At 41.8% G+C, this 570,836-nt stretch overlaps 6 protein-coding genes, 1 non-coding gene and 2 pseudogenes across 29 annotated transcripts in view; 6 read left to right on the top strand and 3 right to left on the bottom strand.

Moving 5' to 3' along the window:
* Positions 1 to 28,995, bottom strand: part of PRKAG2 (protein kinase AMP-activated non-catalytic subunit gamma 2) — a 284,819-nt gene extending 255,824 nt beyond the window's left edge. For both annotated transcript variants that reach the window (XM_007165414.3, XM_007165415.3), the window contains exon 1: positions 28,346 to 28,995. In XM_007165414.3, the coding sequence (XP_007165476.1) occupies positions 28,346 to 28,459 (114 nt within the window). In that variant the 5' untranslated portion in view covers positions 28,460 to 28,995. The remainder of the gene's footprint in view (positions 1 to 28,345) is intronic.
* A 54,621-nt stretch (positions 28,996 to 83,616) lies between these two features.
* On the top strand, positions 83,617 to 161,794 carry GALNTL5 (polypeptide N-acetylgalactosaminyltransferase like 5). The gene is made up of 9 exons (XM_028165905.2): positions 83,617 to 83,658; positions 90,636 to 90,933; positions 98,221 to 98,341; positions 106,962 to 107,128; positions 110,019 to 110,141; positions 134,674 to 134,923; positions 140,044 to 140,161; positions 157,962 to 158,111; positions 161,543 to 161,794. Exons 2-9 carry the CDS (start codon positions 90,639 to 90,641, stop codon positions 161,696 to 161,698), a joined length of 1,380 nt encoding a protein of 459 aa, XP_028021706.2. The 5' UTR covers positions 83,617 to 83,658; positions 90,636 to 90,638; the 3' UTR covers positions 161,699 to 161,794.
* On the bottom strand, positions 143,338 to 143,881 carry LOC103002944 (tRNA-splicing endonuclease subunit Sen15-like; annotated as a pseudogene).
* Positions 161,795 to 165,557: 3,763 nt separating the features above from the next.
* Positions 165,558 to 214,969, top strand: GALNT11 (polypeptide N-acetylgalactosaminyltransferase 11). 6 transcript variants are annotated; one of them, XM_057550194.1, is made up of 13 exons: positions 165,562 to 165,757; positions 183,714 to 183,792; positions 188,773 to 189,105; positions 192,344 to 192,467; positions 193,863 to 194,029; positions 196,229 to 196,354; positions 198,579 to 198,828; positions 206,673 to 206,790; positions 208,122 to 208,274; positions 208,779 to 208,997; positions 210,410 to 210,514; positions 213,860 to 213,997; positions 214,258 to 214,969. In XM_057550194.1, the coding sequence occupies exons 3-13, from the start codon at positions 188,811 to 188,813 to the stop codon at positions 214,387 to 214,389; spliced, it is 1,827 nt and encodes a 608-aa protein (XP_057406177.1). In that variant the 5' UTR covers positions 165,562 to 165,757; positions 183,714 to 183,792; positions 188,773 to 188,810; the 3' UTR covers positions 214,390 to 214,969. The 6 variants fall into 6 exon arrangements, with proteins under 6 accessions (XP_057406179.1, XP_057406178.1, XP_057406177.1 ...); XM_057550193.1 differs by lacking the exon at positions 183,714 to 183,792; XM_007165426.3 differs by lacking the exons at positions 165,562 to 165,757; positions 183,714 to 183,792 and adding an exon at positions 167,212 to 167,378.
* Positions 214,970 to 229,778: 14,809 nt separating this feature from the next.
* On the bottom strand, positions 229,779 to 518,301 carry KMT2C (lysine methyltransferase 2C). Of its 17 annotated transcripts, XM_057550459.1 has the most exons (61): positions 518,247 to 518,301; positions 517,289 to 517,450; positions 440,851 to 440,939; positions 409,405 to 409,546; positions 403,357 to 403,557; positions 399,961 to 400,109; positions 398,871 to 398,980; positions 367,226 to 367,388; positions 359,219 to 359,390; positions 357,181 to 357,295; positions 346,532 to 346,701; positions 345,919 to 346,067; positions 345,019 to 345,132; positions 344,025 to 344,102; positions 341,695 to 342,398; positions 333,613 to 333,732; positions 331,243 to 331,359; positions 318,656 to 318,757; positions 318,005 to 318,109; positions 313,607 to 313,788; positions 313,186 to 313,350; positions 312,292 to 312,401; positions 309,870 to 309,935; positions 308,670 to 308,882; positions 301,981 to 302,109; positions 300,457 to 300,576; positions 297,710 to 297,840; positions 293,306 to 293,486; positions 289,131 to 289,235; positions 287,497 to 287,634; positions 287,283 to 287,315; positions 287,068 to 287,184; positions 281,647 to 281,779; positions 281,200 to 281,414; positions 279,421 to 279,494; positions 278,093 to 278,275; positions 275,450 to 277,336; positions 274,706 to 274,998; positions 271,372 to 273,194; positions 270,157 to 270,268; positions 265,355 to 265,433; positions 263,715 to 263,778; positions 261,706 to 261,938; positions 257,243 to 259,012; positions 252,590 to 252,802; positions 251,732 to 251,896; positions 250,144 to 250,285; positions 249,861 to 250,008; positions 248,171 to 248,349; positions 247,948 to 248,084; positions 246,832 to 247,081; positions 245,465 to 245,604; positions 244,932 to 245,039; positions 242,459 to 243,578; positions 241,352 to 241,488; positions 240,406 to 240,548; positions 240,001 to 240,169; positions 236,494 to 236,610; positions 236,096 to 236,169; positions 235,653 to 235,761; positions 229,780 to 233,973 (listed from the first exon to the last, which is right to left on the bottom strand). In XM_057550459.1, the coding sequence occupies exons 2-61, from the start codon at positions 517,447 to 517,449 to the stop codon at positions 233,881 to 233,883; spliced, it is 14,961 nt and encodes a 4,986-aa protein (XP_057406442.1). In that variant the 5' UTR covers position 517,450; positions 518,247 to 518,301; the 3' UTR covers positions 229,780 to 233,880. The 17 variants fall into 17 exon arrangements, 16 of the variants coding, with proteins under 16 accessions (XP_057406453.1, XP_057406456.1, XP_057406442.1 ...); XM_057550458.1 differs by lacking the exon at positions 518,247 to 518,301 and having other exon boundaries at positions 517,289 to 517,709; XM_057550465.1 differs by lacking the exon at positions 518,247 to 518,301 and having other exon boundaries at positions 240,418 to 240,548; positions 517,289 to 517,709.
* Positions 285,080 to 285,328, top strand: LOC103017191 (40S ribosomal protein S27-like; annotated as a pseudogene).
* On the top strand, positions 411,693 to 411,799 carry LOC114237708 (U6 spliceosomal RNA). The gene has a single exon (XR_003623220.1). It is a non-coding gene; the product is annotated as a U6 spliceosomal RNA (small nuclear RNA).
* LOC103020251 (hsc70-interacting protein-like) lies at positions 479,807 to 480,592 on the top strand. Its single transcript, XM_057550474.1, has one exon. The coding sequence runs from the start codon at positions 479,816 to 479,818 to the stop codon at positions 480,590 to 480,592; it is 777 nt and encodes a 258-aa protein (XP_057406457.1). The 5' UTR covers positions 479,807 to 479,815.
* An 8,688-nt stretch (positions 518,302 to 526,989) lies between the features above and the next one.
* On the top strand, positions 526,990 to 528,633 carry CCT8L2 (chaperonin containing TCP1 subunit 8 like 2). Its single transcript, XM_057550422.1, is given in 3 exon segments — positions 526,990 to 527,134; positions 527,137 to 527,531; positions 527,533 to 528,633. Coding segments are annotated over 3 exon segments (1,641 nt in total).
* The last annotated feature ends 42,203 nt before the right edge of the window (positions 528,634 to 570,836 follow it).

The raw sequence follows: 570,836 nt of genomic DNA, 5'->3' as shown, positions 1-570,836 counted from the left end.
TCATGAAGTTATTTAAAGCGGGCCACACCCCGCCCTGCAGTTTTTTTTAAAATGAAATAGGACAAAAGAGAAAATACCACAGCACCTGGCACAAAGCAAGCACTAAATACGTGTAAGTTATTATTATTAGTGTTGTTATCTCTATTGTAGGTCATAGTCTAAAGTTTGAAATACACTTACCTTTGCTATTGACTATCTGTTTTTCTGCACTAGAATGTGAGCTCCTGAGTTAGGGATTTCTGACAGTTTTGTTCACTGACGATCGGAGCATCTAAAACAGTGCCTGGCTCTAGCTAAATGCTCAATAAATACCTGTTGGGGAACTCCCTGGCGGTCCAGTGGTTAGGACTCGGTGCTTTCACTGCTGAGGGCTCGGGCTCAATCCCTGGTCAGGAACTAAGATTCCCGCAAGACGCGCAATGCGGCTAAAAATAAATTAATTAATTACTTTAAAAAAATAAATTAATTAAAAAAAATATCTGTTGGACAAACGAATCGGTCTCGCTCCATGAAATTTTTGTTTCAAATATATGCACTTCCCTCTTCGGTCAGATGGCCCTAGGCTGGCGGTCTGGCAGGTGAACTCTGAGGAGTCACCTGAGCTCCACCATAACATGGGGACAGGCACAGTCCCCCCAGGGTGGCGGTGAGAGGACAGCGGCTGGCGCAGGGAGTTGCTGTGTGGTGACAGCACGCTGATGTCTCTCCGTGCGGGGCTGTGAGAGGCGTCTGCGCCCTCCCTCCTGTCCCCTGGCTGTAACTGTGTCCTTGCCCCACAATCCTCCTTCCTGGCATCACTGCTCCTAACCCCTCACCTGCTGGGATGAAAATGGACCTCTCCTCCTCTGTGAGCTTCTGCTCTTCATTTGGTGCCTGCCTTGGCCAGGCCTCACATCACTTCCTTCTCAGCTGACTAAATCGTTAATGGAGAAAATGCGTTCTGGACCAATAAGCCGACCAGAACCAAGAGCTGCAAAAGAACTCCAGCGTCTCTTCAACTCCCAGCCCAGTGGTTCTCAAACTGCGGTCCCTGGACCAGCAACAGCCTGGGAGCCTGTTGGGAGGGCAAATCCTCGGACCCACTCAGACCTACTGGGCCAGCACTCGGGGGTGGGCCCCGGCCTCCAGGTGGTGCTCCTGTCTGGGAAGCACTGCCCTCGCCTGCTGAGGAAGGACAAAGGTGCGACGGGCCTACCTGGAAACCTGCGCCTTGGAAGAGAGAGTCAGGGTCAACTCATGCTTCGGAGACTCTGGAATATTCAGTTACCAGGGTTTACCAGAGGTGAGAAGGAAATAAAAAAGGAAAGATGGTGAGGGACATTTCAGACTTCTGCCTGCTTCCCTGGCCTTCCTCACAGATGGAGGAGGGGGCCAAGTCACCAATCACCAAGGGAGGCGGGGGGCAGGGGCAGTGGGGAGGCATTTTCCAAAACACTGTGGTGGGAAAAAGGACTCAGCTAAGAGGTCAGACTCCTTCCAAAACCCCAAGGGATCCTGCCCTCAGGACCTCCAAGTTCACCTGCTCCTTGGAACCACGAGCACCCTGGAGTCTCTGCTCAGGGCCCTGTCCCTTCACTCGGGGGCCGGATTCTCCCGAGAGCCACACGCGTGGCCACCAGAGCAAAGAAGAGAGCTGTTCTCCGGCCGGAGGGCCAGCAGAGTCCCTGGAGAGGGGCCCCCAGCTCAGGCACAAAGCAGTGAAGCCCATGAGATGGTTTCAGGTGACACCCTGATGGACACCAGTTACCCAGCGCTTACATATCTGGTTTTACCATGGTGGTTTTCCATTTCTGTTAGCCTTAGGGTCTTTCTTTTAAGAATAGATTTAGGGACTTCCCTGGTGGTGCAGTGGTGAAGACTCCGAATTCCCAAAGCAGGGGGCCCAGGTTCGATCCCTGGTCAGGGCACTAGATCCCACATGCATGCCGCAACTAAGAGTTCGTATGCCACAACTAAGGAGCCCACGTGCCGCAACTAAGACCCAGCGCAACCAAATAAATAAATAAAATTTTTTAAAAAATAGAATAGATTTAGGTTAAAAAATAGTACTAAGATGGGATAAAAATTGTGCAGGCGTGAACGACTGCAGTTTTGGACAAGCCTATCCTGCAACGCTGCCTCTCTTTCCCTGAAGGGCAAGTAACTCAGGACACTAGAGGGAGACGGCATTTCAGCCCATGTATGGATGCACGTGAGTGTATATGTACGTGTGTGTACGTGTGTATGTACGTATGTGTACATGTGTAACTGAGCATTCTTCCAGTTATCTCTGTAAAATAAATCCTACTCTTATAATCACCACAGGTATCAATAAACAGCATGTTCTGATACATTTTACATACTTATACTTTTCCCAACTTTGATCCTAGGATGTTTCCATGACTCATCCATGAGCCGTGGTCATAGAATGAGGAGGGCCCACTGGAGCCCACAGTTGGGAACAGGAGCCAGTTGTTTTGCAAGGGGCTTCGTGTTTTAATGACACAAATGTTGAGTCCCCACCTGCTTATTTAATTGTTCTCAGCATGTGACTCTATTTCTGTTTTGTAAATTAGTTTATTTGTACCATTTTTTTTTTAAGATTCCACATATAAGCGATCTCATATGGTATTTGTCTTTCTCTGTCTGACTTACTTCACTCAGTATGACCCAGCAATCCCACTCCTGGGCATACATCCAGAATATCTGGGCATAATTCGAAATGATACATGCACCCCAATGTTCATTGCAGCACTATTTACAATAGCCAGGACATGGAAACAACCAAAATGTCCATCGACAGAGGCATGGATAAAGAAGATGTGGTACATATATATACAATGGAGTATCACTCATCCATAAAGAGGAACAAAATAATGCCATTTGCAGCAACGTGGATGGACCCAGAGATTTGCAAAGCAGAAACAGAGTCACAGATACAGAAAACAAACTTATGGTAACCAGGGGGGGGGAGCGGGGGGGTGGATAAATTGGAAGACTGGGATTGACATATACACACTACTATATATAAAATCGATAACTAATAAGCACCTCCTGTATAGCACAGGGAACTCTACTCAATACTCTGTAATGACCTATATGGGAAAAGAATCTAAAAAAGAGTAGGTACATGTATATGTATAACTGATTCACTTTGCTGTACACCTGAAACTAACACAACGTTGTTAAATCAACTCTACTCCAATAAAAATTAAAAAAAAAAAATTGTTCTCAGCAAAATCAGCAGGGCGCCTAATAATAAAAGTGGGCATGGGGGTAAAAGGTTGGGGAGGGGATTGCTGTGTGCCGAGCAAGAATGCCTGCGAGGAAGAAAGCAGGTGGAAATGGTGATGGAAAATGAAACCCCTGGGACCTTTCAGGAAGACCGTGGCCCTAAGCGGGCACCCCTGGACGTCTAGTGTCACGTGGGGCACACAGCAGCATCCTATACGCCACGCGCCGGCTGCACTGGGCGGCAGAGCTGGGGCTGGCAGGGACATTCCTCCTTGGCAAAGCATCCATGGGAGCCCCGGAGCTGCCGGTGGCCCCTCTCTGGCCGAGGTGAGGTAGGGTTAACTGGCTGGGGCGAGGAGGCCTGCCGGTGAAGACATGAATTAGGCGAGTCTATCCTTGGTGACTTTCCCTCCCGTTATCAGCTCTGTTACTTTTTTCAAGCCACACTCTCCTCTGCGGAAGAAGGAACCAATCCCTTAAGGCCCCCCGTGGAGGGCTGGGCTCAGGCTCTGCCTCGGCTGGACCCTTCTCATCTCCATCCCCTGACCCCGGCCTGGCTCATCCTCTGAAGACTCAGATCCCTTTTTCTCCCAAAGTGAGGCAGAGCTGATCTGGTAAATGCATGCCGAGTGCCCTGCCGGCCCCCAGCACCAGGAGGCTGTTTAAATGGTTCTTCACCCTCCCCACCCCCACCCCCACCCCCCTGCCCTGCCACGCAACGCTTCCCTCCGACGGATTCCAGGTCAAGAGAAAAGCAGGTGCAGGGGCTTCCCTGGTGGCGCAGTGGCTGAGAATCTGCCTGCCAATGCAGGGGACACGGGTTCGAGCCCTGGTCTGGGAAGATCCCACATGCCACGGAGCAACTGGGCCCGTGAGCCACAACTACTGAGCCTGCGCGTCTGGAGCCTGTGCCCCGCAACGGGAGGGGCCGCGATAGTGAAAAGGCCCGCGCACCGCGATGAAGAGCGGCCCCTGCACCGCAATGAAGAGTGGCCCCCACTTGCCGCAACTAGAGAAAGCCCTCACACGAAAACTAAGAGACCCAACACAGTCATAAATAAATAAATAAATAAAATAAATAAAGTATTAAAAAAAAAAAAAAAAAGAGAAAAGCAGGTGCAGATCGGCATCGCGGTGAGATCAAGATGGGTTGCAGGAGGAGCACCTACACCCCAGGTCAGGTCTGCTCTCTTGCAGCCAGTTGCCTGTAGCCCGGCGGCCCTCTGCGGGGCCCGAACTGCAGAGCCGAGGCCCAGGGATGCAGCTGTGTGCGCTGACCGCCCAGAAGAAAGCTTGGACAAACACCTTACATGCTTTGATCTAGAAATGAGAAAACAAAACGGAGGAAGACAAATAACTTGAAAGAGTCAGTTCGAATTCAGGCTGCACCCCTCGTGCCGTTTGATCTTCACATCCTGTCACAGGTGAGGGAGGGAGGGCGCCACGGCTGTGCAGAGCTGGTCCGGGCAGGCCCAGGGCCCAGGTTTCCTGCTCCCCACAGGCCCTCTTCCCAGTGGCTTCTGCGGGGTGTTCTGAACAAAAATTAAGTACTGTGTAGGGAGCTCTTTGTGATCCGTGATGGAAACGGGTGTTGTCACTGTGCTGGGGGGGGGGCATGCTCCCCACTTGCTGGCTCTCAGGCCTGGAGACAAGCTGCTTAGGGACAGGGTTTCCTGACGAGGCGTCTTCGGGGAAAGTTTCTGACTGCGCAGACTGCTCTCCCACACTGGGCGCCGTGTCGGCAACTGGCAATGTACCATTTTCCTTCAGTTCGGGCCCTCCCGTCCGCAAGAATCCAAGTGATGTCAAGACTTGAGAAGCCTGGTTGGGGGAGCTCATGGTCCAGGCGTTCCAAGCCTCAGTTTCTGCAGGTCTCTGTCTCGGTCTAGACGACCGGAGAGCAAAAGATGGAGGTGAAAACGGACATGAAACCTTGCTGTATTCATGGTCCGGGGCTGCCCTAACAAAGCACCACAAACAGGGTGGCTTCAAGCAACAGAAATGTGTTCTCTCCCAGCTCTGGAGGCTGCAAGTCCACAATCAAGGTGCCGGCAGGGCTCCCCGCAAACCTGGGGGGAGAATCCTCCCTCTCCTCTTCCAGCTTCCAGTATTGCTGGCCATCCGTGGCTTGTGGCCACGTCACTCCCATCTCTGCCTCATCCTCACGTGGCTTCCCCTGCGTGTGGGTCTCTCTCCTCTTCTCGTAAGCACAACAGTCACCCTGAATCAGGGGCTCCCTCACCTTAACTAATTCCATCTGCAACAACCCTCTCTCCAAATGAGGCCACATTCACAGGGGCAAGGATGGGGACATATTTTGGGGCGGGCAGGATTCAGCCCCTCCTATTCACCTACTATTGCTGAATGTGTTCTGGTCCGGGGAACCCACTCTAGGCCCATCCCCCAGCACCCTGCTGCTTCCCAAAGGATAGTGTAGCTGTTGTAGAGAGGGGCACCGCTGGGCCGCAGGGCGGTGGGCAGGTCCTGCGTGGGCTGTGCCAGTGAGGCTGAGAACCCACGTCACCACCGGAAGGTCTGTCCTGGAGGAAGGGACCAAATTCGCCTGTTTATTTGCATTGCGAAGAAATGATCAGTGAACACAACATTACTTCATCTTGGAAAGGGAAGGACGAACAGTAGGCCAAAGGTCACTTGTCCTGTGCTCAGAGTCACCTAAAGTGGGGTTTCCCTCCACCTGGAGGCAAGAACCTGAGGCTTGGAAGCGATCGGCCTGGTCGGCTGCAACAGCCCAAGTGCACGCTCAGTAAAGGCATCCTAAGCCTGGACTTGAACTCGGGTGGTCAGATTCCAAGACCATTAAGATGTCCTGAACTCCTTCACACCGCCCCACCATCCTGTGCCCCCCCCCAAAAGCCCCTTTCACACACCCCCCCCCCCCCCATCTATCCACCTCGCCTGGTTATCTGCCAGCAAAGCACAGAGGGACGATCAATTTGAGTCAGTGTCTCCTTTGGCGCCGAGAACAGGAAAGATGCGTGAGGTCTGACCCCTCCCCTCGCAGGTGCTGACAACCTTACAGAATCCTCGGGGAGCTGCCACCATTCAACCTCAGGCCAGGTTCTCAGCCTCCCAAGGGCGTGACTTCTACCTGCTTCCACCCCGAGAAGTGAGGGGGGACCAGATCGACTCCAAGTCCCTCCAGGAACGATAGCCAGGAATTTTGTTAAATACTTTATCTGCTTTGAGCTTTCACGTCTGTATCTGAGACCCTTCCCCCTAAGACAACTGTCATCCAACGGGTTTCTAATGGCCTCGTAGGGAAATATAGAAAAACAAACACACACAAAGCAAAGAAAAAGAAACTTAGCAAATGCCAGAGTTCAGCTTGCTTATGACAATAAATGGTGCCTCTTCCTGTGAAAGGCCAACCCACAGCTTTCCGGAGCCAGAGTGAGTTTTCCTGCTGTCATAACGCACTTGGGCATTTTGCTAAGAACAAGTTTTCCCCATTTGAGGCCGATGAGTTGGGGCCTCTGGCAAACAAGTCGCTTCTGCTTTTGCCAAGGAGCTTCCCCTTTTCTGGAAAACACTCGTCCCCCTTGCAGTCTTTGCCTTTGTGATGGCAGCTGCTCTTCCGCCCCTGTCTCGGCCCGGCCGGCCCTGAGACGTGCACCACCACAGCTCACTTGTGGGCGAGTTGTTTTTCCTGATGTTGATGTTATGTTTCTCTCCAGAGTCGGCTGCAAATGGAAATTTCCGTGTTCCCCTGTTCAGCAAAAATTACAGGCTTTTGGTTTCATCATCACTGTCAAACCATTAACCATTAACCCTTGGCACCCCGTGGAGCCCTAAAGGAGACAGCCTGGAGCACGTTCCTGGGGCTGCCGACGCTGGGAGGTCTCCTGTGCCAGAAGTAGCCGGCGCGGATGCTTCTGGAAAAAAGGAATGGAAGCCCTCCTATTCACTGGTCCTCCTCCACACCTCACACCCACATGTCTGACTCTGCATGGTTCTCTTTTGTGGACTGAGTGCATCTTCAGTCTGGTCACCTGTAACGCACTCCTTCCTCAGACCCCTCAGACCCCAGGGCCGTGGACGTGAGGGGAGCTGGGGCCATGCCTGCCTCCGCATCCGCCCAGGTCAGGGGCTGGCCTCCCCTCTCCTCAGCTGGAGGAGGGGCAGCAGGCACAGCCACAAGGCAGCTCAGAGGAGCCTTCCACTGGGCCCTCTGTGGGGCAAGACTGAAAAGGGAGGCCGGGCCTCCCCAGTCTCCCGCACCTCCCCTCCCCGGCATCTCGAAGAACGCCTCCCTCAAAGCGACTGTCCACAGTTGGGAGTGGATGCATGGCCCAGACCCCGAGCACCCACACGAAGCCTGCAGACTGCAAGGGGGCCGGATCAGACTGAACTCAGGCTCCTGAAAGACACCAGTCAGGACGGGAGCCCCAGCCCCAGCGGTGGGAGTGGCTGGAGCCCCCCTCCCCCACTGCGGCTCCCAGGGCCCAGCCCAGTCCCAGGGTACATGAGAAGCGCTGCATCATAGGCTACGGGATGCACTAGGGTCGCTGAGCCTTGGGGTCCCAAGAAGCCAGCCCATGGGATAAAGACTCTGTCCTAGGAGTGGAGATGCTGACCCCGGAGACCTGAGGCTCCTGCAGTAAGGCCATCGCCTTAGAAGTGCTCCCCCCCCATAGGAGTATGGGAGCAGGAGGGTAAGGCCATCGCCTTAGAAGTGCTCCCCCCCCCACAGGAGTATGGGGGCAGGAGGGTAAGGCCATCGCCTTAGAAGTGCTCCCCCCCCACAGGAGTATGGGGGCAGGAGGGTAAGGCCATCGCCTTAGAAGTGCTCCCCCCCCCCACAGGAGTATGGGAGCAGGAGGGTAAGGCCATCGCCTTAGAAGTGCTCCCCCCCCATAGGAGTATGGGGGCAGGAGGGTAAGGCCATCGCCTTAGAAGTGCTCCCCCCCTCACAGGAGTATGGGGGCAGGAGAGTAAGGCCATCGCCTTAGAAGTGCTCCCCCCCCCCATAGGAGTATGGGAGCAGGAGGGTAAGGCCATCGCCTTAGAAGTGCTCCCCCCCCCACAGGAGTATGGGAGCAGGAGGGTAAGGCCATCGCCTTAGAAGTGCTCCCCCCACCACAGGAGTATGGGGGCAGGAGGGCAGGCATTGCTCAGATCTCGACCCCCCCCTTCCCAGGAAGCCAGGGCCCTGGGCTCTCCCTCGGTCCCATCTCAGGGCCCCAGGGGCCCCCAACTCAGCATCAGTGGCCGCCAGGAGGTGGGATGTGGTGTGAGAAGGGAGGCCTGGCCGTGGCTCAGCGGGCCCCCCGGGAAGGCAGGGGCTCTGCACCATCTGTGCCAGCTCTGAACCACATTTAATTTCACCCTCAGAGGGTGGGCGGCTGCCTCAAAGGGCTGCCCGAGCTCGGAGTGTCTCCAGAATCGCCCTCGGTCACGCCTTCGTGTCCCTGTCGCAGAGCTCGCACCGGGGGGGGGGGGGGGGGGGGGGTGTGTGGTGGTGATGACATGACCACTTTTTCTCTCCAACTTTTTAAAAACAGGTGATGACTGCGACGAGGCTGACGCAGGCTCCGGCCTGCTGTGCCCCGGGCCCCGGGCCCCACGTCTGGACGAGGGGGACGAAGAGGGCTGCAGCCGGGTTCCAGGAAGAGTCCAGAAAACGGAAGAGAAATACTCTGCTTCAGCAACAGGGGAAAAATCAAAAGGACAGGGTTGCCAATAAAATAATTCACATTTTTGAAACTTAACTGTTTAAAAATGGTTCTTATATACATTTTTTTAGAATTTATTTTTGGCTGCACTGGGTCTTCACTGCTGTCCACGGGCTTTCTCTAGTTGCGGCGAGCGGGGGCTACTCTTCATTGCGGTGCGCGGGCTTCTCACCGCGGTGGCTTCTCTTGTTGCGGAGCACGGGCTCTAGGCGCGCGGGCCTCAGTAGCTGTGGCCCACGGGCCTCAGTAGTTGTGGCCCACGGGCTCCAGGGCTCGCGTGCTCAGTAGTTGTGGCGCACTGGCTTAGTTGCTCCACAGCATGTGGGATCTTCCCGGACCAGGGCTCGAAAAAAATGGTGAAATACTGGCTATTTCCTATGGTTTAACCTAATATTATCAACTGCTTTTACCACAGAGGAAACAGGACACAAAAATGAGAAGGGATGAATGTGACTCAAACCAAGATAGTCCCACTCCCAATCCAGGCTCTTCTGCTAAACCACCACGCTTCCGGCCCCCAAACCACAGCAGAATCTGGGCCCAGGCCCCGCGACCTGCCTGAGGACACCTGGGTGATTAGCCGCAAACCCAAAGGCGAATCCACTTATTTTTACCCCAGTTCACGTCTCATCCTACGATGCCACGCCCACCTTGGATCATAAAGGATAGTCCTGTCCCCAGGGTCACTGTCATTTATTCCTCTAAAGATCCTATTACAAATGAACCAACAAGGAGCTTGATTCAAGGTGCAGATCCCAGAAAATTAAACTCGGTTCATTCTGCATGTTCTAGTCTGTACCTGCATGTCTGTGTCTACGTGTCTCTCTCTCTCTCTCTCTACACACGCACACACACACACAGACACATACACACACCCTCCGGTGCTCAAGAAGCACATGCTCCTGAGTGGCTGAAGCCACCTCCAGGTGGCTGAGGGTGGCAGGTCCTCGACCTCCATCAGCGCCTGGAGAGCCCCTGATCAAAACACAGGCCCCTGTGAGTGCATGTGTGCGTCCCACCCCTCACGTCATGGACTTATGGAGGCAGAACCGTGTGACAACCCGCAGCCCCCTCCCTGCAAGGGTCAGGCCAGGGGAATCCGGCCTCTGTCAGGGGAGGAAGGGCAACCACCCAGTGCCTGAGCCCCAGGGCTTCATGGGGCCTTAAAGACCTTCTAGAATGAGATCCACGGCGGTTAGGGTGAACCCATCTCAGCTTGTACAGTCGAGCTGGGACTAGACTCACCTCTCTTGGCTCCCAGGGCCCAGAGCACATTCTCCTGCCCTCGGCGCACAAGGACCGTCTGTCCTCCTGTCCCACCTCCTGTGGTTGCCAAACCACTGCCTCGAGGGAGGGCCGAGAGCACAGAATCCCACGGAGCCAGGGGACGTGCAGGGCACACTGCAAGAAAGGACAGGGTCCCAGCAGGACACGGTCTCTCTGCCCGGCTCGCCATGGCCGTGGGACTCTGCTCCTCCCAGACTGAGGCTGTGCACTGGGGTTCCAGACACCCGCCGTCCACATGCTACTGCTCACACCCCCTACTCTCCACGTGCACAAGCCACATCCTACGGTCCACACACACACTGCCCAGACCCCACTGTTCACACCCCACCACACACAGCACCACTGTCTACACCCCAACGTCCACACCCTACCGCCCACATACCCACGGCCCACAAACCCCACTTTGGGCAGTGAGATGTACTCGCAAGGCAACAGCAGGAGGTTCAGGTGCATGTGGGACGCACCATCAGGGAAGGGGGGTGGGAGCAGGAGGAGGGGAAGAAGAAGTGGAAGAAATAAAAAGGACTGGGAACGGACCCAGCTCCCACGCCCCCCCCCCAAAAATACGGACCAAGGAGATTTGTTTGTTTGCTTAAACAGAATTTATCGGGTCCCACTGATACTTATTTACACCTGCCTTCATTACCAAAAAGTTGCTGCAATGCAGTAAGATGAAAGATATTATTATCAGAAGGAAAACCAGTAGCCACAGAAAACCCAAGCAGGGTGGGCCTGGCGTGAGCTGTACCCAAAGCTCAGACCTCCCGCCCTGCAGGCCCCGCTACACAGTTTGCTCTCTCTCGGGCTTCTCCAACATTGTAGCCAACAAATAAAGAGAAGACATTAACTATAATTCATTCAAGTTTGCTACATGCCAGGTGCTTTGATGTTATTTAATTCTCTCACCAGCCTCAGGTGGATATCCTCATTGCTATTTTACAAATGAAGCAAACTTAGGTTCAGGGATGCCAAGGACATGGCGGGAAACCCAGGTCCCAAAGCCCAGCTCGTTGGAACAATCTTTACAAGGCCGGGTCCTCAGAGCACACACAGGGGACAGGAACGCCCCTTTGCCAGCGAGCGGCGGGCCTTCTGGAGCTGGCAGCTTCTTATCAGGCATTTCTGCCTTCCAGCCCCCGGACCCATTAGGACTCGGAGGGGGAGTGAGAAGAAATCTTGCGGGGAAAGAGCATAGATTTGGGAGACAACCACGCTTGCTTCAAACGCTGGCCTTGCTCTCGCCAACTGCATCCTTTGGGCAAATCGCTCAGTCTATCTGAGCCTCAGGTTCCCCAACTGTAAAAATGGGGGCGATAATATGAACCAGGCAGAGTTGATGAAGAGTTAAATGATAAAACATGTGGCAGAGCCTGTCGTGGTGCTGAGCATACCTAACGTACTCTGTGGCAAGCGTACGTGTCACGATTCCATTCAAAGGTGACCTAACAGTCTGAGAAGCAGACGAACCTCGAAGCACCAGGGGCAGTGTCCCCACAGGGACTCGGCTGGTGCCTCTTGGCTGGGGCGGTGACCACAGGGAAGGGAATTGGGTCAGAGAGCAGGTTTTTCAAGCCTGGTGAAATCTAGTTCTGAAGAAACAAAACAAAGGATGAGAAGAGATAGAGGGCAGGGAAACAGGAGAAAACAAGAAACAGAAAAAGAGACGCAAAGGAGGAGACAAAAAAAAAAGGGAAATGGATGACGAGAAGCTATTCGTTTGCAGCCAAGAGTCTTGGGCATCAGTCTACTTCCTTCAGTTTTCCATGAAAGGTGGTCTCTTAGGGATCCAAAGACACTAGCCAGTAGAATTTTTGGAAAGCAACATTAGGAAAAAACCCTAAGACCCACCAATTCTCCATTAGCCAAGGTCTGATCATTGCTGTGAAAGAACGTCTGCTGCGGATGAAGGGTGGTTGAAAGCAGAGGCTGTGAAGGTGGGTAAGTGGGGGCCTGGCCAGAGCCAAGAGGACCAGGGAAGTACGGTGTCATATGCAAATCAATGTGAGGACTCGGAGGAGGGAGAAGTCACTTGTTTTGGCTGGTGATGTTCAGGACCCTTCTTCTCTTGCCACTGGCTCCCTGCAGACCAGCGAGGTTCACAGAGCTGCGGGTCCGCCCATCATGGGGCCTCTGTGCCCAAGGTGGACCCATCAGGAGCTGCAGGTGCAAGACCGCAGACTTACGGTCTGCGATCAGCCTGGAACAACAGCTGGAGGTAAACATCCTGTGCCTTCCGTGCATGTCCTCAGGGGCTACTTTGCCTGCCCGCACCATCTGGCTGTGGGCCACGGTGGTTCTGCATGGGCACTCAGGTGCCAGGTGGCTCGGGCTTGGGAGCCTGGCCTCTGCTGCAAAGATTTTCCCACCTGGAGAATGGGTATCACCTCACAGGTGGGGCTCAGGTAAGCCACCGCACACACGTGCTTGGGCGTGCCGGCTCGGTGAGTATCAGCTCTTTTTATTAGTCGCCGTTCCTCTTCCTTCCCCTTCAAGGCTGACCTTGAGAACCGCAAAGACCAGGTGCCACCTCGGTGCAGCAGTGGAGGTGGACACGACTACCTCTTCCACCTTCAGCACAACTTGGACCTACGTCTCTCATCGCTGGGCAGGAAGGGATGGAGGAGACAAAGGGTAGCAGGTGGCCCCGTTCCATGGAGGGTCCAGCGTGGGCCCCTCTTCAGGGATGAGGGGCTTGCTCCCGGCTGCCGGCGGTGCTACAGGAAGACGGCGCCCGCTGCCCCCCTTCCAAGGTTTGCCTCGGCCCAAGGCTGCCACCTCGCCCAAGGCCGGGCCGCCCTCGTGGGATGCGTGACTGACTAACCCAGCACAACCTGGGAGTGTGGACCGAGGCCCTGGCTGGGACGGCACTGCCACTCAGCCCCTCCCCCCGCCTGACCCTGCTTCCTCCCCTCCCCAGGAGTCGACCCCAAAGCTCTCCTGCGCGTGATCGCCAGTACACGTCACCATCCCCACCCGAGTCTGCTCTGCCAGGAGCCCAGCACAGGACACCTGGTGAGAAGGCGGTTGAAGCTGACACTTCTTGTAGCTTCAAGAAATAGGGAGATTATTTGACATTTGCGTGTATGTGTGCCCGGGAGCCTCCGGCCATTTCAGAGTCCAAGTATTTTAATGATACCTTCTCGGGATTGGACTAGGTGGTCCTTGGTGGATATTTAAATACCCACGTCTTTCCCAACTTGGAGAGTCTAAAGGACCCCTTCCCCTCCCCTTCTCCCCGCTCCTTCCCTGTGAGTGTGGAGGGGAGGGGAGATTTAGGGGCACGGAAGGCCTGCCTCCTCGGTGGTCCTGGACCATGACAACACCCGATGCCATTGCTGCTGCGAGACAAGGTGATGTCGTACTCACTCTGGCCATTCCTGGCAGTCCTGTGACTCGAGAGTTTTCTAAAGATGATAAGGTTTGGTCTGACCTTCAAAACCGAAGTCACCTTGGTAGAAGCCAGAATAGTGTTTAGGGAGTGCCTGCCGAGTGGGACACACTGGGTGCTTTAAGGAAAGGTAACGGAACAGAAATTCCACCTGAGGAGTCCAGGGAGTGGAAGAGGGGCCCCACTTCCTGCAAGACCAGGGCACAAACGAGAGGTTCAGCCCATCCTGGCCCCCGCCAGCCCAGGGGAGTTTTCAGCAGCTCTCAGACCACAGAAAGCTCGGAGAACCAGCGTCCTCTGAGGAGAGGCTGGACACCGGCCAGTGTCTCTCACGTCGGTCACAGAACAAGATTCAGGAAAAGCAGGCCCCTGAGGCTTCCGGCAGGGCGAGGACACCGGCTTAGGGGTGGTGTTGCTGCGCCACCGGGGATGTTCTTCCCACGGGTACCAGTGAACACTCCCTTGGGACCCAGCAACAAAGCTGGTCCTGAGCGGCACTGGTGGGGGGATGGAGGACGCAGGACGCTGCCCCCAGCAAGACCGAGACGGACATCATCCCAGGCTCCCAGCCTCTCCGCAGGAAGAGCTGTATGCGGAGGGGGTGTGAGCCTGCTCAATCGCCTTGGAAACTTATAGTTCTCTAAACAAAAGAAAACAAGGCAGCAGTAATCAATCTTGATCTTGACCTTGAAGGTGGAGCCAAGCCCCTCTCCAGGATTTTCACCCACGCACCAAGGGAAGCTGCTGGCAGGGCTGGCAGGGCGAGGTCTGCGGGATGGGGGAGCAGGTTGCCCCGGGCACCCAAGCTTCGTGCCCAGAAGGGCTGCCAGCCCAGAGCTGTCCTGGCTCCGTCAGAAGCTGAGGGCTTGTGACACTTTGTGCGTCTCTTCTGCGCTTGCTCAGCCGCTAACCTGCTGAGTGGACTCACCTCCCCAAAGCTGCGTCCCCACTTGTTCGGCAACCACGCTGGGTGGGCTTGCTGCGTGGATCTGTGAGACCTGCCAGTCTCCTGCTGGCAGATTCCTTCTCCGGATCGTGGGAGACAGATGCCATCTGGTGAAGGAATCCTCCTGTTTCCTTGGGGTCTGTATGAGATCCTCTGGGCCTTTCAAACCAACGCCACCTGACCCTCTTCTGTTCCAGGTAAGGGCGGTGGACTGACGTTAACGCACCAGGGGACGCGGCCCCCTCCGTCACCAGTCCAGGGCTCAGCGTGTCGAATGATGAGCCCACTTAGACAGCAGTCATCTCGTGGCAGCAGACGGGGCTCTGAGCTTTGCCCAAGTCAATGAAGCTGGGGGACGTGGGACTGGGATTACGTCCCTCTGCCACGCAGTCCAAGACTCTTTCTATGGTGGCCCCCAGCCCTGCCTGCCGGGACCGAGGGCTGGGAGGGGCAGGCAGTGGGTGGGCACCTGCGGTGTCGGCAGGCATCACAAAATCATGGGATGCTAGACCCGGGGGGGCCCTTCCAGCCCCTAATGAGGGTCCATCTCCCCCATCAAATGCTCTCATCCCCCCCTAAATAAGAACTATTAATTAGCAGCCTGAGAGGCACGCCCCCAGCCCAGAGAGGCAGGCAGGGGGCACAAGCCGGCACCGTCAGCAGCTCTGGGCGGGTCGGGGGGTGCCTGCGGAGCTACCAGGGCAGAAACACAGGCCGGAAAGTGTTTCCCCGTCGTTCTCTGGGACAGAGATCACCGGACCTTGCAGAAACGCACTTTATTCCTCCACTTCCACTGCCCGCCTGCGCACCCCGCTGGGCTCCTCCGTCCCACCCCCCTTCCCTGGCTCTGTCGCTGGCTCTCCCCCCTTCCGCCCTCCCCGCAGCGTGTTCCAGTCTATCCCTGCGCTGCAGCGGGCGAGACACAGAAGCACAGACAGACTCTACCCAAGAGTGGCCCACGGCGCCCAAGGCCTCGGCTGTGGAAGGTGGCGTAGGTCCCACCTCGTACTGGGACCAGCTGAGGACACAGAGGCACGAAGGGAGCCCAGCCCAGACCCCGGCCCCACAAAAGCCCCAACGCTCACTCTCTGGAGTTGAGGTGCAAATTCCCCAGGAGAGCCTCAATGGCAGCTGCCCAAGGGGGTGAGGAGAGACACACATTAACCCCAGAAGGCTAGCTGCTCAGCACCATCTCCTGGGCTGTCACATTCCGACCCAGGGGAGCACACGACGCCCCCCCCTGCCAGAGCCAGCGACTCCCCTGGGGCCCTGCAGGCCCGAGGCAGAGGGCGGGGGAGGCGGGAGAGATGGCGGGAGTCCCCAGGGGTGTTCCGCTCCCAGGTGGAGTCTGCCGGTTTCCACGTGCACACCCACCACCCAACTCTCGGCAGCCCCCCTCCCAAGACTTGGCCTTCAAGTTCCTGGCAAAGGCCATTTCCAACCACAGTCAGTTAAAGGCTCTACCTCTCAACCCCTGGGGCTCACACTGGCTTTCACTGTGGGGTCAAGGCTTTAGCCATTTGGACCATTTCACTGTGAGTAAGGACATCTGCGGAACAAATCTGTAAATGTATTTCGCCGAAGTGCCACAAGGGATAAAGAGGAATTTACATTGAATTCATAACTAAAGAATCACTTCCACTGGAAAGAATAAACTTCTGTTCCTGGGGGACCGTCCCAGAAATCCTGGCGTGGTATGGGGGCCACAGCTACATGCTTAAGGCGGTCTTCCTCACGGGCCCCTTTGTAGTGGAGAGGAAACCAGCATTCCTAGGGTACCACCCTCTTGCTTTTACCCAGGGATCTCATCTCATTCTCCCCCAAGCCCAGTGGGCAAAGTGGGGACTATGGTCCACATTTTACAGGTGAGGAAACTGAGGCTCGGGAAGCACCAGTAAACTGCCCAAGTGGACACAGAAGCAACGATGGCATGAGAATTGCAACTTTGAAGTCTGACACCCAAACTCACCGCCCTCCACCACGCCCCCCCTTTACAGAGCAGGTGAAAACCCTCATGTTTTCCCTGCTCCCACAAACGATTCTGTTCTCGAGAACCTAGCACAAATGACAGCTAGGTCCAGACTGTCGCTGCCGTGGGCGGATGCTCCCACCTCCTATGGTTCGAAGGTCGTGAGGCCGAGGGGCTGGTGCCTGGCCTTGGACCCATCCACCACCCGCTCCCTCTCTGCTTGCTTGGCATCTTTCAGTCCAGGCGCTAGACCCGTTTCCAGTCAAAGGATTACTGTGTCATCTAGAATACCTCCTGGCAGATTTATGATGTTCTAACTAGTCAGTTAGCCTGAGCAAAAAGCCCAAATAACTTTCCCAGGTAGGAGATGGAGGGGAAAAAACAACTAACACGGTAGCATTCCTGAAAATTACCCTTTCATTGAACCAACAAAACATGGTTTATCTGAAATTTTTCTCTTTACGATATTTGACTCCCATAAGATTTGTAAACAGTTGATTCACCCAGCTTTTTCGGAATTAGTTCGTAGAGTTAACTAAGCATCTGGATTCTCAAAGACACGTTTTTTTTCCTTTCCCGCGGTGTTGTTTGGCTTCTGCGCTTTCTCCCCATCATTATCAGCATCAACGTGAGGGCTGCTCACGTGGGAGACGGTTTCCTTGGGGCTGGGACAGGAAGACGTAGAGGCACACCATCCTCAAAGGGGCACATGTTCTAACTAAGGAGACAAGGGTCGGGCCCCCACTCGCCCAATCTGGGACAACTCTGAAGGGCCATCCCAGTTCCAGGGGGTCAGCTGAGGCCAGTTGTGACCGCTCCACCATCCAGCTTCTCCCTCTGCCCCATTGGCTTTCTTTCCTTCCCCCACCACTGAAGAACCAAAGCTAGAGGCACAGAATCATTGGCTAACAGTAATTTTTAGGTGAAGGTAACAAAGATCGTTTCAGAGGTAGATCATCATTAAACGAGGAATATAACCAAATATGTCCATTCGACTTTAAGTCGTATTTTATTATGGTCATAAACGTGGTGCCCACACGCCAAGCCTATGGAGCTGTGCTCTGAACCTTCCCTGAAAACGGTCGTCACCACGTCTAGAGAAGGAGGGTGTGGATGGAGTGCGGAAGCCAGTGCCAGCCTGCAGCCTGGGTCCGCGCTGAAAGGACTCCATGACGGCTCACCGCTGCCCACAGCTTTGATTTTGAGCCAGTGCAAAAGGGAGCTGCTTTGAAATCGTTTTCTGATCTAAGCCGAGGTGCAGAGAGCTCTGCAGAGCGCCACGCGGGCCAGGTAGACTGGGCTCCCCGGAAGCCCTCCTCACCTGCGCCACGAATGCCCGCCTGCCTGAAAGGGTCTCCTGTCTTCCCAACATTCCCCCGAGAAGAACACCCGAGTTTTCCTCCCTGCTTTGCCACTGGCCAGTCATGTGACTCTTGAGGCGGCCTCATCTCTGCTCCCGGAGGCCACTACGCAGGCTCCAGGCCACTTCTGCACCTGGCGGAAGACTCCCGGCCGGGTTCCTCCCTAAACCCAGTTTGGTTCTGTGGCCCAGCATTTCCCTGTGTCTTTGAGCCGAGAATATTCTATTACCTGTATCCTGAGGTCATTTCAGAATCTCAAAATACACTTAACGAGCAAAGAAGAGTGGTGAAAAGTTACCTCTCTGTTCTCCTGGCACTGGCCTCTCCCCAGGGGCACAGCAGCTCCCCTGACGCTCACCCACCCTCAGTGATGAAAGGGTGGGGGGCCTATCGAAGGCCAGCCTCGGGAGGACCTGGGCTCCTCACCCTCGCTCACAGCCCCTCGACGCCCACCTGACCTTGGGACGAAGCAGTTTCCATACAATCATGGTGCCTGAGCCAAATGGAGACCTTAGATTGCAATCCTCTTTTTTATAGATATGACATAGAGTATTACTATCTAGCAATTATATGATTAATGATAATATATTATTAAACATAATATTAATTATATGTCAACCTGTTTAAGGTCTTAATATATTAAGTATTTACTAGAAAGTAATATTTAATTAACAATTATAATTAATATGTTATAATTATAATATATAATGTAATATAATATATAACATGTAATATATTACATATAATTATATATATCTGTGTATTATATGTTATATATAATTATATATTATATAAAATTATATATAACAATATATAACATAATTATAATATATAATTATATAGTAACAAGATTAACATACTGATTATTATATAATATTAATATTATTAATTATTATATATTATATGTATTTGAGAAAGATAAATGGGGTTTTTTTTAAGATTTTTTTTTTTTGATGTGGACCATTTTTAAAGTCTTTGTTGAATTTGTTACAATATTGCTTCTGTTTTATGCTTTGGATTTTTGGCCCCGAGGCATGTGAGATCTTAGCACCCTGACCACGGATCGAACCCGCACTCCCTGCACTGGAAGGTGAAGTCTTAACCACTGGACCGCCAGGGAAGTCCCAAATGTTTGCTGTTTTAAGTCACTGTTTTGGGGTGTTTGGTAGCAAAAATGAACTGACGTGGTGACTTGTGCCACGGCTCCCCTGTAGACTCTGAGCCTTGTGAGGGTGGGGGCCGTGCCCCTCCTGGTGGCAGTTTTACTCTCAGCCTTGCCCGGTGCTTGGCACACAAAGAAAGGGCTTTTGGCAAATGTCTGGTAACTCAGTAAGAAGAAGCTCTGCAGTCATGTGACAGAGGACTCAGCGCAGGATTTCTTGATTCCTGGTTTGGTGTTCACTCTAATACTCAGTTATTTAAAAAACAAAAAATGAGAAAGAACTAGAGAATAAGACCTATGAAATTATAAAAGGCAGATTATTTATCTTCGAGATGAGAAGGGTAAATAACAGCCTTCAAAGTCCTTCACGTAAAAGGGAACAAATAAAGACCTGGTCAACCCCAAGGGCAAACCCTTGGAAGGCAGCTTGCCAGACCAGATATTTCGATCTCCGTGTGCCCATCATGGGGCTGCTGTCTGTCCTGCCCAGCAGTCTTGCCTCCCACCCCAGGCTGCCTGGACCATTCACGGGCATCCAAACCCTAGGGCTGGGGCAGGGCAGAGCGCGGAAATCAAAAACCCAATTAAACACCAGAACTTTCTTGGCAGGTTGGATTAGAATACTTGTGAGCTGTGGATGGCCTAAAGTTCTTTCTCTGTGATAAGGATAATAACACCGATAATGAAAATAACAGTATTTCACAGGGTTATTTTGGAGATAAACAGAGACAGCTTACATAAGCACACACCTGGTACCTGGAGCAAGTGCTCCATCAGTATTAGCTAAATCTGATGACAACGTGCCGTCCCAGAGAGTATCTGATCATCAGTAATATTGATCGGTCATAGCCACCAGGAACAAAACTACCCGTCGAGCAGCGTCTGAATTGCTAGGGTGCTCATTACACAATATCCTGTGGACAAGAATGGGGCCGGCAAACAACATCGGAATGACCACTGTCCCCAGCTGTGCTGTGCAGGCAGGGAGCCTGTCGTAGGAGGTTCCTGGGGCCCCCGTAACACAGTACCACAAACAAACTGTGTGTATTTAAAACTACAGAAATTCTCTCACAGTTCTGGAGGCCAGAGCCTGAAATCAAGGTGTTGGCAGGGCCACACTCCCTTGGAAACCTCCAGGGGAGGGTCCACCCTTGCTTCTTCCAGTCTCTAGTAGCCCCATGGTTCCTTGGCTTATGACAGCATCACTCCAATCTCTGCCTCTGTCTTCACATGATCTTCCTTCTGTGTCTCTGTATCCAAATTTCCCACTTTTTATAAGGACACCAGTCATACTGGTTTAGGGGCCCAGCCTAACCTCATGGTAACTTGATTACATCTGCAAAGACCCTATTTCCAAATAAGGTCACGTTCACAGGTACCAAAGGTTAGGACTTCACCATAGCTTTGGGGGACACAGTTCAGCCCATGACCCTATTCACCTTTGTATCCTCAACACCTAGCACAGTACCTGGGAAACAGACATAAATGAGCTGACAGGTTTCCCAGTCCCAGCTCTAAAGGTGCCCAACTGTAAACATGGTCCCAGCAAGCTAGCTCTCCATTTCTTTACAAACTGAGTAGTTGGGGCCCCACTTCCTAAAATTCTGGCTCTGTCGTGTCCTTCCTCCTGCACCCCCCAGCACCAGCGGAGGTCACCCCAGTGCCACCTGCACCTGGCTCTGCACCGAGTCCCCGCCGGGCCTCCGCAGGAGGCTGGCAGGGCTGCACGGCTCCCACAGCTAGGACCCGGCCTCAGCCGCATGGAAAAAAGGCTGGACTCCTGGGGTGACCAAGAGCAAATTGGTCTTTGTTGTACATTCATCAGCAACTTCGCTGCCAGGTCAGAGTATATCAAAACAGAGAGGCCCTGGCACGAGCCCCAGAGCCTGGATGATATCTGATTGGTCTGTGACAAGCCATGAGTTGGCAGAGAAGGGCTTCCTGTCAACAGGAAGGAAAGGATGGGGATCAAATTATTTTCAACGTAGGTAGAGGAACAAAGAGATGAGCGAGATTTGGGTTAACCATTCTGATGCAGGGCTAAGCCAGTCACACGTGAGAAACCTTCCTCCACCGGAGGGGAAGCCCGGCTGATTAACCCTCAACCATTTCCTCTGGTTCAGCTGCACGCACCCTGCAGTGGGGTCTCTCTAAGAATTCCCTGTGGTTAACCCTTGGGGATATAGCTTCACTCCCATGTGGCTCTGCCCATCTGACAGCAAGGTCACGGTCAATTGACCAAGCAAATTAAGGACTGTTTCAACTCGGCTGCGCAGCACTTCATCGGCCTTTGTCTGTCCCAAATTTTAAAGACATTGACCACATTCCGACATTTGGTTCGCTGTCCTGGGATATCAAGACAGGCTGTTTACTGTCTGGAAAGAACTGGGAGTCACAGGCATTCCACATGTGCTCATACTCACTGCTCTGGGTCAGAGGGGGGTGGGTGGAGGAGAATGGGGGAAAAGAGGGCTGGATTCTAACCCAGCTCTTCCAAGGGTCTGTGGCCTGTTCGGTGACCTGAGTAGCCCCCATAAAAGTGAAATAGTGCCCAGAAATAGACAGCGCTGGCAGTGAGCTGAATATACCAAGACAGGAAAAGCAGAAGAAAATAGACAAGAAACAGCATCATTTAAGAGCACAGTTATTCGTCTGGATGGTTTCAGAGGACACAAACTGATGTAGAAGTTAAGTGAATGAGGTGTGAGCAGGTGAAAAGCCCTTGGCAAGTAAGAAGTGCTTCCAAGTCCTTTCCTGAGTCATACTTTGGTCTAAAGGGAAACCCCTGAGTGCAGATCAGCAATAGAATTTTGCTGGGTTTTATTTCGGAAGGGCAGTTCAAAGAAAACAGGCAGGGAAAGACACTTGTGAAGCGCTGAGAACCAGAACGAGTTTACGATGTGTGGAAAGATGTAATGTGGAACACACACTGTATTGGGCCGGAACCTCAGTACTAGCAATGTCCTTTTGGTGCAATAATGATCCCGAATATAGATGGTCGCATTCATCATTAGGCCACTATGCAGTGTTCAGAGCCTGGTTTACACAAGGATCTTGGACCCTCCACAGGCAGGTCCTGGGGGAGAGTGGGAACAGGGCAGCAGAGGCTAGACTTGAATAAAGTGTCACCCAACCACGAAACAGGGAACGTACTTGTTCTCAGCTGGGCCATCTGTAAAGTGGGGACAAGAGGATGAGACAGGGGATCCAGCCTGCGTGTACGCCCAAAGTCACTGGACGTGATTCTGCAAATCCACGCGTTTTGAATGTGCTCTGCTTAGATCACTACGTGAGCTGGTCCACGGCGGTCTGTGCACGGTCTGCGGGGTAGAGTCTTCAAGGAAAGGGACCCCTAAATCTGTTCTCTGCCTGCCCATTCCCTCCCACGGCCCAGCACTGGACTGTGTTTAACTGGCATTCAGCCAATGTGCAATGCCCACGCTGCAGGAAGCCCACACACTGCCAGCCGTGCTCTGCGAGCTGCAGAGAGGCCCCCAGGCCTCATTTATAAACCCCAGAGCCACAGGAGAGTTCCGGGGGCTCCATCACTGAGTACCTTGACTCCCGAAGGTCCCAGTATCATCCTCTGGGCCCTTCTGCAAAGTTCTCCTGTAGATATTCAAATGCCGCATCAACTTAGACACCTTGTACTAAGTTACGGGTTCATATTTTAGCTTTAACATTTATTGAGGGTTAATACTATTAGAAAGAGCTATAGGAAGACCACTTCTGCACCTTCGTAAAACTCTTGAAGATATATACATATACAAAATCTTTGTTTTTTCGTAGAAGGAGTCACACAATCACTTCTTTTAAGAATTTAGCACAAGAGGGCTTCCCTGGTGGCGCAGTGGTTGGGAATCCGCCTGCCAATGCAGGGGAGATGGGTTCGAGCCCTGGTCTGGGAAGATCCTACATGCTGTGGAGCAACTAAGAACCTGTGCTCAGGGCACCCAAGATGCACCAAACCACTGAAGGGCCAAGTCAAGAAACACTGCAGTGAGGCCTAACAGGCTGGCCCATGTTGGGTTACTCAGGCTGGGGGCCTATCTGGACATTCATCTTTATTTGGGAGCCAGAAATATTCCACCTTTGTTTAACAGTCAGCAGCCAAGTATCTCTCTTCTCAATGACAGCTGAAAAAGTGCAGATGATAGATAGACAGATGGATAGATGGATAGACACACGGATACTTAGATGGGTGGATGGACAGATTGATGGAATAACTCACGGGGGTAGGAGAACGGATCAGCGTTATGCTGAGGAAGTTGGAAATCAATTGTTTTTTAAACCCCTGTAGGCATAAGAGTCACCTGGAGAACTTAACCAGAAACAAAGAACCACAGGTCCCACTCCCCAGAGACTCTGATTCAGCAGTTCTGGGCTGAGACCTAGGATTTTACATTTTAAACAAACACCGGGTGGTTCTGCTTAAGCTGGTCCACGAACTGCACTTTGAAAAACACTGCCCTAAACCCTAACCCAACAAATCTTGCTCAAGGTGGTACAAACTGACCAAGGTCACGGCCAAGGTCAAAACTGATACTGCCCCTGTGCCGCCCGGCATCCGCTTTCTCTTCACCGAGGCTTCAGTCCAGGGTGTTTCGATGGTGTACTGGGCAGTGAGCACTGCTGTCACTGGGTCCTCCAGCCCCCGGGGCAGAAAGGCAGCTCCCATCCCCACCCGCATCCAGGCGATGCCCCCTCCTGTACGCACGGCCCTAGCAGAGCGGATCTGATTGGATGGAAGCTATTGGTCACCGGCCCATCGCCAAGGTGAAGGGCGCTGGGCCTCCAGCAGCGTGAGGCCTCCCTCCGGAGACACCACAAGCGAAGGCATCCCTAGTGGCAGGCCCAAGCCAAGCTGTGTCTCCACAACCTTCTGGGACCGGCCAGCTGCCCCTGGCTCTATGTTTAGGTTGTCTCCAGGGACTGTGAAGGATTTCTGGAGCACCTCTCCCCAGAGGCCTGGGGACTTGTGCGTTCCACCAGCAGCGAATATCGGGCCACCACCTCGGATCGAGCCTGACCCCCTCCAGCTGCCTCAGTGTCCCCACGGGTTCCTGTGTGGGTCCTTCTCTCCAAAGCCCTCCCTGCCCCCTTGGCCTCCTGCTCTGTCATTGGCTTGTGAACAGTTCCAGAGACCAACAATACAGTCAACGACCCAGCCCACGGTCATCAACTAAAATATGTCTAAGATACATAAATTTCAGCATTAATAGGGAAAATGATTTTTCTCGGACAAAAAGGAGGAAAGAACATGCTTTACTCCCAGCAACGGCTTCTCTGGCAAAGTGCTGGCAGATCATCACGCACAGCTAGACTTCTAATGAGGTATTTTCTAGACGCATTCCCACCACCTTGATTATTATTCCCGCTTTACATTACAGATGAAGGCTGAGGGAAGAGAACCCAGGCGAGGTGCCAACTCACCAGGACTCTGAAACACTACGCCCATCTCGCTACTTTTAAAGGCCCAGCGCAACCCCAAAGGAACCTGCACTCAGGCTTTCCTCTTCCTCTTCCTCTCCTCTCCTCTCTCTCCTTCTCTTTCCCCTGACAAGATCCGAGAGGGTTTCCCATAAAGGTGATCCAAACTGAGACTAAAATCAAGCAAGGTTACACCCTCCATTAGGCCCAAGGGCCATTCTCCCTACAATAGAATTCAATGAATAAATTACTTTAGTTAGTAACTCTGGGTCTCCACTACCCGCTGTCACCCAAGTCCCTAGTGTATCCCCTAAAATTGATTCCTCTTTTCTGGTGTCTCACTGCACAGCAGGCGCTATTGGTAGGAAGGCAGAGTGAAGATGGTTAAAGATAATCAGAGCCTAGGATGAAGGTTTGCAATGATTTCCCCCAACATCCTTGGTCATGGTTCTGTTTATGCACCAGATATGGGGGTGGAGACTGAGTCCAATCGTGTCCAAAAAGGACACAATCCAATTCAGTAAAAAGACAAGCTGCTTGGACACTGGAGGTCCCAGGAGGCCTCATCACTGTGAGTGCCACTGGACGCCACCAAATGACCCCACCCACAGGACTGCCAGGCCACAGTGTCTTCCAGGAGTCACTCTTTAGAATCCCGAATGTCCTGGTACATGCTGCCACCAGGCTAGTTCTCACAAAGCGTTGTTTTCATCACCTTTAATTGCTTCTTAGTTTAAATCCCCCCGGCCCAAAACAGTGAGACAACGACTTAGATTCAGTCATTTATACCAGGGAGCAGGGCAAGTGAGGCAGGGAACCCAGAACAGCCAGAAAGGGTGCATTATGGATGATCAGACCACCACTGTGGGCAACAGGGGCTGGGCCCTGCTGCCACCCTCTGAGGCATCCTGCAGAACCCATGTCAGAACCATCACCCCCGGGGATGGGGAGGCCGGGGAACAGTCCCACCTGCATCCCTCCCTGCCTGAGGGTTGCCCCTTAGGGCATAATCCCAATCCCAGCATTTCCAGCCCAGCCTGTACTCAGGCTGAGCAAACTGCCCCTATTCAGGAGGGTTCCTTCAGGAGCAAGAAAGACACAGTGAGAAACTGTGGTGTGGGGTGGAGCTGTCCAGCAAGACTGCGGAGAACGCTGGGTGGGCTATGGGCACACGGGGCAGGGCACCAACAGCGTCTACTGCAGCTTCTCAGTGGCTTCAGGGGACAGCCTCATCCCCGGGCCTACCTTCCAGGGAGGGCTGCCAGAGAAGATACAGGACGCCAGTTAAACTGGGATTTCAGATAACGATGGGTATTTTTTAGTATAAGTTTATCCCAAATGGGGCCTGGCACATTCATATACTAAAAAGTTGTTCATTGTTTAAAATTCTAATTTAACTGGGCATTTAGTATTTTTATTTGCTAAATCATGCAATCCAACCTCAAGGCTCTCCTTGATCTGGCCTTGATGTGTTTCTGATTACTCTTGATTCTCAAACCCTTTCTTCCATGAAAAGGGGCTCTTCACTGGAGTTGGAAGCAGTCCTCCAACTCCCCGACTCCATGGGGGTGCTCAGGCTGGTTCCCGGGCAGGGGTAACCCCTGCCATGTCTCTGTCCTGCCTACCACCTCTGGGTCTAATGTCTCTTTAAACATGTCAAGGTACTGCCACCTCTCCCTTCTCTCCCCTCTGAAAGCAGGTACTGCCTGCACTGGTCATCTTGTGCCCTTGGGTCATCTGCTAACATCTGTCTGAATGCTGTATTTTCCCAGCTAGAGTGTAACTCTCACCCAGCCCAGCACAAGGATCAACAGGTAATTACTAGTTGGTTAGTGAGAAGACCCCCCCGGTCCCCCCCCCAGCAAAGGCAAGCCCTGTGAGGGTGGAGACAGAGCCCCTCTCGTTCCCCCCTGGATCTCACCATCAAGCAGCATGGCACACGTGTCGTGGAATAATTGAGTGAACAGAACTTTCTGTAAGGGCTGCATCATGCCAAGAACGTTGTCTAAATCAGCCAAAGTCATCACCAGCAGCAGGAAGGCTGGTCGGAGTATTCCGACTATATCCTGGCTTTTCCACTTTCACAGCCTGGCCGCTCAGTCCCTTTCCGGGTTCTGGATTTTGTCCTACACCACCTCTGGAGCGCACCCCACACACATACTCCTATTTGAGACTGGCCTCACCAATCAACGTAAATACGATATGGCCTGGGCACTGGACAATGTCATTTTCTTTTCTCTCTCTTTTAAGTTAGGTGCTCTGATGTAGATGTAATAGCCATACATTCATATAACACTTTGCATTAGTAAGAGCTTTCCCATGAGTTATTTTATTTCAACATCCCTGAAAGGTAGGCAAAGCAGAATTATTATCTGTTTGACAAATGGGAGAAGCTGAGTGGTTAAACGTTTCAGCCAAGTGATGACTGTCGAGGGAGGTTAGGAGTACCTGTGTCTAACTTTTTATTTACAAATATGGCTTAAAATGTCTCACATTAGCAATGTAAACAGGAATATCTCATTTTCATATAGAATGTTTATTCAAAGGAATGCATATTCCTGCATATTTGGGTCATCACCCTGGTGGTCACACAGCAGGCAGGGGTCCAGTCACCTGCTCCCTGAGCGTCCCCCTGCCAGGGAGGGCTGGCCACCCTTCCCAACTTGGGGCTGCTCCCTGAAGTACCCATCAGATGTCTGGGGCTCCGGGGGCTCCCTACCCTTCCTGGCCAATGTGTGCACACAGGCCTGGGAAGGAGGAGCTGCGGTCAACAAACACAGGAGTGAAGTGCCTAAGGTGGTTCGCAGCAGAAAGTGCGTGACCAGCTGCCCTACCCCAGGCCCCATGCTGCCGTCAGGAAGGATTAGCTTTAAGGAGGTGTCTTTAACAAGGTGTCCTCGGAGACAGCCCTGGAGGGTGGGACTCACCCCGCACCCCCAACCCGTGCCCAAGACCCTCATCCGTGATCAAAACTGCATTTTCCATAGAGCCCTCGTGTGTGTGTTCGTGTGTGTGTGTGTGTGTGTGTGTGTATACATTTACTTGGTTGGTGAAGGCTGGGGGGTGTGACCCAGTTGGGGGTTTCCTTCCGGTGCAGGTAAGGGCTGCGCCGCACGTCCCCCCCACGGGGAGGCTAGGGAAGGCTTCGGGGGCCACGGGCTACCTGGGCAGGCAAAGCGCAGGGTGGGCGCACGACCCCGCCCGCCGCTCCCTCCAGCTGGAAAAAGTCAAGCAGCAGACCGATCGATGTCGCCAAAGTCCGGGCCCAGCTGCCGGCGTGGCCAGGGCTGAAGTTCGCGAGGGCCCTGCACGCCTTAGGGAGCCCCGAGCCCCTAAGTGCCTGAAAGGTGCTCCCAGGGTCAGGCAAAGGGGCCGGCGGCAGAGGAGTCTCCAGCCCCCGGCCCAGAGTCACCCGAGGGAAACTGGGGAGCAGGGGGGGGCGTCCATTTGAGGGCGCAGCTACACAGCCAACGCCCCCCTCCCCCACTGTCCCCACCCACCGCCCCTCCCCTCAGTCCCCGGCAGCGGCGCGCGGCTCCACCTCCCCGGAGCTCAGTCCACACTGTCCTTTTTCAACAAAACAACGCTACGCACCGCCCCTCCGCCCCCGCCCCAGCACCCGCACCCGGCGGGATCCCGTGCTACGCACAGCCCGCCCCGCAGCTGCCGCCCCCGCCGCAGACGGTCGCCGAGCACCGGCGGCACGCGGGTGGGGAGAGGGATGGAGCCCGGGCACAGCGGCCCAGCTCGGCCCCGCGCCTCCACCCTTCCCCAAGCCGCCCGAAGTGACAGGAGGGGCACGCACGGCGCGCGCGGGGCGTCCCGCGTTAACCGCTTCCGCGCCGGGTCGCAGCGACCCGAGGGTTGGGGGCCGGGGACGGCGGGGTGGGACTCACCGGAATGTGCACTCTCAGCGAACGCCGCTTCTGGCTGCTGTTCTTCTTGCCGCTGCTCCCGCCGGGGCTGGAAACGTCCTTCTTCTTCTTGGTGTCCATGGCCGCGCTTCCCATAACTTTAACCAGAAGTTAATTCCGGGTGACTCGTTCCTGGAATTCGGTCCTCTCCTTCCCAGCCCGGCCCCAGCCGTCGGCCGCGAGCCGCACGCGCTGTTTACTGTCCTTGCACCCTGAAGACACCGCGTGGGGACTTCCGCGGGGAGGGAAGGTGGAGCTGGGGTGGCGGTCGGCGGGAGCGCCGAGTTCACGTGTCCTCTTCCTCCTACGGGCTCTTCGGATGCGAAATCAAAGCCAAAGGCTATACTGGTTCTGGTCTCTCGCTGGGCTACGCGTGGCAGAGATCTCCCGCTGGGTGACAAAGTTTTCTTCCTTTTGCAAAGCGAAGCAACATTTTCCACCCTCTCGGCTCCTCCCACAGATTCCCAGAGGTAATCAGAAAGGCAGGTGCAATTAAACACGGCAATTTGGGAAGCAGCCCTCCTATGCCTATGCCTAAGTGGAAAATCTGGCGAGAGCCAGACGGTTTGTATGTTAAATATGACCCTCCACCGGAGAATAAACCAGCCCGCAGCCTGGAACTAGGTCCGTCCTCCTTTCTGGGCGAGAGGGAGGGAGGGAGGAGGGGAAGAGGAGGTGCAAGCGCGAACACTCTTCGCAACTGGGCTGAAGCTCGACTGCGAGCACGAGTTCTGGCGGCCGCCCTGCCGGCCGGAGGGCGTGCGGGAGCCCCGCGGAAAGCGGAGGGCAGGCGCCCGGTCCGTTCCGCCGCCTCGCCGCGGCCCCGGGGCCCGAGGGGTCAACGAAGGGCCGGGCCCGGCACCGACGCAGGCTCGCGGGGCGGTGGACGGCGGCGTGCCTCGAACAGGAAGTGCGCGGCGTGCGGCGCGCCCTCCCGCTCCGCCCGCCGACCCTCGCCGCCCCCTGCAGCCGCGGCGGCGCGGGACTCGCTCCGAGATGATTTCTGACTCCTGTTGTCCCCCAGTGTCTGTTTATGCCTCACCCGCTAACACACGCACACGCGCACTGTGCCCCGCAGACCCGGCCGCGGCGGAAGCGCGGGTTTCGCTGGGATGCGCGCTGACCCGCACGTGCTTCTCGGAAAACCGCGGCCCGGGCCCCTCCCCGCCGGCGTGCGGACCTGAATGCGCACTGAGAGCGCTCAGTGTCGCGGGTGGAGTGCGGGTTTTCACCCCCACCCCGCCGTACCCCACCCCACCCGGCTTTGCTCAGGTTCACCAGGGGATCGGCGGTAAGTGTCGGGCGCGGAGTCAGCAACCCGGCGCCGCCGTGTATGCGGGGTTCCTAAGACTGCGGAAGAAACGGTGGAGGAGACGGCGGTAAACCCCGCACGAGTCCCCCACGTGCTGCCACGGTCTCAGCCACCGCGTTGCCCGTCTGGCACCGCCCGTAGCCGAGGGCCGGTGGGGCGTTCTCCCGGGTGGCGGTGCGCCCCCCCCCACCCGCCGAGGTGGGCCCCAGGATGGCGCGATCCTCACCCCCCAGCCCCCTGCCCGCCTGGCTGGGAGTAAGGTGAGTGCTCGGTCGGGAGTCGCCTCCTCTCCTGCTCTAGGTTCTGAGGATAGAGTGGCCCCAAAAGTCACTCGAGCGCCCTGAACGCTGACGTCAGCGCTGCTGCTCCCCGTATCAGTGGGGCGGGGAGGCCACCCGAGAAAGAACGGGACACAGGTCGCTTTGGGAACGCCCTGGGGTCTGTGAGGAGATGGCCTTCACTCCTGTCCAGGTGCGGAGATTCGCACAGTTCTCTCCTGGGGAGGAGGGTGAGCCCGCTTTCAGGGCCGCCCCTTAGGCGGTGCCCCCCACCCAGCCAGGAGGAACCCTGGTTCAGCCATCTTCCCTGTTTCCCTCTCCCATCCGAGTTCCTGCGGTGTGGGTGGTGCCCGTGGTTCAGAGGGGTGGGTTTCTGGTGGGTTTGTCTTCCTTCTCCTCCCGGCCCTCCAGTCCAGAATGGAGCCAGACTGAAGGCCCTCCTGGTCCCGGAGTAGTGCTTTCTGGACAGAAGTTTGCAGTGCTCTGGAGGGGACCGCACCTGGGTTCAAAAACCCGGTGGCCATCCCTGCCCCACAGGTGTGGCGTTTCTCGCTTTGACCTTTTTCTGACTGGCTGCCTGCAGGAGGATTTCAGGAGACTGACTGCATTATTTCACTAAATGCTAGAAACACTGGTTAGAAGTAGAAAAGGGTGGACCTTCAGCCTCTGTGATGTGGTATAAAGCCCACCCTTACCCACTCAAAATGACTCCCCAACTGTCATTTAAATTTCACCTCTTCAGTTTAATGTTTTAATCCCTATCACAATGATTATTTGCCAAGGCATGCAGATCACTCCAGTTGCTGAGAACGGGTTTGAAAAGGAGAGATGGAGAACCAGGAGGGGAAGTCCGGGAGCCACTGGGCGGCCCCTCCTGGGACGGATTCAGAATGAGGAAGCCGCTGTTACTTCTCAACACTGAACGCTTTGCCTGAGGCCTGTCATGGTTGAAGGGCCTCGTCTAGCGATTGTTAGAATACGTATTTTGTCAGTTGATTTGAGTAAATATGCCCGATCATTCATTAATAAAATTCATTTGTTTTCTGAGTTTGTTTTGTTGGAGTGCAGACTTTACTGCCTGGGAATCTTAAATCAAAACATTTTACCATATTGCCTGCATTTCAAGAGCCCTCTCCTTTTTTTGGGTTCCACATGTTAATTTTTTTTTTTTTTTTTTGAAATTTGGGTGTTTCTTATAGATGGAGTCAGAAGAAGTTTACCAGCCATTGTTTTTCCTTTCTTTTTTTCCTTCATTCCATTTCACGATGAATTGAACGTTTAAAACAAACAAGCAAACAAAAGACCCCTGGTCCTTCCCCACAGATGGTTTCAGACAGAGGTTCTCAGGGGAAGGGGGTATTTTGAAGATGTGTCCATTTGGGGCATCATTTGTCTAGGTTCCTCATAGAGTTACCGATATGTGACACCTACTAGGTGACATATATGGGGTGTTTCAATACATCTATGGGAGAGGATGTTATTAACCCTGTTTTATACCACGCATGTGTTGGTGTAATTGCTATACCACCACTAACACCCCGGACTAACATCCCCTGGACGTTTGATGTACCCCCAGGGCTCCAGGTCATCACACTGGCGCACCGTGATGGTGCCACCTCTTCCCCAGCCAGGGCAGCACTTCATTCAGAGAAGACCATTTAAAATGCTGCACTGAGGACCTACAATCGAGTTGAGAAGTGAAATACACAGAGTACAACAGTCAACATAAATGAAACCCTGGATTAAGAATTTACAGGATGAATTTCACTTAGCCTAGTTTTCTAGATTAACTGGTCCCTACCCACCCACCCCCTTTTTTTTTTTTCCATTTTGTCTATTAATATCCCATATAAATGAAAATGACTCTGGAAACCATGAGTCATCTTAGTAGAGCATTGACAACTTAGAAAGTCTTAGAATTTGTGATGCACTAATAGATTTAAAGTCTGCCCTGTAAACTTGGAATGTTGCAGTTAGAAGGAATCTTGGCGAACAAGGGTCTGTAGAGAGACATCTGTGTCTGGTGAATTCCTGTATTCAGTGGTGATACGTTCCACTGTCAGGAAGAAGAAAGGAATTAACTTTTTGATTACCTATTACATATCAGACATTATATTAGGTAGTTCATATTAATGATCTTACCTAATTTCTATTAAAATCCCCTAAGAAAACTCTCCTAGGCATTTTACAGATGAGGGAAACTGAGACTAGCTGTCAGAGTGCTTTGTAATCCATTTAACTTCTGTCCATTGATCTTAATTTGCTGTGTCCTCTGGAACGACATTTTAAAAATGTGGCCCCTCCTTTTTAAAAGCTTTGCACAAGGCTGACAACATTATTGAGGAACCTCTGTCAGGGTGACCTTGGACAAATGATTGAACATCTTAGCTGCCTTGGTCTCTGTGCCTGTGACATAGAGTTGAGGGGAAAACAGTGGTCTATGTAGTCAAGACACCAGCGACTCAATTCTGTGCAAAAAAGCAACTCTTGGGAAAAGGAAACCATAAGGCTTGGACTCAGGACTCTGTAAACGCTCTGATAGCTCATGGGCTATCAAGCGAAGAGGGTGTTATCTAATCATGAAAACCAGACTGAGGGTCACATTCCAGTTTTTATCTCCCTTTAAACTTGGCCACTGATTGTGTAACCTTGTGACAGCTTGTGCTCCCTGGTGCAAATGGAACCATGAATACCCATCCATGGGGAGAAGTGGAGGCAGGTGCTCCGGACCAGCACCTCTCCTGACAGCCCTTTCCTGGGTCCCTTTTGATTTTCTGGGGGGACCCATGCAAGCCACTTCTTTATCTGTGTTCCAGATTGCTCTTCACCCGTAACACCAGTTGACCATGAGGCAGTCCCAATCATGGAATCTAAGAAGTACTTTGGATTAAGGTAAAGGTAAACTCTGTGGCAATACTCTCCCAAGGGCAGACTTGTCATTCCCATCTTTTCTCTAGAGAGTAGCCTGCTGTCTTGACCAGCTCTGTGCCTGCACACACACCCAGCAGATCTAAAGAATGGCAGGTTCAGCAAGCAGGGTATGTGTGGCCACCCAGCACTGGGCAGGGGGAGGGGTCGGTTTGCTAAATAAAAGGATAGGTAATCCCAGCCATTATGCTCCCTTCCTTGACTAAGGGTAGTCAACACATAAACTGCATTAGTTGGGAATAAAGTCCTTGGTTCCACCAATGGCTGCTTTACAGTGTTTGCCATTTGACCTTTGTCCCGGTGATCCAGCATAACCTCCCATCCAGGTAATGGGTTTGGGCTCCCTGGGCTGCAGGATTTGACTAGAGGTCTGTGTCTGTTGGTTCCCAACTTTGTTCTGAGCTTTGAACACGCCAGAAGCATACAGATTAACTCTGGGAAATTTGGAATACCACTGTTATCTGACTATGGCTCATGACTGACTTCCTGACCTCTCACTTACCCGTCTATTTCAGACGTGATTAAATATTGCACATTAATTGTAGTAATTTCCCAACAAATAAAATTACTTTGGTTATTAGACTGGACCCAAAGTTCATATATTGCAGTTGAAATTGAACGTGAACTTTTACAGGAGGGCACTTATCAGCACCGTCATTACCATCCCTTTGTGTGACTTGCAGCTGATGTCCAGACCTGGCCTTGAGAATGCCGGTTACAGAGACTTCCCTGACGGTCCAGTGGTTAAGACTCCACGCTTCCACTGCAGGGGGCATGGGTTCGATCCCTGGTCGGGGAACTAAGATCCCGCATGCTGTGTGGTGTGGCCAAAGGAAAAAAAAAAGTGCTGAAAGGTGTACTTAAAAAAAAAGAATGCCAGTTATAGCTTTTCAACAAGATTCCAGAAAAAATATATTTACAATTCCTAGGGATTGGCCACATTTGGGGAGCAGAGCACCAGGTCCTGTCCTGGATTGGTAGGTGTGTACAGACTTGGACCTGCTGACCTCTGAGCCCCACTGAAGATGCACAAATATCATCCCGGTTCTCAGAGCGTCCCTCCCCACGAGGGCCCAGCCACACCCAGAGTTAAACCCATGCTCGGCCTTGCTAACCTCTATTCCCGTCCTTGTACCTTAGCACTTTATACCGTAATCAGTAAGTGCCCATTTGGTGCACAGACAGAGCCCGCAAGAGGCTCCGTTCAAGGGCTCTGGACGGACAGGCGGTAGGCTCTCAAGGACCTAGTGGTTTTTGACAACCCTCCTTATGCCATGTGGGTCAGAACAGCACTTTGTAAAATGTTCCTAAATATAACTCCTAAGAATTGCATGAGCTCTTGGGAGAGGATGGGGAGAGAGAGATTTTCCGACTAAAACGCCGTGCGTCAGCTCATTTCAGTTCATTGCAACACACGCTCCCAAGAGCATCACAGTGCCAGAGGCCTGGCTTGTTTTTCCTCTCCCGGCTCATTGTGGCTCTTTACCCTCTAGGTCAAAAAATACAGTGTAATTACAGGGTTCATTGTTCTTTGACCAGCCTGAGAGAACGTTTTCCTGCCATTGTAGCGTATTCACCCATGGTCCAGGACTTCCCAGCATCTGGTGGAGGTGGGTGCCCCAGCTTCTCCCAAAGCCCTGGCATGCAGTGCAGGGTTGGGGCGGTGCGGGCTCACAGCCAAGACTCCAGGGCACACACGCTGAGGCCGACGCATTGTCCGTGACTCTTGTGGTTAGAAGGCCAGGAGAGCAGCTCTTCGTAGCCGAGCTTCAAGGAGACCCTACATCTCCATAGGACAGCATCGCTGGTTCCAAATCTTTTGTTTATCTTTGCAAGTCTAAGAACGGATGCGTCTAGAGCATTGTGTCGTTTAATCACTCCTTCACCAGGGACTGATTTTTCAGCCTGTCTGGAGACTTGCTCTTTCTAGTGGGGGTGTTTTCTGGGGGTTCATTGCCTCTGCTCTTAGATGTTTGCTGTCCTGCCTGCTCTGTGTTGCCGGGAACTGCAGTGCCAGGATCTTTGGCCAACTGGTGTCTGGCCAGGTTTGGCCAGTGGGAGACAGTCGGGGAGACTGGGGTCTGGAGTGGAAGAGGAAGGACCCCAGGGATTTCGTCTTCCCTTGTTTTTCCTGGGGCAGCATCTTGCACAGTGTTTCTTTCCCCTGTGGCTCCCACTCCACCAGGCAGACCCTCCCTCCGCGGGCCCATCTTCTGCCAGGCAGCCCGGACTACGGCTCTGACCCTGAACATTTGAGCAGAAGTGCGGCAGCTGTGAGGGGCTGAACGAAGTGTGGAGCTGCGGAGGAGGCTGCTAGGGGGGGTCCGGAGGGCAGTGTGGCCAGAGGTGGCAAAAGGACGGGTGGGCTAGTGTTTGGGGACTTTTATCTGAGCGAGATGGGATAGTGTCAACTAGAAGAAGGACAAGATTGAGTTTGAGTTTTTAAGGATCAGCCTGGCCGTCATGTGTACAGGTTGTAAAGAGTGAAAGGAGGGACCCGGGCAGCCTAGTAAGGAGCTATCGCTGACATTCAAGCCAGAGACGACCGTGGGTCCGACCACGGGGGCAGCGGCAGGGTGGTGAGGAGTTGCTTCCAAATATATTCTGAAGACAGAATCCCCAGAATTTGCGGATAGATTGGATGTGGGGGCTGAGAGAAAAGAGTGCCCTGTGGCTCTGAAGTTTGGGGCCTGAGCAAGTGGAATGATCCCGTTTCCCGGGAGGGGCTGGGAAGTGGAGAGTCTCCTTTTGGCTGTAGTGAATCTGAGATGCCTGTAGGATAGCCAGACACCTGAGGGAAAATCCCAGAGCAACAGGGGAGACATCTGGCTGGAGATACGCATTTGGAAGTCATCGACCAAAGGCTGGCATTTCAAGCCATGAAACGGGAAGAGATTCAGGTACGAGTGTAGACAGCAAAGAGAAGGTGTCAGGACTGCACCAGGGGCCCCCCCGGGTAGGGGTTGGGGAGATAAGGAGGAGCCAGCAGAGGGTCCACGAAGGAGCAGCCGTGAATTAGGAAGACAGCCAGGAGAGGTGGATCCAGAGACCGCCAGACAGAGCGTCCGGGGAGGGAAGGGAGTAGTAGGTGCTCTGTGAGTGACAAGAGGGTTCAAGATGACCACGGGTGCACACTGCTATATTTAAAATGGATGACCAACAAGGACCTGCTGTCTAGCACCGGGGACTCTGCCCAACGTTCTGTAATAACCTAAATGGGAGAAGAATTTGAAAAAGAATAGATACACGTATATGTATAGCTGAATCACTTTGCTGTGCACCTGAAACTAACACGACATTGTAAATCAACTATGCTTAAATTTTTTTAAAAAGTTAAAAAAAAAAAAAAGATGACCATGGGCTTTGGTGACATGGAGCCCCCTGGCAGCGTTGACATGGGCGAGGAGTGGCCGGTGGCGCGGGTTCACAAGGGACAGGGCAGTGGATGTGGTACAAAGCAGACGGCTGTTCCCGGGAGCTTCGCTTACAGGGGAGCGGAGGAACGGGGCGGTGCAAGAGAGGAATGTGGGTCAGGAGAGGCCTGTCTCATTCTTAAGGAGGGGGACGTTACAGCATGTTCATCTGCCAGTGTCATGACCCCGTCACCGTCAGGGGAAGGAATCAAGGATGCAGAAAAGAGAAGGAGAAACTTCAGGAGCGAAATCCTGGGGCAGGCAGGAGGGGTGAGGCGTGCCAGTAGAGGACAGCCCATCGTGGGACAGGAGGGGCAGAGGGAGGACGTGGGCATGCGGGCAGGGAGTGGGGTCTTCCTGACCGCTTCAGGTGTCCTCAGGAATAGGAAATGATGCCACCAGCGGATGGAGGGAGAGGTGTGGGAGGTTTGAGGAGAGAGGAAAGGTGTGCAGCCTCCCGCGGGAGAGTGAGAGGGTGGCTCGTGCCGACGTTTCCCCCCACGAGTGGGAGAGCACCGTGTGTGGCTTCTAATTCGGGGACGCGTCTGGAGGATTGTGCGTATCTGCTGACAGGGAGCTGCGTCGTCCTTGGGAACGGCCGCATACTATCCCGTTGTATAAACGTTACGCGATTTGTCGTGATTATGATTTATTATTTATTACATTAGGTGTATTTGAGCTGTCCCCTCCTGATGAAAATTTAGGCCACTTCCAGGGCTGGAATGCTTACACGGACGTAATTTCACACGTTTGGCAGGGGTCTGAGGGCACGTGCTGAGATGGGAGCTGCTGGGGCAGAGCGTGCGTACCTGGTTCATTTCCATAGGCAGGAAATTGGTCCTTCTCAGAGGCTGATCGATCTTCGCTCCCACCGCCAGTATATGCCCACGCCTGTCTGCCCAGGCCCTCTCCAATATAGTATAGTTTCTAACTCTGTGATACTTTCCAATCTGTTAGGTGAAAATAGTGTCTCATTGGAGTTTTACTGTGCCTTTTTCGTGTTATGAATGAGGATGAACATGTCTTTGTGCATTCGTATTTCCTTCACAGTTCCCTTTCTGTGATTATCTGTCTGCGCTCTTTGCCCATTCTCCTGCCTTGTCTGTTTGTAGGAGCCCTTCATATATATTGAAAAAATTGGCCCCTTGTCAGTACTGTGGGTTGCAAACATTTCTTCCCAATCTATTTATTGATCTTTTGGCTTCGTTTATCTTGCCCTTTTTTCATGCAGGATTGTCTCCTTTTTGTATAGTTTGTTCTATTGATTTGTTTTTTTATGGCTACTAGGGTTTTCGGTCATATTTAGGGAAGGGAGGTGGGAGGAGCACGGCCTCTGGAGTCAGACCTGCCTCTGCCACTCCCTGGTGGAGTATCTGCAGGCAACTTTGTAGCCACCTCGAAATGCAGGCATTAGAATGCCTGGGAGAGTGTAAGCGCCCATGCATGGGAGATGCAAGAGGGGAAGGGAAAGAGCATCCTATTTCTTTTATGATAGAGCAAACTGGATAGTTTAAAGTACATGTTTGTATTTCCTTATAATCAAAATACTGTTCAATTTGTTCTTTATAGACAATAAAAAATATTTTACATAAATTGACTCCAGTATTGAAAAAGGGATGCTTTAGATTGAACCATTGTAGCTTCAGACTCAATCTTTTCCTAAATAAAAACGTTAAAGCCTCAAAAAAAAAAAAAAAAATGTTAGTTCCATTCTTTTCTCTGTGTCAGTCTCCAAAGCAGGCACATGGCAGTGGCACGGTCAGTGCTGTTTGCTTTCCTGAATTCCTCTGGAAAATTACAAAAAGTCCATAATCTCCTGGGCACACGCCCTGTAACCCTCTCAAGTCCATCTGGCCTGCACTCAGAGGTGACGTCCACCCCAGAGGAGAGCTCATTTCCCAGAAGCACTGTTCCGAAGTTGCCGTAGGTCCAGGGGCAGCCGAGGGGGTAGAGGCTGCCCCTCTGACTCAGTGTTCTGGTCCCGGCCCACCTGCTCAGCCAATCATAAGTACCCTCTTGGGGGAGTGGTCCTGGGCAGCCAATCAGAGCCCTTCCCTGGGATTCTAACTGGAGCTGACCCCGATTGAAGGACAGTAGCCTGAGAGATTGAACACAGCACTGAGAGAGAAGTAGGATGGGGAGAACATGGAAGCCTTGGTCCCCATTGTCCCTAAGACCAGTTCCTCCTCCCTCTCCCTGTGTCTTTTCTTAAGATACAGCTAGATTTCTGTCTCTTGTGAGGCAAGAGTCCTCACTGACAGACTTCTCACTTTTAATTAACTTAATCTTGTTGTATTTTTTTGGTCCCCCTGTAGGTTATTCTTTGTAGAACAAGGTAAGGAGAGGAAAAGAGAGGCAGGAAGGGAGGAGGGGAGCAAAGAAAGGCTGTGTAAGCAGCGTTTGTAACTAATACCAGTACCTGTTACTTAACTGTCACAGCACAACCTCTCTGCCCCTCGGCCACCCCTGACATGTTCCTCGTTGTGGTCAGGTAGCCCTGGCCCTCATGACCGGGGATCTCCCAGAGGGCCTGCAGCCCCAGGGTATATATCCCCAAGCCCATTCTGAGTATCTGCAGGAAGGCAAGTCTCGGCAGTTGTAACACTCCAAACAGTGCTTGTGGGTTCCCAGGGCCATTTTCAGAGGCTCAACTCAAGCAGAGGCATTGGGTATTCTTGTTACTATGGGGGTTCAGATGAGGATCTCTGATGGGTGTTTATGGAATTGGAGTGCGTAAATCTTCTATAGGAGGAGAAGTTTTCCCTTTGTAATTGGAGAAAGCCTGATTAAAGTATACTAATGACTGGGATTATTGATGTCCCTTAGTAATTTTTCAAGTTACCTGAGCAAGAAAAAAGTAGTGATTACAGAAGCTAAGACCCAGCACCATCAAGTGTATGCTGGTCATTTGCTTTGACAGGCATAATTCAGTTCTCTTTATTTTTGGTTAAACTTCTGTGGCACTGTAACCAGATACCTCCAGGCTAGGGGATGGACTGAGTAATGAGAAGAAAACAAGGTTGTTGGGCTGATAGAAATGGTCAGATTGCTAGTTCAGAGAATTTCTAAGATCTGATGCAAAAGAACCTACTTTCCTCTGGTTTACTCACATCCTCATTTTTTTTTTTTAATCCTAATATCCTTTTCTGTTTGTAAATTCAGATTCACAAAATGGCTGGTCCTAGGGCTACATGAGATCACAAAATACCCTGCCTTGTATTCCACCACTATTCCACTCTCCTTGAGAGCGAGGTAACAGACACAAATAATGGTATTATAATAGTCCATTGGGAAGCTCTATATTTAGTCTAATGATTTTCCCATGGCTCAGAATATTTTGGAACTATTTTTAAAATTAATTTAGGGCCAGTTTGTGAGGTGCAAAGAGCAAAAAGTCTCAATGACAGTAAACATGATGGCAGATTTGTGAAAGTACCAAGCAAAATCCTTAGCATATAGAAGAGGCACATAAAGAAGCCAGTGGGAATTTCTGCTGCAGGTCAAAGTGAAATTCCTTTATCACCGTCTCTGTCCGCATCTCACTAGCCTGTGAATTTTGCTCTCCCTGACCCTTACTAATGAAAAATGGGATCTGTCTCAGGCGGCACTACTAGCCCCCAGGGGTTACTCAGTTCATCTCTCTCTCTCTCCCTATCGTACAAAGAAACGGACAACTTCAGAGGCTCCTGTTTCCGTTGGGACCCTTGGGGAGGTGGATGCCAAGACGGGATTAGACACGCAAGAGGTGTAAGGGGGGAAATGCCTGTGAAGGATACAGGGGAACGAACAGGGGTGGGCGGGGAGAACCTCAGACCAGGTGTAGTTCTGACACCTGCGGACGAAGGGTGGGAAGGCAGGCTTGGGTGGGAAAAGCCTCAGACCACACGGTTCTGAGAAAGTCTGACCAGACCAGTTGGGGAGTCTACAAGCAAAAGTCAGCAGTCAGAGGAAAACTGACAAGCAGGGACGGGCAGCTCTAGAACCCCATATGTTCTGTCACTCCTTGGGATCAGCCCGGGGAAAGCGTGGCCTCGGGGCAAACGCAGTGGAGACCCCGAGGGGGGGTGTCTGGAGCTGTCCATCAAGGGTGCCTCTGGCCCAGGTCCTTTGGAAGGAGAGTTGGGTGTCACCTCCACGGCCACTGCATCCCGCCTTGTACCACACAAGCTCACCTATCCGTGCTTGTTTGGGGAGCAGCTCCCCCATGGTTCCTTGGGCCTCTCGTCTTAGGGGGATTAAGAAGAGGGAGGGTGGGATGACTGTAAGTCCCCCTTGCTGCAGCTGGTCTTGGGCCACAGTGGGTTCTTCTTTTGGGCTCTGTGACCATAAGCAGGCTGTGTGGGTTGAATTGTGTCCCCAGAGAGACATGTTGAAGCCCTGTCCCTCAGCTCAGGCCCTCATTTATGGGCTGTGCCACACCCCTTAGCAGTTAATGATAAACCACCTCGTTGGACTCACTTGTATATCGCACCTTGCTCCATAAAAAGATTTTAGGCAACTGCTGCTTCCTCTTGTTTGCCGAAAGGTTTATCTGTTGTATTTTTTCAAGACTGACTGAATTTTTTTGGAGTCAACCTCCAACTTCAGAGTCGAGCACACAGCAGGCCTCAACACGAGGTCTTTAGGGCCCACCTGGAATGGCAGCCAGACCTCCTGGGTGCAGGCCTCGTACAAAACCAGCTGTCTGGGACCCAACTGTGTCCATCTCCCAACTCTAGATGGACAGCAGCTTTGCCACGTTCTGTCGTGAATGCCAGGAGTCTCTCTGTCTTGAAGGCCTTGACCGTCTGTGATTTGACCAGCTGGACTAAAGCAAAATCTACAAGAAGACAGTCACTTGGGGATTTGAGCAGAATTTACACCCACCCAAGCCTCAAACTCCCCAAGTCCTTTAGCAGCTCTCAGCAGAAAAAAAAAAATTAGATTCCAGACCTTGCCACGTGAAAGTTAATGCACAGAAAAGAGACAGGGGGACCCATTCCACATGTAAATTTGCATCAAACGTTGCCGCAGCTGCATTTATACCCATAAGCTTCCATTTTAATGAGGGCACAATGTGGCTCATCTCCAGCTGAGGCCACAGAACTAGCGGTCCTCGTGCCACACCGTGAAACCTGGCAGGTCGCGGGGAGAGCTGGGCGTGCGGGGCCTCCCGGCCCAGCTGTGGCCTCATGGCGCCTGATGGCTGCACGGTGCCTCCCCGAGAACTCATCCCGACCTGTGACGTGTGAGCTGAGTGTGTAAGAATCATCCTTGCCACAGGATCCCGGGGCGTCAGAACCCGGGGGGACTCGGAGGCCCTCTGCCCTAATCACCCCTTTCCAGTGAGGAAGATGCTGAGCCCACGAGCCCCGGCCCTCTCCGCTGCCGGCCGGCCGTTGACACACTGCCTCGACCCCTCCCCGCAGCAAGCTGGGTCCTGGATTCGAGGCCCCCTCTCCACCCCGACCCTGCCGGCACCGTGGGCCGCCCCTGCCTCAGCTTCCTCGCCCGGACAGTGGGCGTGTGCCCCACCTGGCCCGTTATTCTGAGCCCCGAAGGAGGAAGTACATGTAACAGCAGTTTGTAAAACATGAAGCCCTCTCCTAATACGAGCATCTTATCATCACTGTTCGGTCCCACGCATCAGAGAAGCCCGTGGGAGGAAGGACCCACATTCTTGCACGAGAATGTCGCGCTTTGCTTCTTTGTGCTGCTGGAATGGACGTGTCAGGGGGGCCCATGGGCAGCAGCAAAGGCCCACGAGCTGACGGCGTGGGAGCAGGTAGGGGCTCAGCCCGGGGTCCCTGGGTCCCCCGCGACCCTCTGATCACAGAATCTGCGGCGGACACCGCATCCCGTCGCGTCGTGCCAGGCTGGCCTCTGCCTGTATGTCTTTGAGGCTCCTCACCGGGGACAGCCCTACGCTCCAGGTAGACCTGGAAGCTGGCTGGCAGGGCCCCTGATGCCTGACCTTCACCTTCTTCCTACCCTTCGGCAACAGGGTGGTCAGCACCCCTTTCCCATGAGGCCACTCCTTATTAGCCCAGGAATGGGGGGGGCCCCCAGCCGTCTCTGTTTCAGCATTAGTGGGCTTTGGGGGCAGAGAGTGAAAGCACCCGGGCTCTTGTGCTGTCACCAGTGACCACTTCCCAGCCCAGAGGAAGCTGTGTCTTAAAAGGGCTCCGAAAACGTGCCATTTTCTGAAACACAGAGAAAAAAAATCATTTCAGCTAGATGAAGATACGCCTGCAGAGTTGGGAGTGCTGTCTTCAAACAGGCGTGCTTGCTCGACCTCAGGGAGCCCAGAGTGAAGAACGCATGGCTCCCCGTGGGGTCCCTGGTCTGTCCCCCGTCAGGTTGTACAGTCACGTTTCTCATCCTTCTTTTAACGGCTGTGTTATATGTGTGCTTTTATTGTACGTGATCTGATGTTTTTCTTGTAAGTAGAAGAGGTACGAACCGTGCATTTTATTTATAACTTTGCAGTGACGATCAGAATGCCAGTAGTTAAATGGGGAGGGTTGTAGAGGAGAGAATACAGGCATACCTCGCTTTCTTGTGGTCTGGAACCCACCCTGCAATATCTCCGAGGTCTGCCCGGGCTGGGGAAACAGGCTGTATCTGCACCTTGCTTTTGCCATCTTCTTAGTTTCAGTGATCTCAGAGCTTATACCGTGACGAATGCTCATGAAGTAGTTAACTTTTCAGCCAAGGGCATTTATTGACCGAGTGATTTCCACGTGGCCAGCACATAACATGTTCTCTGAAGGACACGGAGAAGAAAGCACAGGCCCCACCATCCAAAGAGGAGATCAACCAAGCTCTTTGGATAGACTACAGCCGTCCGGAACTAATCGGCAGTTACAGCAGGAGCTAACATTTACGACGACGTTGTGCCTACAGGGGGACCAGACGCTTGCAGTGACCTCTCACCTCTAACACACTCCTCGGTGAAAGGTATTGTCACTATTTCACAGCAAAGAAATGAAGACTCCGGGAGATTAAATAAGATGGCCACACAGCACCAAGTGGCAGAGCCAGGACTTCAGTCGGGTCTGCTGGCCCCAAAGCAGGTGCCCAGACCGTGGCGCTGCAGGGAGAGGGTCACCAGGCTGAGTGGTCGCACTTTACTGACCACAAGCTTAAGAGGCCCTTAAAGGTGCTGCCTGGGACCACAGGACACTTCCCTGGTGCCTTCTCTCTCCCACTCCCCTGGGTGACGTTGCAAGCTCCCTTCACCCTCCTCAAGCCTCCAACACTCCCCTCCACCCTCACTCCCCCTGATAACCTCTCCCCTCTTTCTCCAAAAAAGGGACAATCAGAAGGGAACTCCCACCATGCTCCCCCCGGCGATGACACCACGGAGGCACACCAGGCCCACTCCCCCCGTGAAAGACACTCTCTTCTTTTCACCAGACGCCCCCTCCTCTACTCAAGCAATGACTCCCTCCCTTTCCCGCTCCGTCAACATTTCTTTCTGTAGTGCATTGTTTCTTAACCTTGGCTACAGGTTGCAATCACCTGACAAGCTTTTAAAAAAAGAACAAGGGGCCCCCAAGATTCTGACTTCATCGGCCTGGAGTCCTACCCAGGCATTGGGAGACCTGAAGCTCCTGGGAATATGCAGCCCCCACCAGGAACGTGCTTTCCTGGCCACTCTCACCACCGCCACCTTCCCACCAGGTCCCCCCTCCAGCTGCCCGCTTCTCTAACGCCCTTTCCAGCTAAGACCCTCCAAAAAGCTGTCTAGCCTTATTGTCCCTCCTTCTCCGCTGATTTTCCTCTTCAGACCCTCCTGCAATTGGCTTTGGAGCCAACACGGCCCTGAAGCTCTGGGCTGCTGAGTGGCTGAACCACCTCGGTCCCCAGCCTCATCTTACTCAGCCCCCGGCAGCACTGACTGCCCATCTCTCCCTCTTCCTCAAAGCACTTCCTTCCCCTGCTGACATCACGCTGTGGCTTGCCTTCTACCTCAATGGCTATTTCTCCTGGTCTCCGTGGCTGGTTCCTCCTGACCTACTCATGCTGGTGGCCCAAGGCTCCATCCTGGGACCTCCTCTCACTCCCTTGTGTGCTCATCCTGTCTTGTGGCTTTAGAAATCATCTGTTCCCTAATGAGTCCCGAGATGACGCCTCTGGTCTGGACCTCTTTCCGTGAACTCCAGACGCGCAGATCCAAACGCCTACCTGACATCTCCTCTGTGGGTCCCATAGACGCAGGTCTCAACACCCCCGAGCGTAAGTCCTGCTCTTCCTCCCCCTCCCAAAGCTGTTCTGCCTCACCGTCTTCCCTTCTCACCACAGCCTTGCCAGCCCTCCTGTTACTCAAGCCGGAAACCGAGCTGTCTTTGCCTGTTTTCTCCATACACACTTCCGATCCCATCAGCAAATCCAGGTGGTCCTACCGTCAGAGCACAGCCAGAACCTCCCCTTCTCACCACCTCCTTAGTGCCAGTCTGCTCCAAACTGAATCATCTGTCACCTGGTAACTGGTTTCTACTTCCACCCCCAGCCCCCGTGATCTATTCTCAAAACATCAGTTAGAGTGACCCTCTGCCAAAAACCCCCAAAGGCTCCAATCTCACACACAAAAAAGCCCATGGACCCACAGTGACCTACAAGGCCTCCATTCCTGTCTGGCCTCATCTCCCACCACTTATTCCCTCCTGACCTCGGTCCAGCTGGCTGTGCGCCCAGCTGTGCTCCAACAGGCCAGATACCCTTGTGCCTCAGGGCCTTTGCACTGGCTACTCTCTGCCTGCAATGTCCTTTTTCTTGAAATCCCAGTGATCTACTTTCCCCTTTCTTCCGGCTCTCCGCTCAAATGCACTCAGTGAGTGCCTCCTAGGCCACCTTTTTTACATTGAAATCCACTTTCTGGGCATTCCACATCTCCCTTATTTGCTCATTTTTCTCCTTGGCATATGTTCCCTTCCTAATACACCGCTTAGTTTACTTATATATTGTGTTTATTGTATGCAAACAGACGTTTGTTCTGTTCAGTGTCCAGAACCTAGTACAGTGCCTGGCACTTTGTAGATGGTCAATAAGTGTTTGTTGAATGAGTAAATGTGATACAGACCAAGAGCTCTGGGGGAAAAGGAAGGGAGGAAGAAGACCTGGGTTAGGTTCCACAAGTATTGTTACTAACTTTGGGTGCTGGGAGTGCTTCGTAAAAACTGGAGCTGGGCCTTGAAGGAAGGGTAATAATAATAATGATAATAATATTATCATTAATGATAATAATAATAGTATGGTTGGGATAAACGATAAGACTTGTGAAATCGTAGGAACTGTTTTTTCAGAGCTCTACTCTCAGGTAGAGTGAGGACAGACCCTGGAGAAGCCAGGCCTGAGGTAGCGGCAGGAAGTCGGGAGGTGAAGCGGGAATATCAGTGACTGGGATTTGAAATTGAGCCAAGGGGCAGGGGCACGGGCTCCTGGGATGTAAATCGTTAGGCCCCCGTCATAAGCCACCTTTGGTAGCAAATTATCCCCATTTCTTCCCTTGGCCCCAGCAGAGAGGATAGAGAGATTTACCCTGGGGGTTCTGACTCTTGTCAGCCTGAAGTGGTTTCTCATGTGTGGACCTGTCTTGAAGGGAAATGTTTTGTGGGGGAAGAAACAAAAGATGTGCAGATCGATGGTCAGTGCCTGGGCGGTTACTCCCACTCCCTGTAGCGCCATGGTCATGATGCATCGCCATGACAACCGCTCCTTCCAGGCTAAGCCGAGTTTAAGTCAGTTGGATGCAGGCCTGCTGTATGCACTTTTCAACCTCAGCCTGAAATGTTGAAACCGCAGGTTTTGGTGTCCTGATCCCAAGTAGAAAGCCACAGCACCCCCTTCAGGAACGGGAGGGCATGGGGGTGTATTCCCACCCTTGCTCAAAAATCTAAATACAGCTTGGATTGCCTCACTTCATCCCTTGCTTCCACCCTCCTGTCTACTCTCCGTACTCTCGCACGTCCACACCACTTGCTTTTGCCAAATTCGCTTACTCATAATTCTCAAAATGCAACAGGGAGTACTGTGTGTAGGCAAAAAAACAGGAAGGAAACCACATGGAATGTTCTGGAAACTGCAACAAGTTTGGTTTGGCCTGGAGCACATGGAGACCTCAGGGTGCAGGTTGTGGAGGAAGGACTTTGGGTCCTGCAGACACTCCTAATGTAGCTGTCCCTCCCACCGGCTGAGGTTTGGGGCAAGTTTCTTAACCATCTAAGCTTGCTTTCCTCATCTGTACATAGAGGCAATAAATAAATAAATAAATAAATCCGTTCTGAGAACCAAGGAAGCTCGAGTGTGTGCAAGTGTCTTGCACAGAAGCAAACAGCGGGTGCTCCAAACACAGTGGACGGGGAGGGGGGCTCCTTGGGTTCCATACCGAGGCATTGGGTTTTGTCTGGGGGTGAGGAGTCAGAGAGATCTGAAGCCGGGGAAGAGCTGGTGCTGCTAGTAATCCCATTTTACAGGCGACAAAACTAAGGCACAGAGAGGTTAAGTAATTTGCCGAAGGCTACACAGTTAGTAGGTGGCAGAGCTGGATTTAAACCCAAGCTCTTACCCACTATAGTGGTTATTTTTCCTCCAGCTGAACAGAGAGGAAGAGGAATGGCCTGCAAAGGCAATGTCAGGGACCGTGGAAAAGAATTGATTGGCATCCAAAGAAAAACTGGACTTGGCTTTGCTTCCACTATAGTGGTCAAGCTGCTGGCAAGGAAAACTTAAGGGTTCAGCACATTCATCAGCACGACTTCTGTAACGAGGATAGCCCATCGCCTTCTCCAAAGCCCGGGCCTCTCCCTGTGCCAAGTGCTTTGTGAAAAGGCCCATCTAAAGCCTGGCCGTGCATCCGGCAGGCTGTGGCGCTTGGAGGAGGGAGGATGGGTTCACAGCTGCTGTTCCGAGGCCTGTAGTGTAGAGAAGCGGGTAGATCTGGAAAGGAGCAGTCCTGGCGTTGAGACTCAAGACTGCCTGCCCACTCGCACCTGGATAACAGAGAAGTGGACACAGAAGCCACCCGCAGAGGTCAGGGACCCAGGCTGGAGGCCGAGAGTCCTCAGGAGCCACACAGACTGGGGCGACCAGCTTAGCCAAGGCCCACTACACGGGTTTCAGCCAGAGAGAATTTTTTTTTTTTTAGTTTTAGGAAGAGCCACTTTATTTTTCATTCATTTATTTTTTTTGGCCGTGCTGCGCGGCATGTGAGATCTTAGTTCCCCAACCAGGGATCGAACCTGCGCCCCCTGCATTGGAAGCATGGAGTCCTAACCACTGGACCGCCGGGGAAGTCCCTTAGTCAGAGAGAATTTAATATAGAGCATCAAAACCAACACGGTACCCCGCACACCTGCACGGCCGGAACGCCCACGAAGCCCACCCTGACTCCCTGACTGCTGCCACCCTTAGGGCTGGCCTCCAATGGAAGGAGAGGTGGTTTGAGGTGGTTCTACCAAAATCCCCCAAACCAGGGCCATCTGACTCGCTTGGTCATCAAAGGAGGGCTGTTCAGTGAGAGTGGAGCCAATAAGGCCATGCAGCTTCTTCCAGGGACACCCCAGGAGGCAGAGAATGAAGGGGAGAAACACTCTGGCCTCCCTTTGCCTCTGGCCTCTACTCCTCCTCCAGGGCCTCCATTGGCCAGGCCAGTACGGAGCTAGGGCTCAAGGGGACCTGGGAAATGTGGTCCCCACAGCTAGGCTTGCACTGAGAGGTCAGGGACGGGCGGGAGCAGTGGTTGAGGGGCATGCCATTCATCCCACCTGGAATAGTGCAGGGTCACCTGGAATAATCTAATTTCAATGCACTATCCTATTGATGCCACAAACTATTGCAATTTCCTGGAAGTTTAAATATCATTCCTTCTGATGCACTGATAGATTTGTCTTTCTGACGCACAGCATTTTGTGTTCCACATGCTCAGTGGGACCTGACACCAAAGTCTGGCTACAGAGTCTTCATCTGAACAAAATCCAGAATTCTTCTCGGAATAAAGAAAATCCACAGAAAAACAGTAATCAAATGTCGCTTTACTTTTATTATGTTTTTTCCTTAACATAATAAAAAATCCCTAACAAAATCACTGAAACAAGAGAAGTATTCTCATTCAATTCTGAACGGACCAAGCATTATAAATGTTGAAAAGGAGGCGGAATTTGTTGGATAATACAATCACCAACCTAGAAAACAAATTAAAATCGACTGAAAATGCTTAAAACTAGTAACGTGATCCCATGAAGTGAGTGACTGGAAAATACTCAAAACTTAATGCTTTTCTTACATAGTAAGAAACCAGCTGGAAAACTAAAGGGAAGGAAGACGTGATTTACATAAACCAATGTGCAGCTCCTGCATAAAGGAAATGACAAAACCTCAGTGAGACTTGAAGAAATCTCCAGTGAATGGCAGTCTCATTGGTGGAAAGGGAGATGCACTGTAATAAAGCCACCATCACCTCCCAAAGTACTATATAAAGTGAACAGAATCTAATCATCACCCCTCACAGGATTTTCAGAAATTGGAATGAGTCCTTTTAAAGTTCCTCCAGAAGAATAAATATAGGAGAAAAGCCATTAATGGTTTGGGGGGATAGAACGTGTAATGAGGGGAGACTTTCTTTAGCAGACAGTACATAATTACACAGTGTGATAGTAAAAACAATGTACTAATGGGTCAATAGGAAGCAGGCAGGTCAATGGAACCCCAAATAATCATGGAAGAGATGATGATTGTGACATTCAATCATGGATGATTATTTATATAATTTATACAACAATGTGGTTGGGAAGGTGCTGTTGTTAAATGACTTCCACAGGCTAACTCCGCTTCTCCAGTTCCTTCCAAAGTGAGTTATGGGATTGGGAAGGAAGGAGAGAACAGGAAACCTCCGGATCCCAGGAAGATGAAATAGACATCCTGGTGGGAACCCATGCTCTTCTCTTTCATTAAAATTAATCTGTGGAAGGACTGCTGGAAAGTCATTATCAGCTCTGCGGGAGCAGCGTTCCTGCCTCCTAGAAGGGTCTGTGTTTTAATGAACCTGAACCTGCAATGTGGAGAGTCTGTGTTAAAGGATACAGAACACTTTGCAGGGAGGGTCTCTGCCCCTGTGCTCCAGGCTATCCTGTTTGCTTTGCCATAGTATTTCGAAGACTGTCTCCCAGGGGTATTCCCAGGCCAGATACTACAAACACTACCACAAGTGATATTATAAATCTGCAGAAAAGCAACATTTTCAGAAAGAATTTTAAATGCACATTTCCCATAAATTGCCTTGACTATTTCAGGTCTGCTCCAGGGAAACCTGCTGTGAAAGCTTTGAGTAATGAACCGCCATCATTTAGATAATTGTTGAGGGCTTTGCTACTATGAGCTCACTGGTCTCCATGTTTAGCGCTTTAAAAACTGTCGTACCAGGTCCTTCTCTCTTTCAACGGTCATTGAATATCCAACCTTGGGAATTGGATCAGTTATAAAAGTGGGGCATCTTAACTTTGAAAAGCCTACAGAGATATGTGATATGAGGCAAATACCTAAGAATCAGTTAAAAAACAATTTGAAGTAGTTGCTCTCTAGAGAAGGTTGGGAGCATTTTTTTTTTTTTAATGTCTTTGTCCAATGACTTTTTAACCGATTTGACCCTCGAAGTTATAGTTGCATATAATTATGGTAAAAATAAAAGCTAAGTAAACAGCCCACAGTGCCTCATTTTTCCACTTCTGGCCTCCCACCTCCCAGTTTTCGGTTGCCTTATGGTCACTGTCAACAGAGCAGTCCCTGGCTCTTTGCTCTTCTGTCCTGAACTGCCTCCTGACAACCGTGTCCCAGGGACTGAAGGCTGAAGGAAGAGCTCCAGGCTGTTCAGCCAAGGATGGAAGACTGGACGTCGGCTACCCCCTGTTCAGCCAGTGGGCTCAGTGAAAAAACTATATTGCATCACTAACATGATGAGTAAAAGCGGGAACAGGAAGCAGACCTTTAAAGAATTCTAATGCTGGAGTTCGGCATTAGCCATGTGGGTAGGTGAGGAGGTTTTTTAAAGCTGAGCCTTCTCCAGGCTCCTGCAGGTTCATCACATGGGCAGTGATGGCCCCGTTTCCCAGCCTGGAGACTGTGTGTAAGGATCGGGCTCCTGGAAATCTCCACCTGCCTCAATTTAGCTTCCTGTCTCAAATTTAGCCAGTAAGAGCCACCTGGTTGTGAGGCCTGATGACAGCAAATCTACGTCAATACCTAACCTCTGGGACTTCCCTGGTGGCGCAGTGGTTAAGAATCCGTCTGCCAGTGCAGGGGACATGGGTTCGAGCCCTGGTCCGGGAAGATCCCACATGCCGCAGAGCAACTAAGCCCATGCACCACAACTACTGAGCCCACGTGCCACAACTACTAAAGCCCGCGCGCCTAGAGCCCGTGCTCTGCAACAAGAGAAGCCGTCGCAGTGAGAAGCCTGCTCACCGCAACAAAGAGTAGCCCCGTCTCGCCACAACTAGAGAAAACCCGTGTGCAGCAATGAAAACCCAACGCAGCCAAAAAATCAATCAATCAATCAATTTATTTTTTAAAAAAAGGAAACCTAACCTCTGATGCAGGAAATTTCTAGTTCAATCTATTGAGAATTGACCAACTCATTCCCAATAATATTTAGAAAGTCATCCAAGTTAGGGTGAGACTCAGGACTGATCACACTTACAGATCCCTTTATGCATTCCTCCAAATTAATACAGTAAGGTGAACTTCGGTTAATAAAAACCAGTCAGGGTTCTCCAGACAGATTGATATGTACACAAAGATTTATTTTAAGGAATCTTCTCCTGTGGTGGTGGGAGCTGTAAGACTGAAGTCTGTAGGCACATTCTGAGGGGGGTCGGGGTGAAGGCCCATCAGGGCACTAGTTGTCCCAGTTTGGCTTCCTTCCAAAGCGGAGCTTGAGACAAAGAACTTGCATCTGAGTCATTTATTTGGGAGGAACTCTGTAGAAGCCGGACTGAGAACACAGGAAGGGAACACAGAAATGGAAGAAAAACCAACGCGAGGGTGTGTCATCAAGGTCACTGCTGAGGGCACCTTGTTCTGCTGGAACCTCTAGAGAGCACAGAGAACGCCTCCCAGGATCATCCCCTGGAGGAGGGGAGGCGGGAGTCCCTGTAGCACTCGTCGTCGGGTTCCCGGGGCCCTGGGGTCGTAAGACAACGGGCAGACCAGTGGTTCTGCGCCCGAGGTGGGGCTGGTGCAGGAGCCGAGTCTGAGCTCGCAGGGTCCATCCTTCACAGCACGGGGAGCTCAGGGCTGGGCTGGGGGACTTCAGGCGCTGGAGGCATGGGCTGTACCACTCCCCTCTCCCCGGGAGAAATGTTTGAAGGAACGGAGGCCCTGTAGCCTCGTGGAGAAAGGACTGGGCATGTGACAGATGGCTCCACACCCAAAGGGCGATCTGCAGTAGATACAATGGGGGCCTCAGGGTTGGGGAACTGGGAACAGCAAACTCTGCTCCAGACCTTGGCCAACCCCTCCCCAGGAGTTCCCACGAGGTATTTACACCCAAAGAGAAAGGAAATGACACTCTGCAATGGTGGCCTTGACCTGGTTCTCTAATCCCCTGCAGAGGATTTCTGTCAGCTGGACTGGACCTCAGGAAGCATTCCTTTTTCCTAGTTATTTAGGTTTCTGACCCTAAATCTTGATTGTACCAGGACTGGAGACAGCAGAAGATGGTAATGAAACGCACAGGCTTTGAAGCCAAACTCCCAGAGCCTGGGCTTGAATCTTAGCTCAGCCATTTAACTACTCATATGACCGTGAGCAAGTTTCCTGGTATCTTATTCATAAAGCAGAGATAGTAATAGTGCCTACCTCATAGGGCTGTGGTGAGGAATGAATGAGTTCATTGATGTAAAGCACTTGCAACAGTATCTGGTAAGCACCCAAAAATGTTAGTTATGATTATTAGTACTAGTCTGTAGCAGGATGAAAGGAAGAGGTGTGGAGGAGGGGGAAGGAGGCGGGGAAGGAGGAGGAGGCAGGCTGTACCAGGCATGGCTTCTGCTGCCTAGCAACCCCGCCCAGCATCAGTGTGGTCCTGTTCCACATTTTGGAAAGTCTGGTTGTTGCTTCACGTCCTCTGGGAAAGGCAAGATGGTGAATAGAGAAAATCTGAGACCTACCTTTTACCTGGGCACCTACAGGATGGAGAAGGGAACAAGCTTATTTTGTGGTGTTCCAGGGGTTGAAACAGGCCAGTGGGGGAAATATTTGTTCTCAGCAGGATTACGAACTGTCTAAGGTTTAAGTTTTTCTTGAGGAATGGTGGATGGTCCCGTTCAGTGCTCCCCCACAGCTGCCCCTACCTGCTGGGAAATCAAGACCTGGCCTGCTCTCGACATTTTCTCCCACTCCTGAGAAACAGAATATGGGAAGCAGGGCAGAGAGAAGCCCATGCTACATATAGCCACCAGACTGTTTTTTGTAAATAACATTTTATAATGTGCATTGACAGTGAACTTGTTCCATGTGGTAGGAGGCACTGTGTGTTATCTTATCTGATGGTCACGTCAGCCAGGTGATGCAGGTGCTGTTTGTTAGGGAGGCTCATCTCCTTCTCAAATATGTTACTCTCGTAGAAAGCATTGCTGCTGAAAAGCCATATAACTCAGTATTCTTGATAAGTCACTTTGTCTTTTTTGTCTAGATACTCCAGGTATATTTCTTCTCTTTCCTGGAAGTCTGTAATTTTACTAGAATATGCTTTGGTGTTGATCTTTATGGGTCAGTATTCCCAGGTACAGTGTGTTCTCTTTCAATACATAATTTTAAACCTTTCTTTAGAAGCATTTTCTTGAATTATAGTTTTTAGTATTTGTTCTGATCCCTTGCTCTGTTTTTCTTCTTCAGGGACTCCTGTTAGTCATGTGCTGGATCTTCTTTGTCTGTCTTCAATACTGTCACAATCTCAAATCTTTATCCTTTTTCTTTATCCTTTTTAGATTTTTAAATTTCCCCTCCTTTCCCTTCTGTTTTTATTTTTTTCATTGTCTGTTGCCTTTATTGATTCTTGTGTTTCTTCAAGTTCAGTCTTCATTTCTAAGATTTTTTTCTTCTATTTCTAGTTCTTTTTTATTCCTGTCAACTCATTTCTGAGATTTTCCAGTTTTGATTTATGTTGTTTTTCATCTTGTATCATTTTCTTAGCATCTTTTAGCTTTTTTAGAATTACCTTTAACACTAGCCCCCAAGAGCCCAGCCATATGGTGTGCATGTCGTGTATAATCCCCTTCCCTTGAGTGTGGCAGGACCTGGGACTAGGAAGGGATATAATCCCCGTGATTAGGTTGCATTCCATGGCAAAGGTGAGAGTGTTTTTCAGATATAATTAAGATTCCTAATCAGGTGGCTTTAAGTTAATCAAGAGAGAGTATACTGGGTGGGCCTGACCTAATCAAGAGACTATTTAAATGAGAATCTAGAGGTCAGAGAAATTCAAAGCGGCAGAGACACTCTCCTATTGGGCTTGAGAAAGCAAACTTCCATGTTTTGGAGAGAGCCGTGTAGCTGGGAACAGCAGGCGGGCCTCTAGGAGCCAAAGATCTTAGTTTTACAACCACAAGGAATTGAATCCTCCCAACAGCCAGTGAGCTCGGAGAAGGACCCTGAACCTCAGGTTTAAGAGCACAGCCCCAGCCAACACCTTGATTCCAGCCTCAGGAGATCCTGAGCAGAGAGGACCGGCTGACCTGTGCTTGGGCTCCTGGCCCGTGGAAAATGCAAAATAACCAATATGTTCTAAGCTGCTCATCGTGTGGCGAGTGGCTCTGCACCAAGAGAAAACGAACGCTGTGCACTGCAGCGTTGCCCTGTTCCGTGAGCATGTCTTTTCCTGTGCGCTGTTTGTATGGATGTTATTCTGCTCCTTCTCTTCTTTTTCTAAATAGTATCTTTGTATGAGAAGGTTTGACCTTGATATTTTTCTGCTGTTAATTTTTATAGGAAGTTAGTTTTCCTGAATTTTTATGAGAAGTCTTAGTGCTAATAGCTTCTTCTTTTTTTTTTTTTTTTAACGTAACAGAGATCCTTCTGCTGTTTTCACGGAGCAGCCTGCTGAGGACATGCATTGGCGTGGCTCTCCGTTATCCGGACGTTCTCTTTTCTTCTCTTCTGTTATCACTGTGCTGCTCTATCTTGATTTTACTCCAAGCTGTTTCTCCTCATTGTGGGACCCTATCTGGGAAAGGAGCCCTGGTGGGCCATTTTCTAGAGTTCACAAAGTTGGACTGATCCAGCCCTTTGAGGTTTTACTGCAGGACCCTCACATTCTCTATTAAAATGGGCTGAACCTCTCCCAGGTTCAGCCACTGTCCGCAGATTGGTCTGCCGGCTTCTCCCTGTTGCTCTGTTAGACGTCTCCGCATCCTCCCACGCAGATGCTAATACGGTGCAGGCCTTGTGGCGCTAGTGGTTTGTCGCAGCTGCTTGTATTTTGGAGTTTATGGAGACACCCTGGCACCTAATTGTCTGGTAAATGTCACGCGTAGGGTTTTGTTTTTTTTGTATCCAGTTGCTCTGCCTGTTGTTACTTGGGGATTTGGGGAGATCCAAAACTATATTGAAAAACACGTCTCTCCCAGGAATTTTCCTGCAATCTCCTTCCTATAGCCCGAGAAAACCTAATTCCCAGAGTGGTTAACCAATTTCCTTAAAGTCCCACAGCTGGTTGAGTGGGGAGGCCAGCATTTGAAACTGGTTCTCACTTCAGAGCCCTTATTTCTTTCTACTACATTTTGTTTAAAAACTGCTTTTACTATAGCAGTTCCCAGCTTTAAAACCTAACTTGGTTTCCCAACACCTAAAGCAACCCATCTAGAGACCCTCTAGCATTTGAGGCTCTGCCCTGCCTGTCCAGCCTCATCACCTCTGCTCCTGGAAGCTCAGCCCCACTTCTGGCCCCAAAAGCCCTCTCCATTCCCTCCCTGGCCCCAAAAGCCCTCTCCATTCCCTCCCTGATGTGTTACTCTTCTTTTATTCACCTTTTACCTCTTCAGAGTCCAGATCAAGTGCCCCTCTAATCAACGGTTCGTGACTCTAGTAGTTTTTGGTTTTTTATTCATGATTTGGGGGGCGGGGGCAGTATTTGGAGGCATTAACCTCTATACCTCTCTGAATTTGTGTTCTGAGGCTGCCACAAACTGGATGGCTTAAAACAACAGACATTTATTGTCTCATGGTTGTGAAGCCTAGAAGTGCAAAATCAACACGTCAGCAGGGCTCTGCTCCCTCTGAAGCCCGTCAGGGAATCCTTCCGGGCCTCTTCCCAGAGTCTGGGGCTTTGCCAGCACTCTCTGGCATCCCTTTTCTTGTAGGTGCGTCACCCCAATCCTCCACCTTCACGTGGCTTTCTCACTGTGTGTCTGCATCTTTACGTGGCCATCTTCTTATAAGGACACCAGTCACATTGGATCAGGAGCCGGCCCTGTTCCAGGGTGACCTCATCTTAGCTAATTACATCTGCAATGACCCTATATCCAAATAAGGCCACATTCTGAGCTAGGGGGTTAGGACTTGGACATGTCTTTGCGGGGGGACACCATTAACCCACAACCTTCTCCTTCCCCCTTTCCTTTCTCCCACTTAGGGAGGTAATCTGTCTTTTTACTTTTTGCTTCAGGGGTTGGAATGGGACAGAATGGGAAGAGAAAGCTAAAGACAGTTGGGATGTGGACATGATGTCTTGGCCAAAAGTAGAGAGCACATAGGGCTTCCCTCCAGGTTGGAAAAGGTATTTCCCTGAGCAGCAGGGCCAGGGAGGCAGCAAGGTCCCAGAAAGGGAGGGGCCGTGTGGTGCGTGCCGGTGGTCAGGGTGACTCTGGACCCAAACGTAGCCAGGAAGCCACAGAGAGCCCAGGGTCTGAAGACCATGCCCACCAGCCGGAGAGCACGTCTCAGTCCTTTTTTGTGCCTCTGTGTCCCCAGAACAATGTATGGAGCCTAGTATGTTAATGGGAAAAAGCAAGGAATCTGAAGGAGTCTGGATACCAGGGTGCAGGGCCTGTTTCCTTCATGCAAGCCAGGCATATGGACCTCAGCAACCTCCTCTAAATCATGGAGATAAGAAGCATCAAAATCGCTTGCTGTGAAAATGAAGTGAGGTTCCCAACGTGCCCAGAACTGGGAGGGCTTCGTAAACCGTACTGCCTTTCTCCTCTGCTCCATCTCTGAGCCTCAGTTTCTTGATCTGTAAAATGGAGATAACAAAATCTTACCGTAAAGTGTTCTTTTAAAATTCAAAAGAAAACAGTGGACGTGAAAATATCTGTCAATTATAAAGCACTATGAATAACAGCTGTTACTGTTCAAAGAATTGCTCAAGTAACTTTTACCACTGGCAGCACCTACTAAAGACCTCATTAAGTAGGACAGGTGCACTCTGTCCGGTAGCTCAGGGACACCTGGTGGGGCACGGAGTATCCTCCCTCCGTACAGATGATGGTCCAACACACATCCCCCAGCAGAGGATGTTTCCTCCTTAGGCCTGTTTCTCTCCTAAACCTTCGATCCCTGAGTCCCCTTTTATGACAATAGCAATCCACTTAATGGCCTCTTGTGTATTAGACTGGCCAGACTGGGGCTTTGTTAACCAATTCTGAAGCGTGGAGCTCAGCATTCAGCAGCCACGTGCTGTGTCTCGCTGACACACTCCGGCCTTCCTGGACCGATGTGAATCTGGGTGACTTTGGCCTGTCTCCCAGGGGGACTCCTCGGGCAGCATCTCAGCTGCATCCAGTCTGTTGTCCTACCTGGTTGACACGACCCACTGGGGTGTCCCCATCCTTCCGTGACTCCCTCCGTGGCAGGTGCCTGGTCTGAGAACTGTGATGTACACGCGAGGCTGAGCCACAGCCCCAAATCCCTGCTCCCTTTGGCTGTCATTTGTGTCTCTGGTTTGAAGCACTGGCGCTTTGTAGAGGCCAGTGTGGCTCTCCTGTATCCAGAACCTGTGCCTGCGCTGGTCACCTGAAGGTACATCCGCTCATCAAGCAACCAGTAAGACTTGTAAAAATCACCTTCTGTGTGCAAGACCCATGCTAGGAGCTGCAGGCAATCAAAAGAAGCATTGAACCCAAGACACAATGGGTTGTATGGCCGACCATTGTTTTATTTACTGTCGAGAAAGAAATGCCCTGGCAGTTAAACTATGATACGTATCGACTGTCAGATGTATCCTGATTTCACAGTTGTTAAAATGCCAAAAGACATGTGCCTGAGAATTGATGAAATACTGTATAATGCGCCATGTCTCCTTTTAAAGAGCTATAATCTTTCTGGGGGGGAAACACACACACTCATAACAGGAGGTGGTGCCTGCTTGACTCTCAGAGGAGTTGCAGGTGCTTGAGAGGCGAGACGTGGCTGTTATTGGCTGGATCTTGAAGTACAAGTTGGACCAATACCATCTGGGTGGAGTTGAGGAGGGCCTTTGAGAAGAGAGGAGAGAGGTAAACATAGGCAGAGCAGGTGCGTAAAGGTAGAAAGCTGTCCAAGATGGAGAAATAGGATAAAGTAGGAAAGGCAATCTCATGTCCAGATTATGGTCATCCGTAGAGAGTTTGGAGTTTATTCTTTAAGTGATGGGGAGCCATAGAAAGTTTTAGAGCAGGGGAGGAGCATACCAAGCAGTATTTTGGGAATATTAATTTGGTGGTAACAGGGCAGGATATATAGAAGCAATAGGTTGCAGGCAGGGGACCCATTACTTCCGTATATCCTGTTTCAGAGACCTCAGATGTCCAGGAGTGCAGCAAAGAGAAGAGAATAGCCATGTGGAATGAAAAGGAAGCGGCAAAGGGAGACTCGTACAGAAAAATAAACAAGCAGGACTTGTTCAGGAAGAGGGATGCATAAGGACTATATCCCCAAATTCGGGTGTGGACAGCTGAAGATGCATGGCCAGAGTAAGGGACTCCTGAGGTCCTATTTACTGCCACCAGCCTTCTTGATCAGTACAAAAGAAAGCCCTGCACTACCTACCTGCTGATGGGGTGCCCACGGCCACTCCAGCCTGAGACCATATTACGGTTGCCATAGTTTCCTCTTGTATAAAGTGGTTTTAGTGATACTGACATCTTTGGTGATACTATAGGGGAGACTAAAAGTACATCCTGTGATTGTAAATCTCTAAGACATTTCAGGAACAGCCTCATTAGGTTTTGCAACCTCCCGGTAGAGTAAAGCAAGGGCAAGCTTTACTCTAGGTGCATTGAGAAATCAAGTGACCTTTATAAAAAAATCACAAAAGTCAGAAGCCAACCTGGGAATAAATCCAAGGTTTCTTGATTCAACATTTGTATCTAAGTGTGTATGTTTGCTGTAGACCTCCTGCCCTCAATAAAATAGAGCAGAGTACTATGTACACATTGAGAACCCTGTAAATTCTAGGTAGTGACCCAGGAGAGAGAGTTTAATTCATGGAGGAGGAGCCCCCTTGTTGAGAGATTCTACACCTGCCCCTGGTGCTGTGGGCAAGGTGTGGGCTGCACGCGCTGGCCACCAGACGTGGCAGGCATGCCCTTGACTGTGTACAGCCCTGGGTTTTATCTTGTTGGTTTTGGAGGCTCTCAGAGGAAGCACTTCTTGAGGTCAAAGTCCACGGAAAGCACTGTACAAGCAGAGTTTTTTTCCTTCTTCAGATGGAACTATATATTCCAAGATAAGTCTGGTTCCATAGTATCTGTTCATAATGGACTTTATCCATCAGTGAACAAATAAATGTGGAGAACCTTCTATCCAACAGACCCCAGGCCCTGGTCTAGTGGGTGGAGATGCCACAGAAACAAAGCTGAGTCTCTGTCCTTAAGAAGCAGCATTCCAGCAGAGGGAGAATGGCTGAAGTAAGTAAACAAGTAAAGAAGATCATTTCAGACATGCCCAGGGGCTATGAAGACCCCAAAGCAACGCGGCACCAAGGGGCAGCTTCAGCTGCCGTGGTCAGGCAGCGCTGAAGACACCTGAGCAGTGAGGAGGAAGAAGCCAGCAGCGACCTGGGGAAGCAGAACAGGGACAAATCCCCGGGCCCCGAGGGTGGAACCAGCTTAGGCTAGTCAGCAGACAGAGAAAAGACCAGTATGGTAGTGGGGAGGGCAGGAGGTGGCAGCACGGGGCCTGTGGTCCTTCATTAAGGGTTTGCCTTTTACTGCAAGGGTATTGAGAGTGGCCAGATCTGACTTTCTCTGCAGAACAATCACCCCCACAGCTGTATGGGGATGCCCTGTACGTGCAGGGTAAGAGCAGAAGCTGGGACACAGGAAGTGGTCCAGGGGAGGAATGATGGTCCAGGGGAGGGATGACGGTCCAGGGGAGGGATGACGGTCCAGGGGAGGAATGACGGTCCAGGGGAGGAATGACGGTCCAGGGGAGGGATGACGGTCCAGGGGAGGGATGACGGTCCAGGGGAGGAATGATGGTCCAGGGGAATCATGATGGTCCACGGGAGGAATGGTGGTTCACTTGAGTGATAATGGTTCCCCTGAGGGATAATGGTGGCCTGGATTAAGGTTTTAGCATTAAAGATTGTAGAGTTAAAGATACGAGAAAACAGTGAGTTTGGGCTGAGAAATTGCATGGGTTTCATTTACGAAATAGGGGGACTCTTGGGGAGCAGATTTAGGGGTATTCGGTAATTCTCTTTTAACCATGTTAAGTTTGAGGTGCCTTTTGACATCCAAGCAGATGGTCGGGTAACAGTCCTGTGTGGGACTCTGATACCAGGTTTGGACTGGAGTTAGATGTTTCAGAATCAGCCGGGCAGAGGTGGTGGTTGGAGTCACGGGACCGGCTAGGACTGCTGAATTGGTTTCCTGTGGCTGCCGTAGCAAAGTACCACAAACTGCACGGCTCAAAACAACAGAAACGTATTCACTTACAGTTCTGGAAGCCAGAAATCTGAAATCAGGGTGTCAGCACGGCCGTGCTCCCTCTGAAGGCTGCAAGGGAGGGTCCTTCCTGGCTCTTCTAGCTCCTGGTCAGCTGTTTGCATCATGGTGCTCCTTGGCCGGCAGCTGCATCACTCCCAACTCCTGCCCTCTCCTCACTGGGCATCCTCCCTTGGGTCTGTGTCCAAATCTCCCTCTCCTTATAGGGACACTAGTCATTGGGTTAGGGCCACCCTCCTCCAGCGTGACCTCATCTGAACTTGAGGACATCTCCAAAGACCCTATTTCCAAATAAGGCCACATTCACCGGTTCCGGGAGGATGTGAATTTTTGCGGGGACGCTTTCCAACACACGACAGTTACCCAGGGAAAGGGTGCAGACAGAGAGAAACCTGATGGGTACAGAATTTTGGGTCCTGACGCTGCGAGGATGGAGAGGAGAAGGGGCTGCCTGGTGAGGAGGGCGGGGTAGAGCACGGCCAGGGCTGTCCCACGAGTCAGGGGAGGCTCTGCTCCAGGGAAGGACTGGAGATCAACCCCGCCACACGCTGCTCAGAGATGGTTGACCGTTTGGCTTTGGAAACATGGAAATAATGGGCAACTTTAAAAAGACTCTTTTCAGTGAAACAGTAGGGCAGAAGCACAATTAGATTGGGTTGAAGGCAGCGTGGGGACGGAGAACAAATAAAAACAGCAAGAAGATGGGAATTCCCTGGCAGTCCAGTGGTTAGGACTCGGCGCTTTCACTGCCATGGGCCCGGGTTCAATCCCTGGTTGGGGAACTAAGATCCCCATCCCGAAAGCTGCACAACATGGCCAAACAAAACAAAACAAAACAAACAAACCAAAAAACAGCAAGTAGAGACATCTTTTTTCTGAGACTTGGAAGTGGGGTGCAGAGGTGGTGTCAGGGGAGGCTGAAAGGATGTGTGAAGTTGCATGCAGATGTTTGCGTGAAGATGGGGGGCAGCCGAGTTCACCTGAGAGGGGAGTTGGCAATGCAGGAGGGAAGGGGTGCCGTCAGCAGCGGGGTCCACGAGCTCATGAGGGACCAGCATCCCGTACACGTGGGGAGGGTGGCTTCAGAGAGGAGCAGGACGGGCCGATCATTGTGACAGGAGGGACCTTTGGGATGTTTCTGGTGCAGGTGCAGGGACCTCATGGGACTGGTGTTGGGAAGATGACAAGTTCCCCTCTGATGGCCTGTATTTCATCTATCGATTTTGGTGAGAGTGGGGAAGTGGGGGGAGGATGGGGCAGATTTTAGGAGGCACAGCTGTGAAGTGTGACTTAGAGAGAGGGAAGTGGACACACCAGCAGCGTCCAGCAGTGGGGGTCAGGCTGGTCCGGCGCCCACTGGCAATCGACGTGGAAGGAGTTTGCTCAGCCGTCCCTCCGGTGACGTCAGGCAGCGGATGTAGGTGAGGGGTGGCTGGGTTTGATCCTAGTTGGGCTTCAGCAAAAGGAGAAATGAGCAAGGGGGTTAGGGGTTCCCAAAGGAGCAGTTATGGCGAAATCTAGGCCCCTCAAAGCAGGGAAGTAGGAGGATGGGGGTGCCAGGAAGGGGAGAGAGGAGGGCTGCGGACTAGAGAGCTCATCCGGGGGGACAGTCGTTGACACAGGAGTACAGGCGAGTGGGCTGTGATAGAAGGTGGCGGCCAGGGGACTTCCCTGGCGGTCCAGTGGTTAGGACTCGGTGTGTTCACTGCCGAGGGCCCGGGTTCAGTCCCTGGTGGGGGAACTAAAATCCCAGATCATGCGAGCCAAAAAAAAAAAAAAGGAGCTGCTCGGTGTGTGTCTGAGATTGACGTTTCAGAAGCGGTAGAGTGTTTCGTCGCGACAAGTCGAGTGTTCGGCCGTGTGACGGGGTGGCCTCCGTGTGGGGAGGAGCTGAGGGCCGAAGGAACCCGGAGGCCAGGGCAGCAGGCGGGAATCCAGCGGAATTGTGTGAGTGCAAGAAAAACAGGGCTTCCTTGATTTTATTTCCCCCGAAATGGTAGGAAATAAAAGGCAAAGGAAAGAAATCCAATTGCCAGGGCTTGAGGGGCCGAGAACCCAGAGAAAGGGGGTCTGTAGGGAATGGAGCCTGACATTCGGTTCTGCCTTCCTGGCTTCAGGGCGTTTGGAAATCCTGACCGCCCGGCTAGAGGCCCAGAAACCAAGCAGAGAACAGCTGCACAGGGCGAAGCAGATTTGTAAGCAGCCTCATAGAACTGGGGGAGAAAGCTAGTGTCTTGTGCCCGCCCACCCGGCAGGGCGGCCAGGAAGCCCCCAGGCTCACTTGGAGGAAGGGCCAGCGGAAGTAGAACATCCCTCTGAAAGTGTGAAATGCAGTTTGAGATGAGAATGAGATTAGCCTTGAAGGAGTGAGACGTTAACAGAAGGGAATGGTTAACAGAAACAAGGGTCCGGTAATCCATTAATTGTCCTAATATCACCAGTGAGGATTTGCTCCCAGCTTAAAATTTCGGACGCCCTGCCAGCTCTTAATTTTAAGCTGGGAGCAAATTTTCCCTTGTTTTATCTGATCATTAAGCTTGCAATATGAAAACATGTCACGGGATAAGATCTCCTCAGGCGGATCCAGTAAACGCTGGTAGAGCCTAGCTCTGTGCTAGATCCAGGTTATCCCGTTCATCCTCACGCCGTCTCGTTTAGCCTTCAGAACACCCTGTGTGCTTGTTTTTCTCTTCATCTCTTCTTAGGGACCAGGCCACAGTCTCAGAGGATGGGTGTGGTTTGGTCCCGTTAGAGCAGCTGGTCTGGGTAGAGCTTGGCAAACCCCAGGTCTTCTGACTCAAAGTCTAATGTGTCACGCAGCCTCCTTCAGGCTGGCATGTGTTCTGCCCTTCATGAGTTGAAGACCATGGTCCCTGAAAGAATAGAAGCCAAATAAGACTTCAGCAGCTCTGTGTTTTCATCTGTTACATTTCACCATCTGTCCCAGGCGGGGGGCCTCCCTCTCCTTCCTGTTTCTCTGAGCACAACTAAAATCTGTTTGAAAAGTTGACCCAGCATCGGCTGTGAGCCTTAGTGCAGGATGGCCGTGAGCTCTCTGGACACTGGTTTAGCCTCCGCCCCTCTCTTCTTGGGTCCTGGGTTACGACCAGCCTGGCAGTCGTTGAGAATGTGGGTTTGAAGTTAGGCTGACCTGAGTTTGGATCTTGAACCTTGGCAAGGATACCGGCTCTCACCAGCTGTGAGCTCCAGGGACTCCCCTTCTCCGTGCTCCAGTCTCCGCCCACCCCCCGTTTTCCACGCCCTGTGTCGCCCTGCCCACACCACACCTGGGCTGCTCCTGTGACTTTGTAGCAGTGATGCTGTGTGTTCCAGCGCTGGGCCGTAGAAGACCTGGGCCTCCTCTTTTGTGCTCCCAGGAGCTCTGGGCCATCGTGGGAGAAGTCTGCTGCCCATAAGCAAACGCATGTGAAGAAGCCACGTGGAGAGGCCTGGAGAAGAACCACTTGATGGAGGCTGCGTGGAAGTGGACGCCCAGCCGAGTCTAGTCAACCCGCAGAATCACACCAGCTAATTGAACGGCTGTTGTTTCAAACCTCTGAGAGTTGGATGGTTTGTACACAGCAAAGATCCTTGAAATACTGTTAACTGGGGCAGTGGGAGGGGACTTATATAAGTCTAGTGTTCTGGGAGCTTCTTGTTGGCTCTGAGCCACTGGGAAGGTGACCCTCTCTTGTTGGACGGGCAGTCCTTCTGCATGGGACCCTGGGAAGGCGCACGTTGCCTCACCTGTGCTGGGAGGCTCTGCGCTCTTCAGCCTGTCCCTGTGCCTCACAAACATGTCTCCCTCCGTCGGGACGTTAATTCTCCCACGTCCTGCAGGTCTGGGCAAGGGAGGTGGTGACGGGGGCGCCTGATGCAGCTCAGCCAGGGCCACTCGAGGAGCAGGGACAGGAAAAGACTGCCTTCGGCTGCTCTGGGCAGATACACACTGGGGGGCTTGTAAACGACAGATGTCTACTTCTCGCAGCTCTGGAGGCTGTGGTGCCCCAGATCGAGGTGCCGGCAGATTTGGTGTCTGGTGAGAGCCCACTTCCTGGCTCACAGACGGCTGTCTTCTCGCGTTGTCCTCACGTGGCAGAGAGGGAGGGGGAGCTCTCTGGGGTCTCTTTACAAGGGCACCAATCCCATGCCTGAGGCTCCACCCTCATGACCTAGTCACTTCCCAAAGCCCCCCCTCCCCAATATCATCACAGTGGGGATAAAGTTAGTACCAGGCAATATTGGAATCTATGTCCAAAAAGTGTCTAATTTAATACTGCAAGACTCCGTTTCAGCATATGAATTTGGGGGGGACACAAACGAAGCAGAGCAGGACCCTGTGGTCCTCCCCTGCTCATGTCGTCCACCTGCTTTTTGTCTGTGGAAAAGTTTTAGCCAAGGAACAAGTTTAATCAGAGAAGTGAGAAGATACAGAAGCAAAGGAAAACAAATAGGACAAAACAATAATAGTTTAGTCAGTAAGCAAAGTCAAGGACCTTTAGCTCCTCCTCAAGGGCTCTAGATAATATTCTGAGCCCTGTCCTGTGAGCTGTCTTGTAGATACTGAAACCCCCACCAGGTGGAAGAAATTAACGTGATGACCAGACTGTAGCCATGACATAAGCTGCCACAATTCCGAGAATTGGCCTCAATGAAATGGGAACAAACTGACCCTGGAACTGAAGATTAACTGTACTTAAAACAATCAAGATGACGCTGATCAGACCACCGCAGGACCAATTGCAAGATGACTGTCAGAGCTGACTGTGCTGTTTCTGCACATAGCCCCCTCCTTCTGCCTATAAAAGCTCTTGCCCCCTGGTTGTCAGTGGGGGGGAGTCGGCCTTCGGACAGGCGTCCGCCCTCCCCGTCCCCGGGTGCCAGCATCCAAAATAAAGCAAACTTCCCTTACCACCAACCTTGTCTCTTACCACCAACCTTGTCTCTTACCACCAACCTTGTCCCTTACCACCAACCTTGTCCCTTACCACCAACCTTGTCCCTTACCACCAACCTTGTCTCTTACCACCAACCTTGTCTCTTCATTGCCTTTGAGCGGCAAGCAGCCGGACCCCACTGTCGGTAATGCAAACAGTCTATAGCACACCCCAAGGAGGGCACTGGGGTGCTGTTCTCCACGGGGGGAGATTGGATAAGATTTGATTATAAGCCTGTGTCCTGCCCCTGAAATTGTCCCCCAACACACGGGACTTGGGGTAAATCATATTGTCGGCATCTTAAATTATTTTATAATTGGTATGCTAAAACTCTTGCCGTGATAATTTGCAGTTGAAAGCCATTTTCATACAAAAAGGGTCACTTTCTTGACTGATGGATCCGCTGAAACTTTGATGCACATGGTGGAGGGAAGGGCTCCTGAGGAAAGAGCAGCAGGGGTCTTAACGGGTAAATAAAGCTTTGCAGCACGTGAAGCCCAGGCATGAGCTGTGTCTCTGAGCAAAACGAGGTTTCCTCTCAGTTTGGATACTTTAACCTGAAGACAACGTGAACGCCACAGTAAGAAACTTCGAGTTATGGTCAGACCGTTCCTGAACTTACACGAATACTGCATTTCCAGCCTTCACCACTTTCCTTCAACAACCTGTGCCCACAATACAGCTGTCTTTCTTTTTCTTTCTGCGGGCATCGATAACCAGTTTTAGTGATTAGTTCCTGTTCCTGTTTCCTACAATATTAAATTAGATACCTCTTGAAGGTACAGTTCAGTGTAGCCTCATGTTAACTCTACTGTTATGTGAGCAACAGTTTTACGGTTTGTAATAACATCCCATTTAAATTCTGCCTGGCAGAATTTGGTTAAATACGAGGTCTGACCAGACCAGCTCTCAAACCAGCTCTCAAAGGCTTTAAGTTAATAATGACATTTTGTGCAATATACTGATACAAAGAGAGCATCCTCCACATTAGTATTAGAGCCAGAAATACTGAAGCAGGTTAAACATTAAACCATACCTAAGGCTGCTTTTTTTTTTTTTTTTTTTTTTTTTGCTATTAAAACATTAGAGGTCTGGTTTTAGCCAAAGAGCATCGTCCCTCATGTCAAATTAATGTGGCTTTATATTGTTTTGAGGTTTAGTTTGTAAAGTTGTTTCTCTAGTGGAGAAAGTACAAGAGTTCAAACTTCCGTAAACTTAGAGCCCTTTATGTCTGTTTATTCAAAGTGCTGTTATAATGAAGATAATTTGATTCTGTGCTAGAGGTTCTTGGGTGCTTTTGCCCCTTGAGTGGAGGCTGTGCACTTCTGAGCTACAGCACCACGAGGGGGTCGGTGCAGGGAAATGCAGACGGTGATGCCACACCCACATGAGCCTGCACCTCTGAACAGCTCTCTGCAAGGGCTGAAGGGAGAATGTTTGTGCCCCCCGGGCCCATCAGATGCAGGGAGGCGTTTGGACACTGAGATGCCTGGGATTCTTCTGGATGAGGCTTGGACCCAAAGATTTGGTTGCTGTGCTTCTTGTAATCACCCTCACATCCTGCAGCGTCCTTCCTCAGACTGGCCTGGGAGCTGGGGAAGCGTGTGTCACACGAGAGGACTCAAAGGAACAAATCCCACTGAAATTCAAGGCCCAAAGCACTTCTTTTGCCTAAAGAACAAACATGGGGATAGACAGGAAGAACTGGACCACCTCTCCTATTTCCAAGTTTCATGGCTACCAGGAGTACCGTGCAAATGTGATGCTCATAACAAAATGATCTTTTCTCGGGTTCCTGATCAAAGAATCTAACTCCTTCGGTTCTCATTCATTCATTCGTTCATTCGGCAAAATTCACTGAGGAGCCAGGCTCTCAGCTCCATGGTCCCTGAGGTGAAGGAGCACCAGAGCTTTCCTGGGGAAGCCGTGGTCCATCGCGGGGGGGACCGACAGGAAAACGCAAACAGAAGCCCGGGAAGGTAGCTGCTGGTGCAGCAACTACAAAAAAACACGCCGGCAGCAACAGAGGCCGGAAAGCAAACTCTGGAAGATGGGGAGGCATTACCAAGAAGTATCATTTGACCTAAATCTCCAAGGAGGCGTCAAGACTGGGGGGCGGTCACAGCAGTGGCTCTTCCTGGTTCCTGGTTGCGTACGTCTCGGGTGGAGACCCTGGACCCCCCCAGTAAGAAGCCCGTACTTCCAAAGGCAGCCGGACAGGTCCCCCTCTCTTTCTGGGCATGTTTTAGAAAACCTCAGTCTGTCTCCTCTGTCCTACCACACTCACAGTGTTTCCGACCCCAGATGCATAGGGGTTTTTCCACCGAGCAATTCTCTGTCGCACCAGCTGGGTGTCCTACAGTTTAGTTCTGGCACTAGCCACCCAGAGAGAGCGTCAGATCCCACAGCTTCAGGGCCCGGTCCCAGAGGATCGTCCCTACCTCAGACGACAATCTAGGTTCTCATCTGTGTTTCTGGCCCATCAGCGATTCCTATGACCCCTCCACCTCGGGTGCAATTAACTTGCTAGAGCAGCTCACAGAACTCAGAGAAACATTCTGCTTACTAGGTTACCAGTTTATGGTGAAAGGATGCGGCTCAGGAACAGCCAAATGGAAGAGACGCAAAGGGCAAGGTTTATGGGAAGAGATGCAGAGCTGCTGAACCCTCCGTGAACCTCCACGTGTTCACCAACCTGGAAGCTCTTCAGACCCCACACTTTGGAGATTTTTATGGAGGCTTCATCCCAGAGGCTTGATGGATCATTATTAACTCCATTTCCAGCCTGTCTGCCCTCTCAGGAGGGTGCTCTCAGGGGAGCAGGGGCTGAATATTCCCAACTTCCAATCACTGCTGTCACCCAGGGAATTCCAAGGGTTTTAGGAGCTTTGTGCCAGGAACCCAGGGCAGAGACCAATATATACGCGTTATTTTCTCTTACCTCACAGGGCAACAGCCCGACACGTGGGATAAAAGCCAGCTCTCGGGTCGTAGTTATTACGTGATTGTGTAATAAAAACCCTTTACCAGTGGATTGGGCAGGTGGCAGCCTTTTTCTGAGAATTCTGGAGGATTGTGATTTTTCCCTGTGGTAAACTTCCCTTTGAGGAGGCGCTTTGTTCTGTGTCCTAGAAGCTAGGACCTTGCTCATGGGCGATATCCAAGTCACGGAAGCATGGGTTGCAGAATCCAGCTTCTGTCTCTGAAAATGAAGATGTGCTAGGTTTTCGCTCTTCCTGCAGATAGATATTCTTTGTTTCTTTTTCTTGTCTCCTCCCTTTTACCCATTCTTCCTCAGGTGTGACCAGTGCTTCTGTGCCCCTGGGAACCTTGCCGGGGCAGGTGTGGGCGGCGGGAAGAAAGTTACAGTACACGGCTCCGGCACAAAGGCCTTTCTGTTCTTCCCTCTCTACCCTTCGGGATGCTTGGCGGTTTCTGTGACCCCGCTCACCTGTGACACTTCAACTCACGAGGTGGTTTCTCGCATCTCTCCCTTGGTTTCTGTTGGTCTCCTCTCCTCTTGGGGTTCAGCTGAACGATGACCCCTGGGGGCTGTGTTTGGGGGAAGCAGGACCCGTGTGCTTCACCCCGAGCCAGACTCAGGTTCCTGAGTTTGGGGGGAGGGGTGGGGTGAGAGCTCCAGACCGTCTCCTCCTCCCTCCGGAAGGACCCCCTGAGGAGGCCATACACCCCAAATCACACTGCTTTGCGGATCCCACCATGCGGGCCACGATGACCCACTGATCTAGTTTAGAACCATCCAGAGCCTTTCCACCCTAAACAGAGGGAATTTCACCCTCTCCGATGTCCCTTCTATTGCATTAATTTTCTTTCCTTATTTTTTTTAAGTTGTGGTAAAATATACATAACATGAAATTTACATTTTAACCATTTGTAAGTGTGCAGTTCAGTAGCTTTCAGTATATTCACAAGGGTGTGCACCCGTCACCACCATCATCTCCAGAACTTTTTCATCTCCCTAAACTGAAACTGTCCCCATTAAACACTAACTCCCCATTCCCGCTCCACTTCCCCCCCAGGCCTTGACACCCTCCATTCTACTTCCTGTCTCTATGAATTTGATGACTGTAGTATCTCATAGAAGTGGAATTACACAGTATTTGTCTTTTTGTGACTTGCTTATTTCATGCCCTCAGGTTCATCCATGTTGTAGCAGGTACCAGGAATACCTTCCTTTCGGAGGCTGAAAAATATTCCATTTATGCATAGACCGCATTTTGCTTATCCATCATCTATCGACGGATACTTGGCTATAGATTAATGTAACAAACATTTTTTGAGTGCCAATGGTGTAGCAGGCACAACGTTTGCTGCTGGAGATAAGATTGCTGTTGAGGTAACTAGGGGGTCCCTGCCCTCCCAGAGGTGAAGAGGCACTAAATAGTAACGACTAGAAGTAATGGTTTACCAAGATCCCAATGAAGAGACTATTCTTAATGTATGTATCCTCCGCAATGTTTACTAAAACCCTTGGGCACCTGATTACAAATGAATAAAGTAAGTAGCAGAAATATTAATGGAAAAGCCTGCAAGTCATCATACCTAGTTTAAATCTTTAAGGGGGTCCTCATAATGGTAAATTACAGCTGTAGGACAGCCATGCTTATCACTAGCTGTATTGTTTCTAGCTGCTGTGGTAGAAACAGGTAGATGAGCAGTTCTCCCGTGTTCCCTGGGTAAGCGGCAGGAGTTTCTGGTTTTCTGTGCTGTTCCAGGGGAGCAGACCCCGAGCACCTGGCCACAGGCTCCAGAGGACACCATGGGCCCCCCATGTTTGCCTGCACTGTTAATCCAGTTTCCTCTTGCTGTCGCGTGTTCTTCGCTTTGCAAACATCTCATTAAATTGTGTTTTTTAAAAACGCCATTCGCTTTAGGACTGCATCCTGCAATGTGTCTTCTTTACCATGAGTGGTTGCTCTGCAGATTTCTGAATGTGTCTGTCCTACCTTAGACAGAGGCCAGACAGAGCCTCGACAGTCCCTGGTTTCCTCGGGGTTCCGGCCATGCTCCCCAAGATGCCGGTTGTCTTTATATACATTTATACATCTGGTCCCTGAATCGTTCTAGGTCTCCCTCTTGTGGGCCATCAATGAAATAAAACACAGCAATTGTTTTTAATAGATATGGCGAAGAATCTTACGGATTATAAGGAATCGATTTCTGTGAATCCTATGAGTTGAATAGTACCTTTCACTGGTTTTATTACAAAATATTACAAACTTATAAAAAGTGTATAGAGAATAATATAAAAATACCCATGCACCCACACACTAGCTTTATCAAATCTTACCATTTTGCCCCATATTTACTTTAGATCTTTTAAGAAATAAGGTAGATACAGTTGAGGACCCCTCTGTACATCCCTCTCTACATACACACAGAATAAGGTAACCATTATTCTGAATTTGTATTTATTACTCCTATACATATTTTTATACTTCTCTGCATTATATGTGTATCAATACAATACAAACAACCAACAAGGACCTAGTGTATATCACAGGGGACTATACTCAATATTTTGTAATAACCTATAAGGGAAAAGAATCTGAAAAAGAATAGATATATATATATGTATATATAACTGAATCACTTTGCCATATACCTGAAACTAACACAACATTGTAAATCCACAATTAGCTCAATAAAAAAAATGAAATTAACTTAAAAAAATACAATACAAACTATTATTTTACTTTTTTTTAGCTTTATGAGGACGTTATGATGCTGGTTGTTTTCTTTTGCAATCCGCTTTTCTCCTTCAATATTATGCTGTTGAAGTTTATCTTTGTGGCTCCAAGTCATTCATTCTCTTCTGTGTTCTATTGCTGGTATGAATACCGCCATATATTTACCAATTCTCTTATTCTGAAGTATTCAGATTGTTTGGAGTTTTCCTCACAGCAAACAGTACTGTACCAAAGGTTCTTATACTTGCCTCCTATATATGTGTGAACCTCTCTTGGGTGCACTGCTGGATCATTGTGTTTGGTTTACTTCAACTTTTCTGCATGTTGCCAAATTGTTCACAAAAGGTTTGTACTACTTTTTTTTTTTAACCTTTAAAAAAACTTTTTATTGAAATATAGTTGATTTACAATGTCGTGTTAGTTTCAGGTGTACAGCAAAGTGATTTCGTTATATATATATATATATATATATATATATATATATATATTCCTTTCAGATTATTTTCCATTATAGGTTATTACAAGATATTGAATATAGTTCCCTGTGCTATACAGTAGGTCCTTGTTGGTTATCTATTTTATATATAGCAATGTGTGTATTTTAATCCCAAACTTCTAATTTATCCCTCCCCCTCCTTTTCCCCTTTGGTAACCATTAAGTTTGTTTTCTATATCTATGAGTCTGTTTCTGTTTTGTAAATAAGTTCATTTGTATCATTTTTTTAGATTCCACCTGTAAACAATATCATATGATGTTTGTCTTTCTCTGTCTGACTTACTTCACTTAGTATGATAATCTGTAGGTCCAACCATGTTGCTGCAAATGGCATTTTTCATTCTTTTTTATTGCTGAGTAATATTCCAGTATATATATATATATGTGTGTGTGTGTGTGTGTGTGTGTGTGTGTGTGTGTATATACATATATGCCACATCTTCTTTATCCACTCATCTGTCAACGGACACATTTAGGTTGCTTCCATGTCTTGGCTATTGTAAATAGAGCTGCAGTGAACATTGGGGTGCATGTATCTTTTCGAATTAGAGTTTTTGTGTTTTCCGGATATATGCCCAGGAATTGGATTGCTGGATCATATGGTAGCTCTGTTTTTAGTTTTTTAAGGAACCTCTGTACTATTCTCCATAATGGTTGTACCAGTTTACATTCCCACCAACAATGTAGGAGGGTTCCTTTTTCCTGTGCTATAGATTTCAATAATGATGTTCAAGATGCCAAGTAGCCCTCTTCCGCGTTTTGATTCCCAACTGGGATTTTTTTAAAATTGAAGTATAGTTGATTCATAATGTTTCAGGTGTACAGCAAAGTGATTCAGTTATACATATATATATCCATATATATATACACATATACGTATGTGAAAGTCATCATACATACAAAAGAGTCTATTTACATTAAGGGATAAATAGGGAAAAACAATAAAATGAACAGATAGTAAGAAGGGAGTGAGAAAAACAAAAATGAAAGGCATCTAGATCCCTAAGACTTCACTGTTAGAAGATAGTATTGGAAAACTTTATGTTTAAAATCACGTATTAGTTTTCCTTTCAATTACTAGGAACCAGTGATCATTTTAGGTCATTGCAGAAAGCCATCTCTGTCTCACCCTCCTCCTGGAGCAGCTGACCTGAATGTCAGTGCGAGAAGGTGGTGCCTGTATCTGACTGGAACCAACAGAAAAGCAGAAATAAGAGTCGGGTGGAAGAAAAGAGGAAAAAGGAAATGTATTCTACAGCTCTTCTCTGTTCAGCCCCCAAAGGAGCGATGAATTGCTTCTGCGTTCCTATGGAGCTGTGTGCACCGTATAGGTTTGACCCAGTCCTTTGGGGCACAGGGCTCTGCACATTTTCTAATAAAACTTCCCCCCTTTATTTTTAAATGAAGAGGGAGTAAAGTAATCCGAAAATCACCAGAGCCTGACATATCTCATATTGGACATCTACTTGAATTAAAGGAAAAAAGTGCTACGGTGTTTTCTTGCTTTTGTTTTTACTAAGACAAAAATATAGGGGCTATGGATTAGAGTTGTTAATGTTTACTTAAAAAGAAAATGACATCCAAAATAGAGCAGTCAAAGCAAACCAGAAGTGAAAGTTAACAAGTGTTACAGGAAGTCGACAGGAAGCAGAAAGTGTGGTGTGGAAATGAAACCACTTTTTAAAAAGCACATGGGGAACACAGTGGATGAGGGTGATGTTTTCTTAGCAGGAGTCAAAGGATATCAATCACCTTAAGGTACTTTTTTTCCTCAATTTTATTTGTGGTAAAATGCACATAAAAATTTTCCTCGTAGCCGCTTTTAAGTATACAGTTCAGGGGTATAAAATACAATTATCGTGTGGTACCACCATCAGCACGTCCATCTCTATAACTCTTGTCATCTTGTAAAACTCAACAATTAATTTCCCATTCCCCTCCTCCTCCCCCAGCCCCTGGCAAGCATTCTACTTTCTCTCTCTATGATTTTGACTACTCTAAATATTATAAGTGAAAGCATACAGTATTTGTCTTTGTGACTGGCTTATTTCACTTAGCCTAATGTCCTCAAGATTCACCCATGTTGTATCATCTGTCAGAATGTCCTTCCTTTTTTTAAAAAAAAAAAAAATTATTATTTATTTATTTATTTATTTATTTTTGGCTGTATTGGGTCTTCGTTTTCTGTGTGAGGACTTTCTCCAGTTGCGGCAAGCGGGGGCCACTCTTCATTGCGGTGCGCGGGCCTCTCACTATCGTGGCCTCTCTTGTTGCGGAGCACAGGCTCCAGATGCGCAGGCTCAGTAATTGTGGCTCACGGACCTAGTTGCTCCGCGGCATGTGGGATCCTCCCAGACCAGAGCTCGAACCCGTGTCCCAAGCATTGGCAGGCAGATTCTAAACCACTGTGCCACCAGGGAAGCCCCTGTCCTTCCTTTTTAAGGCTGAATAATATTCCACTGGATGGACATGTCACATTTTGCTTATCCCCTTATCCATCGATGGGCACTTGGGTTACTTCCATGTTTTAGCTATCGTGAATAATGCTGCTTAAAAGTTTATTATTTGGCACGTGAACCAAGCTACCAACATCAAAAGGCTCCAAATAGACTGTTTCTGATTAATTAATATTTTGAATAATTGACCTAGGGCCCTAGAGTTTATGTAATTCTCATTTTTAGAGCACCTTTGTCAGGCAGATGTTTTGGGCATCCCAGAACCAAAGTTTTATGTTTTTTGAGTAATTGAAGACAAAACTGATCATTCACCAAGAGGCCAATGATTAACGTCTACCAAAAGCAATTTTGGTATTACTTACCCAGGGGAACTAGCTTCATTTGGCCAAATCCACTCACGGGATTTGAACCAGTGTCCTAAACAATGTCTTTTTCCCTGTTGAAGACCTGAGCCACTCTAGGATAAGAACTATGGATTCTTATTCTGTGTCCCTGGTGTAGCCTTGCCCAGGTCTCAGTACACAGAGCCTTTAGCTGCTTCAACAAAGAGGTACCTGAAGATGAAAAACAACATCTTCTCCACCAAACATTCGTGTGTTGCCATGCTTACCAATTCCTTTGTCTTGTACTAAGTTTTATAACCTGAGTCAAACAAAACACTGGTTTAGAATGAAAACAATGAGCTCATGGTCTATCAAATAGGGTGGACTTCCTCGGATATCAGCCAAGGGAAGGCCTCTGCCTGACATTTACTACCAGACTCAGCCTCCTCCCCAACCTCACACCCCAACCCTGGGCCCACAGTAACCGCCCACCCCCCCACCCCCGGCCAGTTTTCATTACTTTCTAATGGGAGTCTCTCAAATTACAGCTCTGCTTGTGAGTTTCCTAATGCTGCTGGTACCCAAAACGGTGGTGGCAATGAGTTGTTTGAATGACTGGGAACAAGAGTGTATGGGGACTGGATTCTTACAAAGGATTTTTAAGACAAGGAAGAGCATAGGCTGGTAAATTTGACCAATAGCATGTGGAGGAACTTACAGGTAAGAGTCATGTGTTGGGAAGGTCGGTCTGTAGGCCTTTCTCATTGGAGCAAAGAATCAGACAGGATGGAGATTTTGGATAAATGACCCCAACTGGACCGGTTGGAGGGATCCAGGCAGGACTGAGACTAAGGTCACTTCGTGAACTTTCAATTCCATTTTTCCCTCTTCCCTCCTTTTGTTTCCTTCCCCTCCCCACCCAAAGATATTCACATTACATCATTGCTTACCAATTCCTTTGTCTTATCCTAAGCATTATCATTATTTGAGAATTTATTTAGTGACTGTGTCTCCTAGCACCATCACATGTCACGGAACACAGAGATGGACGAGATGGGGGTGCTGCCCTCTGAGAGCTTACAGCCCCCAGAAACCCTTGGGATGGTTTGTGATAATAATTGGCAAATTTTATACCCAAGAGTTTTTGCCTGTTTTCTTTCAACTTGCATTCCCTATTTCTGCTTCTCTGTCCTTTGTTTTAAGCATTGCTTTTTTCCCTCAGGAGACACAGAAGCAGAAGAATGACAGTTTTCCTGGCTCTCGACTTGAAGTTCTACCCATCTTAACAGGGTGATGCCTTTCCCATCATGTGTTTTCTTTTTCCTTCTCAACCTGAGAATAAAGCTCAGGGCTGCTTTGTTTCTCCCTATAACTGTTTAATTAGAATCGAGTAGGGTGAAACGTGCCTACGAATTTGAGAGAAAACCTCTACGGTTTCAGCCACTTAATTTCCTTTTGCCCACAGGAAAAGTTCCAGGCTTTCCGGTCACTCCCGCAGAATTGGCCTCCCCTCTTGAACAAGCACCTCACTGTCTCCCCGAGATTCCCTGCCGTCCATAAGTTCTATCTTCCTCATCCTCCCTTCAGCTCCTGCCGGCTACCCGCCTGGTGTCACGACTTTGTTCAGTGCCGTGTGTTTTGTTTTGTCACATTACCCTTTCCCCTTATGAATTGGTCTGGCAGCTGTGCCCCCGGACACAGCGGTTCTTTCCCTGACACCCGGCTGTGTCTACTCCAGTCTGTGCCACACAATTCAGCAATTTTTGTCTTGTATCTTCCCCTATTTTCTCTCATGATTCGTCTGTCTCCCCGGCAACCCTTAAGCAACTCGTGGGCAGCACCCATGTCTTCTATGTCCTTTATACCCACAGAAAAGACCAAACACCGGCATGCTCTCAGTTTATACTTGTTTATTTTAACATGTGTCTTATGTTTTGGGTAGGCTGAACCCCTGTTCGAGAAGATCCAAAATAGAATAGAACAACACAGAAGAGTCTATTTCTTGCTCACTTAACTACCCAGGGTGAATATTTCAAGTTGCTCCACGTGGTCCTACAGGAACCAGGCTGATGGGGGCTCCACCATCTTGAACGTGTGGCTTCCATCATCCCAGGCAGAGCATGGGGGGACGCTCCGGGGAGGTTTCTGGGCCAGGCCTGGAGTGGTGCACCTGCATTCCATTGAAGAGATCATAGTCATGGCCACAGCCAACTGCAACAGGCTGTGAACCATAGGCCCAGCTGGTAGGAAAGAAGAGGAGACATCTTTTGTCTTAGGAGGGACAGCAAGCATTCCCTTCCACACTCCCCGTACTTCCCATTCCATCACTTTATTCCTTGCTTTCTGCAAAAGTATTCTTCTTGAACTCGGTTCCATTGAGCAGAAGCTTCTGAGAAGATATATGTCTGCAATCGAGATGTGTATACGTTTTCTAGGGCTACCATAACAAAGTGGTACAGACCAGGTGGCTTGAACCACAGAAATTATTGTCTCATGGTTCTAGAGGCTGCAAGTCTAAGATCAAGGTGTTGTCAGGACTGGTTTTCTCTGAGACCTCTCTCCTTGGCTTGTGGACGGCTGTCTCGTCTCTGGGTCTTAACTTAGTCATGCCTTGGTATGTGCCTGTGTCCTAATCTCGTCTTCTTTTTTTTTAGTGTTGATTTTATTTATTTATTTTGGCGGTGCTGGGTCTTAGTTACGGCACACGGGAGCCTCACTGTGGCATGCGGAATCTTTAGTTGCGTGTGCGGGCTACTTAGTTGCGGCATGAGAACTCTTAGTTGTGGCATGCATGCACGATCTAGTTCCCTGACCAGGGATCGAACCCAGGCCCCCTCCACTGGGAGCGCAGAGTCTTACCCACTGGACCACCAGGGAAGTCCCTAATCTCTTCTTACAAGGAAATCAGTCCTATTGGATTAGGGCCCACCCGCAAGACCTCATTTTACCTTTCTCACCTCTTTCAAGGCCCTATCTCCAAACACAGTCACATTCTGAAGAACTAGGGGTTAGGACTCCAATATATGAACTGGGTCGGGGGGGACAAAATTCAGCCCATAATAAGATGATATCTAGAATAAGGAAGTACAACTAGTGTCAGCAGGAAAAACGCTATTGGCTTCTCCTCTCCCTCTACTCCCTACAGCACTTTTCCCTACTGCTTACCTTGCTGGCATTCTCCTCAAAGTTTCCTCTATGGTGACTGTCCATAAGACCCACTTAATCAGCTTTGGAGGGAGGGCTGAGAAAAGCATACAGTCTAGTTTACCCTGGCTATTCCTCAGAAGGGGTGCAACGGCTCCCAGCCCAGGAAGGAAAGGGGCCACCCTGCACCTTGGATTCTTCTTTTTAAAATTTTTTTAAATTGAAGTAGAGTTGATTTACAGGGTTGTGTTAATTTCTGCTGTACAGCAATTTTTTAATTTATTTTTTTCTATTGAAGTAGAGTTGATTTACAGGGTTGTGTTAATTTCTGCTGTACAGCGGTTTTTTAATTTAGTTTTTCTATTGAAGTAGAGTTGATTTACAGTGTTTTACACCTTGGATTCTTTTTTTTTTATAAATTTATTTATTTATATTGATTTTTGGCCGCGTTGGGTCTCTGTTGCCACACGCGGGCTTTCTCTAGTTGCGGTGAGTGGGGGCTACTCTTCGTTGCGGTGCGCGGGCTTCTCATTGCGGTGGCTTCTCTTGTTGCAGAGCACGAGCTCTAGGCACACGGCCTTCAGTAGTTGTGGCACTTGGGCTCAGTAGTTGTGGCTCACGAACTCTAAAGCGCAGGCTCAGTAGTTGTGGCACACAGGCTTAGTTGCTCCGTGACATGTGGGATCTTCCCGGACCAGGGCTCGAGCCCATGTCCCCTGCATTGGCAGGTGGATTCTTAACCACCACGCCACAGGGAGGTCCTACATCTTGGCTTCTTTAGCATCCTTTCCCTGCAGGTGTAGAAGTGGATGCTCTCCACTTCAAATCACACTGCTGTTTTCCAGATTCAGGGCAGGATTCCCAGCTGTGTGCTGGAGTCCAAGAATGCAAAGATGAATAAGAAATAACCTCTCCACTCCTGGAGCTCACAGGCTGGTGGGAAAGCACCATCGGCATCTACTATTGGTTTTGCAATAAATGGACAGCAAGCATCCCCATGATAATAGCTCAACCAAACTTTATGTGAGACCTTTACCGAGTTTCCCTGGAAAGACTGTCGTTCAGTGTTATTACATGACCCTTCCCTGATTGTTCGCTGGTTCCCCTCTTGTGGATTTTCTTCTAATTACAAGGTGCCTAAAAACTCCTCCAGATACTTCAACTACACAACCACGCTAGGCGGTCAACACTACTCTCCCCGCTTAGAGATCAGACAGCTGAGGCTCAGAGAGGTTATATTGGCATTTTTCAAACTGAACAGAATCAGTAATTGTTCACTGGCTCTGCAGATGGCTTCTTAGATGAGGAATTTTTTTCCCTCAAATGAAACCTTAAGTGGAAGCTAATCAGATAAAGGCAGAGATGTTCTGGTTGAAGGAGGAATACTTTCCACCCTATGACTCACACCCACTCCGAGGATCCAGAAGCACCCAGGAGAAGCCCCGAGGGACCCGAAGGAGGTCAGAATGTAACCGCTAGCTGGGTGGCCATGGGCTAAGCAAAGACTATTATAGCTTAGAAGTTTCATTTTAATTGGATTTGTTAAGTTTGAGATGCTTAGACAGTTGGATAAATTTTAGAACTCAGTGGAGAGGTAGGACATGGGGGTATAAATTTGGGTGTCAGTGCACACAAATGGTATTTTAGTCTCTAAGGATCACTGAGGTCATCTGGGAGAAAGTGCAAATAAATGGTAATAGAGGATCCAGGACTGAACCCCACAGCACTCCGATTTTAGAGGCTGAGAAAAAGAAGCTCCAGCAAAGAAGAACCAAAGGAGAGTATGCTCAGGCAAGCCAAGTTTAGAGACTGTTTCAAAAAGGAGGAAGTGACCAACTCTGCGGTATCTGCTGAGAGGCCAATAGATGAGGACATAATAGTGACTACTGGATTTGGCCGGTGTTCGTTGGTGACTTGGATGAGAGTGGTCTAACGAAGTGGTAGGGATAGGAGACTGAGCAGGTCGATTTGGAGAGTGTATAGTTAAGAGTATTATTAGATTAGGCAGGGATAACAAAGCACCCTTGAAGTCTCAGGGGCTTAACACAAATGTTCATTTGTTGCTTAAATTAGGCCTCCTGTGTATCTGGCATCTTGTAACTATGCCCTGTGGTATCTACACCCTCCATCTTGTAGCTATGCCATCTAGCAGACTTCAAAGGTCACTCTTCAGGAAAAGAGCTGGTGGGGGGGACCTCTTACTTACTCTTAAATCCCCTGGACCACAGCCCTCTGACCAGAACTAGGAGCATGGCCCCTCTTAACTGCTAAGGGCTGTAAGTCTAACTGCTTGCCCAGGAATGAGAGGAGAGCCAGCCCTGGAGACCTCATGTAACTTTTACTGCAGGGAGTAACGGATGTGAGGGATGGAGAGAGTGACCATGGAGACCTCTTCCAAGATTTTCCAAGAGAACAGTGGCTGGAAGGGGACAAAGGGTCAAGGAAGGGTATTTGTAAATTAAAAAAAAATTTTTATACACTTTTAAAGGTTAGTCTTCATTTACAGTTATTACAAAATATTGGCTCTAATACCCATGTTGTACAATACATCCTTGAACCTATCTTATTACACCCAATAGTTTGTACCTCCCACTCCCCAACCCCTATATTGCCCCTCCCGCCTCCCACTGGTAACCACTAGTTTGTTCTCTATATCTGTGAGTCTGCTTCTTTTTGGTTATATTCACTAGTTTGCTGTATTTTTTAGATTCCACATAAAAGTGATTTCATATAGTATTTGTCTTTCTCTGTCTGACTTGTTTCACTTAGCGTAATGCCCTCCAAGTCCATCCATGTTGCTACAAATGGCAATATTGCATTCTTTTTTTTTTTTTAAGAGATTGGAGTTTATTTATTTATTTATTTATTTATTTATTTATTTATTTATTTTTGGCTGTGTTGGGTCTTCGTTTCTGTGCAAGGGCTTTCTCTAGTTGCAGCGAGCGGGGGCCACTCTTCATCGCGGTGCATGGGCCTCTCACTATCGCGGCCTCTCCCGTTGCGGAGCACAGGCTCCAGACACGCAGGCTCAGTAGTTGTGGCTCACAGGCTTAGTTGCTCCACGGCACGTGGGATCTTCCCAGACCAGGGCTCGAACCCGTGTCCCCTGCATTGGCAGGCAGATTCTCAACCACTGTGCCACCAGGGAAGCCCTGCATTATTTTTTATGGCTGAGTAGTATTCCATTGTGTGTGTGTGTGTGTGTGTATACACACACACACCCATATACCACATCTTCTTTATCCGTTCATCTGTTGATGGACACTTAGGTTGCTTCCATGTCTTGGCAGTTGTAAATGGTGCTGCCGTGAACATTGGGGTGCATGCATCTTTTTGCATTTCCCACCAACAGCATGTAAAGGTCCCCTTTCCTCCACATCCTCGCCAACATTTGTTATTTGTGTTCTTTTTGGTGACAGCCTAAAAGATGCAGTGGAGAGGGAGAAACTGGTGATGCAGGAAGATGAGACAAACGTAAGTCTGAGGTCAGCCCTTGAGAAGGCAAGAGGATGGGATTCTGAGCATAAGAGGGGGTTTGCCTCCAGGGAGAGCAGGGACATTTTTCCTTTCCTAACAGAGAAAAGGCAGGGAGTATGCGTACAAATATTGGTGGTTGCTGGAATAGGTGGTAGGGAAAGAAACTGAGGTGTTGAGTTGGCCAAAAAATTCTTTTGGGTTTTTCTGTAACATCTTACGGAAAAACCTGATTGAACTTTTTGGCCAACCCAATAGTTCTCATCTGAGTGCTTCTCTGTTCTCTGCCATCACCAGCTGAGAATGAGGGTAGGATGGAGGGGAGGCTGGAGGTTTGAGAAGAAAAGTGAAGGTTGGCTTGCTCATTTCTGCCTACTCCTGGTTTATGTGACGCAATTCCTAACAGCCTCCTGTATGGGGCGCCTCTTCTGCCTCATTCCAGATACTCTTGGCCTCGCCCACTCGTGCCCTCACCACTGTGGGGTGACTGTTTCTGTGATGATGCCCGACTGATTCGTGCTGGTGCACGTGGAAGAGCTCATCTTTGGTCCCTTTTGTCCCCCTTGTCTCCTTAGTGCTGTGAATACCCAACTCAGAATCATGGCGGAGCGAACAAACCTTCACCCACTAGAAACAAGAGCTGGTGGAGAAATACGTCCCCTTTTTCTACTCCTATGGACAATCCTGACGCATGGTTTATAGGTGTTTATTTAATATTTTCTCTCATTCTGTGGGTTGCATTTGCACTCTTAATTGTGTCCTTTGGTACATAAGTTTTTAATTTTGAGGTAGTTCGATATATCTTTCTTTCATTGCCTGTACTTTGGTGTCATATCCCAGAAATTATCACCAAATCCAATGTCATGAAGCTTTTATCCTGTTCTAAGAGTTTCTATAGTTTTATCTCTTTTTTTTTTTTTTTTTTTTGGCTGTACCATGCGGCATGTGGGATCTTAGTTCCCCGACAGGGATCGAACCCATGCCCCCTGCAGTGGAAGCACGGCATCTTAACCACTGGACCGCCAGGGAAGTCCTCTAGTTTTATCTCTTAACACTTAGGTCTTTGATCCATTCTGAGTGGAAACAACCCAAATGTTTATCAACTGATGACTGGATAAACAAAATGTGGTATTTTCATACCATGGATTATTATTTGAGCATGAAAAGGAATGAAGTACTGACATGTGCTGCAGTATGGGAGAGCCTTGAAAATACGATGCTCAGTGAAAGAAGCCAGACGCAAGAACCACGTGTTGTGTGATTCTATTTATATGAAATGTCCAGGATAAGTAAATTCTCAGAGACAGAAAGTAGATTAGTGGTTGATGGAGGATGGAGAGAAGGGGAAATGGGAGTGACTGCTAGGTGTTATGGGGTTTCTTTGAGCTGATGAAAATGTTCTGAAATTAGATAGTGGTGATGGTCCCACAACTTTGTGAACATACTAAAAAACCTCTGAACTGTTATATTTTTAAAGGGTGAATTTTGTGGTATGTGAATTATATCTTAATAAAAAATAAAAATAAAATAAAATTCTAACTATTGTATGTGCACCTTTCTCAGAAGGAAAGATTTGACTTTATTACAACAAACCAACCATGCAATGCTTGCAAAACTCCTGTGATAAATTTGTCCAAAAATGGGGCCAACTCACTTTTTTTTTCCTTCATTCTGTGAGGCTATAACGTGCATACAGTGAAGTGCACGATGTTCAGTGAACAGCCCAGTGACTGTATTTGTAGGCTCTGTGAGGCTTTCACTCAGATCAAGAAGATACAGCATGTCCAGCCCTATAAAAGGCTCGCTCTGGGCCTGTCAGAAACAAGCATTCCCACCCCCTCCCAAAGGTAATCACCACTCTGACCACTATCACTCTGGATTAGTTTTGCCTCTTCTTGAGCTTCATAGAATTAGGATTATAGGCTGTGTCTGGCTTCTATCAGTGTTAAGTCTGGGGCATTCATCCTGTTGTGTGGCTCTGTGGCTCAGTCATTTCAGTGCTGCTTTGCATTCTGTTATATGTAGAAGCACAGTTTATCCATTCTCCTGTTGATGGCATTAGGGTTGTCTCCAGTTGGGGGCTACTATGAATAAAAGCTTACCTTTTACTATTATTATAAAAGGACAAAAAAGCACCTTCCCTTAGAGCCTGTCTGAAGGAGATTCGAAGTTATGCTTGGAGGTTTATAATTGGCTGTCGTATCTGCCCCAGGAGAGGTATCAAAACCACAGCCCACCCGCTTCCTCTCACATACCAGCAGATGGCTGGTCCCAGGCAAAACACTGAGTCAGCCTCCTTAATGGGGGGAGGGCCGGATCTGCTCAGACATGTTAAGAAAGAAGAAATTTTGCAAGCATTTGGCTGAATTCATGTACTAATATCTAAAGCTGAGTAATACAGAGTAAGTAAAAAGGCAGCCAGTAACTCTTTGGCTCATCTTTGTCTCTTGAGGTATTCTGAAAACTTCTTTGTTTTCTTAAGTTTATTTCAGAAGAGCCAAAAACGAGGCTTGCCCTGGAGAAGGCTAGGATTTTGACTTGCCCAATGCGAGGTTTTTCCTATTTCCTCAGCTGAGGAGAGAGAATTCTAAGACTTTCTGGAAAGACCCTTTGAACTTTGGAATTCCTGGATCCTGCCCGCTGATTGGAGCTCCCGGGCAGGGGCCTCTGGGGCTGGTGAGGAGTTGTGTGATGTCACAGGGCTTTGTGAGGCAGCCTGGGGCCGCCTCTGTTTTAAGCCCTGCCAGGTGGGGCAGGGTACCCAGCACAGTCAAGTTATTTGCTCAGAATCCAGGCACCCTAGAGTCACGCATTCAGGAAGAAATTCCATCTTCCAGATCATTCAGCGTAGACTCCTGCCTGATTCCGCCTATGACTCAGCTTGGAGAATACAACTACAAAGCAGCCAGTGGTTGTCTCAGTGGTAGGTGGGGGGGGGGGCGGTCCTTCCACCTAGAATCAGTGGGAGCAGCGCATCAAATCACGGCATCTTGAATGGGATGCTGGCTCTGGGGATTAGGATTAAGAAGATCAGATTTTTCAGGCTGGGTTATGCCACTTTAGAGGCTTACTGGGCATTGTAATAACTTTAGTTCTTGAAAATCAGGGCCAATTCTCACTGTATACCACAAAGGTACACCCTTTGTGTGTGCTTCTTAGGATTTATACAAAGAGAATGTATTACTTATTCAAAAAGCGAAATAGAAAAAAAAAAAACTCTTGGTAGTATCAGAAAGTCATAGATCTTGTATGGAGATCGGTATTAAGATTGTTCTTGGAAAGCAAGGGATTACAAATACTGATTATTTGCAGAAAAATTAGTTGTGACATGATCTAAAGCATGGTCGTGTTTTCCTGGCTCTAAAAACGAACATTTTAAAACTCAGTGACTGTAAATCCAGATTTATTTTAGGGCTCTGGTTTCTCGGTGTGTGCGTGTGCACATGTGTTAGTGAGTATTGGCAGCGTTCTTTTTTGCTTTACTGGATTCTTTTCATTAACTCTCAGGTGTTTTTTTTGAATGCATTTAAAATTTTGTTTGCTATGCATACAAATCATCACTGAAATATTTTTTACAACTTAATTCTGTATTTTTCTAGCATATGAGTTTTAGTTTAGGAAATAATTGAACATGGTTTCCTTCTGAGAATACAGAGTCGAAGAGCCAATCACAGAGCTGTGGGATCTATCTCTTGGTAGAAGTTTTCTGCGTTTTGTGGGAGTGTGGGGAGGGTGTTGGGGGCGGGAGGAGGAGAGATGAGGTGCATATTCCAGAGAACTAATGGGAGCTCTGCTTTAAGAAAATGCAATATAAGACAACTGATATTAGTAAAATAAGAAATGTGGGGGGAGGGATATTTTTATAAGTGTTCATATCTAAAGAAAATATTCCCCAAATTTTCTTTTTTTTTTTAATTTTTAAGAAAATTTTTGTTTTATAATGGAGTAGAGTTGATTTACAGTGTTGTGTTAGTTTCAGGTGTGCAGCAAAGTGATTCAGTTAGACATGTACATGTATCTATTCTTTCCCACATTTTCTTAGTATGGTAGAATCTTTCTAGAGAATATGGATTTATTTTATTTTTCAGTAATAATTCTATCATATGAATTCATGTGTATGTTTTGTATATTAAACTTGGTGGCCTCCCCTCACCTAGTTTCTCCTTTCACTAGTTTCTAATTGCTTTTGGGTTTGGGAGAAAATCAAAACAGAAGTCTCTCAAAATTTAGACACTAATAGGAAGATGCGGTGGTAACATAAGTTAAAACAGCTTCATTCTCTTTTCAGTTCTTCTACTCCATCCGTTTCCCCTAGTGAGAACTTATCTTCTTCTCTTACACATTTGATACATTTTCTTTGCCTAATCAAATATTTCGTTTTTAGAGTGTTATTCATTCAGTCAATGAGCCTTTGTCGTGCAACCAGGATCTTTGTCAGGACGTTAGATCCTATGTCCTAGGGGGATGCTCCCATACTGATAAGCTCTCCCGAATCCAGCTTTATGTCCCCTCCCTTTACCGGCATCCTCAGGACTCAGCCCAGGCACAGGCCCCTGACTCCAGTGGGTGGTGATGCCTGGGCCCTGCAGTTCTCGGGGAACAGACTTTCCTCCCTGGGGGGGCCTCACACTTTCCCGGCCAAGCTGTGTTGTGACTTGGTCCTCGTTACTGACCTGGTGGCCAGGAGCGGACTTGAGAGGTGACCCTCAAGGGAGGGCAGGTGTTGCCTTTTGAAACGGAGGCCTCTGTGTTATTTTCAAGGAGAGGAGGAGAGCTAGCCTTTCATGGAGAGGAGGGGCCATTGCTGTGGGTCCAGAGTGTCTGGTGGGTCTGGGGTTTCCGGCGTGTCTCCACCCACATACTCCCATCCCGAGGCTCAGTCTCCCTCCTTTCCTGGGTTGAACACTAGCCAAGGTGAGAATCAACCTTCCCTTCCCTGCAGCTCAGCTGCCCTCATCAAGCCCTGCTTTCTCTCGCCCTTTGGTTGTAGGGATGAGTCTTTTTATACCCTGCTAAGGAGGCCCTCTGACTCAGATATCTTGCCTTAAATTGGGGACGAATAACCCTCAGCTTTCCATTACTTTTCTTAGTTGCGTCCACAGCCTCAACTACAGCCATTTTGATTCCATGGTATTTGTGGTGACCACTCCCTGCCCTCATCTCTCAAAGGGCCAACCAGAACACTCCTTTCCACCAGGATTCCACCCCAGGTCACCGCAGCAAAGTTTTAGTGAGGGCACTGCTTCATTAAGGGGCTATCAGAATGCTGCCTTTCCACCGCAGTGGGTCCTCAGGGAAGCCAGCTAGGGGTGACCCAGCCCCTAAACCCCATTTTAGACCGTTTCCCAGGACCACTCCCACTACCAACTGTTGTAGTTGGAGTTCCCCAGAAAACAGACGCTGAGATTTGCGTGTGAGCACTTTATGGACGTGGGTTTGGCTTTCCAAAGTGAGGGAAATGGGTCAAGCAGAGGAAGAGGTTGGAGTTTGATGTCGTTGAGGGGCCTCTGCCAGTCCCATGGGCAGCTCTGGGCCGGAGGGGCCTTCAGAGTCATCCAAAATTGAGACGAGGTTTCCACCCATCGACTAGTCTTTAAGCGTGAGTTCCCTCAGGGAGGGGGAACCTTGGGCAAAGCAGCTTGCCTCAGCCAAAGGTAATTCTGGGGCATGGACTTGGCTGTGAGCCTTTGGCAGTAGGGGGAACAGGTGCCCACCACTGCCTAAGGCATCGTATCCAGGTGTGTTCAGGTCTCTTTCTGGTGGTTTGAGGCCGTGGAGCTGTTATGGGCACTGGGTTCTGTTGAGCAGTATGGGTTTCCTACATGAACAACAGCAGTAAGAGCCACAGTGGAGATGCAAGCTTGTTCCTAGGGAAGGGCCAAGGTCAAAACTGTAGAAGCCAAATTCTTTCCTCAAGTCTGAGAAAGGATAAAAACGGGAGATAATGCTAAATGTTCGAGTGCCAGGAGGTCACTTGGGAAGAATTGGAGCATGAGAAGGAAAACCCATGCCAGAGGGACTTGGACCCAGGAGAGACCTGGAGAGCATGAGGCTCATTTCATTGATTACTTTTCCCAGGAGTCAGGTCATCAGGGGATTTAAAGGGACAGGGACGGGAGCATCTATGTTCACGTGTTTGCCAGTATTGATGCTGTTTGATTTATTTTCACATTTTATTTTCATTTTCAATCTTTTTTAAAATCTTTGCTTTAAAAACGTTTATCAAAGTAATACATACGTATAAAAAATAAAATAAAAACAAAATCTTAAAAGAAAGTCAGCAGGCCCTTCCCAATTCCCACACTGACCCCCACCCCAGTGCAACTCCCTACAAGCAAGAGACTCTTTAATCTGTTTCTTATGATGGTTACCTTCACATTTTAAATAATATTCTCAGACTTCTATTTCTTGGTTTATCTATATTATACACCAACTTCATTTTTCTTACATGGCTTCCATTTTTTTTAGCTTATTTTCCAGTAAATCTATGTGATTTTTTTTTTTTTTTGGTTAGTACAGTTATCAGTGGTTACATTTTCATCACTCTATCAATATCGTTCCTTAGTTTTTACCATCATATAGATCATCTACCTGCACTTCCCCACCCCCAAATAATTAACCAAATCTGATATTCTTTGGACCCATCTCCTTTGTGGGGTAGGGGTGCAGCGCCCAGAGCTCAACACCAGCTTCTGTTCCAATCTCTGCTGGTTGCACCCTATGCCCACTTCTCACCTGCCCGCCGAGACTGCTCTGCCTCTCTCCTGCATTGAATCCACTACCCTGGGTCCTTGTATTCTTTGCTTATTCTTTGTCTTGTTGGCACTTACAATCCACACATAGTTTCCCAAAAAGGAAGACAAGGAGTGTAATTTTTTGAAAACATCTTTATTCGACTCTCAAGCTTTATTAAATTTTGACTAGATATAGAATTCTAGGTGGAATATCATTTAACAGAATTTTGAAGCCATTTCTCTACAGTTTTTCAGAACCCAGTGGTGCTGTTGAGAAATTTGATCTCATTCTGCTTCTCCTTCTCGTATATGTCAACTGTTTCTCCTGCCTCTGGAAGCTTTTAGGATCTTTTTACATCAATCGCATTGGCCATTCTGTGGGCCCTTTTAGTTCTGGGGGAAATGTTTGTATTATTTATTTGATGCTTTTCTCCTCTTTTCTCTGATCACCTTTTGGAACCCTTTGCACTAGTTGGATGTTATATTGATACTTCCTAGAATGAAATATCACATCTCTCATTTTTTTCCTCTCTCTTTCGTTTATTTGTGCTTTCCAGAGTATTCCTTTCATGCTATTTTCCAACCTTCTGTTGATTTTTCATTTTAGCAGTCATGCTTTAAGTTTCAGCAGCCTCTTTTTGTTCTCTAAGTGTTCCTTTTTCAAGCCTGCTTCTCTGGTTTCATAAATGTAATGTTTTCTTAGCTCTCTCTGAACAATCAAAATCAGTGTTTTGATGTTTCGAAAGTTCTCATTTACTGTTCCCCTTTTCTGATTCAATTTGTATTTTCTTTCTTTCTGAAGGCTTCCCTCAAGCACCTCAGCCAATCCTTGGTGTCTGTACTAGTTTACTAGGGCAACCACAACAAAGTCCCTTAGACTTGAACGATAGACGTTTATTTTCTCACGATTCTGGAACCCGGAAGTACGAGGTCAAGGTGTCATCAGGGTTGGTGTCTTTTGAAGCCTCTCTCCTTGGCTTGCAGACGGCCACCTTCTCACTGTGTCCTCAAATGGCCTTTCCTCTGTGCCTGCACCCTTGGTGTTTCTTCCTCTTCTTATAACGACACCAGTCCTATTGGATCAGGGCCCACCCTAATGGGCTCATTTAAACTTCATTACTAAAGACCCCATCTCCAAATACCGTCACGTTGGGAGTTAGGACTTCAACATATGAGTTTAGGGGGACACAATTCAGTCCAAAACAGCATTCCATTCCAACGGAAAAGTGAGACTCTAACGTGCTGCCGGGACCCTCTGGGTGTTGGGCTCACCCCCCTCCCACAGGTGTCCTGTCTTCACGGTGACATGTGGGGAGTCGGCTGCTTTGTTGGACACCCCATACGCTTCACTATGTGGGGGGCTTTTCTCTGGGGCCTGTCTTCTCATCATAGAATAATTTTCCCCTCTCCTAGCTCAGGTTGAGCAGCCTGGCTTCTGGGATCCTGTGCGTGAGGCGGGAAGGAGAGCCAGGTAACTCCCCTGACCTCAGCCTCAAGCTTCCTTCTGCGGAGGCCGAGCCTCTACAATCCCATTTCTCCAGAGGAGAAATTGCCAGGCTCTTGTCTGACTTTTCTGTGCAGGGAGGGGTGTCCAGAGCCGACTGTTCTGCATGGAAGCATGTGGCCTTTTCCAAAGCCTCCCCTCGTGGCCCCTGACAAGCCTGGGCCTCCAAACCCTGAGCTGCCCTGGGGTCTGCTAGACGCGTATCTGTCTCAGAGTCCTCCCTCCGCCCACCTGGAGTTGTGACTCCCTCTGTCCTTCCAAGTCATGGTCACACGGCCAATAGTGTGTCTTCCAAACCTGTACTGAAATAGTCATGCATTTTTCTACCACTGTTTTCCCAGGAGAGTTTTCAGCTTTATTTTTGTTCACAGTTGAGTCAGGAGGGAGAGGACACAAGACACACATATTCAATCTATCAACTTTAAAGGAAGCCTCTCAAGACTTTCTTGTTTGATAAATTATGAAATATTTCAAACGTAGGAGAAATACAGAGAAAAATATCAGGAGCGCTCTGTGTGCACATCATCAAGCTTTATCAGACCTCCTCATTTTGCCATATTTGCTTCAGAACTTTTAAAAAGTAAGCATTAAGGGGAATTCCCTGGTGGTCCAGTGGTTACTACTCCTCACTTCCACTGCCGAGGGCCCAGGTTCAGTCCCTGGTCGGGGAACTAAGATCCCACAACCCACGACCAAAAAAAAAAACATTAAGGACACAGCCCGAGCTCTTTATCCGCCTCCTGATTCCCTCCCACACAGAGGTGATCACTATCCTGTATTTTTCCTATATTTGTGTAGACCGGGCACACGCATGGTATTTTTCCCTAACATTTGCTACCCTCAAGCGTATGCATAAACAATTGCACTGCTTTTCATGTTTTCCAAATTTATATAGGTAACATCATACCCTACTTGTTTTTTGTGCAACATTATGTTTTTTAGATTTTACGATATTAATCCATGTCGCTTCAGTAGGTTCATTTCCAACGCTGAATGAATAGCCTCAGTTTATCAGTTCTCCTGTTGAGGGAAACTAGAGTTGTGTCTAATTTCTACCACAAACATGACTCCAGTAAACGTCCTTGTACATGCCTCCTGGCGAGAGTCTCTTTGGGGTATATTTCTAGGGATGGAACTACTTCCACATTCCCTATATATAGACTCAACCTGCATAGAGATTGCAAAGTGGCTGTACCATTTCACAGTCCCATCGGGGGGGTCCGCGCTTCTCACTGCCCACTTTCTTTCCACCATGGGATAGTGCATGTTTTTACATTTCTAACAGTCTGATTAGTGTCAAATCAGCTTTTTAAAACAGAGACCTATGCCATCACTCCTAGATGCGTCGAGAAGGTGGAAGGGATGAGAAACCTTTCTTTCACATTGTTTGCTTTAGTTTTATCTCAGGAGTCTGGGTCAATGACTTTAAATGATAGTGTATGTTTTATAAGCACGTTATACATTTTCATGTTAAGAAATCTGATGAATATCAGTTTTAAGAGTTTTTTAAAGGATACACTTTCTCGTATCAAAGTATATGATAAGCGCTGATATGAAAATAATCCTGTTTTTAAAACACTGTAAATTGAATTTAAGCCAAGTTGATGATCTCTAAACCATCAAAATAGCTAATACAGCTTCTCTTAAATCCTTCTGGTTTAGGAAATGTTAAAATGGACCTTCAAAAATGCTAGGTTTACAATGAGAAATATTATAATTCAATGTTTACTCTATGGATCCTTGACACTTGGGATCTGGACAACCATCTTTATTTATTTTCACCATAATCATGTGAAGAACCAGGAGAAGAAGATCCAGGAGAAAGGAAATCCATTAATTTGGTCCCTTGGGAAGAAATTGCAAACTGAACATGGCTCAGTGCAAATACCAAGACCTTATGTAAGAGTCAAAAGACCTAATGAAGATGAAACTACAGAACAGAAGTCATTTATAAAATTAGGTAAGTATTTTGATTTCCTCTGTTAGCCATTTTAAGGGGAAAATATACCATAAATTTAATAATTGGGAAGAGTGAGAGAATGTCCTTTTTTAGAGCAATTCAATTTTAAATTATGAAATATTTCTCATATATATTCATATATATCCATACACACACACACACACACACACAGAGAAAATAATAAAACAGGCTTGTGTGTATTTACCACCTAAATTTAACAATTTTTATGTAGTTTGCTGTATTTGTTTCAGATAGCTTTCTGTGTTTCAAAGAAATAAATTTTAATAGGTACAGTAAAAACTTCACCCCAATTCTTCCTCCTCCCTAGATATCTTCCTCATTTCTTTTATGTATTTTCTTTAAGAAAAATACAGTATGTATTTTTAAAAATAAATTTATTTGTTTAGGCTGCGTTGCTGTGCTTCGGCTTTCTCTAGTTGCGGTGAGCGGGGCTACTCTTCCTTGCGGTGCGCGGGCTTCTCATTGTGGTGGCTTCTCTTGTTGTGGAGCACGGGCTCTAGGCACGTGGGCTTCAGTAGTTGTGGCACGTGGGCTCAGTAGTTGTGGCACGTGGGCTTAGTTGCTCTGCGGCATGTGGGATCTTCCCGGACCAGGGCTTGAACCTGTGTCCCCTGCATTGGCAGGTAGATTCTTAACCACTGCGCCACCAGGGAAGACCCATAGTATGTATTTTTAATATATTTGTAGCTATTCTGGAATGAATTGCAATGCCACTATGGATATTAACATGTAAGTCTTTGTATAAACATACTTTGTTTCTCTCAGGTAAATACCTAGGTATGGGATGGATGGGTCATATGGTAGCTGTACGCTTAACTTTAAAGAAAAGGACAAACCGGTTTCCAAAGGAAGAATGCCATTTTATATTTCCTTCAGCAGTGGATGAGAATTCCATTTTCTCCAGATTTGGCCAACACTTGGCATGGTCAGATTTTTAGATTTTAACCATTCTAATGGGTGAGTAATGGTATCATTGTGGCCTTAATTTGCATTTCCCTACAACTAAGGATTTTGAACACCTTTTCATGTGCTTAGTGGCCACACGTACATCTCCTTTTGTAAAGTGTCTCTCCAAGTCTTCTGTCCATTTTTAAATTGGGATGTTTGTCTTCTGACTTCTAAGACTTTAAAAATATATTCTGGGGCTTCCCTGGTGGCGCAGTGGTTGAGAATCTGCCTGCCAATGCAGGGGACACGGGTTCGAGCCCTGGTCTGGGAAGATCCCACATGCTGCAGAGCAGCTGGGCCCGTGAGCCACAATTGCTGAGCCTGCGCGTCTGGAGCCTGTGCTCCGCAACGAGAGAGGCCGTGACGGTGAGAGGCCCGCGCACCGCGATGAAGAGTGGCCCCCGCTTGCCACAACTGGAGAGGGCCCTCGCACAGAGACGAAGACCCAACACAGCCATAAATAAATAAATAAATAAATAAATTTAAAAAAAATATATATATATATATTCTGGTATCAAATCCTTTGATTTGTGAGTTGCAAATATTTTGCACAAGTCTGTGCCTTGTCTTTTCATTCTCTCTTTTTTTTTAATTGAGATATAATTGATATATATCATTGTATTCGTTTTAGGTGTACAACACAATGATTTTTATATATGTATATATTGCAAAATGGTTACCACAATAAATTTAATTAACATCCATCATCACACATAGTTACCATTTTTTTTTGTGATGATAACTTTTTAATTTTTTTTATTTTTTTACTGTTAATATACAATTTATTCTTATATTCCAAAAGGAGAATGTTTTCTAATTTCTACAGTTGAAAACAAGTTTATTTATAATCATGTAATTCACCATTATTATTCATTGCATTTTCTTTGGAAAGGATAAAAGTTATCTCAGTACTTCAAGAGATAACTTAAGGTGTACTCTCTTAGCAACTTGCAAGTATATAATACAGTGTGCTGACTAGAGTCACCATGCTGGGCATCTTCATTCTCCTCTGAGTGGTTTCATTCAAGAAGCAAGATTTTAAATTTTGATGGTCAATTTATCACATTTTCTTCTGTGGTTTATGTTTTTTATGTTTTATCTAAGAAATCTTTGCCTACCTCAAGTTCACAAATATTTCCTTCTATCGTTTTTTTTTTTAGAAATTTTAAAGTTTTAGGTTTTACATTAACTCCGTTTTGAATTAATTTCTGTGATGCTGTGAGGTAAGGATCATAGTTCATTTTTCCATGTGGATCCAACACCATTTGTTGAAAAACTTTCATTTCCCCATCTTGGTCCCTTTATCAAAAATCAATTGGCCAGGGCTTCCCTGGTGGTGCAGTGGTTAAGAATCCGCCTGCCAATGCAGGGGACATAAGTTCGAACCCTGGTCCGGGAAGATCCCACATGCTGCGGAGCAACTAAGCTGTGCACCACAACTACTGCGCCTGCACTCTAGAGCCCGTGAGCCACAACTACTGCGCCTGGGTGCCACAACTACTGAAGCCCGTGCGCCTAGAGCCCATGCTCCGCAAAAGGAGAAGCCACTGCAATAATTCCGCGCACCGCAACCAAGAATAGCCCCCGCTCGCCCCAACTAGAGAAAGCCCGTGCACAGCAACGAAGACACAATGCAGCCAAAAATAAATAAATTTATTTTTTAAAAATCAATTGGTCATTTTTGTTGGATCTGTTTCTGAACTCTATTCTCATTCTTCTTAGAAGTTGTTTTGGTTACTCTAGGTCTTTTGCTTGTCCATATATATTTTAGAAACAGCTTGTCAATTTCTACAAAAAAGCCTGCTGGTATTTTGAATGGAATTGCATTGAGTCTATAGATCAGTCTGGGGAGAATTGATATCTTAATAATATTACTTTACCTGCATTCCACATATTTTAATATGTTGAATTTTCATTTTCATTCTGTTCTATGTATTTTTATATTCCCTTTGAGACTTTCTTCTTGGATTATTTGGAAATAGATTGTTTAATTTCCAAGTGTTTCGAATAATTTTCTGTCTTTCTGTAACTGACATCCAGTTTGATTCCACTATAGTCACAAAATATACGCTATGATTTCGATTCTTTTAGGGTTTTTCTGAGGTTTGTTTTATGATCCAGGATATGGCCTATCTTGGTGAATGCTCCATGGATACTTTAAAAAAAATGTGTATTCCAGTATTGTTAGGTGAAGTGTTTTATATATATGTAACCTCAGTCAGATCCGGTTGGTTGATTGTATTGTTCAATTCTTCTGTATCCTTGCTGAGTTTTTGGCTAGTAGTTCTGACAATTGCTAAGAGTGGGTGTTGAAGAGCCCAATTATAATCATGGGTTTGTCTGTTTCTCCTTTCAACCCTATGCGTTTTTGTTCCATGTATTTTGAGACTGTTTTTTGGTATGTTTCTATTTAGGATCATCGTATATTACTGGTAGACTGATCTTTTATCAGTGTATACTGTCTCTCTTTGTCTCTAGTAATTTTCTTTGTTCTAAAGTCTATTTTATCTGATATTAATGTAGTTAGTCCTGCTTTTTAAATTATTTGCAAGATATATCTTTTTCTATCCTTTTACTTTCAATCCACCTACATCACATTGAGGGGAGTTTCTTGTAGACAACATATTGTTAGAACATATTTTTTAATGCACTCTGACAATCTATGTCTTTAACTGATATATTTAGATCATTTGCATTTAATATAATTATTCATATGTTAAGGTTTAAGTCAGCCATTTTATTATTTTTTTGTTTACTTCTTCCATTTCTCATTCTTCTGTTCTCTTTTCTTACCTTATTGTGAGTTACCTGAACATGTTTCAGAATCTCATCTTGATTTACTTCCAGTATTCTTTTTTTTTTTAATTAATTAATTAATTAATTTAATTTTGGCTGTGTTGGGTCTTCGTTTCTGTGCGAGGGCTTTCTCTAGTTGCGGCAAGCAGGGCCACTCTTCATCGCGGTGCGCGGGCCTCTCACTATCGCAGCCTCTCTTGTTGCAGAGCATAGGCTCCAGACGTGCAGGCTCAGTAGTTGTGGCTCACGGGCCTAGTTGCTCCACGGCACGTGGGATCTTCCCAGACCAGGGCCTGAACCCGTGTCCCCTGCATTGGCAGGCAGATTCTCAACCACTGCGCCATCAGGGAAACCCCAGTATTCTTTTAATGTATTGCTTTGTGTAGCTCTATTCGTGGTTGCTCTAGGTATTAACATGATACATGTGTAACTCACTGAGGTCTCCTTGAATCAATGTTTTGCCACTTCCAGTATAGCGTAAAAAGCAAAGTCCATTAGCATCCTCAATTGTAAAATACGATTATCTTCAGCATTTCCTCTGTGTACACGGAGCACCACATCAGATGGTGTTGTAGTGTTTGCTCCAATCACTGAGTGAGACTTAAGAAACTCATGAGCACAGGCTATTATATTTTTTACCCTTTTGGATGTTCTTTTTTCTTTTCTGAGGTTGCAACCCTTCATCTGCTATGATTTTCCTTTTTTGTTTACAGAACTTTCTTTTTCGGCTCTTTGAGGGTGGGTTTGCTAGTCACAAATTCTTAGTGTTTCTTCATCTGAATGTATCTTTATTTTTCTCATGATTCCCGAAGGATATTTTTGCTGACCTAGACTTTGCTGATGATAGTTCTTTCTGTTCAGCACTCGAAAATGTTTTCCCACTTCCTTCTCTCCTCCATGATTCAGACGAGAAATCCACAGTCATTCAGATCTTTCCTCTGTGAGTACTGCCTCCTTTCTGTCTGCAGCTTTCAAGAGTTTTCTTTTGTCTGGAGTTTTCAGAAGCTTAATTATGATGTGGCATGGATTTCTTTGGTGTATCCTACTTGGGAGTTTGCTCAGCCTCTTGAAGCTGTAGACGTCCATCTTTCACCAAATTTGTGAACTTTTCTACTATTATTTTTTAGAGCACTTTTTCATTCCTCACTCTCCTATCCTTCTGAGACTCCAATAATACAAATATTAGCTCTTTTGTTGTTAGCTCATGGGTCCCTGAGACTCTCTTCATTTTTCTTTTTTTTAGTCTATTTTCTCCGTTGCTCAGAGTAGGTGGATTCTGTTATCACTATTCTACTTAATATTAAGCCCATCTAGTGAGTGTTTTATTAGATTATTTTTAGTTCTATAATTTCCATTTGGTTCTTTTTTATAACTTCTATTTCTTTGCTGAGATTTCCCCTTTTTCTGTTTCTGAGCATTTTTATGATGGCTGCTTTAACATCTGAGATCATTCTGACCTCTGATTCATCTTGGTATTGACATCTGTCGATTGTCTTTTCCTATTCAATTTGAGATCTCCCTGGTTCTTTGTACAACAAAAGATTTTTGCTTGTATCCTGGGCATTTTGGACATTGTGAAACTCTGGGCCCTGTTTAAGCTTCTTTGTTAGGCCGACCTCTGTTGAGATGCAGCACAAGGGCCAGGTGGGTGGGTGTGTTTGCTTCCTGCTGGACCTGCCGACTCCACCCTGGCAACCGTGGAGCGTGGGCACTGCCACGCTGTGGATGGTGGAGGGGACGTTCAGCAGCCCCGTTGGTGAAATGGGGCGCTGACTTGCATGACATTGTTGTCTCTGAGTTCAGCTCCCCAGTGGGCCTCCCTGACACCAGGGTCAGGAGGTGGGGTAAGCAGAATATCAACTCTCCCGCTTTGCACAACCTGCTGCCATTGAGGGTGGAGGTTCAGCTCTCCCTGGACCCCCATGGATATGAGGGGCAGTGGGTGCATGGCGTAGTGACTAGCCTCACCTTGCGCCACCTCGTTAAGACTTGTTGCTGCCAGGTGGGGCTGGAGGCTCAGCACGCCACTGACAAGACACTGCCTTAGGGAGAATCGGAGCACCACCTGCTTCTACCAGGCAGGCTTCTGGAAGACCAGCTCCCTGCTCAGCCCACCCACACCAGCCAGACAGGTAGTCAGAACACTGCCTTCTTCTGCCAGGAAGGGGGATGGAAGGGTAGGTTATGCTCAGGGGAGAGGAGCACGGCCCCTTGTTCCCTTGGGTTAGAGGTGGACCTGCTCCCTGCTCTCCCCACTGGAGCCAGCAGGGGGCGGTGTGGTGCTTGATTGGACTAGAGTGGGTGCTGCCAGAGGGTTTCTGTGGTTAGTTGTTCTTTTTTCTGGCCCTGTGGCTGGTGGAACAGGCTTATCTTGGGGTTTGTTTTGTCTGTGCCCATTAGTGGTTCCACCTGCAGCCTTCGACAGCCCCCTGTCTGGGATTTACGGGAGGCAACAAAGAAATCAGGAGCCCACCGTGTCCTTGCCCCTGTCCCGAGGCTCCCAGGCAACCTGCCTCCTTACACTCACCTTTCAGAGCCAAGGAGTTTTTAGGTGTAAGAAAGAGGACTGAGGGGAAATGGGGTCACTTTTTGATGGGAATCCTCTTTATATCCAGTATAGAATTTATACCAATTTTGGAAAACACTCTTTGGGCATTGGAAAAGAAAGTTTATTGTCTCAAAAACAAAGCACAACATAAAATCTACTAAGGAAATTTAACTAATTACGTTATTCAAGCTTCTAACTTTTTGTCTGATTCAGAGTTGTTCTTGAAAACTTCCATTACTGTTTGTTTGTGGCAACATATATTGATATTTCTAACAATTTTTCTTTAAGTAGTTTGTTGCAGCATTATTTGATGTCTACAAGCTCATTACTATTAAATCTTTACTGTGACTTATTGTGAGTATAAAATGACCTTCTGGATTGTCCTTCCAGTGAATTCTGTGCTTTAAAAATTATTTTGACTCCTGTAGTCTTTGACCGTTCTTTCACTTTTAACCATTTTAGTTCATCTTATTTATCGTTTATGGTTACATTTGGTTTTTTATTACCATCTAAGAGTTTTTATCTTTTAATGGGAAATTTATGCCAACTTCATTTATTGCTATGACTGATATGTTTGGGTTGTCCTTTGTCATCTTGTATTATTCTCTCAAACAGAGTTTTGGGATAGGGGCTTCAGCTCCCATTCTCCCACCTTCCCTAAATCCCTCAGTTAATATAATTTCACATGACAGTTGAGTTGCAAATCATGATGGGACCAAGGAGGCTGAGCACTTCCTTCTCTGGAGAAACTGAATGACTCTAGGGTAGCTTGTTGTTCATACTTTGCTAAGGAATCTGCTTTGATTTGTGTGAATACTTTGATTTTAACCTTGTCATCTGGGAGTAGTTGAGGTTCCAGGAAAACTACTCTGACATGTTATAAAAGGAGTGAATTCAGGATATAGTTTTTATTGTCCTTTATCAACGTGATGGTAGTAAACCTATACTTATGTGACTAATACCTTTTCTTGCAGGTAAGGATTTTAACTCTTCGGACCCAGAACTTATTCATGGATATTCAAAATATGGATTTAATTCCATTATCAGTAAAAACTTGGGCAACCACAGAGATGTGCCAGATACCAGGAATAAAATGTATGTTCCTCCTGATATATTTGTTTACATATTACATAGTTTCAGATATACAACATAATGATTTGATATTTGTATATGTTGCAAAATGATCATCACAGTAAGTCTAGTTAACATCGGTCACTATACATAGATACAAAAAAGATTTTTTTCTTGTGATGAGAACTTTTAAGATCTTTCTTAGTAACTTTCAAATATGCAATACAGTATTATTAACTACAGTCACCGTGCTATACATTACATCCCTGTGGCATTTATTTTATAACTGGAAGTTTGTACCTTTTGACCTCCTTCACCTGTTTCACCCACCCCCTGCCTCTGGCGACCACCAATCTGTTCTCTGTCTCTTGAGCTTGTTTTTTTTGGGGGGGGGGGGCGGATTGTGTTTTGTTTGTTTGAGATTCTACATGTAAGAGAGCATATGGTATTTGTCTTTCTCTGACTTGTTTCACTTAGCATAATGCCCTCAAGATCCATTCATGTTATTGCAAATGGCAAGATTTCCTCCTTTTTTATGGCTGAATTATATATATAGATATAGATGTAGATATATAACATATAGATATAGCTATATAGATGTATATTACCTTTTCTTTATTCATCCACCCATGGACACTTAGGTTGCTCCCATGTCTTGGCTTGTAAATAATGCTGTAATGAACACGGGGGTGCATGTATCTTTTTGAGTTAGTGCTTTTGTTTTCTTCAGGTAAATACCCAGAATTGGAATTGCTGGATCATATGGCAGTTCTATTTTTAATTTTTTGAGGAACTTCCATACTGGTTTTCCATAGTGGCTGCACCAATTTACATTCCTACCAAAGGTGCACAAGGGTTCCCTTTTCTCCACATCCTCACCAACTCTTGTTACTTCTTGTCTTTTTGATAAGAGCCATTCAAACAGGTGTGAAGTGATATCTTATTGTGGTTTTGATTTGCATTTCCCTGATGATTAGTGATGCTGAGCATCTTTTCATGTGCCTGTTGCCCATCTGTATGTCTTCTTTGGAAAAAATGTCTATTCAGATCCTCTGCCCATTTTTTAATCAGATTGGTTTGTTTGTTTTTTCAATATTGAGTTGTATGAGTTCTTTACATATGTTAGGTATTAACCCCTTATCAGATATATGATTATATGATTTGCAAATATTTTCTCCCATTCAGTAGGTTGCCTTTTCATTTTGTTGAAGGTTTCCTTTGCTGTGCAGAAGCTTTATAGTTTGATGTAGTCCCACTTATTTATTTTTGCTTTTGTTGCCTTTGCTTTTGGTGTCAGATCCAAATAAATCAAGACTGATATTAAGGAGCTTACTGCCTATCTTTTCTTCCAGGAGTTTTATGATTTTAGGTCTTATATTCATTTAATTCATTTCTAGTTAAGTTGAGGGTATGGTGTAAGATAGAGGTCCAGTTTCATTCTTTTGCATTTAGCTGTTCAGTTTTTCCAACACCATTTATTGAAGAGACTGTTCTTTCCCCATCATATATTCTTGGCTCCTTTGTCATAAATTAATTGACCATATATGTGTGGGTTTATTTCTGGGCTTTCTACTCTGCTCCATTGATCTATGTGTCTTTTTATGCCAGTACCATACTGTTTTTATTACAATACCTTTGTAATATAGTTTGAAATCGGGGAGTGTGAGTCCTCCAGCTTTGTTCTTCTTTCTCAAGATTGCTTTGGCTATTTGGGGTCTTTTGTAATTCCATACAAATTCTAGGATTGTTTGTTCTATTTCTGTGAAAAATGCCATTGTAATTTTGATAGGGATTGCATTGAACCTGTAGATTGCTTTAGGAAATATGGACATTTTAACAATATTAATTCTCCCAATCCATGAGCACAGAATATCTTTCCATATCCTTCAATTTCTTTTGTTAATGTCTTATAGTTTTCAGTGGACTGGTCTAAAAACAAATAAGGTCTAATTTTTAAACACTTACTAACCAGATTTTAATTTTGCCATATTAGAAGTCTTGTAATATAGTTTCCTGTTTTTAGAACTTGAAGTCAGATAATGTCAAGAGCCTACTTCAAAATTCTAGAGCTTATAGTGTAGAGAATATCTTCTCCTTGGCTCAGAGTGTGTTCTAGAGGTTTCCAAGAATTGCATCACCCACAAGTTCTTTTTGTTAAATCACCAATGAAGACTTGGTCAAAGGGAGATTTATTCCTAATACAAAGTGCTTCAGACAGCTACCTATTTTTTTCTTCAAAGTCTGCTTTTTTAAAAAAATTGTTCCTTCAATTGTTTGTATAAGTGCCTTTTTAAAAACTTTTGGTAAACTGTATATAACATAAAATTTACCATTTTAACTCTTTTTAACTGTACAATTTGGTGGCATTAAGTATATTAACATTGTAATACAGCCATCGCCATTATCCATCTGCAGAACTTTTCATCATCCCAAACTGAGACTCTGTCTTCATTAAACATTTACTCCCCATTCTTCCCTCCATCCAGTCCCCTGGCAACCACCGCTCTACATTCTGTCACTGTGAATTTTATCTACTCTAGGTACTTCATAAAAGCAGAATCATACAATAGTTGCCTTTTGTGTCTGGCTTATTTCACTTAGCATAATGTCCTCAAGTTTCATTCATGTTGTAGCAAATGTGTGTTAATATCTTTTTAATATATTTTAGGTTCTGATGGTTTCTAGCCAAAGAGGGCTGATATCCTCTCTTTACTAAATAAGAAGTACTTAAGGAATATAAGCCTCTTCCAGTAATACGGAGACAAAAGCCATGTTCCAAAAAACAGGGCAAAGTGGCACCCACTTTGTCTTGTTGCAACTTGTGTACAAGACAAACATTTGAAGCCACAAACATAAGAATCAACAGAGTTTCTAGGTAGCTAAATATCACTTATGATATGGCACATTCAAGAGATGTAGTGTTTCAACATTGTAAACCAACTATACTTCAATTAAAAAAAAAAGAATAACTATTTTTCACTGAAGAAAAAAAGATATAATGTTTGCACATGATGACGCAATCTATCTGGCTCATAATGAAAGGAAAAGAATTTAAATTTATTCAAACCATAGAACATGGTAGACATTTAATTTAGAGGACAACTTTTTTTTCTCAATTGAATATTGAACTACCGCAAAGGGAGGTCAATATTTTTGCATGCTTACAAGTTATGAATTTCTCTCCAGGCAGGCCATCATTTCTTCCTCTTAAACCTCATTTTCTGAAATAGTGTAACCACCTTTGCTTCCATTCCCTCATCATATGATTATTTGTTAGGAAAACAGGAAGTTTAGAAAGAGATTGTCCAAAGAAAGAAGCAAAGTTGGCAGTTTTAGTATTCAAAATATTAACTTTGTTAGTAGGAAATTCAATTCTGTACGAAATACACTTCTGTGTTTAAAATATATGTTAACTATTAGGAGTAACTACTAATATCTAGAATCCAGCAGATTTTCAGCCATTATTATAGTAATTACATCATTCCATTAAATGGAATTTCCATTTCAGCTTTGCTTTTCTTTAAAATTCATATTATTATTTTCACTGAACTAGAGAAATACTTGATACAAATCTTTGAAGAATAGATTTTTTGTTGACTGGTTTTCCAATTCCATTTATTTCTCAACTTTTAAATTTTGAAATAATTTCAGACTTACAAAATTGTTGCAAAAATATTTCATAGAATTCCTGCCTAGCATTTTCTTAGATTCCCCAAATGTTAACATCGTCCATACCCTCAGAACCAGAACAATAAACAAAACCAGCAAATTAACAATACAATACCATTAGTGAATGTACAGACGGTATTCAAGTTTTTACACTTAACCCACTAGTGTCCTCTTTCTGGAAGGATCTAACCCAGGACTACAGACTGTGTGCAGGGTTCCTGTCCCCTGAGTTTCCTTTCATCTGAAACTGTTCCTAAGTCTTTATCTTCCACGACTGTGACAGTTGTAGAGATCTAACCAGTTATTTTGTAGTATGCTCCTCAATTTGAGTTTGATGTTTCCTTGTGATCAAATCCGGGTCATGCATTTTTGACAGGAATACCATGGAAGGAATGTCATATCCTTCTCAGCACATTGTATTAAAAGGCACACGATGTCTCTTTGTCCCATTGCTGGCGAAGTGACTTGTGGTAAAGTTAATTTGATCACTTGATTAAAACGACTGTCAGATTTTCTGCACAGTAAAATTACCATTTATCCTCCTGTAATTAATAAAGGTGCAGATTTCTTTGAAATGTTAATTGTGAAAAACCTGGAAAACATAAAAAAGCATAAAAAGGGAAAGTAAAAACACACATGATCCTAGGGATTTTTCTTCTGTCTTAATGCATAAGGTGTCACCTAACTATTTTCCCCCCATTTGACACAGAGAGATCATCGCTGTCAGGATGTTAGTGTATATCCTTCCAAAATGTATAGACACATACACGTATTTATAAGTAGACAGTAAGCATACAATGTAATCATATCATTTTTATGAAAATGGGCTTTACTTTTTATATTCTGTAATGTGTTTTTTTTAACTTACCAACATATCGTGGAGAACTTTTTCAAAGCATTACACATAAAATTTGCCTCATTCATTTTAACAGTTGAGAGCAGTTATCCATTGTATAAATATACAGTTTCCCCATTAAGAGAAATCCTGGTTGTTTTTAATTTTTCAACTTTTCAAAAATGATGTAATAAACACTCTTGTGCACATATTTTTATGCCCTCATGTTAGTATATATGGAGTAAAGATTTCTGGAATGAGATTGCTCAGCCATCGGCTCATTTTTCTTCTCTAGAATTTTATATAAATAAAATGTACGCAGCATAATTATTTTGAAATTTAGCCTTGTTGTTGCAAGGAGTTCCTCTTTATTGCTGAGTAGTGCTCTACTGTACAGATGTACTACAATTTGTTTATCCTTTCATCTGTTGATAGGACAGATTGTTTCCGGTTTTTGTCTATTACAAATAAAGTTGGTATGAATATTCTTAAGACAAGTTTTGCATAACAGATGTTCTTTTTTCTCTTATGTAAATATTTTACAAGTGGAATGGCTAGATCTTAGGGTGTATGTTTAATTTTTTAAGAAACTGCCGTTTTCCTAAAGTAGTTGTACTATCTTACATTCCCATCAGCAATGAATGAGATTTCCAATTCCTCCACATCTTTGCCATCACTTGGTATGGCCAGTATTTTGAATTTTAGCCATTCTAATAGGTGTGTAGTGGGATCTCATTGTGGTTTAATTGGCATTTTCTTGATGTCTAATGATGTTGTGATCTATTTATGTGTTTATTTGCTATCTGTGTATCTTCTTTATTGAAGTTTAAATTTTGCCCATTTTAAAATTGGATTGTTTTCTTATTATTGAGTTTTGAGAATTTTTAAGTATATTTTGGTGTAAGATCTTTATCATACTGATGATTATACGTATTTTTTCCTAGTCTATGGCTTGTTTTTTCATTCTCTTAACAGTGCCTTTTGAAAAGTAGAAGTTTTTTATTTTGATGGAGCCCAATTGTTTAATTTTATTCTATTTAAAAAATTTTTTTAATTTATTCATTTATTTATTTATTCATTCATTTATGGCTGTGTTGGGTCTTCGTTTCTGTGCGAGGGCTTTCTCTAGTTGTGGCAAGTGGGGGCCACTCTTCATCGCGGTGCACGGGCCTCTCACTGTCGCGGCCTCTCTTGTTGCGGAGCACAGGCTCCAGACGCGCAAGCTCAGCAATTGTGGCTCACGGGCCTAGTTGCTCTGCGGCATGTGGGATCTTCCCAGACCAGGGCTCGAACCTGTGTCCCCTGCATTGGCAGGCAGATTCTCAACCACTGCACCACCAGGGAAGCCCTATTCTATTTTTTAATTTACTTTGCCTAGCCCAAGATCACAAAGATATCTCTATTGGATTTTCTATGTAGATGGGCATGACCTATGCACTTTTACTTCTTCCTTTCTAGTCTGCATGCTTTTCTTTTTCTTACTGCACTGACTAAAACCTCTAATACAATGTTGAATAGAAGAGGTGAAATTGGGCAGCCTTGCTGTGTTCTTGCTCTTAACACTCAGCTTTTCATCAGTGAGTATGATGTTATCTTTAGGTTTTTCACAGATGTTCTTTTTCAGGTTTAGGGAGTTCCCTTCTATTCCTAGTTTGCTGAGAATTTTTCGCCAGGCGGCTGTTGAATTCTGTCACATCCTTTTCTGTGTATTGAGATGTGTGTATCTTTAGTTTGTGAAGATGGTAAATTATGTTGATTTTCTAATGTTAAACAGAGGTTATATTTATGGGCTATTCCCCACTTGGTCATGATGCATTATCCTTTTTATATATTATTGAATTTGATTTGCTGAAATTTTGTTTGGAATTTTATATCAGTGTTCGTGAGGGCTATCAATTTGTACTTGTCCTGACTGTCCTTGTCTGGTTTTGTTATCAGAGTAATGTTGGCCTTGTAGAATGAATTGTGAATTATTCTTTTAGGATTTAATTTTTTTAATTTTTGTTAATATTTGGCTTCATTGGGCCTTCGTTGCTGCACGCGGGCTTTCTCTAGTTGCGGTGAGCAGGGGCTACTCTTCGTTGCGGTGCGCAGGCTTCTCATTGCTGTGGCTTTTGTTGCGGAGCACGGGCTCTAGGTGCGCGGGCTTCAGTAGTTGTGGCCCGCGGGCTCAGTAGTTGTGGCTCACGGGCTCTAGAGCACAGGCTCAGTAGTTGTGGTGCGCGGGCTTAGTTGCTCCGCAGCATGTGGGATCTTCCCGGACCAGGGCTCGAACCCATGTCCCCTGCATTAGCAGGCGGATTCTCAACCACTGCGCCACCAGGGAAGCCCCTATCAATTAATTTTAGAGAAACCCATACACATTAGGCTTCTCTTAGGGGTGTAACCATGTGTGACGTGGTTTCAGCCTCCTTCAATATCATTGTCCCGTTCCTCCGAAGGGACTCAGTTTATAGTTTTCTGAAAACGATATACCCGGGACTAAATGTAATCCTAGAGATTGGTCTGAGTAGCCTGAGTTCGCCCTGGACCACCGTCTCTCTCTATTTGGGGGCATCCTCTCTCTCTCTGTGTCTCATCTACTTGCTCTTTGGTCACACAGTGATCCTACTGGAATGCAAGCCTTTTAATCCTATCTGTTTCTGTGAGGCCATATTTTCCCACCTGACGTTTTAGGCCATGTGCAGCCCACAGCACTCGCCCCCTTTTCCCATCCTCTCAGGTCTTTTCTTGGTTCTGTTATCTCATATTCTCATTCCTTGAAGCACGAGTCTGTTTCCACCCGGTAAGCATGCCTTCTATATCTTCATCTACTCTTGGATAAAAATGTTGACCAGCACAAGGTCTTCTTCTTCCATGGTGACATCAATCCATAAATATCCTGAAAGTCTGTCCAGGATTCCTGCGGGGCTGCCTGCCCAGCATGTCCTTCCCTGGGGGTTTCCTACCCACTGCCCCCTTTTCACACGGTGGCAGTGCGTAGAGTGACTTTCTATTTTGACCCCACTATCTGGCCATGATGGGCACCTAAGCCAAACTGAGCCTGTGAATCCTGTCCTGTGAATTTTGGGGAAGGGGGAAGTCTTACCAGTTTCTCCTTGGATGCTGGACTGTAGGACATGCTGACGTCAGCCGCATTTCCCGCTCTGTGGGGTAAAGGAGTGAAAACAAGCCAGGTTGCAGAGAGAGAATAAGAGCCATGTAAGGAGCCTTGTAGAATACTGACTGCAAGGCACTGAACTGAGCATTTTACATATTTTAATTCATTGAAACTTCACAACCTATGAGGTAGGTTGATGTAGTTATTGTTATCATTATAATTATTCCCAGATGTAAAGACAAGAGCAGAAATCGAGCATGTCCAGGTGGCTCTCAAGCCTCTGGTTAGAATTGCTCTTGGAGGCTCCAGTTTCCTGCCTGTTGCTAGGTCCTGTGGGACATTTGGGTCCTTTTACAGTGAACCTCTTTCTTACGCTTAAGCTAGTTCCAGTGGGTTTGTCATTTACAACCAAGATATTTCAAAATACAACCAAATAATATAGCAATCCAAACAGTACTTAACAGCTAAAAACTAGTATTACTAGAATTCAGGGTCTATTCTTCTCTCAAGTGCACAAAAAAATAGTAAAACATTTTTTGTCAAAGCCTTGGAAGAAATCTAATTACACCATATCCATTACATTTCTTTGTTGCAATAGACTACGCAAATGTAAGAACAACACATGGATTTTCTTTGAAGATAGAACAGTAAAGTTAATTTGAACCTTTCAGTGCATATAAGCTTATTAATTCGGTTTTATGATAGAAACCAAAAATATAGGTATAATTTGTGCTTAGACTATGTTCAAAACAGAACTAATATTATCAAAGCAGTCTCAGGAAAAAGCAATTATTACTGGCATTAAGAAGGGAGGAATGATTTAGAAAATATTAGAACAACATAAGAAAAGAAATTAAAAATTAAAGAAATTTTTGTATCTTAATTTTTGTATTTTAAATGTACTGTCGCCTTATTATCATAATCATTGATTAAAGGAATAAAGAGGAAAAAATGTGAATAAAGAAAGGTGTTTGAATGAGTCCTCAAAACATCTAGGGCTTTTAGATGAATCATTTTCTTCCTCTTGCTTATGCCTGCAGGTGTCATAAAAAACAGTACCCATCCAACCTACCTACTGCCAGCATTGTCATTTGTTTCCACAATGAAGAATTTAATGCCTTGTTTCGGACAGTGTCCAGTGTCATGACTCTCACTCCACAGCGTATCCTTGAAGAAATTATTTTGGTAGATGACATGAGTGAATTTGGTAAGATAAGATGCTAATCACCTATCTAATCTACTCTGAAGGCAGCGCTATCTCTGTGGCACTTGAGTTATTTTATACAAAGAACATTTTTCGGTGGGTTTTGAGGCAGGCACTTTGGTGCACTCGTGGCGATGTGAGAGCTGGTGTCTGTCCTTATGGTGTTGGGCTAATGGGACGGTTAGTGCTTCCATGAGACAAATGTAGGGGCAAGATGGTCTTTAGAGGTCATGCATGACGTTCAAGAAGTGATATCTAGCAAACTGTTACATATAGGATGGATAAACAACAAGGTCCTACTGTATAGCACAGGAAACTATGTTCAATATCCTGTGATAAATCATCATGGAAAAGAATATGTATACGTATAACTGAATCACTTTGCTATACAGTAGAAATTAACACAACGTTGTAAATCAACTATACTTCAGTAAAGTAAATTTTTTTAAAAAGTGCTATCTGAACTGAGGTCTGAAGGCTGAGTTGGGCTTATATCGATGTAGAGGAAGGGAAAAGTATTTTAGGCAGAGGAAATGGCATTATAAAGGCCCAGAGGCAAGAGAAAACATGGTGAGTTTGGAATAGTTCTGTATTTTATGTAGATTATGTATGAGTATAGTGTTAGGAGAGAGGGGGCAGGCCTGAAACCAGAAACGTAAAAGGGCAGCCCCTCATGAAGGCATTGTTTGAATTTTATTTGGAGAAAATGGGGAACGATTCCAAGGCTTAATGCAGGGGAATGACACAATCCAGGTACTTTACATGAAAGAATTCTAATCACGCCAACTACACTTAATGGCTTATTCCTCCATGTTCACTGTTTTTAAAGAACTATGATACTAGAACAAAATCTGATTAACTCCATTTAGCATTTGAGATTAGCTGTCTATTTTACAACTTAATTACAAACCTCAGGCAAGCCAAGAGGGCCCAGATTAAGGATAAGCTCTCTGAAGTCCGCAGGTTCCCTGTGAGGTGCATTTCTCATGGAAGCAATGTACCTGTATTGGATAAGTTTTCTACCCAACAGTTTACCCAATCCACCGTGAATCTGACCCACTATGGGCTGGGACAGAAAAAGAGGAGGAGAAACAGGAGGAAGAAGAACAGGCAGAGGAAGGAAAGAAGATGACCTGGGAGGTTCACCTCGGAGAAATAACTGTAGATGCATCAACTCAAAAGTGAAAGGGAACTCAAGCTAATGTCAGCTACATTTAGGAATTCCACTCATTGGCCAGGCACTATCACGTATGACATTATTTGTGTGAGAGCCACGCAAATCAGAGGGGTCCAGTACTGTTTATTTCTGGTCTTGTGCTTAGGAGGGGTTGTGGAGGGATGGCCAGGTTCCTTATCTGACCAGTACCCTGAGCAACACATCTGGCCACGTGTGGGGCAAGAAGGCCCCAGTAAAGCCATGAGCAGGCAGCAGGGTGGGGTCTTTGCTGGACTGTGGAGTTCTAACTTCTCACCCAGAAGGACAAGGATCCTCCCACGGAGATGCAATTCCAGGATGACCGGGGAACCTCCCACAGCCTTTCAGAACTATGCCAAGAGCTCAGAGACATACCTGGTGACTTCCTCAGATGTTCTTTAGGCATCAGAAGACTCACTGCTGATGGCTGAGGGATGGTTGGACTGCTGGACCGGACACTGCTTCTCCTTCTGGATCCACGGTCACCTGGTCGGTGGTCATTTCACCCACCCCACCAAGGAGCTTAGTCTTGGACCCACACAGAACCTCAAACAGGCAATGGGGTGTTCTGTGTCCTGATGAAGCTCAGGATTGATGTACCCCTGCTTTAAATCCGCAGTGATTTCATGTGGGCTCTAGGAGAACTTTCTTCAACTGTAGCTAGTCTTTTCTAGCTCATAGCAGTTGGTACTGCTGATGGAGTCCCTCAGCTTGGGACAGCAGGGGTCAGGGGCCCAGACAGCTGCCCCCACTGAGTTACACGAGAGGCATGTCCAGAGCTGACCTGCTCCTGTCCACCTTTCTCAGCGTCCTGGTCCCGCTCGACTACAAGCCAACGACACGACCATCTTCTGAAGAACCCAAACCCTCCACTTCATGTCAGCGATGACCGCTGCCAGAACGGCCTTATTTACTCCTAGGTCTGCCGCACAGAGCTCCTCTGGGTCCCGGATGTGGGGAGGGGTTTGCAGACATCTGAGCTGAGATGCTGCGCCTGCCCTACAAGCAAAGCTGCGCGGCCTGCAGTCTGCCTCTGGGCAGGGCCCTGGCGCTCTTTTTATAGACAAGGAAAGAGATCCCTCCTTCTGACGAGGCTACAATGAACCTGCTTCTGTTGTTCCCCAGCCTCTTGATCCAGATTCCTAGGACTTAGGAGTTTAAACCTCTGAGGCATCTGTATCCATCTCACCAGAGACGACTTCATATTAACCTCCAAGTATCGAGTGACTGTTAGGTACCAGGCTGTGTGCTCGGTGATGGATTTCTTCCTCTCACTGCAGACCTGCAAGGAATATGGTACGTCTGCCTTCTCACAGATGAGGAAACTGAGACTCGAGTGGTGTGATAACCTGCCTGGGAATTATTACAGAGTTAAGAGCACGATTGTTAATAATAAAGTCAAATTGCCCCAAAGAGTCATAACTCATGCTTTTTCTACTAAAATTTTAATAGTGATTTATTAAAATAGAGGTATTTCACTAGAAACACAGAAGGATGTTTGCAGTTGATTTCAATGCTGAATCTCTTTTTGTTCACGTTTTGTTCACATTTTATGCACGTTCGTCTGATAAAATTTTCTTTTAAGGTTAGAACGTCTGTGGAATAGCATAGTTTTTAGGAATCAATCAAAATTGTGAGAAATTGGTTTAATTTCTGTACTTATAGTTTACAATTGTTAAGTGTTGACTTTTTTTCCAGATGATTTGAAAGAGAAACTAGACTATCACCTGGAAATTTTTCGGGGAAAGATTAAATTAATAAGAAACAAAAAGAGAGAGGGACTGATTCGAGCAAGGCTGATTGGAGCTTCACGTGCTTCAGGTATGAACATGTCGTTGGGAACATGACCCTGTGTCTGCGTCACAGAGATCTTCCTGTCTGTATGGAAATCATCCTCATGGAGACCCTCCATGTCTCCACTGGCGTAAGCAGAAGAGTGGAAATGTATTTCAGCCATATGAGTCTTTAATCTTCTTTTGACTCTGAAAAGATTCTGCTTCAAAATGTTAATTTGTTATTTCAAATAGAGGATATTCTTTTGCAGGGGTCATAACGTCAGCCTCCTGTCGCAGGATGAGTTCCCCCAGGTACAAACTCTGGGATGGAGTTTTAAGTACATGCAGGGGGGCTTCCCTGGTGGCGCAGTGGTTGAGAATCTGCCTGCCAACGCAGGGGACACGGGTTCGATCCCCGGTCCGGGAAGATCCCACATGCCGTGGAGCAACTAAGCTCGTGTGCCACAACTACTGAGCCTGTGCTCTAGAGCCCGTGAGCCACAACTACTGAGCCTGCGTGCCGCAACTACTGAAGCCCACGTGCCTAGAGCCCGTGCTCCACAATGAGAGAAGCCACTGCAATGAGAAGCCCGTGCACCGCAATGAAAAGTAGCCCCCGCTCGCCGCAACTAGAGAAAGCCCGCGCGCAGCAACGAAGACCCAACACAGCCAAAAATAAATAAATAAATAAATAAAATTAAAAAAAAAAAAAAGCAAAATCTGATTCTTTTTTTCTATGTTGGCCTGATTGAGACATTCTCTTATTTAACTACACAGATAATACATATTAATTGCCCAAAACACAATATAAACCACTAAAACTGCGTGGCATGTATCTTTTCAGAACTTTGGTTTTATGCATTAATATACGTATGTGTGTATGTGTGCACACACATGTGCACACATACACACATGCACACATAGATTTAAGGATTTTTAAATATATGGAATCGTACTATCTCTATTGTTCTGAGACTTACTCTTTTAATCTCAATTTAATGTTTTGGAACTTTTCCCATGACAATACTTGAGACTTACCTCAATTTTATTTTTTACTGCATTGTATGGTATTCCATATGGATTCCATAATGGATTGCCATAATTTGTTTAGCCATTTGTCATTTGGTGATTTTTACTTTTTACTATTACTCAAAAAAAAAGTTGTACCGGCAATTCTTGTACATATACCTTTGTGGAAATGAATGCTTATGCCTATGGGATAAATTGCTAAAAGTGGAACTGCTGGGCAAAAGGGAATTCTTATTTTAAATTTTGATGGATACTGCCAAATTGTCCTTAAAAAGGTGGCACCAATTCACAGTTCCATCACAGGGTGCAAGAGGGCCCTCTCCCTGGAGCCTAGCCGACACTGGATTATTTGTTACCAATCATTCTAGTGTTTGCCAAATTTGGTCAAAAAATGGTATCCTTTATTTTCTTGGCATTTCCTTGATTGCTAGCAGCGTGGAGTGTTTTTTCATATTTTTGTAGATTTTTTATAGATTTTTCTGTGAATTTGGTCTGTTCCTATCCTTTGTCAGTTGTTTGATTGGGTTGTCCGTTTGTTACTGATTCAGAGGTGCCTTTATGATACGAATCCTGTATTATATACACCAAGAATATCATTCCCCAGTCTGTGGCTGACCTTCCCATCTTTGTGGATAGTGTCTTATGTTGAACGGAAGTTCACCAAAAAACCCACTTCCTCTTGGTGGACACAGAGCCACCCTGGGCTTTCCTGCCTTCCTTTCAGTAGGAATGGCCTTGTGACTATATTTCAACCACATTTCCTGACCAAGGCTTGTAAGAAGTTGGTTTATCCCCCTCCACACTTTATTCCCCCTTCTGGCTGACTAGGGTGGAGCTGACTGCAGTGCCTTTGAAGGGCATGGGTTGAAGATGGAAGAGATCCCATCAGCTTGTGTCCCTGAGTGACCCCATGGAGGAGAGCTTTCCCTCAATCAGGAACCTGCCTTGGACTACTAAATGAGTAGAAATAAACTTTGACTGAATTTGAGCCATTACAAATTTTGGAGTTTTATTATACTAGCAAATAGCTTTAACTTAATAAAACAATCAGGACTTCCCTGGTGGCACAGTGGTTAAGAATCCGCCTGCCAATGCAGCGAACACAGGTTCGAGCCCTGGTCCAGGATGATCCCACATTCCACGGAGCAACAAAGCCTGTGCGCCACAACTACTGAAGCCCACGTGCCCTAGAGCCCGTGCTCCACAGCAAGAGAAGCCACTGCAGTGAGAAGCCCGGACACCTCAACGAAGAGTAGACCCCGCTCGCCGCAACTAGAGAAAGCCCTCGTGCAGCAACAAAGACACAATGCAGGCAAAAAAAAAAAAAAATCAGATTAATCAATATTTTTCTTTATGATTTTTGTGTCATGTTTAAAAGATTCTTCCTTACTCCATGATCATGACGATATTCTACATTTTTTAAAATTTTGCTTTTTTACGTTATATTATTAATCTACCTAGAATTGGTTGTTCTGGGAATGGTGTAAGGTAAGAATCTAACGTCATTTATCCTTTATGGCTAACCAGTTATCTCCATGCCATTCATTAAATAGTGCAGTCTTTCTTCATAGATTACAGTGCTACTTCTATCACTTACATCTGTATATTCCTGCATTTAATTCTGGCTTCTCTCTTCTCTCTATTATTGTATTTGTGTATTTCTAAGGCTAATCACACCCTCTCTTGATTAGGATAGCTTGATAAGATGTTTTTATAACTTGTAGGTCAAATATTTCCATGTCATTCTGCAAAATCGTCTTAACTTAGGATCATCCCATTAAGTTCCACAAAAAAATCTATTGAGATTTTCACTGGAATTGCGTGGAGTTTACAGATTAAAATGGGAGAGAATTTACATCTTTTTAATGATGTCTTCCCATTCATGGACATTTATTCAGATCTACTATTATATTCTTTCAATAATGTTTTGTCATTTTCTCCATAGATACCATGGGCAAAGATTTATTCCTGTTTATCTTGGTTTCTTGTGTTTTTTAAATTGTGATTTGGGATCTTCCTGTTGCATTTTCTAATTACTGGTATATAGGAATGAGATACTTAAAAAATTTTTTTTTTAATATTTGGCTGCATTGGGTCTTCGTTGCAGCACGCAGGCTTTCTCTAGCTGCAGCGAGCGGGGGCTACTCTTCATTGCGGTGCGCAGGCTTCTGATTGCAGTGGTTGCTCTTGTTGCGGAGCACAGGCTCTAGGCGGGTGGGCTTCAGTAGTTGTGGCTCGCGGGCTCAAGAGCGCAGGGTCAGTAGTTGTGGCACACGGGCTTAGTTGCTCCTTGGCACGTGGGATCTTCCTGGACCAGGGCTCAAACCCGTGTCCCCTGCATTGGCAGGTGGGTTCTTAACCACTGCACCACCAGGGAAGTCCCTCTCTTGCATTTTCTGTCAACTGAAAATAGACAATTTTCCCTCTTCCCCTCTAACATTGAATTGGAGTGGCGATAGTAGGTCATCCTTTCCTTATTCCTAACTTTAATGGGACCAATTCTAAATTTTCACTTAAATATTATATTTACCAATATTAGTTTCCTGGGGCTGCCATAACAAAGTACCACAAACCAGCTGGTTTAAAATAACAGAAATTTACTGCCTCACAATTCTGGAGGCCAGAATTCCAAAATCAAGGTGTCAGCGGGGCCACCGTCTCTCTGAAAGCTGTAGGGGCGGGTCCTTCCTTGTTTCTCGCAGCTTCTGCTGGTGGCCGTCAATCACTGGCTTGCAGCAGCTTCCCTCCGGTCCCTGTCTCTGTGGTCACATGGCCTTCTCCCCGTGGGACTAAGGACACCAGTCATATTGGATTAAGCACCCACCCTACTCTAGTAGTACCTCATCTTAACTAATGACATCTGCAACACCCTATTTCTAAATAAAGTCACATTCTGAGATACTAGGGGTTCAGACTTGAATATGTCTTTTGGGGAGGACATAATTCAACCCGTAACACTGCCATAGAGTTGTGTTTTTTTTAAGGAGAAGAAGTCTTATTAATTTTTTAGTTGAGAAATTTTCAAACCCACAGAGCACTTCTATACCCTCATCTAGATTCACTAGATGTTAATATCTCACAACACCCACTCCATTCATACATAATCTCACTTCCTCTCCATCCCTTCCCCCCCCACACACACATCATCTACGTTCAAAATTAAGAGAGGCTTAGAATTTTCTTTTTTTTTTGGTACTGTTTTCTTACATTGATACTTTGCTTTATTAGACTCATAGAATGAACTGTATGGTTTTTCCTCTTTTTCTTTTTTCTGAATATCTACATAAGGCAGATTATGTAGATATTTAGAAAATTACATAAAATTGGCCTATAAACCATCTAGGCACTGGTATCATTTTTGGTTTCCTCCATAATCCAGGTATTTTTTTAAGTGAATTTTAAAGTTTCTAAACATAAGGGATTTTTAAAAAACATTTATTTTATTTATTTGTTTATTTGGCTGCATCGGGTCTTAGTTTCGGCATGCAGGATCTTCGTTGTGCATGCGGGGTTTTTAGTTGCGGCATGTGGGATCTCTTTTAGTTGCAGCATGTGGGATCTAGTTCCCTGACCAGGGGTCAAACCCAGTCCCCCTGCATTGGGAGCGCAGAGTCTTAGCCACTGGACCACCAGGAAGTCCCCAAACATAAGGGATTTTTCTAAGTTGTCTTTTAATTGCTGATTACTAGCTTAAGTGTATCATGGTTAGAATTTCTGGTCTGTTGTTTTGTTGCGATCTCCTTTGTGTCTTAAAGCTGGGTCAGAGTTTCAAAACATCTATGTGTATTTGAAAAGAATAAATTTTCTCTTTTTGGCTGTAGGTTTTATATATATCTAATTTTGTTGGTCAAATACACTGTATTCTTATGCATCTAATTTGACTTGACATAAATAGTAATTTTGTCAGTGCTTGCTATATCTATCAGTCAGTCTATATGTGCTGCCCCCCGCCCCCTGCCCTGTGATGTAGGCTGCCTAGGCTAGGCTTTGCTCCCGGATTAGAAACTGTGCGATCCTGGGGTGTGGGCAGGTGAGGCAAGAGCTGGTGACCCGTCGTTAACTATTCATGTAGGCACTCCTCCAATCAAGGATTTATCTAGCACCTCCTATGTGCTGTCCGTGAACATTTATTCTTTTTTTTTAAATTTTTATCAACTCTATTGAGATAACAATTTACATAAAATAAAGTTTACGCATTGAACATGGGTAATCGGTTTCCATACAATGCTAACGTGTACTTGCAGGTTTAGAGTTGTGTTAGCTTCCTGAGGAGCTGATATTCGCATTCTCATGACGTCACTCTATCTCTTCTAGAGGCTTCAGATTCGTTCCCCACTATTGCTCTGACCTCATCACTTACTCACCTCCCCTTGGCTCTACCCCAGCGGCACTGACCTTCTTGCTGCTCCTCAAACTTACCGACTATACTTCTGTCTCAGAGGCTTTGCGTGTGATTTCCCCCCTGGAATGTTGTTCTTCCAGACACCTGCATGACCTGTTACTTCACTTCGTTCAGTTCTCTGTAAACACATGTCGCCTTATCAGAGAGGCCTTTCGAAATCACCCTGTACAAAACAGCAAGCCCCTATTCCTCTCTGTCATCCTTCCTCTGATGGATTTTTTTGTGTGTAATATTTATGGCTACCTGTCTGCTCAACTGTGTGGGTGCTACTGCCCACGTGATGACTGAAGTTGCCCTTAAATTGCAGTAGCTGAGACTTCCCTGGCGGTCCAGTGGTTAAGACTCCACGCTTCCACTGCAAGGGGCACGGGTTCGATCCCTGGTCGGGGAACTAAGATCCCACAAGCCACAGGGCGGCATAAACAAATAAATAAGTAAATAGATAAATTGCAGTAGCTGAGACAGCCGTGTGCTGTGCCCTCGGGCAGGAAGGAAAATGACGGCAACTGGGGGCATAATTCCATCAGGGAGAATTCGAAGGTGAGGGTTTTGCAAAGTGGAGACAAGGTGAGAAAGAGAAGCTATAATCAGATGGCCTGAATCTAAAGGAAAGGGGACTTTTTTTTTTTGCGTGGGAGCAGAAATGTTATGGTTCAGAGGCCGCCATAAGCAGCTGGGAAATGCCGATGTTGCCCTGGACCCAAGGATCCATGCAGTCGGGGAGGAAAAGGAGGAACTTTCTATCAGTAATGTTGCTGGGGAAATAGCATCTTCTAGGGAGAGTTCGGGCTTACATAAGGCAAGAAGGTCTGTAGGAGAATTTTGTGGGAAAAAAAAATTAGTGTAGGGAAATTCACTTTAAATAAGAGAACTGTGGAAAGGGTAAAAGGGTAGTCCACGGGGGAAGAAGTTGTTTGGGGGAATAAATACAGGGCAATCTGGGGGTGAGATTGGAGTATCTTCTACTGAATTGGCCTGGAGGGTCAGCAAGCGGCCAAGACGGCAGAGATGAGGTGTAGATTTCAACTGCCGTCCTAAAAGCAAAAGGTTAACAAAATCTATCACGCTGTTGAGAGCTTGCATTGTTGCTTGACATTCACACAGAATGAGAGACGATTTTGTTGCCTAATATGGTAGACAGAATCATGCCCTTCCCCAAAGAAGGCGTCCTAATCCCCCAAACCTGTTAATATGTTACCTTATGTGATTAACGTTAAGGGCCTTGGGATGGGGAATGAGCCTGGATGATCCAGGTGGGCTCACTCTAATCACATGAGCCCTTAAGACTGGAAGACCCTCCAGGCTGTGGGCAGAGGGTCAGAGAGATGTGTGTGATGACTCCATCCACTGTAGTTGGCTTTGAAGATGGATGAAAGGGACCAAGGAATGTGCATAGTTTCTAGAAGCTGGAAAAGGCTTCTCCCCTAGAGCCTCCGGAAAGGAGGCCAACCCCTTGATTTTTTAGCCCAGGAAGACCTATGTTGGACATCTGACCTACAGGACTGTAAAAGAATATATTTTTGTTGTTTTATGCCACTAAGTTTATGTAAAGAACACTAATATATCTAGAAAGAGACCTCTCTGTAGGTGCTTGACCTTGAGTTGGAGGGTGGTAATTATCTGACTTCCTGACAGTTCAGCTGCTTCTGGAATTGCAGCTGCTCAGGCTGACCGGGAAGCTTTGCAGGTGGGAGCAGAGGGGCCAGATGGTTTTGGGTAGAGGGGCCCTTGAGCAGCTTCTCCAAAGGCAGCCTGTGCACAGGGCAGTGTCTGACTCTCCGCCACAAACATCCAAGGGAGGTGACACAGGGCAATACAAAGAGCATTGGCTTTCGAACCAGAGCCATGGTTTCAAGCTTGGTAGGTGCCAGTTACCAGCTACGGGATCTTGGGCAAGCCACTTCTCGAGCCTCAGCTTCCCAATCCATGATATGGGAACAAAGATATCTAACTAATGTAGTTGTTGGAGTGATTGAATGAGGTAATTATGAACACTTTTTTTTTAAGCATTAAGTATTAAACAAATGCTTATTAGAAAGTGATTAGTATAAATAATTAAAATATAAATATTTAATTTACATGCTTCAAAATGGTAAAATACATAAAATAAAACTAGGAGAAATACAGAGCAAAAGTAATGAAAATATAGACCATTCACAGTGGAAAGTCTCTTGGAGATTTTAGAACTCACCAGCCTTATTTCCCAGTTAGAGAAGCTAATCTCCCTAGTAGATCAGAGACTTGTCCCAGGTCACATAATTCAGGACTCAAACCCACAAATTCTGGTTTCCATTGCAGTAAACAGTATCATCACACTACCAGGTCATGGAAACATAGCAAGCAAGCAAACAAAAATGAGAAATTCAGGGGCTTCCCAGGTGGCGCAGTGGTTGAGAGTCTGCCTGCCAGTGCGGGGGACACGGGTTCGAGCCCTGGTCTGGGAGGATCCCGCATGCCGCGGAGCAACTGGGCCCGTGAGCCACAATTGCTGAGCCTGCGCGTCTGGAGCCTGTGCTCCGCAACGGGAGAGGCCGCGATGGTGAGAGGCCCGCGCACTGCGATGAAGAGTGGCCTCCACTTGCCGCAACTGGAGAAAGCCCTCGCACAGAGGCGAAGACCCAACACAGCCATAAATAAATAAATAAATATTAAAAAAAAAAAATGAGAAATTCAAATAGCATAGTCACTTAATTACTTTTTACAAAATCCAAATGGCTATGTTTAACAGATTTATAGTGTGAATGAAATGGAAATGTTTGGATAGTGTACAAAAATTGATCAAACACTTAAGCACAAAGAGATTCTCTGTAAATTCCCCCAAACTAGATTTTGCACACCACATTCTTAAACATCAATACAAAAAAAAAAAAAAAAAAGAGCAGTAACATAATATGTAGGTTAATAAAAATGAAAATATGTAAGACCTTAAAAATGATTGCTTTAGAGACCAAATTGAGAATATTCAAAATAAATATAATGAGTTATGTTTAAATGTAAAAATGTAGAAACTAAAGAAAAGCAGAAAATAAAATGAAATAAGAGGAGAAAAAGACTGAAAATATTGAGCGAGATTGATACAGCCTTTGTTGTTTTTTAAAAATAGGGTAACAAACCTTGCAAACCACAATCCCTAGAGAAATTGTGCAAATAGATTGCTACAGGAAAGCAGAAAGGAAGCTTCCACTCAGGGAAAGATGAAGAATATATCTCCCAACTTTTAACTTCAGTGAGTAATTCAGTTTTGAACATTCCACAAATATTTTTTTGGAAGGAAGTATGGGAAAGATCCTTTATCAAGCAGATTGAACCTCATGCTCTTCAGTTATTTCAGATCCTAAGGAGAAGTTGGTTTAATCTGGGAAGACAGGGTTTTAGATAAGATACAGATGATTATATGTAGGTTCTCTCTGTAAACAATAAATAGAACAATCCTTTCTATAACTCCCGAGGCCAACAGAAGTCAAACAACTGCTCCACTTCCTGGCAATAAACTTAAATAAATATTTTGACATTCCCACAAAATATTCTTGTGAGTGTGGGAAGCCGCCAGGAGGGACCCCAGTACCCCTTTGCTCTCATTAAAGCATGTAAGTTTCTCCCAGAAAATGCCTTATGATGAGTGAAAAATAATAAGTTTCATTGAAATGTAGGGGCTAGGTAGCTTGTTCCCACATGCTTTGTAATTTAAATTAGTACTCAGAAAAACTCAATATTACTTTACATGTAGTATAATTTTTAATTATTTTGCAATTTATAATACTATATTTGTGGTCTTCCTGGGTCATTCAAATTGCCAAAGTTGAAAATATTTAAATCTTTAAATGCCAAGTGTATGTAGGCTATATATGATAAAGAGGACACCGCAAGTTAGTATGGGAGAAAGGCGTTTTTTGGGGTTTTGTTGTGGTTATTTTTTAATGGCCCTCAAACAATTAGTTATTTGAGAAAAATTTTCATCTTCATTTTATACCAGACACCAAATAAATTCTAGCCAGATTAATAATTTTATTTTTAAAAGTCAAACCATTAAGTTGTTGTAAGAGAAATTTTTAAACAGAAAAAGAAAACAGATTAATACTTACTCGTTCTACGAAGAAGAAATTTCAAAGCTTAAAACCAATGGACTTAAAAGTTCTCATTACAAGAAAAAAAAATTTTTTTGTAACTATGTATAGTGACAGATTTTAACTAGACTTACTATGGTGATCATTTTGAAATATATATACAAGTATCAAATCATTACATTGTACACCTGAAATTAATATAATATGTCAATTATACCTGTAAAAAAAAAAAAAGGAAAAAACAGCTTACTACAAAAAATGAAAAACTGTAAAAAATGATAAAATTAAAAAACAATAGGCTGAGGAAATAGTATAACTAAGATAGATAAAAAGTTAATATTCTTACTATGTAAAATGTACATACAAAACCATTAAAAAAACAAACAAAACACCATGACTCCCATACCTAAACAGTCAAAAGATATAAACATTTCATTTGCAAATGGCTGATCACCTGAAAAAAATTTCAACCTCACCAGTAAATTTTTAAAAATTAACCAGATATTATTTGTTTATTGAGGTGAGATATATACTTAACATAAGATTGAAATGAACGATTCAGGGATGTTTAGCATAGTTACAATGTTGTACAACCACCACCCCATGCAGTTCTGTAATATTTTCATCACCCCAGAAGAAAACCCCACACCCATTAAGCAGTTTCCTCCCATTTCCCCATCTCCCAGCCCCTGGCAACCAACAATCTGCATCCTGTCTCTGGGTTTACTTTTCTGGATATTTCATATTAATGGACTCGTACCTTTTATGTCTGGCTCTTTCGCTAGCATAATGTTTTTGAGATTCATCTACATGTGTCAGCACTTCATTTTTTATGTCTGGATAATGTTCCATTGTATGCATATATACAGTTGGTTTCTCCATTCATCTGTTGGTAGACATTTGGGCTGTTTCCTTCTTTGGGCTATTGTAAGGAGTACTGCTGTGGACATGTGTATACATGTATACATTTGAATTCTTTTTATTTTTTTATTTTATTTATTTATTTTTTGGCTGCCTTGGGTCTTTGTTGCTGCGCATGGGCTTTCTCTAGTTGCTGCGAGCAGGAGCTACTTTTTTTTTTTTAACGTTTTTATTGGAGTATAATTGCTTTACAATGGCGTGTTAGTTTCTACTTTATAACAAAGTGAATCAGTTATACATATACATATGTTCCCATATCTCTTCCCTCTTGCATCTCCCTCCCTCCCACCCTCCCTATCCCACCCCTCTAGGTGGTCACAAAGCACAGAGCTGATCTCCCTGTGCTATGAGGTTGCTTCCCACTAGTTATCAATTTTACGTTTGGTAGTGTATATATGTCCATGCCACTCTCTCACTTTATCACATCTTACCTTTCCCCCTCCCCATATCCTCAAGTCCATTCTCTGGTAGGTCTGTGTCTTTAACTCCCGTCTTGCCACTAGGTTCTTCATGACCTTTTTTTTTTTCCCTTAGATTCCATATATATGTGTTAGCATACTGTATTTGTTTTTCTCTTTCTGACTTACTTCACTCTGTATGACAGACTCTAACTCCATCCACCTCACTACAAATAACTCCATTTTGTTTCTTTTTATGGCTGAGTAATATTCCATTGTATATATGTGCCACATCTTCTTTATCCATTCATCCGATGATGGACATTAGGTTGCTTCCATGTCCTGGCTATTGTAAATAGAGCTGCAATGAACATTTTGGTACATGACTCTTTTTTTTTTTTTTTTTAACATCTTTATTGAAGTATAATTGCTTCACAATGGTGTGTTAGTTTCTGCTTTATTTTTTTTTATTTTTTTATTCTTTTTAAACATCTTTATTGAAGTATAATTGCCTTACAATGGTGTGTTAGCTTCTGCTTTATAACAAAGTGAATCAGTTATACACATACAATATGTTCCCATATCTCTTCCCTCTTGCATCTCCCTCCCTCCCACCCTCCCCATCCCACCCCTCTAGGCGGTCACAAAGCACCGAGCTGATCTCCCTGTGCTATGTGGCTGCTTCCCACTAGCTATCTATTTTACATTTGGTAGTGTATATATGTCCATGCCACTCTCTCACCCTGTCACATCTCACCTCTCCCCCTCCCCATATCCTCAAGTCCATTCTTTAGTAGGTCTGTGTCTTTATTCCCATCTTGCTACTAGGTTCTTCATGACCTTTTTTTTTTTTTCCTTAGATTCCATATATATGTGTTAGCATACTGTATTTGTTTTTCTCTTTCTGACTTACTTCACTCTGTATGACAGACTCTAACTCCATCCACCTCATTACAAATACCTCCATTTCATTTCTTTTTATGGCTGAGTAATATTCCATTGTATATATGTGCCACATCTTCTTTATTCATTCATCCGATGATGGACACTTAGGTTGCTTCCATGTCCTGGCTATTGTAAACAGAGCCGCAATGAACATTATGGTACATGACTCTTTTTGAATTATGGTTTTCTCAGGGTATATGCCCAGTAGTGGGATTGCTGGGTCATATGGTAGTTCTATTTTTAGTTTTTTAAGGAACCTCCATACTGTTCTCCATAGTGGCTGTATCAATTTACATTCCCACCAACAGTGCAAGAGTGTCCCCTTTTCTCCACACCCTCTCCAACATTTATTGTTTGTAGATTTTTTGATGATGGCCATTCTGACCGGTGTGAGATGATACCTCATTGTAGTTTTGATTTGCATTTCTCTAATGATTAATGATGTTGAGCATTCTTTCATATGTCTGTTGGCCATCTGTATATCTTCTTTGGAGAAATGTCTATTTAGGTCTTCTGCCCATTTTTGGATTGGGTTGTTTGTTTCTTTAATATTGAGCTGCATGAGCTGTTTATATATTTTGGAGATTAATCCTTTGTCCGTTGATTCATTTGCAAATATTTTCTCCCATTCTGAGGGTTGTCTTTTCATCTTGTTTATGGTTTCCTTTGCTGTGCAAAAGCTTTTAAGTTTCATTAGGTTCCATTTGTTTATTTTTGTTTTTATTTCCGTTTCTCTAGGAGGTGGGTCAAAAAGGATCTTGCTGTGATTTATGTCATAGTGTTCTGCCTATGTTTTCCTCTAAGAGTTTGATAGTGTCTGGCATTACGTTTAGGTCTTTAATCCATTTTGAGTTTATTTTTGTGTATGGTGTTAGGAAGTGTTCTAATTTCATTCTTTCACATGTAGCTGTTCAGTTTTTCCAGCACCACTTATTGAAGAGGCTGTCTTTTCTCCATTGTATATTCTTGCCTCCTTTATCAAAGATAAGGTGACCATATGTGCGTGGGTTTATCTCTGGGCTTTCTATCCTGTTCCATTGGTCTATATTTCTGTTTTTGTGCCAGTACCATACTGTCTTGATTAATGTAACTTTGTAGTATAGTCTGAAGTCTGGGAGCCTGGTTCCTCCAGCTCCGTTTTTCTTTCTCAAGATTGCTTTGGCTCTTCGGGGTCTTTTGTGTTTCCATACAAATTGTGAAATTTTTTGTCCTAGTTCTGTGAAAAATGCCATTGGTAGTTTGATAGGGATTGCATTGAATCTGTAGATTGCTTTGGGTAGTAGAGTCATTTTCATAATGTTGATTCTTCCAATACAAGAACATGGTATATCTCTCCATCTATTTGTATCATCTTTAATTTCTTTCATCAGTGTCTTACAATTTTCTGCATACAGGTCTTTTGTCTCCTTAGGTAGGTTTATTCCTAGGTATTTTATGCTTTTTGTTGCAATGGTAAATGGGAGTGTTTTCTTAATTTCACTTTCAGATTTTTCATCATTAGTGTATAGGAATGCAAGAGATTTCTGTGCATTAATTTTGTATCCTGCTACTTCACCAAATTAATTGATTAGCTCTAGTAGTTTTCTGGTAGCATCTTTAGGATTCTCTATGTATAGTATCATGTCATCTGCAAACAGTGACAGCTTTACTTCTTCTTTTCTGATTTGGATTCCTTTTATTTCTTTTTCTTCTATGATTGCTGTTGCTAAAACTTCCAAAACTATATTGAATAATAGTGGTGAGAGTGGGCAACCTTGTCTTGTTCCTGATCTTAGTGGAAATGGTTTCAGTTTTTCACCATTGAAGACGATGTTGGCTTTGGGTTTGTTGTATATGGCCTTTATTATGTTGAGATAAGTTCCCTCTATGCCTACTTTCTGGAGGGTTTTTATCATAAATGGGTGTTGAACTTTGTCGAAAGCTTTCTCTGCATCTATTGAGATGATCATATGGTTTTTCTCCTTCAATTTGTTAATGTGGTGTATCACATTGATTGATTTGCATATATTGAAGAATCCTTGCATTCCTGGGATAACCCACTTGACCATGGTGTATGATCCTTTTAATGTGCTATTGGATTCTGTTTGCTAGTATTTTGTTGAGGATTTTTGCATCTATGTTCATCAGTGATATTGGTCTGTAGTTTTCTTTTTCTGTGACATCTTTGTCTGGTTTTGGTATCTGGGTAATGGTGGCCTCACAGAATGAGCTTGGGAGTGTTCCTCCCTCTGCTATATTTTGGAAGAGTTTGAGAAGGATAGGTGTTAGCTCTTCTCTAAATGTTTGATAGAATTCGCCTGTGAAGCCATCTGGTCCTGGGCTTTTGTTTGTTGGAAGATTTTTAATCACAGTTTCGATTTCAGTGCTTGTGATTGGTCTGTTCATATTTTCTATTTCTTCCTGGTTCCATCTCAGAAGGTTGTGCGTTTCTAAGAATTTGCCCATTTCTTCCAGGTTGTCCATTTTATTGGCATAGAGTTGCTTGCAGTAATCTCTCATGATCCTTTGTATTTCTGCAGTGTCAGTTGTTACTTCCCCTTTTTCATTTCTAATTCTATTGATTTGAGTCTTCTCCCTTTTTTTCTTGATGAGTCTGGCTAATGGCTTATCAATTTTGTTTATCTTCTCAAAGAACCAGCTTTTAGTTTTATTGATCTCTGCTATCATTTCCTTCATTTCTTTTTAATTTATTTCTGATCTGATCTTTATGATTTCTTTCCTTCTGCTAACTTTGGGGTTTTTTTGTTCTTCTCTCTCTAATTGCTTTAGATGTAAGGTTAGGTTGTTTATTTGAGATGTTCCTTGTTTCTTAAGGTAGAATTGTATTGCTATAAACTTCCCTCTTAGAACTGCTTTTGCCGCATCCCATAGGTTTTGGGTCGTCGTGTTTTCATTGTCATTTGTTTCTAGGTATTTTTTGATTTCCTCTTTGATTTCTTCAGTGATCTCTTGGTTATTAAGTAGTGTATTGTTTAGCCTCCATGTGTTTGTATTTTTCACAGATTTTTTGCTGTAATTGATATCTACTCTCATAGTGTTGTGGTCAGAAAAGGTGCTTGATACAATTTCAATTTTCTTAAATTTACCAAAGCTTGACTTGTGACCCAAGATATGATCTATCCTGGAGAATGTTCCATGAGCACTTGAGAAAAAAGTGTATTCTGTTGTTTTTGGATGGAATGTCCTATAAATATCAATTAAGTCCATCTTGTTTAATGTATCATTTAAAGCTTGTGTTTCCTTATTTATTTTCTTTTTTTAAATTAATTAATTAATTAATTATTTTTTTTGGTTGCATTGGGTCTTTGTTGCTGTGCATGGGCTTTCTCTAGTTGCAGTGAGCGGGGATTACTCTTTGTTGAGGTGCGGGGCTTCTCATTGTGGTGGGTTCTCTTGTTGTGGAGCATGGGCTCTAGGTGTGCGCACTTCAGTAGTTGTGGCACACAGGCTCAGTAGTTGTGGCTCATGGGCTCTAGAGCGCAGGCTCAATAGTTGTGGCGCCCGGGCTTAGTTGCCCTGCGGCATGTGGGATCTTCCCGGACCAGGGCTTGAACCTGTGACCCCTGCATTGGCAGGCGGGCTCCCAACCACTGCGCCACCAGGGAAACCCTCCTTATTTATTTTCATTTTGGATGATCTGTCCATTGGTGAAAGCGGGGTGTTAAAGTCCCCTACTATGATTGTGTTACTGTCCATTTCCCCTTTTATGGCTGTTAGCATTTGCCTTATGTATTGAGGTGCTCCTATGTTGGGTTCGTAAATATTTACAATTGTTATATCTTCTTCTTGGATTGATCCCTTGATCATTCTGTAGTGTCCTTCTTTGTCTCTTTTAATAGTGTTTATTTTAAAGTCTATTTTATCTGATATGAGATTTGCTACTCCAGCTTTCTTTTGATTTCTATTTGCATGGAATGCCTTTTTCCATCCCCTCACTTTCAGTCTGTATGTGTCCGTAGGTCTGAAGTGGGTCTCTTGTAGACAGCATATATATGGGTCTTGTTTTTGTATCCATTCAGCCAGTCTGTGTCTTTTGGCTGGGGCATTTAATCCATTTACATTTAAGGTAATTATCGATATGTATGTTCCTATTACCATTTTCTTAATTGTTTTGGGTTTGTTATTGTAGGTCTTTTCCTTCTCTTGTGTTTCCTGCCTAGAGAAGTTCCTTTAGCATTTGTTGTAAAGCTGGTTTCATTGTGTGGAATTCTCTTAGCTTTTGCTTATCTGTAAAGGTTTTCATTTCTCCGTCAAATCTAAATGAGATCCTTGCTGGATAGAGTAATCTTGGTTGTAGGTTTTCCCCTTTCATCACTTTAAATATGTCCTGCCACTCCCTTCTGGCTTGCAGAGTTTCTGCTGAAAGATCAGCTGTTAACCTTATGGGGATTCCCTTGTATGTTATTCGTTGTTTTTCCTTTGCTGCTTTTAATATTTTTTCTTTGTATTTAATTTTTGATAGTTTGATTAATATGTGTCTCGGCGTGTTTCTCCTTGGATTTATCCTGTATGGGACTCTCTGTGCTTCCTGGACTTGATTAACAATTTTCTTACTCATATTAGGGAAGTTTTCAACTATAATCTCTTCAAATATTTTCTCAGTCCCTTTCTTTTATTCCTCTTCTTCTGGGACCCCTATAATTCTAATGTTGGTGCGTTTAATATTGTCCCAGAGGTCTCTGAGACTGTCCTCAATTCTTTTCATTCTTTTTTTATTCTGCTCTGCAGTAGTTATTTCCACTATTTTATCTTCCAGGTCACTTATCCGTTCGTCTGCCTCAGTTATTCTGCTATTGATCCCTTCTAGAGAATTTTTAATTTCATTTATTGTGTTGTTCATCTCTGTTTGTTTACTCTTTAGTTCTTCTAGGTCCTTGTTAAACGTTTCTTGTATGTTCTCCGTTCTATTTCCAAGATTTTGGATCATCTTTACTATCATTATTCTGAATTCTTTTTCAGGTAGACTGCCTATTTCCTCTTCATTTGTTAGGTCTGGTGGGTTTTTACCTTGCTCCTTCATCTGTTGTGTGTTTCTTTGTCTTCTCATTTTGCTTAACTTACTGTTTGGGGTCTCCTTTTTGCAGCCTGCAGGTTTGTAGTTCCTGTTGTTTTTGGTGTCTGCCCCCAGTGACTAAGGTTGATTCAGTGGGTTGTGTAGGCTTCTTGGTGGAGGGGACTAGTTCCTGTGTTCTGGTGGATGAGGCTGGATCTTGTCTTTCTCGTGGGCAGGACTGTGTCCATCTTGTGTTTTGGGGTGTCTGTGACCTTATTATGATTTTAGGCAGCCTCTTTGCTAATGAGTGGGGTTGTGTTCCTGTCTTGCTAGTTGTTTGGCATAGGGTGTCCAGCACTGTAGCTTGCTGGTCGTTGAGTGGAGCTGGGTCTTGGCATTGAGATGGAGATCTCTGGGAGGCTTTCGCCATTTGATATTACATGGAGCTGGGAGGTCTCTTGTGGACCAGTGTCCTGAACTTGACTCTCCCACCTCAGAGGCACAGCCCTGATGCCTGGCTGGAGCACCAAGAGCCTGTCCTCCACACGGCTCAAAATAAAAGGGAGAAAAAAAAGAAAGAAAGAAGATAAAATAAAATAAAATAAAAAAGTTATTAAAATAAAAAACAAAAAATAATTATTAAAAACATTTTTAAGTAATTAAAAAAAAAGAAAGAGAGAAGAGAACAACCAAACCAAAAAACAAATCCACCAATGATAACTAGTGCTAAAAACTATACTAAAAAAAAAAAAAAATGGAGAGACAGACCCTAGGACAAATGGTAAAAGCAAAGCTATACAGACAAAATCACCCACAGAAGCATACACATACACACTCACAAAAAGAGAAAAAGGAAAAAATATATATATCGTTGCTCCCAAAGTCCAGCTCCTCAATTTGGGATGATTTGTTGTCTATTCAGGTATTCCACAGATGCAGGGTACATCACGTTGATGGTGGAGATTTAATCCGCTGCTCCTGAGGCTGCTGGGGGAGATTTCCCTTTCTCTTCTTTGTTCACACAGCTCCCGGGGTTCAGCTTTGGACTTGGACCTGCCTCTGCGTGTAGGTCCCCTGAGGGCGTCTGTTCTTCGCTCAGACAGGATGGGGTTAAAGGAGCAGCTGATTCGGGGGCTCTGGCTCACTCAGGCCGGGGGAGGGAGGGGTACGGATGCAGGGCGAGCCTGCGGCGGCAGAGGCCAGCATGACGTTGCACCAGCCTGAGGCGCGCCGTGCGTTCTCCCGGGGAAGTTGTCCCCGGATCACGGGACCCTGGCGGTGGCGGGCTGCTCAGGCTCCCGGGAGGGGCAGTGTGGAGAGTGACCTGTGCTCGCACACAGGCTTCTTGGTGGCAGCAGCAGCCTTAGCGTCTCATGCCCGTCTCTGGGGTCCACGCTGATGGCCGCGGCTCACGCCCGGCCCTGGAGCTCGTTTAGGCGGCGCTCTGAATCCCCTCTCCTCGCGCACCAGGAAACAAAGAGGCAGGAAAAAGTCTCTTGTCTCTTTGGCAGCTGCAGACTTTTTCCCGGACTCCCTCCCGGCTCGCCGTGGTGCACTAGCCCCTTCAGGCTGTGTTCACGCTGCCAACCCCCGTCCTCTCCCTGCGATCCGACCGAAGCCCGAGCCTCAGCTCCCAGCCCCCGCCCACCCCGGCGGGGAAGCAGACAAGCCTCTCGGGCTGTGTGAGTGCTGGTCGGCACCGCTCCTCTGTGCAGGAATCTCTCCGCTTTGCCCTCCGCACCCCTGTGGCCTTGCTCTCCTCCGTGGCTCCGAAGCTTCCGCGGGGGCTACTTTTCATTGTGGTGCGTGGGCTTCTAATTGTGGTGGCTTCTTTTGTTGTGGTGCACAGGCTCTAGGCACGCAGGCTGCGGGCTCAGTAGTTGTGGCGCACGGGCTTAGTTGCTCCGCAGCATGTGGGAATCTTCCCGGACCAGGGCTTGAACCTGTGTCCCCTGTATTGGCAGGCGGATTCTTAACCACTGTACCACGAGGGAAGTCCCTGAATTTTTTTTTTAATTAATTAATTAATTAATTTATGGCTGTGTGGATCTTCGTTTCTGTGCGAGGGCTTTCTCTAGTTGTGGCAAGTGGGGGCCACTCTTCATCACGGTGCGCAGGCCTTTCACTGTCGCGGCCTCTCTTGTTGCAGAGCACAGGCTCCAGACGCGCACACTCAGTAGTCATGGCTCACGGGCCCAGTTGCTCCGTGGCATTTGGGATCCTCCCAGACCAGGGCTCGAACCCGTGTCCCCTGCATTGGCAGGCGGATTCTCAACCACTGCGCCACCAGGGAAGCCCCCTGAATTCTTTTTACTATGTGCCTATGAGTGGAATTTCTGTGTCACATGGTAATTTTTCTTAACTTTTTGAGGAGCTGCCAAACCGTTTTCCGCAGCAGCTGGACCATTTACATTCCCACCAGCAACGTATGAGAGTTCCAATTTTTCCACATCCTCACCAACACTTGTTATTTTCTGTCTTTTTATGTTTTGTTTTAATTCTAGCCATCCTGGTGGATATGAAGTGGTACCTCACTGTGTTTTTAATTTGCATTTCCTTAATGACAAATGATGTCGAGCATCTTTTCATGTGCTTGTTGGCCATTTATATATCTTCTTTGGAGAAACAGATGGTAGTTTTCACCTATCAAATTAGCCGACATGATTTTTAAAATGTTTGTGTTATGTAATATTAGAAGCTATTTTAAGTGAAAAATGCAAAGTGTTAATTGAACAGTGTGTGTGCTTCCAACAGTAAAAAAAAAAAAACTATATATGTTTAAAAATGGGACTCTTTTTAGCTGTTTTGATTGAGGCATGAAGACAACAGATGTTATATTCCAAAGTGAGTTGTCCGACACAGTACCGTAAAGAAATTTCAAAATAGATATCTGAGAAGCAAACTCAGCTACACTGAATGAGATCGTTAGAATTAGAGGTGATTTTTAGAGAAAGCTGCTTGCTAAATCCTGGTCAGAGGAACTTGATGTGAATTTCCTGTGTTGGGGGCTCAGCACATCCTCAGACATCAATACAACAAAACCAGAAACCTATTGGGGGTGAAGAGAAATGAACTGATGTTGGCTTCTCACTTGAGAATCAAAAGGGCAGAAGAAGGGCTGTGGCTAGCTACGGAACCAAGGACATTTGCTTCAGTGTTAGTATCTGTTCTGATGGCAGAGTTTGCTCAGGCAATGGATGTTTGGGTAAGAGAGCAATAAAGATCATCTTAGATCATGTCCAATGGGGCCATCTAGAAGGATGGACAGATCTCAGCAGAGGAGAAGCTAGAGGTAGAACACAGGACCCTAAGTTGCGGAGGTGGGAGTCTAGACCACCTGGATAGAATGCATGTGCCCGGTTTATGGGAACTGCAGATAAGAGACTACCAAGGTTGGGAAGGGGGGTGGTCCTCAGAATCACCGTGCAGCCACCGTAATGGAAGGAGTCAGCTCAGAGCACCCTGCTCTCTCACCAAGAGAGAACTTCCCTGCCCCTTTCACTTGTCTCTCACCCTCCTTTGGCTTTAGTGAGGTCTGAAACCACAGAGGGTAAGCTGGGGAAGGAGACCAGTAAGGAAGGGCTAAGAAGATTTAATGCAAAGGCAAGTGACCCTCCCACAGGGCCACCTGGTTGGGGGGTGGGTTCTGCATGCAGGCAGGGAAGTTTCGATTGTAGCAGGGGACTGGAAATTCTAATTGCTGAATTGAGACTGTTTTCAACTTCAGCTGTCTAATAAGACTTCCAATTAACCTAAGAGAGCAGAGAAGTCTTGGGGCCTGCTCTGTTTTGTAACCAATGGCAGGGAATGGACCAGTCATCCCTATAGATTTATTTATTTATTTACTTATTTATTTATGGCTGAGTTGGGTCTTTGTTGCGGTGTGCGGGCTTCTCATTGCGGAGGCTTCTCTTGCTGTGGAGCGCAGGCTCTAGGCGTGTGGGCTTCAGTAGTTGTGGCTCGTGGGCTCTAGAGCGCAGGCTCAGTAGTTGTGGTGCACTGGCTTAGGTGCTCCACGGCATGTGGGATCTTCCCAGGCCGGGGCTCGAACCCCTGTCCCCTGCATTGGCAGGTGGATTCTCAACCACTGCGCCACCAGGGAAGCCCCTCCCTATAGATTTAAAGGAGCAAAATTAAGTTGCTTTTCCTGAGTCCTGCTTATTCAAGGTTTGACATGTGGACAAGATCTTGGATGGATGGATAAGAATAAGCATCCCGTGATCTGAGTTGAGGGATAAAGGTTATGTCATTATTAATGGTTTAAAATTCTGGGGACTTCCCTGGTGGCACAGTGGTTAAGAATCTGCCTGCCAATGCAGGGGACCCGGGTTCGAGCCCTGGTCCGGGAAGGTCCCACATGCCGTGGAGCAACTAGGCCCATGCGCCACACTGCTGAGCCTGTGCTCCAGAGCCCACGAGCCACAACTACTGAGCCCATGTGCCACAACTACTGAGCCCGTGTGCCACAACCACTGAAACCCACGTGCCTAGAGCCCGTGCTCCACAACAAGAGAAGCCACCACAATGAGAAGCCCGCACACCACAACGAAGAGTAGGCCCCGCTCGCTGCAACTAGAGAAAGCCCGCATGCAGCAATGAAGATCCAACACAGCCAAAAATAAAATAAATACATAGATTTAAGAAAATTTTAAATTCTGTTGTGAATTGTTTATTAGAATACTCATTGTATTCTATAGAAAGATTTGGAAGATGCACTCTTTCTTCCCAATATGACTCTTTGTTTCCTAATGATTCTGACAGTTTTATTGAGATAAAATTCACGTACCACACAATTCACCCACTGAAAGTGTACAATGCAGTGTTTTTAAATATATTCACAGGGTTATGTAACCATCACCACAACCTAGTTTTAGAACATTTTTTCCTAGTACAAAGTGTCAATGAAAAATTAATCAGTCGATCTAAGAAAGAATTGGAAAATTTTATTCAAGCCAAATTTGGGGATTATAACCCAGGAAGAGCATTTCAGAAAGCTCTGAGAACTGTTCTGCCCTTTAGAAGTCAAGGCACAGTTATATAAGTTTTTTTTGAGACAGAGTGCTGTATATCAAATGACATGTTATTTACAGTTTACATAACCAGATCTAAGTGGCATCCTGGTGGGTCATGTGACCCCTTACAAGATCAAGGAGGAATGTTATCTTTTAAGCAGTTGTCTTGTTGATGCTGGGAGAATGTTGCTTTTTATGGTTGAGCAGGTGTTTCTGCTGATGGGAGAGGTTTGATCGATGCATAATGCAGGTACACAATGCACAGTGTGGGGAGAGAGGAGGCCAAAGGGCAGAGAAGAATTTTTATGTTTAAATTTTTCTTGTCTTGCCATAAAGTATGAATTTCACTTCACAAAAGAAACCCCATACCTGTTAGGAGTCACTCACCATTCCCTGTCATCTTATTCCCCCCACCCCACCACCAAACCCTAAATAACCACTAATCTATTTTCTTTATATATAGATTTACCTATTCTGGAAATTTCATTGAATGGAGTTATGCAATATGTGGTCTCTTGTGACTGGCTCCTTTCACTCAGCAATGTTTTCCAGGTTCATTCATGTTGTACTATGTGTCAGTACTTCATTCCGTTTTATTGCCAAATAATATTCCATTGTGTGGATATACCGCATTTTGTTTAGCCATTCGTCCGCTGGTGAACCTTTGAGTTGTTAACACTTTTTTACTATTAGGAGTAATGCTGCTGTGAACATTAACGTACAAGATTTTGTGTGAACCTAAGTTTCATTTCTCTTGTGTATATGTATACCTGGGAGTAGAATTGTTGGGGTGTATGGTAACTCTGTGTTTAACTTTTGAGGCATCGCCAAATAATTTTTGAAAGTGGCTGCAACATTTTTTTTTTTTTTTAAAGGATTTTCTTATTTATTTATTTATTTATTTTTGGCTGTGTTGGGTCTTCGGTTCGTGCGAGGGCTTTCTCCAGTTGCGGCAAGCGGGGGCCACTCTTCATCGCGGTGCGGGGACCGCTCTTCATCGCGGTGCGCGGGCCTTTCTCTATCGCGGCCCCTCCCGTCGCGGGGCACAGGCTCCAGACGCGCAGGCTCAGCAATTGTGGCTCACGGGCCCAGCTGCTCCGTGGCATGTGGGATCTTCCCAGACCAGGGCTCGAACCCGTGTCCCCTGCATTAGCAGGCAGATTCTCAACCACTGCGCCACCAGGGAAGCCCCAAGCTGCAACATTTTATACTCCCATCAGCAATGCACAGGGTTCCAGTTTCTCCACAATCTCACCAACACTTGCCATTGTCTGTCTTATTGATTATAGCCACTCTAGTGGATATGAAGTGATATCTCATTGTGATTTTGATTAGCATTTCCCTAATGACAGAAGAGGTTGAGCACCTTTTCCCATGCTTACGGGCTATTTGTATATCTTCTTTAGAGAAATGTCTATTCAAAGCCTTTACCCATTTTTTAATTAAGTTGTCTTTTATTACTGAGTTTTAAGAGTTCTTTGTATATTCTGGATACAAGTCCTTTATCCAATATATGATTTGTAAATAATTTCTCCCATTTTGTGGATTTTTTTTTTAACTTTCTTCATGGTATCTATTTAACCACAAAAGGTTTTAGTTTTGATGAAGTCCAATTTACCTGTTTTTTTTTTTTTCTTCTGTTGCTTGTATTTTTGGTGTCATACCTAAGAAACCATTACCTAACTCAAGGGTCGTAAAATGTATGCCTGTTTTCTTCTAAGAGTTTTATAGTTTTAGCTCTTACCTTTTTAGGTCTGTTATCCATTTGACTTAATATTTGTGTTTGGTATGAGTTAGGGGGTCCAACTTCATTTCATGCAGATAACCAGTTGTCTCAGGATATTTATTGAAAAAAATGATTCTTTCCCAATTGAGTTGTCTTGGTACCCTTTTCAGAAATCAATTGACAATAGATGCTTCGTTTATTTCTGCACCCTTAATTCTATACCTTTGGTCTATAAGTATCTTATGCCAATATTATATTGTTTTGATTATCGTAGCCTTTTAGTAAGTTTTGACAGCAGGAAATCCTTCAACTTCGTTCTTTTTTATCAAGATTGTTTTAGCTAATTTGGATCCCTTGCCTTTCCATATGAATTTTAGGATCAATTTCTGTAAAAAGAGCCAGTGGGATTTTGATAAGGATTGAATTGCATCTGTAGATTGATTTGGGAGATTATAAACATTTTAATAACACTAAGTCTTCTGATCTAAACATAGGATGTTTTCATACTTTCCTATGATTTTATGTTGGCTACAAGAAAAAGTCTAACCTCTGCACCTGAGTTTTGAGGTCCCTTCCAATTTGAGACCACCTAATATATTTTAACACACATATTCTTTATTTTGGCCATGCCAGGTTTTCCCATGTTCTCAAAGCAGAACAGACCCTCATTAAAGCTTGAATGCAAGAGGAAAAATAATTATGTGTCTTTGCATCCCGAGCACCAAACTAAATACCAAGGAAGGTTTCCTTGCAGTAAACATTTGCTACATTGAATTGATCAATCAAGGCTGAGATAAAATGATATTTTAAAATTGAAAGTCAGCTCAGTTCCATCTGCTTCTTTAGAATCTTCCCCAGACTACTGTCTAACCCACAGTTCACCAGCTTCTTCTGAATATCTGTGGCACATGATGTCCTCCATTTGTGATACAATATAAAATATGTGTTTCTTGTCTCCTGCCAGTGAGCTGAAAGCACCTTAATAGCCAAACACATAGTAAATGCTGGACAAATGCTTGTTGCCTTGATTTGGGTTGTCAGGTGTTTCCTACACATGCACTAACACTCACCTGTTCTTGCCTCCCCAGGGGATGTTCTGGTGTTCCTGGATAGCCACTGTGAAGTGAATAAAGTATGGCTGGAGCCCTTGCTGAATGCCATTGCCAAGGACCCCCGAATGGTGGTGTGTCCACTGATAGATGTCATTGATTATGTGACCCTGGAATACCAGCCCTCTCCTGTTGTCAGGGGAGCTTTCAACTGGTATCTGCAATTTAAATGGGATCATGTTTTCTCTTATGAGATGGATGGACCAGAAGGACCCACTAGACCTATCCGGTGAGATTTCTTCTGGTGATGGAAAAATAGCATATAGGTATTGGGAGCAGGGGGAAGCTTTCAGAGATTATGACTTTGATTTCATGAGCTTAATGAAGAGAAGTATTTTACTATTTATCTTGTTTCTAAAAGTCTGTAATAATAGAATGTGGTAGGTTTTGTTTCTTTACGTTTCGCTCACTGGAAATGAGCATCTCACCCCAGTTCGGAATACCACCATGGTTAGTATCCCTCTGATTTCAGAGGTCCAGCTTTAAAATGTGGACTTGGTTCTCAGGAACAAGTTGCATGTTTATCAATGATCAAAATACTAGCTCTGTGGATAACCCAGAAGAAGTCGATGTCTTTGCCAAATTCATGTATAAAATATTTATGCAAGTGCTTCCATCTGTAATTTTATAGGTTGAGATGAATGTGATTTTCCTGGAATATCAGTCTTGGAAAATATATTTCTAAATGTGAGAATAATTTGAATGTTATGACTTCTAACTGTACTTATGAGGTTATTTCTCAAGAGACTTCCTCCAGATCACTCCCCACATTTACTGATAACTTTGACACCAGGCTCACTTCTCTTTTAATGTTAACCTCTTTGTTTTACAAACCACATGAGTCAATTTTCTAACACCATAGCCTAGCAAGTCCTTGATCTTTGCCTCTATTTTAATTTAGCTAGAGCTGTGTGATCTTGAACGAGTTACTTAACCCCTCTGCACCTTATTTCTTTATCTGTAAGTCTGGAGAATAACAGTACTTCACAGGGCTGTTATGAGAATTAAATGACATATATCAAAGCTTAGAACAGTATCTATCCATAATAAGTGCTGTATAAATGTTAGATATTTAATATTATTCCTACAGCCATACCCTGAATCTTCACCTTCTAAATTACCAGATATCCCTCTCCTTGGCCACAACCTCCTGGCTTTTTCCTGCTCTGCTCCCCCCACGCCCACCCTTGGACATCATCAAGATGTCCAGTTCTTTGATTTCTCTTTTTACCCCTCACAGTTTTCTTTCTGCTTCTGTGGTCTAGATTTTCTGATCTATAAATTCTCTTCTCTTCTGCCACATCCCACTGCACTTTTGCCACAATAGCCCTGCAAAGCTCCAACTCTGGTTCAGTTCCACCATCTATTTCCTTTGTTCCTTTAAGAGATGTGAATTGATGCTTCTGCACATTGATGGTCTCCAGCCTCATGCTGCCTTGCAATCCCTTTATCCACTCATTCCCAGAAGTGGGTATTCCCATTCCACTTTATTACTTCCCTTAATCCCAATAGCTGCCCCTACCCTGAACCCCTACTCTTAGTAAGCAAACTGACCTCTTAAATCAAGGATGAAATAAAGACTAAGAATTGGGAGGAATGATTGGGAAATTATACAGTATCAATACTTTATGCCAGAACTGTAATGGACTGTTATGCAGCCATTAAGCATGACCACATATCAGCACTGTCTAGCTGTCTTCCAGATCTCCCATTGCCTTCTCTAATCCAGTGACTAACCAGCTCCAGGAGACCCATCCTTGGTGATGATTCTCATATCACATCTGTCCATCTCTCTGATGGTCCTCATGGCCCAAGCCATCACTGCTCCAGGCTTAGACTCTACACCCTAAGGGACAGTCTGGCCTACAGCTCCTCCTCTTCATTCCAATCTCTCTTGTTGCTACGTTAATTTTCTTAAAACCCCACTTTGCACACGTCACCCATCTTGCTTATTGTCCTTCTACTGCCTTTAGGATAACATGCAGATTCCTTCGTATAACTTCCACTGTGTATGATTCTGATCTTTCCTCTGCCCCAGCCATCACTTATTAGCTGTTTAGGGCTGCCATGTACAGCTGCACAGGCTGTGCACTGCACATTTCCAGAAGGCACTGTTCACAAAGACTATAGGTAATTAGCATCCCTGGAGTTGTGCATTAAGGCAGCCATTAGGGAACTTCCCTGGCGGTCCAGTGGTTAAGATGCCGTGCTTCCACTGCAGGGGGCACAGGTTTGATTCCTGGTTGGGGAACTAAGATCCCAGATGCCACACGGTGCAGCCAAAAAAAAAAAAAAGGCAGCCCTTAGCTGGGCCAGTTACCTCTCTCAGCTTCAGTATCATCTGTAAAATGATGATGATAATAATAATAACTACCTCTCTGGATTATTGAGGGCCTTAAATGAGCCAATACTTGTAAAGCACATAACTAAAGGCCTGACACAGAGGAAGTGATCAGTATAAATGGTAGCTATTGTTAATGTTACAGACTTCAGGATGAAAAAGAACAAAGTTATACTTCATTTAAATAAAACGTAATATGTAAAAATCATGATTTACTAAAAAATTAAAAAATAAAGCATCAATCTTTTGAGTTCATCTCAAAGTAATCTAAAATGAAGTTACTTTTAGTAAGAAGCTGAAATATTCCATTTACCAAAAAATTGACTTATAATTTTTGTAATATTTCTGTATCTCACATTTTAAGTATTTTTTAGGCTGTAAAAATTCAATATGGAAATTGGATTTCTAATAGTCAATTGCTGAAAAGCAACATTTTGGAACTCTAATACACTGTTAGTATATATACATTTGTAAACGCTTTTTGAAAATTTGGCAATATAAATTAAAAATTTGATAAATATTCTTATTCTTTGATGCAATAATTCTACTTCTTACAATTTATCTTTAAGGAGTTGAGAGATAGGTCCAGAAATATATATTGTATCAATATTTATTTTAGTAAGAAAATCAAAACAACATAAATGTTCAATATTGAAATGGTTAAAAAAGTATATTCATATTTTGTAGAATATTATAGAGTTAAAATTTTTGAAGGCTAGTTAACTAAAAAGGAAAATTCTCACAATATGTTAAATTTAAAAAATCAGGCCATAAAAAACTTACATCAGTATAATGTGAATCTAAAATATGATACAAATGAACTTATTTACAAAACAGAAACAGACTCACAGACATAGAAAACAAACTTATGGTTACCAAAGGGGGAAGGTGGGAGAAGAATAAATTAGGAGTTTGGGATTAACATATATATACTACCTTATATAAAACAGATAATCAACAAGGACCTACTGTATAGCACAGGGAACTACATTCAGTATCTTGTAATAACCTATAATGGAAAAGAATTTGAAAAATAATATATATATGTCTATTTGAATCACTTTGCTGTACACCAGAAACTAACACAACATTGTAAATCAACTATACTTCAATTAAAAAAAAAATCAGTATAATACCAATTGTGTGATTATATATGTATATATTACCTATGGAATATATATTATACATATGATATGTTATAATACAATTATAATGTATAATAATATATGCAAGAAAAAAATAGGTTGTTTTAAAGAGTTAAAGGAAAAAATTAATTTTAGATATTAGCCATGAATTAGCATTCATATCTGAAGATATATTTTTTCCCCTACTTACAGTAGTTCTAATGACAAAAATAAAAGGTAGGTGAAACTTAGAACAAGCAAGGAAAATCGTGGCCTTAAGCTTCCACCAACGGCACTCGTGGCCCCCAGGAAGGGGGACATGCAGGGAACAGCTTCATCCAGTTACCAGATAGGATGACTCCTGGCAGACTACAGGCATGCTGTTCTCTCTCACAATTAAAAAAATAAAATGATTTTATTTTATCAGCCATTTCCCCTTTCCTTTTCTCTCCTTTGTATTAAACCGCCTAGAAAGAGTCGTCGGTTATCACTCTCTCCAGTTCTGTTAAACTGTTCACTCGACTTTAAACTCACTGCAGTCAGGCTTTGCCCTCCCCACCAGCTTCACACTGTCGTGTCCAGTCCTCAGTCCTAGTCTCACGTGGCCTGTCAGCCGTGTCCATGCTGCTGGCCTCTCCCTTCTCTTTGACGGGCATCTTCCCGTGGCCTCCAGACCACCAGAGCCCCCAGCTCTCGCTCCTCCTTCACCGCTGGTTTATTCCATGCCCTTTGCTGATTCCTCCTCTTCCCCCCGACCTCTCACTGCTGAAGTGCCCAGGGCTCTGTCCTCTTCACCTCCCCTCGCTCACGGAGTGCTTCTCATCCACCTTGTACTGGTGACTCTCAGGCTCTGACCTCTCTCAGAACACCAGACTCACCTATCCCGCTGCCTACTGGCATCTCCACTTGCATGCTGAACAGACACCTTAAATATGTCCCAAACTGAATCTTCCCACCAAAAACTTGGTTCCACCTGTAGCATTCCCTGTCTCAGTGCATGGTAACTCTAGGGATTTCCCTGGCGGTCCAGCGGTTAGGACTCCGTGCTTCCACTGCAGGGGGCACGGGTTCGATCCCTGGTCGGGGAACTAAGATCCCACATGCTGCAATGCGGTCAAAACAAACAAACAAACAAATCAGTGCATGGTAACGCTATCTTCCAGGTTATCCAGGCCAAACTTCCTCCAACCCGCACATCCCACCCATAGCAAATCTGCTGGCTCCATCTTCAAAACCTATATAGAATTCAGCCACATCTCATCTCCTTCATTGCTGTACCCTTATCCAAGATTCCATCATCTTTCTCTGGGACCACCACAACAACCTCTAACTAGTCTCCCTACTTCCACCTTTGCTTGTTGATTAACTAATTTATCCCTAACACATCATAATGGCTTTACATAGACTTTTTGGAACAATGAATGAATGGATCTGTAATTATTTTCAAACTACATAGTTTGGTTTTATTGGGCTCTGCTGTTGGTGCACCAAAAAAGATGCTATGTAACATTATGGTTTTCCCAGAAGTAAATATGACAATTCACTTAATGCCTTTAGGAAGGGAGATCTCTAAATTCCCACTACCCAATTCAATCATCATCCCTGTGGGAAGCTCACATACTAAAGAAAATTTTCCCTGTCACCAAGACAACGTTTTAGAATAGATTGCTTACAAAATTTGACAAGAGCTAAGTTAAAGCTGTTGTTGCCGTTTTACCTTACTAATTTTACATACTTCAATGTATATTAAGATAATTTTGGTGTTAGTTAATATGGGTGTTTTCTAGTTTTTAACTGTTATCACTAATATTTAATATAGTTTTGGCCAAAATCCACAATGACTGAATTTATGGAATAAATTTAATATTTGTGTGTCCTTTTTAGGTCACCTGCAATGGCTGGAGGAATTTTTGCTATAAACAGGCATTATTTTAATGAAATCGGACAGTACGACAAGGGCATGAATCTCTGGGGAGGAGAAAATTTGGAACTTTCACTAAGGGTAATTCAGACTTTTTGTTTTAAATAGTTACCTTTGTACATAGAAAGTAAAATCTAACTTCAGGTCATGTAATATGCTGTGGGAACTACGCCCTGTTTCCCTACACAAGCATCTGGTGTCATTCAGGTGCCACGTGAAGTAAATGATTTATGGGATTCCTTACAGAAATGGAAAACCTTTAACAAAATATCAGATTTTCTTACCTGTGCTTTTTCTAATATATGGTATGTCAAATTAATGTGATATTTTTATCTATTTGTGGAATCTCTTTTTTATTATTCTGATTGTCTTGGTATTAGTAGTGTGTTGAAAAAACACAGGATTAGGAGGTAGGGGACTTGGGTGTCACTGAATATATGGGGTATGTTAGGTCTCAGTTTCTCCATCTGTAAAGTGAGAGGATTTGGTAGAAGATGTCTAATAAGTTTTCTCCTAACTCTTAAATCCTGAGATACCTGCTACAACAGGGATGAAGCTTGAAAACATTATGGTAAGTAAAAGAAGCCAGACATAAAAGGCCATATATTTATGAGTCCATTTGTATGAAATGTCCAGACTAAGCAAATCCATAGAAACAGAAAATAAATTAGTGGTTGCCAGGGGCTGGGGGAGGAGAGTGACTGCTAACAGGGACCAGTTTTCTTGGTGGGGTGGTAAAATATTCCAGAACTAGATGGTGGTGATGATTGTACAACCTTGTGAAAATACTGAAAATCACCGAGTTGTAGCCTTTGAAGCGTTGATTTCTGGTGGTGTATAAATTATATCTCAATAAAAATAATAGATTTAATTTTTTAAAAAATCTTATGATATTAGAACACTAGACATTAGGGTGAGTCTCAGCCCTACCACTCACTTGCTATACGATCCTTGGCAGGTCATTCATTTTTCTAGTTCTCGGTTTCCTCATCTGTCAAACAGGAATAAGTAAAAATGCCTTCTCAGAATTTTATAAAGATTTAATGTGGGAATTCCCTGGTGATCCAGTGGTTAGGACTCCCTGCTTTCACAGCTGAGGGCCCAGGTTCAGTCCCTGGTAGGGGAACTAAGATCCCGCAAGCCACATGGCGTGGCCAAAAAAAAAAAAAACAAATTAATGAAGTAATAGAGGTGGAGAATAAGGTACAAAGTAGATATTCCTGGAGAGTCTGAAGAAAATACTAAGCTACTCAAACGTTTATCATATGTTAATCATAGGTAATTTTTTGTATTTGACTGAGTTCTAATAGATTTTTATAATGATCATTTTGAAATGTGCATAAAAATCTGGGCTGTGAGCTCGCCATCATTGCCCTTCACATTTTTTTCTCCCTTTTCTCTGCTTTGTCTCTTTTCCCAACAGAGACAACTGGGTGTAGAGAAAACAGCTTCATTTATGACTAAATTCCTATTCTCTCTGAGCTTTAGTTTCCTTACAAGTAAAATGAAGAAAAAAATTCTCTCTATTACAGGGTTGTTGTAAAGATAAGAGATTATTTATCGGAGCTGATAAATAAGTGGCAGCCATTATTGTTCTGCTTTAATTTTGCCAACTGCTCTTTATACTCTCTGAAATCATCTGCAGCGGTTATACTTTGAATTGCGTTTCTCTTAGCATGTATTAAGATGTTCACCAGATTTGCTTTTTGTGTTTTTCCAGTTTTTTTCTGCTTTGGATTTTATCTCCCTCTTCCTTTTGTTTGGCTGGCTACTTTCTACATTTTTTTAAAGTTAGTGTAAGCAGAGTCTTCTCTCGTAATGCTTCAGATACCTTATTTTGAATATAGGAATATCTAGAGCAATATATTTTCCCTTCAAGTCCCTATTTGGCAGTATCCTGTAAGTTCATTATTTTCATTGCTTTTTTTTTTTCCTACTCATTTGTTCCCTTCTGATCCAGGCATTATTTTTATTTATTTTTTTATTTTAAAACATTTGTATTATAAAAGTAATACAAATAGAGAAAAACTAAAATATTGAAGAAAGACAAAGTCATCCATTTCCTGCTCTGCCATCCTATTATAACCAGTTAGTAATTTATTTTGTCATCTTTTTATTATATACTTGGTGTGTTATTTATAGCCATAATCATACGCATTCATACACTTTTGTATCTTGCTTTTTGTTACTAAATATTTTCTCATGTTTTTCAGTATATTCATTACTAATTTTTAATGGGTATATAACATACCATTCATTAGCTATATATGTTTATTGACTATTTCCCCAGACCAGGGGTTGGCAAACTATGGCCCTGCATTTGCAAATAAGTTTTATTGGAATACAGCCATATCCATTCATTTAGATACTGTCTATGGTTATTTTTGTCCTACAAACAGCAGAGCTGAGAAGTTGTGAGAAAGCCTATATGACCTGAAAAGCCTAAAATATTTCCTTTCTGGCCCTTTCCAGAAAAATTTTGCTCACCCTTGCCTTAAACTTTTAAGTCATTTATAATTTGGACTATTATATGCCCCAAAATGTCACTTGAAACATCTTTTGCATATAATTGTTTATACTTTAGGCAACTAAATTGGGAGGTATTAACAAAAGTGGAAAAACTGGGTCTACTTAAGAAAGATGTTTTTAAGGTTAACACTGTCCCCTACTATCTCCCTTGTAATATTCTAGCTATGATACAGTACAGGTGGTGGTAATAAGAATGGAAAAAAAAGACCCAGTACTCTTGTAGGTAGCAATTCTCTGGTTCCTATTAATCTAGACATGTAATTTTACACTCTGGATGAGGATATTTTTAGTTTTGATTTAAAGTCAACCAAAGAGGGAAGTAAGAGTAATTGCAACATGAAAAAAACCAGTTGAAAGAATACTTTCTAGTGGGGATGAAAAAGCAGACTAAAGTAAACTCTCCAGGTGTCAAAGTGTGCATGAAATGTCGTTCCAGGCTAGCTGTAGTGACCAAAAGGCACTGAGAGGGTTGAGTAAGGGAAAGAGGTGGCAGCCTCAGCAATGTTCTCCCCTTCTGAACACACCCTAGGCATAAACTTTATACAACTATAATTAAACTGTCTCCAGATGAGAAAGTTCTAGAGCAACTAGCCTACATTTTTGAATAAAATTAATTCTTCTATCTGGGAAAGTTTTATTCTTGAAAAGAAAACTTATGGAATGGGCCCAGCTAAGTCAACCCTGACTAGCTCTGAGATAAAAGATGAATCAGGCTGAGGCGTCTCAATCCAATCTTGTGTGAATAAAGCAAGCATCGGGAAGTATAGGTGTCATCTTCTAAGGGAAATATTCTGAGGATCTGGCAGCATAAATCCATCAGTAGGTTTGTAATAGACTATTGTGGAGTCAGACTCCACTATGGCAGAAGTAAAAGACGTTGGCAAATCTGGATCACCTTGCAACTTTCGAGATGCCTTCAAGATCTCCCTTATCCTTTTATGGCTGAGGGAAGCACTGACGGGTGTAGGCACCACCGTCTGTAACCCTTCTCCTTCTCAGTACCAAGAAGGCAGATGAGCTGGAGATCTGGTACTCCCACACAGTTTACTTCATGTGCCAACTTTTACTCTCCATGAGGTCCAGGTAAACCAAGAATGCTATATAAACTTGGGTGGCGTCTCCTATATCTAATTCCATCATTTCTAAATACTTAGGGTGCGTGCCCATCCAGGCATCCTCGGGGGCCCATGAAGGGGCGCCGCAGCTGTGATTGCCGCCCAGGCGCACATCGCTGCAGCCCGCGGTCGGCTGGGACTCGCCACACTCCTCCATGCCCTGCCGTCCCAGGCATTATTTTTGTAACATCCATGCCTCTGGTGCTTTTTATTGATTGGTTGATTATTTCTCATTTTATTGCATTGCTCTCTGAGAATGAAGCATATGAAATAGTCTCCCTTTCAGGACCTCGTAACCTTATAAGCACATTCTTGTGTCTGAGAATAGAATCGATTTTGTGAATGATATGTATTTAAAAAGTGACTGTAGAAACTTACACAAGCCTCTTAGATAGCCTCATCCACCAGAGGGCAGACAGCAGAAGCAAGAAGAACTACAATCCTGCAGCCTGTGGAACAAAAACCACATTCACAGAAAGATAGACAAGATGAAAAGGCAGAGGGCTATGTACCAGATGAAGGAACAAGATAAAACCCCAGAAAAACAACTAAATGAAGTGGAGATAGGCAACCTTACAGAAAAAGAATTCAGAATAATGATAGTGAAGATGATCTGGGACCTCAGAAAAACAATGGCGGCAAAGATCGAGAAGATGCAAGAAATGTTTAACAAAGACCTAGAAGAATTAAAGAACAAACAAACAGAGATGAACAATACAATAACTGAAATGAAAAATACATTAGAAGGAATCAATAGCACAATAACTGAGGCAGAGGAATGGATAAGTGACCTGGAAGACAGAATGGTGGAATTCACTGCTGCAGAACAGAATAAAGAAAAAAGAATGAAAAGAAATGAAGACAGCCTAAGAGACCTCTGGGACAACATTAAACGCAACAACATTCACATTATAGGGATCCCAGAAGAAGAGAGAGAGAAAGGACCAGAGAAAATATTTGAAGAGATTATAGTCGAAAACTTCCCTAACATGGGAAAGGAAATAGCCACCCAAGTCCAGGAAGCGCAGCGAGTCCCATACAGGATAAACCCAAGGAGAAACATACCAAGACACGTAGTAATCAAATTGATAAAAATTAAAGGCAAAGAAAAATTATTGAAAACAGCAAATAACATACAAGGGAACTCCCATAAGGTTAACAGCTGATTTCTCAGCAGAAACTCTACAAGCCAGAAGGGAGGGGCATGATATGCTTAAAGAGATGAAAGGGAAGAACCTACAGCCAAGATTACTCTACCCGGCAAGGGTCTCATTCAGATTCGATAGAGAAATCAAAAGCTTTACAGACAAGCAAAAGCTAAGAGAAGTCAGCACCACCAAACCAGCTCTACAACAAATGCTAAAGGATCTTCTCTAAATGCGAAACACAAGAGAAGAAAAGAACCTGCAAAAACAAACCCAAAACAATTAAGAAAACGGTAATAGAAACATACATATCAATAATTACCTTAAACGTGAACGGATTAAATGCTCCAACCAAAAGACACAGGCTTGCTGAATGGATACAAAAACAAGACCCATACATATGCTGTCTACAAGAGACCCACTTCATATCTAGGGACACATACAGAATGAAAGTGAGGGGATGGAAAAAGATATTCCATGCAAATGGGAATCAAAAGAAAGCTGGAGTAGCAATACTCATATCAGATAAAATAGACTTTAAAATAAAGAATGTTACAAGAGACAAGGAAGGACACTACATAATGATCAAGGGATCAATCCAAGAAGAAGATATAACAATTATAAATATATATGCACCCAACATGGGAGTACCTCAATACATAAGGCAACTGCTAACAGCTATAAAAGAGGAAATCGACAGTAACACAATAATAGTGGGGGACTTTAACACCTCACTTACACCAATGGACAGATCATCCAAAATGAAAATAAATAAGGAAACAGAAGCTTTAAATGACACAATAGACCAGATAGATTTAATTGATATTTATAGGACAGTCCATCCAAAAACAACAGATTACACTTTCTTCTCAAGTGCGCATGGAACATTCTCCAGGATAGATCACATCTTGGGTGATCAAACCTCAGTAAATTTAAGAAAATTGAAATCATATCAAGCATCTTTTCTGACCACAACGCTATGAGATTAGAAATCAGTTACAGGGAAAAAATGTAAAAAACACAAACACATGGAGGCTAAACAATAGGTTACTAAATAACCAAGAGATCACTGAAGAAATCAAAGAGGAAATCAAAAAGTACCTAGAGACAAATGACAATGAAAACACGACGATCCAAAACCTATGGGATGCAGCAAAAGCAGTTCTAAGAGGGAAGTTTATAGCTATACAAGCCTACCTAAAGAAACAAGAAAAATCTCAAATAAACAATCTAACCTTACACCTAAAGGAACTAGAGAAAGAAGAACAAACAAAACCCAAAGTTAGCAGAAGGAAAGAAATCATAAAGATCAGAGCAGAAATAAATGAAATAGAAACAAAGAAAACAATAGCAAAGATCAATAAAACTAAAAGCTGGTTCTTTGAGAAGATAAACAAAATTGATAAACCATTAGCCAGACTCATCAAGAAAAAGAGGGAGAGGATTCAAATCAATAAAATTAGAAATGAAAAAGGAGAAGTTACAACAGACACCGCAGAAATACAAAGCATCCTAAGAGACTACTACAAGCAACTCTATGCCAATAAAATGGACAACCTGGAAGAAATGGACAAATTCTTAGAAACGTATAACCTTCCAAGACTGAACCAGGAAGAAACAGAAAATATGAGCAGACCAATCACAAGTAATGAAATTGAAACTGTGATTAAAAATCTTCCAACAAACAAAAGTCCAGGACCAGATGGCTTCACAGATGAATTCTATCAAACATTTACAGAAGAGCTAACACCCATCCTTCTCAAACTCTTCCAAAAAATTACAGAGGAAGGAACACTCCCAAACTCATTCTATGAGGCCACCATCACCCAGATACCAAAACCAGACAAAGATACTACAAAAAAGGAAATTACAGACCAATATCACTGATGAATATAGATTCAAAAATCCTCAACAAAATACCAGCAAACAGAATCCAACAACACATTAAAAGGATCATACACCATGATCAAGTGGGATTTATCCCAGGGATGCAAGGATTCTTCAATATACGCAAATCAATCAATGTGATACACCATATTAACAAATTGAAGAATAAAAACCATATGATCATCTCAATAGATGCAAAAAAAGCTTTTGACAAAATTCAACACCGATTTATGATAAAAACTCTCCAGAAAGTGGGCATAGGGGGAACCTACCTCAACATAATAAAGGCCATATATGACAAACCCACAGTAAACATCATTCTCAATGGTGAAAAACTGAAAGCATATCCTCTAAGATCAGGAACAGGACAAGGATATCCACTCTCACCACTATTATTCAACGTAGTTTTGGAAGTCCTAGCCACGGCAATCAGAGAAGAAAAAGAAATAAAAGGAATACAAATTGGAAAAGAAGAAGTAAGACTGTCACTGTTTGCAGATGACACGATACTATACATAGAGAATCCTAAAAATGCCACCAGTAAACTACTGGAGCTAATCAATGAATTTGGTAAAATTGCAGGATACAAAATTAATACACAGAAATCTCTTGCATTCCTATACACTAATGATGAAAAATCTGAAAGAGAAATTAAGGAAACACTCCCTTTTACCACTGCAACAAAAAGAATAAAATACCTAGGAATAAACCTACCTAGGGAGACAAAAGACCTGTATGCAGAAAACTATAAGACACTGATGAAAGAAATTAAAGATGATACCAACAGATGGAGAGATACACTATGTTCTTGGATTGGAAGAATCAATATTGTGAAAATGACTATACTACCCAAAGCAATCTACAGATTCAATGCTATCCCTATCAAATTACCAATGGCATTTTTTACGGAAATAGAACAAAAAATCTTAAAATTTGTATGGAGACACAAAAGACCCCGAATAGCCAAAGCAGTCTTGAGGGAAAAAAACGGAGCTGGAGGAATCAGACTCCCTGACTTCAGACTATACTACAAAGCTACAGTAATCAAGACAATATGGTACTGGCACAAAAACAGAAACATAGATCAATGGAACAAGATAGAAAGCCCAGAGATAAACCCACGCACCTATGGTCAACTAATCTATGACAAAGGAGGCAAGGATATACAATGGAGAAAAGACACCCTCTTCAATAAGTGGTGCTGGGAAAACTAGACAGCTACATGTAAAAGAATGAAATTAGAACACTCCCTAACACCATACACAAAAATAAACTCAAAATGGATTCGAGACCTAAATGTAAGACTGGACACTATAAAACTCTTAGAGGAAAACATAGGAAGAACACTCTTTGACATAAATCACAGCAAGATCTTTTTTGATCCACCTCCTAGAGTAATGGAAATAAAAACAAAAATAAACAAATGGGACCTAATGAAACTTAAAAGCTTTTGCACAGCAAAGGAAACTACAAACAAGACGAAAAGACAACCCTCAGAATGGGAAAAAATATTTGCAAACGAATCAACGGACAAAGGATTAATCTCCAAAATATATAAACAGCTCATGCAGCTCAATATTAAAGAAACAAACAACCCAATACAAAAATGGGCAGAAGACCTAAATAGACATTTCTCCACAGAAGACATACAGATGGCAAAGAAGCACATGAAAAGCTTCTCAACATCACTAATTATTAGAGAAATGCAAATCAAAACTACAATGAGGTATCACCTCACACCAGTTAGGATGGGCATCATCAGAAAATCTACAAACAACAAATGCTGGAGAGGGTGTGGAGAAAAGGGAACCCTCTTGCACTGTTGGTGGGAATGTAAATTGATACAGCCACTATGGAGAACAGTATGGAGGTTCCTTAAAAAACTAGAAATAGAATTACCATATGATCCAGCAATCCCACTACTGAGCATATACCCAGAGAAAACCATAGTCCAAAAAGACACATGCACCCCAATGTTCATTGCAGCACTATTTACAATAGCCAGGTCATGGAAGCAACCTAAATGCCCATCGACAGACGAGTGGATAAAGAAGATGTGGTACATATATAAATGGAATATTACTCAGCCATAAAAAGGAATGAAATTGGGTCATTTGTTGAGACGTGGATGGATCTAGAGACTGTCATAGAGAGTGAAGTAAGTCAGAAAGAGAAAAACAAATATCGTATATTAATGCATATATGTGGAACCTAGAAAAATGGTACAGATGAACCGGTTTGCAGGGCAGAAGTTGAGACACAGATGTAGAGAACAAACGTATAGACACCAAGGGGGGAAAGGCGCGGCGGGTGGGGATGGTGGTGGGATGAATTGGGCGACTGGGATTGACATGTATACACTGATGTGTGTAAAATTGATGAGTAATAAGAACCTGCTGTATAAAAAAATAAATAAAATAAAATTCAAAAATTAAAAAAAGAAAAGAAAAAAAAATACTAGGTGAATAAACAAAACCAGAAATGGTGAAGTGGCAATATTAACATAAAATTGGCATTTAAGATTAAAAGCAATAAACAGAAAATAGATATTATATAATGGTAAAAGGCTAAATACTAAAGGCTTTTAAACAAGTAAAATATTTGCTTTAAGTCTGCTTTTTAACTTTTATAATTCTCAAATCCAATAATTTTTCATATAATTTTTTTCTAATAGTTTTATGACATCATTGTTTATACTTAATTCTCTACTACATTTAGACTTTGGTGCATGATACAAGTTAAAGTTCTGCATTTTTTTCAAGTTGTTAATCAAGTGACAATTATGAAGAGAAAGAAACGGGCACGACACATTTTTTAACAAATTAAATTATCATATATACTTAGGTCTTTCTGTGTTCAACTGATCCATTTGCCAGTTGTTGAGCCAATCACGTGCATTAATATTTTCTGTAGCTTTACGATAAAGTCTATTAATTGGTAGAGTGAGTCCCTTGTTAGTCTTCATTTTCAGAATTTTCTAAGTGTAATTTGTTCTTCTCAATCACTTCAGCAATTTCAAAATCAATCCCTAAGATTTTGAATGGTGTTGCATTATATATATAAGTGAATTTTAAGACTTTTAAAGGAAATACTAATGAACAATGAATATTTCAGAAAAATACTGATTTACTTCTAATCAAAGAAACAAAATCCTGGGGATTCAAAATTCCACCATTAAAAAAAAATTTTTTTTTAAATTGAAGTATAGTTGATTTACAATATTGTATTAGTTTCAGGTGTACAGCATAGTGATTCAGTTTTTCTTTTTCAGACTATATTCCATTATAGGTTACTACAAGATATTTGATATAATTCCTTGTGCTGTACAGTAAATCCTTGTTGCTTATCTATTTTATATATAGTATAATAGTTTGCATCTGTTAGTCGCACAATCCTAATCTGTCCCTCCCCCACTCCTTCTCTCCTTTGGTAACCATAAGTTTGTTTTCTGTCTGTGAATCTGTTTCTGTTTTGTATATAGATTCATTTGTATTACTTAAAAAATTTTATTGAAATATAGTTGATTTACAGTATTACATCAGTTTCAGGTGTACAGCATAGTGATTCAGTATTTTTACAGATAAGTCTCCATTAAAAGTTATTACAAGATGATGGCTATAATTCCCTGTGCTATACAATATATCCTGCTTGCTTATCTATTTTAGACATAGTAGTTTGTATCTCTTAATCCCATAGCCCTACCTTGCCCCTCCCCCCTTGGTAAGCACTAGTTTGTTTTCTATATCTGTGAGTCTGTTTCTGTTTTGCATATACATTCATTTGTATTATTGTTTAGATTCCACATTACAAGTGATATCATACAGTTAAAAAAAAAAAAAAAGTGAGTGTATTCCTTATCTTGGCTTTACCTTCCCTCCAGACAGCAAATAACAGCAAACTTATTACTCAAGTACACTCATTATCTTTGCTTCAATATTTTCAGCTACTTGATTCCAAATGGCCCCTTCATACGTTTTAAGTATGCTTGGCTCTCTCTTTTTGTAAACAAACATGTAAATTAATAAATAGCTAGGCACTCTCTTGACACTAGCAGCCCTCTCTACCCAAGTAACCTGGTTTTTCCTAAGGGAAGATCAGCTACACCTGCATCTACTTCATTTCTCACTCACTCTTCATTCCAGTAAATCAGTATCCTGGAGGCCCTCAGCATCCTTCCTCTGACATCATTTACGCCACTGTCATCAGTTTCATATTCGTGTCCCTAATGGATGGCTTTTGGTCTTCCGTGTGCTTGAGGTTACTGTAGCATTTGACATGATACACCAGTCTTTTCCAGAAGTTTTCTTGGGTTTTAGGGCAAAATCCAAGAAAAATCCCCTTGTATCGCTCAGCTGTTCTCAATCTCCTTCACGGGAATTTCTTCTGTGTGTCTCTTAAACATGGGTGCTCCCAAGACCGCTCCTCTTGTCAACTCTCTCTTCTTACCCCACATGCTCTTCAGGGCTCAGGGCTGACAGGTAGCCGCTCTGCACCTGTGAAGCCATGCTTGTTGTTAACTTAGTGCACTCTTTCCTTATCTGATGGGAAAGAACCTGTACTCTGAGCCAGCCGAATACCTCCCACCTACCACCCACCACGCCTCCCTTCTCCACATCTCAGCCTTCCCATGGCCCAGAAACAAAAGTGGTAGCACCTGGCAGGGCAGGGCCACCAGGACCTGTGGCGGCTCCTCTATTCTCTTCGGCCAGCGTCTGTGAGTCCCCTTGTTAATACTTTTCATAATATACCTACATCAACTCCCATGGCTATAACTAACTCCTATATGGTGGTCAGACCCAAATCTCGTTTCAGTTTAGGGCTCTCTTGAGTGTTCTAGTTAAGTTCAGTGTTCAACACAGCCATCGTTTAAGGAGTATCTCCTGCATCAGGCTGTGCCACATGCTGGGCATTCAGAAGACACAATCCTCATTCATTCATTCATTCATTCACTCGTTCAGCAGTATTTATTGAGAACCTGTCACATGCCAAGCACTGTGATGGGTGCTAAAATACAGTAGCACTCAAAGCAAAAGTGGTTTCGAATGACATAAAGCTTCCATTCTATCAATATCTGGGGTAGAGTGAGATGAGTAGTTATTTAGTTTTATTTCTGATAAATGCAATGAAGGGGAAATACAGAGTACTGTGAGATCATATAAAAGGCGAACCTAGCCTTGTCTTAGGGGAGGTGTGTGTCTGCCACGGCAGAAATGGCATTTAAGTTGAGATGTAAAGGATAAAAATGTATTTCATTTTCAAGTTCTTATTATATGTGACATGCACTGCTCTGAAATATTACAGATATTAACTCACTTAATGCTCATAATAAGCCTGTGAGGTAGGTACCAGCATCATCTCCTGTTTATAACGGGGAAACCGAGGCACAGAGAGGTAGTGTGACGTGCCCAAACTCACAGCAATCATAAGTAGTGTGCTCCAAACCTATCGCTTCCTGCCTTGTATGATCTACTCAACTTCAGATCTTGAGACCCTCCCCGCCCCCCAGCTCGGGTTTACCCTGTTTCTAAGTCACTTCTCTCTAAGGCTGGCCATATGTTGGAAGCCTCCAATGCCCTGAATTTGTTTTAGTTGCCCTGAGCTCAGTGTTACCATTGCTCGTGGAAAATGATGACTCGCTGGGTGCCCACGGAGCTGCAGCTTCACTCCCAACCTCGGAATAGGCCTCATACCCAGGCTCCAGATTAGCATTTCTGTTTCCCTGAGAGAGCAGACAACCTGCTCTGTGTCTGGCCACACTGCCCCAGGGTTCCATCCTGGTGTCCCCCAAGGGGCAAGATACACTCCTGCAGGAACCGGGGCCCTGCCCTACACTTGCAGGATCACCTACCTCACCCTCCAGACTGAGCCTCTTAGACACAGGTACCAGCTCAGATCGGCCCAAGGTTGCTACATCCCTTGGATGCTGTGATTTGAGAGCAAACCACACGCCTGCGGTAGAGAGAGGCTGAAGCCAATTCTTCTGCGTTGACACAGTAGAGGATTAGGCAAGTTGCTCAGCACCCAGCCCCCTGCTCAGACCGTGGCTCTCCACTGCCTCACTGGGTTACTTTTCTTGGCCCATCTGCTCAGAATTTCCACCCCTAAGGGGTTTCCCCAAGTCCCTCTTTCTCTGCTCTCTCCACCTTCTCCATAACCTCATCCACATCACGTTCCCATGATTAACAGATGCTGATGACACCAATTCTCGCTCCTTCCCAGTTCCTTCTCCTGAGTCATAAGCTTGTGTGGCCAATCGCCTACAAGTCACCATGGCAGGGATGTCCCACATGTATGCTAAACCCAAATTCCTCCTCCCACGTTCCCTCTATGAGTGGATGACACGCTACCCCTCCCCCACCCCGCCAGTTATCTGCACACATGCCCCATGGAGAACCTCCCTGGACTCCACACTCCCTCTCCTGCCCACGTTGACCTCACCCTATCTAGGCAGTTCTACCTCTAAATCATCACCTGCCTCTGTTCACTTCCCTCGTTCCCCACCGCCGTCACCCATAGCTACAGCTTTGATGTAATTTCTTCAGGAAGACTTTCTTGACCTTATCTTCCTTACCCGCCCACCGCACATAGACACACACACCCAAGTCTGGGATCCGTTCCCCTCCTGTGCACGCTTCCCCCATTACAGCACTTACTGTGCTGTGTCACAGTTGTCTCCTGTCTGTGTGTGCAGGGCAGGCAGTGTAGACATGCAGCCTGGGTGGTGGCACGTGGTACCATGTTTAGAAGAACCCCACACTTGGCTTAATGCTCTGCTGTTGCCATCTTGAAACTTTTCATGATTTTTGAACCTGAGACCCCATTTTTATTCTGTGCTGGGCTCTGCCAGTTGTGTGTTCCCACCAGCTGTAAGCTCCATGAGGGCAGGGAAAGATCTGACTTGTTCAAAATGCGTTCTCAGCACCTGGTACTTTGACTATGTAAGAAGTGGTCGAGAAATATTTGCTGAGTGGTTGAACCACTCAAGAGTCTAAAAGGCCCCACATGTAAACGATCAGAATAATAGACACCTTGCAGTGTCTGTGTGTCTGTGTCTGTGTGCATTCACCGCGGCGATGGGCATAAGGCATCTAACACAGCTTCTGCCACCTAAAGTGCTCTCAGCCAATGTTCGTTCCTTTCTTTTTATGCTACAGCTGCCCCAGAGTTCTAATTTAAAATGGTATCTGGGCAGCAGCCTCTCCTAACTTTCTACTAAGATATTTCCTGAGACTGGAAAAGATGCGATCCCACTAGAAATTAAAATTAATAGGCAGCCTGAATCTGGGAGGCACCCCCATAACTGTGAGGCCAGCAAGATGGACTGAGAGACTCCTACCCTGGCTTTGTCGCATGATGCACCCCCTGCTTCCCCTCACAAATGCAGATGACAGACAAAGAGTAAGAAGATACTCAGTAATGCCGCAGTTTCTGCCCACTGACTTGGAAAGCGGACAGCCTTCCAACCCATGTGTGTCAGTGGAGAAGGCCAGTGAGGCTGGACCAGAATGAGTGAGGAGAGAACAGCAAGATTAAGCTGGAGAGGGAGGCAGGGGCGGGACTCTGCAGGACTCTGTAAGGATTTAGATGTGTCTTACGTGCAAGGAAATGCCACCGGTATGTTTTAAGCAGGGCAGTGACAGTGGCTGTGGAGGCTGACGTAGTGGAGGATAAGCCGGCAGACCAGGAGGTTCTTACAATAACCTGGACAGAAGGTGACAATGGACGGAACCAGAGCAGTAGCAATGGCGACAGAAAGAACTGGACAGATTCCAGCCATATTTACAAGTAGAATGGACAGAACCCGGAGACGGACCAGCTACGTGGATATCGAGAGAAAGGGGTGTCATTAGTCAGCTAATGCCACGATGATGCTTGTTACAAACTAGCTCTGAACTGGGTGGCTTAGAACAAGAGCATCTGTTTTTTTCTTTCCTGTGTCTCTGGGTTGGCCAGCATGGCTCTGCCTCGGAATTTACACTGACAGGGCTGGGCTCTGGGCTCTGAGTTTGGTCAGCTCTGCTCGTCATTCTAGTAGCAACTCTGGGCATATTCTTCTCATGTTGATAAGCAGGAATGCAAAAGTCAAGCCAAACCACACAGCATATTTAAGACCTCCACAGGCATCATGTCTGCTCACGTTCCATGGGCCAAAGCATGTCAAATGGACAAGCCCAAAGTCAGTGTGTCAGAGAAGTATACTCTACCCCTTAGTGAGGGGTGGAGAGTGAGATAATATTGCTGAACAGTATTTCCATCTATCACACCAAGTTTCTGGAATGAGCAACTCAGTGGATGGAGGTCCTGTTTACTTAATGAGTAAAACTGGTTAAGAGAAATATGTTCCCTCATGTATCAGTTAGCTTTTGCTGTATAACAAACTGTCCCAAAATACAGTGGCTTAAAACAACAATCAATTGTAAGTCCTCAAAATTCATTGGATTGCTAAAGTGGTTCTTTTGGTCCTAGCCAGGATGGCTGGTTTCTACTGGTATTGCTTACACATCTCTGCGCATCGGGAAGCTCAGCTGGTGCTGGCTCATATGGGATGGCCTCATTTACATATGTGGACATTGGCCCAATAATAGGTGGAACAGTGGCGATGACCAGGTCATTTGTCTCTCATTGTCAGGCAGGCTAGTGAGGCTCATTCACAGTGACGTGGTCACAAGGTTCTCAAGAGCAGCAAGAGAAGGCAAGTCCCAAAGTGCTACAAACACTTTTCAGGCATCTGTTTGCATCACGTTTGTTAATGTTGACCAATGCAAATCACGAGGCCAAGACCAGATTCAAGAGATGGAGAAATAAACCTCACTTCTTGATGGAATGAAGTACAGAGTTACATTGCAATTAAGTGTGCATGTAAGAATGAAAAGCATTTGTGACCACACTTGCAGTCTACCGCACTTCACTACCACAGAGATACACTCTCATTTACAAAACATGAACTCTAAGCACTCTACAAGTATCAGATTTTCTAATGCTCATAACAATCCCATGACACAGGTATTGTTATCATTCTCATTTTACAGGTGAGGAAACTGAGACACAAATAGGTTGAGTAACTTCAGTAACTTGCCCCAGATCACACAGCTCACAGGGGATTTGAACGACACTGAGTGGCCCCAGAGTTTGTGCTCTGCACCACTGCACTATACTAACTCTTAACGGGATACTCTACTTTCTTGTCATCCTCTTCCTCCTCCAATAATAATAATAATAATAGAAACTGGGAGCTGGACAGACTACTTCCAGCAGTATATCTGAGAAAGAAAGCTGACCATCACCTACATGAACAATGAGCAGAGCAAAAGGCACGTCCAGATGGATCATGTTTCCCTTTGAGAATGAATCAAGAAGAAAAGAGCAACTTTGTGGGTCCTATGAAGACTGGGCTACATTTCAATAGCTTCCCTCAATTTGATTTTTGAGAAAGTTTTTAAATACATTTTTTACTTGTATTCCTCCTTTACCACTTTGGTTACTTGACTTCTGTTTTCTATTCTATACTCATAGCCAGATTTCTTTTTTTAATACAGAAACATTTCAAACATGTAAGAATGTACCAATAATAATAGATACTTCTGTATCCATTCTAATTATTAAACAGATATTAATGATTTTCCAAATTTCTTTAAGTTCTCACTTTTAAAAAAGAGAATAAGACATTATAGGTGGCTAGTATCAGTTAGCTTTTGCTGCATAACAAAGCACCCCCAAGTGGTAGCTTAAATGAGCACCTATTTAGTTCTCAATTCCAGATGAAAATGAGAGTCAGAGAGGATACGTCTGATCATAAGCATGTGGCAGAGATGATAAAAGAACCTAATTCTTTGGACTTCTGGTCTAAGGGTTTTTCTACTGAGCCATCCATTTTAGAGAAGGAATTCAATGGATATTTTTCTAGACATTCTGTGGGGATGTTTCTGGGTATTTCTAAAGAACTCTAGAGGTTAGTTGCACCAGTCAGTAGGTCTCATGTTATGTCAGAAGTTCTGCCTTTGCATTTTCTTTAACGTAATCCTTTCTGACTATCTGAGTGATATATTTCACCATAATACTTCTGAGTATTGTTTTCAGTGAGTCTTATTCTCTACTACTGTTCCCTAAAAGATTAGGTGAATCCACTTAAGAAAATATCTATAAAACTGGGATATATTACCTTGATCAATTAGAACAGTGGTTCTCAAACTTTAGTGTGCATCAGAATCACCTAAAGAGCTGGTTAAAGTACAGATTACTGTGCCCCCAGACCCAGCCTTCCTAGTTCTCTAGGTCTGGGTGGGCCCAAGGATTTGCATTTCTAAGTTCCTTAGTGATGCTGATGATGCTGGCCTGGGGACCATGCAAGAATCACTGAATTAAAGAGAAGAGAAGAGTCATGCAACTGTACTATACATAAGATTTATGTTACAAGCACATTTTTTGTGGTATTATCTATAATAATTAAAATCAAAAACTACCAAAATGTCCAACAATACAAGACTTTTAAAATAACTTCACATAATATCAAATGAAGAAAAGCAAGTTATCTTAATGTTGTGTATCTCTGTATGTACACATACATACTTGGATTAATATTGACTGACAAAGTGTTAAAAAACAAAAAGTTATTTTTACTTTTTTCTGTGTGCTTTTCTACAATTCTTAGTTTTTCGATGGTCATATTTTGCTTTTGTGTAATAAAAAAAGTTATTAAAAATAAGCGTTATAAAGTGTTTTGAGTACAAAAAAGATGAATAACTGAATTCAGCCATGATTGATATTTCTCTTATTACTTGCTTATATCCAGCAATACTTGATCACCTCAGAAAATGTTACTCTCAGAATATTGTTTGAGAATATCCTAAGATAAAATATCTTGTCAGTCTTCATACATAATCAGCATCAGAACTGGTCATGTACAAGCGAGGCAGGATCACTTAGTATTCAGCGCACTGACTCTAGGGCCAGATTTCCTGAGTTCGAACCTTGTGCTCTGCCACTGTATCACTGGGCAGGCTTCTTAACCAATGTATGTGTTAGTTTCTTCATCTGTAAAATAGGGATGGTCACAGTACCTACATGATAGGGTTGTTGTGAGGATCAAATGAAATAAGAAACTTAATAAATGTTAGCTACTGTTATTTTTCTTTTAATTCAGCAGTTGCCTATTACTAGCAAACACTCATTAATCATTAATATGTTTTCTGTTTTTCTTATGTCTAGATCTGGATGTGTGGAGGCCAACTCTTTATACTTCCCTGCTCTCGAGTAGGACATATTGATAAGCAACACATTGCAAACCACACTGGAATTGTAAAAGCCTTGGCATATAATAATCTCAGACTGGCGCACGTTTGGCTAGATGACTACAAGGTGAAGGATACGTCCCTGGTTTGGAAAGATGAGTGAGAGTACAGAGAGGGACTGGCTCTAAAGAAGCCTTCTGCTGCCTTCTAGATAGCAATTTTTGTACTTTTCCTTAAATTAGGGCAACCCTTCAGCTGTTCACCCACCCATTTGCAGACACTATTCTCAATTTGTTCATTGTAAGCTGCTACACTTGCACCTTACTCTTTTTTTTTTTTTTAATCTCTAGGGAAACTCAAGTTTCTCAGAAGTAAATCAACCAACACGAGAAGGCTTTTTTTTTCCCCCTAGATCTATTTTCCTCCCCCAAAGATGGCCCATCTGCGGCAAATACCTCTCTCTGCCCCCATTCCCATGGGCAAATTTTGGATTCTCTTCCTCCACTACGGAGCTCCCAAGTGATGAGGGTGCAGCTGGTCTGGGGACCACACAGGAACCTCTGCTCCTTTTTTCTCTAACAGTCAAAGATTTTTACATCAAAGCCAGGCCCCTTCATTTGTGCATCTCCCCATGGTTTAAGCCCCTTGCCGGGACCTTTAGAATGCACATACAGAGAATATATAGATGGAGCTTCGTTTGAATTTGAAAGTTCAAACAAATTTGGACAGTAACAAGAAGACCTCATTTCAGATACATGGGTAGAAATATGTAAGAATCTGTCTGTGATGTTATATGTCCTGGTCTTGATCTAATATTTCTTTATGATTTTAAATTATAAAAGTAATAATACTCAATTTCTTGAGTAATCAGGGCAATATGAATTAAAACCTCAATGAGATATTTCTACATAGCCACCTAGATTGGTGAAACATTTTTAAATGTCTGATAGGACCATGTGTTGGCAAGCACAGGAAGTCTCAGACACTGTGGGTGGGAGTGTTAATTGTTACAAACTCACTTTGGAAAACGGTTTGGCAATATCAAGTAATAAAAGACATGAATATCCCATGATCCAGCAATCCCATCCTGTATATACACTACAGAAAGCGTGCTTTTGTGCACCAGAACACATGAACAAGAATGTTTATAAACAGCATTGTTTGTGTTAGCCAAAACTGAATACAACCCAAATGTTCATCAGGAGTAGAATGAATAAATATGATATGTTAATGATATAATTCTATATAGCAATGAAAATTAATCAACTTTAAATATACATATAACAGTATAGGTAAATCTTAAAGATATAATGGTGAACAAAAGCAGCCAAACACAATAGAGTATATACTGTATTTTTCCATTTCTATAAAGTTAAAAACAGGTAAAATCAAACCATATAATCTATGTGTGGATAATTAGATATCGATACTAGAAAGAGAAGCAAAGAAATGAATACATCATTAGGATAGCACTTCAGACTAAGAGAAAGGATTATGATCAGGAAAGGAAAGGCAAGGGCCTTCTGAGATGCTGATTATGTTCTATTTCTTGACTCAGTCAGGGTTTCTGGGGTTGATTTTTCAACAGTTCGCTAAGGTGCACATTTATATTCTATGTGCTTTTTTTTGTATGTTTGTTATATTTCCTGATTTTTAAAAAAATATTTTAAAAAAGGTAACGCATATGCATTTTTGTCTTACAGTATTGAAAAGCATTAAGTGAAAAGTAAGCTTTCTAAGCCCATAGCTTCACCCCTCAGAAGTCACCACTCAATTACTGTCTACAGTTTCCTGTTAACATGCACATACACCAAGTATATATCCTTTTCTTTTACCTAACTCGATTTGAGCAGCAATATTTTGTTGTAATTTTTCCATTTATTAGTGTAATTTAAAAACATACTTTCAAAGTCTTTTAAAATCAGAGCAGATAAACATGTCATCCTTTTAAATGTTTCCTTTGAATGGATCTCTTAAAATTGATCCCATTCATAAATAGCCCCCAGAGATAAACATTCTGATCATCTTGGCTTTTTGTTATTCCTTAACAGTGCCAAAATGAACATCCTTTACATGTATCTTTTTGCACATTTGTGCAGATATATCTTGAATAAATCTGAAGACATGGACTTGTGGACCATGAGTTAGTGCGTCTTAAATCTTGATGAATAATGTCCAAATGGTCCTTCACTGTCTACACTGTCACCTACACAGCCATCAAATGTATATAAAAGTGCCTGTCTCCCCACAACTATTCCAACCCTAGTTTTAATTAAACTTTGTATTTCTTCTAATCTGATAGGTTAAAAATGCTATCTCATTGTTTAAAATTGCATTTCTTTAGTTATGAGAGATTTTAAGCTTTTTTTTTTTTTTTTTCTGTGACCAGAGGTCACAGATTTAAATGGTTGACTGGAACACAGTTAGGACTGAGTAGTTTACTGAATTTCATGGGGCATATAGTTACCAAAAGTTCCATCTAATATAAAAAGCATGTCATGTTTGGCATAAAATCAATGGATTGTATGACACAGCATGTTGGGAAGTTGAGTGAATGCCATTGGGCAAAACAGGCTTTGGACAGGGAGATGTTGCCTAGGGTCTTCTCTGCCTTCACTCCAAAACGAGGACACCCTCCCTCAGGCCCATTCTCTGCACCAATCCCCCCTGGGGAACTAGGAGTGGCAAGACATGATGGCAAAGACCTAAAGATCCCTGGGGAGAATCCAACATGGCATGCCCATACTGTGCTAGTTTGGGTAAGCAAGCTCCTCTCACCCAACAATATTACTATGCTATATACCAGGCACTGGGAATACACAGATGAAAATACAAAGGTTCTGCTTTCAAGGAGGCTTTGGTCTACTTAGAATACCTCTTTTAACATGACAGAGCTTGAGTCCATTAGACACTCATACTTGGTGCTTCCTTAAATCAGAACGCAGAAAAGACTAACCAGGTGTGGTGATAATAATGGCCCACACTGACATGACACCTACTATGCGCCAGCCTTAGTCTCCTAAGAGCTTTGCACATATGAAAGTGTTCAGTCCTCACCACAGTCTCATGAGGGTAGCAGCCAAGGTCGCATAGCTAATAAATAGCAGAGCCAGAAATTGAAGCCAGGTCATCTTCCTCCAGAGTCAGTTTGCCCTTAGCCGCCACCACCCCCCATTTCTGAAACCATGGAAGTGTTGATAGGGATCGGGGAGTGAGGGGTTTTGTCCTTGAGTATCACTGAGAGAGTAGGAGAAAGGGGAAACACTACAATAGGTGGCTGTGATTCTAGAATTCTTGAGAAGCAGGACTTAGACTTCCTGAGTCCCTCTACGCTACTTTCATCGTGGTCTGTCACAGCACATCCGGTGAATATACGTGGGGTGAGTGAGTCCCAGGTCCTATGTGTGTCTCTGCCCTCCCCATACAGAGGGATGGTTTTCTGTTGTTGTTTTGTTTTGTTTTAGTTCAGATGAAAATATATACTGCTAGGTTAGATATCATGATTTGATTACCAAAGATTTGTCTGGCTTAATGAAATGACTCTTTCTTTCCACTTAGGAGCAGGTTTTTTTACGAAGACCTAATCTGAAATATCTTGCCTATGGAGATATTAGTGAGCGTGTTGAATTAAGGAAACAATTGGGTTGCAAGTCATTTCAGTGGTATTTGGATACTGTCTTCCCGGAATTGGAGACCTCTAAGAGAGTCTCATGAAAGGAAAACCAATCATTTTCATTCATAAAGCGTTAAAAATTCCCCTAGTCCTTCAACGTAGAGAAGAGAACAAGTTTGGAACATCATGAAATTATGTGAACTACAGTAAGAAGTACAACCAGAATGGTCTACAACAGAAGTGCCTTTTCTGCCACTAAATTTCTGGGGTGGCAAGAACTTAAACATTAGAAATGCATGTTGTCACACACTTAAGGCTATCATAAAATTGATTGAGATAAAGTGTGTTATCTCCAATTATTTGCCAAGCTCACTTTGTCCTGATAGACCATAAGGACTGCTCAACTCTTGGTCAACTCAATTCCTACTCCAGATAGGTGACCTGGGCCGGTGACCTCCCCAGAAAGACATTCTCAGAGAGCCTTGGTTGGTCCATACCAACTTTGGCTCAACTGTATTGAGCTCCTTTCTTGCTGCCAGTGTAGATTCTGGCCTTGACACATTGCTTGGTTGGGTTCCTGAGTTTCTGATGTCCAGTCACCTGCCTGGGTGTCCTGGTCCAGCTCTCCAGGCCAGCCTCCCTGTTTGTTTCTGTTGGCTCTTCAGTTAATTGGAGACATTCCCTCTTCCCTGCTTCTGATTTTGCCTTTTTCATGTCTGTTCCCTCCTATGGCTCTGGCCTACAGCTCTCCTGACACTTCTTGGCTTGCATGCCTTGTTGATAATCTGTGTTCGACATGACTCGAGAAAACTGTTTAGCTGGGATTGGGGAAGAGGTAACTAGGTTCAATATCCATCCTGTGTGGACACACTCCCAGGTGTCTAAAGTACTTCTGTCAGGTTAGAGGGATGGCTGTTGCATTCACCCTGGTGAAGGCAGCTAGAAAATTGAAAAATATATTTAATTCACAAACCGAAGAGAATGAGAAGATGAGGGAAGGAATACATTGAAAGGAGTAAAAAGGAGGAGACTTAGGATAGAATCACTAAATCATAGCTTCTGCTGGAGAAAATATAAACTAGTTTTTTACAGCAGAAAACAACTTGACTCATCTATTATGCTCATTTAATCAACAACTGAATGGTCATCTCAGGCCAGGTGTCCTTCTAGGTGCTGGGATGCAGCTGACAAGGAGGCAGGTAAACATCCCTCCCTTCATGGAGCTTGTGTTCTTTGAAATAATATATACAATGTAAAGAAAAAAGAACCAGTTTATAATGTTATACCCATGTATTTGGCAAAATACTCTATAAAATCTATTGCTGGAAAGAGATGGGAAAAACCTGTGCCCAAATATTACAGATGGCCAGGGTAACTTGATTGAGCTTTTATAAGGTCAATCTGGCAGCACAAAGTAATTGCCACATGATTAGTATGTTCTGGGCCCATGTTTATACCTTAGCTGCTCTAGAAGGTAATAAAAAATTGATTGTAATAAACCTATGAATCCATTAAAATTAGAGTAAAATACAAAATAAAATTTCTGCAGCCGAAGGAAAAAAGAGAATTGTAGTATAAATTCAGAGAATCTTGTTTGGTAAGCATAAAGAAGGATGTTGTAAATATCAGCTTTGCCAAAAGAAAAATGTTCTTTTTCTTAGAGCCATGGGCCTAATATTCAGTCTTAGTTTCTTAATGTAATTTAGTTCAGGTCCTAGATAGCATGAATAAGTCTTAGAAACGATGTAGAATGTTGCTTAAACAATCTCCTCTAGAATATTGTTTCAGCTGACTCTGGAATAGAAAACAAATCAGAATCAACATCCAAGTGCTTGGTGTGATTGAAAGGAAAACCATACTTGCCCGTAGGTGGCAATTATGGTTTTGTATAGAAATTTTAAAATCTGATTTGTATTCTGGAGCTACTTGAGAACGTATCTGCTCACCTGCTCAAGGCTTTTCACACAACAGTTTTGGGTATGACCAAACACTTGGTCTTACAGCCTTACATTAGCCAGAGAATTCTGTAAGGAAAGCATACCTTCAGGAATTTATCCTAAGACACACCGAGATGAAATACAAATAAGAGCTAACACTTATTCATACCCACTGGTAAGTACTCTGCATAGATTATCTCATCTCATCCACACAACTTTACAAGATAGTTCCTATTGTTATTACCCTATCATAAAACAGAAAACTAAGGTTAGAACTTGTCCAGGGTTAGCATTGCCAGATTTAGCAAATACAAGTACAGCATGCCCTGGTAAACTTGAATTTTGGGTAAACAATAATATCTTAGTAAAAGTATATTCCACATATTCTATGGGACATGCTAGTGAATTTTTTTAAATCTGAAATTCAAAATTTAAGCCTCCTATATTTCCTCTGGCAACTGTATCTAGGGATAGATGAACACAGCCCATAGACTAGCCTATGCCCAGCCTCAAAGACCCCGGGTTTAGATGCTACACTGCAAAAAGCATATTCATGTCATTCTTTCTAATGGTAAAAAATTGGAGCTAACCCAAATTTCTGGAATGGTACAGCTGTACATTAACTTGGTGGGACAGTACGAACCCATTTAAAATAACAGCTAGAAACAGATCTGCTCCACACCTATCAGAATGGCAAATAAAATGTCTGACACCATCAAGCGTCGGGAGAAGGTGGAGCAATGGCCGGTCTCCTGCACTGACTGCACCTTAGGACACTGATTTCAGATTTTGATGTGTACATAAGTCACCTGGCCACGGCGGTAAAACGCATATTTTGATTACTAAGTACGTCTGGCATGGGGCCTGCCGACTGAAAAAAAATGCATAACCTAAACGTTGAGAATTAGGTTTTATTTGGCAGACAAAACCGAGGACTCAAGCCTGGGACGCAGTCTCTCAGGTAGCTCTGCGGGACTGCTCTGAAGAGGTAAGGGGGGAGACAGGATAGATAGGAGTTTTTGCAACGAAGATCAGATAGTCTGAACATCAAAGGTTACTGTTAAAGAAAATCAATCAAACGCAAGTTAAGGAATTTAGTGCTTTCCTATATACGGGAAGATGCAAGAGCCAGGGCGTACTGAGATCATTTCTTTGCTACGTACCCTAACCAACCAGAGCCAGGATCCTCTTCTTTCCCATCCTGAGTGCACCATTTGGGGGTGGCCACAGTGGCCGGGGGCTTGGCAGCGGACAGCCCGTTTCCACCCTGAGTTACCTCCGGGCGGGCGTGCGGGGGCTGTAATGTGATGGCCTGATGGCTGCAACATCCTTTGCTTACTGATAGGTGGCTGAAGAGTCAGCATTTCTAGCAAGCCCCCCGTGACCCCATGTGCCTTCCTGCGGCTGCTCTGCGGGCGCGCTGTACTTTGCCACCCTTACCACCAACCCGTGAGGTTTTATCACAGTTTCTGCCAAGCCTTGACATTTTAACCTACAGTTCTTTTATCATAAGCGGGGTCGCACATCTTTCAATATGTTTAAGGCATTTGTCTTCAATGAACCCATTTATGTAAGAGTTAAAAATTCAAAGGCCGGGCTTCCCTGGTGGCGCAGTGGTTGAGAATCCGCCTGCCAATGCAGGGGACACGGGTTCGAGCCCTGGTCTGGGAAGATCCCACATGCCGCGGAGCGGCTGGGCCCGTGAGCCACAATTGCTGAGCCTGCGCGTCTGGAGCCTGTGCTCCGCAACAAGAGAGGCCGCGATAGCGAGAGGCCCGCGCACCGCGATGAAGAGTGGCCCCTGCTTGCCATAACTGGAGAAAGCCCTCGCACAGAAACGAAGACCCAACACAGCCATCAATAAAATAAATTAAAAAAAAAAATTCAAAGGCCGCCCGCGACCGACCCCCAAGCCCACCCGCAGACGCGGGCCCTCGGGAACGTGGTCGAGCCCCGGGGCCGCCACGCGCCCGCAGCGGGCGGTGACGTCACGCGCGGGGCCGGGGCCGCCCGTCACGTGGCCCCGGCGGGCGCGCGCTCGGGCCGAGGCCGCGGCGCGGGCACTGGGCGAGCGCGGGGGCCGCTGGTGTGCCAGCTGCTGCGTTTTCTTGCCGGCAGCTCCGCCCGCTGCGGCGAATGCGTCTCGGACCCGGGCCGTGGCGGGAGGGAAGATGCCACAGCCCGAGTCCCGAAAGGCCGGGGTCCTGCGCTGCCGGCGTCGGGGTGAGTAGCGGATGGCCCGGCGGCGGCGTGTGAGCCTGCGCGGCCTCCGTCCGTCCCCTCAGCGCCTCAGGCGAGCGGCCGCGGCCCGAGCGCCCCGAGCGGCGGAGGCTTCGCCCCGGGCCGCCGCCCTCCGCGGGGTCTCTGGCCGCTGGCCCGGCGTCCGGGCGTGTGTGTGGCGTTGGCAGAGCCGACGCGGCCCTGGAGGCCGGGGGTGGGCCGTGGAGACGGCCGGCTCGCGGGGGGCGGCCGCGGGCGGCGTGAGAAAGACCCGCTCCGCCGCCCCCCGGCGCTTTTTGCTAAAATGCCCCAGAAAATGGTTGCGGAAATTTTCAAAACGTGTAGAAACTAGAGCGAATTGAGTAACGCCCTCGCTGGTACCCTGCCCTCAGTTTCCACGGTATTCGGGCAGTGTTCACATTTCCTTCAAGGAATTTTCTTTTTTTTTAATTGTTTTTTTAGTGGTTGGTTTGTGCCGCTCAGGATTTGAGCGGGTCCTCGCGTGGCGTTCGGTGGATGAGCATCTTAAGTTTCCCTTTTCTTTGCAAGGTATTTGTTGAAGAAATCGGGTTATTTGTCTTGCACAATTTCCCAGGCTCTTAAAGTACGTGCCGTTTGGATAAATATAAAAATATCAAGTCCCCACCCTCCAATACTGGTAGATTTCACCGTTTGAGGAATATTAATATGCCCATGATGGAAGAGCCTCGTGTATTTTTATCATCGAAGAAGATTTGGTCCAGCATTCCTTTTTACTTCGTGCTAGGAAAGCTGTTGCTTGGTTGGTTGGTTTTCCAAATGTAAGATGAAATTGTAACTTTGAAATGCTTCTCATACTGCTGTGCGCCAATAAAATATTGTGGTGCTACTTTCGTCCCCCAAATGAGAGTTTTAGGCTAGACTTTTTTTTTAAACTACACTCAATTCTTAGCTGTTACCTAGATATCCTAGATATATAGCGTATGTTAAGGTCTACTCTGCCTTGAGAAAAATCTAAACCAGAAAACCTCTTTCCACCCTCAATGTTATTAGTAGAGCTTTTCAAATTAAACGTCATGAAACAGTAGTCCACACCGCTTCTGCCTTTTCTTGACAATTTATGTGCTGTTCTTTGCAATTTGAGTTCTATCTTTACTTTTTTTTTTTTACTCTTTTATTACGGTGGTAAAATACACATACCATGAAGTTTATTGTTGTAAGCATTTTTAAGTGTACAGCTCAGAGGTACTAAGTACCTTCACAATATTGTGTCACCATCACCACTATTTCCAAAAGTTTCTCCTCACCCTAAACACAAACTCTGAAACCATTAAGCATTAACTCCCCATTTCCCCTCCTCCCAGCCCTTTCTGTCTCTGAATTTGCTTATTCTAGAGGCCTCACAGAAGTGGAATCGTACAGTATTTGCCCTTTTGCGTTTGGCTTATTTCAGCTAACGTGTTAAAGGTTCACCCATGCCGTAGTGTCTCTCAGACTTCATTCTTGGGTATGGCTGGCTAATACTCTGCCGAGTGGCTGTAGCACAATTTGTTCATCCATTCATCCGTTGATGGACACTAGGTCGTTGCTATTTTTTGGCTGCTGTGAATAACCCTCCTGTGAACATGTGTTTACATGTGTCTGGGTGAGTCTACGTTTTTGATTCTTTGGGGTATACATCTAGGAGTGGAATTGCTGGGTCATGTGGTAAATCTGTGTTTAAACTTTTTGAGGAACTAACAAACTCTTCACTTTTTTTCTTTGTTTTTTTAGTGAAATAGAAAGTCTTTTATTGATTTATTTTTTGGCTGTGTTGGGTCTTCGTTTCTGTGCGAGGGCTTTCTCTAGTTGTGGCAAGCGGGGGCCACTCCTCATCGCGGTGCGCGGGCCTCTCACTATCGCGGCCTCTCTTGTTGCGGAGCACAAGCTCCAGACGCGCAGGCTCAGTAGTTGTGGCTCACGGGCCCAGCTGCTCTAGCGGCATGTGGGATCTTCCCAGACCAGGGCTTGAACCCGTGTCCCCTGCATTGGCAGGCAGATTCTCAACCACTGCGCCACCAGGAAAGCCCTTCTTCTTCACATTTTTAAAACTGCTTTCTTAAAGGCCTTCATACCTTACTGACTGCTAAATCTGATGGCCCTACCTCAACTCTTGCTGGCTTGATCTGACCTCTCTGTAAATCTTTGTGATGCCTTGTGTTGCTGGTCAGTACCCCTTGTGAGGTGCTCGGACTTTGTGATCCTTCTCAGGTCCTTCACAGTCGCTTCCTTCTACACAAGATCCTTAAATATGCATATCCCCAGGGATTCAGTACTTGCTCCCTAATCTACTTTACGCTCTTCATGACTTAAACCTCCCTCGGCTATTATTTCCATGTAACTTAAACTGTAAATTTGATGTTTATTTTTAACTTCTCTCTGAGGTTTAGATTTGAATTTCAAGCTATGGACACCTCCATATTAGTGTTCTCCCCAATGCAGCATGTCCAGAACAAAATTTATCTTCTATTAAGCCTCCAAACCTGTTCTCTCCATGCTCCTTAGTGTCACTAAAACTTGAAAACTGAGTTTTGTTTTTATTCCTCCTTTCTCCCTTAGGGCCCCATGTCTGGTCAAGTTGATAAGGGCAGACAGTTCTGCCTCTGAGCCTCCTTTCCACTCGCTTCCACAGCTCTAGATCAAGCCGTGATTGCCTCTTACTGGAATTTTTCTAACTGGCCTCCCTGGCTCTAGATTATTTTGTTTTCCTCTGTCCCAAACCATTTTACACACTGTTCCTAGAATTTTCTTCCTAAGGTGTATTTGCTTAAAGACACTAGTTAGCTTCCTTTTGCATGCAGAACAAGTTAATTCTCATCCTCAGGGTCATAGCCCCAGCCTGTCATAGAATTAATCACCTTCCACTAACCTTAACCAGCTGTGTGTATTCATTATAGCCAACCTTCCTACTTGCTATTCTGTTTGGAAAACTAAAAACAAATACATGTTGCAGTTTCTCAAGACTTCAGCTTTCTGCTTGAGATATTTCAGTTTTTGGCCATTGAAGTCTTAAAGTCAAACTTAAATCTTAACTTCTATAAGGCATTTCCTTCAAGTTTTTCATATAAAATTAATTTGGCCTTCGTACTTATTTGTATATACTGTGGTTTATTTATATCTAAATTATGGAATTTTTTAGAGTTTGCTTTAGGATATGCCCAGTTTTTCACCTGATTTATTATTTCTTTAGGATTTTTATTCTTAGAGAAAGTGGGATTAGTGACCAAAGTGTATAAAGGTTTTTAAGGCTCCTATGCCATTGTTAAACTGCTTTTTAAAAAGGCCCTGCAATTTATAACTTTCATCACTGATAACTGTGTCATTTAACTACATGTACTTAAGTGAGTACTGAAAATGTTGCTAATTTGAGTTAGAAAATAGTACCTTATTTTTATTTGCATGTCTTTACTAATTATTGAGACTGAAGACTTTTTCCTGTGTATTTCCAAGTTCATCCAGGTTGTTTCATTTATCAATACAGCTGACCTTGAACAACACAGATTTGAACTGCACAGGTCCATTTATACGCAGATTTTTTTGTCAACAGTAAATACTACAGTACAACAAAATCTGCGATTGGTCGAATCCTCCGAAATGGAAGGCCTACTGTATAAGCAGATTTTCAACTGCTTGGAGGGTTGACGTTCCTCCCTGCCTTATTGTTCAAGGGTCAACTGTAGTTGGAAAAATGCTATATGTAGAGTACCAGCCCCAGCATTACAGAACAGAACAGTTTCTCAAACTTGGCATTGTTGACGTTTTGAGCCAGATAATTCTTCATTGCTGGGGGCTGTCCTCTGCATTGTAGGATGTTTAACAGCATCCCTGGCCTCTACCCCACCACATGTTAGTAGGATCCCCCGATCTGTGACAACCAAAAATATTTCTGGACATTACCAAAAGACCCCGGTGGTGGCCCGGTTTTCCCAGACATTGCCAAATATCTCAGGCTCTGGCTGAGAACCACTGGAGTATAGAGAGTGGACTTAGAGCTAGGAGACTAACTTCACTGGTACAATTCACCCTTCTGATACTCTGCATCGATACACAGCCTACAATGTGCACTTTCATGTGAACATTCTGTTATCTACAGACTAAATTGTAAAGTTGATCTCCTATGACTCTTGTGTTAAATAATAAGGAGGAAGCAGAAGTGAGGAGAAAATACTTAATATATACAAATACACACAAAACCCATAAGGACAGACTACTAGAATCTGTGTCCTGTGACTCCATGGACAAGAATTAGTGGAGAACTTAGTCGTGTAAGCACATTATAACCCCTAGAAACCAACATACGTACAGAACCCAAAACGGTAGTGTAAAGGTCAAAGGAACGTTTGTTTGTTGGGTTACATATATATATACACACACACACACACACATATACACATACACACACACCCATTTATATATAAACACATTTATATATATGCACTTATATATATTTAAAAGGTTTACTATGGAAAATTTCAGACATGAAGAAAATTAATACATTTTAAGTAACCTATTAATGCTCAATCTTTCCTCATCTGTAATCCCTATCACTATGAACTCATGGATATTTATCTTATACTTTGGGTTATAATGCAATGCCACTTTATTTTTTGCTCAAATTGTTTTAGCTGTGGCCATTGTAAGCTCTTTCAGTTGGTTCCATCTGTTCCTTTGACATACCCCCATCATTGTGGGTTTTTTCTTTTCTTTTTTTTTTTTTTGTGGTACTTCCTTACTTTCTGGCACTATAAGGTACTTCAGGCTCATCTTGTATATTTCCTTTCCCAGTCCTAGAGTCAGTCATTTCTTCAAGGAGCTTTGGTTCTTTTTATTGGAGAATGCTGTTAGAGACCAAGATTTGGGGGACTTCCCTGGTGGCACAGTGATTAAGAATCTGCCTGCCAATGCAGGGGACATGGGTTCGAGCCCTGGTCCGGGAAGATCCCACATGCCACGGAGCAACTAAGCCCATGTGCCACAATTACTGAGCCTACTCTCTAGAGCCGGCGAGCCACAACTACTGAGCCCACGTGCCACAACTACAGAAGCCTGTGCATTTAGAGCCCATGCTCTGCAACAAGAGAAGCCACCGCGATGAGAAGCCTGCGCACCGCAAAGAAGAGTAAACCCTGCTCACTGCAACTAGAGAAAGCCCGCGCCCAGCAACGAAGACCCAACGCAGCCAAAAATAAATAAATAAAATTTATTTTAAAAACCCCAAGATTTGGGCACTAGGTGTGCTTGTTGTCACTTGGGGTGTCATTCTTCTAGTCCTGCTCATCTGACAAGCAAGGAAATGTATATGTACATATATGGAAATATATGTGTAACCATCTGTATCTAAAGCTAACATGTTATGTTAAACATGGGTTCATACTCATGTCTTGAACTCTAATCCGTTTTAATGCTATAAATTTCCTTCTAATCACTACTTTTGCTGCATCCCACAAATTTTAATAAGCTGTATTTTCATTTTCATTTAGTTCAAAATATTTAAAAATTTCTCTTGAGACTTTAATTTCCAGATATCTGGGTTTGTTTTTTTTTTAACCTTTCTGTTACTGATTTCTAGTTTAATTCCAGTGTGTCTAAGAACATACTTTGTATGGTTTCTGTTCCTTTAAATCTGTTCAAGTGTGTTTTATGGCCCAGAATATGGTCTACATTGGTGAATGTGGGCTAGAGAAGATATGTATTCAGCTGTTGTTGGATGGAGTTTTCTTTAAATGTCAGTTAGATCAAGTTGATTGACATGCTGCTCAGGTCATCTATTTCCTTATTGATTTTCTGTCTGCTCGATCTGTCAGTTACTGACAGTGTTGTTGAAGTCTTTAACTATAATAGTGGATTTATCTCCTCTTTTCATTTTTCTCAGGTTTTGCTTCATGTGTTTTGATACCCTCTCGTTGGGTGTAAACAAGTACAAGATTGTTATGTCTTCTTGGAGAATTGACCTCTTTATTACCATATAATGACCCTCTTTATCCCTCATCATCTGACAAAATCTGCTTTGTCTGAAGTTAATATAATTACTTCAGCTTTCTTTTGGTTAGTGTTAGCATGGTATAGCTTTCCATCCTTTACTTTTAACATATATAAATTTTTATATTTAAAGTTTGTTGCTTGTAGACAACTTATAGTTGGATCTTGTTTTGTCCACTGTGACTCTCTTTTGATGGCTGTATTTTTTAGACCATTCACATTTGAAGTGATTATTGATATAGTTGGGTAAATATCTTCCATGTTTGTAACTGTTTTGTATTCATTGCTTTTTTCTGTTTCCTTTTAATTAGGCATTCTATATGATTCAACTCTATCTCCTCTCAGAATGTATTAGTTTTCTGTTGCTGCTGTAACGAAAGAACACAAACTCAGTGGTGTAAAACAACACAATTTCTTTTACAGTTCTGTAGGTCAGAGGTTTGAAATGGGTCTCAGTGGGCTAAGCTCAAGGTGTGAGCAAGGCTATATTACTTTCTGGAGGCTCTAAGGGAGAATCAATTTCCTTGCCCTTTTAAATTTCTAGAAGCCACCCACAATCCTTGACTCGTGGCCTTCTTCCTCTATCTTTGAAGCCAGCTGTAGTGGGTCCAGTAGATTGCATCATTCTTATCTCATCTTTTGACTCCCTCTTCCATACTTAAGGACTCTGTGATTACATCCAGCCCACCGGGATAATCCCGAATAATCTCTGTATTTTAAGGTCAGGTGATTAGCAACCTTATTCTGTCTGCTGCCTTAATCTGAGGATTAGAATGTGGATATTCCTGGGGGGGCTATTATTCTGCCTACCACATAGCATATCAATTATACTTTAAAAAATTTTTTGGTGATTGCCCTGGAGTTTACAATATGCATTTTAAATTAACCTGAATCTGCCTTAAAGTAACACCATATTGCTTGATGTGTCATACAGATACCTTGTTAATAGCATAATCCCAATTTGTGCCTCCCACCGCTGTGACCTTGCTGTCACTCATTCACTTACCAGTGTGCTATGATCATCTAATACATTGTTACTATTATTACTTTAAACGGTGATTTTTTAGGTCAGTTAAGAATAAAAAAATAAAGGATTTTATCTTCATTTTATTTATTCCTTCTCTGATGCTCTTCTTTTCTTTATGTAGATCCAGGTTTCTGACCTGTATCATTTTCCTTCTGCTTGAAGAATTTTCTTTTTTTAACATTTCTTGCAGGACAGGTCTACTGGCGATGAATTCCTCAGTTTTTTGGGTCTGAAAAAGCCTTTATTTCTCCTTCACTTTTGAATTATAATATTGAGGAATATGGAATTCTAAAGTGGTGGTGGGGTTTCTTCCTTACTTTAAATATTTCACTCTGCTCTCTTCTTGCTTGCATGATTTCTGATGAGAAGTCCACTGTAATTCTTACTCTTTCCTCTGTAGTTAAGGTGTTTTTCACTCTCTGTAACTTCTTTCAAGATTTTTTGTCTTTTGATTTTCTGAATATGGTATACCTAGATGAGGGTTTTTGAGGGTATTTAATGTGTTTGGTGTTCTTTCAGCTTCCTGGGGTGTGTCATTAATTTTGGAAAGTTCTTGGCCATTATTATTTCAAATATTTCTTCTGTTTCCTTTTCTTTTTCTTCTCCTTCTGATATTCTAATAATGGGTATATGTTATACTTTCTGAAATTGTCCCACAGTTTTTGGATGTTCTGTTTTTTCCATTCTTTTTCCTCTTTGCATTTCAGTTTGCAAAGTGTCTGTTGACCTATATTCAAGCTCACTGCTTCTTTCTTTGGCTGTATGGAGTTTCTGATGAGCCCGTGGAAGGGGCTTTTACAATGCTCTTGGTTTTTAGCATTTCCTCTTGATTGTTTCTTACAGTTTCCATCTGTTTACATTATCCTTCTGAAAGCGTGCACCTCAGATTGGGACTTGAACCCACATGCTGGGACTCGAATCCAGACTGGGACTTGAACCCACGTGGCCAGGACTCGAACCCAGCCAAAACCTAGACTGGGACTTGAACCCACACGGCTGGGGCTCAAACCCAGCCAAAACCCACAGTCTTCCAACTGAGATCACACACCTGGTTTCAGGACCTAATGAAGCTCAGGTTCTTGACGTCTCATCGCAGAAAGAATTCAGTGAGAGACAAAGTGATAGGTAGGAAGTGGATTTATTTAGAGAGAAACACGCTCCACAGAATGTGGGCCATCTCAGAAGGTGAGAAAGGCACCAGGGTATGGGAGTGGGTAATTTCATAGGCTAATGAGTGGGAGGAGTATTCCAGCTATTTTAGGAAGGGGTGGGGATTTCCAGGAACTGGGCCACTGTCCACTTTTTGATCCTTATGGTCAGTCTTGGAACTGTCCTGGCGCCTGTGGGTGTGTCATTTAGCTTGCTGATGTGAGCGTATACTGAGGCTCCAGGTCTAGTGGAAAAAGTCGACTTGTTTGCCATCTTGGACCCATTTGGTTCTAATCACTTTATGTCATGTCCTTAGGTTATGTCATTCTTTCAAAGGTTGTGCCCTGCCTCCTTCCCTCCTGTTTCACTTCTGTTCTTTGCATGTTGTCTTTTTCCATTAGAGCCCTTAACATATTAATTACAGATACTTCAAAATCCCTGTCTGATAATCCCAAAATCTGTGTCATCTGAGTCTGGTTCTAATGATTGCGTTGTCTTGTCAGACTGTTTTCTCTTTTATTATGCCTTGCATTTTTCAGTTGTTGCTTTTGAAAGACTGACACGTTGTATCAGGTAATAGGAACTAATAGGGGTTTGGCAGTGTTTAATATTTGCTGTAGCTACAGGTGCCAGAGGCTTCAAATTCTTCTAATGCCCTTGTTTATATCTGCCCTCTTGACTTTGGGGTTTTCTAAGTCCTGTTCCCCAGAGAGAGTCTGTGTCTTGCATCTCTTTCAGCTGTAACCCACCGGTATTATATTTGGAGCCCTGCTGGTGTGACGGTAAAAAGTGTGAGGGAGGGTAAGAGTTCTACAATCTTCCAGTTAATCTCAGCCTACGTCCGTGACCTTCACAAGTGTTCTCCATTGCTGTAGCTTTTTTCCTCCCTGTAATGTACTCCCTTCCCTAGCTGCAGAGTTCCCAGTCTATTTTCTGGAAGGCTTCACCTTTGTTGATTACGTTTCCCCCCTTAGGTTTGACTGGAAGGCTTGGAGGGGCTGGAGTGGGAGGAATGCTCTTTCCTTCTTTCTTTTTTTTTTTATAACCAGGTTATTTTGAATTTCAAAGGTTTAATATTCCATTTATACCCCATTTCTCTTTAATTTCCTTAACTTGCCACATGCCCTTTCCTGTTTTGACGTTCTAAATAATTCAGGCTATTTTGTAGAATATGAATAGCACATCTCAAATGCCTTTGATTGGAAGCCGTTCAGTTCAGCCAACACTTATTTATTCATCACCTGGGTGCCAAGCCCTGTGTGAGGCACCTGGTCTACATAGTTCTTCCCTTTATTTTCAGTTGTCAAAGGAGTCAGTTCATCTGTGGTGCTTCAATAGGCTAAAGTCAGCATTTGAGGAAAACAGGCAAAGATCTGATTTTCAAGTCCTTTGAATGAAGTTGTGAGCAGCTACGATGTAGCAAGTGCTGGCTAGATGCAGAATAATCTTCCCTCCAGGAAGTTCATTCAACTGCCACTTAAAGCACCCTTAACTTTTCAAAGTAAAATGCTGAGGAATGCCTTTTCTTAATCTGGAGAAAGCTCTGGCAGTGTCTTTTCCCCTGGAGCATATGCCTTTGTTATGAAGGAAACTCTGGGCTTGTTTCATGTTTTGCAATGATTACTCTTCCCCTCCCTGCTGTGGTCACGAGGGGAATCTTTCTGGGGCCTTCACCTTCACAGTGCAGACCTGGTGGGATTCCTGGAGGTAAAGCCCACAGAAGTGTGGACCCCCCCCCCCCCAAAAGACTGCATCCCTGCAGTTTTTCACTTTCACGCCAGTTCGCCCCTAGTCTCCAGCACCAGCTTATGGCTCCTGCAGCTTTTGCTTCAGGTAAGCAGATATCAGCTGTGTCTCCAGGTTTTGGGTGGTAGTTTGTCCTGTAACCTTAGTTCTCTGATGGGTTCAAAAGTGTCATTGATTTTCTGTTTGTTCTTGTAAGGATGGAAGTGATGGCTTCTAAGCTCTTTTCATGTTGGAGCTGAAAGCATGCTTTTTAACTTAGACTTTATGGCTTGTTACCATCTTGAGTGAACTACATACATACATAGGTTCAGGACAGCTGGTGTTGTATCTAGAGTTGATGATGTAGGCTGAATTTGATACTTCATTTATCAGCTGATTAACAATGATTTCAGGCTACATTTCCTGATAGCTTTTGATTTCCTTAGAAAAGCTTATCACTTTGAAATGTTCTTTTTTTGCAAGTATAAAAATATCTTGCAACTCTTCAGAAAAGCTTTTTGTATGCATTATTTTGTACTTTATAGTCAGCAAAAGCTATAGAAGCTCAGTCTTTATTAAATTTTCTATTTAGAAATAAAAAATTAGTACATGTAAGAATTTGTCAAATTGTCCCTTATCTGCAGAAACCTGATTCTGTTAGTTTGAGTTCCTCCTGAAGCAAATCCTGAGATATAAATTCAAATCCAAATTGTTTGTGAGTAATCCCAGGACACACCAGTACGGGAATGAGGAAGCAAGAGGTAGGAAAGTCAGCCAGTAAAGGGCATGTTTTTAAACCAGTTTCCACTGTGGGCAGTTAAAGCTTAATCATGCTGGGGAACACTGGGAGCTAATGTAGAATTACAGGTGGCAGAGTTATCCTGATGGGGAGGGTGGGAAGGAGCTGGCCTTTTTTTACCAGTCCACTGTTGAGGGCTGCCCTTTGGGAGGGACACATTGCCCCATATTTGTGGGCCTACCCTGCAGGTGGGCAGATGGGCTCCAGAGGCTGGAGATGCAGGTGCTGGCAGTTGGAAGTCAGACCTACCTGTGCAGGTTGGTAAGGCTCGAGAGGAGGGGCAAATGACATTGTCTGCTGTATTGATTTCCTACAGCGTGATTCAACGGGATGAGCTAGGGTAGAAATTGGTTGTTTGCCAATTAGATTTGTTAGCCTTCTAAACCTCTTGAGGTGGTAGATTGCATTCAGAAATGAGTTTTCTGAAAAAGGCCGAAGATTCTGTCACATTATGATTTGCTGATGGTCTCTTTTTGGTAGTACCTAGCCTGTTCACTTTGAAATACAAAAGCAGGGAATTCCCTGGGAGGTCCATTGGTTAGGACTCCACGCTTTCACTGCTGAGGGCCTGGGTTCAGTCGCTGGTTGGGGAACTAAGATCCCATAAGCTGCGTGGTGTGGCCCAAAAAAAATAATTGAAAAAAAATTGAAAAAATCCCCCAAAAGCAACAGTTTAGAACATAACCCTAGCCTTGTGCTTCTGGTAATGGCAGGCTGGGTAACTTCATTCAAGCTAGTTGATGCTCCTGAAAAGTCTGAGAATTTACAAAATAGTAAAGAATTACTGGGTTAAGATTTTAGGAGATGGTAGAAATCCAGAGAGGTGAATTTCTTGCTTGGGAGGAGAATTACTGATATCTTGAATCTTGTGGGAAACATAAATTTATGTTAAAAAAAATCACTGGATGATATATTTTTTAAAGAGTGGCAAATAGGAAATCACTGGTCTGTTCCTTGCCAGGTGGTATTACAAAGTGATTAAGGACGTAGGGCTGACATCAGATCACCAGGATTCAAATCCAGTTTCTCCCCTTACTAGCTCTGTATCCTTAAAGCATGTTACTTAATTTCTGTAAAATCAAGAGGGAAAAAGATAAGCATTGTTCTTTCCCTATCTATTATATTTTACACCATGGACTAGTATTTTGCTCTATTTTTGTTAGTCTTAATTTGTGTACTTGACTAATGTACATAAACCACTTTGTTGGCACTGTATACCCCAAGAGGCTCATGACGTGCTAGCAGAATAAAACACTCAATAGCCATGGTTTAAGGATAGTCAACTCTGCTAGTATGTCTTTGGACCCTAGGACAAAGCTGGCTGTAGAAGACCATGGATGTATGTATGCTGTCTGTATTGTATGTGTTTGGATATCTCAGAACACTTATTTCTAGCAACCACTTTTTTTCTTGTTCATTTATTTCATCTTTATCTGATGTACTTTTGGTTTAATCCCCCTTTTTATGGGCAGAAAGGGAACAAGAAATAATAGTTTTAAAGTTTTGGGGGTTGTGTTTATGTACTATTCATTTTATGTGCCTCTGTCAGAAGTTGCAGTCTGGAGGCTGGTCAACAGCTTTTGCAGTTTTTGAGTTTGAATTGCATCAGGTGGGGGATGTACCCCGCCACTTGCCACCACTCTTATGTTTTTTTCTCTCTTGCTTCTTTTATCTGCTTGGCTTCTGACTACAGATGTACATGTTTGTTGTGCAGGCCCGTATGAAGCTGTGGTCACTTTCTCCTTATTTTCTTCCACAGGTCTTAACCAGGGAGAGCTGCTACTTTCTACTTATAGTCAGCCTCTACCAGCCCATATTCACTGACCAAGCAGGTGTCCTAAGTTTGGATATTTTAAGTACTTTGTCATATTGTCTATCCTTTTAGTTTTCTTTTCTTTAGTGTTTAATTAAATTTGCTTTTACCTCCAATCAACATTACCATGTGGTTTTCATCTGCATTTGAGGTATAATATATAGACAGTTACATGTATTTATGCTTCTTGATTTTCTTATAGAGAGGAGATTCCTAAATATCAGAGGTCAAAGGATTGTTCTCAGGGAGCATACGATGTCTGGAATTTGCTCTGAACCTTTCCTAATTCAGTAATCGCCTTATTTGTAATTATGAACTATATTTCCTTCTAGTCTTCAGAGTAGATAAGGAATGAGAAAGAATCATGTGTACTTTTGTGTTGTCATCACCTGGTAATTTCACAGGGTATGTAGGAAGGGCAGTGTTGTAAATCAGTATTTGTCCTTACATGACTACAGCTGAGTTAAAATATGAACGTGTCTTTCTTAAGGAAAAAGCTAACAAATGTTTGCTGTTTGACCCTTTGGAATATAGAGTATACTGATGAGAAAGTAGCTAGAAACTACTGAAAGGTAAATACTTAACATTTAAAGAGAGACATTTTAAACTTCATTAAATATTATGAAAATTATTTTGTACTGAAGGAAAATGGGGGCTGTCCTGTTAAACTGAATTGTCTCATTAGCCTTGTAGTAAAAAAAAAAAAAGATGGGTATTCAAAGAGGCACGCTAATTTCAGACTGGATAATGTTTTATAGAGAAAAAACAGTTTTTCAAATCATGCTTTTAGAATATTTGTTTAGTGTCCAAATTTTATTCTCAAATTTTTGACAAATTAATGGAATTAAAATATTTCTTTCTTTAAGTATGCTAAAATCCCTTTGCTTCTGAGGTTAAAAGAAAAGACCATATATTTCATTTGAAGCCTTCTACTATTTAATCCTCTCCAAATTTGTTCTTATATTTTTAAGTTAGGAAAGGAAATTTTTTCCTAAGAAAATTTTTACCCTGATTATTAAAAAAATACATATTCTTTGTATTTCTTTTTAAATGAAGAAAAATAGAACATTATCCATAATGCTGCTAACCATAATCTATTAAATTTATTTTTCAGTAACTGCAAATAGCAGTATAACATTTTATGGCTAGTGTAGAAAGATTAAAAACAACTAGTAGAATTTACAGCAAAACATTAATAGTGGTGAGATTTCAGGGGGGTTTTAATTTTTAACTTTTGGCTCATCTGCACTGTGATGAGAAAAACAACTTTTGAGGAAAACAACTTTGTTTTTCTGAGTTGCTGCCTAGGCATTTTACACTATGATAATTCTACTCACACCCAGAGTCTAGACATTCAGATCAGGGCTTGAGTTTAGGGTCCCTGCCCTAAGTTCCCACTTTGCTTTCCCCAGGGCATCTTTTTTTTTTAGGGTATCTTTTTTTTTTTTTTTTTTACTTTAATTTTTTTTTTTTTACTTTAATTTTTTTTTTTTTTTGGCTGCGTTGGGTCTTCGTTGCTGTGCGCTGGCTTCTCATTATGGTGGCTTCTCTTGTTGTGGCTCACGGGCTCTAGGCGTGTGGGCTTCAGTAGTTGTGGTGCACGGGCTTAGTTGCTCCACGGCATGTGGGATCTTCCCGGACCAGGGCTCGAACCCGTGTTCCCCTGCATTGGCAGGCGGATTCTTAACTACTGCGCCACCAGGGAAGTCCCCTCACTCAGCATTTTTAATTCAATACACCAGCTCCGGCTTCTCAACACATGTATTTTCTGATTTTCTAGCATAATAGCAGAACTTAAAGTGTCAATCCCCGGCACCTTACATGGTGTCTGGCATATAAAGCTCCTACTGTGTTCCCAGTGTTAGCCTTTTCTTTAGGATTATTTAATGATTTTCAGAAGAAAAATGTTGGATCATTTAGTACATTTAATAGGCTATGATTGGAAAATTAATGGAATGATTTTAAGTATCTGTAGAGTGACACTGTATAATAGGCATTGTCTTAGTGAACTGTACATAATTTACTTTATGGAGCATAATTGAGTAGTAGTGGGTATGTACTGTGTTCTTTGTTACTAGAAGATGACTGTGAAAAGCGTCTCAAAATGGGTCTTCTTAGCTTCAACTATTGTGCTATTGAGAAATACCCTTCACTCTAATCTGATAATGATGCAGGAATTTAACTTCAGTGAGATCTCATGAGATTTTAGACCTGTGTGACCCAATAGTTTGCCACAAAGCATTTTTGGTGTAACAGTAGATGCTGATGGTAGCAAAAAAAGGCTTGGTTTTTGAACAGCCACTATGGAAAACGGTGTGGAGGTTCCTCAAAAAATTAAAAATAGAGCCACCATACGATCCAGCAAATCCACTCCTGGGTATTTTTCTGAAGAAAACATAAAACACTAATTCGAAAAGATTTATGCACCCGTGTTCATTGCAGCATTATTTATAATAGCCAAGATATGGAAGCAACCTATGTATCCACTGATAGATAAATCGATAAAGAAGATGTGATATATATATACACACACATACATACACACACATACATACACACACACACACACACACAATGGAATATTATTCAGCTATTAAAAAACAATGGAACCTTGCTATTTGTGACAACATGGATGGACCTAGAGGGTATTATGCTAAGTGAAATAAGTCAAAGAAAGATTTCACTTATATGTGGAATCTAAAAAACAAAACCAACAGACATAAAACAGAAACAGACTCATAGATACAGAAAAACTGGTAATTGCCAGAGAGGATGGGGGGTGGGGGAATGCATGAAATAGGTAAGGAAATTAAGAGGTACAGACTTTCAGTTATAAAATAAATAAGTCACAGGGATGCAATGTACAGCATAAGAAATATAGTCAATAATGTTGTGATAACTTTGTGGTGAGAGATAACTTATCGTGGTGATCATTTTGTAAGGTATAAAAATACCGAATCACTCTGTTGTATACCTGAGACTAATATAATATTGTAAGTCAGTTATAGTTCAATAAAAAAAATGACAATGAAACTGTCTATGTAAACTGCTTAGCTGTCTTCCTCCTCTCCTCCTCCTTCAGAGTAAACATTGATTTCCCAGGATGTGCTCTGCTTACATATTATACTCTTCTCTAAGATTTCTTGTTGCACAGAATCTAAACAGTGTCCTGTAACTTCTTTTGGAACAGAAATACACCTTAAAAATTATATAGTTATTTGTTAATTGTTAACACCAGACACTGTGCTAAACATAATGGGTTTGGAAAGATGGGAATGATCCTGTCCTTAAGGGGGTTTGCTTACAGTAAGCATAACAATGCTTACACTATAGGCAAATTGTTCATTGGTATATCTCCAGTCCGTGTATCTGGAAAGGATCTTCTGTCATTAACTATACCTCTCCAGAATCTGAGTGTTGGCATCTCATTTTCCAACCACAACATTCAGTCTTTCCAGGTCACTCTCTTTGGTAACATAACTCCAACAATCATTCAGCCACATCGGAGTCTCTGATCATTGGCCCATCCACGTTTTTTCATCCTGCTTCATTCTTCCTTATCCTCTCATTTCTCCTTGTCTGGCTTAAATCTGTGGTTTGTCATTCTAATCAGCACATTGCATATACCTTTCCCCATTCTTCTTCTCCTGTACCTCCCTGGCAAAACCCTGACTCTTAGCTTACAATGCACCTGTTCCTGAGCAGCTCCCAGACCATGGCTAGAGAAAACATGAAACCATACCATCTTGTCTCACTGCAAATTCATGTAAACAGGTGGTTAGTCTTTTATTCATTTAATTTTTTAAAAATATATTACATTGATATCTAACTGCTGAAGTTTTTGCTTTATTAACTATTCAAGTTTATGATTGAAAGTGTTTGGTTACTAGTTGTTTTGTATTAACTAACCTTAAATATTTGCTTTGACCCTCCTTTTAAAGGCTTTCAAGCCTTGGATGTTGAAGCCATGGGTATGCAGAAGGAATGGCAAACAGTATGAAGCAAAAAGACTTTATTGTGTAGATGCTGGATTCATTATTTGTTAGCATAGATTAGATTAAATTTTCAGCCTTTTGATTTTTGTTTGGATGTTTTAATTTCTTTCCTTAAGCAGTTAGGGACCTGTTACTTTATTATGTAACAGGCATCTGATTGGTTTCCACTTTTTTTATATTTGGTTGTTAACTTCTTGACCTGTCTAAAGGACTTCTGAAGTCTTTTGCTTCTGAAGATTTATGATTAATTATATTTAAAAAATGACCTGATTTCGTAAATTCCTCTCATTTTTATAGGTTCCTTAATTTAGTATAATGACTCACTACATGAAACAATTTCTCTAAAAAAATTACCATAATATGGCTTGAAAAAAATAATAATTTTTACCTGATAGGATTGTTGAAAGTTAATACATTTTACAGTTCAGGACAAGGACTCTTGATGTTGAGCTGTGTGGAGAGGATGAGCTGGGGGTATTCCGTGAAGAATCTGGACAGAGTTGGCCAAATCTTATGGGTGAGGTCTTTAGGATAAAACTTTTTCATTTTGCCCTTAAGTGCTGGCAGCCAAGAGGTAGCCTAACATCATGCAGTGAACAAAATGGAAAGTAGCCTCCTGTTTTATCACGAAGAGCTTTATTTAATTTGTGAAATTGGACAGTGAGAGCCTGTTGTTTTTTGTACCTTTTCTAATAATAATTACGGCTATTGTCCTGCCCAGTTGTTATACTGTTGTTGACATAAAGTAGTCATGATCTCCATGTGTAGCATTAAGGTATTGATTGGCTCAAACAGGATAGTAAACATTTGTTTTGAAACCCCGTACTTTACAAGCATGTTGATAACCATATTACAGTAATTTTTTCTTTAATTTCAATAAATATTTATTAAATGTTTGCTATGTGCCAGGTGTTGTTATAAGCTCAGGGGATACTGTAGGAAATAGAACAGACAAAAAACTTGCTCTGATGAAGCTTACATTCTAGCAGGGGGGAGATAGATAATAAATAATAAACGTAATGAATAAGGAGTTAATGTAGTATGTAAGAAGGTGGTAAGCTGCATGGAGTAGGGAAGATGGGAAGTGCTGGTGTTTGGCAGTTGAGTTGCAGTTTTAAATATGGTAGTCTAGATAGAACTTTGTTGAGAAGGTAATATTTGAGCAAAGATTCAACAGAGGTGAACTTAGCTGGGATGAAAAGTATTCTAGGCAGAGGGAAGAACCAACACATAATCCCTAATACATTTAGTGACCTATAAGGAGACCAGTTTCTAGGATGAAATAAATGAGGAGGGAAGTAGTCGGAGATATAGTCAGACTATTAGGGACTTGTAGGTCATTGTAAGGAACAGATGGTCACAAGTACGTTTAATATTATATTTTAAATTTAGATCTAATGAGGAGGAAAAAGTTAACATGCGTTGAATTTGTCCTATATTCTTTCATTCTGTAGATATTTTTCAGCATCTTCTATGTGCCATTTACGGTGTGAAGTGAAGGGAGTACAGTGAGCAAAGAAACAGCCACAAAAGGTAGCCACAGTTTTTATGGAGATTATCTTGGTCCAGTGCAAATCAGTGTTTGTGTGCTAACCATTGTGCCTGATGCTTTACAAATATTATCTTACATAATTCTAAGTATTTCATTTAATTCTAAGTATCTAGTAAGATAGACAGTATTGTTAACTTGGAATACAGGTGATGAAAATGAGGCTAAGAAAATTGGGTAATTTTTCCAAAGTTGCATAGCCAGTATGTGACAGAATTGGATTAGAACTTAATCTTGTCTTTTCATTATCTGTTGTTTGGTTCCCAATCTGTCTCTGCGTCATAGGTAACCTATTAACTGTGGAAGCTTGTTAAAGCTGTAGACCCCTTAGCGCTACCTCCGCAAATTCTTGTTTAGCGCATCTGGCACAGAGCCCCGGGAATCTGCATTTGTAATAAACGCTCTAGGGACTCCTGTATTTTGGAACTGTTGCCTTCAATATTATATTTATGGTGGGCGTCCTAAACTTGTCCCTATTTTTAAAGAAAATGACTTCATCATTTCACCGTTGAGTATCATTTTTGCTGTAAGATATTTAGAGATGCTCTTGGTCAGATTAAGGATTTCCCTATTCCTAGTTGCTAAGAATTGAGTGTTGAATTTTAATAAGCTCTTTATAACCTCCACTGACCAAATCATATGCATTTTTTCCTTTAATTTTTTTAAGGTAGTAGATAATAATAGGTTTTCAAATATTGAACCAGCCTTGTACTCCTGAAGTAAATATAACTTGTTCATATGTATTCATTTTTTAAAACATTATTTGTTTCAGTTTTAGTGTTCTCTTTAAGATTTTCATAATCTGTCAGAGATTGTCTTTAATATTCCTTCCTCAGACTATCCCTGTTTTGTTACCAGGATGATAATAGCCTCAGAAAGTGAGACAAGAGCACATTTCCTCTTTTTCTGTTCTCTGGAGGTAGTCGTCTGAGACTATTCATCTGTTCCTCAAATGTTTGATAGAACTCATTTGTAAAACTGTCTAGAAATGTTTTTATCTAGAAATGGTTTAATATTCAAAAGGACTAGTACAGCCATCCCAGTTTCCTGATTTACCAGTCTTAGTTGTGCATTTATATTTTTCTAGGAATTTATCCATTTCACTTAGATTTATGAACAATACTTTTATTTTTAATCCACATAAATATTTATGCTCTCTTTTTCATTTTTGGTATTATTTATTCCTGCTTTCTTTTTTTCTTTCTTTTTTTTTTCTCTCTTTTTCTTGATTAGTCTTGCCAGTGCTTTGTTAATTTTATTGATCTTTTAAAGAACCAACTTTTGGCTTTGTTACCTTGTTTCATTTTCATTTTCTGTTAATTCCTGATATAACTGTTTTTGTTTCCTTCTTTTACTTTTGTTGGGCTTATTCTATTTTTCTGAATTCATTGTTTGTGGTCTGTATTTTCTGACATTAGCATCCCAGGCTATAAATTTGGCTTTTGCTGTATCTCACAAGTTTCGAAAAGTAGTATTTTCACTATTTAGTTCTAAATAGCTTCTAATTTCCATTTAGACGTTTTTTGAGTTTTCTGGTTATCTTTTTGTCATTGATTGGTTTTCAGCTTAGTTGTCTTGTGATCACAGCATGTGGTCTATAGGATGCAAACTCTTTGACCCCACTTCTTGAGGGCATTTGCTTTTGCTCTGTCCTCTCGTGGCCAGCTCTTCCCCAGATATTTGCAGTACTCACTACTTTATTTCCTTCAGGCCTTGTCTAAATATCACCTTCTCGGTGAGGCCTTCCCTAGCCATCTACCTAAAATTTCACATACCCTTTTCTACTTCATATCGCTCTTCCCGGCTTTATTTTTTCTCCTTAGCACTTACCACTTTCTAGTATTATCCAACATCGTGTTCAAAACTGGGTAGGGAAGGAAGTAAAGTCCTTAAGGGATATGTGGCTGGGGACAGAAACAAAATATAAGCTTTGAGAGAAGGGAAAGGTTGAGTGCCTGCAGTGAGATTGAAGAGTAACTAATGGTAGTGCAGGTGACCCTTGAACAACAGGGGTTTAAAGTGCCTGGGTCCACTTATACGTTGAGTTTTTTCAATAAATAATACAGTTTGCCCTCCGTATTTCACAGGTTTTGAATCTGTGGATTCAGCCAACTGCGGACAGAAATTGCCATCTGTGGTTGGTTGAATCCCTGGGTGTGAAACCCGTGGATAAAGAGGGCCAATAAGGGACTTGAGCATCTGTGGATCTTGGTATACATGGGGGCTCTGGAAGCCAACCCAGGCAGATACCAGGGGACAAATGCTAGTATGGGTAAGAACAACACAGCTGGGGAGTCAGGATTGTGCTCAGAGAGTGAGGTTTTCATTTAATATTTAAGAGGTTCGTCGATCAGTTGTGGATGATGATAAAATCAAGGGTAGGGGCAGGGTCCCTTAAGTAGAATGTGGGTGAAGGTTGTAGGAGGGACATGAATCAAGACATTTGGAAACTAGGGTTTTGAACGATTCTGGACATCACCCAACATGGTGGTGGGATTTGGGATAAAGAAGAAAGATGTGAACGAAATGTCAGTGTCCACCTGTCTTTCAGAGCTGCTTGATGGAATAGCCCTTGAATAGCATCATCTGGCTTCTTGTGATTGGAGAAGGGATTGGCTGACTTTCTCTCTTGGTCCATTCTGCGTTCAGGGTCAAGGAGGCCAGGTTGAACTGGGAAGGCCTGGAGTGGTTTGAGGAAAACAATCTAAATATAAATCTTCTTGGGGCTTCCCTGGTGGCGCAGTGGTTGAATCTGCCTGCTAATGCAGGAGACACGGGTTCGAGCCCTGGTCTGGGAGGATCCCACATGCCACGGAGCAGCTGGGCCCGTGAGCCACAGCTGCTGAGCCTGCGTGTCTGGAGCCTGTGCCCCGCAACGGGAGGGGCCGCGATAGTGAGAGGCCCGCGCACCACGATGAAGAGCGGTCCCCGCACCGCGATGAAGAGTGGCCCCCACTTGCCGCAACTAGAGAAAGCCCTCGCACGAACCGAAGACCCAGCACAGCCAAAAATAAATAAATAAATAAATAAATAAATAAATAAATAAATAAATAAATAAATAAAAATCTTCTTAGATAGTTGAAGAAGCGATTGGCTCCTTAGATGCACAGTTCTTTATGGCATCAGAGCAGCCTGTGCAGTTAGTCTTGAACTAAAGAATTTCAGGGCCTTTTGAGGAATTGGTGCTTTTGTTTTCGATGTTGTTTGTTTGCTTGTTTTTTTCCTACCCCCAAGCAAATATTTTAGGAAGTTATAATGCCTGCTTTAGTTGAAATCTAATGTTTCACCTAAATGTTTCTAGTCTGTATTTCTGCAACATTTCTATTGCAAAGTTGCAACTTTTAATTTTTCATTTGTTTTGAATCCTCCATTCAACATTTTCTTCTACTTCCAAATAAAGTGGTTCTTTTTCTGTGCATGTCTTTAATTTTAAAAGTGCTAACAGCTGACATGACAGCACTTTTCATTGTTACCTGACTTTCCTTTTGTGCTGTAGTCATTTCCCTTTGGTATTACTGTAGTGGGAGTTTTTGTTTGTTTGGATGGTGGTGGTGGTGTTTTCTTTTTTTTTTTGAGCTTTTGAATTGACAGGTAGTGAAATAATTAATAGTTCTTGGTTGGCAGATAGTTAAGAAATTGAGCTATTTACTGTCTTCTGGGCTTACAGCATAACTGTACAAAACAGCTTAATTTTTTTTTAACTTTTATTTTGTTTGTTTTTATTAATTTTGTTTATTTATTTTGGCTGCGTTGGGTCTTTGTTGCTGTGCGCGGGCTTTCTCTAGTTGCGGCGAGCGGGGGCTACTCTTCATTGTGGTGCCTGGGCTTCTCATTGCGGTGGCTTCTCCTTGTTGCCGAGCACGGGTTCTAGGCACACGGGCTTCAGTAGTTGTGGCTCGTGGGCTCTAGAGCGCAGGCTCAGTAGTTGTGGCGCACGGGCTTAGTTGCTTCGTGCCGTGTGGGGTCTTCCCGGACCAGGGCTCAAACCCATGGCCCCTGCATTGGCAGGCAGATTCTTAACCACTGCGCTGCCAGGGAAGTCCAAAACAGCTTAATTTTTGAATTGGAGCTTACTGATGTTGATTTGCTTTGTCCTGATTTGGGAGGCATGATAATATTAGTTTCTAAATTATTTCATACTATAGAAATAAGAAGTAATGGATAAGTAGTATTGCTTTGTAGATTTCTTCTGTATATACATTACTTAAATAGGGTTTCTCTGCCCTCGTGTTCAGTGAAACTATTTTATATGTGCATTGGGCTCTTTACAAAGAATTCCTCAGGAAGTTGTGTGAGGCCTCTATGAAGACCAGATATTATCAGAAAGCTTAGGAAAAAACTGCTGTTCAATGCCATATTGTTTATAAGACATCATAAGGAGAGGGAAAATATAATTATTTGAACTCTTTCAGTTATAAATTTGAAATGTAACTGTTGAATCTAGAGTGGACATTAGGGCAGGTTTAATCTTTGATTGGAAAGTGAATATTTTTTCAAGTTGCTTATTTTTAATAACAGATTTTAATATCCTTGGATTAAAAGATTTAGTCTTATAATTTTACAATTAGAAGGGACCTTAGATGTCATGACGCAGGTAGTACTTGTATTTTCCTTATGAAAAGTTAGAACCTGAAAAAAAATTAGCAAACTGAAAGCAATCCAGAACAAAGGTGAAGAAGTATCCATTAACATGGGCAAATGAATAAGTCAGCTATTTTGCTGCCGTTAGTTTTCTGAGTACTAACACATTGGCTTGTGGTTTTAATTGTTGAATCCCTTTATTTTTTTATTCAGTGCTAGCCATATATTTTCATATATTTGGCTGTTGGTTAATGGTATGCATAGGGGTCCTAAGTAGATTGTTTAGAAGTGCTATTTGGTAGGTTGGAAAATAGTGAACATAAACTTGGTAGTTGATTTATAAGTGTCTTGATGTGTCTAACATATTTATCTTTATCTTTTAGGAAACTGAAAATGGCCCTTCAGCTATGCTAGGTCTATAATGGGAAGTGTCACAGTTCGATATTTCTGTTATGGATGCCTTTTTACATCTGCAACCTGGACGGTTTTGCTTTTTGTTTATTTCAACTTCAGTGAAGTGACTCAGCCACTTAAGAATGTGCCCATCAAGGGGTCTGGGCCCCATGGACCATTCCCCAAAAAATTTTATCCCCGTTTCACTCGAGGTCCAAGTCAAGTGTTAGAATCCCAGTTCAAAGCAAACAAAATTGATGATGTGATAGAGAATCATATTGAAGATCCAGAAAGAGGCAACATGAAATTCTCTTCTGAACTGGGTAAGTGTATTTAAGTGTATTTAATTTTTGCTAGCAGCATGTCAAAAGTATTTTATCATTGGAAGTTTAACTGTTCTTGAAATCATGTATTGTTCAGAGAATTAGAAATGTGACATTTTTTCTGCATTGATTTATTTCGTTCATGAACTAGCTGAGGTCATATGATTTTTGCAGGCTCAGTAGGAAGTTATATTCTATTTTGTCCAGTTCTGACTTCAATATTTTATGAGGACTTGGGAGAAACTAATGAGGTCCAGAATATGAAAAAAAAAGAAAGAATGAAAAATTAAGTGGCTAGAGAGAAAATGGAACCTATGGGGAAGGATTATAATTGCTAGCATTATTTAATAAGGGAAAGTAATGGTTGAAAAGTGACTATATTTAACATATTTTGAAAGGCAGAGTTAATTAAAACAGAACATAAACCATTGAGTTTAGAAATAAGTTGAGATTACTTACATCTAATAAGATTTCTACTTATAAGAATTATTCAGGTGCCGGAATATATTTATTAAATACAGGAGTTTATAAAATAGAAACTTTTTTATTCTTCAAAAATTATATTCTGTTCAATTTGGAAGCAAGACACTGAATACTGTAATTCTAGAGCCCTGGTTTCAGCAAATTTTATTTAAGGGATAAATAAGCCCTTTAAAACTTCGTCTTTAAAACTTAAAAAAGAACTTTGATCTTCATTGATGCGTTAAATAATAAGTAATTTAAGAGTAAAAGAATATATAGTAAGAGATTCTGAGAGATTAAAAGATCCACAGAATATAAAGGAAATGTTAAAACATTTTTTTTTCACTTCATCATAGTTTCAAAGAATAAAATCAGTTCCTAGGATTTAATCACTTCCTAATACAGGAGGTTGAACATATTTAAAATTATATGAGGAAATGGAGGCTATTACTTACTTCAGTTTTCATAAAATATACCTTCCAGTCTTTTTCAAACAGCCATTTGGACATCTTAAAAGCATTAATGGGAAAATTTCTAGTTTTTTTGTTTAGAGTAATTTTTGTAAAACTTTTATAAAGACGTAACATTGGGTTTACCATTTTGAATGGACTTTGTTTGCCTGTGAAAGAATTAGTGAGAGAATTGTAGATATTTGAAGTGACAAACCCAAATTGCCTACCTGAAAAACTAAATTCTTTATAAAAGATCCTAAAGATCACAAAAAAATATTATAGCGAATAAATGAATTCAGCAAAGTTACAGGGTACAAGATCAACGCACCAAAACCAGTTGTATTTCTGGACACTAGCAATAAACAGCCCAAAAGTAAAATTAAGGGGACAATCCCATTTACAATGGAATCAGAAAGAATAAAGTACTTAAGAATAATATAGCCAAGGAGGTCTAAGATTTGTACACTGAAAACTACACAGCACTATTGAAAGAAATAAAAATAGACCTAAATAAGTGGAAAGAGGTTCATGGATGGAATGCTTAAATACTGTTAAGATGTCAGTACCACCCAAAGCAACCCACAGATTGAATGTAAACCTTATCAAAATCCCATTGGCCTTTGTTGAAAAGACGGAAAAGCTGATTCTAAAATTGATAAGGAATTGCAAGGGGCTCTGAATAGCCTGAACAGTCTTGAAAAAGAACAAAGTTGGAGAACACACACTTCTCTATTTCAAAACTTCCTGACAGTGTGATACTGGCATAAGAATAGATATGTATCAGTAGATCAAAGGATAGACTGAGAGTCTGAAAATATACTCTGTGACATCTGTGGTCAAGTAGCATCTATGGTCAATAATACCTAAGGACAAGTAACATCTGTGGTCAGTTGATTTTCAGAAAGGGTGCCAAGAGCAGTTAATGTGGGAAGAATGGTCTTTTCAACCAATGGTGCTGGGACAAATAGATACCCCCATGCAAAGGAATGAAGTTGAACCCTTACCTCATGTCATATTAAATTAACTCAGAATGGATCAAAGACTATAAAACCCTTAGAAGAAATCATAGGGATAAATAAGATAATTGGGGAAACACTGCATTCTGTATTTCAACTTCTCACATCTGGGAATCCATAAAACAAACAATATTCTTTAAAAAAAAAAAAAAGAAACCTACTCAACTCGAACCTGGGCCCCAGCAGTGAAAGTGCTGAGTCCTAACCACTGGACCACCAGGGAATTCCCTTACTTGACTTTTTTTTTTTTTATTATTATTTTTATTATTTTTGGCTGTGCTGGGTCTTCACCTCTGTGCGAGGGCCCTCTCCAGCTGCGGCAAGCGGGGGCCACTCTTCATCGTGGTGCGCGGGCCTCTCACCGTCTCGGCCTCTCTTGTTGCGGAGCACAGGCTCCAGACGCGCAGGCTCAGTAGCTGTGGCACAGGGGCCCAGTTGCTCCGCGGCACGTGGGATCCTCCCAGACCAGGGCTCGAACCCGTGTCCCCTGCATCGGCAGGCAGACTCTCAACCACTGCGCCACCAGGGAAGCCCCCCCTTACTTGACTTTTAAAATCCAGTCTTTTCCTGAATTATTTGACCGTGAAATCTTTTTTTTTTTCTTTTTAACGTCTATTAATGTCCAGTGGAATTAGTTTTCCATGACCAGATTTTGAGAAATGCTGTTACAAGGGCGTCATTCTGTGAGGAGAGGCTAAAGGTTTTATGTGGGAAAGAGAAAGCAAGAGGAGGCTTTATTGTTCTTGGTAAAGGTAAGATTTCTGGCAATATTAGAGCAAAGATGTTAAATTATAATGATCTTGATTAGATCTGTGGAGGACTTTCTTGACCAGAGACTTTATAGAAAGGTTTATCAGTAGTATAATTTTTTAGGGGAGGCGTTCATATAAAAACTTGCCGTTAAAAAAAAAATTTTTTTTTCAGACAAAAATTAACAAAACCAAAAAAAACCTTGCATTAATTGGGGCCTGTTGAGATCCATACGGGGTTCTATAATCTATTGCTTTTATGGAAAAATCATCATTAAGTCTCTTTTTTCTTGGTCATGGGTAAGTTTTTCTCTTGAAAATAGTCTTAAGATTATGGCTAGTGAGCAGGTGTCTTTATGGTTAAGGCACACTTGCTCTTTGAGCTAAACTGATAAAAATTTGACTTAAACCTCAATTCACTGCTTTGAAAATGGAGACAAACTAGATTTGAGAAACATGGCTATTACCTGGTTATAAGACGTTAGGATCATAACATAACAGTAACTGTAGCATTCCTTTCCAGATTTAATGTACTGACTGTGACGTCCCTCTTTTGCAGGTATGATTTTTAACGCACGTGACCAGGAGTTGAGAGACTTGGGGTATCAGAAACATGCCTTCAATATGCTTATTAGTAACCGCTTGGGCTACCGTAGAGATGTGCCAGATACCAGGACTGCAGCGTATGTTCCTCACTGGGTTCCGCTAATCGCTCTATAACACAGTGTTTTCAGTGCCAGCGTAATACGTCATGGGGGTGGCGTTAATGTTGTGCAATTAGGCTTATTATTCAGGATACTAGAAAACTTAAGACAGATCTCCACTCGTGTTATGCTTGAAGCCACGTGGTCTGAGATTGTACTGACAAAGTTCTAGAGCTTGCTGTGTTGCTTTTGAAATTTAAAATCATGTGGGAAAGAGGAGGGAGGTGCTACCTGCATATAATTAAATAACCTTCCAAGCATAAGTTTGTTTTAAATGTTTGTTTATGGGATTCATGGCAAAAAGGAATTAATATCAGTGAAGAATTCGACTCATCATCTCACTTTTCTGTTTTCATTATTTTTGTTTCTTCAAAGGCTTTTCATTCATATGGTCAATCAGTCATTCATTCCACAGATCTGTTTCAGCACCTTTTGTTTGCTGGACTCTCTATTAGGCCCTGGAAATAAACAAAATGAGACATAGTCTCTCAGTTCACAGGGCTTAGAGTCTAGCAGGGGAGGTAGATAAAGAAGTGAGTAGTTGCAGTACCACAAGAATGAGGGCTGTGATAGGAGTTGGTGAAATGGGGTCCTCCAAAGCATAATGACCAGGGAAGGCTTCATAGAGGGTGATGACTGAGCAGTGACGTAAGGGAAGGTTTTCCCCTATATAGGGAACAGATCGAGGCATAAAATTATACTATTTGTCAAAGGGACTGAAACAGTTCACTTTGCCTGTAGTGGAGGAATGGCAAGAAACTGGAGGTGGGCAGGGCCCAGACATTGGAAGGCTTTGTTTGTATACCATGCAAAAGAACATGGAATTCCAGATTTTATTGTTTAAGTTAGTGGGTTTTTTTATTGTGGTTGCTTAAAGCCACTTAATCCTTTTTATCAAATAGTTGCTTACATGGAAGCTCTTCCATTATCCTGATATACATCATAGTTTACTCAAATCTTTTTCTGTTATTGGGCAAAAAATAAAATTTTCAAATATATAATTTCACATTTCCATTATTTCCTTTTGAAACCTCATTGAGGAGAAGAAACTGAACATCAGCTTATGAGTGCTGCATTAAAAACTTGCAGTGATTTTAGTAAAAACACACTTTTATGTATCAAAAAAGAAAAATATTCAAGTTTTTAAAACGTTGACCTAAAAATAAGCAGAGTTGCAGGTACTGGAGGGAGAAATCATTAACAAATGTAAAACTCTTGAATAAGAAAACACATTGTTATCTTAAACGCTTTTTAAAAAATTGTTAATAATGTAAGGAAGAGGCCGAACAAGGGGACAGTTAATGTTTAGTGAATAATAACCTAAAACATTTGAGCTTTTAAAATGTCAGAATTTTCCCATATTCGTCTTCACAGATGTAAAGACAGGTCTTACCCGACGGATCTGCCAGTCGCTAGTGTTGTTATTTGTTTCTACAACGAAGCCTTTTCTGCCTTGCTCCGGACTGTGCACAGCGTGCTAGACCGCACTCCAGCCCGGCTTCTTCACGAAATTATCCTCGTGGACGATGACAGTGACTTCGGTGAGGACTGTTGTAATTGGCAGCGTGGGGGCTGTGCTGTTGTTCACTGTCGTACTGACCACATCAGCAGAGCTGACCGTGCGGTGCTTAGTGGATAGGCGGACCCTCATGCACGCAGTTGCAACAGAGCCAACCACAATTAAATGCCTGATTATAGGGTAATTTCAGAGAAACTGCATTATCTTTGTAATCTGTTTTCAAACTGTGCTACCCAAATTTGGCCCTTGAAATTTTTCCCTTGGCTTACCTTTTTAAAAGAATATTTTTATTTTGAAATAACTATAGATAGACAGTAAGTTACCAAGAGGTCCTGTGTACCCCTTCACCCAGTTTCCTCCATTGGTTACATCGTACATCATTATAGTATAATATCAAAACCCAGAATTTAACATTGGTACAATATGTGTGTACAGTTATTTGTCATTTTATCCCATGAGTAGATTTCTGTAACCACCACTGCAGTCAAGGTACAGACTGGACAGCTCCATCACCCCTTCAAGAATGTTATATAAACAGAATCATACAGTATGTGACCTTTGGAGATTGGCTTTTTTAACTAGACATAATGCTTTGGCTTACGTTTATCTCATCAGTCTGTTACATCAGCTGTCTCTAGATAAGGTGGATTGCATTCTGATAGCTCTTAGATGATCTCTGAAGGCCAGTATTTTATGATTCAGTACATACTTCAGACCTTTCTTTAATTCAACATAGACTCTTCCTAAAAGTGATTTCATGTACACACAGCAGGATGGAGGGCTGTCCTCAACCTTGTGAGAGAGGTTGCATCCCCATTTTACAGAGGAGGAAATATTAAGTAATTTGCTCAAGATCCTGTAGCTGTTAAGTGGTAGAGTTGAAATTAGACCCCTGGTCTACATAACTCCAAGCCTTCTGCTGTTTTCATTACAGTAACCTGCAGAGATACACTGATAAATTGTATGTCAATTACATATTTTTTCACAACTCAAGGGTTTATTAAGCATCTCTCATATATCAACAACAGAATTGGTATGCAAGTACACTTAAGTATACAAAATGAGGAAATGTACACTGAGACCAATGGGTGCAGAATTCTCAAACCTTGGTAACTATTGAAATCTCATAGAAATAGAAAAAAAATTAATTTCAAAAATGAATGATTAAAAAAACCAAGAATTTGAGTCTGGACCAAGTAGAAGATTGGCTAAGTAGTATAATTCTAGAATTTATGATGTTGAATTTTTTTTTTTTAAGTAAACCTGTATTTTTCATTTTGTGGGTATTTTTTCTGAAAGCGAAAATTCATGATCATTTACGATGGTTTATATACTAACTATGGAAAGAATTACTTATTACTATCTTATATGATCTTTGAAGTTATTATGAAATTTAAAGGTAAATGAGCTAGAATTTATAAAAAATATTTAGTGCCCATGGAAGGTGCTAAATTAATAAAAGAATGTATTTACTGCTGCTATTATATAATTCTTGGTAGGGCAGTAGAAGTTGTTTCTCAACTATTCTGAAATGGAGTAGGACTTAATAAATCACTTTGAAACAAAAGATATTTACATATCATTTTGTGTTAAATCTGATTCATATGCAGTCAGCCAAACATTCATTCACTCAAGATACTCATTTCAGACATTCTTTATGCAAAGTGTTGTGTTAGTTGCTATGGAAATACAGATAAGTCTGTAACTTAAGTAACTATTCCTTTAGGCTAGTATTCCAACTCTTTTTTTTTTTTTTTTTTTTAAATTTATTTATTTATTGGCTGAGTTGGGTCTTTGTTGCTGCGCGCAGGCTTTCTCTAGTTGCAGCGAGGGGGGCTACTCTTCATTGCGGTGCGTGGGCTTCTCATTGCAGTGGCTTCTCTTGTTGTAGAGCAGGGGCTCAGTAGTTGTGGTGCACGGGCTTAGTTGCTCCGCGGCATGTGGGATCTTCCCGGACCAGGGCTTGAACCCGTGTTCCCTGCACTGGCAGGCGGATTCTTAACCACTGCGCCACCAGGGAAGCCCAAGTATTCCAACTCTTAACCCTCATTTGCTTCCTTCCAAGATAAGCTATGATCTTCTTTTAAAATAAAGCAGAGGAAGATTCTATATTTGCCTAAAAATTTGTTGTCGCAAGTACCAGCCATGACTAGAGAATCTGCGAAATGTCTGTGCATATGTCTCATGTGGTTTGAACAGTTGTGCGACTCTTCATTTTCAGATGATGTGAAAGGAGAACTAGATGAATACATCCAAAAATACCTCCCTGGAAAGATTAAAGTAATAAGAAATACAAAACGTGAGGGATTGATTCGAGGAAGAATGATTGGAGCAGCCCACGCAACAGGTAGAACTTCCCGTTGGCCTTTCTTGGTGGGTGCTGGGTGATGAGGGCTCTGAGTCTCCTGCCCTCCTAATCCTGCGTCAGTCTCTGAAAGGTGGTGTCTTAGTGGGCACTGCCAGCAGGAAAGGTGAGGCTTGTTCAGTTTGGGAAAGGCCTTTCCATAACTCCAACCCGGTTGTCCCAAAGCACAGGCTCCAAGGAGGTGAACTCGAGTCCTCAGTGGTCTGCCTTTCTGGTTTTTCTTCAGTTACATTATATCGATTCAAATGTATTTCTTTTTACGGTTACCTCTATGGAAGGTTGGTGATCCTAATTTTCATTTATGATCTTGATAAAAATTTTTCCTTTTAAAATACATTTATTTAAGTTAAAACAAATGAATTTGTTTAAAAATATTAGGTATCTAATACTGCAGGTAATGCCTGGATATGGCAAAAAAAAATCATGAAGATAATTTTAAAATTCCAGAACTTTGTGGGGGCATTCCCTAGTAGTGAAAAAAATCTCCTACCTTCCCATATACTGCTCTCCTCAAGATAACCAGTCACTGGGGTTTAAGTGGTTGGCACTGCTTTCTGCCACCACCCCTCCTTGTATACCCACTGTCCCATTTGCTGGGTTTAGCTGTGACTTCATTTTTAGACTCTTTCTTCTTCCCTCCTTTCTCTTAAACCTGCAGTGAACAGGAGCAATGAACAAAAAATGAGAAGTAGCTCCCCTCCATCCAGTCTGCAGTCATATGCAGATTGAATTCAAGGCGATTTTTCTTCTTTAGAGTCTAGTTTTGACATATTGAAGGCACGAGATAGAAAATTGTGGGGTATTTGTAGGGAATGGCAAGATTATGTCACAGAACATCGTACTGTTATAGTATATTGTTACTGAGAGTTTATTGTTTTTCAGGTAACAATAGTCATTTAGTTTTTTTCTTTATGATCTGTTGGTCCTTGTTCAAATATAGTTTAGGATCTGTCAAAAAATAAGCCAGTTTTTGGGAAATCAATCTCAGGTTCAATGTGACTGTTATTATCTTACTTCCTTTAGTTAAATTGGCTTTAATTGAAAAAGTAACATTTTTAGAATTAAAAAAAGCTATTATACATTTTCTCCTCAGAGGAAACTTGACTGTGAATTGAGTTCCCTTCACTTGAATAGCGCGCAGGTTGAACATTCTGCCTCATTTTCTGTATTAAACGGCGTCTGCTGAGCAGCGTGCTCTTTACGGCCTCATAAAGTCCTTCACAGGCGGCCTTGAGGGCACGACTAAGTCGCTGTCATCCTGGAGAACTTTCTTGCTGGAGGTGTTTCTGCTACTGTTAGTTTGAATAGGATGCATCCGGTGCTTTATGAAATTCACGTAAAATCTGTATCAATACATTTCATGGATAAACGTTTGGAAAAATAATAATGCTGTCTGATGATGAGATTCTGAGTTTCTCAGCTGTTCAGAATAACCATTAAGTTATCAAAGAAGTTTGGGATTATCAAAGAAACCCTCACTCCTGCTCACATTTATCAAGAGGAGTTAAAAATGCATGATAAAATCTTTACGATTTTAATTTTACTAACTAGAAGAAAAGAGCATCCCGTGGCTGATGAGATTGGGGGGATTAGAAAGGAAGGGTGGGAAATGGAGGAAAAAGAAACGAGTGCGTGACAGTCAAGTGGTGAATCCAAGGAGAAGGGAGCTGTGTTGCTGACGTGGTGAGAGGGCTGCACGCTTCTCTCACTCCTGAGAATCGCTGTGTTGTAGCCATAATCGATAACTGGGGTCATGTGTCCGATCACCAGTGAAAATGAGTTATGTTCTCTAACCTCTGTTTACTAAGGCAGGGAAATACATACTAAATTTATAAATATTTCCATTACAATAATTGTACTAAAAATGCACACAGCTGACCACTGTCGTTGCACCGCACTCCATACCTGGCTGTCCAGAGAACTGAATTGTTCCTGTGAGACTCTGAATCTTTTTACTGAGGAGAATGTGAATCGTCTGTACATTTTTTCACAGGTTGTGCATATTGTTTGCATATGTTCTTCAATCATAGCAGTACACTTCAGACAGAATTCCTGGCTAACAGACTTCTGAGTACTGGGTTAATAGTTTGGGCTGCAAGGGTGGCAGTCACCTTTCACGCCTGCTCATGCACCAGCACGCGAACTGGTGGCCACACCTAACTTGAGTGCGGCGCGGCTCTCAGGGCCTCTGTGTCTGCCTCCCCAGGAGAAGTCCTGGTGTTCCTGGACAGCCACTGCGAGGTGAACGTCATGTGGCTGCAGCCCCTGCTGGCTGCCATCCGGGGCGACCGGCAGGCGGTGGTGTGCCCGGCGATCGACATCATCAGCGCCGACACGCTGGCCTACAGCTCGTCCCCTGTGGTGCGGGGAGGATTCAACTGGGGGCTGCACTTCAAATGGGACCTCGTTCCCCTTTCTGAGCTCGGAGGAGCAGACGGAGCTACTGCACCAATAAAGTAAGATTTCTCCCGTGTGTGTGAAAAACTCCCAAAAGAGGAAACTTACTCAAAGATAATTCCTTTTCCTGTGCAGGAAGCAAAAGTGTTGGCTTAACTTGTTTGTCCATTAAAAATTTTTGAGTGCTTACTGAATTTTACGTACTCTGCCAAGTCCTAAGGAAAGATTTATGAATAAGAAATTGTCCAGGCCCTCAAGGATTTATATCTTAGTGAGAAAGGCAGAAGAAGTCAACAGTATCCTGGGATAATTGTTGCATAGGATAGCCTGGGAGGACCCCCTGTGCTGTGTTGTTTATATCACATACCATGGTTATTGCATTGGTCGTTAACACATCTTCAGTTCTTTGCTAGTGTGAGTGGTACTGTGAAGAACATTTAATACATAAGCCTTTTCTATAATTAGGATTTTAGGATGGATTCCTACTCGTACAATTACTGAGTCATCGTATGTGAATTATTTTCAATTTTCATCCATATTCTCTCATATTATAAATCTCTTATATGTTATTTCTCCTTATTTTTGTTTTCTTTTAAATTTCTCATGTAGATTTCAGAGACGTTTGTCTGTATTTGTACTTTTTAAAGTTCTTAGACCTACTTTTTCTTTTAAACTTTTTTTTTAATACAGCTTTTTAAAAAATATATTTTTATTTATTTATTTGGCTGCATTGGGTCTTAGTTGCAGCATGCGGGATCTTTTTTTTTTTTAAATTAATAGCTACTTTATTTATTTATTTATTTAATTTATTTTTGGCTGTGTTGGGTCTTCGTTTCGTGCGAGGGTTTTCTCTAGTTGCGGCAAGCGGGGGCCACTCTTCATCGCGGTGTGCGGGCCTCTCACTATCGCGGCCACTCCCGTTGCAGGGCACAGGCTCCAGACGCGCAGGCTCAGCAGCTGTGGCTCATGGGCCTACTTGCTCCGCGGCATGTGGGATCTTCCCAGACCAGGGCTCGAACCCATGTCCCCTGCATTAGCAGGCAGATTCTCAACCACTGCGCCACCAGGGAAGCCCTAGCACACGAGATCTTTGTTGCGGCACACGGGGTCTTTCATTGCGGCGTGCGGGCTCCAGAACGCGTGGGCTCAGTAGTTGAGGCATACAGGCTCTCTAGTTGTGGCGCACCGGCTCTAGAGCATGCAGGCTCAGTAGTTGTGGTGTGCGGGCTAAGTTGTCCCACGGCATGTGGGATCTTAGTCCCCCAACCAGGCAGGGATCAAACCCACATCCCCTGCACTGGAAGGTGGATTCTTAACCACTGGACTATCAGGGAAGTCCCTTTTTTAAACATTTTTACTGTAAAAAATAGCATATGTAAAAAGTATATATGTATATATGCATACGATTTAATAAATGATTATAGCGTATAATCATTTGTATACATACATATGTATATATGCATACAATTTAATAAATGATTATAGTGTGAACACTGTGAAACTACCACCAAGTCAAGAAATAGCACCCACATGCCCCCTGTATACCCCTCCCTGGTCACAGCCCCTGCCCTTGTCCCTAGAGGTGTCATTACCCTGACCCACTCATCATTTCCTTGCTCTCCTGGAGAGTTGTACCACCTATGTGTGATTTCTAAATGATGTAATGTAGTCCAGTTCCCTACTCTTGGACTTCATATAAATGAAGCCATGGGACTCATCACTGTCTTGCTTCTTTTAGTCAATATTGCTTTAAAAGCCTCTGTGCTGCATTATATAGTTGATTCATTTTTATTGCTGTATAATATTCTGTTATACTAATGTATCATAACATTTATCCAGTTTACTGTGGGCAGGGCATTTGGGTTGTTTTCAGTGGTTTTTTTCCACCTTACAAATAGTGCTGTTGCCAGCATTCTTATTCTTGGCTTCTAGCTTACAGGACTGAAACTGCCCAGTCATAGGCATGCATGTCTTCACCTTTAGTTGATAACGTTTTCCCCACACCTCAGGTGACTAGAATGCCATTGGCTCCTCAGCTGGCCTTTGGGTACTTGCCAGCTTCCTTTCATCCGAACCAGACTTGGAGGGGAGGCTGATAGAGAGCTGGGCCAGCTCAGGTGGCTGAGGTGCTCTCCTGGCAGGGTGGGTTGTCTTCTGTTCTCAGGCTTTGTGAGAGAATCTGTTGCAGTTCTTTGTGAAGTCCGTGAAAAAAGCACACCCAGCTCTCAGTTGTCTTCTAGTCTTCACATGCTTGTAACCCTTCTTCCTACCAGGGCTTTCAGTGCTGGTCTGTACCCACCCTCTGCTCCCCAGCCTTGCAGGTGGGAGTTAGATGCTGGAGCACATCTCTCAGGAGAGCAGGGCTGCCCCTGGGGACTGTCCCTCTGTGTTTCTGGCTCCACGACTTCACGTGCTGTGATTGGAGGCAGACAGGAGCGCTGACCCCATTTTCAGCTTCCCTTTGCCAGTGCAAGCAGAAAGTTCCTCGGACTGTTACATGTGTTCTCGTTCGTAGTTGTAGGGCAGTGGCCAGTTTTTGCCTATTTCATCATCTTCATGGGTATTTGTTTTTCATTGTTTAATTTTTAATATTTTTAATCAAAAACATGTATTCACAGTAATAAACAGTATAGAACAACTTAGGATGACAAGTGGCTGGCTCTAACCCTTCCCTCCCCATTCTCAGTCCTTCTCCCCAGAGGCAAATTCTTTTAACCATTTTTATTTTTGGACTTCCATTTCTTACTTCCTGAACTCTAAATTATATGCATAGTCCTCTTTTCAACATAAAACCAACTATAGACCCTCTCTGTTGGAAAAATGAAGATTTAGCTCATTTACATCACTCCCACGTTCCCTTTATTGTTGTAGGATGATTATTTAGTTACTGTATTGGTTCCTTTTGATACTTTAAAAAAAAATCTGTTTCTTGTTCTGACTTTTTTTTTTTTTTTTTTGGCTGCGTTGGGTCTTTGTTGCTGCGCATGGGCTTTCTCTAGCTGCAATGAGCGGGGGCCACTCCTCTCTGTGGTGCATGGGCTTCTCATTGCGGTGGCTTCTCTTGTTGCAGAGCACGGGCTCTAGGTGCACGGGCTTCAGTAGTTGTGGCACGCAGGTTCAGCAGTTGTGGCTTGCGGGCTCCAGAGCGCAGGCTCAGTAGTTGTGGTGCATGGGCTTAGTTGCTCCACGTCATGTGGGATCTTCCCAGACCAGGGCTCGAACCCATGTCCCCTGCATTGGCAGGCGGATTCCAAACCACTGCGCCACCAGGGAAGCCCCGTTCTGTTGACTTTTTTTTTTTTTTTTTAAGGATTTTCATTTTTTTTTTAAAAATTAATTAATTAATTTATTTTTGTCTGTATTGGGTCTTCGGTTCGTGCGAGGGCTTTCTCCAGTTGCGGCAAGCGGGGGCCACTCTTCATCGCGGTGCGGGGACCGCTCTTCATCGCGGTGCGCGGGCCTTTCTCCATCGCGGCCCCTCCCGTTGCGGGGCACAGGCTCCAGACGCGCAGGCTCAGCAATTGTGGCTCACGGGCCCAGCTGCTCCGTGGCATGTGGGATCTTCCCAGACCAGGGCTCGAACCCGTGTCCCCTGCATTAGCAGGCAGATTCTCAACCACTGCGCCACCAGGGAAGCCCCGTTCTGTTGACTTTTGACAGCATCATTTGACATTCTTCCTTGAACAGTGAGGCTATGAGCACCGCTTTCTCCTTTTTTCCACTTTTTCTCCCCTTTTGGCTGTAAGCTGTTTCACTTTTATGATATCAAGGTTGCTAACTTCTTGAGTTGGATGTTTAGATTTTTTAAATTTTCAGCCTTTTTTCTTTTCTAATACATGTATTTAAGATGATAAATTTTCTTCTAATCATGGCTTTAGCTGCATCCCACAAACTGTGATATATCATTTTTTATCGTCATTTATTTCAAAATATTTTCATTGTTATGTCTTCTCTGACCTGTAGGTTATTTAGCAGTGCATTTATTATTTTACAGGCATACGGAAACTTTATAGTTGTTATTTAATCCTAGCTTACACTGTGGTCAGAATTTGTATTTTCTGCAGTTGTTAAAGATGAGATGCTGTATTTGTTGGGTCAAGTTTATTGTGTTGTTCAAATATTCTATATTTTTATTAATTTTTAATTCACATGTTCTATCAGTTATTGAAAATGGTATATTAATTTCCCACTACAATTGTGTGTCTGTTTCTCCTTGTAGTTCTTTATATATTTTCTTCATATATTTTGAGGCTATGTTAATAGATACATGACAATTTAGAATTATTAAATCTGGTGATGAAATCATTTATCATTATGAATTGTATTTCATTCTGTACTTCTACAGTAGTGAAACTTTCACTTTATAGTCTGACATTAATATGGCTGTTCCAGCTTTGTTTTCATTAGTATTTAATTGTGCAACTTTTCTTCCCTTTTGCTGTCAGTCTTCCTGTGGTCATATATTTATATGTGTCCCTGTAAGCAGCATGTAGTTGCTTTTGTTTTGTTTTTAAGCCTGTGTGGAAAACTTTGTCTTTTAATTAGGGCTTAGTTGATTACATTCAGTAATACTACTTACATTTTTGTGTTTATGATTACAATGGTACTATTTGCTTTCTATCTGTTCTATGTTCTTTTTTCTCTGCTCTTACTTGCTTTTGGCCTGAATTCCAATTATTCTGTTCCCAGCTGCCACCCATTATTAGACATTATAGTTTCTTACCTACTGTTCTGTTAGTGGTTACCTTAGAAAGTACAGCCTTCATACTTGACATATCAAAGTGTAATATAGATTGGTATTTTCTCCAAACAATGCAAGGATCTCAGAATGTTCATACTCCAGTTATCCCACTTCAGGTTATATTGCTGAAATGTACACGTGTGTTTTGGGGGGGTGGGGTGGTTTGTGGTTTTGTACTTTTGGTCCGTGCCGCATGGCTTGCAGGATCTTAGTTCCCTACCCAGGGATCCATCCTGGGCCCCCTGCAGTGGAAGCTCGGAGTCCTAACCAGTGGACTGCCAGGGAAGTCCCACGTGTGTATTTTTTTTTTTTAACCCTACAAGACTTTTTTTATGTAGCCATTATTCATTTACGTTTACCCATGTTATCTCCCCTTTTATGTTACTTTTTATCCTTTCTGCATCTGCAAGCTTCCATCTAGGATTTATTTTCATTTTGATTAAAGAACACACTTTAGTATTTCTTTTGGTTGGACCTTCAGCTGATTATTCCTCTCCTTCTGAAAATGTCTTTGTTTCACCGTGTGTGTGTGTGTGTGTGTGCAGAAGGATTCACATTTATTGGTTCAACTACAGTACCTAACATTCGCTAAACATGTACTTCACACTAATTGGTCACATTTCCACAGGCTGTCAGTTCACAGAACAGGGCCCATCCCTTGGCAGACGGCAGGGCGGGAGGTGGAGAGGGCCTGGGCAGCAGAGCCCGCCGGCCGTCACTTGGTCCTGCAGGACTGATGGAGCCAGGTTGGCGGGCAGCCCTTGGCCGGCCCTCTGGGGACAGGGGCTCAGAGACATCCTGTTTACTTGACTCCTGTACAGGACTGTGGGTAGAGGTGGGCCTCGGGTAGGTAGCCCAGGGGTAGGCTCATGGATGCACGTGCCACCACGGCTCCTGAAGGTGGGGTCATGGGAGGTGGGGTCCCCTGTGCCTTGGATCATAGGAAGGAAATGGAGGCCTCTTCAGGGGGTTGGCTAGTGCCTGGCTGGGCAGGTGGGAAGGGCTCCCCAGACGTGGTACAGACATTACAACGCAGCCGCAAGCCCCTATCGCAGGCCTGGGATGGCAACACAGACAAAAGCACCAACGCCCCAGGACAGGCGGGGTTCCTTTCCCAACAGAAACATGGAAACAGAGCAGGAGCTACAGTATTCTTCTCCCACAAGACTCCTCAGAGGGGAGTAGACCAGGGTGTCACTCAAGAGCTAGTTTTTGTTTTCCTTTTCGTGGAAATTTGAGTCAGCAGCATTATCACCTATTGTAAGATATTTCAGAGAAAGAAAACAGTGGTCACCAAAGGGCAAAAGTGACCCCTGGCTGGCAGGGCTGGCTCCAGGATTTGGAAGGCCAGCCTCCACCAGTAAGACAGCTTTCTTCTTGGGCTCGAAGCAAGCTCTGGCCTGATTCACAGGCTGCAACTGATTCCTGAGCAGCCTGTGGCTCAGGGGGGACTGGATTAGGCAGAGGGGCCAGGCATCTTGTGAGCTGGTAGAGGCAGGGTCACTGTGGCTCATGTTGCAGGACAGCCAGCAGTCTTCAAGTCTCAAGGGAGCCCAGCTGTGGCCAAAGAGGAAGCCCCAGCGTGTTCTCTGGGGCCCCTGCCTCTGAGGTAACAGTCTAGGTCTGGCTCCCAAGACCAGAAAAGAAGCCGATGCTTGTGGTAGCCAGGAGAGGGGTTTCTGGGGACCCTGTAATTAAATACACATCCCTGAGTTGTGGCCCTAGAAACCCTTGCCTCAAGGCTAATCGGTTTCCAGCACCTGGTGGAATGATTGCCGTTTCTTATCCTGAGACACAGATAAAACATCATTTCACAGACACTGGACATAGATGCTTCAAGCTGAGGGAAAAGGGAGGAATGATCAACTGCAAAGGCAGAGAGGGGAGTGCAGGGGGATTCTCAGGGATCAAGTTGGGGAAAGAGTGGTGGGTTTTTTGTTTACTTTTTGTTTGTTTCACCATTATTTTGAAGAATAATTTTACTTGATATTCACTTCTAGACTGGCAGGTATATTCTTTCAGGACTTTGAAGGTATCATTCAAGAACCTTCTGGCTTCCACTGTTTCTGGTGAGAAGCCAACAACTGTCTAATTTTTTTTTCTTTTGAAGGTAATCTCTCATTGGCTGCTGACATTTTTTTTTTCTGTCTTTGTCAGAAGTGTTTTTCAGATGCATAAATTTTGTTTATTTATTGATAGCATCTAATTATCTGCCAAATTCTCAGTCTTGTCTTTTATGCTTGAACATACTGAACAGTTAAAGTCTCTGCCTGATAACTCCATTATTTGAAACCCCTGCACATCTGTTTCTGTTGTAGATTGTTTCTCTTATTTTTTTCTTTCATGTGATTTATCTTCCTGATTGCCTGGTTATTTGTTAGTTTGCTTGTTTATTTTTGTTTAATGCTGGGCATTGTATATGAAAAATTATGGAGGTACATTCATCCTGGGGCGGTGTTTTCTCCTGCAGAGACTCTGGCTTCTCTTCTGGGCGGCCGCTCAGAACACTAGACGCCACGCCCCTGGTGCGGTTCGGCCAGTGAGGTCACTGGAAGCCGCCTCAGGCTCTGTGGGGCCTGTCCACGTCAGTTCTCAGGAACACAGGGGTTCTTGACTGTGGCAGGACTGACCTTTAGGGCCAGAGAGCTCTCCGTTGCGGGTGCTGCCCTGTGCGTTGCAGGGTGTTCAGCATATCTGGCCTCTACCCATCAGACGCCAGTAGCACCCCCCCCCCCCACAGCTGTGACAGCTGAAAATGTCTCTGGGGACCACTGGTCTAACACATGTGTGAGTCCAATTCAAAGTGTGACGTTTGTCTGCTCTCTCCTTGGCAGGCCCTGGAGCTCAGTTTTTAATCCCAGTGGCTCTGTGAGACTGTCGAAGGAATTAAATAATTCAGGTGGATTTCTGTCAACAGTAGTTATAATCAATTTTTAAAAGTACTTGTGATACTTAGAAAAGTAGCCTTCATTTGCCAGGGCTTGCGATCTAGAAAATTAAGTTATGGGGCCCAGCTCATTCCCTCATAAATCAGACAAAATGTCTCATAATAGTTAATCTAGTTTCTATTAGTAATGTTCTAAAGCTGCACTGAATTTTTAAAAACAAGAACAGTAGATAATTGACTATACAATTGATACAATAATTGTTTTCCTTTTCTAGGTCACCTACAATGGCTGGAGGATTGTTTGCCATGAACAGAAACTATTTCAATGAACTTGGACAGTATGACAGTGGCATGGATATCTGGGGAGGAGAAAATTTAGAAATATCATTTCGGGTAAATTTTTTTTTGCATGCTTGATTATTAACTGTGTGCAAGGAATATAATTTTCATCCATGATCCCATATTTTCTGTAAATTCTCTTTGACTGTCTTTATTAACAAATTGTCCTTAATGAATACTATTTTACCACAATCTATAATGTGGATAATACCCATTCAAAATATCAAAAGCCTATAAGAAGCCTTGCATTTATTTTGTAAGAATTTAAAAGTGATAGTTGTAATGAATAGTTGGGTATGTATTAAGAAGTCTTCATGTGCATTTAATCTAGAGTTTTGTTCTTTCTTTGTCCATTTATTAATCTTATTTGATAACCCTAGACATATATAGTTGGGGTCATCAGATTTTCCTGACTGTGCGAGACCATCCTGGTTCACACCTGTTCTCCTGGAGAGATTATTAATAGCTCCTCATTTCACTTTCAGGAGTAGCACAGCTGATAAGATAAATGATATCAACACCTGCGTATAGATTACTGAATTGTTTATATATACCGTTCCCTCCAGCTGCTAAGGTTGGGCAGATGACAGCTGTGGGTGGGGTCTGTGGCTCAGCTGTGGTGGTAAGACGGTCTTTGGAAAAGGCAGAAAGAGGGCAAGGGAAGGAATTCAGATTTCTCTCTCTCAGCAGAGGGCCCCACTCCCCGCCTCCCATCTCCTGGTCTACATAACAGAATTCCCCCCATTCAGATACCCTAATACCTTGTGCATATGCCATTTCGTATTTTTGCAAATGTATTTTCCTACTTAATCTTTAGAATTTGAAAGTTGCAAGGTATAATAGATACTGTTAGTTCAGTCTTTGTAGATAAGGTAATTGAGTCTCATAAAAATTGAAATAACTATATAAAGTAACTCAGTCAAGGGCAAAATTTAGACCAGAACTAAGATCTGAATCTTAATCTAGAGTTATTCTGTATATTTTATAAAAAAAATTTTTTTTCTAAGAAGTGGTGTATGTTTGTCTATGTTTCATGAGAAAGTACCTGTAAAACTGAGATTAGAGGATTGATGAGTAAGCATTCTTTGTCCCTAAGTCCTGAAGGTCAACTTCCTTGATCTGTTAAAACAACATGTATGGTAAGTACAATTTTAGACACAGGGTAGTAAAAGAATATTACATTGTTTTAGAGTTTTGTTTCTTTTTAATCGTAAAGACAGATAATTTTAAAAAATATACACTTTGACTTTATTCTATTTGAATAGTTATATCTAATAAGATAAAGCATCTTGCAAGGTTTCACAAACACCTGTTTTCATGAAAATTCGTACATCGATTTCACAGCACTGTGAGGAACTATTAACACATATTCTGCTTCTGACCAGATCTGGATGTGTGGAGGTAAGCTCTTCATCATCCCTTGCTCTAGAGTTGGACACATTTTCCGGAAAAGGCGACCGTATGGTTCTCCAGAGGGCCAGGACACCATGACACACAACTCCTTGCGGCTGGCACATGTTTGGCTGGATGAATATAAGGTGAGATTAAATCTCTCACCGAGAAGGACGGATGATAAGGCTGGTAACTCCGTTGGCTTTGGTTGCTTTTCTCTCTGGCCGATTTCTGTTGAATGACCTTTGCTTTAGGGCCATGTCTTTCTGGGTTTCTTCTCTCTCTTCTCTTTACCCAGTCTTTCACTCATTTTTTGTTGTGACTCCTTTTTAAATTTTCCAAGTGTCTAGTCTATGAGAAGTAATATGGCCAGCACCAGAAGAAACTGTGCTTCTCTTCGGTTTCTTTATCCGCCTGTCCCCCTCCTGTGACTCCCAAGAACCTGGCTCCTCTTTTGCTCACTGGGCTTTGCTCTGACCCAGTCCCCCTGCTTCCCCTGTCAAGATTCTGCACACACTGTATTCCTTCCCACCTCCTCTTCTGCCATATGCAACTCTCAGTATTTTCTTTGTAATGGCTTTTTTGAGGTGTGATTCATTTAAACAAAAAAATCTATTCTCTTATTTTTCGTTTTTCTTTTTTAAATTCAGGAGCAGTATTTTTCCTTAAGACCTGATCTGAGAACCAGAAGCTATGGAAATATCAGTGAGCGTGTTGAATTGAGGAAGAAGTTGGATTGTAAATCATTTAAATGGTATTTGGATAATATTTACCCAGAGATGCAGATATCTGGGCCCAATGCCAAACCCCAGCAACCCATTTTTATCAATAGAGGGCCAAAACGCCCCAAAGTCCTCCAACGTGGAAGGGTAAGAAAGTGATCCTAGCAAAATGTTTCATTAAATGTTGTGTGATATAATAAGTGACATTGTAGACTTAAAATATTTAAGGATAGGCTCTGGCTTGCCTTCCATTATATTCTTTTTAGGAGAATTTCCTCTACTCAGGTGTAAGACCTTAGAAATTTTAATATGTTTGCTGTTTATATGAAGATCCTTTACCTGCCAGTGTTAAAGAGAACATGGCTTCTCTAAGTTATGTGCTGGCTTCCAAGAGGATAGCTATAAATGTGAATATACAAATAAAGGCAATGTGAGTGAGTGTAAAATTCACTTGTTAGAGACCAGTCCAAAAAGGAAAACAAAGGAGAAATGGGCCAGCTGTATACTGTTGGCCTCAGCTCTGGAACTGACTGCAGACAGGAAGTGAAAAATGGTGGTCAGGGTCTAAGTGGTGGTACCAAGTCAGGTTTTACACCCGATGTCCTGAGCAGTCATCTGAGCTTAGCAGAAACCCATTGATTAACCACAATTCTTTAGATATTCCCTTTTGGTTCTTATAAAATTTCTTCAGTTTTATAATATCACTTCAATTTTAGATGTCTAGCCCATAAAATCGTACCGTTTTCTTGAATCATTTCTTAGAATTTGCTTCCTGAAAGTGTAGATATTGTAATTGTTGCCCGAATTTCCCTTTTGTGTTATAAAGAAGGCATCCCTCTCCTGGTTCTTTCACAATGCCAGCAATTTTTAAGTGGCTAGAATTAAGCCTAGAGCCTTCTCCTATCTGTTGTTCTATCTTATAAAAGTCATCAAGATGTTTATTATTATTAGGTGTTTTCCCTTTAAGTAAAAATAGGTACCGGTGTATGTCCATATAGTTGAAATCCCTTACCATTATTATTTTTGCCTTGCATATCTTATCACATTTAATATTTAAACTAATCGTTTTACTTAGACTAGATACTCTGCTTCTTTTATGTATCTCACCTTTGGCATTCCTATGGCATTTATAATCTGTTTATCTCCAGTTAGGTATGTATGTTATATTTAATTATGTACTGTCTGTTTGTACCTTTTGTTCTTACTTCCTGAGTTTCATTTTAAGGTTCTTTAGTGGAGAGATGGTATTTAATTTCCTTCCTCCCCTATAGTAGATTAGTAACCTTGTATCTTTAGGTAGAATTTCTACTTGACACTGCCTGCATATATTGTTAAAATTGCCTATAACCTTGAAGTCTCTATTGTGATGCTCCTGTGTGCTAAAGCTAGAATTCAGTAATAAAAAATGCTTATCTTTTTATGACCTTTAGAATCCATACCTCTGGAATAATATTTTCAATATGTCCTCTAAAACCTCCTTTTCTAGCATTCTAAGGCATCTTCTGACATTAGTCTTTCTGTACATACCAGCTTGTCAAGAGCAATCTCTTCTTTTACAGCTCTGTCACCTCCAGACCCACAAGTGTCTGGCGGCCCAGGGCCGCCCAAGTCAGAAGGGAGGCCTAGTAGTGCTTAAGGCGTGTGACTACAGTGACCCAAATCAGGTGAGTTAGGCCTCTGGGCTCTCAGCCAGTCTATGGACAGTGTCCTTCAGTGAAGGAAAGGGAAGCTGCTGGCAGTCAGTCTTGAGCAGGGAGGGGCAGACATAAAGATTTTAATCTGACTTTTTAAAAATTGTTTTGGGGTTTTTTGTTTGTCTTTTTAAATTTATTTTAATGAGGCATAGTTGATTTACAATGTTGTGTTAATTTCTACTGTACAGCAAAGTGATTCAGTTATACATATATATATTCTTTTCCATTATGGTTTATCACGGTGTTGAATATAGTTCCCTGTGCTATACAGTAGGACCTTGTTGTTTATCCATTCTCTGTATAAAGTTTGCATCTGCTAATCCCAAACTCCCAATCCATCCCTCTCCCAACTCCCCTCCCCCTTGGCAACCACAAGTCTGTGCTCTGTGTCTGTGAATGTTTGTTTTGTAGATAAGTTCATTTGTGTCATATTTGAGATTCCACATATAAGTGATATCATGTGGTATTTGTCTTTCTCTTTCTGACTTCACTTAGTATGATAATCTCTAGGTCCATCCATGTTGCTACAAATGGCACTATTTCATTCTGTTTTTATGGCTGAGGAATATTCCATTGTATATATGTGCCACATCTTCTTTATCCATTCATTTGTTGATGGACATTTAGGTTGTTTCCATGTCTTGGCTATTGTGAATAGTGCTGCTATGAACATTGGGGTGCATGTATCTTTTCAAATTATGGTTTTCTCCGGATATATGCCCAGGAGTGGGATTGCTGGATCATATGGCAGCTCTATTTTTAGTTTTTTGAGGAACCTCCATACTGTTTTCCATAGTGGTTGCACCAACTTACATTCCCATCAGCAATGTAGGAGGGTTCCCCTTTTCTCCACACCCTCTCCAGCATTTGTTATTTGTAGACTTTTTAATGATGGCCATTCTGATCAGTGTGAGGTGGTACCTCATTGTAGTTTTGATTTGCATTTCTCTTGTAAGTAGCAATGTTGAGCATCTTTTCTTGTGCCTGTTGGCCATCCGTATGTCTTCTTTGGGGAAATGTCTATTTAGGTCTTGTACCCATTTTTCGACTGGGTGGCTTCTTTTTTTTGTTGTTGCGTTGTATAAGCTGTTTGTATATTTTGGAAATTAAGCCCTTGTCGGTCACATCATTTGCAAATATTTTCTCCCAGCCTGTAGGCTATCTTTTCGTTTTGCTTACGGTTTCCTTTGCTATACAAAAAGCTTGTAAGTTTGATTAGGTCCCATTTTTTTCTTTTACCTTGGGAGACTGACCTAAGAAAACATTGGTACAATTAATGTCAGAGAATGTTTTGCCTTTGCCTATCTTCTCTTTTAGGAGTTTTATGGTGTCGTGTCTTGTATTTAAGTCTTGTGTATGGTGTGAAGGTGTGTTCTAACTTCATTGATTCACATGCGGCTGTCCAACTTTCCCAGCGCCACTTGCTGAAGTTAAGTTGTTTACGCTGGGAATGATTTTAGAGATTTCAGAGATCATCTGTCTAATACTATTGTGGTCTCCTTTGTACATTTTCCCTACCTCTGGTCATTATTTGTCATAGTAATATTTTGTTTGTTTAGAGCATTATTTGTACTTTGCAGTTACACAGAATGAATTTGAATTATATAGAATTAATTGAAAGCTATATGAATTTGTTAGGAATGGCAAAGGACGTGCATCTTCTTTCTGGTCCAGAACATTAAATCTGCATTGGATGAATCAGAATATCTTTTGTAGAGTTTTCTGTGAAATTGAGTTTTCCTAACTGATTTTTAGTAGTTAGAGGAAACAGCAAGGAAACAGCACAATTTCAATTCATGTCATTCACATAATTTATTCTCAACTTACGTGTCGTTTCAGCGATACTAAGTGAACCTAAAAATAAGCAGAAAACTTATTGCAAACTGCTTTGCATCTGATAAAATAGCATAACCTAACATTGGTTTAATCTCCTAGTTGTAGTGCCTCAAGATTGCAATGCTGAAAACATGTCGTAAGCAAGCTTCATTTACTTACGTTTCCATTTGAGTGGTGGATGGGGTCATTCAAGAATGAAAAGAACACTTGGGCCCTTTTTGGATAGAGTGTGTCCTTTGAAATTTCATAGATCACATCTTATTTCTAGGAGAGTTCATGCACACTATCTAAGGTGTTAACATACTGGAAAACATGGTTTAAAGAGGTGCGAGAGGTGTCAGTGTTGTAGACATGGAAGTGTTAAATTGTAGTGAGGTTTTGGTGGTTTAGGTTGTAGTAGGATGAGATTGGTGAAATTTGTTCCAGAAGCTGTAAGAGGTTTGAGGAGATGGAGTTACACTCTCCTATCCGTACTATGTTGTGACTGCACAGAATTGTACTTAGACCCTAGCCACATGTGGCTGCTGAATTGGTAATTTTATTTCATTTTAGTTAGTTTAAATTTCCTTTCCTCAGTCACACTTGACACACTCCCAGTGCTCAGTAGCCACGTGTGGACCGGTGGCTCCTCTGTTAATCAGCACAGATGATAAAACATCAGCATCTCTGCTTTACTGGTGTTCTGTCATGGCGCTGATGGGGAGCCTTCTCTTCGTACCAGCAGAGGCAGCACACATACATTTTGGGCCTGGAGGTAGAAGCAGTAGTGAATAAAATAATTCAGAGGATAGGAGAAAATGTTTTCCTTTTCAATTTAGTGATGGTGCATGTTGGAGAATAAATTTATTCATTGCACTTGGCCATTTCAGCCAGTTTCAGGCCTTTGTTCCTGAAAATAATCTGAGACACCATAAAGACAACTATCCTCAAAGATCATTTGCACATCTAAGGAGAATCCTGCTTTGGGGCCATCAATGAGATCGTAATCTCAGTGCAAATGTTATTATGAGCCGGGAATAGAGAATACTGTTCTGCAGGATGATGGGCTATGACAGCTTATGCACATCGTCACTGCCCAACAGATGAGGGAAATATGAAAATCAGAGCCTCAGGTGTTCTCTGTGTACAGAAGGCAAACCAGCCCCCTCACTGGGCTCCTTCAGTTCTACACAGTGTGAGAATTAAAAGCATTGTATAATTGTGAAATCCTGGAATTGGGGAAGATCTACAATCTTGTGCTCAATTAAATACAGTCAATTAAGTTAATTCAACCACTGCTTACATTTCTTCCTGGAATTGCACCTCACTTTCTCCTGTGTTAATTCACTCCATTTTCAGATAACTAAGCTGGTCTGTTCCTGCCGTAAGAGACCATACAAAATAAATCCATTCTTCCACAAATGTGTGAAGTGTCACGCAGTCTGCATTTCACAATCTGAAGCAGAACTTGAGGTTTTGATCTTTTATTTTCTTCCTTAGATTTGGATTTATAATGAAGAGCACGAATTGGTTTTAAATAATCTCCTTTGCCTGGATATGTCAGAGACTCGCTCAGCAGACCCACCACGACTCATGAAGTGCCATGGGTCAGGAGGATCCCAGCAGTGGACCTTTGGGGTGAGGAGCTTGCTTAGTGGTGATGGGAGGATGTGAGGAGGCAGACAAGGCTGAGGGAGGGAGCATGGCAGAGGGACTCATATTCTGTTTACCTTGTAGAAGGTCGTTCTGAGTTTGTAGCATCCCATAAATACGTAATCTGAAATGTTCCATGTCTCTTCTAGATTTCTGTCTCTTCTTTACCATATTCTGGCAATAAGTTTTTTAACTTAAAGCAAGTAACTGGTGGTATTTTTTTCTTGCCACCACTTTATTTTCAGAGGAACAATCGGCTGTACCAGGTGTCAGTTGGACAGTGCCTGAGAGCGGTCGATCCACTGAGTCGCGGAGGCTTTGTTGCCATGGCCATCTGTGATGGCTCCTCCTCACAGCAGTGGCATTTGGAAGGTTAAGGTGGATGCTGTGGCTGGAACGGTGGTTTGTCGTGCTTGTCCTCAACATGGAGACGCCTGGGACGCTAGCAGAGGTGAGACAGCAGACACAGGAGAGGTCGCAGCCCCGAGTGACCATCGGGAGGTGAAGAAGTATGGTTCACCAAGAGGTTCAGGTCATTTCTCAACTGCTATTAAGGAATTTCTTACTTATGGTAGGCAAGCAGAATGCAGTTTTAACTCTCTAAAGAGTCAGGTTTGTATAGAAGGATAAAGCCCAGGAAATGGAGATGTCTATTCAAATTTATTTATGCTTCCTTTTAATCCCCTTAAGTAATGGAGTGGTGTTTATCTGATCAGGAACTTGTCATGATTTCCTTTCTTAGAAGATTTTGTAGATGACAGTTAATTTTTTTTTTTTAATTTCTAATACCATGTTCTAAATAGTTTTAAATAAACTGATTGAATCCACATTACATTTAACTTCAGAAGGCATCATTTATAAGATTGTATTTAAGAGAGTTAACTATTATAAATTATTTTGATGAATTATGGTACTATCTACATTTACAATAAAGGATCCTTTTGATGATTTATCTAGGATTTTTTTGTCTTCTCTTTCATCTTGTATTGGGGTCTCTGGTCTTAGTTATCCTATATATGTGAATACATGGTAAGAAATGCACAGGGATTCGGCTGATGAACCAATAAGCTAGGTAGGTAGCAGCCCTAACCTTAGGGATGTTTCAGTTTCTTAGCTTGAACTATGTGAGTTTGAAGCTGAAGGTATGTGAATTTGAATACGTTACATTAAAGTTGCCTGTGAAACACCCAGGTAGAGTTGTTAAATAGGTGTTATATCTACTTGGATAGAGAGGTCAGGATTTCAGAAGATATATTTCAGTTAGAGATATAAATTTAGGAATCATCTGTATATACTGTAAATGTCCAAATATAAAGTGAGTTTTTCCCACCAAAATTACATCTCAGAGGAGACATAGTCTCATAGGGTATTTTCTCAGTTATTTTATCTGGACGCACAAAGCAGTTTAAGTACCAATTTGAAACATGCTAGAGAATAATGTATTGTTTGTATTTATACTAAACATTTTGTCTGTCATTTAACTTTAAAGACCAGATGGTGGTACATATAGGATACAAAAAGCAAGATGATAGATTTAAATACCACAAAATCAATAATCACATTAAATGTAATTTGATTAAATGTAAATGGGTCCAGTTGACCCCGGCTTGTGTCTGCACAGCCTCACCAAGTGTTGTCAGACGACCTGCGTGAGGGCCCTCAACTCTTGGAAACGAAGTCCAGCCCCCGTGGCACCTTGGAAGCTCCTAAGTTAGGTGGAGATTGGCCAGGATGGTGAAGTAGCAAGACCCTGAACTCACCTGCTCTAATGGGCACACCAAAATTTCAACTATTTGCAGAACAACCATTGATGATAAAGACCAGAACCTAACAACCAGAAAAGATCTTCTACAACCACACAGTGAGACAGGTAGGAGGGCTGGAGTCACCATTGTAGTCAAGTCCCATACCCCGGGTGCGTGACCCACAAACGGGAGACTGACTAACTACAATTGTAAAGGTTCTACGAAAGGAGTGAAGGGTCCAAACCCCACGTTGAGCTCCCCAGCCCCGGGGTCTCACACTGGGAAGACAAGCCCCAAAAGAGTAGTTGGCTTAAAGGCCAGGGGGCTTACTTTCAGGAGTCACGGAGGGCTGAGGGAAGTACAGACTTCAGCCTTAAAGGATGCACGCAAAATCTCACATGCTCCGGGACCCAGGGCAGAAGCAGTAATTTGAAAGGAGCCTGGGTCAGACCTACCTGCTGATCTTGGAGAGTCTCTGGGAGAGGCAGGAGGCAACTGGAGCTCCCCCTGGGGACACAGACGCTGGTGGCAGCCATTTCTGGCAGCTAGTTCTATCGTGGGGACACTGGTGCTGGTAAGCACCATTTTGGAATCCTTCCTCTAGCCTATTAAGCCTCAGGACCCAGCCCTGCTCTGGCCCAACAGCCTGTAGGCACTAGTGCTTGCACACTTCAGGCCAAGCAGCTAACTAACTGGGCACAGACACAGCCCCACCCACCAACAGACAGGCTGCCTTAAGACCCCCTGAGCTTTTGGCTGCCCTGGACATGGCCCTGCCCACCAGAGGGCCCAGGACTTGGCCCCAGCACCACTGTGCAGGCACTAGACCCAGGACCCCCAGGGGCCTCCAGTCAAAGACCCTGGGGCCCTGGGGCCTCCCATCAACAGGCCTGCTCTAGCCTCAGAACTAGCCTCATCCACCAGCCAAAAGAAAACCAAAGCCCTGTAGCCTGCAGACCCAGTCCACCTACTAGCAGGTTAGATCCTGCCCTGGGACTAGTTGGGCCCTGGCCCTGCCCACTAGCAGGCCAACATAAGTTTCAGGACATCCTGGACCCTGCAGCCAACTGTCAGGGACTGGCCCTACCCATCAGCAATCTGATGCCAGCTTTGGGACTCCTGGGCCCTGGAACCAGACTTCAGGACCTTGCTCTGTCCACCAGTAGGCTGGCACTAACCCCAGGGCCTGGCTTCACCCACCTGTGGGCAGGGAGCAGCCCCAGGGTTCTGCAGCCAGACACCTCGTGACTCAGTCCTGTCAACCAGCAGCCTCTGCACAAGGCAGGTCCGAGCCTACTAGACTGCCCACGGTAGTCAGCCCACCACAACAGAAGGACCCACACAGCCCTCATGGGGGAAACCCTAAAGCACACAGCTCTGGTGAGGAGAGGGGAGTGTGCTGCTCGCATAGGGTGTCTCCTACAAAAGGCTCCTTCACCGAGACTGGGGGATGTAACCGACCTACAAGATACATACAAACAGGACATCAGGCAAAAGGAGGTGACAGAGGAACATGTTCCCAACAGAGGACCAAGAAGAACTAAGTGACGTGGAGACAGGTGACCTACCCAAAAAGAGCTCAGGGTAGCGGTCATAAAGATGATCAAGGAGCTTGGAGAAGAATGGGTGCACAGAGCAAGAAGCTAGAAGCTTTTAACAAAGAGAAAATATAAAGAACAACCTAACATGAGGAATTCAGTAACTGAAATGCAAAGTACACTAGAAGGCATCAGTAGTAAACTAAATGATACAGAGGAACAGTGAGCTGGAAGACAGTGGTGGAAATCACTGGTGCTGAACAGAAAAAAAGAAGAATGAAAAGAAATGAGGACAGTTTGAGAGACCTCTTGGGCATCAACAAATGCAGTAATGTTCACATTATAGGGGTTCCAGAAGGAGAAAAGAGAGGCGCTGAGAACATATTTGAAGACACAATAGCCAAAAAGTTCCCTAACTTGGGAAAGGAAACAGATATCTCAGTCCAGGAAGCACAGAGAATCCCATACAGGATTAACCCAAGGAGGAATACACCAAGACACGTTGTAATTGAGATGGCAGAAATTAAAGAGAAAATATTTAAAGCAGCAAGGGAAAAGCAACAAGCTACTTACAAGGGAACTCCCATAATATCAGCTGAATTTTCAGCAGAAACACTGCAGGTCAGAAGGGAGAGGCATGGTATATTTAAAGTGATAAAAGGGGAAAACCTACAACCAAGAATACTCTACCCAGCACGGCTCTCAGATTTGATGGAGAAATCAAAAAGTTTTACAGAGAAGCAGAAGCTGAAAGAGTTCAGCACCACCAACCCAACTTTACAAGAAATGTTAAAGGAACTTCTCTAAGCGGAAAAGAAAAAGCCACAACTAGAAACATGAAAATTATGAAACGAAACACCTCACCAGTGAAGGCAAAGATAAAGGTAGGAAGTCACCCATGTACAAAGTTTGGGTTAAAAGATAAAAGTAGTAAAATCATTTATATCCACAATAAGCAGTTAAGGAATACACAAAGTAATTAGATGCAGAATATGACGTCAAAAACAGTAATCATGAGGGGAAGGGAGTACAAATGCAGGATTGTTAAAATGCATTTGAAATTAAGGGATCAGTAACTGAACACATACGTATACACATACATACTCATATACACACATCTCATGGTAGCAACAAACCAAAAATCTGTAATAGATACACAAAAAGGGAAAAGGAATCCAAACATAACACTAAAGATAGCCATCAAATCACAAGAGAGAAAAACAAAAGAAAGGAACAAAAAAGACCTACAAAAACAGTATGACAATAAGAACGTACATATTAATGATTACTTTAAATGTAAATGGACTAAATGTTTCAATCGAAAGACACAAGGGTGGTTGAATGGATACAAAAACAAGACCTCTATATATGTTGCCTATAAGAGACTAACTTCAGATCTAAGGACACTCACAGACTGAAAGTGAGGGAATGGAAAAATGTATTCCATGCAAACGGAAGTCAAAGACAGAGTAGCACTACTTACATCAGACAAAATAGACTTTAAAACAAAGACTGTTACAAGAGACAAAGAAGGACATTACATAATGATCAAGGGCTCAGTTCAAGAAGATGATTTAACAATTGTAAACATATATGCACCCAACATAGGAGCACCTAAATACATAATAGCAAATATTAACAGATGTAAAGGGGAAAATCAACAGTAACACAACAATAGTAGGGGACTTTAACACCCCACTTATATCAATATACAGATAATCCAAACAGAAAATCAATAAGGAAACACTGGCCTTAAATGACAGACCAGATGGACAACAGATTTATACAGAACATTCCATCCAGAAGCAGCAGAATACACATTCTTTCTTTCAAGTGCACGTGGGAACTTTCTCCAGGATAGATCACATGCTAGGCCACAAACCAAGCCTTGGTAAATTTAAGAATGAAATCATGTCAGGCATCTTTTCCAACCACAACTGTATGAGACTAGAAATCAACTACAAGAAAAGAACCCTGCAAAAAACACCAACATGTGGAGGCTAAATAATAAACTACTAAATAACCACTGGATCTATGAAAAAAACAGAGGAAATTTAAAAAAAAATACCCAAAGGCAAATGAAAACACAATGATCCAAAACCTATGGGATACAGCAAAAGCAGTTCTAAGAAGGAAGTTTATAGCAATACGAGCTTACCTCAGGAAACAAGAAAAATCTCAAACAACCTAACCTTACACTTAAAGGAACTAGAAAAAGAATAACAAAACTCAAAATTAGTAGAAGGAAAGAAAGATCAGAGCAGAAATAAATGAAGTAGAGACTAAAAAAAAAAAATAGAAAAGATCAATGAAACTAAGGTTGGTTCTTTGAAAAGATAACAAAATTGATAAACCTTTAGCCAGACTCATCAAGAAAAAAACATGGATTTCCTTGGTGGTGCAGTGGTTAAGAATCCGCCTGCCAATGCAGGGGACATGGCTTCGAGCCCTGGTCTGGGAAGATCCCACATGCCGCAGAGCAACTAAGCCCATGTGCCACAACTACTGAGCCTGCGAGCCACAACTACTGAGCCCGCGTGCCACAACTACTGAAGCCCTTGAGCCTAGAGCCCGTGCTCCGTAACAAGAGAAGCCACTGCAATGAGAAGCCCATGCACTGCAACGAAGAGTAGCTCCCGCTCACCACAACCAAAGAGAGCCCACGTGCAGCAACGAAGACCCAATGCAGCCATAAATTGATTAATTAATTAATTAATTAAAAATATAACAGTATACTAAGAGGATCAAACACCATGATGAAGTGGGATATATCTCAAGGATGCAAGGATTTTTCGGTATTTACAAATCAAAGCAAAAGCTTCATCTGCTGCTCCCCATCACCTGCATTACTGCCTGAACCATCCCCCCCACCCCCCATCCATGGAACAATTGTCTTCCATGAAACCAGTCCCTGGTGCCAAAAAGGTTGGGGACCGCTGCTGTACGCTGCTGGTAAGGACACAAATTGGTGCAGCCGCTATGGTAAACAGTATGGATCTTCCCCAAAAAACTAAAAATAGAGTTGCCATATGATCCAGCAATCCCATTCCTGGGTATATATCTGAAGAAGACAAGACACTAATTCGAAAAAATACATGCACCCCAATGTTCATAGCAGCATTATATACCATAGTCAAGATATGCACACAACCTAAGTGTCCACCAGCAGGTGAATGGATAAAGATGTGTGTACACACACACACACACACACAGTCACATACCCACAATGGAATACTATTCAGCCATAAAAAAAGAACGAAATTTTGCCATTGGTAACAATATGGATGTACTTGGAGGGTATTATGCTAAATGAAGTAAGTCAGAGAAAGACAAATACTCTGATATCACTTATATGTGGAATCAAAAGAAACAGACTCACAGATACAGAGAACAAACTAGTGGTTACCAGTGGGGAGAGGGAAGGGGGGTGGGGAGGGGCAAGACAGGGTTAGGGGATTTAGAGGTACAAACTGCTATGTATAAAATAAGCTACAAGGATACATTGTACAGCACATGGAATATAGCCAATATTTTATAATAACTATACATGGAATATAACCTTTAAAAATTGTGAATCACTATGTTGTACACCTGAACCTTATATAACATTTTACATCAACTACACCTCAATAAAAAATAATTTGTTTTTTTGTAACTGGGTCTAAATGCCCCCAGTTAGAAGGCAGAGATGGTTAGATTGGATAAAAATGCAAGATCCAACTATATGCTGCCTATCAGAAACTCACTTTGAAGACGACGACACAAGTGAATTAAAAATGAAAGGGTGGGAAAATATGTATATGCCTGTTGAACACCAATTGGAAGACATCTAGAGTGGCTATATTAATATTAGACAAAGGAGATTTCAGAGCAAAGAATATTCCTAGGGATAAAGTGGGTTGTTTCATAATGATAAAGGTGTCAATTCATTAAGAGGAAATAATCTCAAGCATTTATATACGTAATGACACAACTTCAAAATATCAATATACGTCATCAAACAAGTGGATGAAACAGGATATCGAAAACTTGAACAATACTATTAACCAGCTTGACATAGAATACTCATTCTTTTCGAGTACACGTGAAATATTTACCAACAGAGATCATGTTCCAGGATATTAAAGAAATCTCAATAAATTTTTATACAAATTTATACAAATTCAACTCATGCAAATTATATGAGCAATCAATAACAAGAATAACAGTAATAGAAATCAATAATAAAAAGATACCTGGGGGAATTCTCTGGTGGTCCAGTGGTTAGGACTCTGCGCTTTCACTGCTGAGGGCCTGGGTTCAATCCCTGGTTGGGGAACTAAGACTCCCGCAAGCCGCGCGGTGTGGCAATCAATCAATCAATAAAAAATACCTGGAAAATCTTCAAATATTTGAAAATCAACCAAGAACATACTTCCCAATACTCTGTGGGTCAAAGAAGAAATCAAAAGGCTACTTTCAGCTGCCTGAAGATGAAAACACAACATATCAAAGACTGTAGGATGTAGCTAACTCAGTACTTGGAAACTTTATAAACTAAGCTGTATTAGAAAAGAATAAACGTTTAAAATCAATGACAAGCTTCCACTTTAAAGTAGGAAAAGAAGAGCAAGTTAGAAGAACGAGGAAGCAGAGGAAATATTAAATATTAGGATGGAAATGAATGAAAGAGAAAATTAAAAATTAATGAAACCAAAAGCTGGATCAAGAATATTAATAAAACTGTTAAAACTCTAGTCAAAAAAAAAAAAAAAGAAATTACCAATATCAGTAGTGAGAGTGGCAACTTTACTAGAGATTCTGCAGATGTTAAAAAAGATAAGCAACAGGAACTCTCATTCATTGCTTGTGGGAACACAAAAGGGTGCAGCCACTTTGGAAGATAGTTTGGCAGTTTCTTGCAAAACTAAATATACTCTTATCATATGATCAAAAACCTGCACGCAAATGTCTACAGCAGCTTTATCTGTAATTGCCAACTTGGAAGCAACTCATGTCCTTCAGTAGGTGAACGGATAAATAAACTGTGGTACACCTAGACAATGGAATATTTAGTGCTGAGAAGAAATGAGCTATAAAGCCACAAAAAAACATGGACAAATCTTAAGTGTGTATTACTCAGAAAGAAGCTGCCTGAAAAATCTATGTACTGTATTATTCCAACCCTGTGACATTCTGGAAAAAGGAAAACCATGGAGACAGTAAAATATCATTCGTTGCCAGTGGTAGGGTCGGGGGAGAAAGATGAATAGGCAGAGCACAGAGGATTCTTCAGGCAGTGAATCTCCTGTATATGATACCGTAATGGTAGTTAAAACCCACAGAAGGCACCAAACCAAGAGTGAACTGTAATGTCAGCTATGGGCTTCGGGTGACAGTGATGTGTCAGGGCAGGTTCACGAGCTCTAACGAAGGCCCTGCTCTGGCGCAGGGGTGTTGGTGGGGAAGCTGTGTGCTCTACAGTTCCTGCTCGATTCTACCGTGAACCTAAAATTGCTGTAAAAAATAAACTATTTTATAAATGAGTAAGGGCTTATTAGGAACCACATTTCTGCCAATAAATCTGATATCTTAAATGAATTCCTTGAAAGAAACAAATTTCCCAATTTCTTTGAAGAAGAAATAGAACCCCTGACTGTCTCTACACCTGTTAAATAAATTGAATTTGTAGTTTAAAAACCTTTCCACAAAGAAAGCTCCAGGCACAGATGGTTTCACTGATGAATTTTATCAAACAATGGAGGAAAAAACTGTGTCAATAATACACAACCTTTTCTGGAAAACTTCTATGAAATTTTGATGTTATGAGCAAGCCGTAACTATTCATCTTAAAAGCAGTATACCAGGAAATCATAAGCCAATATCCTTCATGAATAGAGAATTAAAATTCCCTTACAAAATATTGGCAAATCACATCCAGTATACGTAAGAAGGATGGTACATTATGAACAAGTGGGTTTTATCCCAGGAATGCAAAGCTGCTTTAACGTTAGAGAATCAGTGTTAATTATGATTTAATAATACAAGAGAAGAAGGCTTAGGATCTTGCAGGAAAATCAGAATTCAATACCCGTTAACGATAAAAACTCAGCAAACTAGGAATGGAAGGAAAATTCCTCAACCTGATAAAGGGCATCTATGGAGAACTATAGGTAGTATCATTAAAAAAAAAAAAAAGACTGGTTTAGGAACAAGGTAAGGATGGCCGTACTTACCACTTACATTCAACATTTGTAGTGAAAGCCTTAGCCACTGCTATAGGCAAGAAAAAGCAATAAAGGGCATGTACATTGGAAAGGAAGAGGTAAAACTGTCGATCTGCAGACTATGACCAAGTGTGTAGAAAATCACAGGGGGTTTTCAAAAATACTACTAGATAGAGTAAAGAAGTTTATCAGGATCACGAGATAAAAGGTCAACATAAAAATGAATTGTGGGAATTCCCTGGCGGTCCAGTGGTTGGGACTCTCTCACTGCCAAGGGCCCGGGTTCAATTCCTGATCGGGGAACTAAGATTCTCACAAGCCGTGCGGCCAAAAAAATAAAAATAAAAATACCCCACCAACTTATTAAAAAAAAATAATACAAATGAACTGTACCTCTATATGGTAGCAACAAACAGTTCAAAATAAAAAATAATGGGATTGTAATTGCAATTTACAATAGGATCAAAAATGTGAAAACTTAATTTTAAGATTTGTACAATGAGAAATACAAAACATTGCTGAGAGAAATTAAAGAAAACCTAAATAGATGGAGAACTACGCTATATTCATTAATTAGAAAAATCAATATTGTTAGGATGTTAATTCTCTACAATTTGATCTACAGATTTAATACTATACTCCATCAAAATCCCAGTAGACTTTCTGTAGAAGGTGACAATCTAATTTTCAAATTCAGATTTACATGGAAATGCATAGGACTAAGTAAGAGTGGCCAAAGTAATTTTGTAAAGAATAAAGTTGGAGCACATGCACCAGTTCAAGGCAGACTGTAATAATGACTTACAGATGAAGAATTGATTGGTGGAACAAAAATAGACCCACACATATATGGGCAATTGATTTTCAGCAAAGGAAACAAAACCCACTGGGCAAAAATAATCTTTACAACAAATGGTGCTGGAAGAATTTTATATCCCTATGGACAGAAATGAAACTTGACCCCTACCTTATACCATACACAAAAATTACTTCAAGATGGTCATAGATCTAAATAGAAAAAAGAAAACTATACAGCTTTTAGAGGAAAATGAAGAATACCTTCATAACTTTAGGGGAGGCAAAGATTACTCATTGGAAGAAGTAGTCGTCAAAGATGAATGAATTGGACTTCATCAAAATTAAAAGCTTCTGGGGCTTCCCTGGTGGCGCAGTGGTTGAGAGTCTGCCTGCTAATGCAGGGGACACGGGTTCGAGCCCTGGCCTGGGAAGATCCCACATGCCGCGGAGCGGCTGGGCCCGTGAGCCACAACTGCTGAGCCTGCGCGTCTGGAGCCTGTGCTCCGCGGCTAGAGAGGCCGCGGCGGTGAGAGGCCCGCGCATCGCGATGAAGAGTGGCCCCCGCTTGCCACAACTGGAGAAAGCCCTCGCACAGAAACGAAGACCCAACACAGCCAAAATCAATCAATCAATCAATCAATCAAAACATACGCATCTGATTCAAGATCCTCATTTAAAAAAAAAAAAAAAAATCAGTCAATCACACAAAAAACTTGAACCTCTCAGAATTGTAAGCAATTTAAAAAAAAAAAAAAAAAAAAAAAAAAAAAAAAAATTAAAAGCTTCTGGGGCTTCCCTGGTGGCACAGTGGTTGAGAGTCCACCTGCCAATGCGGGGGACGCGGGTTCGGGCCCTGGTCTAGGAAGATCCCACATGCCACAGAGCGACTGGGCCCATGCGCCACAACTACTGAGCCTGCGCAACTAGAGAAAGCCCATGCCCAGCAACAAAGACCCAACACAACCAAAAATAAATAAATAAAAATTAAAAAAAAAAAAAATTAAAAGCTTCTGCTCAAGACACCGTTGAGAAAACAAAAAGCTAAACCACAGACTAGTACCCAGAGTGTATAAAGTGCTTAAAATTTAATTAATTTAAACCAATTTTCAAAATGGACAAAATACTTGAACAGACCCTTCACCAAAGATGTAGAAAATGGCTCAGCCTGTGAAAAGGTGTTAATGTCACAGTTATCAGGGAAATGCAAAGTGAAGCCACAATCAGATACCACTTCACACCCATTAAAATGGCTAAAAGATTGATGTGGGTTCTGAGGAGATGGCAGAGAAGCTGTTGCAGCACAGCTTTCGGATCTTCCCCCAGTCGATACCCACGTACAATGAGAGCAGCTACACGGCCAAACCGAAGACCCAAGGATAACGTTTTCAAACTAACGAGGTGACAAGGTAGCCTCACAGTCTCTAAAATAAAGTGGGGGCTTCCCTGGTGGCGCAGTGGTTGAGAATCTGCCTGCCAATGCAGGGGACACGGGTTCGAGCCCTGGTCTGGGAAGATCCCACATGCCGCGGAGCAACTAGGCCCTTGAGCCACAACTACTGAGCCTGCGCGTCTGGAGCCTGTGCTCCGCAACGAGAGAGGCCGCAACAGTGAGAGGCCCGCGCACCGCAATGAAGAGTGGCCCCCGCTTGCCACAACTAGAGAAAGCCCTCGCACAGAAACGAAGACCCAACACAGCCAAAAATAAAAATATATATAAAAAATAAATAAATTAAAATAAAGTGGGTAGGGAAACAAACGAACAGCTGTTAAGCCCTGTGTGTTACTGCCACGCCCATGACAGAAAGCAAAAGGAAGCAGCAACAGAGCACCTGGTGGGCCCGAGCATGAAAAAGCCCGAAATCGGGAACAGGTATCAGCTGGAAACACGGTGCCAAGTCTGAGAGCACCAGCTAAGCTGGGAGCAGTGCAGGGGGCCCACGCGCCCCACTGCCTCTGAACTCTGGAAACTTCCCGCCAGGGCTTCTTTCCAGGTCAGGGCCCCAGACTGGGGAGAAACTGCTGGGAGCAGAATAAAAATTGTGCAGGAGAGGTCCAACGGAGAAAACGGAAAGCTGTAGCTTGGCTGCGGAGGAGGGGGCCAGGCACTCCCGGCAGCCGCTGCCACGCTGTTCACACACGCAACAAAAGACACCTGTGTCGTTCTCATCATCCACGTTAGTCCACGGGTTTTAGGAGATGTCTGCCGGAAATGGGGACAAAGACCAAAAACGCATCGATTATAAATCACAGTAGCGCAGTTTACCCCCCGGTCTTCGAACGTGGATCCCCAGTAGCAAAACAACCATAGAAGCCAAAAGGCACTGGCACGTTACTGGACCATTCAGTCCTTAGGAACCATCCAGTCTGTCATCATATCGTATGAGAATCTCCCAGGGTGAGGCCACTCGGGTTTGCAGGCTTCTATTCGGTCCAGTCAGTTTCCAAAATCAGGAGTGGTCCCAGCCATATATGGCTTCCCCCTTTGCGGCATCTGGTACAATCTCTCAAGGTGCTAACGAAATATTAGGTTCCCATCACATAACCCTTTATTCATTCCTTTACCCTCGGCTACTGTTTTTCCTTGTTTTCATTTATACCCAAACTTTTCCCACCTTTAGAAGGGACGGACATTTGGTTTGGTCACTGTGCTGGTCTACACTGCAGGGAGCAGTACTTGTCTGGGAAGTCCTTGCCCCTCAGTCCACTCCCATTCAGAGAGGGTACGGTTACCCAGGTGCAGAACGAGTGGGCTGCCTTCAGCACCAGGCAAGGAAGCCGCATTCACTGGTAGCCCCAGTTTTGCCGGATGGGGTGAAGGCACATCCTGTCCCTTCAGGCCCTTAGGAATTCTGACATAAAGGATAAAACAAAAACAAACAGCACAGTTAGAAAACATCCCTGTTGACAGTCTTTGTACTTGCAGCCCCGGTTCTATGACCACTGCATCAAGTAGGGGAAAAAGCTGAGGTGACGTGGGGAAGAAAGAATGAAAGCACACCAGGAAGACAGGCTCCCAGAACCAATCAAAACTGTAACACTCGTTCAAAACAAACTAGAAGACATAAGTCGTGTGAAATGACAACATAAAGCAGAATTTGAAAACTCACAAATGACAGAACTCAAGCAAAAATTTGAAATTAAAAGAAATAATTTCAGAAATGAAGAATAAAAGGAACACAGCAGAGGTGAAGAAATATGGTAAATAAAAAATGCCTTTAAAGAAAATAGAATTTGATGAGAAGGAAAAAATTTGATCAAAAAGAAATGAGAAAATTACTACATCTGTGGGGTCTGGGCTTGTCCTCCTGGGGTAAACAACTAGAAAAGGAGAAAATACAGAATACGACTCTTTTCAAACATGGGATCACAGGACTGCAGGACAGTATCCAGAGAACAAGGGGAGCCTCGCCTCACCCCAGCTTTCCGCCCAGAGACAATTTCCAGCCTGCTGTGCAGAGAGGGGAGCCCCAGAGAGGCTGCTGGCCTTGCTGAACTGAGACGGAGAACAGCTCAGGGAGGCCAACGCGGCCAGAATTTGCAGCACAGTATGTAGGGCCGGAGGGAGCACGCGAAGAAAGGGTCTCTGGTTTGAGTCTGGCCACGTCACTGTCCACAGGTCATCGTGACCCCAAGAGACTGAGCCGAGAACACGTTCCGAGGAGAGAACGAGTCTTGGGAAGCTATGAACCGAACCACTTCCAGAGATCACAGCAGCCAAGACATGGCGCTGAGTAACCAGGGCACCGTACGTTCCCCCGAAGGACCAGACCTCAGCAGTGAGGCCTAGTTAGACTCATCCTGAGAACGCTTGGAGAGCAGCTTCAAAAGGGGGACCCAACGCTCAAGCAGCTCAGCTGCCGCCAGAATGAGAACACAACACCATCCAGCCTTCACCGTGAAAGCGCAGACTCTGGAATCCAGTAAAACTTACTAGATGTGGAAAAGGCAAGAAAATGCGACCTGTGTCAGCAGGAGAAAAAAGAACAATCAGTTAACTAAAGAGACCCAGAAATGAAAGAATTAGCAGACAATGGTTATTAAAAATAGCTCTTATAAAAATGTGCTAAAAGTTTTAAAGGAAAGCTTGAACATAATGAGGAATGAAACAGTCAAATCAGAACTGTCAAGGTCATGAAAAGCAAGGCCAACCTGAGACACTGTCACCAGAGGGGACCAAAGAGACACACGGTGACCGAATGCAGTGTGGTGGCCTGGATGGGGTCCTGGAACAGAAAAAGGACGTGACTGAAAACACTGGTGAAATCTGAACAATGTATGTAGTTTACTTAATAGGAATGCACCAAGGTTAATCTCTTCGTTTCGACAAGAAGAATGTTCTATAAAATATTAACATTAGGGGAGACAGGACAAGGGGTATTTGGGAACTCTCTGTATTATCTTTGCAACTTTTCTGTAAATCTAAAATTATCCCCAAATAAAACATTTATTTAAAAGTCCAGTAAATTGCTATAATGCAGTTTACTTGAGGTACATACCTGTAGACGTCCATCACAGCATTATTCATGAGGAAAAATCGTAAACTACCTAAACATCTTCTAGTTTTGTTTTTTTGGTGGTTGTTCCCCCTCCCTCCTTTTGTTTTTAAGGATAAACATGGACATTTTATACGTGTGTGTGTGTCTGTGGGTGAATGTGCTTGAATACGCATGAAATATTTCTGGATGGATCTGCAGGAAAACAATAGCAGTGGTTTCCAGTGGGTGGGGAAATTGGCTGAGAGACATGGCATAGAGGAGACCTAGCTTTTACTATGTGCTTTCTGGTACATTTTGAATTTTCACCACGTGCAAATACTACTGAAGAGTAAAGCTCTAAATAATTTTGTAAACCTTCTGTTGCTTAAAAATATTGAAAACCACTGACCTACACGATCTCTAGGTCTGACATTTAGTGATTCCGTTATTCCAATACAAACATTTTTTTTTTTTTAAAGTTTTTTACTTGATTTTATTTATTTATTTATTTATTTATTTATTTATTTATTTATTTTTGGCTGTGTTGGGTCTTCGGTTCGTGCGAGGGCTTTCTCCAGTTGCGGCAAGCGGGGGCCACTCTTCATCGCGGTGCGGGGACCGCTCTTCATCGCGGTGCGCGGGCCTTTCTCTATCGCGGCCCCTCCCGTCGCGGGGCACAGGCTCCAGACGCGCAGGCTCAGCAATTGTGGCTCACGGGCCCAGCTGCTCCGTGTCATGTGGGATCTTCCCAGACCAGGGCTCGAACCCGTGTCCCCTGCATTAGCAGGCAGATTCTCAACCACTGCGCCACCAGGGAAGCCCCAAACATTTTTTATTAAATAAAAATAAGGGTATTTTAAAATATTACAAAATGTCAAATATTTTTACACAGGTATTAATCTACACTGTCAAGAGTAATGTATCACTTTGTTTCAGAAATCGACCGTCTCTGTTCCTCTGTCAGCTGGGCTCCAGGAGCTGGAAGCCCCTCTCTGGGATGGAGGGGCTGCTGGGGGCCGGGGGGGCAGCGAGCAGGCTGCGCCTGTGCGGGGGGGTCAGCTGAGCCCCAGTGGAAGCCGGGAGCCGGGTGGGGGGGGAGGGAGAGGTGAGGAACCCACACGCCTGCTCCTCTTTCTTCTCCTTTGGGCTCAAAGTGCCAGTCCCTGCCCTCAAAGACTGATTTCAGCTGTTGAGACCGTCAAGTAAAACTAAAGCTCTACGTGTACGCGGCGCTCACGGGGTGGGGCACGAGGGCGGGGAGGGCTTCCTGGGGAGCAGTCTAGGCGGACGCACAGAGGCCTGAACACCTGTGTCCGGGGCAGGGGATGGCAGGTCGCTTTGTCCTGGAGGTGAAGGGGCCTCGGGCCAGGCTGCGGGGTGAGGCCCCAGAGGACAGCTAGATGATGCCTGTCGGCGCCCCCGGGGGCGGGGGGAGAACTGCCACCGCCAGGGTTAGGACATCTTGGCGGAGCAGCTTTGGGGAAGAAGCTAAACGCCGAGTCTTGGAAGTGTAGCTTTTCTGGTCGCAGGAGAAGCTGCTGTAATAGCGACAGGGCTGCCGACCGTCCCCGGGTTTGGCGCGAAGGAGGCAGATGCTTGGGAAGTCGTCACCGCGTGGAGGAGGGGGAGGTTTGGATGGGGCTGCAGAGGGCAAGCCAGCTGAGGACAGAGGCCTGGGAGCGCCGCGCGGCCAGCGGCGGTGGGATGGGGTTGGGGGAGCAGAGGGCCAGCGGGTGCCGCGCCTGCTGGGACTTTCATGGAGCAAAGCAGGTGACGGTCGTAGCCAAAGAAACACAGGGGAGACACTCTTCCCACCTCAGTGGCTGGGATAAGAACCGGGTTAAAAGAACTTCTGGGGCCAGAAGGAAATCTTCAAACATGCAAACCCTGACCTGCAGGGAGAGAACGTCAGAAGCTCAATCGGGAGCCTGCCTGGGGGGTCTGGGCCACAGCGAAGAGCCATGAACCTGACCCCGGAGGCCTCGGCAGCTTTGGCGAGGAAAACGCCACACCCTCCTGGGAGACAGAGACGCGGCCCAGCGAGACTCCCGCCGCCTCCGGCAGCTCGGGTGGACACGCCGGGGGACAGGGATCCCAGAGAGCCGGGAGTGGGGGACACGACGACAGCGAGAAGGGGCTCTTCCCCCTTCCTACCAAGGAGACCGTGGGCTCATTGCAGAAGGTCACGCAAGTTTCGAGAACCCTGAGGAACCACAGGTGAGGCGTGTGCCGGTCCAGACGTCGTGGCAGGAACAGGACGGGTCCCGCCAGCCCTGCGTCCTCACTGCTCAGGGCGGCCTCTCCTGAACCCCACCCACCTCCCGCCTCCATCTCCAGCTCAAAAACCACCTGTCTTTGTCTGTGTCCGCATCAGGTTACAAGCTCAGTGACGCAGGGACCGGTGTCACGTTCTGGTCCTTCCAGGTGCCGAGTAGGTGAGTTGAGTGTGTGGTCAAAGAACAAGGGAACGGCGGCAGCTGACAGCTGGGGCCACGGGGCCGGGGCTGTTCCTGCCCCCACTGTCACCCCAGGGCCCACTGCAAGGGGCGCCTGGGGTCTGAGGCACCGGCTGGCCCTGCAGAGACAGGCTTTGGTGCGATAGACGCTTCGCGCGATGCCACTTCCTCCTGCAGACTCACGAGCTCCACTTCTCCTCGGCCCCCGGCCCGCGCCCCTCTCCCTGGGAGGCCGGATCCATCCAGGTCAGCAGAGCTGACAGCCAGAAGCACCCTGCTCGCCCATCTGAGCCTTGGCGCGGCGATGCCTTGAAGCTTCCTTCCTCGTGTGTCTGACGGTGAGAAATCGAGCGTGAGGTCCAAGGAAAGGCCGCCCCGAGCAAGGGCTTTACAGCCCGGCACAGATGTGACCGTGTCCAGCCCCGTCCAGATGGACAGCTTCACAGACGGGAGGCGTTTCAGACGGGCATTTAAAAGAATTGGTCAGATGATGGGGGCTTGGAGACCTTCTGTAAAATCACGCAGTGCACAAGCTGTTGTAGGAAGTTGAATGGGATTCTGAGCAGTTTCAATTCTTAGCAGCCCCCTTAGAACTTACATCTAAACTTCTCATCTGAAGAGGGAGAGAACCAAGTTGATCACGTCCACACGCCAGTCACTCTGAAAGGCTGGGCCAGGCTGTCGGTGAAGTTCAAGCGCTCGTCAGCTTCCAAGCTGTGATCAGAACGCCAACAGAGACTCAGGCAGCATTTTATAGATGTAAAATATTTTATTTGTAAATGGTGATCTTCTAAATCTGTGTCCACAAATTCCAAAACCCATAACACTCTGTATACTTCAAAAAATTCAATTTTTGCCAACATTAGATACTATTATACAGAACAGAAAACAAAACGAAAACCCGGTAGGACAAATACTGATAGGATGTCAGAATATTGTACAAGAGAAGAAAAATATTCAAGAAACAAATTTCATACAGCTATTTATCAAGAGAAAAATATATACAATTGATTTATTCTGTAAGATAAAAATACACCATGCCATATACATGACAAGTTGAGAACTGCGTCACTGAATATACCAACAGCTTTACAGTCCACTTGAATTGTGCACACAGAAACTTCATTTTATACTTAGCCTGTGAAGTGTCAGTACCAGAATCTTAAGTACAAAATAAAAAGCTAACCTGGTTCAAAATGCTGATTAAGTTTCTACAAGCAAACACAAAACAGTGTGTTTTTTTAATTAAAGAAATGTAAACAAACAGTTCATACAAACACAGTTGAAAATTACATCTTCCAAAACCCTACTGCCGGGGTCCTGCAGCTGCAAGCATGGTCACATCTCTCCTTTTTTTTTTCCTTTTTCAAATTTTTGTGTTAAATAGAAGACTAGAGAGTTAGATTAGAGTTCCTGCTACATGATCCTAGTATGTTTACATGATTCTTTGTGGCTTGAAACAAAGTTCTAATCAAAACTACTTCTGCTGAAGAAAAATTCAGCCTCCATTTGGGGGTATTTTTAAGCAGTTATTCACAGTTATCACAAATTGTAAGCACAAAAAAACCTGACTGAAGAAGTAGGGATGCAACAATATAATATGAAAAAATCAGTTTAAATTACCAAAACGGCTATAAAAGTTGTAGTCATAGCATACACTCTGTTCTATGAGAAGTAAGGTGTATAAAACAATTAAGTACTAACAGACCGTAGTTTCCAAAAAACCCCAAACACTCTAGGTTGAAATTTTGGTTATTACATAATTATAATGGCATATTTAATAACAAAATTATATTGTAACATCCCTATGAACATTTTATAAGCACCCGAGCTGCTGCAGAGCCTGGTAGCATTTGGTCAATAACTATTTTTATACTGTATTTTTTCTCAAAATATTTACATATTTGTACAAAGTAACAGGGTTTGTTAGTTTTGCAGGTAACAGCAGCAGCTTGGCTTTCTTCTAACTTTTATTTAAAAATAGCTTCATTCACTTATTCAATAATAAATACAAAAAGTTTCTCTTATTTTACAGAAATCAAAAACTACAATAAACTGACTCATGGAATCAAGTATTTAAATGTATTTTAGTGCAAGTTATTATCCCTTAGCTCTATCCCTAAGGAAGTCATTCAGTACATTCCTTGTTCAGTGGTGTCTACTTTATTTAAAAACTTTTAAATTAGAGGGCCTGCCCCTTTTTCAGATAAGGCGGTGGCCAGCACTTTGGACGTCTCCCTTTCGCTGGTGATTTCAGTCTTACATTCACAGGAAGGCCTCTGCCCTGGGGTGGGGCAGGGCGGCCATCGGCTCTTGCCCCAGTAAAAGTTTCTCCTTAGTGAGACTAAAGAAGCATAACGAAACAAAACCCACCCTCAAAAAGAAAAAAGAAAGAAAAGAAAAAGAAAAAAAAAGTGCTGGACCATTCTGTAATTCTTTAACCTCAGCAACTTCAGGAAAGTTGCCTCGGTCGGCTTTCTCCTGGTGCTCCTCTAACCTAAAGCACGGAGGAAATCAGGACTCCCAGAAGCTAGTTTCCAAAAAGTCACAAAACAGAAAACAAAAACATCTTTCCGTCTGCGAAATTCAAATGCTGTGTGAATCGCTCCTTCCTAGGGACGAGCCGCCCTCTGAGACAGCGGGGAATGCGTCAGTTCATCCACTTCCGGCAGTTCACGGCGCCACAGTGACAGGGGATCTTGTGCTGGTCGTCCTCAAAGTCAAACTTATAGTCATAGCAAAGCTGCCCACAGCAAAGACACAGTGTGAGAAAGGCCTCCCTCTGCCTGCTGCGCACAGCCAAGCCCACAGACGGACGGAATTAAAGGAAGCCCTGACGCGTCGGGGTGCCGTGGGACTCGGGTGGGGAGGTGGGGGAACCTCAAAAGGAAGCCGCGGAGCTGCCGGCCGTGCTCTTCCGGGGGATCCCGCGGGGCCCGAGGCGAGCGGGAGGCACTATTCTGGGGCCAAGCCGGAGGCGGCGAGGGCAGCAGGTGCGTTTCCACACCGCGCGCCGCGGTGCCGGGCCCGCCGCTCTGGGTGGGACAAGCCCCCCATCCCCGGGCCCAGGGGGCGTCCCCCGCCCCTTTCTTGCCAGACGGGGCAACGAGATGGGCAGAGGTGAGTTGCTCTTGCCTGCGAACATCCTTCTCCATCTTTCCTCACGTACAAGAATATTTAAAAGACGTTGCTCTATTTACGCGCAACCGCATTATTGGTAACATCTCAGATCAACCCCGCTGTCAAGGTGGACGGGAGTCTGCGTGATTCCCACAGTGGAAGCCTCACCCTGGGGCCCCGACCCCTGAGAAACCTGACACGGCCAAGGTCCCTCTGATTCAAATACCCCGGGACACTATTTGCAAAGACTTCCCTTCTGCACCGGAAGGGAACACACCGGTATTTACTGAGTTCTTACAGGAACTCCACGAGGAACTGTTTCTCCTTGTGTGTAAGGTGAGGTACAGGCTGGAGGGCTTAACGCGGCCCACTCGGAGCGGCGTGAGCAGGGCCTGGGGCTGCCGAGCCTCCATCCGTCCCCACGCCGTGACACCACCCTGGGGTTGTCACAGACTTTCTCTAATTTACTCAAGTTGGTGAGATGTGCAAAATAGGCCTCGGGTCAATTCTTGATTTAAAAAAAGCACATTCCAAAAAGATGACCAAAAAATACAAGTATAATCTCACAGCTCTGTTCATGTAGGGCTGGGGGCTCCAACCCAGTAAAGAGCCTCGGGCGCCTCCCCCCTGCACAGGGGAGGCTCCCCACGGACCCCGCACCGCGTGGCAGCCGCTTCCCAGGACACCCCGATCCCAGGCACGGAGCGCACCTCGAAACGCGTGCTCGCCACGACTGTGACAGAGTCAGGAAACGTAAACAAGGCGATCAAGACTAATAACAATCCTAACAGGCGACGTGCTGGGCCAAAGTAATCCGTGGGGCAAGGGAAAGAACACCTAACGAGACAGCAAGAATCTGTTGGTAGGAAAGCCTGTAAGCCTGTACTGGCCCTGAGTGTGAGGAGGACCACGGGGACCCCCCGGGGCACCCCCAGATTTGCCGCCTACAGCCTCAGGGTGACCTCACGTGAGCCACGATGACCCCGGGGACCACGAGGCACCAATCCCGTGACATTCTCGGCCATGAGCTCGACGACGGGCGTCATTTTAAAGAGAGGGTCACCAAGCCAAACAGACAGCGTGGGGGTCGAGGGGAGCCCGTCCACACGAGCGGTGCGGGGCGTGGGACCTGCAGGACAAAGACTGTCGGACTGAGACCTGCAGGGTGGCAGAGGCCGACCTTCCGGGAGGAGGGCTTTGCTGGCAGCGCAGGACTGGGCACCGCCGAGCCGATCACGTGTACAGGGGAGTCGGGCGCTGCCCACAGGGAGAGGCGCGCACAGATGTGAGCCCTGCGCTTACCTCTTCTCCCTTCTGGATCCGCCGACTGGAGCTGATGATGATTTTGTGTCCTCGCTCGAAAGTCACCACCTCAGCCACGCAGTTAGGTGCGCACGAATGGTTGATATACCTGCAAGCCACCGTTTCAGAAACTACTTACTATAAGACTTCGGAAGAAGCTTTAACAAAAAAAAACCTTTCAGCTCACAGGGAAAACTTTTTCTAATTACATTTCTATCTGTCCATTAATAGAATAGACACATTTTTTTTTTTTTTTTGGCTGCGCGGCTTGTGGGATCTCAGTTCCCCGACCAGGGTCTGAACCTGGGGCCCCGGCAGTGAAAGCGGAGAGTCTTAACCACGGGACCGCCAGGGAAGTCCCAAACATACAATTTTAAACAGAAATCCTCTCTGTGACTGCGAGGCCACCGTGAGCCCGCGGACCCACCGCGCCTCCCGCTCACCTGGCAGGCCCTCCCGTGAGCGTGGCGTCGATCACGTGGTCGCTATCCATGCGGAACATGTACACGCCTCGGTTCTGAAAGAGAAGGAGGTCAGGAGCCCCTCTGCATGCCCGTCCCCGTGAGCGGGCGAGGCCGGACGTGCGGGGACAACACGCCAGCCCGTCAGGCGGCGTCTACAAGCTGTGAACGGAACCAACACGTCGGCAGGTGGCCTGTGAAGCCAGGCGCGTCAATCCAGCCACATCCTCGCAGACAGTAAGACCGACGGAAAAGACAGGAGGAAAATACAAACATATCCAGACGTGGCGCTGTTCGACACTGCACTTCCACCAGCATGACGGTCAGATCCGGCCCTGCGCCGCGGCTGTCAGGCGGCACAGGAGGGGTGCTGCGCTCACCTGGGACTCGTAAAGCTTCTCCTTTCTGTTGGCGACTTCATTCCGGATGATGGTCCCGATGTACTCGATGACCATGGTGTGCTTCTCGATGTCCCGAGCAGCGTACAGGCCCAGCCCCTGAGAAAACGCACGTGGACACACCTCAGAGCCACTTGGCTTCCACGGGCAACTGGCCTGCAGCCTCTTTCACACAAAGGTACCACCCTTGGGTCACGGCAGAAGCCACACTGAAGACCCCACCTGAACTCACGTGACCTTTTCACTGACCACACTCTCACCTGAACCCTGAATGCTGGACAATCTTTTCACCTAAAGCGATGATATCACTACCTTGTTTTTGTATGTTTTTGACACTAAACTCTCAGGGCATTTTTACAAAGGGATACTGCTGACTGGCTGAGCACTTCTTCTATCTGGCTGTCTTGTCTTGTACGTAATGTCACTCCCAGATCCTACCAACTCAACAGGCTAATGGCTTCTGCTATTTATTATATCCCACCATTTCTAAAAGGACTTGACATAACAATAAGCTTACAGAACAGAAAGAGGGCTAAAGGATTATTATAATCTGAGTTTCTGCATTCTCAGCTAAAACTGACCAGATCCCCACCAGACACGGTCCTCACCAAGCACCACCTGGGAGCACACAGTACGGGGTGTGCTGTTGTTAGAAATTTTGGTATGTGAATTGAATTAACTTCTGAAAAAAACCACTTATGCAATTTATCTGTTCAACTCCAGATGAGACTCAGAGCTGAACAAACTAGAACGCACAGAAAGAATCTGTATGGAGATGAATACAGTTTGGTATAAGAGACAAGAAGACCAGTGGAAATGAACAGAGAATCCAAATAGACCCAGGCACACGTGAAAACTTAATGTACAGTAGTTTGGTAGTACTAAAATTCTGTTTAATATGGATGGGTCATATACATTATTAGGTTGGCCAAAAAGTTCGTTTGGGTTTTTCCACAAATCTTACAGAAAAACCCCAACGAACTTTTTGGCCAACCCAATACTAAATGGTGCTTCCACAACTGGTTGTTCAATGGAAAAAAAAATAAATGTCTTAAACATAAAGAATAAAATTCCTGAAAGAAAAAACATCTAAGAAAGTACATACGCAACCCACAGTCTTAACCAGGAATAGAAGCTACAGAAAATTATACGTTTGACTATATAAAAATTAAAACTCTTAAAGGAAAAAACATACCACACTTTCTGGTAGGTATTTTCCCCTACAAAACATCCTTTGCCTAATAGTACAAGTTCTTATAAACTGCAAAACAGACAAATGCAGCTCACAGAAGAGCAGACCCAAATGGCAAACACGAAAAGTTGCAACTGAGGTGACATTGTCGGTCTACGCTTAATAGGCTGGCAAAAATACAAAAGGGTGGTAACGCTACCAAAGGGAAAACAAGAAAAATAGTCTCATACACTGCAGGAAGAAGTGGGCAATTACAGCCCTTCTGCTAAAATGAAAAGTACATGTACTTCTAACACAGAAATCTCACTTTGGGGCCTACACACCACTGACGTGAAGTTACCAATACATGGGGATATTTGTACAAGGTACTGATGGCAACACTGTTTGTTGTGGGAAAAACTCTAAGCAAAATACAGGCTTGTCAGCAGTGGAATGGCTTCCTTACTTACAGTTCATCAACATCACGAAGCATCACAGAGCCGTTTATTAAAGAGAATGAATCAGAGCTACCTCAGCTGTTCTAGAGGGGTGTAGATATCAGCGAGAAAAGGAAGATGCAGAAGAGTGTAGATAAGACAACCCCCCTTTTCCATATGCACACAGGTGTGCAGGCAGTGTTAAGATAGCAGCAGGGAAAAGACACAGGACACTTACTGGGTCGTGAACATGATTACCTGGGAGGTGGACGGAATGGAGGAAGAAAAACGGGCCCCAAACATCAGAAGCTCTCAAAAACGCTTCGGGTTAAAGATGACAGACCGAACGCAGGTAGTTAAGAAACCCTTAACATGACGTAAGGGAGCAAAACCAAGACAGAAGACCAGGAATGGTCAGAGTGAACGAGCTGTTTGGGAACATTCTGAACGGGGAAGTAACTGAGCGGGGGAGGAAGACACCACCGCCACGAGTGGACTCTTGTGAGGCTCCGTTTCTGAGGCAACGGCGAAAAGACCAGAAAGATCCTGCACTCGTGATATGAAAACAAGGTACCAGGTCACAAGATCAAGGGCAGAAAGCGCAGCCAGCAGACAAAGTAGAAGCAGCTCAGAAGGAGGACAAGGAACCCAGAAACAAGGCCACGGCAGCAGGTTAGACCTGAGACGGAAGTCTTCTCTGGCGGCACCAGAACCATTGCGGGCCCCGCCTCAGGGGCCAGATTCAGTAAGGCTGGGGACCCCAAACCCGCACATCCCCAGGTGATGCCCGTGCTGATGGTCTGGGGTCCACACTGTGAGATCCCGGGTCTCAGGGATCTAATATTTGTGTACAGAGAGAAACAGAGGTAGGAATCTGCAAATACAAAATAATACAAAAACATTTCTCAGACTGATGGCCACACTACTTCAGGCTGAAAGGGCTCATCAGTGGGGAAAGCAATAAATAAAAATGACCCTAACCCAGGCCCATTTTGGTAAAAATTCGAAATATCAAGAATCAAGAGAAGATCCTAAAAGTTTCTATGGAAAGAAGAATGTCAATGAATACAGACAATGTGTCAATCAGCTTTATATCTGAAGGGACCACCCTGGCTTCTGAGGGGACGGGGCGGGAGGGGAGGGGCCAGGCAGGCCTGCACCGGCGCCTGCAGGTGAGACGGGTGGTTGGAACAGGGAGTGGATCTGAGGGAGCTCTTCAGGGAGGAGAAAAGGCAGCAGAAACTGATGCTGCTTTGGGTCTGGTGTAATGAGGCCAACGCACTCAAGTAGTAGATGGTGGCACTGCTCAGCGATATGCAGAGCCTGGAGGGTGGTCAGCCTTCGAGACGGAGGACGCTGGCAGTGTGAGAGCTCGTAACTCCATCCTGGGCCTCCAAGGGGAGATGCCGCAAAGACATTTGTTTCTTCCCGAAGTGTGACCACAGGTGAAAATTTACATGCTTAGCCTAGAGATGGCTTTACCTGTAAGGTGTCCCACCATCTATCCATCAGAAACTACATGATGATTTCATGAAGAGAAGGCTTCTGAAACTGGGCACCTTTTGAAACTATTTTCGTTTGTACTTTGCACAAGTGCCTTGAAAGAGCCCTAGTGAGCGTGCCGCGGATCCCGCGTGTGGAAGATACAGCGCTCCCCGCATCCCGTGAGCTCTCATCAAGACGCACAGAGAGGGCGTCCAGAAGCCGTCCTTCCACGCGGGGGAGTAAAGCATCCGCCCTCCAAGACCGCGGACGGAGCGGCCGGCGCCCCAGGCTGACGGGGTTTCTCTCCCTGCGGCCCGCGGTCTCCTGTCCCCTGTGCCGGACGCCAGCGCCCTCCCAGCCCGCCTCCCCTCCTCCCAGAAGCCAAGCCCCACTCACCTGAATCCGAGACCGGGCCAGGTACACATTGGACTTCCACTCGGTTTTCATCTTGCGGTACTGGGACGACTTGGAGTGGACGAACTGCTTGCTGTAAGGTGCGCTCAGCTCCCCGGTGACGGTGCTCTGAAACGACTTGGAGGCACTGGTGCTGTTCAGGGTGTGAGGCCTGCAGGCGACGGCGCGCCGACGGGGACACAAAGGGAGACCGGAGACACCTCTGAGGGGCCCGGATGGTTCCAGTTCTCACCAACGGCGCACGCGGGGAAAGCCGCCTAGCTGGCGCGGCCGCACACACACAGCCAGAGGCAGCAGGGTTTGTAAGCAGCAGACAGATCAAGCACAGAAAACCCCTAAGAGGCCTGGAAACCCTGGGCTGTACTATGTGAAGTTAAAACAAAATACCTTAACACAAACCTCTTGACATGGGCACTCATTTTAGGTTCAGAACGGGCACAACCTGTGGGGTTGACGGCCAGGGGCAGCTCCATGAGAGGGTTCCGGCCGTACCGGAAGGTGTAGTTTTCACACGCCTCAACCCCAGGGAGCTGGAAAGAAGCAAAATAAACGAAACATTAACTCACCTGGCTCAAGACTCCAGGCAATCTTGAGCCGGCCAAAGGATGGCCCGACTTGAATTCCATGAAAATAACTTGTCAACATTTTCAAAATGTTGGGAACAAGAGGCTCTTTCAAGCCATGTTAACAGAAGCAGCCTGCACTCAGGCACCTGACTATGTATGATGCGCTTACCTCCCTCGGGGGCCTGGGAGTACGGCTGGTAACTTAGGTTAACTCCTAAAACCATTCGTGTTAAAGGTCTTTTCTAGAATATGTTTCTTGTGGACACTGTCCTCTGGAGACACGACAGATGCACATCACTTAGGCAGGGCTCCACCAAAGGAAGCAACTGGGTACAGTACTCAGTGGCTTTCGGGGTGTCCGCTGCTTCTCTGAAGAAAACCCATCAGTGACTTGTTTCTTGAAAACAATACCTTACAATCATGCAGTTTTCCAAAAGCGCTGTGTGTAGACTCATTGGCACATGTGCGTGTAACAAGCAGGCATCAGACAGTAAGGGCTCCTGAAATCCAACTGCGCTCTGGTGACCAACCCTGGGCCCCGGGCAGGAAAGCAGCCATTAACGCTGGGCGCTGAGCCTGGTGAGCTGCCCGACCGAGTGAGCACGGAGACACCTACGACTACCGATGCCTCGTTTTCTTTCAGAGCGGCAGGAGTTCACCCCCGACAAAACCACTACCTTCAAGTGTTGTGAGAGTGACAGCCCCGTGTTAAGTAAGGTGCGTCGTGCGACAGGGGGTGGCTCTCCGGCCTCGGCCCCGGCACTCACTGATTCTGCGATCCGTGCCACCGCAGAGACGGTCAAGCCGAAGAGATCCTCCCCTTTTAAGTAGGCTGGGAAGAGCTGCAGCATTTCCGACTCTTTTCTCACACATGCCACAGGCTCCAAAATCTTATCCCAAACACCTACGTATGGACAAAAAGACATTTTTTTAATGACAAACTTGCTCTTAGCGAAACAGAGAGGAAAACAGGATACAGTATAAAAACAAGAACGAAACGAAGACCAACCACTCACGAAGACTTACCAGATCCAAGTAAATAAAGCCTGTGGGCAGTGATCTAACAAGCCTGGTGTATTACCTGCTTATCGGATGGCAGTAGTTTTAAAGACTTTATGAAGTTTGGGGGAAAAGAATATGTTACATTAAGGAAATTAAACAGTAGAAGAGGAAAAGAAAGTTAAATATAACTGAAATTCGTACAAGTAGTTAACTCACTTTCATGCTGGCCAAGCAGCATATTAGATTTTCAAATGATTAATCCAATTAAGTAGTACCTGTAGATATATCCTTTCCTCTCAGAGTTAAATTAAAATATGAAATTGATATTTTCATTGGAATCATCTTTAGAGCATTTTCATACTTTTTAAAAAAAACTGCTAAACTTGGAAAAGAAAAAAAAGCAGTTCTGCAGCACTTTCTACGTCAATAAAAAGGACAATCTAGGCTTAACCCTAGAGGCCGAAATTAAGTGTCTCATTTCTGGCTCTAAATCTGTTTAATATCTGATGCTCCTGAGGTAAGACAATATGGCTTTAAATACGGTTCCCACCTTCTAGGTGATATTAACAAAGAGGGTCCCCAATGTAAGTGACAGGCAACCTTTATCTGCAAATCATTCTCCTATTTATTTTATAAACTCTTTTGGAATATATATTCTGATTTAGAGTAGTTCTAGCAAGTGTTTAGAAAAAGACAGCAAGGTATGACAATACAAAGAAGTTAAGACTTGCACTTGTAAATGAAGAATCCACACCTGTTGTGATAAAATATGAAACAGACGTGAGAAAAACCACAGAAATACTGACATAAAACATTCATGTAGCCGAACGCTGGAGCGACTGGCTCGGCGGAGCCTGCAGGCGGGGCCTCACCTTTGGGGGAGGTGTCACTTAAGACGAGATCTTCGTGGCCCTGCTCCACGACTCTGATGACGAACATGGGGCGCCCGTCCTTCTCCTCGATGGAGCACAGGTAGCGACAGCGGCGGTTGGCGTGGCGCGTGCTCCAGTACAGCCGGCTGGCCTCGTAGCCCACGGGGAAGAGCGCTTTGGGAGAGTGGAACGCTTGCATCTGCTGGGGAAGCAGCTGGCCGATCGTGTGGAAGATGAGGCTTCCCACACGGAAGGTGTGGTCGCGCTCTCCCCGCTGCACGATGCTGGCGATCTGTCGTACCTCATCACGCTGCACGTAGACCCTCCTGAAGACGGCAAAGTAACTTAATTCCTGCTCGTGGATTCCCTTTGGTTTGTGCATGGGACAAAGCATAGTTTTATCTTTAAAAAACATGCATTGTGCTTTAATGGCGCAAGTAAAGTGATAAATGTTGGTGCATCGAAATCTGTGACACCCGCTGGTGGCCCCCATCTTATGGCAGAAGACACATTTCATCTGCAGGCCTCTCCTCAGGGCCAGCTCCACGTTTATTAAGGCACCAGCCTGGGTCTCGTACACCTCCGTGGACCACAGGGCACAGTTCAAGTGGACCCACAGGTCCAAGTCGAGGTTGAGCAGCCTCGCTGGTCCATCTGTCAACCCGTCGCCTTCTTCGTGACAGAAGCAACACTTGCGATAGTCTTTGGGCACAGGATCGGGTTTCAGGGAAGTGCCCAGTTTCTTCAGAAAGTCATCGATTTCCTCTTCGCAGGGGGGCGTGACGGTCCCCTTGGGGACCACAATGTGGACGCTCCACTTCTTCCACTTCATCCCTCTCCACTTTTTAGTGATCGGCCGACAGTCTTCAAACCCACCGTGGACAGTTCGTAGCCGAGGCTTTAACTTGACCGTTACCTTAAGCTCATCTGGCTTTGCCTCCACTTTGGCTGCTTCAAAAGCAGGAGGGAAAGTGATGGGCGGTGAGGCTGGGGGCGAAGCTTGTTCCTGGAGCTGCGGCAGACAGCGCACGTCGAGAGTGGAGATGTTGTTACTGTACTGATGAAACGCTCTGGAAGGCGTCTCTTTTATGGGCGAGTGTGGCAATGAAGGAACGGATTCCTGCACAAAAAAAAAGAAACACAAGAAAGAGTAATTCCAAAGCCCCCAGGGCAATTCTTGCTACAACAAGAAGCCAAGCAGTAGGGTTCCAACAGCAGGGTGTCTGGCTCTGGCTCTGTAAGTGAGAGGTGAGGACAGGCGCACAGCGGAGGTCGATGGTGCTTGCGTCTCGACAGAGAGCGAGCGTGTTCTCTGCAAAGCCTGAACTCTGGAGAGTATTCTGCTCTTAAGACTTTTCATGTCACAGGAGCTAATTTAATTTACAAGATGGAACAGCTTTTTGTTAAACCAAATAAGAACTCTGGACCATAATTTTCTACGAGCTCATCCCACCCTCTGAAATTCCTGTTTGTTAACCTTAGGCTTAATTAATTGGCATAAGTGTGAAAGATGGGGAAGAAGTCCCCTGTCAACAAAACAAAGCATATTTAACTTTTCTCAGAGGCTGCCCGGTTCCCATCCAACTGCTGAAAGGGCTGAGCTGAGACAGAAGTTCCATTAGTTTCTTTTTAGATACAAAGTGTCGTCATAACCAAATCAACAGCAAGCCCACAGGCTTCCCTCTTCTCATGCACCCCACCCTACACAGCTCTGAAAAAGGACACGCCCTCACAGCAAGTCCAGAAGCAGGCAGACACTGCACACGGACTCAAGAAACTACGGGGTGGAAAAAAAATTCCTTCTCTCGTCTAGGCTGATACATCTTAAAGTATAAATTTATTTGGCAAGTAGCTTGAATTTTATTACACTGGACGCTACTGCCTTTTTAAAAAAATAAGAGTCTCCAGAACATTCTTCTGAGAAAGACGCAAGAGCAATGATGTGGAGGGAGGAGAGACTGACTATCACAGCACGGGAAAAACTTCCTTCAGCGCAAACGGTTAAAAACGTATCGTCCACATCAGCTACACACTCAAAGATACACTTAAATCACACAAAAAACAAACAGACCTTTTCCAACCTGGTACAAGACAGATACTTTCCCCCCAAAATACATGAATAGACCTGAACTGTGGTTGTGAACAGGTTTTCCCATTGGGACAAGATCACTGAAGCAATACTTTATAGTTGTGATTAAATTATTTGTAATTAAATAAGTAAAATTACAGATTTTAATAGTAGTGTTTTATTCAATTCTGAACTTTTAAGACGCAGTTCAAATCTGCCCACTCTTGTTGAATAAGCTGACGTTACTTAGTTTGCAGTGACAGCTGGACCGACCACTCCTTCCCACGCCGGGGAGCCTCCGCTCAGACTCCCCCGGGGGGAGCTCTGGGTGCGGGAAGCGGACACACCCCCGAAACACAGGCGCCACTCAACGCAGACTGCTGACCGAAACTGTCCCCATCTTACCTTGCTTTCTGAGGTTTTTGCTTGTGCAGCTGATGAATAGAGAATAAAGCAGTTATTACTACAGAAGACAATGTCCTTCTCCGCTCTGCTGGAGCTGTCTCGGGAACCCTGAAAAGCAAAGAGAAAGGTGTGGGGAGCTCGACAAGTCAGGATCTAATGAGAACAAGATCTGCACGGGGCTGGGTCTGTTCTGTTCAAAGTGAAAGCAGCAATCCTAAAAGTAGTAAAAAGGTAACTACGAGCCAGTATTTAGTATATAATAATTTAGCCACAGAGAAACTACATTTGCAGAAATAAACTTTACTTTCCATATTTCACCGTTTAAAAATACGCGGCTCTCATCGGACCCCCTGAACAGGCTGCTGCAGCTACTTGGTGTTAAGCTCAAGCACGTGAAACGTGCTGACGGCGACCTCTGGGGGAGGCGCCTGCGGAGCCCCAGAAGCGACTCCTCCTGACGCAGGAGCGGGCGCTGCCCAGGCACGGCGGGGGCGGGCGGGGAGCCGGGGGCCAGGGAAGGGACGTGCGAGTACCTTGCTCACAAAGGCCGGGTCTCTGGCCGGCTTCCTCACGCCGTGGCCCAGAACGACGACATGACAGTGGCAGCACCACTGTGGCCTGAGAGCCGCACTTTCTGTGACACCGTGACTAGTGCCCGTGCACCCAGAAAGGCCTAAAGACAAAAGACGTTCATTAGGGACTAAAGCTGACCACTAACAAAGGCGGTCCAGGGTGTAAAGCTGTACTGCATCGATTGACTGCAATATGGTTCATTTAATTTACCACACGCTAGTCTTTAGTAATTAATAAACATCTTATTTTCTAAGCAATGGTTACGGGGCATCTATTACGTGCATGACACTGGGGTACAAAGAAAGGAAGCTATTCTCACACGGCTGGGACAACACGCTGGGCTGTGAGAAGTGCGGAGGGAAACCGGGACGCGCGGAGGGTCGTCTCCAGTCTCAGTGCAAAGTGAGTCGGGGGAGAGAGAATACTTTTGCTCCAGGGTGAAGAGGGTACGAAATCTCTTATGAAAGATGAAGAGGTATGTGAACGAGAGTCTTCAATGAGCGTGATTTGGAAAGGCGAAGAGGGATGAAGAAGTTCCAGGGCCAAGATAAAAATGCAAGCAAGGACGCAGACTGGAAAGCATGTGATGATCTCAGAGCACATCGCTCACGTGGCCATGAAGGCAGAAGGGAGAAGCAGGGAGAAAGCAAGGGTGACAGAGCAGCCAGAGGCTGAGAGTTCAAACCCAGCATGAGCGACTGTCAGCATGGCTCAAGGGCGAGACGTGGGGAGAGGCTGGGCTCTAAGAGCAGGTGAGGACGGAGACAAGACAGCCAAGAAACTGGTGAGCGAAGAGGCGGGGAGAGCGGGGTGAGGGTGAGGCCAGACCAGGAAGACGGGGAGGGAAGGGACGCCACACAGGTGCGAGGAACGGGCCCACCTTTCAGTGATGGGGAAGGTGTGAGCGCACCTACAGAAGAGAGGGGCCCCGGAGATGCCGCAGAAGGAAAGGGAACAGGAACACGGGCAGAGGTGGCGGCCTCATCTGCACAGTGTGACACAGCGCTAAGTAGGAGGGGAGGCTCGGGGCGCAGGAGAACAAACGCGGCTCAAGGGTAAGCAGGTCGGAGAGCGCCTGCTTCAAACGCCTCGTGGCTGACAAGAGGGTGTGGCGTAGGCCCCAGGCACTAAAGGTCCAGTCACGCCTCAGAAGACAGAACCCGGGGGGGTGGGGGGGGGGTGGGGGGGTGGTGGTTAAGTCACCAAGGACTGAGTGCCAACACGTGACCTCTTATTCCCTTAAAATCAAAGCGAGATCTTAAAGAGAAGCGGCGTAACTTTTGAATCAAGGATGAATCTGGGGTTAACAAAATGCAAACCAGCTCACCATTGCTTGCTGGAGGGAAGGGCACAGTAGGCTGCTTCAGGTGGTAAGAGCTGGCTAGTCTGGGAGGGTTTGCAGATCCTGGTGGAGGCCCACGAAGAAATAAACGCTGTCGATACTCCAAACCTGGGTTTACTCTGTGGCTACTGACCAAACCCACGGATGGAACATCTGGAGCAGTACTAACCTCGTAGCTGTCAGGGATCCGAACGTGGAGGAGGTCGGAAAACGCAGCCACAACACTGCTAATGTTCTAAAACGAAACCGCAAAGGCTGCGTTACCCACCCAGACGGCAACAGAGAACCGCCGAAGACAAAGTCACATTCGGATAAATGCTATCTGCACGGTGCGTGCACCTCAAGCAAATCCAACCATTTTTATTTCGACTTAAGAGTCTCGGCGGGGAAAAAGGGTTTTAATGGGCCAATACCCAAACAAAGCTTCCATATACAGAAATCCTCATACAGGGATTCCAATTAATGTTAAATATTTGAGAGAACATTAAACTATTTTAGACATTTTAATTCAAGGAATGAGTTATAAACCTTGTCCTGGTTTTTACAGCTGGTCAGAAGCTTCCTTCAGGTGGACTCTCCCAGCTCTGGGCAGAAGTCTGACACAGTCCACGAGAACTTGCCACTGTTACGTTCTGCGGGTGACCAAGACGCCCCGTCAATGGCCTATGAGTCTGGTGGCCAGCGAAATGTCATCAAGAAGTAAGAGTTTACAAAAATCCTCAGCCATGTACTAGTGTTTGATATGAGCAGCTGCCACCTGAACATAGTGCTTCTGGAAAACTTTCACTGTTGACAAAGTTCTTCACTGCTTCGTTTTCTACGTGTAAACAGTTATCAACTCTCTGAAGAGTTCTCTACCATATACATTTTTTAGTAAAAAAATGAGATCTCTGACTTCGACTTGCCCTTTTTGTCTTGACTGAGGCTGAGATCAATTTCCAGTACTCACGGCAGCGCAGATGTCTGAAGGGACTGCTGAGCCAAGCCCTAACTTTAATCTTTATCCGCGGTGACCCAGCTGTACGTGTCACTGGGAGCCACCTGACACTCCTTCAGAAATGGGTAATATTCTACAACGTCCAACAGCCAGTCCATCTTTACCTCAGCAGCTGTAGGATGCAGAGTGATTGCCACAGATATGAGACCCGATCGGGGACCATTTGGTGATGAACCAAAAGGTGACGTGAAAAATAAAGTGCCCGGCTCAGTTTTGATGTCATTCCTTCTAGATTCCAACCCTTAAAAAAGGAAGGATGAGTTGAGTGTTAACAGCTTTTCTACGCCTTCACATTAGCCAACCCTCCCACCGCACGGCGCCCCCTACCTTTCCCGGTGCTGCTCGGGAGGATTGGGATGATGGGCGACGGCACGGGCTCTGGAGGCTCCTCTTTGACCAGGGACAGGTCTGGGTATCTGCTCACTTCCATCCCGACCACACTCTCAGGAGAGGACGAGGGCACAACGCTGTCAGGGGTGTCCCGGTCACCCCCGTGGTCCTGTATCCTGGGAGCAGAAGAAACGCACATCAGCGGGTGCAAGGCCGCCGCTGGGGGCTCCCCACACCAGCCCAGCCCTGTCTACGTGTGTGACCTTTGGACAGTGGCAACAAGCTGAGAAGCCAAAGATTCAGCTCAGGGCCAGACAGGACATCTCTTGGGAAAAAAATAAGAAGTATGTTTCACTATCAAGTAATTTACATGGTGTGTTTCCTTCTGACTAAAGCTTTAGCATCCAAGTTTAAAGACCTGCCAAAGGAGGAAGACGTTGAGATTATAACACAGCATAGAAAGAATGGATACTCACACCTTTGCAAAGCTCCAGATCACTGAGACTAGGGAACACTCCTGTGGCTGAAAAAGGAAAGAGCAGTCCACCACACACCCAGGCACGCGTGCACAGAGCTCTCCTGTGGCTGCCGTTTACTTACAGCGGCAAGACGGAAAAAACCTGGCCATTATGGCTTCACAGGCCTTCATTTTTCTTAACTGATAAAGCGAAGTGAAAAAAGGAAGAGACTGGTCTAGTCCAAGAAGCTAAAGGTTACCAAGGCAAATGGGGCTGTAGGGTGAGTGTGGTCTTGGGCTAACCGTGGTACGGCAGCTCGAGAACCTGGGGTCTCACACCGCCCACCCCACCCCACAGGAGACGCTGCCAGGCTGAAGGAACACTGTGAGAAGCAGCATTAACAGGAGACCCAAGAGAGGCTTCCAAGGAGCCCCTGTGGAACCCAGGAGTGGGCCCCAGACACGCGCACCCAGGAGGCCACCTCCCACAGCTGCTCCTGAGTGACAACTCCGGCATACATCTAGCGGTAAGGTCCAGGAGAGACAAAGAGCTGGGTTCTAACTCTGGACAAGTTACTTCCCCTTGGTCCGCAGTCTTCTCATTTATACAGTAAAGGGTCTTAGTCAAATGACGTCTTATCAAAGAGAGGGTGGTTAGCAGATTTTCCAAGAAGAGAGAATAATTTGATGAGCTATATAAGAACCTCCCCTGGATCTAACTGGCTGGGTTGTGACAATCTACTAGGAGAAGCTGATGTTCCCTAATCAGAATCCTGGGGCTAAAGAACTGACACAACGGAGTTACAAACTGTGGACAGGACAGCCCTTAAATTCTCTTCCACAAAAGCATGCTCTGCTCTGTGACTGCCGCTCTTTTATTTTGACATCTGCAAACATCAATAAACCCAGTAAATCACATTAACAGCTTATAAAGGACAATGATCTTTGAAATATTTTGCATGGAGAGTCCCAATGCCTTAATGTCTATTCGATCATTATTACTTGTTGAACCTCCTATATCATATGAGATTTCTAAAGTGCACAAATGAATTCTTTTTAATAGTAAGAATGTTTTATAAACTTTCAATTCTGAAGAAAATTATTCACCAAATTTCACCTCTTAAGTGTTTTTACATGCTTTTCCTACAGACATTATGCTATATACAAACACATATACATTTTTTAATAAATGAAATAACTAAAACATACTTGAGAAAAAGGAACTTCTACCTTAATTCCTCCTGATTATTATGAGGCGGTGTTGGGAGTGAAGCAGGAACGTCCACTGTCTTTGGGCCTTGAGCAATCGCTCTGGCCAACAAGTCATCGTGCGGTCTGAACGGCAGGTGAAATGGTTTAGATCCTAGGCTTTTGGTAACTGGAAGAGCAAGAACACAAAATCATAAGTCAGTCAAAACTGGTAATGGGTAAACTTTACAATCCGACTGCCATTTCACCACACACAGCCGGCAAACTCCTCAAAGGTACAAGACTTGGAGGCTTGGCATCCTACCTTCATGACTCACTAATACTCCAGCTTTTCCAGCAAGTTCTTCAGTTGTTGCAAAACCATTTGCCATCTTCGGACAAGCCATAGGAGGTGGTGTAGGAGGAAGAGAGGCAGGGGGTGTTGGAGGATTACTTAAATTATTCTGCTGCAGGAGACCAAAAAATTTTAAATTATATGCTACTGAGCAAATATGCCACGACCTTGCTAAAACTTAGTTCTGTGAATTTTCAGCACAGGGAGGCAAGGTACAGAAATGTAATCAGAGGCACCTTCATTCCTAAAATGCACACCAAGAAGAAAAAGAAACGTACAGGCCAGGAGGCATTTCAGTGGAACAAACACCCATAATCCTCTGGACATACCACCCACTGGCTCACTTTCCCCAGCTTGAGTACTTAGCTTTGAAATTAAGAAGCAAATTTATACTGTGCCTGATTTGATTCTATACAACTCTTTTCAAGTTTCACTGTTAAAGCCAGTGAAGGATAGCTTTAAAATTCGACCAATAAATTGTAGAGAGTTCTCAAAAAATTCCTTTATTAAATTAAGATATGCCCCAGTTCTATCAAAAACTTGAGAATTTAAGATCCTAATCCATAACTGCAACTTGTATCTTAGATATTAGAATCTGGATTGTCTAAAATCTCAGAAAGAAGCAAAAGGAGTAGCAATAATAACTAAATGGACTGAACCTTAACAAATGTAGTTTCCCCCCAAACATTTCTCCCTGCTTAACATCTGTCACCAATTTGTCATTGATTCATTGACTAGTCTCTCAGGGACTGCTGGAATCTACCAATAATACCGTGCAAATCAAGTGCAAGGTAAAATTACAAATCTTGCAAAGATCTAGGATTTCTGAAGATGATGAAGTTGCGTGGAGAACAGCTTGCATCAGAAGAGAAGGCATTTACAAGAGTTAGGAGAGGTTCTAACTGAAGAGAAAAGCCAACAACGATAATAAATTGAATATCACAAGAGAATGATTTTAATACTAAAGAAGAGAAGCCCTCAGAAAAACTGATGATACTCTCAAATATTTTTTGCAAAAAAGATCACTTTACACAAGTCAGATGTGAAGTAAAGAGTATCTAATGAGCCTATCATACAACTTTGTTAAAAAAATATTACCAAAAGATAAACTTGGTTCAGTTTGATATTATTTTTGCAGCCTAAGAATTAATGCACAGGTGCAATTAGTACCTAAATTATTAGACAAAATACATTTTTAGGTTTTTTCACTGTATTTTTCAGGGTAAATCCCTAACTACATTTTTTACTCTATTTACTATGAATTTGGAGTCATCTTAAGAGTTAATAAAGATTATAGGAAAATAAATATTTTCCCTACCATAGAAATATACAATGGATGTTTTTCACAATTTGTATTCTGACCTATACAAAAATTTCAAATGTTCATATTGGAAACACTTTACCTGGTAAAATTTTAACCTTTTAGTTGAACTAGAGTTTAAATGGAACTTGGAAGATTAGATAGATGTAAACTAGATGGAAAAACAAGACAAGCTCTACCAATTCTGATATGGCATCCAAAGAGGAAGCAAGGTAACACCTTGGCAAAGAAACATACCTTGTAGATCAACTGAGAATAGTAATCCGAAACCCCTTCAAGGGTAGCACTGCCAAAAGTTCCTAGAAGTCGATTCCCACTATTAAACTGGCCACTGCCGTAAGGAAGAAAGTGGGCAAAGTTCACTCCAATGACTGGTTCCATTAGAGGGAGCAGAGAGAGCTGCTATTGAAAAACACATTTAAGAGTAATGTACACGGTAAACAAAACAAGTGTTTCTCAATTTTTCTAAGACCCAAGGCAACTTAGTCAAATAAGGCTTGAGAAAAATAAGACTTAAAAATTTCAAGTATCAAAATGCTGGAATAAGTGAGAGAGACTATAGAATCTTTGAGATATACTTAAAAATGAGCCTTTTTCTCATCTGTCTTAAAGGGATGCTGCCAGGCTTCTAACAAGAAAAACACCTTCCTTATCTTCGCTCAGCAAGAATCAGGGCTGAACTGAGGCTAGGTGCCCCCAACGGCACTCTTCAGCAGCTGTCTCCCACCTTCTGTAACAGCCACAAAGGTGTAAGAATGCACTCTACTAGGGGGAGAGACCAATGCCTGTGTTTCTTTGCATCCAGAGTCACAAGTAACGTGGACAGAATTTTTCTTGGTGTTGAGGCTGCTCCCTTTGAACATAAGTAAATCTTGACCAGCGCCAACCAATCCATCTATTTTACTAAAATTTTGGGGTGCCAATAGGATAAGGTGCAAGTTTGCTTGCAAATAGGAAATCTATTAGGTTGCTTGTTGAGATGTCTTTTACCCCTTAACTCTCTACTTTTGGGAAAGTTTCAGTTTAAGAGGGTTGAAAAAGCATCTGATGTCTCACTTCCTTGAATTTTTAAAGGGGCTGCTCCAGAAGACTCACCTGCTTCAGGTGGGTAAAGGTGTCGGTGGTAGAGAACATCGCTTGTTTCTCCTCTTCTTCCTTTTTCCTTTTCTTCGACCGAGGTGCTGCCTTCTCTCCGGTCCTCTGAGTCCTTTTGCTTCGCTGTTTCTTGGTTTCACTTCCTCCATCTGTTTTTGGCAACTGGCTGTTGCCACATCCAAAACCACCTTGCACTTGAGCCCCCAAAGTTTGCTAATGTAATTGGAAAGGTTAAGAAATAAGTGAACTGTCCACACGCTTGAATTCCAGTTCCTGCTAATCCAGTTCCATACTAAGACACAACATTCCTAACGTGGGTACCCAAAGTTAAGGAGGGAAAATGGTGGCATCAAATGGCCTGTTTTCTGAAAACAGCATCCCTTTTTTCAAACATGATTCTCAAGTATGGAAATCAGTAAGCTGCAAAGCTTGAGGAGAGAGCAGAACTCTTAAGTGTGGCTATTCTCCCTTTCAGAGGAAGCATTACTCCTCAGGCCTGCCCATACTTGGGCCAGTGACAGCCCGGAGCTCCTTATTCCTGCCCACTGGCGGCTGTGGAGGAAGGGGTGCTCTAAGCTAGATGGCTGTGGTGGTCTCTGCACGGTGGTCTTGGGACCTTATTTGGGCTCCCCTTAGGAATGGGTGAAATACAAGGTGTGCAGGCACCATTGCTAAGCGCCAGAAAAGCTTCACAGCCGATGCATCTCAGTTGAGAGGAACAGCTAGCCTCAGAGATCACTAAAAACAAACAACATTGTTCATTCAAATTAGTTCATGGTCATACATTTGACTGAATAATAACTGCTACATACTTAAAAATAAAAGAGGACCTACAGGATAGCAAATAAGCCTTTTCTTTAACTTTTGTCTCTATGGCTAAGAACAAACCAGTCCTTAGAGAGGTTTTTAAGGGTAGTACTATCAATACTTAAAAATATGGGACTATTTTTAGGGGCCATTATTTCTAAACTTGACAGCTATACTTTGCTATAGGCAACTATAGTTGCTAAACTTATTTTAATGTGCTCTGCATTGACTCTTTGAGGGTTTGCAGATTATAGTTTCCATTTATATATATCTAAATGACTTAGAGCACGGATGGCAAAGTTGTTCTGTAAAAGGCCAAAGAGTAAATATAGCTACTCAACTCTCTGCCCTGGTACTGCAAAATCAACCACAGACAATTCATAAACTAATGAGCTAGGCTATGGTCTAATAAGATGTTTTAAATTCATGGACACTGAACCTTGAATTTCATATAATTTTCACATGTTGTGAAACACTACTCTGTTTCAGATTTTCTTCAACCATGAAAAAGTGTAAAAACCATTGCTGGCTCGTACAAAAAAGAGGGGATACGGAAGCAGGAACACAGCGCCCATCCCAGGGCTAGATCGGTGCTTCTCAAACGGTGGTCCCCAGAGCGGCAGAATGAGCGCCACCTAGGATGGTTAGAAACGCACGTTCTCTGGTCCCACCCCGGACCTACTGAACCCAAACCTTAAACAAGCCCTCCAGGTGATTCTGACACATTAAAGTTCAGAGAACCCTGGCCTAGAGCTATGCCTCTCATGTCCATATGAATGCAAATCACCTGGGACCTTGTTGAAAAGCACATTCTGACTGGTCCACCTGTGCTGGGGCCCAACGTCCCGTTTCCTAAAAAGCTCCCGGGTAAGGTTGAGGCTGCCAACCCTCCAGGATTGCACTGCGAGAAGCACAGAGCAGGGCCCGAGCACTTCTGACTGGCTTATGAGAGAAGAACAACGCAACCGCTTAGTAGGTGTGCAGCAGGGTCAGGCACTCTAAGTGCTTAACAGACTTCGCCAATCCCCACAACCACCCTAAAGAGCAGCTGGTACTACAGTTCAAAGAATACTTTTAATTACAGAAGAACACAAAAGATTGAAAACCATCCAAAAGTTTGCCTGAGATAGGAACAGTTCACATTTTAATGTACTTGTTTTCGATCTTTTATCTATGCCTACATATATTTTGTTAAAAACACAATGAATCACACTCAATATTCTTTTATTCTGGTGGTTGCCTTTTAAACTTGACATGTGGTTTGTTCCCCGTGACATTAAACATTCATACATAACAAATGTTAATGGCTGCAAAAAATCTGTATATTCAGATATAGATATACAGAAACAATAATCCAATCAATAACTACAGTAGTGGATTTAGGTTGTTTTCTCTCATTTTTATCTATTAGTAAAGATAAAGTCATTCATTAGCTATTCATGTGGTCACACCTTTGCACATATTAGAATTTTACATTCCTCTTGTAAAATTCCTAGATATGTCATTGGTAGTCATGGGTATGCACCACCTTTTATTCATATCACAAGCACAAGGTGTACTCTAATTCCTTTAATCCCTGTGGCAACCCAGTAACAGGGAGCATTATTAATCCTGTTTCACAGATGAGGAAACTGAGGCACAGAAAGCCTGACCTGCCCAGGCTGCACGCTGGAAAGAGGTGAAACATGGATTTGACACAAGCTGAGTGATGTGAGCTCTCAAAGCCCCCCAAGGCTTTACCCCTACACTACAACTAATGCCAACTTATGTGTGAGAAAACACATGTCCTCAGCACGGAGCAAAAACTGGGCCTGTCCAGCTACTGCCACAACAATTCTGCCTTAAGTGTGACTAGAAAGTAGGTGAATTTCATCATTTGTCAAATGGGAATAATAATTGTGCCTGCCGTACCTCAGGGCAAGCGCTGAGCACAGTGTAACCCCTAGAATGTGGTTAAGAAGGCATCACCCCTAATAATCCAGGGCCCCCGCCCCTTGCTGCCCTCCCAGATGGATATGAGACCATGTGACAGTCCAAACATTTATACATATACTAATTGACCTCATCCCTTTTTCTATCATAACACCCAATATAAATATTTTTTTACATATAATCACCAGTATTAGGACCTAACTCCACCGAGTACCAACTATGTGGTATTGAGATAGAAAGGCATAGAGACAGAAAGGTGCTCAGGACGCCGTCTACACCCTTCAAGGAGCCGTCTATGCTCAGTGGTACTAGAGAAACTGCTATGCAAGCACACGGGCATTCACTTATGTGAGACTGGCTGAGCTGAGTAAGGTATCTGGGGAAGACGATTCCAGAACTGAGTCTTAAAAGATACAGATATTGGCCAGATGTAAAAAAAAAAAAAAAAAAGAAGGGAGAGTAGAGCAGGCAGAAACAGCAGCGTATGGCCATATATGGAAGGGTAAAATCAGAAGGACACTCAGGGCCTGCAAGTAGCCCAGTATTCCTAGGGGCAGAGGATGCAATGGACAAAGAAGCTAGAGATCAGGCCTATTTGCTGATGACAAATATGACTGAAAACGTTATCACCACCAAAATTTACAAAAATTACATGACTCTGTGGGGTTACCACTCAACCTCTACTGAATCGGACAAATAAAACAAAGAGTAAGCCAAGACTTGCAAAACAAATGGCTTCACTAACAATCTTAAAACTGCAAATTTGGACAACTAAATATAGCGCTCCACCTCATTCAATTAAAAAAATGAAAAATTTAAAATCTAATTTGAGAAGCACTACAGGGAAAGCTTTATGAACACAATAGCCATATGGTAGTGTAGCATGTGAAAGATAAGACAAGTTAGCCGATTCCTACAACCTAGAAAACCCGGGTTTGGGAATTATGTCAAGGAAGTTCACTGAAATGCAGGAGATTGAATCTTGTAAAGGTATATTTACAACAAAGTTCTTCATACAAATGAAAAAACAAAAGCAAATCCAATGTTTTATAACTTAAAAAGGGGACTTCGCTGGTGGCACAGTGGTTGAGAATCCGCCTGCCAATGCAGGGGACACAGGTTCAATCCCTGGTCCTGGAAGATCCCACATGCTGCAGAGCAACTAAGCCCGTGCGCCACAACTACTGAAGCCCTTGAGCCTAGAGCCCGTGCTCTGCAACAGGAGAGGCCCGCATACTGCAACGAAGAGTGGCCCCCGCTCGCGGCAACTAGAGAAAGCCCGCGCGCAGCAGCAAAGACCCAACGCAGCCAAAAATAAAATAAAATAAAATAAATTAAAAAAAAAAAAGTCTAACACTTAAAAAAAAAAACTTAAAAAAAAAACTTGAAAATGGCAAAATATCAACACATGGAAAACCACAAAGAGGAAACAGCATCTACCTGTAAAACTGTGTTTGTATAACATTAAGTATTAATACTTTGCAACAGAATGGATTCCCAATATGGGTTATTCCTGAGAGGCCCCAGGAGTATTAACGGTGCGTGAGCTATTTTCTGTATTTCAAAGAGGTTAATGGAAACTGCACTCTATTTGCAATTAGGACATGTAGATGTTTTACTTCTTTGTTTTAGTTAGATCAACTCGATGTGGTGATAATCAGCTGACAGGAATATGTTACATATGAAACGCATGACCCTACAGCTCTCTGATTTTTGAAAAATACAGTAAACAAATTATTACTTGATATAGTTTATGGGTATAAACCAAAACATGAGGTCCGCGTTTTTTTACTCCAGAGTAAAAGGGTTATAAAATGGCGTTGAAATCAATACAGCAGTTGGCACTAATCTGTTGTAACCATAATTTAAAATAAAAGGGGAAAAAAGTAAGTTGTTTTCCTGAGCCACACTTACCACGTCGGCTGGGTTCTGCCTCTCAACCAGTTTGCTATCCTTCGTACCGTCGTCTTCTGAACAAAAACTCCCTTCCGGTTTTTGATTTAAAAGGGAAGATGCCTTTTTATTTTTCAGCAGGTGCTTCAGAAGCTCATTGCCTGAATCTCCTTTGGCAGCAGGAGCGCTGGCAGGTCGGGGAGGACTCTGCCCCGGGCAGGCAGCGCCGGCCACAGCCCTTTCTTTGGCCCGATCCCCAGGGCGCTCCTCCAGTTCAGGCCCATCTGGGCCCGGGCGCTGCTCCGGCTCAGCTGACTCCAGTTTCATCTCCCCAGTGGGGGCAGGGGCGTCGATGGGGCGCTTATCCACCTCTGAACTCGCACAGGCCTGTTGACCTGGGGTTCCTCGTGCGAAGTCACCGCTGGGCAGTTTGTTCTCCGGTTCTGTGTGCAGCGGGCCCGCTGCCGGGTCAGGAGGCGACAGGTCGCCTGACTCCGCTGACTCGGCTTCTCCCTGCGGAGGGCGCTCGCCGGGTGGAGGGGGCTCGCCGGGTGGAGGGGGCTCGCCGGGTGGAGGGCGCTCGCCGGGTGTGCTCACGGCGGGAGCAGAGGCAGCTTCCGAGACACCCGGGGTTGGTGGAGCGGTTACGTCCGAATGCGGAGTAGAAGGTGCCTTGGTAGACTCCGCATCGTCGTCTTTCTTCTTCTTCCTCGTTCTCTTCTTTTTCCCTTTCTCTTCTGGGATTATATCAGAATACAGCTGAATGAGAGACGGGGCTGATCCTGGGTAACTCTGTCCACGGCTTACAGCCGGGTCTTGGCCACAGGGGAGACTGCTCTTAGCCACGGGAGGTGCCGCGGGTAAAGCGGGTGTGAAAGGAGGCCTCACCGGGGACTGCTGGAAGCTGGCCCCAGGAACACCTCCATGTACCGGCTTCACAGAATGGAAATTTGGGCTTCCACCAGGAATCGATGGTGAGTCAGGAACAAACGAGGGAGGTCCCATCTGCCTTCGCTCATTGGTTTGCATGAAGTTTGGGGTGGGGGGTGAATTAATAGACCCTTGCTGTATGTTCTGCTGCTGTAAAACCAGCCCCGCTTGCTGTTGCTGCTGAGGAGGCTGCTGAAGGGGTCTTGGAGGTTGCGTAAAATCACAAGGCAGGTCAGAAGTGTAGAATGGAATCTGGGACACAGGTGTCCTGCTGCTCAGTTCCGAGCCCAGCATGCCGTGCTGCTCCATTTCCATCCTCTGCTGCAAAGCTCTCTGTCTATCTACTTCCTGCATGAGCTGGATCCGCTGTCTTTCCTGCTGTTCTCGTAAACGTTCCTTACGTTCCCGTTCTTGAAAACTTTCACTGAACGGGTTATTGTCATCGAATTCCACCCGTGGTGGTGGTCCACTCTGTGGATTTGCATTTGACACTGCCCCTGGGGCTGGCGGGCAAGTTTTTATTGGTAACTGGGCAACTGGAGGCTGGATCCTGGGAGGATTGAGGGGGAGGTGAGAAGGGGCACCGGGAGGCTGCCATCCAGGTAAACTGGGCATCCTAGCAGGGCTCGTGTGGCCAGACAGGAGCGCTGCGTGCTGTTGGTGCTGGAGCTGCGGCGGCGCCACGGGGAAGCTGGGCTGGCTCATGGTGGGCGGGGGGCCGCCTGGAACCAGGGGCAGCTGGGGCTGGACACCGGGCATCACGGTGGGCGGGGCCATGGCACGCTGCTGCTGCTGCTGCTGCTGCTGCTTGATCCGATAATCTTCAATCAACTCGGCATGCTCTTTCTGTTGCTTACGAATCTGGGAGAGCAAAACTAAATCTTACTCACTTGTATGTGCTACGGGTATCAAATAAAAACACTGGCTGACGATTATGGTGGAGGTTATACAGAAGGCAGTTAGATCAGGCAGAGGCAAAAATATCTTGCTTAGGCAATGGCAAAAATCACCAAGGGAACAAAAAAAAAGGGAAGGAAGGACTGATCAACTAAAACTGCCAAGCTTTTCAATAATAGGATGTTTCTAAATATGAAATACCAAAAACAAATTTGAAACACAGTTTTCTGAAATAAATATTTAAGAAAATCTTTCTCTGAGTCATAAACTATTTAAACTACATATAAAAAATAAAACAATAAACAAAGGCTACACAGGAATCAGCTAATTGTGATGTCTTAGAAGTTACATTAATATATAAGGTTAGACTAACTGTGAGATTTAACTCAAACTTTAACCATTTAAATGTGTTAAGATTTCATTTCTTAAGTATACAAAAGTGTACAACATGTTAAGACAAGATGAATTACCAGTACATATACCACACCCTCCCCCTCCAGGTTATAAAGACTAGATTGGTAATAAAACTCCTTGAATTTAATGGGTAACATATTCAAATTATAATTTCTGAAATATGTAAAAGCTCTGAGGTAATGTTTTGAACAGTTCCTAAAAGGCTCCTAATATAATGACTGACTTGTGTCAGTTAATCAATCCCCAAAAGCCTTTGTACCCTCATGGGCAGACGCCACGGACCAATCTCAATGAAGACACAACCCGTGTCCTGAGGACACACCGCCTCACTTAGGGAGCTGGGAGAAAGGGGTGCAAGGTGATGTACATACCCTCCAAAATCACTCAATTTTTGTGTACTGTACTAGTACACTGAGCCAGTTCTGATAGGTTTTCAACTTATTTTCAACAGTTTCCCAGGCAGACTAGCATATTCTCTGCACATAATGGTTTTGGTCTGTTTTCCTGTAGCTGGCAACTGCTACTTATTTTCTTCTCTTTCCTGACTGGCTTACTGGCCAGAACTGAGGAATTACCGTTGGACTGGCGAATGAGTATGAACATACGTGAAGCACCGGGACACTAACTGGAATACGGAAGGTGGTGATCCATGCCTTTGCCATGACATTTCAAAATTCTCTTAAAAGCATTGTCATGAATTGCTTATCTTAATAAGATTACACTGGACTGCTGGCAACTATGTTGTAGCAGATGATGTGTCCTATTTTCCAAGTACAGTATTAGCTTCTCAATAGGATTTGATCCATGGATATGCAAAAACTAGGCCCTTGTCATAAAAAATTTATATAAAAATACCAGAAGGCAATAAAAAGGCTAAAAATAAGTTATAAAGAAATCCTTAAAAGCATTTTTACTTGAAATAAACATGGCCCCAGAAAGTAAATTTAAAGAGAAAGGAAACCCTCATTCCAGAATAGTCCTGGTTTTAAACAATGGAAATCATATTGTAATCAGCTTATTGTTGGGACATTATTGTGGGAGCTATAGCTTGGAGATAAAACGCCACAGTCGAAATCCCTACTCCAATGATCAGCTACGTCACCTACCTCCACAATGACTCAGCAGATTCCTCATGTGTAAAATGGTGATAATACTACCTTGGTTCATAAGGTTATAGAGAACGTTAGGTAAGACAGGGCATGTAACTGTGTTCACTACACAGAAAGCACTGCTGTGATTTTTACTGATTCAATCTGCTCTGAATTCCTCCCTTTCCACTATTAACATTGGGAGTAAGATTTAAATTGACAATCAAAAGCAAGATTGACCTTTTTTGGTGTACAATTCTAGGAACTTTAACATGGGTGGAGATTAGTGTGGCCATAACCACAGTCAAGATACTGAAGGACAGTCCAGGGGTTCCCAGTTTTTGGTGAGTGTGTTAAGAGATGCAGTCAATATTTGTGTAGAGGTTTGTGTGTGAACCTAAGTTTTTAATTCATTTGAGTAAATACCTAAGAGTGGCCACTTAATACATTTTGGACACTAAATAAAAATTTTAAATTTTACTTCTTCTTGAGTATAACTGATATTTCAGTATGAGCATTTTCAGAAACATCAGGTTCATAATGGAAGGTAACAGCAAAATGATCTCATTTTTCAGGAATGAGTCCTTTACATAAGATACACCAATGTACTTTAAGACCAAAATGATATTGAGAAGGAATATTAATAAAAACATACTATGGGGGGAAAAAAACAAACAAAAAAAAACCCCCACCAGAATGATTCAAATGCGCTATCTGAAATTCCATTGGAAACTAGGGAACCGAAGGACATGGCAAAGCAACGGTCAACTCCAAGTAGAAAAGCCTACCATCTCCCCATGAGCTGTCCTCAGGAAAGCTAAGACTCTGCACAGTGATTTCTCAGAACAGGGAAAGTAACTGAATTTCCCCAGCTATATTAGCTAAACCAGTATGAAAACAGTTCTTCTAGGTCAGGATTATGAGAACTTACCTCGTCAGTGGCGCTTACTGAAAGTATGTGCTGTGTGACCGCGACTCCGGGGCAAGGACAGGGGCTATGTCTTCAGTCAGTAAGAGGTCTCAGAGCCGTCACTTTTGACAGCGCACTTCTGTGTGCCAGTTAACACCAGTCGAGACCCTTTATCACTGATCGACGACAGACCCAAACATTCTATGCGTGAACAACTGTTTCTATTTCGCGAACCCATTTACTACCTGTTCTAGCTGCTTCTGAACCATGCTTTGCTGCTCAGTGACGTGCTTGAGCTGCTCTGCATCCTCTTCTGGAAACTCACGCCCAGCTTTCTTGGCGGTACGTTGTTTAGCTGAAAGGGCCTTCTTGGATTTCCTGTGTGCACCGATTTGTTCTTCAAGATATTTCTGCTGCATCTGAAGAAGCTGCTGGGTCTCCTGAAGCCATTCTTCATACTGTTTACGTTGTGAATCATCTGAGGAAAAAAATTAAAATTCACCTGTGTTAATTTTCTAAGGAGTCCAATATAAGTTGCACAAATCCATTTTGTAAGGAAACATTTTCATCATGACCTTGTAATAGATATTTTGAAAACACAGTAGTAAATAACTATATAAAGTAGAAGATTTTAGAAAAATATTTAAGAAAACCAAAGAATGCATGTTCTTAGGACACAGGCCAACTTCATACTTATAAATATTATAAACCCAATCTTTGAAAAGCAAAAGATTTATCTAATGGAACACTTTTTATCTACTAAACTATCAAATTCTCTAACCCATAAGCCAAACTATATATTGAACTATATTTGTATTTGATTAATTCAACTTTACAGATTTTGAAGAGACAAAGTAAGACATATCCTATTAAGGTCCAGAGCATGGATTAGGTATCATTTCCCATGCTAATTTTCCTAAGTTTATGGGTTTCCCCTATTTCTAAATGGTGAAAATATGTCCTAAACTATGACGGAGGGAACCTAGAAAGTTTTAGAAAGGACCAAAATGAAGTCTGTTTTATAGAGGAAATCCGTAAGTTAAAAACATTGGTAATTTTTATGAATTTTGTCATTTATATGTCTATAAATAAGCCATTAATCAAGTAAAATCTTCTCTACTTGTATGACTGTCATTAGTATCTCCCCAAATAGTTGTATCTCTTCATCTTGTAGCAATATTCCTTCTTAATTCTTTAAGGGCACTTTACTTCACTGATGCCAAGTTCAAAGAAAAAAAAGTCACCTTATGGTTGTGAAATTCAGAACATACCTTTTTGACTCACTTTAAGACAAAGAAATAAATAAATACAATTCCAAGAAGGACATTAGCTGAAAAATTACATCAATGATAACAGAATATCGTCATACAATAAGAATCCAACCAAAGCCAATGGGCGCAATAAAGCCAGAAAAAGCCAGTTGGTTACAGCTGTTTACTTGTTTTTAATGCAAATATGTATGCAAATTATAATAATTAGTGCAGGGGTAATTTCAAAAGGTCAGACTTTGGGTTTGTTCTTAAACCCAGAAGTTCCAGTACATGTATGAACTTGAAATCTAGTCTACTAAATTTGAAGGGCATTTTTCAGAACAGGCTTTTTCACAAGATTTCAGAAGTTCTGCTTCTGGTAGAATGAGACCTACCGCAAGGAAAGCCTTTCTGGTTTCTGGAACCAGGAGAGCAGAGGTGAGCAAAATGAAAAATAATGGTGAAAAAAAAGTTAGCTAAACAGTCTGAAGATTTCAGAAAGGTTCAGTTTGGGGAGAACTTTAAACGCTATCCTGAACCACCTTGGGACCCCTGAAAGTAACCAGAAAGGATCAATGGCATCCTGCATCCTTGACTTCACACCATGCTGCTAACCCAGCTTATCCTTCCCTTTGTTGTTCCCATTTAGTGTCCTGGTCACTTAGGCAGACAGTCATTAGAAAAGAAGTGGTTTAATTCTACAGATTGTAAAGTGCCCAATCTATATACAAAAACAGCAGCAACACTGAAGAGAATGGGGAAGATGATTTTTCTGTATTAAAATATTTACCTCTAACCATAATTATTCATGCACAGAAAAAAAAGCAATGAAATACATGCCTTGAGGAAAAGATGCCTAATAGGGCAGTGATGTTTAATAAAAGATGAGGGCACTTCGACTTAAAATAACACACCTAAACTAACTCCAAGATTTTAAAAGAACACAAATATAGTGCAAACAAGCAATCCCCAGAGAACAGGTAACTAATTAGATTTATACTTACTGACAAAGCCTGGACCAAAATTTGGAGGATTAGGCCTAGAAATCTGATGTGTTATACTGCCATCCTAAAATAAGTAAAATTTACAAATAGGTTTATTCCACATTTCAGTTCAAGGGGAAAAAAACTTTAAAAAAATGAAAAAGGAAAAAAAGAAATGGAAAGAGAGAAGAACTTTAATTTCTTATGACATCTTTAAAACTTTTATTTTTATAAAAAGTAGAATGAATTTTGTGGTGACAACCTAATTTCTGAACATTTTAAACTATCTCTGAACTGTTATATTTGCTAGATTTCAGTTGAAAAACAATTATGTTTGAAGTAAGGGGTTATTCATCAGAAATATAATGTAGGGCAAATCAAATAGTGTTCGTATTATACTTAGCTAAAGATCCATGTAAAACCCCACTTTTTGATGAAATCTACCTGGTTTCTTCTGCAACTAAGACTGAAACATGGGTTCCAGATTTACTAAATTCCACTCCACAACACAAAGTTATTTATGAACAAAAACCAATATATCTAACAGACACAAATAATAAAACAAATATATACTAATTTAAAAAGTTACTCTTATTTTCTCATTAAATGTCTTATATTTTCCAGGGAGACCAAACAGTCATCATCTCACAATTCCCTGGCAAGTCTGATAAATAGAATTAACTTTGAAAAAGCATTTACCGAGTTGTCACAAATTCTGTTAGATATGAGCTGTATGCAAGGTAATGACTAAAAATGATACCAGCACCCAGAATGCACTACATGTAAACCATATAATACTGCAAAGCAGGTGGTGTAACATTTAACAGATCAGGAAACAGAAGTTAAAAAATTTGCCCAAAGTTGCACAATAAACTCATAGGGGAACTCAGATTATTTTAAAACTCAGCTGTGAAGCCTATGCTTTTTCCACTGTGTCAGATGGTCTCTCTTTTTTAATCAAAAGAATATAATTATCAGCATAATAAATCTGAAGTGTTAACTGGCAGGGCAAAAAAGAAAGTGCCAAAAAGACATAAAGAAAACAGGTAGCTTTCTCTCTTTCTTCCCCCCACCCAGGCAGATATTTGAGAAAAAAAAAAAAAAGAAGAAAACACAGTATGAAATGAGCAGTTCTACTTTCCTGGATATTGCTTGACACTAAATATTTAAATATTTACACTTTTTAAAGCCGATTATTGTGAACAGTAAATATTTCAAAAACTAAATTATTCCAAGGAATAAACTGTAGAACATGACTATCTGTAGCTAAATAAAATGATTATAATCATTATTTTCTACATTTTATAGCAGTTTTACATTTAAATGTAATGAATGAATTCTAAAATGCAGGACATGAAAATATCTCTGTGGAGTTGAAAGTAAATAAAAGCAAACCCCCAAACCCTAAGCATTTGGCTTCCCTCCAAGTGACCTTCTACCCTTAAATATATGGATCCTTTTCAGAAATTGTCAATTTTTAAACTTTGTCTTTCCCTTAAAAAATAATAAAATGTCTTTATTTCTACTGAGCCGATAATACTGGTACATCCTGGCAGTGTTCTAGGACTTCTACTATTTTTTGGAAGAGGCCTCACCATAAAGAAGAGCGAGAGACACAGGAAAACGTGCATTCTTAAGCGACTAGTTACAAGCAGCAGTACCTGAGTAACTGCCTGTGGAAGGAGAGTCTGGCCATCACCAGTCTGTGTTCCAGTCACCGACTGGCCCATAAAGGGGAACCTGTGAAAAGGAAGTACTAAGCATCAAATGATAAGCATTTGGAACTAACATTATTTTTTAAGTGCTTAACAATTTTATCTTCCAGGGAAGAAAGAGTAATGGCAGTGTCTTCCTCATCAAAAACATTTACTAAAGCCCTGTTTTTTGGTATCCCAACCTCACTACACAATTCTGTGAAGTGTGGATTCTTACTACCCTCATTTTACTTTGGATGAAGAGGAAGATTCAGAGAGATTAAGTGACTTTCCCCACAGTGACGAGTGGGGCGGCGATGCCAATGAGGCTGTCCCAGGGGCTCCACGCGGTTTTACGTCTCATTGTACCTCAAAGTTAATTCAAGCCTTTTAGATGAAAGATACCAGGAAGACAATTTTCTTAGAATTTATGTACTAAAACTATTTGTTCCAATCTTCATTTAAAAATAGTTGGTAGCTTACAAAAAATTCTTGTATCCTAAAACAAAAGATGTATCTCAGTTAAGAAGTTTCATACATCTTTTTTTAAACAGCTTTTTGGAGTATAATTGCTTTACAATGGTGTGTTAGTTTCTGCTTTATAACAAAGTGAATCAGTTACACATATACATATGTTCCCATATCTCTTCCCTCTTGCATCTCCCTCCCTCCCACCCTCCCTATCCCACCCCTCTAGGTGGTCACAAAGCACCGAGCTGATCTCCCTGTGCTATGCGGCTGCTTCCCACTAGCTATCTATTTTACATTTGGTAGTGTATATATGTCCACGCCACTCTCTCACTTTGTCCCAGCTTACCCTTCCCCCTCCCCGTGTCCTCAAGTCCATTCTCTACGTCTGTGTCTTTATTCCTGTCTTACCCCTAGGTTCCTCATGACCTTTTTTTTTTCCCCTTAGATTCCATATATATGTGTTAGCATACGGTATTTGTTTTTCTCTTTCTGACTTATTTCACTCTGTATGACAGACTCTAGGTCCATCCACCTCACTACAAATAACTCAATTTCGTTTCTTTTTATGGCTGAGTAATATTCCATTGTATATATGTGCCACATCTTCTTTATCCATTCATCTGTCGATGGGCACTTAGGTTGCTTCCATGTCCTGGCTACTGTAAATAGAGCTGCAATGAACATTTTGGTACATGACTCCTTTTGAATTATGGTTTTCTCAGGGTATATGCCCAGTAGTGGGATTGCTGGGTCATATGGTAGTTCTATTTTTAGTTTTTTAAGGAACCTCCATACTGTTCTCCATAGTGGCTGTATCAATTTACATTCCCACCAACAGTGTAAGAGTGTTCCCTTTTCTCCACACCCTCTCCAGCATTTATTGTTTCTAGATTTTTTGATGATGGCGATTCTGACTTCATACATTTTTTAAAATGGATGGCTAGTGGGAAGCAGCTGCATAGCACAGGGAGATCAGCTCGGTGATTTGTGACGACCTAGAGGGGTGGGATAGGGAGGGTGGGAGGGAGGCTCAAGAGGAGGGGATATGGGGATATATGTATGCATATGGCTGATTCACTTTGTTGTACAGCAGAAACTAATACAATACTGTAAAGCATTTATACTCCAATAAAGATGTGAAAAAAATAAATCAATAAAAAAGAAAAAAGTTTCATACATTTTTATATCTAAATGTTAAAGCAAACCAAAAGCTGGTCACTGACCAAGAAAAAGTCTGTATGGTTCAAAATATCTGGCAAAACGTTACTTACTCTAATTAAAAACTTCACAGAAACATTACTGCTTTGATGAAAACACTGCCCCTAGAATTACCAAATGCGTCAACATAACAAGATTATATTTTGCAAATTATTTATCAAACACTGTACCTTAATATCTGAGTACTATCAGAATTTGGAACATATGCTTTTTAATATTTTTACTCAGCTTTTTGATTCATCTGTTACCCCCTGGCTCCACTACAGCCCTGGTGTGGAATAATCTCATAATCCCAAAAGCACTCACTGTCTATCACCCTCAGTCAACTTATGACACCACCTGAAGGAAGGGCCATCACCTCTACTTCTTCAAAGTGCTCAGCAGAAGGACTAACAACACACCTGATGACTAAGATCAGTGTACCTGAGTGATATAGACATGATGCTGAAGGAGCAGGGGTTCTGATTATCAGGTCCATATTTTAAAGTACGTACAGAATTAAATTTAGCATTTCCTTCTGTTTTGACTATGCGCAGCAAACTACAATATTATCGACAGTACTGTGACTTTGCACCAAGAGAACTCACATCATTTTCATAGCAAAAGTTGTTGCACATACCTAATTGGTCATTTAAGTTCATCACTATTTTGAAATTATGGTAGTTATTAGACCTACTGCCAAATTTATTAATGCATTAGAGAAGCACCATATGCTGTAACTTTTATATTTAACTATATTTCAAATATAATTGATTTCCTCTGTAAAACCAATGTTTTTGGTTTTGCATTAAAATATTCTGAGGAGTTCAGGCTTCACTGGGATGTCAAAAAAGTTCACGACATAAAAAAGTTAAGAAGGCCTGTGACACAGAAATAGTGTTAACAGACGTTGTGCAATAATGAAAACCGGGACTTCCCTGGTGGTGCAGTGGTTGAGAACCCACCTGCCAGTGCAGGCGACACAGGTTCAAACCCTGGTCCAGGAAGGTCTCACACGCCGTGGAGCAACTAAGCCTGTGTGCCACAACTACTGAGTCTGCATTCTAGAGCCCACAAGCCACAACTACTGAAGCCCACGTGCCACAACTACTGAAGCCCGCGCACCTAGAGCCTGTGCTCTGCAACAAGAGAAGCCACCGCAATGAGAAGCCTGTGCACCACAACCAAGAGCAGCCCCCGCTCACCGCAACTAGAGAAAGCCTGTACGCAGCAATGAAGACCCAGTGCAGCCAAAAAAAAATAATAAATAAATAATTAATTAAAAAAAAAAAACTGAGGAGCCTTCCAGAATAAGCTCTCACTGGCCAAGAATGGTCAATTTGAACATCGCTAAGGTTAATAGCTGCAACAGATTAAGAAACATATCAAATGTGTTTTAAAAAAATAATAATAAAATAATGAAAATCATTAGAAACTACACTCTCTTCTTTGATCTCAACAATGCTTCTTGGAATTCCCTGGTGGCGCAGTGGTTGAGAATCTGCCTGCCAATGCAGGGGACACGGGTTTGAGCCCTGGTCTGGGAAGATCCCACATGCCGTGGAGAAACTAGGCCCGTGAGCCACAATTACTGAGCCTGCGCATCTGGAGCCTGTGCTCCGCAACAAGAGAGGCCAGGATAGTGAGAGGCCCACGCTCTGCGATGAAGAGTGGCCCCCACTTGCCACAACTAGAGAAAGCCCTCGCACAGAAACGAAGACCCAACACAGCCATAAATAAATAAAATAAATAAACCCAAAGTTTAAAAAAAATAAATAAATAACTTAAGAAAAGACAATATAGTTTAAAAAAAAGAATCCGCCTGCCAATGCAGGGGACATGGGTTCCATCCCTGGTCCAGGAAGATCCCAATGCCGCAGAGCAACTAAGCCCGTACGCCACAACTACTGAGCCTGCGCTCTATAGCCGGCGAGCCACAACTACTGAGCCCGCGTGCCTAGAGCCCGTGCTCTGCAACAAGAGAAGCCACCACAATGAGAAGCCTGCGCACCGCAACGAAGAGTAGCCCTCACTCGCCGCAACTAGAGAAAGCCCACGCGCAGCAACAAAGACGTGACGCAGACATAAATAAATTAATTTAAAAAACAAAAACAAACCAAAAAAATGCTTCTTAACCATTTCCAAAGTATCTCAACAAAGCACCTTTAAGGAGTCCCAATTTATTTGAAAGATCATGTTTATCATAAATTCATGTAGATTTCATATTCAATTCCATAATCATCCACATTCAACAAGATAATTAAGCTACACTGCGGCTCTATGCCTACTCTATCGAAAGAGGTTCTCAAACGGCAATATGCGTAAGAATTGCCCATGGCGCTCACTAAAACTACAGACATACAAGCACCATCTCCAGATATTCTGATTCAGTAGGTTTGCGGTTGAGTAAATGAACCTGCATTTTTTTAAAAAACTACCACATAATTCTGATGATGGTCCATGAGCAAAACTTAAGAAACACTACCTGTGGTTATTTAATACCCCTTAGGGGGTGTAAATACCTAATTTCAGAAATTCAGATACTCAAATAACTCATAATCTTTCTCTAATGTATAATTTTCCATTTTTTCTGCTAATAGTGAAAAGGCTTATAAAAGTTTCCAAATGCTAACTTTCAAACATCCTCTGATGGAATAAAAAATAGTCACAGGCTGAAATAAACTATCTTTTGTTCTCAGCACAGAACAGTTTAACTTCTATTTTCCTGCTTATCCTCTCACCCTCGCCTATTCAGGATGAAGGAACTCTGTCCCATGCAGCTTTTGGTTAGCATTAACTAGTCTAAAGGTATTTAAACAGGCATACACTTAAATACTCTGGATTTCCTGCTTAATCAAGTCAATCTTTCAAACCATTCTATGATGTTTTATTATGTTTACCCTGAAACGAATGGAAATTTAATCTTTACATTTGTACAGCATTTTGCATTTGATCATATTCAGCTGACATCACAACCAATTGAAATATTTATTGTTCATTCCTAGAATACAAGTTTTGAGTTACTATGCTCCTTCTAGTAACCAGTAATAATTTCATGCACTTCTTGATGCACAGTAAGAATGAGAAATATCTTCACCTACCTGTTCATAACCATTGGTGGCATGCCCATATTGTTTTGTGCCATTACTTTATTTATGCCTTTAAGGGCCACCATTTTGGCTTTCATTATAGGATCTGTAATTGCATCAAAATCTAAAGAAGAAATATATTTTAAAGTTATTATTTCATAGTATTTGGTTCAAGTGACACTAAAAGGTAACATAACTATCACAAACATGATGTAACTTACAGACTCTTAGTCCTCACTGTTTAATCATCACTATTGTAGGTCTCTATACCAGGTAAGGAAGGAATTATGAGATGGCAAGAACCTCATCCTGAATTTAATCCCATCTAAGTGACCCACACTTTTAATACGTTAGTACTGCAAGAATCAAAACAAGGTGCTTGTCAAATATGAGAGCGATTGTACCAGTAATCTAAAGCAATGCAATTCCTTTCATCCAAACTTTCACAATTCTAAGCAGAATTGCTTCTTTAGTAATGTTCCACCATGAATGAGAATTTGCAGTTATTACCAATACTAAGGAATTCCACTAAATTGGTTATTACTCTTTATGAGAAAAATGTATCAATTTCTTACAAGAAACATAGGCTACTGACAAAAGACCTCATTGCATATAAATAAAAAAGAAATGGACCAATATGATGGAATTGGTAATGTACGAAGGACAGAAGGTCAGTTTTACTGTTTAGAAGAAAGCATTCCTTGGACACATGTCCTTTGACTGCTAATTCTTTCTCTTAGAGGCACTCAGGTATTTTTACTGCATTGCTGTTCTATTGGGAGGGGGGCGTTCCCCAAATTAGTAAACTACTGGAAGTAAGTTAAAGAGCTTCATATAACCAAAAAAAAATGCCAAGCATTCATTGTGCATAATAGGACAGTAAGAAGTTTACTCCTAGCACAGTTCCTTTAAATTCACCTTTCAGTGACTCTGAAAATACATGGTAATAATGGTTAGAAGGCAGGAACTAAAAAAGATTTATTTCTATTAAACAATCCCATAAAAGACAGACTTGAGAAAGTCTGAAACTCAGAGTTTTGAATCTCCTGATGAACCTGGGAGGAATCTAAAACTCTTAATCACGTTCATTTCAAAGCTGAAGGAGGAACAGAAAGACGGCCCTCAGTGCTCTAGTCCACATGTAATTTAATACACAAATCTTGTAAGCACACCGCATCCCACCCCATGCCCACAGTAATTATTTCTGAAACTCTGAGGAATTCCTACCGATATTCGGGAAGAACGGTTCAGACCGCTGACGGATCATGGCTTGCATCTGTCTTTGCTGTTGCTGTTCTTGTCTCTCTTGATCCAAAAGGTCCTGCAGAAGTAGAGGCTGCTCCTCCAGAAGGAGGGGCCTCTCTCTATTCTGCTGGGTGGCCGTCTGAGGGACCATCAGCTGCTGGGGCCCAGACATGCCACTGGCCGCAGACGGGCTTGTCAGAGGTACAGTCTGATTCACGGGCTTTCCTGTTCCAAAACTGCGATGCACTGTTGGCTGACCCTGAATGAATCCTGGACTCACCTGCACACCCTGAGGGAAAGTATGGTTTAATCTAGGGACTACTGTCACATTAGAACTCAAGGTATTATCCAAAGCATGACCAGGCGGTGTCATTAGAGGGGGAGGCAAACTTGACACGTGACTGGATGGTGAGGCTGGCAAAGTTGGTGGTGGAGACCCCAACGGCCTAACGTCTGAATTATCAGATTTTTCATTAGCAAGTAAACTTGAGAGAACTGGAGTTGATCCAGGTATGCTGCAAGAGTTTATCACATCTTCAGCAGGCAGCTGAGTGGACCCACGAACACTAGTGTTGGAGCCAGCCGTTTCTCGATTAGTTCTTTTCTCAAGTAGATCTGCATCACAGGACTGCAAAGAAGCCTGTTCCCCATCATTCGCGTCTGCATGAGCAGGGGCCTGTGGGCAGGGGGCGTCAACGGCATCTTTACCCTCATCACTTTTCTCACTTTCACATTTGGTTTCCCCTTTAGAATCTGGAGACAGTACTTCTGTTTTAATCTCACTGCTGACAGCGGCTTTTTTCCAAGGAGAATGTTTATCAGAAGGAACCATACTTTTGTCATCTTGCTCCTTTTTTGGGGGTTCAACAGATACACACTGATTATCTAACTTATCATCAATTGGAACATTAAGGTCTAGTTCCTCGTTAAACATGCTTTTCTTATCTCCCAGGTCAAGTTCTGGATCTGTATAGGCAATGATATCAAATTCTCCTGACCTTAAGAGGTCATCCAGGTTGGGATCATTAGTTTCCAAATTACCTAAAGTATCCAATTCATCTCCCTTGCCATCCTCTGTATCTAGATTTAAATTTTCAAGATCTTCATCATCTAAGTCTTTGACTTCAACCCCCTCGAGGTCTTTAACATCTAGTTCTTTGACAGATGGGTCATCAGAATCAAGCTTCTCTTCGAGACCACCAGAAGACGGGGTGGTTATCTGTAAATTATCAGGTGTTGTTTCAGCTGGTGTAGATGTTGACAAAGGGGCCTCTGCAAACTCACCCCCTAAGGGGTGGCTCAGAGACCTCATGACCACAGAAGATGAATGCACAGGGTGTCTTTGCTCTTGCTGAGATGGTGGCACTTGTTCCAAGTTTGGATGCACAGGCAGCTGATGAGGGAGACCTTGGGAAGGCCGTCTCATGGGGTCTGTGTGCCTAGGGCCTGGAAAGTCTGGCCGGGGAATGAAGTTTCCATGTCTTGGATGAGAAGGTGCCTCTATAACGTTGCCAGGAGAAGCGGGGAAGGGCATCCGAGGCCTTCCATCAGGGGTCCTGTGCCTCAATTCAATAAATGCTTGGCCCAGTATGTTATGCTGTTGAACTGACAGGCTCTGTGGTGGAAAATGTGGAGGAAGTCCACCTGGATTATTCGCTTGTGAGTTATTTAAAGGCCTGGGCATATCTACAGACATAGATCTTCTCAGCTGTGGAGGAACTCCAGATCCTTGTATTTGTTGAGCAGGTACAAGGAAGCGTTCCTGACTTGACAAGGTACCGTGACTACCTCCTGGAAATCCAAATCTAAAAGAAGACATTAAAAGAGCATAGGGTCAATATAAAGTATTATGCTGAATTTAGAGTTAGGTTGATAAAAAGGAAAAGTTTTAGATTAAACGCAGATACAAAATTAATGTTGCCAAATACAATGACTTAGCAAAAATAAAATTATCACCATTAGCAACTACTTATAAAGTATCTACATGCAAGTAAATTTTTGCCAAGTACCCTATAATAAATACCATATCCGAGCTCTAAAGGCATATGATCTAACAGATAACAAAGACAAAGCAAAGCCACCACGCAGGTGGAATCAGTTGCTTAGAAATCAGCATATACTACTGGAGTTGCAAAGGAGTCCATTTCTTTTTTCTATATTTAGGGAGGCTATGATACGGAGGAAGCTGATTTGGGGGGAATGCTTGAATGAAGGTAGGAGGTCTAATGAATTGTACTAGAGAGACTTTATAGGCCTTTGCACATGAGAAAACAAAGGCATGATGACTGGACAGGTTAACCTATTATTTGCTTGAAAGGAATGAGGACTGGGGGTAGTAAGACAAAGAATGATAGGCATTATCTGCAAAGATTTAGTAAATGAATAAATTATAGAAATACTTTTATTTATATTGTACCTCATTCTAGAAAAAAACTAAAGGCAATTTACAAATAAATATAAAACAGAGCAACAGGCAAAAGTGAGGAGAAAGAAAAAAGGAAAACAAGGGTAAGACTTTAACATGGAGGTAGGTATTAGACTAAAAACTATATCTGATAAAATGAAAAGCATATGTTAAAGAAATATTATTATATTATAATAATATAATACCTTATTATAACTCAGGCCTACATTTGGCTTTGATTGTTCTACTAGCCACTTCAAAGATGGAAACCACTCATCACAAAAAATTCCTACAGGAAAACATCCTTTCAATTTGGAAATTTCCACAAATATTTATCATGTAAATTAAAATGAAAAATCTGAGGAGAGAATAATTCTCACTCATCACATCACGGGAGGCTTTGAAGGAATATGGCAGTTACATTTTAAAGGTTTGACTGGTAGGATAAACTACATTGCTGTGGCTGTGACGTAAGGCTAGTACAGTCAATATTTGATGACAAAGGGAGTGCTTTTACACTCTGTTGAGTACTGAGGGGTTTAAAGAAAAACCCACGACCTCTCATTAGTGAAAAATAATGTTGATCATATCTCAAAGGGATGAAAAAGTAAAAAACAGCATAAACTTCTTGATTAAGAGTAATTTCAAAGAATATATATACATACGTGTATATACATATATTATATATAATATATATTATTATAAATATAATATATAATATATAATATATATTAATATATATATAATATATATATTAAAAAGACAGTGAATCCCTTTGCTGTACACCTGAAACTAACACAACATTGTAAATTAACTATACTACAATTAAAAAATGGTCCAAAACAAAATAATTTCAGTTGTGCATTCCCTTCTATTAGCAATTTAAATCTGGCATGAAACTAACAGCATTACCTGAATCCATGAGGTCTCATCCCCATACCAGTAACATCAGGAGTATAGGGTCCACGCGGATCTTTTGGGAAAACAGCGTATCTAGGTCCTAGAGGAGGGCCAACGGGAGAGCTGATGCTCCCAGGATAGGGGGGTGGAGGCCTAGTAAAAGCCCGGCTGACGCTCTCCGGCTGCCAGTGCTGCAGGGGCCCCGGATGCGGCACTGCTCCTGGGTCCTGTGACCCTTTCTCCTGTCGACCTGCCAGCTTCTTCTGCTGTTGCTGCTGGAGGATGATTTCACGTAACTTCTGTCGCTGAATGAAAAGAAACAAAAAATGACCGGGACTTTTTAAAAAGTAATGGCTTTTTAAGTCTCAATGCTTCGGATGCTTGACTTTGGTAATGTTTAAAATATTGTAATATTTCAAAGTATGATAAAACACTAGTTAACACTTAAATATTCAATCGGTTATAAAAAATAAAGTGATGATTTGGGTCCTTTTCCTTGCCATACAACTATCACAAAACTGAACCTTTCGTATTTAAGAATTCCCCTACCAACTCATGAAAATTGAAATTAGATAAAAGAATAAGTCCAATTCATCAGTGTTGATTTTACCGATTTCATTTTTCTTCTTTGCAGTATGACAAATTCTACAGAAAAGATCGACTTTAACGGCTGTATATAAATTACTCCATTCGATAAAATGAATAGCTTTCTCAAATAATACATTTAAAACATCTGAGAACATTCAACCTGTTTACCTGTCTCAATTTCTCTGTATCTGCTTGAGACATGTTTACAGTGCTCTGTGTATCGGTGACTCCTGAGGTCGGTACAGGTCCGGGAAGCTGGGACACACCAGAGAACTGCTGGCCTTGAGAATTCATGGGTGAGTTGGAAGGTGCACTGAAACTCCCCTCTGATCTAGGCCGTGGCTGATCAGCGACATCATGGGCAACCTGACTTGTTCCGAAAGAGTCAGACTGAGATCTCGGAGTCATGGGAGGCTGATCATAGGGGTCACGAGGGGCAGATGGGGAGACACGGCTAAAAGCGTCTGAAAGACCAGGTCCAGGTGGCCTGGGTGTTTGGGAACACGCATCAGGTGGCCTTACCAAAGGGCCAGGTAAGGCTGCTCCTCGATTTTGTGCTGCCTGCAGGAAAGGATCCTGATTTGGCATGAGGACTGGTCTTGTCATTGAGGACCTAGTAAAACCCTCTGAAATCCTTGGCCTTGGTATTGCTGGTGGTTGGGAGTAAGGAACAGAAATTCCAGGTCTCGGCGTTCCAGGAGGGTGAGCCCGTGGATCAGAGCGTCTCTGATTAGCTGCAGATGCAACAAACAAGTCTGCTTGCGCAGACGGCCTTGGGGTCGGTGCCTGCTGACTATACGCATCAATGGTGGTGGGCCGGGGAGTTCCAGGAGGTTGAGAATAGGGGTCTGGATTGGAGCGAGATGTTCCTGGGGGTTGGGAATAGGAATCTACAACAGGTCGTGGAGTTCCTGGAGGTTGGGAATATGGGTCCTGAGATGTTGGCCTTGATATGGCTCCAGGCTGGGAAAAAGCCCTTGAAGGATGAGCAAAAGATTCATTCATTGCCGGATGTGGGGTGAGGGGAGGCTGGCTATATGGATCACTTGACTGGTTATGAGAAAAGTTATCTACAGGTCGTGGTGTCAAAGCAGGCCTTTCATAAGGGTCGACAGACAATCGCCTTGGTGCCTGTGACACTGATCCATAAGGGTCCTGGGAGGATGGGGGCGGCTGCATTGGAGCTTTAAAAGGTCCGGGACCACTATCAAGAGGTGCAGGTGTCAACAAGGGTCGAGCGTATGGATCAGGTATCCGTTGTCTTTGAAACGCGTCTGCCCTAGGAGATGGTTTAGTAAAGTGGTCACTGGTTCCAGACGCTAGAGGACCTTTTGCAGTTTGTTCAGAAACTACAGGTGACCGGGGCAGGCCTAAGGGTTTGGGAAACGGATCTGTCATCACAGGCCTAGGTGTGTCTGGAGGCTTTGCATAGGGGTCACTACTTGCTGCGGAGGAAGAACATAAATCTCTGACTGGGGACGGCCTGTTTGCTGTTGTCTCGCTCATTTGAGTGGGCCTCGATACGGATGATAAAGGTGCACAGTTTTCCACCAGTGCAGAATTTCTTCTGGAAAAACCATGGCCGCCAGGAGGTGGTCTTGGGGTACCAACCATTTTCGCATAAGGATCCACTGGAGATGGCGGCCGGGAGTTAGAAGGTCCGGGGGAAAACATCTGTGGGGAAGGCGGCTGAGAAGCCTGAGCCTGCGACAGACTCTCCGGGACGGAGATCCGGGACGGCGCCGGAGGAGGAGGTGGCGCCTGTGGTTTCACAAACACGTCATCTGGTGGCGCGGCAGCAGGGGTGCCGGGCAGCGGCTTTGCAAACAGGTCCTTAGGGAAGGGCTGTGCAGGAGACACGCTTGCAGGGCCAGGCTGCGGGGTCCCGGGGCTGTGGACCCCCGCGCTGGGCGCGTCTGGGCCGGGCTGCCCCGGAGGAGGCTGAGCGCCGAGCTGCTGCTGCTGCTGCTGCTGCTGCTGCTGTTCGCTCTTCACCTGCTCCAGCTTCTGGGTGGCTTCCATTTTCGCCTGCTGCTTGCTTTTCTGGCGCATTTGCTGTTGAAACAGGAAAGAAAACACAGTCATGTGGCTAAGGAAGAATACAGCTGTCGCAGGGCAGGGGGGAACAGCAACAGAAAATTTGTTTGACGTCGTCAGTTTCCAGATGGCTCCCCTATTATAAATTCCTCAGGAGGAGAGACTATCATTCATCAGAGTATACCGAATGTCTACGGCAATATTGTTTATAATATTTACTAAAATTTCCCCAAATCAACTTAAATATATTTTATTGAGAAAGGAAAGTCTATTTTAAATCAAATTTTTATATTCTAGTCAGAACTACAGCTGAAACTATATCATAAATAGCTCTTTTCTCAAAAAGCAAAAATTCAATTTTAAAAAGCAAATTCTTTTTTTTTAAATTAATTAATTAATTAATTTATCTTTTTATTTTTGGCCGCGTTGGGTCTTCGTTGCTGGGTGGGCTTTCTCTAGTTGCGGTGAGCGGGGGCTACTCTTTGTTGCGGTGCGCGGGCTTCTCACTGCGGTGGCTTCTCTTGTTGCGGAGCACGGGCTCTAGGCACATGGGCTTCAGTAGTTGCGGCACGCGGGCTCAGTAGTTGTGGCTCGTGGGCTCTAGAGTGCAGTCTCAGTAGTTGTGGTGCATGGACTTAGTTGCTCCATGGCATGTGGGATCTTCCCGGACCAGGGCTTGAACCCATGTCCCCTGCACTGGCAGGCGGATTCTTAACCACTGCACCACTAGGGAAGTCCTAAAAAGCCAATTCTTAAAGAAACAGAAACACACACCTGTCTGAATTTCCATTCCTGTTCATGTTCTGATTCTCTTTGCTTTAGTGGATCTTTAAAAAGATCTGAATCAATACGAGAGCTGGGATCGATGCTGTCTTGCTGTTGCTGCCTTTTCATGGAATCATTTGACATCTGTACTTTATTAATGCGTAAAGCAGCTCTGTTATCTCTGGCTTTTTGCTTTGAGAAAAGGAGAAGAAAATTATCTCCCAGTATATGTTAAAATTAAATAAAACTATGACAAACTTTATCATACAAAAGCAAGAAAAAGTTGGGTTAAATAGTTGAAAACAGTTGAAATATGAATCTTGAGAACTTACAGCCTCTTGTGTGAAAAGATCTGGACACTACCCCACTTTTCCCTTTTATTAGGCAAGTTTCAACTGAAGACCTATTTCCATCTCTCTATTTGAACCAGGCTAGAGAACCCAGGTGTTATCTAATATTTTCAATCCTAATTTTCGTTAACACTCTTCAAAAATGGAACGATTAATATCTCTCTCAATTTAGAGAAAAGGAAAATGCCAAATCAATCCTCCAAATCTAAAATCTGGAATCTGAAGCTTAACGTTAAAAAAAGAAAAATCATTGAGAAATATTAAAAATATCCTGCCATTACCTCTGCCAGTCAAGGTAAAACAAAACAAAGCATCATCAACACATTCCCCCACCCAAATTTTTTGCTTTATCCAAGCAGTCATTATCACTGACAGTATGTCTGCTGAAGATCAAAGTAGAAAATAAGTGCATATATTTTTCAAAACGATAATGCGGATATAATATGCTTTCAAATGAAAGCAGGGATTTGGATCCAGTTGACAATCTTAATTTGGCTCTTTGGGAGAAAATAAATCACCATCTGAACTGTGAATCTTATAAAATACCCTAATAATTCCTGGCCAAGTCCATGTTTCAAAAGGTCCTTAAAGGTGTCCAGGTATACCCCTTTCAAGATTCTCTACTAAACCTAATACAAAAAGAGCTTACTGTGGAAGAAACTGAGGCACATTAATGTGGCTGCAAAATGTAGTACTCTTTCGAAGAGATAAAACAATTTAAAAGTGAAATGAATTAAACATGCTCCTAGGATAAGTGATTTCAATCTTCAACATACTGGTTCTATTAACCAGCTTATGAAAATGTCACCCTCTATATTAAGACATCATGAGTTAGGAAAACACTATAAAACAGAGCTGTTTATTAGTTGTACAAGTATTTAACATGTGTTTTTTGGAATGGGAAATCTTTTTATTAACCTAAGACAATAATAATAAGATTCACATATTGTGTCTGAAGGCATGATACATATGCGTTTTTTTAAATACCACGTATGGTGCTCTTTCCTGCGAGCTTGCTTTTCTCCACAGCTTGGCAATCTGCTTCACTCTAGTAGTCCAGTCTGCAACAAAAGAACACAGTAGACACACTCACAGAGCCACGGTAATGATGCGTCTTAATCAAAAGGTTGATAAACTGCTAACAGTTAAACTTATTCTGCCCATATTTTCATAAATGAATAGTCCTGTATTTAGTTCTTTGTACAGTATAAAGTACTGTACAGTGTAATAGTCCTGTATTTAGTTCTTTGTACAGTATAAAGTACAGTATATGTTTGGTCTGTACAGCAGTCCAAACATATTTCTGAATGGAGTGCTGCCTCATTAACAATCTCACCTGTGGAGTTGGGAAGTTTCTAAATCAAAGTTCTAAGCAGCCAAGATAAAGTTAAGCCAAACATAATAAATTCCCTCAACCATGTAAGATGTTACCAGGACCAAAGCTAAAAGTTTTGGAAAACATCTGTACTCAAGAGAAGTCTATCAAGTTGACCAAAAGGAAGTAATCATTATTAAAAATAAGCATCTCATCAGCACTTGTGCACAACGAAGACAGGGAAAAGCAATGATTTCAAGCCACTTCTATGAAACTCAGTGTGAGGACAGTACACAAAATGAAATCTGGGTGAGATCAACAGTTAGCAATAAATGTAGAAATGCTTTTTTCCATATTTATAAAAAGAAAGCTTCGAAACAGCCAGTGAAAATGGAAATCAGCTGCAGACCAACAGCCTTAACATGGTATTTCATGAGGTTCTAGAATCACACAGTACACCTATTAAAGAAAATTACTTTAAAAAAAGGAAACCTACAGCTTCAATCTAAGGACAAATTTTACACTGACACTAAGTGACTTAATAGAACCAGATATACTCATCTCTAAGCAGCAAATAAAAATGTGGTTAAAAAAAAAAAAAAAACAAACCCTTGAAGAATGTGTATACTGCTTTAACAGACAGCCCTGCATTAAACCACTGATTTCTCTTCTTAGATAAGGTAGCATTTATTTCTATGCATAATAAAGTACTACAAGGCGGCCAAACCAAAAAGGCCAAACCTAAAAAGACAGGGGTCATCCATAAAAAAATCCACTTTTAAGTACTCCTCTAGTAATTTAAAAGAGCCATATGACAGCTGGGAAACTACTGCAAGACAAAGCTTAAGTGACCTTTTCAAATCCTAGTTTGTCTTGCAACATGAACTCAAGATACTAAATGAGCATTTGCTTACAAATACTTAGTAAGTGACATTAATCCAAATGTTTCATCCTCTTGCTAATGAGAATTTTCAAAAATGGTACCACTGTACCATCTGCTTTTTTCAAATGGGCTAGACAGTTGGGAAGAAGGGTTAAAATAATTCTGAGTTAGTTTCAATGTGAACAATACTTAGAGTGGAGTCTGATTTAGCCTAACTTAATACTTCTGATTAAATGACAAGCTTTTTATTCTAGGAATTTTCTCGTACAATTACACATATAACACAACACTGACTTCCATGTATTTGAAAAGACTGCTAGGAGCTGGAATCACTTCATTAATTGAAATTAACTTCTGGGAAATATGCAAATCGGTACAGGGCTTAGGACGAAGAAAAGGCAAGATGTTTCTGGATATCTAGGGAATCTTCACATTGTGCAGAGTCACACTAGATAAAAATTAATGGTGATACACGGGCTCTCTATTATAGTTAAGACAAGAACAAAAAAAGCCTGTCACGTGTAGGAAAGCTGGTCATATGTAAAGCAGTGATATAGCCGTGACTTACCCGGGAATTCTTCCTTTAGGTTGGGGAAATTAATATTTGTGTAGAGAACTGGTGCTACTGTTGCCATTTCACCCAGGGCCTCCTCTTTCTCCCACTTGAGTGTACTTCTCTGGGCATTTGACATTGTATCATTTTCTCCTTCCATAGTGGGCGCTGATGATGTCCAAGAGCCGTTAGGGTCACTTGCCATTGGATTAAATGCTGGATTTTTATCCCTGGCAAGAAATAAACAACTTTACTTCATAAACATAACTTTCTAAGTACTATGGTCAAGTACAATTTCATTAAACCTATTATTATTACAAAATAGCTAAAATGTTTGATGATTTTTAGCAAAGATCACAATGAGTGCAACACACTAACACTGTGCACAATCACTCAGACTAATAACCATTCATATAACAAAAATGATTTACGTTTCCGTAGAAAGGGGAGGCTTTTAAATACCTGGCATCAGTGTAGGGGGCCTGCGCTACAGCAGAGAAAGTTCCCAGTCCACTTCCAGGAGGCAAAGAATTATGTGCGAGATGAGGACTGGGTCCAATAAGGCCGTTCATGAGTGGCATCCGTGAAAAAACATCTTAAAAGAAGAAAGCAGTAATTTTTGCATATTATTAAAAAATAATTAAAAACCAGTGGAAATATTTCTAAATAAAAATGCATACTACTACTTAAAAGTAGGATTTCCCCCCCCCCCAATATTATACTGTAAAATATCGCTTAAAGAGTGACTTGGTTATAAAATTTTGAAATATGGACTCTCTAATTCTGTTTACTTCATTATGGTATGATGGAAGTAGCATGTGTTTTGGAGTCTGACAGCCCTGAGCTTGAATCTTAATTCTGCTACTTGTGACAAGCAGAATCAATCACTGTTTCTACAAAATGAAGGTATTCTATAACGTAACTGGCATCCTGCATGCGCAGTTTTCAGCACAGTGCCTGCTATGCGGTAAGGATGCAGTACATGTGAGCTCTAAAAAAAGAATCAGTCTCAACAAATGCTAGTGAGTTGTATCAAATAGTCTTCTTCACGCAAAATTTACAAACAGATGTCCCTTATATGAAAAAAACACCTATTATTCTTAAATTGGCACTTTCTCTAACGTAGTTTGGAACAACAAGCAATATTTCATCTACCATTATAAATTGGACGACTACTGTTAAAAATAAATAATTTCTGTTTTTGACCTAATTTTCATTACTTGCAGTTTCAGCCCCCAAATGTATTTTAATTCTCATTCCAGTACCTTCACGTCTTCTTTCTAAATAGACATTAGGCAAACCATAATAAGACCACCTCGTGTTTCTCTGAACTCTCCACAAGCATATAACTCCAACCCTTATTGTGATCATCTGTTTTCCTAAACTATTTGGAAATAAGCCAACTGTCCTTAACCAAGCAGGTTTCCAGCAAAAAAACAAACAAAAAAAACACCTTTTTTTGGTGTACCTTCAAAAAACCCTTCCATAAACTTACAGTGGTAATCATTTCACGATGTACGTCAAATCACTATGCTGTACACCCTAAACTATGCAGTGCTGTATGTCAACTATATCTCAATAAAACTGGAAGGTGGGGAGAAAACCCTTCCAATTTAAAGACATAATAAATACATGGCCTCTACTTACGTTATAACACTCAGAACAACCCTAGGAGATCCACAACCGCATCACCAGTTAATTATACAAATGAAAATCAGTTACAAAGTTGGTTAATACTTGGCACACCTGGTATAGTGACAGAGAACTCCTAACCCGATCACTTGCCAAGCTATCAGAAAAAATAACGAAGATAAGTGTCTTGCCCACATAACGTTCTACACTACATAATGTCCTTTCAGCCAAACCAGACCCTCAGTTACAACTCTCAAGTTTGTCTGAGGACACTGGGGCTGACTGCCTGCAGCTTTTCAGGCTTTGTCTCAAGGACAGTGGTCCTGGAACCATCTGACTTGCAGGTTAGGGCCTCTCCTGCAGAACGGCAGAGCTGGGCCCACTGGATCTGGACTCCACAACAAGTGTCTCAGGACACTTAAGTTCACTCCAAGGATCGGATTAAGAAGCAAGATTTCTGCATTTATTCCAAGTAGAATGCTACTTCTATTTTTAACTTTAGAGAAAAGTAGGTTCCACTAAGGAATATATCTTATTGAAAAATATCAAATGCGTTTCATGTAGATAGGATAAAGAAAAGCTCCCTTCCTGGTAGTGAGAATGTGATCTATCCTGGAGCTATCAGCACTGACTACTGTAACTGCAATACGACTATACTGAAACCTTACATAATAACAATAGCTATTACTCATTAGCAATTTAGTATATGCCTGGCACTGTTCTAAAACCTTTACGTGTGTTAATTAACTCTTTGGTCCTCACAACCACGCCATGAAATGGGTTATTACGTGTAGCTCCATTTACGCAAAAAGACCCAGAGAAATTAAATAACTTAAGTACACATAAATAAATGCAAAGCATTTTCCCTTTGTTATTATTTTAATTAGGAAGTGGTCTTTTTCCCATTCTTTCAAGTCCACCATACCTGGTCATACGAGTATCTTTTTCAAGGCATGAACCATGGTAAGAATTGCAAAGTCACTTCATGTAACTTTCACCTAAAGTGATTTCAAGTTACTGTCTCAATCTTCTTGAAATTTCCCTTCTCTGCTTTCCTTTCTGACCTTCTGTAAAACTGTCAACACATCACACTCTGCCCTTCTCCTCATCGCTCCTACTAAGTTGTTCCACTGAAGATCACAACAATCTTATCATCCAGTGAAACAACACCTTTCATCCTACTTGACCCTACAACCTGTCTGATGATCATCACTGCTAAGATCCTATACCTCTCACTCAGTGTCTCCATCTCTCAGTTTTTTTTCACTTCCACCTAACGCTTAAAAAGGGGAAAGGAGTGTATAATTGCATACCTAATATAAATCAGTTGACTTAAGCATATAACTCATTATTTAATTAAAAAGAGTTCTTCAAGATTCTGTACTCTACTGGCAGTATATTCTCTTAAGAAACCTCACCCTTCCAACCACTACACAGACAATTCCTAAATTTTCATCTATAGCCTTGAACAATTGCAACTGCCTGTAAGTCAGAACAATGTGTATGTCCCATTTCTAACTAAAAATGGCCTAAAACTAAATTCATTACATCTCCACTACCCTCCCCCTACAACACACACACACACGCACACATGCACACACGTGCGCGTTTCTTTGTTCCATGTTTCTAGTTTACAGCATGACCGGTTATCCTCTAGGCAAGCCTGGCTTATATATAGTCTAGTTCAATTTATTTCCTTTTTCCTCACATCTTACATCCATTTGGTAGCACTATCCTACTTATTCTAACATCACTGTCTCTCAAATCCATTTCCTCCTTTCAATTAGCACTGCAGACATATTTAAATGGAGCCCAAATTCTAATTCAGTCCCAACTGCAATAAACTCATTAGTACAACTCTTCCTGTCTCAAATCCATTTCCAATATTGACATCAGAGCTACTCTGCCAAAACATGTAACTCATCAGGTCATTTCACTGGTGTGAGGTCTCCAGTGCCTCTCAGAAACCTGGAGAAAAAACGGCCAACTGCCAATGCCTAGCTGTCTAGACACAATTCAGTCCCATGTGTACTTTTTGTTCTGCCTTCTTAAACACTGCCCACTTACCTCTCTTTCTTTGCTCTGGAAAATGTTAGAGTTGCCATTCTTGAATATCTGTGTGGTCTCCCTGCATGTGACCTGATCATGCTTTATCCTTAAATTATTATTCTTTCAAACATGAATGCTGAAATCTCAGCGACTCCTACACACACACAAAAAATCAACCCCACCTTTCCGACGGTGATGACCTCCCCACGAGAACATGCCTCTTGCAAAGGATCTCCTTCATCCCTCTCCAGAAGAGAAAAGGAAACACAAGAAGCGCCTGGTGCAGAGCCCCAATTCCTAGTTCATGGATGTGAAATGCCCAGGATGCTATAAAATCACCACCGTCTTTAGCCATGCACAAACAGTAGTTTGGTGTGTTGGCTGCTCTACTGTCCTCTGCCAGCCTACAGGAGGAAAAGCAAGGCTTACAGAAGGGTGCTCCTCCAGACGGAAGCAGCCCTAAAAGCTGCCGGAATCAAGATGAATGGGAAACCACCCCAATAAACATATTTCCGGTAAAAAAAAAAAAAAAAAAAAAAAAAAAATCAGCTGCCCCCAACCTTCAAAACCTTATTAAAAGGGGCTTCCCTGGTGGCGCAGTGGTTGAGAATCTGCCTGCCAATGCAGGGGACACGGGTTCGAGCCCTGGTCTGGGAAGATCCCCCATGCCGCAGAGCAACTGGGCCCGTGAGCCACAACTACTGAGCCTGCGCGTCTGGAGCCTGTGCTTCGCAACAAGAGAGGCCGCGATAGAGGCCCGCGCACCGCGATGAAGAGTGGCCCCCGCTTGCCACAACTACAGAAAGCCCTCGCACAGAAACGAAGACCCAACACAGCCATAAATAAAATAAATAAATAAAATTTAAAAAAAAAAACCTTATTAAAAATGAGACTCCACAGTGAAATGATTTAAACAATGATCATAAAACCTTTTATAAAGGAATACATCTTTAAATGCTTTGATTTCTGAAATACATACTTTTAGTTTCAGAAAACATGGAGATAGTTTTTTGTATATGTTGAGAAGAGAAATATTGAAGAGTTCTTAATCATGAAGACAGCATATGGGGACAATTAAGGCAAGAAGCACTTACGATGGGCCTGCTTTACCCAAATGTAAATCACATGTTTAGTCTATAGCAAAACTCGAGGTAAATTTACGTTTAGAGGCTAAAATGGTAGAAACTAAAATATTTCAATTATGTGCATTATAGAACTTTTCATGTATACACAAAGTTGGTAGTAAAGATAACATTAAATTATTTGCACATTTCAGCACTTACACACAGTGTATGAGCTTATAAAAGTATCATTATAAATTATTCAATTCAGTATATAATCATGAAGCAGTGACAACAGGATATAGAGAAATGACCCAACATTCAAATCATCAAGAATACACACCACCATCTCCCTTCTATAGGAGATTCCCAGACCTGCAGCACTACCACCTTACCTACCTACTCCCACAAATTTTAATTCTAGCCTATCAGATTTTAGCTCTCCAGGCAGAGGGAGAAAGGAAAGCCTTAAACTTGTTTTGCAAGTAGTTACAAATAGGCAGAAGAAAGTGGATTAAACAAAATAGGCAAATTTCCACAGAATTAGGAATTTCATAGTCGACAGTGGTAGAAAGGCCAGTGATTTACTCTGAAAGTATGTACTAAGGACATATTCTGTGGTAAGGTATACAGTGGTGAAGACAGATGTGACCCAAGCCTTCAAGGAGCTCACCATCTAAAGGGAAAACCAGAATCACCCAAACAGTCATTTATATCTGCACCACATGCTACCAATGAAAAGCATGGGGTAGGTGTGGAGGTGGTGATTTGATAACCACTGAGGAAACGACAGTGAAACTGAGACCAGATGGATGAGTCTAAGGCAGCCAGGTGAGGGGGGAGCAGTTCTCCAAACATCTCTGCAGGAAGGACTGAGTAAAAGTGAGCTGCGACTAGGACTGGGGGACGGGAAGAAGGCAGGCACTGTTAATAGTGGCGCTGCAGATCAAGTGAGCAGAAGAATTCTGGCCATAAAGAGAGTCGCCGATTTCCAGGGGATGTCAGGGAGGTAGGTGTGTAACTGAGGGAAATTCAGAGATTAGTACTCTTCCATCGGCACAAAAGAGGGCTTTCTGCCGGGAGTCTGTGTGCGTGGTTACTGAGGGGCCACACTTACAACGCTTTTCGAGAGGCGACATACCCTGAGTGTGCACGGGCAGGAGCTGAGGCGCAGGAGGCTGTGGTATGGGAGCTGCCTGCGTGGCTGCAGGACTAAGCACAGCGGTAAACAAGTCCTCCACATCCTTTCCTCCAAGCTCTAGGAGATACAGTTCCAATGACAGTACGATTAAAGGGCTACAGAGCCAAAGCACAGGGAATTCCATTCTTATAAACTAAAAATCAAAACACAAATACCTGGAATTTTATACAACTTTCCAAGAATTGCTCCTAGGATAAAATAAAGAGGTGGAAATATTAACAACTATCATTTCAATATACTGATACAAAACAGCATTTGACATAAAATTATCAGAAGAGAAGTTAAATTGTAAATAAGCATGCAGAAATCTTTGAAAATCATATTTACTCATGTCTTTTAGAAAGCCTAGATGTAGGGCAAATATTTTACCATCTGTGACCATTTTGTCTAGTTCAGGGCTGAGGATGCCATCGAGCTGCTCTTCACTTAATGGTCGTGAACTCTGATTGACACTTGGCTGAGGCAAAGAGGAAGGATCATCGGCGCCGGCACCAATGTCTATTCCAGCTAGAGGAGCAACGCATGCATATTAGAAAGTGAATTCTGAACACTCACGCAAAATGCACTACACTCTTTACCTGCATTAAGACACAACAATATGATTAAAACAGAGCAATGAAAAGCCTGTAATTCTGAATTAATCTGGATTCCTACGTCAATCTGGAGAGTCAATCAGTAAAAATTAGGCACAATGTATCTATAAACTTGGGTGCTGCTTAAAGTTATAGTTTAATCAATGCAAACACATCCCCTGAGAAACAGAAGAACACATCTGGTTCTAAAGTGCTAATTTCCACCCAAAAAATAAGCAGCAGATTATTAAGACAGGACTCTCTAAGAAGAATCAATATACAATTAACTGCTTAAACTTAGAAGATAGTGTTTCAAATGTATGGTTCAACTTATCATATGCAGTTTGTGAAACAAGTTTCACACAAATTAATGAAAAGCTCTAAAATTCTTAATGCCTTGTAAAAATTATCCTTTTGTGAATAATTTCAACTACAGATCATATTTTTGAAATATTCTGTAGTCAAAAACAATATACAGATTATGTTTATTACATGCTTTATCTCATATAAATTGGTTTTTAAGCAAAAGTCACATTTAAAACTGGTTTATCTACTTTACCATGCTTCCTCAATATTACTGCTATCAAAAAGTAAAATTTCATCTGCTCTTATCTGGAACTTATCTGCTCTTATAGGAACTAACTCTATAATATTTGGGTAATATTATAAATTACATATTAACATGAATAAAACCATTCATTAAAAAAAAAAAAAAGAACACTACAGAGAAAGTCATCCAAAGCACAGTACAGCTGTACCATGCTTTAGCTGCACGCACAAAGGGAAAAGCAAAGTTGGATTAGTGACAAATTAGCACTATAACAAATACACATGCACCTACAGGTTGTTTCAGCTGAAATCACTATTAAAAAAAAAAAAAAAGACTACTTCTAGTCAGCCGTCATCCACTGCTCAGGTTCTTACCAAATGGACAAGATGAGCTCTCAACCTGGAAAGTGCATAAATCAAGACCTACAAGACCCAAACCAAATAAAATGGATGATTACCACGGGAGCGGGAGCGGGGGGAGGGTGCAAACAAGAGAAGAAACAGGCACAGCAGGACTCTAAGGCAACAGGCCTTAAATCTGATGCAATTAGACAGACAACAGAAATTAACTAACTTGCTATTTCCCCTCTTAAAGCTGGAAAGCCAAGGCAGATCAAATAAAATGATGAGTTCTTTGGCAAAGGAAGGGGAGGGGAGGGAAGGGGAGGGGAGGGGAGGGGAGGGGAAGGGAGGGGAGGGGAGGGAAGGGGAAGGGAGGGGAGGGAAAGAGGGAGGGAAGGGAGGGAGGGAGGGAGGAAGAAAAAGAAAGAAAGAAAGAAAAAAAATTTTTTCAGTTTCAGAGAAAAGACTAAGCTTGTTTCACACACATACCTCTCACTCACATCATAAAATACACACTGGGCAAACAGTATTCATATATACCTGAATGATCAACTGATTTTGCAAGGTCGTCTGAAATTATTCCAAGAATGTCATCATCTGTGTTTAAGACTTCGGAAATGTCGGCTAAGGGATCATCAGCAGTACCTAAGTATAGTAAGTATGTTTTTAAAGTGTCAGTATTTTCCTAGACATTAAATTCTAAAACTCACTCATCCAACCATTTACTAAATATCTAGAATACAACAGATACTGAGGCAAGTGCTAGAATCATAAAAAGATTATTACTTCTAAAGTAAGGAATTTTTCATAGAAAAGGCACTCCAACATTTTCAATAACAAAACATTAAAAATTAAGACTTTTGTTTTTGTGACTACTGTATATTAATAAAATAAAATTTAAAATAAAACCCATAGGTAATAAAAGTGAAATAGAATGTTATAAGAAACAAAGCAAAAAATTAAGAAAGTGGCATTGCTAAAAATGACATCTGGAAAACACTCTAGAAGATAAATAAAATATTAAACGCAAACCTACTGTTTAGAAGTTCCCTGTAAAGTATAAACCAGATACCATCTAGTTAAATGCCTACTTCCAGCTTTACCCTTAACACTGATTAATTCACTTATTTATTCAAGAAAATGTTTGAGTACCCACAGAATTATGTCTATGGGTTATGTTAACAGGCACTGGTCCAGCCACTGGGAATACAGAAGTGACTAAAGCAAAGTGCATGCCTTCCAGGGCTTACTTTCTCAGAGGAGTTTGACAGTAAATAAATGACACCAGTGTAAGTGCTATAAAGATAAGCAATAAAGAAAAAAGGATTCAGAATAAGATGTGGAAATACTGTTAGATATTAGATAAAGTGGTCAGGGAAGGCCTTTTAAAGGTGGTTACCAAGCAGAAATCTAAACAAGCTACGGGAGCATATGCCCTAAGATGGAAAGAGTACCTCAGGCAAAGGGAAAAGCAGATGCAAAGACCAGAGCAGGAAGAGCTTTGTCAAGACAAGGGGTCAGTGCTTGCAATGATAAAGGGAAAGAGTGGTAAGAAACTGAAAAGGCAGTTAAGCAAGATTATGGATGGTTTTACAAAAGTCAAGGCGAAGACTGAGCTTTATTCTGAAGTATAAAGTACAGTTGACCCTTGACCCTTGAACAACATGGGGGTGAGGGGCACCAACCCTCCACACAGTCAAAAATCCGAATATGACTTCTGGTCGGCCCTCCCTATCCTCATTTCCACCTCTGCAGATTCAGCCAACCAGAGACTGTAGGACTCCTGTACGTATCAGTGAAAAAAAATCCTCATGTAAGTGGAACCTCGCAGTTCAAACCCCTGTTGTTCAGGGGTCAACTGTATAATGGGAAGTTGTTGGAAGGTTGCTAGAAGAGGGTGTGACTGATATCTTACAGGGAAACGCTGGTTGCCAGGCACAGAACCAACGGGGGTGGAGGAGGGGCCAAGGCATGTTGGCAAGAGGAGAGATGGATCAGTCAGCAGGCCTCGGCCTAAGTGAGAGGCGGTACCAGCCTGCACAACTGTGGTGGGAGGGTGAGGTTAGGAGTGGTTGGCTTTGGGATATCACTTGAAGGCAGAGGCAAACTTGTGGATGTATTAGATGTGGAATGTGAGCTAATGAAGAGTCAAGGAGAACTACAAGGGTTTCTGGCCTCATCAAGCAGGAAAATATTTAGGCTGCCTTCAGTAACTTTATTAGTCATTTAAGTTAAGGGATATCTGAATTTTTTAATCCATTTTGACTATATTTTTACTTAAGAAAAAAAAGGATTTATATTTAGAATGGATAAACAACAAGGCCCTACTGTATAGCACAGAGAACTATATTCAAAATCCTATGAAAAACCATAATGGAAAAGAGTATTTTAAAAAGAATACATATATGTGTATAGCTGAGTCACTCTGCTGTAAGGCAGACATTGGCACAGCATTGTAAATCAACTATACTTCAATTAAAAATTTAAAAAAAAAAAGAGAGGAGGGGAGTACATAAAATACTCCAGATTCTAGATCAAATATTTCTATGAAAATAGTCTTGTCCCATTAAACATATACTTCTCAAATAGAATTCATACATACATAAAAATATAATTTTTCAAATTGAGCTAAAGTAAATTCTGTATGCCCAAATATTTGTAAAGTTTTTAAGAAATAAAATTATTTCAATAATGTATTCTCTAGACAACAGTACACTTGAAAGAAAAAAATTTTTGGATAATTGTTTCAGGGTTAAGGTTTGCGGGCTTGTTTGTTTTAAATCAAAGGAATTCTATTAAACAAATTACAACCATCGTTTTTTAAAAGACCATGTTTTAAAAGTTCTCCTCTACCTGAAGAGATTTTGTATCTTATCAACAAATTATTAAAACTGATGTAATGGACTACATTGAATAAAGTATTTTAAAAAAGGAAGCTATTACTTTTGAATTCCCATTATAGAGGCAAGAGAGTGGTTCGACTGCACAGAACATTATATTTAACCTAGGTTTTGAAATGTTTATTATTCTAGTCCTCTACATTTTGGCTTTATCATTAAACTATTCTCTCTTCAGGAGTTTTGTGGAAAAAACAACTTCAAATAAAGGAAACAGGAATAAAAATAGTGTACAGGGCTTCCCTGGTGGTGCAGTGGTTGAGAATCTGCCTGCCAATGCAAGGGACACGGGTTCGTGCCCTGGTCTGGGAAGATCCCACATGCCGCGGAGCAACTAGGCCTGTGAGCCACAACTACTGAGCCTGTGCGTCTGGAGCCTGTGCTCCTCAACAAGAGAGGCCGCGACAGTGAGAGGCCCACGCACCGTGATGAAGAGTGGCCCCCGCTTGCCACAACTAGAGAAAGCCCTCGCACAGAAACGAAGACCCAACACAGCAAAAATAGATAAATAAATAAATAAAATTTATTAAAAAAAAAATAGTGTACAGCAATGTCTTTCCAGTCACAATATGTCTCCTTCCAACCTCAGTTCTCTTCCTTATAAAAACTCAAGGGCAATTTCCTTCTATGTAAGTCTTTAAATGGCTAGTCAAGACTTTTATAAGATACCCTTCAGAGTAAGACATCCTTTGAAGGGCCGACAAGTCTTCCACTATGCATTATTTTAACAACATGTTAACATGGATCAGAGCAGGTAAGTACTCAAAACAACAGAACTGAAGTAAAATGATCTGCTAACATTAAACAAAGAGCATGGCCTTTACTCCCGTGCTGGACGTGTGCATTCGAATAACAGGGGGATAAGATTGCTTCTAATTATTTCAAGAAGTTAAAATAAAAAATGAAAGCCTGTATTTCAATCCAGGATAGTGGTAAGTTAATGAAGCTGTAACTACTTAATATATCAAAAGTCATCTTTCAGTGGAAGGCTACTGCCTTAAGATTGTTTTCCAAGTTGAGTTTATAAAATTAAATGAGTAACAAATGTAATTCAATGGCAAAAGGAAGCCTGTCAGAAGAACATCAAATTTCTAATTGAAAGTAAGATAAAAATACAGAAGTGGAGGAAAAACTTTGTGATACCAAACTAGTTAAACTCTGAGAGCCTTGCTGACGTTAATATTACTTAATAAACATTAAGCTCTCATACCTTTCTCTGATTCTAAGTAGTCCCCGTATTCACTATAGCTAGGGCAGTGGGTCTCAACAGGGGACAGTTTTGCAGGGACATTTGGCGATATCTGGAGACATTTTTGGTCATTATGACATCATGAGGACAGAGAAGCTGCTAATAATCAGGACAGCCTCCCTCCTCCAACAAAGGTTCATCTGGCCCAAACTGTCAGTAGTGAGAAGCTGATCTGAAATATATCTCACTTTATTACCACAGTGGAACAGCCCGTTCTCAGCTACAGCACTCTTTTCCTCTTTTGAATTTCCTGGGGCTATGTAATTAACAAAAATCTACCTTGAGTTGAAGATTATTATATTTATAACTCACCAACTATGGCCTAATTATCCTCCCTTACATTTACCCTCAGCAAACTGCAAACCGAACATTTTCCTTCACCACTCACAAGAGTTGATTTAGTGGTTGTTACACAGATAAACTTATTTGATAAATCTTATACACCTGGTACTTCAATAAAGTTAATTTTTAAAATGCATATGAGGCCAAACTAAAGCATTTCAAAGGTTTGATTAAAAGGAAGATGAATGTAATTCGATAAAGAAAAGTTTGTCACTGATTTCACATACCGTGAGTTCCAGGTTTTGCCGGCGTTGAGGATGAACTAAGTAGTGGATCTAAGGAAGGATCCAAGAAATTTGTGTTCATGTTTGTTTTGTAAGAAAGCTGAGCTGTATCTTCTGATAGATTATCTAAACTTAGTTTGTTTTGTCTAGTTGTATCTAGAAGATCTTTTCCAAAGAAAGCTTCCTAGATAAAGATAAGCACATATGAGAACAATTGACTTATAAAATTCTAAAATGAGAACAGATCATTCTGTCGTCATTTTGATAAGAAGGCAGAAATAACAGAAAAGCTTAGTATTCAACAATATAAAAATTGAATATAGAAATATATAAATAATTATAGAGACAGCCTGTCAATTCTTTTAGATAAAGAATTGACCGGAATTTTAAAAATAAGGTTTTTCGGTTTTTTTTACAGGAATCAAATAAAATTATGCAAATAAAACCACACAATTCTGTCAAATATGTTTCTACCAACTGCAGTATAATAATTCGATACTCCCAGATTAGATTACAATTAAATTTAAAAACGGATAAATTTATAATACTATGGCACCTTAATTCATAAGAAAAACTAAAACTTCATGAATATTATTAATATTTATAGATTATCTACAGAGGATAGCACAAGGGTTTGATCTACAGCTTTAATATTTATATACTTCAGATAGATTTAGTCTTCTCATTCTGATGCATACAACCACATGAAAGACGTCACATGCTATAAATCTGAAAGAGCGTTTTTATAGTCATTTTAAACAAACTATGTGTACAAAATGTACGGCTATTAAAGGCTTTGGCTTTTTATCCATTTACTCATATTAACTTTTCTCCATTTCCATATACTTGCTCTACTGTAGAGACCACTCTTTCAAGCTAGGCTCCTTACAGCTCTAGATCTCCCCCAAACTTCTCAAGTGTCAATAAAGAGAACAAAAGGAAGCACTGGGGACCCCCTTCACTTACTTCAACCCCAGAACTCTATTTAATGTGGTCTGTCTGGAAAGGGGATTCTTGGTGGAGGGCAATTTTGCAGTAACTACCAACATTTAATACCGTTTTGCCAAAGACACATACACAAAAAAGGTTCACTGCAGCATTTTTTAGTAATACCAAAAAGAGAAAACAGACTCAATGTCTGTCAAAAAGCATATGACTAAATAAATTATAGATATCCATACTATAAAATACATCAGTTTTTAAAAAGGATGTAGAACTATGCTGTCAAAAAAAAGAAGCTCTAAAATATTAAAAGAAAGCAAGTTGAGTGATATGTCCAGCAAAACATAAAATACAAACCAAGACTATGCAAAAATAAACTATTTTAAAAGTTCTGAAAGGATAAACACCAAGCTGTTAACTTTTGAAAAGGGATAGGGGAGGAGGTATGTGAAGTCTGGTAGAAGTGATGAATATTTGATTTGAAATTTTCACTTTTTTAAAATGAAGTTGTTTCACTATGAAAAAGAAATTTGAAAACCCACAAAGATAGAGCACTGGGCAGGAGATGATTTGTTTCTTATACTAGCAATGCTTTTATCATTAGGAAAGCATCTTAGAACTTTATAGATCATTTATTTAATGCCTTCAGTATAAATTTGAGAAATCTGAGACCACCGTTAGCAAGAATTTTTCCTTAATATGACCCATGATGAATTTAGTGGTATTTATCAAAAACTTACATTCTTACTACTTCGGTGGCTTTTTGTTTCCTGCAGGTAACATAAGGGAGTGGCTCCACCTGGTTTGTGACTTAATAATGTTCAGTGATGACCAGAGCCTGGAGACTTCAGATCTGCTACAGGGGTTCCTATGGCCATGTGGTACCACCAGCTCTTAATAGGCCAGGTAACTATTTCTACTGGGTGGATTATACAATTATTTATAGTTTATCTTGACACTGTTGTGATTAATAAAGAAAAGCTAGAAAAAAACACTGTTACTGAATTCCTGGCGGGTTTTCATCACTATCTATTATGTATGCCCCACCCCACCCCTGAACAATGGCGAAAAAAAATACAATTGCTATCACAAGATGTCCAAGAAATAGTACTATCACAAAAGGTTCCTGCACATCAAAAAACGCTATATATTACTGATGTACAACAGGGGAATTTCACCTGTACACCAAAATAAACAATCCAGATCAACAGATTTAGATTACAGCAGTAATCAGGAAATCAGATCCACTATTTTTAAAGGCTCTTTTGCAAAAGTATGAAATGGTCAGTTTTCATATCAATACTTTCATTAAAAAGCTAAAGAGGGGTTTCCCTGGTGGCGCAGTGGTTGAGAATCTGCCTGCCAATGCAGGGGACACGGGTTCGAGCCCTGGTCTGGGAAGATCCCACATGCCGCGGAGCAGCTGGGCCCGTGAGCCACAATTACTGAGCCTGCGCGTCTGGAGCCTGTGCTCCGCAACAAGAGAGGCCGCGATAGTGAGAGGCCCGCGCACTGCAATGAAGAGTGGCCCCCACTTGCCATAACTAGAGAAAGCCCTCGCACAGAAACGAAGACCCAACACAGCCACAAAAAAAAAAAAAAAAAAAAAAAGCTAAAGAAAGCTTCCTAAATGTACATTACACTTTACAGAACGATCAACAGGAGGAGGAGAAGGGCATGCCATCTACTTAATACTCCCAGGAAGGACTATTAAGATGGGAGGTGAAGGGCATAGGAGACAACACAAAGGATGCAATTAAATATAATCTAAACAATAAATGGTTCTATTTCCTGAACAATAAAATTACTGTTATATATTTTTAAAAGGTACAAAGCTAGAATGAATGGGTATGTGAAGGGAATAAGGGGAAAATAAAACATTTATTAAAGATACATAAAATGTAAGGTGCAGAGTTAAGCACTTTACATCCACAATTCTTATTTCATCTCTCAACATTTCTGTACAGTAGGTATTACCACAGTTTTATAGATGAGAAAACTGGGACACAGAGATGTTAAATAAAACAAAATCACATAGCTAACTGGTAGCAGAGTGGCATTCAAACCCAGGACTCTGACTTTAAAGACTGAACTCTTTAAAATGGACACTGCCTTTATGATGTTAGTTGTCTAACAAAAATTCACACTCATAAATATTATTATATACTTAAGGTACTTATGCTTTAAAGTCTTATTTAATAAATAAGAAGACATTTTACTCAAATGAGTATTTGAATTTTATACTTCTAATTACTAAAAAAAAATTGAGGAAGCTGTATGTTAATTGAAAGGAAATGCATTTTAAAACCAATTAAATTAGTAATAGCTAATTGGAAAATTAAGGTTAAAAAAAAAACATTACAACTCAAGCAATGAAGAGCCATCTATGCTGGCCACAGCTGTGTGGGAGGGACAGATCAGATGGACACTCAATGACAGTCTGAGCCAATTCAATTTCTACACATGAAGGAAGAGAGGCCAAGGAAGGATGAATAACATGCTCAAGGACCTAGAATGAGCTATGGCTGAGCCAGCCATTACAGCTCAGTCCTATTTCTGATGTGAGGCTCTTTCCAATGGGCCACATGGCCTTGAACTCTTCCGTGACTTAATGTTTACAAGATGAACTAGAAGGATTTCTATTTACATCTATCAAACAACTTCTTCACATCGAGGGATATTTTCCTGATGTATATTTTAGAAAACAAAAACAATTTAGCCTAAACCTTTGGTTCACTAGGCCTCTAAAAGTGGTAAATATTATTAAAGCTATAATTCTGGGGCTTCCCTGGTGGCGCAGTGGTTGAGAATCTGCCTGCCAATGCAGGGGACACGGGTTCGAGCCCTGGTCTGGGAAGATCCCACACGCCGCGGAGCAACTGGGCCCGTGAGCCACAACTACTGAGCCTGCGCGTCTGGTGCCTGTGCTCCACAACAAGAGAGGCCGCGATGGTGAGAGGCCCGCACACCGTGATGAGGAGTGGCCCCCACTTGCCGCAACTGGGGAAAGCCCTCGCACAGAAACGAAGACCCAACACAGCCATAAATAAATAAATAAAATTTTTTTAAAAAAAGCTATAATTCTGGCGGCTAAAAACCCATCATCATTCAGTGAACATAATTACTGTAACCTGTACTAGCAAAGGAAGCTGTCCACCAGACTTAAGTTTGCAGAGCACACAGGCATGACTGGTTTGGAAGAATGAGCTTTTCCCAGCCAAAGAGTTCTTGTGTGTCTTATGAAATTTATAAATGAAAAACTGGGATTAAAAAAAGAACTTTGTAAAAAGTATCAAAGCACAAAGAAGATAAATGTAATTTTTAAGGGCTTCTGGAAGGCACAAAATGGCATTTATGATGACTGATTAAAACATGTACAAAAACAACAAAACTATTTTTCAAAACTCGATACATCACTTTACGTTTCTTTCATTAACAAATATATAATATAAAGCAAAATATTACCTGTAAATAGGCAGGGAAAATTTCTTCAAGCTTATTTTTCCTTTTTCGGTATCTCTTCTTTATTTTTTCAGTGTTTTCAGTGACAGAAACAGATTCATCAACTAGAGTATCTGGTAACTGCTCACTCCAGCCTGAAACAATAGTCACATTTATAAATATGTGGTATTTAAGATTTTCAGATAAGCCCACCAAAAGTAATTTTATAACTTACCAACATACACACAGTTCCACATAAACAAGCTTTTTCCTTTTTCTTTCAGTTTTAATTGAGATATAACTGACATACAACTAAGTTTAAGGTACACAGCATAATGACTTGACAAATGAGCTTTTTCATGAAAAGACCTCAAAGTAAGTTTATTAATTTTTAAGTATCATAAAAAATTCATTTCATGTCTACTTATTATCAGCATGCTTCCCATTGTTTCTTAATGAGTATTTTCTTATTCACAAAGCAGAAACTTGATTTTTTTAATGTTGACATTTTGTTAAAGATTAAAAAAAGGAAAATACATACTCAATGCTAATGAGTATGGATAAATGGCTACTCGAACACTACTAAAGGGAATTTAGCAGGTACAACCTTTTGCTAAAGTTTATTGGGACTATAAACAAAAGTCTTTTAAAAAATGTGTGTCCTTCAATCCAGCAATTCCAAGCTCAGGGATTTACTGCAAATTAGGTATCTGGAGTACATACATATTGTGATAATATATGACCGTCTATGAATATGATCATAAATATGCTATGAATGCTCAAATTTAAAATCAAAAATCCAAAATGTTGGACTATGAAATTAGCAAAGAAACAAGTACACCACTTAAAGCAGGTAAGCAAGCAATCAAATGATACTCTCACATACTTTAGGCAAAAGGCACACGCCTTCTGAAAATCAATGTGGGCACTTTTGGTGCCAGACTACATAGGTGGACTGAAAACCACTAAACATAGTGGATAAACAGTTTTTTAAAAATATAGCAGTAATCGAAACAGAAAACAAAGAATTCTCCAAGACCAAAAATTAAGGTAAAATAGGAACCACAGAAATAAGCAAAGAACTAAATAAAGCTCTCTGTAATTTTGCTAAAATCTAGTGACCCTGAACTCCAGTTTTCAGAGCCTTATGAGGAATGGGGAATAGAAGACAAAGCCTACAGCCTCTTCCCAAGGTGCAGAGATTAACCAGAAGCTGCCTGGTATAAAGGTGGGACCCTGAAGGACTCCACACCAGGGCTGGTTTAACAAGAAACACACCCTCCTGTTCCCCTGGTCCTCCACATATCACTCACCACCACCTCCCTAACCTGACAGCAAAGAAAACTTCTTGTCGTCTTGTCACTGAATAAGGTGCTGGGTAGAAAGGCAAAAAAATGAAAATCTTCCCTGAGAGTTCATAAACTCAGTACAGCCCTGATATGTAAGAAATCTGAATTTATATAACATAGGTGGACCAAAAAACTTCAAGCTAAGAATTTAGCTTAAAGGAGTCCTAGGGGAGTAGCACCTCATGTTCCTGGCAACAAATATTCTCTGAAGTAACCAACCTTCACTTCAGTCCTCAAAAAGTTCAGAGAATGTTCTAAAGAATATGAGCTCACAGTTTAAAAGAAGTTTTGTTGCTGTTTAATGTATATGTATCTATCTCACACCATAAACACAACGAAATGAGGCACTAGGAAACAGGGCCAGGAGATACAGAGTAGAATTAGATATGCAAAGGTTTTAGAAATATTATATTCTAAATCAACTGAAACTGAGAAGAATAAGCTGTAAAAAGAAGCTACAAAGTGTTAAAATATCAAAAAAGTAGTTTAGAAAAGGATAAATGCATAATAAATTAAAAACTCAGTGGATGACACTGGATGACACAAATGAAAAATACTGAACTAAATGATAAAACTAAAATTATATAGAAGACAAAATAGAGACAAAGATGGAAAACAAAAAAATAGTTTCATTGAACATATCACATTTCTTAACTGGGGCTTATTACAGCCATGTTAAGTCATATTAGAAACTTCTTTAAAACCATTATGGTGCTTCCTTTTAAAAATGTGCAGCAATTTTTCTGAAATTCATTCACAGGCCAAAACCCTATCACATAGTAATAAAAGAGCTCTATTCAAAGAATATGATAAAAACATCTTTTTTCTTCAGAGTCTATATAAAATATTTAAAATACAGAGAGTGTACAGATCGTGACCATACTGACTGCAAAGTCTTCATTAGGACCAATTCTTAAGCTATGACTTAAGCAATGATTTAGCTTTCTCTGAAACTCTAAGTAACAATGACAGACTAATAATTGGAAGATATATTTCTAAAACACTATACAAGTTATAAATTATTGGGATACGCTGTCACTTTCAACTACATAGTCTAAAAAGTTTCCAATTTTACGCCAAGCAGCTAATGCAGGCAAAGAAAGGCCTTTTGTGAGATGGCCAGAAAGTACCAGACATAACTATGTGATTCAGTCCCTAAACTGTTTATATTTAACATAAGAGAGGGTAAGGGGGGGTGGGGGAAACCTTGTTAAAGTAATCTCAAAGCAATATAATTGATTGGATTTAAATAATTTTCTTATCAAACCTAATTTCTATATTGCAGATACGAACTTTACAGGCACTCAAATCCTTTCATCACTAAGAAGCAATAAGGTTGTCATTGTAACATTATTTAGGGTAGTTCTTTTCAATGGGGATATCAAGATAAGAGGGTTAAATCAAACAAAATCAGTACCATACCATCATCTCTGCTAGGTAACTGCTCAGAAATGGAGCCTGAGGAATCTTTTCTGATCACAGATCTTTTGGTTTTTCCTTGCCCAGTTCGACTTCTTTGTCGTACCATAAATCCACCAATACCTACCCAAAACAGAAATTAGGTAATCTTGTAAATAACTACTAATTTCTCCCTGTAATTCCACAGTAAGTAGGGTGCAATTGCTTAAACAGTGAGGCATTTCCCAAATTCAATATGGGTTAACTTAAATCAATAATCTCATTTTAATGCAAAATACAAGAGTTTGGAAATAAGCAAATAAAAGAGATCAAAGTTATTGTTACCTCATTACTAACCAAATAGGAATACAAATTCATTAAAGTACAGAAGACTGCATGTATTTCTTCTCCTAAACGATGTCAGGGTAAACATTATAGTAAATTATGCTTGTTCCCTTAATGTTAGTAACTCATACATCATCATTCAAATTATTTGTATGTTAGCTGAGGGAGAACAGATACAAGATACAAACTAAACTAGATGATCCAAACAAAAATCAACATGACTTCTGGGCTAATGTGTCTAGTTATTCCTAAAGTTCTTAGACATGAGCTCTGTAGTAAGAGCACGGAATCTAGAGTCAAACTGTGTAATTCTGGTTACTACTAGACTTTGGGCAGGTTATTTAACTTTTCATTGGTTCAGTTACCTCACTGGTGAAAAAGGGATAATGTATAGTATCTCCTATACACATGAGATAAGCACTAAATAAATAGATGTAAGTGCTGAGAATAGTGCCTGACACATAGTAACACTAACAGCTTCTGTCATATGATAGTTGTCTAACAATATACTTTGTGACCTAATGGGCCCCTCAAATGGGTCCCTTACATGGATGACTTCCATGTAAGGCAGAAAAAGAAAAAACAAAAAAACCCCAACATTTAACTATAAGTTCCTGGAAGGAAATTGGCAGTGTCTAAAAAAGTAAGCGCACTTATAAGCCTCATAATCATGAAGAAATGAAATCATTTTCATACAGTGATTTGGACGAAGCTAATCTAGGCCCCTGTTATAAATGTGGCTCATCTGTAAGGAAGGTTATCTTTTAAGGTCTAGCAGAAAACAAACACAAAGTTCTTCCTTACGCACCAAAAGGTATTTAGATCACTCTTATCAATAAAATATAAACAATCAGAAGAATAAAGATTGAACTGATTCAATATACTACCTCATTCACTGGTAAACAGACATTAATAACTGCCTAAAAAAGCCTACAAGTTCTGGGGACTTCCCGAGCAGTCCAGTGGTTAAGACCCTGCGCTCCCAATGCAGCAGGGCCCAGGTTCGATCCCTGGTCGGAGAACTGAGATCCGCAGGCCGCACGGCACAGCCTAAAAAATTCTCTAAGTTTCAGCTTAGAGAGTTCTTAAGAAGTTATATTTCATCCTGATTATTTCATTATATTGGAAGCCCTCAATATTATATTTTTCTTAAAATATAAATAAGTTTTGATTATACTAAGATGTCTAGCTCAGGCACTATACCTGGTCTGTATGGTTTCCTTTTTCTCTTTTTGACACCCTCTGTTCCTTCTACTCCCTTAGTTTCATCATCCACAGCTTCCCGTTCAGGACTAGATTCTGATTTTGCATCACAATCCATAAGTTCTCCTTCTGGAAAAAAGTAAATGTACAGATAAAATTGAAAAAGCTATCAAATACACAATTCCTATGTAACAGGAAATACAAAGCAAAGTGGCTGCCGAGCCATTCTAATCATGCATCCCGGTTGACAGGGAAAGTACAGAGACAGAAAAGGCCCCCTAAGGGCTGCAGAACTCATGCTAATTAGTGCAATGTTCTCAGGAAATGAAACATAAGAATCAGGGAAGGGGAAACACACAGAGAATGCTCCCAAAGACAATCACAATTCAATCTGCACTTAACCTATCATTCCCTTGCTTTTAATTATGTCTTCAGGTCCAGGACCCCAAGGCTGTCTCTCTAGCCTAGAACTCTCTTGAGCGCCAACTCATCTGTAATTAGATATTACCTAGTTACTGAAAACTTTATATACAAAATTGAACTACTAATTTAAGATGAACCTTCTCCCTTTCCCAGGATTTACCTATCATCATTAAAGGACATGGAAACGTACCATGCAGGAGCCAGGTTCCTAGGAGACAGCCTTGACAATTCCTAATTTCTTTTCTCGTTCAATCAGGACTCCTCAACATCTCCCAAGGGCATTTTATTTCTCTCAACTACCACCTCAGTCCAGTCGTGACTTACTGCATTCCCTCCCCTCCTGTTCTTCCTTGCCTCCATGCTTAACTTCCTCTCCAATCAGTTCTTTAAATTGCAGCCTAAATGATGTTTCTATAAATATCAATTTATCAGTTGAAAAGTATCAATTTTCTGCTCAAAAATCCTTTAATGTCTTCCCAGTGGCTTCAAAATGAAATTCAAATCGTAAGGCCCATTGTAACAGTGTCCTGTGAACTCCCCAGCTTTATCTCACTCCCACTATGCAAGCTACGTTCAGCTCCCTGAGCACATCAAGCTCCCTCTCCACTGCCTCCCCACCTCTGCCACCTTCCACCTACCCATCTTTCAGGATTTTTTTTTTTTTTTTGGCTGCCTTGGGTCTTTGTTGCTGCACGCAGGCTTTCTCTAGCTGCGGCGAGTAGGGGCTACTCTTCATTGCGGTGCACGGGCTTCTCATTGTGGTGGCTTCTCTTGTTGTGGAGCACGGGCTCTAGGCGCGCGGGCTTCATTAGTTGTGGTGCAAGGGCTCAGTAGTTGTGGCTCGTGGGCTCTAGAGCGCAGGCTCAGTAGTTGTGGCTCACGGGCTTAGTTGCTCGGTGGCACGTGGGATCTTCCCGGACCAGGGCTCGAACCCATGTCCCCTGCATTGGCAGGTGGATTCTTAACCACTGCGCCACCAGGGAAGCCCTCAGGATTTATTATAACCATCACTTTCTTAGAGAATTCCCACAGTTATACATGCTCCTGTACGTTAACATTATGCTTCATTTTAATTGGTTCTTTTAATGTCTGTTTCCTTGCTAGACTATATTCTCCTTATCTAAGACTCTTATTAACAGCTGCATCCTTAGCATGGTACGTAATAGGTGTTCAACAAATTTTTCACCAAATGAAGTAAACAATGAAACTAAGTAATGCATACAAAAGCTCAGTTCTTAGAGAAGAATGCTGTTTTAAAACCATGGTAATCAAAACTTTTCAAGCTGTATATGCTTTACGCTGTGCTTTAGAGGAAAAAAAAGTTATCAAATACATTTAACAATAAATTGTTAACACTTTTCTTCAATCTTCTAAGTATTATGCATATTTCTATAATACCATGAGCAGTGTATTTGTTTTCAATAATATTAGGTCAATGTTTAAGGTCAATTCTATAACAATCTGATAACTGCTTTCTACAGCTAAAATTAAACCATGAAAATTTTATCTATTTATTTACTGAAACTTAGCAAACACCAAAGGTAACAAACTAGCAATTATTTACCTTAAAATAAACCCACTGAAATATGAGAGGGAATTTACGTTTAAGATGGTAGACTAAATTCATGTATCTAATTTCACTCTCCCAAAACCCTATATGCAGTAAAGCAATCTATTTTTAAAAGATAAATCCACAAAGACAGAAAAAACAGGAAAGAAGAAAAGCCACAATTTTGGAAGGAGAAAGCAGAGAGATGAATAATAACTGACTCAGGAAATGCAAATTCTCAGTTGAAAGTGGAAGGAACCAAGAAAAAAATCCAATTTTATCACTATCCTCAAAAGGTTGAAGAACTGGCAGAGCCAGGTACCTTTGGAAATGGGTGGGAGGCAGCTAAAGCAAAGAGAGTTTTATATTCATATTAACTACGGAAGCCATAATCCCTATGACCTTCCCAACTTCACACACTGGGAGGCTGCCATTCACACTCACAGGATTTGGGACTCAGACACTCAAACTCAACACTGGGGTCATGGACTGAAAACAGGATTAAGTGACTACAGGCATGTTAAATGCTGGCGCTCTCTCCCCTGGGGCCTTTCCCCACTAAACTCCCAGAAAGCCAGCAGCTAAACCTCTACTGTCCAAGCAGGAGACAGGATGATTCTTCTGGGAAACCTGACCAGTCCAAGAGAATTGTCTAAAGGTACTGACACTAGGGGATTTTCCAAATAGTGAGCACAGGTCACAAAAGCTTAGTCAACAAATACCACCCACAAACTCGAAGATTTTCATCATTTTTAATCACTCATTCCTTATTTTTTTTTTAAATTATTAATTTATTTTTCCACTTTTAGTCCTCACTTTTAATCACACACGGACAACCAAGGATTATCTATCACATGAAAGATAGAGACCTCAGACCACAAAATGCAACTGGGAATTGAAAGACTATGCAGGAAAAAGAAAACATTAGAAACAATTTTTTAATCCTCCAACAGGTAAGATAAAACATTCATGAGGCAAGAACAGGATGCTATGAAAAGGAACATGCAAAGGAAGGAAAGAAAGCTCTTGGAAACTAATCCATGATATTTGAAAACAAAACAAAAATGAAAATCAGTAGAGGGATAGAAAAATAAAATAAAAAATTTACTTTAGAGTAAAATGCAAAGACCTGAGCTGGAAAGGAGGAGAGAAAAGACAGGGAGAACGGGCTGAGTGGGTTTCACATCTGAATAGCAGGGTCAAGAAAAAGAAGAGGGGGCACCGTGGCTAAGAACCAACGGTTTCAAGAACACTTCCTAACGCTGAGGGGTATGAGATGGCAGACGAAGGGACCACTCAGTGCCCAACAAAAGAAAGGAAAAACATCCATAACAGACTGAAATAGACATATCTTCATCAAATTTCAGAACACTGCAGACAAAGAATTTCCTAAAATCCCAAGAGCTTCCAGAGAGAACGCGGATCATATAAAAAGTATCAAGTTCCCTATATACCAGGAACTAAAAGACACTGGATCAATGACTTCAAAACGCTGAAGGAAAATTGAATTCCAACCTGGAAAAGATCAGTCAGGTGGGAGGGTACATTTTCAGAAGTACATAACCTCTTAAATTTACCTTCCATGCATTCTCTCTCAAGACACAACAGAAGGTATGTCCACCAAAAATGAGGGAGAGAAACAAGGAGGAATACATGAAATCTCAGGAAACACACAATAAAAGACTGAAAACACAAACAAACAGAACCCCTAAAGGTCTTATCAGTTTGGGAACTGAGTTACTTACAGCCATACAAAGGAATATGAAAAATGAGGCCATGAAAAATGAAGAATAACATAAAAGCAAGAACTGTAAGACAAAAGGAACACAAAATATATATCCATGTGCTTGTACGTGAACAAAACACCTCTGGAAGGACACAAAGAATGGCTGCCTCTGGAGAAGTGACCTGGCAGGACAGGGAAAAGAGAAACACCCTTATTCTTGTGCAGTTTTAAAATATGTGAATATATTACTTGCCCAAAAACAAAATTTAAAGCGTTGAGGAAATGACTGTTAACAAATCGCAGGAGGTGATAACCGACCCACCCGGCTGCTTCCTCTCAATCTGCCCCACGCCCTGCCTGCACAGCCTGGGCGCGGTCCCACTCCCCACCTCCCGATGTCCCCACTGTGCTGTGAGGGTCTATGGGGTGGGGGTGGGGGCAGCAACTGAGAGGGAAGCACTGTGCTCCCACTCGTTTTTTTTTTTTTTTTTAATAAATTTATTTATTTTTGTGGGCATTGCGTCTTTGTTGCTGCACGCAGGCTTTCTCTAGTTGCAGCGAGTGGGGGCTACTCTTGGTTGCGGTGCGCGGGCTTCTCATTGTGGTGGCTTCTCTTGTTGCGGAGCACGGGCTCTAGGTGCGCGGGCTTCAGTAGTTGTGGCACGCAGGCTCGGCAGTTGTGGCTCACGGGCTCTAGAGCGCAGGCTCAGTAGTTGTGTTGCACGGGCCTAGTTGCTCCGCGGCATGTGGGATCTTCCCGGAGCAGGGATAGAACCCGTGTCCCCTGAACTGGCAGGTGGATTCTGAACCACTGCACCACCAGGGAAGTCCCCGTGTTCCCACTTTTTTTTTTTTTTCCCCGTGTGCTCCCACTCTTGAGACACAGAGAGCAGTTTTATTTTCTTTAGATTTGGGTTTTTTTGCACTAACAGGTTATCCAGACCCCAGGAGCCTGCTTTTATTGCACGTTTGTTTCTGATATGCTAAGGTGATTGTTTATGACTTATTTTCCTTAAGAAACGTTTATCAGAAGAGTTTGAAAATGAACAAAAACAACCCCCAAAAAGATGAGTATTGCTGCAATATTTCAGGAGCATCACAAGTTCATTTGGACTTTGTCGACTCCTGTGGAATCTAAAATTACGTACGTATTATGTGTATAATATGATGGACAATATTACTTCTATGGGGATATCCCTGCTGGCAGCCTCAATTTGGAAACTGTACAGCTGCAGAAATATCCACCATTTCTCAGAGTGTTGTTTTACAGAACGGTAGTCATAGGGAAAACCTTCTCAGGTCTTCCTATTGATGTTTTGTTTTTAAACAAACATCAACAAACATTTATTCCCTCTATAATTTCATACTTTGGGAATTAGTGTGTACTACCAAGAAACCTTTCAAATTTTGGGAAATGCAGCATTTCTCAGATTTAAGGGACTATGGAACCATTTTTCAGGCATTTTCTGATATCCTCAGAAACTGCAATTCTTCACTGTACTTTGGCTGATGGTAATCAGGTCAATTCCTCCCAGATACACAGACTACTTCTTCACAAGCCTCAAATCACTTAAAACTTCAAAATGAACTTCTGTTCAATGGTACTTGAAAATGAGTTATACATAAGCATCAGAAGCTTTTCTCCAACCACATAGACCCAAAAACACACTACTGTGAAAGAAATGTGAGGATTACTTGATAAAATAACAGGAGCACACACAGACCCATTCTAAGCCACCATCATCTCTCACCTGGACGACTGCAAAAGCCTCCTGCCTGAGCTACCTGCTACAACTCTTGGGCTTAAAAGTCTGTTTGCATCACAGCAGAGTGTTCCTTTTAAAATATAAGTAAGATTTTGCCACTGTTCTCATCAGATACCTCCAACAACCTCCCATTCCATTTACAGTAAATGCCTTAAGCGTCACCTTTATGGTCCTACAGGACCTACTGAGTCACCCCACCTCTCCTCACATCTCTGATCTCATCACAGGCCTTTATCCCTTTGCTCACTGTGCTGGACACACTGTTCTCCACGATGTTCAGCAAACGTATAGGCACATCCCACCCAGGGTCTTTCCCGTTGTCTCTTCCCTCAGATAATCAAGTGGCTCACTCAACTCTTTAAAGTCGGTGCTTACGAACGGCTTCCAGTTCACCTGGGCCCTCAGCCCACTGTCTGTGCTCCCAAGTCCTCTCAACAGCACTTGCCAAATACATCTTTATTAACTTATTATGTTACGTATTTTTAATGATCTTTTCTGTTAACATTAAAATGTAAGTTCCATGAGCAGAGAATTTTATCTGCTTTGCTCACTGACATGACTGCCAACATGTGGCACACAGCAGGCATTCAATAAATACTGGTGAATGATTAAGATGTGATGGAACAAAAGCAATTATTACTTTATTTTTGAATCAACTGAAAAGAAATAACCACCCTAAAAACAAACAAGCCTATGGTGATCTTCAGAGATAAGCAAAAATAAAACTCATGTTGAATTTAATGCCACTGAAATTATTTCTTCATCTCAAGAAAATTCAGCTAGAAAAACCTGATCAAGAAAATGTTTATAAACAGATGGTTTATGATGAGCATCTGTGAATATAAGCTTATATTTGAGCATTAATGATGGTTTTTCATTTCTAGATTGCATGGAGTTCTACTTTAAATTAACCATGGAATCCAAGTTCACAGCATATGAAGAGGTTCATGCAGCTATCTGGCAAACCCTGAAAAGATCTGTGACCTTCAAAGATATGGTGCTCTGCTCCTGGAAATTTCTGTAATATAGGTCTGTTCTAAAAGGATACATGAAACGAAGAGAACCTGAAAAGGCAAGGTCTAAGAAGACCACTCACATAGGACAGTGTCACACCAAGGGTTACCTTCTAAGTCAGCAGGATCTACCCTTAGATAAATAATTTTAAAAGCTCTTTTATATTCTTTATTTTTGCAAACATATTCCATGGAAAATATGTAAGTATTACCTCGACTATCATCCATTTCACCATCCCTTGAATGCTCTGATTGGATGTCTGGAGGGGTCTGAAGGACGGCCACGCTATTCTGATTTATGATCTTCAACTTCAACTTTGGTTTTGACCGTTTTCTTCTTGGAACAGTAACTGTGAGGCTCTGTAACTGAGTCATCCCTGATTCAGTCAAACATACACCATCCTGGGTGTAGGTCTTGGGTGGATCTAAAATTACAATATCCCAAGGATACAAATTAAAACTCTCATTTTAATTTTGATTGATAAGTTGATTATTGTTCCATAAGGACCATGTCAAGGGAATGTGACTTCTATAAACCAATTACCTATGAAATGCACAAATAATTAACAGTACTCAGTTAAAAGTAAGCATAGCTGGTCAAACCTCCTTGAATTATAGAGAGAAAGGTTGTAAGTTCTTTTTTAAATGGTCTTCCTGGCATTTCTATTTTCATGTATCAATACAGGGATTTAAAAAGAAAGCACGGAAGCTAAAAGCAATGCTTCAGTCACTCGACTATGAGCCTTACGCTAGAGTATCCTTTCAGACTAAAAGGTAAGGATCAATTTACAAAGGAGAAACAAAAATACTCCATAAGCCCATTTGGAAATCAAAGCATCAGTATAATCACTTACAAGGAGAGGTAGTAAATAAGCAGAAATTCTGCAAAAATTTAAGTGTACAAAATTGCTGTTCATTAGAACAATTTCTGTATGATCCAAATGTTTTTGTATCAGATGATATCAAATAGAAGTAGGCAAAAGAATGAGAGTTTAATAAGAGTATCATGTTAGTCACTATTCTAGGCTGATCTATTACAGAAAAAAATAGTAAGAGAATGAATTCTGAAGGACTCTCTGTTTGCTAACTAGGCCTTATTGTCTAGTCTAACTGATAACTAAACACAATAATGTATCAATGAAACCAAAGCAAGTATGTAGTTAACGGTTATTTCAAAAGTGGTTATTTTCACTGCCAATTTGGTGAGATCTGTAGGAATACTGTCCCACTAAAGCTGGGAAAGACAGACATTTTGTATGTAATTACAGAAATGATTACCAACATTAGGGAATTTACACTGAACACCCCACATGAGTAAGGCAGGATTCATGTCATGTGTCACAATTCAGTTATATAAAAGCATTTCTGTGCTTTTTGTAAAGAACAGTCAAGGAAAGCATTTCAGATTTTACCTAGCTCTTTCACTTTTGTGACAATTTGTGCTACAAGTGAAGATTCACAGCAGTCTGAGGAAGGCACTGAAATGGAAAAAAAACAAAAACAAAAAAAAAAAACTCGTGATTTTTTCACAAAAGGTAAGGTGTATTTAAAGATTTACATATGATTCAAGTTTCTACTACTGTACCCATTTTACTAAAATGAATGCTTGAAAACTAAATAGAATTAAATTAAATAGAATTAAAAGCTGTCTTTAAAACAACAAAGCAACAAAGAGAAATGGTGGAGGAAATACACAACATCATGGAAGAAAAACTGGTAAAGGTAAAGAACCAATGTACTGGATTCCTATGTATTGCTAATAACTACAAGATTATGAGTCTTTTTAAAAATAATTTTATTTATTTTTCAGTAAGTGGTGCTAGGAAAACTGGACAGCTACATGTAAAAGAATAAAATTAGAACACTCCCTAACACCATACACAAACATACACTGAAAATGGATTAAAGACCTAAATGTAAGGTCAGACACTATAAAACTCTTAGAGGAAAACATAGGCAGAACACTCTATGACATAAATCACAGCAAGATCCTTTTTGACCCACCTCCTAGAGAAATGGAAATAAAAACAAACAAATGGGACCTAATGAAACTTAAAAGTTTTTGCACAGCAAAGGAAACCATAAACAAGATGAAAAGATAACCCTCAGAATGGCAGAAAATATTTGCAAACGAAGCAACTGACAAAGGATTCATCTCCAAAATTTATAAGCAGCTCATGCAGCTCAATATCAAAAAAAACAAACAACCCAATCCAAAAATGGGCAGAAGACCTAAATAGACGTTTCTCCAAAGAAGATATACAGATTGGCAGCAAACACATGAAAAGATGTTCAACATCACTAATCATTAGAGAAATGCAAATCAAAACTACAATGAGGTATCACCTCACACCGGTCAGAATGGCCACCATCAAAAAATCTACAAACAATAAATGCTGGAGAGGGTGTGGAGAAAAGGGAACACTCTTGCACTGCTGGTGGGAATATAAATTGACACAGCCACTATGGAGAACAGTATGGAGGTTCCTTAAAAAACTAAAAATAGAACTACCATATGACCCAGCAATCCCACTACTGGGCATATACCCTGAGAAAACCATAATTCAAAAAGAGTCATGTACCATAATGTCATTGCAACACTATTTACAATAGCCAGGACATGGAAGCAACCTAAGTGTCCACCGACAGATGAATGGATAAAGAAGATGTGGCACATGTATACAATGGAATATTACTCAGCCAAAAAAGAAACAAAATTGAGTAATTTGTAGTGAGGTGGATGGACCTAGAGTCTGTCGTACAGAGTAAAGTCAGTCAGAAAGAGAAAAACAAATACTGTATGCTAACACATATATATGGAATCTAAAAAAAAAAAAAAAGGTACTCAAGAACCTAGGTGCAGGATGGAATAAAGATGCAGACATAGAGAATGGACTTGAGGACATGGGGAGGGGGAAGGGTAAGCTGGGACGAAGTGAGAGAGTAGCACTGACATATATACACTACCAAATGTAAAATAGATAGCAGCCGCATAGCACAGGGAGATCAGCTCGGTGCTTTGTGACCACGTAGAGGGGTGGGAGGGAGACGCAAGAGGGAGGGGATATATGTATACGTATACCTAATTCACTTTGTTATACAGCAGAAACTAACACAACATTGTAAAGCAATTATACTGCAATAAAGATGTTAAAAAAATTTTTTTTAAAGGGACACCTAAAAAAAATAAATAAATAAATTTATTTATTTATATATTTATTTATTTTTGGCTGCGTTGGGTCTTCGTTGCTGTGCGCAGGCTTTCTCTAGTTATGGCAAGCGGGGGCTACTCTTCGTTGAGGTGCGCGGGCTTCTCATTGTGGTGGCTTCTCTTGTTGCAGAACACGGGCTCTAGGCTCGTGGGCTTCAGTAGTTGTGGCACGCAGGCTCAGTAGTTGTGGCTCACGGGCTCTAGAGCGCAGGCTCAATAGTTGTGGCGCTCAGGCTTAGTTGCTCCGAGGCATGTGGGATCTTCCTAGACCAAGGATTGAACCCATGTCCCCTGCACTGGCAGGCAGATTCTTAACCACTGCACCACCATTGAAGTCCCCAAGATTATGAGTCTTGAAAGCAAAAATTACATCTTATAGCTAAAATATATTCTTAATTTACTTCCTTTATGTAAGTAGATTGTTTTAACATATTATTGGGACAGTAAGAGTTAATTTAAAACAAAAAGTAACTTATTTTTCATAAAATACTTGTCCAAATCATAGTTTCACAAAAAAGAGAAAAAGAAGTAGAGTTAAGCCCACTCACTGGTTAAGGACAGCAGGCACAAGTGAGTTGTATCAATCCAAGAGCACAGACTCACCATTTAAATCATTTGCTTACCATTTGATGTAGGCATATAGGGTCTGCACATGCTACAATCAAAACCAATGTCTGCTACATTTTCCACTTCCTCTTCAGTATTTAAGTTTTGACAAACTGCATGCATCCATCTAAAAAGACCATATTCATACATTAAAAAAAGAAGAAGAAATATACTGAGGATGGTTTCCTTTTAAAAGCTGCAACAGGAGCTGACAGCCTCCAACCTTAAAGCCCCCAAGTCTCATGTGCTCCTCCCACCTAGCCCATGTCACCCTTCTCTAACCATTCCTATCGACCCAGAAAAATTGTCAGAGCTGAGAAGAAGAAAAAGCAATGAGAACAGGTACTATGAACGAAGCAAACGTACATTATATGAGGATGGGATAATTGCTTTATGACAAAACACTGAGTATTTCAGAGACAGCAAGGAAGCTAGTCAGGGCAAGTAGAAAGGAATTCACGTAACTGAGTGGTGAGGCATGTATGTGCTCCAGGTGATGCATCTACTGTGAAGTACACAGAGCTTGTGTAAATGACACTGAACGGTCACTGGGAAATAAAAGTCACCCTGCCTTACAACAAAGAACTGGTAGGCAGAATCCTGAGAATCCCGTACTACTGATGAAATAATATGATTACTAATATTACATGTACGGTGCTAACAGAGCACAATAATATACCACCGAAATCAAAGACCTCAACCCTCAGAAAGCCCCAACTGAAAAATGTTTAGCCTAGAATTGAGACTATGAAACAGAAAACTTCTGTTAAGCTTCTAGCTGACTAAAAATCTGGAAAGGAAAACTCTTACTTCTTAAATTTAAGAGAGAAGAAAGTTATTTTTCAATTTCCTTTTGCTATATTTAAGAGAGAAAAGCTTACAAAAGATGAAAAAAACCCCCAGCACAATACCTATCACATTGTCTACACTGCAGAATGAGGTCTTCTTCTCTATAGTTTCGGTAGCAGACGGGGCAGGAGGACAAGCTTGCACAGGGAGCACACTGTGTGTAGTTGTTCTGCCATTCACATCTCAGACCTGCAGACGTTGCTCCACAGTGTCTGCACCACACACACCTGAAACCCAACACCCCACAAGTCTCAGTTTTATTTACTCAGTTATTTAGTTACTGAAATTCAAGAAGCTACACAAGAACAGAATAGGGGGAAAGCATTTAATGCATATTTGAAAAATTTTCTGATTAGTGTTATCTATCATTGTAAACACATATCACGCAATTAAGCAGTTGTTGCTAATTTGTGAAAACTAAAGTCATGTGGGAAAGTTCTGAACTTAAAAAGTCTAACAAGGGAAACATAAGTCCTGGAGTACCATTTGCACTTCCAGCCTCCTTTGGGAACTGTCTGCAGTGGCGGGTCCAAGCAGTAGGTGTGGTAACTTATGTCACAATCGTCACACAGCAGGAGTCTTCCTGGGTCTGTCGCCTTCCCACAGGCCTCACACACAGTGCACTCCAGACACCTCCAACCCTTGCTCAGAACCACTTTAGTGATCTGCAAAAGAAACAACCAAGCCATGTGATTCATACGTCAACCTACGCCTCATGTGAACATGATCAAATACGCCATATTTGATCAAGTGCCAAATGAACATGGTGCTTACATACCTAGGAGCAGAAAAGACGCAAGCAACTAACATTTACTGAGCACCAACAGTGGCCCAATTCCGGGGTGACCACGTTCATGTACTTTTAGGAGTCTGCCTATTGGACAGAATAATATAAAGTGATCCATATTTTAATGCCTTTTTTAGTTTATATAACTACCTTGTGCTCTGGATTTTATGTCCACTTGATAGATGTGGTAACTGGTTTTTAAAGAAAACAAGTAAATGACCCCATTATTGTTAACACAGGACTTGAAAATGTATTGATAAAGTTTCAATCTATGACATTTCATGAATTCATGATCCTGAAAGTTGTGTACGTCGCATAAGGACTTGTATATTAAAAACAATATTAAAAATGCAAAGAAAATTAAGGTACAACATGAGTTCCCAAGGCCATTTTATGGTCTTGGAGGATTTTAGGCTAAGAAGCCAGGACTTCTTAAGTTCGTATTCAGTCCTCTGCTTATTCTCCTTTGCCTCAAGGGTCTAACTCAAGTGGAAAAATCTGAGAATCTCTATGCTTCTAATAAATTCCAGAAAGCAGCCACATCGTGTAGTATTAAGAATTTGGAACAAACTAAAAGATCTCAAAAGACTAGAGTCTACAGGTAAAAAGGACCGCAAAGAACCCGTGTTATAACAAAATAGCAAACAATCAAGATACAGAATAAAAATTAAGATCATGAAGAATAAGGTCTTAAAGCTACCTGAGAGGAAGAGAAGAGTTAAATAAATGAACAACTATCAAAGTAGCATCAAACTTTCCAACTTTGGATGCTAATATAGTGTAACAGTTTCCAATTCTACAGGAAAATACTTCTCAAGGTACAGTCCTTAATCTAACTAAAGAAGCAATTAAGTGTTAAAGTGGAATGCCTTTCAGACAACGACTCAAAATTCAGCTTCCAAGTACCCTTTCTAATGACGTTACTTAAGAGATATGAGGAACAAAGTGAGGGTGTATACCAAGAAAAAGGAAGATGTGGGATCTAGAAAGCAATGAACCCAAAAGAGGATGTCAGCCCAGAGATGCTTAAGGATGAGAACTGAGCAACAGACCTAGAAGCTACCAGCCCAGCTCAGAACAGGGAAAAGCAGAGTGTGGAAGGGGGTAAGCCTTTCCCAGAAAAACAGGTACTTGCTGAAATAATCTGGTATGATCATGCTTCTACAGTAGGTAAAAACAAATAAAAACTAATGGAGAATCATGAATCATTATTTTCTTCTTGCTATTAAAAACTCCATGAAAAACAAAATAAAGTCATAGTACACTATTTTGATCTCCAGTGAACATTTATGGAGTCATAACCAACACTGTTTATTAACTAAATATAGTAAAACAACTATACTGGGAGGATGCTGGGAGAAGGCAGGAGGTGTACTTTAAGAGCTAAATCAGCATTTATTTATTTATAGAGGCAAGTCAACAAAATCTAACACACATAAAGGAGTAACACGAGTATATTATTTAGCGCTGTACAGTTAACTACAAAAAGAAGGACCTGAAAGACCCCAAAGGGGTTGCGTTGTGGTGAACAGGACTCAGATGTGGAGGTAGAGGAAGACGGGTCGGTCGGTTACCATAAGGCTCTTAAAGACATTTGCTTCTTAAGCGTGTATATTTATTACTTTGATTAGCCTACTGATATGTTTAAATTAGTCTTAGATTATCAGGTTATATTATTTACCCAAATGGAAGAAAGAGCCTAGGGTAGGAAGAGCAGGGTAGCATAGAGCAGTAGCCAGCAAACTTTTTCTGTAAAAGGATAGGATAATAAATATTCTAGACTTCGCTGGCCAGGCAGTATGTTAAACTACATAATTGTGCCACTTAGTGTGAAGCTCACTACAGACATATGTAAACAAAAGAGCATGGCTGTGTTCCAATTAAACTTCACTTAGAAAAATAGGCAGTGGGCAAGATTTGGCCTGTGTAGCAGTTTACCAATCCCTGGCTTAGAAGAAAGGTAAGATGAAGATAAAGTAGTAGAATTTTTTTTAATGATATATCTTCATTCCTACTAAGTTTTCCTGTTTCACAGTCTGTGGTCCTTTACAGTCGAATTCTCAAGTCCCTCAGTTCAAAGTGACTCTTCAACACACTACAGTCTGGTCACTCTGCCCACCACCAGTGAAACTGCTCAAGTCAGTCAGTCAAGACCTTACTCCCAAATCTAGACAATGTACTAGTGTTTATCATTTGACCTCTTTGCGGTATTTCAACATTTGAACAATACCCCCCTCCTTGAAATTCCCTCTTAGATTTCAGGGCTCTACTATGCACTCTTTTTTGCCTCATATTGAACTGGTTTTATCTTCATTTTTAAGAGCTCTTTGAACCAAGATATTATCCAGGGTCCCATCCATGTATCATGTCTAAGGCATGAGAGACGTGTTTTATAGTCTAACGGATATTTGCTTCAACTACGATGGAATAACTGAAACGAGACCTGTCTCCCATCGTAAAACACGAGAAAACTGGGCAAAATTTATGAAACACTTGTTCTCGGATACTGGACAAAAGGCAGTGTAAGACTTTTTCTGAGAGGAGGGAAACAAGCAAGGAGAGTCCTATGATATTCTGCCTATAGCCATTTTATTTTCCAGAATGATCCCCAGGGAAGGACAAGCCCAGGCAAGTACAACGGGCTCACTGAGTTTAGGACACATTGATGGAGTCCAGGGGGCTGAGGCAGTTGGAATGTGCAGGACAGAACACTGGAAAGAAGGGAGCAGTAAGAAAGAACTCCAGGAATCTACACAATATTTCCCTTTAGTCTTCGACTGAACACCAAGCTGCACATTCAGGAGGTCACACAAGGACCCAAAACCAGGGCAAAGCAGAGCTCCTGGGAATCTGTAATAAATATCAGAGTGCAACCAGTGCTGGAAGACATCTGAATCTCAACCAATCAGACTGAAAAGACACTGGTGAATGGGGGCGTGTAGGGAGCAGGAAGGGGAAGGTTTAGGGAGAATTCCGCAGAGACCTCATAAAGGCCATGCCCCCAAGTATTAAACTGGTGCTAGAACAGCACTTAGGAAAGTGTGATCTAAACTATTCACTTTAATTCACTCTGTGATGTTTTGTAGACGCTACATGATGCATAAAACATCATTACATTGGCATTATACAAGGTGTATCTGCATATTTTTGTGTTTTAAAATATTCTCAGTTGTAATTTCTAAAACAGTAAATATTCAATCATTATTATCTTCATAGACAAAATCTCCTTGGCGTCCTCAATACTTTTTAAGAGTGTTAAGGGTTCTAAGACCAAAAAGTTTGAGAATAGCCACCTCAGAGTGAAGGCTCTGTGGACTCACCTCAAAGCTTAAAAAGAAGTGTCAAAAGGTTCAAACTTATCCACAAATAACTGCCTGCCACAACAAAATCTCACTGCATTTTAAAGGAACAAAATCTAGACTCTCAACAATATACTATCACAATGCACAATGTCCACATTCAATCAAAAATTACTAGATGTTAAAAAAAAAAAAGCTGTAAAACATTTACAAAATGAAAAATTAGTGAATACAATGAGAAATGTCACAGATGATAGAAGTAGCAGACAATTATAAACTTTTCAAGGACTTGAAAGAAAAAACATAATGAAGAAAAAATTTTAAACCACAAGGTAAGTATAAGCTATAGAATGGAACTGAGATTAAAAAACAGAATTATCTGGGTAAAAAATCCACTGGATGGCCTTAAAAATAGACTGGATACTGCATAATAACAGTGTATTCTGGGAACGTAATAGAAACTATACAAACTAAAGCACAGAAAGAAAAACAATTGGGGAAAAAAACCCAACAAGGTGTTAGTGATCTGAGGACAATATCACACAATTTCGCACACAACTGAGATTCCAAAAAGGTAGTGAAGGAGCAGGGGGGTGGGGGGGGGGGTGAAGTGGAGGGTGTACTTTAATATTTAGAGTACTTAAATATTGTCACATATGTATAATAATCCTAACAAACAATAATTGATTAATTATAAGAACTGGAAGCAGCATGGTACTAATCAAATCAAATCTCAATACATTTTTGTTAACGTGAAGCATATTTACATTAATATTTAAATCTAAGTGTACTTACCTTAATACTGACGCAGTATGGATGGTAACACTGACCACACTGAGAACAGGCAAGTAATCTTCCCTCTGCTCCTTGGCCAAAACTGCCACAAACTACACACATATCCTGAAATTAAGAACACATTAACGTATTTTAAATTCGAGACCAAACTAAGACTATACCGATATACTAATTTTATAATTTTTATAAAGCACCTTCTTAGTTGGTATAGCTCTAGAGCTAAATATTAAATGACTGCAGTACATATGGGATAAAGTAGAAATGGGCAAGGAGGAGTTCAAAAGTGGAAGACAGGGCTTCCCTGGTGGCGCAGTGGTTAAGAATCCTCCTGCCAATGCAGGGGACAAAGGTTCGAGCCCTGGTCTGGGACAATCCCATATGCCGCGGAGCAACTAAGCCTGTGCGCCACAACTGCTCAGCCTGCGATCTAGAGCCCGTGAGCCACAACTACTGAAGCCCGCACGCCGAGAGCCCGTGCTCCACAAGAGAAGCCACCACAGTGAGAAGCCCACGCACCACATGGAAGAGTAGCCCCCGCTCGCCGCAACTAGAGAAAGCCCACACCCAGCAACAAAGACCCAACTCAGCCATTAATTAATTAATTAATTATTTTTTTTAAAAAAAGTGGAAGACAAATAATTTAGTTCAAACCTGATGCAAAGTGAACTTGTCACTGCTAGAAAACAACACAACTGTATTGTGCATAGAGTTTTCTTCTTCATCCTTGTTTGATGAAATATCTGCAGCAGACACCTAAGAAAAGCAAAATACACAAAATGTGAAGTTATATTTTTCACCTGTATTATACCTGACTGAAAAGCTTAAGAAGATTCATGTTTAAAATACAACTTTTTTTGCCAGAGACTATACTAACAATTCCAAATTAGATTATTATTACCAAGATACTACTATAAAAGTATAAATTATGGCATTTTTAAAATTCACTTGTCTCTTCAGAGTTACAAGCCCCATAGATCAGGAAGTGAGAAAACATAAACATGTCTTTAGTAAGACTGATTAACCAGAAACTCTAATCAAGAAACAAAAAAATTGTATGTGTGTATACTTATGTATGGGTGTACACACACACACACACACACACACACACACACACACACACACACACCACTCCATTTTAGTGACCCGTAAAACCTGCAATGGGGGTAGAGCAAATTGAGATGTATAAAGCTACAAGTATAACATACACACCAGATTTTAAAGACCTAGTATCAAACAAAAAGAATGTAAATATAAGTCAAATAATTCTGTGTATTTTATAAATTACATGTTGAAATGATACTATTTTGGATATACTGGGTCAAAAGGTATATACTAAAATTAAATTTCACCTATTCCCCTCTCTTTTTTTAATGTAGCTACTAGGAAGTTTTTTTGTTTGTTTGTTTTAATTTGTTTATTTTTTGGCTGTGCCACATGGCCTGCAGGCTGTTAGTTCCCCAACCAGGAATCAAACCCTGGCCCTTGGCAGTGAGAGCACGGAGTCCTAACCACTGGACCATCAGGGAATTCCCTAGGAAGTTTTAAATTGCATATATGGTTCACATATTTCTTTGGGCGCAACAGTGTTTTAGAATATAATTATTTTGAATAACTTATCATAATTTCGGTCTTAGCCAAAGGATTATCAACCATAGCCGTTCAATTGTGGACTTGGTTAAATTTGACGAAATCAACTAAGTACACACTGGCTTATTAATAATTATTTCCAGAGTGCTTATCATGAAAAAAGCTCTGAATTAGATGCTAAGAAAGAGAATGGGGAAGGCAATGCCAGAACTATAAACTCTCTTTGCTTTAAAAGCTTACAACATAGCTTGGAAGAACTGAGCGGAAACACAATAGGTTAGGGTCAAAATTAAAAGTAATAGAATTACTGTTCTTGACAAATAACTGAAAGAAGACTAACTATCAATAAATAGAAGGAGTATATTACAGTAATAAAATTTTTCAATGCAAAAGAGTTTAAATGCAGTTTTAATGGACAGTTCTATGGTTTTACGATAGTAAACAATAAAAACAATTTATAGTCACAAAGGCCTAAAGACAACACGGGAAAAGTGTAAGCAACCTAACTGGTCAGCACTAGGGAATGACTAAAACTAGGAAAAAGCCAAACTATGAAAAATTATGCAGCATTTAAAAAACAGCAAGGCAGAAATCTGTATGGATTTCCATGAAGAAAATCATCATGCTACACTGTTGAGGTGAAAAATAAGCTGCAGAGTAATACATGAGCTAGGGCACTATGGTATAAAAACACACAAAACAATTACGTGTCTGCCTTATGGCCACATATCATAGGCTGAAGCATAAGAAATTGCTGTTCAAAGGTCAAAGGAGGTTGAATGTTGGCAATTTCATATGGATCAACCTAAAATTTAAATGCCCAAAACTGGTGGAAGGGAGAAAATCAGGACTCAACTAGTAGACAAAACTTCCATCTATCTAAAAAATATTAATTTTTTAAACTGAGGAAATGTATCCATATGTTATATGTATATCCCAAAAATTAGCTTTTAGTCAAACAAGATGATTCATAAAAGTAGAATAACCATTCCATCAGTAATAAATTAAGTGCCTACCAAGAGTGGATGGAGTAATCAGTAATTCAAACACAGGACTAATGATACATTGAGAACATCATTAAAATACATAACTGAAACAGCTAGAATACAGGTAACAAAAGTATTCAATATATTGAAATAAGTATCCATTTCTACCTCCCCATCTCCAACACGGGAACACAAAACAGGTCTTACAACTGGGTAACACGTAGTAAGTAGCTCATAAGTTGTAGAAGTGTTATTCTTATTTTCAAAGGAAAATTTACCCAGAGAATGTTTTTGTTAAAACTGAAAAACAAGGATGGAACACAGTATTCCCCGTATCAACCAGAAACAAAGTCTGTAGTAGAAAGCTGCAGTATCCCCTAAATCAAGCAGGGGGACAGGAAAGTGCTGAAAAATCAAGATTTTTTTTAAAAAATAGCAATTCGTACATGTAAGAAAGAAAACTCTATCATCTAGCTTAGTGACACATTGTTTTCATTTCATACTTTATTTCATGATCTTGAAACTGTTAGAAAAATAAAATCTACCTCAAAGGCAATCTTTGACAAAGTATGTGCTATTGTTGCCTGCACAGATATCAGTCTGATCTGTTCTGAAGGTTACAAAAGTTTTATTTTCCTGAACCACAGATATAAGCCGAAGAAAAGAGAAATCTCTAACCTAAACCTCATAAGTTGGGCATTTCCAAGCAGGGACACAAAAAAGAAAACAAAAAAAGAAGAGCAAATTAAACTCAAAGTGAGAGAAACGGAAATGATAAAGATCAGAGTGGAAATCTGAAAGTGGAATAGAAAGTAGGAAAAAATACAGAAAAATGAATGAAAGCAAAGGCTGGCTCAAAAAAGGTCAATAAAATTGATAAACCTCAAGCAAGACTGATCAGGAAAATGGAGAAAAGACACAAATTACCAACAACAGGAATGAGGAACATCACTACCAACTCAAAATGACAGTAAAGGAATACCATTATCCATTCTAGAAGAACAGATTTGTCAACCTACATGAAACAGACAAATTCCTTAAAAGACAAATTCATGCAAGAAAAAACAGATAACCTAAATAGTCCTATACCTATGAAAGACATTGAATTTGTAGTTGAAAATCTTCCAATAAAGAAAACTCCTGGCCAAAATGGCTCCACAAATGATTCTATCTATAAATAATATAAGAAAGAAATTCCCAACACTACACAACTTTTCTAGAAAATTGAAGAGCAAACTATACTTCCCAGTCATTCTATGAAGCCAGAATTATGCTGATATGAAAACCGAGGACATGATAAGAAAATAAGACTATAGACCAATATCCCTCATGAACATAGATATAAAAAGTCTAAAGTTTTTAGCAAACTGAATCCAACATCACGACCAAGCAGAGTGTAACCCAGGAATGCAAGATTGCTTTAGCAAACACACATAAAGATGTAACTCACATATCAACAAACAAGCTACATGATCATCTCTACAAATACAAAAAAAAGCACATTTGACAGAATCTACTTTTGACATCTACTCCTAATTTAAAAAAAAAAAATCTCAGCAGACTATTAATAGAAAGGAAATTCCTCACACTGATTTAGGATGTCTATTAAAACAAAACTAAGGACAGCAACAGGGAGGGAACCCAGCCCCACCCATCAACAGTCAAGTGGATCAAGGTTTTACTGAGCTCTGACCGCCACAGCAACAGTCAGCTCTACCCACCACCAGAGCCTCCCATCAAGCCTCTTAGATAGCCTCAACCACCAGAGGGCAGACAACAGAAGCAAGAAAAACTACAATCCTGCAGCCTGTGGACCAAAAACCACAGTTACAGAAAGACAGAGAAGATGAAAAGGCAGAGGGCTACGTACCAGATGAAGGAACAAGAAAAAACCCCAGAAAAACAACTAAATGAAGTGGAGATAGGCAACCTTCCAGAAAAAGAATTCAGAATAATGATAGTGAAGATGATCCAGGACCTCGGAATAAGAATGGAGGCAAAGATTGAGAAGACGCAAGAAATGATTAACAAAGACCTAGAAGAATTAAAGAACAAACAAACAGAGATGACCAATACAATAACTGAAATGAAAACTATACTAGAAGGAATCAATAGCAGAATAACTGAGGCAGAAGAACGGATAAGTGACCTGGAAGACAGAATGGTGGAATTCACTGCTGCGGAACAGACTAAAGAAAAAAGAATGAAAAGAAATGAAGACAGCCTAAGAGACCTCTGGGACAACATTAAACGCAACAACATTCGCATTATAGGGGTCCCAGAAGGAGAAGAGAGAGAGAAAGGACCAGAGAAAATATTTGAAGAGATTATAGTCGAAAACTTCCCTAACTTGGGAAAGGAAATAGCCACCCAAGTCCAGGAAGCGCAGAGAGTCCCATACAGAATAAACCCAAGGAGAAACACGCCGAGACACATAGTAATCAAAGTGGCAAAAATTAAAGACAAAGAAAAATTACTGAAAGCAGCAAGGGAAAAACGACAAATAACATACAAGGGAACTCCCATAAGGTTAACAGCTGATTTCTCAGCAGAAACTCTGCAAGCCAGAAGGGAGTGGCATGATATACTTAAAGTGATGAAAGGGAAGAACCTACAACCAAGATTACTCTACCCAGCAAGGATCTCATTTAGATTTGATGGAGAAATCAAAAGCTTTACAGACAAGCAAAAGCTAAGAGAATTCAGCACCACCAAACCAGCTCTACAACAAATGCTAAAGGAACTTCTCTAAGTGGGAAACACAAGAGAAGAAAAGGACCTACAAAAACAAACCCAAAACAATTAAGAAAATGGTCATAGGAACATACATATCGATAATTACCTTAAACGTGAATGGATTAAATGCCCCAACCAAAAGACATAGAATGGCTGAATGGATACAAAAACAAGACCCATATATATGCTGTCTACAAGAGACCCACTTCAGACCTAGGGACACATACAGACTGAAAGTGAGGGGATGGAAAAAGATATTCCATGTAAATGGAAATCAAAAGAAAGCTGGAGTAGCTATACTCATATCAGATAAAATAGACTTTAAAATAAAGAATGTTACAAGAGACAAGGAAGGACACTACATAATGATCAAGGGATCAATCCAAGAAGAAGATATAACAATTATAAATATATATGCACCCAACACAGGAGCACCTCAATACATAAGGCAACTGCTAACAGCTATAAAAGAGGAAATCGACAGTAACACAATAATAGTGGGGGACTTTAACACCTCACTTACACCAATGGACAGATCATCCAAAATGAAAATAAATAAGGAAACAGAAGCTTTAAATGACACAATAGACCAGATAGATTTAATTGATATTTATAGGACATTCCATCCAAAAACGGCAGATTACACGTTCTTCTCAAGTGCGCACGGAACATTCTCCAGGATAGATCACATCTTGGGTCACAAATCAAGCCTCAGTAAATTTAAGAAAACTGAAATCATATCAAGCATCTTTTCTGACCACAACGCTATGAGATTAGAAATGAATTACAGGGAAAAAAACGTAAAAAAGACAAACACATGGAGGCTAAACAATACGTTACTAAATAACCAAGAGATCACTGAAGAAATCAAACAGGAAATAAAAAAATACCTAGAGACAAATGACAATGAAAACACGACGACCCAAAACCTATGGGATGCAGCAAAAGCGGTTCTAAGAGGGAAGTTTATAGCTATACAAGCCTACCTAAAGAAACAAGAAAAATCTCAAGTAAACAATCTAACCTTACACCTAAAGAAACTAGAGAAAGAAGAACAAACAAAACCCAAAGTTAGCAGAAGGAAAGAAATCATAAAGATCAGAGCAGAAATAAATGAAATAGAAACAAAGAAAACAATAGCAAAGATCAATAAAACTAAAAGTTGGTTCTTTGAGAAGATAAACAAAATTGATAAGCCATTAGCCAGACTCATCAAGAAAAAGAGGGAGAGGACTCAAATCAATAAAATCAGAAATGAAAAAGGAGAAGTTACAACAGACACCGCAGAAATACAAAGCATCCTAAGAGACTACTACAAGCAACTCTATGCCAATAAAATGGACAACCTGGAAGAAATGGACAAATTCTTAGAAAGGTATAACCTTCCAAGACTGAATCAGGAAGAAACAGAAAATATGAACAGACCAATCACAAGTAATGAAATTGAAACTGTGATTAAAAATCTTCCAACAAACAAAAGTCCAGGACCAGATGGCTTCACAGGTGAATTCTATCAAACATTTAGAGAAGAGCTAACACCCATCCTTCTCAAACTCTTCCAAAAAATTGCAGAGGAAGGAACACTCCCAAACTCATTCTATGAGGCCACCATCACCCTGATACCAAAACCAGACAAAGACACTACAAAAAAAGAAAATTACAGACCAATATCACTGATGAATATAGATGCAAAAATCCTCAACAAAATACTAGCAAACAGAATCCAACAACACATTAAAAGGATCATACACCACGATCAAGTGGGATTTATCCCAGGGATGCAAGGATTCTTCAATATACGCAAATCAATCAATGTGATACACCATATTAACAAACTGAAGAATAAAAACCATATGATCATCTCAATAGATGCAGAAAAAGCTTTTGACAAAATTCAACACCCATTTATGATAAAAACTCTCCAGAAAGTGGGCATAGAGGGAACGTACCTCAACATAATAAAGGCCATATATGACAAACCCACAGCAAACATCATTCTCAGTGGTGAAAAACTGAAAGCATTTCCTCTAAGATCAGGAACGAGACAAGGATGTCCACTCTCACCACTATTATTCAACATAGTTCTGGAAGTCCTAGCCACGGCAATCAGAGAAGAAAAAGAAATAAAAGGAATACAAATTGGAAAAGAAGAAGTAAAACTGTCACTGTTTGCGGATGACATGATACTATACATAGAGAATCCTAAAACTGCCACCAGAAAACTGCTAGAGCTAATTAATGAATATGGTAAAGTTGCAGGATACAAAATTAATGCACAGAAATCTCTTGCATTCCTATACACTAATGATGAAAAATCTGAAAGAGAAATTATGGAAACACTCCCATTTACCATTGCAACAAAAAGAATAAAATACCTAGGAATAAACCTACCTAGGGAGACAAAAGACCTGTATGCAGAAAACTATAAGACACTGATGAAAGAAATTAAAGATGATACCAACAGATGGAGAGATATACCATGTTCTTGGATTGGAAGAATCAACATTGTGAAAATGAGTATACTACCCAAAGCAATCTACAGATTCAATGCAATCCCTATCAAATTACCAATGGCATTTTTTACGGAGCTAGAACAAATCATCTTAAAATTTGTATGGAGACACAAAAGACCCCGAATAGCCAAAGCAGTCTTGAGGCAAAAAAATGGAGCTGGAGGAATCAGACTCCCTGACTTCAGACTATACTACAAAGCTACAGTAATCAAGACAATATGGTACTGGCACAAAAACAGAAACATAGATCAATGGAACAAGATAGAAAGCCCAGAGATTAACCCACGCACCTATGGTCAACTAATCTATGACAAAGGAGGCAAAGATATACAATGGAGAAAAGACAGTCTCTTCAATAAGTGGTGCTGGGAAAACTGGACAGCTACATGTAAAAGAATGAAATTAGAATACTCCCTAACACCATACACAAAAATAAACTCAAAATGGATTAGAGACCTAAATATAAGACTGGACACTATAAAACCCTTAGAGGAAAACATAGGAAGAACACTCTTTGACATAAATCACAGCAAGATCTTTTTTGATCCACCTCCTAGAGGAATGGAAATAAAAACAAAAATAAACAAGTGGGACCTAATGAAACTTCAAAGCTTTTGCACAGCAAAGGAAACCATAAACAAGACGAAAAGACAACCCTCAGAATGGGAGAAAATATTTGCAAATGAATCAACGGACAAAGGATTAATCTCCAAAATATATAAACAGCTCATTCAGCTCAATATTAAAGAAACAAACAACCCAATCCAAAAATGGGCAGAAGACCTAAATAGACATTTCTCCAAAGAAGACATACAGACGGCCACGAAGCACATGAAAAGATGCTCAACATCACTAATTATTAGAGAAATGCAAATCAAAACTACAATGAGGTATCACCTCACTCCTGTTAGAATGGGCATCATCAGAAAATCTACAAACAACAAATGCTGGAGAGGGTGTGGAGAAAAGGGAACCCTCTTGCACTGTTGGTGGGAATGTAAATTGATACAGCCACTATGGAGAACAATATGGAGGTTCCTTAAAAAACTAAAAATAGAATTACCATATGACCCAGCAATCCCACTACTGGGCATATACCCAGAGAAAACCGTAATTCAAAAAGACACATGCACCCGAATGTTCATTGCAGCACTATTTACAATAGCCAGGTCATGGAAGCAACCTAAATGCCCATCAACAGACGAATGGATAAAGAAGTTGTGGTACATATATACAATGGAATATTACTCAGCCATAAAAAGGAACGAAATTGAGTCATTTGTTGAGACGTGGATGGATCTAGAGACTGTCATACAGAGTGAAGTAAGTCAGAAAGAGAAAAACAAATATCGTATATTAATGCATGTATGTGGAACCTAGAAAAATGGTACAGATGAGCCAGTTTGCAGGGCAGAAGTTGAGACACAGATGTAGAGAATGGACATATGGACACCAAGGGGGGAAAACTGCAGTGAGGTGGGGATGGTGGTGTGCTGAATTGGGCGATTGGGATTGACATGTATACACTGATGTGTATAAAACTGATGCCTAATAAGAACCTGCAGTATAAAAAAACAAACAACACAACTAATACTAAACTTTCATTGGGTTATTTGTATGGAAATATGTTAATATAAATGTTTCAGACATTACATGAAATTTCTAAAAATCTTATATTTGTATTTGTATGGAAATATGTATGGAAATATGTTAATATAAATGTTTCAGACATTACAGGAAATTTCTAAAAATCTTATATGTTCTGGTATAATGTTATAAGTAATAATCCTAGTTATTACTTTAAAATGTATATCTCAGAAATAACTAATTTTCTTGTCAACTGCATTATTATGAACTTTCATCAAATCTTTAAAAAAACAAAAAAAACAAAAACAAAAAAAAAACAAAACTAAGGCTAACACCATATTTAATTATGAAAAACTATATGCTTTCTCCTCAAGTTCAAAAACAAGGTTATCTGAGCTCTTCACTTCTGTTCGACACTATATTGAAGGTTATAGCAAATGCAATAAAGAATAGACACAAAAGGACTCCAGATTAAAAAGAAAGACATAAAACTTTATCTGCAGACAACATGATCATTTATGTAGAAAACCCAATGGATTCTACAAATAAGCAATTAGCATAAGGGAGTTTAATACGGTTGTAGGATACACAACCTTGTGTACAACCTGTGTACACAACAGATACACAAAAATGAGTAGTATTTCTAGATACTAGCAATTGACAAACACAGTTTGAAATTAAGACAACACTACCATTAACAATAGCATAAGAAATATGGAAGACGGAGATAAATCTGATTAACAGTATCTGTTCAACCTGTCTGTTGAAAAGTAAAGAACATCACTGAAAGAAATTAAAGAAGACCTAAAGAAATGGAGAGATACAGGTGTTGATGGGTTCAAAAACTCAATATGGTTAAAAATGTCAATTTTCCCCAAATTAATCTATAGTTTGAATGCAAACGCAATCAAAATCCTAGCAGGCTTAGCTGTAGATATTGACAAGCTAATACTAAAACTCATATAGAAGTACAAAGGATTTAGAATAGACAAAACAACTTTGAAAAGTAGAAAATCAGAACACTAACAGTGTTTGATTTCAAGAGTAGTTGAAAAGTAGAAGTAATCAAAATAGTGCAGTATTGGCCTAAAGAAATGGAGCAATCGTATAGCATGAGATTCCAAAAATAGATCCACATATATGATAATTTTCAAGAATGATGAAAGGCAATTCAGAGAAACAGTGCTAAAACAACCGGCTACTCAGTATGTAAAAAAATGAACTTCCATCCTTATTCATACCATACATTAAAAAACTCAAATTGGATTATAGATCTAAATGCAATACCTTTCTAGAAGAAAACATAGAATATCTTTGTGACCTTGGGTGACACAAATATTTCTCAGCACCAAAAAGCACAATCCACAGAAGAAAAAAATTAATAAACTGGACTCCCATCAAAATTAAATCAACTGCTCTGTGAAAGACACAGTTAACAAAATGCAAAGACAAACCTCAAAATGCAAGAAAATATTTGCAAATCATATATATGACGAAGAGCTTGTGTCCAGAATACATAAAGAAATCTCAAAACTCAGTTAATTAAAAAACTACTCAATTTTGGGGTTCCCTGGTGGTGCAGTGTTTAAGAATCCACCTGCCAATGTAGGGGAGATGGGTTCGAGCCCTGGTCCGGGAAGATCCCACATGCCGCGGAGCAACTAAGCCTGTGTGCCACAACTACTGAGCCTGTGCTCTAGAGCCCGCGAACCACAACTACTGAAGCCCGCGTGCCTGGAGCCCGTGCTCCGCAACAAGAGAAGCCACCGCAATGAGAAGCCTGTGCACCGCAACGAAGAGTAGCCCCCGCTCGCCGCAACTAGAGAAAGCCCATGCGCAGCAACAAAGACCCAACACAGCCAAAAATAAGAACAAATAAATTTTTAAAAAAATACTCGATTTTGGAAAATGTATTAAAGATCTGAAGAGTGACTTTATCAAAGAAGATATACAGACAGCAAATAAGCACCTAAAAAAGCTGATCAATATCACAAGTTATTAGAGAAATGCAAGTCAGATACTCTTTTTTTTTTTTTTAATTTATTTATTTATTTATTTATTTATGGCTGTGTTGGGTCTTCGTTTCTGTGCGAGGGCTTTCTCCAGCTGCGGCAAGTGGGGGCCACTCTTCATCGCGGTGCGCGGGCCTCTCACTATCGTGGCCTCTCTTGTTGCGGAGCACAGGCTCCAGACGCGCAGGCTCAGTAGTTGTGGCACACGGGCTTAGTTGCTCCGCGGCATGTGGGATCTTCCCAGACCAGGGCTCGAACCCGTGTCCCCTGCATTGGCAGACAGATTCTCAACCACTGCGCCACCGGGGAAGCCCAAGTCAGATACTCTTAACATACCTGTTACAATGGCTAAAATTAAGAAGACTGGCCATACCAAATGTGGGTGAGTATGTGGAGGAAATGGAACCTTATACATTCTTGCAAATATAAAACGTCACACCCAACTTGAAAACCAGCCTTTTCTTAAAAAGCTAATAAGCATATACCTACCATACATCCAGCCATTCCATTTCTAGATGTTTACCCATGAGAAAAGAAAACATATCCACAGGTGAACTTATATATAAAAGTCTGGAGCAGCTTTATTTCTAATAGCCAAAAAACGGAAGCAAACACAACGTCCCTCAATAGGTGAACAGATATACAAACTGTGGCGCACCCATACTATGGAATGCTCTTCAACAACAAAAATGGACTGTTAACACAGACAAGAGCACGAATGAATATCAAAATAATTACGCTGAGTGAAATAAATCATATCAAAAAGAGTATATTCAGCATGATTCCACTTACATAGACTCCAGAAAATGCAAACTAATCGACAGTAATGGAAATCAGATCAGTCATTGCCTGGGGGTAAGGCAGGAAGGAAGGCAAAGGGATTTCAGAGGGGCACAAAGAAACTTTGAGGGCTGAATATGTTCTTAACTGTAGTGCAGTTTTCAAGGGTGTACACATGTGTCAAAACCTACGAGACTGTACACTTCAAATATTTGTACCTTATTTTATATCAATTTTACCTCAATAAGCCTATTAATTCGGGGAGTGGGGAGGGAGGGAGGGACTTGCTTTTTTAAAAAAAAACACCAGAATCCAAGTTTCCTTACTCCTTTAGCAGCAAACTGAACAATCCCACCTGTATCCTGGACTTAATATGACAATTAGAATCTGAAAAACAGTAGCAAATTGAACAATCCCACCTGTATCCTGAACTTAACATGACAATTAGAATCTGAAAAACAGGGTATCGGTAAAATAGTAAAGTTACTGCAGGAAATATTTGCTATTATTTGCCAAATGCAGTTTCTTCAATACACATTTAAATAAAGCCTCATAATGTGCCAATGACCATACAGTTATCAATCTTAAATTCAAATATGTCAAAGACAGTCATAAAATCTTCAACATTTTTAGAGTCCATACTAATCTACAACATTTCTAATTTTTTCTGTAAACCATATTACAACACTGAGAGCAACTACAATCAAAAATTTAAAACACCAACATAATTAAATTCTTCAAATAAACTCAAGAATATTATAACAGGAGTTTTGTTTTAATAGAAGAGCAAATATATTGCATATTGGATTTTGGAGAAGAAAGATCAGAGTCAAAGAGGAAGGTAAGAAAAAAGGGATGAGAAAGTAGAAAATATATATGAAAACCTCACCAGAGGTTTAAAAAGAAATGCAAATAGAGATAAAAATTTCAGCCTGTTTATGTGACTCTTAGAATCTAAGTAATTTGGTACAAATGAGCTGATCATCATCAGCTGACACATTAAGGACTGTAGCAAATGTAAAGGGAGCGGGCCTTACCCCGGGTAACACAACTGCCCCGATGCCACTTTTCAACTTTGATCTGCCTCTGCCGCCTCGTCCTGACAGTCCCGCACCACGAGGTCTCCGCTTTCCTGGAAATCCTGACCCCCGGCCCTACACAACAGATACGGAAAAGTCAGCATTCTGTAAAAGCCCAAAAGAATTTTAAATCCACAATGTGAGATAAACCGTCTTATTAAATGTTCCACAAATACTTGCTTCTCCTTTTTATTCTAATCAGATGATAAATATTAAGAGACCAGGCTTATTATTTGCATCTTTCAATATGTATTCTACAACTTAAACATCTACAACCTTAGAATCAAACTTGGGTCTGGCACTGTGAATGCCCTGCAACAGGAAACCTTGGCACTGTATTTCCGTTTCCTAATCCTACATCCTAGGTGGCGGGAAAAGCCACAACTCTATCCAGGTATTTTCAGGCACAACAAATTGTATTGTATTATAGAGCAAGTATGAGGAAGGACTCTCTCGCTAACTGGTTTCTTGTAATTGTATTGATATTAATAGTTATCATATGCTGAGTACTTATTATGTAATGCTCGAAGCACTTGTTACTCTCAACAATCTCATAAGGTCAATACTATTTCATCATCCCTGCTTCAGAGGTAAGTACACTGGGGAATAAAAAGGTTAAGTAACTTGCGCCAAGTCAGACACCTGGCAAGCCTGGCTCCAGTGACCTCACTCTTAACCACTGTTCTGCACCGCTGCGTTGCACGAAAGCTCGTTTTTACTATGTGCAACAGTATTTTTTCTGTCGTGAAAACTGTCAATTTCCTCTAACCGTTCAATACCTGACCGTACAGGAAACCTGATGAAAAATTAAAAGGCTTGCTTTAAATCACCTAGATAATAATTTAATTATTTCAAGTGGAAATAATTTATCTGAATTTTTACACAAGAAAAAACTCCATGGGAAAATATGTTGAATTCCCTGATATTTTAACAAATAAGCACTAAGGTTTTGCGTTGCTGTTTTCTTATTTATTCTCAGACTTATGTATTACTACCTGAAGAAACCTGGCATCTACACCTACTTGTGTTATGTATATTTAAGATTACTAAAACGCTCAGGAAAATCCTGATTTTGTCTTCCCTAACAAGGTAAATAATGTGTGACATCTTCAGCTGAGGTCACCTGCAGCAGCTTGAAACACTGAGCTCATTACCTATTTGGCAGAATGCTCCCCGAGTCAGCAATTTATGGTTATACTGTGAGCACCAGAAAGACACACGTGAACAAAAGGGAAGAGGGGCTTTTGTTCCTTTAGGGTTAGTCAGCCAACTTCCAGTTTTCCAGCTGCCTCTCCTTATCCTCTTAAGCTGCTTTCCTTCAGATCCTGAGCGTCTCGGAACAAGGGACAGGGTACTGTTGAATTGGATAGTTTTTGTTGTTTTTCAATAGGTATAAAAGATTTTTTAAAAGTCAGTGACTGAATCAAGACTACAGTAATCCCTCAATTTATTTTTCCTCAACATCCAATGACACAGGTAAGAATAAGTGAAAACCGGTGGTATATGCTTCGTAATGGTCAAACAAGACCTCTTTAACTCTTCAAATTAATATTTACATTTTCAACACCTTGCATGCTATCAGAGTGAGTTGAAAAATAGTTCTTCCAACGGTGATAGAAAATAGGAAAGCAGAATCTAGAACTCCTTTGAAATCCTTAATTAGTCTAAATTAAAAACCCTTATTCCAGAATTATATTAAATATAGAAGATGAAGAATACTGTCTTCTCTAGTCAGGAACATTTTTTAACTTTTCAGATGATTAACACTTTTTCAAATTAATTTTTCACCTTCAAAATGCATCAGACTACTTAACTTGCTTCAAGGACTAACAGAGTCATCCACCAATGACATGAAAAAGAGATCCTGTAATTTTCAGATTATTAACACAGACAATGAAATCTGCTGCAATTCTGCTATTTCTTCTCCATTAGTACATAATAAATTAATATAGCTTGTCTTTCGTTCTTTGCTAAGCAACAAAATTTTATGATATGATGAACAAGTCTTTAATTACTTTATAGCCTATGTGACAAGGATTTCCCCCGCAGAAATACTGGTAATTACAACATAAAAGGAAGCAACCATAAAAAAGGGTATTAAAAATTTACACTTAAGATCAGTCAAGTAAAATGGCAATTTAATTTCCTCCTAGTCCAGGTTTTTAAAGGCAAGCACGTTGCTTCTTCATATTAAAAATTTTAGATTTAAAGAGTGGCTCTGGAAACTAAACTATTTATCTAGAAAAGAAAGGTTTAATTCTTAACTTCTACTCGGACAAAACCAACCAGAAAGAAATGATATACGAATGTAAATGCAATTTTATTTACCACTTTGATGCTCCAAATGGCACTGCCAGGAAGCTGCCTGGGTTTAAAAATTTCCCGGCCTTCTGAAATGTCTGGGGACCAGGAAGGTGGGCTCACTGTATTATGGGTACTCCAAGCCCCCTAGGATATGGCAGGTGAGAAAATAGATGTATAAAACTCCGCAACATAAAAGGTCAAAGCCAGCAACTAAGGAATTTTAGAACAGCAAAAACAAATGCAGACATATGGAAATTTAGGACAAATTGCTTCAAGGTAGTAAGGAAAATAAGCTTATCACTTACAGTGACTTTATACTTAAATGTCTGTAGCTACAATTTACATTAAATGTTTTATTCTGGTTGAAACATCAGTACAATGAAACGTATTAAAAATTAAGGTTTATAGGACATCAGCATTGACTCATGAACTGCAATTACGGCACCAAGATATAAATAAATGTCAATCAAACTTTAAGAATTAAAACTATAAGAAACTATTTGGGGATTATTTTCTTCTAACAACTATCACTCTACCGGAAAGGAGAAAAGAATAAACTTAAAGAATGTTGTGTATACTTCTTGCTATAAACCACCAAAACAGTAGGCCAAAAATGCAGTCAGAAACATGAGCAATCAACAGACACATTCACTTTAAAATTTGGAAAGGTAGTTTGTAACCATAAGATGCAAATACCATTATAATCTTAACGTTTAATTACTCTTCCTTCAGTGCCCATTAGTTGTGGGTTTTGATTTTTATTTTTATTTAGGGGACTACTACACTTGGATTACATCCAAGGAACTAATTTGAAAAGTAGAAAAATGTTAAAGCAAATTGTCCTAAATTTGCAAATTAAAATGCCTGATGTATCTGATTATTTATATGAGAAATAGTACTTACTAAAATAGTTAAGATAAAAACTAAAACATTTTGCTTCCCGATAACCACATTCAGCAATAACCTGAACTAACCTGATGAAGATGCTAAAGCAGCATAAAGAAAAACGTTTACTCCACAAAGATAACATTTTAAACACAAATGTCAAACAACACAGAAACTATTTGGAATTCGATAATTCAACAAAGCATGCTATAATTTTACCAATTAAATGATCAAAACTAAAGACAAGAAACACAGTACTTACCAGGCTTCTAGAACACTAACAAACTAACAAGTAGTAGCCTATTAATCACATTAAAATATCACCAGGGAATTTAAATAACTACAAATAAGAACTTGACTATCCTTTGGGGAGGAGATGGTTAATGAAATAACGGTATTTTGAGAAAGACCACACAGGGAGAGGCTGGTTTCACTTTAATTAACCTACCCTCCTGCTCAGCTAATAGCTATGCTGATTTCACCTGACAAATCGCTTTCCCACTAACAGATCACCCTGTGTCTCTGTCCACACCTGTCTTCTTTCCTACTGTGTCCAGGGCCTTCTGTAACCTCTGTGCTGACAAAAGCAATTTCTCTACTGTCATTTCACTGTCAACATCTACTTACAGTTCTGCTGGGCTCTATGCAGCACATCAGCGAATGTTTCTCTGCCCTCCTTCACTGACCCTTCTCAGCCTCCCCTGTGAGTTCCTCCTCCCCTTGACCTCTAAAGCCCCAGTGTTTCCCAGGGCGGAAGCCTGGACCACTCTCCTCTGTGTAGTCTTGTCCTAAATGATCTTACCTACAGTGAGGGCTGTAAACACCATCTTGGATGTTGTTGTTTCCCAAATTCACATTTCTAGTCCTAACATGTTCTGAGAGCTCCAAGTTATTATGATGTTCAACTTCCTTCTTAGCACTTCCATTTTGTCGCACAAAACCTCTCCAGTTTACTACGTCTAAAATCTCTCCCTTAATGAGTTCTAACTCACAATTTTTCCCCATCTTCAGAAATGGATTCCAGTCCAAGTCAGAAAACTGGGAGTCAGGAGACCTGTTCTTTTCTCTCATCACTCTCCTCTGCTCCTTCAGTCCTCTCCCTCCCCACTCCTTTGATCCAAACCATCGGTAAATTCAGCACATTCTCTCTTCAAGCTCTGTTTCTCTGCACTCCCATGGCCAGCACCACCTCTCAGCTAGCCTGCTGCAAAGGTCTACTTCTCTTTATGCTTCTTCCTCACCTGCACCTCCTCAAGCCTTTCCCCACACAGCGGCCAGAGGGACTCCTAAAAAACGTTAAGTGTGACCAAGCAAGACTCTACTGCCTTGTTCCAAACCCTCTGATAGCTCCACAGTAAACTTAAAACTCAAACCTTTCCTACTGGCTCTCTTCAGTTTCATCTTGTGGCACCTCCCACTGTCGATAGGCCCTAGCTACCCTGGCTTCCTTGCCATCCTTCACACACGCCGAGCTCTTCAACAATGGGGACCTACTGACTCAGAACTACACCACCTGTCCACTGGTTGGTGTCTCCAGAATCTTCAGGTATGGTCTTAAATACTTCCTCATCGAAGAGGCCTTCCCTGGCACTCCAAGTGAATCATGTCCCCTTTACAACTCCTTTAGCATCTGCATACTGAACACAATACGGGGTCATCTGTTCTATTGTTTATCAGTATTTAGTGGTAGAGAGTGAGAGCAAGAGATATCTAAACCTCGTTCCCTCAACGTTTCCACGCAGTATTTTTCTCTGAGGATATCTGGCTAGTGTACATATTAAATTCCTTTTGGTAAATCGTTTAATGGTATATCAGTAGATAGTTCTTAAAGTATACCATAAAAAGTCATATTCTAAAATAATATTTATTCATAATTTATAAGTTAGCTTTGATATCAAAATTATATCTCATTTCAAAAAGCATTCACACTTCATATAACATGGATGAACAAAATGAAGGGCTCTATAGATTAAGAATGTTTAGATGCTATTTCAGGGATAATTAGACAACCATTCAACTGCTATGAAAAACTTACACAATAAAAGCTTGGGTAATTACATTACAAATTTTAATAAGTATGTTATCATAAGGCATTGGAAGGCAGAGCACGTGCAATTTTATAGGAAATGAAGAAAATTATGATTACACTTAGATATTTTCATAAAGAAGAAATTACCTAATATATTCTTTAGACCTTAAAACTAAAATACTGATGTAATTATCAACTGTAGTTATAAATTACCCTTCAGATCTCAGCTTTGATAAAAAAGAATTTACACAGACCATTCAGAAGAGGTTAGCTTCCCCATCTACTGTAACATGGTTTACATCGTTGGTACACTTGGTTTTACTTTACCGCACTTGTATTTATCTATTGCCACTGGAGTATAAGCTTGATGGCAGACACTCTGCTCTTTTCATTCACTGCTATGTTAAGTCAGCCTTCTGTTCAGCACTTATTGAACGTCTACTTTTTCTACTGAGCATTTTTGCATGCATGTATTCATAAATGCATCAATAAACACTGTACTGTGATATGAAACACTAATTCCATCAGTTGTAGCCTAGAATCTCGGATTTCTTCACCTATTAAAAAATTACCAACCTATTCCATGCACTGTTACTCTTAAACTATCTACAAACTGAAAAAGAAAACAAACAAAAGGGTTAAAAAATGTAATCATCAGGAGAATTTAAGTTACAAAGAGCGCTAAACAGAACCAACTTGTTCTCAAATGCCACAGAAACTTTAAAATTACTATTTGGCAGAGACTGAATTCGATTCCAACAATAATTATTACTGTTTAAAGTTGGTATTCAGTTTTCTGCTTTGAGGCCAATTTCTCAGGTGAATGTATCAACCTAGTAAAAATTACAAAGCTGTCACAAGGACTGTGGGAATAGGGAAATGGGACAATAATGGCAGGTGGAGGGAAGGCTATTATGGGCAACTTTCTATTAGAAGTCAAATCCTGCTGCTGGCTGTTAAATATGATCGATGTCATGATTAGAGCTCACGAGTATCCAATTCTACTAAATCAGTTTAAAGCGTGGCCAGAGAAGGTAAGGTATGTCTCCTGGGCAGATTCACACCGCCAAGTCCTAAGTCCACCCTCTCCCTACATACTATGCAAAACCAAGATTGCTGTTAATGGGTGAGTTTGATTTAGAGAAAGTGAAAACAGTGAAAAGAGAGTAGAAAGGAGGACAATTAGTAAGAGAAACTGAAAACACAAGCGTTTATAGTTCGTCTTTTTGGTACATACATTCACTCATGTACATTACAGCTATTGTAGCAAACAATTCATTTTTTTATGACTTACAGAATTCTTTTAACATAAATAAGTCATATACAAAACTGAGCTCAACATCAAACAGAAGAAGAAATTTAGTCCTGAGAGTCATTTGATAAGAGATAAACTATATACGTACAGAAACAGCTGTTGCCAGCTTTAGCCCTCAGTAATTTAAGAAAGTGAATTTGGCTGGTGCTAGCAATCATTTTAGTAATGGCTTAAAAAATGTAACAGGCACAAGAAAACTAAGAGGGATGTATGATAGTTCTGATCTGTATGTGTTGTAGGTTGACACCCCAAAGGCTAGACACTTTTTTAGGATGAAAACTACAGTTTCTCAATGGTTTAGAGCAGTGCTTCTTGGACTTCAGGCTGCATGGGGATCTTCTTAAAATAGACATGTTCACTCAAGTTAAGGTGGGGCCTGAGATTCAGTGTAACAAACTTCCAGGTGATATTGATATTCCTGGTCTGCAGGTCACATTTTGAGTAGCAATGGTTTAGTCATTTCTCCCAGAAAACATGCCTAAGCCTGTAAGCCTGAGTAGAGTTTTTCCTCTTGCCCTTTCTGCTTTCCCACAGTACCCTGTGGTTTCCTCTACTGCAGCAGCCTGTATCACACACAGAATACTTAAATAGGCAGTTTAGTTCTAAAATCTGTGCAACCACTATGTGGCACTGAACTTGAAAACGTACTACATCTTGTATTTACTGTGGCCGGTTTGACTTGGTCGGGCCTGCAGTTATTTTCACTGCCACATTTCTTTAGAAATAGTTATGAGTCAAGGTGATGGGTTTCAGGACCACCACTTCACAGCCAAATTTAACACATGAACATTACATCCTTCTCCAGTCTCCATTTTCACATAATATCTGCATTATCGTGCAAATCAAGAAAGAAAGCAGGGCAGCACTACCGTTTGCTATGTGTCAGGGGGTGTATAGGTGTTATCGTTAAATTCTAACAACCATCTGATGTAGTTTTATGGATGAAGAAACCAAGAGAGTTCACAAGGTAACTTGCTTGGTGTCCCACAGACAGTAATGGAAGAATAAGGCTTTGAAGCCAAACAACTGCACTATGGAAATATTCATGCTGAATTTATATTAATCAATCTTTCCCAGGATCAATTAATTACAGTACAAATATATATAAATAATACAAAATAGGCTTCTTAAAAGTCACTTTTATAAAATGCCACATAGTATTTAGACTAGAAGGTATGTGGGAAAATCACTATTGGCATCTACTCTACAACTTTTATTCCTCATAAAGAATAGAGAATATTTACCTATTTACTAATGAAACCTTTTTTGAAAGGTTCTAAGACAAAGTATCAGTATGTAGGTTTACCTCATAGGTATCCAGGAATAGACAATTACAACTACTAGGGTAATTTCCTTTAATGAATATCATTATGTATACATTATATAAAGCAGTACTTCAAAATTCAAATTTATTTTAGTTAAAAGCTGGATATGAAATAATTTATCAAGAACAGACTCTCTCTTTATTTGGATGATATGATTCACCGATCTGCCTTTTTTAATTTTAAAAGCAAAAACAAACCAACCCCAAAAAATGCCAACAGTGCTTCTTACTAAAAGGTTTACGTTTAGAAACCAGAAATGGAAGAAAGAGAAGGGAGGGAGGCAGGGAGGGAGGAATTGCTTACTTGTAATTAATTGTTAACAAAACTATAATCCTCTACAGCTCACCACTGGAGGCCTGTTTTGCTCTCACAGGAACAGATGATGAAACTGATATGTTAATTCGAAACACTTCATTTAAAATGCTATTGCAATACACAAGTATGTTATAAAATTCTAGGGTTCTTAATAAACTACTTAAATTGATGAAAAATAAGAAATTCAGTTCACAACGTAATGGCAAAGTGGTTATAATCTAATGAAGTACTATTTTTGGAAACCTACTCTATTAAAGAAATTTCACCTTCTCTATGAGAACCTCTCAACAGATGTCAGTCTTAGAACTTATGTAAATTCCTAAGCTCTCCACATATATGATGTTAGCAACAACAACAACAAAAAAGGTGGAAAGGTAAAATGAAGAAAAAAATTCTTAGCATTTGAAAGTTATCAAAATATATTTAAGAGTACTTATGTTTTCTCTATGAAATTTTCTTTAAATATTTAAGAATACTTCAAGAAAATGTTTCAAAGAAAACATATTTCATAGACGATTGAACAAAAACTTTCAATATTATCATGAGAGCAATTAGTACGAGTGTCTGAAGTAGATCACAGTCATGTGATTTCATTAAATATTTTCCCATAAAATAAGATGATACAAATAAGATATCTTGTTCTATCCAATGCATACTCTCCACAAAAGCAAAGCAGTGTATCAACAAGCTTTGAATCACCAAGTGAAGGTTGTTTCCTATACAACTAAAACAAAACTGGGAGGTAAAACATGGCCTACCAGCTGCTTGTGAGATTAGCAGCAAATTGTGAGGTAGTAATCAGGCAGTAGCAGCTAAATAGAAAGGAGAATACTACCACAATTGAAAGAGAACATAGCAGAAGTAGTAACAGTAACAAATATTAAGACACGGCTCATGTAAAATGGGATGAACTTGGAAGAAAAAAAAAAAAAATGTACATACACACTCTCACACACATACAAAAATACCCACACTCTTTTGGACCATAGGTCAACAGAAAAATAATCGTAATGGCTTCTCAGTTGGAGCAGAAGTCTCTAAATAAGGAGAGATACCAGTAAAATTTAACAGGAATATTTATGATGCAATATCCTTAAAGAATGTAAATGTCTGAACCAAAATTAAATTTGAGATTCAAATTTCCATTGCTAAAGTCTTTTCAGAGCCAAAACTACACAATTAGTATATGCTATTCAAAAAAAGAAAAGGAAAATAAAAGAAAAAACTAAGGATGAAGAGAACTAGTTTGAGAAGAAAAATCTCTCTTGGTAGAATAGAAAATAAGTATCAAGTAGGAGACTAATTTTCACATTAAAATAAAGTTTGATTTAACTTTTTTACTTGTCTCACAATTCCAAAATTAGACGATCAAGATCAAGATATTATTATTCCTATAAAAAGTTAAACTTTAATCACTGAAAGCAATTTAAATCATGAGACTTAAAGCTCCAAATTATTATTGTGACTAAACACTTTTGCACTGTTTGATATCCTGCTATTTTATGAAAAACTTCAGAAAGTAGAAATTTTGTAGAATACATAATTCTTAGCTATAGTATCTTCACTTTGCTTTGTAATTTCACTCAAATCCCACTGAAAAAGATCTGGAACTTACCCTTAAAGGGTAGAGTTCACATTCACACAACTTAGAACAATCATGGGAAGAACTCCCTTCCCTTCCTTAAGATCAACAATATAATCCTAAAATTTTGTTCACAAAACCACTGAAATAACTCCTAACTTTAAAAAAATTCCCACAAAAAGTTAGCAATCAATAGAAAAACCAAAATGAGAAATTCCCCTGCATGAAAAATACTCTAGGTAAACTCTGATGCTTTAGCAGTTAAAAATATGTACAACGAATAATATCAATAAACAAATATATTTAAGGGGAAAAATGACTGTTAATTACACTATACCCAAAACCTTACTTTTTTTTTTTAAGTCTCTGCTGTTACTCTGGCATAGAACTAAAAACTTCTTTAAAGTGTTTTCTATTAGAAACTATAATCAAATAGGTTGCACTTAAATTCCAGTAAGATCACTTCAAGTTAAATAAACTAGTCTTCATTAACAGTATGTTTTTTTAAGTGGCCAAAACATGTAAGTCAACATTACATCTACATTCCACCTAAACAGAAAAACCTGCCCTCCAAACCAAAGCTACACATACACTTTTTTTACTTTACAGAATCACTCCAACATCTTTTCTATCAACATCATTAAAATCACCATACCTGTCTGGACCGAGGTCTACCAGGAGAAAATTTCCTTTTGGTAATAGCTGGTTTACCCATGCCAATTTTGGGGGTGACTGAGACGTAAGTTGTTGGCATGATGTTTCCAGCAGAAGCACTGGGAGCCGACGGGTAACTGTGCAGCATGTCGTGGGAAGGCAAGTCGGAAGAAAGTGCTGGAGAGGAAGACGCATTTGCCTTGCTTATGCCCGCTGCTGATGAAGATGATGACTCTGTCTCAGATGGTAATTTTACAGATTTGCTTTCTTGGCATACACCATCTTTCACACAACTCTCAATTGCAGGAGCCACTTCGAAGTCCATACATGCAGTAGAAGGTTCAGGATTTTCTTTCTGTTCCATTTCTTCTGGTACCCTTTCTATGGCCAACTGTTCCTTAGAACATGAAGCGGTACCATCCCCACCCGGGGACGGGACAGTGACAGATTCAATGTTGACTCCTGGAGGCCGGGATTCTTCTGGGGGCGCCGCCATGTTAGGTCCCTCCAACAAGTGCACTTCCCCCTGCTGCACAGCGACCTGGGGGGCAAGGGCTTCAGCGCTGTCTGTCACTTCCATTCTGTTCTCATTTTGATCTGCACCGCAAGCATGCATTGCTTTAGGAGGCATTTCCATTTCTTCACTGTCAACTTCATGAGAAATCTGATTTTCCAATTCAGGATTCATTTTATCTTGCGATGATTCTATAAAATTTCAAATATCTATTATGTTAATGTACCTATGAATTTTAAAATTTCTAACTATGATTAGGTATAAAACATTAATGTCTTACATGTCTGTAGCTCTATGGTTTAAAAATAATAGGCTTGGGTAGAAAAAAAAAGTTGGCGGGGGAGTGGGGGGGCTGGGGTCCAAAACATACTTTTGCTTAAAACCATGCCTTAAGTCAGAAGGTATTCATCAAGAAAGGCAATAAGGCAATTATTAAGTTTAGTAAAGGCCAAAAGAGAGCAGGGTTTATGGATTAGAATCAGTCACCGATCAGACCAGAAAACCTACAAGAACACTACCTTAATGGGATCCCCAGAGTTTAAGGTAATTTCTGGTAAGAATATTAAAATAGAATTAATTTCTAATATAACCATTATATATGATGTTTTACAGTTTGGTCACTTACAAGAGGATTTAAAATTTTGTAGGTGAAGTTATACTCATTTTACAACTAGGAAAATGAGGCTCAGTGATATTACATGATGTGTCCAAATTTAAAAAGTAAAGATTAGTCTAGAATAAAAAGAATTTTGCAATAAGCCGACACAAGATGTAACAAAACTTCTGTAGACTCAAATATGTAATGACCATAGACAGAAAAGACTTATTTCACTTAGCCATACATGCTAACACAATCAATACAGTTTTTGGGATATAATTCTTGTTCTTCCTCATCATCTATAACCAAAGAGACTTATCTTAGCAAATCAATAAAAATAATTAGATATCAGAAGTATCTATAGTCACTGACTACTAAATTTTAAATCAGGGTACTAGTAAGTTAAACCTTTAACCCAACACTACTTAAGAGTAAGGTTAGACGTCCAATTGACATGGGCCCTAAGTGGCTCTTTTAAGTAAGACCACTGATGATAAAAAGCACTTATTTCAAATGCCATCAAGGTAATTTCTTAGGTACATTAATAAAGACACTAATTTCCTTATTTACTATTTACCATGGTGACTGAAATTTATATATGTTCTTATATCAAAATGAGATCTCACTTCTCACTCCTGCTTTATTGAAAGACTATAGTTGAAAAGGAAAAAAACATCAAATAACAGATCTGATCATACTAAATATTTTTAAACACAAAAGTGCTTCAAAAATACTTTAATATTTTAAAAGTAATAAAAAAATGGACCTTTAAAACAGAAAATACATATAAATGAACATTTATGGTTTAAAACCAAAAGTATCACCATTTGAGTGACTCAAGTAAAACAATCTTAATGCTATATAATGCTTAAATTATGTGCTCATAATAGGAGACCGACTACCTCAAGTCTCACTGGCAAAGAGGAACATTTGCAATACACACTCAGAACATGAGTATGTTCTTTCTCCTCTGTGCTAGGATTAAGATAAAAGCGCAAACATGCTCTATTTCTGCCTTAGAAATCCACTGCCAATGGTTTTCCAGAAGAGGATCACCTAACCACAGACTGCACTACCGTCATGTGAGTCTAGCAATAGTAAACAATTCATCTCTAATTTGAAAAGTCACCTTAGCAGACAATGACTTGAATTGCAGAGCAACCATAAAGGCGTTATGCTGTAAATCAATCAAATTAGACAATATGAACATGTGGCCTACCAGCAGTGAGAAGTCCACGCGCGCCACGACTTTCTGGTGGATCACTCCTCCGCTGCTCTCCAGTGTGGATGTGAGCTGCTGTGAATAACACACTTATGGAATCTCCAGCAAGGAGTCCAAATCCCTCTAACACTGCTTTCTCAACAGTAATTTGAGTAAGATATTTATCCTTCTGCCAAATTCCAATTTCAAATATAAGCATAAAACATCCTGTTACTATTCATTTGTTAAGTAGGATATGGAAATGAAACTGGATATGGAAGGATATGGAAGGAATCTGATTATGTACTATAAGATTATTATATAGTTTTGTCTTATTTTTCTTCATTTTATTTCTTTATGAAGTATAATTTTTAATGAGAGTTGTTAAATATAAACTTAACCTCAAAATATCTCAAGGGCTTTTTATGTATACATTCAACCTATATAACACAGTATCACATACAATCCCACAGACTTTAAGGTGAGACCAAGATTAAATTTAATAAGTAGTTTTCCCCAAACCTGGTCTCTCATTAATTCCAGATCCTCAAGTACAATAATAGCTATTACCAATAATGCAAAAAGCTTAATTGAAATATCATTGAAATAACCCTCAACAGGACTGCTTACATGATCTAAAACAATGAATTTTTCATTATCTCAGCATGAAACATCTCACAATCAGCAACAGCTCTAGTTAATAATTACAAAGATAACTAAAGAAAGAAATTGCTTTTTAATGAAAATCACTTGATCCCTAAACAAAGTATATATTTATGAGTAAGTCTAGATTACAGCTGAACTATCAATACAATATATACATGCCCTTTCCCCAATTAATTTCGGTCTAAGTTTATTTTATTTAAAAAGACTCCTCTCTAAATAATTTCCTACATGACTTTGTCTCAGCTTACTTTTATCTAGGGTACTAAAGTTGCAGATGTTCACATATTCACTCTACACACACATTTTCTTCAGAGAATAGACTATCCATCACCAAAAACATCCTTACCATCTGGAACAATTCCAGGTGTGGGCTGCTGACCATCGACATCTTTATTAACTGCTTGCTCCAGAAATACCATGTGGTCCTCAGGGCCTTCAACTTCCATTTCATTGTTACAATCTTAACAGAAAATTATTTATTCTTTAGCTCAGAATGAGTTTTTCTGTTTTTGTTAACGAAGTCAACAATTATCACCTTGTTCTAATGGTGGTAAATTATCCCTAAAAATGCCATAAATTCTTCTTCAGATTTTTCTATTTTGAACCAAATATATATTTACATTTTTCAAATATGGAAAATATAATGAATTAAAAAGTAACTGGAATTTTATTATTTTGAAAGGATACTGCACAACTGTATACTGATGGCATACTAGAAACAAAATGTTAGTAACCAAGATGTGTCTACTTAAACCCCTTGCAGTTGATAAAATAGAACTTTTATAGACTTTGCCATTCATACTGATGAAAATGAAAAACGATCTGATTAGCAGGTCTGTTCCCTTTATGATCTAAGAATCTTGTTATTACGTTTATAACCCAATGGTGTACTAATAAAACTACATGAACAAAATTTAATAAAACTAAAATTGGTTTGTAGTAAAATAACCCAGAGTATGAAGTGCAAACTAGGTCATACAGCCAAACACTAAGGAACTTCCACTGCTGGCCCAAAAAACACAATTGTAGGAGCGTACGCTAGTCCTGGAATTCAAATATTGGGCGAACAGTTGTAAAGAAGCTAGATTAGATGTTAACCATCAGATTCAGAGATGACCAAGATCACAGGTACAGAAGCTAAAAATAAGATGGGATCTGATACACAGGATTCCCTCATTGTTACTAAAGTAATATACTGCCGACTGGTTGGCACAGCATCCTAAAAAACAAAAACTCCCAAATTTACCTGTAGTGAGTTCAGCCATCTCCACTTCATCACCTGGCTGTAATGGATCCATCTCGGCTAAGTGTTTGCAATACATACAGATGTACTCTTCTTTGAGCTGAGAATCCAGTTCATGATCTGTCGGTTTGTCACATTCTAAGTGAACCCATCTGTGACGATAAATATATTTAAATAAAATTTTCTAATTTAAAGTCAAATGAATATTTAGGGAAAAGAGAGATAATTGCTGAAAAACTGGATATAGGAAGGGGTAAGGATGGAAGAAGAGAGGTTATAGGGGTTAGCAATTGAAGGTTCTAGAAAAGGAGCTGTCATTTTTGGATGTCATCACAGGTGTTGACTTTTTTTTTTTTTTTTTTTAACACATTTTAAACTATTTACTCTTTACTTTTCCCTCTTAATGCTTGTTTCTGGTCTTGTCTTATTTTTTGCCCACTTACATCGTTATGCCTTTCAGACTCATAAAAACATACTTTAATTCCATCTATAACGGCACTCAGTACTGAAAGGATTACTGGAATGACAAAAGCTTGGATCTCAAAATACATGGCAGAGCAGAAGATCACATGGACAGAAGAACTGACAAACAAATGGAATGACTCTATCTTCTTACCTTTTGCACATATTACAATGAAGCATGTCTTTCTGCAATTCTGGATGGTAGCACTTCCCACAGAAAGGACATAAGTTATCCTGCTGTTGGTAACAACTGTCACATACCAGGCAACTGTGGTGCCACTGAGAACTAGATCGTGTGCCACACTCTACACATATTCTGCAATTCTAAACACCGGGAAAAATGGAAACAGAAACAGTTTGTTATGCATTTGTACTGCAGTTCTGGTGTAACCCTTTTTAAAAAATCAGTGAAACATTTGTAGATTATATATTAAGCTTTAATTTTTATGACACTAATTTAGGGTGTATGTTTTTGAAAAAGAAGTTTGTTTTGAACATCTGATGAGATATCACTCAATTTACACTGAAACCTCCTGGAAAGTGTAAATAGTGGATAGAGACATCCAAGAAAACATAAATAGGGAAGGAATAAAACCAAGAACGTAGCAATCCAAACTTCAAAAAAGAAACACATTCCAGAATCAGGAAGTAGCTAATGCTGAATAAGTCTACTCAACTCACTACTCCGAAAGCAAAATGGTCCTGCTAGGGAATTCTGTTTGTTTATGGGTAGCTTAGAAACTAAAAACAAGAATTCACACTAAGGAAATATAACCCACTCCAAATGATTAGGTGTCTGAAATTGTGAAAATAACCACTCAACATCAAAATCCAATTATGGCTTCTCATATTTTCAGAAGAGAGAGGCACTACCCTTAGCAAAGTAGACCTGCTGATGTGCAAGGCCTGGCAGAGGCCAGCCAAACCTCCTTCTGCGCCTGTGAGCCAGGCTGCCTTAAAATCCTGGGCACAAGGCTGACAAATTGTGGCACTCTCATTACCCACCCACCCACAACTTTGCAATCTAAAGCACCAATAAAAAAAGGAACTTTTTCTTTTTGAGCAGCTGGTATCTTTTGATACAAAAGAGATGCTCACTGAAAAAGAGAAACTAGCATGAACCACAGATCTGCTAAAGTCTTACAGATTTAAAATGGAGGTACTCATAAATACTGATGACAAAATCCTAAGTAAAATGTTAGCAAACAGACTCCAATAGCAAATCAAGAAAATCATAAACCATATCCAAGAGGAGTTTATACAAAAATGCAAGTATGGTTAAATATTAGAAAACCTATTAATAAAATCTAACATATTATTAGGTCTGAGGAGAGAAGATAAATTATTTCACTAGATGCTGAAAAGACCTTCGGAAAAAAATTAAAATCCATTCCTAATAAAAAAAAAACTTCCGAGAAAATTAAAATGGGTAGGTATTTCCTTAATGTGATATACACACATACCTCAATTCTAAAGCCAGCATTTTGTTTAATTGGGGAACCCTAGAGGCATTCCCACTAAGGTCAGAAATAAAGAAAGGATGCCTACTATCTCCACTACTATTTAACATGGTTCTGAACCAATGTAAACAGTAAAACAAATGAAAACAGAGGCAAAATAGGAAAAGAAGAAATAAAACTATTTGTAGATGACAAGATAGCATACTTGGAAAATCCTAGAGAATGTATCACAAATTTAATAAAAGAATTTAACGAAGTAGCAGGATATAAAATTGGCAATGAAAATTCAATAGAATTCACATACACAAATAATAACCAGTTAAAAGATATAATGAATGGGAAAATCCCATTTATAACATCAACAAAATAGAGACAACTTTTAAGAATAAACTTAAGAAATGTCCAAAACCTACACAAAGAAAATCAGAAAACATTCCTAGAAGACACTAAATTAGACTTGAACAAATGCAAAGACATACCTTGTTCTTTGTTAGGATGTCCTAACATCAAGATTTCACTATCAATGAATAAATTTAAAGTGACCTGATAAAAATTCCAGTGAGGTTTTTCACAGAGCCTAAGGTTCATATGGAAAAATAAACGACAAAAACAGCTAGGAAAAACGTGAAATAGAAAAGATCTGTTGGAGGACCATGACTACCAGATACTGCAAAGCCTCTATAGTTAAAACAGTATGGTATTGGCTCATGAAGATAGAAAGACAGAGCAATGGAACAGACAAGAAATTCCAGAAATAAACCCAACTAAATCTAAAACTCTAGTCTGGAATCTCAAGTCACTGAGTCAAAGACTGTCTTTTTAGTGAATGGATTTTGGACAACTGGATAGCCAACTGGGAAAAGATAATTCATACCATATAGAAGCATCAACTAAAAATGGATTAGAGAGCTAAATGTAAAAAATAACATAAAAACTAGAAGAAAATATGAACTCTCCTATAGCCTCAGTATAGGAAAAGGCTTTCTAATTTTAACTCAAAAATCCAAAAGCAAAAGAAGACTGATAAATCTGACTATATAAAAATAAACTTTTGCATGGCAAAAAATAATACAGGCAAAGCTAAAAGGCAAACAACAAACTGGAAGAAAACATGTGCACCGTATAACACAGCTGAAGGCCTTATAGCCCAACTATACAAGGAGCTCTTAGACTGTGGGGTCATCAAAATCTTCAAGAGTAACAGGCAACACACAAGAACAGACAATTCACAAAAAGGGGTAAAAAACGACCCCTAAACACAGGAAAAAATGACCAGCTTCACTCAAAAGAGAGAAGAAAATTAGACTACACTGAGATAACATTTTTCACTCATAAGACAGGCAAAAATCAAAAGCTGAACATGACAGCCTGTTGGCAAGGATGTAGAAAAGAAGTTCTCTCATGCATGAGTGGTGGCAAAAGGAACAGCCGCAAGTCCCATGAAAGGGAATGTGACGATACCTAACAAAATTACATACGCATTTACCCCCGAGCCAGTAATCCTACTACTAGAAATTTATTCTAGAGATTCGCTCCCAGCACTTCAAAAACCCATATGCACAAAGTTACTGACTACAGAATCACTTCTAATGTAAAATATTGGAAACTACCTAAATATTCAAGCATAGGACATTGGTTGAAAAACTATGGTTCAAATAAACAGAAGAAAGAAAGAAAGAGAGGGAGGGAGGGAGGAAGGAAGGAAGAAAGGGAGAAAGAGAAAGAACGAAAGAGAGAGAGAGAGGAAGGAAGGAAGGAAGGGAGGAAGGGAGGAAGGGAGGGAGGGAGGGAGGGAGGGAGGGAGGGAGAGGAATGAGGAAGATCTCTATGAACTGATATGAAGTGACTTCCAGATTTTAAGTTAAAAAAAAGCAACATGCAAAAGAGCACATATGCTACCTTCAGTGTAGAAAAGGGAAACAAAAATATATTTGCTTATCATTACAAAAAAATACAGGAAGGATGAATCAGAAATTTTTGGAAGCGTGTTAATATCCTATGTATTTTTAAAAATTAAATCAATAAGAAAAGAATGGGGAATTTTTTTAAAAAAACCAAAATCTTCAAGAATAACAGGCAAAACACAAGGATTCTTACTATACGAGAATGGATATGTTAAGAATGTGAGAAGGCAAAGAACTCAGCAGGAGGGATCAGAATTGGAGGTATTGGTGTAAATTCATTATTTATAAATGATGTACATGTGTGAGTATACGCATACTTATGTGTGTATTTGTAGATATGCATATGTGTAAATGTATACACATGCATGTATTTCCTGCCTCATCTGCTGAAAGTACAAAGAAGCAAACACCCCCAGAGCAATGGGCACACCTAGCACCCAATCTTCACTAAAGGAACTTGGCCTATTTATAGAAAAGAGGACAGATTCCAGGGCTAGGGCAGGGAGGTGTAAGATGATTTTGGAGTATCTTGTTATGCCCAAATATAATGAAGTGCTTAATGGTGAGGGCATGCCACAAAGACATAGGAGCCAGCTTGAAAAGGATATCAAAGGCAAAACTGGACAATTTGAGCACAAAACAGATTAGGTACAGTAATAAATTATAAATTATTGATAATAACAAGAATTCATGAGTCAATACTGACAATATATACATAATTTTAACATGTGAAAGCAGGGAGGGTTCTTGCTTACAACAGAACGCAGGGGGCTGACTGGTAAATGTGAAGTTAGAAAAGCATCATTTTACAAACAACAGGTAAAAACTAGATCAGGCATTGGTGCCTATAATCTTGGAGAAAATTCTGAGGAGCAACAAGATATTTGCACGGTATTAAAGTGTCTCCTCACATACTGTTTTATTGGATAGAAGAGAGAGAGAGAAAACAGCGGAGAAACTTTACAGCAGCGTGACCAGATTATCAGAATTCACATCACCAGTGAGGGAGAGAGCAACACCAGGTGCCTCCAGCTGAAAGCCCGAGAAGGGTACGTCATTACTTACGCAATATTCTGCCCAAGAATGAATGACTCTCTATATCATCATGAGGAAATATCAGACAAAGACAAAATAAGGAAAGTTCTATTTGTGATTTAAAGAAAACAAAACAAAACAAACAAACAAAAACCAGGTATGTGAGGAAAAACTCTATTATTCAAAACTGTCAATATCAAAGAAAGACAAAGAAGGGCTAAAGAAATTTTCCAGATTAAAGGACTCAAAAGAAACATGACAACTAAATGGAATACCTGAGCCTAGACTATCCTGGAACCTACACAGGAGGAGGGAAATGCTATATGGGACATTAGATCAAGTGACAAATTGAAATATGGATGGTAGATTAGATATATTGATGTAAATGTACGGGGTGATAATAGTGCTGTGATTATGTAAGAATATTCCTATTATTAGGAAATACACATTTAAGTATTTAGGGGTAAAGGGAGCACTGTGTATAACTTACCCTCAAAATGGTTCAGGGCAAAAAAAACATACATGGGGCGGGGAGGAGGGGGAAAGGGCATGGATGACAAAACTGAAATCCTAACAACAGGTGAATCTAGGTAAACGGCATATGGGTATTATTTTTATTTTTCCAACTTTTAAAGTCTGAAATTATTTCCAAATAAAGCCTTTTAAAAGGCATCATATACCAACACATCAGCATTCTTGAAAGAGAAACAGAGAAAAGAAACCTATGGGACAATGACCGGTATATAACGAAGTTCCTAAAAAGATCACCCTTACTTCAGGGCAAGCAGCCTCGCTAGACTGACACCATTCCTGGGAAGGCACACCTATCTGCCTCTGCACCTCCAGCCTGCACCACAGTGTTTGCATTTGACTAAAGACTATAAAGAACTATGAAAGAATTTAACAGTAGAGAAAGAGTATCATTCTTCAAACTGAAAAGAAGATAAGCATTCCTATGAGAAACTCCATGAGAATCGAGCACTTACTTTAGGCATTATGCTGAGCACTTTACAGGCATCATCTCGCTAAATCCAACACTCCTGTGAGGTTAAGTACTATTAACTACATGATGAAACACAGCTTACAGAAGTCAAATAATTTGCCAAAGATCCTGTATTTAGTAACTGGAAAACCTGAGATTTGACTCCACAGCCTAATCTTTTTAATCACTTTATAATACCTCCACAGAACAAAATAAAACACACACACTATCCACTCGTATTCTCAGCTGTATAATAAATAATTCTGTCACGTGAGAGAGAATAGCAGACTAATACGGAAAGCAAATTAGTAAGGGCAGGACAAAAAGAAGCCAGAGAACAACCTTGAGAAATAAACTCGGAATTCTGAACACATTTTCCAAAATAATGAAAACCACAACAAAGAAAATAATGAATTAAAGCAGGAAACAAAATCACCTAGATGTTAGTAAAGATTATTAAAGAGAATGTAAAGAAAGTAAATATTTTTTAAAAAGGTGAATTTAACCAACACTTCCCTAGACCTTTCCACGGGCCTAAAGGGAGAATGACAATGGTCAATATGTTCCAGACAACACTAATTAGTGTAGAACCATGATAGATACATCCTGGAAGCAAATCCAAATAACTGAACAAAAATAAAGATCTCATGGCCTTCAAGCAGAAAAACAATTAACTAATTAAACTAAAAACAAAACAAACTTCTGTAATTCCATAAACTGGGAAAAAACAGGAAAAAAAAAAGTATCCAGAGTAAAAAAAAAAAAAAAGTTGTAATGCAAAACTATACCAAACCAAGTTCTTCTGGTAGTTTGAAGGCAACAATTTCTTTCAGGTTTGCAAGATTCCAGAATATTTACAATTCTTTTATAGAAGTGCATAACCAAGTCTCCAAAAGATTGGGGGTGAGATGAGGTTGGAATTCACAGAGAAGATCCCTCCCTCCCCAAAGAAAAAGTCTATAGTTTGGGTCAACTTAGAGAGGAGGGAGAAAACTTCTGATTTCTTCATTTTCAATGGCAAGTGGTGGGGGGGGGTGACTTTTAATATTTTCAACATTTATAACTTAATATGCATAAGATATAAGATTTGAATTACAAATCACTGCAGGGAATAAAAGGAACTGAAAAACAGAAAGGAAATTAAAAGAACAGGTTTGTCTTAAAATAGCCAAGCATTTCAATTACATCCATTAGTCTAAATACTTGACTATTAAACCTTTCAAAAGGTACAGTTAAAATGACACAGAAGGATCCAAAATGAAAAGAAGATCACATTCAACTGGTAAACTAAAACTCCACTCAGCCATATTTGTCAGGCAAAGCAAAATATCTGGTCTCCCCCTCCCTCCCCCAAAAAAGGCATTACACAATATAAAGAGAATAGTTTTACACTGATAAAAAGCACAATATATCAATATTAGCCTGATCTACTTGCTAAATAACCAGCACAAGTTTAAATGCAAGGAGAAATTGGTATGAGAAATTACAAGAGTCGATTTTATCTACGCCATAATACACTGTTGAATCAGTCAAAAAATATGGAAAAAGAACTTCATCTAATTAAATGAAATTAATAAACACAAATACTACAGCTTTAAAGTCACTATGTCAAGCATCCAAATATATGTCAAAAAGAAAACTACACTAGTTAAATTATCTGATTCAATACGATTAAAGCAGAAACTAATGTGTTTAAGCACAACCTAAAATAAGAAAGATAAAATTAAGTCAAATGTGAATAGATATAAAGTTACCAATACAACAAATATGAATGCAGCTAAAGCTATAATCAAAAGTAAATTTATAGTCTTAAATATCCTTTTTTCCTTAGGAAAGTGAAGAAAACGAATTACGAATTCAACTTCCTATTTCAAAAAAGTAAAAGAGGCGCGGTAGCGGAGATAAAAGTAATAAACATACAAATCCATCTGACGGCAGGTTTTTTCCTTAGACCAAGAACCACGCCAAGAGAGAACGCGCGGAAGCTTCCCGTCCGGCCGCCAGGCAGAAACTGCTCACGGGGCCCTCCTCAGCCCCCAGGCTCCTCCCTCCCGGGCGACCTCACCTGAGAACAGTTGCCCCGAGGCGCTCGGGTCCCGGGGAGAAGGCCCCGCCCCTCCAGGCCCCACCCTCGGGCCGAGACGGGACAGAACTCGCCGCCCTCTGCCCCCCGCCCTGGAACCAGGTGCCGCGCCGCCAGTTCCAGGTGCCGAGGCTCGCCGGGGGCGGGGGTGGGGCGCAGGGGTAAGGCTCCCGCAGCGCCTCCTCCTACGCCCTCACCAACACCCCATCCCTGGGGACCTGCCAGCGAGACCGCCCCCCTTTCCAGGACCCTCCGAGGAGGGCAAGCACCACCACCGCCCACCCCTCCCTGCCGCAGGCTGCTCCCGGAAGAAGCCTCGGGCTGGTGCCTCCTGGAAGCCTGCGAGCCCAGCTGCGCCGCGGAGCCTCGGCCCCACCGACCACCTCCGCCACCCGACCCCTCCTGAAGGCCGCCCCACCAGCAGGGGAAGATGCCGAGACCACGACAAACCCGAGCGCAGAGAGAAGGGCAGAGGTAACAGGATCGCGTTTCTGTGACAAAGGGACTAGAATGTGAGGATGCAGGGAGACCACGAGTGTATTCTTGGTCTGTATGTTTTCTGAGAACTTGACATATTTCATAGAAATGCTAACTTTAAAAAATATAGGGAATTCCCTGGTGGTTAGGGTTCAATCCCTCGTGGGGGAACTAAGATCCCGCAAGCCAAAAAAAAAATAAAATAAATAAAAATTGTTTTAATTAATATAAAATGTAACTGCATTTAGCATTTGTATTTATGATGATGTTAGTCCCAAGTGCTGTCAAAGACGTGTGAAAGGTACAAGGTTTTCCACAGTGGAACCGCGGTGAAAAGAATGAGACGTGCGGACCGCACAGGGATTCGCTCTGCAGCAGTGAGAAGCATCCACGGAGCGAGGAGCTTCTTCATACACATCACCTGACAAGAGAAACTGCAAACAGCACACCCGTAACTCGTAAACTTCCGTACTTTAGAAATAATTGGATTGATACCCCATTTACTACAGATTTCAACTGCGCCATTACGGTGCACCTGTGAACCAAAAGGTTTCTAGAGTTTTTGAGTGGTACTTCATTACATCTGATGTTCAAAGAATTGCTTGGTTGGCAGTTTGAGGTCTGATTACTCTGAACCAATGAACACAGTCCTGGCTTTATCAAACTATATCTATACAAATACTTATACAAAAGGCATTCTTTGTATGAACATTAGTAAAGACAAAGAATACCTTTCTATTAAACCAGGTCTCGGCAATTTACTTTAAAAGCAAAATTATTTGTTAGATTGGGGAGGGGTGAAGAATTGGGAGATTGGGATCGACATATATACACTAATATGTATAAAATGGATAACTAATAAGAACCTGCTGTATAAAAAAATAAATAAAATAAAATTCAAAAAAAATTATGTTAGATTAAGTTAATATTTATTTTCTAAGTTAAGTCAGTGTAATTACCGTAGATCAAAGAAGTTTATGCCTAGCTTCATGTCTATTCTGTGAAATTAAGATTATAATAATAATTAAAAAAAAATAAAACTCAGCCTGGGGGGTATGTAGAGATGGCCCATGGATCTAGAGTCTTTAGTTTCCTAGGATCCAAATCCTAATACAGATGAAAATTAGATTAAGAAATATTCCTTAATTAGTCTAGGGAGAAAAGCACTGTTACTCAAGTTAAGTATAGTATGATAGCACAGGGAGCATAATATATTGGATAAAACACTACAATGTAAGACAGGAAACCTGAGTTTTAGTCTGTTCTGCCTCTGCAAATTAGTAAACCTCGGCAATTCACTTAATCACTAGTCCCTCACCAGTTCTTAATCTAGAGTTTATTAGTTTACCTGTAGAGATTTCAAAGGAAGCAAATTAACTACTTTTATGATTGACTCATCCTAGAGAACATTCAAAGAAAAGTCATAGTAAATATTGTTTCTAAACATCTTCCTAACAGGAAAAAAAAATTAGTTTTATTCAGTCAGTTGGGAATTGAAGGTAAACTTGAGTTATTCTTACCTTCTACTTTCACTTTAAGAATTTAAATATTTTGTGCTTCCAAGGACAGACAATTCTAAAATTTGCTGTTGTTTACCTGGTACTATACTAGCTCTGCCCAGTAGGTTGAGTTGTCAGCCAACCCACAGGGTTTAGAGATGCAGGCGACAGAGCCTCAATAAATTCCTCAGGAAGTTTAGAGAGGCCAGAATGGAATACCTCAAGGTCACAAAGATGCAAATACCAAAACAGACGGAAAAGGGGAGAAACACTGACTAAAAGAATATCCAGAAAAAATTTAAAATAGCTGAAAATACATCTTAAAAGCATCCCACCAAGCAGAAAGACTGATATCTTAAATAATAAAAAATTAGTGGAAAAATGTCTATAGATCCTAACTTTCAAAACCCCAAAGAAACTTTACACAGCATCTAAAAAACCAGATATCTAAGTCAGTAAGCACTTACTAAAGCTACCATGGGGGAGGAACAATATACATATACAGATGCATATATGATATGATTCCAAATATTTAATACAAGTTTATACATAAATACATACACACATAAATATATATACACATATAAAATCACAGTAAAATCATCTAAAAGCCAATCGGATCAAAATGTAATCTTTATTTCTGGATTTTAAATTAATAGATTTTAAAAATACATGTTTCAGTATCCACATATAAGGATACTACCTATTTCAAAGAGTTTCAAGGATTAAAGATGAATCACTAAAACACAATTTCTAAGCCATGAAGCACCATACATTTGTTAGTTAACAGGTTCATAGCAGCATTTTTTATAGCAGCCTAAAATTGTCAGCAAACCAAATGTTCACCAACAGGTAATTCAATAAACAAATCGTGGTACTTCCACTATTCAGCAATAAAAAGGAATCACTACTGGTATGTGCAACAATATGGGTGACTCTCAAAATAATTATGTTGAGTTTAAACCACCACCCCCCCGCAAAAAAGAAAAGGGTATATACTATACGACATCACTTATATAAAGTTCTAGAAAATGCAAACTAATCTATGGTGAGAGAAAGCAGACTGCCTGGAAGACAGAAGGGAGTAGGGCAGTGAACAGTCAGAATGGAGGAAATCTCAAGGGGCACCAGGAAACTTCTAGGGGTGATGAATACGTTCATTATCTTGAAGGTGATGATGGTTTCATGAGTGAAAACGTGTCAAATTAAATTATAGACTTTAAATGTGTGCAGTTTACTGTATATCAATTATACATCAATAAAGTTTTCTTTTTAAGTTGAAGATTTGAATAGGTATCCGATTTGTCTGCTCTATATTAAAAACATACATATCTTTTTTTTCTTAAAAAAATAAACAACTTACTTTGCATTTCCAGCCATTGGTTGGTACTGATTTCATAACTGGTTGAAGACAAAAAGTATGATACCCTTTGTCACACGTATCACACACTAGCATCTTGCTATCTTCTCCCGATTGTCTAAAAAATAAGATAGCATTAATGATGCCTTATCTTTAAACTTATGTTTGTAACATAAGTAATCATGAAAAGAATCTGTCCTGGGAACTGCCCAGTTCATAAATACCCTCCGTCTCTGTTTTCTCTATGCACAGATAATGACAGAGTTAACCCTCTAGAAGATGAGACAGAAATCTTCCAAAGGTCCCTAAAGGATTATCCTTACTGAACGCCCACCTATGGTGAACCCGCTTTAGTCATTTTAGGGTTCCTGCAAAGAAGGAGGGGTTAAGGCAAGATGAATGACACTGATCTTTACTTCTTAAACATCCCATGCCCACCCTTTTTTGGGGAAGGAGCTGTAACTGATAGGTGATGCTGCATGTAAAGGAACAAATCTTGGCACGGTGAGTTGGAAGACACTGTCATATAATAAAAAGAGGATCAAATTTGGATCAGACCTACAATTGTGTTCAGACTTCTGTTTTTCTAGCTGTGTGACTCCTGAATAACTTAGACTTAGTCCGCTTAGTTTCAGGTACAAAATGTGAATGATAATCAAAGATTACTGTGAGAATTAAATATAATTCTGGCTGAAGAGCTAAGAATATCCATTAAGCAATAAGTGCTAAATAAATAGATATAAGAATAATAATCTTGTTATAATTATTAAGAATTGTAATTGAAAACCTAAAATCTTCCCCTAAACACTCTTCTGCCCCAAAGATTGGGCCCCTGTCCTGTCCATGATCTCAGCCTTGATTCTTGGCTGTTAATCACTCTCAGATACTAAGAATTTAATTCAAGAGGAGGGGTTAAAGAAAAACTAGGGAATGCAAGAAGAAGAGCTGAGAGAGGAACCGCTGAATAAAACCTGGGGATAAACAGAAGTAAAAAGGAAGATGGGTTAGTTGGCCTCCAGTAATTTCTTATTTAAGTTAATAAATTCTACATATAAAATTGCACACTTTGTCTCTTTAGCTACATGGAAAGATCTTGGAGGAAAAGCACTCTTTCTTCAAGCTCTCTTACTCCTTCTCAAGAAGAAGCCAGGCACAGATACAAGGTATCAAATAAATGTTTACTGATATTTTCTTTAATTTTTACCAAAATATAAAAGCACGTGGTCCTATTTATTCCACATAATTCTAAGATATTGATGCTTATTGTTATCAAATTCAATTACAAATAAAACAGACCGAACATGGCAGTGGTGGGCATCACTTCTCCTGATTACAAAAGTCCTCAGTCTGTAAACAATTTGAAGACTGCTGTAGATGCAGGTAACATCCCCAGATTATCATGCTAATTAATTAGTAGCATGAGAAAAAAATAATCACAGAAAAGACTGGAGAAATGACCAAAGGATGGAATAAAACAAATAGGAAAAGATAACCCCATTACAAACATTTAAATGCCATATGATACTTTGTTTCAGAATTATGGTGAAAGTAACTGCCTTTCCCATAGATACAGATTTCTTTTTAAACAGTAGACTAGGTATAAATTGTTCTTCCTGGAATAGAAATTGAAACTTATCACTGATTCTTTGGTTCACTCTAATAACTACTTTCCATAGTTAGAGGTTTATTTTCCTATTAAATCTCCTCCCCAGTCTCCCTCAGAAAAAAAGCTGCTTTTTTTTTTCTAATGCTTATTTATTTTTAATTGTTAATATCATTCATTTAAAATTGTTGGCAAATTTAAGCTGGCTTTTTAGGCAACCAGAGGAATTTAAATTATTAAAATTAGTTTTTGTTTAGACTTATTTCAAAGTAATATGTTAATAAATATCTAGCAATTTCTAAAGACATGATGAAGTCAGTGTGAATGAATATAGCTGCAGTATGAACAACCTTTATCATATTACACAAACCTTTAGTACCTAATAATAGGGTCTCTCTTAAACTCAATACACACCTTTGAGTTGAAATTAAAACTTACTTGCAGTTCTGGCACACTTTGCACTCAGGACATTGCCAACCTGCACGTTTTAATGGAGTAACCGCTATATCCAGGCACATTCCATGATAGTGCTGACCACAAGTAGTACAAAAGAACTGATCTAAGAGGTCTCCCGGGCTGTCGCACACTGCACAGTTTGCATCTTCCTTTGCTATAATTAACAGTAAAACAACGAAATTGTTGTATAAGAATTTAATATTTTTCTGGCTTTACAGTTTAAAAATCACTTGAAGGGAATTTTCATGGTAAATCTTTCAGACACTTGAAATTATCCACATTGAACTGATATCCAATCAGAATAAGGTCTCAATTAAAACATTATAATATCTTTAATCTAAATTTAATCATATAGTTTTGCAATGATTTGTACCTACATCTACTTGAGACCATAAGCAGTTCTTATTTAATTTTATATCCCTAATACCAATGATATGCTGGGCACCTAGTTAATGTTCAATATATGCTTGCTGAAAAGAACCAAAAAGGAAAATATCAACTGAGAGACGCTTTGCAGTGCAAAAATAAACATTTTTATTTGAGTGTTAAATAGGTTTTGAAATTAACAAAATCAGAGACAAAATTAAGAAATGTTAATATCAAGTAGATTAAGATGCTTCTTAAGCATAAACACTAATTTTTATTCAAGTCAAATAAGGGTTTTTTTAATACTGGAAAATATATGAGGGAGAACATTAAAGATGGAAGCTACATATTCATACACAAATACAATACTTCATATACTAATTCTATATTCATCTATATTAATTGCCAGTTGTAAAAAAATTATGGACATCGTCTATCGCTAAATGTGGATTAAAAGGAATGGCACTTTTTAACAGTTCTTGTACCATCTAAAATAAAAAAGAAATGCAAGAATAAACTGGCTTGCCAAGTACACAAACTCATGCATATTACAATACAATAAGGAAAAGAATGTATTCTAAAATCATACCAATTTGATGATATATACAAATATGTCTGTAACTGACAATGTTCTCAACTAAATGGTCTGATTAGCTGATTGTCCTAGGGCTGTTTTAAATTGTACATATGAATTTTTTTTTTTCCTCTTTCGCTTTTTGAAGATTTGGTCAGTCCTCTCTGGCTATAAGCCCTTTCTACGTGCTTTCTTTCCCCAGTCAAGTTATCTTGAGACAGAGTAATAATCTATTCCTTTTCCTTACACCAGAAGTTGGCAAACTGGTTTTGTGGGCCATAGAAGTCTTTGGCATACAGAGTTTTTGTTTTTATTTGAGAGTCCTTTTAAAGTGGTAAAAAAACATTTGCAGTTTGAGGGCAGAACACAAACAGGCCCTAGGACGCATCCAGACTGTAAGCCGGGCCCCTGGTGGCTCCTCAGCCACCGCTCATCTGAAGCTACTTTGATGAGGCCACCAGTGGCCTATGAAGTCCCGTGGTTACTTTTGAGGTCTTACCTTATTTGCCATGTGCAGCATTTACATCCACGCCCACACTGAAATTTCCCACCTTGACTGACTTCTATGATGGCAGCTTTCTCCAGATTTCTCCTTAGGCTCCCCATGCCTCCAATCTCCTCCTGCTGTGCTGGCTTTTGTACCTCCACAAGCCCTCTAAATGCTGGAGTCTCTTAGGATTCCATCCTCTTCCATCTTTTCTAATTCCCCATGGTTTTTCTTTGTAATCACATCAATTCCTACATCATAAACCACCACCACAATTCCCAGATCTCTATCACCAGCCCCAAACTTCTTTCTGAACCTCAAAATGTTATTTTCAAGTCTTACTGGACCTCAATAGCCAGGTGTTCTAAAAATACTCAAACTCAACACCTCTAAAACTTTTTTAAAACCTAAACCTCTCCCTTCTTTCTCGACCTGCTGGGTAAAGAAACTTTAGTGTCACTATTGACCCTTAACTCCTCCCTGACCCAACACATCCAATTGGATACCAGTTCTTACTGAGTAAACTTTTTATATATCCTCTTCCATCTGTTTGTACAGTTCAGTCCATCACACTTTGTCTTGGTAACTGCACTTATCTTCTGAATGGAATGCTCGCTTAGGGCTCTGACCTCCTCCCTAAATCAGCTAAACATCCAGAGCAATTTTCTAAAAGTGTTATGCCCTGCATAAATTAAAACTTTATCAATACCTCCTTTCTTGCCTTAAAATTAAAAAATCGAAAATTTCTAGTTTGAGGCAAAAAAAGGAGTGGGGGGGCTTATCTCCTTTTCCAACTGAATCTCAGAACATTCACTATTTCCTGGTCAGATCAAGCAGTCGGCTGTGCATGTAACACAACAGACTGTTCAACCTTTGTGTACTTGTACACATTCTGTTCCTTCTGCCTGTAATTTTATTCCTTTGTTGTGCCACTAGCCCATTCCAAAGAGGCCTTTAAAACTCTGGCTCAGACATAAACCCTGACTATCTAATGTTACCACACCTAAATGCCCATTTAGTTGTTGATTATTCCTTTCCCCATATGCTTAGAAGAAACTGTTATATAATCAATTAATTATAACACAATACCGTGAACCCCTGAAGAGTAGCAACCTTGTCTTTTTCAACTTCATATCCTCAGTTGCCTAGCACAAATCAATTCTTATATTGTAAGCAAAAGAGTTGCTTCTAAAATCATTTTTAAGTGGCCCTTTAAATGATAGGCATTTAAAAGAAAGCATTAATTTTAAAAATGAAATTACATGTATTAGTTCATTTTTTTAAAATAAAAATGGAAAAACAGAGCAAAGTAGTTTTCTTAATACTAAAAGAGAGTTCCATAATTACTCATTCAAGCTAAGTACATTTAAAAACTAATCTTTGGGCTTCCCTGGTGGCGCAGTGGTTGAGAGTCTGCCTGCTAATGCAGGGGACACGGGTTCGAGCCCTGGTCTGGGAAGATCCCACATGCCGCGGAGCGGCTGGGCCCGTGAGCCACAATTGCTGAGCCTGCGCGTCTGGAGCCTGTGCCCCGCGACGGGAGGGGCCGCGGTAGAGGGAGGCCCGCGCACCGCGATGAAGGGCGGTCCCCGCACCGCGATGAAGAGTGGCCCCCGCTTGCCGCAACTGGAGAAAGCCCTCGCACGAACCGAAGACCCAACACAGCCAAAAATAAAAATAAATAAATAAATAAATAAGAAAATCCTTTAAAAAAAAAAAAAAAAAAAACTAATCTTTGATTTTTGCCTACCCTCAAAACTTACAGAAATTGGGGCAAGTACTGGACTCTATCAGATACTCAGTTCATCTTTCTATTGTAATTTGCCAGGAACACTATCTAAATACTTCTGTGAAACTTTCTAGAGTCTGCTACTCTGCCACTTCAACTTGCCATGGTAGCTACTAGTCACATGTAGCTATTGCGCAATGGAAATGTGACTAGTCCAAATTAAGAGGTGCTATACATATAAAACGCACTCCGAATTCCAAAGACTTAATAGGAAAAAAATATTAATGTCACTATCTCAAAATTTTTATTAATTACAAGTTGAAATATTACCATTTTGGATATATTGGGTTAAATATGTATTTTTAAAATTAATTTCAAATAAAAAATTTTAACATGACCACTAGAAAAATTAAAATTACATATATTGCTCACATCATATTTCTATTGCACAGCACTGTTTTATACAGCAAAGCTCATTCTGCAACAAGGTAACTCTGTGTATCACTATAGCAGAGATTACTTTTTATTCTATGACAGTTTCCACCAATTCCTTGATGACAATACTGTCATGTTGTATGATTAGTATGCAACATTTAATAAATTGGGCAAAAAAAAAAAATCCATGTGATATATTCAGTCCAAAAACATTTACTATGCATTATATAAAAATAATAATAGAAAAAAGTTGGTTCCAACCATTTTTCCAATCTGGGCGAACATACAGAAATATGTAGAAATACTAAAACAGCCTTTTGGAGGGCATGCATTAAGAAGATGATATTACTGGATGGCTTAAGTGTCATGTCAGACATAGGTATATGTACATATACATACATATATGTCTGAAAGCCAAAGAGGCGTTAAGCTTGAAGCAATAATCAAACAACTAAGTGAAAATTTTCTTTAAGCAGTTGGGAAAGCAAAATAGATTGAGTGAAAGACTAAAGCTAAAGACAATTTAAGAGAGGACAGGAGTAAAATCCAGGTTAATTTGGCTCCAAAGATCATGTTCTTTAGTACTAATCAATATTGATGCCCACTGGAAGGGCAAAGAAGGTGAAGAATAAAAGTACAAAGGAAAAGTGCCAGCACAGACATAGCATGAAGCAGCTAAATGATGTAGGGAAAGCAAGAAAAGAGCAGGAGAAACAGAGAATAAGCTTTGGACAGGCCACTTCTTCCTAAGTGACAGCTGTGACAAGAGAAGAAATGGAGGAAAAGACAAAAACATGGAGCTTAAATTAGATGGGAGCTTATCATAGATCCGTAAACATGGTCAAGTTGGCAGGTGAGACTACTGCTTAACAAAGTCTAGACAGCACATAAGAAGAGAAGCACTGGTGAAGAGCAACAGTCTCAAGTCAAATTATTATCAGTGAATTTAAAAAGGACTAAACCAGCATAGCTGTGTAACTTCCATCGACATTATAACTTCCATGATCTATGTTTCCATCGCTGGCAGGACACTATGCAAGGTGATTTGCCTATCAAAGTGGAATCTCTAGAAAGAAAAAGTAAATCATGGATGTTGTCCAGAGAGGCTGGCCCACAGAGTAGGCAGGTAAGTAAGAAAGAAAGGTCAGGGGGCTGACAGAATTTAAGGTAACAGAAAAGTAGCAGGACTTGGTGTCAAGAGAGACCAGACAACTAAGAAAATGAGGTAGGAGTTAAAAGTTTAAATGAAGTAAAAGAAGAAAAAGCTGAGTGATGAAAGTAAATACGCTGGGGGAGAGGGAGTGGATTAAGAGATGTAGCATTCCCAGGTTTAAACCTTGCAAAGACTTCTCACTGAAGACAGAATAAAATCCAAACCCCTTCCCTTGTTTACAAGGCCTACATGATCTAGTCTTTGTTCACCTTGATGTGGTCTCTACTACCCACGTGGGAGACACTAAGTTCCAGACACAGTGACTAGCTGTCTATTCCACAATCACGCCACGCTCCTGCCTCAAGGCCTGCGCAGTAGTTGTTCGCTCAGCCTGGAATGTTCTTTCCTCTGATCTTGCATGGCTGGCTCTCTGCCATTCAGCCTTCCATGAGAGGCAAAATACTACTCAGGAAGTACATGTGGCTATGTCCCTTAGATGGATATTTAGCGTAAAATTTCCAGGCAAGGTTATAGTGTATACTTGCATCATCGTGAAAATAAGGTTAGAGCCATGACCGGCATTTTTCTAAGACAGAGCACCCCAGAATTATTTTCTGATGAGAATGCTGGTCTTGCTCACAGATGCGCTCTTTTTGCTGGGATGTTTTTTTCTAATGAGGTCCATGTTTTTGTTAGATTTTTCAACTTTCATGAAAAGATGTCAGTCTTACTCCTAACTCAGTTAACTCCACAGCATACTGCTCTGTTCTTAGCCAGCAGCATCAAGTATTATACTCAATGCATACACATAACTTAGATAAGAGCTAAAATAACTACCTCTCAGTACAGCAATTCATAATATATGGTACAATGCTACATGATTTTCACTGTCATTTAACCTTCATAATAACACTGTCATTTAAGATATCCCCATTTTTAAAACATAAAAAGTTAAGTGCTTTGTGCTATAACGTACAATTAGAACAGCTAAAGATACAAATGAAAGATTTTATGACTATTACGCAGTCTTGTTTATTACTGCAATATAGTCTATCTGCAATATTCTCTACATCCTTGGATTAAAACAGATGCTCAAAAAGCTGGGTATTTAGACTGCATTGTTTAAGATCCCCAAGGAACAGAATTTACTCAACTGGGCTTCGGTTTTATACCACTGACTTATTTTGAGGGCTGTTATAAGAAATTGCCCTGTGGGGTTTGTTGTTTATACTGCAAGACAGCTGCTTGAAGACAGTTTCTCACTGCCATATATAGTGTACATACAGCATCAGTATCAAATGAATTCTTATTACTACAAATCAGGCAACTGTTCATATGCCCTTCTTCATGCTGACTGCTGGAAAGCTCTGGAGCCAGATCTGTGGCGTAGGCCTGGGAAATACACATTTATTTTGGGTATCAGCCTCACCATATTACCCTCCCATTTATCCTATCCTTATTTTCCCCTTCCCACTGGCCAAATTTTCTTGCTTATTTTTAGTCTTACTTTATCCTACTGTTCATGTATTTGTATAAGTCTCCACAAGCCTACTTTGGAACGAGGCAAGGTACCAGTAATTTCAGTGTATCTTTTAGCTTCATGTTGCCAGCATGAACCTTTCACTATATGCATGATAAATGATAACAAATCATCTCACCTCAGTTCTTACACTTCATTATTTTATAAAACAATTTATGATCCCTAACATATAAATGTATATAAATCATATACATTATGTGAACAGAGTCTGCAAAAGAAAGTAGTACTGCCAATAAGTAATAGAATTTCTCACATTAGAAACAGTCATAGAAAAGTTTGCATGTTTGCATGTTGTTTACTGAAGTCTAAATCACAACCACCTACAAAAGGCTGAATAAAATTTAAATTGTTAAACACACCCACAGTTGTTTTATTCAATTGGGAAAGTGTGTTATACCACCCAGAATACAATCAGCTCTGATGATTTCACATCACAGTCTGTGTACTTAGTGAAGTAATTCACTATATGAGGTCTTAAAATAAATTAACACCCATTACAGCAGCTGTGCATGAATGTCATCTTTTTCTCCCAGATTTAACAGTGTGTAATCCAAAACATTTTTAAAACTTTAAATCCCTTATTAGCCTAAATACAATGTGACATTTCAGTTTGCCTTACCTATAATTTACATCTGTATAGTTATTAAGGGCAACATGATTATACATGTAGACACAAAATAACTTTAACTGAAGATAAAATCATGGTACTGAACAAAGAAAAAATGATGATTATGAAATCTGTGTTTGAGATTACTTTAGTTTAAGCCTGAAGTAGCTATATTTATGTTTCACAAAGCTGGAAAAGATAGGAAAAAAGCCTTTACTGACATTGCTAAGAATACAGGTAAAAGCTAACAATTAGGTAACTAAGAGATGACATAAAAAAAAGACTGAATACAGCATCAAAGAGATTTCACAAGCAGACTGGAAATTCAATTTACTCGGGAAAAAAGATCCCAAATCATGCATGCTCATTGGAAATCCACATACTAGGAAAAAAGTAAGATCTCTATTTAATAAGGATAGGAAAGAGTTATAATTTTCTGTATAACATAAATTTCAAACATTTAAACCTTTTCACCTAATTATAAAATACTGTTTGGAAAAGAAAGAAAAAAAAAGACAACTGAGGATTATAGATAACTATAACCAAGACAGATGAATCAAGAAGAAGCATTAACGAGATTTCTATTATGACTATCAGGACTATACATTTTCCAAGATTTTCAAAAGTGTTTGGTGATCCTATCAACACACATCCTGAAACAACACCTGAGTGAACCATCTTCTGAATCTCCAACTGGGTAGTCTTTTTAGTGTAAAAGACACTGAATTAAAGACACTGTTTAATTTTTTAAATGACCTACTTTCATAGTACATATTAAAATACCATATACTCAGCAAGTTTAACTTTCTACAGTAGTTAAATTTTTTAAATAAGAATAAAAAACAGGCAAACTATCTTTGAATTTCTGAGGAAATAACTCTCTGGATGTCACTTCAATGATACTGTTGGAACAGATTTCCCCCCCCCACCCCGCCCCTCACCCCACCCAAGGGTCTCTTGTGAAGACCTCTCAGATTATCAAGATTATGTAATGCTACCTTTTACCACAAGTAGAGTAACACTTAGGGAACTTAAACATTTGTTAGTTTAAGTAAATACACTGATAAATGTTTTTAAATGTACCTGTAGTAAACTTACATCTCTCAGGAGCTTGGTCAATGTGCTCCGGACAAAGAAGGAAGCAGTGACTGAAGTCCTGAAAGGTGCCGGCGCCAGCAGCACAAGGATAATGGTACGTCTGGGTACATTTCTCTTCACAGCATTTGATAGTGGCTCCAAGGTGCTTACAAAATGCACATCGCTGGAAGGGGGGAAAGGATAAAGAAATCTCCTTATAAAACCTGGAAAAGCAACACTCAAATGTGGGGCTAGGAAGATATTCAAAAGTCTTTGTACATTACTAGTAGAACAATTTGAAGCCTGCAGAGCACTAAATAAAGGATCCGTTAAAAGGATACAATCGGGCTTCCCTGGTGGCGCAGTGGTTGAGAGTCTGCCTGCCAATGCAGGGGACACGGGTTCGAGCCCTGGTCTGGGAAGATCCCACATGCCGCGGAGCGGCTGGGCCCGTGAGCCACAATTACTGAGCCTGCGTGTCTGGAGCCTGTGCTCCGCAGCAGGAGAGGCTGCGATAGTGAGAGGCCCGTGCACCGCGATGAGGAGTGGCCCCCGCTTGCCACAACTAGAGAAAGCCCTCGCACAGAAACGAAGACCCAACACAGCCATAAATAAATAAATAAATAAAAATTAAAAAAAAAAAAGCAGCTGTAGATAGCCATACAATTAAATGAATAAGCATGGCTGCGTTCCAATAAAACTTTATTTATGGGCACCAAAATTTAAAAAAAAAAAAAAAAAGGATACAATCGAAGTTCTCTGTTCAGTGCTTGGTACATATTCATCCTTCCATTCAAGTTTAGAAAGTTAGCATTTCACATTTTTTTTTCTATTGACTTTGTCAATACAACTACCATTTTTAAAAAACTAATAATACGGTTAAAAGGGCAGGTTTCTAGTTGGGGATTATTTTTAACAGGTGATTAGATCCCATTAATAAACAGATAAAACAAATATATACTATTTCCAAAATCTCTTACTATTTTCACCCTGCCTAAAAATCAATATGAAGTAAACTAGTCAATCACAGAATAAGTTAATGAGTGGCAACTACATGGTTAAAGGCACACATACAAATCTACACACTTCACTGTGGCAGTTAGTTTCAAGTTTCTTTAAAATGCTGGGCATGTGAAGAAAAATTAAGTCATCTGACTTTCTCCTTCCCCCATTCCAATCTGCCTCTATCTCTTGCAAGTGGTAAAATCAAAGAAATAAGTCTCAAACGAACAACAGGGGAAGTTTAGCGCACTTGAAATGTGTAAGAAGTCAGTATGAATTATCTAAGAGTAATTCTTTCCCTAAGAATGATTAATAAACTTCCTCATCCGCCCAAGCCCACTTGGGGCATCATCACGTATAAAATCTCTCTCTGTGTGTAGGAGATGCCTAGCTGCCCTTCTTGCATATACTTCTGTTTTAGCATTTATGCTATTGCATGGTAATTACGTATCGGTCCTTTTTTCATCCAAGATCTTTGAGTAGAGGAACAAGGTTGTACTAACTTTGTATTCTTGGTACCATGAATGCTGTTTGACACAGAAAGGCCCTAATAAACTGGTGTTCATATTTATATATACTAAATGGACTTCACTTTTGGTAATCTTACTGTAGGTGTGGCTCATGACTAGCAGAGCTGAACTAACTGAAGCCAAATGGGACGGTACGTGGTAAAACTCAGGCTCAGGTAATAGAGTTGCTAACATTACTATGAATATCTTCGCAGGCTAATATACTGATTCCATATTCTGCTAGTCAATTAGAGAATACAATAGTTTTTAAATTATAAATAATTTCAATGTCTTGCATGTAAATCTACATAAGATATCACATGCCATCAAACTCTTCCTCATAACCATCAGTCCACTGCACTGAACCAATGTAAGAAAGTTAAGTGTCTCTTGGTGTGTCTTCTACACATTTTGGCTGCAGGCAACAAGACCACTGTAGCTTCTAAGTAACTCATAAACACCAGTTATATCTGTGACATTTTAATTTTATATAATGTCCACAAGTTCACACACTAACACACATTTCAGTTGTCTTTTTGTACTCAAAGGTATTACTGCATTAACAAAAACTGAAGAAAAGAAATAAAGCCTTCTTTATCTTCACTGATAAAGTATAATAATCAGCTTTTTCCAAACATTTATGTCACAACCTCCCATGGTATCTAAATATGTTTACTATATTAACAGAACCCAGAATTAAAGACATGTATAATATCTAGGTAGTCTGAGTATCCTTGAGTCAATACTGGAAAGGTCAAGGTAATGTTGAGGGAAGAAAGTACATTTGTATGTCCAATCAACCACTGAAAAGTTTTTATTATTAACTCATTAACATCACAAAATAATTTCTGCTAAACTGTTAAAATCTAGAATCTCCATTATTTTTATAGCATATGGCAAGTTGTACAGAAGCCTTTTGCTCTAAAAGTAATTTTGACAAATAAAATATAATGACTTTTATTTAAGTGTATAATAAGGAAATAAAATAATTTAACTTGATCCTTTTCTCACTGTCTATATCATTTTAGAAACATCAACATGTTCTCTTAATCATGTTTGCAATGGAAAATACTACATGACATTAGCTAAACTACTATGAGAAGTCCTGGAATGTATCCAACATACTAATTTACAATAACATGTAAAGAGATTAGGGAATAAAGGGGAAAAAAATACTAACTGCATTTAAGTGAACGCTTCAAACCCATCTGTTATAACTACATAGCTAATGAAAGACATTTGGCATTGAAAGAAAACATATACTATCTATATAGGCTGGAATATATCTTTTTGAACCAATAAAAAGCATATATAAAATTGTAGAAAATGTCAAAGAATAAACTTCTACAGGAAACTTGTCTAACATCAGCACCCTCATACACCGCATGTCAGAAATTGAAACAAATTATAAGCTAAGTAACAATTACAAAGCTAATTAACATTTCGTGAGAGGAAGGTAAGATAAATAGCTCTTATCAACTAAACAATTTGACTCGATATTAAAAACTCCTAAACAATTTTTTGTACTTTTTTAATCATTAAAAAAAAGAGAAGGAGAGGGAAAGATAAAAAGTGTTAAATATCTTTTTTTTTTTTTTTTAAAAGGATTTTCTTATTTATTTATTTATTTATTTATTTTTGGCTGTGTTGGGTCTTCGGTTCGTGCGAGGGCTTTCTCCAGTTGCGGCAAGCGGGGGCCACTCTTCATCGCGGTGCGGGGACCGCTCTTCATTGCGGTGCGCGGGCCTTTCTCTATCGCGGCCCCTCCCGTCGCGGGGCACAGGCTCCAGACGCGCAGGCTCAGCAATTGTGGCTCACGGGCCCAGCTGCTCCGCGGCATGTGGGATCTTCCCAGACCAGGGCTCGAACCCGTGTCCCCTGCATTAGCAGGCAGATTCTCAACCACTGCGCCACCAGGGAAGCCCTTAAATATCTTTTGACATTAGTCCAAGAACACATCCAAGAAAAAACTCTCAATGAGAGTTCACATTGCCACCTGTAAGAAAGAGTCTGAGGAACTTCCAAAACTTGGAAGGCTCTCCCAAAATAAATCTATAATACAAAACAGAATCAACAAAATTTCAGAGATTAAGGTTAAAGATGAGTTATGAAACAGTAACAATAAGTTTCAGGATATTCCAAAGCTTGTTCAATTAATTATCAAGTATTTATTCTATATCAACTACTGCAATTCGCTAAGTGCTCTAAGAAATATCAAATATTAGTTTTCTACACACCAAACTGTTTTCAACCTTTACCAAACTTTTCTTCTTATTAGTCTGTTAGGATTCTCCCATAATGCAGTAATAAAGAATGAAGATAGAAAGTAAGAGAAAAAATAAAATGGCATGGGAAACTATCAGGAAGGTCCAATGTCTGTTTATAAAGAGTACCAGAAGGAGAGAAAATAGAAGGATTATAAGCAGAGAAATTAGAAGAAAATTTATGAAAATATCTAATAATAAGAGGTAACATTTATTAAGCATAATTTCCATTTAATAGATGAGGAAGCTGAAAGACAAGTCTTTTTTTTCTGTTCCATTGATATCCGTATCACTACAAAAACACCCACCCAAACAGAAAACACCAGCTTCAGATTAAAATGTCTTACACCTAGAAACATGGGCAAAATTTTAAGATAACAAGGATAAAGGAAAAATTCTAGTAGCCCCACCAAAAAGAAAAGAGGTCATTTACAAAGAAAGTAGAACCGGGAATTGCTTTTCATTGGCAATATTAAATGCAAAAACAAAAAAGAGCAATATCTTCCAAGGTCTACAAAAAAATTGTTTGAAACTAAAATTTTTATACCTGATACATTAACATTCAAGTCCATGGATAATAAATGTAAATAGGATAAATTCCCTATTAAAAAATAACTTTCAAAATGTGCAAAATATATTTTATACATACACATGCACACACACACCTTAGATGTAAATACACATAAACCTTTTATTTATGTATATGAATACATATACACATGTGTATGTGTGTATATATACACGTATGTGTATGTTTATATATATACGCATACGTGTATGAGTATATATATATATAGATAACACATATGTGTATGTGTATCTATATATATATACACATATGTGCACGAGGCACAGTAGCACAGGATATTCACAAATAATGATCTGGGGGTAAAGAACAGACAAATGCTATCAAAAAGAAAGCAGGTAGGACTTCCTAAGACTGCACGCTCCCAATGCAGGGGGTCCGGGTTCAATCCCTGCTCAGGGAACTACATCCCACATGCTGCAACTAACAGCCCACATGCCACAGTGAAGATCCTGTGTGCTGTAACTAAGAGCCAGTGCAGCCAAATAAATAAATATTAAAAAAAAAAAGACAGAGAGAGAGAAAGAGAGAGGAAGGAAGGGAGGGAGGGAGGGAGAGAAAGAAAGAGAGGAAGAAAGAGAGAGAGGAAGAAAGCAGGTACAGCAATATTGATCATAAAAATAGGGTCCAAACCAAGGTGCAGTGAACAGGGCAAAGATAAGTTCACATTAAAATGAGTCTAACATTACAGTGAAAATTCCAAAAGAAGAAGAAACAATCATTAATGTTCACATGCCTAATGAATTTCCTTGACATATAAAAGTAAAGCTGACTTAAAGTTAAAAAAACAAACTTTTTAATGCTACAGTAAAAAAAAGTAATGCTACAGTAAGCATTTTAAGTAAAAATGCTTAAAAAGAAAAAAAAGAAAGAAAAAAAAAAAGTAAAGCCAAAGAGAAATACATAGACTGGACTTAACACAGCTCTCAGAAATCAACATATTTATTAATGATGGTCAGGTTTGATTCAAACTTACACATAAACAGAGAGATCTCCAAATTCCCAGAATAGAAAATATACATTCTATTCAAATGTACATAAAATTCTTTTTAACTCACAATATCTATGGCCATAAGAAAGTCTTACAAATTCAAAAACTCAGATATTTCCTAGGCCGCATTTTAAAAAGCAGATATTTCCTAAACTTAACACATTAATAATTATAAATTCACAATATAAGGATAAACTCCCTTCAATCTACCCACTAGAAAAATTGAAAACTCCCTTCAATCTAGCAGCACATTTCTTTAAATCAAATGAAAAAAATTTATATTATTTTTGAAGTGATTAAATAAGAAACATGTCAAAATCTCTGAGATATGGCAAATTTAGTTCAGAAGAAAAAAATACAGCTTGAAAAATGCAAGACTCAGGGGAATTCCCTGGCGGTCCAGTGGTTAGGACTCCGCGCTTCCCCTGCAGTGGGCATGGGTTTGATCCCTGGTCGGGGAACTAAGACCCCACACGCTGTGTGCAGCAGCCAAAAAAGGCAAAACTCAAGACCAGAGAATAAAAGTAAGTAAAAGTAGATATAAAAACTAAGCCAGTAAGAATCAACATATAATGCATGAGATCAGCCATCTAAGGAAGTAAACACACCTTAATATCGTGTGTAGGAAGATATTATTAATGACATTCAGGTTTTTAAGTCTCTATCAAAACAATCAGCGTTTGCTTTGGAAAAGATATGCTAAAATAGAACTGAGTAAAATAAAAAGCAATCTATCAAACCACTTTGTATAATGAATTGGCCTGAAGTAATGAGTATCATGATGAGTGATTTGTTGTTGTTTGGGTCCAGTTAATTATTTCTACTTTGTACGCTAATAAACATACATTTCTGATCAAAACCTCTACTTAAAAAAAAAAACAAACAAACACCCATTAAATAACATTACAAAATCAAAATGGACTTTGCTATGAATGAAATTTTTCCGTTCTGACCCGCCCTCCTCACTGCTGCTACAGCAAACTTTCTAAGGGACTCCCTGATCCCTCTGGATCAGGTCCAAACTCCTCAACGTGGCAATTGTGGTAGGCAGACTCCTACAACGCCTGACCCTACCCTCAAGATGCCCCACCCTAATCCAGACCCTGTGAATACGATGAAATACCATGCCAGAGATTATGCCATAAGACGTGGCAAAGAGATTTTGCAGATGGGATTAAGGCTACTAATCAACTGACTTTGAATTAATCCAGGGGGACGGGGCGTATTCTAATCTAATCATACAATTCCTTGAAAGCAAAGATTTTTCTCCAACTGGCAGCAGAAAGGGAAGTCAGGGAAATTCAAAGCAAGTGAAGGATTCAGGACCACACTGCTGTCTCTGAAGAGAAAAGAAGCCACATACAAAGACCAGGGAGTGGCCCCTAGGAGCTGACAGCAACCCCAGGCCAAATGGCCAATAAAGAAATGGGGACCTTGGTCCTACAACTGCATGGAACTGAATTCTACCCGCCCTCGGGAGCCAAGTGAGCTTAGAAGAAGATTCTTCGCCAGAGCCTCTGGATAAACACCCAGCCTGGTAGATATCCTCATTTGAACCCTGTGAGACCCTAAACAAAAAGCACGGTTGAGCCTGGCCAAACTTCTCATCTACAAATGGGTGCCATTTTAAGCCATTAAATTTATGGTAATTTTTTATACAGCGACAGCTAACGGAGCATTTCAAGGCCCTCCATGATTTGATCTCTGCCAAATCACTGTTATTTCTAAGAAACTTTTTTTTACATTATACAACGTCTTCGTTACTCATCACTATGAAGTAAATAGGGTAAATGTCTTAAACTCCATCTTGGACACGAAGAAGCGAAGCCTCAGAGCGACTGTCCTACAGCAAGCCTTCCTGAGCCGGCAGATGTGCCTTCTGCTTACTGGGTCAAGGCAACAGTCAACCTCTAGTTGATAGCAACATACACGAATCAGAAGCCCTAAACTAACAGCCCCCTAACAGCTGTAATCTTTCATCTATAGCCCCCTAACAGCTTTAACCATAAATAAAACCATGAATAAATCTGACTACATAAAACCCCTAAACTTTTATAGAGTAAACACACACACACATCTTAGAGAAAGTCAAATGACAAAAAAAATTTTTTTTTAATAACCTGGAATTTGAATTACAAATTTCTAGTACCCTGGATATATAAAAATAAAACTTATAAAAATGAAAACAACTTAAAAAGAGACCATGACACTTTATCGACACCAATAATTTAGGGAAGTCAGAAAGCTGGCCAATAAAATACACTTAACATGCAGGATGCAGTGAGCAACTAGGCCAAGTAGTTAACAAAAATTACCTTATTTAAGTGTAATAACCACCATTTTAGGTAGGTACCATAACTTCTGATTTTTATAAATGAAGCGCAGAGTTTAAATTCCTTGCCCACACTCACAATGCCACAAAGAGGAACTGAATTTGAGTGGTTCATAATCAGTTAGAAATGGGTAATTAATGCAAATTCCACTAACTGAACACAAGAACATAATGAATACTTTGTCTCATTTACATAATCACTCTCACTTAGGTTATAAGAAAAGAAGGTAGCCATTTTTGAATTAGAATTCCATAAAATGTTAGTCCTCAGTGCCTACCAAAAGAAATATACTGGAATGTTCACAAAATACAAGTCATAACAGTCCCAGACTGAAAAACCCCCAAATGCCCAATAAAAGTGGATAAATTATGGTACTTTCACAACAGAATACTACACAACAATGAGAACAAATGAACAATTACAAGCAATAATTTGAATGAATCTCACAAGTATGATAGCGTGTGAAAAAAGATAGAAAACAGTATTTATTGTATGAGTCATATAAAGAACAAAACTAGGCAAGACTCATCTATGGTGTTAGTGGTGATAACAGTGCTTGCCTTGGGGAGTTGCAAGCAGTAACGCAATGGAGGCATGAAAGGAATTTCTGTGTTTTCCACCTGTCTCACAAAGAGAAGCAACAGAGCAGACTTCCATTACTCTCCACTGACAAGTAAGAGCTATGGGAAAAAATTATTTTCACAGAAGAACGATCAGTAAAAATATTAATACCATCAACTAAAATGCTTGTAGCAGCTGAATATGTTATCAAAATAGTATTTACCTAATCATAGCAAATTACTCAAAGTATCTTCAATACTACTAGAAGGCTCAAAAGATGATGGCAGAAAGCAATGAAAATATTAAATCTCATTACTGATCTACTAGCTTTGAATGTTTAATACTAGTATAGTTATTTTGGAGTACTTTTAAATTGATGCACAAAATAATCAACTTGTCTTTTTCTTTTAATAACTTTTTTAGTTAGAGGAATTATTAATTAAAATTAAAAGGTACAATTATAGATTGAATGGGGGAATAAAAAAGTTTTTAAATATGTTACAAACAGCTACTAGATTAAATTTTAAAAATATCAATATGAATTCATGTTTTTGAAAAAATACATCTTTGTGTGTATGTGTGTGTGTGGTTTATTTTTGACCAAGAGTCAAGATAATTCAAGGGAATAACAGTCTTTTAGAATGATGCTGGAACAAATGAATATCCACACTGAAAACAAAGAACCTTGAACCTTACCTCATCTTCTCATTATCATACATGCAATTTAACTATAAAAGGAATAAATAATCTAAAGGTAACCTTGGAATATGCAGGAAAACTTGAATATTTTTTATATAAGGCATAATGAACAAAATCTATAAAAGAAAAAAATTACGAAGTGACAAACGACAAACTTCATCAAAATTAAACCCCCTACTCTTTCAAAAAACATTAAAAAAGGAAAACAAGTCATAGACTAGACAAAAATATTTGCAAAATACACCTCTAATAAATGACTTCTATGGCGAGTATATAAAGAACTCTTATAACTCGAAAGTAAGGAGAAGACAAATCAACAGGAAAAAAGGGGACTTTGGGGCAAAAGCTTTGAACAGACACTTCACTAAAGATGTGTTCAATTTCATTACTCATCCAGAAATGCAAAATCAAGCCCACAACGAAATATCACTAAACACCAACCAGAATGGCTGAAATATAGAAACACTGACAATATTCAGTGCTGGCAGCAATGTCGAACATCGTGTTGCGCAAAGGTTCAAGCAGCTTTATAAATACTGGCCCCAAAACGGGAAGAAATCTCAAAACCATTATGCTAAGTACAAAAGCCAGACAGAAAAGATTGCTGTATGATTCCATTTACATATCAGTCTAGAGAAGGCAAAAAAAGGCAAAAAACAACCAACGTAGGGAGAGGAACAGATCTAATGGTGATTGCCGGGAGCCAGAGTGGTGGGAGGGGACAACCTGAAACAGCCATGAGGGAGCTTGCGGTGAAGGAAAGGGTCTGCATCTCAACTATAATGATAGTTATACACAGGACTGTACACATCTCTCAAAATATGTTCAACTGTACCCTTGGAAGGGGTGAATTATATTGTGTACAAGATATACCTTAATAAAAGAATGACTCTCACACAGGGGAAATAATAATTTTTTTAAATTTATTTATTGGGTAATGGCAGGCCAGTATCAGAATAGCTCTCTTGGAAATAAAATTTGTAAAATCTCAATAAAATATAAAACCTAACTAATTTAAGTCACTTGTGAACAACCAAGCCTGGAATGGCAGGACATTTGACTCTTGACAGAAAAGAACATCACTGGCTAAGGTCTGTGTATTTCTGCTAAGGCCTCCTAGTGTGCACAGAAGGGGAAGGGTGGTACTAGGCCTCACACAGAGAGCATCAGTCTTACTGGTGTGAGAAGACAGGTAAAGTTCAACAATGATAGAAAGGATGGAACCAGAGGGGAAACCTTGAAGGGCAGAAGCCACAGAAAAGAGAGCCCCTCACACTGAATAAACTCTCAAATCGTTGTTACACCCCTGAAATGTACATTCACAGAGGGACTCTTAAGCAGCTCAGGGAAAACAACAGCTGACCTGCTTGCTGAAGGAACTGAGTAGAGATTTCTGATGTCACTGCCTGCTGGGATGATGTAGTTTGGAATGTAAGGCCAGCAATAATAAAAGTCTCCCAGAAAAAAAACCCGATACTGACAAAATAACATAACAGTATCCGGTATTAACCTATCATCTAAAATGTTCAGTATACAATAAAAATTCCTAGACATATGGGGAAAGAAAAAACAACAACAACAACAACAGGAAAATGGGGCCCACAATGAAGAAAAAAAAATATTCAATAGAAAATGACAAGATAAACAAAGACTTCAGAGCAGCTATCGGAAATATGTTCCACAACATACAGGAAAAGCTGGTCATGAGCAGGAGTAGAGTAACAGAAGAGACGTGAAAATTACAACGTGAAACCCAGTGGAAATTCTATACCTAGGAGTTACAGCAATTTAAATAAAAATTTCAGTGGATGTGCTTAATAAGAGATTGGAAACAACAGAAGAAATGGCCAGTGACCTTGAAAATAAATTGTTCATCCATTCTGAGGACCAAAAAGTAAAACTATTGAAAAATTAACAAAGCATCAGTAACCTATGACAATATTTGAGAATATCAAATGCACGAACATGCATGTAATTGGAGTTGCAGAGGAAGAGGAGAGAGAAAATGGGACAAAAAAAGAATACAAAACAAAGGTCAAACTTTTCACAAATTTGGTGAAAAAAATCAACTTACAATTCTAAGAAGCTCAGCAAACCCCAAACAAGAAGAATACAAAGAAAATCACACCTAGGCACATCATAGCCAGACTGCTGAAAACCAGAGTCCTGAGAGCGCCCAGAGAATATCAAAACATTATATACACAGGAATAACGATACTATTAACACCTGACTTCTCATCAGAAACAATGCAAGACAGGACACAATGCAAGAACATCTTTTCAATGCTGAAAAGAAGAAAAGCACATCAACCCAGAACTATATATTCAGAAACAAAACAAAAAAACAAAACCTTCAGGGCTTCCCTGGTGGCGCAGTGGTTAAGAATCTGCCTGCCAATGCAAGGGACACGGGTTCGAGCCCTGGCCCAGGAGGATCCCACGTGCCGCCGAGCAACTAAGACCATGCGCCACAACTACTGAGCCTGCGCTCAAGAGCCTGCAAGCCACAACTACTGAGCCCACGTGCCACAACTACTGAAGCCTGCGCACCTAGAGCCCGTGTGCTCCACAACAAGAGACGCCACCACAATGAGAAGCCCGCGCACCACAACGAAGAGTAGCCCCCGCTCAGCGCAACTAGAGAAAGCCCCCGTGCAGCAACGAAGACTCAACGCAGCCAAAAATAAAAACAAATAAATAAATTTATAAAAAACAAAAACAAAAAAACCACAAAACCTTCAAAAATGAATGCAGACTTCTTCCACTTCCAGACAAAATGGAGGAGATTCACTTTTCCCTATATTTTACGCTAAGTACAGCTAAAAACCTTGGACGTGACACGTAAGACAAACACCAGAAGACACTAAAAGGTAAAGAGAAGGTGCCAGACAAACTAGAGCCCAGGTGCTGAAGAATGAAACAGCATAAATTCCCTAGGTTTGATTCATTCATAAGAACAGGTGCTAAAGGAACCAGAAACACAAAACAAGCCCAAGAAATACCCACTGTCTCTAACCAAAAGAACGGAAAAGTAGCAGGCTGGCAGGACAGAAAACTATTAGGTGATGATCGACCTCTGTGAGCCAAACACCAGAGAAGAAGCCCAAGTCCTACGCCCGTCAGCAAAGGCCAAAGGGAAAACCCAGACATCCCCTCCCCTCCGCTCCCCTCCCAGACAGCGAGGTATCACAGAGGGTGTGCAGACCCACTCAACAGGAACAAGACCTCCTTCCTCCATAGTACCAGTGGAGAAAATGCGGAGGGCTCGGAATTCAACATCCACGCAATGACGACAAGGTGTCCCCACCCCTAACCCTCCCCACTGGGGTGGTGGCAGGGAATGCCCGCTGGAGAATCAGAACTTAACCACCGTCCAGAGGTAGCATGCCCACCCACACACCTCAGTGACACTGGGACCACGTGAAGAGCAGGAACCTTCTGAGCCAGGGTGACGTCAGCAAAGCATAAAGCAGGGTCTGCATTTCACTCCTGCCCAGTGTTCACTAGAGGATCCTCCCTAGCAACGTGTCAGTGGGGGCTAATTACGGGACTGGAGCTTCCGCACACACCGGGGAGTAACGAAGGGGTGCCACCCTTTTTTACCCCAAAACGCAGTTTCAGGTGAGATCTGCTGAAAGAGGAGGTGGGATGGGGGTTTAAATAAAATGCAGGGTTTCATAACATAATACTCAAAATATAAAGGATTCAATAGAAAAATAATTTGTCATACCATAACAAGAACCAGGAAAACCTCTAAAGGAATGAGAAAAGACAATAAAAAGACATGAACACTGAGAAGAAATATATGTTAGAATTATATCTGCCAAATATTTTAAAGTAGACATTATAAAACTGCTTCCACAAAAAAATGAGTAAGACATTTGAAGAAAATGAAAAAAATCACAAAGTTTCAGCAAAGAAGCAAAGTCTTGGCAAAGAAATATGATACCATGAAGAAACAAATGGTAAGTTTAGAAGTGAAAAATATACTAACAAAAATAAAGCATTAAAAAAAAAAAAAAAAAAAAAGCATTAACTGAAAGGGCTAAACAATGGAATGGGGAAATTACCGAACCTGAACAAGTAAGAAAATGGACCGGTGATTTGAGATGACATTCTTACCTTCGAGTAACTTTTTGTTATGTATTTGGTCTGTATCTGGACTTTCTATTCTATACCAGCAATCTAATTATTCATGACCCTAATACAATTTTAACTGTAGCTTTCCAGTATGTTTTAACATCTGTAAGGGCTACTCCTCCTTGATTATCCTTTAAAGATGTGCCCAACTGTTTTTATTCTTTTTTTTTTCTATTGAAATTTAAATCTCACCAAAATTGCATTAAGTTTATGGATTAAGTTACAGATATCAGCATCATCCCATTCAAGGACATATGTTTTTATCCTGTTTGCTTCCTTCTTTTATTGTGAAACATCACACACATAGGAGAGTGTATTTTTACAATTTAAAGACTTATCAAGAGAACATCTGTGTATCAACACAAAGGATAAGATAAGAAATCTTGCCATTGAAATCATTCAAATGATTATTCTTGTACCCTCTCCATAGATAGCCACTACACAGGTTTGTAGTAATTAATCTTCTGCTTTTCTTTAGATTTCCTACTCACTATAGCTCCATCTATGTCTCTAAACAATGTAATTTAGTTCTGTTTAGAACTGAATTTAAATAGAAATATACTGTAGAAATTCTTTTGTTACTTAGCTTCAAGTCAACATACATTTGAGGGAATCAACTATTTGATTTCTGCTGCTATAGTTCACACATTTTCACTGCTATATAGTATGCCTTTGGATGAATATACCATAATCTAATTATCTAGAAATCTTCATTGCTTCTAGTTCACAGCTATAATATTAAAAAAAAAAAAATGCTGCTACCCTATACATTCTCGTACATGTATCCTGACACATACGTACGTGCAAACATTTTTCGGAGGAGTTCCCAAAGAGTAGTCCACAGGCCTCTGGTTGAATAGGTCCCTAAGATCTTGTAAAGGAAACTGTGAGGTAAAAGCTATGTTCATAATAAGACATTATTTACCATTTTCACTGTGTTGATATATGCACAGGGTGCAAAAACAATGGTGGGTAAAATTGCTAATGCCTTTGCAATAATCAAAACAGTGGCACCAATTTGTACTAGCAGCTACTATAGCCATTCTCAACTAGCTCTAAAACTGTACTAAAAATAATGCTAGTTTTACCACAATGTTCACTGCAGCTCTATTTACAATAGCCAGGACATGGAAGCAACCTAAGTGTCCATCGACAGTTGAATGGATAAAGGAGATGTGGCACATATATACAACGGAATATTACTCAGCCATAAAAAGAAACGAAATTGAGTTATTTTTAGTGAGGTGGATGGACCTAGAGTCAGTCATACAGAGTGAAGTAAGTCAGAAAGAGAAAAACAAATACCGTATGCTAACCCATATATACGGAATCTAAAAAAAATAATGGTTCTGAAGAACCTAGGGGCAGGACAGGAATAAAGATGCAGACGTAGAGAATGGACTTGAGGACACGGGGACGGGGAAAGGTAAGCTGGGATGAAGTGAGAGAGTGACATGGATATATATACACTACCAAATGTAAAACAGAAAGCTAGTGGGAAGCAGCCGCATAGCACAGGGAGATCAGCTCGGTGCTTTGTGACCACCTAGAGGGGTGGGATAGAGAGGTTGGGAGGGAGACGCAAGAGGGAGGAGATATGGGGATATATGTATATGTACAGCTGATTCACTTTGTTATAAAGCAGAAACTAACAGACCGTTGTAAAGCAATTATACTCCAATAAAGATATTTAAAAAAATAATAATGCTAGTGTCATTTAAGAACATCAATAATGAAGTAGTAAAATTATTAATTTTTAAAATCTCAATCCATGAATATATATCTTTTAAATATCTGTGTGACAAGATGGGATATAAAGCATCAAGTAATTCTGCTACACCAAAATATGAAGGTTTTCTTCAGGAAAGGCACTTCTGTAATCATTTGATTATAAATAGAAATAGCTGCTTTTTTCATGGAATATTATTTTTACATAGAAGAAAAACTGACAAACAATGATTATCCAGTTTTGATTATCTGCAACATATTTCTTTAAAAATGAAAAAAGTGAGTGAGCCTGTCACTTCAAGGAAAACAACTGAGAACATCTGTGACCAATGACAAAATTTAGAAAACATGTATCTACCACAGTGAGCTTAACTGTTTCCCCATACTTAAACTCTTCTGATATCAGGGTTATAACAACAAATGTGAATTTTGTTATTTATTAAAATGTGTCAATATTTAAAATATCTGGATTACTCAATGAACCAATATTTTCCAGAAGACCAATTAATAATATTATAAAATCAAAGGTGGGTAAAAGATCCACTGAAATTGCAAGATAATAGATTACAATTTTAAAGAGTAAGGCAACATTCACTGATAAGCTTTCAGATTCCACTTTGGACCAAACCTTTAAGAAACTATTGCTTGGGCTTCTCTGGTGGCACAGTGGTTGAGAATCTGCCTGCCAATGCAGGGGACACGGGTTCGAGCCCTGGTCTGGGAAGATCCCACATGCCGCGGAGCAACTGGGCCCGTGAGCCACAACTACTGAGCCTGCGCGTCTGGAGCCTGTGCTCCGCAACAAGAGAGGCCGCGACAGTGAGAGGCCCGCGCACTGCAATGAAGAGTGGCCCCCATTTCCCGCAACTAGAGAAAGCCCTCGCACAGAAACGAAGACCCAACACAACCATAAATAATAAATAAAAAGTAAAAAAAAAAAAAAGACAAAACTGTAGTTCCCAGAGGTTCTCATTAAAAAAAAAAGAAACTATTGCTTGTCAACTTTTGGTGTAGCGTCAAACAGGAATATTCATAATTACCTGAAATGACTATTAAAATAAATTTGCGTTTTCCCAGTATGTATCTTTTTGAGGCTGGATTTTTCTCGTATACTTCAACCAAACCAGCATATTTTAACACACTGAATGCAGAAGCATATATGAGAATTCAGCTGGCCTCTACTAAACTAGACGTTAATGTTTCAAAATGAGTATAAAAGTGTCCTGAGACCAAAAAGTCTGAGAACATTATGTCATAACGGTATATAAAAAAGAATAAAACTGTTGGGTCCTAATAAGAACCTGCTGTATAAAAAAATAAAATAAAATTCAAAAACAAACAAACAAACAAACAAACCTGTTGGGTCATATAGGTGTCTCTTCAATTTCACCAGGTAATTACAATCTGTTTTCCCAAATGACTGTTACAATTTTCACACTCTCTCACCTGTAGAGTTTTAAGAGTATGATCCAAACAAGACTAACACTTACTACATTCAGACAATTTTTGCTGATCTAATAGGTACGGAATGCTATCTCAGTGCAGTTTCAATTTGCATTTCATGATTACTACTGGGATTGTGTATCTTTTCAAAAACTTATTTGTCATTTGGATTACCTGTAAGTTTTTTGTTTTTGGCTGCACAACATGCAGGGTTTTGGTTCCCCGACCAGGGGGTCGAACCCATGCCCACTGCAGTGGAAGCGGGGAGTCTTAATCACCGGACCGCCAGGGAAGTCCCATGTAAATAATTTTTTTGTAAATTGCCTGATTAAGTCCTCTGCCCATTTCTCTATTGGGTTGTCTTTGTTTTTCTTATTGATTTGTAGTTATTTTATACATTCTAGAGATGATACCTTTTGTTGGCCATATTTGTTGCTATTATCTTCTTCCTCGCTAGGGCTTGTGTTTTCACTTTTACAGTATCCTGTTCACAGAAGCTACTCTCCTCATGTAGTTGAATTCTGCAATATTTTCCTTACAGTAAGTGCTTTCTGTGTCTTAAGAATTCATTTGCAAACATATTCTATATTTTCTTTTCAAAATTTTATCATTTTATGTGGCAATGCAAAAAGCCAAAAATAACTCAAAGACATTTTCCTATTATTTGTTCTTTCTCTTGATTTTCAGTGATTTGGTCTTATCTTCTGGAATACCTGATAATTTCAGATTTATTGCTGAAACTTTTTTTAAACTATAGAGATATTTTTAGGCACTAGATGAACTTATTTTCTACCAGAGAGGATTTAATTTTTTCTCAGACAGGCACATAGGCTAGAGAAGATCACTTTAATTCAATCTGCATATGAGCTGCTTTGAAGCTGGGTTTCAAGTCTTTGCAGATACTATCCCCCGCCCCAGTTTTCCCTTAGTCTGAGGGTGTAGCCCAGGGATTAGCAAACCTTTCTGAAAAGGGCCAGACAGTAAATATTTTAGGCTTTGTGGGACAAGAGGCAAAATTAAGAAGATTATTGTAAGTATTTACCTACTAAGAGACAAAACAAATTTCCACAAATTTTAAAAAACTGTTGTTATTATTCAAAATATGATAATAATTGAATATAATTTGGGGGGTAACACAAGACTACTAATAAGAAGAATGGATGTGAAGGAAGGATAACACTTCACTTAACTGGAGTTCAAAGCTATACTTCTCTGTCATAAAAACGGACTGTGAGTGTTCATCTGTTCATTCTGATACACAATGAAATTGTACATATCCATGCTTTTTAAAAATATTTATTTATTTATTTACTTTTTTGCTGCACCAGGTCTTAGTTGCAGCACACGGGCTCTTCATTGCAGCGTGCAGACTTCTTAGTTGCAGCATGCATGCAGGGTCTAGTTCCCCGACCAGGGATCAAACCTGGGAGCCCTGCATTGGGAGCGCAGAGTCTTGCCCACTGGACCACCAGGAAGTCCCTTCGTGTCCATCTTTGAAAAAATCTTTTCACACACAGGTGCTGCCAAATACTGATATCAATCCACAAACATATTTCATTTTAGCACATTCATCTTTGAAAGGCACTTACAAAATTTTATTAGAGCCTTGATCTTTGCTTTTAGCATGTAATTATATTTCAATTAAAGCACAGGTTGAAGCCTCTCAATTACACAGTTAAATGTATTTTGAAATAAGGAAATTTCCTTTGTACTTGCCTCAAGGACCAAAAACTGCTATTGGAACTGTAGTTTGAGCTTGGAAAATATTTCTGTACCAAATCTATGTGTGGGAATGGAGATCTTGCTTTTTATTTTAAATTCTGATGGCATGAAAAGTGTATAAAGCAGCTTGACATTACCTGTGATTCGAACACTGGCTGTTGTACAAATGAATTTACCATGGTGTAAGTTTCACGTAAAAGCAGTGCTCTGCCTTTTAATTTTAGGTTGAGTTCATTAGGAAATATTATCAAGTCTGTAACAAAAGTTAACTTCCAAATCCATTAAGTATTTGGTTTACAGTTTAAGGGCAATCTTCTTATTCAGGAAATATTTAATCTCAACCCCAAGTTTTAAAAATTGTAATAAAATATTACCACTGCTCAGTCATCAAACTGCTGCATACATAGTAGGACAATCAGTACATTCAGCTTTTATTTCTTTTTTTTTTTTCAGCTTTTATTTCTAACAAAAATTCCTAGAATTGAGATAGTGACATCCACAAAAGCAAATGAAACTCACCACTGACACTGTTAGTTTAATAACCCATGACAGATTTTTAAATTTTCTGCAAAGTGCCTCCTGATGAATGAATACAATGAATAAACACAGGTTTTTAAACACCGTTATGTTTTAACAAGTTTTGTACATGTGTCAACCTCAGGCCTTTTTCTGCTCCATGCTTATTTTTTACCACTATTTATTGTACACATCTTAGCAGATTTCACTTCGGTTTATACTGAAACAGTGTTTTCTCAACTTCTTTGAAAATATTTTCTCTGTAGTTGTTTCATGCAGGCTATTCATAAAGACTAATTCTTCAGTCACTTCAAATGAGCCCTGGCTGCTAGAATAAACAACTGAGCAGTACTGTAACATCTACTGACTCATCAAGAACCTACAAAAACCACTAGAGACGATCTGCCTTGTTTTTTAAATGATTATTGATATTACTCAGAGTGTCCTCAACTTTTAAAACTATTCTTACTGAAAGGCTAATAATAGTCATAAGTTTATTTGCTGTGCACACATTTCTTCGACTGCTGTAGTCAAACACGATTTAATTAACCTCCACTGATAAACGGCTTTCCTTACTTGGCTAACAAATGGGCCACTCAGAAACTTACTTTAGTTACAACTCATTTTCATTCTTCACTTTTGTAAAGAATTTGTGCCATGATTAGATAGTCCATTTTAACTTACTCTTTTTTCTGATCATTACTTTCCTGTGAGTTGGGATTAGTGTGATGTGTGCTCAATCAGGTAATACTGACATATACTGTATTATTTTAGCACAACTGCAGTGTCTCAGCTTAATAAATATAATGCATTGCCATCTAATTTGATAACAACAGAATCCACTCCACTATGCCTCAAAAGCACTATATATGAAGTCCACTCTTCTTTTTTTTTCTTCTTCAACATGAAAGGTATGGACCAGTAATAAAAAAAAGATGCGAAGGGAACATATATGGCAATCAAAAACTGATGAATTATAACTGTGCCACTGTGGTTTGCAGCATGCCTACAGCAATGCAGGGCACATGTGGTCTCTGCAGCAACAACTCAGCTGTCACTGCAGAGCAAGAGGAACCACAGATAATACGCAATTGTTCCAATAAAACTTATTTATGGACACTAAAATTTGATTTTCATGGGTTATGAAATACAGTTTTAACTTTTTTTAACACTTTAAAATGTAAAAATTATCTTGGCTTCTGGACCACATAAACACAGGTGGTGGACTGGATCTGACGATCAGGGCATACATAAACTAACTTCTGATGTAGCCTTTAGGGGTCCCAAATTAAAGTCTGTTATATTAATGGCCCCTAAACCCTAATTTTGTCTTCCCAGCTCTATAGATTGCCAGAAACTCTTCCCAGCTTTCCAGACCTATAGCTGGTCTTTTATGAACTAAATAAATGCCTCACAGGAAAAGAGAAAGTTTACATCAGGCTGACCTCTTGACATAATCTTTCCCTCTGGGTTCTCACTCCCTCGGACAGTTCTCTAATGTCTTTAAATATTTCTTTGAAAAGAGATTTTATCCAGCTTTTCTAGTTATTCACAGTGGTAGAGGTGACCTACTACAAGTTTCTCTGCAACAGGTAGAGATGAAAGTAATACATGCTTGACCAGATATCAAGACTTACTATAAAGCTATAGTAACCATGACAGTGTGACACTGTCACTGGGATACATAAATATACAAACAAACCAAAATAGAGAGCTTAGAAACAATCCATACATTTACTGAACATTTGCTAAATGACAGAGGTTATCTTTCAAATGAGGGGGGGAAAGGAACGAGGTTTCGATAAATGATGTAGTAACAACTGGCTCTCCATACGTGAGAAAATGAAGTTGAACTCCTGTATCACACAGTACATTAAAAAACCACGTAAATGTTAGGGCAAAACTATAGAAACTATAGAAATGAACTTCTGAAATACATTTACACATTAGAAATTACTAAGAGTGTTTTAGTTAAAAAAAAAAAATCATCATTCAAAATTCAAAACATTCTAAAGGGTATACAACCAAAAGTCACTTTGTGTAGAGCTACACAGGATAAATTCCCTAGAGGCAAAGAATTCTACCAGTTTCCTGTGTAGCCTTCAAATAATATTTTATGCACATGTAAGTTCATGACATTCTCTGACCCCACCCCACGTTTTACATCAAAGGGATTCTTTATAACATCAAAGAGTACCACCACTTACTTCATCACAAAGGTAAGTTCATTTCTTTATATCAAACTTAATTAAAACTAAAAAGAGGGCTTCCCTGGTGGCGCAGTGGTTGAGAATCTGCCTGCCAATGCAGGGGACACGGGTTCGAGCCCTGGTCTGGGACGATCCCACATGCCGCGGAGCAACTAGGCCCGTGAGCCACAACTACTGAGCCTGCATGTCTGGAGCCTGTGCTCTGCAACAAGAGAGGCCGCGATAGTGAGAGGCCCGCGCACCGCGATGAAGAGTGGCCCCCGCTTGCCGCAACTAGAGAAAGCCCTTGCCCAGAAACGAAGACCCAACACAGCCAAAAATAAATTAATAAAAATAAATAAATAAATAAATAAAAATAAAGGAATTCCTTAAAAAAAAAAACTAAAAAGAATGATTAAAAAGAATATACAGCTTTTACTAAGGGAAACACTAAGGCCAAGGACATTTTCACTAAATGGGCCTTCCAAATTTAACTATGTTACCAAATAGGCATATCAAACTCTTAATTTTTCTGTAACAGAAATTTCCAGTTTCCTCTTAGCTTCCACCCAACTTAAATCCTAAATAAATTTTCAGAATCAAGTTGGCAGGGTGAAAGAAAACAAAACAACAGTTTTTATACTTAGGTATACCTAAAGCATTCTGTGGTCAAATCTTGGATTATCCTGCTGTAACCAGATTTTGCACTTAGTATTCTGAGGAAATAATCCATAACTGATCCTGACGTCCTCCTCATAGCCTTGCATTTTAGAGTGAAGAGAGCATACAATTTCTTACTGTGCAAAATGAAAAAACTGGGTGTAGACAGGTAGTATTGCTTGGTGAGGCTGTACCTTGACATTAGCTAACGATGTCTGACAGAAAAAGAAGTCAAGATTCCTGCTTCTCCCCCATTCAATAATTATATTTTATTTAGAAAATATTTTTAGGAAATCTTATAATACAAAAACACATGTGAAATCAGTGGCCATACCTCCTTAAACCTACTAATCCAGACTCAGTAATTCCTAGTACACTTCCTACAACTTTTACTCTACGTCACATCCATCTCTTCACTGGATTTCTTCCTCTGAACATTGCCAAAAGGGTCAATCGTCCATCTTCTTTCCTCTTGCTTAATGTTCTCCATTGGCAGCTTGATTTGCTGTCATTGCTAGTTAGGAACATTGTCTAAGGTTCCAACCCTGACATTTAGTCCCAAAGACATTTCATGGTATGTAAGGCTCATTACAGTCCAAACAAACTCCTAATTTTCCCATATACTCAGGCTTGAAACTATGGAGACATTTGCAACTCTGCCATCTAATCCATAAAGAATAAAACACAATTCATTCCATCCCTAAAACATTCTATCTTCATATTTCACACATAATACCTAAATTCAGAAACTTACACGTATTGCCCTCTAATTACAGGAGCAATCCTAAATATTTCTGTCTTCAAGTAAACGTCTTTCAATTTAACTACAAAAGGTGGGAAGAGTTCAGACCTGTTAATGCTGCTCTTATGAAGAAACTTCATTGGGCTTCCCTAGTGGCGCAGTGGTTAAGAATCTGCCTGCCAATGCAGGGGACACGGGTCCAAGCCCTGGTCCGGGAAGATCCCACACACCGCAGAGCAACTAAGTCCGTGCGCCACAACTACTGAGCCTGTGCTCTAGAGCCCGCGTGCCACAACTGCTGAGCCCGCAAGCCACAACTACTGAAGCCCGTGCGTCTAGAGCCTGTGCTCTGCAACAAGAGAAGCCACGGCAATGAGAAGCCCGCGCACCGCAAGGAAGAGTAGCCCCACTCACCACAACTAGAGAAAGCCCGCGTGCAGCAACAAAGACCCAATGCAGACATAAATAAAATAAATAAATAAATTAAAATGCTTTATTGCTAAAAACTGCTAACCACCATCTGTGCCTAGAGCAAGTCACAATCTTTTTGCTGGTGGCTGCTGTGTGATGGGGTGGCGGTTGCCAAAGGCGGGGTGGTGTGGCAAGCTTTTAACATAAGACGGCAGTGAGGTCTGGAAAGTCAACTGACTCTTCCTCCCACAAACAATTTCTCAAGCACGCAGCGCTGTTTGATAGCATTTTACCCACAGTAGAACTTCTTTCCCAACTGGAGTCAATCCTCTCAAATCCTGCAGCTGCTTTATCAACTAAGTTCCTGTAATATTCTAAATCCTTTGTTGTCATTTCAATAATCTTCACAGCATCTTCACCAGGAATAGATTCACTCTCAAGAAGCCACTTAATTTGCCCATCAATAAGAAGCAACTCCTTATCTGCTCAAGTTTTATCATGAGATTGCAGCATTTTAGTCAACACCTTCAGGCTCTACTTCTGATTCTAGTTCTCTTTGCTGTTTCCACCACATCTGCAGTTACTTCCCCCACTGAAGTCCTAAACCCCTCAAAGTCACCCATGAGGGCTGGAATCAACTTCTTCCAAACTCCTGTTAATGCTGAGATGTTGACCTCTTCCTACGAACCATGAATAGTCTTAATGGCATCTAGAATGGTGAGTCCTTTCCAGAAGGTCTTCAAGTGACTTTGCCCAGATCCATCAGAGGAATCACTATCTCTGGCAGCTACAGCCTTACGAAATGTATTTTCTTAAATAATAAGACTTGAAAGTCAGAATTACTCTTTGATCCATGAGTTGCAGAATGGATGTGTTCACAGGCATGAAAACAACATAAATCTCATTGTACGTCTCCATCAGAGCTCTTGGGTGACCAGGTGCACTGCTAATGAGCAGCAGTATTTTGAAAGGAATCTTTTTTTCTGAGCAGTAGGTGTCAACAGTGGGCTTAAAATATTCAGTAAACCATGTTGCAAACAGGTGTGCTGTCATCCAGGCTTTGTTGTTCCATTTATAGAGCACGGGCAGAGAAGACTTAGCACAATTCTTAAGGGCCCTAGGATTTTTGGAATGGTATATGAGCATTGGCTTCAGCTTAAAGTCACCAGTCGCATTAGCCCCTAACAAGAGAGTCAGCCTGTCCTTTGAAGGTTTGAAGTCAGATACTGACTTCTCCTCTCTAGCTATGAAAATCCTTGATGGTATCTTCTTCCAATAGAAGGCTGTTCTGTCTACACTGAAAATCTGCTGTTTGCTGTAGCCACCTTCATTATAATTATCTTACCTAGATCTTCTGGATGACCTACAGCTTCTACATCAGCACTTGCACTTCTATGTTACGGAGATGGCTTCTTTCCTCAAACCTAATGAACCAACCTCTGCTAGCTCCAAGGTGTTTTTCTGCAGCTTTACCATCTCTCTTAGCCTTTATAGATTTCAAGAGAAGTAGGGCCTTGCTCTGGATTAGGCTTTGGCTTCAGGGAATGCTGTGGCTGGTCTGACCTTCTATACAGAACACTAAAACTTTCTCCATAACTGCAATAAGGCTGTGTTGCTTTCTTGCCATTTATGTCTTCACTGGAGGAGCACTTTTAATTTCTTTTAAGAACTTTCCTTTGCATTCACAGCTTGGCTAACTGTTTGACACAAGAGGCCTAGTTTTCAGCCTATCTCAGCCTTCCACACGCCTTCCTCACTCAGCTTCATCATTTCTAGCTCTTGATTTAAAGTAAGAGACATTGAGAGTCTTCCTTTCACTTGAACACTTAAAGACCACTGTAGGGTTATTAATTGGCCTAATTTCAATACTGTTGTGTCTCAGGGAATAGGGAGGCCTGAGGAGAGGAAGAAAGACAGGGGAACAGCCAGTGGATGGGGCAGTCAGAACACACAGAACATTTATGGATTCAGTTCACTGTCTTATGTGGGCATAGTCTGTAGCCCCCCAAAAAATTACAATAGCATCATCAAAGGTTACCAATCACAGATCACCATAACAGATATAATACTACTGAAAAACTTTGAAATACTGTGAGAATTACCAAAATGTGACACAGGGTCACGAAGTGAGCAAATGTTGTTGGGAAAAAATGGCAGTGATAGACTTACTTGATGCAGAGTTGCCACAAACCTTCAATTTGTAAAAAACCAGAATATCTGCAAAGTGCAATAAAGCAAGGCGCAATAAAATAAGGTACGCCTGTATTGGTAATAATCCAGCAAAGGAGATAAAATGGAATCATAAAAAACTTCAATCCAAAAGACTGCAGGAAAAAGGAAACAAAGAACAGATAGACACAAATGGGGGCAGAGGGGCTTAATCACATTAAGTATATGTAGCCTAAGTACTACAAATAAAAAAGCAGAGACTGCCAGGTTAGATTTTTTAAAAACCTGCTGCCTGTAAGAAACACACATTAAGTATAAAAATATAATAGGGTAAAATAAAAGGATGGAATGATATACCATATTTACACTAGTCAAAAGAAAGTTAGAATGGATATATTAATATCAGACAAAGTAGATTTCAGAGTCAAATACAGGATTTTTCTGTTACAGTCAGAAGTGTCCTTATCAGAAGGGTAAGCTGGGACGAAGTGAGAGAGTGGCATGGACATATATACACTACCAAACGTAAAATAGATAGCTAGTGGGAAGCAGCCGCATAGCACAGGGAGATCAGCTCGGTGCTTTGTGACCACCTAGAGGGGTGGGTGGGATAGGGAGGGTGGGAGGGAGACGCAAGAGGGAGGAGCTATGGGGATATATGTATATGTGTAGCTGATTCACTTTGTTATAAAGCAGAAACTAACACACCATTGTAAAGCAATTATACTCCAATAAAGATGTTAAAAAAAAAGTGTCCTTATCAATATCTCTCCTCTGATCAAAGTTAAAAGTTATTTTATATAACCACTAGAGCACCTATCACAGCCTCCCTATGATGTGGAATAATTCATTGTTGTAAACTAACAAGCAAATACTATACTTATACAGACAGAAATATGTTGAAATTGAGACACAATCCAATCTTATTTCTGTGCAAAAGAAGGTTAAAACAGCATTCCTGATACTACTGTCCTTAGAAAGGCCTGCTTACATAGGTGGCATCTAGGAAGTTGGCTTTTGGAGGGCTCCCATGGTTGCCTACGTGGTAAGGGCAGTTTACTGTGCCTAGATTATCTGTGCAAACAATATGGCTTTCCTTGTGGTATGTGCTAGGCAGAGAGTGCCTACATGACTAGCCCCAGTAAAGACCTTGAGCTTCTCTGGGCAGAAGCACCATGCACATGCTGCCCTATCTGTACTGCTGGACGAAGAGGGAGCTCTGCATGCCCCTCACGGGGGGAAGCGCCCAAGGAAGCCTGCACGTGGGGTCTTCCAGACCTTATCAAGGTCCTTCTCCATTAAGATCTTTTCATTATGCATCTTTAGCACATAAAGGCAATAAGTCTTAGCCATAATTACAACTCTGTGCGGAGTCCCATGAGTCTTAGTCAGTCTCCAAGGTAGAGGTATCTTGTGGACCCCTGAGCACAAATAGAGAATTCAGATATGTGAACGTTTCCTTCCTCTTAAAAAACTACAGGGCAAAATGAAGAACACATAACTTTGATAATTTTTTAGTTTACATTGCAAAGCACTAGGATTATATTAAAAATAACAGTATTAGACAACATTATTCATAAAGTAGGTACTTGGAGATCATCTTACATAAAGATACAGACCATATTTAAAATGATCTTATATAAATCTACTTTCAGTTTATAGGGGAGGGGTATGGACAGAGACTTTTACTGTACATTGTTATTAATTTTTTAAAAACAAAAATTACATTTACATTACACTGCTTGTCTACATTCTTAATGTGTACTTCCACCTTATACAGAAAAGCTATTTTTGTCCTCTTTTTCAGTCTACAACAAGAACCCAAAATATTAGAAACTTACAACTCTTCTTGCAGAACTTAGTTGGTTTTTACACAAAGACAACTGGCACAAAATCAGTAGAATACAATGGAATTGCAATATGGGATTGTGAGGGCTTCCCTGGTGGCGCAGTGGTTAAGAATCCGCCTGCCAATGCAGGGGACACGGGTTCGAGTCCTGGTCTGGGAATATCCCACATGCCGCGGAGCAACTAAGCCCGTGTGTCACAACTACTCAGCCTGAGCTCTAGAGCCCGCGAGCCACAGCTACTGAGCCCACGCGCGTAGAGCCTGTGCTCTACAACAAGAGAAGCCACCACAATGAAGAGTAGCCCCCGCTCGCCACAACTAGAGAAAAACCCGCGTGCACCACAGAGACCCAATGCAGCCAAAAAATTTTAAAAAAAAAGAAAAAATATGGGGTTGTGGCAGATGATGAGTGTGAAGAAAGCATGAGAAATTATCTAAGTGGAGAGATGTTGTGAGTAATGTTTTAATGTTTTATTTATAGAGTAAGGCTGAACATTTGATTCAGAACTAGTTAAATAACGGAAATATGTGTTGGAGGTTTATGGGATATTTCTTTGGGGGGCAATGAGCAAAGTGCCGGAAAGAGGGGCGTTAGGTAAATAAATGATGCAACATCTGTAGAATTCAAGATTAAAGTAATCCCTTGGTAATATTCAAATTATCCAGATTTCCAAGATGTTGGTAGCACCCCCAGGGCTCCAAAGAGGAGATTAAAAGAGAAACACCATTACCTTTCCTGAAATACAGGTCGTAGTTTAGCATATTCTTCCATCTAGCAAAAGATAAATAAAGTTCCCTGTGGAAAAACTGAAAAACAATCTGTGGGAAATTCCAGAAAAACTGAACTGCTTGATAATGCATGCCATTTAACAATGGAGGAGATATATTAAATGTATTAGTTTTAAAATAGAAATAATATTTCCTGATTACAGGGGGATTTGTCAACCTCGGCACTCCTGGAGCTGGATCCTGCTCTGTGCGGTGCAGGCGGCTCGCAGCACCACTAGGTGCCAGTAGCACACTCCCCTCCCTTGGACCATCGCACTCAGTATTGCCCTTCACTGGCAAACTCCACTCATGCATACATTTATCCCATAAATGACTCCCTTGTGTTCCAGGTACTTTGTCAGGCACTAGAGATAAAATGACAAACCAACACATACAGTATTCATGCCCTCGTGATGCCTACAGCCCTAGTGGGGGGGCCAAGGGTAATGAAATACTCACAGAAACAACATAAATTTACAAATGTTGCTAAGTGACATAAAGAAGAGACACACATTCCAATGACGATGTATATTAAGGACACGTGCTCAAATATTTCTTATTTAAAGATGTAGACAATCCAAAAGTTTAGAGTACTACAACCCCCCATCTGAGCTTTGTGTCTTGTTCTTTTCCATCACTGAAAGATTGAAAGGTCCAATGCTAACTTCAGTTTATTTCAGTATCTGTCAAAGGCTTTTAAAAAAATGATTCTCACAAAAATAGGGAGATCTAAACAAAAGTACATATTTCTACAACCATTTTTCAATCCCAACCAAAATTATCAAAAATTAGCCAGTAGATTTTCACCTTCCAAAGTAAAAAAATATTAATTTTTAACAAAGGGGTTTAAAACATTCATAAACTCTTTAGAATATTTTAATCAGGAAATTCTGTGTCCAGGATTTTTTGGCAACCAATGTGAGAATATTTTTGTTGTTTGTTTGATTACAAACTTTCACTGTTTCTGGCAATAAACTACCAATAGAAATAGTTCCAAGCATCTGTTTTCAAAATGCTCAACCCTCAGCACGTTTCTGTGAAAAGTTATTACATTCTTCTTGTTGAAACACCACCTTTATCTTGAAGAGGCAGATGAAATGTTTATTTTCTTTGAAAACAGAGGTAGATATAATACATTCAGCCACATGTCATCCTAATAACGGTCGACAAATTTTTAACATCTGTTTTTTGGTAAAATAAAAGCCTGTTCTAAGTTCAACAGCACTTTTACACACTTTGCCCCTAGGGAACCTTTTAAGATATCAAAGATTTTTCATTTTCACACCACCCCACCCCCACCTCTTATGTAGGACTGTAAAGATTTACTCTATTTTAGAGGGGTTCTTTTGACAATTATGAATGTATACACTTATATAAAATTAACCACACTGGTGACCTCCTTTAACACTTTGGCACTTACTTGTGACTTCTTTCTTGTAACTATGAATGATTCCATGAGTGATCTTTAGGGCTATTCATTTAGGCTACAAGTATTTATTGAGGAATGACCAAAACAGAAAAAGATCCTTTTCAGAAGGGCACTATTATCTAGTGAGGAGAGACAGACAAGATTATTAAGTAAATATACACTGTGTTAGATGCTGGTAAGTACGAAGGAGAGAACAATCCAGCGGGGGGTATGATGGGAGGAGGAGACTCCCGAAATTTTCAATAGGGAGCCCAGCAAAGCCCTCACAGATTAGGTAACTTCAATAAATACCTAAAGGAAATGAGGGAGGAAGCCATGCATGTAGGGAACAGGGACTGCAAAGGCCTAGAGGTGGACGGTTCTGAGGAAGGAAGACCAAGGAGATCACTGAGGCTGAAGGAAGTGAGGGAGGGGAAGGGTTACAGGGAGCGACGTCTTAGAGCACTCGTGGGAGTGGTGAAGATCGTGGAGGCCTTGCCAGGCAGGAAGGACTGGCTTTTTTCCTCTTAGTGAAACGGGAAGTCACTGAAGAGTGTCAGGCAGAGAAGTGATGTGACTTGACCTATGCTACTTATCTATTTTATCAATTTACTTATCAGTGTGGCTCATTCTATGGATGAAAACCCAAGACTATCATTGTTTTCTGTTACTGCTCAAATTGGTCCAGCTCTTCGGAGCTCCTTCAGGTCGGCTCCTGTGCTTCCAACAAGTCCCCATCCCTCTGAGCACTTCCTTGCTTTCTGGCACCTCATCTTGTATCTCCCCTGCACCGTGAGCCACTTTTCAAGGAGCTCTGGTCCTTTTTATTGGAGAACACTGGTTAGAAACCAAGATCTGGGCACTAGATGTGCTCACTGCTACTAGAAGTCACTACTTCTAGGCCTTCACAGGGGACAGAGCTAGGAGATAAATGCAGCATACTAACACATGCATACACACATACCTATATTTCTGTATCTGTCCATATAAATATTAAAAACCTTAAGTTTATATTGATACCTCCATTCCAACACCACAAAAATCATTTTAGAATTTTACTCACTCGATTACAGCAGGTATGTGCATGTATATGCAGGGGTTTTTTTTGTCTTTAGCTTTACGGGTATCCAGTCAAGACACTATTTTTCAGTTGCTTCGTTTCTCCCCTACCCCTGTCATTGTGAATTTTGCTATCCCGTTTTAGGTTCCCCCCATAGCCCAGATGGCTGTAGTTGCTTATTCAGGGATAGGTGAAACATTCTTATGGTGCTAAGAGTCAGAGCTATACAAAAAGATATATCTGAGAAGTGTCGCATCACATCCCTGCTACACGGATCCCACTCCTGTCTTCATTCCACCTCTTTCCCACCCACCTTTCAGAGACAGGTAACCAATCCCTCTACTTTTTGGTTTATTCTTCCTGTGTTTCTTTTCCACAAATGTGCATATGCATGTATACTTTCTTACATCTGATTCCTTCCTACATAAAGTGTTGCACACCATAAGTGGTCTTTTGCACTTTTTTATCCCACTTAAAAGCATATATTGGAAGCTATTTTGTATTAGTTCATAAAAATATTCCTCATAGTATTTTTACAGTTGCACAGTATTCCACTGTATGAACCATACCACGGTCTATTCAACCATTCTATTATGTGTGGTCAGAGGTTGTTTCCAATATTTTGCAAATTGAACAATGCTGTTAATGTTTTTGTATTATTGGAGGCATATTTTCAGGATAGGATCTCAGAAAGCTCAAAAGATAAGTGCATGTATAGTCTGTTAGGCATTTTGCCAAATTTCTCTCCAGAAGACATGTACCAATTTGCATTCCCACCAATGAGGCATAAGAGTGCCTATTTCCCCACAGCCTTATCAAAAATGGGTTGTTACAGTTCATTTTAGCCTTTGTTCATTGCCTTTCCTATAATGCTTTTCACTGTCACAAAATATTCCAAAACTACTTCTAAAGTAGTTCATGGAAGAAACAGTTCTCACTGATCTATCACAGTCACGATCTGGCCATCTAACTATGTTCAGACTGGAAATTATTTATCGTGCATTATACTGTTCAAAATTTGGTAATGTAAGCCTTTAAATGTAATGTCACATTTCCAAAACAAACACTCTTAACTTGACTAATCCTGAGGTGAGGGTTACTCATCCATATAAAGTAGGTAATTTTGATCATCTGAGTAAAGCAAATGTTAAAATAATTGAATAATTAAATCTAAGTCCTTGTCTCAACAATACTTTTGAAATGTTTACCTATATTATATCTATTAAAGCCCGTATAATTTCTACGGTAAAAAATTCCACTTCTAATATTCCTTTGGAAGGCCTGTTTCACTTCTCCCAAATATACCTGTCAAAAACCAAAGGGAATTTGTAGGCAGCAAAGCAATTTCACTTCACAGGGTTTGTTGCCTTTATAGATGGAAGGTAAATGTTGCATTTATTTCTTGATTCAAAATCACACGAAAATCGCAGTGAAAGCTTTGAAAGATGGCAGTCTGTGTATATGATATTACTTTGGGATAGTGCCAAAAAGACAAACCGAACTGCCAACTTTACTGAAAAGAAATATTTTAATCAGTTTTTAAAATAGCAAACAGAGCTAGCTCACACGGTGGACTAAAGATGTCAAATCGTGTCTCTCTTATTTTAAATCTTCATCAAAGAGTTTTGTCTTAAAGAGTAAGATGCGTAATTATAGTCAGTAATACCCATTTCTAAGAATTTTAATTTCTGATTTAAATGTAAAATATTTATTTTAAAGATCTGCATTTATTGCACCACTTAACATACTATATTCTAGTGGTCTGCACAAACTACTCTTGGATATAAATGAATAGTTTCCTATTTTAAGGGTTTTTACATTATAGTAATCATTTAATAAATCTTGGAAGTGAATCTTTATGGTGACACAGTAAATGTTATAAAGCTGTTGTTTAAATACGTGTTTCTTCTACTTACTTCTGTGCTCCCTGAGACAACAGCTCTGTCCACGTTCACTAACAACGGTTCTTCCATCTGGCACACCCTCAGTGACCACTCCACACAGCGGTGATGAGCCCAACAAGTGCCTAAAATGGTTAAAGTGAAAAGAAGCAACTGAATAAACATTAAACGTATTAACGCTAGTAAGTAAAGATGAAAATCCCCCAAATCAATTCAAATGTGTGAATACACAATGGCATGCGATATTTGTGATACCACTAAAGCAGCCCTCCTCGAAATGTATCATCTAGGAACTTGTTATAAATGCAAATATCAGACCACAACCAAGACCTACTGAATCTAAACCTCTTGCCATGGTACCCAGAAATCAATGTGTCAACAAGCCCTCCAAGTGATTCTGATGCACACTGAATTAGTGATTATTTCTTCAACAGAGAAATTAGTTTCTAGTCATTTTATTTAACCGTTACTATATTTTATTTGGTGTATTTACATAAAACATAAAGTAAAACTACTTAATACTTTGTTTCTGACAAATAAGCTATACATACACCTCTATTCCACTGCACCCCATACCAAGAGCCCACGTCAATCATCTGTAACAGCTCAGTCTTTAAACTCTCTCTCACAGAGCACTTGAACAATTACATGCAGTTCTTCACTCAAAACCCCAGGAGCACCAAATCGTGAGTATGGATTACTAACTATACTGCGTTACAGGACATTCACAGGGCTTAGATCTATTACCCTTCACCCCTACTTCAAGTAGACCCAGACTGCCATGTTCCCCAGGTTTTCATAGATCCCTTTAAAATTTCTCTCTCCGCAACTGTCAGATCTCCATGGCACTGCTGCCTACACAAGTGTAAATGCAAATATTTATAAAAGCATCCAGCCCAGTGATGGCCCTGTGCAGATGCTAAATAAGTTAGGTAAACATAATTAGACAATTTATTTTACCTAAGCAGGTATACTTAACAATGACATTTTTTACAATGTGATAATTATTTCTAGATGAACGGTATTTACTATTAAGTTGATAATTTGCTAAAGTGAAAATGCTTACAGAATCAAAAGGTAGTTATTATTGAAGACTGGCTCATACCTGTAGGGTCAAATAAGGCTTGGACATCAATGGCATCTGGAAGGCCAACCAGACTGAGTTCATCCCATAATTTACCAGCCTGATCATCGGAAGCAGTCTGCGTGCTTACACTGACACAAGGTACTATATTCTGCTGAGGAGACCGTTCCCTGGAAAATAAAATAAAACAAAACAGATGTGAAAGTGATAACAAGTAGAAAATTGTTTCCTTTTATAACGACTTAAATAAAATGCATTGCCAAATCAATTTTACTTAGGCATAAACTATCATAAAACAACTTTTAGAATATGTTATTATTCATAGTATAGATATAAAACTGGATAGCTATATCATGTAAGCAACTAAAAAAAAAAAAAAAAAAGTCTCCAAATCCATAAGGAAGTGTTACAAATTACAGCTGCAGACTTATTTTGCCATTTTATATATATATTTTTCAACTGACACTCTAATAGTCTATTCAGGAACCATATTTTATCACATAAAATGAATATCCCCTTTGGCCTTACTTAAATGCTTAAAAAACAACTTGATCAAATCAGATATTTCTAATTTGCTATATGATCAGTGAGGACTACCACAACGGAGCTGGCAGTTAATTTTACGGACAGCAAGGTTACTTCCCAGGGGAAATGAAAACCCCCTAGAAGTGTGAAGAGGGAGGCAGTGGGAGTGAAATGTGAGCACTGGAGCTTTCTTACGGTCCCCTCGGCAATCTCGACAGCTGGCCTGTGGCATGATGCTGCAAGTATCCTCTGCTAAGACTTTACCTCACAAACCAGAAGTAAAAAGCAAAAACAAAATAGCTACTAGTGACCTGGGAATAAGGGAAAAAGTGTAACAGCAAAAAGTACAGTATAAACATGAACACTGAATAAGTGTTCACTGAATAACATATGGGAGATTTCAAACTTTGAAAGCCCTAAAACTTCATATATGAATTGAGATCAAGAAGTAAACAATGACTACTACTGTGACTAATATTCAACGTGGGAAATCAGATCGCTGGCACTAAGACTTTAATCTTCTCCTGGTATCATAGTATTTAACCTGATCATAATTCTGGATTAAATCACTATTGAATATAGATCATAACTCACTGCACTGCTGTATGCTGGATATATATCATGATTCCTATTAAGAGAAAATCAGCACAATGACCAGGGTACTAAACTTTTTTATACCTGGAATCATTGAAAGAAAAAAAGTATTAACATATTTCAATAAGTACATTTAAATATCAAACCATATAAAAAATAACCAGTATTTTTTACGTTCAGCAGTAGAAATGCACAGGCTCACTTTTTTTTTTTTAAAGTTTACCATGCTATGCTAACTTCAAATTCTTGTTTTTATAAAATTTGCCCACAGTGAAATGAGAACAAACCTTCCTGTAAATATAATCTCCATTCCTACAAATACATCTTCATTACTAACTTGCTAATTTATTAGGAGGAAAAAAAGACTAACAGTTCATCTATGAAGACGAATGCATTGTTTTAACATATTTTCTTTACACCAGTAATTTGATGGGGGGACAGGTATAAAAACCAATGGAATGACTAACCAGTCTATTACTAACCAGTTCCCAAGCAGCAGGTTAGTCAAATTTCACCTTAAGGTTTTACAACCAGTTTGTACGTACACAACATATCAGTAAGATGCTGACGTCAACCCTAAGGACGAGAGGAGCCCAGCTTCGGAAAGAACATCGAGAGAAGTTAGCTGTAATATTTACATACCCCCCAAATTTTAAGTCTAAAAAAAGAGACTATTTTAAAATCCTCCTTTTCAAATTAAAAAATTAACTAGCTGTTTATCTGGTTTATAACTCATTAGCAACATATTTTGCAAATGTTTAAAATCATTACCAAGCTAAAGTAACTGTTTATCCCTAAATGATTTCCAAATTTCAAAAACATGCTTTATTCCTAAGGTCCATTAACTGGCTTGTTATCATCACTTAATAACTTGTTAAACACTTAAGTGCATATAAAGACTTTCATTAAACCAAGGCTATTTTTACATAATTATTTTAGCTCATAAAGTTTTCACTAAAAATTAACTTAGCTTATAAAATAAATAAATAAATGAAGCCTAACTGTATTTCCCAGAACAGTTGTTTATTAATTGCCATTATTCAAGGCAGAACATGAGGATATAATGATATAACCTGGTCCAGTCCAGTAAATTTACTAATGACTGATGGACAAAAGTTTTCTGGACTTTTGATATATCTTATTAGAAAGTGAGCTCCCAATTGATCACGAAAGGTAAAGCTAGCTATGGCCTTTAAAACACCAAAACTCTAAATACAATACTTCTAAATTTCCTTAAGCTGTTCCACTTTAAATTCTTTTAAAAGGGTTTTTCTTGTTATTGTTTCATTTCCTACTTCAGGTCTTCAAGGCATTGGCAGCAGTCCAAAAGAAGAAGCCAATCAAATAAGTACAACACAATGCCTTAGTACTTAACTTTGGATAAAAGCCAGATAAGCACTTGGATGATTACATCATCACCCTCAAGGGGCAGAGCTGGTTAGCCTTCCAAGCTAAATTAATTTTTACACTTTCTCATCAACCACAGAAACTTCTACTCCCTCAACTACCAGAGCCAAGTCCACATATTAAGATGGCCTTCAAACGAACCTACAACATATAAAAAAAATATTAACTCCAAAAGCAAACATATTAGACAAGAGTTTGGGGGAACTATAAGGTCCATGAATATAGACACACATATATAGTTATACAAATAGTAAATACTTTTTTTTAAATTATAGTTGATTTACAATATTATATTAGTTTCAGGTGTACAACATATGTAAATTCTTTCATTTAAAAAAAAAGAGCATCTTCTTTGACTTTAGAAAGGGAACTCTCAGCACATGATTATTTAGAAGGAAAGAAAGTTAACACTGTATTGTAAGAGTTTACAGGACAGTTCAACATTCTCTGAACCATAAAAACAAATAAATAAATGACACATACAGGTAAAACCACTTTGGTTTTGCTATTCTTTTATGTTATACTCTTACAAACTATTTCAAACTTATCTAGGAAAAGGAAAGAAAGATCTCATTGATTTTCTAAAATTTTCATTCCATATATAGATAAATTCCATGAATCCCCTCTAGCCTTCCTTATATTATGTTCTTTAAAGTTTTCTTCTTTTTTGTTAATACACAACTAGCGCAAACTTTTTTTTAAATAAGAAATTAATTTTGAGAAAATGAGCATCTGCTGGGTTAATGGTGAGTCATAAGGCATCGTATGAATGTTGGAAACATAAAAAATTGTTCAGTAACAATCCTATTTGTATATTCATAAACATCGCAATGAAAATAAACTATATATAGTCTTACTGCGTTAGAACCACTTAAATTCAAAACTGCTTACTTTCTCTGTCCTCTTTGTTTTCGTGGTGTTGAGTTTTGTATTTTCTCACAAGTTCCACTGCTGTTGTCATCCATGTCCTTCTTGTTAGAAGGTTGGTTTTTCCATGGCAAAATAAATCCAGGCGTTACTCTGAATTGTTTTAAGTCTCCTTGTCCTAAGGAGCTTTTTTCACCACAGTAACAAAAAGCGCAGAGCTGTTCACTGGTAGAAATGAAAAGTACGGAAGACAGAGAGGAGAAGCAGTTTTATTTAACTATTTCAAGTTCCAGACAACTGCAGATACTTGTGCTTTAAAATTAAATATTATGTCTTTAGTGCAAGCTAAGCATTTAAATATATCTATACCGTAAGAACAATTAAGTTCAATAATAATTATACATTTGCAATTCTACTTTTCTACAGCACGATTTTTTTAAAGTAGTAAATATACCAAATCAAAAAATTATAGTTTGTGCTTAGAAAAACAATTTTCTTTTAAACCTGATTTTAAAATCTCGAAGTATTAAAAAGGAATAAAGAAAGTAAAAAATTAAGGTTGGGGAAGAAGGTACAGTTTAATGGCCACTCAATTATATCCCAGCTATGTAAAACAAGTGGTGACCAAGTTTTACTTAACTACTTGATGGAACATTCTTTATGCATAATATATATACCATACACACAGAGAGATATAAAAAAATAAATTTAAGTGGGTTAAGCAGTTAGTGATGAGGGACGGGGGAACGGACAGAAAGGGTTTAAGAGGAGTGGGAAAGAGATGAATAGCAAAACGGGATTTTTAGAGCAGTGAAACTACTTCATATGCTATACTGCAGTTAATGGCAGATACATGACATTACACATTTATCAAAACTCACAGAACTATATGTAACACAAAGAATGAATGTAAACTATGAACTTTAATTAATAATAATGTATCAATACTGGTTTATCAGTTGTAACAAATGTATCACACTAATGAAAGATGCTAACCTTAGGGGAAACTGAGGCAGGGAAAGGTTGGGGAGGGGGAACTCTGTGTACCATCTGCTTAATTTTTCTGTAAACCTGAAGTTGTTCTAAACAATAAAATCTACAATTTTTTTAAAAAAAGAAACCATTTAAAAGGTTAAAGGACAAAAACCAATATATACTTATGGAATATATGCTTAATAAGGGATCTTAGAAAAAAACAGAATTAAAAGAACTGCTCCTCTTGGATATATCTTCTCTTCACAACACATTTATGGCTGCTGTACTCAAATCTTTCTTCTCAAGCATTAAAGTTCCCACCATCACCTCTGTAGTATCTACCTCAGGAACTTTCATAATGTCTTACATTAACAGGTGATGGAAATAATCTTTTCAGGTAATGTTTAACTCAAGTTAAATTCATATTGGACCGCTCTCAACTAATTACCTTTTGTTTATAAAAGTCACCTATTTAAGTTTTTCCAATATTATGTATTTCAATTTCATGATAAACTGTGTTGTCCATTGATACTGACACATACATACACACACACACACACACACGCGCACACAAATGTGGTCTAGTTTCAGAAAAATAAAGTCAAATAGGGGAAAAAATGTTTTTCTTCTTGCCTAAAGGATACTATCCACCAATATCCTTTGCCAGTATCTTATTAATTTTTAAAATTTTCTTATTTATAATTTTCTCTAAGCTATTAAACTTACATTTCTTTCAGCATACCCTGTTTCTAGTTTGTTTCTTCCCCTAGAAACATTACTATGAGGAGCAACAATCAGATGGACAGCAACTTTATGAACAACACTGATTAGGAAATGGAGAAATACTTTTAAAGTACTGACAAAAAATATCTTAACCTTCAATTTCATATCCAAAACCATAACTCAAATGTGAAGGCATAATAAAATTATTCCCAGGTTTCTATAAGACCTGAGAAATTTCACCACACAACAGACCCACAATGTAAATATTTTTAGAGAAATATTCAAATTATTAAAGAATTAGGAAATGTTACAAGGGATGTAGGAAATAAAGACTGTCAAATATCTCAGAGTAATTTATTGTTAACTTTAAAGGGTGGCACAAAGGAAATCCCTGGCGTCTGCTGTGGATGTAGTAGAAAGTTGCAAAGAACTCTGCTCCCACTGTCACAGCAAAAACTCGCCAGACAATCCACAAATTCACTTTTCTTGAACACATCAGATTACAAAAGTTGCAGAGCAAACAATTCACCTGCAGTTGAATGAAAGGCACTTCCAAGAAGGGAGGAGACACAAGCACTTGCTTAATCTGAGGAAGAGGCCACTCACTGGATGTCATCCAAGCAGGCTAAAGAATTCAGTGAAAATTTTATAAATTGCTAAAAGCCAAGTGTGTGGCGGTAGGAGAGTAAAGAACATCCAGGACCCGCAAACACAGGGGAATTCTAACCCATTCATGAGCTTGTCTCCATGCACCTCCCCCGGTGCTCGTGCCCACCACTCAGGCATGGAGAAGAGTCCTGAGAATGCACCAGTCATGGTAAAAGCCTGGGCAGGAGAACAGCAGAGACATGGGAAAGACACAAAGATCTTTCTCCTTCATCTTGCCTGCGAAAGAAAAGCCTCCGACTGGTAAAAGGAGAGCACAAGTCTCTGCCCTGCAATGGTCAAGACCAGCTGCAGATGGAGGAATGAATGGGGGAGGGGATGCACCTCTACCCTGGAGGAGGAGCAAGACGACGTCCTAGACCCAGACCATGACGGGACCCCTGAGACCTAGGCACACAGGGCGCACCTAAGAGTAAAGTTGAATCAGAACGATAAGAAACATCCTGCCAATCCACTCTACATCATTAGTGGTAATGCAAAATAGTATAGTCACACTGGAAAATACTTTGGCATTTTCCTTGAAAAATTACCTCTCTCTTAGGTATTTTTACCTAAGTGAAATAAAAACCCTATGTTCACACCAAAATCTGCAAGTGAATATTTATACCAATTTTATTCATAACTGTCCCAAACTGGAAACTACCCAAATACCCCTTAACTGGAAAACGATAAATTAAATGGGGTAGGGGGCTTCTCTGGTGGAGCAGTGGTTAAGAATCCACCTGCCAATGTAGGGGACATGGGTTCGAGCCCTGGTCCAGGAAGATTCACATGTTGTGGAGCAACTAAGCCCATGCGCCACAACTACTGAGCCTGTGCTCTAGAGCCCGCGAGCCACAACTACTGAGCCCGCATGACACAACTACTGAAGCCTGCATGCCTAGAGCCCGTGCCCCACAACAAGAGAAGCCACCGCAATGAGAAGCCCACACACCGCAACGAAGAGTAGCCCCCACTCTCCACAACCAGAGAAAGCCCGCACGCAGCAACGAAGACCCAATGCAGCCAGAAATAAATAAATAAAATTTATTAAAAAAAAAAAAAATGCGGTAGGCACCTCCATAAAAGAGAATCCTACTCAGCAATAAAAAGGAAACAGCTACTGATATATGCGATGACATAAACGAATGTCAAATGCATTAAATATGCTAAGTTAAAAAGGCCAGAATCAAAAGGACACATACTTTACAATCTCACTCATATGATGTTACTGCAAAGGCAAAACTACAGGGTCAGAAAACAGGTAAGTGACTGCCTAGGGCAGAAGATGGGATCAGGAATGACAACAAAAAGGCATCAGGGAATTGTTTTAGTATGATGGAACTGTTCTTTATCTTGTTGTGGTACTGGTTATATGACAGTATACAATTGTCAAAACTCACTACATGGGTGAATTTTACAGTAATTTTACTGTATATACATATAAACCTGAATTTTTCAAAATATGAAAACTGTTAGGGGGCCAAGACAAAATAGGAAGTATATATTTAAATACCTAGAAAATGAAATGCTAGATGACAGATACAAAGAGATATGAAAATGATAAATCATTATTCATATTGCTAAGACTAAGAAATCAATTAGAACTCTTAAGTTTGAAATTCTTTCAAAATTAAATTCAACAGGGTAAAGAAACATGAGTCTTAAGGAAAACCATCTCAAAAACAAAATATAATGTATAATCAATAGGAAAAAATTATCAATGCAATAAAAAGCAGGAAAAAAGGGAAAAAGTATTGCCTTCACAGGGCTCACATGACAGTAAGGGAGACAAACGAACTGTCGAGAAATAAAAAGTTCAACAAAGGAAAATAAAGCAGAAATAGAGGGTAAATGTGGTGGGGACTATGTTTTATTTATTTTTCATCCTACTCTTTTATTTTGAAAATTTTCAAACCTTCCCGAAGATGTAGAACATAGTAGGGATTTGAATGTTTTCGTTGTTTTTTTCTTGGTTGCATCCGGTCTTAGTTGCAGCAGGCGGGCTCCGTAATTGAAGAATGTGTGCTTCTTAGTTGTGGCAGGCGGGCTCCTTAGTTGTAGCTCACCAGCTCCTTAGTTGTGGCATGTGAACTCTTAGTTGCAGCATGCATGTGGGATCTAGTTCCCTGACCAGGGATCAAACCCGGGCCCCCTGCACTGGGAGCACAGAGTCTTAACCACTGTACCACCAGGGAAGTCCCTGAAATTTTTAATATAATTTATATATTTAATTTAAATGTAAGAGACAGCCAAAAGAGAGTTTGGGAGAAACTTGATTTACATTTTAGAATGATCATTTTTGCAACTGTGCTAAGAACAATCTGGACTGGGGAAAGCAAAGAGAAGAAGTGGAGAGACCACTTAAAAGCCAACTACAGCCTCCTAAGGATAAGAGGACTTGGACTAAGATGGTAGGCAAGTTAAGAGAGTAAGGGCTTCCCTGGTGGCGCAGTGGTTGAGAGTCTGCCTGCCAATGCAGGGGACACGGGTTCGAGCCCTGGTCTGGGAAGATCCCACATGCCGCGGAGCAACTGGGCCCGTGGGCCACAACTACTGAGCCTGCGCGTCTGGAGCCTGTGCTCCGCAATAAGAGAGCCCGTGATAGTGAGAGGCCCGCGCACTGCGATGAAGAGTGGCCCCCGCTTGCCGCAACTAGAGAAGGCCCTCGCACAGAAACGAAGACCCAACACAGCCAAAAAATAATTAATTAATTAATTAATTAAAAACTAAAAAAAAAAAAAAAAAGAGAGAGAGAGAGTAAGTACTTGTTTGGGATATCTTCTAAAGGTGGGCTACAAAATTTAGAATGTGAGGTATGAGAAAAGAAAGAAATCATGGATTAACTCAAAAGGTTTTGGCCTAAGCAACTGGGTGAATATTGGTATTATTTATTGAAATGAAGAAATCCTGGGGAGAAGATTTGGGACAGGCCTGGGGTCAGAATCAACAGTGGTTTTGGACATGTTATGGGTGCAGTGTCTAGTATACTTCCAAATGGAGATATCAAGCAGACAGATGGAGAGGAAAGTCTAGAGTTCAGAGGAAGGTCAGCCCTCAAAATATAAATGTGTGGTTTCATTAGCACACAGATAGGACCTAGCTATCGGACTATAAAAATAAAAGTAAACAGGCCGAGGACTTCGACCTGAGGACTCCACCATGATAAAGGTGGGGAGTCCCCACAGAATCCAGCAAGAGACGAAATGAGGAGGCAGACGTGACAAAAGCAAAAGGAAGGAAACATTTCAAGAAGATGGGGATATTCAACTGATGGATGGTTTCAGTTTTATTCATGTCTTCCAAGTTAAGATCTAAAAAATTACAAGACTTAAGCTGAATGATACACAGAGAAGTTATAACATCCTGTATTTCTCTTTTTAAAGAATGAAGAGAGGGTAAAGAACAAGAGTATAAACTTCAGTTTACAAGTAAATCAAAAATCCGTTCTTACGCTAAAAGTTTAGACTTTGTTCTTCTAGGCATCGCACACTGGAAATAGTCTGTCCTGGTCTGAGGAGAGCAGAGTGACGCAGTAGACCACTGCTCTGTTCTACAGCCACCTAAGCCCACGGACGCGCTTCACTCCAGCTACACGCAGAGCTATCAGCTCTAAAAGTCCACCCAGCTTTCTGTCCTAAGCCTGCGCTCTCTGAATTCCCTCTACAGTCAACTCGCTGCTCTTTTTCCTGTCACTAATCTCCAATCCAGCGGCATTCATTCTCTAACCTGATTTTGGCTTCTATACCAACAGAGACCAGGGAGGCTGCAGATTCCTCAGACACAGAACGCTGGAAGGCTGGGACTGGCCGTTTGCTGCGGTCCACTTCTGCTTCAGCATCCTCTTCTGCTGATTGCTCTTTGATTTCTGCTTAATAGTAAACAAGAGAATATAAAAAGTCATTCTGCATTATACCAATCTTCAGTGACTTTATCTATAAAGCACACATCGTAAAGGAAAAATAATGAAGCAACAAATGACAATACTTAACTAACATAGGAAAAGCTTACGTATATAATTAATGGTACTGTTCATATTTATTCTCTATTATAAAATGATAATCATCAAAATAATGTAAAACAGGGCATACTTTTCCAAATTACAATTGACTCAAATCTTAATAATAACTGTTAAGAACCTTATTTTCAGGATTATAGCAGTTCCTCTACAGAACAAATCTGACTCATGAAAAAGTTTCTTGGTAATTTATAAATTGAAATTATCATTAATTTAAAACAAGCATTACGGCCTCTATCAGCCATTCTAAAAGCTAAATGACTGAAAAGAACACACCTTGACTCCAGTGCCTTTTTCAATTATCCTCAAGACTCCAACCCCGAACACCTCACACATACTTTCTTAGGAGGCAACCTAACTGTTGAGAGGGTTTCCAAACACCATTACCCCTAATATCATTCCTCTCTTTAAATGGAACGACATACCCACCACCCTGTCTCTCACACTGTATTGTTAGACGTTAACAGGCACGATCCCTGCACTAGCGCTCCCAATGCAATCCCACGCTCCTGGCTCCACCTTTCTTTTCTAACTGCAAACTTACACATACTTTTCTGCACCACTACCCCCAAACCAACCAACCAACGAACCAACCAGAAAAGCTTATAGTCGTTGAAGCTCCTCCTGTCGTTTCTTCCTTTCACCACCACCAAACTTCACGCAGTGGGACCCTGGAGTGGCTGCCCTCCACCTCAGACCCTTCCTACAAGGCGTCCATCCTCCAACCACGGCACTGTTCTCTCCACCTCCACTGGCGGCAAAAGAACTAATAAATAATCCCGGGCTCCTCACAAGCCTTCAAACGCTCCAGAAATTCATCTGGCACCAAGGAGTACTCACTCCCTCCTTAGTGAAATGCTTTTCACCTCTTAAACACAGGGAGATATCATGGATTACTATGGGCTTTGGAGTCATGAGGACCAGTTCCACCAACTACAAACTAGGCAACTTTATGTAGAAGTCATCTCTCTCAGCTTCAATTTACTCCCCGTAAAATTAGAAAACTACCTATACTTCATGAGGCTGTTAACAAAGATTAAACGGTCTAATATCTGTCTCTTCAGCTGATTTAAGACCTCTAAATGTGAGTACAGCTCTCTACATGTCCTTTACGTGCTCATCTTTTGTGTGTGTGTGTGTGTGTGTGTTTTTAAATAAATTTATTTATTTTTGGCTGTGTTGGGTCTTCGTTGCTGAGCGCAGGCTTTCTCTAGTTGTGGTAAGCGGGGGCTACTCTTCGTTGTGGTGCGGGGGCTTCTCACCACCGTGGCTTCTCTTGTTGCAGAGCACGGGCTCTAGGCACACGGGCTTCAGTAGTTGTGGCACACGAGCTCAGTAGCTGTGGCTCGCGAGCTTAGCTGCTCCATGACACGTGGGATCTTCCTGGACCAGGGCTCGAGACAGTGTCCCCTGCATTGGCAGGCAGATTCTTAACCACTGTGCCACCAGGGAAGCTCAACTTATTGACTTTTTTTAAAATTTATTTATTTTTGGCTGTGCCGGGTTTTAGTTGCGGCAGGCGGGTTCCTTAGTTGCAGCATGTGAACTCTTAGTTGCGGCAGGCGTGTGGGGTCTAGTTCCCTGACCAGGGATCAAACCCGCGTCCCCTGCATTGGGAGGCGGATTCTTAACCACGGCGCCACCAGGCAAGTCCCTGACTTACTGATTTTTAAGTCAACACCCCTAACCCTCCCTCCTGTCCTGAGCTCCAGACCATACTTCAACTGCATACGAGGCACATCTAGCAGCTTGAACACTCACTTTCACATCAACTCTGATTTCTTACCTCTCAGATCAGCATGACTTCCCTACCAAAGTCTTCTAGATTCAAAATGAATTTTAGGGAACTATTCTGACAAATGAATAATTTTGAGAACTATTAAATTTTTTAGTTAGAAATAATTATTACCAATTGTAAATCCTGTCAAATCATAAAATTAATGATGCAATGAGGCATCAAACATATGGCTTTGGTTTTCCTATTTAAAATGTTTCTTTTGTGCTCGCTTCGGCAGCATATATACTAAAATTGGAACGATACAGAGAAGATTAGCATGGCCCCTGCACAAGGATGACACGCAAATTCGTGAAGCCTTCCATATTTTTGATGCAAGAGGGAAGAGTATGGGGATATATGTATATGTATAACTGATTCACTTTGTTATAAAGCAGAAACTAACACACCATTGTAAAGCATTTATACTCCAATAAAGATGTTAAAAAAAATAAAATAAAATGTTTCTTTTTAAAACTGAAGTAGAAAAGTTGACCATAAATTAAGTGCTTGTGGGGCCTATTAATCATTGTGTCTGTCCTGCCTACCCCTAGCCACAAAACTGGTATAGAATCAAATCTACAAATACAAAATACATTTGTATCAAACAAGGATTATAAAAAGATCTGCAAACTTTACTATATAAAAATATTAAATTTCTATATGACAAAGGACCCCATGAACAAAATTTAAAAGTACATCACAGACTGAAAGAAAATACATGTGATTTGTATCCCCCAAAAGGTATTCAAATCCAGAATATGTAAAGAACTCCAAAGATGAATAAGGCGCATAACCCTGTAGAAGAATGGACAATGGACAAAAATCCACCTTCTCTTATTTTTTTTTAAGATTTTTTTTTTTTGACGTGGACAATTTTTTAGTCTTTATTGAATTTGTTATGATACTACTTCTGTTTTATGTTTTGGTCTTTTGGCCATGAGGCATGTGGGCAGGTGGCTAGCTCCCCAACCAGGGATCAAGCCCACACCCCCTGAACTGGAAGGTGAAGTCTTAACCCCTGGACCGCCAGGGAAGTCCCTCTCTTTCTTTTATGTTGTTCAAGTCTTAGTAGGGCACATAACTACTCAGCAACAGACTTTATTTCCCATTTTTGCATCTAAGCATGGCAAGTTCTCACCAACAGAATACGACCAGAAGTAACCATGCAATTTCTACATCACCTTAAAGGAAGGGGTTTGTTCTAGACTAAATTATGTTCCCTCTTTCCTATGGACTGGACCATGGGCATGTCAGCAACCCAGCTGCAATGCTGCAGATGAGCACAACACTCTGAGGAGGGCACAGAAACAAGATGGAAGGAACCTGGGTCCATAAATAACCACAGGGAGCAAAGACACCCCATCAGCCTGGACCTCTCACTCTCAGAAATATTACATGAAAGAAAAATGAACGTTTTATTTAAACCACTGCTGTATCTGGACATCTCTGTTACAGCAGTTTAACCCATGCTCTAACACAGAAACTGGCATCAGGTGTGGAGAACTGCCATCACAAAAACTTAAAATAGGTGGGCTGGTGAGCAGGCGAGAGAACAGTGATAGTAGTGTTTGGAAATCAACTGACACCGTTTATGCTGTATCAAAATATATGGTAGTGCTGTGACCTGCAATAACCTGAAAAGCAGACCAGCTGCCTCCAGAGCTCTAGGGAAAGCATCTGGAGAGAGCCAGAAATTATTCTGTGTTGCCTGCCCTCTAGCACTTTTACAACCAAAGACAGAAAGGAATACGGTACTGCTTGAGAGATTCTCTCTGTCTATAATATTCAAAGTACTATAAAGTGACCATATATAAAAATACCTTTAAAGAAGCATTTCATTTCTACCCAGAGATGTGCAGAGCACATGTGGGGTATGCCCTTTTTGTACCATTTCTACTACTAGGTAACGAGAAAGGGTAAGAGTCAAGAGAAGAAATGAGAACTGTAAAAGAGGAATAAGAAGAGGGACTCAGAAGCTTACAGACAATGAGCCAGGTGGACGAGGGTCATGTCACTACATCCCTGGGAACACATTTCTCCTAAGAACCAGCGCCATTTAGCCTGCATTCCCCCCCCTCCCCCAAAATCAGGGTCCCTCCAATAGGTATGGCCTATCCGTTCTCTCTTATATGTTGCAAACCACCACTATGGCCTCTAGTCAGTATTTTTTTTCTAGCAAACTGAGGCACAATCTCAGGTATTCTGTTGTTTTTCTCCCCCTGAAAAATAAAATACATAACACTTCAAACTTTTTTTGGGTTTTCTTTATTGTTTATAACTAAGGGGAAGTAAGTAAGAGGACAATCTGTCTGCCTGTCTCTCTCTCTCTCAAATTAGACCTAGAAAGAAATGGTAAGGTTACATATGAATGTTATTGGTAGGTTGGTAGGTCTTCAGGTATACAACTTTTGAAATTTCAGAGGGGAAAAAGATTCAGACAAAGGGATTTTTTTTTCTTTTTTAAGAAATGGGACCAGGAACAGGCCTGATCCACAAGGAGGACAGTAGTAAAGCAGGCTTTAAAAGAGTTCTCTTTTCTTTTAAAAAAAAAAAAAAAAAAGGAATATTCTCCTCTTAGCTATTTTTCCTACTGGCTCTGCCCATGATTCTAACCTGGATCTGCCAAAGACCCAGTAAGGATTGTTGGGTTTTGGTCTTATTTTTGGTTTGGATTTTGTTGTTTTAATCATTTGTTTTTTAAGGAATAAGGAAAAGTCCTATAACTGCTTCCTAGGGAACAGTTCCAGCCACAAAATAGAAATAGAAAAAGGTATCCCTAAATATGTGAAACTACACGTAATAATACAACCTATTTCTTTTGGCTGTCACTCTTCATTTAGTAGAAAAGTTAGGTCTCACTATCTGTCAAAGTCAAGGCAAGACAATTAAACTAGCATTTACCTCCCTCTCTTCTCTTAGCCCAAGCCTTCGAAAGACTGTCAGAGTTCGGCAGCAGAATGTGAAACAGACTACTCTGGCTGAAACGAAACCCAAATATCCAACAAGAGATGTCATCCAGAGATGCTCTGGATGAAATGACTGTGAACCCAGAGACAACCGAGAGAACCGTTCTGATGCGAGTACCAGGCTATCTGCAGTTTACTAATAAAAATGCCTCAAACACCATCCTGTACTTGTGCCTAATGCAACAAAGCTGGCCTTTCAACCTGTGCCAGTGTGCAGTTTTTGCCTTTCATGGGATTCTGTTTGTTCAAATGCCTACAGTCCAGAAATATGCAAATAAGAACAAACACATACTTTTTTTTTTTTAATCATTTTAAAAATTTAAGTGTTGGGAATTCCCTGGCGGTCCAGTGGTTAGGACTCTGAGCTTTCACTGCTGAGGACCCAGGTTCAATCTCTGGTCAGGGAACTAAGATCCCACAAGACGTGAAGCACAGCCAAAAATAAATAAATTTTAAAAAATTAAAAATTTAAGGGTTATATTTTTCTTTGATACAAAATCTCCAGTGTATCTTTCTCCTTACTTTGAACCTGACCTAAAATACTGACAAAGCCAGTTGGTCACAAAATGCTCTAAAACCAGAAAGATGGAGTCCTCTCCAACCCTGGGGATGATCAGAGTGGGGTGGTTTTAGTCGAAGCACCTACTTGCATTTAAACTCAAACCACCAGGTGTCACATGTGGGTGGTAACTACACTAAAGAACCTAAGAGAACTTGGATAGCGTGTGCACTCTAGGCAAACCTTTGTAGATACATAGGTAAATGGGACACAACTGTAAATTAGCTCTAACCGTGCCCTTACACAATGCCATTCCACCTCCCATGACTCTTACTCTTACTTAGGATTAATCCTAAATAGTTGGTTCTATGACACAAAAAATGTTTAAAATTAATAGCAAAGGCTGTTTTGCTACTTTAGTTAAAATCAAAGGCTTGGAGTCAAATGGTCCAGAATTTGCATCATATCTCAGTCATTTGCTAGCAATGTGACCTTCACAACTTGCTTAATTAACCTCACCTCAATTTCAGTTTGCTAATCATTTAAAAGATAGCTAATGCCAGCTACTATAAAACTGCCTCTAAGGATCAAAAAAGATAATACATTGGGCACTTAGCCTAATGCCCTAAGTATACAGTAAGTGTAGGTATGTAGCTGCTACTCTGATTACCTACATTCACATACTATAACTATGTATTTACTTTCCACCTAGTTGGATATCACCCACCAGATCACACATTATTAAACTGTATTGTGGGAAGTAACAGGAATAAAGAGAACATTTATTTAGCACCTCCTGGCTCTTTGTTAGGGATTCAATAAATCATTGCTTTAGAATGATTTTTTTACCAAACAAAATTTTGGGTAACTACTATGTACCATACATTCTAGTCCAATGGTAGTATAAAAATAGAGTCTATTTTATTGTGTTTATCAGGGTACATATGATAAAGCATCTCTTTATTGGGGGAAAAAAAAAAGAGTCAGGATCCCTATGCTTAATGGATCTATTCATGAAATAGCAAACGATGGCAACAGGACACAATCACTGTCATGATGGAGGTACAAGGTATCAAGGGAGTTAAGGGAAGAGGTGGAAAATATAACTTAGAAAGGCTTCAGAAAAGTATCAGAAGCCCAGCTGAAACTAAAAGGACAAGTGTAAGTGTGCCTAATAGTTCTCTCACGTAATTCTTCTCTTTTAAAAAAGAGTAATATCTGAAACTAACATTGTAAAGCAATTATACTCCAAATGAATAAAGAATATGTGGCACATATATACAATGGAATATTACTCAGCCATAAAAAGAAACGAAATTGAGTTATTCGTAGTGAGGTGGATGGACCTAGAGTCTGTCATACAGAGTGAAGTAAGTCAGAAAGAGAAAAACAAATACCATATGCTAACACATATATATGGAATTAAAAACAAATTGGTTCTGAAGAACCTAGGGGCAGAACAGGAATAAAGATGCAGACGTAGAGAATGGACTTGAGGACACGGGGAGGGGGAAGGGTAAGCTGGGATGAAGTGAGAGAGTGGCACTGACGTATCTACACTACTAAATGTAAAACAGATAGTGGGAAGCAGCCGCATAGCACAGGGAGATCAACCTGGTGCTTTGTGACCACCTAGAGGGGTGGGACAGGGAGGGTGGGAGGGAGATGCAAGAGGGAGGGGATATGGGGATATATCTATATGTATAGCTGATTCACTTTGTTATACAGCAGAAACTAACACAACATTGCAAAGCAATTATACTCCAATAAAGATATTAAAAAAAAAAGTTTAAAAAACCAGTAAGTTGTAAAGATCAACAAAGGAAAAAAAAAAAAACAGAGGAATATCTGGACTTCCCTGGTGGTGCAGTGGTTAAGAATTTGCCTGCCAATGCAGGAGGACACGGGTTCAATCCCTGGTCCGGGAAGATCCCACATGCCACGGAGCAACTAAGCCCATGCGCCACAACTACTGAGCATGCGCTCTACAGCCCGTGGGCCACAACTACTGAGCCCGCGTGCCACAACTATGGAAGCCTGCAAGCCTAGAGCCCATGCTCCGCAACAAGAGAAGCCACCGCAATGAGAAGACCGTGCACCACAACAAATAGTAGCCCCGCTCACTGCAACTAGAGAAAGCCCGCGTGCAGCAACAAAGACCCAACACAGCCATAGATACACAGACAGATAAATAGATAAATTTATTTTTAAAAAAAGATAAGGAAACTAAGTCTGAAAGTTAAATAAGCTTGAGGTCACATAGCTAACAGGAAGCAAAGCTGGGATACACAATCAGATTTGTGTAACCCCGAAGCCCAAGGGTGCTCTTTCCACTACTACACACTGCCTGGCACGATATCTGATCTGATCATAGCTCATAAGTTTTATGAATAAATTCATGTTAAACAGAAATGTTAATATTTTACTAGGACCATGTTACTGAGGAATCATTTGTTGAATATGAAGAATGAGATGAAAGTTGAAAATACAGTTTTTCTCTTTACTTCTTAAGAACTACTGAATAAAATTATGAAGTAGTAAGAACATTTACCTCACAGCAAAGTTCATGGAAATAAAATATTTTGATCTTGGTCAATATGAAATTTTCCCCCCAAAGGTTAAATAATTCTTTGAAAGAGCTGTATGTATCCTACAAATATATTCAGCAAGCTCACCAACATGACAGAGTAATAGATTATAAGATGTCAAAAATATTCTAGAGTCCAATTATGGCCTCCTTACGAATACACAGTGCATTCTTTCAATGCACCCTATCTTTTTACTCAACATCGCTAGTTATTAGAGAAATGCAAATCAAAACTACAATAAGGTACCACCTCACGGCAGTCAGAATGGCCATCATCAAAAAGTCTACAAATAACAAATGCTGAAGAGGGTGTAGAGAAAAGGGAACCCTCCTACATTGTTGGTAGGAATGTAAATTGGTGCAGTCACTATGGAAAATAGTACGGAGGTTCCTCAAAAAACTTGAGTTACCATATGATCTAGCAATCCCACTCCTGGGCATATATCCGGACAAAACTATAATTTGAAAAGACATGCACCCCTATGTTCACAGCAGCACTATTTACAACAGCCAAGACAGGGAAACAAACTAAATAATGAATGGATAAAGAAGATGTGGTATATACATACAATGGAGTATTACTCGGCCATAAAAAAGAATGAAATAATGTCATTTACAGCTACATAGATATACCCAGAGATTATCATATTAAGCGAAGTAAGTCAGAAAGAGAAAGACAAATAACACATGATATCACTTATATGTGTAATCTAAAATATGACACAAATGAACTTATCTATGAAATAGAAACAGACTCACAGACATAGAGAACAGACTTATAGTTCGGCAGGGGGGATAGATTGGGAGTTGGGGATTAGCAGATGCAAACTATTATACATAGGATGGATAAACAACAAGGTTCTGTTGTATAGCACAGGGAACTATATTCAATATCCTGTAATAAACCATAAAGAAAAAGAATATGAAATATATATATATATCTGAATCACTTTGCTGTACACCAGAAACTAACACAACACTGTAAATCAACTATACTTCAATTAAAAAAAAAAAAACTAAAAGCAAAGCATCTTATCTTTTCAGTTTTTAGACTGTATTTAATAAGGGGTTCTAGCATGCTGCAGGGAGAAATTACATCTTTATTTTTACTGACCTCTGAGATTTAGAATTCTAAAAATACCCCATTTCATCATAAATATACGCACAAGCAGAGTTGTATAGCCATACTCATGTCTCTGTCACCAATAGAAAGCAGATATTTTATCACATCCAATGCTTGCAGATATCCCCAAAATATCACTTACCCTCATCACTACTTCAAAATTACCGTAATTATAAATTAGATTTTATGATTTAAGAGTAAATAAAGAACACAATATGAAATTACAAATTTGGCTTTTTTCTATTTTGGTAATATTCCAATATAACTATTTATCTTTGCAATTTTATTTTATTAGTTTTAAAACATTATTTGGAAAAGAGTCTGCCATAGGGGTCAGTGACACAAAAAAGTGTACCACTAGACAGCATCCCACTAGACTATATACTCTATGAAAGCAGCTACTTTATCTGTTTTACAAACCAGAGCCTATCACAAAACCTGATGTTCAGTAATTGTTTAATTGATTAATTAAACACTGTGTAATACAAAGCAAGCAGATAAATCTTATTATATACAAACACATAAGTTAGAAAAATCACAGAAAAATATAAATTTTTAAATGCACTAACATTTGGTAATTATGTTACTCAACACGAACATCCATTTTTCTACTAGTTATCCAAACCGCATGCTTCTATGATTTAGTCAACTACTAAGTAGAATAAAAATTATTTTTCTCTCTCCTAACTTCCTTTACCTCCCCAGAATTGGCAATACTTTCCTTGCTTCCTTTATAGTACTAAGACTACAAAAGAAAGCATATCTAAGAAACTGTGTAATCATGTCCTTTCCTTCTTTAGAACAGTGGTGCTCAAAACAAAGTCTGCATCCCGACAGTTACGTTTTCCAGTGGTGTGTGGCTCACTGAATCTAATGTATCCACTACATCCAAAATGTGCTGTAAAGCTAAAGAATAAGCACATGATAAATAGCAAATATTTTACTTATTCTATCTTTATTCATTAAACTACTTGACACTCATTAATATCAAGATCGTCACCACTTTCAGAGGGCATGTAAAGACTTTAAAATGTAAGCAACTATAAATAAATACACAAAAATGTCAAACAGTGGTTCCCTAGAAGCTAATACTTTTACAGCTAACTTATTCTCTTTATACTTACCTATAGTTTCATAAATTTTCACAAATGTACGTTACTATTATACTTTTAATATGATTTTTTAATGTAAGCACAAAAGAATTAAGAAAAAGACTCCGATACTTATCAAGACCTCAAAACCACAGTGACGGGCTTCCCTGGTGGCGCAGTGGTTGAGAATCTGCCTGCTAATGCAGGGGACACGGGTTCGAGCCCTGGTCTGGGAAGATCCCACATGCCACGGAGCAGCTGGGCCCGTGAGCCACAATTGCTGAGCCTGCGCGTCTGGAGCCTGTGCCCCGCGACGGGAGGGGCCGCGATAGAGAAAGGCCCGCGCACCGCGATGAAGAGCGGTCCCCGCACCGCGATGAAGAGTGGCCCCCGCTTGCCGCAACTGGAGAAAGCCCTCGCACGAACCGAAGACCCAACACAGCCAAAAATAAAAATAAATAAATAAATAAATAAATAAATAAGAAAATCCTTTAAAAAAAAAAAAAAAAACCACAGTGACGTTAATTAGGATAGTAATTATTAAAATTCAACTGCTCTCTGGATATTTTATTTAGTAAAAAATATTTCCTTTAGTTTTTCTATATGACTTTTTAAAAATGTGTTTTTAATGGATACTCATTTTTCACAACTAATAAAAGAAACTAAATAAACCCAACAAATTACAATATACATCTTCACCATATAATAATGGATATTTATAGCAATCTTAATCTTCTTCTGAGCCTTTATTTAGGCCTAAAAATCCAATGCAAATAATATGAGGATATTTAAAGAAACATCTTCATGGCTAAAATTTAGTAAGTGCTTACTATGTCCTAGGCAGTGTTGTAGGTGGTTAAACGCATTAACTCATTTAAACTTCACAACAACCTTATGAAGACGGCTGCCGGGCCTAGGACTTTACACAAGCTAGTAAGTTAGTCTGTTACTGTTTCATGGATGCTGGCGGAAGACACAAGACTCCTGGATCGAAGACAAAAGGACTGTGTCACTCACTGCACAGCAAGCAGCAGAAGCATGAGGATACTGCTGTCAGTTCCCTTCTGGGCCCCAAGTGTCACCGGGGCAAAACCACGGGCCCCAATGGACTCCTGCACTCGCACTGAACTGTATTACAAGGAACGAAGAGTGTGGGAAACCACTGCTTTTATAGTAAGCATTAAACAACCCTGCTCTCTGTCCCAGAGGGGGACACACCCTCATTCTACAAGGCTGCTCACTGCAAAAACAACCCTGAGAAAAGGCCCAGATAAGGAGTGGTTAAGGCCTTCTGTTCTTGGCATACACAACAAGATGTGTCAGGTGCAAGAGACCCAAGGAGGGGTATCCCCAAAACACAGCTACTATCATCATCTCCATTTTACAGATGAGGAGGCAAGGTCAGAGGTCAAGGAACTTTGCTCAAAAACACAATTAAGCAGAGGAGTTTGGATTCAAACACAGGCAGTGTGGCTGCAGAACCTGAACTACCACTAATCACTACTACGTTGAGTGTGAGTTGGAGCAAAGAAATTGAAGAAATCAAAATAATTGCAGAACTGAAAACAAGAGGATCCCATGAAGCAACAATAATTCTGAAGACAATGTTGGTATGTGGTGGATGGGCTGGAGAAAACAGAAGAATCTAAAACAGTGAAAGTGATGAAGGAAGATTAGTCAAGGAAAAAGAATAACACATACAACAAACATGCATAATTACTACTGCTTAACAAAGAAAATAGACTGAATGGAAAAAAATATTCGAAGATTCTATGGAAAAAAGCATTCTTGAAACGAAGGATGGATTCTACAGATCAAAGCAGCTCAATCAAAGCAGAAGAAAAAATAAGCAGCCCCAGCCCTTAACAAAGGAAGCAGATAAAACGTTAAGAAGCAAGTGGAGGACCTCCAAACAGAATCTATAACCATGACCTACACGGTATCCCCTTGGCACCCATTTCATGCCTCTCTGCCACTGAAGCCATCATGCTGCTCCTATTGCTAACTCTAGGTGTGAACTCTGACTATTGTACTTGGATACCAGAGATTGGTTTACTTTTGCAACAGACTGGGTCAGCGACAGACATATGATAAAAACTGGTCCTAGAATTCTGTTTAGCTGACACAGAGTCATGCTCCCTCTCCAGGGATATGGACAAGAAATCATGTAGTACCCAAGTTTGCAGGCAACCATCTTCCATCAAGGGGAGCCAGCCACAGGATGAAGCTGACTAAAAAAAAGGCAGAGAGATACAATGAACCAGGAATTTTGTGACAATAGTGAGCCTGACTTAAGCCAACTCAAACACATGACAGTACATGACCCATAGATTTCATTCTTTCTTGGAATTCGAGTTATTTTACTTTTTAAAAATTTTATTTATTTATTTTTGGCTGTGTTGGGTCTTTGTTGCTGTGCGCGGGCTTTCTCTAGTTGCAGCGAGTGGGGGTTACACTTTGTTGTGGTGTGTGGGCTTCTCACTGCGGTGGCTTCCTTTGTTGCAAAGCAGGGGCTCTAGGCGCGCGGGCTTCAGTAGTTGTGGCTTGCAGGCTCAGTAGTTGTGGCTTGCGGGCTCTAGAGCGCAAGCTCAGTAGTTGCGGTGCATGGGTTTAGTTGCTCGACAGCATGTGGGATCTTCCCAGACCAGGGCTTGGACCCATGTCCCCCGCACTGGCAGGCAGATTCTTAACCACTGTGCCACCAGGGAAGCCCCGAGTTATTTTACTTTTAATAACAATATCCTGGCTAGTAGACTCTAATAAATGGATATCAAGTTTCATACACTACCCAAGGAAACAAAACAGACTATACATTCTATTCAAGTGCCCCCCAAAATTTACATAAACTAGCACATATTAGAATGCAGAGAAAAGAATCCTGCAGCCTGTGGAACAAAAACCACATTCACAGAAAGACAGACAAGATGAAAAGGCAGAGGGCTATGTACCAGATGAAGGAACAAGATAAAACCCCAGAAAAACAACTAAATGAAGTGGAGATAGGCAACCTTCCAGAAAAAGAATTCAGAATAATGCTAGTGAAGATGATCCAGGACCTCAGAAAAAGAATGGAGGCAAAGATCAAGAAGATGCAAGACGTTTAACAAAGACCTAGAAGAATTAAAGAACAAACAAACAGAGATGAACAATACAATAACTGAAATGAAAAATACACCAGAAGGCATCAATAGCAGAATAACTGAGGCAGAAGAACAGATAAGTGACCTGGAAGACAGAATGGTGGAATTCACTGCTGCGGGACAGAATAAAGAAAAAAGAATGAAAAGAATTGAAGACAGCCTAAGAGACTTCCGGGACAACGTTAAATGTAGCAACATTTGCATTACAGGGGTCCCAGAAGGAGAAGAGAGAAAGAAAGGACCTGAGAAAATATTTGAAGAGATTACAGTTGAAAGCTTCCCTAACATGGGAAAGGAAATAGCCACCCGAGTCCAGGAAGCGCAGAGCGTCCCATACAGGATAAACCCAAGGAGAAACATGCCGAGACACATAGTAATCAAATTGGCAAAAATTAAAGACAAAGAAAAATTACTGAAAGCAGCAAGGGAAAAACAACAAATAATATACAAGGGAACTCCCATAAGGTTAACAGCTGATTTCTCAGCAGAAATTCTACAAGCCAGAAGGGAGTGGCATGACATATTTAAAGTGATGAAAGGGAGGAACCTAAAACCAAGATTACTCTACCTGGCAAGGATCTCATTCAGATTCGATGGAGAAATCAAAAGCTTTACAGACAAGCAAAAGCTAAGAGAATTCAGCACCACCAAACCAGCTCTACAACAAATGCTAAAGGAACTTTTCTAAGTGGGAAACACAAGAGAAGAAAAAGAGCTACTAAAACAAACCCCAAACAATTAAGAAAACGGTAATAGAAACATACATATCAATAATTACCTTAAACGTGAATGGATTAAACGCTCCAACCAAAAGACACAGGCTCGCTGAATGGATACAAGAACAAGACCCATATATATGCTGTCTACAAGCAACCCACTTCAGACCTAGGGACACATACAGACTGAAAGTGAGGGGATGGAAAAAGATATTCCATGCAAATGGAAATCAAAAGAAAGCTGGAGTAGCAATACTCGTATCAGATAAAACAGATTTTAAAATACAGAAGGTTACAAGAAACAAGAAAGGATACTACATAATGATCAAGGGATCAATCCAAAAAGATATAACAATTATAAATATATATGCTCCCAACATAGGAGCACCTCAATACATAAGGCAACTGCTAACAGCTATAAAAGAGGAAATCGACAGTAACACAATAATAGTGGGGGACTTTAACACTTCACTTACACCAATGGACAGATCATCCAAACAGGAAATTACTAAGAAAACAGAAGCTTTAAATGACACAATAGACCAGATAGATTTAATTGATATTTATAGGATATTCCATCCAAAAACAGCAGATTACACTTTCTTCTCAAGTGCACACAGAACATTCTCCAGGAGAGACCTCATCTTGGGTCACAAATCAAGTCTCAGTAAATTTAAGAAAATTGAAATCATATCAAGCATCTTTTCTGACCACAACGCTATGAGATTAGAAATCAATTATGGGGAAAAAACGTAAAAAACACAAACACATGGAGGCTAAACAATACATTACTAAATAACCAAGATATCATTGAAGAAATCAAAGAGAAAATTGAAAAATACCTAGAGACAAATGACAATGAAAACACGACGATCCAAAACCTATGGGATGCAGCAAAAAGCAGTTCTAAGAGGGAAGTTTACAGCAGTACAAGCCTACTTCAAGAAACAAGAAAAATCTCAAATAAACAATCTAACCTTACACCTCAAGGAACTAGAGAAAGAAGAACAAAACCCAAAGTTAGTAGAAGGAAAGAAATCATAAAATCAGAGCAGAAATAAATGAAATAGAAACAAAGAAAACAATAGCAAAGATCAATAAAACTAAAAGCTGTTTCTTTGAGAAGATAAAATTGATAAACCATTAGCCAGACTCATCAAGACAAAGAGGGAGAGGGCTCAAGTCAATAAAATTAGAAATGAAAAAGGAGAAGTTACAACAGAAACCGCAGAAATACAAAACATCCTAAGAGACTACTACAAGCAACTCTATACCAATAAAATGGACAACCTGGAAGAAATGGACAATTCTTCGAAAGGTACAACCTTCCAAGACTGAACCAGGAAGAAATACAAAATATGAACAGACCAATCACAGGTAATGAAATTGAAACTGTGATTAAAAATCTTCCAACAAACAAAAATCCAGGACCAGATAGCTTCACAGGTGAATTCTATCAAACATTTAGAGAAGAGCTAACACCCATCCTTCTCAAACTCTTCCAAAAAATTACAGAGGAAGGAACACTCCCAAACTCATTCTATGAGGCCACCATCACCCTGATACCAAAACCAGACAAAGACACTACAAAAAAAGAAAATTACAGACCAATATCACTGATGAATATAGATGCAAAAATCCTCAACAAAATACTAGCAAACAGAATCCAACAGCACATTAAAAGGATCATACACCACGATCAAGTGGGATTTATCCCAGGGATGCAAGGATTCTTCAATATACGCAAATCAATCAATGTGATACACCATATTAACAAACTGAAGAATAAAAACCATATGATCATCTCAACAGAGGCAGAAAAAGCTTTTGACAAAATTCAACACCCATTTATGAAAAAAACTCTCCAGAAAGTGGGCACAGAGGGAACCTACCTCAACATAATCAAGGCCATATATGACAACCCCACAGCAAACATCATTCTCAATGGTGAAAAACTGAAACCATTTCCTCTAAGGTCAGGAACAAGACAAGGATGTCCACTCTCACCACTATTATTCAACATAGTTCTGGAAGTCCTAGCCACGGCAATCAGAGAAGAAAAAGAAATAAAAGGAATCCAAATCGGAAAAGAAGAGTAGAACTGTCACTGTTTGCAAATGACACGATACTATACATAGAGAATCCTAAAAATGCCACCAGAAAACTACTAGAGCTAATCAATGAATTTGGTAAAGTTGGAGGATACGAAATTAATGCACAGAAATCTCTTGCATTCCTATACACTAATGATGAAAAATCTGAAAGAGAAATTAAGGAAACACTCCCTTGTACCACTGCAACAAAAAGAATAAAATACCTAGGAATAAACCTACCTAGGGAGACAAAAGACCTATATGCAGAAAACTATAAGACACTGATGAAGGAAATTAAAGATGACACCAACAGACGGAGAGATATACCGTGTTCTTGGATTGGAAGAATCAATATTGTGAAAATGACTATACTACCCAAAGCAATCTACAGATTCAGTGCAATCCCTATCAAATTACCAATGGCATTTTTTACAGAACTAGAACAAAAAAATCTTAAAATCTGTGTGGAGACACAAAAGACCCCAAATAGCCAAAGCAGTCTTGAGGGGAAAAAACGGAGCTGGAGGACTCAGACTCCCTAACTTCAGACTATACTACAAAGCTACAGTAATCAAGACAATATGGTACTGGCACAAAAACAGTGATATAGATCAATGGAACAGGATAGAAAGCCCAGAAATAAACCCACGCACCTATGGTCAACTAATCTATGACAAAGGAGGCAAGGATATACAATGAAAAAAAGACAGTCTCTTCAATAAGTGGTGCTGGGAAAACTGGACAGCTGCATGTAAAGGAATGAAATTAGAACATTCCCTAACACCACACACAAAAATAAACTCAAAATGGATTAAAGACCTAAACGTAAGACCAGACACTATAAAACTCTTAGAGGAAAACATAGAAAGAACACTCTTTGACATAAATCACAGCAAGATCTTTTTTGATCCACCTCCTAGACTAATGGAAATAAAAACAAAAATAAACCAATGGGACCTACTGAAACTTAAAAGCTTTTGCAAAGCAAAGGAAACTACAAACAAGACGAAAAGACAACCCTCAGAATGGGAGAAAATATTTGCAAACGAATCAATGGACAAAGGATTAATCTCCAAAATACATAAACAGCTCATGCAGCTCAATATTAAAAAAACAAACAACCCAATCCAAAAATGGGCACAAGACCTAAATAGACATTTCTCCAAAGAAGACATACAGATGGCCAAGAAGCACATGAAAAGCTACTCAGCATCACTAATTATTAGAGAAATGCAAATCAAAACTACAATGAGGTATCACCTCATACCAGTTAGAATGGTCATCATCAGAAAATCTACAAACTAGAAATGCTGGAGAGGGTGTGGAGAAAAGGGAACCCTCTTGCACTGTTGGTGGGAATGTAAACTGATACAGCCACTATGGAGAACAGTATGGAGGTTCCTTAAAACACTAAAAATAGAACTACCATATGACCCAGCAATCCCACTACTGGCCATATACCCAGAGAAAACCATAATTCAAAAAGACACATGCACCCCAATGTTCACTGCAGCACTATTTACAATAGCCAGGTCATGGAAGCAACCTAAATGCCCATCAACAGACGAATGGATAAAGAAGATGTGGTACATATATACAATGGAATATTACTCAGCCATTAAAAGGAACGAAATTGGGTCATTTGTAGAGACATGGATGGACCTAGAGACTGTCATACAGAGTGAAGTGAGTCAGAAAGAGAAAAGCAAATATCATATGTTAACGCATATATGTTGAACCTAGAAAAATGGTAAAGATGAACCCGTTTGCAGGGACGAAACTGAGACACAGATGTAGAGAACAAACCTATGGACACAAGGGGGGAAAGCGGGGGGCGGCGCCAGGGGGATGAATTAGAGATTGGGATTGACATGTATACACTAACATGTATAAAATGGATAACTAATAAGAACCTGCTGTATAAAAAAATACAATAAAATTCAAAAAAAAAGAATGCAGAGAAAACTCCAGAGAACATCTACTTCACTAACAGCAGGCTAGGTAATTTGAAACAACCCTCCCACTGAAGACAAGAAAACTGAGTAAAATATTTTTGAAAGTAAAAATGTCTTAAAAGCATCAAAAAACTAACAAGGTAGTAAAGAATTACTAGAGGAAGGTGAGCCTGGTATTCAGGGCTGCACTTCCCATGGGGGTGTCGGCTGCTCAGGAAAAGGCAACCAAGAGCACGCACTGTGAGTTTCAACAGACTCATCGATAGTCCTAGAAGTCTACAACCATCCAGGGAATGGGAACTCAAGATGGCAGGAACCCCAAAGTTGGGGACATCAACAGGAAAAGTGAACCAGAAATCAATCTCTGCAAGGACTGCTGCACAGCTTTGAGTTACATGCTTGGAACAGAAAAGAGAGACATGAAACTGAACTGAGGTGTTCCTAAAATACTAGTGCCCCTAGGTACCAGGAAAAAAAAAAAAATCAAAGAAAAACCATGTTTGAGGGGAAAAAAATCATCAATCTATTTCTACAAATAAACTGTCAACTATATTGTCCAGCACACAAGCATAGATAACCAGTTACATGAGGAGACAAGATGACATGAGCAAGAATGAGCAGAAACAACTGAAACAAAACGACTCCAGATATTGCAATAATCAAACAAAAATTTTAAACCAACTGTATTTACCATGTTAAAGGTAATAAAATCCGACCTTTAAAATTTTCAGGAGGGAACTAAAAACTACAAAAAGTTGCAAACTTGAAAAAGAATAATAAAGAACTTTTAAAGCATAATAAATGGACTCAATTGTTATGTTTTTAGACGGTTAGAAGGGGATAAGAAAACTGTAAGATCTATCTAGAATGATCTATTTAGAACAAAGGACAGAGGGACAAAAGTATTAAAAAAATTTAAAAGAGAGGGTAAATGATAACAAACACAGTGAAACAGTCTAATGAACATTTAATTAGAAGAAACAAAGAATGGTACAAAAGCAATAGTTGAATATATAATAGCTGAGAATTTTCCAAAGCCAATGAATACGTCAAAAAACCTCAAATTCCAAAATGTAGAAAGTATACAAAACCAACAAAATATAATAGAATTAGAAATGAATAACAAAATTCAAGGATAAAATCCACACAAACAATTGGAAACTTTTAAAACTCTCTTAAACAGCTCAGAAGTCAAAGAGGAGACCAAAACTACAATTAAAAACCATGTAGAAAATACGGATAATAAAAATAATATCGAAACCCAGGGAAAACACTAGAAATCATGTTAAAACAAAATCCAGCCTTAAACACCTTTTTTTTTGGTTTAAGTAATTAATAAAAACTAATTAAATATTTACTCCATAAGTTGGAAATGACATACACAAAAGTTTCTACAACTGATATGATACAAATAAGTTTAAGCAAACATACAAATATTGATATAAATCATATTTTTATATATTAGTTATGTACAATTGGAAGCCAGGTTTTTTTTGTTTTTTTTTTCTTAATGTATCATTTATAATAGCTCCCCTTCTTAGGGCTTTTAGTGAGAAGTTTTGCCTCCAGATCTGCTAAACTCATTCAGAAATAAAGAATGATTAAATATCACGTCTAGACTTTCAGGTAAAACACAGTATCAATTAAAAATGTCTCCACATAGAATTAAGGTACAGACACTTCGGGCTATGCAAAAACTCTAGAGAAACAGGCTTAGTGAAGTCTAATGATCAAGGCAGAACTTCTGAAAAGGGAGTTGGGGTGGGTATTCACAAAGCGAAGAGTTGAGGTATTCTTTAAAGAAGACCTGGATAATTGAGAGACCGGTCTATACAGAGTGAAAGCCAAGACACAAGCATGCACCCAGTTTGATTATGTTCTTCCTTTGTGAGAAATGAGGTACCCTGGGCAAGACTGAAGTCTAGTATGAACTAAGAGTGCTGGATAAAACTGTTAATGATACAGTCTGAAGGTGTCATTTAACCTTGTATTAATTAAAATATGGAAGGAAGGATTCAAGCAAATGCTCACCGACTCTCAACTCTTAAGAATGGAACTGATGTACCAGCAACAATCTGGGGAAAGTTCCCTCCGGTGGGACTTTGAAAAGTCTATAGCCTAGAAAAACTAACAAACTAAGTAAAAATTCTAATAAAAAATGTAAAGTTGGCCAGAGAGAAGAACAGTAGTTACCAGGGGGTGGGGAAAATGAGCTGTTGGTCAAAGGGTACAAAGTTGCAGTTTTACAGAATGAATATGTCTGGAGATCTAATGTACCAGCATGATGACTATACTTAATAATACTGTAATACTTGAATACTGAAAATTTGTTCAGATAAAAAAAAAAGCAGGAGAAGCTCTCAGACACAGCAGACTTCATAACAAGTAAAGTTATCAGGGATAAAGAGGAACACTACATAATAATAAAAGGGTCAATTCTCCAACAACACATAAAAGCCCTTAACACATACATATGCACCTAACAACAGAGTGTCAAAATACATGAGGCAAAAACTGATAGAACTACAAGGACAAATATATGAATCCACTATTATATATGGGGACGTTAATAGCCACCTATCAAAAATAGATCCAGCAGACAGAAAATCTGTAACGACATAGTTGAACTCAACACCACCATCAATCAACTGGATATAATGGACATCTTTAGACTACTTCATCCAACAATAGCAGAATACACATTCTTCTCCAGATCAGATGGAACATTTACCAACAGACCAAGTACATTTGTTTCTGTGCCTTGAAACAAATTTAAAATAATAAAAATCATACAATGTCTGCTCTCAGACCACAATGGGAATAAGGGAAATTCACAGCATTGAATGCATATATAAGAAACAAAGGGGGCTTCCCTGGTGGCGCAGTGGTTGAGAATCTGCCTGCCAATGCAGGGGACACGGGTTCGAGCCCTGGTCTGGGAAGATCCCACATGCCGCAGAGCAGCTGGGCCCGTGAGCCACAGTTACTGAGCCTGCGCGTCTGGAGCCTGTGCTCCACAACAAGAGAGGCCGCGATAGTGAGAGGCCCGCGCACCGCGATGAAGAGTGGCCCCCGCTTGCCGCAACTGGACAAAGCCCTCGCACAGAAATGAAGACCCAACACAGCCATAAATAAATAAATAAATAAATAAATAAATAAATAAATAATTAAAAAAAAAAAAAAGAATCCGCCTGCCAATGCAGGGGACACGGGTTCGAGCCCTGGTCCTGGAAGATCCCACATGCCATGGAGCAACTAAGCCTGTGTGCCACAACTACTGAGCCTGCGCTCTAGAGCCCGTGTGCCACAACTACTGAAGCCCACGTGCCTAGAGCCCATGCTCCACAACAAGAGAAGCCACTGCAATGAGAAGCCCACGCACTGCAACGAAGAGTAACCCCCGCTCGCCACAACCAGAGAAAGCCCGTGCACAGCAACGAAGACCCAACGCAGCCAAAAATAAATAAATAAATAAATAAATAAATAATTGTTTTTTAAAAAAGAAAGAAGAATCTAAACTCAATAAACTAAGCTTCCACTTTAAGAAACTAGAAAAAGAACAGCAAATTAAATCCAAAGTAAGCAGAAAGTGATTTTTAAAAAGCTAAAAATTAGAGCAGAAATTAATGAAACTGAAAACAGGAAATCAATAGAGAAGAATCAATGAAACCAAAAGCTGCTTCTTTAAAAAGATCAGTAAAATTGATAAGCCTCTAGCCAGGTTAACTAAGAAAAAGAGAGAGAGGACACACACAAATTACTAACATCAGAAATTAAAGAGGGGCCATCACTATAGGTCCCATTGACATTAAAAGGATAATAAAGGAATACTACAAACAACTCTATGCCCACAAATCTGAAAACCTAGATGAAATGGGCCAACTCCTTGAAAGACATAATTTGCCAACACTCACCACTAGAAGAAACAATCTGAACAGGGCTGTATCTATTAAAGAAACTTAATTAGTAACTAATAAGCTTCCAAAACAGAAAGCACCAGGACCAAATGGGTTCCCTGGTAAATTACACCAAACAGTTAAGGAGGATATTAGATCAATTCTCTACAATCTCTTCTGAAAGACAGCAGCAGACAGAATACTTCCCAACTCATTCTATGAGGCCAGTACTACTGTAATACCAAAAATAGACAAGGACATTGCAACGAAAAAAAACCCCAAAAACCTACAGATCAATATCTCTCGTGAACATAGCAAAAAATTCTCAACAAAATATTAGTAAATTGAATCTGAAAATGTATATAAAGAATTACACAACACGGGCTTCCCTGGTGGCGCAGTGGTTGAGAATCTGCCTGCTAATGCAGGGGACACGGGTTCGAGCCCTGGTCTGGGAAGATCCCACATGCCGCGGAGCAACTAGGCCCGTGAGCCACAACTACTGAGCCTGCGCACCTGGAGCCTGTGCTCCGCAAGAAGTAGAGGCCGCGATAGTGAGAGGCCCGCGCACCGCAATGAAGAGTGGCCCCCACTTGCCACAACTAGAGAAAGCCCTCGCACAGAAACGAAGACCCAACACAACCATAAATAAATAAATAAATAAATAAAATAAATTAAAAAAAAAAAAGAACTACTCTTCCACTGGCCATGCTTTCTTTCCAAAAAAAAAAAAAAAAAAAAGAATTACACAACACAACCAAGTGGGATTTAACCCAGGTATGCAAGGCTGGTTCAACATTAGAGAATCAATTAATGTAATTCATCATATCAATAGGCTAAAAAAGAAAAATCACATGATCATATTAATAGATGCAGAAAAATCATCTGACAAAAATCAAACACCCATTCATGATTTTAAACAACATCAACAGCAACAACTTTCAGTAAACTAAGTATAGAGGGGAACTTGCTCGACTTAATAAAGAATTGCTAACAAAAAACCTACAGCCAGGGGCTTTCCTGGTGGCGCAGTGGTTAAGAATCTGCCTGCCAATGCAGAGGACATGGGTTTGAGCCCTGGCCCGGGACGATCCCACATGCCGCCAAGCAACTAAGCCCGTGCGCCACAACTACTGAGCCTGCGCTCTAGAGCTCACATGCCACAACTACTGAAGCCCGTGTGCCTAGAGCCCATGCTCCACAACAAGAGAAGCCACTGCAATGAGAAGCCCGCGCACCACAATGAAGAGTAGCCCCCACTGGCCGCAACCAGAGAAAGCCCACGCACAGCAACAAAGACCCAACGCGGCCAAAAATAAAAATTTAAAAAAAAAAAAAAACCTACAGCCAACATCATATTTAATGTTGAGAGACTAAAAGCTTTCCCACTAAGATCAGGAACAAGGTAAGGATATCCCCCTCTCACAACTCCTTTTGAACATCATCTGGAAGTTCCAGCTACTGCTGATTTAAAAGGAAGAAACAAAAAACTTCAAAGTCAAAGACATCATGACTGTCTACATAGAAAATCTGAAAGAATCAACAAAAAAACTCCTTGTCTATATAGCAAGGTCTCAGGATGTAAGGTTAATATACAAAAGTAAATCACTTTCCTATACACCAGCGATGAACAAGTGAAATTTGAAATTTTTTTTAAAAAAATTCATATTAGCACTTCCTCCCAAAAATACTTAGGTATAAATCTAACAAAATATGTACAAGATCTACATGACAAAAACTACAAAACTGATGAAAAAAATCAAAGAAGAACTAAACAGAGTTATTCTGCATTCATGAACTGGAAGAGTCAATATTACCAAGATGTCAGTTCTTCCCAATTTGATCTATAGTCAATGCAATCCTAATCAAAATCTATCAAGTTATTTCGTGGATATCAACAAACTGATTCTAAAATGTATATGGGGACTTCCCTGGTGGCACAGTGGTTAGGAATCTGCCTGACAATGCAGGGGACACGGGTTCGAGTCCTGGTCCGGGAAGATCCCACATGCCGCGGAGCAACTAAGCCCATGCACCACAACTACTGAGCCTGTGCTCTAGAGCCCGCGAGTCACAACTACTGAGCCCACGCGCCACAACTACTGAAGCCAGTGTGCCTAGAGCCCATGCTCCACAACAAGCAAAGCCACCACAATGAGAAGCTCTCACACTGCAACAGAGTAGCCCCCGCTTGCCACAACTAGAGAAAGCCCGCACACAGCAACAAAGACCCAACACAGCCAAAAATAAATAAGTTAATTAATTGATTAAAAAATAATAATAAAAATGTATATATTTAAAATGTATATGGAGAAGCAAAAGACCCAGAAGAGACAACATGATACTGAAGGAGAAGAGCAAAGTTGGAGAACTGATACTATCTGATCTCAAGATTACTTCTACAGTAATCAGAAATAAGAAAAGAATAGAGAGCCCAGAAATAGACCCACATAAATACAGTTAAGTGATCTTTGAGAGAGGAGCAAAGGCAATACAATGGAGAAAGGACAGCCTTGTCAACAGATGGTGCCGGAACAAATGGACATCCAAGCGCGCGCGCACACACAGAATCTAGACACAAACCCCACACCCTTCACAAAAATTAACTCAAAATGGATCACAGAATGTGAAATGTAAAACTATAAAACTCCTAGAAGATAAAATAGGAGAAAATCTAGATGACCTTGGGTTTGGCAATGACTTTTTAGATACAACACCAAAAGCATGATACCCGAGAGAAATAATTGATACACTAGATAGACTTCATTAAAATTTAAAATTTCTGCTCTGCAGAAAACATTGCCAAGAGATACATAAAGACAAGCCACAGACTAGGAGAAAATATTTGCAAAAGACGTATCTGATAAAGGACTCTTATCCAGATTATATGAAGAACTCTTAAAACTCAAAAATAAGAAAATGAACAACCTGATTAAAAAATGAGTCAAAGAATTTAACAGACAGAGTAGTGGAAGAAGATATACAGATGGAAAATAAGCATATTAAAAGATATCCCTCATCATATGTTATCAGGGAAGTGTAAATTAAAACAATGAGATACTATTAAACACCTATTAGAATGGCCAAAATCCAGAACACTGACAACTCCAAATGCTGGTGAGGCTGTGAAGCAACAGGAACGCTCATTCACTGCTGGTGGGAATGCAAAATGGTGCATCTACTTTGGAAAAGGGTTGGCAGTTTCTCACAAAACTAAACATACTCTCACCATATGACCCAGCAATCATGCTCCTTGGTATTTACCCAAAGGAGCTGAAAACTTATGTCCACACAAAACTCTGCACACAAATGTTTACAGCAGCTTTATTCATAATTGCGAAAACCTAGAAGCAACCAAGGTGTCCTTTAGTAGGTGAACAGATAAACTGCTGTACATACACACAACAGAATATTTTTCAGCAATAAAAAGAAATGAGCTTTCAAGCCATGAAAAGAACCTTAAATGTACATTACTAAGTGAAAGGAGCCAATCTGAAAAGGCTACATATGGTATGATTCCAATTATATTACATTTTGGAAAAGACAAAACTATGGAGACAGAAAAAAGAACAATGGTTGCCAGGGCTTAGAGGGGAGGAAAGGATGAACAGGCATAGCACAGAGGATTTTCAGGGCAGTGAAATTATCTGTATGATACTATATTGATCGATACATGTCATTATACATTCTTCCCAAACCTACAGAATGCACACCACCAAGAGTGAATCCTAATGTAAACTATGGACTTAAGGTGAAAATACTGTGTCGCTGTAGTTTCATCAATCATAACAGATGCACCAATGCTGGTGGGAGTGCTGATAAACCGGAGGCTATGCATGTGTAGGGGCAGGAGGTAAATGGGGAATATCTGTGCCTTCCACTCAGTTTTGCTGTGAACCTGTAACTGTTCTAAAAACTAAAGTCTATTTAAAAAATTATGCTAGTGGTAAACTGAAAGTATGAATGTGAACTGATATTTATAAGCATGTATATACAGCCTCACATCTATGTAATTACTAGTATATCACTAGAATGGACTAACATAACTAATTCTCAACAGAAAAAATATGATATGCATCCCTAACAGCCTAGACTTTTATCTCTCATACTATTCTCCACTAAAAAGAACTAGTAGTCTTACAGAGTAGGCGATTTCATATCCTGAGGCAGAGAGTATTAAAGATGGGCCTGAAAAACATTCTTGCCAACGAGCAATAGCTTTGAAACATTTTGAGATATTAAAAAGGATTAAGAAGCCAGCCAAAAAGGGGCCCCAACTAGCCACACAATGACAACTTCAGCAGTTTAAAAAAAAAAAAAGGTTTAATTATAATTAGCTAAATCATAATTAACTAATTATAATTAACTAAAACAAGTTTGCAAAGCCCTGATTATATAATGACTCTCAAAGAAAAGTGGAATTTCTCTCAAGTAACTAGCACTTCATTCAAGTTGATTTTATCCATAAAGAAAAATGGACACAGAACTGGCAACAGTCGCACCACCTCCAAAAGGGAGGATTTTTCTTGCCATAAAAACTTGTGAGAATTCTTGCTACTTTCCCAATGACCCCTTGTAGGATACTCATTCCCATCACTTACCCTCACCCCCCACACACACCTTAAAAGAGTACTCATTTTAATAAATACTCTTAAATTACTACAAATCATTAAAGAAATGTGTCAAGGCACACAATTCACAGAGTAAGAGACCTTCCAATAAATCCTGGGCCTGGAGATGTGCAGAGATGTCAAAGTCTTGCAGTCAACTGGAATGTGCTTTTAAACTGATTAGAAATTTACGAAACTCTTTCTTCTCTTTGCTTGCAGGTTGGTAATTTTAACAATTGTTCTTTATCCTTTTCTTTACTATTCTCCTTGCCCTATGTGTTCACTAAAGGAACTGGACAAAGGTCTTTCCAAGCACAAGACAGAGCAAAGACTAACACAATTGGCTTTATTTAACTTTCATACGGAAGGACAAGATAAATATATATATGTGTGTGTGTGTGTGTGTGTATGTATATGTGTGTATATACACACACACACACACACACACACACACACACACACACACACATATACACATATATATACATATATATATATGGCATCAATGCCTATCATATGCCTGGAAGTATTCTGGGCACTGGGAATAAATCAATGAACAAGACAAATCCCTGACCTCATGAAGTTTATGTTTTAGTGTGAAAGGCACACAAACAAATATGTAATATAATGTCATATCTGTTAAATACTAGGAGGAAAAGTAAAGCAGGAGAAGAGGATACAGCACGACAAGTGCTGCTTTTCAACAGGTTGGTCAGGAAAGGCCTCTCCAACAAGACAGCACTGGGTAGAAATTTGACTGACGTACGGCAAAAAGTTCCATGAGTATCTGGGAGAAAGGCGTTCCAAGCAAAGAAGACAAAAAGTTCAAGTGCCTGAAAAAGGAATATGGCTGGAGCCCAGAGAGCAAGGGGAAGACAGGAGATGTGGCTGGACAGGTAGCCAAGGTCAGTAGAGCTTGAAGATCATACATGGACTTTAGGTTTTATTTTAAGTATCCCTGGAGGCCTTGAATAGTTTACAGAAGGGAAATAAAAGACTCTTACTTTGGGTTTTAATTAAAAGCTCACTCCACTACTACATGAAGAACAAAACTAGAATGGAGTGAGAGTAAGAGCAGCAAGACCAGTTGGGAAGCTCCTGCAGCAGTCCACACGAGCAGTGGTGGTGACTAGTTCTGTAGTGACAGCAGAGGAGGAGATGAGAGGTGACTGAAATCAGGCAGGATTATCAAGGTAAAGCCCAAAGCATTTTCCAACAGGCTCTGTATTTCAAGCCTGAACAATACACGATGTCATTTACTGAGGTGGGAACACTGGACGAATAGAAGGTTTCGGGACAACAGTAAACAGTTCCACAGAAAACACATTAAGTTTGAGACCCTCTTAAGAATCTAAGAGGAGGGCTTCCCTGGTGGCGCAGTGGTTGAGAGTCTGCCTGCCAATGCAGGGGACACGGGTTCAAGCCCTGGTCTGGGAAGGTCCCACATGCCGCAGAGCGGCTAGGCCCGTGAGCCACGACTTCTGAGCCTGCGCGTCTGGAGCCCGTGCTCCGCAACAAGAGAGGCCGCGATAGTGAGAGGCCCGCGCACCGCGATGAAGAGTGGACCCCACTCGCTGGAACTGGAGAAAGCCCTCGCACAGAAACGAAGACCCAACACACCCAAAAATAAATAAATTAATTAATTAAAAGGAAAGGAGGGGGGAAATTGATAAATGAAGATTAGTGTTACTATACGTATACAAATACATATTATATACATGTCTCAAAAAAAAAAAAAGAATCTAAGAGGAGATGTTAAGAAGTAAGCTGAAGATACTGGTTGTGTTCAAAGCAAGAAAAGAGCTGGTAATATAATTTTTAGAGTTACCAGCACACAGATAATATTTAAAGCAACTGAACTAAATGAGACCACCTAATCTGTGAGATGAGCAAAAGAGATCAGTGAGATAAGAAAAAGCAAGAGAATGTGGTGTCCTGAAAGCCAAATTAAAAAAAAAAGTTTTCCTCCTGAAAGTGGTTAGCTGTGTGAAAATGACACTGAATACCTAAGGAGGACAAAGACTCAACAGTGGTTTTGGCAATACGAAATCAAAACCAGTTCTGGGAGAGTGGGAGGAAGAAAGCCTGACTGGAGTAGGTTCATGAAAAAATGGTCAAAAATAAGTAACAACCATAAGTATAGACAATTCTTTCAAGCGCTTTTGCTATAAAGATGAGCAAAGATGCAATATAGTAGCTAAAAGGGGTAGCTGACCACGAGAAGTTACTTATGTTTAAGAAGGGTGATACTGCAACAAATGCTAATACTAATGGAAATGATTCACTGAGAGAGGAAATTCTTGATACCAGAAACCAAGGAAAACTGAAGGCGCAAATGGGACAGTATCCGGGACACAGGTAGAAGAGTTGGCTGTAGATGACCCCAAAGACTTTTCATCCCACTTTAAGTTAGGAAGGTATAATAAAATAGATGGACAGACATGCAAGCAGGAAAGAAGATTTGATTGCGGATGAATGTGGAATTTCTTTCCTGCTTGCTTCTATTGATTTTTTCATTGAAATAATCAAGATCGTCAACTGAAAAATGAAAAATGAGTTGTTAGAAGTTTGAAGGGAGAAGAAAAGGTGGTGAAAGAATTGTCCCTGATAACGGGAGAGGGAATTCTAAGTAGACTAGAATGAGTGGAGGATAGCAATCACGACCCACTTGAGATGTGAGGTCATACGTTTAAAATGCCACCAGTCAGCAAGTTTATGGTTTTCTCCAGCCATTCTCGCTGCCAAAATGCAGAGTCTGAGTTTTGTTATGAAAGCAAAATAGCGGGAGGATGGCAAAAGAGTTTAAGGGTGCATAACAGAACGACTACAATAATGGATCACAGAATCTGAACTAGAAAAGGAGGCTGACAAACCCCATCAGTAAGATCACTGAATTGGAGAATTCAGTGTGTCTGAAGAATTACTGTGGTGTGGATATTAGGAAAAAGTGAGCTAGTAAAAGAACAGGTATAGTAAGGACAGTTGAAACAGATTTTGGAAGTGAAACAGCAAGTGTCCTAGTAAGTGATACAGTGATAAAGGCTAAAGTTTGGCCATAAGAATGAGTGACTGAGGTGGGCTGGAGAAGAGGATTCTGAGGAAGTCAAGGAGCTACGAGGTCTGGGTGTTGAATAGATTATTAAAATTGACAATGGGAGAAGGAGAGGAAAATGGAAAGGGACGTGCTAAATCTTCAGAGAATAAGACAGAGTACTCAGGGAGACTTCTGGTAAGTGCAACAAAACAGGACCTGTGGACAGTCTTACAGCACTGGCTTAAAGGGACTTGCAAGTAATCATTACACCGCAAATGTCACTTAAAATTACAAAAAACTTTTCACAAGAAACTAACGGTACAAAGTACAGAAAAAATTTAAATTAAGGGGAAAATCTATGAAAAATAACTAGTGGAGAACTTATATAAATCCAAGTTTAAAGTAATGTGGTAATGAGGGGCTTCCCTGGTGGCACAGTGGTTAAGAATCTGCCTGCCAGTGCAGGGGACCCAGGTTCGAGCCCTGGTCCAGGAAGATCCCACATGCGGCGAAGCAACTAAGCCCGTGCGCCACAACGACTGAGCCTGTGCTCTACAGTCCACGAGCCACAGCTACTGAAGCCCGCACACCTAGAGCCCAGGCTCGGCAACAAGAGAAGCCACCGCGATGAGAAGCCCACGCACCGCAATGAACAGTAGCCCCTGCTTGCCGAAACTAGAGAAAGCCTGCACGCAGCAACAAAGACCCAATGCAGCCAAAAAAAAATAAATAAAATAAATAAATTTATAAAAACAAATAAATAATGTGGTAATGAATGTACACCAAAGGGTAAAATGTACAATTCTGAACTTCCAAGCTTCTCTCCTGTCACTCTACTTAACTAGACTCTATGGGAAAAAGGAATGAGAACTGCAGAACTTTTGAAGCCTTTTCCAAGAATTACAGGCATATAATAGCAACACATTTGACAACCAAAAGTATTCCATGGAAAATTATATTATAAAAGATACAGCAATTTCTAATTTTCTCTAAAAACTGTATGACATTCTGTAAGCATCAAGGTGGTGACATTCAACATCAGAGAAAAAGCCTATCAACTATGTCTAAACAACAACTGTAAAAATACTGACAATGACAGACCATCTCGCATAGATATCCTGTGAATACAATATGAAACCTAGTCCCGTTGACAGCTCATTAAATCACTAACTTGGTATATAAATTTTGGAAACTACTTTGGGCAACCTATTCTATTTTCCTTTTGCAGATGCAAAACACACATTAGCTTATTTAAGGCACCTAAAAGTCCAGTAGACTAGGAAGTATTTGCTCTGGTCTCACCCAGCATTTCACAGTATTATTTGCTAATGGAACATATTTTTTCCTCACATATATGCTAACACAATAAACAAACACCAGATGGTTCATAAGCCAGAAATCTCCCGTGAGATATCATACGAATGGCCCGGAATTACTGTTTATTCCAGTTTTAATTCTGCTTTAATAAAATATTTCTCTACAGAGATTAAACGATTTCTACTAAATCAGAGCTTTAGGGGAAAAAAAGGGAGAAAACTCGGTTTTTTGACTTTGTCATTACTTATTAAACTACTCTAGCACATGGAAGTTTTAGAACTCGGTGTATAGACGACTGCTAACTGTACAAATTACTCTGTAAGTTCTTAAATTTTTTAATTAAGTTTTGAAACCTGTTTCCACAGTATTTTCTGTTTCTGTTGTCTCCAGCCCATCCATGCTGTCCTCATCTTCCACTGTACTTTTTCCTCTACTTCGAGGCCTATGGACAAAGAAATAAACATATGATTAAATGTTACACATTAAAGCTTAGAATTATACTCAAAATAAAGCACAAGTTGAAGGTACACAAAATAATTTAGGCAATTTTTCCTTCACTTTACCATATCAAATAGTAAATATCACACTTCACAGTCATTTTTCCCACATATTCAGCCCTTCCTTATACCTAAATGTGGGGACAGAGGCCCATATTAATATGTTTGTGTCATCATAACTCTGTAACGTCATAACTTCTGTAAGTATTTTCCAGGCTAGGTTTTCCCCTCTTTTACCAGAACTTGAGATCACTCCCTCCGTCTACAGTAGTGGTTTTTTTTTTTTTTTTAAGATATTGTTTTTTTTTTTTTTCCCCCCCTACTTTATTTATTTATTTATTTATTTTTGGCTGTGTTGGGTCTTCGGTTCGTGCGAGGGCTTTCTCCAGTTGCGGCAAGCGGGGGCCACTCTTCATTGCGGTGCGGGGACCGCTCTTCATCGCGGTGCGCGGGCCTTTCACTATCGCGGCCCCTCCCGTTGCGGGGCACAGGCTCCAGACGCGCAGGCTCAGCAGCTGTGGCTCACGGGCCCAGCCGCTCCGCGGCATGCGGGACCCTCCCAGACCAGGGCTCGAACCCGTGTCCCCTGCATTAGCAGGCAGATTCCCAACCACTGCGCCACCAGGGAAGCCCTACAGTAGTGGTTTTTAACTACCTAGTGGGTTCAAAGTTCACACACCAGGTTACACCTCTATATCTAATGAAATTGAGGAGTGATGTCCAGATGTCTGCATTTTTAAGACACCTACCCCTTAAGGAGAAAGTGAGGCACACTCCTGCAAACCACCCCCCAAAAAAACAAAAAATCTAACTATTAAGCATGATCTAATCACACTTGCCTTACAAGTGTGATGAATTTTAATTTATAAACATTTCAGTAAAGTAAAATAAACATAAGAATCATGGTAAGATCAGCTCGGTGCTTTGTGACCACCTATAGGGGTGGGATAGGGAGGGAGGGGATATGGGAAGATATGTATACATATAGCTGATTCACTTTGTTATACAGCAGGAACTAACACAACATTGTAAAGCAATGTTCAACATTGCAATGTTCAACACTGTAAAGCAATACTTCAATAAAGATGTTTAAAAAAAAAAGAATCATGGTAAAGTACAATTCTCTTACCCAATGCAATTAAAAAAAAAAAAGACCTTTAAGGTTTTTGAGGTCTCATAAAGGATAGAAATGAGTCAAAAAAAGTTTTTAAACACATTAAAAAAAAAAGACATTACATATTAAAAAAAACCTTAGAAATTGACAAAGCAGTATTCAGATAATTTCAGAGCTTTAAATTATTTCACTACTTAAAAAGAAAAAGTACAAACGAACACAGTATTTATTTGAAAAATACTTAGACTTGAAAACAATAAGGAATAGAGAAAAATAATATGAAAAGGTAAAGCAAAAAAGGCTGTTTTAAACAGCAGGAAACCTATTTAAATCTTTTTTTTTTTAATTTTATGTATTTATTTATTTTTGGCTGCGTTGGGTCTTCGTTGCTGCATGCAGGCTTTCTCTAGTTGTGGTGAGCAGAGGCTACTCTTCATTGTGATGCACAGGCTTCTCACTGCGGTGGCTTCTCTTGTTGTGGAACACAGGCTCTAGTCGTGCGGGCTTCAGTAGTTGTGGCTCGTGGGCTCTAGAGCACAGGCTCAGTAGTTGTGGCGCACGGGCTTAGTTGCTCCGCGGCTTGTGGGATCTTCCCGGACCAGGGCTCGAACCCGTGTCCCATGCATTGGCAGGTGGATTCTTAAACACTGCGCCACCAGGGAAGCCCTAAATCTTATTTTTAAAAGGATATTAATCCATCAAAACCAGTAAAGGAGATATAAAAATTTTTTTAAGTTAAAGCGATCAAAGTCCAAATAGTTTTATAAATGCAATACTACACACTCTCAAAAAGTCATCCTCATCCCACAAAAAAAAATTAAAAGGAAATAACCAAACCAAAATTCTAGCATATCCAAAAAAGCTATGGATGAAAAAAAATACCAATAAATATAATCAGAATGCAAATATAATATTAGAAATATTGCCAATATAACACACCAAGTCAAGCAGACAAAACAGCATCATTCATGAGGGGAAGGGGGAAAGTAGGCAGAAAAAATAAGAGATGACAACAACTTGATGGGAAAGGGTGATCAGGGCTAAGGTTGATTTTATTGTTCATAGAAAAAGGGAGAGAATAATTATTTTCAGAATTTATTAAGGCAAGTAGTGTAAGTAGTAGTAGTTATGTTTAAGTTATGTTTAACTTAAAAAAAAACTTTTGAGGGACTTCCCTGGTGGTTCAATGGTCAAGAATCTGCCTCCCAATGCAGGGGACACGGGTTCGAGCCCTGGTCCGGGAAGATTCCATGTGCCGCGGAGCAACTAAGCCCATGCGCCACAACTACTGAGCCTGCGCTCTAGAGCCCACAAGCCACAACTACTGAAGCCCGTGCGTCCTAGAGCCCGTGCTCCGCAACAAAGAGAAGCCACCGCAATGAGAGACCTGTGCACCACAACAAAGAGTAGCCCCAGCTCACCGCAACTAAAGAAAGCCCACGTGCAACAAAGACCCAACGCAGCCATAGATAGATAGATAGATAAATAATAGTAATCTAAAATTTTTTTCAAACAAACGCTAAACAAATTCTTCACCAAAAAACCTTCATTAGAAGATACGTCAAGGAAATTCTTCAGAAAAAAGGAAAATAATACTCAATAAAAATATGGATCAAAATTCCTCTATGGAAAGGAATAAAGAGTGATGGAAATGGTACCTATGTGAATAAATATAAAAGACTTTTATTTTTAAATCTCTTTAAAAGTTAACTCACTGTTCAAAGCAAAAATATTTTATTGTGGATTTCATAATATATATAAAATTTAAATGTATGGCAACAATAGTTCAAAACATTGGAGGGTAAAAGTATACTGATGTACAGGCCTTTTATTACATCTGAAGTGATATTAATTGAAGGTAGACTCTGATGAGTTAAAAATGTGTAACGTAAATCCTAAAGTTACTCTTTTGTAAACACACACACACACAGCTTATTTAGTCAAATGGAGATAAAATAGAATCCTAAAAAAATATTCAATTAACCCAAAAAAGACAGGAAATGAATAAAAGGAAACAAAGGAAAAAATGGGAGAGAATGAACAAATACAAAACAAAGTGCAAGTAGATTTAAACCCATTCACATAAATAATTATGTTAAGCATAAATGGTCTTAATACAACAATTCAAAGGCAAATTTTATCAGATTAACTTAAGAAAACAAGAACCTTCATCAAGGAGATAACAGTCCTAAATATGTATGCATTCAATAGCAAAGTTTCAAAATACATAATTGCAAGGAGAAATGTTTAAACCCACAATTATATCTGGATATTGCAACACTCTGCTCAATAACTGATACAGGTAGACACAAAACTCCATAAAGAGACAGAAGACTTAAGACTACTACCAACCACATGGACCTAATTGACAGTTATAGAACACCCTACCTAATGACAACAGAATACCTACTCTTTCCAAGCACACAATCCAGAGAATAAGCCATATTGTAGGCCATAAAACAAAGTTCAACAAATTTTAAAAGACTGAAATCATATAGAACATGTTCTCTGGTCATAATAGTATTAAACTGTAAACAAACAAAAAAGATGTATGCAATATCCTCAAATATTCAGTAAACAACACAATTCTAAATAAGGCACTAGTCAAGAAAGAAATGACAAGGAAATTAAAAAATAGCTTGAGCTAAATGAAAATGAAAACACAGAATTTCATTAAGATTCAGGAAAGCAGTGAAAGAGGGAAACTTACTTAAATAATTATATCAAGGGCAAGATAGTTATATCAGAGTCAAGATGTAAGATTCCTATGTCAAGGAATTAAGAGGTACCAAACATGTACAAAATAAATAAGCTACAAGGATATACAGTACAATGCAGGGAATATAGTCAATATTTTATAATAACTATAAACTGAAAAATATAACCTTTAAAAATTGTAAAACAATTGTTAATCACTATTTTCTACACCTGAAACTTCTGTAATATAGTACATCAACTACACCTCAATAAAAATAAACAGTAAAAAAAAATAGTTAAATCAGAAAATAACAGCTCAACTCTAATAGTAATACAGGTCTCTACTTTAAGAAATTAAAAAATGAAAATCAAATCAATCCTGTAATAAACAGAAGGGAAGAAATAATAAAGAGCAGAAATCGATGATATAAAAGCACAACAATTTTTTTTTAAATCAGTGAAACCAAAAGATACTTCTTTGAAAGAATAAAATAGATGACTCTCGAGCAAAAATGATCAAGAAAAGAAAAACAAACAAAAAAACCCTCACAAACTACCAATAGAAAATATGAAACAGGGGTCATCACTAGAGAGACTACACACATTAAAAGGACAATGAGGGCTTCCCTGGTGGCGCAGTGGTTGAGAATCTGCCTGCCAGTGCAGGGGACACGGGTTCGAGCCCTGGTCTGGGAGGATCCCACGTGCCGCGGAGCAACTGGGCCCGTGAGCCACAATTACTGAGCCTGCGCGTCTGGAGCCTGTGCTCCGCAACAAGAGAGGCCGCGATAATGAGAGGCCCGTGCACCGCGATGAAGGGTGGCCCCCGCTTGCCGCAACTAGAGAAAGCCCTCGCACAGAAACGAAGACCCAACACAGCCATAAATAATAAATAAATAAATTTAAAAAAAAAAAAAAAAAAAAGGACAATGACATTATATTATAAATAATTTTATGTCAATGAATCAGCAACGTAGATGAAATGGACCAAAATCCCTGGAAGGCACAAATTACCAAAAATGACTTAAGAATAGAAATAGAAAATTTGAATAACCCAGTTATCTATTTTAAAAATTGAATTTGTAAGTATAAACCTTCACACAAAGAAAATCCAATCCCAAATGGCTTTACTGATGAATTCTATCAAACTTTTAAGATATACTAATCCTGCACTATCTTCTGTAAATAATGGAGAAGGAAACACTTTCCAACTGATTCTATGAGGCTGGCATTCCACTGACAGCAAAATCAAAGACACTATATAAAACCAATATCCATCATAAACAGACACCTTTTCCATAGAATAAAAAAGGAACACTCTACTACCTATTTTTTGCAGATATTATAATTGTCATACATACCAAGTCAAAACAAGGGTATTCAAAGAAAATAAAATTACAACCTATTTTTCGATTTAAAAACACACATAAAAATCTCAAACAAAAGATTATCAAGGGGCTCCAGCTCTAAATAAGATGAAGGAATATATGCCAAACTTTTTCTCTCACTGAATGTAACTATAAAACATGTAAATAATTCATGAAACAGCTATTTGAGTTTCCTTAAAGACATGCAACAGCAGGCTGTTCAAGAACAGACACCAAAATTCAAAGTACTACCAAAGTATCACTAAGTTTACTTCTATTTTACCTCTCCAGTATCTCCTGGCCTGAACTCAAAGAAGTCTGAAACCCAGGAGTGACTGCTGAGGTGCAGAAAATGAGAGAGCTCGCCTGATCTGACCAACAACCTGCCCATGGGTGGACCTGATCCTAATTAGTATAAGAAAGCCTTTCAGAACTGAGCTAACAGACCTCTGGCCAGGTCCCAGACTGATTACTTGGTACTGCACATACAGTACAAATAGAAACAGTCTTGCAAAAGGCTTTGAAAACTAAACTGACCTTATACTACAAGCCCACAAAGGGCTGGTTGAAACCTGTAGCTTGGACCTACCCAGGCCAAGTGCCTGCTAAATCAAAATTACCACCATTCTCCATGTTTTTAAAACACACAGTCTTATAATATCTAAAATGTTCAAGAAACAATCCAAATTACCTGATACATAGAGAACTACAAAAATATCAAATCACACGAAAAAGTACAATGAACAAAAAAGGCTAATGATAAAATGACAGAGGTTGGAATTATCTGATGAGCACTTTGAGGCAGCTATTATAAAATGTTCAAATGAGCGATACTGAACACTCTTAAAACTTAAAATAGAAAGTATGAGCAAATAAAGAAAAGACATAAAGAAGAAATTTTAGAAATAAAAAATTACAAAACCAAAATTAAAGGCTCACTAGAAATAAATAACAAATGATGGGCCTAAATCAAAACAAATGAATAATTACATTAAACGTAAGTGGCCTAAAACACTCCAATCAAAATACAGAGATTAAAAAAAAAAATACATTGTGTCAGAATCAATTAAAAAAGAAAATGCCCCAACTATATGCTGCCTACTTGAAACTGAAATCAAATATAATGACATATTTAAGGAAACATATACCATGCAACACTAATCAAAATTAAGCTGGAGTGGATTTGCCAATGTCATACAAAGCAAACTTCGAAAAAAAAAAATGACCAGGGATAAAGAAGGATATTACATATTGATAATACTGATTCCCAACAACACATAATTCTCATTCTAAATGTGTATGTATACCTAACAACAGAACTTCAAAATACATGAAGCAAAAACAAACGACCAAACAAAACAAAAAAACCCAAAAAACCTTAAAGTACATTATTCTCACTGAATCCTCTTAACTATCCTGTTGAAGTAGACATTACTGTTCCCATTTTACAGATAACCAAACTGAAATTAAGAAAGGTTAAATAAGTTACCCAAAGTCACTGAGTTGGTAAGAGCTAAACTGTAGTGAGGGCAACAGATCCATGGGGAGAAGACCCATGAACTGAGGTCTGTAAAACTACTGGTTCCTCCTAAACTTCAACTTTAAAAAAAAATTTGTTGGGGGTAGGGGAGCTAGCTATCTTGGGCCAGTGCCTGTATTCGCTACCAAACATAACTTCAGTCAGAAGTCCATTACTCAGCCCCTCACACATCAAAATTGGCAAAGGAAAAATTCTTACAAGCTCAAGACCATCTCTCCTCTAAGTGTCTCAGGATTTCACTCCACTGGACCAAGACATGTTGACCCACACACTCTCAAAAAAACAAGAGGTTGAAAGCAGGGACTTGAACAGGTATTTGTATACCCGTGTCCACAGGAGCTTTACACCCTGTAGGACCTCACTCCAATAATCTTCAACCTTACAGGATCTGCCAATTCATCTCCCCTACCAGCTTCTCACGGTTCAGCTAAGAGGCAGCTGTAATACAGTGATTACAAGCATGGACTGCAGAGCCATACTGCCTGTATTAAAAGGCTAATTACCAGCTGCACAACCATATATGAGCTGCTTAAACTCAGTGCCTCAATTTCCTCATCTGTAAAGTGGTACAAAAGCACTACCTCACAGGATTACTTTGAGGACTGAATGTAAAGCACCTACAATGCCAGTTCCCTGGTAGGCACTCACGGTTAGCTATTGTCACTGGGATGCTCTCCTCATTCCCGTATCTTTATTACCTCTTTTCCCAGCTTGGATACCATGGTCAGCAGTTATAATCACTCTGTTACATAGACCCTCAATACTTTCTCTTATTTCATTCCATTATATTTGTCTGGGAAAAACCTCAATCCGTATTAAATCTAACTCTCCACCTACTCTGGTCTGTGAATTCAAGCTGAGGGAAAAAGACACAGCCAGGCTACTGACTTCACTTTGTATTTCTAACCTCACACCTCAAGCAGCCCCTCACTGCTGCCCAGCAATCTCCACTTGGGTCAGTTTACTCTCCCATTACCTTAGATATTTATTTCATACTTTTTCTGTCTTCGAACATTTAAGGGACTTCCCTGGTGGCGCAGTGGTTAGGAATCCACCTGCCAATGCAGGGGACATGCATGGATCCCTGGTCCAGGAAGATCCCACATGCCACGGAGCAACTAAGCCCGTGCGCCACAACTACTGAGCCTGCACTCTAGAGCCCGCGAGCCACAACTACTGAGCCCACGTGCTGCAACTACTGGAGCCCCACCTAGAGCCCATGCTCTGCAACCAGAGAAGCCACCACAATGAGAAGCCCGTGCACCCCAACGAGGAGTAGCCCCTGCTCACCGCAACTAGAGAAAGCCCACACGCAGCAACAAAGACCCAACGCAGCCAAAAATAAAAAAACAAAAAAAAATTTAAGACTCTCCATTTTACACCCTTCAGTTGATAGAACTTGCTTGTTACTTCAATGGCAAAATGGAGGTAGTCAGAAGAGTTTTCATCTCCTCCTACCAAACCCTCCGATTTTCCTGAATGCTTTTCCATATACTCTACCTTTCCTCCTATTAAACACACTATGTATGCTCCTAGCTGACATCAATCCCTCTACCTGTGTTCCGGATCACATTTTCTTTCCTGTTCATGAACTTTGCATTATTCCCTTCTTCTCCTGAATTATCAACCTTTTCTACTCTGAAAATCAGTCCCATCAGCATACAATTTACTGCAATAACAACAATCTTCTTTAAAAAAAAAAAAGAAAACCCTCTCTGGACTCCACATCCTCTCCCAGCTACTGCTCTGCTTCTCCGCACCAACCTTCGAACAATACTCCTTGAAAAAGTTCCGTATCCCATTCTCCACTTCAGCTCCATGCCTCTCCATCTGAATGTCCTCCCCCACATCCCACTGAAGGGGCTGGGATCAGGGTCACTAAAGAACAGGGTGACATACAACTGGGTTTGCCTGGACTGTGCCAGTTTAGGCCTGTCATTCTCACATAATGATTGTGCTCCTGTCACATTCAAAATGTCTTGGTTTGGACTTCCCTGGTGGTCCAGTGGCTACTAAGACTCTGCACTTCCACTACAGGAGGCACGAGTTCGATCCTGGTCAGGGAAGTTCCACGTGTTGCGCAGTGCAGCCAGAAAACGGGGGCGAGGGGGGTGGGGTCTTGGTTTGATCAATAAATTATCTAGTTACTCTACCAAGCACCTACAACTTGCCAATTCTCAATCTGTCATATGCCCATGAGACAAGTGCTCGTTTTCTCCTTAGCTTCTTGGACATAACATTCTCCTGATTCTTCTACCACACTGGCTGCTGCTTCTCACTTCCTCTGCTGGTTCCTCTTCCTCTTTACTGACCCCTAAATGGTAGAGTGTCCAGGGCTCTGTCATTAAATCTCTTCTCTACATACAAAGGCTCATTCCCTGGGTAATCTCACCCAGTCTCTTTATGTATATGCTGTTAACTCCCAAATTCCTCTATTTCCTACCTCTCTACTGAATTACAACTCATATTTAACTGTCTACTCAACAGCATCTTTAAAGTTAACACATCAAAAACCAAATGTGACTCCACACCCTACCCTCTGAAACTTGCTTTTTCCGATGTTTCCCACCTCAGTCGATAGTGGCATCAATCACCTGAGGAACCCAGCTCCATAACTTTAGGTCCCTTTCTCTCACTCCCCATACATCATGTCAGCAAATCTCATCAGCTCTACCTACAAGATATACAGGTATCCCCCACTTTTCAAAAGCTCGCTTTATGCCACTTCACTTTCACAAGAGACCTACATTAGTACCTGTTTTCACCAACCAAAAGAAACCCAAAGAGGATTTTCACTTTTCCAAAAAAAAAGGGGTAACTGCTTCTTCGCTTTATGCCATCTCGGCTTATGAAAGTTTTCATAAGAACACTGCTTTCGGATAGCAGGAGAGACCTGTATTCCAAACATGCAAACTTCTCACCATTTACAATTGCTAAGAGCCTCAAGTCACCATCATCTTTTTGTTACTGTTACAATTGGGAATCATACAACTAGCCTTTACTGAGCATTTAGTATGTAAGAGCCACTGTTTTATCACCATCTCTATTTTACAGATGAATAAAATGAAGCTCAGGGCTTCCCTGGTGGCGCAGGGGTTGAGAATCTGCCTGCCAATGCAGGGGACACGGGTTGGAGTCCTGGTTTGGGAAGATACCACATGCCGCAGAGCAACTAGGTCCGTGAGCCACAATTACTGAGCCTGCACGTCTGGAGCCTGTGCTCCGCAACAAGAGAGGCCGCGATAGCGAGAGGTCCGCGCACCGCAATGAAGAGTGGCCCCCGCTTGCTGCAACTAGAGCAAGCCCTCGCACAGAAACGAAGACTCAACGCGACCAAAAACTTAAAAAAATAAATAAAACTATTTTTAAAAAAATGGTCTTTCTAAAAAAAAAAAAAAAAAAAAAAAAAATGAAGCTCAGGGAAGATAACGGATCTTCAAGTTTACTCAAATTTAATAGGTCTAGAGTGCTATCTTCTGAGAAACCTCTGCACCATGAGAGCGAAGTGGAGGAAGAAGCGAACGCACAGGCTGAAGCGCAAAAGAAGAAAGATGAGGCAGAGGTCCAAGTAAACTTGTACGGCCATGGAAGCCACAGGAGCAGAAACAACAGAAGCCAGAGGCCAGGGACGCTGGTACAAATTGTTGGACTGCTTGCCTACTGTCTAGAACTTGTCTCAGTGGATCTGGAACATCGATGGCCATTCTGATCGCCTCGACCGCCTTTGAGAGACCCACCTTGCTCATATCAAAACGGTCCCTTTTGGTCCTCTGCCCTGGACCTTTGACATACTGGACTAGTTCTATTCTCAGTTGCAGCTGAATGTTAACGTGTAACAATAAATCATCTCTTTTGCTGTCTTAGCTGAAGAAAAAAAAAAAATTTAATAGGTCTAGCTCCATAGCCAATATTCTTAACCACTGGCTATATCGCAATTAGCGGCCTCCCTGTTTCCACTCTCACCGGCCTACAGGCTCCCCAAACAATTCTGGATGATCTTTCTGAACATTAAATTAAAACAGGTCACTCTCTTCCTCTCAATCCTCCAACGGTTTCTCATCACACCTAGGATGAAGTCCGAAGTCCTCATGTCCTACTAGGCCCTACACCATGTGCCTGTCCTGGTTCCCTCTGATCCTCACATGGGGACATTCTTCTCCTTACACTCTGCCATCCTGCTGTACTGGCCACCTAGCACTTCATAAACACACCTAAGATGTTCCACTTCAGGGCCTTGGCATTTATGGATTCCTCTGCCTAGAACACTTCTCCCAGATAGTCACAGGCCTCTCTTCATTGAGGTTTTTGCTGAAATGTCACATCCTCAGAGAGGACTTTTCTTATCAGCAAATCCACAAAATAGGGCCTGTCACTTGCTATCCATTTCCCCGCTTCATTCTTGTTTGTGCCTCACATTACATTTATTGTTATTTTATTAATCTGTCTCTTAAGATAGAATGTAATCTCCACAAGGGCTGGAATTTTGTTTTAGTCACTACTGCACTCCCCACACCTAACAGCACCAGACATTACACAGGCACTCAATATGTGCTTTGCTGAATGAATACAATGGTTCTACAACTCAAGAGGAAAAATAGGAATTTAGTAACTAGAATTCAGATAACCACCTAACCATTCTAAAGATAAGCAAACTATAGTCCTGCTTCCCACTGAACAGAAAAATTTTATATGGAGTCAAACTTTAAAAGAAAGCCATGTAACCTAAGGCTGAATGTTATGTAATTAAGGTAAACAAAGGGAAATAAGAAGTTTTAACACCACAAGGGACTAGACAAAACTGTCATCACTGACAGATAACATCACCAACATCTACTTAGAAGACACAAGTTAATCAACTGAAAAGCTCTAACAGAGTTTTCTATAAGACTGATCACCATAGTAACATATAAACATCAACGACTTTCCTATACCTCCTATTGAACAAAACAGCAGTGATAATCAATTCAAATGTAATGAAAAGAGATGCAATAACAATCAAGTTACTAGGAACAACTTTAATGAGAGATATAATAAAACTTTACTTACGGACATAAAGGAAGAACCAAGTAAACTGAGAGATAAACCTAACAGGAGAAGGGACAACGAATACAAACAAGCAATTGATAGATAAAATGAACTGACCTGTAAAACATGATGAAGCGTTCAACCTCACAAAGTCATCAGGGAAGTCAAGCAATTAAATGGAAAATGAAGAATACTGATAATATTCAGTGATTGTGGGAGTACAGAAGAGACAAATGCTCACTCATAACAGCTGGCAAGGATGTAAATGGTACAGCATATACTAAAAGGCAATTCAGCAATATCTATCAAAATATAAAATATGCACACCACTTGATCACTTTCACATCTAGAAATCTATCCTATCTCATGCGCATAAATATATAGAGAATAGATACAGATGTGGAAATATATGAGGATGTTCACTATAGCACAAGCAACTTAAAAGCTGATCAAAGGAATATTTAAATAAAGTATGCTCTACCCACTCAATCATTTGCAGTTTCTGATCACTACAAACAATGTATTTGTACTTTCTATTTGCACTAAAATAGAAAGCTCTCTAAGACACAGTTTCAAGAGGAAAAGGGACATTACAGAATATATGAGTCCACGAATTTTTTTAAGTGTATACAAATGTACAAATATGCATATAAGCATGTACATTTGCGTATATGTAAACACTTACAAATAGAGCAAGATACCTAGAACGCTACACACCGAACTGGTTAACAGTGGTTTCTTCTGTAGATGTGAAGGAAAATGAGGGCCAAGGAACGGCCTTTAATTTTTCACTCCCCATGAGTTTCATAAAGAGCACATATTCATCTATACTTTAATAACCTGATTTATATCTGTGTATATGATTATATCCATATACATGCACAATAAAATATCAAGCCACAGCATTACTGTTCTATGGTTAGAGTATCATTTGACCCTTAAGCCACCTAAAATATGTCACTTACTAGGTAACATTAAATAATTTTCCTAAAAATATTACTAATACAGCAACAGAGTAATATTTTTGTAAGAGAAAAAAACATAATGGTTGTACCAATTTACATTCCCAGCAACAGTGTAGGAGGGTTCCCTTTCCTCCAAACCCTCTCCAGCATTTATCATATGTAGATTTTTTGGTGATGGCCATTCTGGCCACTTGGCAGATGGACCTAGAGATTATCATACTAAGTGAAGTAAGTCGACAGAGAAAGACAAATATCATATGATATCACTTATATGTGGACTCTAATAAAATATGATACAAATAAGCTTATTTACAAAACAGAAACAGACTCACAGATCTCAAAATCAAACTTATGGTTACCAAAGGGGAAACGCACGGGGAAGTGATACATTAGGAGATTGGGATTAACATATACACACTACTATATCTAAAATAGATAACTAATAAGGACCTACTGTATAGCACAGGGAACTCTAGTCAATATTCTGTAATAACCTATATGGGAAAAGAATCTGAAAAAGAATGGAGATATATATATATGTATGTATAACTGATTCACTTTGCTGTACACGTGAAACTAACATAACACTGTAAGTCAACTATACTCCAACAAAAATTTTAAAAAGAGAGAAAGAAAGAACAAATTCTCAATAGAAAAATCAAAGAATATGGCCAGCAACTGAAAAAGACAATGAAATGGTCTTTAAACACATGAGACATTCAACCTAACAATTTTAGAAAGGGAAATTAAAGGAGATATCATTTTACTAACAAATTAACAAAGAGTGATAACTCCTTCAGCTGGGCCAGTTAAAGGAAAACAAAACACTAGTAGGAGTGTAATTTGTACAAATATACCAAAGATATTCTAAATACAGAGCCTAGAATAAAGCTCTTATTTAGTCTCACATGTCAAAAAAGTTTTGGAGGAAAATTATGAAGACTAAAATTACTATGCTAGTAATTGTCAAGGCAGATTTATGTAGCAATAAGGACATTAAGCCAATGCAAAGAAAAATCAAGAGTAACCATATTCCCATTAAATAGCCAATAATCATCACAGCAGCTCAAAATGGGCATAATCAATTAAACTGGCATCATCCTTCCTACATAGTAAGTGTGAACTCTTTATAGTCAGGGGTGCTTACAGCTGATAATTGCATACAGTTAGTAGTGTCTACAGGTATGACTGTTCAGCTAAAGTTTAAGTTTCACAAAGTCTAGAACATCTGGAGTAAGGGGGAAGTATATAATTACCATAAATAAAAATAAAACTTTCTAAGAAATACCTAAACGTTATCATTTTTATTGTTGTTGTTTTACGACTTTGCAATCAAAGAATTTATAGTAGTATGGAATTTTGCAATGATGGATAGTTGTGAAGTTTAAGCATTTGTTAAGAATGACAGGTCAAAAAATAGGGAAAAGAAAAAAACACAAGGAAGAGGCCCACACAAAGATCTATTTTCCAGAAGGTCTTTGAATTAAAAATAATTACAAACTTTAACATCCATTTTTTTTTAATTGAATAGTACATTTATTTATTTATTTATTTATTCATTTTTGGCTGTGTTGGATCTTCGTTTCTGTGCGAGGGCCCTCTCCAGCTGCGGCGAGCGGGGGCCACTCTTCATCGCGGCGCGCGGGCCTCTCACTATCGCGGCCTCTCTTGTTGTGGAGCACAGGCTCCAGACGCGCAGGCTCAGTAGTTGTGGCTCACGGGCCCAGCCGCTCCGTGGCACGTGGGATCCTCCCAGACCAGGGCTCGAACCCGCGTCTCCTGCATTGGCAGGCAGATTCTCAACCACTGCGCCACCAGGGAAGCCCTTTAACATCCATTTTATTTGCCTGAAATTTCCTTTTAAATAAGTTTTCTTAGGGAGCGGGGCGGGGCGGGGGTGGGGGTGGGAACCGTACTTTCTGTGCAATTCCATAAAGCTAAAACTGCCCAAAAAATTAAGCTGTTTTTTAAGAAAATGTATTGACTCTTTGTTTTTTAAAATCTTGCGTTCCAGTAAACTATTTTCAAAACAGTGTTTTGTGGTGAACTATAGATAGAAGGACAGGATAAAGGAAAATACTAAAATTATTACAGGGAAGGGAAATTTATTTACAAAGGATCAAGAATGAAGGGAATTCCCTGCTGGTCCAGTGGTTAAAACTCAGCACTTCCACCGTCGTGGACCCAGGTTCAATCCCTGGTCGGGGAACTAAGATCCCACAAGCCGTGCAGTGCGGCCAAAAAAAAAATCAAAACAATACCAAATTTCTCAACAGAAATATTTTAAGTACAAAACAATCAAAATAAAAACAAACATGGAAGGGGTGGAAAGGATTTGACAAATAATAAGCATTAGATAAGACGGCAGAATTAAATCCAAACATATGCGGTTCCCTGGCAGCACAGTGGTTATTCATCCACCTGCCAATGCAGGGGACACGGGTTTGAGCCCTGGTCTGGGAAGATCCCACATGCCGCGGAGCAACTAAGCCCATGTGCCACAACTACTGACCCTGCGCTCTGGAGCCCGCGAGTCACAACTACTGAGCCCACATGCCAAAACTACTGAAGCCTGCGCGCCTAGAGCCCGTGCTCCGCAACGAGAAGCCACCGCAACGAGAAGCCCGTGCGCAGCAACAAAGACCCAGTGCAGCCAAAAATTAATAAATTACACACAAAAAAATCCAAATATATATCAATAATTATAAAACATGTAAATGAAATAAAATCTCCAAAAGAAAGAAAAAAATTGTCAGACTAGATTTACAAACAAAACACAGTTTTAAGCTATGAAGAGACAGCTAACTATAAAGGCAAAGAAGAGATGAAAATAAACAGAGAATAAGATTGAAAAGGTGTTCAATTTTATAGATAATCAGAAAAATGAAATCTAAAACAATATTAAAAGATATTTCTCAGCTACTGTATTGGAAATATTTTGAATCTGATAATACCAAGAAGTGGAAAGAAACTAAAGCAAGAGAAACTTTTAGACTCTAACTGATGGGAGTGTGAATTGATAAAATCATTTTGAAAAACACTCAGTATTACCCAGTAAAGTTGACCTGTGTATGTACCTTCGATGTACTGGCATGGTTTTTTGTGGTGGTGGTTGTTGTTTTGTTTTTAATATTTATTTATTTGGTTGCACCAGCTCTTAGTTTTGGCAGGCAGGCTCCTTCGTTGCGGCTCCAGGGCTCCTTAGTTGCGGCACACGGGCTCCTTAGTTGTGGCATGCGAACTCTTAGTTGTGGCATGCATGTGGGAGATCTAGTTCCCTGACCAGGGATCAAACCCAGGCCCCCTGCACTGGGGATGCAGAGTCTTATCCACTGTACCACCAGGGAAGTCCCACTGGCATGGTTTTTAATCATGATTGAGAGTAAGAAATGTATTTTAAATTGTGACCAAGCACATGCACAAAATACCAATACTACACAGAAGTAAAACTATCTTTCAAAGAACAGGACAGGGCTTCCCTGGTGGCGCAGTGGTTAAGAATCCGCCTGCCAGTGCAGGGGACACGGGTTCGAGCCCTGGTCCAGGAAGATCCCACATGCTGCGGAGCAACTAAGCCCGTACGCCACAACTACTGAGCCTGTGCTCTAGGGCCCTTGTGCCACACTACTGAGTCTGCACTCTAGAGCCCGTGCTCTGCAACAAGAGAAGTCACCACAATGAGAAGCCCACGCACCGCAACGAAGAGTAGCCTCCACTCGCCGCAGCTAGAGAAAGCTCGTGCACAGCAACGAAGACCCAATGCAGCCAAAAATAAATAAATAAAAATTTTTTTAAATGTATATTAAAAAAAAAAAAAACAAAGAAGAGGACAATTTTTTAGAAAAACAAAACAGATTTTTATACCACGCAAAGTCACCAACCAACTAACTTCTGAAGTTTCAGGAAGAAGGAAAATTGTCCCAGAAGGAAAATCTGAGATGTAAAAGGGAATGGTAAGGGAAAAAAAGAGTGAATTTGTCACTATTTCTAAACAAACACTGTTTGAAAGAAGACTAATATTACTGTCTGATTTATGGGATTACAAAAAGGACTAAAGATGATGGACCACAAGAACATGTTAAGTCAGCAGGCAGGGTGACCAGAGGCAGAGCGTATTAAAGTTGTTACTGTTCAGGAGTTAGGTAAATTACTGATTCTGTTACATCTCAAATATTCATGTTAATATTTCTAGGTAGACAGAAAAACAATACACATAGAATGTATAACTACCAAAGGGGAAGGGTGAAAACAAGATGGAACATGGAAAAACATCTCAATCCCGAAGTGAAAATGAATCAAGTATATTTCGTATATGAACACAGATGAATCACACAAAAGGATAAAAGCAATTTGCAGAGACTGTATACAGTATATACAATATATGATTCCATTGAGATAAAGTTTTAAAGCAGGCAAATCTAAACATATATAGGGATACATACAAATGTGGTTTTTAAAAACTATGAAGAAAATACTAAAAACAAACTTCAGAATGATTACTCTGGAGGGGAAGAAGGGGTATGATCAGGGAGAGGCATTTAGGGGACTTCAAAGAATATTGGGTAGTATTCTTTTTCTATAAAGTAGGTACAGAAATACTTGTTATTCTTTAAACTAAACTATATATAGCTACAAAAAAATTACATGTAGAAGAATGTGAAATTTCACAATTTAAAAAGCTAATTTAGAAAGGAATCTCCCTCCACTCCAAATATCCCAGATTCCTCCAATCTTTAATTATAGACTTCTAAAATATACTTGACTACACATCTCTTCTTCCCCCAAGGCCTATTCAACTTAGTACCATTAATTATGTCCTACCTTGACATCTCTTTTACACATGCTTTTCATCATTATTTAAACTGTGATTTGTTAATTAACTATTCAAGTTGGGTTTTTTTTTTTCTTTTTACTTTTTATTTCCTATCTAAACTGTACACTCTCTAAGGCAGACATACTTCTTTTGGGCTTCCTGCCCTGCCCAGAACCTGCCAGAACCTTTCTTTGTACAAAGTAGATGTTCGGATGTTTATTCATTTTTGTACCCAATTCTAGATTTACACCTGCATATACCTGGGTATTTACTTCCCAGTCTCATGTTTCTTAGCCAGTTAGTATGAAACAATAATTATGAACGATACAACCCAATTAAGAAACTCAAACTTCTAATATTTTCTTCACTCTGAAATATTTTCTTTAGTATATTAAGTCACAAGTCCTGAGTTTGTTTTTTTTAGGGACTGCATCTTAATCTTCTGTGCTCTTTTTTCAACTTCAATGAAATAAGAACACAAACTCTCTTATCTCCTTTAAAAACTTACAAGGAATCAAATGAAATGTATAAAAGTTGTTCAGTTTTCTCCCTCTTCAAAGAAACCTCTGCTGGGATTTCCCTGGCGGTCCTATGGTTAAGACTTAGGGGAAACGGGCTGGATCCCTGGTTGGGGAACTAAGATCCCGTGTGCTGTGTGGCGTGGCCAGAAAATAAAAGAAAAAGAAACCTCCTGAACTCTTCTGGAAAGAACCCACACACTGCCTTCCTCCACTCCCTCATCTCCCACTCACCCCTTAATAAGGCCCTCACAACACCAATGAAACTTCCTTCAGGGCCACTTTTTGAGCAGTTTCTAAACTCCATCTTCACATTATTTCAGTTGAACCAGTTTACAGAAGTCAGGTTAAACATTTTACAGAAGTCATATACCAAAATATGTATTGATAATTTGAAATTTAGAACTTGTTTCAAAATGGGGGTGGAGGAAGAGAGGGGAGAAGAGTGACAGCATAGACGAAACATGACTGACTGACCACTAGGCGACGGGAACACGGGTTCAGTATAAAATACCTCTACTTTTATATATACTTAAAATCCCATTATAAAATGTTTTTAGGAACACTTATTTGCTACTTGGTCATAACCTTGACTAAAAGCGTACATAAAGTAGTACCATAAAATCTCAATATTAGCAGGACTTGTTCTCCTTGTTCCCCAATTAACGAATTCATCCTACAACATCCCAGATAAGACATCTACTCTCTACTTCAATCAACACGCAGCACATAACAATAACACCCGGACAGAGATACAAGTACGAATACGAGACATTCATCAAACCTAAGGAGTGTGTACATGGGAAATAAATTATAAACAGGATGGCTCAAGTGCTGTGAAAGCAACTAATCTATTTGAGAGAAGAGAGACCACTTTACGGTTAGTAAAGACTTCACAAAGAAGGATGGGTAAGATTTCAGACCAGAGAGAAAGGAACGAAAGTGGAGAAAGGGAGGAGAGGAAAGTAATTCAGGTAGCAGGAATGGCTACAGTAGGTAGAAGTGGGGATGAAATTTAGCCATATTCAGAAGAGAACAAATAAGTGCTGACAGATAGGATGGATCCAGGATACAGAAAGGACTTGAATGTCAAGCTGAGAAGTCTGAATAAATGTCAGCAGAGAGGCTCTGAAAGTTTTACAGCAAAAAGCATCAGAACCAACTAAACATCAGAGGAAAAAAACCTCATCAGTTTAATAACCCAGGTTAGAAAATGAGACCTGAAAGAACTGCTCAATGGACATCCCATTCGGTGGTAAAGCAGCTTGAGTAGTCACTCACCAAGTTCTGGGGTTTTTTAATTCAAAGCCAAAATGTGATTACTCATTTATTCAACAAATATTTGAGTGCTGGCTCTGTGTTGGACACTGCTCTACGCATGCCAGTAATCTCTGTTTAGTAGTCCTGGTTCTGTACTCTAGAGCAGTGGTTCTCAACATGGCGGGGCGGCGGGGTGCAGAGAGTTTTTGCCCCTCCACCCCCAGGCCTACTGGCCGTATCTGAAGACATCTAGGGGATGCCGCTAAACACCCCTCAGTGCACAGCACGGCCCCCACAAGGTTCAGCCAAGGACGAGAAGCCCTGCCCTAGGCGTCTGACCAGCACAGCCTGCTCACCCTTCCTGACTGCCTAACGCACGTTCCTCCCATTTTCTCCTGTTTCTACTACAATAGGGGCCTTAAAATATCTTAAATTCACAACATAATTTTAATAATTTGGCAAGTGTAACTAGACCCACCATGAATCTCAAGATTTGGTTTTTAAAATTTTTATAAGCTCCATTTATTTTAGAATAGCTTTTAGAAATAAAATTGCCTTCCTCTCCTGACATCTGTTCTCAAAAACTCAGGCTAAAAGCTTTGCGTAATGTTTGTTTATCCCTTTCCTTTTGTGTGTTCCTACTGCAGTTAATCACCACGTTCTGCCACCTCTTTCCACGTAATGCTTCACCTTCCGACGCATCCCCTTCTAGGCCCTTCTAGGCCCTTCTAGGCCCGGTGCCACCACCTGAACTACTTCTCACTCGATGTTTTCTCTGGAGCTCTTGGCGTTGTCTGTGCCTCCCACCCTCCCCTCCCTAGCTATCTGACTTGCTAACACTGCTTTTTTCACCTGCTCAAAATTCCATAAGGTTGCCTACAACATACCAAATAAAAACCCAGTTCCTGAAGCTGGGCATTCAAGGCTGTTTTTCAACTGGCCACAATCTGCCTTTCCAATTCTTTTTCCCACTGCTCCCCCCAAGAATATCCTTTTTCAGCAAAATGAGTTACTGGGGTACACAATCTTTCCAGATCAGAGAAACCAAAAGCCACTTGGGCTCCATTCAGATAAAAGATAAGCTTTCAACTCAGAATAGCTCTAAGGGATCAATTTATTGGGAATCTTATCTATTCAGAGCTCTTTCTTATGAGAGATAACCCCCTTGGCTCACTGTCCTTATTCAAAACATCCCCTGTACACCTCTCCCCCTCTCTGAACTCATCTTACTCTTCAAATTTACCATCCTTTTAAACAATTCTCACAATACCCGAAAGCAGAGTCATCTCTACCACCACAACCTGCCCCACCCCATCCCATACCTCAGGTCCTCAGGCCATTCACTAGTTCTCTTTTACATTCAGACAGATAAAATTGTGATTGATTCATCTGTAAACTGAATGGGGGGGGGGGGGGGGCAGGAGGGGTATTTACATTCCCAAACCAATCTTCAATGCTCTTTTTTTTCCTTCCAGTTTTATCAAGATATCATTGACATATAGCACTGTGTAAGTTTAAAGTGTACAGCATAATGATTTGACTTACGTACATCATGAAATGATTGCTACAATAAGTTTAGTGAACATTCATCATTTTGTACAGATAAAAAAGAAAAAAGAAAAACTGTTTTCCTTGTGATGACAACTCTTAGGGTTTTCTCTCTTAACAACTTTCATATATAACCTAGAGTGTTAATTACCTTTATCATGTTGTACATTACATTTCTAGTACGTATTTATCTTATAAACTAGAAATTTGTACCTTTTGACTGCCTTCATCCAATTCCCCCCTCCCCCTATTCCCCACCTCTGATAACAAATGATATCTTTTTCTACGAATTCGTTTGTTTGATTTTGCAGTATAATTGACCTACAACGCTGATACTTCCCGTTACACAACATAATGATTCAATATTTCTATACATTTCAAAATGATTACCACGATAAGTCTAGTTAAGATCTGTCATCATACAAAGATAATAATTATTGACTGTATTCCCCACACTATATATTTCATACCCGTGACTCATTTAGTTTATAACTGGGAGTTTGTACCTCTTAATCTCCCTCACCTATTTCTCTCATCCCCTCACCCCTCTCCCCTCTGGCAACCACCTGCTTGTTCTCTAGATCTATGACTCTGTCTTGTTATGTTTGTTCATTTCTTTTGTTTTTTAGATTCCACATATAAGTGAAATCATGTGGCATTTGTCTTTCTCTGTCTGACTTATTTCACTTAGTATAATACCCTCTAGGCCCACACCCATGTTGTTGCAAATGGCAAGATTTCATTCCTTTTCATAGCTGAGTAATATTCTACTGTGTATATATACCACATCTTCTTTATCCATTCATCTACTGACGGGCATTTAGGTTGCTTCCATATCTTTGACTATTGTAAACAGTGCTGTTATGAACACAGGGGTACATGTATCTCTTAAAGTAGGTGTTTTCATTTACTTTGGATAAATACCCACGAGTGGAATTGCTGGATTGTATGATAGTTCTATTTTTAATTTTTTGAGGAAAATCCACACTGTCTTCCATAGCAGCTGCACCAACTTACATTCCCTCCAACAGGGTATGGGGGTTCCCATTTCTCCACATCCGCACCAACACTTGTTCTTTGCTGTCTGTTTGCTAAGAGCCATTCTGACAGGTGTGAGTTGATACCTCATTGTGGTTTTGATTTGCACTTCCATGATGATCAGTGACGCTGAGCATCTTTTCATGTGACTGTTGGCCATCTGTATGTCTTCTTTGGGAAAATGCCTATTCAGTTCCTCTGCCCGTTTTTAATTTGAGTTGTTTGGTTTTCTGATGTTGAGTTGAATGCGTTCTTTGTATATTGATATTTTGGACAGTAACTGCTTATCAGATATAGCTTTTGCAAATATCTTCTCCCACTCAGTAGGCGGCCTTTTTGTTTTCTGGATGGTTTCCTCCACTGTGCAGAAGCTTTTTAGTTTGAATTGTCTTCTTTTTTTTTTTTTGCTTTTGTTTCCCTTGTCTGAGGAGACATATCCAAAAAAATACTGCTAATACCGATGTCAAACAACATACCTGCCTATGTTTTCTTCTAGAAGTTTTATGGTTTCAGGTCTTACATTTAAGCCTTCAATCCATTTTAAGTTTATATATTTATTGTGTGTGTTTGTATATGTTCTGAGAAAGCAGTCCAGTTTGATTCTTTTGCGTGTAGCTGTCCAGTTTTCCCAAAACCATTTATTGAAGAGGCTGTCTTTTCCCCATGGTATATCCTTGCCTCCTCTGTTGTAGAATAATTGACCACATTAAGTGTGGTTTGTTTCTGGGCTCTCTATTCTGTTTCATTGATCTATGTGTCTGTTTTTGTGCCAGTACCATACTGCTTCTGATTACTGTAGCTTTGTAATATAGTTTGAAATCAGGGAGCATGATCCCTCCAGGTCTGTTCTTCTTTCTCAAGATTGTTCTGGTTATCTGGGGTCTTTTCTGTTTCCATAAAAATTTTAGAATTATTTGCTCTAGTTCTTTGGAAAATGCCATTGGTATTTTCATAGGGATTGCACGGAATCCGTAGATTCCCTTGGGTAGTGTGGTCATTTTAATAATATTAATTCTTTCATTTTAATAATATTAATTCTTTCAATCCATGAACACAACTGTACATCTTGCCATTTGTTACTGTTGTCTTCAGTTTCTTTCAACAGTGTCTTACTGTTTTCTGAGTACAGGTCTTTTACCTTCTCTTTGATTCAATTATAAGTGGAATTGTTTTCTTAATTTCTCTTTCTGATAGTTTGCTATCAGTGTATAGAAAAACAGCAGATTTCTGCATATTAATCTTGTATCCTGCAACTTTACTGACTTCATGGACGACTTAGTTTTTGGTGGTTTATTTTCTATTTTTTCTACATGTTTTCCATACATGTATGTATACATACATAATTTGTATGTGTATGTAAAAAATATATACCACTAAGTGTTTGTAAACCTTAATTTAAGATGGTGGGGCATTTTTATGTTTTTGTAGATGAACATTTATAATTTAGATGTATTAATTTTTTTCTGATACAATAAACATTTTTAACTCAACTACTTATAGCTGAATGGCAGTCTTACAAAACCTAAGAAACCTGGGTTTAACGTATGTGTGAGAAAAAATTTTTTCAGTAGGAATGCTAAAACATCTCCCCCCACAGTTCAGGGATCAAACTGTATCACCAGCCACACTGGGGATTCTCACTTTGCCATGGGATAGGCGGCTACTAGACCAGAAACCCTGGGAAAGACTCTGTTGATATAAGACTAAGGGGAAGGGTCAGAAGCCTGGAAACCCTGGGAGGGGTGGGATTATATGACACATGTTATGGGGACTGCTTGGTGTGCATTACGCACAAAGCACAAACTCGAATGAGGCCCAATGCTCAGGTTCCATCTCACCTCTGCCTCTTACTAGAGTATAACCTTGAGCAAGTCCCTTAACTTCCCCTGCACGTCTGCTCGTCTGTACAACGGGGATAGCAGCATGCTGGGAACAGTGCCTGGCACCACAGTTACGTGCTCGTTAGCCATCTACAGTTCCTGTCATCATTCCTCCTGTGACGCCCAGCACTGTACTGCTTGGACAGCAGCAGTGACTTCTCAACCACTGCAACCAACCACTTTTTTTTCCCAGACAGCCTCCTTTCTAGCCTTGACAGTTACCCAAGCTCTGAAAAGAACAAGAGCCAGGACTCTAGAAGGAGGCCTGAGACAGAGTGCGTGTGCGCGCGCGCACACGTGTGTGCGTGTGTGTTGGCGGCAATGGGGGAAGAAGAAGGGAGCAATACCAAGAGAGAAACCAAATCTGTATAAGCAGTTCAGAAAAGGGCACCGTGAGTCACTCTCCACAGTGCTGCCAAAGTGATCCTCATAAGATGGGTTTCTTACGTCATTCACCTGGATAAAAACCTTTCAGTGTCTCTCCATGGCCTTCAGAGTTAAGTCAAAACTCTTCCTTAATCGAGTTAAAATCTCCACTATCTCTGCAGCCTCCTGCACCGAGCACACTCGGCTCAGCCATAAGACATCCCCACAGTTACAAACTCACTCACTCCCCAGAGCCTTTGCACATGCTGCTCCCTCTGCCTGGAAAGGAATCACCTCCTCCAGAGCAAACTGCTATTCAACCTTCAAAACGCAGCTCAAGATCAACTACAGAGCTCTTTCCCAACCTTCAAGCTAAGCACCTCTGTTACGTGCTCCCCAGTATGTGTACAACACTATTTCTGCCACACTGTACTGGTCCCCCACCAGCCAGTGACTGTGGTGGAATCTTGCCTTTATCTGTTAATTTTCAGATACTTTCCTGCACAGTGACTTATACATAAGAAAATAAGAATAAGAAAAACGTATCAAGCACAGTTGGGAAATGCTCATGAACCAACTCATTACACCACAAACTGATAAAGAAAGAGAAAGAATCAAACGTTTATCCTGCCTTTCCTATGTAAAGTGTTACACTAGGCAACCAAACAACAGGTGAGGGGGATTTTTCTCTATAAAAAGCATTCCAGCTAATAAAATGAAGGCATAACAGAACATCACCACTTTACAACCTAGTAAATGAATCAGACCCAAACACTGGTCATCAATAGCTGCCAGTATCACAAAAAGAGACAACCAGACATTATGTGCCTCCAGATGAAAGAAAGCACTGCAACGTGAACAGCAGTCATGGAAAATAAAATGGAACTCGAATCTGATCAAGCCTCTAGCTCCAACTACGTACAGTTGACCCCTGAATCACTCAGGTTTGAACTAGGCAGGCACACTTACACAGGGATTTTTTCCAGTGAATAGGTACTGCAGTACTCTACAATCTGTAATTGGGTGAATCTGTGGATGCAGAACCACAGATACGGAGGGCTGGCTTTAAAGTTACACACACACACACACACACACACACACACACACACACAAAAAGAAGTTATACACAGAATTTCAACTGTGCAGAGGATTGGCATCCCTAACCCCCAGGTTGTTCAAGGGTGAACTTGAACTTGGAAATACAGAGACTAGAAAGACATGTTAAACCTCAGGGATACAATCAGCAAAATCCAAACAGCAGGATACTCTACAGGGCAAATAACTTGTTTCTTCAACAAATAAATGGCAAGGAAAAAAGGAGGTAGCGACCTATAGAGTAAAAAAGACTTAATCACAATGTGTGGGCCTCATTCAGCTCCTGATTCAAACAAACTGGTTTTGTTTTGTTTTGTTTTAAATTGAGACACCTGCTTAAACTGAACACTCAATATCTGATGGTATTCTGGACTTAACTGTTAACTATTTTTAGGTATGAGGGTGGTATTTGGGTTTTCTTAAGTCTTTACTTTTTAGAGATACATTCTCAAATATTTACAAATGAAATTATGCCTGTAGTTTGTTTCAAAATAACAGAAGAGGAGAAGTGGGTAACAGTATAAATGAAACAACACTGGCCATGTGTTGATGACTGTTTAAGCTAGAAGATGGGTACTTCGGGGTTCATTATACTATTCTCTACACACTTGGATATGGGCAAATTTTCTCTAATAGAAAGTTAAAAAAAAAAAAAACAGGTAGAGAGGGAAAAGGAGTGACTATAAGTCTACTGAATATCAGGGCAAGTGGAGGGAAGGAAAAAAAGATCACAGATGGAGGTGGCAGCAACTTGAAAGAAATTATTTTGGCACAAAGAAGACCTCCGCTGAAGAAAAGACACCAAGAGAAGAAAGATTCAGGACACAGCAGGGTCCAGGGGGTTAAATGAAGCTGTGTTTACACAGGACTTTCAGTAGAGCGTGTTAAAAGCACAGACCCTGCAGTGAACACTGCCTGGGTTCAAATCCTAACTCCATGTATGACTCCGTCTGGGCCTTAGTTTCCTTGGATGTTAAAAAGAAAAAAAAGGATGATAATTGTCTTTACCTTAGAGGACTTCTTAAAGAATTAAATGAATGAACACAGTTATACAGTTCTCCTAAAACAGTGCTTCACAGCAGTTCTCAACAAATGTTAACCATTCCCCTCATCATGACCACCCTCCTCCCTTCACAGACAGAAACACAGACCGCAGCACCCCCCCCTCCCCCGCCACCCGCCAAGAGGTAAAGTGACTTGCTTAACAACAACTTTAGAACCATCTGCTGGGCTGAGTACTTACTGCAAAGACTGGCTGGCTATTCACCAAACGCATTTTCCCTGTCCTCCTGGGCAAGCAGCTAGGCTACATTTCCCAACCTCCCTGCCACGTGTCTGAGTTTCTGACAATGAAATGTGGGCGAAAGTCCTGGATACCTCTTCACTACTCCCAGGCCCTACCTCCAAAGCTCCCACACGACCCTGCACCCCTCCCTCCCCCATCTGCCAGGTGGATATCAATGCCCAGGGCAATCTTGGAAGTCATGTGTAGAAGACATCAGAGAACAGATTAACTCAAGTCCCAGCAGAATAAACTATTATTTTCTTAAGCCCCTGAGATTTCAGGGTTTATCTGTTACAGCAGCTGTCATAATTTCAACTAACACAGTACTTTTTATGGACCCATCACATCAATCATCACTCCTCATTTTACAGACAAGAAAACTGAAGCAGGGAGAGGATCATGGTCACACAATTAATTATTAAGTGGTGCATCCAGGATTTGAACCAGCCCTGGATTAACACAGGGCTCAGGCTCTTAAGCATCTTCTACGATCATACGACCAGTAAGTGGAACCAGGAGTGAACACATTTAATACAGAATTTTGCTATGCATTCCTTTAAAAAAAAAAAAAAATCACTTCAATCTCTCAGAAGAATAACTGCAGAACAGTGTTATCTTAAAGCAAAAAGACAGAAATCAACTCCCAAAAGTTTAAGTGGGGTTTTACAATAGACAAGAGACATCAGAATAAGACATTTTTAAAAGACCACGTACATTAAAAAGACCAAACTCTGTTACGCTTGCAAATAGGCATATGTAGTATAAGTTTTTGTTTTTTTGTTTTTTGTTTTTTTTGGCCACGCCATGCGGCATGTGGGATCTTAGTTCCCTGACCAGGGATCAAACTTGTGCCCCTTACATTGGGAGCACAGAGTCTTAACCAATGGACCACCAGGAAAGTCCCACAAGTTTAAAATTTTAATCCAGCCTTTCCTATTAGATTTTACCTGAGCCATCCCTACTGACAATTATATAACATGATTTAATAATATTAGTAATTTTAAAAATAGGATTCAAGGGGACTTCCCTGGGGGCACAGTGGGTAAGACTCCATGCTCCCAATGCAGGGGGCCCAGGTTCATCCCTGGTCAGGGAACTAGATCCCACATGCATGCCGCAACTAAGACCCGGTGCAACGGAAAAAAAAAAAAACCTAATTAAAAAAAATAGGATTCAGTAAATGGAAAAACACTTTATTTCAATTATCACTGAATTGTACCTACATTATTAATCAACATGTATCTATGAAAAGATGTACAAAATACACTGTTAAGCAAAAGAAGCAAGTTACAGAACACTGTTTACAGCATAATTCCATTTGTTTTCAAAAAATACATACCTATATCTTTTTTTTTTTTTTTTTCCTACATACATTCATCTCTTACCTACAAATGAAGAACATCTGGAAAGAAATACAAGAAAGTTTCCAGTGATTACCTCTGGGGAGTAGACCTGCACTTGTGATTTATACCTTTTGTTAGAGTTCGAATTTATGATGAGCACGTGTACTGTTAGAATTAGAAATACTTTAAAGACATATCTATGATTTACAGTAATGTAAACTGATCAAACTCCCCAAATCCCACATTAGCATAATATGTAGAGTGAAGCGTCCAGGTTGGGAGGAAAAAAAAATGTAGCCCTTTAAAATGAATATATCATTTGATCAATTTCACTCATATACATGGATATACATGTGTTTACACATCTGTAAGTAAATCTCTTTTAATACATTTAAAAACACACACACAGGGCTCCCCTGGTGGTACAGTGATTAAGAATCCGCCTGCCGGGCTTCCCTGGTGGCGCAGTGGTTGAGAATCTGCCTGCCAATGCAGGGGACACGGGTTCGAGCCCTGGTCTGGGAAGATCCCACATGCCACGGAGCAACTGGGCCCGTGAGCCACAATTGCTGAGCCTGCGCGTCTGGAGCCTGTGCTCCGCAACAAGAGAGGCCGCGATGGTGAGAGGCCTGCGCACCGCGATGAAGAGTGGTCCCCACTTGCCGCAACTAGAGAAAGCCCTCGCACAGAAATGAAGACTCAATACAGTCATAGATAAAAAAAAAAAAAAAAAGAATCCACCTGCCAATGCAGGGGACACGGGTTCGAGCCCTGGTCCGGGAAGATCCCACACGCCACAGAGCAACTAAGCCCGTGCACCACAACTACTGAGCCTGTGCGCCACAACTACTGAAGCTCGCGCACCTAGAGCCTGTGCTCCACAAGAGAAGCCACTGCAATGAGAAGCCTGCAGGCCACAACCAGAGAAAGCCAGCGTGCAACAACGAAGACACAATGCAGCCAAAAATAAATAAATAAATGTATTTTTTTAAAAAAACCAGTATATATTCAAACATGTGCATGTATTTCTTACATATACGCCAAAAAATTTTGGTAGGACAGACCCCAAACTAATAACAATGACCACCTGAGAGAAAAGGAAGGCAGGGCTGGAGAGAGAAATCGGAGAGAAGTCTAGAATTGGGCTGAGCAACACAGTAGCTACTAGCTACATGTGACTATTTAAATTTAAATGAATTAAAATTAAAATTAAATACTATTAAAATTCAGCTCCTCAGTCCCACCAGCTCCATTTCCAGCGGCTACCCCAGTGAAAAGCATAGATATAGAGCATTTCCATCACTACAGAAAGCACTACTGGACAGCATTGGTCTAAAATACAGCAGAAAGACCTAGATGAAGCCTGACATAAATTTTAAAAGAAGGCAAGACAATGAAGAAAATGTACCTTTCTACCATCCCTGAAAACTGAAAACACAAGAAAAAAGCAGAAATTATGTACAAAGAAACTCAAAAAAAAAAAAAGAGTTATATCTTCAGGTGATATCTACCCAGACTAGGTTAAATTTCTTTTTTTACTACTAGATTTAGAATAAAAAGGTTTATTTTTTTCACAAACCAGTCTGGTATTTGGGGGGCAGAGGGGAATCCAACAGTAAGCATTTTACAACCATCTACTTTAAAACATACAATGGCATTTCTCATCATTTTCTCATCAGAAAAGATTATCCTCAATGATCTCTCCTTGGTAATAATGGGATCCTTACACTTAAAAATAATAAAAGTGGGGAAGTTTTAATTTATAATTCGGATTTAGATTTACAGGATTTCATCTGAATTGGTTTACAATACTAAAAATGTATAATCACAGAGACTTAAGCCCTAAATAGGTTAAAACAATTCTAATGGGCCTGCTTTGACAATTCCCTTAGTATTATAAAACCCGCTCTACAACTTTAATTGATGCATGAAATTTCACTTTAGAAATGCATTTCTAAAACTACCATATTTGGTTGAATACCGTCCCCAGAATTCATGTCCACCTGGAACCTGAGAAATGTGACCTGATTTGGAAATAGGGTCTTTGCAGATGTAATCAAGTTAAGATAAGGTCATACTGGAGTAAGATGAACTCTAAATCTAGTATGGCCAGTGTCCTTATAAGAGGGTAATTTGGACAAAGAGACACAGACATACAGGGAGAAGGTCTTGCGACAATGAAGACAGACTGGGGTGATGCAGCTGCAAGTCAAGGAACACCAAGGACTGCCCAGCAACACCAGAAACTAGGAGAGAGGCCTGTAGCAGATGTGAGACAGTAAATGTCTGTTTCTGGTACTCTGTTACAATAGCCCTAGGAAGCTTATACAACTATCTTCTTCCCCAGTGTAACAGGCTAACTCAGAGTGCTAGCTAGATTCCTTTCCCCATCACCAGAAAAGTATCTCAACGCTATGTAACAGAGTCACTAATTCAGCTTTTCCTACTTAAGTGTAATTGAAAATGAAAAAAAAAAAACCTAGTTCCTGATACCAGAATATATCTTTGGTCCTGAGACAAATTGAGGATATTCCAATTCACACTCAAGAGATTATCCAAGATAGCCATTTAGTAGGGGAGGAAAAAATAAAGAATAAATGAATCCCAATCCCAATCTCAATCCAATCCTGTGGATCCCAAGTCAACCCCTTACTCCAAAATGCCCTCCCTTTTTTGTTTCTCTTTAACCTCTCCCCGCTACCACCATTCCTGCCACTGTCTCCCTCCCATAAATCTAGCCTTACCTACCTCTAAATGTCCATCATCCCTGAGCCCCGCTTCCTTCCTCTCTGATACCATATACGTTACCTTCTTTAGAAAGCCTCGTCAGTTATTCGTGCCTATTCTTTCTCTTGTCTCTAATTCACCACAGAACCTTCTGTAATCTGGTTAACAAACCCACTATTCCAGATAGCAGATAGTCAAATCTATCAGACACTCTCTAAGTCATCTTTATCTCACCCCACAGTTATCCCTAGAACAACCGACACTGTACATCATACACAGACCTGCTAGAAATCTATCTCCTGGCTCCTCTGGCCACCTTTACGGTGTTTCCTTCTGACCACCAGTGAAAATATTAACGCTCCCTGGAATACAGTTCCCAATTGCTTATTTTCACTAGACAGGTTCTTATGCCCTCACCTCCCACCTTCACACTGAGTCTCGGCTCCAGTCCACACCCACTCTCCACACATCCAAATTCCCAGTGAGCATCTTCGCTTGAATGGAACACAGGCACTTTTAGTTCAACAGATCCAAAACTCAATCTGTCATCATCTGGCTTCTACCCAAATCTGTTCCATCCGCCTAGAAACTTCAATCATTTCAGTTTTCTCCCCTTCCTAAATAAGTCCTATTAATCCTACCTCTGAGACCTCTTTGCAGTCTGTTGCCTCTCTGTCATCCCCCAAACTGCCTTCTTTCAGGCAGTCATTCCTCTCTCACCTGCCAGCACCCAACCACGTCCCATCTCCCTCCATTCATCCTCCACACCAACGCAGACAGATGCTTTGAAAATGCAAATACGATGCTGCTCCCCTTCTTTCATCCTCAGTGGTGGCACACTGCACGCCTTAGAGACAGATATACAAACTCCTTTAAAAAAAAAAAAAAAGAACGAAATACAAACTTTTTTTTTTTTAATAATTTATTTATTTTATTTATTTTTGGCTGTGTTGGGTCTTCGTTGGTGCGCGCGGGCCTTCTCTAGTTGTGGAGAGTGTGGGCTACTCTTCGTTGCGGTGCGCATGCTTATTGTGGTGGCCTCTCCTGTTGCGGAGCACGGGCTCTAGGCTCACGAGCTCAGTACTCGTGGCACATGGGCTTAGTTGCTCCGCAGCATGTGGCATCTTCCCGGGCCAGGGCTCGAATCCATGTCTCCTGCATTGGCAGGCAGATTTTTAACCACTGCGCCACCAGGGAAGCCCCACAAACTTCTTAATATAGCATAAAAGACCCTTCGTGATGCAACTTATGCCACCAGCTCAGCCTCACCTACTGTCGCTCCTCTCCATGTTATACTTTCACCATATTTAACCTTTTATCATCCCCTTCAAAACTCTCTGCCTTCACATGTGCTATTCCCTCTGCCTGAAATACTCTTTGGACGGTCCTTACAAGCTTCAGTTTAGTGTTACCTTCTCTAGAAAAGCATTGTGTAAGCCTCAGGGTACGAAGAGCTCCTCCTCTTTTCAGGACTCAGAAGCCTGTCCATATCTCCACTTGTCTCACCACCCTTGCGGGTTCACCCAACTTTAGGGCTGGTGGGCAGGGATCTCATCTTATGATCCTGTATACTTCCAATGCCTAACAGAGTACCTGACACAGCCGTATGTATGCAAGAAGGACTGAATGAATAAATCAAACTCATAGGTTGACACACACAAAAAAAGTTTTAGCACATCAAGGACTTAAGACAAATATGAAACTAGTCAACTTTACATTGAAGAGGCTTTCGTATATTGGTATTTACATAAACAAACTCATATATACTACAGACACACACACACACCCCCATAAATATACCATCATGTCTGGTTCCATATAACAAGTTCATTTCCCCAACCTAGCACAAACCTACAGTAATTCTTTGCTGCTACTGTTCACTTTAAGTTCAAAGAAACTAATTCAATTACCCCTAGTTACATAACTTCATATGCCCACAGACGAACAGGAACTTCTTCTGGAACTATATAAATACAACAGTCACTAGCGGTTTCAAGGGTAGGGCAGTTACAGGCTGACCTGTGCTCACCCTAAATTCACATGCCGATGCCCACACACGCAGCATCTCAGAGTGTGACTGTATCTGGAAATACGGCCTATAAAGAGGTAAAGAAGTTAAAACCAGTGTGTTAAGAGTGAGCCCAAATCCAGTATGACAAATGTCCTTTTAAGAAGAGGAGATGAGGACTTCCCTGGTGGCGCAGTGGTTGAGAGTCTGCCTGCCAATGCAGGGGACACGGGTTCGAGCCCTGGTCTGGGAAGATCCCACATGCCGCAGAGCGACTAGGCCCGTGAGCCACAATTGCTGAGCCTGCGCATCTGGAGCCTGTGCTCCGCAACGAGAGAGGCCGCGACAGTGAGAGGCCCGCGCACCGCGATGAAGAGTGGCCCCCGCTTGCCGCAACTAGAGAAAGCCCTCGCACAGAAACAAAGACCCAACACAGCCATAAATAAATTAATTAATTAATAAAAAAAAACCAAAAACAAAAACCAAAAAAAAAAAGAAGAGGAGATGAGGACTTCCCTGGTGGCACAGTGGTTAAGAATCCGCCTGCTAATGCAGGGGACACGGGTTCGATCCCTGGTCCGGGAAGATCCCACATGCCGTGGAGCAACTAAGACTGTGCACCACAACTACTGAGCCTGTGCTCTAGAGCCCGTGAGCCACAACTACTGAGCCCATGTGCCGCAACTACTGAACCCCGCATGCCTAGAGCCCGTGCTCCGCAACGAGAGAAGCCACCGCAATGAGAAGCCCGTGCACCGCAACGAAGAGTAGCTCCCGCTCACCGCAACTAGAAAAAGCCCCGCACGCAGCAACAAAGACCCAACACAGCCAAAAATAAATAAAATAAATTTATTTTTTTAAAAAATTTTAAAAAAATAAAAATTAAATTAAAAAATAAATTAAAAAAAAAAAAGAGGAGATGAGAACACGGACAACACAGAGGGATGATCTGGTGAGGACACAGTGAGAAGGCGGCCACCTGCGAGCCAAGGAAGGAGAGAGACCTCAGAAGACACTCAACCTGCTGACACCTTGATCTGGGGCTTCCAGCCTCCAAAATTGTGAGAAAATAAGTTTCTGTTGTTTAAGCCACCAGTGTGTGGTATTTTTTTTTATGACACCAAGCTAATAGAGGGGGCTTCTGGTTTATAGAATTTAAATTTCTTAATCACGTACATGGAATTTTTTTAAGCCAGCAAGGGTTGTGTGAACAGTGAAGTTGTGGATGTTTTCATTTTCTTCTTCACGCTGGCCTGTATTTACCACCAACCCCCCAAAAAAAAACCCATTAAATTAAATGATATACGAGAATATCCTAGACATCAGAGTTTACCATACACTGGCCACTAAAACTACATTTTATCTTACTATTTATCATTTGAAACAAAATAATGTACTATGTTAAAATAAGATATTTTTAATTTTTACCAGCTCCAAAAGGAACTGGTGGAGATAGAAACTGGAGGAGAGCACTGTTGTTACACACCTCCCTGGAGATTAGAGAACCAACAGCTATAACAAGTACAGAACCTGCCTGTGTTTGTGTTCAAAGTCATTATAGAAGCTAGGTAACACATAATAGACCCTGTGAGTTAGGCATCTTATACATTATCATTTAATTCTCATAACAACCCAGTGCAACTGAGATTGAGTCCCCCATTTTTCAGATAAGGAAACTCAGGCTCAGAGAGGGTAAGTAACTGGCCAAGGTCATACAGTTAGGAAATGGAAGTGCTGAGACTCAAGTCCACATGTCTTAAAATCCCACGCTGCTTGATACTAAGAGTCCTTGAATGCTTAACAGGTATTTATTAAACATCTTCTGTATGCACTTGGCTAGACAGAGCTCTGACCCAAGAAACACAGTCACTATTCCAAGGACTTAGAATTTCCTCTTTAACACTTTGTTGAATGTCTATTTCTCCTAACTCCTCAACTAGATTTTAGAGCTCCTCAAAAGAGCTGTAGTAAAAAGAGAAAAACAAAGAGCTTTGAGTCAAAGTCCTGGAAAAATTCTGGCTTTTTCCCACTTACATAAATTAACAAGCTGGATTCTTCATCAGTAAAAGGGTTGTGGATTAAGTAACATATATGAAATTGCTGGGAAGAGCGCCTGGCGCACAGTGGATACTAAATAAATGTTAAGGAGACATGAATATTCATTTACAGCCTTCACAGAATGCAGACCCAGAACTCAAACTTTTTATTTCACCAATTCTCTGATCCCTCCAATGGCCTCTTCGGGATTCAAAGATTCCACTCATCACTCTCTCTATCCCATCCATCTACACTACATACCACTTAACATTCAAAGCAGAAAAACGAACATTCTGAATCTTCTTTATACCATGGTCTTCTAGAGTAGTGGTCTCCAAAGCAGAATGCACACAACACACTTAAATGTCCTAATCACAAGCCTGCAAATCCTAGAACTTGAGAGTAATAAGGAATGTGAAATTTAGCTCTCCTAAAATTTAGCAACCCGTATTAATATAAGGATTGTGATAGATGTATACTATTTCAAAGAAAGAAAAATAAAAAGGATACAGATGCTGAGACCAAGGATTCAAATTCTTACTAGTGGAGGCATGATTCAAATATGTTTGGGACTTCCCTGGTGACACAGTGATTAAGAATCCTCTGCCAATGCAGGGGACATGGGTTCGAGCCCTGGTCCGGGAAGATCCCACATGCCGTGGAGCAACAAAGCCTGTGCGCCACAACTACTAAGCCTGTGCTCTAGAGCCCACAAGCCACAACTACTGAACCCTCACGCCACAACTACTGAAGCCCGCATACCTAGAGCCCATGCTCCGCAACAAGAGAAGCCACCGTAATGAGAAGCCCGCGCACCGCAACGAAGAGTAGCCCCCCCCTCGCCGCAACTAGAGAAAGCCCGCGTGCAGCAACAAGGACCCAATGCAGCCAAAACCAAATAAATAAAATAAATAAATTTTTTAAAATAAATAAATAATAAATTTTTTAAAAAGAAAAAGAAAACAAATATAAGTTTGGAGACAACTGCTTTAGAGCCACAATTGTATCATTAGTTATGGTTAAATTCAATGTGGGAACTATGATATACAGTATATTGTACTTTTATTAACACTGAACACTTTACAAATGGGCCAAGCAATTTCGCAGGTCTGTGCCACCAATCCTTAAGTTGCTCCTTCTGCCTGGATATGCACTAGCACATAACTCCTACCCTTCTCCCATACATTCATCTCACCATGGAGTCTTTACAGATCCGCACAGTGACAGGTGGTTAGTAATCACTCTACAAATCTAAAGCTACAAGGTTGTAAGTCAAATTATAATACAGGGCTAATATAAAGAAAAATTTATGTACCTTTCTCTTGCCCTAAGACATAACTTCATTAAGAATAAAACAATCTTGAGACTTCCCTGGTGGTCCAGTGGTTAAGACTCCACACTCCCAATGCAGGGGGCCTGGGTTCAACCCTTGGTCAGGAAACTAGATCCCACATGCTGCAGCTAAGATCCCGCATGCCGCAACTAAAAAGGTCCCGCACGCAGCCAAATTTTAAAAAAAGAATAAAACAATCTTATTTACGATTACACTCCCCTCTGCACCTACTGGAAAAACATTCCTCTAGGCAAGCTTTGATCAAAAGGAATACACTGTATTTAATATGCACTAAGTTGATTCTCCTTGTAAACCTACGCTTAAAACCATTCCCCCAAAAAAGTACCCCGCACAAAAAAGGACATAAGTGAATGTGCGTTTACTTTGAGCCCTAAACCCCTAAATTCCCAACACCTGCTGTAACGGTGCTGTAACTCTACTTGAATTATGGCACAGAAGCTAAACCAGTGACTCCTAGAGAATCTCCTGGTTTTAAGCACAGAACTTGGAACTTAGAAATTGTTCTAATATCCTACCAGAAGTATATTAAAGTGAACACTTTGGAAAAAGAAAACTAAATATATTTTCACCTGCCTGCACTGAATTCCCTCTCTTGGCTATGCCTTGATAAGTTATCATGCAACAACTGTAAATGTATCTCACTTATCTGTACCCGCCCCCCAACCCTGCGCATCAACACAACGGAGTCTTGGAAAGGCCTCAGAGCTCCAGGTGAACTGTGGAAATGATCCAAACTCATATACTCACAATTGCTTTTTTAACAACGATGTGTGCAGAGGGGGAAAAAATAGAGGTTTTTATAATATACCTTCCATAATACCTCACAGCTACTTCACAGTGACCCTACTTCCCCACTTGATTAGTTATTAGTAATCACCCTTAGTCAAAGGTAAAAACGAAGGGCTATGGAATTGTTCATCATTTCCTCTTAAGTCCCTTAAAGGCAGTGTTCTTAGAATTCCACATTCATGATCTCATTGAAAACTCAGGGCTGAATTAACTTGCCTAAAGTCACATCAGAACCACCACATTGTACAACTCCAGGAAGCAGCATCTGCATTGTGTTTGATGGGAATGCCATCCCTAGCACAAGAGAAACGGAGCTGTGCAATGAAGCGGTCTGGGTCACACGGCTAGTAAGTAGTGGAGGTGAAGCTCAAAACTCTGCTGTGACTGAGGAGGAAGAGCACACTCAAAACCTTAGAGCTACACCGCCTCCCATGTTGAAGGATGAACAATTAATCATATAATAAGACAAAATTCTCTTGTTTTAATAAGCCAGGTATCAGCTTTGTTGGTGAAGGAAGAGAGGGAGCGAGGGAGGGAGGGAAGGAAAAGTCAGTAGACAATGACCACTGAAGAGAGAAGCAAGAAAAAACTGTAAGAAGAAAACCTTACTGAAGACTCTGCCTCTGATGAAGCCGCACATCTTCGGTGGTAGGAGGCAGTAACGAGAGAGAGAGCTACAGGGCACAGAGGTAGCAGGGTGGTTCTGTTTTTCCCATCCACCTCACTGCCGCCCTTACAAGACCCCAAATGAGAGTTTTATAAAGAATTACTAGCCAGCATTCGGGTTGAAATGACACTTGCACCTAGAGTAGGAAAAACTATAAATTATGCATCAGTCTCCTCATTCACCTGCCCCCACTTGTAACTTTGAAAGGATTCATTTATTTCAAAATTAGAAAACTGACCTCTGAGTAAAAAACCTCATTAAAATATATGGCTTGGAAATATTTAGAATCTATTATTACAAGAGCTTATTTTCTTAACAAGTCACTTTAAAAAAAAAAATTTTTTTAAAGGATGACCAACCCAACAGAAAAGTTGGCAGTGACATACGGAAGCCACTACTGTTACCCAACCAGCAGCCACTCCACCCCCCGCCATCAACTTGTTCTCGCTGTCAGAGGCCACCTCCCATTATAAGGCCTCAGAGGAACAGATGTTGGCTTTCCTGGCCTCACTTGTACCTACAACAGGAATACATGACCAATCACAGCCAACAGGATCCAAGGGGAAATCTGAGAGCATCCAGGAAAGGTTTTTGTTCCAAATAAAATAGACGTACACGAAGAGACAGACCACATCTTTAGGGCACTGGTCACGTGGACTACCAGAAGTGTGAACACCACTCCTCTCTTCTTCTCACATCTCACACCCAACCCCTCCACAGATCCTTTCAGTCTACCTTCAAAATATATACAGAACCACTTCTCTGACGTCTATCTTTTTCCAAAATACCTCTCACCTGGCTGCTTGCAATACTTTCGTAACTACCACGCCTGCTTCAGCCTCTGTCCCCTTCATCCTAGTCTCAACACAGCAGCCAGCATGAACCTTGCAAAGTGTTCATCAGATAAGGCCAGCCCCCTGCTCGAAAGCCCCCAAAAGTATCTCATCTCACCCGGAAGAAAAGCCAAAACATCTCACAACGGTCTACAAGGCCCTGCACGCTCTGACTTCCTGCTCCCCCTCTCTGCCAGCCATCACTCAGCTCTGCCACCCGCCCCAGCTCTCCTTCCAGGTCTTTGAAGGCGCCAGCTCACTCCTGCCCCAGGCCTGTGTGCTCCGGGAGAGGCCCTCTGTCTGAAATGCTCTTCCACCGCACCTCTTGCCCTTGCACTCTTACTACCATTGGGACTCCACTCAAAGGTCACTGCATTGAAGCCTTCCCTGATCACGTCATTAAAATAACCCGACTCAACCTCGCCCGTCCCCCTGCATTGCTTTATTTTTCTCCATAACACTTAACATTGGGCCTGGAATCGGGCCGCAGCCTCGCCGCGCCCACCGCCTCCGGACCATGGACCCCCCAAAGCGAGAGAGCTTCGAGCCTTCATGAAAATGTGCAAGCAGGACCCGAGCGTTCTGCACACTGAGGAAATGCGCTTCCTGAGGGAGTGGGTGGAGAGCATGGGGGGTAAAATACCACCTGCTACTCATAAAAGTAAACTGGAAGAAAATACCAAGGAAGAAAAAACAGTTAAGAAGGCGGAGGAAAACATAAAGACAGATGAACCATCAAGTGAGGAAAGTGATCTAGAAATTGACAATGAAGGTGTGACTGACCCAGACACTGATGCCCCTCAAGAAATGGGAGCTGAAAGTGTAGAGATAACTGAGGAGATGCTGGATCAGGCAAATGATAAAAAAGTAGCTGCCACTGATGCCCTAAATGAGGGTGAACGACAGAAAGCCATTGACTTGTTCACAGATGCCATCAAGCTGAATCCTCGTTTGGCCGTTCTGTATGGCAAAAGAGCAAGTGTCTTCATCAAATTACAGAAGCCAAATGCTGCCATCCGAGACTGTGACAGAGCTATTGAAATAAATCCTGATTCTGCTCAGCCAGACAAGTGGCGAGGGAAAGCACACAGACTTTTGGGCCATTGGGAAGAAGCTGCCCATGATCTAGCCCTTGCCTGTAAGCTGGATTATGATGAAGATGCTAGTGCAATGCTGAAAGAAGTTCAACCAAGGGCCCAGGAAATTGCTGAACATCAGAGAAAGTATGAGCAAAAACGTGAAGAGCGAGAGATCAAAGGAAGAACAGAAAGGGTCAAGATGGCTCGGGAAGAACATGAGAGCGCCCAGAGGGAGGAAGAAGCCAGATGACAATCAGGGGCTCAGTATGGCTCTTTTCCAGGTGTCTTTCCTGGCGGAATGCCTGGAATGGGAGGGGGCATGCCTGGAATGGCAGGAATGCCTGGGCTCAATTAAATTCTTAGTGATCCAGAGGTTCTTGCAGCCATACAGGATCCAGAAGTTATGGTGGGCCTTCCAGGATGTGGCTCAGAACCCGGGAAATACGTCAAAATATCAGAGCAACTCAAAGGTTATGAATCTCATCAGTAAATTGTCGGCCAAATTTGGAGGTCAAGCATACTGCCCTTCTGACAAATAAAGCCCCTGATGAAGGAAAAGCAACTTAGTTCACCTAATGGATGTCGCAATAATACAAACCAGTGTACCTCTGACCTCCTCATGAAGAAAGCTAGGGTGCTTTGAAGATAATCCCTACCCCTCTGCCCCAAATGCAGCTGAAACGTTTTTACAGTGGTTTGCCATTAGGGTATTCATTCAGATACTGTTTTCTTACGAGAAATTAAAAACTTCAAACAATTTTTAAACCTTAAAAATATTTAAAACAAATTAAAAGGGTGTGTTAACCCCTACATTTTCCTTTACTAATCATTTTGGTTTTTTCCTCTGAATTAATTAAGCAAGGAAGATACTTCAGTATGGAAGATTTATTGTTCAAGTTTGAGTGACATAAAGATTTATTAGTGGGAAGATCATTTAAACAGATAAAGTTTGAGTTGGATATATGGTCACTGAAGCATTTTGATTTGTCTTTTTAATTGCTTTATTATTATTATTTTTAATGATTTGCTTCCACAACATCTTACTTACTGCACATTCTACCTTCTTGTTCGCCTCGTCCCCTACCCCCACCAAACTGTAAGCTTTCGGAGGGCAGTAAACATGGCCTGTTTTCCTCACTGCTGTTATTTCCCATAGTACAGACTACTGCCTGCTAAATTATAGGTGCTCAATAATTATTTAAGTGAATTATTGAAGTGAATTCAACAAGCTGAAGATTTTTTTTTAACTTTATTGAGGTATAATTGCTTTACAATGTGTGTTAGTTTCTGCTTTATAACAACATGAATCAGCTATACATACACATATATCTCCATATCTCCTCCCTCTTGCATCTCCCTCCCACCCTCCCTATCCCACCCCTCTAGGTGGTCACAAAGCACTGAGCTGATCTCCCTGTGCTATGCAGCTGCTTCCCACTAGCTATCTATTTTACATTTGGTAGTGTATATATGTCCATGCCACTCTCTCACTTTGTCCCAGCTTACCCTTCCCCCTCCCCATGTCCTCAAGTCCATTCTCTACGTCTGTGTCTTTATTCCTGTCTTGCCCCTAGGTTCTTCAGAACCTTTTTTTTTTTTTTAAGATTCCATATATATGTGTTAGCATATGGTATTTGTTTTTCTCTTTCTGACTTACTTCACTCTGTATGACAGACTCTAGGTCCATCCACCTCACTACAAATAACTCAATTTCGTTTCTTTGTACGGCTGAGTAATATTCCACTGTATATATGTGCCACATCTTCTTTATCCATTCATCTGTCGATGGACACTTAGGTTGCTTCCATGTCCTGGCTATTGTAAATAGTGCCGCAATGAACACTGTGGTACATGACTCTTTTTGAACTATGGTTTTCTCAGGATATATGCCCAGTAGTGGGATTGCTGGGTCGTATGGTAGTTCTATTTTTAGTTTTTTAAGGAACCTCCATACTGTGCTCCAGAGTGGCTGTATCAATTTACATTCCCACCAAGAGTGAAAGAGGGTTCCCTCTTCTCCACACCCTCTCCAGCATTTATTGTTTATAGATTTTTTGATGATGGCCATTCTGACCGGTATGAGGTGATACCTCACTGTAGTTTTGATTTGCATTTCTCTCATGATTAGTGATGTTGAGCATCCTTTCATGTGTTTGCTGGCAATCTGTATATCTTCTTGGTATGAAATGTCTACTTAGATCTTCTGCCCATTTTTGGATTGGGTTGTTTGTTTAATATTGAGCTGCTTGTGTATTTTGGAGATTAATCCTTTGTCAGTTGCTTCATTTGCAAATATTTTCTCCCACTCTGCGGATTATCTTTTCATCTTGTTTATGGTTTCCTTTGCTGTGCAAAAGCTTTTAAGTTTCATTAGGGCCCATTTGTTTATTTTTGTTTTTATTTCCATTTCTCTAGGAGATGGGTCAAAAAGGATCTTGCTGTGATTTATGTCATAGAGTGTTCTGCCTATGTTTTCCTCTAAGAGTTGTACAGTGTCTGGCCTTATATTTAGGTCTTTAATCCATTCTGAGTTTATTTTTGTGTATGGTGTTAGGGAGTGTTCTAATTTCATTCTTTTACATGTAGCTGTCCAGTTTTCCCAGCACCACTTATTGAAGAGGCTGTCTTTTCTCCATTGTATGTCCTTGCCTCCTTTGTCAAAGATAAGGTGACCATGTGTGCGTGGGTTTATCTCTGGGCTTTCTATCCTGTTACACTGATCTATATTTCTGTTTTTGTGCCAGTACCGTACTGTCTTGATTACTGTAGCTTTGTAGTATAGTCTGAAGTCAGGGAGCCTGATTCCTCCCAAGCTGAAGATTTTAAAAAGCAGGAAAGGGGACAGCATCTGGGTCCTTGATAATTTCATCAGGCTACTGAAATACACCTGGACTCTGGTCATATGAAGTGAAATCTGACTCATTTCAGCCATTTTAAATTAAGCTTTTTGTTATTTGAAGTCAAAAGGTAACTGGTACAGGGCACAGGTAGGCAATTTGCAAAAAAAAGAAATGCTAGTGGCAAATACACTCAATTTAACTCAATCATAAGACATGCAAATTAAAATAACCATGGAATATGTCACCCCAGCAGAAACATAAAAGCTTAATACATGTATATCCCAATTCACTCACTAAAAACACTAGTGGTATTTACTATTTCTTTAACTTTATACATGAACATACAATTCATAAGAGTGTGATATTCCATTGCCTGTGTTTTTCCCCCATGCTCTGAATGTTAGACAGACTGTTCACTCCTGACCAATAACGTAAATATAAGAGTTAACTCTGATGAAGTACTTACTCTGCCCTAGCCATGTACTATCCACTTTAACATGCATAATTTATTGCCCACTACAACCCGACAAAACATGTACTATTGTTATTCCAGGTTTTTATAAATTTATTTATTTACTTATTTATTTGTTGCATTGGGTCCTCATTGCTGCGCACAGGCTTTCTCTAGTTGTGGCGAGCGGGGGCTACTCTTCGTTGCGGTGTGCGGGCTTCTCATTGCAGTGGCTTCTCTTGTTGCAGAGCACGGGCTCTAGGCACATGGGCTTCAGTGGTTGTGGCTCACGGGCTCAGTAGTTGTGGCTCACGGGCTCTAGGGCACAGGCTCAGTAGCTGTGGCACACGGGCTTAGGTGCTCCGTGGCATGTGGGATCTTCCCAGACCAGGGCTTGAACCCGTGTCCCCTGCATTGTTAGGCGGATTCTTAATCACTGCACCACCAGGGAATTCCTGTTATTCCATTTTAAAGTTGATGAAACTGAGCTACGAGAAAGACCAATGATCAGCCCCAAATCAAATAGCTACTTAATTATAAGGCTAGAATTTGAACCTAGGCAGTTTGACCACCAGAACCCAACAAGCAGAGCTTTCTCCCAAACTGAATGTGTTCTGCAACACATTGACTCCACCTGTGCCTCTCTTTCTGCCACTTATTTTGTGTTTGTGTTTTGACCCATAATGACTGAAAAAAGGTATTCAAGTGACAGTGCCAAACTTATCAGAAAGAAACACTCTGACAGAAAAAGAAGATAAAAATGAAAAGATAGTCAAAGATTGGTAGAAGTCCTTTGTCTCAGTTTCCTCCACTGGCAACACTGGAGATGTAACAGTATTTACTTTTAGATTGTTGGCAATGACTAAACAGATTAATACGGCACACGTGACACATTTAGGACAGGATACATTAAACAATGAACAGTCTTATGCTCATCATTATTATCATAATTATGATGAAAGGCTTCATAAATGTCACCGAAGTTAGAAGGACTGACCAACAACTATAAGACTGGTAGCTGGAAGAAACTATGGCCAGAGACATGTTATGACTTCTGGGAGACAAAAAGGAAAAGGATGAGGGCTGATTTTCATCCTGGGAACAGAGTACTTAGGTGACTTAGTAAAGAAAAATTCTATTAGAACTACAATTCCCATTTTCAGAACTGTATGCCCTGTCCCCCACACCCCAGCCCCACCCAGCATATGTTGCTGGCAAGGATGCGGGGCGGGGGACGACGGTCACATACTCTGTGTGGGAGTCTAAGTCAATACTCCATTTGTGGAGGGCAATCGGCCAGTAGCTATCAAAACCTGAAGCACAAATACTCTTTAATAAGACAACTCTATATCTACGAATTTACCTTCTAAAATATGCCAACAAGTAAATCTATACAAGCACAAGGATGTTCACTACAAAGATAACAATAAAATTGGAAATCAACTAAATGACCATCAATAAGGGAATGGCTAAATAAATTAGGGTACTCCAATCTAGTTTACAAACCCATTTTTCCACTAGGCTCTCCAATAATCTAAGTGACACTACTATCCACCCAAGCTGCCGAAGCCAAAAATCTAGACAACAACTTTACTTCTTTTTCTCATACTCCCCTCATCAAATCCTTTAGCAGACCTTATCATAGGAGCTTTCAAAACACATATAAAACCTAATCACCTTTCTCCTCTGTCACAAGCCTACTCTAAGCCATACCTGCCAAGATTACTTCAATAGCTTTGTTGGTTTAAAACCCTCCCATGGGGGGCTTCCCTGGTGGCGCAGTGGTTGAAAATCTGCCTCCCAATGCAGGGGACACGGGTTCGAGCCCTGGTCTGGGAAGATCCCACATGCCGCGGAGCGACTAGGCCCGTGAGCCACAATTGCTGAGCCTGCGCGTCTGGAGCCTGTGCTCCCAACAAGAGAGGCCGCGATAGTGAGAGGCCCACGCACCGCGATGAAGAGTGGCCCCCACTTGCCGCAGCTAGAGAAAGCCCTCGCACAGAAACGGAGACCCAACACAGCCATAACTAACTAACTAACTAACTAACTAACTAACTAAATAAATAAATAAATAAAATTAAAAAAAAAAAAAGCCTCCAATGGCTTCCACTGCGCTGAGAATAAAATTCCTGCTCCTTACCATGATCCTGCCCTTAGCATGCACGGTACCACGTGATCAGGCTCCCGCCTGCCTCTCAGACGCGATCTCGTAAGCTCTCCTGAATGTCCGGTAACACCACCCTTTTATTTTGAGAGGTAGGAGGGTCCCTTGAGCATCACACACTCATTCTTCTTTTGGGGGCTTCACAATGAACCGTGTTCTTCTGAATTTTCTCATAACTGCCTCCATTTCACCCAGGTCTATTTCAATATCATCACTTCAACGAGACCTTCCTGACAACCTCACTACATGCATTACTGTCTCTCAGAACCATTAACGGACACTCTCAATACCATTATCACAGTTTTATTTTCTTTATGGTGCCTCTCACTGTCTGAAATTAATGATAAGGAATACATTTATTTTGTTCCTCTCACTACTGAAGTATTTGTCCAGTGAAAGAAAGGGCTTGATCTCCGTTGTGCACCACTGAATCCCCAGAATCTACAACACTCCTGAACACTCCTTGGCATAAGCAAAGCCCTCAATTTGCATCAGCTGGATGAAGATTAGGCAGTTTTTGAAATGAATGATATTGATGTATATATGCTAAAACAGAAAAACGTTCAAGATAAACTAAGTGACAAAAGAAAATCACAAAGCAACACATATAAAACGAGGGGACTTCCCTGGTGCTGCAGAGGCTAAGACTCTGTGCTCCCAATGCAAGGGGCCCGGGTTCAATCCAGGGAACTAGATCCCACAGCCCGCAATTAAAGATCCCACATGCCGCAACGAAGATCCCACAGGCGGCAACGAAGATCCCACATGCTGCAACTAAGACCTGGCACAGCCAAATAAATAAAATTTTTTAAAATACATATAAAATGATCCCATCTGTGTGAAAATGAATGTAAGCACATTATGTAAAAATAGAAAACATATATGCATAGCAAGAGTCAAGAAGGATACAAAATAGAGTTCACAGTAATTCTCTCTGAAATACAGGGCAGAAGAGAGTGGCAAAAGGCCTTACAGTTTTTAATTAATTACACTCTCCTGAGCTATCTGAATATTTTCACCAGCAGGTATCATATTCATAACTTTTTTGTGAGTTTTCCTATTCCTCCACCTGCTGTAAAAGGCCCAACACACAAAGTGAGTATTCTCTTTTCTAAACACCCAGAACACATATACAACCTAAAGCTCCCATTATATTTCTACAACCTAACACATTCTGAAACACTGGATAAAATACACATGTGAATATTAGCTTTGGTCTAGTCCAGCTTAAAAGCTGAAGGAGAATCTCTTGGTTCAAATAGCAGATCAAACATACACACATTAGCTCCTTTCAATAAAAGATCACTGAAATAGTATTAAAAATTTTTTTAAGGAAAAGAATTATCATTTAAAAAATAAAATAAAATGCAGAGATCTTTTCTTAAAAAAAAAAAATCATTGTCTGGGGAAGGGAACTGGTGAAAAGAGTGGTGGGGGGGGGTTGGCACTCTGGGGTAAAACAATGGACTCCTAAATGTCAGAATACAAAGGGTTATCAACTTCAAGCTAATCATTAATTCCCACCAAGAACTCACCATGAGCCTTTCTACTAGGTCTTAAATATGAGTGACAAGGATCAGCAGATGTCTGATTAAAAACCCTACAACATAAATGAGACCAAGATAAACAACAATTACCCTAGAGCAAACAGATAAGAGGAAGGGTGATGACTTTAAAAAAAACTCTATTAACATTTTCAAAGAGATTCAAGATTATGAATCCATAAAATGGAAAAAGGATGCTGGGCGTGGGGGTGGTGTGGGGGTGGAATTCTTGAAAATTTAAAATATGACTGCTAAAGTAAAATTACAGAGTCTTATAATAAAATAGAGGAAATGCCCAGAAGAACAAAAGGACAAAAAAATGGGGGTGGGGGAGTGGGCATGAATACATAAAGCCCAATAACCAACTAAAAGGAGTTATAAAGAGAACTAAAGCAATAATAGGAGAATTTCTCAAGAATTAAAAAACATGAGTCCTTAGTTTAATAATAATGGAAAAGAACCACCTCTAAACATCTTTGAGAAATTTCTATTTAAAAAGGACAGAAAGAAAGCTCTAAGGAGCTTCCACAGAGGAAGATAAAACACATCACCCACAACAGAACAAGAAACACACTGTATCAGACTTCTCCTCAACAACAACAATGGATACTAAAAGACACTGGAGCAATGCATTCAAAGCTTTGACGGAAAATAATTTCCAACTTAGTTTGGCTTGAATAAAAATAACACCAGTCAACTACAAGGGTTAATGAAGACTTTTTCAGATATGCCAGGATTCAAAACTGTATCTTCCACATATTCTTTCTAGAAGTTTCTGTGAGGGATGTACTGCATTAAAACAAGGAAGTAACTCAAAGAATAAAGACCCAATAAGAGCAGAGCTAAAGTGCAAATGCAGTGATGCACAGTCCAGCACTAAGAACAACATGTAACAGGTCTAGATAACACCTAGTCCAGAATAAGGAAAAAGACTAGGAGAAGCCTTTCCTTATCATACTTTTCCTAGGGGAAAAGTACTCACATACATAAAACAACAGCAATAAAAACAAATAGCATGGAAAGCTGATAACATGGAAGAAAGAACAATGACAAATAAGACAAGAAAAAAGGCAATTACAGGGGCTTCCCTGGTGGCACAGTGGTTGAGAATCTGCCTGCCAATGCAGGGGACACGGGTTCGAGTCCTGGTCTGGGAGGATCCCACATGCTGCGGAGCAACTGGGCCCGTGAGCCACAATTACTGAGCCTGCACATCTGGAGCCTGTGCTCCTCAACAAGAGAGGCCGCGATAATGAGAGGCCCGTGCACCGCGATGAAGAGTGGCCCCCACTTGCCGCAACTAGAGAAAGCCCTCGCACAGAAACAAAGACCCAACACAGCCATGAATAAATGGATAAATAAATAAATAAATAAAAATTTAAAAAAAAAAAAAGGCAATTACAGACTCAAAAACCAAGAACCAATACAGGAAATGTAATTGTACTCTCCTTTCCTCTGCTGTGAACAATATTTATACCACCACAATAATGTAGAAACTATTCATCAATTTCCAACTATTAAAACCAAGTCACAGGCAAACAGAATATAAATGTTCTCAGCCTTGACAATGCCAAAGTAGACATGACAGACATAGGGGCATAAAGGGGAAAGGAAAGGGGGAAAGGAAAGGTGAAAAGAAAAGTAGAAGCAGTAATAGCTTCAATTTTACTCCTGGGAAATCAAGACAGACAATCTACATCAACATGAAGAAAAAGTCTATTATATTACATAAATTGCAAAGAGAACAGGGAAATTAAAAGTGATACATCTATTGGGTAAGTAGAAAAAATGAACCAAATCCTCATTTATCAGAGCAGGAATCAATGTAAAATTGATAAATCATAAAATAAGCTTATTTAGTCACAAAAACCACACAAATAATTTAGAGTTTCCTTTGGAGAGTGGCACTAAGGAGTGAGGAGGGGTTGGTGACCTTTATTATAAGCAACTAGATATCTGACTTCTAAATTTTTCAATGGACTTAAGAAAAAAACACCAAAGAATACTGATCTCTTCATGAAAACAAAATTCATAACACATCCTGCCTACATTTTTCCCTATAATGTAATAGATAAAACTTCTTTTTCCTAATATTCCTGAGTGCCAGGTTAAATAATTTTTGAAACTTTACCACCATCTTTAGAGGTATTTACAGACAATCTAATAATTCAAGTTACAGGATGTATATATTACTATCATCAAAATTACTGGACCATCACTCCGTATCAAAGTAAAATGTAACTACAGATTTAATTTACATTACTTCAACCAAGCCAAAACATCCGCATTTATCCATGGTTTCTCAATTTTAATAATTATTTTACCACAAATATGGAAATGTATCTTTTAACACCTTTTTTTCTAGATTGCTTTAGGTTTTATTGGTGTTAGTAGTATACACAACAGCATTTCAAATTCAACAGACCTAAATTTACTTCAGCTTTCATTCCATCTTTTCCTTTGTCCTTTTTACTTTTAGATAATATAAAGTTTATTTCATTATTTATCTTTAATCTGCCAGACCTGAAAAGGGAAAAGTATTTCTTGAAGTCTATACATAACACAAGATGAAAAAAGAACCAAGTTATTATTTATTACTATTCAAAACATTATGCAAAACCATAGAGCCAAATATAGAGATAAGACCAAATTCTAAGAGAAACACAGCCAATTCTAACCCATGATGGAAGATTTAAGTGAGATTTCAAAAATGGCTATAGGAAAGTGTTAAATAAGCCATTAGTTTTCCCACATTAAAAAAGGCTTTTGTTTTCTGGGGTCTTTTGTTTTGTTCTGTTTTTCGCTTTTTACTGTTCTTAGAGGTGGTGGCTTCTTTTTTGTAAGGAGAAGGCAGCTGAAGGGGAATGCTACAGCATTACACTTTATGGTGTTTACCATTTGTTTAATTAACAATATTCTACTCAAGGAACAGCTTTTTTAAAAATAAAACATCTAAAAACAAACTGGGATTAACTTCTTCAAAATACAAGTTACACTGTGGAGAAGCTTCCACATGATGACCACATTTTTCTTTAACATCACAGTGTCATCAGTCCCAGTTAAACAGCATAAATGAATGCACTTGTTTGTAGGAAGAACAGTTCACGTTCCACTTCACCACTAAGAGCAAATGGCTGTGATGGGACAAGGTGAGTGCATCACACATCATATTTCAGCTAAGTCACAGACACTTTTCCGTTATCCATGAAATATAAAAGAAACATTTAAAAATAATTTACTAAACTCCTCTCAAATCAAAATATAGGAAGCTACTGCATAATTTGACACTTCAGAGAAATTACATTTTTGTTATTAAAATGAAGCAAAGAAAAAATGGTTCAGTGTTCTTTAATAAGGCATTAGGTAATTTAGAAAGGACTTGGCTATATCACATTAGTCTTGTATTTATTTTACATTTTGCATATAAGTCTAGATGTTAAAAACATATGTGCAGTGGACATATATACACTACCAAACGTAAAATAGATAGCTAGTGGGAAGCAGCCGCATATCACAGGGAGATCAGCTCGGTGCTTTGTGACCACCTAGAGGGGTGGGATAGGGAGGGTGGGAGGGATGGAGATGCAAGAGGGAAGAGATATGGGAACATATGTATATGTATAACTGACTTTGTTATAAAGTAGAAACTAACACACCATTGTAAAGCAATTATACTCTAATAAAAATGTTAAAAATATATATATATGTATATATATATATATGTGTGTGTGTGTGTATATATATATATATATATATATATATATATATATATATACACACACACATGTATATATATATGTATATATATGTATATATGTGCAGGACTTCCCTGGTGGTGCAGTGGTTAAAAATCCACCTGCCAATGCAGGGGACACGGGTTTGAGCCCTGGTCTGGGAAGATCCCACATGCCATGGAGCAACTAAGCCCATGCGCCACAACTACTGAGCCTGCACTCTGGAGCCTGAGAGCCACAACTACTGAGCCCACGTGCCGCAACTACTGAAGCTTGTGCTGCCTAGAGCCCGTGCTCCGCAACAAGAGAAGCCACCGCACTGCAACAAAGAGTAGCCCCCGCTCACAGCAACTAGAGAAAGCCTGCGTGCAGCAACGAAGACCCAACGCAGTCAAAAATTTTAATATATATATATATAAATAAATATTTTTAAAAACATATGTGCATAAACTATACAACTAGAACAATCATAAGTGTATAATAAATATAACATTTTACATTGGAAACAGCAACTGTTTATTCTGAAATATACACTATGAAATAGTTAAAATTCAAATTTAAACACTTGTTAAAATACATTGTTTCCAATTCAATGCGCCTTACAGAAAATAAAACATATATTTCACTATCATTTAACTTTACTTTTAGAAAAGTAGCCAGGCAGGATTTTATGCCCTAGGTTTAAAAAAAGAAAAAGAAAATTCTACTTAGAAATCAGGCACTACTGCAGCTTCAATATATAAAAGTTATTCCAGAAGAGACAGTTTATCATACTTAACATATACTACAAGATTTTACAAGAAAAAAAGATATATAACTAATGCCAGCTGAGGTTAAATATATTAAATATTACACATAAGTATTTTAAGTATTAAATATCTCAGAATAAGTAGAAGTCTAAATATGAGTTCAACTGTAACATAATGAAATTAAACCTATACTATCATATTTTTACTTAACAAAAAGGGAACATGTATTTAAATTCATCAAACTGTTTTTCTCTCAGCTTGAAACAAGTTCTCTAAAACACATTAGCTACAAAATAGTTGGGTTTTTTTCTTCTTCTGATCTAATTAAATTCTAGCAGATTACCAGAAGAAATATGTTAAAATGCTGGCGAAGGGACCAAAGATTTTACTTTTTTTTTTTCTTTTCTAATTATAACTGGGGGTTAAACACACATGAAGAAATATGTTGAAAATCCTCAAACCCGCCACGGAATACTTGAGTCCAAGTGTTTATTCAGAGTTTTAAAATTATATAAATATTTCAAAATGTGTCAAATTCTTACTATGATTTAAATATTTTACTTTCAGCTTCACCATCCATCCTCCGGCAGCGCGATTCAATAGGGCAGACTCCCTGGCTCCCAACCGAGACCTGCCACCCCGATCCCACTGCAGCACCCATCCACACACAACGAAACAAATGAGCATTAAGGTTCTTTCTTGCAACTTCTCCTGCAGCTCTGAGACTCTCCCGCCACACACACCCACCACCAAACACACACCCAAGACACACACTCGGGGAGCCTACAAGAAAGAGGAGGGGGAAGGTAGGTGGAGGAAAAAGCACGACTAGAGAAAGTAGATCCGTACGTAGCAGGCGCCTCAAAAAGGTGGGATGGATTTCTCCAAAGCTCAGATCGGGAACCTTGCTGGAAACAGCCAACAGAGAAAGCCCCTAAGGTTAACTCTTTGCTAACCTTTTACAGGAACTTCGCCCCTACCATTTAATTTCAAATAAACCAACAAGTCCATTTTATTATTTTATATTATTTAATGAAATTTTGTTGGGAGCTGAGAATATGAAACAAAGGGCAACAAACACATTTTGCGTCACAACGTTAAAACCTTAGGTTAACCCTATGAGTAAATCTCCAAATTCTTTCTATTCTATCTGGAGTGAGGAGGTCAAAACTGAAATATTAACCCCCTAAAATGGTCTTCGATGTCTACCAAAAATGTCCTACTCGGGTCTCACTCTCCCAAACCAGAGCCACTTTTTGCCCCCATTTAACAAAGGAATTTTCATGCAATAAGTCTACTTAAGATACTGCAACCATATTTTAACAAATTTTTCTTACTCCTTTTATTTATAGGTGTTTATCATGGTTTTTTTAAATATAAGTGTTTTTTTAAACCACCTTTTCCAAGCCTCAAAACAAGCATCTGTAATTATGGACAATTACCCTCCTGCTCAATAAACAAACAAGTCTACTTTTCCTCCTCAAACTTTCTAATCTTCTATGAAGCTGGCCAAGTGTTTTCTACTCCTGGCACTGAAAAAATAAAAAGAAACATTATGTAACTTCAGTCTACTTCTGTTGTTTTAATAAACTAGCTTAAATTATGATTTAACTGTGGCCTTGGTTACTAAAGAATCCATATTTTTAAATAAACAAGTGTTTTAAAGACTGTCAATACTGGGGGAGAAGAGCAGGAAATGGGAATCAAATTCTTTGTTTCGATAAAGGCAAACTCAAGAAATTTTTTTTTTTTTTCCCAGATCTGGTACCCTGTAAAATCTTACCAACTCAGAACACTGATTATAAATCATCTTCCATGAAATATTCTCCAAACCTACAATGTTATAGTAATCCCACTAAAATTCAGAATAACAAAATTAAAGGAGTTAAGATTTAAGATACAACCAAGAAACCAACCCTTCTACAAAAATGCTGATTGCATGATTGACACTTGTACACAGACAGACAAGCCATGCTGTCTGTGGTCAGAAGAAAACAACTAAAAAATAGAAGTCTACTCTTTCATTATCACAAAGTTAAATAATATCATTCCAAGAATTATCTATAATGAACTTTGGAATTATTTTAAATGGTTTTAGAAAACACATGCAAAAGTTTCTATTTTTATTTCCACTGTAATGTAGTTTCAAATATGAATAAAATTCTACACAAGTTTCAATCTCAAGATTTTTATCCTAATTAAATTTACAAGTCTTTTAGAAAATGTATATGAAGCACAAAGATTGGTCAATGGTGAAAACTACACAATAAGATTTAATAAAAATGCTGTATTTGGAGAAATCATTCCTATGATCAATTAACAGAATTCCTTCACTTCCTTTTGTGCCCTTCCATCAAAGCACAAACTCTAAGATGTTGCACAGCATCCTGGGGGCAGCAGTAGATTAATTAACTACTTTAATTAACTTATCAATTCCTCTTATCCACTTTACGGCTCCCCTCACTTCCCCCACTACTTCCCCTAAAATCCTAAATATCACCTACAAAAGAAGCTATAGGCACAGTGCAGTCAAGTACCTTGAGGAAGCATGTGGCTGTTCTTTAGCAGCTTGCCAGTACAAATATTAAGAGAGGAAAAGTAATAAGACTTACAGAAAAGTAGGATATGTGTGGCAGTAAATAAAGAAATAGAACCACCTCTGCATTTATGTAATATGTTTAACCATTTTTCATTAAGACTGTGAAGTAAGGTAACTTCTCGATATTTTCATTTATAAAAGAGAAATTCACCACTAATCCTAGGTTATTAAAAAAATATATAGGAACAATTCCATGATTAAAACTTGAAAAAGGACTTCCCTGGTGGCACAGTGGTTAAGAATCTGCCTGCCAATGCAGGGGACACGCGTTCGATCCGTGGTCCAGAAAGATCCCACGTGTCGCAGAGCAACTAAGCCCCAGAGCCACAACTACTGAGCCCACGTGCCACAACTACTGCAGCCCGCATGCCTAGAGCCCGTGCTCTGCAACAGAGAAACCGCTGCAATGAGAAGCCCATGCACCGCAACAAAGAGCAGTCCTCGCTCACCGCAAGTAGAGAAAGCCTGCACACAGCTACGAAGACCTAACACAGCCAAAAATAAATAAATTTACAAAAAAAAAAAAAAAACTTGAAGAAGTTTCTCCTCCCAGTACTGTGCCCTACTAATGAGACAGAGAATAAGACTGAACAAAAAAGGACAATAAATCAAATGTTTTGACTTTCCAAAAAGTCAAAAATCCTAAGGTGTTGTTATCCTAATCAACAAAATTTTTTCTTAATTCTCTCCTTCTACAAAGACTTGAATAAAACCACAATGCATTAAAAGAAATAAGGAACCCAACTACACAAAAGATAATTTTCTATACAGCCAAAGGAAGCAAAATACTTAGAGTAAATGTCTTAAAATGTGTTATATAAAGAATTAATAATAGGAAAAACATTAAGAAAACCCCCCCTCCAATAAACTATGGACAAAACATGATTGAGCATATACAAGAAATACAAGTAATAAAATTCAGGAATGTTCAATAGTCCTACTAATCAAGTAAGCAAAAATTTAAAACTTAAGTACTATTTCTCAATTATTAAGCTAAGAAGTAAAAAGGTTTGTATAAAGGCTTTTTATTGTTTTGTTTTGTTTTTTTATTTATTTTTGGCTGTGTTGGGTCTGCGTTGCTGTGCACAGGCTTTCTCTAGTTGCAGTGAGCAGGGGCTACTCTTCATTGCGGTGCGCGGGCTTCTCATTGCAGTGGCTTCACTTGTTGCGGAGCACGAGCTCTAGGCACGCGGGTTCAGCAGCTGTGGCATGTAGGCTTAGTTGCTCCGTGGCACGTGGGATCTTCCCGGACCAGGGCTTAAACCTGTGTCCCCCGCATTGGCAGGTGGATTCTTAACCACTGCGCCACCAGGGAAGTCCTTTTATAAAGGTTTTAATACACCATGCATGAAAAAGTTGGGTGAAACTGGTCCTAACACACGTTGCTGTTGGCATTATAATTCAATACATCCCTTTTGGGGAGGATTTTAGAGTTATAAAAAAAATAAGAGTTCACATTTAAGTAGGAACTTACTAAGTTAACAGGCATTGTTCTAAAGGTTTTCTGAACATGAACCCTCTTTAACACTCTCAAAAATCCTATCACAGGGTTTTTATCATCATCCCCATTTTATAGATGAGTAAACAAACACAGAGAGATTCAATAGCTTATTCAAAGTCCAACAACTAGAAAGTGACAGAGCCAGAACCTGAGACCCAGCAATTGGACATTAGAGCCCACTCACCTCTAAATATGTATCAAGAATCAAAATATTTCTTTCTTTTAAATTAGCAATCCTGCTTACAGAAATCTGTCCTATAAAAATAATCCAAGGGCTTCCCTGGTGGCGCAGTGGCTGAGAATCCGCCTGCCAATGCAGGGGACAAGGGTTCGATCCCCAGTCAGGGAAGATCCCACATGCCGCAGAGCAACTAAGCTCGTGTGCCACAACTACTGAGCCTGTGCTCTAGAGCCCGTGAGCCACAACTACTGAGCTCGCATGCCGCAACTACTGAAGCCCGCGCGCCTAGAGCCTGTGCTCCGCAACAAGAGAAGCCACCACAATGAGAAGCCTGCGCACTGCAATGAAGAGTAGCCCCGGGCTTCCCTGGTGGCGCAGTGGTTGAGAATCTGCCTGCTAATGCAGGGGACACGGGTTCGAGCCCTGGTCTGGGAAGATCCCACATGCCACGGAGCAGCTGGGCCCGTGAGCCACAATTGCTGAGCCTGCGCGTCTGGAGCCTGTGCCCCGCGACGGGAGGGGCCGCGATAGAGAAAGGCCCGCGCACCGCGATGAAGAGCGGTCCCCGCACCGCGATGAAGAGTGGCCCCCGCTTGCCGCAACTGGAGAAAGCCCTCGCACGAACCGAAGACCCAACACAGCCAAAAATAATAAATAAATAAATAAATAAATAAATAAGAAAATCCTTTAAAAAAAAAAAAAAAAAAAAAAAAAAGAGTAGCCCCCACTCGCCGCAACTAGAGAAAGCCCTCGCGCTGCAACAAAGACCCAACACAGCCAAAAATAAGTAAATAAAATAAATTTTAAAAATAATAATAATCCAAAATATGAAAAGGACTTTATCTACAAAAATGCTGCCAGATCATTTTATATGGCATAATAAGCAACAGTAATAATAACATTAAGAGAAGTGGAGGAATAGGGGTGATTACGGGACATTTATGTCAGTCTACTCAGTGGAAAATAAAGCACCTTTCAAAAAAGTTATGAAGATTAACAACATGGAAATTTTCTTTTACATGTTAAGGAGGATAGAGTAGGCTATAAAATTCTATATATATACAATCATTAATAAAATGGAAACAGGGCTTCCCTGGTGGTGCAGTGGTTAGGAATCCACCTGCCAATGCAGGGGACACGGGTTCGGGCCCTGGTCCGGGAAGATCCCACATGCCGCGGAGCGGCTAGGCCCGTGAGCCACAACTACTGAGCCTGCGCGTCTGGAACCTGTGCTCCGCAACAAGAGAAGCCACCGCAATGAGAAGCCCGCGCACCGCAAGGAAGAGTAGCCCCCGCTCGCCGCAACTAGAGAAAGCCTGCGTGCAGCAACGAAGACCCAACACAGCCAAAAATAAATAAATTAAACAAATAAATTTATTTAAAAACAACAACAAAAAAACCCACAAACATAAGACTATGCAAAACTTTGCACTCTCTGTTTACTGAGGACACAACATTGAAAAATCACAGGCACCATGTTCAAGAAGCTCGCGGTCTGATCTATCACCTCCCTCAGCTGTGTCCTGGCTAACCTGTAAAAATCCGAAACCTGACAGCAATTCTCCGTCTCACTATTGCAACATTAAGGTCTGTCACAAGTACTTTCTTATTAATTAATTATGTCTGAAGTACTGAAGTTTGTGAAAATTTACTTAAAAATAAGTTAGGGCAGTTTAAGGTTATCTCTATAACAACCCCACTCCCACTCACATGCATTTCAACATGCTTTCTTGGGTACAGTCATGATATACACTCTGAAGTGCACATCACCCACAGTACACTGAAATCTGATAATACTCATCAGAGAACCTTCCCTTGAATGTCACTGTCAAGTGACTTCCTACAAGAAAAAAGCACTAATGCTGTGTTTACTTCCTAAACTATTCCCTTCGAGAACTCAGTTTTGAGGAAAAAACCTCCATCCCCTTCTGCATCCAGGACAGGATCCTTCAGAGCACTTTATTTTCTGAGGAAAGGTTCTTATTCTGGGGGTGACGAACCCCTACAAAGGTTTTATATAAGCTTCAGGGGGTCACTGAACTCTGCCCCTTAAATTATATAAGATGTGTACACCTATATTCATTGCGCACTCTTCTGTGGAAAGTGAGGGTATACCCAAAGGGAGCTGTAACCCAAAGAAGAGGTTAAGAGGCACCCAAGATTTTACTGCACCCACACTAGGATGAACTCAGATCAGTTCGGCAGTTTTCCTTTCTTAGTCCTCCTGCTTAATTCTTGCCTATTTAATACTAATAAAATTGACAAACATATAAAGTGATTATTACGTCAGATACCATGCTAAGTGCTTCACACACATTAATTTAATTCTTACAACTCAATGAAGTAGGTATTATTATTATCCCACTTAGCAGATGAAGTAACTAAAGCACCAAGAAGTCATTTGCCAAAAGTCACATTGCTGTTCTGTTCAAAAATTGTAAAACTTCTCAAAATGAAATATACCTATTTACTTGTGTACACATTTCTCTTAACTAGTGGGTCTTTCTGTTTAACCCTCACCTGAGCCAGACAGAAAATTGATTTTGTTGTCAAAAGACACATCTCTGGGCTTCCCTGGTGGCGCAGTGGTTGAGAATCCGCCTGCCAATGCAGGGGACACAGGTTCGAGCCCTGGTCTGGGAAGATCCCACATGCCGCGGAGCAACTAGGCCCGTGAGCCACAACTACTGAGCCTGCGCGTCTGGAGCCTGTGCTCCACAACGGGAGAGGCCGCGACGGTGAGAGGCCCGCGCACTGCGATGAAGAGTGGCCCCCGCTTGCCACAACTAGAGGAAGCCCTCGCACAGAAACGAAGACCCAACACAGCCATACATACATACATACATACATACATACATACATAAAAAGAATGTAAGCAGACAAGAATAGCATTAAAAAAATAAAAAAATAAAAAAAAAAAAATTAAAAAAAAAAAAAAAAAAAAAAGACACATCTCTGCTAGGCTGCCAGTTACACAGACAGATCACTCCCGTCAAGAAAGATTTGAAAGAGGAACCTGAAAGACATTTTGTCCCAGGATAAAACTTGGTTTGGGATCTTTAAGGTTGGCATCTGATCAGTTAAAAGATTTCTGTTAGGATGTAGAAAATCCTGAAGAACCTACCAAAAAATACTAAAACTAATAAGTGAGTTTAGCAAGATAACAGAATATGACATATATATAAATTATACTTCAGGAATTGAGCCCAATCTCTCTCCCCGACTGCAAAACCCCACTGTAGAGTCCCCCTAAATAAAATCAGCCTTACTGTCTTTTAAAAAATGTATTTCTATATATAGTAGCAATAATTTATAAAAAAAATTCAAAAAATTCCATTTATAACAGCATCAAAAAGAATTAAATACTTAGGAATAAATTTAACCAGAAAAACGTACAAGATCTGTACACTGAAAGTTATAAAATATTGTTGAAATTAAAGAAGACCAAAATGAAGAGATTCATGCTACAGGTTCATCATAATCCTTATCAAAATCCCAATAGACTTTTTTGTCGAAAATGGCAAGCTGATGCTAATATTTATATGGAAATGCGTAGGGCCTATAATGGGCAAAATAATTTTGGAAAAAGAAGAAGAAAATTGGGGGGAATTATACTACCTGATTTTAAAACTTACAATAAATCCACAGTAACGAAGATAGCATACTACTGGCATAACGAATGGAATACAGACTAGTGGAAAATTAGAGAATCCAGAAATAAACCCACACATTTATGATCAAGTGATTTTCAGCAAAGGTGCCATGACAACTCAGTAAGGGAAGGACAGTCTTTTCAGCAAACTGCCTTGGAACAACTGTACATGCATATGCAAAATAATTAACTTGGACCATACCTCACACCATACACAAGAATTAACTCAACATGTATCATGGACCTTAATGTAAAAACCAAACAGCAGGGACTTCCCTGGTGGCGCAGTGGTTAAGAATCCACCTGCCAGTGCAGGGGACACTTTGAGCCCTGGTCTGCGAAGATCCCACATGCCACAGAGCAACTAAGCTCATGAGCCACAGCTACTGAGCCTGCGCTCTAGAGCCCACGAGCCACAACTACTGAGCCTGCGTGCCACAACTACTGCAGCCCACGTGCCTAGAGCCTGTGCTCCGCAACAAAGAGAAGCCACTGCAATAAGAAGCCCACACACCACAACAAAGAGTAGCCCCCGCTCGCCGCAACTAGAGAAAGCCCGCGCACAGCAACGAAGATCCAATGCAGCCAACAAATAAATAAATAAATTTATTTTTAAAAAACCAAGTTATATATGAGAAAAATCCTAAGTGTTCTTATCACAAGGAAAAAAATATTTTTTATTTTTTCTTTTTTATCTATACGATATGATGAATGTTCACTAAACTTATTGTAGCAATCATTTCATGATGTACATAAGTCAAATCACTATGCTGTACAGCTTAAAATTATACAGTGCTGTATGTCAATGATATCTCAGTAAAACTGGAAGAGAAAAAAAAACAGTATGGTAAATCACTTTGGGTTCTCATTCTGGTCCCTGTAACACCACAAATGGGGTATCTATACTCCCTCCATGCCATCTTCCCAATTGTTATTGACAAGGTTATTTTTCTAACAAAGACACAATGCTGGGACTTTCCTGACTGTCCAGTGGTTAAGACTTTGCCTTCCAATGCAGGGGGTGCAGGTTCCATCCCTGGTGGTGGAGTTAAGATCCCACCTGTCTCACAGCCACAAAAGCAAAACATAAAAACAGAAGCAATATTGTAACAAAGTCAATAAAGACTTTAAAAAAAGATACAATGCTATTCTTCTGTAGCCATCTTCAATGGCTCCCTGTTGCCTACAGTAAAACTTCAAACTTCCCAATTTACTTTCCCTTATTTACTCACAAAATGGGCTGGAGTTTCTTTCTTTCTTTCGTGAGCATTTTTTCCCCACCTTTACTGAGGTATAATTGACAAATACAATTGTAAGATATAATGACGATTTGATATACATATCCATTGCGAAAGGATTCCTCCCATTTAATTAATACATCCATCACCTCACACATTTGTAGTGTGAGAGAGAGAATACTTCCTTTCTACTCTCTTAGCAAATTTTAATTATATAATACATGGTTATCAACTATAGAAATCATATTGTACATTGGAACCTCAGACCTTATTCATCTTATAGCTGAAAGTTGGACTGGAGTTTCTGAAACAGCAAAAACCAGAGTCAGACACACCTGGACTTAAATCCTGACTCAATCACTTACCAACTATGTGATCTTCCTGAAATTTAGCTCCTTCATGTGTAAAACTGGAACTAATGATTCTACTGATGTTACTGTTAAGTATCAAAGGAGATAACTTCTGGTGAGCATGACAAGTGCCAACCCACAACGGCCATGTGCTAATTGTTCCTCACCTTCCCATTCTCTTCAATCAAGTTTGTTTTCATTCTTCAACACTCAACTCAGATGCAGTCTTTTATCGGTTCCCCAGCCTTAAAGTTCTTCCTTCTCTAAGCTTCCCCAGTACTTTGTGCAATCTTCCATTGTAGCATTTGTCGTTTTGCATTATAGTTTGCTCCAAATTGGTAGAAACCGAGGGTAGGGATGTGTCTTATTTTGGTCTCTCCAGTGTACAGTGCACAGTAGATGCTGAGTAACATCTTCTTGGGTGATTAACAGAAAACATATAGACAACGAAACCCTGACTGAAAATAAAACATATGCTTTAAGAACTTACTTTGTCGGGGTTGGGGGCGGGGGGGAAGGATAGATTTTAAGTCACCTATAACCTCAGTAACATTACATAGCAATTTTATCATTTGATTCCTTCCCTCCTTTCATGTGGGTGGGAGAAAGGAAGAAAGCATGAAGTACAGTAGAGAAAGAAAGAATCAAGGGCCCAAGCCTTCCTATGTTATTTCTACCTCTGGAAAACATTTTTTGTTGTTGTTGTTTTATTTTTGGCTACATTGGGTCTTCGTTGCTGCGTGCGGGCTTCTCATTGTGGTGGCTTCTCTTTGTTGCAGAGCACAGGCTCTAGGCACGCGGGCTTCAGCAGCTGTGGCACGCAGGCTCAGTAGTTGTGGTGCACAGGCTTCGTTGCTCTGCGGCATGTGGGATCTTCCCGGACCACGGCTTGAACCCATGTCCCCTGCATTGGCAGGCGGATTCTTAACCACTGCGTCACCAGGGAAGTCCTGGAAAATGTTTTCTATATTTAACAGTATTATTAAACACATCCCTTAATTAATATGTTGTAATACAACAGTCCACCAGATGGTCATATTCAATCATAGGTAACATAACATACTCCAAAGTCAAATATGAATTTTGGGGGAATTCCCTGGCGGTCCAGTGGTTAGGACTCTGTGCTTGCACTGCAGGGGGCATGGGTTCCACCCCTGGTTGCAGAATTAAGATCCTGCATGCCCCACGGCACAGCCAAAAACAAAAAACAAAAAGTGAATTTTTGTACTAAGCTAAATGTTACTCTGTGGTATTTATCACTGCTCTTCACCAACTATTTCCAGTTCTCCCTCCAGAAGTATGGTAAGATTTCACTTCCCTGCCCCCTTGAAGTTAGATTCTACCACGTGACTTTCTCGGGCCAACAAAATGTAAACGGAACCAACATGTGTCCCTTCTGTAGTCTCTGAGAGCCAAAGCACAACCTCCCATGTTCTCCTTTTCCGGCCTGGGCAACTGTGGAGAACAGAGATGGTGTCTCCCTCCACCTGGATGTAGGTGTTGTAGAGGAAAGCTCCCAAGCCAGCCCATGATGAACATGCAGGATGAACAAGGAATAAACCTTGCTGTCTGAAGCCACTAAGAACTGCGGTTGTTTGTTGCCCCACCATACTCTAGGTGTTCTGACACACACATAAAAAAGAGTTTAGTATTTCTCTACATCATCCCCAGCTCCAGCTTTAAGAATGTTCTGCACAAAGTTGGGACTCATGTCTATTAGCACCCTTTTTTAAGTATTAGGATATTTTTTTAAAGGACTAAAACATGGTCTAAAGGTTAGCAGAAGAGTCAGATATTTTCTATTTATTTATTTATTTATTTTTATTTTTGGCTGTGTTGGGTCTTCATTACTGTGTGCGGGCTTTCTCTAGTTGTGGTGCGCGGGGGGCTACTCTTTGTTGCGGTGCGCGGGCTTTTCATCGTGGTGCCTTCTCTTGTTGTGGAGCACAGGCTTCAGTAGTTGTGGTTCACAGGCTCTAGAGTGCAGGCTCAGTAGTTTTAGCGCACGGGCTTAGTTGCTCCATGGCATGTGGGATCTTCCCAGACCAGGGATCGAACCCGTGTCCCCTGCACTGGCAGGCGGATTCTTAACCACAAGCCACCAGGGAAGTCCCAGAGTCAGATATTTTCAATGAAAAGATTTTAAAAACTGAAGTAACTGCACATTAAAAAGGCCAAGGTGTACAGGGGTGGTATATAAATGGCAGCCTGCTAATACTCCCTTATTTACCCAAAATAATTACTTCTACTACTTCCTCTCCCTGCAGAGGCTGAAAACCAGGGACTCGGGGTTCGACAAAGCACTACAAGCAGTCCCTACCAATCAATTATGAAATCTATCCGCCATCCCAAGTGGTTCAATGTCATTGTTCTCATACACCGGAAAGCCTAGGCCTATGGAGACAGGTTGCTCAACCTGGTGGAGACTGTTGCCCGCTTCTGCAATGTCCATCCCCACCCTTGGTAACAAGGCTCTAAATCTATTCTAGTGGTGGTCACTTTGCAATGTACAGAAATACTGAATCACTATGTTGTAAACCAGGAACTAACATAGTGTTGTAATTCAATTATATTTCAAAAACAAACTCATAGAAAAAGAGATCAGATTTGTGGTTATCAGAGGAAGGGGTGGGGGAGGGGAACTCGACAAAGGTGGTCAGAAGGTACAAACTTCCAGTTATAAATAAGTGGGACTTCCCTGGTGGTCCAGTGGTTAAGAATCCACCTTCCAACACAGGGGACGCGGGTTCGATCCCTGGTCGGGGAACTAAGATCCCACATGCCACGGGGCAACTAAGCCCACGCTCACGCCGCAACTACTGAATCCACATGCTCTGGAGTCTGCACACCACAACTAGAGAAGCCCACACGCCGCAGTGAAGACCCAGCGCAGCCAAAAAAAAAAAAAAAAAAAAGATAAATAAGTGCTAGGGATGTAATGTACAACATGATTAATATAATTAACACTGCTACATGTTATATATGAAAATTACTAAGAGAGTAAATCCTAAGGGTTCCTATCACAAAAAAAAAAATTTTTTTCTTTTTCTTTTCCTTTGTATCTGTATGAGATGATGGATGCTCACTAAACTTATTATCGTGGTAATTATTTCACAATTTATGTAAGTCAAATCGTTATGCTGCACACCTTAAAACTATACAGTGCTGTATGTCAATTAAATCTCAATACAACTGGAAGAGAAATAAACAGATCTATCCTAGGCAGGAACGTACTCAGCTAAAGGACTACATTCCCAGCCTCCTCTTCAGTTACATGTAGCCATATGACACAAGCTGAAGCATATGGTACATCTTAGAAGGATGTTTTAAACAGAAGAATTGTGCCCTTGGTCTACTCTTCCTCTACCCTACTTCATGGAACGAGGATGGAATGACTAGTGCTCTAGTAACTACTGTGGAATCTGAGGGCAAAACCCGCATCCCAGAAATGTCTGAGCTGTGAGATAAAAGGAGCTAAGTCCCTGATGATTTTGCAGTGCAGAGGCACAATACCAGCCCTAGCGCCTCCCTTCAGACTTTGACGTGAGAGAAATAAACACTCCCATTCAAGTCGCTATTATTTAGGGGTTTTCTATCACAAAAAGACAAACCTAATCCAAGCCTAGGAATAGAACCCAAGTATTCTGACAGAGTTCATGACACTTCAAATATATATATACATACATATATATGAAATCTCTGTGTAAGTCAAAAAAGTAAAATCATACTTTTGAAGGCTGATGTTCTTAATTATTTTATCTTTCCATTATACATTATCTAATTACAGTCCAGGGAGTTCCCTGGTGGCCTAGTGGTTAGGATTCCAGGCTTTCACTGCCGCCGCTCAGGTTTGATCCCTGGTCTGCGAACTGAGATCCCACAAACCACGTGGTGTGACCAAAAAAAAAAAAAAATTATAGTCGAATCTACACTGTGGCAACTATATTTTTAAATACCATTTAAATACCCCAATAATAAAAATCCATCTCTACTTCAAAATACCCTAGAGAAATGAGGGCCAGAGGGTAGGGGACAACCTCACCTAACCTATCTCAGTAAAAGAAGTTGGAAAACAATAATGATTTTTATCATTTGCATCTCAAATATTTTTTATTCTTAGAGTGTCTTAATTCACAAAATCATCTGCTTCCATCCTATATTGCTATATAACAAATCACCACCAAATCTAACAGATTAAAACCACCACCGTTTTATTTACTCATAATTTTGCAGCCTGGGCTGGGCTCAGCTGACTGGTTCCTCTGCTAGTCTCAGTGGTGGTCAGTCTGTGGCCGTAATTCCATGAGCAAGTTGATTAGGGGCCAGACTCAGCTGGGATACTAGGATTGTTGGGCATTTCTCTTCCCACGTAGTCTCAGAATCCCCCCCTCTCTGCATGGTCTCGCCACCAAGGTACAACCTAGCTTCTTGCATGGTAACAGTGCTCCAAGAAGGCAAAAGTGGAAGTTCCAGGCCTTCTTAAAACTTAAGCCACAAACTAGCACAATGTCATTTTTGCTGCATTCCAATGAATCACAGGGCGCACCAAGATACATGGGGAGCTGACTATACAATAGCATGAATGCCAGTAGGCATTCACTGGGGGTCACCAATATTACAGACTACCTTCTCCCCACTTATTTACTGAACAGGTTAACACCCTAACGTATGACCTCTAGCATGCTATAATCTCTCTGGGGCTCAACTGTCTGTAAAATAAGGAGTTAGACTAAATGTTCTTGGAATTCTCATCTAGTTTTAATATTCTATAACTCTCTTAAATACATAAGTCTAACATTAGAAAACCTTGGCCGGGATTTCCATGGTGGCCCAGTGGTTAAGAACCTGCCTTCCAACGCAGGGGATGCGGGCTCAATCCCTGGTCGGGGAACTGAGATCCCACATGCCACAGGGCAACTAAGCCCGTGCGCTCTAGATCCCGCGCGCCACAACTACTAAGCCCGCATGCCACAACTACTGAGTCTGTGTGCTGTAACTACTAAACCCGCATGCTACAACTAGAGAGAAGCCTGCATGCCGCAACGAAAGATTCCGCATGCCGCAACGAAGATCCCGCATGCCACAAACTAAGACCCGATGCAGCCAAATAAATATTTTTAAAAATTAAAAAAAAAAAAATTTGGCCATGCTAATAACCAAATGCTTCAACCCTAGTAGAACAATTCATTGATGAGAGGTTTAAGATAAAGAATATGGTTATTCTTTAATATGTTTCATATTGTTATTTCATATGCAACTGGGTGCTTACCCCAAACACATGTGCATGTCATTAGGATCCCAAAAATCAGGAAATGAAGAAAGTTTTTTTTGCTAGGCTCCACTAGAGGATGACATTAAGAACAAAACCACACAAACTTCACTATGACCATCAACTATGTTGCTTCTAATGTAAACGGGAAACAATGAGATATAAAGATTAAAAGTGATCCAGTATAGGGCTTCCCTGGTGGCGCAGTGGTTAAGAGCCCACCTGCCAATGCAGGGGACATGGGTTCGAGCCCTGGTCCGGGAGGATCCCACACGCTGCGGAGCAACTAAGCCCGTATGCCACAACTACTAAGCCTGCGCTCTAGAGCCCGTGAGCCACAACCACTGAAGCCCACACACCTAGAGCCCGTGTGCTCCGCAACAAGAGAAGCCACCACAATGAGAAGCCTGCGCACCACAACGAAGAGTAGCCCCCCACTCGCCACAAGTAGAGAAAGCCTGCACACAGCAACGAAGACCCAATGCAGCCAAAAGTAAATAAATAAAATAAATAAATTTATTTTTTTTAAAAGTGACCCAGTATAAAAAAACATAAAAAATCATTTTAAAACCACCTAATAATACATCTCATTTAGGGAGACCTACTAAGAAAACCATGGTCAGCAGAGGTGTAATATAAAAATACCACTATGACAACATACACAAGTTTGGGTAATAAAAAAAAACTTTAATGATTTTGTAATAACATTATTACACATACAGCTTCTAGGGAACTCTCTTGGTTGTTTTTCATGTGTTATTCATAATAAGAAACATTCTATAGAGACTTCTGCTGACTTAGCTTTTTTATCTTTCTCTCTGTATTAGGGACAGCTGTGCAGAAAGGAGATCTTTATGCCCTCACCCCCCACCGTAAGTACTACATTATTCTATACCGTGGTGTTTCTGGAGTGAGTTGGGCACCTCATCACATGTCAGCCAATAACATTCTATAATGTCAGAATAAGACATGAAGATAACTGACAACAGTAGCAGTAATAGTAATAGCAAATTCTCATCATACCGCCTCGTAATAGCATTTAGTTTGTGCCAGACATGGTCTAAATTCTACACATATATAAATTCACAACAACCTCAACTAGATGTGCTAGTGTGACCACTCTGCAGATGAGGCAACCAAGGCACAAAAAGTTAAGTCACCTCCCAAGGTCAAATGTAGTTAGTAAGTAGTAGAACCCAGATTTGAATTCAGGTAATCGTGGCTCCGGAATCAGTGATGTCCCTAGAACTTAAGTTTTCTCATTTGTAAAACAAGATTATGGCTTGAAATTTATTGGCTTTTTAAAAGTTGCATAGATCTACATATGAAAGTACACGTACATTTATTAGGTATCCTTCCAAATCATTTTCTATGACAAAATATATACATAGTTTGGATCTGTATGTTTTTTACAAAACAGAGTTAGTACTAAACTCACTGCTTTGTAACTCTCAGAAATTTTTTCCTCAAGTCAACAAATGTATCACAGATATTCTCCCACTTCGGTACCCACAGGTCTACCTCTCTGTCCTGATAAGAACTACGTGGTAGGGGCTTCCCTGGTGGCGCAGTGGTTGAGAATCTGCCTGCCAATGCAGGGGACATGGGTTCGAGCCCTGGTCCGGGAGGATCCCACATGCCACGGAGCAACTGGGCCCGTGAGCCACGATTACTGAGCCTGCGCGTCTGGAGCCTGTGCTCTGCAACAAGAGAGGCCGCGATAGTGAGAGGCCCGCGCACCGTGATGAAGAGTGGCCCCCGCTTGCCGAAACTAGAGAAAGCCCTCGCACAGAAACGAAGACACAACACAACCAAAAATAAATACATAAATAAATAAATTTAAAAAAAAAAAAAGAGTGCTTTCATTTAAAAAAAAAAAAAAAAAAGAACTACGTGGTATATGATCCTACAATCCCACTCCTAGGCATATATCCGGAGAAAACTCTAATTTGAAAAGATACATGCACCCCAATGCTCACAGCAGCACTATTTACAATAGCCAAAACACTTAAGTAACCGAAATGTCTATCAACAAATGAGTGGATAAAAAAGATGTGGTATATATACACAATGAATACTACTCAGCCATAAAAAAAGAACAAAATAATGCCATTTGCAGCAACATGGATGGACCCAGAGATGATCATACTGAGTGAAGTAAGCCAGACAGAGAAAGACAAATATATCACTTACATATAGAATCTAAAAAAATAATACAAATGAATTTATTTACAAAACAAGTTAACACAACTTTGTAAATTAACTATACTTCAATTTAAAATAGACTCACAGACAAAGAAAACAAATTTATGGTTACCAAAGGGGATAGCAGGGGTGTGGGGGAGTGGATGATAAATTAGGGGTTTGGGATTAACATGTACACACTACCATGTATAAAACAGATAAACAACAAGGACCTACTGTATAGCACAGGGAACTCTACTCAATATCTTATAATAACCTATAATGAAAAAGAATCTGAAAAAGAATACATATACACACACACATAACTGAATCACTTTGCTGTAGACCTGAAAGTATTTGTAAATTAACTATACCTCAATTTAGGACTTCCCTGGTGGCACAGTGGTTAAGAATCCACCTACCAATGCAGGGGACACGGGTTCAAGCCCTGGTCTGGGAAGATCCCACATGCCACGGAGCAACTAAGCCTGTGCACCGCAACTACTGAGCCTGCGCTCTAAAGCCAGCAAGCCACGACTACTGAGCCCGCATGCCACAACTACTGCAGCCCTCGCGCCTAGAGCCCGCTCACCGCAATAAGAGAAGTCACCACAATGAGAAGCCCGGGCACCGCAACCAAGAGTGGCCCCCGCTCGCCACAACTAGAGAAAGCCCGTGCACAGCAACAAAGACCCAACACAACTAAAAATAAATTAATTAATTATTTTAAAAAATAAAGCTATAAAAGACAGGCTGAAAAAAAGAAAAACTATACCTCAACTTAAAAGAAAAACTGGGGCTTCCCTGGTGGTGCAGTGGTTGAGAATCCGCCTGCCAATGCAGGGGACACGGGTTCGAGCCCTGGTCTGGGGAAGATCCCACATGCCGCGGAGCAACTGGGCCCGTGAGCCACAACTACTGAGCCTGCACGTCTGGAGCCTATGCTCCACAACAAGAGAGGCCGCGATAGTGAGAGGCCCGCACACTGCGATGAAGAGTGGCCCCCACTTGCCACAACTAGAGAAAGCCCTCGCACAAAAACGAAGACCCAACACAGCCAAAAATTAATTAATTAATTAATTAATAAAAAGTGCATTTAAAAAAAAAAGAAAAACTGTTAAAAAAAAAACAACAAAACTACATGGTAGTCCACTGATGGGTATTTTGTTCTTGCCAGTCTTTCTCTACTAGTTTTCTACCTTTCTCTGTTGCCATGAGCATGTTTCTCATCTTTACGGGCTTTCTTGACCCTTTTTCGCCCATCTCCTAAGGGTAAGTAAGCATCCTAATCCTTTTACTACTTTCCACACATTCTCCATATTGTCAGTGATTGCAAGTAAATCACATTTATCCTAATCTAGCTCCTAAACTCTTCTCCCAAACCCCCAAATACTCCCAGACATTTCTATCTTGTAGACAGCTATGCCAGAAACTCAAAATTTTTCCTCTGCATTGACTGAAATCTCTCTTCCCTTCCATTCGCACTACCAACAATCTACCCTCTGCCGTGATCACCTCACACCAGGACTATGCAACATCCTGTATCTCTGCCTCCATGTAACTCCTCTCTTCATATCATGACCAGGATGGTTTTCCTAAAACAGTCATCATCAAATCATCCAGTATCAGAGTACCTACATTCAACTGTATAAGATGGACACAGAACACAAAATAATATAATAGCATTCTTGTCCTCAGGAAGACTGCAAATATCTTCTTATAAAACTTTAATTTAAAAAATAAAGTAACCTAGGCATAAAGCAGAGGCTGAAGACATGTAGTCCACTCGTGGTCCACAGATTAAACCTAGCCCACAAGGTGTAGTTCCAAATTGTGTTTTAGTTATTAATTAATAGAAAATACTTAAAAATCACGAGCTTTCACATTCAAATCCAAGTTTTGAGCCTTTGTTGAAAAACCAGAGTATCTGGAAACGTCTCACAGTCTCACTTGGCAGCCATCAGCCAGAATTATCTATCAGTTTCTCCTAAGCAAGGTATAAAGACTCCTGGGACTCTTCAGGCTGTTTTGACTCACCATTTTCTCCCCAACCCAAGGCCTTAAAAATGTCAGCTGTCATTCAGGAGCTTACAAGCTGCATGCAACTCATTTACATTACCTACTTGGTCACTGTGAACAGTTTATAACCCGTGGACTCTCGGTCAGCCTGGTGTTCAATGGCCATCACAGGGCGGCCCCAACCCCTGCCTTAAACCTCTGTGCTGGTCACCCCACCCCCCACCAAGAAAACATCTTTTCCACTTCCCTCAATAACTGTATTCACTCTGCTACCCCAAACACCTTCTCACTTTCTTCTCACTCGATCTGGCTAAATCCTGTCGACCCTTCAAGGTATAATTCATGTACTGCTTCCTCCAAATCTCTGGGGACCCTTCTTGGCCACAGTGAACCTTCTTCCAGAGCGGAGTGTCCATCCCAGCATATATTTAACACTTTTATGCTCTCTGAATAACAGTGCCAAATGAAAGATCTAAAAAGTTACTGGAAAGTATTTCTCAGACTTAAACAGTTGCAGCGTTTGTGCATCATACATACTTACTGTCATCACAAAATTAATAGCAGGAGCAAAGTCAAACAATCTTCCTGTCTTTTACAGGAGGCTTTTTCTAGAGAAAGTGCAAAAAGAGCTGTGTCATTCCTGCTTCTCTTGTGTTCTTAAGTCCTTCAATTCTGCAAACAGACTGACACTTCCAACTACAAATTCAAGATTCATCTTTGTACTAGATTTTCACACTAACCACAGGCATACATTTATGGGGAGGGGAGGGGAGGGCAGGGGATTTTCCCTATTTCACTCCATAACTTTTGAACTTATACCGCCAAGCAGTTCTGAAAATAGCCACTGTAGCACAAACATGATAAAGTGTTAAAGGAGGAAGGGATTAATCATCTTGTTGAAATTAAAAGATGCGCCAAAACAATTAAAAAAAAAAAAAAGGACACGATCGAACCCGTGTCCCCTGCACTGGCAGGTGTATTCTTAACCACTGCGCCACCAGGGAAGTCCCTTATCAGTTAATTCTACCATGACAGATTTGTAGTCACTGCGGGGTGACAAGACACACTGCTCTAACTCTCCCCTTCTCCCCCACCTTTCTGCAAAACTGCATGTTATTCCCCAGGCCACAGTCATATTTCCTCTGGGCAGGTAGTGATTGTATTGTAACCTTGTATTCTTATGGCACTTAAGGCACTTATGGTTATGACTGAGGGGCTTCCATGAAACTTCACTGATCTTCCAAAGTGTAAACAGTCAGTTTTTAGTTATGGAGAGCTTTAAATACTCTCTCTCTGCTCTCACCTGGTGGGGAGGTGTGTGAAACCCTTGATAGGATTTGATATAGTTTTTTTTTTTTTTTTTTACCTACTTTTCTTTTTTATTTATTTATTTATTTATGGCTGTGTTGGGTCTTCGTTTCTGTGCGAGGGCCCTCTCCAGCTGCGGCGAGCGGGGGCCACTCCTCATCGCGGTGCGCGGGCCTCTCACTGTCGCGGCCTCTCATTGCGGAGCACAGGCTCCAGAGGCGCAGGCTCAGCAGCCGTGGCTCACGGGCCCAGTTGCTCCGCGGCATGCGGGATCCTCCCAGACCAGGGCCCGAACCCGCGTCCCCTGCATCGGCAGGCGGATTCTCAACCACTGCGCCACCAGGGAAGCCCTTGATATAGTTTTTAATCTATGAGACATCTGGACTGAACATACTTTTTATTTTATTCTTTGTTTTTGTTTTTTTATGGCCGTGCCCCACAGCATATGAGATCTAAGTTCTCTGACCAGGGATCGAACCCACGCCCCCTGAATTGGAAGCATGGAGTCTTAACCACTGGACCGCTAGGGAAGTCCCTGAACATAATTTTTAGCTGATACTGAATAAACGTTCCAATAAGTGTGTGTGTTAATTAATTTATTAAAAAAAGAATTAACTGGTAATAGGAAAATGTACTAAACCCCTATTTTCAAAATGAGAAAATAAACTGTTGTGATATAGTTAAATTTACATGGAGGGCTTCCCTGGTGGTGCAGTGGTTGAGAGTCTGCCTGCCAATGCGGGGGACACGGGTTCGGGCCCTGGTCTGGGAGGATCCCACATGCCGCGGAGCAACTAGGCCCGTGAGCCACAACTACTGAGCCTGCGCGTCTGGAGCCTGTGCTCCGCAACGAGAGAGGCCTCGACGGTGAGAGGCCCCGCGCACCGCGATGAGAAGTGGCCCCCGCTCGCCGCGGCTGGGGAAAGCCTTCGCACAGAAACGAGGACCCAACACAGCCAAAAATAAATAAATAAATAAAATTAAAAAAAAAAAAAGAATAAAGATGTTAATCTGAGATCACAAAACGATCTTTAAAAAAAAAAAATTTACATGGAAATCCATGTTTATCAGATAGTTTACATATTAATAACCATATTATACCAAATATAATTTGTATTTTACACTAAAAATATCATATTCTCAAAGACTAGAGAGTCCATGGAAAAGACCAACAACAGGACAAAAGCAAACTACAATGAGGCCACCTGACAGATAAGAGAAGCTGCCATTCCAGGACCAGCTTTTCAGGTAAATTAAAACTTTTCAGTGCCCATTAAATGCTAGAGACCAGTAACTACTGAAAATTTCCCTGTATCTAATTTCTTGAAAAATAAGAAGAATATAATAAAAATTACAAATTTGCATCATCTCAAAAAGCACAAATAATAGTGATGTCTCAACTATAAACTTGTTTTATGAAACTGCGTGTATTATAATGCAATACAGTTTTTTTGTTTGTTTCACTAATTTCAAGTTGACAGCTATGGAAATGAGAGGTTTGCGGGGGGGGGATGCTTACAAGTATAGAACAGCAATAGTCCCCTGCAGCAGAGCCATTTTTTTTGCTGGTCCCTTGTATGACATCACTGGTTGTACCTAATTTTTTCTACAGTAATGCTCTAGGTGACTTTCTTTTCTTTTTTTTTTTAATAAGCTTATTTATTTATTTAGGCTGCACTGAATCTTCGTTGCTGCGCACGGGCTTTCTCTAGTTGCGGCGAGCGGGCTTCTCATTGCGGTGGCTTCTCTTGTTGCGGAACACGGGCTCTAGGCGTGCAGGCTCAGTAGTTGTGGCACGCAGGCTCAGTAGTTGTGGCACACGGGCTTAGTTGCTCTGCGGCATGTGGGATCTTCCCGGACCAGGGCTCGAACCCGTGTCCCTTGCATTGGCAGGCAGATTCTTAACCACTGCGCCAACTCAGAAAAATCCCTCAAGGTGACTTTCTAATAACAGTAATTGACCTCTGAAAAGAAAGTGGTTCAGGGTATCAAGAGTTGATTCAGAGAGAGTCAAGGGTAGCGCCCCAGAGACCCTATCCCCACCACCTGCCGCTTCCCTGCCATCCCCACACCACCCAGCCTGGACATAAACTTTGTTCACGTGGTAAGAAATATGGCAGAATCTCCGCTTGGCTTCCCAACTTAGTAATGTGGGTGTATATTCTAAGGAAGAAAAGATAAAATCAAAGTTTCAGGAAGGGTTTCCTTCACCTGAATAGAAAAATAACTCCAGCCTCTGGTACGTGCGTGCCTGCCCTGCAGCGGGAGCTTCTGCACCAATGGGAAGACTTGCACCTCTGATAAAGACTACGTAATAGGCAGTCCTTACTGTGCAAGAGAACTTTTAGACATGTGCCAATTTCACTGTTCCACTTGATATTTCCCTATTTACATACCTACACTTCAAACTCTGCCTCTAAGATTAAGACCTTCAGTGCAAAATTCTTGATTTTAGGTTGTAAATATAATTTTAAAGTAATAATAGTTAATGTAAAACCAATAACCACATATGCTTTTCACATGTGATAAAACACAAAAATTATCGAACACTATAAAACAAGAAAATGCTTAATTTTTACCTAATTACTAAAAATTCAAACATTTAAACTCAAAGAATGTGTAGTTACTAGTCTATAGTTATCTTTTTTTTTTTAATCCGAAAACAAATACACCATCTACTTTTAAAAAATAGTGTCATAAGGCATCTGCTCTAGGGTAAAGCAACCCACTTACTGACCATCTAAATAAGACAATTTAAACACCTTTATCTCCACTGCATTCCACAAAGATATTAATTTTCATTTCTGAGGTATCTGCAATTCCACATAATTTTAACACTTACAAACCTAATTTACATTTATTACACATCAGTTTCACTTTCAGGGTCTGCACTACCCAGCTAACTATAGGGTCTTTTCTGCATGTATCTTAATACAGTGCAGAGATACACAATTGAAAACCCCTCTCTTTGCTTTCCATTTCAGATATTAGTTTCCATTTACATGTTTCTAAAACGACTGGAGATTCCATTTCCTTCAAAAGACACACCTAGTATTAAAGAATTCACTAACAAGTTTGGAACGATCAAAGTTACCACTAGACTTAATTACCTATAAGGAATGCTGTACCAGTTTTCAAATCTAAAAAACTCTTATGACTTAGAACTGTTCCAAACATTTTCCAAAGTGTTGAGGGTTTTTTTTACTGTTATATTAGTGTCATTCTACAGAAAGGTTTTAACTTCTCAAAGGGCTACCGTTTTCCCACTCATAAGAGATAAAAATTAAAATAATAAAGTGACAATACCCTAAACCAACCTTTCTTCTGGTGCACCCAGGAGTTGCACTAATACAAATGAGCTCACTGCAATCTCAGGGGAAGTGTGCACACTCACACAAACACACACTTGGATGTGTAGGGGTGAGGAGCACAACATAGATAGGTCTACTCTTTCTAAAGTAAGAATTTAAAAGCAAATCTAACACGTTATAATCCCAAATTAATGTTCAGAAAGAAACCAAGAAATAGTGAAAATGGGAAGCAATCAAGTTAAAACCCTACTATGGCTTCGTATGCGTTCCTTTAAAGGATACCAAAAAAGTGGCAAAGAAGTTTAAAATTACTTAAAACTGCATCTTCCTTCTCGAAATTTCAGTTAATAAAGGAGTAACAATGGCATTTTATACCAGACATTACAACGCAAGTGGTATAATAAACCCCAACTTTGTATCACAAAGAAACTAATGTAATAATGTATACATCCTGTACTTGTTTCCCTCACGATTTGTCATAGCTAGGTAAGAGCTGGCAATAAAATATGGAGGGCAAGTCGAAGGCCCTGAATCACGTTCATAGTAAAAGAATAGCAAAGCGAAAAAGAGCACGTCCAGTGCAGAGCTTCACGGGTTTCCCACAACCCTGTTCTCTGCCTTGCGTTGACGCTATTTTTACTATGTATCACCAAACGTAACAATGCTATTACTAAACGAATGCACCCCATCAAAAGAAGAAAAAACAACAACAAGAAAAAACCAGACTATCCGTAAGTATGCTGCTTTCCTCGGCGTCCCGGTGCACCCTTCCACTACCCCCAGTTCCCTGAGACGACCATATAATGAAATGAGTAAGCAATACACGCCTTCCTACAACTCCGAAAGACGGCCACAGACCTTCCACAGCAGCAGCCTCAAGAGCCACGAGCGCTCAGCGACTCACCGGCACTGAAGCGGGCTTCTGGATCCACAGGCAAAGTTGTCCTATAACCATTTTGTAGAAAGACATTTCTAAACCAGCGAATGGCCGGAGGCGCACAGCCCTAGTGCCTGCTCAAAAGCACACGAGAGCGACTCCTGCCCCAGTAACAGCCGGGAGTGGCTACTCCGATAGAAGTTCGGCCACATTTACATCCGTCTGGACCCGAACGAACGTGCTCCTCGCGATCGGCCTGCGGTGGCAGCGACGTTTCCAAAACTTGCTGCACGCCGTCCCCTACGCGGAGCGACCGCACAAACTATTGCTCTCGGCGCTGGGCAGTGCGGGGCCCGGCTGGGGGAGGGGAGGGGAAGCGGTCGGAGTACTTCCTAATATATCATTAAAGCACGAAAGCAGACGTTTGGGAGCGAGAAAAGTTAAAGGAGCGACCGGCTGACAAAGGAAAGCAGCTCCGGCTGCGTCCGTTTCCTGCTCCCCCGCCCAACCGGGCCGGGGGACCACCTGGCCGCGGCGTTTTGACAGCTCGGCGAGCGTCCCGGAGCCGAGCGCCTGGGAGCCGAGCGGGAGCCCGTCCGGCGACTACCCAGCTGTGCTCCGGGCTCGTTTGCTAAACGACCCGGCGAGGCCCAGGGGCATCGACGAGAAATTTCTCAAGAGAAGCCCCGGAACACACGGCGCCGGGGCCAAACTAAAAAGTAAAGTGTGGCGGCGGCGCGAGCCGTCGGACCCGGGCCGGCGGAGGGAAGTGCGGGCGGCCGCGGGAGGCCGGGCGCCGGCGCGGGGCGCGGGGCGGGCGCCCCGGGCCGGAGCCGCGCGGCCCGCGCGGGCCCCACCCCCACCCCGCGGGGGCGGCCGGGGGCGCGCGGGGGCGGCGGGGCCGGGCGCGCCGGTGACAGCTCCGGGCCGGCGCCGCGGCTGGCTCCCGGCCTGGCTCCCTCACACTCAACTTACTTCTTTCTGGCTCTCTGGAAAGGGGAAGCGCCATCTTTGCGAGGCCGGCCCCGAGGTCTTTTGTCTGCGGCTGCGGGGCTCGGGGCCGGGGCTCCGGGCTCCTCGGGGGGGGGTGGCGGCGGCTGCGGCTGCTCCGCGCTCTTGTCCTCCTCCGACGACATCCTAGTCACCAGGAAAGACACATGGATCCCGGTCCTCCTCCTGGGGGGCTCCTCCCGCCGCCGCCGCCGCCGCCGCGGCCGCCGCCGCCGCTGCTGCTCGGGTTCCTCCTCCCCGGCTCAGCCTCTCGCATTTCCCGCAGCCCCGGGAGCAGCAGCAGGTACCGGGAGAGGCGGCAACATGGAGCGAGCAGGACACGCACTCACACACATACGCGCGAGCGCGCGCACCTCGGCGCGCAGGGGCCGGGCGGGGGGCGGCGGGCGGGGCGGGCGGCCGGGAGGGAGGGGCCGGACCGGGGCGGGGAGGTGCGGGCGGGGCGGGCGGGCTTCGGGCGGTGCGGGTGTGGGTGCGGGCGCGGGGGCGGGGCGGGCGGCGCCGGGCGGGGCGGGGCGGGGCTACTGAGGGGGCACGAAGGGCGCCGGCCCCGGGGGTCTACGCCCGCGCCCCTCCCCCAGGCCGCCCGCGGCGAGGAGGAGAAAGGGGCCGCGGCGCGGGGAGCGGCGGGACGGCGGCGGGCGGGCGGGCGGGGGTCGCGCCCCCCGCCGGTTGCCCCTCCCCCGCGCGGGCCGCGTCAGGCCGGGCGGCGGCGGCGGCGAAGTTTTGACAGCTGCTCCAGTTGTTGTGGTGGGTTCCGGGCTGTGCGAGCGCCGGCCCCTCAGCGCCCGCGCCAGCCCTCCGGGCAGGGGAGGAGGAAGTTTTGCGGGTGTGCGTGTACCACACACAGACACACACACTCGACCGTGGCCGTCGCGCCAGGGCCGCGCCGGGTCTCCCAGAGCGCCCCCGCACCACAGACCTCTCAAACTCGCCGCCGTCTCGCCCACACACGGCCGCCGCGACGCCCCCGCCCCCTCCCCCACTCCGCCGGCCCCGCCGCCCCCCGCTCGCCGCCGCTGCCACTCACGGGGCTCGCTCCGCGCATGCGCCGCCCGCGGACGCGCCGCCGCCGCTGACCTCACCGCCCCTCCCCCGCCCCCGCTCCCTCCTTTTCTGACGCGGCGGCCGGGCCGCGCCGCGACTCCAACTCCGGCTCCGGCTCGGGCTCCGGCTCCGGCTCGGGAGAGCGCCAAGCTGCGGATGAGCGAGTCCGGGATCAGGGTCCGGGGAGTGCGCGGAGGGAGAGCGAGGACGAGGCGGGCCGCGTCCGCGCTCCGCAGGCGCTCGGCCTCGGCGGACTGGCGGGCGGGTGCAGAGCTCGTCCCGCCCCGGCGCGCGGCGGGCCCGGGTTTCCCCCGCGCCCCGCGCCTCCACTCCCACCCCCACCCCCGGCGGGGCGCGGGGACCGGCCGGAGGGGCTTCGGCGGGCGCACGTTCAGCGTTCGTTCGTTGTAATGCGCGTCGGTGGAGGAAAAGAAATGGAGTGCAACTTCGTTCTACTCCAATTCCAGGGATACTTTCGTTATTACAGCGTCGTTTTAAAAATGATCCGGAAAGGGTTTATAAAGCTGTCAGACAAAAAGAACGATGGCATTTTGAGGGATAAAGTGCTGAGAGACATAATGAACCAGTAAAACCCCGACAACTTGGTTTTAACGTTGGGTGTGTTGTGACGAAGAGACAAAAATGGAAAGACTTGTAAGCCACCTCTTACACTACCTAAAAACGGTGAAGGAAAACTGGGGCTGCTAGGGTCCGAAATCTGACATGTGCGCTTAGGAAGGAAGGAAGGAGAGTTACAGGTGGGGAGTTCTGGGTTTCTTATTCTAACACGGACCAACACTTGGACAAATGTACTCTTCTCTGATTTCCTTCCCATTCACTAGGGGAGTGAAAAACATAGATTTGAATTGGGAAAAACTATTACGACGCATCAACCATTTGTAAAAGGATTGGGGTAAACTATCATCTTACAGGCTTAGACTCTAGGCCGGACACCCCGGGCACTTTCTGATTATGATTTCTTTCCATCTTCACAACAGTTCTAGTGTAAGGTAAGAATAAAACGCGGTTTTTCCTGCTGTGTTGTTTGCCTTCCCTTCCCAATAGCCAGAATATAAACTCTGAATCGTGTATTTGTGTGTATTTGGGCAAACATGCACAGTTTCCAGAGCCTCTTCTGACTAAAGCATAGTTTCTTGAAAGGGCTGAAGTGAGGACCACAATAAGACAGTCGTTTGAATCCCTTCAAGGTTTAGTTCCTGCTGGCTTTTTCAAGCTTACTAAATTTAAAATTTGAGATTGGGGAGAACCTAGCTTGGTAAATGAAAACTATAAATTAAAAGTGTCTGACTATTATTATACATAGAAATACAACATATGCATGAGTAATTTATGAAGTGATATATTTAAAGTTTATTACTCACCCTTTCTTTTTCATTTTCTGTACATTACACTAAATAAAGTATACTTTCAAAAACTGGATTATCGATCCAAATGTTTATCTGTGTTCAGTACTGAAATTAGAAGAGTCATTTACAACTGTGTGTTTCATATGCACAAAATTCCACATCAGGACAGTTCACTTAAGTATACTTGTCAGCACTTGGGAGAATTTAAGGACCAGAATGTGCAAATTGCAAGTCACTCCTGCTGGAGACAAGTTCTTAAAGGAAACAGCTAGGGACTGGGAACAGAAAAGTGGGTAGAGTAAATGGAAGGGTAGAAATAGAAGTCTGTGCAGTGTTACTTCTGGAAAGATAAAAGATGATGAAGGTAAACCCAGCCTTAAATCTCCATTCCTTTGGCTACTGTGAGCAGACAAGTCGTTGGGAGCTGTTTTAAAGGATGGTTAGGAGGCTCACCAGCATGAAGTTATTGTGGGCAGAGCAAACAAAATATAACCCAGGATGCAGAGGAAGTATTCAAGGAATACTTATTCGACTTAAATAAAGGTCTTTCAAAGGTTTTTCCATCTCTGACATTAAAATTACACAGCTCTGAGACCACAATGGCAAAAATCCAGGAGGCAGATAGCTGAGGTAGGTTCCTCAAAATTATAAAACCAGAAAGACAACGAGCATCTGGAAGGACCAAGTGCAAAAAAAAAAAAAAAGAATGCCTACTTTCTAATAAGTACACGTTAAACAGGCACTTTAAAAATATGGTAGACATGCACCAAAGTGTTAGCAGCAATCATCTCTAAAGGGTTGGATTACAAGGGACTTTCACTTTCTATAATGCATTTTTCTATAATACATCAATCTTTCAGAGCACATGTAGTATAATCATAAACATATATTAAATGTTTAAAATGTGAGTGGGAGTAAGGGTTATCCGCAAAAAAGAAAAAGCAACATCTCGTGAAACTGTGAGCAAAGGAGATTCTCAAAGTGTCTAGCATACAAATGACAGTGAATAAAAATTCATGGTACAGTAGACATTCTTACTAATTGAAGGCCTATAAAATGTCATTGATGTCTTTCTTGAGAGAGCAGTCTTTATCACTTTGTTTTAGTGAACGTGGAAGTATTTATAAGGCTTTTCCATAGATTCACTACTAAATGGTATCCCTCTCTTTGTTTTCCCATAAAGTCTTAAATTCCTCAGGGTTTTTTAGGAACCAAATTTTTACAGTTGTGTAAAAAGACCGCTCAGAACGTAAATGCTAGATCTTATAAGATTTGTGTTCATATTTTTACTGTTAAAGTTGCACTTTAACAAGTTGCAGTCATAGGCTATCATTTTTTGTCCTTTATTTTTCAGTCAAAATATTGGTTTTTTTAAAAATATATATATATTTCTTAAACTTTGGGTTTGTTTTTATTTATTTATTTATTTATGGCTGTGTTGGGTCTTCGTTTCTGTGCGAGGGCTTTCTCTAGTTGCGGCAAGTGGGAGCCGCTCTTCATCGCGGTGCGCGGGCCTCTCATCATCGCGGCCTCTCCCGTTGCGGAGCACAGGCTCCAGACGTGCAGGCTCAGTAGTTGTGGCTCACGGGCCCAGCTGCTCCGCGGCATGTGGGATCTTCCCAGACCAGGGCCCGAACCCGTGTCCCCTGCATTGGCAGGCAGACTCCCAACCACTGCGCCACCAGGGAAGCCCCCAAAATATTGTTTTTAAAAGAATTTCAACCACTTAAAATTAGTTCATATTTAGTCCATAGTGCATTTTTAGTTTTATAAATTCATATTGCTTTACATAAGTTATTTCAGTAATGCATACCATGTACCTGTGTGATAGAAAAATTAAAGGAAGAATCTGAGAAGGAAATAAGACAGTCATCTTCAAAAATAATTTGTGTATAAGAGTATGAGGCAGGCTTCCCCTGTAGCGCAGTGGTTGAGAATCCGCCTGCCAATGCAGGAGACACGGGTTCGATCCCTGGTCCGGGAAGATCCCACATGCCGCGGAGCAACTAAGCTCGTGTGCCACAACTACTGAGCCTGTGCTCTAGAGCCCGTGAGCCACAACTACTGAGCCTGCGTGCTGCAACTACTGAAGCCCACGCGCCGAGAGCCCGTGCTCCAGAATGAGAGAAGCCACTGCAATGAGAAGCCCGCGCACTGCAACGAAGAGTAGCCCGCGCTCGCTGCAACTAGAGAAAGCTCGCGTGCAGCAACAAGACCCAACGCAGCCAAAAATAAATAAATAAATAAAATAAATTAAAAAAAAAAAAAGAGTATGAGGCATATGTAAATGTTCTACAGCATGTTTTATAGAGACATGAATCTTGCCCTCCAGGGGTCTGTACTTTAAACCTGGCACTACTGAACAAGGTAAACACAAAAAAAGGCAATCAAGCAACTGAAAAATAAACATGGAAGAACATACAGGGACTTCCCTGGTGGCGTAGTGGTTGGGAGTCCACCTGCCAATGCAGGGGACACGGGTTCAATCCCTGGTCCGGGAGGATCCCACATGCCACGGAGCAACTGGGCCTGTGAGCTACAACTACTGAGCCTGCGCTCTAGAGCCCGCGAGCCACAGCTCCTGAGCCCACACGCCTAGAGCCCGTGCTCTGCAACAAGAGAAGCCACCACAATGAGAAGCCTGCGCACTGCAACGAAGAGTAGGCCCCGCTCGCTACAACTAGAGAAAGCCCACGCGCAGCAACAAAGACCCAAGGCAGCCAAAAAAAAAAAATTAAGAAAAACATACAAATAGAAAGATTAAATATTTACATCTACTGTGTAGAAGACCACAGTTTTCTAAAAAATGCCTCTGGGAGTTTGGGGGGAAGGGCAGGGGTGGGAGAAGGCAGCAGACACCCTAGAAAAATGGTACAGATGAACCTGTTTGCAGGGCAGAAATAGAGACACAGATGTAGAGAACAAACGTATGGACACCAAGGGGGGAAAGTGGCGTGGGGGTGGTGTGGGGTGAATTGAGCGATTGGGATTGACGTGTAGACACTAATATGTATAAAATGGATAACTAATAAGAACCTGCTGTATAAAAAAAAATAAAATTCAAATGATAAAAAAATTTTTTTTAAATGCATCTGGGAGTTTGGGGGGAAGGGCAAGGGTGGGAGAAGGCAGCAGACAGCCCCCCTCTTCAGACACACACACACACACACACACACACACACACACACACACACACACTTCATTAGGTTCCTTCCTTCATTAATATACAAAGACTGCTGTATTGGGTTCCTATAGCTGCTGCAAAAAGCTACCCCCAACAGGCAGCTTAAAACAATAGAAATGTATTCTCTCACAGTCCTGGTGGCTAACAGTCCAAAATCAAGGTGTCGGCAGGGCTGGCCCCTCGTGGTGGGCTCTGGGGGAGAATCTGTCCCAGGCCTTGCTCAGCTTCAGGTGGTTGCCCGCGTTCCCGGGCATTCCTGCGCTTGCAGGTGCATCCCCCCAGCCCGCCCCCACCATTACATGGCCACCTTCCCTGTGTGTCTATTCCTCACACATGATGTTCTCCCGGGATGTGTGTGTGTGTGTGTGTGTGTGTCTTCTCTTCTTGTAAGGACACCAGCCATATTGGATTAATGGTCCACCCTACTCCAGTATGACCTCATCTTACTTAATTACATCCACAACAATCCTATTTCCAAATAAGGTCACACTCTGAGGTTCCAGGAAGGGTGTGAATATTGGGGGGCACTATTCAACCCAGTACAACCACCAAACCGTCTATATTGATGCCTACCCACCTTAGCAGATCAAAATTATGTCGTTAGAAATTTTTATATGCATTAACTGCATGCAAACTCTTCCTGGCACACACACACACAAATTATTTACATTTATTTTACATCTAATCAATTTATCCAAAGAATAAATAAAATCAATGTGAATTTAACAATGACAGTGTCCACACAGTAAAAAAGTAAAATTGAGATTCAGTAGCTCCTTGGTTAGTTTGATCTTTGTAGAGGTACCTCTACAAAATTTCAGTCCAAACTTTACCGTTTGCGGACTTCCCCAGCAGTCCAGTGGTTAAGACTCCACACTTCCACTGCAGGGGGCACAGGTTTGATCCCTGGTTGGGGAACTAAGATACTGCATGCCTTGCACAGCACGACCAACACAAAAACAAAAACAAAATTTACTGTTTGGGGTGTTATGAACTGACTGCCTTTAAGGGTGCAAGGCAATGATTGGACCCTCACCTTCCCCTGTGCTGTGTAGTCAGTTAAGGGTTTCACAACAGACAATTATCTACTTTTACAATGGAAATGGAACTTACAGTCCCATGAATCACCCTTCAGGTTGAATTCTAAATTGGCATGGCTCACTAGGTCCTGGAGAGTCCCTGCTACCCTCCAGCCAAAGTGCTCCTCTCCTTCCCACCACACCATGAGCTCCAGCCTTCGGGACTATTTCTGGTGGGCTACAAACCTCACCAGGCTGTCCCAACCCCTCCCACCCCGCCAGCCCTTTTCACCTGGCCAATTCCCACTTCTTGTTTTTTTTTTCCCCTTCAGCTCTCTTTAGACTTCACCTCACCCTGACCACCGTTCTTCCCATGATGAAGGTTGTGTGTCCCCCTGGATGCTTCTACAACACCTGTGCTTTCCCCATCGCAGCTTTCATGCCCTGTGATGGACTGCCCACTTAACTGCATGTATCCCAGCCTAAGCCCACTGGAGATGACACCAGCTGTCTGCCTTATTCACCTTCTATCCCTATTACTCAGCAGTGGCTCAACAGAGTTGTTGAATAAGTGAAATAAATGGGAAAATGTATGTTACTTTCAAGAAAAAGAGCTAAGATGATCCCTTAGGGGAGGCTACTTGAAAAAAGTAACTAACTTTATAGACAAGGTATACATGAATACTTTGCTACATTTTGTGTTGATTGTTATATTTTACTTTTCTATAAGGGAACAGGCAAGTCCTCTTTGCCGCCTACAACCCACGTTTGTTATGTGACACTCCCCTCAGTGTTACTGGCTTTCAGAAGCCTGGACGTGGAGGATCACGCCTTTTCTAATGGAGTCTATACAATCAAAAGAGGTCAAAATAGTTGTCCACAGGGAATTCCCTGGCAGTCCAGTGGTTAGGACTCTGCACTTCCACTGCAGGGGGCACAAGTTCGATCCCTGGTCGGGGAACTAAGATCCTGCATGCCGCAGGGCTCAGTCAAAAAAAAAAAAGTTGTCCACGGTCTTCAGACAACATAACATCTCCTTAGAAACATTTGTCAGCCAAGATAACATTAAGGGGAAAATTATTACAGACAAGCATATACAATATGTATCATATAACTCACGTATGTAAAACTGTGTAAATCCACAACAAGCTATGTAAGCATATGTGTGTAAAGTAATAATATTCATCAAAATATAAACAATGACTGTCTCTGGGCTGGGATTCCAAATGACATTTACTTTCTTTGTATTTTTTCCTTTTAAGTTGTATAATGAATGACTATCATTTTTACAAAAGCAATCAAGCTGTTTTGCAAAGAAAGTTTTTTCTCCAAATTTATCTTTTTTTTTAAAATAAGTTTATTTTATTTATTTATTTTTGGCTGTGTTGGGTCTTCGTTGCTGTGCACGGGCTTTCTCTAGTTGTGGCAAGTGGGAGCTACTCTTCGTCGCGGTGTACAGGCTTCTCATTGCAGTGGCTTCTCTTGTTGCGGAGCACGGGCTCTAGGTGCGCAGGCTTCAGTAGTTGTGGCTTGTGGGCTCTAGAGCACAGGCTCAGTAGTTGTGGCGCACGGGCTTAGTTGCTCCGCGGCATGTGGGATCTTCCCAGACCAGGGCTCGAACCCGTGTCCCCTGCATTGGCAGGTGGATTCTTAACCACTGTACCACCAGGGAAGCCCAAATTTAACTCCTTTTTAGCCTTAATTGTATCTAACTTTCACTGTGACATTCTTTTCCTTTTCCTTCTATCTTCTTGTCTGTGGAAATTTTAAAAATTTGATGGAACTCATGCCCCCTGCAGTGGGAGTGTGGAGTCTTAACCACTGGACCACCAGGGAAGTCCCTCCCCTAATCTTAATAGGTATTTTCATCACTTCCTGCTGGTGCTCTGCCCAACACCTAAGGAAGTTGTACTCACTTGGTACCAATCTCTTTCCCTCACTGGTCTCACGTTCCTGCCATCTTTGTGACCCCAGTACATCGAACAGAGTAGATGCTCATAAATATTTGTTAAACTAAAAAAGCAGCAATCATTACTCCAGTAGGTGCCATATGAGGATGGGAGGGAGCAAGAGAAGGAAGGAGGGAAGGAGGGAGGATGGAAGGAGGGAGGATGGAAGGCGGGAGCTCAAATTCTAAGGGCTGAGGGTAAGGGTGGGAGGGCCCCATGCCCAGCCCCACTCACTCCTTTGCTGCCTTCCTGGTCACTTTCACTCCTCTGCGTCCACGTCTATTACTCTGTCTGCAGGCTGCCAGCCTCTTTCCCTCCCTTGTCTTGACCTGCCTTTGCCAGCTCAGTGACATCACCGTCATTGGGAAGAGTTGTCCCACACTGTGCAGCCTCACACATCTGCAACCGGAAAGACAAACAGACCAGCAGACACCTTAAGGAAGCTGATGAGCAGCACAAACGGGTAAGGTGGCCAAAGAGGCCGAGGCACACAGGTAACCAAACGTGGCTAGGGTTACAGAGCACGGCCTGAGACAGTGAACGAAACACTTCCCCTCTCAGAAAACAAAAACAAACAAAAGAAACCCAGGCCAACCAACCAAACAACGGGAGCCACGGCTTCACCAGGAATTTGAAGTTGGGTGGGTTTTCACCTGGTTTCCTCTTCCCTGTCTCTGAAGTTTAAATGAAACTCTGGGGCCCCGGGTACGCGTGTCCCGCCTCTGGGGGACAACCGGGCCTGACTTCCGCCTGCCCCAGGGCCTCCCAACTCATGGTCCATCCTTCTGTGACCTCATTCCCTGCCCTGGTTCCATGTGCCACTTGTGACTTAATCAAGATCAGATCTGTTTCAGCTACCAAGCCCCAGAGGCCCCAAGGGCCCCGTTCCTTTTCAGATCAATCTGGGGGTGGTTTTAGGGCTGAGCTCTCAGCAGACCATCCTTGCCCCCGGGCCCAGAGCGCCGGCTTCTCCAGACACCAGTTGATGGGTATTTGGCTGCTTTTCCCACTGACCTCTCGAGGGGCTTCAGAGATCTCCTCCCGGGGCGCCTCGCTGCTGTTCTAGCGCCTGTCTGAGGCCGGGTGGCCCCCGCGGGTGATGGACGGCAGAGCCCCTTCGGCGCCTGAGCTGCCCGAACGGCTGGCGACGCCGGCGGCCGAGGAGAAGCACCTGCTGAGCAGCTTGGCCGCGGCACACACCTTGGCCAGAGTCCTGCGGCCCTGCTACGGCCCCCAGGGGCGGCAGAGCTCCTGGTCACCGCCAAAGGAGAAACCGTGGTCACGGGGTACGCCACGGACATCCTCCGGGCGCTGGAGCTGGAGCACCCCGCCGCCCAGCTGCTGCGGTTGGCGGCGCAGAGCCAGGCGGAGCAGAGCGGCGACGGCGCGGCCTTCGTGGCGCTCCTGGCCCAGGCCCTGCTGGCGCAGGTCGAGCGCCTGCTGCGGGCCAGCCTGCCGCGCGCCCAGCTCCGGGAGGCCTAGGCTGCGGCGGCCGCCGAGACACTGGCCCTGCTGCCGTCCCTGGCCATCCGGGCGCTGGGGCCTCTGGAGGACCCGCTCGGGGCCCTCCACTCGGTGACGAACACGCACAGGCTGTGGCAGACAGACTGCTTGACCAAGATGGTGGCGCATGCGTGCTGGGTCCCCTGGGGGTCCGGCCGGCGGCTTCCGGCCGGAGCGCGTGCACGTGTGCGCGCTGCCCGGGGCGCGGCCGGAGGACTCGTGCCTGCTCCCCGGCCTGGCCCTGCCCGGCAAGCCCTGCGGCCAGGTGGCCATGGTGCTGAGCGGCGCCAGCGTGGCTCTGATGGCCTGCGCCTTCGGGCCCGCCAGCCCCAGTGCCCCGGCCACGGCTCGTCTCTCTAGTCCTGATGACCTAACCGAGTTCAGGAAGGGTAGCGAGAGGCTGATAGAAAAGCAGGTGGCCCAGCTGGCAGCCGCGGCTATTAACGTGGTGGTGGTTTGGGGGGAAATTGACGAGGAGGCCCTAACGCATGCTGACAGGTGCGGCCTCATGGTGATTCAGGTGAAGTCCCGGCGGGAGATGGTGTACCTGAGCGAGGTGTCTGGCGCGCCTCTGATGCCTTATCTGCTTCCTCCGCTGGAGCCAGGGACGTGTCAGAGGGTGTACGGGCAGGAGCTGGGAGAAGGTTTGGCTGTGGTATTTGAGTGGGAAACTCCAGGCACCCCTGCCCTCACCTTGGTGCTCAGGGAGGCCACCGCTGAGGGGCTACGGGGTGCAGAGTAGGCTGCCTACCATGGCATTGATGCCTATTTCCAGTTATGCCAGGATCCCAGACTGCTTCCAGGAGCTGGGGCCACGGAGATGGCTCTGGCGAAAATGCTCTCAGAGAAAGGAACCAAACTGGAAGGGCCCAGTGGTCCCACCTTCCTGGCATTTGCCCAGGCCCTGCAGTCTCTTCCTGAAACCCTGGCAGAGAAGGCAGGCTTAGCCGTCTCAGACGTGATGGCAGAAATGAACGGAGCTCACCAAGCTGGGAATTTCCTGATAGCACTGGAGGTTGAAGGGATAATAAATGCGGCCCAGGAAGAGGTGTGGGACACCCTAATAGCCAAAGCCCAAGGACTTCGAGTCGCGGCTGACATGGTACTACAGCTCCTGACTGTCGATGACATTGTAGTAGCCAAGAAAAGTCCCACACCTCACCAGGACCTGAAACCTGAACCTAAGGTGGCAAAGGAGCGCCCATCCCCCGTGAAAAAATGGAGTCCTTGGAACAAATAAGTGGCAACATCCTCAATAAAATGGGGTTGCCAAGGAGGGCACTGCCACCCCAAAAATGAATGTTGCCTTGTATTGCCTCCACGTTTGCTGCTGTTTGAGTCCATTTCTTTAGATAAAAACAACATAACCGTTAAAGTCCTTTCCATTGATTTACTTCCTTTCAGATTCTTGGCTTTTTTCATTTCCTGTTTCTCTCCATCAGATTCTGTTCTTTCCTCCAGGATTCAATTCTGTTAAAGATTTTTAAATTGAGTACCTGAATTTTGGGGATGCAAGAAAGGGCAGGTATCTCTTCCCAACTGTTTGAGTATTCCTGCATGAATTCTAAATTTCTAGAATTTCTGTCTAAATGTCACTTTAGCAATCTGAGAACCTCAGTTTCAGCTTAAAGGAGTGGCCTTTCGTTCCCGTTGTGATTATTTGGAAAAAGAAGGGAATGTTATTTTAAGGCAAAAAATCAATATAAAGGAGGAAAATGAGCTGGCAGGCAGAAATATATTTTTTAAAAAGCATCCTTGGCATATATAACAAAAGATAAGAACACACACCTTAGAACCGCACTACAGTTCCAGTGGAGGTGAGGAGCGCTGGGGAGCACCCAGCACCAGGTTATCCTGGCCAGGCTGTGATTATGCCCAGATACTCCTGGGCAGTAAAGAGAGTTGAGCAGAGCTGGGAACATGTTACCCAAAACCTTTCCCACTTAACCATCCAAGTTACTCTGCCTCTGGGAAAAGAGCTGAATGTAGGGACAGAACTGAGGTGATGGGAAGCTGCAGTCTCTTGAGAATCAAAACAAAGAAGCTTAAGCATTTGGAGAGAGAACCAGACTCAAGAAACAACTGTCTTATAGCAGGCATATTAGCTGCAACAACGCAAAACAAATTTGCAAAGATTCTTTGAAACCCAGAAGTGAAATCTGAGAAGTTGTTAGTGAACAAAGGATGGATGGCACATGAAAATATATAGAACTATACTCGTTATCACTAACTTATAGTAATAAGTTATATCTATACAACATCCTTGACGTGTCTTTCCTTGCTGCGTCTTCATCGTTGTATTTTAGCAAATATAACTAAGTGCTGTCATATTTCTCCCCTGCCCTCAGGTTCCGTATTGTTCTCATAGAGTCTCAAATTCCATAGTGATGATGATAGAGATAGGTAACTTTTTAAAGCAGTTCAAAAGCACTTTGTCTTCATTTTATTTAGTCATCAAAACAAACTTATGAGAAAGAAGCTTGTTATCTCTCAGTTGCAGGAGACACAATTGAGCTTCAGAGAAATTAAGTAATTGGCCAAATTTATACAGTAAATAGAAGAGGAAAACCCATTCTCTTATTCATTATTTTATTGCCCCAAATTCCTCTGTTGTGATGTTTTCAGAGATATAACCCCTATGATTATGAAGAAAGTATGTCTCAAAATGTAAATTGAAAATTTACAATTAGTGTTTTGTTTTTCGTTTTTTTTTTTTTTTTTTTTTGGCCACACTGAGCAGCATGCAGGATCTTAGTTCCCTGACCAGGGATCGAACCCATGCCCCCTGAATTGGGAGCATGGAATCTTAACCACTGGACTGCCAGGGAAGTCCCTACAATTAGTGTTTTTTAAATTAGACAAAAAGGCATGTTTACTTTGCAAGATAAAATAAGTAAATAAAGACAGCTCTTGCTCACAGAGAACATTTTAGTTATAGATCCAAGACATATGAAGGCCAAACATGTAACTTAGTATCTTTTAAGTGCCCTAAATTTGATATACGAGTGATTTTTTTGATAAGTGGGGAGAAATCATACTGTAACATTACCATCTCCTTTTCCCCTAGACAGACAGATACACACACAATTATATATATATATATATATATATATATATATATATATATATATGTATATATACACACAAGTTAAAATTAGCAAGGACAGCCTTACAAGTGATGAAGAAATATATGGCAGATACAAATTTAACTGGCTTATACTGAGGGCTTTAAAGGTAAAAACATCTAACCCCAATTTGAAACCTAAAGACCCAGAGAATTCAGGCATCTCATGGGAAAGCTGGCAAGGTCCTAGAGCTTGTGCTAAGGAGGCCCCTGAATCACCCTGGTTCCCATCTGTCCCATGACTAGTTGGCCAGCTCTTCAATTCTGTAAACTGCGAAGTATCCTTCAGATAAATCTGCTTGATCGAGCCAGAGCTGGCTTCCCCTTCTTGTTATCTAAAGAGCTTTAGGACTTCCCCGGTGGCACATTGGTTAAGACCCCGTGCCTCCAGTGCAGTGTCGGGGAAGTTCCGCCATGCCATGCAGTGTGGCCAAAAAATAGAAAATAAAGAGCATTAGCTGCTCCAGAAGAGAAGGAAACGTCGTACAATGGTTAAGTTGACTACCGTGGGCAGCTAGCAGACACGGCTTGGGGAAGAGGACCAGAAGGGAGAGCTCAGTACGAACTGAAAGTGTTTGGGTGTTGAGGTTTTTTTTAGCATCAGTTGAGGCTCATCTCCAACCCTACAGCCTGCCTTCTAAACTCTTGCTACTTAGCAGTGATCCCTGAACCAGTGGCACTGGCATCATTCGGGAGCATGTTAGACATGCAGAATCTCAGCCGCCCCCAGCCCCTCAACAACCTACTTTGTCAGAATTTGCACTTTAACAAGATCCCCAGGTGACTGGGGTGCATATTAAAGTCTGAGAAGCACTGATCTAAGCTACACTCCCAGTTAGCTCTATCTTGATTATGCCTAGAAATCAAGTATCCTCTTAACATCATCTTTAAGCATTCTAAGTGTCAAAATGTCTGAATCAGACATAAAGTTGTGTCTTTTCTCCTACTGACTATGGAGAAACTGACCAGAATTTGACCTCAATTTTACCAGGTCTCTCTGGATCCTGCTTCCAAGGTTCCAGGATCAAGCTCTCCTAGGATGCAGGGTCTCGAGTTCTCCAAGGGCCCAAGGACTTGGCTACATCTTTCTCTTCCAAGATGTGCTGTCTTCAGCTCCAGAAGCAGCTGAATTTCAAAAACAACAATTTCGAGAGCACATTCTCCATGAAACTTGCAGCCGGTGGACTTGTCTGTTCTTCTATCCCCCACACCTTCCAATTTAGTGACATTGTGTTGTGGGGTTCTGAGTTGACCCAGCAAGCAGAGAGCAAAGAGATAAGATCAGGAGAAAACACGGACTGAAAACAAGAACTTCTGAGTCCTGGGGGATGAAGAAGATGGTGGCTGGCCTGGGTGGGGAAGACTGGGGCTGAGTTGGGAGAACTACCCCATACTTCTGGGCACCTGTGAGCACAGACCCAAGACTGGGGCCTACAAATCCTGGAGTCTGAAGGGACGGAAGTCATTGCTTCCAAACTGTGAAAAGAAGATTGAAACAAGAAAGAGCTGTCAGGAGTCTGTTCCAATCCTTTGTCTATTTCTGGACCTCTTCCCAAGAGGCCTTTCTCAAGAGATCCCCTTACAGCAGGAGCTCTGCTTTCTAGGCCTACAAGTCTGAAATCCCTTTAGTGCAGAGGCCAAAGGATAGAGAAAGCTAAGACTCAAGAGAGAAAACAGAAGACTTCCAAACTGGGACATCTGAATGGGAGGAAAAGGGAAGACTGGGGCTCAGGGACTCAACCATTTCTTTTGCGAATGAACGAAACTAGTTTAAGAAGACTTGCTTGTACCCTGTCAGCTGGACTGACATAAATACACAAGTTTGTAGCCCCAGGCCCCTCCCATTTCTGCCTGAACCTTTCTGGAATAGAGACCAACTCTGGATGATGCTTCACCATGATGTGAGGGGCGTGGCATTGTTAAGTATTTACTGATGGGCTACTTCCCACTGATTTATTGAAAATTTCCCCTTGTACTCAGTTTCCTTGTTAAGGTAACTACCCCAGGGAAAGCTGTCCCCAAAGTGCTAAAATGCTAAAACCTGCAGTAGACACAGAAACCCCAGAATCTCTGTGATTCCTAAAGTAGCTGAGTCAACTTTTTTCCCAAAATATCAACCTCCCCTCCCACCAAGCTAAAGATCCCCTTCCTAACTGGGGAAGGGGGGAGAGGAAGATGGTTGGGGGAGAATGAGACAGATGCTGGCAGGATCTGAGAGGGGCTCTGCTCACCTCCTCATGGGCTCTAAGGAGTGAGATGAGGAAAAAGGCAGTAGAATCTCCAGGAAAGTTTGAGGGTCTGAAAACAGAGGAGAGTCTCTGCTTCTGGTCTGCAACCTGGAGCCCCCAAGGAGTGCCAACAGGATGGAGCAGAAATGACAGTGCGGGAGGGGCAGGGAAGAAAGGGCTCTCCCGGGAGAGCAGGCAGGTCTCCCTGTGCCTCAGGAGGAGAGCAAGAATTGACTTGGCTGGGGGACTTTCCTGGTGGTCCAATGGTTAAGAATCCATCTTCCAATGCAGGGGACGTGGGTTCGATCCCTGGTCTGAGATCTAAGCCTGTGCGCCGCAACTACTGAGCCTGTGCGCCACAACTAGAGAGAAAGCCCGCGTGCCACAATGAAGAGCCCACGCACCACAACAGAAGATCCCACGTACTGCAACTAAGAATAATGCAGCCAAAAATAAAATAAATTAAAAAAAAAAAAGAACTGATTTGGCTGATCGACAGAGGAGTGGATAAGAAAGATGTGGTATATATATATAATGGACTATTACTCAGCCATAAAAAAGAATAAAATAATGCCATTCATGGCCACATGGATGGACCTAGAGATTATCATACTAAGTGAAGTAAGCCAGAAAAAGAAAGACAAATACCACATGATATTACTTATATGTGGAAACTAAAATATGATGCAAATGAACTTATCTATGAAACAGAAACAAACCCACAGACATACAGAACAGACTTGTGGTTGCTAAGGGGGAGGGGAGGTGGGGGAGGGAGGGACTGGGAGTTTGGGATTAGCAGATGCAAACTATTACATACAGAATGGATAGACAACAAGGTCCTACTGTAGAGCACAGGGAACTATATTCAAGATCCTGTGGTAACCATAATGGAAAAGAATATGAAAAAGAATGTACATATATGTATAACTGAATCATTTTGCTGTACAGCAGAAATTAACACAACATTGTAAATCAACCATACTTCAATAAAATAAATTTTAAAAAAATTGACTTGACTTTAGTCTGGACTGATCAAGAAAAACCATGAAGGGACTAAATTTACCTGGAATTAACTAAATTAAATATTCTACCATCAGGCAGAAAGGGAGCTGGAAAAAGAAATTTTAAGATCATTTAATTATAGAAATACATACTTCGAACACCTTGAGTTTGGGACTTGAGAATTCAAACCTTCTACAAATGTAAAGACTGTATGAGGAATTTGGACACTCCAGCACATGTCATTAACAGAGCTTGCCATTGGTTACTGCAGAGCTAAGTAAGAGAGAATAGAGGCTGGTTAGCAAAACAACGGCAATCTTTCTGTACTGCAGCACAGATTTGAGATGCAGTTTTATTCATTCTACAGGTTAAAAACAAAATCATGGCTCTCTATAAGTTTTCTTCTAATTCACTGAATGCAATCAGAAAGGAGAGGTGGATCCTGGTGAGTTTAGGCCAGATATGCCTCTCTAAACGTCACTGAATGCACAACGGAAAACATTTTCACATCCGGATCATTATACATTTTTAAAAACAACTTAACCCCTGTGTACTCTGCCTCCTGTGCCCACCGACTCCAGAACCTAGCATTGCAGAGGGCCCCAGTGCGGCTGCTTACCTGAGCTTACCCTCCCGGGAAGCACCCAAGCTCTGGACGAGCACCCCTGCTCCACCCCTACCCCCAGAAGCGATGAGATCTGTCCGTCAGCCTCAGTCTTCCTTGCGTAGATGCCAAATACTCCGTGCTTCACATTGCATTCCTACATTCATTTTGATCTAAAACCTCCTTCTATTTCAATTTTATTAATGTAATTTGTTGACAAAAGGGGTAATAATCCATTGCAATATTGTCTCACGTGAAAAATAGTTTCCAAAATGACTTGCAATGTTTTTTTACACTAGATTTTTTTTTCTTTTAATATTTACGTATTTGGTTGCACGGGGTCTCAGTTGCGGCAGGAGGGCTCCTTAGTTGCAGCTCCAGGGCTCCTTAGTTGTGGCATGTGAACTCTTAGTTGTGGCATGAATGTGGGATCTAGTTCCCTGACCAGGGATTGAACCTGGGCCCCCTGCACTGGGAGCACAGAGTCTTACCCACTGTGCCACCAGGGAAGTCCCTAGATTTTAATTTGAGAAAAATCTACACATGCCTTAATTCCTGAAACTAAATAGAAAACATTTCAAAATACACCCAGATGTTACTGAAATTTAGTCTTTTTTTATTGAGATATAATTGACATATAATATTGTATTAGTTTTAGGTATACAACATAATAATTTGACACATGTATATATTGTGAAATGATCACAATTAGTTAACATGTATCTCCACACATAGTTACAAATTTTTTTTTCTTGTGATGAGAACTTTTAAGATCTACTCCCTTGATAAACTTCAAATACACAATATTGTCAACTAGAGTCACCACGCTATACGTTACATCCCAGGACTTATGTATCTGGTAACTGGAAGTTTGTACCTTTTGACCCCCTTCACCCATTTTGCCCACTCTCCACATGTACCCCCAATGTCTCCACCTCTGGCAACTGATAATCTGTTCTCTGTATATTTGAGTTAGTTTTTGTTTGTCTTTTCTTGTTGTTCCACATATAAGTGGATCATATACTATTTGTCTTTCTCTGTCTGACTTATTCCACTTAGCGTAATGCTCTCAAGGTCCATCCACGTTGTTGCAAATGGCAGGATTTCCTTCTATTTCATGGCTGAGTAATATTCCACTGTGTATATATACCACCTTTTCTTTATCCATTCATCCACTGATGGACTCTTAGGTTGTTTCCATGTCTTGGCTATTGTGAATAATGCTGCAATGAACATGGGGGTGTAGACATGTTTTTGAGATAGTGATTAAGCTTTTTTCCGATAAATACCCACAAGTTGAATTACTGGATCATAAGGTAGTTCTATTTTTAATTTTTTGAGGACCCTCCATACTGTTCTCCATAGTGGCTGCACCAATTTACATTCCCACCAACAGTGCAGAAGTGTTCCCTTTTCTTCACACCCTCAGAAACACTTACTGCTGTCTTTTTGATAATAGCCAGGAAATAGACAGGTGTGAGGTGATGGCCCATTAGGGTTTTGATTTACATTTCTCTGATGATTAGTGATGTTGAGCACCTTTTCATGTACCTGTTGGCGTTTGTACGTCTTTGAAAAAATGTCTCTTCCTCTCCCCATTTTAAATTGGACTGTTTTTGTTTGTTTTTGCTATTGAGTTGTATGAGCACTTCACTGAAATTTAAAGTCTTTACTCAGATGTTCAGCATCACACCACACAGGTACATCCGTAGAGATTGATATGCTAATGCCACAGTCGGAAATTCAGTTTTCCTATTTCTGTGTAAATTTTTATTTTGCCTTATGCTACAATAGGCACTAAGTAGTAGAGAATGAGAATATCATCAATGATTTGAAATATAGAAATAGTAATGCAATAAATTTTCTAGTTGTTGTTTTTGGCCGTGCTGCGTGGCTTGCAGGATCTCAAGTTCCCTGAGCAGGGATTGAAGCCCGGCCACAGCAGTGAAAGCCCAGAATCCTAACCACTAGGCCACCAGGGAACTCTCAGTAATGCAATATTTATTCAGAGAAAATATTCCTATGTGCCTTCTTGTTACATTTTACTCCATTTTCTATTATATTACAAATTCATTAGGTATAATTGCTTTTCTCCTCCCTCCCACATTTTATTTTCTATGTTGTTTTGTATATTTCTCATCCATTTCTTTATTTCTTTGCCCATGGGTTCTACTTTTCCATCAATTCCTATGGGCTCTCATTACAACGAGTAATTAATCATCTTTGCCTTTTATTTAGTCTCTGGCTTCTTGAAATGCCTGCTCAACCTTATTCTTTTCCATCTTTTCCATCTTGGGTAAGTTTTCTTTTGTTTGTCTGTTTGTCTGTTTGTTTGTTTCCTGGGAGTTTCAGAAAGATAATTCCCTATTTTCTCCCCAAGATCTGGGTTTCCTTTTCATAAATTAAATTTCTCTTCTTTCATTTTTCTCCACTCTCTACTGATGTCTTCAGCTTTTTTTTTTTAAGATTTTTTTTTAAATTAATTAATTAATTTATTTATGGCTGTGTTGGGTCTTCGTTTCTGTGCGAGGGCTTTCCCTAGTTGTGGCAAGCGGGGGCACTCTTCATTGCGGTGCGCGGGCCTCTCACTATCGTGGCCTCTCTTGTTGCGGAGCACAGGCTCCAGACGCGCAGGCTCAATAATTGTGGCTCACGGGCCCAGCTGCTCCGCGACACGTGGGATCTTCCCAGACCAGGGCTCAAACCCTTGTCCCCTGCATTGGCAGGCAGATTCTCAACCACTGCGCCACCAGGGAAGCCCTCTTCAGCTTTTTACTTTCATAAAGTTTTTCCTCTACTGAACTCTCCTAAACTCTTATGTTGCACTTATCCAAATAATCCAAATAACAGGTTTCTAGAAGTGCTGAGAGTTTAAAATTTCCTCTCATTCTGCAGAGTAAACAGTGGAGATCTAGAAGTAAATGTAGCTGTTTATATTTCAAGTAATAGTGGGGTACAGTTGGATTTATTATGGCAATTTGAACATTTATTAAGTGCTAACTCAGTGTTAAGAACTACCCTGATACCAGGATTTAACTCGGCTAACAGGCAAGGAATCTCGATCAGGCAAACTCACCATTTAGAAGTATTAGAAAGTGGATGGAAGATAGCTAGGAAAGACAAGGGTCACATGCTTCCATTGCTGCAGCCACCGACACGTGACACTTAGTAGCTGATCAGCGTACTGAGTGAAGGAATGAATGAAGCTGTTTTGAAGCTTCACGGGATGGTGTGGGACCCCAATCTCATCTCCTGTTGCAGGGAGAGTGACTGACTGAGTGCCTCGGCGACCTTGGAATCCACCACCAGGATCCTCAGAAGGGAACCTGTGCTCCAGCACTCCGGCCCGTCTGGCCAAAGTCGACCCACTCTGCCTGCTCCGCCTCCCCTTCCCAGGGGTCAGATCTCCTGCCTCTTCCAACTCTCTCCCCTTTCTTCCCTCATAGATATTTCCTCCCGTCAGTCTCCTGCATGACAATCCTGTCTTGGCATCAATTTTGCAGAGGAGCTGAACTACAGAAATATAAGATTACCCTGAAATCTAGATTTGTCCTCCTAAGTGAGTGACCCTCCTCTTCTGAAAAGTCATTCAAGGAGAGATAACTTCGATTTATTACCAACTACCTCACCCAACCTCCCACCCTTAGAGCCACTCCCTACACCACTCCCTAAGGGTATAGCAGGGCCTCGCCTTACACCTTCCCCACCTCACCTAACAACACACACACACACACACCTTCCTCTTTTGCAAGTGTTATTATTTATTTCTTTGAGCCAAGTAAGCTTATCCTTTGAATGTACTCTCCCTTTCTCCTCTTATTAAGGCATTGTTACTACATTAATGATGAAAATAAAATGCTTTGCATAAGAACAGCATTTTTGTTACCTTCCTGAGCCCTTTGTAGAAACACTACCTCATTTGATCCACATAATAACTGTGAGACGAGCCAGGACCAGTATTATCAGCCCTACTTCACAGATGAAGAAACCGAGACCCAGACTAATCTCTGGGGGCATCAGTTTCCAAGTCTGCCCAATGAAGGCTTGAACCCTATGGCCTCTAAGTCCTCCTCCACTTCTAAAATGGTACCACTTCCATAATTCGTCTGAAGTTACAAAGCTAGCGGTTAGCGGTGGATTAGGGGTCTGAGATGAATGCCTTTGCTTGCCAGGCGAATTCCCCCACACCATCTTGTCTTTGCTGACCACAGCGATGGCTAACACTTATTAGCTGGCCCTGTGCTAATTCCTCTCAGGGGCACTGCTGAATACCTACTCGGCACCCCGCCCCCTCAGTACCCCCTATCTAAAAGGATGTAGATTTCAGTTCCACACACACTTATCAGGAGCCGACCCCACCCTTATTCTAAGGATATGCTCTGGTTGGCTGGTAGGTTTAACCTGATCAAGGCTTTCCATTCTCCTGGCCAGAGTTACTGGTCTAGGGCTGGGCCCGGGCCCAGACAGTCCAAGCAGGGTGAACCGGAGGATTCTGGCCTGGAACACATGACGGGAAGTGCACTCTCTCCTACTGAACGTAAATTAGGAAGCACTGGCTTTATTGCACCAGCAGCCTCTTTGTGCCCCAGGGGGGAAGCCGCAGGATTCTTCTTTGGGCGGATAGTTTCGAGCAGCTGAAATCTATGAGATGTCTACATCTCTAAAACTATAAGCAAACAACAGAGGCAAAGACCGATGAAGTCACTGAGAACCAGGGAGTTACTAGATTTGGCCAGACTCATACCACCTGTTTGGGGCGGTCGGGACTAGATTTCACCTTTCCCATGACTGAGGCGGGGTTCTCTGTGCCTCAGAAGGCAGAGGAGGCGCCCCTGTGCAGGGGTCCAGACAGAGGGCTCACCGCTGACTGGAACCCCAGCAGTAAGTCTGAGGGGGGAAGGGGCAACTGGAAGGGGCTTCCTCCTAGTCTGCGTTCCCGCCTAAGGTAGAACCCATGACAGGGCCCCAGCTGAGTGTGACGGCAACATGGAGCAGAGACTCCTCAGGGAGAAGGCGCCGCCACCCAAGTATGTGCCCACCGGGGGTCAGGGAGAGGGCAAGGCAGTGTCACATGCTGTGACAGCTGGAGAAGAGGTGGGCAAATGATGGGTGGCCTTGGGGCAACAGGCCTTGTTTCTCACTCTCCTTCTCAAAGAACAGCCAGATATCAAGTGCACAAAGAAACATAGAATAGTTACCAAGAGAATAGCTATTTTTCCAACTCGCTTACCTGTAGGTGAGTCTCTACAATTCTGGCGGAACCAGATGTGAAGGACAGTTTGGTGAGTTCACTTGATCACAGCTAATGTACCATTCATATATTCATCAAGGATGTACTGAGTGCCTACTTTGTGCCCTGGAGATACAGCTCTGAAAAAACACAGAAAAGGCACCTGTGTCCAGGAGCTCACTCTTAATGGTGGAGGGGAGGTGAAGGGGAACAGAACAGAACAAGTAAATAAACAAGATGATTTCAGACTGCGCTCATGCTCTGAAGGAAATAACAGGGTGAAATGACAGAGAGTAATTGCTTAGGCTGGAGGGGTCCTACTTTAGATTCAGGGTCAGCAATGACTCCTGGGGGGACATAGGCTAAGCCACGTGAAAAGTCTTAAGAACAGCTGATCCAGACAGGTCAGGAAACAGCAGCAAGTGCAAAGGCCCTGTGGCAAAAAGCACTTGGTGGTCCTTGTGCAGTGACCAGAGGCTGGCGAGACAGCCAGGATCCTCTAAGGCAGAACCTTGGAGGTCACTCAGGAGCTTTGTAAAGACCCCCTGTGACAGGTGGGAATGCGGCTGGAAGCACCAGTCTGCCATTCTTCCGTGGATATTAATGAGGCATGATGGAGTCTCCTGATGGACCTCTGGAGTCTGACCTGGGTCTAAGTTTGAGATCACCCTCTTTAATAACCTTGGGAATGCTATTGGAGTTTCCCATTTGAATAATCAAGGATTTCTCCTGTTTGTAGCCAAAAGACTTGTGTGGGGATTTGCTCCAACCCTCAACTTTATCAGACAGTTCATCCTTACGGTCAAAAGCAGTCATTTACAAAACTGGCACAAAGTAAACACACACACACACACACACCCCAAACGGTTATAATAACAATACTGTATAAACAACCGATATAAGAGTAGCTTCCCCAGGAAAAAACTGATTATGTTGCTGCGCTAGTCAAGTTTGTCATTCCAGTCTCACACAGTCCTTTAAGAACTCAATCTTGATCCCAGGGCTGGGTTTATCTGGGCGTTCCAGTTCATTTTCCGTTTCAAAAACGCAAAGCAATAACCATATTAACGTTGATATTTATTTTGTTTATCCCTGACTCTCCCTGTTACGCTGAGTTCAGGGGGACGGCGTGGGGGGGAAAGAGGGGATGCAGAAGCGGGGCGGAGAAAAGGGGCCCGATGAAGACCTTACGGATTGGGCACCGGGAGGAAACCTGCAGAAGGCAGCGATTTCAGGGAAGAAAGGAAAATGCGAAGTGACGCAAGGAGAGGAAAGGGGCGGAGGAAAGGAGCAAGAGGGAGAGTGCGGGCAGCACTGGACGCGGAGCCCCAGGGTAGGCGGGGCAGGGGGCGCGGGGTGCCGCCAGGCTCGGGGCTCAGGCTCCCTGAGCGACGGAAGCAGGGCGGGGAGAGAGACGTAAATACTGGGAGAGGAGAAGAGGCGAGGGGTAGGAGCAGTACTCGTGAAGGCGGACGGAGGCCGCCGACTGAGGACGCCCGCAGCCTCCGCGAAGCAAGAGGCCTGACAGGGCTCGGCTGCCCGAGAGGGGCCGCGGAGGGGCGGGGCGGCGGGCGTGAGGCCAATGGGAGAACGAACCGGGGAGGACCGGGGCGGGGCGGCGGGCATGAGGCCAATGGGAGGATACGTCGGTGCGGCGGTGGGCCGCCAGGCAGCTCGAGGGCCAATGGGAGGGGAGCAGGGGCGGGGCTCTGGGCGACTCGAGGCCAATGGGAACCCGAGCCAGGGGCGAAGGCGGGGCGCCAGGCGGCGTAAGGGCCAATGGGAGGCTGAGCCGGGAAGCTCGGGCGCCCGTCCGGCCCAGCGCCGGGGGAGAGGGACCCGGGAGGCGGTGGGGGCGGGGTGCGGGGCTGACAACCTGTCAAATCCACTTTGGGACGAACTAGGTCACGCGCCTCCCTGAGCCAGGGCACCCCCGCCCCGCGAGGCCCGGCTGCTTCCTCTTCCTGCCGGCGATGGGGGCGGGGTGGGCGGCTGGGACACCTGCCTCCCCGGCCCCACGACTGCTCGCTCGTCCGCTCGCCGCTCCCTGACGGCCGGACCCACCGCGGCTGCGCAGTTGAAAATGTGTCTCCCGAGCGGCCCTTCAAAGTTGAGAACTACCCACACCCCCGGCCTTTCTCATGCCGCTGGATTGAGGGGCAGTGGGCGCGTCCCCGCAGGCCCGCGTTTGCGGAAGCGGGACGGCCGCGCACTACTTGGCGCGGAAGGACCCGCGGGCGGCGGAGGGATCCCGCGCTCGCCGACCCAGGGCAGTCCGGCCCCCACGGCGGACGGCTGGCAGCGGGGGCGAGGCGTGGGCGGTGACCCGCCTGGCCCCGACGGGGCCCGCCGAGTAGAGCCGGGGTGGCCGCCCTGTCGCGCCACGGCCCTTCGTCCCCGTCACCTGTTTCCACCGGGACGGGACCCGGCCTCCCTCGCCGGGAGGCGGGCGGGCCGAGGAGGGCGCTTTGTGTCCCGGCGGCGGGACGGGTGGCGGGGGACGCGCTGTTCCCCCGTCCCTGCTCTGTTCGTCGTTAAGACGCTGTTCCGGGCTTAAGCTGGGCACGTAGTTCTCGGATTGTTTCCAGGCGAATGAAATGAAATAAAAGCCTCAATTAGAAGTCAGCATTCATCCAGGTCCGGGGGTTGTAAATTTGCTCCAACATCATCATGTAGGATTTATGCCCGTGTATTTCTTCTGCTTAGACCATAAGTCCACTTCTCTTCAATATGGACCCACAGTGGAGCCATATCCGTCTTTTTTACGTCTTCAAAATGGACCTTGATGCACAATCTATTTAAGCAATACTTATGTTAATGTATTGATTCCCTTCATCATATTCCTCGATGCAAGTTTGTTTAGGATTTTTGCATTGAATGGACAGTAAATGCAATGCTTTGTTTAATTTTTACTACATGGCCATTCAAATTATGTTAATTTCCCCCAGAACAAGGTGATGCATTGTTTTAAGTAACAATGACCAACTCCTCTACTCTTTTCCCAAATTGTATATAAGCTAAGGGTAAAATGTAGATTAAAAACGTTAAAATTTGAACAATAAATTTAAATTTTTGACATAGCAACTATTTGAAGTGTTAACTTTGCAATACTACTGTGAAATGGAACAAAGAAAAAACAATTCCTCTTCATTCACATAACATTTCTTTAAGCAAATATTTCTTGAATATATTCAAGCACTGTGCTTGAACATTTGCATGTTTTTATACGCAAAGCATTGTGCTCAAACATTTTTATGACTTTACCAAATGCATATTTCATCAGTAAAAGAATTTTTTTCCCTTTTAAAGTTCAGCCTTTAATTAAATACATACTAGCTACCACACTGGGAAGAAAACAATATACTATGTCATCTATGTACAGAATTACAGATGTACATTTTTTACATTTACCAGAAACATGGTCATCAAGAAAGAAAACTATGGAGCAAGTAAAAAAAAAAAGTAAAATGTCCTTTAAGTTCAACATAGGAGCTTAATCATTAATTAGCTTGAAGAACTACAGTATTTATTATTCTATAATATAGGATTATCAATAAAAGGTTGGGAAAGAGACTTCCAACCTTTTTTTCCCCCAACCTTTTTTATAAAAATTAAAATCTGGGAATTCCCTGGCAGTCCTGTGATTAGGACTCAGCGCTTTCACTGTAGGGTCCCGGGTTCCATCCCTTGTCCCGGAAACAAAGATCCTGCAAGATGCGCAGTGAGGCAAAAAAAAAAAAAAAAAAAAAAATTAAAATCTAAGAAAACAATAAAGAGATCTTTTAGGCTTCATTACAGCTCATACCTGATTGCCAGTTAATTTCCCAAAAGGAATAGTTTTTCTCTGTTTTGACCAATTGGCAACCCAACAGAGTTAGAAGCTCTTAGCCCACATTGGGGATACTTTTTAAAAAGTAGTATCTTTTCTTACTTCGAAAGTTTTTTTAATTAATTGCGACTGAAAAGTGGGGTTTTTTGGGGGGCGGTCATATTTTTTAATGTTAATACTCTCTAATAAGACAATAAAAGCATGTGTTTTTCTTCAACAAATGAACCACAAGATTGTCTACTGAAAACGTGAGAATGAATTGTATACCATTATACAAAACTTGCATGCTGGAATTTAGCCACTAGAACTAGATATATTATATCACATTAAGGAGTAAAACTAGAGATTTTTAAGTTTAAAGAAGCGCAATACTAAAACAATCATCTTGCTGCTTTGGGGGTGTATTTTCAGTCCTTTAACAAAGGGTTAAAAACAGCATTTTTTTTTTTTTTTAAAACAGCATTTCTTAAAATGAGTGTTTTGATATGATGTGTCACATCTTTTTTTTTTTAACTTCTAATTTCATAAGAAAGCTAATTCCTTCCATTTCTCTCCTCAGTATGAAAATTAGAAACATGCTGCCTTAATTATTCTGTTATATCCCTTGCTAGCAAATTTTTTTGGAATAGAGTGGGGAAATGGATTACCTTTATAAATGGAGTTACTGTTTTGCCTAAACACTACATGCATAATTCCCTCCTGTAAGGAGGATTTTATAATTCCCTACCCAAATGTCTGGGCACAGTTTTATTTCTCAGTTGGTAGTACATTTCTTAGACTAGAAGGAAAGAGTAGGCAACCTCTTTACTTCTTTTGGGGTGGAGGGTGGGGGGCTTTACCACAGGGTAAAGACATCCTCAGGGTAGCTCAGCCTAGGCTGTGTGGTTGGAAATTCAGCTTGGACCAAAAGAGGTGACATTCTGTGAGTGGGAAGCAAACGCCTTGAGTTTAAGGTTGCAAACCAGTGGTCTGCAGAGGTGTTTTGTTTGCCTCTCACAATGTTTAGAAATTTTAAAATTAGTTTCCAAGATTTAAAAAATGGGAGACTTCAGATAAACATACAGAATTGTAGCTTCTCTTGAAAATTAGACAAATATGGCTCATTTCTTGCCTGGTTACATGCTGCTCTAGCTGACTAGCTGCTGCCCCCTTTAGACGGGGTGTACACGCTATACGTTGGGCTCAGTGCAATCATTCATTTTAGCCACCTGGCCACTGGAGGAATGAGTATTTGGAATACCTGCTCTGGGTTATATAAAATTGTGAAAGTCTTCACCACAGAGAGAAGTTAGACTTAGGAAGAAGAGATGATCTTAGATTTTTGTTCTAAGTAAATATAATGAGCTCAGAAATGAAAAGCTAGTGGAATTATACGTGGCAACTGGCTGCATCCCATTATTCCACTTATTGGTCCCCTGGCACAGGGAAAGCTCAGGTTGTATCAAGTTAAATTTTTAATTAAAAATGGAAATAATGTTTTTTGTGCTGTACTTCCCACTTACAAAGTCACTGCCTTGGTTCAAATGAATTTCACTGAAAGTCTTGGCTAGTAGAACCTAGGAATAGTAGCCAATTGTGAAAGATTGTGCAAGAAGGGATTCCCCCAAAGGCTACAGAAAAACAAGAATGATAAAGACAACAATGTCTTGACATTACTGAGCAATGTGCTGGACATTGTTCTAAGTGCTTTACCTAAATTATGTCTTGTTATTATATTTTATTTTATTTTTGGCCATGCCACGCAGCTTGCGGGATCTTAGTCCCCCAACCAGGGATTGAACCACACCCTTGGCAGTGAAAACGCGGAGCCCTAGCCACTGGACCACCAGGGACTCCCTCGTTATTATATTTTAGTTTCCTATTTGCTACCTCATCTTTCTTTTCTTGAAGCTGCCTTGAACCCTCTAAGACTCAGGCACGAGGTGAGTGCTCTCATTTACTATAGCATAGGATGGCACTAACCTTTGCCTATTACTGGTCCTAAAAGTACCCAGATGTTCTTTCTTTTCTGCCTTTCCCTGACTGTACCCCAACCTTGTCCTCTCTTGGGCCTTTTCCTGCCATGGTCTTTGTGTCTCCCTATTGGAATCAGACTTCTGACCTCAGCAAGAAATATTCCCTTTCTAGGGCAGAGAAGAGGGAGAATCAGCCAAGACTGGGGCAACAAATGTGATAGGAAGAGAGAGAGAAATAAGATGGAGAGCACGAAGGACAGATAAAGGGAGACAGACACACAACAGCCACCGCCCACACTCTCCAACCAGGACAACACCATCATCAAAGTCAACAACAAACCCAGTAAGAACAGCAGCACGCTAGAAAAGGCGCCAGGTTTGTGTGCAGACGGATTATGTGTTTGATGATTGTTGGGAGTGTGAAGTAGACCAACTCAGCGGAGTTACATTTAGGTAGAGTCCAGATACAACAATGGGGAAAAGTTTAAATAAAATTGTACTTTCATATAATAGAATGTTTATGAAAGTTTTAATAAGATGGCTCAATACCATATCAGATGGAGAAAAAGCCAAAAAAAATTATATACAAAAACATATTTAGGGGAATTCCCTGGCGGTCCAGTGGTTAGGACTTGGTGCTTTCACTGCCATAGGCCTGGGTTCAATCCCTGGTTGGGGAACTAAGATCCTGCAAGCTGTGAGGTGCTGCAAAAAAACAAACAAACAAACAAAAAACCCCCCAGAATCATACATACACACCACCCACACACACACAGCATATTTAGGAGTTAAAATACTGTTTCAGATTTTTAATCGATTAAAGTATTCTATAAGTATATTTAAAAGGCTAGAAGAAAATATGGCAACATAGTAGTGGTTCTGGATTTCCAAAAATTTTCTAGTGATCATAAAGTACTTATATAAACAAAAGAAGATAAAATAATTAAGAACCAGGGGGAAAAATTAAAAATCAAGCTGAGGGACTTCCCTGCGTGGTGCAGTAGGTAAGACTCCGAGCTCCCAATGCAGGTGGCCCTGGTTTGATCCCTGGTCAGGGAACTAGATCTTGCATGCATAACACAACTAAGAAGCCTGCATGCCTCAACTAAAGATCCCACGTGCCACAACAAAGACCTGGTACAGCCAAAATAAATATATAAAATAATAAATAAATAAATATTTTTTAAAAATCAAGGGGGCTTCCGTGGTGGCGCAGTGGTTGAGAATCTGCCTGCTAATGCAGGAGACACGGGTTCGAGCCCTGGTCTGGGAAGATCCCACATGCCACGGAGCAGCTGGGCCCGTGAGCCACAGCTGCTGAGCCTGCGCGTCTGGAGCCTGTGCCCCGCAACGGGAGGGGCCGCGATAGTGAAAGGCCCGCGCACCGCGATGAAGAGCGGTCCCCGCACTGCGATGAAGAGTGGCCCCCACTTGCCGCAACTAGAGAAAGCCCTCGCACGAACCGAAGACCCAGCACAGCCAAAAATAAATAAATAAATAAATAAATAAATAAATAAAATTAAAAAAAAAAAAAATCAAGCTGAGAATGTACCTACTGAGTTTTAGTTCCATGAGAGAGAATAAAAACTTATACTACCTTTATAGATGTTACCATCTCCAGATTTCAAATATGTTTTCCAATGGTCTCAAGGGGACTGGGCGAGAGAGGACAGATGGCTGAGCAGAGCCTACTCCCAGGGCTGGAAAAGAAACTTGAAGTACATGTCCTACTGATGCCACATCTGTGATACCAGCTTTGAGCAGAGAAGGATGGCATATAATATTTTCCCCTGCTGTAGGTCTAAAGCCTGTCGGCCCCCACTTCCTTTAAAGAAGGATGAGTATACGATCCAGAGCATCTGAGAAGTTATATCAGCTTGCTAGGGCTGCCATAACGAAGCACTGACCACAGGTTGAGGGGCTTAAACAGCAGACATTTATTTTCTCACAATTCTGGAGGCTGGAAGTCTGATCAAGGCATCTGCAGGGTTTGTTTCGTCGATGGTCTCTCTCATTGGCTTGTGGGGGACCGCTTTCTTGATGTGTCCTCTCGTTCCTCTGTGTCTCTGTCTGAATCTCTTCTTATAAGGACACCACTCAGATTGGATTAGGACCCACCTTAATGACCTCATTCTAACTTCATTACCTCCTTAAAGGCCTATCTCCAAAACCAGTCACATTCTGAGGCCCTGGAGGGTAGACTTGACCATGAGTGTTGGGGTGACCCAACGCAACCCGTAGCAGAAGGTGTGGGGTAGTTTGGAGGAGGTGGCAGTACTTACTGAGACCCTTGGGTGATCACCCTTGAATCAGAAGGATGGATAGGAGGTTGCTTGGGTACTAGTAAGACAAGTGGTGGGACCAGAAAGGGGGACAGCCTTCAAGAGGAAAGAAGGAAGGGTCTGGTTAGGGTAGATAGCTGTGTTTTCAGAAACTCTTGGCCAGCTGGCTCTATTTAAATTTTGTAAGATGGAAGAAAACCATTTTAAGGCCTACCTCTAGACAGGACTTTCCAACAGTGTCATGAAAACTGACTTAGAAGATTATTAGAACTGAGGAAGGTAAGACAATAGCAGATTTGCTGCATACCCTAAATGATCTTCTTCATACTTCCTTTTATTTAATGTATAGGAATTGCGTCATGCCTACCTGGGGGATCTACTAGAAAGTAAACGTACATCACCGGCCAACACTGCACTTGAAGAACTCACATCTATGTGAGTGAACGCAGAGCAGAGCCATGTGTCCTGGCACGTTTCTCGCATTGCCTATAGTGAAAGATGAAGTTGAGTCTCAAGAAGGTAAAATAAAAAATGAGGACAAGTATAGCAATGACAAACAACAACAAGACAGATTCCAACCTGACTTGGCCTTTTTTGCAGTCAAGGAATTTTGAATTTGAACCAAAGAATTCTCCATTTCATTTTGTAGCAGCCTGCAGTCCCTTTTGGAAAAGGTAAGGGTACATATAATGAATAAATAATATCGCCATTTTTTGCCTCACTAGAAAAAACCTGCATGTGCAAGCAACAATCTCTTCCTTATTTTAATATTAAATTGCTTAGTCGGACTAAAGCAAACCTTTCAAAAAAACAAACAAAAAAAACTGCTTGGCATCCATATCAGTGCGTATAAACTCAGAGGAAATCAATCAGCATAAGCAAATGACATTGGGTCAACTTTGACCTTCTCTTCTACTGTACTTCTTTTGATTTAGGCCTCATAGGAATTATATTTTGCGGAAGCCCTGAAGCACAGAAAGCTTAAATGGTGCTATGGACTGAATTACTTCTATCCAGATTCATATGCTGAAGCCCTAGCCTCCAGTGTAACTGCATCTGGAAATAGGGCCTTTGGGAAGTAACTAAGGTGAAATGAGGTCATAGGGTAGAGCCCTGATCCGATAGGATTAGTGTCCTTATAAGAAGAGACACCTGAGAGCTTGCTCTCTTCCTGCCATCTGAGGACACAGCAAGGAGGCAGCCTTCTGAAAGCCAGGACCCAGAAAACCAGAAACTGGATCGGCTGGCACCTTGATCTTGGACTTCCCAGACTCCACAGCCCTGAGAAAATAAATGTCGTTTAGGTGAGCCAGTCTACTGTAAGGCAGCCCATGCCGACGGATACAAATGACCTGTCTAAACACTTGGCTGTCTCCTTTCCAACCTCCAAATCTGCACCTTAATTACCTCTTCATTACCTTCTTTTCTGAAGAAATTACACCCAATCCACCCTGGGGATAATAAGTCCCCTCTTTTTCGTCACGGCACTTTTTAAAAAGCATTTATCCCAATCTGTATTTACTGTGTTTATTCATTGACTTGATTTTCACTGGCACTAGCACGGAGGATTCATGACACAGGGACCACCCCCCCCTGCCGCCCCGCCCTTGCCCTTGCCCTTTCCCTCTGTCCTGTCCCCACTGCAAAGCAGAAGGCTGGCATGCAGCGGGCAGTAAGGTAAAGGCTCTGTTTAACTACCGCTGTGACCATTTCAGTAAAAAAAAGGGCCTGAGGACTTTTTCAGTTTTCCAGTCACAATGAAGGACATTTACTAAGTGAGGACAGTAGCAAATTTTTTTTTTCTTTTTGGCCCAGCCATGCCATGTGGGATCACTGTTCCTCGACCAGGGATCCGAACGTGCCCCCCCCTGCAAGTGGAAGCCCAGAGTCCTAACCACTGGACCGCCAGGGAAGTCCCAGTAGCAAATTTTTTTTTTTGCTATTTGTGCTTATTTTTAATAAATTTATTTATTTATTTATTTTTGGCTGTGTTGGGTCTTCGTTTCTGTGAGAGGGCTTTCTCCAGTTCCGGCGAGCAGGGGCCACTCTTCATCGCGGTGCGCGGGCCTCTCACTGTCGCGGCCTCTCCTGTTGCGGAGCACAGGCTCCAGACGCGCAGGCTCAGTAGTTGTGGCTCACGGGCCCAGCTGCTCCGCGGCATGTGGGATCTTCCCAGACCAGGGCTCGAACCCGTGTCCCCTGTATTGGCAGGCAGATTCTCAACCACTGCGCCACCAGGGAAGCCCCAGCAACTATTTTAAAACGTAGGTTAGACAATTAACTTACGAATTCAGTAAGCCAGGGCTCTATTGAATTGGTTCTCTATTTCATTCAAAATAAGCTCGGGACTTCCCTGGCGGTCCAGTGGTTAAGACTCCGCATTTCCACTGCAGGGGGCACCAGGTTTGATCCCTGGTCGGGGAACTAAGATCCCACATGCCACGGCTCAGCCAAAAATAAAAATTAAATTTAAAAAAAGTAGAAGCCTTTAAAAAAAGAATAGGCTCAGGCTGGGTAGGAAAGAGAATCTGCTCAAAGTGTGCTCACAGGTTAATGAATAGATGATGATGGTGAACAAGCGCGTATATGACGACTCACACTGTTCATTGTGAAAAGGGTTCAGAGCTTAGATCCCGGAAATCTGTTCTCCAATTTCGATTTGGCTGTAACTAGTTGTGTGACCTTGGGCTAATCACTCACCACTTTCCACATTTGGGTTTCCTCTTTAGTAAGGTGAGGGTTCCACCAGGCCCTGCCCTGCACACTTCTCAGGGCTGAGGTGAGCGTGGGCATGCTAAAACAAGATCATAGGGGTTTTTTGGCTGCATTGGGTCTTCGTTGCTGCATGGGGACTTCCTCTAGTTGCGGCGAGCGGGGGCTTCTCTTCGTTGTGGTGTGCGGGCTTCTCACTGCGGTGGCTTCTCTTGTTGCGGAGCACGGGCTCTAGAAGCGTAGGCTTCAGTAGTTGTGGCACGTGGGCTTCAGTAGTTGTGGCTCGCAGGCTCTAGAGTGCAGGCTCAGTAGTTGTGGCTCACGGGCTTAGTTGCTCCGCGGCATGTGGGATCTTCCTGGACCAGGGCTCGAACCCATGTCCCCTGCATTAGTAGGCGGATTCTTAACCACTGCGCCACCAGGGAAGTCCCGATCATAGGGTTTTAAAATCTTATAACAATTAAATCCAGATGAATTAAAAGTCTATGTCAACATGAGCCACCACGGAAATCTCAACCTTGTTATCTGGGTCCCAGAGAACTGGGCACAAATGTGCCTTTGGTTGACAAATGGATGAGATCCTGTCATCCTTCGTGGTGCTTTTTGTGGCTGCACCCAGGTCACCCCTTGGCAAAACTGACTTATCTGTGTGTGTGTGTGTGTTTTGTTTTTTTAGCCATGACTGGCTTCACTCACAATTACTATGTAGGCAGAGGTGGCTCTTACGACCCCAAGGTGCCAAAAGGTGCTCCTTCGCCTCCTTGGAGAGTGAAGAGGTGGCCAGTAGACACCTCCTTCTCCATGGCTGATGAGCCCACACTCACTTCAGAATCTGCTCCCCTCAGGAACTCCCCCAACAGAAAACTAATAAAGGTGTTTGCCCATGAAGAAGTCACTGTGCAAAAGTAACGACAGCCTGGTTCTGAGGCCAAGTCTGGCCACACCTTCAACACAACCACAGGAGAGTCAGTGGAAGGGGAGGGAGAGGCTTCTTCCAACCCGGATCAGTGACCTGACTGTACAGCTAACACATGGTGGACAGGCCAACGTTTTCCCAAATAGAAGTGAATTCTGCACTCCATGACCAAGCCCCGGAACTTGCTGGATTTCTTCTTGCTGTCGGTCTGAGAGGTTAATTAGTTTCAGCTGAGTCCCAGCATTCCCTGGCCAATGTACCTGGCAATCTCCACAGTCAATTCCACACCTATTGCAAAGAGTATTTTTTTTTTTCAAGGGATGGTGTAATGTTTTGGGAAAGCCAACCCAGGATAGAGGCCAAAGTGGTCCAAGTTGGGAATTTAATTATATAAGCGTGTAACTCAGCACTTTCTACTTTTCCTAACATGAAAATCCTCAAAATGAGGGAGAAGAAAATAAAAAGGGAGAAGGCAGGGAGGGAGAGAGGGAGGGAGGGAAGGAGGGAAGGAGGGAGTTCAAGTGCTAAACATTAGAACGGTCTGCTTTCTTGAGTCCCTACGTACCGATACCCCTCCGGTTCTAGCAAGGGCCCATCTTTGTCTCTCTCTGTCTCCCATGACAATTTTGTAACTTACTGTTTGCCAAATGCCCGACCTACTTTCAAACACTATTCAGAACAGCCGTTTTCACTTAGCACCTCTAAGCACTGAATTCTTAGGTCTACATTTCTTTTCTTTTTTTTTTTTAAAATTTATTTATTTTTGGCTGTGTTTTGTCTTCGTTGTTGCGCACGGACTTTCTCTATCTGTGGCGAGTGGCAGCCACTCTTCATTGTGGGGCGTCGGCTTCTCATTGCAGTGGCTTCTCTTGTTGCAGAGCAAGGGCTCTAGGCGCGCAGGCTTCAGTAGTTGCGGCTCGCAGGCTCAGTAGCTGTGGCACACGGGCTTAGTTGCTTGGCGGCACGTGGGATCTTCCCGGACCAGGGCTTGAACCCGTGTCCCCTGCATTGGCAGACGGATTCTTAACCACTGCGCCACCTGGGAAATCCCAGGTCTACCTTTCTGATTTAACCTTCTCGGCACCTCCCGGTCTGCAATTCCAACATTTACTGGGCTCTTCTACCTGGAAATGCCACCAACTCCTTGGACTCACTGAGCCCAGAAGGACTGTCTGTTTCCTCCCGAACCAACATGTCCTGTGTTCCCAATTTCTGTCCGTGACTGGACTTCTGACACTTCCATTTCAGCTAGGCTCTCGCTAGGGGCGTCTCAACTCAGCGGCATATTGGATGGCATGGGGGGAAACCTTATTTTAAAAATGCATGTGTAGGGCTTCCCTGGTGGCACAGTGGTTAAGAATCCTCCTACCAGTGCAGGGGACACGGGTTCTAGCCCTGGTCGGGGAAGATTCCACATGCCGCGGAGCAAGTAAGCCCATGAGCCACAACTACTGAGCCCGCGTGCCACAACCACTGAAGCCTGCACGTCTAGAGCCTGTGCTCCACAACAAGAGAAGCCACCACAGTGAGAAGCCCACGCACCGCAACGAAGAGCAGCCCCACTCGCTGCAACTAGAGAAAGCCCGTGTGCAGCAACGAAGACCCAACGCAGCCAAAATAAATAAAATAAAATAAATAAATTTATTTAAAAAAATGTATGTGTAAAATAGCTAGCTAGTGGGAAGCTGCTGTATAGCACAGGGAGCTCAGCTCGGTGCTCTGTGATGACCTAGAGGGGCAGGATGGGTGGGGGGGAGGTCCAAGAGGGAGGGGATATAGGTATACGGGTAGCTGATTCACTTCGTTGTAGAGCAGAAACTAACACAACATTGTAAAGCAACTATACCCCAATTAAAAAAAAAAAAACACGTTACTTCAAAAAACATGCATGGGCCTCATCCAAGATCAGTTATATCGGAATCTCTAGCAGTGAGATCCAGGCATCAGCATTTTTAAAAGTTCCCCAGGTGATTCAAACATGCAGCCAAGGTTGAGAACTGCCTGTCCGGGCCGTGGGGCCATGTCTGAATCACTCTGCCCTTTGCAACCAAACTGCTGCAAGTCCAGTCTATGACTTACCCCCAGAGTGTCTCCAGATCTTTCTCTTACTTTCTTGTCCCAGTAGTGTCCCTTTAGCTTAAGCATCAGTAAAGCACCTCTTGTTTTCTCCACTCGACTCATGCCAGACAAATTCTCCCAAATACGGTTCTGATCATATCAGCTCTCATTTCAGAAACCTTCCAGCTGCTGTGTGCCTTGGTCAAGCTTATACCCACGACTCCCTTTAAGGAATGCTTTACGGTGACCAAAACAAACTGCTTGCCCTTCCCTGGACGTGCTGCCAAGTTTCCTGCCTCTGAACCTCTGCTCACGCAGTTTCTGTTCCCTGAAACACCCTTCCTTCCACTCCGCACGTCTGCATCCTATGTATTCATCAAGAGCCTTCCCTGATCTTTCCAGCTAGGAGTGATCTTTTTTCTCCTCTGAATTTTCTTCCAATTTAACATGTCCTGCCAGAGGACCACTGCAAGGAAAACAGTTTGCCAATTAATGAATTACCTTTCTGCTTTTAATTTAATAGTCAAAGCTAATTACTTGCTTTCTCAGGACAATGTTACTAAAAATTGAGTATACATAAGTGTCACCTAGGGAATTTGTTAAAATGCATATTCCTAGGCCAATATCCAGAGATTCTCAAAGGTTGAGAACTGACGCTCTAGCAGAAACATACACAGACCTGCACGTTTTTCACGTGGTGTTCCTGACAACCCTATGTGGGCATTACTGAGGTAGGAGGTCTTTCTAATTTCATGTCAGTCGGATCCATGAAAACACTGACCTTGCAATTTCATATATAAATCCAACCGCAGCCTACAGTAGCATATTGTTACCATTCCTAAAAACTGTATATTTTCTTACACCAGGGATTGAAAACTCACATGACTATAATAAGGACAGGCAGTTTGAGTTAATGAGTGAAGTAGGCCAAATCCGGCCTCCGGGTTGGGGGTATCGCAGGGACGGGTAGGAGCTACAATGGACTCATGAGGGTCTCTGCTGCTCGCCTCTGGGTAGTTATTTACATTTTAGAATGTGGAACAAGCGGTGCCTGGTCTTTCAACTTTCCCATCAAGCTGGAAACTCAGACTTTTATGTGATATTTCCAGGTTTTGTGTTTAAAACCCTGTGAGGTTTGATATAGCCTTTGCAATTCTGACTTAAAGCAACAATAATTGAAGTATAAACAGACGTTAAGTCTTTATTTTGTTTTGCTGTGGAAATGGCATGCAACGTTATCTTATCTATAGATTGACAGATGCAATCTACAAAAATGAAGTGACAAACTTATTTGAGAATTTCATAAATCATTACTTTTTTTAGAGATGGGTCCACCTTCTCACTTTACAGAAGCAAAAACTGAGATCCAGGTAAGTTAAGTGAGTTATATGATTTTTAAAATAAGAAATTAAACAAACACTTTGTTGACAGGCAGTGTTGTCCACAGTATGGATTTGGAAATCAGAGTGACATAGCTTCCTCTCTTTCAGACAGTGTTACTGTGGGGAAGTTGCTTAAACTTATTTACTTCTCTGATCTGTAAAATGAGGTAAATATATCTATATTCTTATGGACTGAATGTTTGTGTCCCCCCCAAATTCACATGTTGAAATCCTTACCCCCCTGTGATGGTGTTAGGAGGTGGGGCCTTGGGAAGTAATTAGGACATGAGGGTGGAGCCCTCATGAACAGGATTCATGCCCTTAGAAATGGGACCCCCAGAGAGTTCTTTCACTCCTGCTGCCCTGTGAGGGTACAACTACCAATCACAACCTGGGAGAGGCCCTTGTAAGGACTCGACCATGTTGGCACCCTGATCTCGGATTTCCAGCTTCCAGAACCTGCTAAGCTAACTAGTCTATGGTACTTTGTTAGAGCAGCCTGAACTGACCAAGACATATATTAGTTGGGTTCTTGTGAAAATGGAATAATATGCTGTACATAAGATTCCTGGCACCACTAAATATCAGCTATTATTGTTACTGAGTTCAAAATTAACCTCATAAAACTCTCTCACTTAAGATTTTCTCCATTAGTGCTATCTACTTCAGGATTTAGGCAATGAAATAATTTTTATTAAGCAAATTGTTTTTAAATAAGCTGTTTCTGGTTCTTTGAGAAGAAAAACAAAATTGATAAACCATTAGCGAGACTCATCAAGAAAAACAGGGAGAAGACTCAAATCAATAGAATTAGAAATGAAAAAGGAGAAGTAACAACTGACACTGCAGAAATACAAAGGATCATGAGAGATTACTACAAGCAACCCTATGCCAATAAAATGGACAACCTGCAAGAAACGGACAAATTCTTAGAAATGCACAACCTTCTGAGACGGAACCAGGAAGAAATAGAAAATATGAACAGACCAATCGCAAGCACTGAAATTGAAACTGTGATTAATAATCTTCCAACAAATAAAAGCCCAGGACCAGATGGCTTCACAGGCGAATTCTATCAAACATTTAGAGAAGACCTAACACCCATCCTTCTCAAACTCTTCCAAAATATAGCAGAGGGAGGAACACTCCCAAACTCATTCTACGAGGCCACCATCACCCTGATACCAAAACCAGACAAAGATGTCACAAAGAAAGAAAACTACAGGCCAATATCACTGATGAACATAGACGCAAAAATCTTCAACAAAATACTAGCAAATAGAATCCAACAGCACATTAAAAGGATCATACATTATGATCAAGTGGGGTTTATTCCAGGAATGCAAGGAGTCTTCAATATACGCAAATCAATCAATGTGATACACCATATTAACAAATTGAAGGAGAAAAACCATATGATCATCTCAATAGATGCAGAGAAAGCTTTCAACAAAATTCAACACCCATTTATGATAAAAACCCTCCAGAAAGTAGGCATAGAGGGAACTTACCTCAACATAATAAAGGCCATATATGACAAACCCACAGCCAACATCATCCTCAATGGTGAAAAACTGAAACCATTTCCACTAAGATCAGGAACAAGACAAGGTTGCCCACTCTCACCACTATTATTCAACATAGTTTCAGAAGTTTTAGCCACAGCAATCAGAGAAGAAAAAGAAATAAAAGGAATCCAAATCAGAAAAGAAGAAGTAAAGCTGTCACTGTTTGCAGATGACATGATACTATACATAGAGAATCCTAAAGATGCTACCAGAAAACTACTAGAGCTAATCAATGAATTTGGTAAAGTAGCAGGATACAAAATTAATGCACAGAAATCTCTAGCATTCCTATACACTAATGATGAAAAATCTGAAAGTGAAATTAAGAAAACACTCCCATTTACCATTGCAACAAAAAGAATAAAATATCTAGGAATAAACCTACCTAAGGAGACAAAAGACCTGTATGCAGAAAATTACAAGACACTGATGAAAGAAATTCAAGATGATACAAATAGATGGAGAGATATACCATGTTCTTGGATTGGAAGAATCAACATTGTGAAAATGACTCTACTACCCAAAGCAATCTACAGAGTCAATGCAATCCCTATGAAACCACCACTGGCATTTTTCACAGAACTAGAACAAAAAATTTCACAATTTATATGGAAATACAAAAGACCCCGAATAGCCAAAGCAATCTTGAGAAAGAAAAGCGGAGCTGGAGGAATCAAGCTCCCTGACTTCAGACTATACTACAAAGCTACAGTAATCAAGACGGTATGGTACTGGCACAAAAACAGAAATATAGATCAATGGAACAAGACAGAAAGCCCAGAGATAAACCCACACACACATGGTCACCTTATATTTGATAAAGGAGGCAAGCATATACAGTGGAGAAAAGACAGCCTCTTCAATAAGTGGTGCTGGGAAAACTGGACAGGTATATGTAAAAGTATGAAATTAGAACACTTCCTAACACCATACACAAAAATAAACTCAAAATAGATTAAAGACCTAAATGTAAGGCCAGAGACTATCAAACTCTTAGGGGAAAATATAGGAAGAACACTCTATGACATAAATCACAGCAAGATCGTTTTTGACCCACCTCCTAGAGAAATGGAAATAAAAACACAAATAAACAAACGGGACCTAATGAAACTTAAAAGCTTTTGCACAGCAAAGGAAACCATAAACAAGATGAAAAGACAACCCTCAGAATGGGAGAAAATATTTGCAAATGAAGCAACTGACAAAGGATTAATCTCCAAAATTTACAAGCAGCTTATGCAGCTCAACAACAATAAAACAAACAACCCAATCCAAAAATGGGCAGAAGACCTAAATAGACATTTCTCCAAAGAAGATATACAGATTGCCAACAGACACATGAAAGAATGCTCAACACCATTAATCATTAGAGAAATGCAAATCAAAACTACAATGAGATACCATCTCACACCGGTCAGAACGGCCATCATCAAAAAATCTACAAACAATAAATCCTGGAGAGGGTGTGGAGAAAAGGGAATCCTCTTGCACTGTTGGTGGGAATGTAAATTGATACAGCCACTATGGAGCACAGTATGGAGGTTCCTTAAAAAACTAAAAATAGAACTACCATACGACCCAGCAATCCCACTACTGGGCATATACCCTGAGAAAACCATAATTCAAAAGGAGTCATGTACCAAAATGTTCATTGCAGCTCTATTTACAGTAGCCAGGACATGGAAGCAACCTAAGTGTCCATCAACAGATGAATGGATAAAGAAGATGTGGCACATATATACAATGGAATATTACTCAGCCATAAGGAGAAACGAAATTGAGTTATTTGTAGTGAGGTGGATGGACCTAGAGTCTGTCATACAGAGTGAAATAAGTCAGAAAGAGAAAAACAAATACTGTATGCTAACACATATATATGGAATCTAAGGGAAAAAAAAAAAAAGGTCATGAAGAACCTAGGGGTAAGACGGGAATAAAGACACAGACCTACTAGAGAATGGACTTGAGGATATGGGGAGGGGGAAGGGTAAGCTGTGACAAAGTGAGAGAGTGGCATGAACATATATACACTACCAAATGTAAAACCGATAGCTAGTGGGAAGCAACCGCATAGCACAGGGAGATCAACTCGGTGGTTTGTGACCACCTAGAGGGGTGGGATAGGGAGGGTGGGAGGGAGGGAGACACAAGAGGGAAGAGATATGGGAACATATGTATATGTATAACTGATTCACTTTGTTATAAAGCAGAAACTAACACACCATTGTAAAGCAATTATACTCCAATAAAGATGTTAAAAAAATAAAAATAAAAATTAATAAAAATAAATAAGCTGAGTTTCAACTAATTTGTAAATTAAATTGGTCAAGTATTTGAACCTTGCTGAGGTAGTTTCCTTAGCTGCTAAAGAAGTTGCCTTTTTTATCTTTATCCTGTTTAGGTCTACAATTTTATTTTTTATTATTCAATTCATATATTTTATTATTTTTTTTAAAGTAAATTTATTTATTTTTGGCTGCGTTGGGTCTTAGTTGCTGCGCTCAGGCTTTCTCTAGTTGCGGTGGCTTCTCTTGTTGTGGAGCACGGGCTCTACGCACACGGGCTCAGTAGTTGCGGCTCACGGGCTGTAGAGCGCAGGCTCAGTAGTTGTGGCGCATGGGCTTAGTTGCTCCGCGGCATGTGGGATCTTCCTGGACCAGGGCTCGAACCCATGTTCCCTGCATTCACAGGCGGATTCTCAATCACTGTGCCACCAGGGAAGTCCCTCAATTCATATATTTTAAAAATAAATGTTTAAACTGTGAATCACAGTTTATGTCTGAATGTGTCTTACTTAACTTACAGATTGAAAAATATATATACATTTATTCATACTTTTAATTCTCAGAGAAATGATTAGACACAGTTTCTCCATTAAATACCAACGACTGTATTTTATTTTTATTTTATTTTTTTGGCCGTGCCACAAGGTTTGCAAGATCTTAGTTCCCCAATCAGGGATTGAACCCGTGCTCCCAGCAACGGCTGTGGAAGAGCAGGGTCCTAATCACTGGACCACCAGGGAATTCCCAAACAACTGTACTTTAAATGATAAATTTAGCCCTTTATTTCATTCTACTATTTAAGGTATTTAAGTATATTTTTATGCTGTGCTGGAAATGGGGAAGAATTGACAAGTAGAGAATTTTCCAACCTCCAATTGTAGTATCATGAAAATGACTGAATTGTGAACAGTTATTAACACAAAGCTCTCAGGGTAAATCTTCCCATTCCCCAGCACTGTTCCATTCTTATTAAGATGTACCCTTCTATAGCAAAGCAGTTCTCAGTGTGTGGTCAGAGGGCCCCTGGGATCCCGGAGACCCTTTTAGGGGGTCTGTGAGGTCCTCTCTTTGCAACTATGTATCTGAGGCCAGATTTTCTTATAATTCAGCCCAAAACATCATACTGCAGTAGATTGAATGCAGATATGAGAATCCAGCTGTATTCTATTAAACAAGATAGCAAAAAGATTTACAAAACTCTAAAACAATGCCACTCTTCTCAATGTTTTCTTGTTTTGGAAAATATTATTTTTCATAAAATGTGTTATTTAAATTAACATGCCAGGGGTTTATTATTGTTCCTTTAAAATGAGTTAATAGGGGCTTCCCTGGTGGCGCAGTGGTTAGGAATACGCCTGCCAATGCAGGGGACACGGGTTTGAGCCCTGGTCCGGGAAGATCCCACATGCTGCGGAGCAACTAAGTCCATGCACCACAACTACTGAGCCTGCGCTCTAGAGCCTGCGAGCCACAACTACTGAGCCCGTGTGCCACAACTACTGAGCCCGTGTGCCACAACTACTGAAGCCCACGTGCCTAGAGCCCATGCTCCACAACAAGAGAAGCCACCGCAATGAGAAGCCCACGCACCACAACAAAGAGTAGCTCCCGCTCGCCGCAACTAGAGAAAGCCCGCATGCAGCAACGAGGACCCAACACAGCCAAAAACAAATAAATAAATAAATATTTAATAAATAAATAAATAAAATGAGTTAATAAACAAAGGTATTAAATTTTTCTCAATTTTAATTTCTAATATTGATAAATATAACCTACATAAACAAATCTCCTTGGGGACTCAGGAATTTTTAACAGTATAAAGTGTCCTGAAACCAAAAACTTGAAACCTTTTTATTGAGAACTTTCTGCTTCAGCAGAAACATATATTACATCGCAAATGGTTTTCATATTGGATGGAAAGAAGTCAAAATTGTAACATGAAGAGTTCTCCTCCAGCTTTAAGCGGGATCCTACCGCCATGTACGTAGCTGATCTAGGCCAGCGGTTCTCAACCCTGCACGTGCATCCCAGCCACCTGGAGGGCTTGCTCTACCAGATTTTCCAGTTCAGTGCTTCTGAATCTGCATTTCTCACAAGTTCCCAGGTGGTGCTGCTACTGCTGATCTAGAGCCCCCACTTTGAGAACCACTGGTCTAGGTTACTGCTTCTAGGATTTTTTTCCAAACTATTTTGCCAACTCCATTAAGTAAACTAATTTTTGTCTGAAACATTAGTCAGAAACAAAAACCTGGTGGATATTAGTAGGAGACTAAGCCATTCATAGATCCTTGACGATGGGGCTTATACTAGGAACGATAAGAGAAAGGAGAGTTTGTGTCCATTCGGATGGATGAAACCTGTGCAGGCAAGCAGTGGGGTGACAGGCGAAGCAACCGTATCACCCTCACATCCAACGTGACTTTCCTTTTGGGAGGTTTGTGTTTTGGTAACATTTTTAAAATTTAAATTTCTAAATAACACTGTTTAGTTTAAAAAATACATAAAAATATTGTACTGTGTTGAATAGTGTCTCCCCACCCCCTAAATTCATGTCCTTCTCATGACCTCAGAATGTGACCTTATTTGCAAACAGGGTCATTGCAGATGTAATTAGTCAAATGAAGATGAGGTCATTCTGGAATAGGGTGAGCCCTTAATCCAATATGACTGGCAACCTTACAAGAAGAGAAGAGATGCAGAGACAGACGCACACAAAGAGGAAAATGCCATGTGAAGACAGAACAGAGGCTGGAATTCTGCAGCTGCAGGCCAAGGAACAGCAAGGGTTGCTGGCGACCACCAGGAGTTAGGAGAAGGACGCGGAACAGACAGACTCTCCCTCTCAGCCCCTGAGAAGGAACCAACCCTGCTGGCTTCCTATTGAGTGTAAGTCACCCAGTTTGTGATAATTTGTTAAGACAGCCTTCAGAAAGTAATACAGATTTCAAGAAGGCAATGAGGGAATTCCCTGGCGGTCCAGTGGTTAGGACTCGGTGTTTTCATTGCCGAGGGCCCGGGTTTGATCCCAGCTAAGCTCTCCCATGCTCCCATGCCGCGATGACGATGAAAGAAGACTCGTGCATCAGACACGTGTGTGCTGCCTCCCATCCTCCAGACCCATCTGCTTCTTGCTCCTGTTCCTACAGTCAGGCCCACAAGGGCCCTGATCACCTTCGTGCCCTCACAGCACCTCCCAGCTTCTGTCCCTAGGGGCTCCTTGTCGATGCTGCCAGCTGGCCCTGCTCAGCACCAAATGCACATACGGCCCCGAAGGTGGGACTCTGGACTCAGTGAATAAATTCTTCCCTCTTTCTGCCATGGAAAGATTATCCTGAAATGTAGATTATGTAGCTTTTCAGAGAACATCCTGTGAGATTGAACAATCCATCAATCTTAGAGGTCAGTGTGATAACACACATGGACTTTGGTCCCCTCCTTCCCCGCCTCCTTCCTCTGTCCCTCCCTCTCCCTTTCTTCGGATTACATTACCTATTAAAGCAGGAACAACAGGGACTTCCCTGGAGGCCCAGTGGTGAAGACCGCAGGGGGCCGGGTTCCATCCCTGGTCAGGGAGCTAAGATCCCGCAAGACTTGCAGTGCGGCCAAAAAACAAAAAAAAGAAAGAAAGAAAAGAAAAAGATCATTCTGACTATACTGCAGAGAAGATTGGGAGAATAAATGGGGGAGCCTCAAATGGTCAAAGAAAGGGGCTGTGGCTGGGACTTGAGCAGGTGGCAGAGGATATTTTCTGAAGATGAGCTCAGCAGTACCCCCCATTCTTCGTGCTCTTCTGCACTGGTCACGTCTCTGTTTCTTTCTCCACCCCCTCGAGCCTGGGTGGGCGTAGCGGGATCGCTTTGACTGATGCAATATGGCGGAAGGGACACTGCGCCAGTTACGTGCAAACACCTTAACTTGCACTGCCTGACTTTTGTAGTCGTGCTCTTGGCACTCGGCTGCCGTACTGGAAGCAGCCCACGTCCTGTGGAGAGGCACAAGGGGGCCTCCACCTGACGGCCCCAGCTGAGCTCCCCTCCCACAGCCGCGCACGGGCCCCGTCTTGGACCAATCCAGCCAAGCTTCAGTTCTTCAGTTCTCAGCAAGAGCCGCCCTGACGAGCCCAGAGCACCTACCGGCCACAAGAGACGCTGGCTGTCCTAGTTTACGAGGGCTGCTGTTACTAACAAACTGGGCACGTAAAGAGCAGAAATGTAGGGCTTCCCTGGTGGTGCAGTGGTTGAGAATCTGCCTGCCAATGCAGGGAACACGGGTTCGAGCCCTGGTCTGGGAAGATCCCACGTGTCGCGGAGCAGCTAGGCCCGTGAGCCACAATTGTTTATTTATTTTTTTAAAAAATAAATTTATTTATTTATTATTTATTTTTGGCTGTGTTGGGTCTTCGTTTCTGTGCGAGGGCTTCCTCTAGTTGCGGCAAGTGGGGGCCACTCTTCATCGCGGGACGTGGGCCTCTCACTATCGCGGCCTCTCTTGTTGCGGAGCACAGGCTCCAGACGCGCAGGCTCAGTAGTTGTGGCTCACGGGCGCAGTTGCTCCGCGGCATGCGGGATCTTCCCAGACCAGGGCTCGAACCCGTGTCCCCTGCATTGGCAGGCAGATTCTCAACCACTGCACCACCAGGGAAGCCCGAGCCACAATTATTGAGCCTGCGCGTCTGGAGCCTGTGCTCCGCAACAAGAGAGGCCGCGATGGTGAGAGGCCCGTGCACCGCGATGAAGAGTGGCCCCCGCTCTCCGCAACTAGAGAAAGCCCTAGCACAGAAACTAAGACCCAACATAGCAATCAATCTTTAAAAAGGAATCTGGCAATTAAGAATCTGGGGAAATCCAAGAGCTTTTCCCAGGTTGCTCCCCTGCCCCCTGCCCCCAACACTCACGTTGATGCTCATTTAAACAACAACAACAACAACAGAAATGTATTGTCTTGTGGTTCTGGGGGCTAGGAGTCTTAACCAAGGTGCCAACAGGGTTAGCTCCTACGGTGGCTGTGAGAGAGGCTCTGCTCCCGGCATCTCTCCTGGCCTGTAGATGGCCGTCTTCTCACTCTTCATACCATCCTCCCTCTGTGCGTGGCTCTGTGTCCAAATGTCCCCTTTTTAACAGGACACTGGTCACATTGGATTAGGGCCCACTCTGATGAGCTCGGTTTAACTTGATTACCTCTATTAAGACCTTATTTCCAGGGGCTTCCCTGGTGGTCCAGTGGTTAAGAATCCACCTTCCAATGCAGGGGACGTGGGTTCGATCCCTGGTTGGGGAACTAAGATCCCACATGCCGTGGGGGCAACTAAGCCCGCGTGCTGCAACTACAGGGCCCACACGCCACAACTGGAGAGCCCACGTGCCAAAACTACTGAGCCTGCGTGCTCTGGAGCCCACACGCCACAACTAGAGAGAAGCCCGTGGGCTGCGACAAAAGATCCCACGTGCTGCAACTGAGACCCAACGCAGCTAAAAATAAATAAATTTTAAAAAATAAAAATAAAGTGTTATATAAAGACCTTATTTCCAGATCATGTCACATTCTGAGATACTGGGGGTGAAGACTTCAACATATGAATTTGAGGAATACACAATTGACACATAACAATAATAAGTTGCTCTTTTAAGCTATCCAGTACTGAGGTGGTTTGCTATGCTCAAAAGATAACCACAACAGGTAGCTGTGGAGGTGAAAGGAAGCACACTTTTCAGGAGATGTTAAAAATCCCTAAAACATGGTAATTGGGTTGGATGTGAAGAAGACTGCAGAAGACACTACAGGTTTCCTACCCAGCCCCCATCCTTCTTTTTCTTTACTATAACTCACCATTCTTTCCTTCTGGTTATGTCTTCACTAAATTCTGGCCCTATTTACCTCCTGAAAGAGAAATCTTAAATAACCTAAGCAAATCACAATAATTACATTTCTAGTCTCAGTGATTGGATTAAGGCATGTGGCTCAATGCCAGGAGAGAGAAATCTGCTGAAGGTGCTTCTGGGGGAAGTTTCTTATCTCTTAAAAGAGACACAAGGAAACAATGATCCTTCCTCTCCCTCTGGATCTTCCTGTGTGAGGATGTGATGCCTGGAGAGAGCCAGGCAGTACACTGAGGACGGCAGAAAAGAATGATGGCAGCTCCCAGGTTCCTGGGGATATCGTAGAGTCACTGCATTGACCACCCTGGAGTCACCCCAGCTCATGACTTTTCATTATGAGGCTCTAAATCCCATTATTGTTTAAGCTTTTTTGAGTTGAGTCATCTGTCATTTACAGTGTACAATTGTCTGTCAAATAGATAATTAACTATTCAGGAGCTCAGAAGAAGTCTGAGATGGAAATCGAAAATTTCTGGTCATTTAAATATGAATGGATTTGGGTGCTGGTAGGTAGATCAACAGGAAGAAGGGCAAACTTCAATAGAAAACACACAAAGGATATGTATGGAAAGTTTCCATTCATTTACCTAATCAATGTTGATTGAGTGCCTAGTATGTACCAAGCACTCTTCTAGGCTCTGGGAATAAAGCAATGAACAAAAGAATGCAAAAATCCCCACTGTCATGGAGCTTCATTCTAGCATTGGTATTTAGTGGGGGAAAGGCAAAAGCACAATAGCTAGCGTAGACTGGAAAAAAAGGCACAACCTAAAAGTTGAGAATTATGTTTTATTTGGTGGACAAACCTGAGGACTTAAGCCTGGGACGCATGCTCTCAGATAGCTCTGAGGGACTGCTTTGCAGAGATGGAGGAACCAGGATATAGAGGAGTTTTTGCAAAAAGACCAGGTAGTTGGAACTTCAAAAGATTACTATTAATTAAAGAAAACCAGACATCTCAAGTTAAGAAATTTAGCGCTTTTCTATGTATGGGAGGATGCATAAAAGTCTGGGCTCATTGAAATCATTCCTTTGCTATGCACCCGGCTCTCTGGGGCCAGTATCCTGTGCTTTCTCATCCTGAATCTCCTCAGGGTGCATCCTCGGGGCTGGCTGCAGTGGCTGATGGCTAGATGTCGGGCATCCTGTTTCCATCCTTAGTTCCCTCAGGGCTCACTGTCTGGGCGGCTGTAATGCGATGGCTCGATGGCTGCAACATCCTTTGTTTACTGATATGGCCGGCAACATTTTTTTCACTCACACTAGAAAATGCTTAACCTCAACCATCATTGAGGAGTCACAAATAACTTACATATTTACACTCACTTACCAACTTGGAAAAAATATAAGCCCTCGATAATATCCAGCAGTGGCAGTGGTGTGGTGAAACAAGCACTCTCATCCACAGTTGGTGGGACTGCAGCCTTGTGCAACCTTACAGAAGATCAACTGGGCAACAGTTATCAAAATTGCACCAGGATGTTCATTTTAACAGTAAAACCCTGGACACCAGCAAAGTATCCAGCAACAAGGCACTGGTTAGATAACTTATGCGTGGTCCATCTATACAATAAAGTAGATCTGTATATGCAAATTTAGAAGTGCTTAAGGATATATTATTAAATGAATAGCACAAAATGCAAAACAGCATGATCCGTTTGTATAACAATTTTTAAAACGTCATACAAATTCATATATAATAATATATGCCTTAAAGTTTTGTGTTTTTGTTTTTTTTCCCCAGATGGAAGAGCAAGAAGATGCTATTAGCGTTTTTCCTTTAGGGACAGGAAATCACGTCTATTTACTTTGCTTTTTAATTGTAGCAGGCTCTGTGGATTGGTTCCCTGTGTCATTCATAACCCCCACCCCCTTGCCTTCCCCTCCAGTAGAGGTAGGGGAAATGCTCCTGTCCTTAGATTCCCGTGCAGCTACGTTGGCCTTGTCACTCTGCAGATGCTCTACCCAGGACAGGAAGGAAAAGCCTCTGGGAAAGCCGTTCAGAAGGGACTCACTTGAACACGATGCAGGCACCTCCCTGCTTTCTCCATGAGCCGGACGTGGAAGGAGGCCTTCGCTCCCATGGTGACTTCCCGCACTAATCAGGATGACAGCCACATTGGAGCCACTGCGGAAGAACGCAAAGGCAACTGGATCCTCCCCTGCCGCCGAGCCCACTGCCCCCGCCTGTGATGAGTCGACCATCGAATTCGACGCCATTTGCACAGAGAATATTGGAGTGCAGATTGTGCAGTTGAAGTTACTGTGGTTTATTTGAAAGAACCAATGACCAGAGCACCCAGAGGAAATTCAGCATCTCCAGGGAAGCAACAACATCACTGTCAGTCATCCTTGAAATGGAGCAAGCGCTCCATTAGCTGGAGCCAACAGCCTGCTACCCACTACTTTCCAAGAAGATTCTGAGCTTCGGAACCCTACATCTACCAAATACAGTTGATTGGTTTTTAGTGTTAGTAAAGTATTACAGAATGGGATTCCCAGCTGAGGACACACATTTTTCAATGAGGCATCTATCCAGGAGAGGATGTAGCGTTATGGATCTTTCTAAATTCCTGGTGGAGATGGACGTTTCTGGACTATGTTGCACAAAGATGGACTCGACAAATGTCTATTTTTGTTGTTGTTGTTGGTTTTTGTTTTTGTTTTTTGGCCACGTTACGCGGCATGTGGGATCTTAGTTCCCCGGCCAGGGATCGAACCCACACCCCTTGCAATGGAAGCGTCGAGTCCTAACCACTGGACCTCTAGGGAAGTACCAGAATGATCTTTTCTAAATGCAAATGTGATAATTTCCCCTCTACTTTAAACGGTTCAATGGCTCCTCATTGTGTTAGGATAAAAATAAAATTTTTAACACAGACTGTGTCAGTCAGGTTCCTGGTGGGAAAAACATGGCGTACTCAAAGTGAGCAGTTTGAGGCAAGTTTAAGAAATGTACTACGTAGAAGGGCGTCAGTAGGATTTAGTAGTGTTATCCTTTGATCGTTTGGCATTTCAAATATTACAAACATTTCCATATTCAAACATTATCTCCTTTGAGTTTGACACCAACTCAGTGATCTAGTCAGGAATTCTTACCCCAATTTTTTTTTTAAATAAATTTATTTATTTGATATTTTTATTTTTGGCTGCGTTGGGTCTCCGTTGCTGCGCACGGGCTTTCTCTATTTGCGGTGAGCGGGGGCTACTCTTCGTTGCGGTGTGCGTGCTTCTCATTGCGGTGGCTCCTCTTGTGCAGCACAGGCTCTAGGCGCGCGGGCTTCAGTAGTTGTGGCACGCGGGCTCAGTAGTTGTGGATCTTGGGCTCTAGAGTGCAGGCTCAGTAGTTGTGGCGCACGGGCTTAGTTGCTCCGCGGCATGTGGGATCTTCCCAGACCAGGGCTCGAACCCGTGTCCCCTGTGTTGGCAGGTGGATTCTTAACCACTGCGCCACCAGGGGAGTCCCTTACCCCAATTTTAAAGTTGAAGAAACTGAGGCTGAGAGTCATTATGTCTGACTTGTCTAAGATCACCTGGTTAATAAATAAATAAGCTGGGAATAAAAACTGATCTTGGGGGACTGGGGGAGGGATGGATTGGCAGTTTGGGATTAGCAGATGCGAACTATTATATAGAGAATGGATAAACAACAAGGTCCTACTGGGAACTATATTCAATATCCTGTGATAAAACATAATGGAAAAGAATATGAAAAAGAACGCATATATATATGTACAACTGAAAATCACTTTGCTATTCAGCAGAAATCAACACAACATTGTAAATCAACTATCCTTCAATAATATATATATATATATATTTTTTTTTTGACCACGCCACACGGCTTGCGGGATCTTAGTTCCCCGACCAAGGATCAAACCCAGGCCCTCGGCAGTGAAAGCATGGAGTCCTAACCACTAGACCACCACGGAAGTTCCAAAAGTTTATAAAAAAAAAAAAACAACCCACAACTGATCTTGTGGATCCTCCACCATAATCTGGGAGTCTTTCAAACACACTCCTATCTTTTTGCTTTCCTTCCAAGTATTGTCCTATCCTTTTTGAACATGACAAGAAGGGAGCTGGGTAATGAAGACTAACGGCAAACTCTAGCATGTTTCCCAAACCTTTTGCCTCGAGCCCGGGCTCAAAGTTCCTATTGTCTCATCACTAATTAAGGGCTATGGAGCAAGGGTTCATCGGCTGTCGGTTTTGCTGCTGCTCTGGTTTAACATTTATTTCAGTGTTTATAATGGGGTTGACACTATTCAGAACATTCACTGACAAATCATGGCTTCTATCTTACTGCAGTGTTTACAGCAGCATGGGTAAACCCAAAGTGTCAGCTAATCCTAAATTATTTACCGTTGGCTTGTATTCTTCATAACTGCATAAGAGTTTTAGTCTGTCTGAAGTTTGGGGACATCATAATACTTCAAAGAAAATAATGAACTCATACTGTGAGGGGCTTGTACAGGAGGACTCCGAGTACTGTTGAATTTCCCCCTCTGCTATATTTACCCCTCTGCTTCCCCTCTAGGGAACGCTATCACTTCTCATAACAATGCAAGCAAGGTACCACGCTATTTCTCTCACACAAAAATTACTTTCAGGCTTCCTTGGGTAATTGAAAAGGTAATTAAGAACTTTTTCAAGAGGAGGAAATCTCAAACTTTTCTCCTCTTTACCTACCTCTGGGCTACACTATCATATAGAAATAAGAGTTCAGGGGCAGGACAGGAATAAAGACACAGACATAGAGAATGGACTTGAGGACACGGGGAGGGGGAAGGGTAAACTGGGACGAAGAGAGAGAGTAGCATGGACATATATATACTGCCAAATGTAAAATAGATAGCTAGTGGGAAGCAGCTGCATAGAACAGGGAGATCAGCTTGGTGGTTTGTGACCACCTAGAGGGGTGGGATAGGGAGGGTGGGAGGGAGATGCAAGAGGGAGGGGATACGGGGATATATGTATATATATAGTTGATTCACTTTGTTATAGAGCAGAAACTAACACAACATTGTAAAGCAATTATACTCCAATAAAAATGTTAAAAAAAAAGAAGAGTTCAAGAGAGATGATAATACCTTAAAATTTTAAAAAGGATTACTATGTAGAGCTTTTCTTACTTTTTTAACATACATATTCTTTGCTATAATATCTATTCAATTTTCAGAAAATTGATGTGTAATATTGTAAAACTGGCATAGTAAAAAAGGTTTTCCAAAATTCTAGGTTATAAACCACCCTTCAGGGCTTCCCTGGTGGCGCAGTGGTTGAGAATCCGCCTGCCAATGCAGGGGAAACGGGTTTGAGCCCTGGTCTGGAAAGATCCCACATGCCGTGGAGCAACTAAGCCCATGCGCCACAACTACTGAGCCTGCGCTCTAGAGCCCGTGAGCCACAACTACTGAGCCCGCATGCCTAGAGCCCGTGCTCTGCAACAAGAGAAGCCACCCACCACAATGAGAAGCCCACGCACTGCAACGAAGAGTAGCCCCTGCTCACTACAACTAGAGAAAAGCCTGCATGCAGCAACAAAGACCCAACGCAGCCAAAAATAAATAAATAAATTTATTTTAAATAAATAAATAAATAAACCACCCTTCCTAATAGGAATAGGGGAAGAAAGAGGAGGTTTGAGACTTTCCATTTTTACTTTGGACCTTGACAATTGCCTCGATTTTTATGCAATAAGCATGCCTTGCTTTTGTAATCAAGACTTTTTTGATTAAGAAAGTAAAATTTCCCTGTTGTTGAGTATTATTCTGGAAAAAATAATCTGAACTTCCAAGTGTTAGCTATTATACTGTACTGTTATAGCAGAGACTTTTTTGAAATAAAAGCTATTCCCAGCTGATATATTACAATCAAGAATCAGATCTTAAAGCATGTGTAGATCCTAAATAAAGCAGAACCTCTTTCTTCTTGAATAGATTATAACTTCCTAGATTCTTCAGCTATGGATTACAAGACAAGGCAATTTTTAAAAATATTAACTGTAATCTCCTCCACAGTTTATTGAAGTCTTTGTTCTTCTCCCAAATAGGGGAATATCTATCAATCAGTTTGCTGTAGTCTAAAGGAGAAAATCCTCAGGGTTATCTCAAAAGCTTCAGAAAAACCATGTGAAAAATTGAATACCCATTTGTGATAAAAAATTATTATAAAATTAGGAATAGAAAGAAACTTCCTTAACCTGCTACCAAAAATCTGTAGCAGGGACTTCCCTGGTGGCGCAGTGGTTAAGAATCCGCCTGCCAATGCAGGGGACACGAGTTCGAGCCCTGGTCCAGGAAGATCCCACATGCTGCGGAGCAACTAAGCCCATGCGCCACAACTACTGAGCCCGTGTGCCACAACTACTGAAGCCCGCGTGCCTA

The sequence above is a fragment of the Balaenoptera acutorostrata genome, chromosome 7, assembly GCF_949987535.1.
Source record: "Balaenoptera acutorostrata chromosome 7, mBalAcu1.1, whole genome shotgun sequence".
In the NCBI taxonomy this organism is placed as follows: Eukaryota; Metazoa; Chordata; class Mammalia; order Artiodactyla; family Balaenopteridae; genus Balaenoptera; species Balaenoptera acutorostrata.
The sequence above is the reverse complement of the archived record's forward strand: the minus strand, read 5'-3'. Positions and strand labels throughout refer to the sequence as shown.

Coding starts and splice junctions, on each gene's coding strand:
- GALNTL5 (XM_028165905.2), top strand. CDS start 90,639: ATGTTAAAATGGACCTTCAAAAATGCTAGGTTTACAATGAGAAATATT. Junction 90,934..98,220: donor GAAGTCATTTATAAAATTAG/GTAAGTATTTTG, acceptor CTTTTCTTGCAG/GTAAGGATTTTAACTCTTCG. Junction 98,342..106,961: donor CCAGATACCAGGAATAAAAT/GTATGTTCCTCC, acceptor TTATGCCTGCAG/GTGTCATAAAAAACAGTACC.
- GALNT11 (XM_057550193.1), top strand. CDS start 188,811: ATGGGAAGTGTCACAGTTCGATATTTCTGTTATGGATGCCTTTTTACA. Junction 192,468..193,862: donor CCAGATACCAGGACTGCAGC/GTATGTTCCTCA, acceptor TCGTCTTCACAG/ATGTAAAGACAGGTCTTACC. Junction 213,998..214,257: donor CCCAGCAGTGGACCTTTGGG/GTGAGGAGCTTG, acceptor CTTTATTTTCAG/AGGAACAATCGGCTGTACCA.
- LOC103020251 (XM_057550474.1), top strand. CDS start 479,816: ATGAAAATGTGCAAGCAGGACCCGAGCGTTCTGCACACTGAGGAAATG.
- KMT2C (XM_057550459.1), bottom strand. CDS start 517,449: ATGTCGTCGGAGGAGGACAAGAGCGCGGAGCAGCCGCAGCCGCCGCCA. Junction 308,883..309,869: donor CACAAAAGTGAAAGAGCTAG/GTAAAATCTGAA, acceptor TTGTAATTTTAG/ATCCACCCAAGACCTACACC. Junction 251,897..252,589: donor CCTTTACCCACCTGAAGCAG/GTGAGTCTTCTG, acceptor GTTTTTCAATAG/CAGCTCTCTCTGCTCCCTCT.